At 41.9% G+C, this 576,716-nt stretch overlaps 15 protein-coding genes and 4 long non-coding RNA genes across 35 annotated transcripts; 9 read left to right on the forward strand and 10 right to left on the reverse strand.

Annotated features, from left to right (window-relative positions):
- Positions 1–60,780: 60,780 nt before the first annotated feature.
- On the reverse strand, positions 60,781–85,968 carry SLC25A24 (solute carrier family 25 member 24). Its single transcript, XM_064147099.1, has 10 exons — positions 85,672–85,968; positions 73,472–73,598; positions 72,491–72,578; positions 71,911–72,022; positions 69,198–69,356; positions 68,719–68,871; positions 67,454–67,561; positions 65,154–65,321; positions 63,813–63,963; positions 60,781–63,175 (listed from the first exon to the last, which is right to left on the reverse strand). The coding sequence occupies exons 1-10, from the start codon at positions 85,954–85,956 to the stop codon at positions 62,997–62,999; spliced, it is 1,530 nt and encodes a 509-aa protein (XP_064003169.1). The 5' UTR covers positions 85,957–85,968; the 3' UTR covers positions 60,781–62,996.
- Positions 85,969–93,608: 7,640 nt separating this feature from the next.
- EEIG2 (EEIG family member 2) lies at positions 93,609–123,850 on the forward strand. 3 transcript variants are annotated; one of them, XM_064147103.1, is made up of 11 exons: positions 93,609–93,950; positions 110,386–110,500; positions 112,150–112,179; positions 112,690–112,806; positions 113,986–114,032; positions 118,597–118,703; positions 119,566–119,661; positions 120,181–120,367; positions 120,451–120,578; positions 120,957–121,026; positions 121,474–123,850. In XM_064147103.1, the coding sequence occupies exons 1-11, from the start codon at positions 93,712–93,714 to the stop codon at positions 121,487–121,489; spliced, it is 1,152 nt and encodes a 383-aa protein (XP_064003173.1). In that variant the 5' UTR covers positions 93,609–93,711; the 3' UTR covers positions 121,490–123,850. The 3 variants fall into 3 exon arrangements, with proteins under 3 accessions (XP_064003173.1, XP_064003171.1, XP_064003170.1); XM_064147101.1 differs by having other exon boundaries at positions 93,610–93,950; positions 120,960–121,026; positions 121,469–123,850; XM_064147100.1 differs by having other exon boundaries at positions 93,613–93,950; positions 121,469–123,850.
- Positions 118,691–120,491, reverse strand: LOC135177309 (uncharacterized). The gene is made up of 3 exons (XR_010303030.1): positions 120,030–120,491; positions 119,551–119,665; positions 118,691–118,884 (listed from the first exon to the last, which is right to left on the reverse strand). It is a non-coding gene; the product is annotated as an uncharacterized LOC135177309 (long non-coding RNA).
- On the reverse strand, positions 123,719–129,318 carry HENMT1 (HEN methyltransferase 1). The gene is made up of 6 exons (XM_064147104.1): positions 129,045–129,318; positions 127,458–127,570; positions 126,361–126,495; positions 125,790–125,972; positions 125,359–125,536; positions 123,719–124,349 (listed from the first exon to the last, which is right to left on the reverse strand). The coding sequence occupies exons 1-6, from the start codon at positions 129,159–129,161 to the stop codon at positions 123,948–123,950; spliced, it is 1,128 nt and encodes a 375-aa protein (XP_064003174.1). The 5' UTR covers positions 129,162–129,318; the 3' UTR covers positions 123,719–123,947.
- A 4,631-nt stretch (positions 129,319–133,949) lies between these two features.
- On the forward strand, positions 133,950–143,348 carry PRPF38B (pre-mRNA processing factor 38B). The gene is made up of 6 exons (XM_064147106.1): positions 133,950–134,356; positions 137,671–137,739; positions 138,025–138,176; positions 138,262–138,322; positions 140,781–141,004; positions 141,262–143,348. Exons 1-6 carry the CDS (start codon positions 134,072–134,074, stop codon positions 142,109–142,111), a joined length of 1,641 nt encoding a protein of 546 aa, XP_064003176.1. The 5' UTR covers positions 133,950–134,071; the 3' UTR covers positions 142,112–143,348.
- Positions 140,708–161,495, reverse strand: FNDC7 (fibronectin type III domain containing 7). The gene is made up of 14 exons (XM_064147107.1): positions 161,002–161,495; positions 160,583–160,601; positions 159,342–159,599; positions 157,004–157,258; positions 155,072–155,332; positions 154,320–154,577; positions 152,561–152,815; positions 151,345–151,602; positions 150,666–150,920; positions 149,567–149,821; positions 148,806–149,066; positions 148,277–148,306; positions 147,707–147,773; positions 140,708–141,361 (listed from the first exon to the last, which is right to left on the reverse strand). Exons 1-13 carry the CDS (start codon positions 161,062–161,064, stop codon positions 147,733–147,735), a joined length of 2,469 nt encoding a protein of 822 aa, XP_064003177.1. The 5' UTR covers positions 161,065–161,495; the 3' UTR covers positions 140,708–141,361; positions 147,707–147,732.
- Positions 161,496–162,056: 561 nt separating this feature from the next.
- On the forward strand, positions 162,057–188,993 carry STXBP3 (syntaxin binding protein 3). Its single transcript, XM_064147105.1, has 19 exons — positions 162,057–162,203; positions 168,614–168,663; positions 169,348–169,429; positions 171,580–171,656; positions 172,271–172,349; positions 173,671–173,771; positions 174,873–175,027; positions 175,863–175,953; positions 176,169–176,293; positions 177,755–177,859; positions 178,373–178,430; positions 178,638–178,703; positions 181,169–181,249; positions 182,217–182,355; positions 182,906–183,012; positions 183,452–183,550; positions 184,546–184,631; positions 186,107–186,255; positions 188,396–188,993. The coding sequence occupies exons 1-19, from the start codon at positions 162,161–162,163 to the stop codon at positions 188,485–188,487; spliced, it is 1,785 nt and encodes a 594-aa protein (XP_064003175.1). The 5' UTR covers positions 162,057–162,160; the 3' UTR covers positions 188,488–188,993.
- Positions 188,994–190,652: 1,659 nt separating this feature from the next.
- On the reverse strand, positions 190,653–204,576 carry AKNAD1 (AKNA domain containing 1). Its single transcript, XM_064147108.1, has 16 exons — positions 203,395–204,576; positions 202,706–202,765; positions 202,037–202,166; positions 201,786–201,934; positions 201,616–201,675; positions 201,036–201,163; positions 200,078–200,213; positions 199,101–199,264; positions 198,503–198,596; positions 197,550–197,662; positions 196,036–196,121; positions 194,339–194,461; positions 194,148–194,252; positions 193,203–193,284; positions 192,293–192,440; positions 190,653–191,660 (listed from the first exon to the last, which is right to left on the reverse strand). Exons 1-16 carry the CDS (start codon positions 204,409–204,411, stop codon positions 191,541–191,543), a joined length of 2,715 nt encoding a protein of 904 aa, XP_064003178.1. The 5' UTR covers positions 204,412–204,576; the 3' UTR covers positions 190,653–191,540.
- An 861-nt stretch (positions 204,577–205,437) lies between these two features.
- Positions 205,438–232,085, forward strand: GPSM2 (G protein signaling modulator 2). Its single transcript, XM_064147109.1, has 15 exons — positions 205,438–205,563; positions 215,665–215,979; positions 221,620–221,841; positions 222,783–222,918; positions 223,363–223,505; positions 224,008–224,131; positions 224,368–224,483; positions 225,372–225,527; positions 226,281–226,389; positions 226,808–226,937; positions 227,423–227,493; positions 229,307–229,483; positions 230,235–230,397; positions 230,532–230,749; positions 231,496–232,085. Exons 2-15 carry the CDS (start codon positions 215,918–215,920, stop codon positions 231,658–231,660), a joined length of 1,992 nt encoding a protein of 663 aa, XP_064003179.1. The 5' UTR covers positions 205,438–205,563; positions 215,665–215,917; the 3' UTR covers positions 231,661–232,085.
- Positions 215,776–221,943, reverse strand: LOC135177316 (uncharacterized). The gene is made up of 2 exons (XR_010303032.1): positions 220,358–221,943; positions 215,776–218,239 (listed from the first exon to the last, which is right to left on the reverse strand). It is a non-coding gene; the product is annotated as an uncharacterized LOC135177316 (long non-coding RNA).
- Positions 227,386–243,756, reverse strand: CLCC1 (chloride channel CLIC like 1). 4 transcript variants are annotated; one of them, XM_064147112.1, is made up of 12 exons: positions 243,298–243,753; positions 241,940–242,080; positions 240,393–240,488; positions 239,855–239,962; positions 239,095–239,316; positions 237,745–237,885; positions 236,519–236,609; positions 235,458–235,555; positions 235,228–235,374; positions 234,398–234,685; positions 233,388–233,634; positions 227,386–230,379 (listed from the first exon to the last, which is right to left on the reverse strand). In XM_064147112.1, exons 2-11 carry the CDS (start codon positions 242,069–242,071, stop codon positions 233,407–233,409), a joined length of 1,551 nt encoding a protein of 516 aa, XP_064003182.1. In that variant the 5' UTR covers positions 242,072–242,080; positions 243,298–243,753; the 3' UTR covers positions 227,386–230,379; positions 233,388–233,406. The 4 variants fall into 4 exon arrangements, with proteins under 4 accessions (XP_064003182.1, XP_064003181.1, XP_064003180.1 ...); XM_064147111.1 differs by having other exon boundaries at positions 227,386–232,544; positions 236,519–236,612; XM_064147110.1 differs by having other exon boundaries at positions 236,519–236,612; positions 243,298–243,611.
- A 1,730-nt stretch (positions 243,757–245,486) lies between these two features.
- Positions 245,487–273,604, reverse strand: WDR47 (WD repeat domain 47). 3 transcript variants are annotated; one of them, XM_064147117.1, is made up of 15 exons: positions 273,226–273,604; positions 266,191–266,357; positions 264,816–264,899; positions 263,747–263,831; positions 261,044–261,846; positions 258,525–258,651; positions 256,582–256,760; positions 256,225–256,473; positions 255,444–255,519; positions 254,099–254,256; positions 250,744–250,913; positions 249,465–249,635; positions 248,477–248,608; positions 247,568–247,627; positions 245,487–246,877 (listed from the first exon to the last, which is right to left on the reverse strand). In XM_064147117.1, the coding sequence occupies exons 2-15, from the start codon at positions 266,346–266,348 to the stop codon at positions 246,735–246,737; spliced, it is 2,595 nt and encodes an 864-aa protein (XP_064003187.1). In that variant the 5' UTR covers positions 266,349–266,357; positions 273,226–273,604; the 3' UTR covers positions 245,487–246,734. The 3 variants fall into 3 exon arrangements, with proteins under 3 accessions (XP_064003187.1, XP_064003186.1, XP_064003185.1); XM_064147116.1 differs by having other exon boundaries at positions 247,568–247,786; positions 258,525–258,648; positions 273,226–273,595; XM_064147115.1 differs by having other exon boundaries at positions 247,568–247,786; positions 273,226–273,594.
- Positions 271,725–273,229, forward strand: LOC135177792 (basic proline-rich protein-like). The gene is made up of 2 exons (XM_064148250.1): positions 271,725–271,786; positions 272,686–273,229. Exons 1-2 carry the CDS (start codon positions 271,725–271,727, stop codon positions 273,227–273,229), a joined length of 606 nt encoding a protein of 201 aa, XP_064004320.1.
- Positions 273,605–280,258: 6,654 nt separating the features above from the next.
- CAMSAP2 (calmodulin regulated spectrin associated protein family member 2) lies at positions 280,259–373,868 on the reverse strand. 4 transcript variants are annotated; one of them, XM_064147119.1, is made up of 18 exons: positions 372,897–373,868; positions 360,285–360,544; positions 330,474–330,635; positions 329,770–329,853; positions 325,628–325,660; positions 321,657–321,798; positions 317,155–317,294; positions 303,226–303,316; positions 302,099–302,192; positions 298,804–298,874; positions 298,233–298,302; positions 292,935–295,146; positions 291,259–291,395; positions 290,529–290,746; positions 289,427–289,499; positions 286,959–287,074; positions 285,753–285,871; positions 280,259–283,719 (listed from the first exon to the last, which is right to left on the reverse strand). In XM_064147119.1, the coding sequence occupies exons 1-18, from the start codon at positions 373,033–373,035 to the stop codon at positions 283,414–283,416; spliced, it is 4,467 nt and encodes a 1,488-aa protein (XP_064003189.1). In that variant the 5' UTR covers positions 373,036–373,868; the 3' UTR covers positions 280,259–283,413. The 4 variants fall into 4 exon arrangements, with proteins under 4 accessions (XP_064003189.1, XP_064003188.1, XP_064003192.1 ...); XM_064147118.1 differs by having other exon boundaries at positions 289,427–289,526; XM_064147122.1 differs by lacking the exon at positions 325,628–325,660.
- Positions 373,869–373,900: 32 nt separating this feature from the next.
- On the forward strand, positions 373,901–409,856 carry DDX59 (DEAD-box helicase 59). 5 transcript variants are annotated; one of them, XM_064147123.1, is made up of 10 exons: positions 373,901–373,988; positions 385,815–385,859; positions 394,272–394,356; positions 400,603–401,420; positions 402,936–403,103; positions 403,822–403,911; positions 404,755–405,006; positions 405,833–405,985; positions 406,807–406,935; positions 409,540–409,856. In XM_064147123.1, exons 4-10 carry the CDS (start codon positions 400,614–400,616, stop codon positions 409,801–409,803), a joined length of 1,863 nt encoding a protein of 620 aa, XP_064003193.1. In that variant the 5' UTR covers positions 373,901–373,988; positions 385,815–385,859; positions 394,272–394,356; positions 400,603–400,613; the 3' UTR covers positions 409,804–409,856. The 5 variants fall into 5 exon arrangements, with proteins under 5 accessions (XP_064003193.1, XP_064003196.1, XP_064003194.1 ...); XM_064147126.1 differs by lacking the exon at positions 394,272–394,356; XM_064147124.1 differs by lacking the exons at positions 373,901–373,988; positions 385,815–385,859; positions 394,272–394,356 and adding an exon at positions 396,404–396,421.
- LOC135177320 (uncharacterized) lies at positions 383,016–398,622 on the reverse strand. Its single transcript, XR_010303033.1, has 3 exons — positions 398,536–398,622; positions 384,528–384,634; positions 383,016–383,251 (listed from the first exon to the last, which is right to left on the reverse strand). It is a non-coding gene; the product is annotated as an uncharacterized LOC135177320 (long non-coding RNA).
- Positions 409,857–412,449: 2,593 nt separating the features above from the next.
- Positions 412,450–445,190, forward strand: KIF14 (kinesin family member 14). 2 transcript variants are annotated; one of them, XM_064147128.1, is made up of 30 exons: positions 412,450–412,510; positions 414,438–415,593; positions 417,146–417,400; positions 419,111–419,198; positions 420,474–420,572; positions 421,377–421,429; positions 421,747–421,777; positions 422,118–422,225; positions 422,986–423,102; positions 424,302–424,420; positions 424,711–424,883; positions 425,245–425,392; positions 425,797–425,860; positions 426,076–426,260; positions 427,070–427,172; positions 427,390–427,550; positions 428,361–428,508; positions 430,199–430,351; positions 431,219–431,336; positions 432,638–432,731; positions 434,065–434,203; positions 436,483–436,583; positions 438,675–438,769; positions 439,612–439,833; positions 439,974–440,158; positions 440,702–440,860; positions 441,354–441,473; positions 443,232–443,306; positions 444,289–444,424; positions 444,564–445,190. In XM_064147128.1, exons 2-30 carry the CDS (start codon positions 414,506–414,508, stop codon positions 444,953–444,955), a joined length of 4,929 nt encoding a protein of 1,642 aa, XP_064003198.1. In that variant the 5' UTR covers positions 412,450–412,510; positions 414,438–414,505; the 3' UTR covers positions 444,956–445,190. The 2 variants fall into 2 exon arrangements, with proteins under 2 accessions (XP_064003198.1, XP_064003199.1); XM_064147129.1 differs by lacking the exons at positions 444,289–444,424; positions 444,564–445,190 and adding an exon at positions 444,188–444,248.
- Positions 445,191–502,087: 56,897 nt separating this feature from the next.
- ZNF281 (zinc finger protein 281) lies at positions 502,088–507,567 on the forward strand. Its single transcript, XM_064147131.1, has one exon. The coding sequence runs from the start codon at positions 502,175–502,177 to the stop codon at positions 504,824–504,826; it is 2,652 nt and encodes an 883-aa protein (XP_064003201.1). The 5' UTR covers positions 502,088–502,174; the 3' UTR covers positions 504,827–507,567.
- Positions 507,568–534,965: 27,398 nt separating this feature from the next.
- On the forward strand, positions 534,966–565,925 carry LOC135177831 (uncharacterized). 2 transcript variants are annotated; one of them, XR_010303181.1, is made up of 5 exons: positions 534,966–535,036; positions 539,530–539,654; positions 544,884–544,941; positions 547,296–547,419; positions 565,727–565,925. It is a non-coding gene; the product is annotated as an uncharacterized LOC135177831 (long non-coding RNA). The 2 variants fall into 2 exon arrangements; XR_010303180.1 differs by lacking the exon at positions 565,727–565,925 and having other exon boundaries at positions 547,296–547,459.
- The last annotated feature ends 10,791 nt before the right edge of the window (positions 565,926–576,716 follow it).

Genomic DNA, 576,716 nt, shown 5'->3' on the forward strand with positions numbered 1-576,716 from the left:
AGCAGCTGAAGCCTGGCGTGTGATTTGCATGTTTCAGTAAACTTAAAATGCTGCTTTGCTCATTTATTGTTTCAAACAGGTGCTATAGATGCTATTCCAGGCATCTTCCTGAGCAGACACTGGTGATAACCTAGGATCATGAGGCTGCAGAACATGTCACAGGGCAGGTCACCACTTGACACTGCATTCACACAAAGATTGTAAGAGTGGCCTTTAGAAAGCAAGAATCCAGCTCCATCAACCTTAACACCTGTGCCTGCCAACACCTGTGCCACCACCTGGCAGATGAGGGGATGAGAAAGGTGTGACTGACTACCTAATTAGAATGTGTAAGTGTTGCTCAGGGTCATCAGGGAGCACTGTTTGGCTCCATTTCTAAAGTTGCAAGCACCCAGCCTGCTTTTCAGACCTTTGCTGGTGTTAGCTGGGCTCTCAAAATGAAAAGGCTTCTAGCTTTGACTGAGCACAAAGGGAGCTCAGTACAGACCTGGCCTGTCAAGCAGAAACACATTTTAACAGAACTCAAACTCCCATTAGCAGTAAGTGGTTTTGCATGAATAAAAGGAGGGATCCTAATTTCAAAGGATTGGTGGCAGCTGAGCTTAAACTCTTCAAAATAACCTTGACGTGGTGCTTCATTCCCTGATCTGAGCAGATCCCTTTGCCTCACACCTAGAAGGCAGCCACAGCCCATGCAGCTCCCCTTTCTCCGGAGAGATGTAAATTCTCTGTTTAACCCACTTAGCCCAAGCTGCTGGTCACCAGTAACAGGTACTTCTGCCTGCTGAGGGCAACACTGTGTCCTATGCCTGAGCAACTGGAGGAGAGGGAAGTTCGCAGTGCATCCAAGTATCAGACTGCCAACAACCAGGCAGAATTAGAATTCAGTTCCAAATTTCAGTCAAAAGGAACATAAATTAACAGCGTGAGCTGTAATCATCCATAAAAATCAACATCAGAGCTGTTTGATCAAGAATACAATAAAACACTATCTCATAGTAACATATTCTTCCTCTGTGACAAGTACAACATGAAGTGATAAGTGAATAAGAATTCGGTCGTGCCCACAAGCTATCCACTCTCAGGATGACAACAACTATATTAGTGAAGCAAATGCAGAAGGTGGAGGGGGGGGAAAGTAGATAAAAGAAGCAGAAAAACATCTGTGCTACATTATCTACATCCCCACTTCAGCCGCCTACAGCCAGGATCAGTGGTACAGCAGCCTGCAAGCAACACAAAGTGTCGGGATGCCTTTGCAGAGATAAACAAGTATTGTGTGGATTCGCAAACAGGGAGGGGGGAGTAAAGGCACACCAGAGTGGCTGCTCGAATAGATCAAATCCTTTTGCATAGTTTTTAGTAGGATCAATCCAACACTCTGTAATCCAAACTGTACATCTGAAAACCGTGTGTGCTTTAAAAGTGGTGCTTGGAATTCTAAAGACCTGAAAAACCCACAGTGCAGTTTTGAATTGTTTGTAGGTCAGAGACTGTTACACCGCGATGTGTGATACTGTGGTTTGTCCCCCTGCTGTATCTCATAGAACTATGTGAGTGACATTGCTCCAGATGGAGAAGAATCCATATATTCACAAAAATTCCACAAGATGAACTACCTAAAGTAACGTGGTTGAGAGGAGGGAAGGGGTAAATGCACTCATAAAGCCAAACTCGTGGTCAGCTAGAGCAGAAGCCTCACTTCTGCCGAGACTCAGGAATATCTGTACATCCAAACCCCCTCTCTTGCAGGGCTTGTCATAACCTTCTCCAGGTTCCTACACAGCACACAGACACTTGCTGCAAGGGGCTTTGTTTGTCCCTTATTTCTAAATCTGTTTGTGTTCAAGAGCTATCTTTCTGTTAATGGATACAAAGCCCAGCAAACCCTGTAGCTCAAATCACAGAATCAAACACTGTTAGGGGTTGGAAGGGACCTTGAAAGATCATCCAGTCCAATCCCCCTGCCAGAGCAGGACCACCTCGGGCAGGTCACACAGGAGCACATCCAGGAGAGTTTTGAATGTCTTCAGTGAAGGAGACTCCAGAACCTCTCTGGGCAGCATGTCCCAGTGCTCTGTCACCCTCACAGTGAAAAAGTTTTTTTCCTTATGTTTACATGGAACCTTCTATGCTCCAGCCTGCACTCACTGCCTCTTTTCCTGCCATTGGACATCAGTGACTGCTGAAGACATTCTGGAAGTTTGAGCTTCTTGTTCTTCTCATACTCTAACAATTGCTCATAGATCTGTGCGGATGGAGAACTCCCTGGAGTTCAAGAGGAAACTGTTTAAAAGTCACCTCTGTCCATCTCCAGTTTCACTAGCACACACCAGCATTTTATTAACCTGACATCTAGGTCTCAGTCTAGATTGCTCAAAAGGACTAGGGGGAATGGAGCGAAGCTGGAGGTGAGCAGATTCAGACTGGATGTGAGGAGGAAGTTGTTCAGCATGAGACTGGTGAGAGCCTGGAATAGGTTGCCCAGGGAGGTGGTTGAGGCCCCATCCCCGGAGGTGTTTAAGGCCAGGATGGATGAGGCTGTGGCCAGCCTGATCCATGGCAGGGAGGTTGGAACTAGATGATCCTTGTGGTCCCTTCCAACCCTGACTGATTCTATGAAAAGAATCAATGTATCACATACTTTTTTTTCCCCCCTTAATGCATGATTAAGCCATTCAGTGAAGTACTTTTTTCTTCATGTTTTGATAAAGAAACTGGTAACATTTCAGACATATCTTCCCATTTCCACAACACTGCAAAGCAGCAACATAAATACCAAAAACTACATCTCTAGCAGAAGAACAGCGAGTCTGGAGGAGAACTGTTCACCAAAAATAGCTTTTGCTTGGCTTTTCTCTCCTTCCAGGAGACAACTGTCTCCTTACTAGAGACATCATCATAAATTTGTTTTATTTACACTTACTCTGTGCTGCACCCTATGAAGGTGGCAACTTTCCAGCTCTTTTCTTGTTGCTTTATTTCAAACAAATAAACTCATTTTGGCCCATAAGCATTTGCAAGCTTTCCAAAATAACTATTTCCCACTGTCACCATGCTTGCTGTGTTTAAATTACTTACACTGCTCAGGTTGAGGAAAATAACAGTTACAAAACAAGCCCACGAATGTGCAGCTTCCCTCTTTTCAATTCCTCTTGCAGATGCAGCAGTGCCCATGTGCCCTTTTTATGCAAGGTGCCAAACAAGAATAACAAAGTGGTGGCTCAAAGAGCATCACTGCTCTTTATCTTTTCCCTCTTGTTAACTTACTCACCCAAGGCATCATCAGCTCTGACACTTAATTCTCCTGCCTTCTGGTGACTACACTTGAATGCATTTCTGAATACTGCAAGGAGAAAGCAGTACAAGGCCAAGTGAAAAACTACCCTTGCTCCCGGGCACTAAAGGCTGAGCCAGCCCTGAACTTATACTCAACATGCCTCAGTTAGATACACTTCATTATACTAGTAAGAAAACTCATTTACACGTGGTCTGCAAACGAGCAGGAACATGCAGTCTTGTGTCTCAGCCATTACTACCTTCCCCAGTTTGGAAACACAGTGGGATCCTGGCCAGAAGCCTCCCTCAAGCTCCCTCTTTTTGGCTGAGTGGGAATAACAGGGAGGTGGCTGGAATCCAGCATTTCTTAAGTGGCCTGCTTATCTCACAGCAGGAATGAATGAGGATAAGATTGCTGACCAGAATTCTCCAGTAATTTCTGTCTGCCACTGTGTGGATCAAGATCTCCCAGATGCATTTGTCCATGTCTCATAGCTGTAGGGTCTAGTTCCAGAGTTACTTCAGGAAGCAATAGCAGAAATTGAAGCAAGCAGTGCTATTCTGTAACCAATCTCTTATTAATTGTTTGTTAGTGTTGTTGTGAAAAGTCTTATACTACAAATCAGATACCTTGATGAAATAGAATCACAGAATAAGTCAGGGTTGGAAGGGATCACAAGGATCATCCAGTTCCAACCCACTTGCCATGGGCAGGGACACCCTACTCTAGATCAGGTTGGCCACAGCCTCATCCAGCTTGGCCTTAAATGCCTCCAGGGATGGAGCCTCAACCACCTCCCTGGACAACCCATTCCAGGCTCTCACCACTCTCATGCTGAACAACTTCCTCCTCATGTCCAGTCTGAATCTCCCCACCTCCAACTTTGCTCCATTCCCCCTAGTTCTGTCACTCCCCGATTGCCTAAAAAGTCCCTCCCCAGCATTTTTTTAGCACCCCCTTCAGATACTGGAAGGCCACAATAAGGCCACCTCAGAGCCTCCTCTTCTCCAGACTGCACACCCCCAACTCTTTCAGTCTGTCCTCATAGCAGAGCTGCTCCAGCCCTCTGATCATCATCCTGGCCCTTCTCTGGACACACTCCATTATGTCCACATCCTTCTTGTAATAGGGGCTCCAGATCTGGATGCAGTACTCCAGGTGGGGTCTCAGCAGAGCGGAGTAGAGGGGGAGAATCACCTCCCTCCACCTGCTGGCCACACTTCTCCTGATGCAGCCCAGGCTCTGGTTGGCCCTCCAGGCTGCAAGTGCACACTACTGGCTCCTGTTGAGCTTCTTGTCCAGCAGCACTCCCAAGTCCCTCTCCTCAGGACTGCTCTCCAGCCACTCACTGCCCAGCCTGGATTTGCACTTGGGATTGCCTGGACCCAGACGCAGCACCTTGCATAACCATTCTAAACTAATAATTCTCTCTCAATTTCAGCAAAGCATTAAGTTGCCTTTAAAACACTATTCTAGGTTTGCTCAGGAAAAGTCACAGACAGGTGACCTGAAATTTACCTTTTGGTAGAGACCTGAAAAATGCAGACAGACAATACAACATATAAATGTAGAGATAATTATAAAGCAAGTTGAATTTTAAATGACAACACACCAAAAGAACAACGAGATACTTGTTTGAGTAGAAAATTGCCTGCATACATGATGTGCACTTGAATGCTTGAGAAGCCTGTTCAGTGGTGCTGCAAGGGCAGATCTATCTAGAGCACTCAAAACAGTCAAATGGATTACCTAGCTGTGATGGTTTGGGTGTTAGCTGCCCCCCGTACACACTTTGGAAATCATCCAGACTAGACTCAGCCAGCTCTGGAAATTGAATGAAGCTTATATTTACAGCTAGCCCAATATACAAGCAGGTATTTACAGTATGTACAGCTATGCACAGAAATATACAAGGTAAAAGGTAATGCAGAAACACAACAGCCCTCCCAGAAACCTGAGTCCCCAGGAGGGGCTCCCAACTGCCCCTTCACCTTCCCCCTACCTCTCTCAAACTTACCCCAGTCCCAAGGAAGAATGGAGGTTGGGCCAGAGGGTTAGGATGTAAAGTGGATTAGGAAAGAAGCAAAAAAAATGGAAGGTGAGGTTAGAGAGAGAGATGCAGCTCAGAGCTGACCCAGCAGCAGAAGTTGGACTCCCTTATCTATGTTTGGATTTTTGTTTTTATACATCTCAGCAAGCCTATGAGTGAGGTAGACATAAGCCTTGTTTCCCTTCCACAGCCTATAATCTAGTTCTTCTCACCAAAGCATTCTGGCTAGGCTCAAACTACCACACTAGCTCTAATGACCACCTACCAAATAATCATCTTAAGAGTGAAGGCTTTGGCTTGCCTCCCCTGCCAGAAATCTTCTTTTCATTGAAGTTAACAGAAACATGTCGTGTTTTACTGGGCCCAGAATCTCTGAATTCCTAAACCAGGATATTTTCTTTATACCAAAATTGCAGCTCTCTAAAAATGGCTCCTATGAGAGGAGTAAAGCACTCATTTATGCTGAACATAAGTGGAAGTAGGACTCAGCCAGCCTCTTGCCTCTTGCCAGTGGGCAGCCATGGCATTTATGATGAGGAAAACATTTGAAGACAGAAAGGCTGAAAGAAAATTGTCATGTACTGCTGTACTTCTAGGGGGGGGGGAAGTAGGAAGAGAAGTAAGAGGAAAGAAAAGCAGAAGAGAAAATCTCCACTCTACCTTAAAGTTGGCAAAACTGAAAAACACCATACACAAAATATCTATGCACACAGTGAAATGATCTCTGAATAAATGTTTATAACTCTATTGCTAATAGAATATTTGTTTCAAAATTAATAGCCCTGGGCAAGTGAATTTCTGATGTCATAAACACAACATTTACTATCAGTCCCACGGTCTCAAGCTGTGTTAGCTGTTATAATAAACAGGGTAGAAACATAAAACCTTTGAGACACTGTTCCAGTTTTCCACTCAGTGTTAGATCTGTATTTACATACTAAGCTAAGTTTGGTAAATAAAAGTTTCCTTTTACGCTTACAGGTCAAAAATATTTATGATTTTTAACAACAAAGTATTCAAACTCTGTTTCAGAGAGCTCAGCAGGCAAAATATTTCTAAACACTTCAGCAGGCAGAGCAGCTTCATCTCTCATGTTGTTCATACTTGGCTCTTCTCAAGAACAAAGCAGACAAATATTTCAGAACATTCTGGTACCTACCTTTTTTTTAACCTTCCATAAGTAAGTATGTTTGGGCACTGCTTGTCTAGTGAGGCTGGGTCCATGCTAGCCTGCAATCAGAGGCTGAAGAAGCAGGGAGCTCTTACTCGGTTCCTTGGATCGCATTTGCAGTGCCAGGGACAGCAACCTGAAGCCTTTTCTGCAGTTCAAAAGCCCTAAGCCATCACAAGCACAGCAACACAACGTTTTGGAAGTGTCCTTTCAATGTGGTGCACATTCATTTCTGCAGGTTCAGTTCTAGGCTTAGAGTGAGATCCCACTCCCCTGGCTGCCAAGAACATTTGCTTTATTCCAAAACAAACCAGACCACCTCGGATTGCATTTGCAGTGCCAGGGACAGCAACCTGAAGCCTTTTCTGCAGTTCAAAAGACCTAAGCCATCACAAGCACAGCAACACAACGTTTTGGAACTGTCCTTTGAATGTGGTGCACATTCATTTCTGCAGGTTCAGTTCTAGGCTTAGAGTGAGATCCCACTCCCCTGGCTGCCAAGAACATAAACCAGATCATGCCCCAAACTTTAGGATCCCCATTACAGTTAAAGTCAGTGATATCTGTGGCTGCCAATACTCTGAGTGAAAGTTGTGTATCCAAATCAGAAATCTCATTAAAATGATGACTAGTAGTGTCATAAATCATATCACAGATCATTGACAGGCAAGGCCACAACAGACAGAAATTATCTTGTGTCTTAAGACACCCACGATGCTGATACCTAAACTTCCTCAGTCTCTACTGAGAAATTGCTGCTCGTGAGAGAAAACTAGCCAAGTGAAATGATGATTGGAAAACTAAAAGAATTAGACTCAGATCTACCACACAGATTAATGTCAGAAATGAAACATGCTGCTCTCCCTGTACAGGGAGAGCACAGTAGCAGGCATCTGCCAGTTTAAGGCATTCGACATTCACCTGTCCCATTAAAGCAGGAAGTGCCACACACGACCTTCATCAGCTGCTCTCTGCTTGCAGCAGTGTAAAGCTGACTTTGCAATATCTGGATAAAGACAAAGCCACACAAAGAACTTTCTCAGTGGTTCATTCAAAGGTATGCTACACCCTAAAACACAATCAAACCAAGATAATATTTATGGAGAAAAGAGAATTTACTTCAGTGGCAAGGTGCATTTACAGTTTAGCTTTGTGTTCAGCTAATGTCAGAGTGGTTGTGAGACTAATTCTTCCTCACACCTTTTTTTTCCTTACAACTATATTACAACTAAAATAGAAGTGAAAGTCCGTTACCAGTTGCTTAAAGTCCAACTGCCACCTCTGGCTTATCTATAAACTTGTATTGTGCTCTATGAGCCACCATCTCACCTACAGGAGAGTGAGAGTTTGCCAGAAAACAGCTCACTGAAGAAATCAGAACTACCTGCGGGCACACAACAATAAATAAGCAATATTCTCTGATAGGACACAGGTTATGTTGAAGGCAGGAGGATAATATAAACACAACTTGCCTTAAGGAGCTTGCCAAGGTAATATGAACTTCACTCTAGTAAGATTATTTTGAGCCAAATACATGACCACCCAAAGACAGAAGCATACCTGATCCATCTACTAAAGAGCTGATTTCATAGACAACTTGGAGGAAAAGTGCACAGTCCCAGTACTGCTTAGGTTCCTCCCATTTTGGAATACTCCATCCAGTTCTGGTGCCCCCAGCATAAGAGGGACATCAAACTGCAGGAGTGGGTCCAAAGGAGAGCCGCAAAGATGATCAGAGGCCTGAAGCACCTTCTCTATGGGAACAGGCTGGGCGAGTTGGGGCTCTTGAGCCTGGAGAAAAGAAGGCTCTGGGGAGAGCAGCCTTCCAGGACCTGGATGAAGCACTTAGTGCCATGGTCTAGTTGACTGGATAGGGCTGGGGGATAGATTGGACTGGGTAAGGAGGTCTCTTCCAACCTGGTTGACTCTATGATTCTATGAAGGGGGCCTACAAGAAGGCCAGGAAGGGACCTTTTACAGGGTCTTGCAGTGATAGGACAAGAGGGAATGGCTTATAAGCTGGAGGAGGGTAGATTTACACTAGCTATTAGGAAGAAATTCTTTACAGTGAGGTGGAGGTCATGAACACCCCTGCCCTGGAGATGTTCAAAGCCAGGTCAAATGAGGCCTTGAGTGACCTGGTCTAGCAGAAGGTGTCCTTGCCCATGGCAGTGGGGTTGGAACTAGATGATCTGCAGGGTCACTTCCAACCCAAACCATTCTATGAATCTGTGGAATTATTTTTTTTAGGAGCAAAAATGTACCAGTAGGTAACAGAAAGACACAAACCTGATGAGCACAAATTGGTCCCTAGCAAAGCCAACCCCTCAGCATGAACTGCAGCAGCATCTGATGCAGTGATCATAAATGAGATGTTTTCCCTTGCTCCAAGGGAGAGTTGCTCCTGCTAATTCTCTTCTCAAATAGCTGCAGTCATATTGCCTCCTTCATTGGATTTACAAGTAGGATGTATAAATGAACACAGGCTGAATTACAGGGTTTGATGTGTTGGCTTTCATTTCTCTTTTTCCCAGGAAGGTACCAAAGGGCAAAGCACAGGCAAGTGCCAGGCAAAGGTCTGTCAGCAACGAAGCTGTGCTGAGATGCAGAGACTGGAGTAGGAACCAAGCGTGCACAGGCAGAACAAACGTGGGGCTGACCACCAAGAAACCCCTGGGGGCATGCAGAACACATCCCAAGGTGTGTGAAAAGCCAGCAGCCAGCTCCCAAAGCCAGTCTTTAGTCTACTGGGAGACTAACAATGGCCAGGTGGCCCAGCCAGATCTTAACTGCCCAGGAAACCCTAGCAGCCAATTAGTTACACTAAAGAAAACCTCCTCAAACAGGACTCTTGTGGGCTTACAGAGATCCCTGTTGGGTGTCTGAGCAAATACAAGTTCGGTTAAACTTGTGTGGAAGCTGTTCCTGGAGCGTTTTGGGCTGCATAAAACATCAAAATACTGTAAACAAAAGCAAAATATCTACAGAGGTAGACTTCACTGATCTCACACAAAGCTTTTAGCTGCATTAATCAAGCTGATTGGCAAGTCTGCAAATTCATCTGCCCTGCTTGCTTGTCCTATGGAAATGCTTCATTTGGAAATCGGGGGGGAAGGGGGGAGGGGTGTGGAGTTTTATTTCGAATGCAATTCTACAAGGATTTGTACTGATCCAGAATCAGGGGTGCGACGCTGATAATGGATGCCTTTAATTCCACCATCTGTGACATTCCCTGCAGCAGGAGACAGTGGAAATAAGGACAGCAAGCACTCAGGAGCTGTTGTTCGCAGGTGGTGCATATGCAGAGTCTGCCATGACTCTGAAAAGACAGAAGCATGTTTCAGCACCCCCCGAGGGGCGAGATGTGCAGTGCTTTCGCACAGATGATAAGGTGCAACTCGGGTGCTGTTAAATTAGCTGAACACTGCCTTGCATGGCAGTCTCTGGCTGTGGGATGCAAAAACCCAGGCAGCTGTGCAAGGGTGAGAGAGTGAGAACTGACAAACTCACTAACCCCAGAGGAAAGAATACAAAAGAGAGGGACACGCACAGCAATACGCTTACAGTGTCACATTCCTTAGCTTTTAACATTTAAATGAATATTTGAGCCAGCAGTGTGCCCAGGTGGCCAAGAGAGCCAGTGGCATCCTGGCCTGCATCAGGAATGGTGTGGCCAGCAGGAGCAGGGAGGTCATTCTGCCCCTGTACTCTGCACTGGTTAGAACACACCTTGAGTACTGTGCTCAGTTCTGGGCCCCCCAATTTAGGAGGGACATTGAGATGCTTGAGCGTGTCCAGAGAAGGGCGACGAGGCTGGTGAGAGGCCTTGAGCACAGCCCTAGGAGGAGAGGCTGAGGGAGCTGGGATTGGTTAGCCTGGAGAAGAGGAGGCTCAGGGGTGACCTTATTGCTGTCTACAGCTACCTGAGGGGAGGTTGTAGCCAGGAGGAGGTTGCTCTCTTCTCTCAGGTGGCCAGCACCAGACCAAGAGGACACAGCCTCAGGCTGTGCCAGGGGAAATTTAGGCTGGAGGTGAGGAGAAAGTTCTTCACTGAGAGAGTCATTGGACACTGGAATGGGCTGCCCGGGGAGGTGGTGGAGTCACCGTCCCTGGAGCTGTTCAAGGCAAGGTTGGATGTGGCACTTGGTGCCATGGTCTGGCCTTGAGCTCTGTGGTAAAGGGTTGGACTTAATGATCTATGAGGTCTCTTCCAACCTTGTGATACTGTGATTTTCAAGAGTATGGCCACTCTACCATCATTGCCTCCAAAATCAGAGTGTGGAAGATGTTGAATTGTGCACATACAAGCAATCAAGATCCTTTTCTGCCTAGGAACAACACAAGGAATGTTTGGCACAGCCTTTCTCCCCTTCTTTAAAGCATCTCTTCTGTCACTTCCGAGCCAAAGGTCTGTGGCAGAGCCCGCAGCCACCTGCCCCGGTGTCCACAGCTGGCTGGAGTGACAGCCATACCGAGGCATGGCTCCTTGCTGCCTGCTCTGCCAGCTCCAGGCCATCAGTCAGCCAGTACAAGCCTCTAGAGAGAGACTGCTAGCTGACGTCAGCCCCCAGTTGTGCAGGATTATATTCTGGAGACAGTCTCAACCTTGCCTTGGCTGCAGGCTGGTATGCAGAGTGAGGAAGGGTCAGCTGACTGTGGAGCCACCTCTGCCTTTGGGATGTCACACTTCTCAACAGCAAACACTCCAGAAATGCAGGACTGGAGAAAAGAGTAGTCCCCTGCTCCAACAGTCACCACACCAGAGTCCCAAATCTATGTTTCATTTACAATTTACTAGACTTTTAAAGTATTTCTTTGCCTACAAGAACTATCTGTTTACATTTGTGTTGGAATTCAGTGCCCATAAAAGCAAGAGTCAGAATTTTCCTCCCATTTTCAGGGTAGCATGCTCATGGAATTGAGCATAAATCTCAGTTCCTCCTCCACAACCTGACCCATCATGTGTGCTTTTTTGTGGGAATTTAGGTTGGGTGTTTTTCCTAGGAGGGGGATGGGAAGCCTGGAGGGAACCTCCAGAAAAATAATTGAAGTGACACCTTCAAATCCAGGCAGTTAGGTGACTGTCTGCTCAGCCATGTGATTGTAGAATCATAGAATCAACCAGGTTGGAAGAGACCTCCAAGATCATCCAGTCCAACCTATCCCCCAGCCCTAGCCAGTCAACTAGACCATGGCACTAAGTGCCTCATCCAGTCTTTTCTTGAAGACCCCCAGGGACGGTGCCTCCACCACCTCCCTGGGCAGCCCATTCCAATGCCAATCACTCTCTCTGTGCAGAACTTCCTCCTAACATCCAGCCTATACTTACCCTGGCACAACTTGAGACTGTGTCCCCTTGTTCTATTGCTGGTTGCCTGGCAGAAGAGACCAACCCCCACCTGGCTACAATGCCCCTTCAGGTAGTTGTAGACAGTAATAAGATCACCCCTGAGCCTCCTCTTCTCCAGGCTAAACAGGCCCAGCTCCCTCAGCCTCTCCTCATAGGATTTGTGCTCCAGGCCCCTCACCAGCTTCATTGCCCTTCTCTGGACATGTTCCAGCACCTCAACATCTTTCTTGAATTGAGGGGCCCAGAACTGGTGTTATGTTCAAGGCCCACGAACAGTCCTCCTCCTCTATATATATTCAAGGCACTTCCAGGTAATAAAATAAATCCATCCCTGGTGAAAAATGCTAATTTCAACAGAGTTATGCTAGGCATGAATTTGAATCACCGTGTCCTTTCAGAATGAGCACACTGGGATTTGTTACAGGAATGCAGTTAGGCTCAGATATAACAGTTGGCAAAATCGTGGCCACTGCTGGCCCACAATTACAAGTGAAAAAAACCAATGTATTAACCAGCTGCCAATCAAACATATGAAAAGCAATAGCAATCCTAAGTATCAGCTATTTGTAACAGCTTCCTTATATTTGGTCCTCAGACACCTTAAACAATCTGGACCCTCAGCATAATGACTGCTCTAAAAGAGGGAAACCAAACCATTGCTAAGAGTTGTTATGAGACAGGAAGGTTTTAGACAGATGGCAAAAAAGTGTTAGTCTGAGGCAAAATATAGATCCCTCTGCTGTTGAATAATTAATGCAAAACTCCTTCCCTGCTATAGTCACTGCAACTGTGTGACAGTTTGAAGAGTCTCATTTAATAAGATATGGTGTTTAGGAACTCAACTCATCTCTTACCATCAGATTGTTTTTTCCCCCAAGGCTGATTTCTGTTGTGCTCTCTCCCCCTCCTGATCCCTTTCCACAGAACAAATTCTGTCAGGCCTAATCAAGCAGACCTTCCAGTGAAAGCAATCAAAGCAGCTTGATTTAGGAGTGCAGCCTTTATTACAGAAATCCTGACTCCACTGAAGGTGGTTGGAGACTTGACAATTATTTCAGCCACGCAGGCTTCCCGTGTCCTGATTTCTCCCTTTAAGTGGATTGTATTCTTCTGCTGGTTTACATCAAGACAGAGGGAAGCTTTCTCCATAAGTATTGGAATACATTAACTGGAAATCTTAAAATATAGCTGAACAAAAAAATTAAATCATGCAAACAGCTGTAACTTCAGGGACAATATTCTACCATTTAAATTTTCTGTTCATGCCAACTGCCATGAACTACAGCTGTTGTGCTTTTGCATGCATTTCAGAACAGAAGGAGGACCTGGGAGCCCAAGAAGCCAGAGAATAAGAAGAAAATGAGATTAAAAAAGGGCTTTCCAAAAAGTGAGAAGGTAAAGGAAGCGGTCAGAAGTAGGCACAAGAGGTGATGCCCTAACTTACCACAAACTGAAAGCCATAGGTGTGGATAAAGTGATGGGGCAGGTCATGAAAGGCCGTTTGGAATCAGCAGGTCGATGTCTGGCTGCAGCACAAGCGGTGAGCAGAGCAGGAGCTGAGTACCAGAGTGTCTCTGTGAAGGATTGCTGTGCTGCCCCCGAGGGCAAAGCTGCCACTTGATCCTTTCTCTAAATGAATGCACTTAGCTATGGCATTTCTCACAAGATATTGAGCTTTGTCCAAGCCCAGTGCTAATAGAAACCAGGGACAGTCATCAAATTATCTGCATACTCAGAGATTTAGGATCCAAGAGTCACCTCCATCCTCACAGGACAAAAAGACAAACTGACAGGGCCACACTCAGCAGGGAGAGCCTGGGCTGCCAGCTCGGCAGAGCCTCTCTAATACCCTTAGCCTATGCCTCTTGGTCTCCATCACTGCCAGGGCACTGCATCCCTGCCACTAAGCTCTCAGGGAACCTACCTATTTTCTGGGAAAAGATAGTATTGACAGGTAAGGACCAAGTAGTGAGGACTGTTGACATTACCGGTGCTAAGGTCACAATTAAGGGGGTTTTAATGCAAAGTTACTGTGTTTTTGTTAAAACAGGGTACTATTGCTTTTCATCACCAGGGAGAGACAGCTGTGGTAGCCAGAAGGAACATACTATTTACAGTGTCAGATCAATGCAAAGATTGAAAAGGTGACAGCCATAACCCTTCACTTCTTACAGATTTGTTGGACTATGTGATCTCAGTGGTGTAGGAAAAGAAACTAAATTAAGATCATGCTCTTGCTACATTAAAGGTTTGTAGCCAGAGAAATAGAAGTTCCATTCACTCCTGCTCATGTAGGGTGGGCAGATGGAAACCAGACCTGCCTCTCCTCTCTCTGCTGCCTTTCAGCTCCAGGGCAACATCCCAAAGTTCTGGGGCACCACAGCCACAGGAAAGCAGCAGCTTTGCTGGAGCTCACCAGCAGAACTGCACAATAAACAGTGGTGGGTGAGAAAAAACCTTCCATGTGACATCCATCTTAGCTTCTGCAACTCATGAGTGATTTCACATCAGTGGGCATTACATTCAGTCCATGCATACAAATGCTTTTCCCAACATCAGCAATGTAAGATGGAAATAAAGCATTAAAAGCACTATATGTTCAGTGTGGCTGTCACAGCAGTGTAACAGCTCCTGCTAATAGCTTCTGCGAGCCAGATCCTGCCTGAAATTAATTCTTAAATCTTCTCTCGGAGATTGCATGCTTGCAGATTTCTTTAAAGGCACAATACTCAGCTTGCCTTCAAATGTGTGCTGCACAAATAGCTCAGGGAAAGGAAACACACTCAAAGTCATATTTGTAAGTAGTTTGATCATGCTATTCAGTGTTTGCCAAATTCTCTCATCTTGCTACAGGAAAAAAAATGAAAAGAAAAATAAAATTAAAAAAAAAAAGATTAAAAAAAATTGAAAGGTTTCTTAATGCCCTACCATCACAGCAAATTCTTCCCAGAGAAATCCCCACATTCCCTTGCAAGGCACAGCCAGGCAAAAAGACAGACATTTGATACAGGTGTCTCTTGCACAATGATGGTGTGAAGCACATAGCTGTATCTGTCTCAGAGAAACGCCAAGGAACTGATTGTGGGGTGAGTGCATTCAATTCCCTAAGAAGGAAAAGCACTGGATATAATGTTGCCACAAGTTTACAGAACTAAAACATGTTATTTAATGGCAATCCATGATTTTTCCTCAGCAGGATGTATGCCGCATCTTGCCCAGAGGCTCCTGCACCATTCCTGGGATGGGCACGGCCAGCCAGGCTCTACATCCCAGGAATAAACTTGCTGGATATGAAGTGAAGACAAGTGTCACTCAGCACCAAGCTGCAGAGGCAGAAATTATGCAAGGAACTAACTCTGTGCTCCCTATGGTGTGCACTTTGGGAATCAGTCTGCAAGAATCCTGCTTTTCATCACTTGAGCTCACAGCAAGGCTTCTACAGCTTAATGGGATTATCACAGGAAAGAGTTTCTCTTATGGAAGGAAGTTCCTGTTGGAAACAAATAGAAGATTATTGGAATCCTTGCAGGGATCACCTTTTATGTCTCAGAACACTATCAGTGTGATGTGCTACCTAACTCATGTTAGTGAAGTGTGCACTGTCTTGAAGTCAATCAGTGTTCAATAATCAATGATCTCACTTTGGCAAGATTGACCTTGAGTGCTAAGTGCAGGCACTTATTTATAAAGGAAAGAGCAAAGACCTGCCCAACACAGAAACCTCTGGAAATGGCTGTGGAGAAGGAAGCCTTTAAAGTGCTACGCTCAAGTGTATGCTATTTGGATAGTTTAAATATAAAATAATTATAATAAAAAGCAAATAAATTAAAAGCAAAGATATTTAAATGCAAGGGCAGTCAATGACCTCAGAGATAAAGGTTTGACTATTTTCTGTTAGGACACAGGCAGTTTTCACCAGTACATGACAGCATCATACCCCAGCTGAATTTGGAAGGGAGAGCTGGATGCTTTTGTCTTTCTCCAGGTGGGCCAACTGCATCTCTGACACCTGATCTGCCCAAAGCATGAGTGAGCCCTATTTCCAGCTCTTGCCCATTGCCTGTGTGCTCCTGGCATTGTTCAGCCCTGCCACCTACAGCACTGGGTATGAAACAGGGAAATCTTTGCCTTTCCTTGGTGCCATCTTCAGCTCTAAAAGCCCACTGATTCAGTAGAAAACCAACAACAAACTCAGGTATTATCCCACAACCAAATGTCACTGACAACAAATGTCACATGAAATTTCCATCTACAGTGCTCAGAATTGCTCAGAGAGGCTACAGCTAAAAGCTGCCCTTCCTCCACATTGACCATTCACAGTTTTAAAGGGCTGTTCAAAAGAACAAGTAGGGGGTTTTGTCCACTCTCATTTGCCAAAGTTACTGAATGTTTCAAAGCAAGAGCTACACATTCTCAAGATAACATAATTCTTGTCCCTCCTGATGCTAAAGCATCCCTCTAGGTACCATTGGATACCTCTCAGGCTGCTGCAGCAGAACAGACATATGGAGCCTTACAGGTAGCTACACAAAACACCTATTGGCAGAGAATCAGCTTCTTTGACAAATGAATGTTTGAAACATTAGGAATAAAAGGTTCTTGTTTAGAACTAGAGAGATAATTATTTTTACTGTCACCATGAGCATTTTTGAGTATTTAAATGAATCTCCTGATGAAGATAAAGAAATTGCCTGTTGAGAGATACCAGCCCTTCCTTTAGGTTAGCTGGTACCAGAAACTGTGAGTATAAGGGGTGTCAGGTACAACTACAAAGCAAATGAGTGTAACATCCATATATTCCCCACAGAGAAATTACCTAGAAGCCTGCAGTGACGAGAGGAGAGACAGACAACCTGTCTTTGTAAGAGATTGTCTCGATTTTTCCTGCTAAAATGCTTCCCAGCCCCAGTATATTATGGCAGACAAGCATATCAGTGTGCAATTTACCATTTCATAGGGCACTGGTTTCCTTTTTGTGATGGTTTGGGTGTTACCTGCCCCCCCCCCCCCCTTAAGAAAATCACCCAGACTAGACTCAGCTGAGCTGGAAATTAAAGAATGAAGCTTTATATTTACAGCTTAGCACAATCTACAAGCAGGTATTTACAATATATACAGCTACAGACAGAAATATACAAGTTAAAAAGGTAGTACAAAAACACAACAGCTCTCCCAGAAACCAGAGTTCCCAGAAAGGGCTCCCAAACTCCCTTCCACCTCCTTTCCACCCCACCTTATCTCAGACTTTGCCTTGCATTCAAAGTGAGTTTGGAGAATAAGCCAGGGCGGTTCGAAAGCAGACTGGTTAGTTAGACAGCAGGTTAGAGAGAGAAGGGAGGTAGCCACAGCCAGAGAGCAACTCTGTTATCTGTGTTTGTGTTCTTGTTTTTATGCATCTCAGCAAGCCTATGAGTGCAGTAGACATCACCATTGTTTCCCTCTCACAGCCCACAGTCTAATTCCTCTCACTAAAATATCCCTGCTAGACTCGAAGTAGCACACTTTACTGACTCACACCTGATCATGTTTACCAACAGGCATTATACTTGGAATCTCTTGGGGTGGATGCAGAGGATGAAAAAGTGACAGCTTGGGAAAGTGTTTCTTAAGCAATGTGAAACATCTGCTTCAGTCTTTCAACACATATATTACCTATTCACAGGAGACACAAATTTACTTCACAATTACACCTACCAAGCTATTACGATGCTAATGCAATGATGCTGTAAACTGTAGTGCAGGGATGGAGTGGTTTTCTTGCCCACAAAGGTATTTGGTGCCTGTAAAACCCTGTATGTTTGATGTCTGCAGAGTGTGTTTGTGCACCTTCCTGTCTCAGCCGCCTGGGTAGCAATTTTCTTCCAACCTCAAAGAAATTCTACTGTTATTAAAAATGGTTGGCCCTTCTATACCTAGAAATTCTCATTGTATATAAAATACTCAGAAGGATGAGGTGCTTTTTACAAGTTGGTATTGTCTCTGTACTAATGTGGTGGCAAACACAAAGATAGAACCATAGAATCATAGAATCAACCAGGTTGAAAGAGACCTCCAAGATCACCCAGTCCAACCTAGCACCCAGCCCTAGCCAGTCAACTAGACCATGGCACTAAGTGCCCCATCCAGCCTCTGCTTGAACACCTCCAGGGACAGTGACTCCACCACCTCCCTGGGCAGCCCATTCCAATGCCCATCACTCTCTCTGGCAACAACTTCCTCCTAACATCCAGCCTATACTTCTGGCACAACTTGAGACTGTGTCCCCTTGTTCTGTTGCTGGTTGCCTGGGAGAAGAGACCAACCTCCACCTGGCTACATCCTCCCTTCATGTAGTTGTAGACAGCAATGAGGTCACCCCTGAGCCTCCACTTTTCCAGGCATGTAACCAAGGTCATGTAACCAAGTGAAATGTGAACATTCAGTAAGCTAAAAACTATTTTATCTTTGATAGGTACATAGAAAATAACTTCAAGGACTCTGCACAGCAACTCTAGCAAAGTTCTCTTAAAGATTGTTATTAGTCTTTGTGCTCTGAATGCTTTTATTCATCTGCTCACTTAATGCACACAGATGTTTATACCCTTATATAGCTGAAACAGCTTTTCAGAGAGCTGTTTTCTTTTATCACTGACAAGGTGGAAGCTTAACATTATTAATGTGCATGGAAAGAAGGAGAATTAGCTACCTGAATTGTTTTCATTGATGATCACACTACCTTCCACATCAATGCAATAAAGTCATGGTCCTATCAGATAGCAACAATTCTTCTTTCAACACCTTCTTTGATTCCCAGTGCTCATTTCCACTATGCAATCCAGTACAGAAATTCTTTCAGTCCTAGTGTTATACATACAAGAAACGTCTACCACAGAAATACCACACATACATCTTTCATACCCAGGGAAAAAGCCACTGCTTGAGCTCCTGCCCATGCCCAAGGCACAAGGCTGGCACACAGCCATCAGTGCGCTGTAGGACAAAGTGGCAACATCCCTGCTGCAGAACGATTTTGCACGGCTATGCTGCTACACATAGATGTGAGACAGACTTCCCAGCAGAGTTAAGAGCAAACAAGAGCAGCCCTGCTCCTCTGCATAAGCTCCTGTTCCCTTGCAGGTCTTGTAACTGCTGTCCTGCTCTTGGTGCAACTTTAACAAGTGCTTACACAGTGTGCTAGTTTGAGCCTAGCTGGGATATTTTGGTGAGAGTAATGAGATGATAGGCTGTGAAAAGGAAACAGTGGTGATGTCTACTTCACTCATAGGCTTGCTGAGATGTATAAGAACAAGAACACAGATATAGATAATAGAGTCACTCTCTGTCTCTTCAGGCTTCATGAACTTCTCTCTCCCAAACTTGCTGCTTGACTAATCAACCTGCTTCCTAACCCCCCTGGCCGACCCTCCAAGCTACCTTGAGCATAAGGCAAAGTCTAGGGTAAGGTAGAAGGGTGAGGAGAAGGTGGAAGGGTGGTTGGGAGCCCCTCCTGGGGACTCTGCTTTCTGGGAGGGCTGTTGTGTTTCTGTATTACTTTTTAATTCATTTATTTCTGTATATATTGTAAATATCTGCTTGTATATTGTGCTAAGCTACAAACACAAAGCTTCCTTCTTTAATTTCCAGCTGCTGAGTCTAGTCTGGGTGATTTTCTTAAGGGGGGGGGCAGGTAACACCCAAACCATCACACACAGAAATACCTGCCTGTCGTCCAGCTGCACTCCTCACTTTGGAAAACAAGAACAAACACAAATCTATGACTCTGACAAATAGAGAGCTAGGGTTAAAGGTTCTCTAGAGTTTGACAGCAGGTAAGCAAAAAGGAAGCATGTGTAAAATTAATAAAAGAGACAAGCTAGAAGGATCTACATATTAATGGTTTCTTCTGGTAAAAAACAACTCTTTTCATTCATGAAATTACATGAACTTAAATTATTTGGAGAAGTGACCATCTTCCAAGAGACAGGTTGCACATTTTGCTTGTAAAGCAGACTGAAAGCCAAAATTATGCTAAATCATTGGGATATGTAAATCCCTGTTTAATTGACACCATGTGAGCTGCCAGGAATAATTAATAAGGCTAAATTTAACTGCTCTGGCAGGATTTTCCTTTCAGATGCAGATCCTTTTGGACAAGGCTCAAGTAATCTAAGGCAAGTCCATCTTTCCAGTGCTGCCAGGACCGGTGCTGGGGAAGAAGTGATTTGGGTTTCTTTCTTTCAATTGCTACAACCATTTTGCGTACAACTGTGCTGAAATGTTGCTCCTCTAAGGTGCTGTTTCAGGCTGCAAATTCTTTTCAGCCTGGCTGCAAACCAGTGAAACCAGATGCAACCAAACAGGCAGGTTTACAGTTCTCTGCGGTGCTTTGGTGTGTGGGCTCTGGCAGCTCCGGAAGGAGAGCAAACCCAAGCACCGCGCAGACGAGCACTGGGGGGTTAAGTGGTGCTACGCCGCTTCGGGTGTGAGGGAGCTTGCTTTAGTGGCATGCAAGGAGGTAAGTGACCTTTTCAGCCCAGCCCAAAGATCCGTCTTGCTCAGTTTCCTGTCTCTCACAGACACAAGGGAAAACAGCACACGAAACAAGTATAAACTTGTTATCCCCTAATTTCATCTTAACAGCCTCCTTGCAGTGCTTCTCCTGTGAGAAATTCAGGTATCCAGAAGAAGACTGTTATAATAAGTGAGAAAAGAGTCGGCAAAAAGGCCCTGGCACCCAGGCAGTCTAACCCACTGCCTTCTGATGGTGTAAACAGCTGCCCCTACCAAAGTCTGCCTGAGATGCTGTCTTCAGCCCTCAAGGTGCAATTAGTGCATTCCTAAATTTGAAGGCAAATGAGGCTTCCAGTGAGATATGAGCACGACAGTCTGGGTGGCTCAGCAGCAGCTTCAGCACAACAGCATCTCAGAAAAATCTCTAGCAGCAATTCAGAAGAGAAAACCAACCTGGCAGTCATGGCAGCGAGACATAACCTGAGTTTTAGCTCCTCAATTCATTTTGTGTTCTACAACGGGAAAAGATGACTCCAAAGTTCATCCTTGTTAGCTGGCAACCACCAGCCCTGTCCCATGCACAGCCTCAGCTTCTTCCTTCTCTGCTCTGTGATTAAAAACAACTACCAAAAAAGACAAAATAACAACCCATAAAATTCCATGGAGTGAGAGTTGACAAATAACTGTATTCACATTAATTACCCCAGTGTTTGGCTGCAGAAGAAAGAGACAGAGGGGTTTATTATTGTTGGTTTAGCACCAGAAATAGCACAAAGCTTCTATGTGGATGATGCATGCAAAGGTTCTTCAAGGCACAATGAAGAAAATAACTACTTCTAGAAAAGGCTGTCTTGCATGACATAAGAAAATTTATACTTTGATCCATAGCAGGGGAAGAAAAGGCTGCAGCCATAAAGCACCCAGGGTGCAACCATAACACAGCAAGAGTTTTAAATTATCTTAGCAGTCTATTTAAGAAGTGTTTTCAAAACCCAGCAGAAACCATCCCTACTCAGAAAGAAAAGTTGGTTTTGTGGTTAAGACAAAACTGGAAATTCAAGGCACATGTTAATTCCTAGTCTGCATGACATGGGAGTAATTTGATTCTCTATGTCCCAGTTCCTCACCTACAAATTAAAGCTGAAAAGAACAACTTATATATATATATAAAAGGCACTGCCTTTTATATTATGAGCTCACAGAGCAAGTATTACACCTTGCTGTGTACTAAACACAGCATTCAGAATAAAGATGCTATAATCTCAAGCCCACACTAAAAACTTACACTTGTATGATAAGATATTAATATGGACACGATTCCATGTTTTGTCGTGTCTCTCTTGAGACAAGCTGACTTCAAGGAAAGGCACTACACTTATGTTCCATGCACTTGGAAGAAAAACAACTTGTTCAGTATTCAGTTGTTCTGCACTTTGGCCTCAACAACCCCAAGCAGCGCTACAGGCTGGGAACAGAGTGGCTGGAGGCAGAAAGGGATCTGGGGGTACTGGTAGATAGTAGCTGAAGATGAGCCAGCAGTGTGCCCAGGTGACCAGGAGAGCCAATGGCATCCTGGCACATATCAGGAACAGTGTGGCCAGTAGAACAAGGGAGGTTATTCTTCCCCTGTGCTCAGCACTGGTCAGTACCTTGAGTACTGTGTCCAGTTCTGGGCCCCTCAATTCAAGAGAGATGTTGAGGTGCTGGAACATGTCCAGAGAAGGGTGACAAATCTGGTGAGGGGCCTGGAACACAAACCCTATAAGGAGAGACTGAGGGAACTGGGATTGTTTAGCCTGGAAAAGAAGAGGCTCAGGGGTGACCTCATTGCTGTCTACAACTACCTGAAAGGAGGTTGTAGCCAGGTGGGGGTTGGTCTCTTCTCCCAGGCAGCCACCAATAGAACAAGGGGACACAGTCTCAAGTTGTGGAACGGGAGGTCTAGGCTGGATGTTAAGAGGAAGTTGTTGGCAGAGAGAGTGATTGGCATTGGAATGGGCTGCCCAGGGAGGTGGTGGAGTCACTGTCCCTGGAGGTGTTCAAGCAAAGCCTGGATGAGGCACTTAGTGCCATGGTCTAGTTGACTGGCTAGGGCTGGGTGCTAGGTTGGACTGGATGATCTTGGAGATCTCTTCCAACCTGGTTGATTCTGTGATTCAATTCTATGTTCTCATCTACTCCTCACCCCTCACATCTCCACCACCCTTTGTACCCAATATGTTCTAACACCACCAAGAGAGCCAAAAGCCAGAGAGTTATTTGTGTAGAATGAAGCAGAGGTCTGGGACAGAAGCAGAGCAGCCCTGCACAGCCACCAGCAGAAGCACTGTTTGCTGCCTGCTTCTCCACAGGAGCGTGGGCTCTCATGAGGGCTAACTCTGCAGTGCTCCACATTAGCCTTCCCATGTGTGCATACCTTCTGAGGGGAGGGTGCCTGCCCTTTGAACTGCTGCTCTAAACCACAGAGCCTACAAAACCTCAGTCCTTCACGCCTGCCTGGGGACTAGGCTGTCAGCCTGCAAGCGTGAGGTTCCCACACACTCACATGTTGCTTTATATGTTCCAAGCCAAGATGCCACCAAACCAGCAGGGTACCTCCGGGCCCTGCTGCTAGGCTCACTGCAGCCACACTCAGCTCCACAGGTAGTTCTGTCCTGAGTGCTGAGCAGCACCATGGTTCCCTTCCCAGAGCAGTCTGCCTGCTGGGCTCTGCCACCCCTCCGTGCTCTCCTCAGGCACACTTCTATTCCTCACAGAAAGACAGACAAGACCTCTGCCTACCACAGCTCAACACCCAGGCCCATCACTCCAGGCTGACTTCTAGTTCCATCCTCAGAGGGAATACCTGTCCTCACTCTAGCACGTCTTGCTGGCTAACGTGGGCTTTAATAGGGTTGCCTGTGGCATCTAACACCATTTAGTGGTCAGGGGCTTTGCTTCCCTCACCCTCTGTGGGCTGAATTTGAATGGGCTGCTTGAAGCACATGCAATGGTTCCCATGCAGATTAAGACTGCATTTCCCCATTGATTGCAGTGGCTGACAACTGAACTAACCTGGCATCTCAAGCTGTTTAATTCCCCATCAACGACTTCTGGGGACATTCCTGCTTCAAGTTACTTTGCCCAGTCAGAGCCCCATCCTGGATCTCAAACCCCGACTTTGTATGTATGCAGACCAGGCTAACTAGCTGATTTATGAAAGGAAGCATAGAGGCTTGGCTGGCAGTACATGCTAAGTAGTAATTCAAACACTGCCTGCCTGTGATGATAAAGGACAATTGTACAGCACAGACAAACACATCCCAAATAGATTACAGTGCAGCCTGTCTCCATACAGCCTCATGAGTCATGCCCAGTTGGAAAAGACTTTATAAATGCTAGTAATGGCAGGCAATCATTTTAATTAGATATGGCCTAATTAAAAAAGAATAGAGGCTTTTATAGTTCATGCCTCCCCAGTGTGCACTAGGGATCCCCACTGTTTGGCAAACAGAAAAACTGTTTGTATTATTTAATAAGCATTGTGTTATCAGCAGAGCTTTAGTGCACCATTTAATGCATAAGCTCTAGCTCACCAGGCAGGACTGGGACTGGGCAGCGTGCAGCCTGAAGAAGAAGGTTGCAGGCATCTCGCAGCTCTAAATGAGATCTCAGAATGCCTCAAAAAGATAAAGCACAAACAAGTAACTGGCCAAGTCCCCTGGGTGGTTAAGCTGTCTGTGGGGGGGTGTTGGGCAGATTCATTCAGGGACAGTAAAAATTGTCCTAAAGCTTCAAAGTGACATCTGAGGTGAGTCATCTTCTCCGTAGGCATCAGGTAATGAGGAGAGAGCAGCAGTCAGGCCAGTGTCCTGCCAGCCCCACGCCTGCTCGCTGCTCACTCTCCCACTCCCCTGCCGTTCTCCCCGAAGGGTAGCAGGTATCCCCAGCTGCTGAGAACTGGCAAGCACTACCATATCAGCCCTCATTCCTCTAATGCACAGCCAGAAACGGCCACAGCAACAGAAATCTGGTGCTCCCATGACCTGGCCCGCTGGCAGCACAGATCCCTCTCTCATTTTCACATGCTGTTGTGTAATGCTTCCACTCTGCTGGAGGAGGAAGCAAAGACACCATACCAAAAATCACTTCCTGCAGTATTTCTGAGCTAGCCAAGCACAGGAAACAATGGAAATTACAGCAGTGCACAGGTCACTGAGTTTCTTGAGTCTCTCTTGCATTTCTCTTATTTCCTCTGCTTTTCACAGGAATTCTTGAAGTCGTAGAGAAGCTAAGCCTGCATATAGGGTCATGCTAGCATTGAAGTAGTAAAAGCATCTCTTCTCCTTTTACATATTTCAAATAACACAGACCAATAACCTTTAGCTATGCATCATGCTCAGTGCACCACCCAAGCCAGACTGCTCAGCCTGCAGCCCCCTGGACCCCAGTGACACTACAGACAGATCTAAGACCCTTACTCCTGCTCAGGGGCTACCAGTGAGCCCACACCACAGAAAGCCCAGCAAGCTGGAGATGTGCAGCTTCTCACTGAGAAGCTGCTGCTTTGGTAGCCACTTAGATCTGGGTGCCCTTAGATTTACCAGCTTTTCTGAAGTCTTGCCATTTTCCAGCAGTGTTTGCAGTAAAAATCTTCAGGCATGTCGGTAGTCTGGAAGCAAAAAAGGACAAAATCTCAGCAGCTGTCATGATCTGTGTACTTCCCATGCACAGAATGTTGATATCTCCTATCTTAGGAATGAGTATGTTACTAAGGTGGATTGAAGGATGTAGTTTCATATGCCTGCCAACCCACTGCAGTGGGCACAGCATCTATTCGCTGGGTGCTAGGTTGGACTGGATGATCTTGGAGGTCTCTTCCAACCTGGTTGATTCTATGATACAACCAGAGGACCTCTATGTGTTCAAATCACCCTCCACGTTACGCACTTGTATATGAAAGGACTGCAGCTCCCCGGGGCCAGGATGAGCAGCCAGGGTCAGATGTGGGCAGGGCTGCCACAGGGCTGGGGCTGCCTGACTCCAATGTCGGTGTTTCAGCTGAGAGCCAGCACTGCTTTCAGCAGCAGTGTATTGATTTGCCTCACCCGAGGTCACCTTAGAAGATGATTTACATTAAGAAGATCAATTTTTTTAAAAGTAATTGCTGGGAGCAATGGTTGGTTTCTAAATTCAGAGCAAAGCCAGGCATGCATCTCAGTTCAAAGAGTTACACAACTCATACCCAAGGTAGCAGGAAATCTTCTGTCCACTCCATAGCTTTACAGACCAAATAAAATTTGTCCCCATCTCACTATCATAACTCTAAAAAAGCTTAAAAGACTTCTCCCTTATCATTTTGGCTTTTGCCAACCCTGCCTGAAGTTCTTAGCAGCAACTCCATTGTCTTGAAAAGGAAAACGGGTTTTTGAAACAGAGTTCTTTCCAAGTATGTCACCCCCATTTCAACATTTCCTTCCTCAGTGAAACAGACACATTCACCTACTTTTGGATAACAGAGACTCAGATGATACTTAGTCACCCATTGCCCAAGCCTCTGCAGGGACGTCAGGCAGTGTGCTTGGTAACTCCTCAGTGCAGTGTTGGCAGAATTGCCCTGCCATCAAACTTCACTCATGGGTTTTTCCTTGACAGGTGGTTGGATGCTGTACATATAAAAGCTCCACATCGCTGCCTACAGAGGTCCCAGATACCTGTTACCATGCTCTTTTCAGCTCTAAGGATCACTCTTTGCAATCTCTGTGAGGACCCCCTCAAATGCCAGAGTCCTGGAGACAAATCCTTGTGCCACCCATGGTGGTGAGCTGACTGCTGCCCCACCTCATTCCTTCCTGCAAGCAGAGCACAAACACCAGCCAAAACACAAATGGCACAGGAAGAGGTAGAACCAGAGGAGAGCTCTGCGGGGCAGAGGTCTCAGCTTGCTCCAGCCTGTCTGTAACTGCATTAGACAACCAGAGCAATCCAAAGAGGGCATAGATGGCATGTTGATAGCTGAGGTGTCTCGATATTGAACCTTCTCTTTGTACAGAAGGAGCAATGTAAAAAACAGCTGAAAGACTGGGGAAGAGCTGAGCCATGAGCAGAAAAGCAGAGGCAGCAGCTGACATCCCTGTAAATCCAGTGTTCTTTTAAGGGTCCTGAAGGAACTGCTTTATAAAGAGTGATTCTTCTCAGACTCTGTCTTGGAGATCTGTCCTCAGCCAGCACTGTATTTATGCCAGCTTATTGTGTGCTCACTCCCTCCTGAAACCACAGCAGGTGCTTTGTCACTGCCTGGGTCACAGGCCTCTCAAGGCTGCTCTGCCTCTCAGGTGGCTTGCAGGACATGGTGTGCTGGCAACCTCCAGCCCTCACCTGTATTTTCACTACAGGAGTACCCGAGCGGTACAGCATTTCTGCAGCCTGGTTCCAGTGCCAAAGGGTCTGCTCCTACTACGCACTCACACTTGACCTGGCTAAGGCTAAGCTTGCCATGTGTCGTGATTGCTCCTAGTATCCTCCTTCAAGACTTCATCTACCATGAGCCTGTCTCCTTAGACAGCTGTGAATCACCAGCCCCCTTCTTCCTACCTCTTCAGGGAGTCACTTTACTCCTGCCCATGGCCAGGGGTCTCTTTCTGCTCCAGTTTGCCAAACTGCCCCTCTTTTTGTGGGCAGAGGACACCCTGCTGGTTTCCTGCTAGAAAGGCAATAGCAGTTGGAAGAGCAGTAACCTGGCAGTCAGCCTGTACAAGTCCTCTGCCCCACCACAGGTACCTTCAAAGCCCAAACTATCATCCTAAAATAAGTTGTATTGTTAAAAGACTTCAAAATGTAATCACACCTCCGAAAGTTGCTTAAATAATACATTAATCTGTGACAGATGGTAATTTGGGGAAAGTTTTCACTAATATACATATTGGAATGGGCTGCCTGGGGAGGTGGTGGAGTCGCCGTCCCTGGGGCTGTTCAAGGCAGGATTGGACGTGGCACTTGGTGCCATGGTCTAGCCTTGAGCTCTGTGGTAAAGGGTTGGACTTGATGATCTGTGAGGTCTCTTCCAACCCTGATGATACTGTGATATTTATGTGCATTTAAAAATATAACTATATGCTTTCTATAGTCACTTCTCCTCTTTTTAGTCCCCTCTGACTATCTGTCAGGATGATGTCAGCACTCTGAAGCACTGACTGCAGACAATGCCTGCTAGATGCATCCACACACTTACAGAACACAGGCGTCAAGCACTGCACATTTCCTGGTGTCAGCACCATTTGCTCAACACATGACAGAAAAAGGGGTGGATTTGAGCTTTCCTGCTGATCTTTCTTTCCAGAGAATAAAGGCATCTGTTCCTGAATCTAATAAGTGAAATACAGATAAAGCATTAAGATGATCAATAAAACCCAAAGGTGTTACTGCAAACCTACAGTGCATTTCCTTTGCAACTACACAAGGATAATAAATGTTCTTCCAAGTCTATGGTAAATAGGAATTGTCACTGAGATGCTGCTACCAACACAGCTGGGCCTGGAGCAAACGGTTATTAAAGCTCCTTAATGTGGCCTACTTATCCATCCTTAACTAGGCTGAGTACTACTGTACTTGGCACTAAACCCAGTGAGATGAGCAATGTACACACCAGCTGAAGGAAGGACAGCAGATTACGGATCCCCAACACATCTCCAATCTCATTTGGTATCACAGTGAGTTTGGTCACTACCTAACAGGGTTATTCCAATATATTAGAAGCTTACTCATCGCAGAAATCTCCTTTGCCTCACAATGACCCTCAGCTTTGAATCTTTTGTTCACCAGTCCTGACTGCCCAATGATATAGTTGTTTCTGGGAGCATCCAGGTGCTTTCATCTCCTATTTTTAGCCACCTTGAGCAGTACCATCAATCTGGTTTGTCTCCATACTGAATTATATTAATTCATTTTCACACTCCAGGCATTTTTTTTCTTAAGTAATTGCTTTATGCCCTGACCTTGTGCATTTTCTGTCCTTATCTGTAAGGCAATGCAAGCTTTGTTTTTTCCTTCACACATTTAATTGTCTCACGTTAAAAGTGTGTGCAGACATCAGGCCCAATTCACCTCTAATTGAAAATGGGAATGTTGGAGGAAGGATAAAATGCTATGGAGACACCAGAACAACCCAGATTACACTGTGTACAACTCTAGGAAATACAAGCAGCACCTCCATACAAACACTGAAAGATCTTCATCCCCTTCTGCCTCTTGCAACAGCGTTGTAAATTCTTTCCATCAGAAGAATTTTTTCCCTTCCATGACTTGAAATGCTGGGGATGTGTGGACACAATGGAAAGGAGGAATTTAACCAATGTTTAGTAGAATCAGGTGGGACAATAAGTGAGTTTTCCCAGAGCTGTAGGTTTCACTGAGATATTAACATTGCTAAGATTCTTGGTTTGTAATTCATCCAAAACTGCAATTTTGCCAGGCAGTGCCCTGCTATTCCTGGGAAAATAGATTGCTGTATGCCAGGTGTACAGACTCTCCAAATCCTCCCAGAATGGCCAGCTTCAGCTCACAGACACTGAACCAGCTGCACGCTGTGGCACGTGGCTGCCAGACACAGCTCCATGAGGTACAGTTAATGGCAAAATTACCTTAATTCTACTGAAAATTAGAGGGGAAAATAATTGAACTAAGAAATATTCAAGGTCCTCAGAAGACACTCTATTGAAAGAGGGCTGTGGCTTTCACAGCAGAGCCTGAGACTACCTCCAAACCAGAAACCAACCAGCGCCTCTGTGACAAAAGCCTGTTTGCCTGAAGTGAATGAAGGAGAAACCATACCTGGGTGCAGAGGATGCCTGAGCCTACGTTTGGAATGGAAGGTGGTGGGTAGGAAGCCTGTGTGAGGTGTGAGCAGGTGAGCCATCTGCTCAGTATGGTGGCTGGGCTACAGGAGGAAGTTGAGAGGCTAAGGTCTATATAGAATTGTGAAAGGGAAATGGACTGGTGGAGCCAGGCTGTATCATCCCCGAGGGAGAAGCAGCAAGTGAGGGCTGCACAAGTAGTAGAGGATTCCATTTTCTCTTGCTACCCAGACAAAATGGGTAAAGGACAAGACCTAGGAGATGAGGGGGAGTGGAGGCAGGTCCCCCCTCATAGAGGCAGGGGAGCCCCCTCCCAATCCTCTCAGCCTTACCAGCTGCCCTTGCACCACAGATATGGGGTGCTATAAACTGAAGATCAGGCAGAGGAGGATGGAGAGGAAAGTCCACCTGCTCAGTTGCCATGGGCATGCCAGCCAGCCCCAAGAATTAGAACTCAAGCAATAAAGCAAAAAAGGAGAGTGATAGCTGTAGGGGATTCACTTCTGGAGGAACAGAGGGACCAATAAGTCCGGCAGACCCCTTTCACTGAGAGGTGTGCTGCCTTCTTGGAGCCCGGGTTAGGAATGTTGCTAGGAAAATGCCTAGCCTGGTGCACTCTACAGACTACTACCCATTATTGACCTTCCATGGTGAAGGAGAAGAAATAATGACAGCCCCAGGATAATCAAAAAAAGACTTCAGGACTATGGGAGGTGTGATACAAGACTCAGAGGCACAAATCATTTTCTTTTCTGTTATTCCATCCAATGGCAGAGACATTAGATTAAGCAATCAAATACATGGCTCCGTGGACAGTGTCACCACCATAAATTTGGGTTCTTTGACAATGGTATGACCTATACAGCACCAGGATTGTTGCCACCAACCAGGAGACACCTCTCTCGAAGGCAGAAGAAGGTCTTTGTGGAGGAGGTTGCAGGGCTAGTTGACAGGGTTTTAAAGGGGATGTGAAGGGGGAGAGGGATAAAGTCATCCAGCTTCCACATGGCAAGCTAGGGGAGGACACACAATGGGGCACTAGAGACTAGTAAGGGCTTTCAACCTGCTGCCCAGCAGCATGCTGGGGACAAAATAATGTAGTTGAAGGCTTGCAGAGATGAACTAAATCACCTTCAGATAGTAGCTACCAACAGGAAAACATCACATGGTAGTGATGACAAGAGGGGTAGAGATAGGTTGCTAGCTACAAAGGTGCCTGATCATGGACAGGTGGGATCTGACCCCAGGATTGCAGTACAGGCTGAGAAAAGAGTTCCCAAAGAGCTCCAACAAAGGCACAACTGAAATGCCTCTACACTAAGTAGCACAGGGAACAAACAAGAACAACTGCAAATATGTGCAAGAGTACAGGGTTATGATGTCCTTGGTATCACTAAGACATGGTGGGATGGAGCTCATGACTGGAGTAGGGAGATAGATGGATATAGATTCTTCAGGAGGGACAGGCAGGGAAGAAGGGGAGGGGGTGTTGTCCTCTACATCAACAATGAACTAGAGTTCAGGGAGCTCCACCTGGGGATTTGCAATGCAAAGCCAGAGAGCTTATGGGCAAAGGTTAAAGGGAATGCAGGGGAAGGTGACATCAGAGTAGGCATCTATTACAGACCTCCTGATCAGCAATCACAGAATCACAGTATCCACAAGGTTGGAAGAGAAGGAAGATCTGCCCACTATAATTGAAGATCATGTTCATAAGCACCTAAGGAATCTGAGTGTGCACAAGTCCATGGGGCCTGACAAGATCCACCCATGGATCCTGAGGGAACTGGCAGATGAAGTTTCTAAACCACTGTCCATCCTATTTGAAAGGTCCTGACAGATTGGTGAAGTTCCTGCTGACTGGAAAAGGGCAAACATAATGGCCAGTTTCCAGAAGGGAAAACAGGATGAGCCCGGGAACTACAGAGCACTCAGTCTCAGCTCTGCCTGGAAAGATTATGGAGCAAATCCTTCTGAAGGCTTTGCTAAAGCAAATGAAAAACAAAGCAGAGGGGATTGGTGGTACCCAGCAATGGCTTCACCAAGGGTAAATCACACCTGACAAAATGAGTGGCTTTTTATGATGAAGTCACAGCAACAGTGGACAAGGGAAGGGCAACTGACATCATCTACCTGAACCTGAGTAAGGCATTTGTCTCTCACACAACATCCTGGTCGCCCAACTGGAAAAACACAGACTTGATGGGTGGAGCACTGCTGGATAAGGAATTGGCTGGATGGTCACATGCAGAGAATGGTGATCAATGGCACAATGTCCACCTGGAGACCAGTGCCAAGTGGTGTCCCTCAGGGGACCGGTCCTCAGTGCTGGCACCAGTGCTGTTCAACATCTTTGTCAATGATATGGACAGAGGAATCAGTGCACCCTCAGCAAGTTTGCAGATGGCACCAAGCTGTGTGGCACAGTCAACTTGCTAGAAGGCAGGGATGCCATCCAGAGGGACCTGGACAGGCTGGAGAGGTGAGCCCAGGCAAACCTCATGACATTCAACAAGGCCAAGTCTAAGGTCCTGGATCTGCATCGGCACAATCCCAAGCATAGATACAGACTGGGTGGAGAGTACCTGGAGAGCAGCCCTGAGGAAAAGGACCTGGGGGTCTGGGTTGATGAAAAGCTCAACATGAGCTGGCAGGGTGCATGTGCAGCCCAGACAGCAACAATGTCCTGGGCTGCATCAAGAGCAGCGTGGCCAGCAAGGGAAGGGAGGCGATTCTCGACCTTTACTCTGCTCTCATTAGACTCCACCTGGAGTACTGTGTGCAGTTCTGGAGCCCCCAACACAAGGAGGACATGGAACTGTTAGAGTGAGTCCAGAGGAGTGCCACGAAGATGATCAGAGGGCTGGAGCACCTCTGCTATGAGGACAGGCTACAAGAGCTGGGGGTCTTGAGTCTGGAGAAGAGAAGGCTTCAAGGAAACATTATAGTAGTCTTTCAGTATCTGAAGGAGGCCTACACAAAAGCTGGGGAGGGACTACTGACAAGGTCTTGTAATGGTAAGGCAAGGAGTAATGGGTTTAAACTGGCTGAGAGGAGATTCAAACTAGATGTTAGGAAAGGGTTCTTTGCAGTGAGGGTGGTGAGACACTGGCACAGGTTGCCCAGGGAAGTTGTGGCTGCTCCCTCCCTGCAGATGTTGAAGGCCAGGTTGGATGAGGCCTTGAGCAACCTGTTCTAGTAGGGAGATGTCCCTGCCTATGGCAGGGGGTTGGAACTGGATGATCTTTGAGGTCCCTTCCAACCTAAACCGTTCTATGATTCTATATAAAGGGCAAACAGGTCAGTTTCTCAGCACTGTTTTCATGCAGCTACTTTCTAGGACAAATAAAGACTTCTGATAAGACAATCCTAATTCCTATGTAGATATTATCTATTCCTACTCATTCATTTACTTCTCAAGATGAAATATCTGAGTGGCCTCACTGGGTCTGATATAAATATTAATGTGTACCACTCCAGTGCTGAACTTAGTAATAGTCTAACCACCTGATATTCATAAGTACTAAATGATTATGCCTAATCATGAAATTAATAATGTTCTTCCTAGAGAAGGCCAAGAAAGTGCAGCATCAAAGATCTAAATGTATGAACCTGTAGGACAAATGAAGAGCAAGAGAGAGAAGAATTCAAACTATTTTTCCCTAGAGAAGAAAACCTCCAAATCGTGTTGTTGACTACCACTCAGTGTGTAAAGGCTGGCAGAGCTGTGGACAGCGAACGCTTTATCCACAGTGAACACAGCTTCCCTTCCTCCTTAGCAGCTGGCTGGGAGGAACTAAACTTAGCAGGCCTGAGGTGTAGGAAACCAGATAGCACGGTGTATGGCTGGATAGGAAATACAGGGCTCAATGTGTTTGAGGTTAAGATTAAGCCCTGACTTCCTTTAGGTCTATTTTAAACTGTGGCAAATGATGGCATGCTCTCTTACCACAGAATGACAGATGATCAAAGGTCGAATATGATCTGTATGTCAAGCATTTGTGCATGGACCTTTCTTTGAGGGACTGGCCAGGAAGCCTTCTAATACAGTGTCTCATACTTCCCCTCATCTGTGTTTGTTCAAAACATGGCAGTAACTGGGCAAAACTGGAGGGCTGGCTGGGGATAAACGGCCACGCAGCATGCGTCTGCGGAAGGGCAGCAGCTGGGTTTAGGCAGAGCTATTGCTCATGTGAGCAGAGACAGGCAGCATTCACCACGCTCACACTTCCTGCTGCCACAGCTAAGAAAAAGACAAGGCATGACGAGGGCATTTTTGCACGCTCCCCTCCTGGAGGTAGTTGGGCATCAAAAGCAGAAAAAGTGAAAACCATTCTAGAAACTCTGCACTTTCCTACTGCTGTTTAAAACACATTTTTGCAACACCTGGGGCAAATAGGACAAAAGCCTCACTGTGCCATGCTGACTACAGGGTGCACACTCGCTGAATTTGCTGTTGTTATGTGCTACCCAGAATTGGTTCCAAGGCAACCCAAAGAGGACTCTAAGATGAGACTGAAAAACACACAAGGCAAAACAGTCTTTGACCCTGAAAGTGAAGGAGTATCAGCACCACAGCCACACCATCTCCAAGAAGGCTCACTTCCTTCCCATCCTCCTCTTACTGACATGTCTTCAGGACAGAAGTCTATGTTTAGAAATCCCTCTTTTAACCAAATTTCATCTTGCCTTGAACACTGCTGCAACTTGGCAGCTCTAGCTCTGACCTGGAGCCTACAGACAGCTCTGTAGCTGCCCCTGCCAAGTATTTGTCCTACCTTGGTAAGGCAAAGAAACAACTTACTAAAAAAGGTAACTGGGATCAGTGCTCCTCTGAAAAGGAGCCACAAGAAGTAATTTACTAGTTACAGCAAGAGTTTTATTAAGCTGAAAATAAAGTGATCTACTTAGCTCATAAGGTCTGAGGATTTTGCTGACAGCACCCTCCTGCATGCAGCAGGAGGAAACCATGAAGCCCTTCTGCTCACCCAGCCCTTGACAGGTATCTCCAAGTCTCTACAACTCAAGTAGAAGAATGATCCTAAATGACCCTAGATGAGTATTTTAGGGCTCTGAAACAAAAAGAAACCCACCACACCAAATCACCAGCAGGGCAGCTATTAGAGGAAAAACATGGAAATAGTCCGATCTAAATGCATACAATAAATGAACTTAGAATGAGACTAAGAGTCAAGATGTCTAAACCATATTTTTTTTTGGCTAGGGGCTGAACTACCTAAAAGCTGGGATCAATGCAAAGATTCAAAGCACTCTCAAGCAATGCAAAGCATGCTTACTGTCAGAAGAACAGGAAAAAAATATTCACAATGCCATTTCAAGTTAAAGCAAATATGTTCTTCCATAAGCTTTATGGTTTGGATTTTGCAAGAAACACTTGATGTGCTCTGTTTTTTTACAACAAAGGAGTCACTTCCCAAACAATTATCTATGTTTAGAAATTGAATGTGTTTAGAAAACACCAAAATGCTTTCCAAGTGCCCTGACTCTGCCTTGTGTCTCTGGCTGAAAGCTTTTGCTGGATTCAAGATAAAAAAAATCACTTCTGCACCCAGTTTCTGTAAGCTGTTTTTTGGCGTATCACCCAGCTCTAATGGGCAATTAACAAGTGTAAAATACAGACAATATCTCAACATGGTGCTGAGCTCAGTTCTGGCCCATTCTGCTCTCAGATTTTGGAACCAGAAGCAGGTGGAATTCAGATAAAGGCAGGCCATAGTGACCAAAATGAGCTGGCAAGAGGACACAAGAATCCTGTACCTGGTACATCCCCACCCCACAGCTTTGTGTCTTCCTGCGTCATGGTAGCTATTAACATGTCAGCATGTGTGCTACAGACCAGCACAAACAGCAAGGCCATGGAGAAAAGACATTAATATCTCTCTTTTACAGTTTAGATCATCAGTGGAATTAAGTTTTTCAGTCTCTCATCTGTGAAGGAACCCCAAAGATTCATCTCAGGGTAGACAGAAAGAGGAGATCAAATGCTGCCACAGCAACATGTACCAAGGTAAAGTCATTGTACCCATTGCAGGCTGAATGTCAGCAAAGGGGACCACTTCATAACATAGCCCCTGCCAGAAAACTGAGTTCTCATTACCTTCGAAGCACACAGTGTAGGGAACACAAAAAAGACATCTCAGAGCTGGAAGGGCTATGACTGAGCTGTGCAAGCTCTCTTGAGCTGCTAGGGTGGATCCCTGAGCACAGCTTCAGGCTCCACCTGACATTCTGTGGCCAAAGCACTGGCAGGACTCCATTTCACCTTGACTGCAGCCCATCTTCTGGAGCAAGGATGGAAATGGTTCTTCCAGCAGATGACACTGACAAGGGAGAAGCTGAGCTTCTGGAGTTAAGGTGTGATCTCCTTGCAGAACACAGGCACTGCTGTCTACAATTACCTGAAGGGACATTGTAGCCAGGTGGGGCTGGCCTCTTCTCCCAGGCAACCAGCAATAGAACAAGGGGACACAGTCTCAAGTTGTGCTGGGGGAAATACAGGCTGGATGTTAGAAGGAAGTTCTTCACAGAGAGAGTGATTGGCATTGGAATGGGCTGCCCAGGGAGGTGGTGGAGTCACCATCCCTGGAGGTGTTCAAGCAAAGGCTGGATGAGGCACTTAGTGCCATGGTCTAGTTGACTGGACAGGGCTGGGTGCTAGGTTGGACTGGATGATCTTGGAGGCCTCTTCCAACCTGGTTAATTCTACGATTCTATGATTCAAGGAAAGTACAGGGCATTGATTGAAGGTATAACTAAAAGAATTTAGAGTATTCTGCAATATTTACTATACTGAGGCAGATGTTTCACAAATGTTCCATGTAGACTGTGAGTGTGACAGAATTGTCTCCATACCAAGACCTACCATAATCAGCTGCTCCAGCTTGGATTCAGCATTGTGGTAAAGGGTTGGACTTGATGATCTGTGAGGTCTCTTCCAACCCTGATGATACTGTGATCAGTGTGAATAATGGAAGAGTTCTGTAAAAGGCATGACCAGGTATTAAATGAATTCTCATCAGGCCTGGTGAGAAGGTTCAGGGTTTTTCTTGTGAACATTCTAAATATAGGTCTGGCATACTGGGAGAAGCAGAAAGGAGCTGGAGCCTCTCTCCTGGTATTGCCCACAGGTTTTGTGCAACGGGACACAGGAAGTCTGCACCACTGGACAGCAACCAACCTCCAGTATGAAATACAATCACCAATGTGCCACAAACTTGGTATCTGAAAAGGTACTGAAGTAGTTGAAAAGGCTACACAGGATCATTGTGAAGGCTTCCATTCACACTGAGCCAGTGGGGCTGCAAGGATAAGCACAAGCACTACAGCACAGACTTATCTTGCAGGCTCTGCCACTAAGCCCATGCAAATCACTTAATCTTCCTATTTGGTTCCTCCTCTGCTAAAAGGGGAATGTTAATATTTATTTACTTTCCAACTCACAGGCATGTTGTGAGGATTAATTAGTTAATAACTGTTAAGTGCTTTGAAGATACAAGTGACTGTGCAAATTACCAGGTATTATTAACTAACACTAGGCTAGTGATGCAGATAGGAGGAGCAATTTTTACTGGGTGTATCCAGGCAGATGCCAGGATTCAGCCCCAAGATGAATGCTAGTCAGCACAAAATTAATAAGGTTATGAGAAAGACTGACAGAATGAAGTGAATTTATTTCCTCTGCAACACAAGAGAAAATATGCAGCTCTATCATTTGTGACCTAGCTAAACCACAGCTCTATTAATAACTTGAAACCACACTCTGCAAGCTGCTGCTCTGCACCTTGATTAGTCATATCCACCAATGTGCAAAGCCAGAGTTTTGTGTTGGTGGCAATTTCCACTCCTCCAAGGTGCTCTGCACCTGTGAGCATGGCAGCACACAGTCTCAGGCAAGAATCCAGAGCAGCAATGCATACCTCATGTCCTGCAGGTCTGCATCATGAGTGCTTGGTCTTCTTGAACTTCTGTGAGGACTAAGGACAGTTATGGTGCATCTTTATGAGAAGACTCTGTTTTCATTCACCTAGCACTCCTGACACAAAGGAAGGTGCCCAGACCTGCTATTTGTGAGGGAAGGCTGCAAAGAAACAGCACACACCTATGCCTCATGCTTCGATTAAAACTCCAGCAAAGAGAGATGGCAAAGGCACAGCCTGGAAAATTGAGACAGCAGCTGAAATAACTTCAGAAGATGCTTCCTCAGAGCAGCTGTCCACATAGCTCTGCTGAGGAAGCCAGGTGCAGCTCCTAAGAGCCATCAGCAATTTACACCCGTGGACCTAAATCACTTGTTGCTTACAAGAACAGGGCAGAAACCCTTCAAGTCCAACTGCAATCAAGTATTTTGTGGGTACTTGCCAAGAATTTGTGATTCCTACCCATGTAACAATATGTATTTGTCTTAGTATGATTCTCAGCTCCAGCTGCATAAAGCAACATTTTCTCTACTCTCTTTATTCACTTCTCCACCTGAATCAGCAAATTTAGTTTGTGTTCTGCCTTTTTCTAGTTACTTTAGTGGTGGCAGATGTGGGTAAACACACAATTATTTTAGGAGGGTTAAGAAAATAACTCTCTCCAGGCCTCTCTTTTAGTAACTCTTCATAGAGCTATTCTGGGCCTGAGCAAAACTTCTAACTTATCATCTCAGAAGATTTCTGTGCAAAGTAAAGATTTAAATAAGCTTTTTGGGACAGAGAAACACAGAAGTGGGGGAAAGCTGATGAAAGATAAGGATTTAAGTTATCTACAAAAATCTTTTGAGTTTCTATTTAAGCCCTGACTCTGTCCATGTGTGCTGGCAGACACAAGACTTTCTGTGAGGCTCCTTCAGACTAAAGATGCAGGCAGATGGATGACTAAGGAAAACATGCAGTTAACCTCTGCTGCACTCCTTTGACTTACTTATGAGGAAGGAGGCAATTCCTCTCCTCTCACTTCAAGATGACAAAGCTTGGAGGCACAAGACAGTTCTCAGAGATATAGGTTTGTCACCAGCACAAGAAGCCTTATTCTTCTCTGCATGACAATCTGCTAAGCCCTTTGGGGACCCCTACTCTGTGCTCAGTGTCCTGGGTACTGTCTTCCTGGGGAGAGTGGGAGAAGCTCCTTTGTGAAGCCATCTCCTCAACAACGCTTTTGTCAGCAGAGAGGCAGCTGCTGCAATTAAAATAGGTTGGGAGAAGAGTTCCTGCTGAGCCCAGTGAAAGCATCTTAAACCTACTGCTCAGTGAGGACCCTTCGAACATTGTTGCAGCAGGGTGGCAGAATGTAAATAGCAATTATGTACATCAAGTTATTGCTGCCAAACTTTAATACAGTAAATAAGTTTGACAATTGCATCCAAATACAAGGAATAGGAGAGGCTAAATTTCAGTCACTTCAGTGTGAGACTCAGTGTCGTGTCTACTGCTAAGAGCACATGACTTTTTAACAGCCTTCTGATGATCAAGTCCTATTTTCACATGCTTCTAGCATGAAATTTCATCTAACTGAACACCGACTTGAGGCTGACCTATTTCTCTCAACAACAGATGTATGTTTTCCTTCTATGTTACAGTGAGCAAAACATGTTTCATGTTAAAATGCATCCATTGTGATATATATCTTCTTGCATCTTAATAATCTTCATCTTGCACTCATACTAGCTCAAGAGTTCTGTTTGACTGCAGAGAGCAATGCCCATGACCACTATATTTAGAATCCACTTTTAACACTGGAAATGTTAAAACCATCTCAACATGGACAGAAGTCAACTACTTACTGGAAGTATCTTGTCCCCCAGACGTATTGTTGCTTAATCACTTCTCACATGGGCTTTACTGTTGCTGCTGCCGTTACTAGCTATTGTTTGGCACCCTGCTGGACTAGAAACACTGTAAACCTGAAATGCTAATGTACTTCCCACTGCGGGTGATTCCTACCCCTCAGCTGCATCACCCCTAGTTACTTTCAACTTAAGCCAAAACTAGCAAGGGCAAAACGAAGTCTTTATTGACTCTAGATCTTAGTCCATGAAATTTCCTGTGCTTCCATTCTCAAGAGAATCACAGGCCAACAGCACCATCCTGGATTTGGTTTTGTGTTATTATCAGCCCCATTTCCACACACAAAGACCATCGTGGGAGCTTAGAACCTTCTCCAAGGGAAGGTTGCAGATTACTTACCAGGTACTTGACAGCAGGAATAATTGCTTTTACATTTTTCCAAACAGAGGGTGAGAGGCAGGCTCACCCAGTAAAGAAGCTCCTGCAAAGCCTCGGGGGAAGAAGAGGAAAGGCACTTCACGCTCTTTGCCAAAACATTTTAGATGCCAAGTGGGGCATCAACAAAGCTGAACCAAGTGACTAAAATCCTTGCAAGCCAGCCACACAGAGAAGGAAAACAGCCCTTCAGGAAAGGATTTCAAAAACAACTCATAGAAAAGCGAGAAAATGCAGACTGTTACGAGCAGTACTGCTTCTTAGCACAAACCAGGGACGCTGCAGTCTAAAGGATGAAAAAGCACAGGCTCTTGCAAGTGCAACCTGTTAAGTTACCAATGCATTCTCCAGATCCTGCACCACTTAATCCATCCCTCATACACGGTTTGAAAAAGCACATTCTGCCCACTTGAAATTATTTTGAGCAGATCTGCCACAACATTCTGCAGTTCAAAAGAAGCTGCCCAAGCACCCATAGAAGGTCTGTAATCATTCACTCCACAGTCTCCTGGTCACAGAGAGGCTGTGGACAGAGTACAAAGTCAATGCAAGTATCTCATAACTCTTGCTGACATTAAAGGAGCTTCCAAGGCCAAAAGACAAACACCACAATTCCTATTTGTGTTGCTCATATGCTAAAGACAGTCCTACTCTGAGGGAAGAGGCATTTTCAATCTACTTGAACAGCTGATTTTACATATAAAGCTTAACATCAAAATCTGACTAGAACTGATCAGAAAATAGGGCATTTTCTCAGGAGAAAAACAGAGAGGGTTTGCATCCTCCATGGATACAACCCAAAGTAACATCAAAGCCCTGTTGTAACCAGGGCAGCAGAAAAAAGCTCCAGCAGAATTCAAGACACTGGACAAAGAGTTTCCCCCACACTGTCAAATCCTCTGCCTCCCAATTGCTATGCAGGAAGTTGGTGGTATGTGGAAGTCCTTGCCACTGCAACTGAAGAATGGAGAAGTCAGCAAGGAATGAGGGTGCTGGTACACCTAATGAATTAAAGGCAAAGAACTGCAATGCTACTGTTGGCCCACACACAGTGGCCTACCATGAACCTAACTGCTGTGCTGCCTTAACTATGCAGGATACAAGAGAATTCAAAACTGCTACAGAGACAGCACTTAAAGTTTAGACAGGAAATCCTCACCCCAATTCCTTCACCCTCAGATTCCATGAGACATGGCACTTAGGCTACCTGCAGCTGCTTTATTAACATTTCCTGGGTTTTGCTAACACCCTTCTGGCACGGAGTAGTCTTGGGTTGGTGAGAAACCAGTTCAATTGTTTGACAGCTAAGCCCTTGGAAAATGAGATAGAGGTGGATCTGCAGTACTACAGCGAGAGCTGCTTACGGCAGGGTCACTAGCTAAACACTAACATTGTTATAACAGCTGCATTCAGTTTCGTGGGTACAGAGGTCGTTCCTAAGCAAGATGGAACCATGTCAATAACCCTTGAAAACAAATTAACTGCTTGATTTTTTTATTACTGAGTCCACATATTTCTCATTTGTTCTGGCTGACAGCACTGCAACCTCTATTAGAGTGGCTTGTTTTCTTGGTTAGGGCAACTGTCCAGATCTCCAACTACATATATATCCTTATATAAATGATAAGCTTAAAATCAAAGTGATTCTTAATGCCATAGTATAAATTATTAAGACATATGGATTTTTTTATCATTTCAGCTAGCCTTCAAATAAAATGTTACATGAGAAAAAGACATTCAAACATTGAAAATCTACATGAATGTGCTGAGTTCATTACAGAATAGCTCACTGGAAATTAACCAGGAACTAATCTCTTAATACTGTGGCTGATCCTTGGTCAACCTGTTACAAGAGTAAATTGCCATTCCCAGCTGTGCTACACTATAAGAGGATAAGCATCAGAGGGTCCCTCAGGAATAATCTGTTTCAAGAATATCTCCTCAGCTAATCAGAGCAAAAAAAAGCAAGCCACCAGAAGGGAATGTAAGTGAATATGAATCTAATGTGGTGCTGCAGTAAGGCACAGATCTCTTACATGCAGTAAGACACTGAAAACTCAGTATTAAAAAGCTGAAGCACTGAGAGAACTGCAAAATTGATTCAGCCCAAGAATTCATTTCAGTAAGACTCAGGGGTCTAACATTCAAAGAATCTGGGTCTAAGAACTTCAGACAGTTTCTTTTCTCTCATTGCAACAAAGCCACAGTGAGGCCTGGTGAAAGTTAAGTGTCCAAAAGTGCTCAGGCTGTTTTGGAGAAGACTTCTTGGACTTCCAGATCAGAAGTTGCAATGCTGACCAGAGCATAACACACATTTAGGAACCCAAAGGTCTCTGGCTCTTACCAGCCACTACAGAAGTTGCATTTGCATCCAAACGAGTTGTGCTCACCACATTTTCATACTTATCAGCTTTTTGTGCCATAAATGCATTTTCTCTTTCGGTCTCTTCAACTTTCATTTGCATTTATTCTACCTGGTGATTCCCTCACAATTTCAAGTTGACTGCTATAACTCACAGCTGAGCAAGAAACCTCTCTGCACCTCACAGAATCACAAAATCAACCAGCTTGGAAGAGACCTCCAAGATCATCCAGTCCAACCTAGCATCCAGCCCTAGCCAATCAACTAAACCATGGCACCAAGTGCCTCATCCAGGCTTTTCTTCAACACCTCCCTGGGCAGCCCATTCCAATGCCAATCACTCTCTCTGACAACTTCCTCCTAACATCCAGCCTATACTTCCCCAGGCACAACTTGAGACTGTCCCCCCTCACTTATTTAAAAGCACTGTCAGCATTTGCAAAGTTTATAAGGCAGAAATAGTTCTTTACTGTTTGCACAACACTGAAAGCAAAGGGACACATCCAACCTAGCTAAGGCTTTTGGCCACTATTGCAATATTCATGTTGCACAGTGGTGTTACATTCATCATGTTTTTGCCTTCTGTTGCATACGCAGAAGTGTGTTTGTGCTAAGTGACAGATGACTAAACGCCACCTCGTCTTAGCACTCTCACCTTATTCCAAGATGACAACATAGAATTACAGATGTTAGGGGTTGGAAGGGACCTCTAGAGATCCTCTAGGGCAACCTTGCTGTCAAAGAAGGATCACCTTCTTTGGGTAGTCAGAATAGGAATGCATCCAGGTATCACAGTATCACCAAGGTTGGAAGAGACCTCACAGATCATCAAGTCCAACCCTTTACCACAGAGCTCAAGGCTAGACCATGGCACCAAGTGCCACATCCAACCTTGCCTTGAACTGCCCCAGGGATGGCAACTCCACCACCTCCCCGGGCAGCCTATTCCAGTGTCCAATGACTCTCTCAGTGAAGAACTTTCTCCTCACCTCCAGCCTAAATTTCCCCTGGCGCAGCTTGAGGCTGTTTCCTCTCGTTCTGGCGCTGGCCACCTGAGAGAAGAGAGCAACCTCCCCCTGGCCACAACTACCTCTCAGGTAGTTGTAGACAGCAATAAGGTCACCCCTGAGCCTCCTCTTCTCCAGGCTAAACAATCCCAGCTCCCTCAGCCTCTCCTCGTAGGGCTTCTCCAGGGAAGGAGACTCCACAGCCTCTCTGAGCGGTCTGTTCCATGGCTCCGTCACACTCACAGTAAAGACTTTTCTCCTCATGTTGTGGTGGAACTGCTGTGTTCCAGCTTGTACTCATTGTGCCCAGTAACACGACAGGGAACCACTGAAAAAAGGCTGTCATCTTCACCTTGGCACTCGCCCCTCAGAAATTTGAAGACATTAATTAGCTTTCTTCTCATCCTTCTCTTCTCCAGACTAACCAGCCCCAGTTCTCCCAGTGTTTCTCCACAGGAGAGATGCCCAAGTCCCTTAATCATGCTTGTAGCTCTCCATTGGATTCTCCCCAGCAGATCCCTGTTTCTCTTGAATCGGGGAGCCCAAAACTGGATACAGTATTCCAGGTGTGGTCTCACCAGGGCAGAGTAGAATAACTGCAGAATATGGAATAATTACAGAATCACAGTATGCTGTAAGATGTCAACTACCTTGCCAGCACCTACTGAAACATCTCAGTGCATAAACAAAGACTTAGAGAAAGCTACATCACTATCCCCCTCCTGTTACTTTCAGAAACAGGGAGTAGGCAATCTTCACTGTTGCTAAAATCTGGCCTGGCTCTGCAGATGCACCCTGGTGCTTCTACTATCTAGTCCCCAGTTCTGGAGTAATAATCAGAGGAAGGAAACACTGTTACTACACAAGCACCACCCCAGACCAGTACGCATTTTGTACTGTGGGGCAGGAGGGGATGTGCTGCCTGCTTTTTCCCCTCCCTGTCCCAAGCAGCTCAGCCACATTCAGCTAGTATTACCCAGGCTAGTGGAGGGCTGACCCCCTCCAACTGCTGTTCTTAATTGCTGTTCCCCAGGCTTGCTTACATGGTGTAATTACACTTCCAGCTCCTGCTGAAGTTACTACCAGTGCAATCTGAAGGGAGAGTGCAGAGACACAAAATGGCTTGATGCATGACTACTGAAAACTGGGAAGTGTGTCAACCATGGAAAAAACAAATGTGTATGAGAATTGCTAATACAATAAACATGGAAATACTTCCCATGACTTATGCCAGAGCCGTTTAAAAGCTGGTACTAAAGAACATTTCTTCTTACCAGACTTAGAAGCCCTTTCTTTGCCCATTTACTCTTGCTCAGGAGTGCCTGCTGTAACACAGACCAAATGGCATCCCACCTGAAGATGGATAGACATAATATGGGCATTTTCATTTTTGTACTCAGCAGCTCCTTTAATAATTACCCTTTGTCCAAAAATGGTAGAATTATCTTCAACCCCCTTCCTGCCTCCTTGCAGGGGAAATATTTCGCCAATCCTTGGCAACACAGTCCAATTTTAGAGCAGCAAAAAATACTAACTAGTTACAGCAAGAGCCATGCAGCCTGCCCTCGCTGTAAAAATCTTGTGTTGCTCTGCTGATCATGTCAGAATCACCCCTCCAAAACCACAGAAATTACTTCCCTTTCGTGCCAAAGCTTCTCCTGTGTGCAAGAGGAAGGACGGTCTTGTGGCTCACACAGACTTGGCTGTCAGCATGTGTGGCTCCTGTTCCCAGTGGTCAACAACTTCTCTTGTGACTTCAGGAGAGTCCTCTAACTTCTCCATCCACCAAAATGTCTGTCTTCCACACCACATCATTTTCTTTTGCCTTCTAACATAAATACCGCTGGAAAACTTCATGGGAAAGATGGGAAACAGTGCAAGAGTTCAAAACATTACTCTTTTCATGGTATTATTACTTAGTGGCATTTTAGTTCTTGCTGAGCAAAGCTGCCATCACATGTGTAGTGCCTTTATCTCTGAATATCACCTACAGTGCCAAGACATGGAGAGATAACTATTTAAATACACCTATTTTCCATTGCCTGAGGTAGGGATGTGGTAAACACACTGGAAGGAAGCACTTCTTGAACTTAGACCTGCTTCATCATCACAGTTAAGGCAATTTAAGAAGACAGCAAATGATTCATACATGCTTCTTGTAAATCACTCTCCAGACAAATTCTATCAGGTAAATAGTCCACATCAAACAATTACTGAAGTTCTCATTTAGTTCTAAGAGACACATATCAGGACACAGAATCACAGAATGTCAGGGGCTGAAAGGGACCTTGAAAGATCATCTAGTCCAAACCCCCAGCACTGTGCAGTATAATAGGTGTCTGGCTAAGTAACAGCAGTTACATGGCTCGAGTGAAGCAGCACCTATGCTGGCACATAAACCCTTATTCCTGATTCCCAGTGACAGCACTGACTTGGTGTGCTAGTTTGAAGTAGGCTGGAATGTTCTGGTGAGAAGAACTGGATTACAGGCTGTGAAAAGAAAACAATGGTGATATCCACTTTGCTCACAGGCTTGCTGAGAAGTATAGGAAGAAGAAATAAAAACATTAGATAACCACTCACTCAACATTATTCTCGCTGGGGCTGCTGGCTGAGCTGCATCTCTCTAACCTCACCCTCCATTTTGGGCTAATCCACTTCGCTTCCTTACCTCTGGCCAAACCTCCATTCTTCCTTGGGACTGGGGTAAGGTTAAGAGGGGTAGGGGGAAGATGAAGAGGTGGTTGAGAGCCCCTCCTGGGGGCTCAGGTTTCTGGGAGGGCTGTTGTGTTTCTGTATTACCTTTTAGAATAGAATCAAACAGGTTGGAAGAGACCTCCAAGATCATTCAGTCCAACCTAGCACCCAGCCTTGTCCAATCAACTAGATCATGGCACTAAGTGCCCCACCTGGTCTTTGCTTGAACACTTCCAGGGACAGCAACTCCACCACCTCCCTGGGCAGCCCATTCCAATGCCAATCACTCTCTCTGGCAACAACTTCCTCCTAACATCCAGCCTAGACCTTCCCAGGCACAACTTGAGACTGTGTCCCCTTGTTGTACTGGTGGTTGCCTGGGAGAAGAGACCAACCCCTACCTGGCTACAGCCTCCATTCAGGTAGTTCTAGACAGCAATGAGGTCACCCCTGAGCCTCCTCTTCTCCAGGCTGCACACACCCAGCTCCCTCAGCCTCTCCTCATAAGGTTTGAGTTCCAGGCCCCTCACCAGCCTTTTTGCCCTTCTCTGGTCACATTCCAGCACCTCAACATCATTTTACCTTGTATATTTCTGTCTATAACTGTATATACTGTAAATATCTGCTTGTATATTGTGCCAGCTGTAAATATAAGCTTCATTCCTATTTCCAGAGCCAGTTGAGTCTAGTCTAGGTGATTTCTCAAGTTGGGGGGGGGAACACCCAAACCATCACACTTGGACAAAAACCCAAGTGACATGCAGGGTCTTGTGACAGTGCTGGAAAGACCATGCACAGGGACGTGGCACACTGGTCACATGTTAAAGTTTTTTCTGCAGGTCAGAAAAAAAGAATTTTAAGATAAGCTTGAATTCTACAGGCTGACAGGCATCAAGGAGGCTTCCACAGATAGTCTTCCAACCCCACAGATTTGATACAAATCTGAAAATAATAGCATGTAAATCAGGAGTAAATAAGTGCTTTGATGTTGACATGGAAGAAAAATAATGTTGTATTTAATAAATAAGCAGGCAACCTTCAAGAGTAACTTACAATGAGATTCAGAGCTCCTGCTCACATCTCAAACTTCACTTGGCTCACCTAGATGCAGAAATGACAATAAAGTTGGCATGAAACAGAGAAGTGTGCTAGTTTGAGCCTAGCTAGCACATTTTGGTGAGAATAATTAGATTACAGGCTGTGTGAATAAAACAATGATTATGTCTACTTCACTCATAGGCTTGCTGAGATCTATAAGAACACAAACATAGAAAACACAAATTCTATCTGGTCTTCGTGGGCTGCATGAACTTCTCTCTAGTGTAACCTGCCATTTTTGTGACTAATCCTCCTGCTTTCTAACTCCCCTGGCCAACCCTCCATACTACCTTAAACACAAGGCAAGATCTTGGGTAAGGTTGAGGGTTAGGGGGAAGGCAGAAGGGTGGTTGAGAGCCTCTCCTGGGGACTCAGGTTTCTGGAAGGGCTGGTGTGTTGCTGTATTACCTTATACTTTGTATATATCTGTATATACTGTAAATACCTGCTTGTGTATTATGCTAAGCTGTAAATATAAAGCTTCAATCAACTTCCAGAGCTGCTGAGTCTAGTCTGGGTGATTTCCAATGTCGGGGGGTGGGGTAACACCCAAACCATCACAAGGAGTTATTTTAAATAATAAAATACTGGAGAGAAAATTGCCTCTTACTCTTTAGCACTCCATAGCTAACTGCTGCTATAACCAAGAAAACACAGCATCCAGTGAATTGCACACATTTGGAGGACTTGTCTGGGGAGGCTGCATCTGAAGTACTATATTTATCACCACTATCTACAACTCACCATGCAAATTCAAAAGCAGTTCCTACTAAATGCAGCTACTGAGAACTGGACTAGATGTTTCACATTTTAACTTCCCTGACAGAAGTGAGGTAGAATTGCCATCTAAAACACAGCAAGGTAGATTTGCCATCTAAACCATTTTGCTGCCTTGCATTAGAATTTTCTACTGAATTTATTCCAGATCTGTTTCAGAAATCATGATTCTAGTTTTGTTCATAGAGCTACCATGCAAAGCTTTTGCTCCTACACCACCGTGCACAATGTTATTTGGAAGTCCTAACAGCATGACTATGCTGCAGGTTCATAGCTTTTTGTGATCTGCATCAGCACCACTAAACATTGATGCAATCTGGGTAAAGCCCCAAATATGAGCAAGCTGCTCACGTCTGCTTCTCTGAGACGGTCATGTCTCAGAGAGGACACTGTTATGGAGCAAAGCTGGAAATAGGCAGGCTCAGACTGGACGTGAGGAGGAAGTACTTCATCATGAGAGTGGTGAGAGCCTGGAATGGGTTGCTCAGGGAGGTAGTTGAGGCTCTATCCCTGCAGGTGTTAAAGGCCAGGCTGGATGAGCCTCTGGCCAGCCTGATCTAGGGGTAGGGTGTCCCCGCCCATGGCAGGGGGGTTGGAACTAGATAATCCTTGTGGTCCAGTCCAACCCTGACTGATTGTACAACTCTATGACTGTCAAGACTTACAACATCATTTTGGTTTTGACTATTTCCCAAGTAATAACAGGTGTGCAGAGTTTCATATGTTCCTTTCACACTGAGACAGGAAAGCAAGTGGAACTGTCCAGCTGTCAGGTTAACTGACAATACAGACTTCAAAAAAGGAGTTCTCTTTCACCCAAGCTACCGCTAACAGCATTGCTTGTAGGCTGTTTCTCCCTCCAGTGAAAACTGGTTTGCTCCACATCTGGCCATTTTCCTGCAGCATGTATGTCAACGCTCAGCTTGTGCAGAAGAAGCTGTTAAAGAGATCAGTCTGTCAATATTCACTGTCTGAGCTCCCAGGAAGCTCCAAAAGCAAACAGGAAGACTAGAAGATAAGCTTTTGGGTTCTATTCCAATCAATTATATGGGCTATAGTGACTAACCACAGAAAACATGCAGTTGGAAGACACCTCTAAGATCATTCAGTCCAATCTTCAACCCAGCAGTGAAGGGTCAACTCTAAACCATCCCTAAGCACCAGGTTCATACACTGCTTAAACACCTAACAAAAGAGAAGAGTTGCTCTCAATACATGATTTCAGATGTTATGGTGACCCTCCTTTTTTTAAGAGGTCAACCTGAAAATCAGAACAAGCAGCAATTAAATCTGTTTCACTCCCCAGCACATGCTAAGCTCCTACTCACTGACACTTGTTTTTCTCAGATCCTCATTCCAGAACACCAACTATTCCAAGTGATAAACAAACTGATCTGATCTGTGTGTCTTTATTCCACCCAATCTGGAGGCTCCTTAAGAAGGGAGGGAAATACTTGTTCTTGAGGGATATACTTTGTTCTAAGTCATCATTCTCCTTTCTCACCCACTGAGAAACTTCCCAGTAAATGTCATAGACTCCTGCTGTTGACTAATGACATCAGTTATCAAAGGAAGTACCATCAAATGATCCAGCTCTTATTTACCTCACCATACAGCTGGCATAATCCTACAAATTAGAAACCAGACACAATTGTAAAGAGAAATGGACAAGAATAATTCCCCTACCTCACATCTGTTGAGCAAAATGAAAAGCCAAATGCTCCCCCTGTTACAAAGGTAGAGTACAGTGGTGACCACTTGGCAGGAAAGGAGGCCAGACACTCAAAAGGAGTGTGAGTGAATAACTAGATATAAGGAGTGCATTTGAATACTGTCTGAGAACCTTCTCGTCTGTTTTCTTTTAGTTCTCAATAAATAAGAACTGCATTAATTAATGCCTGAGGAAATATTAATGCATTTTTCATATACAAAACCAATCTGCATACAGAAGCCATCCAGACTCTCCCCAAGTGACTGAATTTGAGTTAAGTGAGTCTCTAAAGAAAGGATTTTTCAGCCCACAAACTTGTCCCCAGGCAGAACACAACATAGCCACTGAGGAAAAGAAGTTTTAGTTGGCTTAGGTTAGGTTGCTTCATATGGCCAATGCCTACTGAAGAACAAATTAAGTGCTTAACACATTCCACTTCGGTGCTTAAAATGTTTCCCAAAGGTCTCTAGTACATTTTTAAACACAGTAAATGAAAATTGCCCTTTTTACTAGATAGGGAAAACATCTGATACATTCTAAGGTGTGCTGGTCTGATATTTTAGTGAGAGGAATTAGATGATAGGCTGTGAAAAGGAAACATTGGTGATGTCTGCCTTCTGCACTCATAGGCTTGCTGCGCCAGGGGAGATTTAGGCTTGAGGTGAGGAGAAAGTTCTTCACTGAGAGAGTCATTGGACACTGGAATGGGCTGCCCGGGGAGGTGGTGGAGTTGCCGTCCCTGGAGCTGTTCAAGGCAGGATTGGACGTGGCACTTGGTGCCATGGTCTAGCCTTGAGCTCTGTGGTAAAGGGTTGGACTTGATGATCTGTGAGGTCTCTTCCAACCCTGATGATACTGTGATACTGTGAAGAACACAAACATCGATAACAGAGTTGCTCTCTGGCTGTGGCTGCCTGCACTTTTCTTTTTAACTTGCTGTGTAACTAATCCTTCTGCTTCCTAATCCTCCTTGTCACTTCTCCCAACTCGCCTTGAATGTAAGGCAAAGTCTAGGATAAGGTAGAGGGGTGGAAACGAGGTGGAAGGGTGGCTGGGAGCCCACTCTGAGAACACTACTTTCTGGGAGGGCTGTTGTGTTTCTGTATTACCTTTTTAACTTGTATCTTTCTGTCTGTAACTGTATATATTGTAAATAGCTGCTTGTATATTGTGCTAAGGTGTAAGTATAAAGCGTCATTCTTATTTCCAGCTCATCTGAGTCTAGTCTGAGTGATTTTCTTACATGGGAGGGGGGTGGGTAACACCCAAACCATCACATTAGGAAAGAAGCTAATAGAAATTAACAGGAGATAAGCAGTCTAAAGGCATGAGTCCCTGACCACCACTGCAAGGCTTTTAAGTTTTGGTCATTTTTGAAGTAAGGTATGTATTCAGAAATTGCAGTATAATTCCCTTGAGTATTTCTATTTCAAGTATTAATAAATACAGTTGAAAGTTTGGTGTTTTGTTTTTTTTCTTTTAAAAAATAAAAAGCAAGCAACTGCAAGTTTCCAATGCATCCACTGAGCAACAACCTCTGAGGGTAGAGCATTGGCTTCTTACCACACAGTTTTCCAAGAGAACTCCAGCCCTTGCATCTTCACATGGAGCAACACAGGTGGAAGTCAGCTTCTGGCATCTGGGAAACTTCCAGAACTCTTGGGAGCTTAGAAGCTATTTGACTGATTTCTGGTAGCACAATGGATAACTAAAGGAGAAGGTACTGTGGTCAGCTATGAACGTCAGAGCTCAGCCTGGAATGCTTGTTTGAGCCCCTGCATTGGCCAGCACACAGGTAGGCCCTGGCCTGTGTAAGTCAAGGATCCCAGGTGCTCAAACTGCATCAGGGAAGGGAGCCAGAAGGCAGCCTCGGGGGCTGAAATGCACTGTGCTGCTGGCTGCTAGGCAGAAGGCAGCCTCTGGGGCTGAAATGCACTGTGCTGCTGGCTGCTAGACAGAAGGCAGCCTCGGGGGCTGAAATGCACTGTGCTGCTGGCTGCTAGACAGAAGGCAGCCTCTGGGGCTGAAATGCACTGTGCTGCTGGCTGCTAGGCAGAAGGCAGCCTCTGGGGCTGAAATGCACTGTGCTGCTGGCTGCTAGGCAGAAGGCAGCCTCTGGGGCTGAAATGCACTGTGCTGCTGTCTGCTAGACAGAAGGCAGCCTCTGGGGCTGAAATGCACTGTGCTGCTCGCTGCTAGATAGAAGGCAGCCTCTGGGGCTGAAATGCACTGTGCTGCTGGCTGCTAGACAGAAGGCAGCCTCGAAATGCACTGTGCTGCTGGCTGCTAGACAGAAGGCAGCCTCGGGGGCTGAAACGCACTGTGCTGCTGGCTGCTAGGCAGAAGGCAGCCTCTGGGGCTGAAATGCACTGTGCTGCTGGCTGCTAGACAGAAGGCAGCCTCGGGGGCTGAAATGCACTGTGCTGCTGGCTGCTAGACAGAAGGCAGCCTCGGGGGCTGAAATGCACTGTGCTGCTGGCTGCTAGACAGAAGGCAGCCTCGGGGGCTGAAATGCACTGTGCTGCTGGCTGCTAGGCAGAAGGCAGCCTCTGGGGCTGAAATGCACTGTGCTGCTGGCTGCTAGACAGAAGGCAGCCTCGGGGGCTGAAATGCACTGTGCTGCTGGCTGCTAGACAGAAGGCAGCCTCGGGGGCTGAAATGCACTGTGCTGCTGGCTGCTAGACAGAAGGCAGCCTCGGGGGCTGAAATGCACTGTGCTGCTGGCTGCTAGGCAGAAGGCAGCCTCGGGGGCTGAAATGCACTGTGCTGCTGGCTGCTCGAGGGCCTTTACTGATCCGTTCTCTCTAGGACTGTTTCAGTCTCCAGCGGCTCACAGCAGTGAGGGGCTGTCAACGAGGCTGGTGAGAGGCCTTGAGCACAGCCCTACGAGGAGAGGCTGAGGGAGCTGGGATTGGTTAGCCTGGAGAAGAGGAGGCTCAGGGGAGACCTTATTGCTGTCTACAACTACCTGAAGGGTGGTTGTGGCCAGGAGGAGGTTGCTCTCTTCTCTCAGGTGGCCAGCGCCAGAACGAGAGGACACAGCCTAAGGCTGCGCAAGGGGAGATTTAGGCTGGAGGTGAGGAGAAAGTTCTTCACTGAGAGAGTCATTGGACACTGGAATGGGCTGCCCGGGAGGGTGGTGGAGTCGCCGTCCCTGGGGCTGTTCAAGGCAGGATTGGACGTGGCACTTGGTGCCATGGTCTAGCCTTGAGCTCTGTGGTAAAGGGTTGGACTTGATGATCTTTGAGGTCTCTTCCAACCCTGATGATACTGTGATACTGTGAAGCCTGCTGCTATAGATTTGGGTTTCCCTCAAGCATTAGGAAACCCTTCAGAGAAGTTTCTGCGCCGTCAGGAAAAAAAATTCTGACCTTCTGCCTCAGCAGTTCTCCCGCTCGCCCCAACCACATCTTCCTGCTCCCCCCTCAGGCCAGCTGCGCGCCTCCCGCCTCTGCACACGGCGCCGGCACGGGCGGGAGCTTCGCGCCTTGCTCCGCGGCACTGACAGGCCACAGCGCCCCCTGCGGCCGCAGCCTGCGCCTGCCCAGCGGCCGCGGGGCGCCCCCTGCCGGCAGCAAACCCCCATCGGAAACACAGCCGGCACGGCCACCCCGCAGCGCGGCTGGGAGGCGCCGGCATGGAAAGACCCAGGTTAAACCCTCACCTCGGTATCATTCGTAATTCAGAGAGTGCAACAAGCCCTCCTCCCCTCCTTCCATACTCTGGAAGGGCTGCGATCACTTACAGTGAGAGGACAAAGAAGTTCCCACAACCAGAACGTTTGTAACCCTTTGGCTCTGTCGTTCTGTGCTCCTCCTTTCGTCTAGAAGTAAAATTTCCTATCGCAGCTCTGGGAGCTGCTCTGAGATAGGCATGTGAGCACTCTTAACTGGCAGCGCTAGAGACACCGCTGCCAATTAAAGATAAACGAGGAGGAATGGCTGGCAACGATAATTAAGCAGGAAGCCTCATTTCTTTTCAAAGATGCTAAGCATCTTTAAGATGGATATGTATTCGTCCCAGCAGGCAACTTGGGCAAGTGCCCTTTCTTGGAGTATGATATCCTTTCCTGCTTCCACATCCCGTTTCTTTTCACATTGCAGTATTAACTTCAGCACTAAACCACCACAAAAATCTCTGTAGATGAAGTCTGTGTCACTTTAACAAGTGGTGGTGTAGGCTAATGTCTTAATTTTTAAACAGAGCACAACCCCAAGCTTCACATCGAACTGTCACAGCACCATGGCAGCTCCTGAAAGCTTAACGCACGCCCGGGAAGAAACTGCAAGAAGCCAAGCTGCTGAGAAAGGATACATGTTAGATCAACAGCAAAACAGAGATGACTATTTCCATCTGCCAGGCTCTCCTATCTACAGGATCTCACTGTTTCCTATCAAAATGTCACACTGTGGAAATGATGACTGCTATTAGGGTATAGTCCAGGAAATGTCTCACAGCAAGGTATGGATGTGAAGTATGAGTCTGCAGGAACAAGAGTGAAGACAGGAATAAATCTCCTTCATCCCTTTTTTCTTTCTCTAGGATACAGAAAACACAGAAGATTGTAGAGGCAAACTAAAACTAGATACTCCTTAAGAGACTAATGAGCAATATTTGATGTCTGAGCCAAAATAACCTCAAGGAGACAGCAGTGTCATGACTGATTCAGAAGTGCTCCTACTGCAGCTCCAATTCCCTGTGGAGAAATGCAACACCACACCAGCATCTTTTTCTTTGCTGCACAGAAACCAATCTTCTGCCAAACTCTGGCTGCCTGGCAAAAGCAAAATGAAACATTTATGTGTCAGATCAGATGCGTGCACTGCCACTCGTTCGTTAGTACAGACACTTTAATGAGCACAGGTTACAATCTATTGCTGCCACCTGAGGCAAAGGGCTTTGTGTGAGCAAGCCAGGGAGGTTCGGGGAACCCCAGAGTTCTCCACCCACATAGCACAACCTTTTCCTAACCCACAAAGAGTAATATCATCTTGCTCATTACACAAGTAGCTAACTGTGGCCCTGGATGAGTCAGAATTTTATATCCTTCCTCATTACTGTCAAAGACAGCAATGAAATCTCATTCTCCCTTCCCTGGCAAAACCTTTGCAAAATCTGTTCAGCTATGGAGAAATAAATTCTGAACTTTCAGAAGAAATTATAAAATGTGCTCCTTCCCTGCAGGCAATCTTTGAGCTGACAGTGGAAACCTTTATGGCTGAGATCCATCCAAAATATGAATTGCTAGTTTTACTAACTAAGGGACCAAGGGAACACTTCTTGTACACATCTATTTGCAGAAGGATGGCTGCAGAGATACCACCAAGATTGCTAAGAAATCCTGTTTGCAGACCCAGTCCTATTTAACCATCCCTAAAGTAACCTGGCCTCTGAACTTCTCCTTTTGTCAATTATTGCCAGGCTCAAACTTCAGTTTGCTTAGCGCTTCCACACTGGAAAAAGCACAACGGAGAGAGACATACACCACAATCACCTGATGAAGCTATTTAGCCTGCCATTATCAGAGAGAGTCATAAAAGATGAGCTCAGAGTGCTGACTTCAAAATCCATGGAGCTATAGTCTACATTAACCTAGTGGATGTCCAGCTAAAGCCATGAAAACATAAACAAATGTACAATAAAGGAAGTATTAGCAGAACAAATAGAACAGCTGGAAAAGGCAGAGGCTCATGGAACTGTAAAGTAAGACATTTAAACTTAGGTATTGAAGCAGGTAAAGCAAAATGGTCCCAATTACTGGCCTGCATCACACACATAGAATCATAGAATCAACCAGGTTGGAAGAGACCTGCAGGATCATCCAGTCCAACACAGCCCTATCCAATCAGCTACACCAAGGCACTAAATGCCTCACCCAGGCTTTCCTTGAACACCTCCAGGGACAGCAACTCCACCACCTCCCTGGGCAGCCCATTCCAATGCCAATCACTCTCTCTGGCAAGAACTTCCTCCTAACATCCAGCCTAGACCTCCCCTGGCATAACTTGAGACTGTGTCCCCTTGTTCCACATGATGAAAAAGGTACCTACAGAGAAATGCCGTTTCTCAGGTTCCCTCATGGGTTAAAGATATTATCCCAGTATGAAATGAAACTTAGGTATCATGAGGATGGCTGCAGTAACATGCCAGCACAGAGATCCCTTGCTAGTAGTAACACTATTTCAACAGTTCCTGTAGCAAAGTGTAATTGAAACCATGCTCAAACATGTCTCTGTCTTCCCAAAATAAGTGATGATACTGAAAACAACAGAGAAATAATGCAAGGATTGAAGAGAGAAGTTAAGTATATGTTCAGAGAAAGCTGAGATCATGCAAATTGCCCAGTTGCCCTTAATACTAATTGCAAAGCACTCATTCTGACCTGGTGTTTGTCTTCTAGGACACAGTGTTCCAGGGAAAAGTAAAACTCACAATGACTACTAACTTGTCCAATCTCTCTAAATTCAGAGGAAGGTGTATTTAGCTCCACAGCAGGAAAGGCACAAACCTAAATCCTACAACAAAAGAGATTTAGGTTATCAGATTGGGTTAAGGAGTCTGAAAGTTTGTCAAATATAGAATTAGATTGTAGGGTAGACAAAATGGCATTTGTTAATGAGTCCAAAGGTGGAAATGAATGGGGCACTGCTGGACCTAGCTGGACTCTGTCCAGAGTGGCTTAGCAAGGAAATGCATAGCAACTGTGTCTGCAAACTAAATCTGTGGTTGCAGCATGATGTAGTGGAGGAATCTGTCACATTCAGTGAACAGCCATGAGAAACATTCTACCTGCACTCAGGTGGTGGTTTAATGCTGTGAAATGGAAACACAGCTTTCTCAGTGCAGACCCTCATACTAGCCTAGTTAAAAAGTGCTGAAATGCTCAACAGCATTTTTACTCCTCAAAAAGAATCACCAACCATGTGTTACTCATCTGTCAGAAAGAATGGTTAGAGAATCCTTATCCTCCATACTAGCATACCTTCCTGAGATAAAAGGATGCTTGCAGACATCAGCTTCCAAGATCAGCATCCAGAGCCAAACTGTCCCTATGGCAGAGTGGCAGCACTTGGGTGGACAGGGTCTTTGTATTCCCTGAAGATGGGACACATATAGCAAGAGTTGCCACCTCCCTAGCCAAGCTGGCCACTCTCACAAGAAAGGTGGGTGAGGTGTGGGCAGAGCAGCAGCCTCAGCAGGCTCCTTAAATGCCTCAGGAGCAGGATTTAACTGAAGGAGCCATGGCAACTCATCTGAGCCTGCCACTGCAGTTTGCAGGGTTAGCCACACAGGAATAGCGATGGTTGCAGCCCAGGCAAAAGCTGTCAACAAAAGAACTGTGGTGTCCCAGACAGTGGTCACATGTAAGCAGGTAGGTGTCCAGGCCCCTGGCTGCAGTGGAAGTGTCTCACTTGCAACGGCAGACTGCAAAGACAATGCCTGTGTTCACTGTGAGCAGGTCAACGATCTGTTAAACCTCATAGCTGGGCTGAAAGAGGAGGCGGAAAGGCACAGGACTCTAAGGCACTGCAAGGGAGACAGACTGGTGGAGCCAGGCTCTGCCCTCCTCACAACAAAAAAGGGAGCACCCATCAGACAGCACTCAGGATCAAGAGGCCACTTCACCCTGGCTCTTTCCTATGAAGACAGAAGCCCAAATGAAAAGGGTGAGTGAAGGCAAGTTCATGGCTGTGGCAGAAGACAGTCACCCTCCCTGCTCACCTCACCTCCCCAGTTGCCTCTGAGCAATAGATCTGAGGCAACCAGCATAGAGGGGATGGGGATGATAGGCAGCCTCTAGCAGAGGTCTTACCACAGGCAGACAGGGCTGCCAGCCAAACAACAACCTCTTACACAGTGAAGAGTTGTAGTTGTTGGAGACTTGCTTCTAAGAGGAAGAGAGAACCCAAGACACCCTCATCGTAAGGAGGTCTATAGTCTTCCTGGACCCCAAATCAGCGATGTCATAAGGTAACTCCCCCATCTGGTGACTCAGACTATTACCCACGGCTGATCATCCAGAGAGCTGGAGAGGAAGCTGCATCCCAGCAGCTTCCCCCATGAAGAATGAAGAGAGACTTCAAAGCCTTAGGAAAGCTGGTGAAAGCCTGGGGTCCACATTATTTTCTCTTCTCTCCCTCCAGTTGCAGGGGATGACATGGGATGGAATAGAATACCTGGCTCTGAGACTGGTGCTACAGAGGCAGGGCTTTAGGTTCTTCAACCATGGCTACTTCTATAAGGCACCAGACCTGACAGATCTAAGTAAGAAAGGCTGATCTTGCAGAGAAAAATGGTTCTAGGACAACAATTAGCAGGACTCATTCACAGAGCTTTAAACTAGATTCAAAAGGTGGTGGGGTTGTAGCTGGGTTTGCAGCAGTAGGACAGTACTGGGACCACTACTATTCAACATACTCATCAGCGTCCTGGATGAGAGAAGAGAGAGCAGGTACCTGGGTGTCCTGGTAGATGAGGCAGCAATGTGCCCTTGTGGTAAAGAAGGCCAATGAAATCCCGGGGTGTAATTAGTAGGTTGAGATTCTCCTCTACTCTGCCCTCGTGAGGCCACATCGGGAATAGTGTGTCCAGTTCTGGGACCCTCGGTTCAAGGAGGACCTCAGGGAACTGCTTCAAAGAGTCCAGTGCAGAGCCATAAGGATGATTAAGGGAGTGGAACATCTGCCTTATGAGGAAAGGCTGAGGGAGCTGGGGATCTTTAGCTTGGACAGAAGGAGACTGAGAGGTGACCTCATTAATGCTTGTAAATATGTGAAGGGTGAGAGTCAGGAGGACAGAGCCAGGCTCTTCTCAGAGATGTCCAATGATAGGACAAGTGGCAGTAGGTGCAAGCTGGAGCATGAATGCTCTATGTGAACACAAGTAAAAACTTCTTCACTGTGAGGGTGACAAAACACTGCAACAAGCTGCCCACACAGCTTATGGAGTCTCCTTCTCTGGAGACATTCAAAAGCCTCCTGGATACATTCCTGTGTGGCTTCCTCTAGGTGATCCATCTCTGACAGGGGGCTTGGACTAGATGCTCTTTCGAGGTCTCTTCCAGCCCCTAACATTCTGTGATTCTCTTATGTGAGGACACATATAAAAACGTTTTATGAACGCAATAACCCACCAACATCCTAGCAATTCTATCTTCTATTTCCAACGGTTTTCACTGAACACAGAAATAGCTGTGGCAGTTGATGCCCTGTAGAGATCATTTCAGTATCTTACTCCCAGGCAATTCTTGCTATGTGTAACTGACAGCTGAGCGCATTGCTCCCACACATTGCGCCAGGCCACGCTGCTACAATCACCACAACTAATATAGCTCAGCAAGGTTTATCCTGCGCCCTTGCAAACTGTTTTTGCTTCGCTGCAAAGCGAACTCCAGGGACCGAATGGAAACGCGCAGCCCCCTCACGCAGCAGTACCGCTACGTGACAGTAGGTGGCGCTGCTCCACTGGAATCGCACAGTTCCGCCCCATACGGCCCAACAGAGCGGCTGGTAAGGCTGGCCGGGAAGAGACACAATCCAGTACTAACCACACATCATACAGCCTTTGCTTTACAGAGAGACACCTTCCGCACAAGCTCTCTAGCAAGAGCTAAACTACAGGTCCAATGCGATACCAAAAAGCTTAGTTGAAGATGACTGGAGTATCCATTCTCACCTTCACCTACCATCCTCCAACCTTCCAACCCCTGCTTCATCAAGATGGACACTAAATAGTCTGGTTTACATAAGTCTAGAGGGGACAAAAACATACTGGATTTTAGTCTGAGTACTACTGACACGTTATTTAAGAGATCTTATTGCCTACTACTCCATCTCACCCTTTCAGTTTGCAGAAGAAAGGTCTGCAGGGACAGCAGTTTCACTCCTTTGAGAGCATGCAATTATAAGGCCATTCTGGAAGCTCCTCCAGCTACTGTAGAAAAGAGATGCACAAAGCTGGTGCAGAAAAGGTTTTATGGGCATAAAGAGTATGAATATTCATGGTTGCATATGCACACAGGTTTTTTTTTATACACCTATGTAGTCAGCCCACACTAGCCTCCTTCGTTAACCCTTTTAGCAAAGCAAGATTCAAAGGCCAACACCTTAGCTGCACAATACTCCTATGTTCAGTTACTTGCCAGAACATAATTTTCTACCCTGAATTGCACAACTACTGACCAAGAAAGGGTATTTTTTTTCTGCAAGTTTTCAATCATCAAAAGAGCTTGGAAGCAGGCAACTCACACAGTAAGACTGCCAACATGCCAAAAACCACTGTCTTGAACATGCAGCTCCCATCAGTTCTTCCCAACATATAGTTCAGATCAGTATCTTGTTTTAATAGAAGCCTTGAAAGCCATTCCCAAGCCCACTCAAATGTCAGAAAGGGAAGCATTTAAAACTCACACTTCCCTAGATAGCAAATAGCTTGCAGGTTAAGATATCTTCCTATTTTAGTAGTTTGCATGTAGCAACATCACATACTACAACACACTGCTTGCCTTACCATCTGTAACCACATATTAGAAGGGAATATTCTGCTGCATACCAACCAGAGTGGCTAAGTTTACAAATTTGAAGTGAGACAGCAAAGAAGAGATCTCAACCTGGGCCTCAGAAGGCTAATTCGAGCATCAGGCACATGCACACCAAATCTCACCTGGGTAGTGCAGCAGCGGGCAATGTTCTTCAGCAGACAGGAAATCTGCCAGGTAGGTTTCACTGCAGCGTTCCCCAAGGCATTTCCAGCAGCAAGTGTACAAGACAGGTTCACAGGATCATCAAAGGGTCTGTGCATCTAACTAGGATGTCTCCGAGATCACACTTGATCACCGTGAGAAAGAACATCCACAGCCCAGCAGAGAATTTCTAGTGAAAAGTACCCTTGTCGTGAGAAGAATTGAGCATCAGTTTGTTCATTTGGTCAGGAATCACACACCAAGCATCTATCTCTTTTTAAATAATTAAGAACTGAGTTTGCAGGAATCAGAGGCAAGAAAAGCCTCTCTAATTTGTTTACAAATATCTTTAACATCTGAAAGACTGGTGTGAAAAACTCAGATTGTCAAAGCTGGCTACTGAGCATGCTTTTAGTAGGACAGCCATGCTACACATTCAGAGTCTATTAGGTCAACTACCTTGTAAAGATTTTGCACTGATTCTTGGACCAACCAGATTAACATCAAAGCAAGATCAATATTTACAGGCAGCCTGTTCCAGGGCTGCAGCACCTTCATCATAAATGTCTCCTTGCATTAAGGGGCAATCTTCTGTGTTCTAGCTTGTACCCATTGCTCTTTAGTCTCTTCTCACTGATGCAGTGATAGGACATAACCTTCATCTTGACACCCACCCCTCAGATATTCATGAACACTGACAATTCCTCTCAGCATTCTCTTCTCCAGACCTAACAGTCCCAGTTCTCTCGGTCATTCTCCACAAGGGAGATATTCAGGTCCTGCGGTCATCCTCATAGCTCTTCATGGGACTCTCTCCAGCAGATCAATCTCCTTGAATCGGGGAGCCCAAAACTCTACACAGCATTCCAGGTGTGATCTCACCAGGGTAGAGGGAGAGAACTCCCTAGACCTGCTGGACACACTTTACCAATGCACCCCAAGATGCCAATGGTCCTCTCAGCCACAAGGGCACACTGCTGTCCCATAGACAACTACTAGGCTATGAAAAAAAACCACCAAACCAAAACTAACATCAGCACATGCCAGCCAAATAAAGAAACAACCATTTATTAGAAACCAGTAGTTTCAAAGAGCTAGAAAGGTAAACATACATTTAAAAAACAAACAAAAAAATACACAATTGATCACAGTCATCATAAAGGCACATATAGAAAAATTAAAATTCAATTATCTCATCTGTAATTTTCAATACTCCTAATGGCACTTGCACACTATAAACAAGATAAAGTCTAAAAAACAGACACTGTTAAAAGTCATCTTTCCATCACACACACAATACATTTGCTCATTGGTCACAGTCAAACAAAATGATTGGGAACCTGTCTCACATAATTCCACAAAGGTACAAGAATGTTGGCAAACTCAAGAAGCATTCAGATCACAAAGGCATTGTACACATGGATCATTTGGATAGAGTTTCTGGGTTTTGTAGCACAAAGTGCAAAGTCCAAGGTTCTCCCTGAAGGGAAGGCCAAAAGACACAGCTAAAGCTGCCATTTTCTGACAGTCTGACAAAACAACATTTCATAGTACGAATTTTATGGAGTTGTTATATATCAGTTGACAAAGAATAAAAAAAAAAATCAACTATGGAAGTACTGAATACAGTTTCATTATCTGTTTGCTGTTCAAAAAATATGGCCCAAGTATTATGTGGAGAAAGAAGGTTCAGACAGTTATTCATGTTTGCTAAAGAGAGAGAGATGCTTAATGACCTTACAGGAGCAATGTTCTTCCTTAAGTAATCCAATTTCAGGAAGCAATCTAAGAGCAGTTGCTTTTAGAAGGTCAAGATAAGTCTAATCTAGAATTTACCAAGATTAGGACACCACGCACTGCAGAAAGCAGAAAAAGCCTAAGAAATGGGTTTGATAGGTAAGTGTGACTATGTCAGTGTTCAGCCTTGAAGACAACCGAAATGCTCCCTCCCCCCTTCCCCCAAACAACAAAAAAGGAAGTCACTTGAGGAGCACTTGTAGATGGGAAGTACCAGGCTTTCTGCACTGAGGAAGTGCTGCTTTGGTTTTTTGAGGAGTTGTTGTTTGTCAAGCAGTAATAAAATTGTGTGTGTGTGCTTCGCTTGCTTCAGTAACATCGACCCGATGGGCAGCTGAGATCAGTAGTCCCCTTTGGTGACTTTGGCAAGGTGCTTCAGTCCTTAACTATCTGAACTTCTTGCACACAGGTAGTGTGCAGAGAGAAATAAGAGGAAAGGGGGATTTATAGCACATGATGAAGCTATAAAACCTTTGCATAATCATGCAAGGAAATGAATGAGTCCAATTCTGAGCAAGGAAATGAATGATGAGTCCAAAGAGAAAAGCATTTCTCTCCAAGGCAGCTACGATGAGCTCCTCTATTGGCTGTATTACAATCACTATCAGCTTAATACTGGATCCTCCATCTTGCTTTTGAACAGCAACTTGCAATTGTATGGAATGGCTCTCATGACCAAGTTTTTTCTGTTTGTGTATTATCTGACCCTATAAAACACACAGCTGTAACACTAAGCTTGTTGGAGATTTTATCACTGCTAACCGTAAGTGCAAACCGAGTCCAGTGCAGCAAGTTATGAAAATTGCTGATTGCACTACAAAAATATGGTGTAAAAATCATTGGAGGTATTCTGACGTCATGGAACAGCACTTCCTTAGGTTCTTATTCTTTCAATAAGAAAAAAAGCCAAACCAAATCTCTTAGCCTGAAGATAAAGGTGATAGGCTATATGCAAGTGTGTTATTTCATCCTTGCCTGTATCTAAGATCCTATTTCACATGAACTTAACATTAAGCTTTCCAAAATCAGAAGTGCTTACTTCTAGGCGTGCAAAATGTTGCCTGTGAATTACTTGAGCATAGGCAGTGTGACAAAACAAAGTCACTTTCATACGTTCAGTATCAATGCAGTACAAACTTCTACCTTTGGTTTGATCCAGGCCAAATATGCATTTGAGGAAGACAAATACAAAAAACAAAAGCCAGTAAGTAAAATATGCCCAATTTCCTGAACATACATATTGACGATTTAAAAATAGTTCCTTGATTTTTCTCCAGACTCAGTGACATTTTAAAGTGCAATATAGGCATCTGTTTAGAAATGGTGAACTAGAATTTAAGTTTCTTGCCACTTCAGGGCAAAAGTAGAAGTTGCAGCATAAAGATCTGTCTCCAACTGTAAGAGCAGATTGCTTGAGGAATCATTTTTGTTCTGATATATCAACATGAGAAGCATCTCACCTTGCTTCATTTCAAGCTATTCCCAAGTTCTGCTTCATTTTCTCATATACAACATAGCTGATGCTGACAGCTGGAAGCACTTTCATAAAATTAGGGGCTATGCCCCTATAAAGTCCTCTGATGCCTTCTGTAGCAATAATTCTTTGAAAGAGACCAACCATGTTTAATTGCAGAGCTCCTTCTACCGAGGCTAGAACAAAACAACAATGTGTTACACAGTTCTAGTTAAAATTCTTAAGCAAGTGTTAAACATGTGGGTGGTGAGTCTGTCACCTCTAAGATCACTGATTATACCTTCAGTCCTCACAAAGAAGGGATCTCTTTAATCCCAGACATCTGAGAGACATCTGCGTGTCTAAATGCCACTGAAAAGCTTTATCCCACATATATTCCTCTGGAAATGTAGGCTCCTATCCATAAGTTTGTGCACAAACCTATCCAGCAAAAATCTCTGCTATGGAACTGTCATTATTAAATATTCTCCAGTACAAACATTGCTGTCTACCTTCACAAGAGGATGCAAGTTCTTTTCATTTTGCTTCTAAAATTCAGGCAAGTCAGAGACTGTGACAGGAGATCTGTGCCTCGTAGTCTTGTAGGTAATGTAGCTCTCAAGAGCATCTGAAATACTACATTTGATTTAAGCATGTTGAACAACAATGCTGGGGGTAATAGGGAGAAGAGACCAATATTGAGAAGGATTTGGCAGGTAATTCCTTGGTTTTCCAAGTTGAGGCTTTTTATTCTCATGTTTCTCCTATGACTATCCCAGAAGATACAATTTTCATGTGATCACACAGAAGCATTTTCAATACAACACAACTCACCTTGAGCCTGCATGCGTGTTCTGATAAGAGCAAGAGGGTAACTGGCCAACTGCCCACATGTGCTGGAAGCAGTACCACATCCCAACAATACAAAAACACCTGGGTTAGCAGAGCTTGAGGCATAGTGTTCCAGCCATGTACTCTTTAAGAGCTGCCAAGATATAACATTAAGACAAGAGATCTGTGTTCAGAAAAGGACACAAATACAATTTTATTCACAACAAATTTAAGGGCTCAACCCTGAAAAGCACAGATCTGACTGAAAGCAAGCATGGAGGACTGGTGTAAAGCCCAGAGGTAGCACCTCAGCACATGGGGAAGGACTTGAAGCAGACTGCAATAGTTAATGCCTGGAAAACAAATTCTTAAAAGGCCCTGCAGCAGTAAGAGTCTCCATGTTCTAGACTTACTAATACTTTGGCAGGTGAAGGAGAAGGAAAGCACAACTCAGCACCCCATAGGGTACAAGACGTAGTCACACACACACAAGTAAGCATGTCACCCTACAAAGAAGCAAACTACAGAAAAGAACTTCCATATCACCTGCAAAGTGTTTGCTCAAGCAATTCTGCTGATTACTACTGTGGTGTTACAAAAAAGATTTGCTAGACTTGAAAAAAATAATCAGTCAGAGCATCTGAGCTACTTAACATACTTGGAAGCAACACCTGGCATCTGCAGTAGATAAAACATTCCAATTGTTCCTGATTAATGTAAGAGGTAGCAGCTCCTCTTAAAAGGAAAAAGAGTGGTGGTGTCAGCCACAAAGAATTCTGGTGACATGCATAGCTATGCCAGGAACTCAGGTTACTATCATCCAATTATAAATCATAGAATCATAGAACCAACCAGGTTGGAAGAGACCTCCAAGATCATCCAGTCCAACCTATCACCCTGCCCTATCCAATCAACTAGACCATGGCACTAAGTGCCTCATCCATAGCATGACTATCAGGCCAGGTTTTTTAAGGCACAAAGTATATGCTATGTGTTTGTTCCAGTTGGACAGGATTAGTGCAGTACGTAAGAAAGTTGTATCCCCATGGTCTAGATAATTCTGTTTTAGAAGTAGATTTCTTGTTAGCTAACTGCTGCAGTTAAGGGCTTACCAACACAGGCTCTACTCTCCAGGAGAGGCAAACAAGGAGAACCATTAAAGTCTACTAAGATTAGTGGAAATTCTCATTTGTTTATTTTAAATGGGACACAGTTGTAATGCTACAAGTACATTAAAAAACTCCTCAGGATAGAATACTCCTATCATTACTTAGATCTGTAATATAAGGAGTATTTACCCTTTTATAAGCTAACCCATGACAGCTATGTGCTTCCTAAACTCACCTCATAAACAGCAAGGTCGATGCCAGCATAAGGAATTATACCCAGAATATTAGGAATATAGCCTTTGTAAAAGGCCTTTACACCTTCTTTTTTCAGGATTTTCTTGGCACAGTCAAACATCCCAGAGTATTGCCCTGTTTTACCCACAGCCAGTCTGGTCTTTAAAACCTGAAGAACAAAAAAATATTAGTAGCCATAGTGTGCTTGTTTGAAGCCAGCTAAGATATTTTGCTGAGAAGAATTACAGGCTGTGAAAAGGTAACAATGGTCATGTCTACACTCATAGGCTTGCTGAGATGTATAAAAACAAGAACAGAAACATAGATAACACAGTTGCTTGCTCTATGGCTGCCTTCCTTCTCTCTTTAACCTATTGTCTGTGCGACTAATCCATCTGCTTCTAACCCCCTGGCCAACTCTCCAAACTCACCCTGAAAGTAAGGCATAGTCTGGGATAAGGTAGAGGGGTGGGAAGGAGGTGGAAGGGTGGTTGGGAGCCCCTCCTGGGGACTCTGGTTTCTGGGAGAAATGCTGTGTTTCTGTATTACCTTTTTAACTTGTATATTTCTGTTTACAGCTGTATATATTATAAATATCTGCTTGTATATTGTGCTGAGCTGTAAATACAAAGCTCCATTCTAATTTCCAGCTCAGCTGAGTCTAGTCCAGGTGATTTCCTAAGTGTGTGTGTGGGGGGTAACACCCAAACCATCCCACTTAGTTACATACCTATCCTAAGTGTCTTACAAATAGAGGAACACACAGTATCTCTGCTTATTCAGTTATCTGGAACTGCTTTGCATTCCAGTATTTCCAATCTCCTTTGTGCAGACCACTGTTATGGCCATGTTAACAGGAGGTTTCTTCAGGTTTCATCATTAGTACACATACTACCATACACTAGCTCACAAAGCACTGGCCTTCTAAAATTGCATTTCAGCTTTCTTTCCTTGACTAGAACAGGCAGCAGTCACATCTTTGAGCATCTTGAAGGCAACAACATGGGCAAAATTCAATACTGAAAGCACTAAACATCAGCAGCTGACACTTCTGATCTGGAACACCAAAGAACATTAAAAAAAATACTAACCCCTTTTCAAAAGAACAACAAATCATCTGAGTGGTAGTTAAGGGATACAAAGATGAACACTCAGCATCTGCTTCATCTGCAAATAACTCTATACAGTACCTTAAAGAAATAAATATCCCACAAAAATCAGAGAGTCATGTCCTGAGCAAGCATTTGCCCTATTTGAAGTCTCACAAGAATACAGTTCCTCAGAAGGTTCCTTGAACTTGGCTTTTCTCAATTTACTTCAGAACACTCTAAAACCCTCTCCTAAGACAGTATTGTATCTTGGTTATAAAGATCATAGCATCAAATTGCACAACAGATCATTATTGATCAGGATAATGTAGATGATCTACCTAACCTTTCAGTTAGGCATTCTGTACTCAGGCTATGATTCAGCAGCTCCAGCAAAAGGGTGCTATTCAAGAGGAGTTCATGAGCACTGTCAGCCATCACAACAGCTAAGTTCCATTCCCCAACACCCCTCCTGATAAGAAAGCTGTTTACATTACATTTCCCATTACTTACAAATCTCAGTGTTGGTATTGGTTTAATCCCACAGCCAAGGTATATTCCAGTTATTCACAAGATATATGTTCTGAGGAACCAGCAGTAAAGGAAGTAGTACATCCTACTTCTATTCACAAAACACCAGACATGAAAGAGCTACCCTAGAACAGTTAATATACTAACACTTGTTGAAGTGCTATGTGTAGTACTACATACAAATACATCCTACACAGAAGAGTAGTTAATCTACCCAGCCTCAGCTATAGTTATATCCTCTCTTCAGACTAATCTCCTAATCAGACTTGTCTCCCAATTATAATGTAACAGAACTTCACCAGTTCTGCTAACACAAGATCACTCCTTGCTTACATACAGTGAGAAAAAGATTCATGCCCAATTAAAAAAGTACCTGAACATGCAGTACATTGACACACATTCTTGTACTTATTTTTTCCCCCTTGGGGGCTATGTTTTATTTAAACATTGCTTTCAACAGCATTATACAGTCCAATATGCAGAAAAGCAGCAGGTATCAATTAGCATATTCTGAAACATCTACTACTGACATTCTGCAAACAAGTCTAAAGGAAAAACAAATCAGAATAGAAAAATATAGAGGAATTTCTACAATACTTTCAAGAGCAAAATGGAGTTTAATTTGAAAAAGAACCAGACCTTTGGTGGAATATCCAATGGAAGCAGAGTCTCTGTTACTTACCTCCATGGGATAAATAGAAGTTTGTGCTGTAGCTCCAGCCAAAGAACCAGATACAAATCTTTCAACGGCACCTAACTTCCCATCATCCTTAGTGAGTATCTTCTTATACTGTATAGATAGAAGACATGAAATAAACACCATATTCCTTTTAGGAGACACAGAAATTACTGTGAGAGGCAGGAGCGCAGAAAAAAAATGTCTTTTCAAGCTGTATTTACATTTTCATGTATTCACAGTTACATTTACTAACCCAACAAGTTTAGCACAATACTCACTGCAACTCTGTGGACAAGGATTCTCAAGAATACAATAAACAATGCAGCCTGGAGGAATCCTTTACATTAAAACACCTCAGCCAGCCACAATCCTGTCAGGTACTCTACAAACAGCCAGCACAAAGGTACCCAATGCTACAGCTCCAGATAACAACGAGTAATTTGCTTGCAGATCCACTTCTTCAATCAAGGAAACAAAGATCAACCAGCAAGTGCACAGGGACACTTAGAGCTATACATAGTTTCATTCAAGACACCATCATGCAAGAATGCACCATCAGCACTGAAAAGGCAGTAAGGAATAATGTGCTCAAGATTACTGTGTGGCATGGAACTCTGTCATTCAGTTTTGCGATATTCCCAAGTTTAAGTGGCTGGGTTTGAGTGTGCTTCTACTGCATAGTTGTACAGAGGTGTGCAGTGTGTTCATCTAATCTTACCTGAGGCTAGCAAGCTCCACAGAGGAAAAATAATGATCACTTAACTGCACCAGAACAGGAGTTCATTTCTCAAAGGAGGATTAGACTTCAACATGGTGCTTAAAGCTGATTCAGAGGTAAATATAACTCTGAAATCCAGGATGAGAGCATCTTACAGTGATATTTGACTTCAAAAGAATGATGTAGAAGTTCAGCTAGCATACTGTGCTAAGTTTTCAGTTGTTGTCACTTGAAAGCAACAAACAAGGTATTAATGCAATACTCCACATAAAGCTATGTGGACTGGAGGACAGCTTAAAATGTATGACAGATTTAGTTTATATACACTGTTTGTAATACAGCATCAAAATCTGCCTAATACCAAGCATTCTGTTACCAGACTAAATCACAGAATCACACACAGACTATTTCAAAACTGAAAGCCATTCTGAATTAGTGTCCAAATCCTCAACCGTGATAAGAATTCCTACATAACACAACAGTGCAAATGATGAACAATGACACCGGGTTTTATTTGCTATGATTTTCATTCCTTAGGTTATCATCTTACCTGTTCATAAGCCCAGAACTTAATAGCTGTTTCAGGAGCTATTTTCACAACATTAACACCATTTCCCCTCCAGAGGGACCGCACACCACCTTCTTTCAACATTTGCTTAAAACCACTGGCTATATTCATCTTGTTTGACTTGGAACCATGAACCTAAAAACACCCAAAGTGACAGTAAACAACACTGCTCCCATTAGATTGTGAAAGCCATCAAGCAAGTATTAAATTGCTTAAAACACCAACTAGTAAAAATCCACCCACTGCTGGAAAAAGAAGTACCTTATTTAAGTGGCACAAGTATTACAGTACTTGGGTTACACTTTAGCCAATATAACTGTGGAAAAGACAATTTTAATGAACACAACAATAAGGAAAATGGTCAAAACGTAACTAGACCTCCAGAATTTACATCCTGTGTTTGACCATAAGATCCTGAAAGCTGAAGTAATGCACTGGAAACTAAAGACCATTGCACCTACCTGCATCATCACTTTAAGGCGATCTAACGGCGCTGTACCTGTTCGAGACACAGCACCAGCCACTCCTCCTGCCAGCAGCTGCTTCCACCACTGTCCAGTCTTTTTCTCTTCCTCTGTGAACTCATCTGGAACAGTCAAACTATCTCCTATATCCAGCACCTATCAGAATCCAAAGCAAATGCAGCTATCAATATGCAAACAATTATCTCATTCCATCATCTCCATTTTACCGTTCCAATTCCAACTTAATCTAACACTTGGAACTATGTAAACGAAATGCTACTTAAAAGAAACAAAAGCACTGTAATTCACATTCTATAATTAACTACATAGCTATAGATTGCTATTGCTATTCAGTGAGTAGCAGCTGTTAATGACTTGTACAGAGCTCCTCAGCAGTGCCAGCACAGACCCACCATTTCAAAGACTGTCCCATCCTCATTAAAAATGACTACACATTTCTGCTTGAAGTATGGCTGGAGCAGAGACATCCTATCATGGTCAGCAGACCTTTACAGTCAGCACCAGAGCTCAAATGCTTTTATGGTGCAGCTAACCTTTCACCGGACAGCCTCCTGGGATTAGCCGAGTAATCTCCTAAGGATGCTAACAAAAGATTTCTCTCTCACGGCAGTTCATTCACACATGTGGGACTTCCCCCTCCCCCCACCAACATTTTTGCAGCTGATCATAGAATCACAGAAATATTCAGGTTGAAGAAGACCCTCAGGATCACCAAGTCCAACCAATAAGCCTACTCTGTCAAGTTCACCCCTACACCATATCCCCAAGCACCACATCTAAATGACTTTTAAACACATCCAGGGCTGATGACTCCACCACCTCTCTGGACAGCCCATTCCAATGTTTGACCACTCTTGCTGGGAAAAAGTGTTTCCTCATGTCCAGCCTAAACCTACCCTGTTGCAGCTTGAGGCCATTCCCTCTTGTTCTATCACTAATTAGCCGTGAGAAGAGATTAGCATCAACCTCTTCACAACATCCTTTCAGATAGTTGCCAAGAAGGATGAGGTCTCCCCTCAGACTTTTTCAAACTGAACAGCCCCAGCTCCTTCAGTTGCTCTTCCTAAGTTTAACTCTCAAAAGTTCTATTTCCAGTAACTGCTGTAGAGCATCTTACAAAATTACAAGTTTTACTAATGCTTCATATATTTTCTTATCATGAGTTACACCAATAGACACATTAATGATTTGTTTCAGCAACAGAAGTCTGAAGCTACGTTAAGAGATTCATGACTGCATTACCAGTCTACTTGATAGGCTTTAGTGATAAATTTGTCTGAGACATAAGACTATAGCTATAAGACAGAGGCACAGGACAAGCACCTCATGTTCTGGATATTGAACACAGAGCAGATCCATTTGAAAATCCTTTCATCTTTCTGCCATCCTTGGTTTCCAAGTAAAGTGTCATCAGTTGCTCAACTACATGGAATCATCAAAAGATCAGTCGGAACTTTTACAACCTAACTTCAGTGTTCTTAGAGATATGCTTATCTAGGAGGATTTAAACTTGGTGTGTCTCAAGCTCTAAACACAACTAAGGGAAAAAAAAAGCTAAATGGGAGGGTGTTTACAACAAATGCCACACCTACCAATACATAATAATTCTTCCAAGCAGACAGCTGCATTGGCCTAGAGTCCAACAGCAATTGAAATGTTATGATCAAATCCTAACTGGAAGAGGTGTCAATGGCAGCCAAACATGTGAGGCCTCACATCTGCTCTTATCTGAAACACCAGCTGTGCTGCTGCAGAGCTGGGGTTTGCTTGCTGTGATAACTGGGTCAGCAGCTGACTGCAGCACTGAAAGATAGCAAGAGACTTTGAAAATAGTTTCTTAGGGGCAACTAATGACATTCCACAACATAAAAACACATAACAGATAGTATGTTTATTAATATAAATATGAAGCATTTCATGAAAAAAGGGCTTTTTTTTCCACTCACAAAGCTAGGAACAGGACTATTTGATCTCATAGCAGTCTTTGAAGTGCTTCCTTCAGAGAGCAGGGAGCTGACTCCCTTTTGGCAAGCATTTCTGAGTAGAAATTGTACAGTGTGAAGCACACAAAGCTTTTGGATCTCATAAACCAGTTTCCACTATGGAAACCATGGACTATTCCCTGAAGATACAAATGGTCTCACTATATTAAAAGAAATCCACCTAACTTTATGAACTACCCCAACCATTTACACAAGGATATTTAGCAAACAGGATTATTATTGGTCAATTTGCCTTATTTTTTCTTAGAAGTCAGTCACTGAAGTGCAAGAGAGGCCTGTTGAATGGTCATGTCACCATTTTCTACCTGCCATTGCTGTGTATCAGCATAGTGTGTGCACACTGAAAATCACCACTAACACCACCAGTGATTTTATGATGTTACTATATAAATGAAGACACTGAACAAGGTTTCAACAGAAGCAACAATTTAAAGGTTTCTGTAGTTTGATTCAATGCATCAAAAGCACTGAACCTCAGAATGTATTGTAATGTGAAAAGAAGATTCAATACTACGGTTGTTATCTTTCTTTTTGTTTAGGACAACACTATCCTAATTTCCCTTCACAAAGTGAATTAAACAATCTTAAATATTGATATGGTTCAAATAGAACAACTGTGAAGCTGTCAGATTCAAACATAGAAGAACTAAAGACCTGCACTAAGTTAAAAGAAAAACTGAACTTACAGTGGAATGTTTCCAGTATCGAATGATTTCCTCAATGTCTGCAGCTGGATTAAACATGAAGTGATCTCTCCATTCATTCCAGTCTACTGTCATTGTCCCATCAGCATCAATACTGAAAAGAAATTGGGAAAAAAAATAGTATCAGGCATAGGGATGGAGTTTTGCTCTATTTTGTTGCCTTTCCTCCCCATTCTTTTTAGCAAAAAAGAGAACCAGAACAGAAATCATCGGCTATGACATAAGTGACAAGTGACTGAAAATTCCATAGGAGACTTCAAGGCTAAATCTGTTAAAGCCTTGCAATGCTGTGTTTTTCTTATCCAAGTACATCTGACACATTTCAATTCAAAACATTTCATTCTATCAACAACATTTACAGGGACATGAGATAACCTTCTCCTCCCAGAACCAGACGATCAATAGTGACCAGACAACACCAAGAAGACATAAACTATGTGAGAATTCCCATAGAGGTATCAACATCTTTCAAAGTTATAATCCCATTTATGTTCTCTGAATTATGAAAATATTAAACACCACAAAGAAGCTTAATATACTTTAAGAAATAATAATCCCTGACCTTTGCAGGATCTTCTCTGCTTGTTTTTCAGAAATGTTTATACCCAGTATCTTGAGGGACTGGACAACTTCTGATGCTTCAATTTTACCTTGAAACATTAAAAGAAAGATGATACATATTTAAAAGTTGAAGCTTAATACATTTAATACATATTGAAGCTGACTAAACTCCATTTTAACACCCAACTAGTAGTAAAGATAAATTGAAAAAAAACATATTTGAACACAAATTCTGTATTTTTGTTTTTATTGTCTACTACAGGGACTGAGCAAAGGAAAGCACGCTAAGATAGAATCATAGAATCAATCAGGTTGAAAGAGACCTCCAAGATCATCCAGTCCCACCCAGCCCCAGACAGTCAACTAGATCACAGCACCAAGTGCCTCAGCCAGGCTTTGCTTGAACACCTCCAGGCACGGTGACTCCACCACCTCCCTGGGCAGCCCATTCCAATGTCAATCACTCTCTCTGGGAAGAACTTCCTTCTGACACCCAGCCTATACTTCCCCCGGCACAACTTGAGACTGTGGCCCCTTGTTCTATTGGTGGCTGCCTAGCAGAAGAGACCAACCCCGACCTGCCTACAATGTCCCTTCAGGTAGTTGTAGACAGCAATGAGGTCACCCCTGAACCTCCTCTTCTCCAGGCATGTAACCAAGTGAAATGTGAACATTCAGCATGCTAAAAACTATTTTATCTTTGATAGATACATAGAAACTTTCCTTAGAGTTTCTCCATCTGGGGAGAAAAACCCCCAGGTCAGTGGACCTAAAAGATACTAAGGAGGAAAAAATAACTATACTATTTTTTTATTTCAATCTATAGTAAACTTTCATTATGATCCTACTGAGGAACAGAAGGAGGGGTTCCACATTCACAATTTTTCTCCCTCAGTTTAGAAAAAGCATATCAAGAAAGATAACTTTTAATGCACAGTTTCTTCAAATAACATTTGAACAAATCAAATCCATCAAGGCATACCGTCATTGTTTTTGTCCAGGCTCTTAAAAGCCAGCTTCATCTTTTTCTCATGATCTTTAAGATACTGCATAAATTCTTCAAAATCTAGCTGTCCATCTTGGTTTGTATCTCCAGCTTTAAAAATTTTCTGTCGAGAGAAAATTCAACATTTCATTGTTCTAAATTTCACAAAGTCACAGAGGAACAGCAGCATGGCACAGTTCTGGCTTTCAGGAAAGCTTTCGTTTGGTCACTTTGGGAACCAAATCAGGAACACAAATAAGCATACACTTCAGGGCTGTATTTTATTATCAGAATTTAAACACACTCAGTATTTTCATAAAGAGTAAAAACCATTGGCAGCAAAGGCAGCCTTAAGAAAGCATTATTTATTAGTTACATAACTTTCCTCTTGAAACATTCTGATGTTTATTCCTAGCACTGGTAGATTACAACTACAGGTATCAATTTGTGGAGGAGAAAGTGGGGAACAGGACAAAAACATGCAAGAGAACAACTTGAAGCCTGTGACTTTCCTGGTTACACAAGAAATGTGTTGATATGTCAGTGAAACTAAACAAATGGTCTGAATTAAGGTCTTTAATCCAATGGTCTCCTAATTGTTAAGGTAAAAATACAAACAGCAATGAACTTTTTAACTGCTGACCATAGAAAACACCAAACAACCCAAGATGTTGCCTTCCACACCCCAGGGCAGGGCTTTCTGCTTCAAACTGAAACCCTGAAAAAAATAAAACCAAACAAACAAACAGCAGACTTATAACAAAGATAAGCACTGCTGTCTTCCTTTCTTGTATGTGTTTCCTAGTAATTGTTCTACAGATAAGAAACATCTACAATTAACTACCAGATGAACCCATAGTATACAGTTGCCAGCACTGCAGGGAACGAGCCTGAAACACAGCCTAGACTACACTCCTCCATCAACAAAGGGCCAGAACACTTGACTACCTTGGCATGTCAAAGCACACTTTTTCAGAAGAGGAAATCAGACCAGCCCCACCAAACACAAGCCTTTAACTGGTAAGACTGGTCTTCAAAGTCCCAGGAAGACCAATGCCTAGGCTAACCATTCTGCAGGATTTATTAGCTTAGGCTATGCCAAGCTAACACCACAGTAAAGGTTTCAGCACACATAGGAGAGCAGGGCCCAGAGCACATTGCCACACGCACTGTACACCCACTCTTGCACTTCCACAGTGCTACCATCTTCTCTCACAGGCATCAGGCAGGGAAATTCATTCCAAAACTCTTCTCTAGAACACCAAGATTTAAGGGAAATTATGCCTCTTCTCTTCATTTAGGCATCTGTCTCTGTGGTTTCCCTCAAAGAGTGAAATCACACACAATCACACAGAAACACTCACACTGGAAAAGAGCCTCAGGATCACAGAGTCCAACCCAGAACCCTACTCTACAAGGCTCACTCTAAACCATATGCCCAAGCACCACATCCAAATGACTTCTAAACACATCCAGGGTTGGTGACTCCACCACCTCTCTGGGCAGCCCATTCCAATGCTTGACCACGCTTTCTGTAAAAGCATTTTTCTAGTATCTAGTCTAAACCTACCCAGTTGCAGTCTGAGGCCATTCCCTCTTGTTCTAGCACTATTTAGTGTGAAAAGAGATCAGTCTCTGCAGGGTATGAGAGACAGGAGACCAAGCTGACAGACCAATCTCTTGCATTAAGTCTCAGAGCACTCCAGGATATACATAAAGCACATATGCCAATATCTTCTGCATTGCAGACTGCCTTGTGCAACTACAGTTTCTGAATGAAGTAACTCAACAAGATATGCACAGCTGTTCTCATCTGTAAAATCTGGTTTTAATCATTTTGTTTACTCCTCTACAATTAGTTTAAGTCCTCAAGTTCTAGCCTACAGAATCTAAACATAAAAGTTGAAAACTCATGCATTTGTTGCAGGTGCCTGGGAAAAAAAACTTGAGGACTTGTGAATACATTCACATTGCCTGCTTTATCCTTGCCACCCCTCTATTGAAGGAAAGTTCTTTTCAATGTTAAATCTCAAGAACCCAAATGTTGTAAAATTATCATAGTGGAAGAGAGGAAAAGGATGTGGTACTCCACAGTGAAATAAGAATTATTCATCTCACATAGTACAGGAAGCTATGCATAATAAAGTCAGGTTACTGTATACTCAGATCATGTTTGGTACAAGCTTAGAAAAACAGTGCTCTTAGTCCACTCCTAAATCCAGCTTGATTGCAAATTCTATTAACAACGTGCTAACAAAAATGCACTCATCAGTTCAGTTCCATGCTCTCATCAATAGAGAGCATTTCCCATCCCAAAGAAGTTTATATTTATTGAAGTTTATGGATTCGTTCCATGATGTTCTTACAAAAATTAAGAGAGGCTTAAAAGAATAATCATTCAAATGAACACAAACAACACAAAACAAACCAACCAAACCCCACCATTCACAGTATCATCAGGATTGGAAGAGACCTCACAGATCATCAAGTCCAACCCTTTACCACAGAGCTCAAGGCTAGACCATGGCACCAAGTGCCACATCCAATCCTGCCTTGAACAGCTCCAGGGATGGCGACTCCACCACCTCCCCGGGCAGCCCATTCCAGTGTCCAATGACTCTCTCAGTGAAGAACTTTCTCCTCACCTCCAGCCTAAATCTCCCCTGGTGCAGCCTGAGGCTGCGTCCTCTTGTTCTGGCGCTGGCCACCTGAGAGAAGAGAGCAACCTCCTCCTGGCCACAACCACCCCTCAGGTAGTTGTAGACAGCAATAAGGTCTCCCCTGAGCCTCCTCTTCTCCAGGCTAACCAATCCCAGCTCCCTCAGCCTCTCCTCCTAGGGCTGTGCTCAAGGCCTCTCCCCAGCCTCGTTGCCCTTCCCTGGACACGCTCAAGCATCTCAATGTCCCTCCTAAACTGGGGGGCCCAGAACTGAACATAGTACTCAAGGTGTGGTCTGAGCAGTGCAGAGTACAGGGGCAGAATGACCTCCCTGCTCCTGCTGACCACACCATTCCTGATGCAGGCCAGGATGCCACTGGCTCTCTTGGCCACCTGGGCACACTGCTGGCTCATGTTCAATTCAAAATTACTCATGCTAGAAAAAGGGCCCTCCAGCCATGACACTGTAATCTCAACCCATCTTGTTCTGCACACACAGCACCTTGCGCTGCAGGACCTGAATGCTCTGCTGGAGTTCCACAAGCTACCAAGAGGCAATTTATGTAGAAGGCATACACACACTTTGAGAGAATGCTGATGAACACAAATTCTTCCTATTCCTTACTGCTATCTGAACTGCACAAACAAATCAAGAATAAGGACAGCCTTGTTCCAGCACACAGATATGGGAAAAAAACTAGTTACAAAACCTCCACTGCTAAGGATGAGCGAGCTAAAGAAACAGAAATTCCTAGGGGGTTTAGTGAGCTGGTAATTAGCGTGTGTATTGAAGTGGGGCAACTTTCATTTCATCTGCCAAACGAGTGGATTGTATACTGCAACAATTACCAAAGGATAAGGACAAACACATCCTCTATCCTCTATTTTTGCTTTTATAGCTCTTTTTCAGACTTAAAGTCAATCTCAGATGCTCTTACGGAAGCAGGAGAAGCAACAGGAAACAAAAGCCTGCTTTTGCTCAGCAGGACCATGTATTTTTCTCACATTACAAACTTAACAGTTCCTATAAAAGCCTCTTAGTGTCTATGAAATGTACTAATTATGTGGGTGTTAAGGTTTCAGATTAACACCAGTAATTTGCAAGTTTGCAGAACAGGCAGGAATGCTGAAAGGAGCTTGTCTTCCATCCGGAGGGCAGAAACTCCCTCAGGAGGAGTTACATACTCCAAGGGCATAGCCAGCAGGAAGACATTTGATTCTGTAGCTCAGGAACTCCCAGGTACAAAATGCCCATTCACAGCATCAAGCAGTAATTCAGGTTGGAAAGGACCTCTGAAGGCCATCGAGCACAACCCCTGCTCAGAGCACACCTAATTAGACCAGGTTGTGCAGAATTACATTCAACTGACTCTGTGACATCTCCGAAGATGGAGATTCCACAGCTTCCACAGGCAAACTGCTTCAACGTTTAATCACCCTTCACTTCACCAAGGAATGCAACTCGTCTGCTCTGCATTTAATACGCTACCAGATTTTGCACAGTCAAACTTGCTTCTCACTGTGCCACTTCCTGATTCACCAACTTCTCTGGTGGAGGAGAACTGGATGCATTGTAAAATAGGCACGTTCACAACAATAGAGCAAGAACCAAATTAGGTGCCAGTCGTCTCCTGGAAGTCCTGGGAAACTATGTTCAGTGTGCCTGCCACACATCTTGCCATTTGTTACAAACTCACTGTGGGATCACTTCACCCTTATGCAGGCTCAGCCTGAAGAGCAAAATGTTTCATTGAGGCACACAACTTATTTTCTCATTGTCTAAAACCTTGAGCCTCGAGCAATAAAAACTATATGCTAGATAAAAATGGAATAGTGACCATGTGAAGAATTACTAAGTAGTAACAGGTATATGAAAACAGTTTCAACGATCTCTCTTTTTAATGGTATGGACCTGCACGCATACAGACTACAACACTCCTGCGTTGACCTGTTTTGTCACAACACTGCTGCCTTTTTCTTTGCCCTCCTCTTCTTTTTCTGTTGTATATTTTGTTAATATAGCTGTTTTCCCCTGCACAGCAAGGCAACAACCATGTGAAAGACCATAGCCAAACTGAAACTCAGAATCACTTTATTTTTAACTTTCTGTATTGCATAAAAGTGTGATGCAGTGTTGAATTCCTACTTCTCCATAAAACCTCTCTATATGGTGTGGAAACCTGAACCAGCAAGTCTGTTGGGAGAAAAAAAATAAATAAATCAGAAAGGTTACAGACAGACTTTATACAAACCTCAAAAACCTGACACTCTCTAAGTGGCTTGATGAATCATTAGATCACTCTGTGCCAGAAGAACGAACTTTAACACATTCATAGCTACAATGTAAAGACACTGAAGATATTAAAGCTTTTATGCAGACTCTTTGAAATTCTCAAATTTCATTTTATTACTTATTATCCATATTTGTGTATTGTGCTTAAACCTTGATATTCTGGCTAGTAAATGGAGCTGTGCCAGAAAGACAGAGCTGCTCAGTACAAACGATTACCAATCATCTATTCATTAGCCTGTTGTTTCAGCTAATTAATACAATATTAAGACTATTTTCAAGCAAGTGATCCATTAAGAAGTTACTGGCTGTTTCTGGCTTCCTATCATAGAATCAAGCAGGTTGGAAGCGACCTCCAAGATCACCCAGTCTAACCTATCACTCAGCCCTAGTCAGTGAACTAGACCATGACACCAAGTGCCTCATCCAGTCTTTTCTTGCACACCTCCAGGAACAGTGACTCCACCACCTCCCTGGGCAGCCCATTCCAATGCCAATCACTCTCTCTGGCAACAACTTCCTCCTAACATCCAGTCTAGACCTCCCCTGGCACAACTTGAGACTGTGCCCCCTTGTTCTGTTGCTGGTTGCCTGGCAGAAGAGAACAATGGCCAACCTGGCTACAGCCTCCCTTCAGGTAGTTGTAGACAGCAATTAGGTCAACCCTGAGCCTCCTCTTCTCTAGGCTAAACACCCCCAGGCCTCTCACCAGCTTCATCGCCCTTCTCTGGGCACATTATTTTGCCTCACCATCTCTCTTATATTGAGGGGCCCAGAACTCGACACAGCACTCAAGGTGTGGCCTGACCAGTGCTGAATACAGGGGAAGAATAACCTCCCTTGTCCTATTGCCCACACTGCTCCCAGTATAGGCCAGGATGCCACTGGCTTTCCTGACCACACTGCTGGCTCACATTCAGCCTACTATCTACCAGTACCCTCAGGTCCCTATCATGATATCTACAAAATGAGTGAAAAAACCCCAACTCTTGAAGATACATAATTGGTGTTATTAGCAGTTCATTGTTCTGTAATCTGTGACTACAGCTCCATGGGCCAAATTACACACACTGCAGAGCAAAACCATCAGCAAACAGTAACACCAGCACTGGATATTCACAGTTTTGACATTTTCTTTAAAAGAACAGAAGCACTAACTATTAAACCACTTGTGGCATTACCTTCTGCCCTTTTTGATTCTTTTTCCCTTCACCTCCAAAATCAAGGTAGGGCAGTCATTCACACAGCTCTGCATTCTATAACTTTAGGTTATTACACTGTAATCTTACTGAAAGTCAGATTCAGTCACAGCTGAAGAACATGCAGTTCTCTTTACTAGATAAGCAGCCTACAATACTAAAGGCTGTCTTTTTTCCTATGTATATCTGCCAAGACTACACAAATTTATGACACAATGATAACCAAAATACCAGTAGTAAATATTATTACAGTCAGCCCTGTCAAGTGGCATCAGTGAGGAGAGAAGTCCCATGCGAAAATGAAAGGGCCTGAGGATGCGTCTATACAGCATTACACCTCAAGTGGTGCGGGTATAACATAACACCCAACCAGAAAGACACTCCAGAACTTGAACACAACACTGTCTTTTGAGCAGAACAGTAATTGGCACAGCCTCCAAAAAAGAAATCTCTCAACTTGTTCTAATGCTGCATTTATATTTCTACGTTTGCCCCCCAAAGAAATAGCACTCGAGTAGACTCTTTAAACCTGTCACAGACAGTGCATCACTCCAGTACAGCAGACTTGCACCCTCAGTAGTGCAGATAGAATCATAGAATCAACCAGGTTGGAAGAGACCTCCAAGATCATCCAGTCCAACCTATCACCCAGCCTTATCCAATCAACTAGACCATGGCACTAAGTGCCTCATCCAGTGCTACCAGCTCGAGAGCTTTGCCCTACAGTTCTGAATCCTGAGCATCACTCTTCTCTGTGATAGCAGGCACTATCAGCAGTCTGCTCACAAGTCCATTTCAGATAACAAGATCCCTATAAAACGAGCCTAAAAAGGAAGAGATTCAAGCCACAAATATGTCCTCCAATAGGCCTTGCAGAAACTGTTCCCTCAGGACCTGGACAAATTCTCTCAACTCATAGCTATGAATTAGATTTCAAGAATCTGAAACAGCGTTAAGTGGGAGATGCAAACTATTCCTTGTACTTTCATTCATCATTTCTTGCAAGCTGGGTTGTTTTTTTTCCACTCTGAACATACTTGGTAGACTGACTTTTTCTATTCAGCGAGATCGCTCCATTCCAGAGGCATTCTAGTCATCATAAAAGAGGCACCGTTTTGCCGCGTTTACCTGAGCCACAGTGCTGTCTTAAGACAAGGACTTAGCAAAGCATTTCAACATGCAGTTATGGAACCTTTCACGAGGTGGGGGTTTCCATATTTGGTGACTGGCATTCTTGCACTTTGCAGCAACAAGAGGAAGAATTAATCATTCACTTCGCTCTGTCACTAGCCAGGAAAAAACCTATCAAGTTAGTATTAAAAGAATTCCTTTGATCTCCTTGAATGTTTAAAACGTTATGAAAATACACATATTCATCTTGCTCTTTCATTTGAAGATTTGGAGACTACTGCACAAATCAGTTAGAAGCTTTTGAAGCTGTACATATTAAAATGAAACAGCGACTTATGTGTTTGCTTACAACTGAAGTCTGTGGTGCTCTTTCATCATGAGACATAATTGTAGCACCTATTATGACCTGAAATGCAGCATTTCAAGGAATTAAATGGTTCCAGTTTTTGAAAGTATCATGATGTGACATCAGTTTTGGTTCAAGTCAAAGATGCCTGTCTACTCTAAATCTGTAGTACTAGTGTTTTGTGTATTAGTAAGGTGAGAGAGAGCTTCATTTCACAGCAAGAATATGGACATCAAAGTGCTGAAACTTTATGACTATGAATCTGCATATTAAACAATTATTTAGGAGTAGATATCATGTCATTGAAAATGTCCACACTTCCAGGCTGTCCAAGTAACCAGTGCTTCTTGCAAGCTTCTAGCCAAGCTACAAGATAATTAAGAGGTTTTCAGTAACTCAGCCTAGTAGCCTCCTAATTTTGCCATGCAAGGGAAGTTAACAAAATTAAGAAAGGCAAAAAAACCCTCAAACAAAGTGTGTGTACTCAGGGACATGTTTAGCTGAGTCACTGAATAAGTATGTGCCTTCTGGGCTAAGAACAGCTACGCCAGGTTCAAGCTCTGAAGCACTCTCCAGCTGCAGTTTTTCGAGGCCAGAGGAAGGCACAGGAAGCAGCAATGCACACCTGGCCCTGCTCCCACCTGGGCCCTTGCACTGAGACACAACAGAGGGGCCTGCTTTGCCTGGCAGCATTCTGCCCTTCTGTGGTTTGAAGGCAGTACACATTATGGGTGTTCTGAGTATTTTTAGACTTTGTTAGACTAAAATTTTTATAAACACAGCAGATTACTCTAAACAGACCATGTTCTAGTGGCTGAGAATTTAGACTCCTTGGGCCCCCTTTTCAGTGCACAGAGGGGCCTCACCACACTGCCTTAATGCAGCCAAAGACTTATGTCAAAACCTGACAGAGCCAGTCCAAATAAGATCATTATACTGAGTCCAGAATGTCATCGGAATGACCTCTTCCTATTCCTAGCTCCAAGACTCAGTGTATAGATAGTACTTGAATTTGCATGCTTGGCTGTTCCTATCACCAACTGAAGCTTGAAAAGCATGGGATTTGCCTCCCACAGATTTACTGTAAGGATTGATTGCAACAGAAGGAAAGCGTGAACCAAAATAGTACTTCATATGATCACTTGCACCATTTATGGCACTCCTGTCTAAGAGGCTCACAGCATTCTGAAGACACAGAAATGAGATCATTTGAGATCTGATTCCAGCATCTATTTTGTCTCTCTACTGGACAACTCCGATAATCAAAATGACTAAACAATAGCTGTTAACAAACAATAGCTGTTAACATTGCTTGTAGAGCATCATTTGATACTGCCACCACAGCAATTCCTTCTTTGCAGGTGCTGATGTATTACATCTGGGAACTTATGTAAAGCTTTGCAAAACTATGCATTCCTGGTGGGTAATACACTACAACATAAACCACGAGTCATCCTGGCAGCCTCTACAGAGCACATACTGCAGCTTTTCCAGTGGTTTACTTTTGTCTGTCAGATACTGACAAGAGGTAGGTCAAGTAGAATTTAAAGCCAGGAGCTTCTGTCATGTTGTGCTATGATGCCTTGCTATGGGATTAAAAAAAGTCTTCCTTAGAAGGACATGCAACCTACCTCCAAAGCTGATCACATGGTTTCACATCAATTCTCATTTCTACAATGTTACTTCACCTAAAAGAGTGCCTCATCAGACATTAAATATTAATAAAGCTGCCAAGAATACTGATGAAAGGTGAAAGGGAAGAGCATACCAGCAGTCCCTTACTCAAATGGATAGCAGCTTCTTATCTTTTAAATGCTGCTTGTTCCTTCTAGAGAGGAATTACACTTGAAGTAAACAGAGTGAAATACACAAACACTAACTTATAGTGCAAAGATGACGACTTAGGATGAACCACTTTACAATAAAGCAGAGCAATACTCACATAGGTCCTTAGCAGGAGTTAACTAGGAAGCAACCTTACGCCACCTAGAAGTCCAGTGACCAACACTCCTATGTATTTGGATTTCATCCCATGCAACAGAAGCCAGCCTTGCAAGGATCATTTTGGATACCTAACCCTCACCTAGAACATAACAAAAGGGCAAGGTCTGAGAACCCAACCATAAAGCACATGAGCATACTCTGCTTTAGGTTTTCTGCAGGTTTGCCCACCTCATGGCGCCTGCAAGTTGGCAGAGCTGAACACTTTCGTAGCTAAGACTTCAATTATTGTGTAGTATGTCCACACCACATTTCCTTACTCATTAGTACCTATAAGACTATTTGTGCCTCTTCAAATACAAGTGTCAATAGCTAATTTCCTTAACAAAATACCTTCTCATGAAGTAGTAAAAAGACACCTTGCTGAACTCAACATCACTTTCAAGATTGAAGTGGGCGAAGGCAGCTTCAAGCTGCAGAAAGCACAGGAAGCAGATAAATTATGTAAAGACAGAAAAGCTGGAGGCACATTTTACTCCATGTTACTACAAGTCTATAGCTATTAACATTTAGATACAGCTAGCGTAGTTTCCAGTGCAAATCATGCCTACCATAAACTTTTAATGGTGAGCATGTAGAAGTTTCAGTGTACTTCAATTCTTCTGCTCCTCTCAAACACACAACATGACTCAAGGCTTGTTTTGTTTACTTGATGTTTCTTAAGCAACTAAGTCAGTCAGTCTCTGCTTTCCATTATATTCAGATAAGCCTACCTTACCTCTATCAGTTCCCTGGGTTTCACTTCCAGTTTATCCTGTAGCAACCAAGAAGAATTTGATGGATCACCAGATGTGCACTATTAACCTAAGGCATCACACCACTCTTGAGAATGAATCTGAGACTTCAATTCCAAGTTGCTTGACACTTGGGAAGCACACCATTTGTGTCTTGGGGCTTTCAGTGAGTTATGTGGGAAGACTACCCTCATTAAATGACAGAAAATTAACTGGTCCCACGTTCCCCTTTTCTTCAATATAAGCAAACCCCCAAATTGTTAGTCAAACTGGCACAAGAGGTTTCCAACAGGGTGTATATGATGTGTGACTGAAGTTTGTAACTCATGTGCTCCGAATACTCTCAGCTCTCACATACAAACTAACAGGCTAAACTGTCCCTTTTTTACACACCATGACCTGAGAACACAAAGCATAATTATTGTAAAGATTATTTTGACCAGAAGCAATACTGAAGTGAAAGTATGCTCTCACTCATGCTCTCACACAAGCATCACGCAAGAGGCCAGCTGGATACTTTTCCCTCAATTGTCTCAGATAACTAATTTCACCTATTTTTAGTATAACTAAGTGCAAATAATGGGAAAATGGTCACAAACTGTCAGTGTCCCACAATTAATGTAAGGTCATGGAAAGAGAGTTATTGACCCAACAGACCTCTTAACACTGCAGTAAAAATTTCAGTTCACTTTACTGGAACTCTTTCAGAGAGCAAGCAGAGGAACGGCAGCAGAATGCCTTCTAACCATTCTTCATCCTGAAACAAAGACCAGGACTGTTACACTAACAGCTCCAGCTCAGCACTCGGCCACACCTGTTCGGCCTGACCTGAACCCAAGTGTGCCTATTCACTGCAGATTACACAAATATTCAGGCTTGCAGACTTGTGCATTAAATGGTTTTATATTCAGATCCCCAGGGTCTACTGAAAAGAACTTGAAAAGAGGAGTTTCTCTTTCGGTATAGGTGAGCGTTGCTGCTGTGATTCAGCACTGCACCAGAACACCTGGTGACTCAAGTTTTACCGAGGTTACAACTCGTTAACAGGGGACAAAAGAATAACAGCCGACCCTGACTGCTGCAAAACCCACAGCACAAGGAGTGTGCAGTTCGTGGTTTAATAACCACTGTTCCAAGTGCACAAAAGGACCTTGGTATGTGACACAGCCCATACGAGGAAGAATCATTTCTATGTTCACAGATACAACAGCTAGTTCTGATAGTGCAACCTACAGACTTACCCGCTTTCCACAGCAAACCGTAGTTTGTTCTGACCTGGACTATCACAAAGTGGAGTACGAGACTAATGCTCTAATTACCACCCTCTATCATGCCGGAGGAGACATACGCTATCAAATACCGGGCAACAAAGAGCCAAGGGAAGTCAAAAGCCAACCCACGATGAACACACCGGCCGTGCCCACTTGGCAATGGAATCGCCGACACCCATACCGTGCGCGAACAGCGTTCGCCCTCGGGATTCCTCGTTCGGCGCCCTGAGGCGTGCCCACACAACACAGCCAACGGAGCAGGCACGGCGCCTCCGGTTAGGAGAGGGACAGGCCCCAGGCCGACTTCATCCGGGCGCAGGCCAATCCCCCCGAACGCGGCTCCCGAGTCTGGCCAGCTCCGAGACCATCGCGACGAGACGAAGCCGGGCGGTGTCCCATCCCTCACAGAGCGGGCGACGGGGCTGGGCCGCGCCTAGCCCTCGCCACGGCCGCTGAGTGCCGGAGAGAGGCTACTCGACAGCCGCTGCTTCTCCGGGATGTAGCGCCGCGCTGAAGCTGCTGAAGACCGGGAAAGAACCCCCGCCGAGTCCCCGGCCCGCTCTTACCTCTTCCGCCTCTTTTCCCAAGGGAATGCCCAGGGCCCGGAGGCCCGTCTGGAGCTCAGCAATATCGACCCTCCCATCTTCGTTGAGGTCCAGCTTCTTGAAGAGATTAGCGTACCGAGAGTCGCCATTCTTGCTCCCGTCGCAGGCAGCCGCCGGCAGAACGAGACCTTTCAGGAGCTGGAACATGGCGGGGCAGTGCGCGACCGGCGGAAAGACACTCGCCCCTCGGCTCCCGCAGCCTGGGCGCGGACGGCAGACACCGCCTGCGCTGCCGCCAACGCCCATAGCGGCCCGGGGAGGGGCGGAGCGCGCCCCGCCCCAGCGGCGAGGGGGCAGGACGGAGCGCGGGGCCCGCCCTGAGGCAGCGCTGCTGTTCGGCCGTGAGGGAAAGGGCGCGCACGGCCGCCGCCTGTTTCGGTCCCCTCGGGCGCTGCTCCAGAGCGGCAGCTGGCTAAAAGCTTCTACTGCGAGTACGGAAATGTTACTAACAAGGCTGCGAGACACTCCAGCCTCGATGCTTTGGCTCATCGTAGTCTGGGTTGAGATCTGTGCCGAACGTGTATAAAGAGCTCCCCGTCCAGGGACGGTCTTTGAAAGAGCTTGGCTGGGCTGGTCTGAGAGACTAGAAAGAGAACACACAGGTGTTTTGCTTCCCATGCGAATCAGCCTGTTCTTCAGCCTGGCTGTCCTCACAGACAGGAGGCCTTTCCTTTTTGAACCGCTCAGAGCTGCTCTCCTGTCAGTTTGTGTCTGCTGTCTCTTACTCCCCTACCGTGCCACACTCTAAAGAGCTTGACCCTGTGTTCTTCATAAAGTCTCTGCGGATAGCAGGAAGTGGCAGGCCTCAGTTTAGGTCTGCACACAGCTGTTTTTCCTCCTGGGTGAGCAAGCTCCGCACAGAACAGATGCTCCATCCCTCAGACATCTCGGCAGCCCTCTGCTGAACTCCCCAGGTTATCCACAGTGTTCAGGGACAGGAGAGCCCGGAACCGCACTGGAGAGTCTAACTGCAGTTTAACTTGTGCAGAGTAGAAGAGGATAATCACTTCTTTCCATCTGCTGGCCATGCTATGGTTAATACAGCCCAAAATGTTGCTGGTCCGTGTTCAGCTTGCTGCCTGCCAAGACAAGCAGGCCCTCCTCAGCAGAGCAGCTCCCTGGCCTGTATCCTTGCAAAGAGTTACCCCTTCCTATGTGCAACGAATTTCAAAGGTCCCTGCCACTCCACTCCTCCAGTCTCTCTGAATAGCAGCATTGCACTCAAGCACACCAGGTGGTCTCCCACAATTTAGGGCCATATGGAAACTGGATGAATGTACTCTGCTGCCTTCATGTAGCTGATAAATGTTAAGCGAGACAGGTCCAAATATAAACATGTCACTTTGCTAGTACAGCTTACATTGTATACTGGAATAGGCAGATACTGAACATACTCTACTTACTGTGAGAGTAACAGAGCACAGGAACAGAAGTTGTGGAGAGTCTTTCACTGGAGACCTTCAAAATCTGGCTGGATGTGTTCCTGTGTGACTTGCTCTAGGTGGTTCTGCTCTGGCAAGGGGGGTTGGAGTAGATGATCTTTTGAGGTCCCTTCCAACCCCTAACATGCTGTGATTCTGTGCGTGTTGCTGATGTCACTGCATCCCAGTGATATAATGCTGCTAAGTAGTATAGCCTTTGATCCTGTTTTCTCCAGTCATATCATCATTCTTACATCTGTATCTAGTAAAATACAATCTACACAACAGTTCTTCACAGTTCTTCACAGAGAGAGTGATTTCCCATTGGAATGGGCTGCCCAGGGAGGTGGTGGAGGCACCGTCCCTGGAGGTCTTCAAGAGAAGACTGGATAAGGCACTTAGTGCCATGGTCTAGTTGACTGGATAGGTCTGGGTGCTAGGTTGGACTGGATGATCTTGGAGGTCTCTTCCAACCTGCTTGATTCTATGATTCTATTCTTTTTACCACTAATGGGAACATTCAAATAATAACTACCTGTATTCATTATTGACTACAGCACATATGGAAATGAAACAGTACTACCTTAAGCTCCCATTGCATATTGCTGGGTGTCTAATATCCAGTCTGCCGTCTGGATGAAGCACAACTGTTTTCTTATATGATGAATATCTTGCAAATATTGTACCTGTGTAATTAACACCATGTAGAACAACCCAAAAATTAACACCAAATGCCTGAAGCACACCACTTAAGTTGATCTCAAGCAGTTTTGACCTATCCTGTGTGCCAATGTCATTTAGATGTTCAATATCAGGTAATTGTTTCCACTTAATCAGCAAAGCTGTATGCAGGTACTCACAGGGACTTGCAGGCATGGAGTGTTAACATTTTCTGAGCAGTTTAATGACAGACAACACATTTTTGTAATCACTTCAAAGTGAATGTTATTATATACATAAATGCTTGAAATACTGTTTAACAATACATACAACTATTACTTTAGTGGCAATACCTACAAGTTTGTGGACTGATTATCTGCTATAATTTACCTGCAGTGTGAGTCAAAAGTAGTGTTTGATGAGGAATGATTGATCAAAGTAAGAAGTGGCATAAACAGAAGTTCAGGATGAGAACTTCAACAGGATAATTACTTTTTTTCCCCTAAAATATTGATAGTTGTCATTAACATTTGTGAAAACTTAGTGTAAATAGTCCAAAATTCAAAGTAAAAGAGGAAGAGATGCACTTTTTCTTCCCGAAGCATCAAGGAAGAAAAGCTTGTTTTGGCTTTCTTAAGTGCATCCTACATAGTTTTAGTTTTTATAGCATGTATGTTGTACTTTTGGGAGTTGTGTGGGAAACACAGGCTACAGAAGACAGGCAGATAATACAGCTTGGTGACAATTTCTATTTGCAAATAGATTCAGCTTTGACCTGTGTGCATGGCAGGAGGCTGGCAGTACAGGTTACATTTTCATAAAACTCTTTCCAGATGTACACAGATCTCCCTGAAAATTAAGTAGCAAAGGGTTGTGCAAGGGTGTAAACACTTTGTCTTTAGTCTGACCAGCTGGCACCAATAAGGGAAGTAGGTAAGAGTCTCAGACTTTGTGCATTTGCTGATAAACTGGCAGATATGTGCCTGTGAGGAAGCCTTGTCAAAACACACAGCCATTATTTAGGCCTAATTAACCTATTGCAGTGATCTCCAAGACAGTGACCACAAACTCAATTCCAGAGCTCATCTACAGCTAACAGAAAAATAAGTCTTTCTTATTGTACTGAAGCTAACATTACCAACACTGTAATTTCTTCTACAAATGGTCTTATATGGCAGCTTTGGGAGCTGCATAATTTCTGGAGCTCTTGTTCATCAAAAAGGAGTTGTTAATAGTCCACCATCCTGCATTCTGATTTTTACTGCACACTCACAAAAGACATCTGAGTTAAGAAATATTTTTGCCCAAGATACAGAACTAAAATTATGGGGTTTAAAAAAAAAAAAGTAGTATTTATATTATTTGTAATAAGTCTGATAAGGCTTTTTGATATTAGCATTGATTAGTGCAAGAATGTAAAAACAATATATGCATTCAACTTACCAAAGCAAGTGCTTTTAATTAATGTATAAATATATATATCAATAGGGGTACAAGAGATGTTTAAATTACATCAATACTGTCCCCTTAGAGGAAGTGCTATAAATACTGCAAAACCTCAGAGGATAGAAGCAGATTTGATATATTTTATTAATAGACTAAAAGATAACTCAGCCAAATTGCAGGATTCAGTGTCTGCTCCAGATATTGTAGCTCTTTTTACATTTGTGAGCAAGGAAACACTTCGTGATCATCTTAAAATTATGAAAATGGTCTACTGTGTGAGCCAAAAGTCTCTTCTGGCTTAACTCCAGGGACTGCAGTGAAGTTAAGTAAATTTTAAACTACGAGATCAAATCCAGTTCTGCTGTACTGTTAAAAAATTATCTCTTAAGTAAATCCAGAAATGTTGTGCCACTTGAAGGACCAATCTTTAGGACACACCTAGGAGGATATAGTTAAACACCACAAAGGCAATAAATATTTAAAAGGCAATAGAAAAAATTCAATGTTTTTTCTTGGGTTAGGGTAAAGTAAATACTTGCTCCATTATATAGATGTGATTAGCTCAGTTTCAAACTACAATTATAAAGTAATTCTTAAATATAAACATATTTTTAAATCTTCCTATCTTCATATAATAATGTGCTGTGGTAAAATTAGATTCTTTTATTGTCACAATATTCTTTATTGGTAGTTGTCTTTTCTAGCACATCACATTTGACTCGTTAGTAGTTGCCTCTTCTAGCACACCACATTTGACTCGTTAGCATGAAAAAGGTACTATGTCTTAATTCAGAAAGATTGGTGCCATTAAACAGGTCAGTAGAGATTACAAATTAAGAAATCATTATTTAATATTGTCAGTGGCAGTTAAGGTAGGCATGCCTCAGCTGTATTCTGACTTTCCCGGTGACACCACCATTTTGGAGGCCACAAAACATCTCATAGGATTAGGGCTGTTTACCTGAGCTTTATTTACAGTACAACTTTAATAGCCAAGCCACATGAAAGCAGTGATCATTTAGAGGGTAACAGAGAGACTGCTTATGTAGGTTTGAACTAGGCATGTAGGAACACACTTTGAGGACTGAGACCTGTATTAAAGCAGCAAGAGAATTGTTGTGATTATAGACTACACTTACCCATATTGCATTTAGCTTCCATGGAGCTAGCTTTTAAATTTAGTTTCAGACATCCAAATTAATCTCTTTCACAACCATGACAGAGTGCATACAACTGGTGGCTGCCAAAAGCATTGATAAAGGCACAAGTCGTAGCCCAGACCTTATATCACATCAAGAGCTGTGACCCACCTGAAGCCAAGCCTAGAAAATGTTTCAAATGTTTTCCCGATGCCTTTACCTAGGGAAAAAAAAAAATCAAGAGGTCAGAAATAGAAGTGCTCAGCAGAGAAATGGTGCTGCAGGAAATAAAAAAGCCACATGGATGAACACAGGTCATATTAGTACTGTCTCTGACAATGATATGTACGCTGATCCTCTGGAGGACTTAGAAGATGCTAGAGAACTGGGCTCTCTCAGGCCATGGAATCACCTGCCCATAAAGAAAGTTCCCTATTAACTCCTGCAATTGTGTAACTGAAAACTCCCATTGTTTGGGTTGAGAGGTCAAATAGCTTTTGCACTATTTGTTTTATCCTAGTGTAACTGTGGTATTCTGAAGAACACTGATTCTCTTTGAACCTTAGATGCTTTGTACCTGTTTCAGTAACATTTAACCTCTTTAAAGATTTATGGAAATCTCCTGAAATACAACTCCAGTACTTTAGACTTGCAGGAGCTTTGGCAACATTGGACTGCTACATTACCCACACTGTTTATCCTTTAAAAAAAACACCAAAAAACTACTCTCCTATTCTGAGAATCTTTTGATTAAAGATTCTAAATATATTTTAAAATCTATACTTTTGACTTTGACTCTATGTGATCAATCAAATTACACTCAATATAGGAGACCTTTTTCAAGTCAACATTTTCAGAACATAATACAACCTCAGAATAGAGTTGGGCTTTTTTTTCAGATAAGGATTACATCTGAAACAAACCTCTTGAAGTAGCTAGGCAACCCCAAACTTTCTTTAACACTTACTATCTGCTTATGGTGTCAGCTCTTATGGTACCTGCAAGGGTCAGCTCCCACTGTATGAGCAGGAAGCTGAGTGCAAGAAGACAGCAGCGTAAGGGCCTCACCAGCCAGGGCCACCCTTCAGTAGCTGAACAAGAAGAACAGGTGCCCACATAAACAAGTCAGGCCTGATGTCCTGCTGGAAACACAACTCAGGGTCCAGTCCAACAACAGCAGTCAGATACATCTACAACAAAATGAGAAGTCTGAGATGAAAGTAAGAAGTCAGACTGTAGGTCCTCAACAAGGGCCAAACAAGCCTACACCAGCTGTTATACAATCATCCAACAGGCAGAACTACAACAGAGGTCAAGAGAGCTCAGAGCTGAGCTCACATGAGTCCGCTCAGCTGGTGAGGGTGAGGACTAAGGTGAGGTTGGTCCAGGGTTGTTACTGCTTATTAGTGCATCCAGCATAAAAACTCTTAAACGCTTGCAAGAAGTTCTGTTATACAGAAGAGTTGCATGGCAAGGAGACTGTTTTGTAATAATCTGTAGGTTTTAATAAGCTATGAAGATTGCTGATTTGCTTCTCCTTTGGCTAACTGTAAATGAGTTCAGATTTTCTTTAGAATGTTGTATAATAGCTGAACCAGTTGTATTTATCAAACTTGTAACAGATGATTCATCTGGTATGAAACCCTGCTTTTTCTCCTAGATCTTAATATAGGACCCTCCAGCCAAATAGTCTCTTCAACAAACAGAAACATCTGTTTTTAATGAAACTCTGCAATTGGTTCTTTAACCTTAAAAGAAACTGAGTGTTTAAGCATGATTTGATGTGAAGTAAACACTCCATTTAATGCTGAAAACATTTTACTTCTTTTAGCAGAGAGTAGGGAAGTACAGTATCTGAAGAAGTGCCTTGTATGCTATATTGTAGGCTGCTGCGGTCTGTTAAAGAGAGAAGGCTTTCAGAATTCAGAGCAGACTAAAGATCAAGGGGGGAATTCATAGGTCAGGTCTAAATGCCTAGAGCTCATGTCAAAGATGCCATTATATTAATTCTGCTATGTGCTTCCAGAGGCAGTGATTACTTAGCTTTTCAAAAGAAGATTTTCTTAGGAATACAAAACTGATAGCGGAGTCAAAACTGCTCTTTGTCATTCTTCTTACTGGAAAGCTCTGTGTATGAATACCTTTGTGACCTGCCTGTTGTAAGACAGAAAAAGCAAGAGCATTTCTCTTCCTGGTACTCCATTGTTATGCTTTTTTCACACTTGACTACTTTTTTCCTTTCTAGGAACACACTACAGGACTGTGGTTACATATGCCCACACATATAATTTGTCATGTCTGTGTTCATCTGATGTACTCCATGGAGAAAAAAAAAACCCACCTCTTTTTTTATTGGTATTTATTTTGAGAAAGGGGCAGCAGCTACTTTGACAGACTGCTATGAGATTTCAGGGCCTTCAGCCTCATAGTGCAGGCATGATAAAAAATACTTTTCTTGTGTGAATAAACGTAGTGTTGTGGGAAGACAGCTGCGTGTTAGAGTTTTCTTACGCAACGCTCCGAGAGGAAGCTGATCTGCTGATGGAGGTTACTCAGAGCTCGCTTTACTTTGCAGTGTCCTGGAATGGGGTTTTGAGACAAAGCTGTTCCCTGGAGAGCACACTGTGGTGCTGAACTGTACACGACACGAGGGTTGCATATACGCTGCTGCGATCAGCTGGGCTACAGAACTGGTTTAAATGTAAACACAGATGTGTACATTCATCCTCTGCATACCGAAAGCATCAGACGCGGAGCTGTAAATACAGGCTGGACTGCTGAAACAGACCCTCACCATGTTCGAGTTGCAGCGGCGTTGACTTTTCGAGGTCCAAACAATGTTTTCTTTTGGCAATGTTCTCTCAACATTTAACAGCCGCACAGCAGTAGGTTCCTCCCCCACGGGACGCTCCCCGACGCCCAGGTGGGGTGTCTGGGAGGCCGGAGAGCTGCCGAGCCGGATTGCACAACCTCGGCTCTGCCGGGGCCATCGCCACGGACACCCTCGGCGGCGCGGGACGGCGGCACGCCGAGCAGCCGTTGTTCGGCAGCCCTGCAACCGCACCGGACAGCTCCTTCGTGAAGCGACGCGTCGGCGTGTGCACCTTCCAAGCGAAGCTGCTGCGGCTCGACAGTGCCAGCGAGCAGTTCCGCGGCCGCACCCCGCCGAGAGCCGTTGCCGGCAGCGGGCGGAGCGGAGGCGGGCGTGTTTGAAAGGGAGGCGCCATCTGCCATGTAAGCGCTGGCCGGGTGGCGCCTCGGCCGGCAGGGGCTGAGCTTGGGGCGACCGGCGCTCCAGCCCGGCCCGGCCCGGCAGTGCTGCCCTCAGCTCGAGTATGGGAGCGGAGCGAGGGGGCCGGCGCGGAGCCGAGCTTCCGCGCGGCGCTGACCGGGTGTGGGGACGGCCCCCGGGGAGCTCCCGGCCCATGGCCTTCATCATGATGAAGAAGAAGAAATTCAAGTTCCGCGTGGAGCTGGAGCTGGACGAGCTCTCCTCCGTGCCCTTCGTGAACGGAATCCTCTTCTGCAAGGTGCGGCTGCTGGACGGAGGCAGCTTCAGCAGCGAGTCCTCCCGGTAGGTGCCTTCGAAGTCCAATGCCGAGCGCCTGCTCGGGTGCCCGCTCCCCCGCAGGCAGCCCCGGCCGCCGCCGCCGCGCTCTTCCGACGAGCTTCACTTGAGTCCGCGTCTCCGCAGAGCCGGGGCGGCCGCTCGGCTCTGCAGCCCGCTTACCCTCTCCCCACGTCCCCTCAGCAGCGTCCCGCAAGGGGGAGCCGGGGCTCAGCCGGCTCCCGCGGGGCAGCGGCCGTTAGCCGGGCGGGGGTCGGGGACCTGGGGGAGGGTGCTGCAGCGCCGCTGCTCCCCGCGCTGGCAGCTGTCCCTGTACTTGTGGCGGCTCCAGTGCCCAGCCTCGACCACCGCTGTTCGCCTTTCCACCCGGGAAGGGGAGCTGGCAGGGATGCTCCGAGCGCCTGTGGCACGTCTTGCTCTGGGCAGGCTGGGACCGTCTTGTCCCGCCCGCGTTGCCAGCATCCACGGCTGCAGAACAGATGTGGGAGCACTTGCGAACTTCTCCTCTGCGTGGCTGCTTGGAAGTCCTAACCTTTCAAATACTGAGGCTTTTAAACGCTGAACAACAGGGGAAATGAATCCGGGAGTGGATGAGAGCTGTCCTAGAACTGGCTGCCTGTGCCATAATGTCTCAAGCTGTGAAGCCCGCTGTGTGGGTAGCGAACGGGAGGGGAGGAAATTCTTGCTGCCGAGTCTGAAGTCAGAGCTGTCCCTATGAATGCGGTTTGTGTCACCGTAGCGTTTCACTCTCTTGGACACTGGCTCACTGTACTTCGTTCTGTGGCTTATTTACATGGAAAGTTAACATTAACGGTGTCATGGGAAAGTCATCTCGTTTCCTTTACGTATTCAGGTCATATGCGTTCATGCTTTATCCTGCAGTGCAACGGCAGACAGGTGTCTTTGTGGTTTTTTCATCTTTCGTACCTCAGTACTAGATGTGTCATCTGCTTTGAGGGTGGCTTCCCGATTTGCTAGTGGCAGTGGGTTAACAACGCAAACGGATCAGGTTTTTCCAGGTACCAGGCAGAGGCAGAATCTTGTCCATAGGAAGGACGTGCAGTGGCTCCCGGTCTGGGGAGGAAAGTACCCTCCACATTACTCTTGTTCATGTTGTATGGATTATTACATTGTTACAAAAAGGTTTTACTAAAACAATCCCATAGAATCCTGAGAGCAGAGAGAAATCACTAACCAATCTATGCATATTCAGTTATTTTCTTATTTAAATACTGCTGTTGCAGAGCTTGCTAAATTATCTGCCTTTGAGTCTGTAAATAGAATAAATCAAGGAGAATAAAGAGCACAAAACCAGAATTTGGCCTAAACCCTCCTTATTTAACTGCTCCATGATACCAGCTGGTATAGTTGAAGATTAATTTTTCCTCTGTACAGTTGGAGGGTCTTCAGCTCATCAGTGTTCTGTTCTCATTTTGTGTCTTTTTTTCCAGTGCTCTTCCTGAGAGTGACTTCTTAATGAGTAATAGATGATGATGACAAGCATCATTTTAGGCACTAATGTGCCATTACTGTGCTAATGCACCCTTTACTGCCTCAAAGCCATTTTTTACAGGCTGATAGACACTTTCTGGACAGTATATCTATTTTAAATAAGTTGATTTCTGCCAAACTGATATTTTGGATACATAATCTTTCCTTTTTTGCCTTGTTTATTTACAATGCTAAAAGCCTGAAAGGGTATTTACACTGTTCATGTACATAAAGATATGTATTAGTATAAAATATGCATGATAGGATGCAGTTTGTGTATGTAGGAAGTGTCAGTGGAAGTGTGACAATGTCATACTCTTGATGTATTACAGCTGGAGTCAAAGAAGCTTTGAAATACTTTTTGTTTGTTTGTTTGTTTTTAATTCCCTGGGAGTAAGGCTTAAAAATAAGAACAGGAGTGAAATATGCTGGGATATCAAAGTCCCTGTGAGGTTACCTGGTCTGAGTGTTGAGATATGCTGGTAGAAAGCTAAAGAATTCTTTAACAGTGATCCTTCAGTAGCAGTTTAGGGAGTGCCTTTGCTCTTGGCTTAAGAATTAACAGATGAATTTTCACAGTGGTGATTCAGCAAAGGTCTGGATAAATAAGGAAGAAATTAAGTTAACAGAGTGGCAGCATTTCAAAACTTGTCAGTTGCAAACTTCTTTTTAATGACCATCACCATAGAATCAGTCAGGGTTGGAAGGGACCACAAAGATCATCTAGTTCCAAATCCCCTGCCATGATCAGGGATACCCTACCCTAGATCAGGCTGGCCAGAGCCTCATCCATCCTGACCTTAAACACCTCCAGCAATAGGGCCTCAACCACCTCCCTGGGCAACCCATTCCAGGCTCTCACCACTCTCATGGTGAAGAACTTCCTCCTCGCGTCCAGTCTGAACCTACTCACTTCCAGCTTTGTTCCATTCCCCCTAGTCCTGTCACTCTCTGATAGCCTGAAAAAGACACTCCCCAGCTTTTTTGTAGGCCCCCTTCAGATACTGGAAGGCTACAATAAGATCATCTAGTTGCATGACTTGGTTTCACTGTAAGCTGGCAGCCATATCCTTAAAACAGTGATCACTGTAGTGTTTTTAAAAGTCTGAAGAACTATGTTGTGTTTCAGAAAGTAATACACAAACTCACTTCTAATACTGTAGAATATGGGGGGGGAACTGACTGCATCTTAATGGCTTTTATTTTTGTTACTCACTGAGGTCTACTAAACTCTTGATTTTTTTTGTTGGTGTGAGGAGTTACTGAGACCAAAGCCCTCAAAGCTAGGAGTGACACAAAGCAATAACCTCTTGCCTCTCGCTTTAAAAGCAACAACAAAATCTGCAGTCATATCAACAGCCTATAAACCAGTCTAATATTATTAGCATTTTCTTTCTGAAGTTCATTCCCTGAAGAAAAAAAAGGTCATAAACCACAATCAGGCAGCAGTGGAATAAAGGTCTATATGTGGCAAGTTGTAATGAAAACAGATTCGGGTGATCATCTTTTCAGCTGTATGAATTATTAAAGCCTTGGTCCTGCAAGCAACGTGATTACCTACATCATCCCTCTGAACATTGAAGTAGGATGAAAAGAAGATAGATAACTAAGTTCAAGCTACTGAATTTTAAGTGTTTTAAACTTCTCAGATCTTTACTGAGAGAGCAAGATGCAGGTATTATGTTATAAAGGCATGGTCCACATTAGCTGGACTCTCATCAGAAGTCTATTGTAATGTTCTAGCAGATGCTCATTTGCCTGAAGCATGCAGAAGTTTTGTGACCAGATCAAACCAGCTTCTCTAGTGCATCAGATAAGGAACTGCTTTGTGTATAAACAGCAATCACCTAATTGTCCACACATCGCTGTGGGGTTTTGAGCTTCTGTGTGTGTTTTTAGAACTCTCATTTGAAAACTTCTGTTTGAAACTTACCTGCGTGTATTTGACTACTGTTGGAAAAGAACATTCTGTATTAGCATGCTAAATGCTTCATTACCTGTCAAAGTGTTAAACTTTTAAAAGTAATCTGGCACTGTCCAACAATATTTTGATCAAAGGACGTTGAACAGCCAAGTTGCCGCAGTGAGGGAGAGTGCTTGAGAGTGTGTGCAAGAACAGGCCCCTGGAGCTGCAAGGAGAATGAAAGAGTTATGAGCTTTGAGTTTGCAATGTGGAAAGCCTCGGAAGATATTGTGGGAGGGAGAAGGTTTTGTTTTGTTATTTAATTAAACTGCCAATCAGGCCTACAATGTATTTCCTGCCCTCCCCTTTTGACTTCTGGATCTTGAGCATAGGATTTTTAGATCTGATAACAAAGGGTGGATTTTCAGCAAATGAACTGTGGATGTATGTAAAGTTATGCTAACAAACTATATTTCTATCTCCCCTTGGGCCAGTTGTAACAGATTTCTCCCTCTGATAGATTGTGCAGGTTGCAGGATGCTATGTATCTATACACTGCTTGCTCATAAAATACTGTGCACGTAACATCTGTTGCACCATGAAAGGACAAAGAAATCCAGGGGGAAGAAATTACATATGAATATTTTTATTAGAAAAATACTCATTTAAGGTGTAGACTTGACAAAATGTTAGGCATATTTATTCAAGAGTAGTCTAATGTGGATATAAACATATTGAAAGTCTAGGGTGTCTGCAACAGCCCTAATTTGAATAAAATGAATAAATAATAGATGGGCCTCTAGAGTAGATCAGTGCTCATAGGCTGAGTTGTTGCTCAAGCAGTACCAGAACAGATGGGATATGAAGAAATCAAAGAAGTTTTGGAAAGCAAAGGGGTTTATTTCTTGAGAGTGTACTTTCAACACTGTAGTCTATAGATTTGGGCTACAGAAGCTGTAAGCTTGGTAAGTTATGTTTTTAACTTGCTTTCCAAGTGTGCCCCACACAAAGAAAAGACTCCTTGACTGGTGTGTTCTTATGACTGAAGCCTTCTGCTTGGTCATACTCCCCTGCCTTTGCATCTGACACTAAGCTGCTGCTGTTTCTCTCTTCATTAATTTACAAAACAACCCTAACAAGTTTGTTGGGCTTTTTATGTGTACAGTGTACTCTGAAGTCCTGACAAGCACTCCTGAAGATCTTGCATTACTTGCCTGAACATATTCGTAACCCTAACAGATGAAAGCCAAAGTATGTCATTGTCTTCTGCAGAGACTGATTTCTTAACCTTCCAGATAAGTACTTCTTAATTCTAGTGATGCTTGGCTGCTTCCTTCACCATTGCCTAAAACCACATCTGGTTTTTGCAACTCCTGCAAGTACATTTTCTGCCTCATTGGACTCTTCAAATTGCTTTTTAACCATTGTTTTCCCTCTCATTGCTATTGTACGTGAAAGGGAAAACTGATCCTGATTGTAACATAAGTTAACCATCTAATTTTAAACAAAGGCCATCTGGAAATGAAAGCATACCTGTCTCATTGAAGTACTTACCTTCCTGCATAAGTCCTGGAGATCTCTTCAGAGCTAGTGTTGAGTAATGCTACTTCTCATAACTTTTTCAGCTATGACCAGATTTGCAAGTGGATAAACTAAAATAAAGAAAGTTATCAAGTGCTGTGAGGCAAATTTGCAGTAGGATAAAAATCTTGCAATTTCATAGCTGCTTTTTTCAGATTCCCAAATGTCCATCTGTTTTTTTTTTTCTCAGCAGCTTCCAGGCCCTTTCCTTTTCTGTAGACAGGAAGAGCTAAGAAGGGAAAAGTCTTCTACACAAACACATTAAAATGTATTTAGTCAACAGACTTAGAGAATATGTCTGAGAATGGTAAAGGAGAGATCATCAAGTCCAGCCTATAACCTAACACCACCACATCAGCTGAACTATGTCACCAAGTGCCACAGCCAGTCTTTTCTTAAAGATCTCCAGGGATGGTGACTTCACCCCCATGCTTCAGCCAAGGCTGTGCTCCTCCCTTCAAGCCTTGTGACCCAGGCTGGTGACAGGCAGAACTCTTACCTCAAGAAGACTCCTGGGTGGAAATGTAAAGGAGTTAGTGGTTTTCAGTCCAGTTTCCTGATGGCTGTCATCCCCACTGCCAAAGCTGCCATTACAAATGTCCTTCCCCTCCTGAAATGGTGGGGATCCTTAGTTGGTGTTAGCATTGGTGCTAGGTTGGACTGGATGATCTTAGAGGTCTCTTCCAACCTGGTTGATTCTATGACATTCTAACTCCTGGGTAATCCATTGTAGTGCCTAATCACCCTTTCCATGAGGAAGTGCTTCCTAATATCCAACCTAAACCTCCTCTGGTGCAGCTTCCGACCATGCCCTCTTGTCCTGTCACTAGTGGTACAAGGATTGGTGTGGATATTTCAGATGAGGCTGAAAGGGAAGAAAACAAAGCTAAAATACTAATGGAAGACTTCATGTATAAAGGTGGAAGAATGACAGTGAAAATAAGAGGATAAAGACATCAAAGATCTAAAAGAGATGATAAGAAAACATTTAATGTGTAAATAAAATGAAATTACATCAAAGAGAATCATCTTTAGGCTACAGAAGGAGGTAAGAAAATGATTGTATGGCATGATGGCATTTTGCATGGCTATTGCAGAGGAGGCAAAGGAGGCCTCATACTAGAGATATTCAAGGTCAGGCTTGATGGGACTTTGTGCAACCTCATCTAGTTGGGGATGCCCCTGCTTATTGCAGGTGTGGTTGGACTAGGTGAGCTTTAGATATGCCTTCAACCCAATGCATTCTATGATTCCCTATGAAAACAGCTCATTCTTGTAAGACTTTAAAATCCAGCAACAACTAATTTTTCAGGGAAAAGTTCCTGAAAGGACTTATGTGACAGACATCTGTTAATGAGTAGGGGGTGAGGTGAAAAGCTGTTATGCTTAATGTGTCTACCTTCTGCAGGAGATTAAGCACTTTGGTTTAGAAGAGCTCTCAATGTTGGTCTCTTCCACATCCCCTGCCCAACCCCAACACAGAATTTTGCTGTCATAAACTTGCTATTTGCAAGCACCATATCATATGACTGCCTTCATATCTTAAGAACTGTTTCTGCTAATGGAATAATTTAGGGTGGAGGGGAGTGTGCGAGATCATGTAGTACAGCTTCCTGCTCAAAGCAAAGGAAGCTCAGAGCTTAGGCCTATCAGCTGTAGAAGATCAATAATAATGTGGATGCCAGTATTGGTGGACGACTTTTATTGTGATGATTTTTTTCCTTATTGTATGGGAATTTCTCTTGTTATTGCTTCCGCTCCTTTCCCTGCTGTCCCTAAGAACTGTCTGGCTCCTGCTTTTCTCTAACACATCAGTGATGGCTGAACATAGCAGTAAGATCTTCCTTCACCTCTTTTTCAGACTGTAAAACTCCCATGCTTCCAAGTTGTCCTACATCAGGTGCTTCATCTTGCTCATGCCTGACTCCAGACTTTCATCTCACACCCTCTGGACTTGCTTAGTGTCTTATCAGCAACTGACTTCTACTAAGCGTGCCTGGAAAAGAGAGGCAATGATGCAGATACAGCCTCATAAGTGGTTAGCAGAGGGGAACAATCACTTCCTTTGAACTTCTGGCTGCTGTCTTGCTATTGCATTTTGTCCTTCACAGTGCTGATGCCCTTTTAGGTATTTGCAATTGCTTGTCACCAGCAGTCTTTCATATGCAAAAGCACTCCAAAGCAGCTCTGTTAATATGCAATAATCAGTTCATAAGAAATACTCGACACGAAATGTTGCTTGTTAGAGATTTAACTTGTTGATTGCCAGTAAAAATGTGGAATAGGAAATTATTGCTCTGTTCAAGTTTTGCATGTACTAAAAGCAAGTTAACAAGGCAGCTGTGCACTGTGAACAGCTCTTATAGATTCATAGAATCAACCAGGTTGGAAGAGACCTCCAAGATCATCCAGTCCAAACTAGCACCCAGCTCTGTCCAGTCAACTAGACCATGGCACTAAGTGCCTCATCCAGGCTTTGCTTGAACACCTCCAGGAATGGTGACTCCACTACCTCCCTGGGCAGCCCATTCCAATGCTAATCACTTTCTCTGGGAAGAACTTCCTCCTAACATCCAGCTTATAAACTCCCCTAGCACAACTTGAGACTGTGTCCCCTTGTTCTGTTGCTGCTTGCCTGGCAGAAAAGACCAACCCCCACCTGGCTACAGCCTCCCTTCAGGTAGTTGTAGACAGAAATGAGGTCATCCCTAAGCCTCCTCTTCTCCAGGCTGCACAACCTCAGCTCCCTCAGCCTCTCCTCACAGGGGCACTGCCAGCTCATGTTCAGCTACTATCTACCAGTACCCCCAGGTCCCTTTCTGCCTGTCTGCTCTCAGCCACTCTGTCCCCAGCCTGTAGCCCTGCTTGGGGTTGTTGTGGCCAAAGTGTAGGACCTTGCACTTTGCCTTGTTAAATCTCATCCCATGGGCCTCTGCCCACCCATCCAGCCTGGCAAGGCCCCTCTGCAGGGCTCTCCTACCCTCCAACAGATCTCTTTCTGCAGAGACAGCTGTTTGTTGGTTTGCTTAGCACTGAAGTTCATGAAACACTGAAGCTCTGTTTATAAATGACTGGTTTGGTTTTGTTTGGTATTTTTGCAATGCTTAGGAAAAAATGTTTGTTTTTTGGAGGAATGTAGCTTGTTGTATGCCTCGGGCATGGAGGAAACACTGAATATTAAAGGAAAAATGAACACTGTTTCTTCCTGAATATAAGAAATAAATTGAAGCTTTGTGTGAGTTTCACTGTAATGTATACTTGGAAGATCTTTTCCCTCAGCTGTGAGACTCTGCAGGTTTTAAATGGAAGTAGATGCCATTTTAGAGGTGTGCAAGAGGGTGTTCTTCTCTTGTATACCAAAACATTATGTTTTGCCAGTTATGAGAAGTCTATATCCAGCAATATTTTCCTAGTACTAAAGACTGCCTAGAAAAGGTCAAACATTACTATGTAGTACCTGACCACTTGAGAGCACTGAAAATGTAGCTGATAAGGTGTTGAACTATAGGATAATGCCTTAATTCTTGTCTCTGTCAGGTGGGATTATGACATTGCTATTCTTTGCCAGGTGTTCTGGCTTTCTACTGAAGAAAGCTGTTTGGTTTATGTACAGTATATCTGAATGGGATAATCCTTCCATTAAAAGACTGTTTCCTGCACTAAACCCAGCTCTGTGTTACTGCAGTCCCCTGAACACTGTATCAGAAGGACAGAGATAGCTGGTTTAGGTTTATTCAGCCAAGGGCTGATCCAAGTAAGCTGTGAGGGGACTGAAATTCCTATGCATACCTACAAATAAGCACAGAAAACAAAGGTAGGGGAGACTGAGGGCCTGTCACAGCAGCCATCAGCCCATCAAAGGTTCATTTACTACCTAAGCTCAGGGACTCATGGACAAGTGGAGAACTGCAATTATGGAGTTGGACAAGGGGATACCCTGTCCAAGCTCCTCCCAGGGCTGTCCCAGGAGAGCCTCGAGCCTCATTGGCCAGACTGGAAACCCATCTTGTTGACCTAACACTAAAGCACCATGTGGGCTGAGGGGAGCAGATGCACTGCACTGAGATGCGTTATGGGATGCAAGGGAAGAGGCGCATGGGATGCTTAGGGGAGGAACTAGAAGTGGAAGAAGGGATAAAGTTGGGTGATTTGGGAAGGGACAAGTGTGGGGAAAATAGAAGAGGGGATAAAAGGGCCAGTTGGGTGTAAATAGCTTGTTGGTTGGTACAGTTGTCTAGCCATGCCCTGCTTCTAACTGGTGCAGTCTACTGTATCTTGCTATGAAGCTACATTCTGGTATTTGCCTGAGTGAAGTGCTATTGGTTCAGCGTCTATGGGAGAGGGGAGTCAAGGCTGTGTGTCACAGGGCCCACGTGTCTCTGATGCCAGCAACAGGAGAGACCTCAGGGAGCTAACGTAAAGCGACAGCTACAGGAGTGGAACCATGGCTCACAGGGGTCTATGTGTCTGTTGTGCCAGCAAGTGGCCTGGGACCATGGGTCACAGCACCCATTTGTCTGGGTGCTAGCAGCTGGGGAGACCAGATAAGTGAAACCATGTGCCAGACACTGGGGTGAAACCAGGCATCAGAGCCCCATGTGCCTGTGGTGCCAGCACTTGGAGCCAGTGCCAGTGTTTAAGTGCTGTCAGGGATCAAGCTGGACTGGCTGTCGTGCAGCCTGGGAGCCATGTGTACATGGCTCCTATTCAGCCAGAGCAGGCAGTGGAATGAGGCTGTTTGTGTTGGCTGTCTTTGTGAGGGCTGTGTGTGTGATTCACATGGCTGGCTGTGGCTCTATGTTGTGCGTGGGTGCTGACTGGGAATACATCTTTAGCTTTGCTGTTGCATCTGGAGAGTGGAGCTGCAGCAGCTCACATCTCTCAGGCTGTCTCATCAACATGATATATTTTGCTCTGAAAAAAGTAAACCAAACTTAGTCAATATTATAAAAGCTGCACTTGCTCAGAGATATGCTTTTCTGAAAGCATTTTGGTCAATATACTTCTAGACTCCAAGACCCTAGTGACCAATGATTATAAAATAATTGCACTAGAAAATCTGTTTATCATAATCATTCTCACAAGGCTAAATGTTATAATTGGCTGTCCAGAATAATTCAGATAAAAATGTGAATAAACAAATTTCTAATTAATGGAACACAGTATTTTGGTAAATGCCCACAAGGAGGTTTGGTTTCTTTATTGCTGAGTCTCTCCTGGTGAAGCTTTTCTATCTGGCATGAAGAGACTTTTTCCCATGACACTTAAGGTCTTTAAACATTATTTCTTTCTCCATGTGTAGCTATTTGGTGAAACAAACTATTATTCATATCCTTTATCCCTGTGGAAATGAACAATTTGATGGTCAAACACACCTTCATTAAAAAAAATATAAAGAGCCCACCACTTGTTAACAAATTAGAATCATGGAATCAACCAGGTGGGAAGAGACCTCCAAGCTTATCCAGTCCAACCTATCACCCAGCTCTATCCAATCAACTAGACCATGGCACTAAGTGTCTCATACAGTCTGTTCTCGAACACCTCCAGGGATGGTGACTCCACCACCTCCCTGGGCAGCCCATTCCAATGCCAATCACTCTCTCTGGCAACAACTTCCTCCTAACATCCAGCCTATATCTCCCCCAGCACAACTTGACATTGTGTCCCCTTGTTCTGTTGCTGGTTGCCTGACAGAAGAGACCAAACCCCACCTGGCTACAACCTCCCTTCAGGTCGTTGCAGACAGCAATGAGGTCTGCCCTGAGCCTCCTCTTCTCCAGGCTGCACAACCCCAGCTCCCTCAGCCTCTCCTCACAGGGTTTGTGTTCCAGGCCTTTCACCAGCTTTGTTGCCCTTCTCTGGACACATTCCACTATGTCAACATCTCTCTTGAATTGAGGGACCCAGAACTGGACACAGTACTCAACTATAACTGACCAGTGTTGAGTACAAGGGAAGAATAACCTCTCTTGTCCTACTGGCCACACTGTTCCTGATCCAGTCCAGGATGCCATTGGCTCTCTTGGCCACCTGGGCCCACTGCTGGCTCATCTTCAGCTACTATCTACTAGTACCCCCAGGTCTCTTTTGTCCTGGCTGCTCTCCAGCCACTCTTTCTCCAGCCTGTAGCACTGCTTGGGGTTGTGGCCAAAGTGCAGAACCCTGCACTTGGTCTTGTTAAGTCCCATCCCATTGGCCTCTGCCCACCTATCCAGCCCATTAGGATGAGGAGTTGCCTGCGTAAGGATTTGATGTTTCTTTTGTGTTTGGCTTTCTTTCGTGTTGTTTTTCTCTTTTATGGTTAAGATGGGAAAAACCCAAGACATTCATCATACTAAATGGCAATTGTGTACCCTACATAAAATACACACCACAAAGTCTTGTCTACAGCTGAAATCTTGCATTAGGAAGATAGTCAATGTCAAATTGCCCTTCCTAAAGAAAAAAAAAACACAAACAAGACAAAAGCAATTTGTTAAACTGATGGCAACTCCATCAATGCTTTGGATTCAATTTATCTCATAGTATCTGTCTGTTCCATTTCTTCTTGGTTAGGCCTCACCAGCAGCATTTGCTAAAGGGTACCAAAGTACTCCAAGCTAGCATAGGCTTGAATGCATCTCAGTAACTAAGATACATTTTGATTGATAAAACAACTGTTTTGCTTTGCATTTGGTGCAGTGACTGTGAGGCTCATAGGAAACTGACTCATAACGGAAAGCTCCCTCCAGCGTGCCCTGTAATATAAGCACAGTTGCCAAAAGTTATCTGGGTTCATTTCCATAGTAACCAATCAAAGCAAGTGTTCATTTTCTCCAGGCCTACTCAATCACAGAATCACAGAATCAGTCAGGGTTGGAAGGGACCACAGGGATCATCCAGTTCCAACCCCCCTGCCATGGGCTGGGAAACCCTACCCTAGATCAGCCTGGCCAGAGCCTCATCCAGCCTGGCCTTAAACACCTCCAGGGATGTGGCCTCAATCACCTCCCTGGGCAACCCATTCCAGGGTCAATCTAAGAATCTTATAAACTTAGATTTTACTTTCTAAAGTTAAATGATCTGATTAGTTGATGGGGGGTTTTCAGCAGAAGGGGAACATCTTGCTGGTGCTTTTCTTTACACAAAAATAGCCCTGACTAAAATGTGTCAAGTGTTTCTTTTATAGAATGGAATTAGGAGAAACATTCAAGGAGGAGACAGGTGGTTGTTTTTTGATTGTTTTGGTTTTTATAGATTGTGTACAAATGTTTCAGATACCTTTCAAAATACAAACCACAATGTGCCAATGAAAGACACTAATGGTACTTTGTGGACATCCTAATGAGGAGGAAGAGGTATTCCTAGTTTCATTTGGTTACATTTTTACAAGCACTAGAACTTCAGTATCTATAACTTAGGCCCTTTGAATGTACATTTTACTTTCTTGTTTGTAAAACAAATTAAAACCCCTGATCATCCTACTTAATGTCCATTAAATTATATGCCTGAATCAGATCCTGACCTGTGATATAAGTGGATTGAGTCTTCCAAAAGCATAGTGGGTTTGTACTGTCTCCCTGAGCCAAACACTGTTGGCCAGTGGCAGAACAGGGGGACACAGTCTCGAGTTGTGCCGTGGGAGGTATGGGCTGGATGTTGAGAGGAAGTTCTTCACAGAGAGTGTGATTGGAATTGGAATGGGCTGCCCAGGGAGGTGGTCGAGTTATTATCCCTGGAGGTGTTTGGGAGAAGCCTGGATGGGGCACTTGGTGCCATGGTCTGGTTGACTGGTTGGGGCTGGGTGCTAGGTTGGACTGGATGATCCTGGAGGTCTCTTCCAACCTGGTTGATTCTATGATTGTCTGATTCTATTGGTATGTTGAAATAGATTCAAAACCCTTAAAGGTTATAAAGACACCTAGATTTCTCAAGCAGCTGTTATTTACTTTTATCTTGTGTTTACAAGCAAAAATACATTTTGTGTTCACTAAATTATCTCTTAGTGATGTCTGGAATACTATGTAACTGAACAACAGAAAGCTGCTTGGATTGTAGTGTGCTGTAGAGGTAACAAACTGTTCTGAGAAGCAGAAACATTCCGAACTGTAACACCAAGTTGTACCAAGATTCTGGCATGTGATTTTGACTTCACGAGTTAACAGTTTCTATAGGAAAAAGTATTATAACTTAACTGGAAACATTAAATATGTCTACAAGAACTTAAAATGGAGAATAGGAGGAGAAATTATTCTGTTGCTGGTGGTCTGAAAGGTATCGAGTGATAAAGGAAGGGTGATGGTAACTGTCCTACTTGTATGACGAGCAGATGCTATGAGAAGGGATTTTCTGGCCTTTGTAGATGATAAGTGAAGACCTTCAGTCTTTTAGCATTGTTCTATAGCCTTATAGTAACTGGCAGAAAATCTATTACGTTGCTTTTAATTCTCTGAAGGCCATTTGAGGCTATTACTGGATACACAGTAAAGTGCAACTGCAGGCTCAGTATGGATTCATGGCCATAGCTGAGATGCCTTGATCTGAGACTTAAGTCAAAGAACTGCTAAGAGGTCTTGCTTTTTGGAACTTAATCAACATCTGCATAATTGCATGCATTTTAGTATTGCTTAGTGTTTTCTGGTCAGATGTAACTTCAGTACGTCTTTGGAGCCCAGTGAAACAGCCAGCCAGCTCCAGCAATCACTTTGTTTAGGTAACAGCATTTTTAATTATCCTTCTAATGTGGAAGTGTTTTTTTAATTACAGTGGTGAATTAAAACTGAGAGCCTTACACTGTGCTGGAACTACATATAAAAATCGGATTCAGGGATTTTTTTGTGTCTATGAGTTTGGATATTTTTGGGAGGAATATTACCAGTGTGGCAAAATGTGACATTTTAAGTGCAAGCAAATTGTGACCAACCATATTGCCTAATAAATCTATACTCAATTCACCTTTGCACTCAATATTTAGTCTCACAAGCTCCTGAAAGTTAGAGTAACTACCAGGAGGATTCGGGGCATGACTATGTCTGCTATCTTTCAGTATCAGTGCAGGCCTGTTGCTTCTGGTGCTCATTAGAATTAAAACTGATTCTCTTGTGGTGATGCTCATGCTATCAATTTGATTATCAGTTATCTCTCACCTAGTAAATCCATACTCAATTCACCTTTGTACTCAATATTTAGTCTCACAAGCTCCTGAAAGTTAGAGTAACTACCAGCAACATCCAGGGCATGACTAAGCCTGCTATCTTTCAGTATCAGTGCAGGCCTGTTGCTTCTGGTGCTCACTAGAATTAAAACTGATTCTCTTGTGGTGATGCTCATATTATCAATTTGATTACCAATTATCTCTTTAAAGTTGTATTTTACTTGATGACTTCTTGCTTAGGACTGTTTCCAGTAGAGGATATAACTATTGATACTTTGCCTTTTTTTAATTCAGATTCTATTTCTGATTTAAGTAGCTCATATACTGGCAGTTTGGGATTTAATTTTTTCCAAAGCACAGGGAAGCTGACAACCCAAAACCTAACAGATAGAAGGTAGGTAGCTTGTGTGGTGTGCAGAGCCTGTTTCCTTTAGGTCACATGCTTGAATATGACTCAGTGTTGTGTCATCAGGACCCGTTAGTCTGTTGTGGTCATTGGGCTGACTCATTTTAGGCAGGCTAGTTTATTCCTACCCTAGGAAATCACGTTATCAGTGAGCACTGCAGCTAGCAGTCTCACCAACAAAGCAAACTGGAGCTTGCCATCCATCATTTCTGCACCAGTGACGAATTCCTGACTACAGCTTATGTGGAATCGCAGAGTGATATCTCTGTTGAAGATGTTAGATTGGATCCTCAATCAAAGCTGCTCTAAGAAGTTAATATAAAACACAGCAATGTGTTTAAAAAAAACCAGATGAGAAAGAAAAGAACAAGTATTGCTTTAATATGTGAAGACTGTACTTGAATGGGGGGTAGAAAAAAAATTGCACAATTTCTCCACGTTTAGTAACATGAGACTAGAAAAAGACCTTTTGATCATTGAGGCAGGTCCCTCAGAATCAGACTCTTTATGTCCCCTGTTATTGACAGACTGGCCAACCTTGTCTTTAAATACAGTAAGATTGGTTTTGCTCCTACTTCTTATTTGAAGGCTCTTCTAGAAGCTTGTTCTGTGGTTTGAGACCTTGCAATCTGCAGTTTTAAATGAGTGTTTTTTTGATCCTAACCACCTTTCATTTGACTTAAAGTTATTTGGTCTCTGAAGTGTTTGCATTACTCAGTTTATTTTTATTACATGTTTTTTGTTCTTCTAAGATACAAGAGTTTTCCAGTTGTTCTCCCTGTACCTCTTCATTTTGGAGTCTGTTCCTGCTTAGATGGGCTTACACAGATCAAATAGTATGTTCCATTTGAGCTTTGTATAGTAACATCTGCAGCATATTGTCAGGTTGTAATCCTCCTGCCCTGAACAAATCTGTTCAGATACTGGTCATCTTATTTTGTTCTCAAATGCCTCCCAGCACACAGCCAAAATTCTTGTTTGCCTAAAGCACATGAAATGTAACCAGCTCTCTTTGTGTGATGCTCCCTTGCCCACATTACAAAACTGCTTATCAAAGATGCTGCCTTAAACACATCAGCTTGGGAGACAGTACCCGGAAGCTAATGTTCGGGAACACTGCACACTGCTGAGGTTAACTGGAGTGTGCTAGTTTGAGCCTAGCTAGGATATTTTGGTGAGAAGAATTAGATTACAGGCTGTGAAAAGGAAACAATGGTGATGTCTGCTGCACTCATAGGCTTGCTGAGATGGATAAAACCAAGACCATAAATATAGATAAGGGAGTTGATCTTGGGCTCTGGCTGCATGCACTTCTCTCTCTCTCACCTGCCATCTGTCTGACTAATCCTGTTTGCTTCCTTACCCCCCTGGCTGATCCTCCAAACTCACCTTGAACATAAGGCAAAGTCTGGAGTAAGGTAAAGGCGGGGGGAAGGAGGTGGAAGGGTGTTTGGGAGCCCCTCCTGGGGACTCTGGTTTCTGGGAAGGCTGTTGTGTTTCTCTATTACCTTTTCAACTTATACATTTCTGTATGTAGCTGTATATATTGTAAATATCTGCTTGTATACTGTGCTAGGATGTAAATATAGCTTCATTCTTTAATTTTCAGACTGGCTGAGTCTAGTCTAGGTGATTTTCTTAAGTGTGGGAGGGGGGGTAACACCCAAACCATCACACTGGAGAAATCAGAGTCTTAACTTACTTGCAGACATGGATGGCTGTTGAATGTTTCTGCGTGTTTAATGCTGTTTTCAGTGTTTGAAACAGTTGCTGGCTTTGCTACCCAAAGACAAGGGTGAAGGATGATTATTCAGGCCTTGACTCATGAAGTGACCACGGAAAGGTGGAACCACTGTTAGTTCTTCAGCTATATAGTCCTGAATGTATATGCAACTGGCAGCAAGCATATGGTCTCTTTTCACAGGGAGGTAGTACAGGCAAACTGTGTCCGCTGGAAGAAGAAGTTCTTGTTTATGTGTAAAATCAGCGCCACAACAGGGATTCTGGATGCTTGCATCTGCAGAGTGTCTGTACGGAAGGTAAGTTAGGCTTTTTCTGTTCTGATTTCCCTCCTTTCACTTGTTCTGCTTTGATTTTTAATTGCCTGATAAACTACATAAGGCAAATGTTACCTGCATGCATGTCAGGTACTTTTCCAGTCAGCATTTTGTGGTATTCTTATTAATTGCCTTAGTTTGACTAATTTTTGTTGTTGTTGTTGTTCATAGAGAGCAGACAGTGAGGTGGGTTAGGAACTGGTTGCAAGACAGAGTTCAAAGGGTGGTGATCAATGGTGCCAGGACCAGCTGAAGAGCTGTAATCAGTGGTGTCCCCCAGGGATCAGTGCTGGGGCCAGTCCTGTTCAACATCTTCATCAATGACACTGATGAGAGCACAGAGTGTCTGCTCAGCAAGTTTGCTGACGACACCAAGCTGGGAGCCTTGGCTGATACAGCTAAAGGCTGTGCAGCCTTCCAGTGAGACCTGGACAGAGTGGAGAGCTGGGCACAGAGGAATCAAATGAGGTTCAACAAGGACAAGTGCAGAGTCCTGCATCTGCAGAGGAATAATAAACTGCACCGTACAGGTTGGCAGGTGGTCTGCTGGAGAGCAGCCCTGTGGAGAGGGACCCAGGATAACAAGTCCTGGTGGATAACAAGTTACCCATGGCACAGCAATGTGCCCTTGTGGCCAGGAAGGCCAATGGGATCTTGGGGTATATTAAGAAGAGTGTGTCCAGCAGATCAAGGGAGCTTCTCCTTCCCCTCTAGTCTGCCCTGCTGAGACCTTATCTTGAATACTGTGTTCAGATTTGGACTACCCAGTTTAAGAGGGACAGGGATCTGCTGGAGAGGATCCAGCAGAGGTTCTATGAGTAGAGGACTGGAGGCCATGGCTTATGAGGAGAGGCTGAGGGACCTGGGGGCTTTTTAGTCTGGAGAAGAGAAGATTGAGAGGGGATTTAATAAAAGTTTATAAACATCTGAGGGGTGGTCAGGAAAGGGGAGGACAGGCTCAGCTCACTTGCTCCCTCTGATAAACCAAAGAGCAATGGGTGTAAGTTGCAGCACAAGAGGTTCCACCACAAGACAAGGGGAAACTTAACGTAAGTGTCACAGAGCACCGGAACAGGCTCTCCAGAGAGGTTGTGGAGACTTTCAAGGCCTTTCTGGATGCATTCTTCTGTGATCTGTTCTAGATTGTCCTACACTGGCAGGGGGTTGGACTCGATGATCTCCTTGGGTCCCTTCCAACCCCTAACATCCTGTGACCCTGTGACAAGAGCACTTATTCCATCAGGACTCCAAAGGAATTGTTCATCAGTGTTTATAGAGTTAGCCCTTGACAGATATTCTAACAAGCAGCAGAAAACTTAGAACTCTTGAATGTGGCACCTCCTACCTTTGGGGCTAGACTTTGCAGGACTCAAGTGCTGGCTGGCATCAGGCACTCAGACATCTCCCTCTGCAGCATGACCTCCTTCAGCTGGCCTGCACCAAAACCAGGGTTAATAAACCAGTATTAATTCTAAGTTCTAAATGACAACAGTACAGCCTAGCAAATATATGTTGAGCTATTTGAAATGAAGATTAGTATTTGTTTTTCTAAAAACATAAACCAACCAACCCTCCCCCATTCAGTATCTGTAACAGTTTCAATGGCATGACTTTTATTTCTTTTTGTCTAGGAGTTAAAAGGAGGAAGAGCATATGCAAAGGTAAACTGAGATGTATCTAATTTTATGTATGAATTAGTTTTTCTTTCTTATCCTTTTATGCCCTTTTAAAGCAATCCCAGAACAGTACTGAAACACCCAGGATTTTATTCTATGCATGACAGTGACACAGTGGTGTCACAACTCCCAGTCAGTGTTTTCACTAAGTACATACTGATACCACCAGAATGTTGTTTTTTTCTTTCAACTTAGTATGTTGAAAGGGTTGATAAAAGTAAACCCTTCTGCAGGTGTTTACTTTAAAATATAATTAACGCCCCCTCTCCTTGTTCTTTTATTCTCTTGGGACTTGAATTTTTAACTGAAAATAGAGTTACACAGAATTTAACTCTTGGTGTTTGTTTTCTGCTCTTAGCCCTGGGCCACTCCTTTTAATGGGCATACTTTTAACGTTTGAGAGAAACTGCTGTTGAGAGGCACTCAATGTTGTGCATGGAGAAAGTACCTTTATTTAGTAATGGACTTGCTATTAATTTTGTTGTCTCTTAACAGCTGGGATTTGCAGATCTCAATCTAGCAGAATTTGCTGGCTCGGGGAATACCACTCGACGCTGTTTACTGGAAGGTTACGACACCAAAAATACAAGACAAGATAACTCCATTCTCAAAGTAATTTGTTTCCTTTTTCAAACTTAAACTAATAGAGCAGATAACAAGTGAAATTTAAAAGTATCTTTTCATGACATGTAAAATGTATTTGTTTAAGCTATTCCTAGAAGGGAAACTACTGGAGTAAAAACATTACTGTTGTTTAGAGAGCATTACTGAAATCAAGCCAAAATAGAATTTATCCTACTCTTTGAAATGGTGCTGAATAGATGTAAAAGCTAAGCTTTCAAAAAGCATTCCTATTTTAAAAGAAATTGAAAAATGGAATAGGGAAGCATGATGAAGAAGTTCACATAAGTACAGGGATTACAACTTCAAGACTGGGCAACTTTCTGTGCAGCTCTTCTAAAAATGAGCCTCTTAACTGATTTATGTACAAGCCAACTGCAACACCTCTGACTCCTTGAACTTTCCCTTTTCTATTTGATCTGGAACAACTGGGAAGTTTTGACAGAAAAAACAACAACTCTGCTGTTCTCTCCCAGTAGTGCCCAAAGTTAAAATGGTATGAGCTGCATTAATCTGAAAATAACTACACACAGAATGCTACCAGTGAATTAAAAAACTAAATCAATTCTTTTCCTGCCAAGGCACTGGGATTAGTTCCCACTCTGCTGAGTGTAGCATTTAAGTGTACCCTGATTTCTTTAAGGCTGTTGTAGACTTTTTTTTTCAGAAGACTTCTGATTCATGACTTTGACCTAGCTAAGAAGCCTTCCAAATGCATTATTGTCCTATGGCATTACTTACCTTTTGTGGTTTCACTTTACCTCTGATGTTAGCACAACCAGTTCCTGCTAGATGTTTGCTAAACACTCTCAGTAAAGAACATATTCAGCACCCACAGTTTTAAACAATCTTGTGTTTTAGATTGCCTGTTTTCTCCTGAAGCCATCTGAACTATTAATGATTCTAAGACTCTTCTCAATCTATGTGTCTTGTGCAGAATCCTCTACATGCAACTAGGTTAATTTAAATGCTATTTATTGTTGTTTGTATGTGTACTAAAAACAAAAGATGTAGCAACTTTGCATAAGTATGTTTATTTGCTATGTGATTATGGTGTTTTACCTTACAGAAATATAAGATTTGAGGCAATTACAACTTAGTGACATGTTTATGCATCACCAATTCAATTGTTTCTTTTCTTACACTGGGGTTTGTTTTCTTAATGTGCAGGTTTTGATCAACATGCAGCTCATGTCTGGAGACCCATGCTTTAAAACGTAAGCTTATCTAAACATCTGTGTGGGATGCTGTTTTGGTCATATGTTCCATGTTCAGAACTACACTTCTAATGTGCATTTATAAAGTTCTCCAATCTGACAACAAAAAAGGGGACAAACAAATGGGATGGTAGCTGAATAATGGAGAACAACCAGCAACAGAACAAAGGGACACGGTCTCAAGTTGTGCCAGGGGAAGTCTAGGCTGAGATGTTACGTGGAAGTTGTTGGCAGAGAGAGTGATTGGTATTGGAATGGGCTGCCAGGGAGGTGGTGGAGTCTCTGTCCCTGAAAGTGCTGAAGAAAAGACTGGACGAGGTACTTGGTGCCATGGTCTAGTTGACTGGACAGGGCTGGGTGATAGGTTGGACTGGATGATCTTGGAGATCTTTTCCAACCTGATTGATTCTATGATTTTATGATTCTATAAGAGCTGTTCACAGTGCACAGCTGCCTTGTTAACTTACTTTTAGTACATGCAAAACTTGAACAGAGCAATCATTTCCTATTCCACACTTTTACAGGTAAGAAACAGGTTAAATCTCTAACAAGCAACATTTCATGTCAAGTATTTCATATAAAATTATGTATTAACCGATTATTAAGGTCTCTTCCAACCTGGATGATTCTATGAACATAGTAAAAATACCAGTAGAAGTATGATAGTTCTCCTTGCTATTAAATACTTAGCATATTTTCAAGCCAAGGATGTGAGCTTGTATATCAGTACTTAAAAAAAAATCAAAGAAACACTTCAGGGAAACTTCCTGCAGCAAGCTTATTGTGATGGTTTGGGAGTTACCAGCCCCCCCCCTTTAAGAAAATCACCCAGACTACACTTAGCCAGCTGAAAGTTAAGGAATGAAGCTGTATTTACAGCTTAGCACAATATACAAGCAGATATACAGCTATATACAAGTTAAAGGTAATACAGAAACACAATACTCCTCCCAGAAATCAGAGTCCCCAGAAGGGCTCCCAACCCAATCCTCTCTTCCCCTTCCCTCATTCCCTCCCTTCCGAAACAACCTAATAACCTGCTCAACCCAGGTATATGTCACGTGATAAAGCTGGAGATCTGAGGTGAAATGTCAAAAATATCACAGGATATTAGGGGTCGGAAGGATCATCGAGTCCAACCCCCCTGCCAGAGCAGAACAATACTGTCTGACACAGATCACAGAGGAACACAGCCAGACAGGCCTTGAAAGTCTCTAGAGGAGGAGACTCCACAACCTCTCTGGGGAGTCTGTTCTGGTGCTCTGTGACCCTTACAGTAAAGAAGTTCCCCCTTGTGTTGAGCTAGAAACTCTTTTGCTGCAACTTACACCCATTGCTCCTTGTCCAAGCACAGGGAGCAAGTGAGCAGAGCCTGTCCCCGCCTCTCCTGACTAGCCCTCAGATGTTTATAAACTTTCATTAAATCCCCTCTGAGTTTTGTTTTTCCAGACTAAACAGCCCCAGGTCCCTTATCCTCTCCTCATAAGCCATGCCCTCCAGTCCCCTACTCGTCTTCGTAGAATCTCTGCTGGACCCTCTCCAGCAGATCCCTGTCCCTCTTAAACTGGGGAGCCCAAAACTGAACACAGCATTCAAGATGAGGTCTCACCAGGGCAGACTAGAGGGGAAGGAGAACCTCCCTTGATCTGCTGGACACACTCTTCTTAATACACCCCAAGATCCCACTGGCCTTCTTGGCCACAAGGGCACATTGCTGTGCCATGGGTAACTTGTTATCCACCAGGACTTGTTATCCCGGGTCCCTCTCCACCGGGCTGCTCTCCAGCAGACCACCTGCCAACCTGTACGGTGCAGTTTATTATTCCTCTGCAGATGCAGGACTCTGCACTTGTCCTTGTTGAACCTCATTTGATTCCTCTGTGCCCAGCTCTCCACTCTGTCCAGGTCTCACTGGAAGGCTGCACAGCCTTTAGCTGTATCAGCCAAGGGTCCCAGCTTGGTGTCGTCAGCAAACTTGCTGAGCAGACACTCTGTGCCCTCATCAGTGTCATTGATGAAGATGTTGAACAGGACTGGCCCCAGCACTGATCCCTGGGGGACACCACTGATTACAGTTCTCCAGCTGGTCCTGGCACCATTGATCACCACCCTTTGAACTCTGTCTTGCAACCAGTTCCTAACCCACCTCACTGTCTGCTCTTCCATTCCACACTTTCTCTGCTTGCTCACAAAAATGTCATGGGAGATGGTGTCAAAGGCCTTACTAAGGTCAAGGTAGACTACCTCCACTGGTTTCCCTGAATCTACCCATTCAGTTATGGTATCATAGAATGCTATCAGGTTAGCTAAGCATGACTTCCCCTTGGTAAATCCATGTTGACTACTCCTGATAACCTTCTCTTCCAAATGCCTTGAGATGCCCTCCAGCAGGAGCTGCTCCACCACTTTTTCCAGGTGTGGAGGTGAGGCTGACTGGTCTATAGTTTCCTGGAACCTCTTTCTTGCCCTTTTTGAAGACTGGAGTGACATTAGCTCTCTAGTCCTCAGGCACCTCTCCTGTGTGCCAAGGAAGTTAGAGGAAAAAGGGCTAGATCACGTTAGAGTTAAGGCAGAGGCAGCCACAGAGGCCAGACTGCCAGAAAGAAGGCACAGCCTGAACTGAGAGCTGTGCAGTGTGTGAGAAGTGTCTTATCTATATTTTGACTAGTTGCATTTCTCAGCAGAAGAATGGATGATACAGATTACTGTTGTTTTGTTTTCTTTCTTCTCACAGCCAAAGATTTAATTTCTCTCAGTAAAAATATTCCCATTAGGTTCAAACCAGCACACTTACCCAAACATACTTGGTATGGGGTGATCTGACAAGTATTTGTGTTTAGAAAATGTGCTGTTACATCTTTTATTCACCAATCTCAGATGATTTTAGAAGATTAAAAAAAACCCCAAAGCAGCAGAAGTGTGATGTGACTTAGTGTTAGAGAAAGCACTTAGAGATATCCACATTATGCAGCTTAGTAAAAGATGCAAAAGGTAACATCTGAAGGGGGGAGGTAGCTAAGGCAGTACACTGCTATATTTTCAGGATGCTTTGGCCTTATTGTTCTTAATCTGAAGTTAAAGAAACATAGTAGTTTTGCTAGGGCAAGTTAGCTTCCATAATGAACCATGGAACAGAAAAATCATGCAAGCCAGGGAAAAAACCTAGCTATGAGTAAGATGAAATTGTTGCCTTCTCTCTAGACTAGTAAGCCATTCTGTTATGAGGCGCTTAAGCTTAGTGGGCATCTAAACTGAAACAGTGCAGCTGGTGAGCATCCTGTTTCCAGAGAACACTACTGTCTTTCTAACCATGCCTTCATTGTCTTGAAGAACTCACATGTCATTTGCATTGCAAGAGAAAACCATGCATTTTATGCATAAGCTGACAGATATGCACAGAATCTGCTGCCATGAATGCAGTATGGGAAATTCCTCAATACTTGCCAAGATATTTAATGCCAAGGCTTTTCTGCAGTTCTGGTAGACTGGGTTATTTCAAGGGTACGTGCATGTCAGTGTAATGACAATCTTTTCTACTCCTGCATGATAGGAGATGGCAATTTTGGTTTAAACCTGATCTAGACAACTTAGACATATTTTACTTGTCACAACATATCTGGAAAAGAGGTAGATTAAATAATTCCTAAATTGTAATTTAACTCAAATTTTCCTTCTGTTAATTTAATTGACCTCATTGTTATACCAAAACTTGTAGGAGACAGAATCAAGACGAGAAGAGGCATTCTCTTACCACAACACGGATTAAGCTGTGGAATGCCTTGCTACTATACACTGTGAATACTAACAGCTCCTTGGAAAAGAATTCAGACAAATTCCTGAATGACAAATCATTGAGGACTATTAAGTATCATATGAGACTCAAGAACCTAACTTTAAAATGACAAGATGCTGGAGGGATATTCAGAAGATATACAGAATCGTAGAATCATCCAGGTTGGAAGAGACCTCCAAGATCATCCAGTCCAACCTAGCACCCAGCCCTAGCTAATCAACTAGACCATGGCACCAAGTGCCCCATCCAGGCTTTTCCTGAACACCTTCAGGGACAGCAACTCCACCACCTCCCTGGGCAGCCCATTCCAATGCCACTATCTCTGGGAAGAATTTCCTCCTAACATCCAGCCTAGACCTCCCCTGGCACAACTTGAGACTGTGTCCCCTTGTTCTGTTGCTGGTTGCCTGCAAGAAGAGACTAACTCCCACCTGACTACAGGCATTACTATGTGTTGCTGGCAGAATCAGGATTCAAGACTAGACAGACATTTTCTCTGAGACATGTTACCTTTCCAAGGATCCTCCAGAAGCCTGGAGGACTGAGCAGATAGAGGAATTCTGTAAAATGTCCTTAAGCTAACAGGGAAAGCTTATTTTTCCCTTTCAGCAGATGAATAGGCAGCAGAAAACAAAACACAAACTTAGCAGACTAATCAGTTTAAGCACAGTATTAATTACAGCAGCTTCCTTGAATAGATAAATCTGTGATGATCAGTTTGGAGAGACTACAGTAAAAGAATAGTAAATCTTAACTACCTTTTTCTTACAGACCTCCTTCCACAGCAATGTCTATAGCAATTGCTGGAGAATCAGAATCTTTGCATGAAGACAGGAAAGGTGGAGAAAACTTGAAAGTAGTACATCTGGGCATATCAGGTATAAAACAATGCTCTTAATCTTGGTTCTTCAATATTTGGCTTCATAGCTTCAAGGAGAAAACTTCAGATCTTAGAGATGTTAATACTTAGCCCATAGAAAGAACTCTCTCTTTGGTTATTTGTTGAGAAAGTCACCGAGATAACATCTGTGGAATCTCATTTTACTTCTCTAAGTTTATCTAATGAAAAGAAAGAAAATACATTTGGTTGATAGTCTGCCTTCTTTTTAACATATATCATTTTCTGTGTGACACATTTCACCTGGGATTTGTATTTTGACTGAGCATTTAATCTGGCTCTTAGTTTTCAACTTCTGAATCATAGGGATATGCATAACTGAGCAAATCTCGACTTGCAGAAGTTTGAAGTATTGTTTAAAATTAAAGTGGTTACTCTGAAATGTAATTACTCAAAAAATATACTATTACACCACTTTATTGCAGCTTAAAATTTGGGGGATGGTGTCTTTTTTTTTTGTTGTTTTGATCAGGGAAGATTTTTCTCTTTTTAATGAACTTCAGGCTCTTACATTATTAGTTTCCACCCTGAACACACATTCAGTTGTCTTAACCTTTTCATCCAGAAAACACCATTCTACTGTGGTGCTATTGAAAGCATAGCAATCTCTTCCACACCAGCATCTTTCTAACCCAGTGGTACTCTATTTTAGTAGGCCTGAAATGTATAATGATTTTTGCAGAGTATTTTTGCACCATTTGAATCTTCAAAAAGAGTTTGTAGAAAATCTCTATCAAGTCCCTAATCCCTCTGGGAAATCTGACATCTTAGTCCAATCAAGTTTACAGGCAAAATAATAACAAAGCTGGCTTTAGCAAGTGTCTGACCTGCCCATGTTGCAGATATGTCATCGAAGAGTGCCTCGGTTCCAGATGAACTTGGTGCATGTGGACATTCCAGAACGTCAAGCTATGCAAGTCAGCAGTCAAAGCTGTCAGGTAGCTGGGAAAAATGTTGTTGGGGTTTATTTACAAAATAAGTGTAATTTAGATGTTTTGAAAAATGCTTTGAAACTAAAAGCCTTTTCCTAGGAGTTTCCGGTGTGGAAAGGGTACCATTTTTTTCCCCACTTAGAAGCACAATGAATTATCTCTTTAGATGTGAGACAGCTTTTTTCCCTTAGCTCCTTCCAAATGACATATATGAAGAAGATTTTTACCTATTCTGTGTGTAAAAACAAGTAACTTAAAATGGAGACTTAGCTCCAAAAGCTTAAGGGGAAATAATGACAAAGAGTCATTTTATTTGTTATTTAGAACAGAAAGAAAACAGCCTGTGCTCAAATTTTAAACCCAAAGTGACTCACCTAGCTGGTACACACACGCTTCATCCACAGGGCTTTCAAAGTCTCTAGAAGACAACAAAGCATAATTCTGCTTTTAGGCTGCTAATGTGTAAGTCATGACCTTGGCTGTCAAGAGCATAGCTAACCTAGCTCTCCTGTACTTTGCCAACAGGATACAGCACATGTCACTCAAGATCATCCAGTCTGTCTGACCTCTGCCACAGAAGAAACACCTCGGTGGGTAGTACCTCAACAGGAATTGGAAGCATTCTAGAGCCACGTGAAGAGACTGAGACCAGAGTAACTGCAGCTAGTATTGATACATCAGTTAAAGATGCACCATCAGAAAAGCTCTGCAGGTACCTTTACCTTGAAAACCATATCTAGCAGAAGGAAAACATATTTTCTGTATTGCTTCTAAATGCACTATGTATTTTTGCAGACACCCTGTAAAGCAAGACTCTGTGGAGTCACAGCTGAAGAGAGTCGATGCTACCAGAGTTGATGCTGATGATATAGTTGAAAACATACTGCAGAGTCAAGATTTCAGCTTAGACTCAAGTGCAGAAGGTATGGAGATAAACAAGGAAGCCCAGACAAAGCTTTTACATATCACAGGCCTTAGGAAAATCCACTCTATTCATAGCCCCTGTTGCTTGTAATCATAAGAACTGTTCATGTGGATCACTACATTTTCTGCTTCATCCTGGCCCCCAGAAGTTAAAGATCTTTACATGACTTGAATACCTTTTTCAGAGAGTTACTTTAACCATGAAAAGAGGCAAATCTACAACAGAGGTAGCTCCTCCAACCTATACCATATGAACTTTGGTTATTCATTACTACAAACACTAGCATCTGAAAGTATGAGTTACAAAACTGGTAGCTTTAGGCAGCCTTCAGTTTTAGCTTAGGAAGGTAAAATATGTTCATTTGCTTGGTTTTTAGAAGAAGGCTTAAGATTATTTGTGGGCCCTGGTGGAAGCACTTCTTTTGGGAGCCATCATCTACCAAACAGGTATGTAGCCTGAACATAGGTTATCCTAAATGAAAATGCATCTTATACAGTGATTATTCTGTATCTTTCTCTTCTGTATCATTCAGAAGCACCAAAAGGACTAGACTGTCAGGTTTTCAAACAAAAGATGTAGTTCCAAAACATAACTGAAGTGTTAGCCATGGAAGTTATGAAGAGTTAGAATGTTTTAATGCATTGAACTGCAGGCCACTTAGTGTCATGGTAGTTATACACATTTTCCACCCTTGACATTTCAGCTGTTCTAGAACTAGCTGTTCACTTGGGGAGGGGGGTGTGTTGTGAGATGTTTTTGTGTCTTCATTTTGGGGGTGGCAGGGTGGTTGGTTGTTGTTTAAATCATAAGTTTGCTAATCGGTAATGCTTGCTGTTTAGCTTTCCTCTAAACTGGAACTATACTAACTTCTTTGGACAATTCTTTCAGAGTAGGATCTGGAGCATATGAGCAGGTGGTGATAAAACGCTAGACTAGAGCACCAAATGAGGAAAACTAGAAGCTCTGCTGTTGCCACTCCTGATTTTGTTTGCTCCGTTTCAAGAGTTGGGAAAGTAAAAATGAACTCTGTATGATCTTTCTGGGAAGTAAAAGAATGTTTCTCACTCATAGAGCTTCATCTGTGGTATGAAGGCAATGATTAGCCATGTATAGCTTGTGTGAGCACTTGAACTGTTTTTGTAAGCTCTACCTGACTTTAGTGGAAACATTTGTGTTTTAAGTTGTGTGAAACTTACGTGGAAGCATGAAGTGAGTCCTATTTCAGTATTTTATGTATGAGATCATATGTGATATACTTTGTTCAAATCTTTTCTAATGCTTCTAAAAGCTGGTCTTAAATGAACCTGAAGAAATCACTCAGTTTGATCCTGTCATTTTAGTCTTAAAACAAATACTTTTCTCAAGTCAAAATTACTATCCAGTCCAAATTAAGGCCTCCACAAAACAGCCCAGCTGTGTTTTTAACATAACCAAAGCCTACTGTGCATAACTTCATTGTGTGAATAAACAGTAGCGGTGAACTTCAACTGTATTAAAAAAACTCAACACTAAATGCAACTAAACCAGCTAGAAATCAGTTGTGCTAAACATAAATCAAGTCTAGAGGCTTAAATATAGCACATAAAAATACTAAGGCACAGAGATGTATTGTCAAGAAAGCTGACCCAGTTGTTAAGTCTGCAGCTGAAAAGGTGTTTCCACAGAAACTCACTTCAATCATGCATGAACCTTGAGATTCAATGGGATGGTACTGTTTACAAACCCAGTCAGTAGTTTACTACCACTTAGAATTTTTCCTTTTGTAGCTTAAACCTTCACAGTTGGTTACTGCTTTGTTTGTGTTCTATATGTGCCTTGTAGGATTGAGGAGGTACAAGGAGATTAAGCTATTTACTAAGCAACTTCTGCTTTAAAACTAGGTAAATATCTATACTGTTATCAGTATAGGTTAAGATGAGCACTTTATTGTAGGTGTACTCTGCACTCTGAAAAAGTCTCACCATGCAACAGCTTTGTTGAACACTTCTTCCTTGACAAATGTACTATATTTCATTTACAAGAGAAGCAATTTGTCTCATATATGCAATCATTAACTACAAATGACCCTAGTTTTGTCACCATTAGTTTCATTATCAGGCTTGAATTAAAGACAAAAATAATGTGGCCACTTTTGAAAGCTCTGAGTACTTTAAGTTCTGCTCAGAGTGATGTCTAACACTACTACTGAAGTGTATGTAGCCCACACTTACCTTCACTAGGAAAAGTAAGCTTTGTTTTCCAGAAATCCATAGCAGAATTATTAAAACACATTGTGTTCAAGAACGTTTCAGATTTTAAAGCTAGAGTGCTGTTACTGAATATGATAAATAAGCTGTTTATCAGTTATTGTACTTACTTTTATTTCCTACTGCTAATTATAATGCTAGCTGTAATTATATAAAATATCATTAAAGTAGTTAAAGGAGCAAAGTAATTAATACAAAGACTGTATTGTAGCTGCTGTTAAGGGAAGTGTAGTATTAGCCATTTCTGTCCTTCACAGCAATTTTAAGCAGAAACCACGTAACTGCTAGGATCTTTGGAGGTCCCGTCCAACCCAGACCATTCTGTGATTCTACACATCTCCCCAAACATGATCGTTTCCTCTCTTATTACACAACTAATTTCTAACAAAAGAAATTCTATTGCAAGCCAGAAGATGCACAAAATTGGACTGAATTAGTTGCTTTCAGTACTTTTTAAACACTGCTACTCTTGTGGACAAGTCTACTGAAAACAGTAGTGGTTAGAAGGTAGCTCACTAAAGTTTGTTAGGAAAAACAGGCATAGTTTGAGGAAGAGAGACTTCTAAGGAACAGTGTACAGCTTCTTCTGTAGTTGTTAAAGAAGTTTCCATAGCCCAGATTTGTATTCCATGTTAGAAGAATAACACAGAGTTATTCTACCTAACTGCCACAGATGAGGTATTTTGTTCACTAGAAACCAATTCTTTTCTTGCTTGAGCAGGTGTTTAAAATAAGAGGAAAGTTTATATGGAAATCAAGCTTTTAATAAAACTGTATCCTAGTAATTTATTATTCTGACTTGAGTTACACCACTTTTATTTAGTGGTTCTATAATTGTGTTTATTTTAAGTGGAATATAACCATATTCACATGTAGTATTTTCTTTTTTGTAAACTGTGTTAGTAAGAATACTGGAGACTCTCACAGTACACTCTGTGTGGTGGTGGTTGGGGTTTGGGTTTTTTTACTGTATTTAAATGCAGATCTCTCCGATATTCAATAAACTGATGTCTTCAGTTTTGAATTTGTTTCTAAACCATTCTTGTTAGCACCCAAAACGAATCATTTGTCAGCTACTACAAGATACTTGCTTACTTTAACTGAGATGGGATATTGGCAACCTAATTCTCTTCGTCTTCAGGTTCAGTACTTAACATCAGAGCATAACCATCACTGCTCAGGTTGACCTTGCCAGCAATAAGCTTGCATAACTTCTCAAAAGTACCACAAAGCTGATTCACTTTGGGAAAAGAAAATATTGTTTTAAGAGGTATATAAACCACATTTCCCTTGACGAATGATTCCATACTTCTTTTAACATCCAGTTTTCTCATATCTTCTGAAAAGCAAGGTTGGAGCTGTGCTTTTTCCTCAGTAGGATTGTCATGACGCTCCTCACGTTCTGACGTTAAACGGTTCAGCAGACTTTGCTTAATGATTTGCGCTGTGAAAACTACTTCACCGACCAGAATATTCTGCAGGTACTTTTCATCTTTAAGACTTGGATACACTGCTTTGAAGACCTTTACAACATACAAGAACACATAAAAGGTTTATCATTATCCTAGGCTCAGATTTTTAACGACTGATTGATAAAGAGCTTCTTGTTTGCTTATTACCTTAAACATTTTCAGATAAAATCAAAGTTCTGTTGTCCAAGTTTTCTCTTATGTATTGCACCTACTGTGGCAATTAGGCAAGCCAGTAACAAAAACAGATAAAATCAGGTTTATGTGCAAGATACACTTGCAGATGAGGCAACATAAAGCTCTGCAATTAATTTTTAATAATTACTTTCCATATTACTTATCATGACTTCCACAGATACATAGATTCTAAACCACCAACTCCTCACCTGGCAGAAAGGACTGCAGCTGTCTCTATCAGAGTAAAACATTAAATATCCTCTCCCAGATGCAGAGAACGATGAACAAATAAATTGTGACATCAAAAATCTGTGAACTTGCAGTCTGTTCTGCACTCCAAGGCAAATAAGTCAGCTGGGCAGGCAGTCTCATTCCCACTCATTAACTAAGATGTGCACTGAGGTTAGAATGTTGATTTATTCCCATAAATTAAAAAAATAATTAATACAACTGTCCAGGTTTCATAAGAAACACAAGAGATAACTCTCTCTTACACTGAAACTACATCAAAACTCTTCCATAATGACCATGTGGCAGAAGATAACCAAGGCAATTTCTAGTACAGGGCAGTCACCAAGATGCATTTACAAGTTTGCTGAGCATTGAAGAGCATTTCACATGTCTATAAAGGACAGTAGATGACAGGTGACAGCATGTTACAATACAAATGATTATCCATATTGCTGTTCAGCAAAGAACCTCAAAGTTATGGGCCTTTACAAAAGTGGAAACACACATCGAGGGCTTAAAGTCTTTATCTGATGGTATGTGTTCATTGGAGCTAAGACTGGATAATAGCAGCAGATTACAGTAAGAACACCTGCACAGCCAGGATACAGAAAATGTTCCTCTATTCATTTTCCCAAAGGAAGAAAGTAATACTTACCGTTTTGTAAACTGTTTCATTTGACTTCTCAGACTGAGCAAATCCACCAGTTTGAGGGTATTTTCTAACAAAGACACCTATCTGGGTACAAAACCCAATGTTCTCCATTCCTCTTGGTGGGTGCCCTACGCCAGTAAATTCCACTGCGTAATCATAGTGCCTAGCAGTCTCTAGAGCCCTAAGACAAGAGAAATTATTCAGATCACACTGAACAGTTATCTTCCAATGTAATAAAGATACATTAACAGCCATCACAACTGTAAAACCCACAGAACATGTTCAACTTTCCCAAAAACAAAGAACCATTTCACCAGATCAGTATGTGTGAAAAATATACCAAGCTACATGCACAAACCAGTCTGAAAATGTATGGCTATTTGACGGTTACTGCACACTGAAAAGTGCCTGCTCATGACATTCAGTCAACTCACCAGCTTTGAAACTGCGCTCTGTTCCACTCAAATTTGTGGTCTGGATGCCTGAATAATGTCACTCCTGGAAGCAACGTGTTAAATTCAACATTTGGAGTACTGATCACAACTATGCTTGGGGCCATAAAACCAAACACCACTTCAGGAAACTTCTTCAGTTCTGATTCTTCCAGGTGCTCTATTCTGTAAAGGAGAAGTTTATGTATGCCTTTTCAAACACCCCACTATATTGTAATCTTCTTAACCAGTCAGCAAACCTCCAACCCCCTATCTGTACCTAATAATTTCAATCCTAGATCTGTAATATTGGCCCTGGCACTGTGGCTAAATGGCAGCTTAGAAGGTTCTTCCCTCAGAACATTTGCTGTTGCATTTTCTACTTGTCCATTACTATCCTTTTTCCACCCTAAGCTAGCACCATTTTAAATTCTTGTAAGAAAAATTAGGAGATAAAACATTCTACTTCTCTTCTGCTTGAAATGTTTGATCAAGTCCGTTTAAAGTATGGACAAAATTCCCAAGTGGCTCCTAATGAACTGAAAACAACATAGTGTGTTGGCCTAATACTCACAGTTCGATGCATGTTACCAAGTCAAAACCAAGCATGCAAGGATCTTTATGGGCAACTGAACCATGGTACAAGGTAACAGTCAATGATCTTTCAGTTGGTTGCAAATAATCAACAGGAAGAGGAGACAACATATGCCTAGAAAAGCATTAAGAACATGGTGTCATAGAAAGGACCTTAGGGCAAGATAATCTTGTGTATGTCGCTGAGCTAGCTAACACACACTGAGCTAGCTAACTATCTACATCAATACCTTGTAGAGCTTCGAAGAGGTTAAAAACTTTCAAGGCACAAAAAAAGAATAATTTCTAACACTTTTAATGACCATTTAAAATGGGACAGAAAAAGCAGAGTAGTTAATTCAGCAGTACTCTCAAGCCACTTGTAAAATAGCTTGTAAATTCAGGTAGCAGCTCAACTCTAGACACATAGCAAGTCTGGCTTAGACACATTGTGAAAAGATTTGAGGGAAGTTAGCAAGCATATTCACCTATTTTTTCTCTAAATAAGACTGAAAACTAAATATATTTAATTCTGAAATACTGCATCAGAGAAAACACACATATTCATCAGCTTCCAACAGAGAAACTTTGGTAGTCCTCACCAGCCTGACTCATGCTTCAAAGATCACAAACTTTTCACTTTAGGGCCTTCTAAGCCACCCATAAAACTCTAAGCTAGCCTTTGCATTTTGAAAAGACGAACAACAACGAATTCCACCCCGTGGGGATAAAAAAAGAGTTACATGCACATTTCAAAAAGATGAACTTTGCAGACCACAATAATGTCATGTATGAGCACTAAGAGATACTACTACTACACTGTATTAATATCCTTACAGTATTTTTCAGAGGTACACATCTGGAGGGCCACACTGTGCCCTGGACCTCCACTACATTAGGTGAAGTTATGGGTACCTACAGCACAGCAGTCCCCAAGCAGGGGTGCGGTGTAGATCATTACCAACAGATCACTCTTCATTCACCAAGCTTGTATTTCTGCATTTACCCTCATTTTGAAATCCTTCACGAGAAATGATGCAACATGCCAACAGGTCAAGCCAAATTAAACCCCGAAATAAACACAACGCAAAAGCTTACATTTTCTCCTTCATTGTGCTTGCAGAGATATCTAGCCCAACTAACACTTCAATGCAACTGCAGAACTTCAGCATCCAGAGAAGTTTGCAGTCAGCACATCCTAAATCTGCTACCTGTAAATTAGACAAAATGTGTAAATGTAGCATATTTCCAAGCCATTTCAAAGGTTTTAATAATAAGTCCATATTTATGTCAAAATAACTTTGTCAAATGCTTTATCATTAATCATAGCTAAAATTTACAGTTGCAAGCAGGCCAGATGTGGATTTGGAAATTCTGTTTAGAAATGTATATGAAGATCCTACAAGATGTTTCAAATAGATGAAATTTCTGTTATTGCAGCTCTCAACAAGCAGAACACCCCACTGGCTCTGAAGAAAGTCTTCCAGATGAAGGTGCATTCTCTCAAATAACAAGCATTATATTAAGTATTAAAGCTGTAGCAACTTTCATTTTCACTGTACTACTCTGCATCCAAAACACTGAGAATAGGCTCACCAGCAGCCAGGTTAGCAGCAAAGGATCCACATTAAAAAAGTTTAAAGGTTCAGTGGGAAAGGCTACGAATATTCAGATCACGATGTCAGACATGTAGTAGATATTGGTCTCCTGTAAGCTTAACAGGTAGTTGAGTACACAAAACGAAACTCCACTCTTCTTTCTCAGGCTAAGGCAAGGCTGAAGCACACTGCTTGCTTCAGTGTGAAAATCCCAAATACTTCCTATATGGTTTAGCTCTGCCCTGTAGGTAAACAAAGTCTACACACACAGAGACACTGTCCCTGTTTCACATCCTAAATCAGAAAATTCAAACTTTTATATACAGATGCAACACTCTTGGATACATCCTAATTAAAAGCTAACTACAATGCCTTAACCTCATAGACTGGATTAGATTTTTATTAGCTACTAAAAGCACAACTATGTGAGCTCACTGCACATGTATTTCTCATTACATTCTTGAGCCATTAACATCCCTTTCAAAGGTAAACACTGAAGACTGAGGCATTTCTCAATTTTTTGCATCTTTGGAGGAAGTGCTGAGGGGGAAGATATATTAGAAAAAAACCTAGACACAAATTTTCAAAACGAGTATCAAAACAAGAGCTCTATTATACTGGGGGAAGACAAACTAGAAGGAGGTGAGAAGACCTTAGGAAAGTGGAAGTTAGCCTCAGGTAATTCCACACTCATAATGTCACTTATTATCAGATAACATCCATGTGAACGATGAAGTAAATATGTGGAACTAACAGCTCTAGAAAGCAAAACCAAACTACAATGAAACCAGCTTGAACCAAAATTCTCAGCATTACATTTAAACACAGTATCATCTAGTCTCCAAAACAGGCTTTAGCATTTTTATTGTTTAGATTTTCTCTTCTTCCCATGAATTAATTTCATTTCTTCACTGAAAATCAAAATGATCATTAAATGCCTGCCAAGCTGATTCAGTCTTAAGAACAGGTTCTCCACTACTACTGGTTGATCATTAGGTCAACAGGTAATCTACACATTTCCCATCTTCCCAAGGCAGCAAGTGTTAACTTTGTTCTTTGGTCATGTAAAAACAAAAAGCATACCAACCTTCTTAGGTCTGTATTTGGCCACTAAATCTTTAACGAACTGGTAGCGTTGTTTGGACAAAGGTGGGGTAAACTTGATCACTCCTTTAAATTGTTCTTCTTGAACGTTCTTATCCATAGTATGTTGCTAATGCTACATAGGAAAAATTAACTCTGATTTTCTCAAGTACTTTATAACATACTCCAAGCTCGTTGATTCCAGTGGTCTTCAATTCACAAAGCAGATGTAGACCTTACCCAGAGAACCACAAAAAAACAGGCATTATCAAAACAAGGTACTAGTGGCTCTCTCCACACAGTGATACAAACTTTTAGTACACAATTATAAACCAAACAAAACCATTCAAACGAGAAGTTCCATTACTTGTCCCTCTCCATTCTGCACACCCACACAGTATTTACAAAACTGCAACATATTTAATCTTCTTCAGCTTTTCTGGCAAGAGCAGAAAAGTAATTTCTGACTCAGGTACCTGCTTTCTTGTCTCTCATCTTCATTTCTTTCACCTTACTGTTTAGATGATTTTTTTAATCTAGGTTTGTGTATGTATAGCCCAAGATGATTTCCACACTGTAACAACCAGCAGGCAGTATATGAATAGCTGCATACTCTTAGGTGAAATACTCTGCAAGGCTTTAGCTTTAGATATACTATAAAATAAACCCTGTTAGTAGTGCCTACGTTTTTTAAGGCAGTTAACAAAGCACAGCACTAGAATCATAACCACTAGTGCATTTCCAACTCTTGCATTATTTAAGACTCCATTTTAGCACATGTAACCATTTCACAAGAAAAGGCACTGGTAAAGCTAAAAATAAAGCCCTAGTGAAGGATGAATGAACTCCCCTGGAACCGTGAAGGAACGCGGTCCTGTAGACAGGAGGCTTTCCAGAGCCGTACCCCCGCGGCGCGGCGGCAGCCCAGGGCTCACCAACAGGTCTAACGGGCTCCAACCAAAGCAAATGGTCTGAGCCTACTGATAACATGACAACAAATGCCTCATAACGCCTTTTATACTTAAGCATAAATGGGTATTTCTTTATGTGTGTACGAAGGCGGGTAACACTCAGTGTTCAGGCCAATCATCCACCCCGCAGGAGCGAAACGAGCCCGCTGGCCTCCCCTCACCGTTAACTGGCGAGGCCTAGAAGCCAGCCCACAGGCACAGACCTCCAGAGCCCCACACGCACCCGGCCCTCAGGCTGCGCCCCAGGCGCTGCCCAACTCTCGCCTATCCCGTAAGGGGCCCCCCCTCAGCCCCGAACCGCCACAGTCGCTAAGTCTCCCCAGGCGCTGCTCCTCGCTCCCGGACCCTCGACAACCCCTTCCTCACGCCCCTACCGTTCGCCTTTCCCGGCCATCGCCCTACCTTTTCCGTCGCGCTCCCCCTCGCCACGTTCTTCCCCTACCGCTGACTTCCCGCCTTGCGCAAACCACCTCCCGCCCTGCCAGGACGGACGTGAGGTGAGGCCAGGACCCCTCCCCCGTGCTGCAGAAGAAGAGGCGCCCGTGGCCCTTCCGCGCCTGTGCGCGCCCACAGCTCAACCCAGTCTGCCCCACAGGCGTGGGCAGCGCTGGGAACCTGAGGCACGATTCGTCTGCCGAAGGGCAGGCTGCTGTTTGCACGCAGGGAGAAAGTCAAAAGGAAATCGCGTCTCCAAATTTCTGTCACTTTCTCTGTTCACAAGAACGTAAAGTGTTCTGCTACTCACAGGCTGGGGCTGGAATATGCAAAGGGTAGCGTATATCCTATGTCTGCGAGCTGAAAGAAGGAAGGATTTGGGTGGAGGGAGCAATGACCATAGTGAAGAGTTAACTAAATTAGGTCATAGCTCAATACTTCTCCAAACGTACTAGCAAGTTTCATGCTGATATGTGCCTGTGATGGCTTCCAACTTGAGCCTTGGCTTATGTTTTGCAGGATCACAGTATCACTGTATTATTGGGATTGGAAGAGACCTCACAGATCACCAAGTCCAACCCTTTACCACAGAGCTCAAGGCCAGACCATGGCACCAAGTGCCACATCCAATCTTGCCTTGAACAGCCCCAGGGACGGCGACTCCACCACCCCCCGGGCAGCCCATTCCAGTGTCCAATGACTCTCTCAGTGAAGAACTTCCTCCTCACCTCCAGCCTAAATTTCCCCTGGCACAGCCTGAGGCTGTGTCCTCTTGTTCTGGTGCTGGCCACCTGAGAGAAGAGAGCAACCTCCTCCTGGCCACAACCACCCCTCAGGTAGTTGTAGACAGCAATAAGGTCTCCCCTGAGCCTCCTCTTCTCCAGGCTAACCAATCCCAGCTCCCTCAGCCTCTCCTCGTAGGGCTGTGCTCAAGGCCTCTCCCCAGCCTCGTCGCCCTTCTCTGGACACACTCAAGCATCTGTGTCCCTCCTAAACTGGGGGGCCCAGAAGTGAACACAGTACTCAAGGTGTGGTCTGAGCAGTGCAGAGTACAGGGGCAGAATGACCTCCCTGCTCCTGCTGACCACACCATTCCTGATGCAGGCCAGGATGCCACTGGCTCTCTTGGCCACCTGGGCACACTGCTGGCTCATGTTCAGGTGGGTATCAATCAGCACCCCCAGATCCCTCTCTGTTTGGCTGCTCTCCAGACACTCTGACCCCAGCTTGATTTGGCCTAGACAGAGCATAACAGCAGGTTATGCTCTGCTGTTTACTTAATAGCTAGGAAATATAGGTAAATGGCTGGCAAATTGGTAATCCAGGTAGGTGTTTGGCTTTTTTTCAGGTATTTCAAGATACAGGAATGGTTTCATCCTGTTTTGGTTGATCTTATTTGCTTTTTAGGTTTTTCAAAAGAATAGCAATTACGTTTTCTTCCTGTTAATGTTGGCATAGTAGACATAGGAGTTGTCTGCAGCTTTCCACTTTATCCTGTTGCAACAGTTGAAGCACTACTAACACTGCATGCAAGTAAGGCAGCTTGAGATTTGCTATTGTAATCAGAGTTTGGATTGCAAATGGGCTTTAAATAAGTGTTATAATATCACTGATCCATTCTTACAGAAGAAAAGTATTTTAAGGGATATATTACACTTGTGTGATTATTTGTGTAGGATTTTTTTTCCTCAAAGACCCATATAACCCAATTTGGCCATGCATAGAAACTATGAGCAAAGAATGCTTTCCATTAAATCCCTTTCAATAGTCTAATAAATTAATCCTTAACTATGTTTTTGCTTCTTAGAGAAATAAAATATGCTAATTAAAATAAAGGCATCAATTCTTTGTGCAAAAGAGAAAGAGTAGGTTGGAGGCTCTTAACTTTATAGCTCATTTGTTCTTTTTGGCTGTTGAGTCATTGTTTAACCTTGAGCTATCATTTAATAGCTATGTCTCAATTAGTCAATCTATAAACTGTGCATAGTGGTGTTTTTTATACCTCGGAGATGTCCTGAAGTTTATTAGCTTAAAATGCTATAGATTATGAAATCCTGTAAAATTCTTGTTTTGTGAATATCTTTGGAAATCAGCTGACATGGAAAGAAGGCCAAATGGCAGCTAGCAAAGTTGTTCCGAGAAAAGGAGAGTGAAGAGCCTAGATAGCAGAACAGGCAGTTTGGATAAACTGTCAAGGCCCTGATAAGAACACTTTCCTGCTACAGTAAAGGGCCACAATAATGAAAGTTAGTTACTCTGCCTCAAGTTTTCAATATATAACGAAGAATTAAGACATTCTAATGTTGCTTCCAGCAGTATTTCTCTCCTTTTTAAGTTTTCAGCAGCACACATGTAGAGATGCTGTATCTAAGGATGTTTCTGCAGCACCTTCTCCTGACATGCTGAATAGGGAACCCTTCCCTGTGTGTGCAACTGAATGTATTCAGTCCCACTATGCCTAGGCTGCAGTCACTTTGGTGGAGCTTTTAATCAGTTTGGATTGCAAATGGGCTTTAAATAAGTGTCATAATATCACTGATCCATGCTTACAGAAGAAATGTATTTTAAGGGATATATTACACTTGTGTGGTTATTTTTGTAGGATTTTTTTTCCTCAAAGACCCATATAACCCAATTTGGCCATGCATAGAAACTATGAGCAAAGAACATATGATGTTTATATTGTCTTGGCAAATCTAAGTCATGCATTCACTCTCCCTTTTGTGTTTAAAAGTTTGACATAAATTACTTTTTTGGGAAAGCAAAGGGATTATATGCAACTTGAAAACTTCCATTCATTTATTGTATGTATTTCAGGTGAAAGTGGAGGATTCTATCTTTCCTCAGCTTCCTGAAAACATTTAAATAGAGACAGTTAGTTTCATCTGTGTTCAAATACATTAACCTAATTCTCATTGTTCTGAGTCTGCATTACTTAACAGTAACTTGAAGTAATTTCAGAAAGAGGTGTTCAGCTTGAATTGAGCAGCAGGGAATGGTTATTATTTTCTTGGTGTCTGACAGCTCTCAGAAGCTGATCAACCATTGCCAGGTCCTGCATGGAGGAGCGAGCCTCGTCACTTCCAAGATTCAAGTGAATAGGCCTTGATGTGTCCTGGCTGTGCAGCCCCCAAAAGCAATATTTCACCACCCAAAGCTGCCTGCATGCTGAACAATTCTGTCGTTATTATCTTCTCCGTTAAGGCGCGGCCAGGAACAGGCGTCCGCTGTTAACAGCCCTGCTCTAGCTGTGCTCTGGTCTCACTACCAACGACGGGAGTGACCGATAGGGCCGATTTCTTAATCTATCAGGTCGCTGGTTCAGCAGCTCATGCCGGGACGGCAGCAGCTCTCCCGCCGCTTGCCGCACGGCTCGCTGTACCCGGCGGCCCCGCGCAGCAGGCGCGCAGCAAGCGCCAGGGCTCCTCGTTCTGCGGCTGCGCGCTCCCGCGAGGGCTGCCCGCTCGGCCCCGGAAGGCGGCGGCGTCACTTCCGCAGGATCCGCCATCTTGTCGGCGGTTGGCGGAGCAGCGCCCGGCCCGGCAGCCCGCGCTCTGGTGTGGCGCGGCCGTTCGTCCGCCTCGCAGGCCGCCTGCCGTCGCCCCGCTCCGGGCACCGAGCTACCATGGCCAACAACAGCCCCGCCGTCGGCGCCGGTAATTGCCAGGGGCAGCAAGCGGTCCAGCACCAGCCTGGCGCCGTCCCGCCGACCCAGCAGCAGCTGCAGAGCGGAGCCCCCAAGCCGGCGGCCTCAGGGAAGCAGGGCAACGTGCTGCCGCTGTGGGGAAATGAGAAGACCATGAACCTGAACCCCATGATCCTCACCAATATCCTCTCATCGCCGTACTTCAAGGTGCAGCTCTATGAGCTCAAGACTTACCATGAAGTAGTGGACGAGATCTACTTCAAGGTGAGCCTGCGGGCCGCGCCCAGGGCGCCGCGGTCTCGGACTCCCGGGGACCGTGATGGCGCCTGCCCCGAGTCTCCCTGTGGCAGTGGTTTCTGAAGGGGAGAGGCTGTGATTGCGGCCTAGCAGATGCTCGTTCTTGCCGTCCTGCCCTTTATTTTGCATTAAGAGAGAAGAATAGGTCTCTTTTACTGCTTAAGTGGGGGAGTCTGAGATGTTGCTTGCTTGCTTTTATGAAAGAAGGATGTTTAGTGTCGGATTTGGAATTACGGTGTTGCAAGTTAGTTTTGAAGTGGGCAGCGTGAGCCAGGGCGGTGGGGATGAAATGGCCGTCTAAGGACTGCATTCTCAGTCGGAGAAAGCGGAGGGGACACCCCATCTGCACGTCAGTCGTAGAGACAGGCGCTCTCCGCAGCCTAGGAGTTGCCAACACAACGGCAAGAAAGGTTTGGTAGTGACCGTAGGTGATTTCAACAGGAGTTTGCATGCGGCCTTCCTCCACAGCTAAGAGACCAGAATCTCCTCCCCCCCCCCCCCCCCCCCACGCGTCGCTCCACGCCCAGATGAAAACTTGTTCATTTTAGTGCTTTTCTTGGCGTTAGGTAGGATGTGCTGGGGAGATAACTGAACTGTGTCAGTACACCCGTGTCTCAGTTCTTGTTTTGTTAGCAGGCTTGAATCAGTTTTGCAGCGAGGCTTCCGTCAAGCCAGTCTCCCAGGTAGAGGTATGCATAATTAATGCTCATCAACACAGCCACATTCTTTGTTCTGACAATGAGAGCAAAACGTAGATAATTCAGGCTGGTGGGTTAAGTCAGTTGCACGTTAGTTATTGAGATATTTTTCTCCGTTGAATTGGTTAGCAGCCTTCAGTATACTTTGAAATAATGAAAAAGAAAGGAAGCCTTTTTGTCCCGTTTAACCAGGGCAGGTCAAGTTACTTCGGGCACTGTAATTGTGAAAAATAATTCCACAGAAGTTTTTTAGGTTCTTGGCATTGTTTGCTCTTATTTAGGCAGACAGTGCTGTTTTTTTTTCCTCTTCATGGCAACCGTTCGCTGTGCTCTGTCATTTGGAGTGGACTACTTAATCCTCTTAATACATAAGTTGTCAGCAAAACTTCGTTTTGGCTAATTTACCATTTGCTGCATGGAAATAATTCTTTCTGATTGAGAATGGAAAGCAGCAAAGTTATTTTTTGCCAGTGATGGCAAGAGCTAAAGAAAAATCATGAAAGAACGATCCTCAGAAAATTTGAGAGCTTACAACATTTTATATTGACTCTTTCAGAAGTAGTAAAAACATTTGATAATGTTTGGTCATCTTATTGGTAGTAGGTCAGACTTTTTGTTTGTTTGTTTTTGTTTTGTTCCAAAGTTGCTTAATCGTGAATCAGGGAGGAATTTTCACACATACCAGTAAATATCTACTGATTAATCGATTACAAAGCAAATAAAATTTGCTTACTGAGCTTGGCAGTTATTCTGACTCAAAACTGCGTGTTGCGTAAAGAGAAAGTGCAGCCCCTTACTTAATCGTAGGTAACCTGATGGTTAAGGTACTTAATTGATACTTAGAAGATTTCAATTCCACTAATGTTTTAAGATACCTGAAAGATGGCTGGCTCTTTTTGTTTGAATGAACATGATCTCCGTTATAGCAAGTGTGTTTGCCTTTGAGAGCCAGAATAGGTGGCTTATTTAAATAAATTAAGAATGCTGAATTCACGGGGAAAAGAAGGAACAGAGGCAGCTAGTGATAGGGCCCGTCTTTGAAGATAGGAATTCTTTCTAGATATTGAATTAATTCACTTGTAGTTCTGATCCCCTGTTTCAGTTCTCTATCTGCAGAGGGGATGGCTATCTCTTTATTTACCCCTGATCATAGCACTGTAAGCATATCCTCAGCTTTGTTTAGTCTGTATGCTTTGAACAAGCTAAGTATATGCAGCAGTTTTTTCTGGACCAAAAGTTCAAATACTCTTTCTTGAAGTGGGAATTGTTTTGAGTGCCCTGTTTGTTTTGGTTTTTTTTTAACTGATACCTGCCAAACCCAGCCTATTTATACTTACATATATGTATTTTAAAATTGATAAATATATGAAGAGAAATAGAAGTAACTAATAAAAAAAAAAGGAAGGCTACTAATAAAAAAAAAAGGAAGGCTACTTTTAATCAAAGTATTGTTACACTCAATACTTTGATTAAAAACCACTCAATTTCTTGTGAAAGTCAAAACTGTAATAATCAGAAGGATTTGTTGTGTATTTGTGAACTTCTCATATGATGCTGATAATACGGGAAGTCATAGTGGATTTTGGATGCTATGGTATTGACATGTTTCACGTTTCCTGTTTGGATAAGACAGAAACTTTTAAGGCATTTCAGCAACCTCAGCCATTAGTGCTAACTCTGATTTCATGTGATTGTGTACATAATGTGTTTCGTTTCATGTATTGGTTTAAGAAATTTGTGAGCTACAGTACAGCTTGGCCACAGACTCTTAACCCCAGTCCAGTGTAACACTTGTCTTGTGGTTTTGTTTGGGTTTTTAAGTTGATTGATTTAGTAAATACACTCATTTATTGAGCCAGGCCCTACTTCAGATGTAGCTTATGCATTTCTAACATGTTTATGATTTAGTGTCAAATTTAAGGAATGATATTGATTAACTATCTTTGTGCGCTTGTGTCTAAATGGACCTTAAAACTTCTGAACGGGGCAGGCTTTTACTTAGACTTAGGAACCATTTTCTTCAAGACCATCACTTCAGCCTACAATAAAAACACTGGTTTTTTAGATTAAAATAATACACTTCATAGGCATCTTTCATTGTATTTGTAGATGATACTCATAAAAAATCTCTAAGCTGACTGCATAGGAGTTTTATGAATGCAAGACTGTAGATTTTAACTTGTGTAGCTTTTTATCAGGTATCACTAAACTTGCCGAGAGTTTAAATAAAGGTGATTGTTTAGTCAACATAGAAAATAGTAACGAGGGGATTTAGTTGTCAAAATGTTTGAATAAGCTTGTATGTTTGCCTTCATGTTCAGAGATTTTTGTGGTTGGTCTGTTTTTTTCAAATTTTAAAAAACTTCATTATTTCAGATGTAATTTTTAAATGTGTTTAGAAATGCCAAATGTGTTGCTTTAATAATAAAACAGACTTGGATCTTGGATTTAGTAGGAGAAGACAAACTCTTTAAGATTGATTTAGAAAAAACATTGTTTAATTTAGGTTTGCATAGGCAGCTAAATATTTTTGTAATTTTTTTTTCTTTCCTTTCCCCCTTCCCTCCCCCCGCCCTGCCTCAGGTTACACATGTTGAACCATGGGAAAAAGGGAGTAGGAAAACAGCAGGCCAGACAGGGATGTGTGGCGGGGTAAGTAGAAGTACGTGCCTTCTTCATTTTTTCTGTCTGGTAAATAAATTTCTCAACCATAGCAAAACTTGCTATTATGTTATCTCAGTCCCTAGATTTATTTATTCCAAAAAGTTCATCTCTTTCCCTTGCATCCAGCGCCGAGGATGCAAGTAGTGTTACATTTCCCACATGGCTCTTTCTGTAGATTTAGTTCTTATCCTGTGTTGCTTTTCTTACTCTTTTGAAGATCTGGGATAATGTCTTAGTCATTGCCTGCATTGTTACTTTTTTTCCTTTTGAAAGGTGCGTGGTGTTGGAACTGGAGGAATTGTGTCTACTGCCTTTTGTCTGCTCTACAAATTATTTACACTGAAACTCACTCGTAAGCAAGTCATGGGCCTTATAACTCATACAGACTCTCCATATATTAGGGCTCTTGGATTTATGTATATAAGGCAAGTATCAGTATAGTAAAATAAAGACTCATTTAGTATGCAGAAAACCATATTAAAATTTTGTGCTCTCTTTTCATACTTAAAGGTATACACAGCCACCTACTGATCTATGGGACTGGTTTGAATCCTTTCTTGATGATGAAGAGGTATGTCGGCAAGGGTAATAATTTGTTTTATTTTGTTTCTTTTTGTGCTACTACTTTAGGTTTAAATATTGTTTGATAAGGTTTTCTGTAGTTTGAATGACACAATGATTTGTTCTTGTGATTTCATTCATTAATGCAGGAGGCAGGTCTGAGATGTCATCCAGGCTATTTTTCTTAGTTAGATGTCACTGTGTTAAGAAGCCATATATAACAAGAACGTGAAGATATAGACAGCAGGCTGTGTGAGAGCAACTTCCGTGCAGTTTTTAGAAAAGTAATTACTTCTAAGCAAGGTACAGCAAGTCCTGAGAGTGCTAAATTTGTGTTTTGCATTTATTACTGGGACAGGGGGAATTGGTACTTGCATAGGAGAGTGGGAAGTATATGGTAGAAAGCAACATTCACCTTGAAAAATACCACCATCTCACTGGTTGTTAGTTGTGCTCTGGAAGAGCTACATCCAGGATTTCTTCAGAGGAGGAACAAACAGCATAATTACTGTACAAGGTGGCGTTGTCTCTAGTAACCTGAATGGCTGTTAGCAGGGCCAAAAAAGCAGTGTTAGTTGCTAATGGGAGAAGTTGGGTAAAGGTGCTGCATTATGCAGTCAGAGAATACCTTTGGTACCATAGTTCCGTTTTACTGTCCGGAGAAACAGGAGCTTGTGGGTGAGGCTTCTCAGTCTATCAAGAAGTTGAATATACTTTATGCTATATACAGTTACAATTTCTGTTTATTGAGCAGGTTTTAAATTGCATTTTAGATTTAAGAACAGATCAGGAAGCATCACTTCCCCTTTTTAGTGTGACATCAGGGATCTACTTCAAGAATTTTTCTGTCTTGTAGTTGTAAATAATGTCTGAATCCTTGTATTTATACAGTGCAGTGTATTTATTTCAAACAGCTTCTTTCATGCTAAGTATCAAAACAGTGTGCAAAGGAAACAGCTGTTATTTCAGGTAAACCCGTGTTACTGTACCTTTGTAACAAAAATCAAAAGCAGTTGAGTTGATTGCATTCCTGTGATACCCTCCTTCTCCTCCAGATGGTGCTAGTTAACGTGAACTCTTCTCTGTGACTTAAGAGGAGGACTGGGCTGGCTACATTTTCAGGGTTCCAAAACCAGCTTGATTCCCAGGGCTATAAACCAGATCACAAGTACAGATGCAGGTCTTAACTGGCTCATTATTCAGAGCACTTTTTCAGTGTATACATTTCAGTCCTCGCAGATACTGGTTATCAGCAAGTGTCTTGTTTAGAACACCCCAATATATTTTTGGGATGACTGTTTCTTTTCCAGCTGCTTTTAGTAGCTTTGCGTTATGTAGGAAGAAGTGCTTGGGGCTGCTTGTCTTAAGTTTCTTAACCAGTCCTGGTCAAGCTCAATAGGATGAAGTTAATATATGTATGTGGGATTACTTAAATCAACAGGACTTATTTTTTTCCTCTCCAGTTCTTAAACATGTGGAAGCAGTTCATCTTTTGTCACACTGCTGTGAAAAACTTCCCAGGATACAGGGTTACTTTTCAGAATGCTTCTTCTGTTTATTTTGTTTGATTGTACATACTCTCCAGGTGCTACGCTTAACTCCTTTTTTTCTTCTTTAGATCTCTGCAGCGATTATATTTGGAAAAACTGTATATCTGAACACTTAAATGTGTGTGAGTGCAAGCAGTTTTACATTTAGATTTTCTCTTCCTGTTTAGATAACAAATCTCACTTTCCTTGTGTGCTTGCACTATAGGTTTGGGACTGACAATAGCTGACTAACATGTCCTGAGCTGTGAGAGGGCATAGCAAGAAGGCCTTCATGCGGTAATGACCCTTTTCAGAGACAATGGTCATCATGGATTATGCGTTTCCAATTATTTGTTCATTTATTTATTTTTTTACATATTTCTAAATTAGAAACCTCACTGCTTCATGGCAGTTGGTTTGCTATTGCTTCCAATTCTGTTAGGATGCCATTTTGTACTAGAGGTTTTTCTATAATCATTTTTAGATAGGCGATGATGTAGTTCTTTAAATGATTTAGGCCACAGGGTTGGGTATGATGATATGCAGTTGTACATCCACAAAACAGAGTATTAAATGTAGTTTGAGGAGACTTCTTAACTTTGTGGAATTTAAATAAAATACAGGACCATACCATATAACCAGACTGTGTAAGGGGATTTCACGTTAATCTCTTCATCTACAGTCCCTTACCATCCAGATGGCTGCAGGATTAATATGTGCCTGCATGCATATATATTAAGTCCCATTGCCTATCTGTAACATACTGCCAAATCCAAAGGCTACAGTGTTTGACTATTTCTAAGGAAATGTATTAGAATATCAGACAAGTAAACTTTCATAATCATGAGACTTCAAGAGGGCAGTAATGTAGCAGCATTTTTTTTTAATGGGTAAAGAATGTTTTTGACCATCAGGATATTTTTTGCTTGTATTTTGTAGGACCTGGATGTGAAGGCAGGTGGGGGTTGCGTTATGACCATCGGGGAGATGCTTCGTTCCTTCCTCACTAAGCTTGAATGGTTTTCCACACTGTTTCCAAGAATTCCTGTGCCCGTCCAGAAAACGATTGACCAGCAAATTAAAAGCAGACCTAGAAAAATCAAGAAAGATGGCAAGGAGGGGATGGAAGAAATAGAGCGGCACGCAGAACGTAGACGTTCAAGGTCATATACATGTTATTTTGAAAATGAATGCTAAAAGTTGGATACTGAACTAGGTATTACCAGAAACATGTTACTGAGATCCATTTTAAGGCATCAAGCAAGCAGCTAATGGGTGCTATTGGATTAAAATAATCAAATGGTGTTTGATATTTAAGATTAAATGTAGACTGGGTGTTTGAAGCGTAAACTGGACAGTAAAGAGGGTCCCTTAACTTTAAAAGGTTGTGTTTCACATTGAATGTCTTTCGTGTTAAAAGGTCTCCAAGACGGTCCATCAGTCCCAGGAGGTCACCCAGAAGATCCAGAAGTAGAAGTCATCATCGAGAAGGCCATGGATCATCTAGCTTTGATAGAGAACTAGAGAGAGAAAGAGAACGGCAGAGATTAGAACGTGAAGCTAAGGAGAGAGAAAAGGAAAGGCGGAGATCTCGAAGTACCGATCGTGTGCTGGAACGGAGGCGCAGCAGAAGCAGGGACAGATACAGGAGCCGTAGCCGAAGTCGTGACAGGAAAGACAGAAGAGACCGGGATAGGGAGCGAGAGAAAGAAAACGAAAGGAGCCGGAGAAAAGAGAGAGATTATGATAAGGAAAGAGGTAGCGAGAGAGAGAAAGATAGATCTAGAGAAAGATCCAAAGAAAGGAAAAGTAAGGGTGATTTAGACGAGAGAAGGCACAAGGATGACAAGGATGACAAGAAGCACCGGGATGACAAGAGGGATTCCAAAAAAGAGAGAAAGCATAGTAGAAGTCGAAGCCGGGAAAGAAAGCATAGGAGTAGGAGCCGAAGTAGGAACACAGGTAAGCGCAGTAGAAGTAGGAGCAAAGAGAAATCAAGTAAACATAAAACTGAAAGTAAAGAGAAGTCAAATAAGCGGAGCAGGAGCAGAAGCAGAGGGAGAACAGATAGTGTTGAGAAGTCCAGAAAACGAGATCGGAGTCCCAGCAAAGAAAAGCCTAGAAAGCGTAGCAGAAGCAAAGAACGTTCCCACAAACATGACCACAGTGATGGCAAGGACCATGTGGACAAACACGATCGGCGGAGGAGCCAAAGCACGGAACGAGAGAGCCAAGAAAAGCAACAGAAAAACAAAGACGAGACTGTGTGAACTCTTTTCAGAAGTGGATCACATTGAATCCTATAAATGTTTGATTAAATCCTGCTTATTTTTTCTTAAAGTTAAGATCGTGCAGTAGTTCATGAGCACTCTTCTCCAACCTCCCTCTAGGCTGCAGATTGTCATTTCCTATTTTGGGTAGGGAAGTGCCTTTGTAAACCCATTCAGCGCATTGACGGTTTCAAACCATTTGTTTCGTTTAATTCGTAATGCAGAGATTGTTCTTGCATTTTTATTGTTCAGATGTTTCTGAAATGTACATTCTGTACATATGTCCTGAAAATGTTTTATTTCCTTTGGCATGGTTGCCATGTTGGTTCAATTTGTATGAGGCAATAAACCGCCACTAATTCTACTTCGTTTTGTAGATGTGGAATTATGGTTTGTATCCTGAAGTTAGCATGGCTGTGCTCTACATAATAGTATGGCTTTTAGGAATGGATCTGGAATGTGTATTATAGCTGAGATATTTATGTGCATACAGCGTGCATTGAGGGTTGCAGATTTAGAACTAACATTTGTCCACTGTACCTGCTGGTTTTGTTGTTCTTTTGTTGGTTTTTTTTTTACCCTTCTAAAATGTATTGCATTGTTGATCACCACTGGTGTCGAGAGTGGATTTTCAAGAAGATAGTGCTTTTGATGCGAAGATCTAGGTTATGTTGGGGCTTCTTTAGAAAGGCTACCTCAAGTGGACACTGTAAGGGGTGGCAGATGATCACTGTAGCCATCTATGTGTTATATTTGACAGGAAGATCCATGTAAGCTTCCTTTTTTTTAATTTTTTTTTTTTTAAGAACACAGTTTATCCGTTTGTGGTCTTTAATGCTTTTACTCAACAGCTGCACTCTCATTTATGATAACCTTGGGCTAATAAAGGCATTTAAGATGGAAAGAGGGAGGTAAGAAGAAGAAAATTATTACAAAGGATTTCAGTTTCCAGCTTCCAAAGCATTTTTATAAGTGTAAACATTTAAAGTAAAAATTACCTGATAGTGTCCTTTTTTAAGTCATATTTTCTACAAATACTAAGGATTGCAGTTTGTGCTGAATGTTTCATCTGGCAGTTTGCTTTTCTTTTTAAACATGGTGTTAGAAGCAAAACCCAAAATGCATTATGGAAAAAAAAAATCATACCCTTGAAGTCCAAATCTATTTGATAGATGATTCTGATGTATACTAAGTGAGGAGAACCATCTGGAATAAACTCTCAATTAATTCCTTTGTATTGGGTGTCAGCTTTTCCCTGCATGTTCATTGGCACTTGAAGCATGTCTGATTCCTCCATATTTATTTTCAGACTAAGTGATGCTTAGTATGAATAAGGAATATCTTGTAGTAAGTACCTCATAAAGTAGCTAACAAAGAAATGCAGCAGGCCAAAAATGGGCAGAACCTTGTGCAACTTGTTCATGATTGTGAAGTGACCTGAAGGTAGAAATAAATTTGTATTTCTGCCTTTTTTTTTTTTTTTTTTTTTTTGTGATGCAATTTGCCCTGGGCACTATTTAAGCATTTGGGGTTTTTTTTGGTTGCCTGTTTTTTAATTCCCCTTAAACCTCCAGCAGAGAACAAACAGTGCTTGAAGTTCTAACATGATATTGGAAGAAATGCAAAATAACAAATGCAACATTTTCATGCGCCGTGGTCTTGCTGTTTCCTGAATTCTTGGTCTCCTTTGTCACTATTCTGTAGCATTCAGAAATCTTGCAGTCCTGAGCTTCTTCTAGTACTCCTTATTTTAAATTCATTTTAAATCTGAGATTGAAACAAAGCTTAAGCTTCAGTGAGATAATTTCATTTTAAGCATAGAACTGAAATACTGACCTCTTAAAGAGGAAGAAAACTATTGGCTATTCAAGAAGTACCCTGGCTAGCATGATAAGAACTGCCTTTGCAGTCTGCTAGGATTCTGTCAAAATGAGGACAACTTTTAGGTTACTTTATTTGCAACTAGAAGCCTTCTTTTGACCTTCATTTTTTGGCTGTTAATTTGATTTTCAGTATCTCAGTTCCTGGAAAAAAGGTTACATTCTTTAGCAGAGAGGCTGGAAGGTAAAACTGATTGCTGCTTTCCAATTGTTCCTTCGGGGCCTCTTCTGCCTTTGTTGGAAAATACAGAGAAAGAATGGTGTATTGGCAGGCAAAATCCTGTTATTTGAGAAACAGTCTTTGGCTTTAAAGCAGAGAGAGGCCTCTGACTGCAATTAAGAAATGTCTTGAATCAGCTTATATGAAGTCCATATGAAGGTCAGTCTGCACAACCCTTACCCTGACACTCCTTGAAACCAGAAGAAGCAGATCTGCCGAACTTGTACCCAGCAGCTTTCCTCAGTGGTGGCAAGATCTGTGGATGTTTGAGTGTTCACTGGTCTGATGCAGCTGCCAGCAGTACAGGTGCAGTGTGCATTTCACTTTGGATCATTAAAAGAAATTTCCTGCCATTTTTATTTGTGACAGTTTTCCCAGGAGTTACAGGTACAGAGCTTCTGTGGAACCTACTCCAGTTTTTGGGCTGAGCGCTGTGAACCTGAAGTTTCCACTGAATGCCATATGTCAGTTGTTATCTATCTGGGGCAGTCATTCCTCTTGACACACCCTTTGAAATTTCCTGTGGCTCCAACAAGTACTTAGCTGGACTTAGTGCTTTGAGAAATAGAATTCTACCTGGTGTTCCATGTAATTATACTACTCAGTTAAATAATATTTCAGGTCTTAAGTAGCAGCAAACTGGCATTCTTCGGTTTTAAGGCAGGATGAAGGCTTTGGCCCCTGAGATTCACATCTGCCTACTGCTACATAATTATTCAGGTAAAGAACTTGTGTGTATCTGAGTTTTAAACATCATAGAGTTGGTACTTTGCCTATATTGAAAACAGTCAACTTGAATAGTGGAGAATTTTTTCCTATGGTGGTGTGGGCTGCTTGGTACACCCTGCATACCCATGTTTATATTCCATTTTTATGTTAATGAATCATGAGTAAGCTCTTAGTGTATTTACAGGTGAATACTGCTGTACTGACTAAAAAGATGGTCCTCAAATAGACAGGATCTCTAAAGGGAAACCTGAAAGAATTAGATTACTTCTGCTGCTTGGGTAGATGCAGGTAGATTTCTGCACTGCTGTGAAGTGCCCAACTTCATGTACAGGAGATGTGCACCAGCTATTAAGCAGGGTAAAACGGCCTCTAAAAGCCACTTGAGGTTTTGTAATGTAGTCTTACTTTTCCCCAGCAACAGCTGGATGTGGGAAAACATTTCTTAAATCTTGGCAATATTCAGGTCTGAAACCAGCTGAAGGATGGATTTTTGTGTTTGCTGAAGTGAAAAGTCTGTAGCTGTTATTTTCTGTGTCTAATAGAAATAATTTACATTTGGAACAATATGTACATTTTTTTTTCTAGTGTTGATCTGTGTAACTAATACAGCTTGAAATTACTCATTTGATGTTTTTCAAGTAAGCATTAATGGAGGCATCTGTCACAAAGCAACCTAGGTGCTTTTCATTACCTGATTTCTGATTTGGCAACTGCTTTCTTTTAGAGCATAGCACTATGCTACTTATCTCTGGGTCTTCACTGGGAATTTTGATTCTCAAATCTCTTATTTGAAGAGGTTCATGGAGTGGGGTTGCTTTTTTTTCTTTGTTGGCTGGTTGGGTCAGGTTTGTTTTTTTTGTTTGGGGTGGGGTTTTTTAGGTTTTGTCGTTACTTTGGAGTTAATTTGGGTTTTTCTGGTTGTTTGCTTTTTTTTTCTTCATAAAACCCAAAGCTTCATATTAGTAACTGGTATAGAAATGGTGTCTATGAAAACTACATCTAACTGTCCTTTCCTGTGGTCTTTTAAGTCAGCGTGACCCATGAAAAAGGATTTGCCTCAATCCAGAGAGAACCTTAAACTAATCCTGACTGAAGTTTTTTTTAATCATCTCAATGAGTGCTAGTGCTGCTTCACACACCAGCCATGTCTGTTGTTAGGCAATGTCCAGTGCCTGAGTAATGACGCCTGCAACATGCACACAGCTGCAGTAGGAGGTGTGGATGTGGCTCAGTTTGGTTGTGTTGGTTTTCCTCCCTGTTTTGGTAAATTGTCTACTTTTTTTTCCCCTGTGTTTTGAGCAATATTGGTGTAGGTTTTCTCTTCAGGTTTGGGATGGGGTTTGCATCTGTTGGTTTTTTTTTTTGTGGGTTTTCATTTTGTTTGTTTTATTCCTCCTTGTTTTTAGCAGCCATGCAAGTGATCTGTTAAAGCTGTACTTCCCCATTTTCAAGCATGAAAATGAGAAGAGCTAATGAAGGAAGTACTACATCATTGTCATGGTTGTAGTGTGTAATTCTGAGATGACAATGCTTGTATGCCAGGGAAAATGGAGAGAAAAAAATCACAGCAAAACTTTATGTTTCCTTGAAGTACATTAGAGTTACTGTTAGAGCATGGAATGGTTTATATGAAAAAGAAGAAAGTTGTGACTTGAATTTGATTCTAAAAGAAACTGATTGCTTTAGACCTCTGAAAATCCAGGCTGCAAAGAAAGAAAAAACAAAAACATTTCAAATAAAACTCTTGAGGATGAAAGTTGTGACCAATACTTATTTTCTCATTCTTAATTTTTCTTTTCTAATTAAATGAAAAATTAAATCAACTTTTTTTAAAGGATATGGGGCATTTGAAAATAATGCTTTCTAAAGAAAGGAACATTCATGTTCGACAGTGAATAAATGCAGATCATGTCTTGGGCCATCTACAATCAATTTATTGAAGAGTGAGATTGCCATGATACTTTGTGCAAATGATCAGGAGCAGATAACCAGTACAGCTGTATTCTGTGGACATCATCTAGCCCAACTGCCTTGCCAGACTGGGTTGACCTAGAGCAGACTGCATAGGATGGCATCCATGAGGGCTTTGAATGACTGCAGAGATGGAGACCACCACATCTCTGCATTTTAAACATTATCTCAGTGGTTGAGGCTCAGATTTGCAGGCTGGATTAGACCTCGGACATGGGTAGCTGCTTTATCTTCCCTCTTCCCAGTCCTCAAGCAGCTGTGATTGTTGCAGTTAAGCAGAAAATCATCTCTCTATCTTAAGGAAAAGAAAAACTGAGGAGAAGGAGCATGGAGTTAACAACTACCTTAACATCCAGGATGGCTGTATAACAAGAGCAGCAAAGAGGAGATCATAACTGGAGTCGTGGGAGGAAAAGTCAGCAGTGACTTCTTGCCATCCCTTTTGAGGCAAGTGCAGTAAGTAGTCCAAACCACCCATATTTTTGTGGGAAAGAGAACACTTCAGCTAGCAGAGAGACTAAGTAAATGAGCACTGAAGCCTATCTTGTTCTGTTTGGATTTTGAGGGGTTTTGTGGGGAATTGCAGGTTAGTGTTAATTGAAATAGGGTTTTGTTTACATGTATTGGTATGACTAGATAGGAGGTTTCTGAGGGCAGTATGATGGATTTTAACAAACTAGTTACATTTGGGATATACAGGACTGGTAAAGCTTATCCCTCCCATTGCAAAAAGTTAAACATCAGGAAAAGTTTGATTAGTGCATCCTAACCTGAATTACAACTCTTAGAACTTACCTCCTCATCTGAACCAGAATTTTTATCTAGATACGTTGTTCTGCATTGCTCTTTCCTCTATAAATCACTGTAACAGAAAGCAGAAGACAGATTCAGTTGTGGAAAAGCAACTCTCTTGAGGAATGTTTGTTTCAGTGGCTGCTTTTGAAGGATTGTTTCTAGTAGTTTGCATAAGCAAATGAAGCAGCAGACTATCCTGTTGAAACTCAAGAAGTAGTAAGGCAGAATAGATTGAGATAACCCATACTTTTTGTTTAAAAAGAAAAACAAAAAACTAATTTCTAATGGCATATGGTGAGGATTTAAAAGATAAGCCTGTATTTTATTGTGTTAACAGGTACGTGGGACTGTAGAATGCATGATAGTCCAGGGCCACAAGATAGGTAAGATTGTATTTATTTTTAATGATACATTGTAAGATATGGGGGGAGGGGAGACAATCCTGCATAGTGTGAACACAAGCCCTGAATATGAAATAGATGTATTATTTGCATCTTATTTGGAGTTACATGATGCTAACACATCTTAGAAACATCATGGATTTAGAATAGAGGTACTTTGTGCCCTTACCCATTCCAACAGAGCTTCCAGAACAGGTTACTGAAATGACATGAAATGGTGGTGTAAGTATTAGGTGTCAGACTGTCAGCCAGAAACCATCAGTAGCCTGTAGAATGTAGTCCATGCTATACACCTGAGCAATCCCAACAGATGGCAGTGGTTTTATAATGGACTATATGTTATGTCCTGGGAAAGGTGTTACTGCTCCTTTAAATAATTTTTACTTTAAACACACTTGGGAGTGGTTCATAGGAGTTCTTGCTTTGTTACTTTATTTCAAAGCAGTAATTCTATAGAACAACTAGAAATAAAGCCAATTAAAATTGCTCATTTGTTTGCTTTTGTATTCTGATCACTAATAACCCCCCAACTGAAAATTAGCATCTCTGTTTTTACTGGGTTATGGGTGATTGAGTTAAGAGGGTAAGTATGCCCAGTTCTACTCCATGCCACCTTTACTCACATAACTTTGGATTGCATTTTAACCACCTAGCATGCATAGACAAAAATCCAGCATTCAAATAAATTTAAGCTTTACCTGAATATATTTTTTTAGGACAAAATGTAAGTTTGGTTCCCTTGTCAGCAACTGGAGATACTACCACTGTGTAGATGTCCCCACAAGGTAACTCAGTGATATCGCAGTGACTTCGCCCTGAGCTAGGGCTACAGGTGAAGTTGCCTTTTGAGCCACGTAAATCAGTGTTGTAGTGAGCTGTTGTATCAGATGTTTGCCAGTATACTCTGATCCCATTATTGCTGAGTCTATATAGCTTCACCCCAGAAGGGCAGCAAGCACCTAACAAGAAAAGAGGCAAATTTTGTCAACTACATTAGAAATTCCTAGAGTATATTTAAGACCAGATGATAGGATTCTTAACAGACTCAGTACTAACATTTCAATGACAAATGATTACTTCACAGAAAGCCAAAATAATCCTTGAACTAGAGAAGAAAATGTTCTTTCAGACTTATGCAGCTGGAATTTAGCCACTGCTTTACATGTTGGAATGCTGTTAATGTCTCCTGACTAGGGAGGCACCAGGGCTATCTTGGAGTGTACAGAACTCTTGTGGTCTCTAACACTTTATTATGCCCTAGCATAATTTAAATTAAAAAAATGGCTCTGGATCAGTGTTATCAGAACTTCTTCATACCAGAAAATGTTCCAAAGTGCATTTACATACAAGAGGGAACTGCAAGTGCATGGAATTTCTGCTGCACTGTGTGTAAGAGAGGGACACTGTGCAAAGTTGCATGTTGAGTCTTATTCTTCCCAAATACATTTAGTTTACCTACTGGAAGAGTATCCTTGATATGTGCAACTGGATGCCAAGCCTGTTTCACTGATGGCTTTCAGAGACACTGTGTAGTTAGTACTGCATGTGATGCATCCCAGGAGACAGTAGTTTTGAAGAGTGTGACACTTTGCCTGCCCTTTTGGAGACTCCAGTGTTGTTATGTACGTTTGTGCACCAGTTCCAACAGTCCAGCTGATGTTTGTTACTGACTGTGTTACTTGGGTTAGTATTAGGTCATCAGGGCAACAGGGAGCTTAAAAAGAACAAAAAACAGAGAAGTAAATTCTGTTTTGTACTTGGGAAATGGAAGGTGTAGCTGTAATAATAAACAATCAAGACCCAAGAAATGAAGACATGCATACTTCTCAGGCAAACATTATCATGCTGGGAAAGAGCTGACTATTCTGGCAAGCTTCTGATAAACAGAATGTCAAGGTAAGATCAATTTGTAACAGTGGGTTATACCCCTGAAATTACTATAAAGTGACTCTTCACCAAGATACTAAAAATTACTAAAATTTGTCATCAGAATATCAGGGTACATCTGCAGTTCAGTGAAGCAGAGTGCTTCTCCTTCAGTCCTGTAGCTCAGCCCCACTCTGTCTCCATTTAAAGTCTACAGCATGAAATAACTGCAGCCAAAGGACCTGTTAAAAATAGATCCTGATGTACTTTAATCACTGAACAGTTTCTGGAGTTTGTGTGGGTGAGTGGTAGAGGACAAAATTCTGCTAGCAAATTAGTAGCAGGAATGGTGAGTAAGATGTGCTTTAATATGTTCTTCACCCTGCCCATTTGTTGGCATGGGCATCACCTCATTGCCTCTCCCAGTGATGTTAAAAGTCAGAATGCTGGCAAAGAAGTTATACAGTACATTAGTGGATTTTGTTACTATATTTTAGTCAGCTGTAGCAGATGATAATTGAAGTAAGGCTTCTCACTATGAGGTAAGTGCCAAGTGATCCTTCCTGGCATTGAAAGATACAGGACATTGAGCATACTACACACACATTGTAAACAAAGAGACAAAAACATAACAAGAGGCATTTTAATACTATGCTGCTAAGCATGTTCTACTACATACAATTCCCACATACCAGTCTCTAAAGGGACACTGTAGCTTGGTAAGCTCTGTCCTGCTGGTGATCTTGCTATAGCACTAACAGAGAAAGCAGATCCACAGGGAAGGTTAATTAGAGTACAGGAATTTCCAGGGCTTGTGCAATGCCAAAGTCCAGCCTCTCCTCTAGCAGTGACAGTATAGGTGGCTTCTTCGTTGTTTGAGTGCCAGTGCACACTGATTACAGAATGAGCCTCCTTTGAGATATTTTTGATTTCAGGACTGCAGGGAGCTGAAATAGTTCATATTAACAGTATTTTAACAGAGTGTTTATGAACACCATATTAAGTGATGCACAAAAATGACATTCCAGTCATAACTGACAAACTACTTTTGAAAAGTAGGATTCCTCAGTGTCCTTGTGAGAATTTATAGCTTGTGACAGAACTGACAAGATAAGGATTTTGCACACAAACCCAGAGGTTAATTGTAAATCTAATTTTCAAAAACTTGGAGCTGCCAAAAGCTTTCAGTTCAAATCTGGTTGCAGGACCCTGCTTACAGTATATTTTCAGAGACTTGCAGTATTTATTGTTTTTAAATCTTTTTTCAGTTACAGTAATATGTCACACCAGCAATGTGTTTTATCCATGAATCACTGCAGTGTCCAGCTCATGATTTCTTTTGCTAAAGGAAAACAAGTATGTTGCTAATACCTGTTGCCACATATTTAGCTGCACAGGAGGTGTTGCTGCCTCTGGCCTCGCTGAAGGAATAAACGGTGATCCTGTAGCGGCTGTTGCACTGCAGAGCAGACAAGGTACAGGCCGTGGCGGTGTCGTTGCAGAGCACGGTGCCGCTCCAGCCCACCGCTCTCGTCTCGTACGCTTCAGCACCGCGGACAGGAGCCCAAGTGACATGTACCGTGTCGCTTGACACAAAGGCGGCCCTCAGGTCACTGGGACAGCAAGGAGCTGGGGACGAGACAAAGCAGAGAAGGAAAGCTGAACGGTCAGTTGAAAACTGGCACGAAGCCAGAAAGCCTTGTTTCATTTTCTCAGGTGGCCAGCACCAGAACAAGAGGACACAGCCTCAGGCTGTGCCAGGGGAAATTTAGGCTTGAGGTCAGGAGAAAGTTCTTCATTGAGAGAGTCATTGGACACTGGAATGGGCTGCCTGGGGAGGTGGTGGAGTCGCTGTCCCTGGAGCTGTTCAAGGCAGGATTGGACGTGGCACTTGGTGCCATGGTCTAGCCTTGAGCTCTGTGGTAAAGGGTTGGACTTGATGATCTGTGAGGTCTCTTCCAACCTTGGTGATACTGTGATACTGTGTCATTTAGGTTAGTGCTTCAAGTCTTAAATCTCCACGGGTGACTCTGCAAACAGTCTTGTTACTTCTAGACTTATTCTTGAATCAGTTCAGTACCCCTCCTTCCACATCACAAGGGCACTGTCATGTACCAATAAGACAGGAGCTATGTGTATCTTTGATATAAAATCCCACAGCATCTAGAAGTTCAATAATTGTAACAGTGCCCTTCACACTTTCCTGTGTGAACTCTTTAATTTTTTTTTTTTTCATTTTCCACACATGAGCAGATTTAAGACTTTGGTACCCCCTTCCTAAGGCAAGAGGAAGAAAAGACAGGACTAGAGTTCAAATGGCAGGACTTTGTATCATTCATGAGTCCTTGCCTCATGGTTGTGAATTGTTGGTAAGCATGTTGCTACACTAGACTATGCAAGTTAAATTCAAATGCATTGTGAAGTGACTTTTTTTTTTGTTTAACTGCCAATTTTTGTGTGTTTTGCTCAAAAACTGAATAAAAGTAGATTTTCCAGTCAGCATCTTCCATTAAAAATATCAACCCTCTCTAGCATAAACATAGGTAAAGGACCCAAGATGATTTTGTAAGAAAACATTGCTACTTACCAGTAGTGTAATTGAACACATCACCCAGAGGACTCTGCCCTGCCTTGTTATATGCAAAGACACTGATGAAGTAAGTGAAGCCACAATCTGACTGGAAATGGCATTGAGGATGTGATGTGTTGCAGTGCACTTCCAGGCCATCATCGCTCTTCACGAAAACCACATAATAATGACTAAGATTGACGTTCGACCACGATACTAACAAATGTCCAGCTTCATCCTCTTCAATTGATACATTTACTGGTGCACAAGGAACTGGAAAAATAATTTTTACAAAGAAAGGAAAAGGAATTGTAACTAGAATAGTTTTATTGAAGTTATACTTCTGGAGAATAAATGATCATTTGGAACATAGAGAATTAATCTACTTGGCTTGCATGGTTGCTCTGTCTTGTTCAAGAAAACAGCCACTTAGCTGCCCTTACAGAGGATGAAAAGTGAGTAATTTTTTACAGAACTAAAGAGATGCTAATTTTACCTTTTAAAGGAAAGATATTTGCTTAAGGAGCCCCTGTGAACAGTGGCACCAGACAGTATTTCAAAAGGAACTGGCACAGTCTGTGCTCCCAGTTAGCAGTTTTGATGACAATTGGACACTATCTTGAATAGCAGCTGGCATGCAAAACCCATGTGAAAACTCATTCTATACTGGTACAAAACTCACTGTGTCTGAATAGAGCTGTCCTGTGCTCAGGTTTCCTTTCTGGTGGCTTCTCAAAGTACCACATTAAACTATGTCAATCTATGGCTTTTGCTTAAGTAACCTTTACTTTCTAGCTAAAATTAGAATGTCGCTATTACAGCTCACAGCTGAGATGTTGTCTCTTAATAAAGGCTCTTTCATCTCTTTAGCTCCATGAGATTAGATGAGCTCAAACTCATAGTAACAAGAAGTCAAAAGGAGGCAGGTTACATCAAGTAATTAAGTGAATAATGTTGTGTCCCTAAGGTAGCAGGTAATAACAAAAACAGTTCAGGTTTTGCTTACATGGGCAGTGCATCTCACAGGTCAGGAAGCAACAACCTCTGACATGAGTGTGGTGCTGAATAGCTGAAACAAGGTAACCTTTTGTCCAGACAAAGCTGCTCCATGAAAATGGTCTGTGACAGCAGCTGACTGTGGCTTTGTTGACCACCTGTCTGAAAACCGAATTTAGCCTAGAACAGTTCTCAGTTTAGGGCCAGTCCTTAATGCTATTTCCTCACGTATTTCTCCCACTCTGTTTGTGACAGACCTGACATATTTGGACACATCTGTTATTCCTTACATTTGTTTTACACTCAGAAAATTGACTTTAGGCCAGCTACTTCTATAAGAATTTTCCTCTGTAAGAGGAAATTGCAGGGTTGCCACTTCAGCCACCAATATATATACAATTTCAAGTTTTCTCACAGAAATATGAAGAAATTTCAGGCTACTACACTGGAAATATAAAATTATATGGCAGAGTTTATGCATAAAGTTCAGCAGCAGGAATAACTGGGAACCACTTGTGTATTATAAACTAATTCACATCGAAATGAAAGCAATGTGTGTTAAAATTTTGGACACTGGAATGGGCTGCCCGGGGAGGTGGTGGAGTCACCGTCCCTGGGGCAGTTCAAGGCAAGGTTGGACGTGGCACTTGGTGCCATGGTCTAGCCTTGAGCTCTGTGGTAAAGGGTTGGACTTGATGATCTGTGAGGTCTCTTCCAACCCTGATGATACTGTGATACTGTGAAAATGTCATTAGTTAGAGTAACAATCAGTGATACATACTTGTTTTTAGGCTTACTGTATCAGCAGGCTTACTGGATCCAGCATCATTGTATGCTGTGACAGATACATAATATTCAGAGCCACACTGGAGTGATGGCATCACACAGGAGGCAGAAGATGTGTTACAAGTCAGTTCCAAGAGTCCACTGGAGGCTGTCACACTGTAAGTCAGAGCTCCTTCTGTTGGCATCCAGGAAACAATGGCTCTCAAAGCACCACTATTAAAAGCGACTTGAACATTCGCTGGTGTATTAGGCCCTATGGTATATCAGTTTGGGACACATAAGTACAATGTAGCATATAGCCTACAGACACCATCTTTTCCATAACTAGCAAACTAAATACAGTTGTTGTCATGCAGACCTTAACTTAATTCATAGTAAAGTGACAGTTAAAAAAAGCAATCATGCTAGCTGCACACTACTGCAAAGCTTTCTGGTGAAGGCTCTTTGCCATATTTGCTTCCTAAGTTAGAAAAATCTGCAAATCAAGTCTAGGCTGATTTCCCCAGGCCTGTCCTAGGTACAGTTTCAGTGGTAGTTAATGGTAGCCTTGCTTCAGGAATATTAGTTTAACACACATATGTCACTTCAGCTTTCCAGAACTTTGAGGTGGGTTAAAATTTGTATGATCTGAAAATCGACCCAATGTGTATTGGAAATACATAAAGTAATCACCCATACACATGAATAGTGCCTGCTGTATATGTTTGTTTTAATTATTACTTGTTTTTAGAGAAGAAAATGTCTTACTTGTTCTTTGGTTAGATGTGAAATCATCTCCAGGTATCCCATTAGCATTCCAGGCATATGCCTTGATAGTATAGAGAGTTCCTGGATCTAGATTTGTAAATGTCAGGGAGGTATTGGTGGTATTCTCCTTCAGCATTCTGCCCAAACCATCTGACCTCATGAGGGACACAGAGAATCCAGCTGCCATATACACAGCCTTCCAGCTCACCACAATGGAGTCACAAGTCGGAGAACTAACAGACAGCACTGGAGCAGCCAGGACTGGTAAGAAAGAACACCAATTAAGCTGCTTTTATTTCATTGCTAAATATTGTTTGAAAGGGGGAAATCTGAAATAAATACACAGAAATAACAATGACCAAATTCTGAGAGACAAATTCTGCAAAAACAAACTCAGAAAAATAAACTAATGCAAGGCTGACAGAATAAATAGAGAAACTGTTTTGGGGCATCCCTTATGGAATTACAGGCTTTGCAAAATGAAAGTAATTCGTGCACAAAGTATGAGAGATTGAATGAAAACCACCAGGAGGGTACTGCATTTCCAGTCCTTTTAAGTTTTACGTTGTCTTATTATATTACTCTATTAGTTTATTTCTTCTATTCCCTCAAGTTATGTCTTTTGTTTTAAAATAATTCTGTTTAGTTAATCTAAAATCATAGAATCAGTCAGGGTTGGAAGGGACCACAAGGATCAGCTATTTCCTATCCTCCTGCCATGGGCAGGGACATCTTACCCTACATCAGGTTGGCCAGAGCCTCATCCAGCCTGGCCTTAAATACCTCCAGGGATAGAGCCTCAACCACCTCCCTGGGCAATGTATTTCAGAGTCTCACCACTCTTATGGTGAAGAACTTCCTCCTTACGTCCAGTCTGAATCTCCCCACCTCCAGCTTTGCTCCATTCCCCCTAGTCCTGTCATTACCTAATAGCCTAAAAAGTCCCTCCCCAGCTTTTTTGTAGGCCCCCTTCAGATACTGGAAGGCCACAAGAAGGTCGCCTCAGAGTGTCCTCTTCTCCAGACCGAACAGCCCCAACTCTTTGAGTCTCTCCTCATAGCAGAGCTGCTCCAGCCCTCTGATCATCCTCATGGCCCTTCTCTGGACACACTTCAGCACATCCACATCCCTCTTGCAATAGGGGCCTCACAAGTGGATGCAGTACTCCAGGTGGGGTCTCACCAGAAGGGAGTAGAAGGGGAGATTTACCTCCCTCGACCTGCTGCCCACACTTTTCCTGATGCAGCTCAGGATCTGGTTGGCCCTCCGGGCTGCAAGTGCACACTGCTGGGTCATGTTGAGCGTCTCATCCACCAGCACCCCCAAGTCCCTCTTCTCAGGGCTGCTCTCCAGCCAGTCACTGCCTAGCCTGTATTTGTGCTTGGCATTGCCTGGACCCAGATGCAGGACCTTGCACTTGGTCTTGTTGAACCTCATGAGGTTGGCTTGTACTCACCTCTCCATCCTGTCCAAATCCCTCTGGATGGCATCACTTCCCTCCAGCTTGTCTGCTGCACCACACAGCTTGGTGTCATCAGCAAACTTGCTGAGTGTGCACTCAATGTATATACATTTATTCATTTCAATGTATGTATATACATGTAGATACATGTATTCATTTAAATCCTAGTAAAATTTACCATTAAATATTGAACTTAGATCATAAAAGCAACCATTAATTCAGACCACTCATTAAGTCAGATGGTTGAATTCTAATCCTCAAAACCAGATTTTGTTTGTTGTTTTTTTTTAATATCAATACAATTGAAAATACAAAATTATAGTAATTTAGTACTGCTACATGCCTGGGCTGTACTGTTTGGTTTCTGTTCAAATGTAAAATAAATAAACATAAAAAGGATGCTTGCATAAATGCTTTATATATGATAATACAGCACAGAATTTGCAGTAAGAGTAAGGTTGAAAGTCTACCTGTTTTTGTTTTTCTGAAAGGTGAAGGCTGGCTTTTTCCTCCTGAATTTATAGATCTGATGGTGATTCTGTACAAGGTGGCAGGTTTCAGTCCTGTCAGTGTGCCTGGAGAATTTGTAACCATAGCTTCAATGAGGGAATCTCCTTCTTGTGCAGCTAGCAGGTAACTAGTAGCCCCAGGTACTGCTCTCCATTCCACTGTGATGCTGTTGCTGAGTTTTGAATAAGCTTGGTCAATAACAGGTATGTCTGGAGCTGAAACGGAAATATCAGTGGACATACTGAAGGCAGAGAACTCAGCCTTGTGAAACACAAAGTGCTCTGAACATTTGACACTGTAGGACAAATGACCTCCTATGAATGCTTATGATTGAAGTACTGGATAGGGCTGGGTGCTAGGTTGGACTGGATGATCTTGGAGGTCTCTTCCAACCTGCTTGATTCTATGATTAATGAAATACACAGTTTTGATATTCTATAACAGCTTTTAATGTTTCAGGAGAAAATATTTCAATACTCTTGAAATCAATTTGAAAATTAACATTAATTTACCTAGGCTGCACCCAGAGGTCTCTTTTTCATCCTGCTCTACAGTCAATAAGTACAATGAATGTTTATAGAAAGCAGTACACAAAGCAGTATATACAAAGAAGTGGATATTTATACAAAGCAGTCTGAAACAGGATGCTGAACCATAGGCATTTCTCTATGATAGTAACAGAAAATAATATAGTTTTGGAAGGGACCATGGGAGGTCATCTTACCCAGCCCACCACACAGTGAAAATAAATATACACTAACATTTTCTTAGCTATAGTCAGACAGCCTCTTTTGCACTCTTTGTAAAACCAGTAACATGTATTCTATATGTCCATGCCTATGGAATTTGTAATCTGTATTTGTAATCACAGAATTTCTTAGATTGGAAAAGACCTTCAAGATCACCAAGTCCAATCATTAGTTTCACACTGACAAGTCCTTGACTAAATTGGCAGATGTGTCTTCTGCTATCTCTGACCAAGCTACTACACTAAGGCTTTTTTATTCCTTTCCAAATATTTTCTTTATTAACAATTCATAAAAACTTCTGTGCAAGTCTAAGGGAATCGCTTGCCTAAGGGTCAAGCAGACAATAAATAGCACATGATTTGTATCTGTGCTAGTTTGAGCCTTGCTGGGATATTTTAGTGAGAGGAATTAGATTATAGGCTGTGAAAAGGAAACAATGGGGATGTCTGCTTCACTCATAGGCTTGCTAGGATGTATAAACCCAAGGACATAAATATGGATAACACAGTTGCTCTTGGGCTCTGGCTGCATGCACTTCTCTCCCTAACTTGCTGTCTAACTAATCCGTCTGCTTCCTAACCCCCCTGGCTGATTCTCCCAACTCACCTTGAACGCAAGGCAAAGTCTGGGATAAGGTAGAGGGGTGGAAAGGAGGTGGAATAGTGGTTGGGAGCTCCTCCTGGGGACTCTGGTTTCTGGGAGGGCTGTTGTGTTTCTATATTACTTTTAACTTGTATATTCCTGTATAAAGCTGTATATACTGTAAATACCTACTTGTATATTATGCTAAGCTGTAAATATAAAGTTTCATTCTTTAATTTCCAGCTGCTGAGTCTAGTCTGGGTGATTTTCTTAAGTGTGGGGGGGCAGGTAACCCCTAAACCATCACAGTATCAGAAATAAATTAGAGAACTTTAATCATTAGTGCCTTTTCTCCTGTAACTAAGATAGTAATACATTAGGGGTTTTTATACTTCCAGTTTTAAACACTGATACTTTTTAAACTTTAAACTTTTATTGTAATCATTGCTTCTGTTAGAAGCAAATTCTACTGGGAAAATGCTGGCTATTTCTCAGAATTAGTAATTAAATTATTTTAAAAACAGAATTCCAGTGGAATAGTTTAACAATTGTATTCCAGGAATGAAATAAAAAGGCACTTCTGTTTTACATAGATATTTCTCCAATATCTATCAATGACTTACATTCTACAAGTCCTTTTGTAAACGAAACAAAAATGCTGTTTATCAGCATCAGTACTGGAAAATGTATATACCTTCACATCTGCATTTGTAATGAAAGGGCAGATGATCTGGAAAGCTGCTGTATGAGCAGGCTGTGCAGCAGGTCAGAGAAACACATACATGAAAAAAAAAAACCAGGAAGGAAGGAGCTTAATCATGCTCATATTGAACTCAGGAGTAGAACTAGCAAAAGGTCTCAAAAGATCTGGCAGCTATTCCCTACTGGTACAATGAAACACCAAGGGAAAAATCCCAGTTCTACAGAGATCAATGGAAGTTATACTCACAAAGTTTGTCTTACTCACCTGTTGACTGTATAATCTGTGTTTCTGCAAGAATAATTCCATTCTTGTCAATGGCTTCTGCTCGTATAGCATAAACAGTATTGGGAATTAACGAAGTTAAAGTTCCTTTCAGTGTAACATCACTAAAGTGAGCCAGCAATGAACGGCCTACAGCATTAACAGCTCTAGCTGTGACTTTGTAAGAAGAAGCTCCTGAGAACTTAGGCCATCTGAGATAAATGCTTTCTGATGTCACATTGTATATAGACACAGAGAAACCTAAGAAAACACACAGCATTGTTATCAAAACCCCCACATTGCAGTCATGCCTGAGTGTAGTCAAATCTTGACAAGAAGATTGTTCAGTGCCTTGTCAAGCACCCACATTACCTAGTTTTCATAAGAAAGGCATTCCACTAAATTTGGAGTGCTGTGCTCCTTGTTCACTTTTGCAATCCATTAATTACTGTGATAACTGCTACTTGCTCTCATAACATTATGTTACACTTGGTATAAGCTGGGTATGGGAATATACAACCTCTATCAATAGTATTCCACATAAGAATAGGATCAAAGTGCATATTACAAGCATCCAGATACTGCAATGACATCGCCTGTAATGACTGAGCAGTTAAGACTCTTGACAATGCAGTATATGCACAGAACGAATTCTGAGAGCATTTCTTGAAGTCTTGTATTCTTTGTATTTTAAACTAGTCAGTATTGACATTTAAGGTAACAGGAGCTGTAAGCAAAAAATGCAAACCTGAAGAAAGTATAAAATACTGTAAAGCATTGGAAATACTTATTCTTAGGAGATCATGCTTCTTCTGGTATGTTTTAGGGATTTTTTTGTTTTGATGGGCTTTTTCTGTTTAATTTTCAAGTGCAACAATTAACTGAGTGCAAATATGGGACAATTTGAATCCTATTTGTAGCATAGCTACATACATATCAACCAACTTATCTAGTTGAGCATTATCCCTTGTTCATGCTAACGCCAAGGCACAAGTGATCTGTCAGAATCTGTGTGAGTGTCCAACAGAATTCAGACTCCTAAAAATGAGTTTTCACATTTACAACATTTGTACCAGGAATTTCTTTTAAGATGAATCAAACTTGAAAGCAACTTTTATTTATAAAGCTGCTAGAAATGACAGAATGTTTTATCAGAAATCACAGATGTCCTCTTCAGGCCCATTCAAAAATAAGCAAGCAAACCTCCCCCCAAAAAAAAACCCCACAACATTTTGAAGATTTACCTGTGTTAGCTGAAAAGATCTGAAAAAGGAAGATGTAAACAAATTAGGAATACAAAAGGAAATACTTTATTTGGAAAATTAAACAAAAAATAGTCAGAACAACTTAGAATACAACATTTAAAACCCACATTTTACTGAGATATTTGCTCAGGTTCTTTAATTGTGGAAAGTTTATGCAACCAGTGAGACTTGGTAGAGGTATCCAGAAGGTATTACTTCTGTTGCCTCTCTGAATTTGCCTATTGATCCAGTTTTCAGTTGCTGAAAGACTCTGAAGGGTCCTAATGTACTATTTTTCAGTCACTTGTAAAACACTGTAGTAACATCACAATATTCTGCCCTAATTTTTAGTTCGCTTTCACAAAGACTACACTATCATGCTTGGAAAATAGTTTTAAAGCAAACGAGTTTGCACTCACCACTTCTAGGCAGTTGAAAAGCAGTCCAGTAAGCATTAATGATTTACTTTTTGCACCACACATCTTGCCAGAACTCTGTTCCAGCCTTCATGCGGGGATGAGCTCCGGCTGAGACGAGCAGTGCTTTGCAGCAGTGCTATCACCACAGGTTTAGTCCACCGGGACTTGAGGAGGTCACAGCAGATGAGGCCCTCCTACCTGCTGGCCTACAGCCTGCCAGCAGTTCCCAAAACCGTGGTGAAAAAACCCAACAGCACTAAACTCTTTTGGCAGGCAGATGGTGCATTTCCCCCCCTTCCGTTACAGGACGCAGATTCTGCATTGCTTATATAAGATTAATAATTAAGCCCAATGTAAATTCTAAACTTGCTGTTCAGTTTATGATCAGTGACGTTTTTGTCTACTTACATATCTATGTTTGGGTTGGGTTTTTTTTTGGTCAGGAATGATGCCCTCATGGTACTCCCTCTTGAATGGAACACGGCCACAGTGACTGGGAACCACTGTCCCCAATGCCTTGCTCTGTGCAGAGACAATTTTCCCTCTATTTCTTAGTATTCGTACTAGGTACTGGTTCCTCTTTGTTATGTCTTCAAGTTAAAACTTCTGACAGGCTATGCGAGGCGTCAAGAAATGCTGTCTCCGAACCGATGGCGTTTTCTTCTGTAGCTGACACGAACAAAGCAGGGAACTTGGAAGCCACTTGTATGAGGGTGCCGCGATGGCGGAGGGAGTTCTAGGTTTCGAGAGGCTCCTGGACGGCGGCAAGCTTTACGGAGGCCCCCTCTCACGGTCAGCTCTCCCGGCTGCTGCCCACACCGCACAAGGAAGCCAGCTCTGGAGACGGCTCCCGATGTCTCGGGCTCACCTTCGGACCAACAACAGGAGGTTCCCTCCTCAGAGAACCAGCCCTGGAGACTGGGCTCTTCCTCGGCAGGAATTTCAGCCCACATCATCATTCAGCAAATCTATCCCGCGCCTAGCACGGCTCCGGACGCGTTGCCACGGCTTCGGAGCGGCTGACAGGGCTCCAAATAGAGCCCGCCCCAGGAGCAGTCGCGGCCGCCGCCCTGCCTTTGAAGTGCGCACGGCGGGGCCGGGCCGGGAGCGGGAAGGAGAGGTGGAGTGGAAGCGGTGCGAGGCGGCGCTTGAAGGCAAGATGGCGCCGGCAGCGAAGGGACTGAAGAGCTTGGTGTGGCAGAGTGAGTGCGGGGTTCTTCATCTTGTCCCCCTTGTTCTGGGCTGTCGGGGCTGGTAAGCGGCCGGGGCCGGTCGGAGCGTTCGCCGCAGCCGGCGCTGTTGAGGCATACCTTTTCCCCGGCGCCCTGGGGTTGGGGTTCACCGGGTCGCTGTGGGTGGGCCCGGGGTATCTCTCGGCGCCCCCGGAGGCGCGTTAGGAGCAGTGCTGCCTGTCGGAGCTGAAGGCTGGCTTGCTGCGGCCGGTGAGAGAGCCGGGCTCAGCCCGGGCGCTTCTGCCGGAGGACCTGTTGCGTGTCAGAGGCTGGAGATTAATGCTCCTCCCCGGCTGATTCAGCCACTAACTCGTTGAAGGTGGCGGAGGAGGCTGCCTCGGCTTCTGGCTATGGCCCTTGTAACCTGCTCTAATGGCATCGGGATGGAAACGTTTTACCTTATTCCTAGATACGGACGAACCATATAGAGTATAGTGTTAGGTCTTCAGGGACTTTCTTACTCGTTGTTGTCGAAATGGAAGTTTCGAAGTGTGCTCAAGGTTTCAGAAGGGGCTCTCGATTTTTCTGCCCCAAGCGGCGCTGGGCACTTCGTGTTTGGCTTCGCGGCTTTCAGAGGTAAAAGCTGCCGGTTTCCCTAGGTACTCCTAATAAACGAACTGCAATTCCTGGTCTCCTTGTTTAGGAATAACTTCTGCTGGTGTTTGTTACAGAAAACCAAGTCGTCACTACTCCACGTTTTGCTCTAGTAGTAGCTAATAGCGTTTGAGGTAGTATGGGTCCGGATTTAACGTACGGAGGCTGTGGCTCCGTGAGCAGCTCAGCCAGCCTAGAGACTCAGTCGCTGGAAGGGGAAGGTCCTGCTACCTTATCGTCTGCGTTTTGCTCCTCTGCTTCACACCTCCAAGCTCCAATCTGCTTGCTTGTGCTACTGGAAGAGAAAGCAGGAAAAAGGGGCGTAAGAGAGAAGCAGGCTGGTCGGTGCTGTGCAGTCATCGACTGCTGACATCTGTACTCTGCTTGCATGAGTTAGATCCCTTTGTTTGAAACGTGACCTTTAGAAATCTCTGGGCTTGCTGCTTTGTGTGCTCTGTCTCACTCTGTTGTGTGTCATTAGTGCCTTTGAGGCGCGTCATAGAATCAACCAGGTTGGAAGAGACCTCCAAGATCATCCAGTCCAACCTAGCACCCAGCCCTAGCCAGTCAACTAGACCATGGCACCGAGTGCCTTATCCAGTCTTTACTTGAACACCCCCAGGGACGGTGCCTCCACCACCTCCCTGGGCAGCCCATTCCAATGCCAATCACTCTCTCTGGCAAGAACTTCCTCCTAACATCCAGCCTAGACCTCCCCTGGCACAACTTGAGACTGTGTCCCCTTGTTCTGTTGCTGTTTGTCTGGGAGAAGAGACCAACCCCCACCTGGCTACAAGCTCCCTTCAGGAAGTTTGGGGGATAAAAATAGAAACAAACAAAACCTATAAAAGAACAAATTCAGCATGTATTTTGAGATTACCACCAAGTGAAAGATCTGCGAGAAGTCCCAGAATAGCAGGTGTGCATACAACAAGTATATCTATACTAATATATTTATGTCCAGAAGTCCCTTAGGTTTGATACTATCCCAAGGTATTCCATCTCTCTGCCCCTAACTTCCAGGGCCTCAGAAATGAGCAGCCTACCTGCTCATCCAGCCTTCATTTCATTTCAGCTTCACCAACTCTAACATTGCTCTGCACAGAACACTCCCACAATGTCACACTTGATGTTTCTCGTGGTTGTATCTTACAAAGATGTCCTACGTCAACTCTTTCACACTAATGTTCCTTTCTGCAAGATAAGAATGCTACACTTTTCAACACGTTCAAACTACTTTTTACAGCATTAACATTATTCATAGCAACTTAAAAACCTTAGACTCCACCTAATAAACTCTAGAAGATGTTTGTCTAAGACTTAGTTAAGCAAAACCCACATTTCCAGGGGGATACACCTGGTGTATTTTGTTCAGATAGTTGTAGGCAGCAATGAGGTCCCCCCTGAGCCTCCTCTTCTCTAGGCTGCACACCCCCAGCTCCCTCAGCCTCTCCTCATAGGGTTTGTGTTCCAGGCCCTTCACCAGCCTTGTTGCCCTTCCCTGGACACGTTCCAGCACCTCAAAATCTTTCTTGAATTGAGAGGCCCAGAACTGGACACAGTACTCAAGGTGTGGCCTGAGGTGTTATGGAAGACACAGACCTTGAAAGGAGGGAACTTGATCGGTATGCTAGAAGGTCATCCAGGTGTGTAAGGACTTTTGAAAATGACATTGCCAGTGTGAACAAGACCATGAGGAAGACAGTGATGGTCAAGCAGTGCAAGTAATAAAACATTTTATATTACAGACTTTCTGAAAAGGATGATTGTTCTGAAACTGCTTTGCTAAATAACTAGTTACTCTTTCTGAGATACAACTACAAATGAAAATTGATCAATGGAGTTTTAGATGTTGTCACACACTTTGTTTGTGGATAATCCAAGGCCACAAACTGCTGCTTTATAATATTTCAGCCACATGTGTTTGTGGTAGTTTTTATGAGGTTAGTTTGTCTGAAAATCGTGTCTCAGTAATGCTGATGCTTTGCGTGGCAGCCAGTTGTTGGTGTGTGTCATAGAATCACTGAGGTTGGAAGAGACCTCCAAGATCATCCAGTCTAACCTATCAGCTAGACCATGGCACTAAGTATCTTATCCAGTCTTGTCTTGAACACCTCCAGGGGCAACGACTCCACCTCCCTGGGCAGCCCTTTCCAATCTTAGTCCTCTTCTGCGAATAAACAAGGAGAATTGTACCTGTGTTGTCTGTGTAAAGACTCTTGTACCTGTGCTCTGTTGCAGTGCTTTCTATTGTGATACCCTTTTCTGTAAGGTTTAGTTTGATACTCAACCTGAGCATAAGGAAGAGTGTGGGGAAAAAAAGACTACTCCACCAAAGACTGTTGTCAGTTATGTTCATGGTTGTGGGAGCAAAGGAAACTGTCAGTATTTAGGAGGCAGTAAGAGAAAATTTAGCTATACTCTGCATCTGTAATAAGGTTATATTCACAAGGAATTGTCTTCAATTCTTCTTACAACTTCAAAATCTGTTGTAGACATTCCTAAGATTCTAGCCTAGTTTTGGGCATAAGTGACTCGGCGTTTCTGCAGTTCTGTTTTCCACAGCACTTGCATAAAGTGAAAGCTGTTGTAGTGCTTTCTTCAGGAAGTTAGGAGTGGATCATTAACTTTGTGAAGGTGTGGTTTGGTGATTGGTTGGGATTTAGAAATGTGCTGTTTTGTGAGGGTTATTTTCTGAAAAAGGAAGTAAAAATTGAAGAAAAATGCCTTGAACTAATTGACTGTGTTTGGAGCAATCAAAGCTAGTAATGAAGTTCCATGGTTGCTTCTGAAATTTGTGAGACAGAGCATTGCCTGGGTTTATGATTGCTTTTGGTACATGAAGAATGCTTAGTGGAAAGAAATGAGATGATTCTGAGAGCCTGTAGACCAGCTGCATGTCAAAGACAAACAGCAGTTGGTCTGTTGCAGGGGGAGATACACTGCATCTTGTGCACTGATAGCTTGGAATAAAATTTCATAGCAGCAGAAAGTGGGTTTCTCTTTTTAATTATGGAAATGAAGTTCAAGATAGAACTGGATTATTAATTTGTATGTTCTGGTTTACTTTATAGTATCTGTGCTAGTTTCACGCAAGCTAGAATGTTTTGGTGAGAAGAACTAGGTTACAGGTTGTGAAAGGAAAACAATGATGATGTCTACTTCCCTCATAGGCTTGCTGAGATGTATAAAAACAAAAAGCAAAACATAGCTAAGGGAGTCTCGCTTCTGCTGGGGAACTGGCTGAGCTGCATCTCTAACCTCTCCCTCTGTTTCTTTTCTAATCCACTTTGCTTCCTAACCCCCTGGCCGAACCTCCATTTTTCCTTGGTACTGGGGTGAGGTTGAGAGGGGTAGGGGGAAGATGAAGGGGCTGTTGAGAGCCCCTCTTGGGGACTCAGGTTTCTGGGAGGGGAGTTGTGTTTCTATATTACCTTTTACCTTGTCTATTTCTGTATATAACTGTAGGTACTGTAAATATCTGCTTGTATATTGTGTTAAGCTGTAAATATAAGCTTCATTCATATTTCCAGAGCTGGCTGAGTCTAGTCTGGGTTATTTCTAAAGTGTGGTGTGGGGGGGGCAACACCCAAACCATCAAAGTATCATAGAAAAAAATATAGTTAAGGTTTTTGGACAAAGGTCTAAGCACCCGGTTTATTAGAAAGAACTCTCTACATAATACTAAGTATTGATTGCCTCACAAGAGTGAGGGCAATAAGAATATTCCTGAAATTTTCCTGAAATGAAAGATTTGGATTTTATGCTTTGTGTTTATGTAGAAAAATATAAGTAACAAATACACAGTATAAAAGTCACAGGAAAAAATATGCCAATACTGCATTCTGGATTCAGGTATTGCCAACAATTACACCTTGGTAGCAGTTACAAAGTGGTGAATGTTCTGGAGTTTCATTGAGATTATATTCAAAGAAGTCGTAGGAGTCTCTACACTAGGCTAAACAGATCCAGAACTTGTTGAAAACTAAGGATGTTTAACTGGAAGTAAGCCAGAGAGCAAATTTGAAGAGTGATAACACAATATGGAAATTGTGTAAGCAGAAGCTTCAGGAGAGCTGAGCTCAAATTCTGTTGTTTAGCAGCATGAATAAAATACACCAGGTGTATCCCCCTGGAAATGTGGGTTTTGCTTAACTAAGTCTTAGACAAACATCTTCTAGAGTTTATTAGGTGGAGTCTAAGGTTTTTAAATTGCTATGAATAACGTTAATGCTGTAAAAAGTAGTTTGAACGTGTTGAAAAGTGTAGCATTCTTGTCTTGCAGAAAGGGACATTAGTGTGAAAGAGTTGATGTAGGATGTTTTTGTAAGATACAACCATGAGAAACATCAAGTGTGACATTGTGGAAGTGTTCTGTGCAGAGGAATGTTAGAGTTGGTGAAGCTGAAATGAAATGAAGGCTGGATGAGCAGGTAGGCTGCTCATTTCTGAGGCCCTGGAAGTTAGGGGCAGAGAGATGGAATACCTTGGGATAGTATCAAACCAAAAGGACTTCTGGACAGAAATATATTAGTATAGATGTACTTCTTCTTGTATGCACACCTGCTATTCTGGGACTTCTTGCAGATCTTTCACTTGGTGGTAATCTCAAAATACCTGCTGAATTTGTTCTTTTATAGGTTTTGTTTGTTTCTATTTTTATCCCCCAAACTTCCTGAAGGGGGTGTGTGTGTGTGTTCTCTTCTCCCAGACAAACAGCAACAGAACAAGGGGACACAGTCTCAAGTTGTGCCAGGGGAGGTCTAGGCTGGATGTTAGGAGGAAGTTCTTGCCAGAGAGAGTGATTGGCATTGGAATGGGCTGCCCAGGGAGGTGGTCGAGTCACCATTCCTGGGAGTGTTCAAGTAAAAACTGGATGAGGCACTTGGTGCCATGGTCTAGTTGATTGGCTAGGGCTGGGTGCTAGGTTGGACTGGATGATCTTGGAGGTCTCTTCCAACCTGGTTGATTCTATGATTCATTTGGGAAGAAGGCCCAGCTGTTTGAATAGACAGCAGTCATCAGCTTAGTAAAGGAAAAGAGGATAATCATACCTCTTTATTCCTCTGTTTTCCATCACTGGGTTTTAAAGAGTGTTTAAAATCTTCTGACTTGTAATGAATACATAGTACTTCAGAGAGAGATCACATCTCCATTACCCTGATGACCCCACTCCTGAAAGTTGCAGCTCTGCTCTATGATCTTTAAAATCTGTAGGTCATGTCTATACACCAGCTTCTATGCCTGAATCTTGTACGAGCTTTTCAACTCATGTTTCTCCCCAAGTTGTCATAGCAGGAAAAGATAATGATTGCTTTATTTAAGTTCACTTAACATTCCTGAAAGAACCTAATGTTGTCTTAGGCTTATTCTGGAATTCTAGAAAATGGATATCTGATGTTAAGCATCTCTTTAAAAAAATGTATCTTTATGAATGCATTGGTCCAGGACTTTTCCCTATAGTAGCTTGAGTGTTTTTGCATGTGTTCAGTCTGTTTGGTAGGAAAGTTCACTTTATTTTCACTTTGTTTCTTTTATATTATTTACAGACCTATGATCATTCAGACTGATTTTTGTTTTTAATTATATTATTTTTATTATTAGGAAGAGTAAAATTGAGCTACATCTTTCTGAAACAGTTTGCAGCCACAAATTCTGTGAAAGTATTAATTAAAAATAAAAGGTATTCTTTTTAAGGTCTCTAAACATACAAATCTACATGAGTAAGTTACTATTTTTGTTAGGAAAAAATATTCCTCTGACTGATAAACTGTCTATTCTTCCAGAGCTGAAAACATCAGTATTTGATGACTGCAGGAAAGAGGACGAATGGAAGGTATGCTTAGGTTTTCATTTTTGTGAGAATGTTGGAATCACTTAGAACAAGTGTCAACAGAGTATACGACAACAAAACATCATTTAATATCTGGTTCTTCCACTTAAAATTGTTTTGTGTCCAAGCAATGGATTTTAGTTAACCCAGATTCCTGTATAAGTAAGGAAAATATAAGGGCTACTGTAGGAGGAGCAAGTAGTTAGTTGTCTCAATCAATTAATTCTCAGATTTTGAAGGCAAAACAAAGTGCTTCTCTTTACCTTCATTTTCCTTTTGAAAGACTTCAACTACTGTGCAGTAGACACGAGGTGGGATTCAGCAGTACAGTACCTGCTAAACCTGCTTAAGCAGTAAACCAGTTTAAGAGTAAGTACAGAGCTATTTAAGGAGGCCATGGGGTTAATTGGCAGAAATGCAAAAGAATTGTGGGTTAAAATACTTTCTAGTAGAAGTATAAGGGACAAGCTACATATTTTAGATAGTGCTCATCTTATGAATTCCTTTATGTAGGAAACTGCCTTCTGATATTTCCTACTGCGAAATTGCTATATGCAGGTGATTTAAAGATTTATACTAGTAAAATATGTGTCAGCTTCAGATTCCTCAGGCAAGTTTTTAAGGCAATAACAATGGTTTCCTATATCTGGTTATCTAACTGCTTGTGTTTTTTTTCAATCTTTTTAGATAATTCTTTTAGATGATTACACTACTAAATTGCTGTCACTATGCTGCAGAATGACTGACCTACTGGCAGAGGGAATCACAGGTGAGCTTAAATTCTTCATATACACAGGTGGCAATATCCTGTTAAGAAACAGAAAAAAAAGTGCTAATAACCTTTCAAGCTCTTGCTTCGATTTGGTTAAGTAGCAATGGGATATTGGACTAGCAGTCTTCCTGTCTTGTAATGACCTAATTGTGGGTTTTTCACTTTTTAAATGCAGAGTGAAATAGAAGATGAACCTACTGTTAAAAAATCTTTTTGCTAAAGATTGCTTTATTCTTAGGGCTTTGTGTTGCTTGTTTTGTGCTTTAAGTTTTTTGTTCATGTGGTTGGTTTGGGTTATTTTGTTTGTTTTTGTGATGTGAGGGTTTTTTTCAGGGTAAGATGGAAGCGTGTGTTTCTTTGCTGATGCCTAGGGTCGGGTAGCTGAGAAAGCTGTTTGTCACAGACTGATTTTAAGGATATTATCTGGTAGTTTAGGGAAGGGAAAATGAGTTTACTAAAGATTTAAGTGACTGTAGTAAACCATAAAAGAATAGGCAAATTACTCTCTATGTTTATTTCTGATGTGTTCTCTAAATCAGTACTTTTTGTTGGTTTGTTTTAATTTGTGCTCATGAACAGCAGAGTTAAGTTAGAAGGGCAGATAAACTTAAATACTGAAGGCAAGATGAGAACAGAACACAATAATAGATGAACTGATGTGAGATGTTTGCAAGAAAGCAGATGTGAAAGAGGCAAGAATGTGAATCTTAGTCTGTATGGTGTAAATACGTTTTTATTTACCCTCTTCTTGAAATGGAAGATTTCTGTCATTAAAAAAATCAACAACCCAATCAAACCTTGAAACTAAATTACAGCAATTAATTCTTTAACTAGAATAAACCCATAAGCTATATGAACAGTAATTGGATTGCTGCTCTTCCCTGCAGTTGGGGAGTTGGCTCTAGTGGAGTGCTGTTTCCTTGCTGGAATGCTGCTCCCCTTGATGCTGGCCACTGTCAAAAGTGAAGAATAGGTGGATTGTGATAGATCTTGATTATGCAGTGTGCCTGATTTGTTTTTCTACATCTATATTCCTCTTGTAAATTGCAGAGGCTTTGCTTCCTGTAACTTCATGTTATGTGTTCCTGTCGTAAAACACATTTCAAAGTTGTTTTTTGTGACGTTGCTGTGGTGCTTATTTGTGTATCCCTCCACCAAACCTTTTCACTGCCCATTTTTGAAATTGATATGAATATGCAAGATGTAAATTACCCAATTTTTAATTAGCTTTAGGTTTAAATTTAGTTCATTTTTTTGTAAGTAGCAAGACTCTTGTTATTCCAACTATTCAGTATAACCTGATTCTTCTGAGAGTATAATAGCAAAGATGTTCACATATCACTTTTTGGAATGAGTTTTTAATCCTGAGAAGTAATACTTACCTCTCTGAGAAGCTTTCAGTGAGCACTTACCCTATTCATTAATAACAAACCTTTTACTTTTGGCAAATACACCACTGAAAAGAACCTGTCTTTCTACAGCCAGGCATTAATCATCTTCTTTGTTCTTCTCCCTCAGAATTACTGAGCAGCATGGATCTCTGTTCATGCTTGAGCTAATGTACTGCAACACTATATAGTAATGACTTTATTAATAAACAAAGAAAACTGAAGAGCTCAATGAAGCTGATTTGCAGAAAATGTCTAATTTGTGCCTGCAATTATATTGAAACAGAATAAGTGCACAGGAAATGGGCAAACAAAGGAGAGAAGGGGCTCCAGTCCAAATGATGTCCTGTGTTGTTTCTTTCTGCCGGTCCTTCAGCACCTTGGAAAAAGAACAATTTTGCTGAGGCTGTTCCTTTGCAAGATAGTTCAACCCAGGCCCCGTAGTTTGAGCATGTTTGTATTGCCATACCTTTCTGTGTGAGGGCAAAACTCTGCTTGTGTGGGATAGCCAGGAATAATGTAGTCCTACAAATTTAGTTGCCAGTAGACTGAAGGTTAATTAATTCTTATGGTGACTTGCCACGTTTAAATAAAAATCAAAGCTCTCTTTTTGCAGAAGATAGGCTGTTGCCACTGATTTTGTGGTCAGCCTGATTGGTGGTGGTTTATTTCTACCACCTGTATACTAAAATGTATGTGGTGCTTTCCTTACAGATGCATAAATCACTTAATTCTAACAATGTAATGTTTACTTTACAGTGGTGGAGAATGTCTATAAAAACCGTGAGCCTGTCCCACATATGAAAGCAATATATTTAATAACTCCCACCAAAAAGGTTAGTACTTTAAAGCCTGTCTAGCAACGTCTTTCAGACTGAAAAGAGCAATCTGATTTTAAAACATTCATTTACTGTGTACAGCTATGTGGTACTTGGTGTTTTCGTTTTGAGTGCTACTCCTCTGTGTGGTGCTTCGTTCTCCATAGTGAAAAGACACTGCAGTGTTATCAGAGAGTATGTTACAAATGTGTACCTCCTGATTAAAGGAGGCACTGTTTCATTGCTTAGATATTGGTGATCTCAGTGAGAGAGATGTTGTATCAAATAATACACTGAGCAATAGAATTCATAGTAACGGCTTTAATAAGGGATTACTGTAGCTTCCTAAAAAATCGTGAGAGAATAAATCTCAGCACTGTAACAGGTGGAAAATGATGTGTGTGTTCTGCTTTGTGTGCTTCCTAAAGTCATCTTGGTGCATGACTGACCTTCTTGGTCTGAAATTAACTCTTTTGCTTTAGTATTTTCTGTTCCTTTGTATGTTCATTTGCCGTATTCCTAGCCAGGACTAAGTAATAAATAGAGCAGGAGGAGAGGAGGGAGAAGCTTTGGTATGTGAGGAAAGGAAAAACACTGAAATGACTTTTTTCCCTTTTCCTACCCCTGTTAAGTCTGTGGATGGACTTATTGATGACTTCATCACTAAATCATCCAGCAGATACAAAGCAGCATATGTTTATTTCACTGACTGTAAGTAGACTTTTATGTTGTAATTTGGTAGATTTATATATATATATAAAAGTAAACTTCTCCAATTTCTTTATTATAAGTTGAGGTCTTGTATATTGAGACAACATTAGAGACTGAAGTCATTAATGGTACTTGAGCTGCCAGGACTGGGTCACTGTACTGTGTAGCAGTAGTAATTTCTTTTGAAATTGCCAGACATTAATCATTCCTCACTTCAGCTTTTAGGTAATCTGCTTTTATATTTAAAGTATGTCAGTCTTCTCCTGTGATGAATGAGTATGGAGATAGACAATTCAAGTAAAACCATGTATTGCATATAAACAAAATAGCAGTCCAAAATGTTGATGCACGAGAATTTGCTGCATGAATGATGTTTTGCAATTGATTAAGGCATTCCTTCAGACTTGTCAGCCAGCTTTTTCCCATATCCTGAAAGCAGATGCCTGCTTAGCCCCTTGCTTGCATGATGTACATTGTGAAGCAGAGACTGTTTGTGCAAATTGCAGTGGCTGTGTGTTCCTCTGCAGTCAGCTAGTGTGACTAATATGGTGTGTGAGGGGAAACAAGAACTGAAATGTACTGCTGAAGGCAGAGTGTCAGTTGTGATTGTCTTCTGTGGACACTTCTGGATGGTGCATACCAGCTACTGAATGTTCTCAACATAGTTACCTATTTATTATGAAAACATCTTGGTTTTTTTGTTTCACTTTATGCTGATGCAGCAGTTTTTGTTCTGGAAAAATGCTGCTATCTTGTTGCGTAGTCCTTTGTTGCAAGTGTCCAAGGTTTCAGTTTGAATACTGGCCAAAACTCCTCATTTCAGGAAGAAATGGAGAGATAGCAATCTCTTCTAAGTCTGTGGAGTATTACTGTCATCTCAGTAGTCCTTAAATTCAGGGGTTTTTGACTGAAATCCAATGTAGCAGGCTGGAGTGGAACACATTTGAGATCTAGAATTAATTTCTAGATTTCTTTGGTTTCCTGCTTGATATGTAGATGATATTTGTCCCTTTAACCTTTTTGCACCTTGGGAAATGTTTTCTCTGTTCTTTATGAGAAGAAATAGCAGAAACTTCTGCTTGGATAAAATCAATATTCTCGCTGTTGCAGACTGCCAAAAGCCATTGAGAAATCATCAGTGATTGAACATTTATTGATTATACATTTCCTTTCACCTCAGGAAGACTTGGAAACTCTTTTGCATGTTATTGTTAATTAGCTCTCAATTTAGAGTTGTCTGTTCTGAATATATAAGCTTTATAAGTAAATTCACAGCTGCAATACACACAAATAATTTACAGATAGGATCTTCTTTTTTAAGTTTGCCCTGACAACCTCTTCAATAAAATCAAGTCTTGTTGTGCAAAATCAATAAGAAGATGCAAGGAGATCAACATTTCCTTCTTCCCTTATGAGTCTCAGGTGAGTTTCATTCTGTATCTCAACAGTGAGTAGCCTGGAGGACTATTTTCAAGTGTTGGTGACCTGCCCAGAAAACAATTAAATAGAAGATAGCTTTGATTCTGTTTTACTGACAGACTGTCCATAAGACATATTGCCATTTTGGCTTATTTCCACTACTAGCCTGTTTGTTTGGTTGATGAAAACCAATGCTCTTGTACTCAAAGATTTACTGTTTGCCCTTCACCTCTTGGCAAGACTTAGAGTCAGTTGCAGTGGAGAGGAAATCTGTTCTTAATAGAAGTGTGCTGGTTCAAGACTAACTGAAATATTTTACTGAGAGAAATTAAATCCTTAGCTGTGAAAAGAAAGAAGAAAAACAACATGTGCCCTGTATCACCATTCTTTTGTTGAGAAATGCAAGTGGTCAAAATATAGCTAAGATGGGCACTTCACACACACAGCTCAGCTCTTCACTTCAGGCTGGGCCTTCCTTCTGGCGGTCTGGTCTATGGCTGATTCTGCCTTTTAACTCTCTAATCCCCCTAAGCCCTTTTTCCTCTATCCTCCTTGTTGTCTCTTTTTGCCATCTTGCCTTAGGTCTCCAGATTTATCATGTGAGATACATGGGGTTGATCTGGTTATTTCTGAAGGGAGGGAAAGTGGGAGGGGGAAGGGGGTTTGGGCTGGGAGCCCTCCTGGGGACTCTATTTCTGGGAGGGGTATTGTGTTTCTGTGTTACTTTTAATTTGTATGTAACTGTATATATATGTTTGTATATTTTGCTAAGCTGCAAATACAGATTCATTCCTTAATTTGCACCTATCTGAGTCTAGTCTGGGTGATTTTCTTAAGTGTGTGGGGGTGTGTAACTCCCAAACCATCACAAGAGGAAAAGTATCCTGGCTTATATTTAACAAGCAGTGCATTTTATTACTACTTATTCTGAGGGGTTGTTTTGACAGACTGGGTAGGCTGTGGCTTAGGTATAAGTAAGATTAACTGCTTGAAAATGAGAAAAGGAGAGCCAATGGATGAAGCAACTAGAGAGAAACAGGTATTTTGGAAATATACAGTGTAATTCTTCTTTTTTGCTTCTTCCCTTGGTTGTGCTTCACACAGGTATTTACTCTCGATGTCCCGGATGCATTCTACCGCTGTTACAGTCCAACTCTGGAAAAGACAAAGGATAAAGATGCTGTAATGCAAGTTATGGCTGAACAAATTGTTACCTTATGTGCCACACTAGATGAGAATCCAGGAGTACGATACAAAAGGTGAGGCAAAAGTAGTGGTGCAGTTGCTTTCACTTCCAGGACTCCCCATAGTGTTTGAAAATAGCTTAGGGCTGCAGCATAGCTTATTTTATTGTGGATTAATTGTTTTTAATCCACAGCTCTGAATTATGGAGGGATAGGTACTTGTTATATGTAAGCAGATCAGGGAATTGTTTCTCTGTGTGATTTTATGTAGCAATACTTAACTATACTCTGTTTTGTTAAGAACTGCTTGTTTTGTGTTTGGTCAGTGGGATGGCACTAATGGTGTGTAATTGTTTGTGTCTGCTGTTTGTGTAGCAGAACTGCTGTGGCTCATAAATTTTTTGAGGTAAATAACATCAGGATTTCTTTTTAGTTGAGATATGGAGGAGAATACCTCCTTTGGGCTTTGATAGAGTACAAAGTAGTATACTTGAAGTCAAAGTATAAATCTGAAATTAGGCCCATGAGTTTCATTCTGTGGCATAACTTGAAGCAGTGCCTTATTTTCTGTCAAGGTAAGAAAGAAATAATTACTTAACTGTTCTTCTTTTTCCCTTGTGCTGTTTTCTTTCCTGTTTCTTGCCTCTGAATGAGACTTGTGGGTGCTGCTCTGTGTGCCAGCTAATGTCAGTCTTTTGATTGAAGCTATTTCTACTGTATGAGATACCTGAACCATACATAGTGGAATTGTGATTTAAGAGTGATAATATATTGGAAATACTTAGAATGGAGCACAGAAACTGCTTGTGAAGCCAGAGGATATATCTAGGAAGTTCTTTCAGATTGAAAGGTAGCATTTTAGTGCTTTGATGAGAAAATTGTTATTTTTGCATTCTTCCTTTTTTCCCAGTGGACCAACTGATAAAGCCAGCAAGCTTGCACAACTTGTTGAAGAAAACCTTGAAAACTATTACAAGACAGATGAGAAAAGCCAAATAAAGGTAGAAAATAAACTAAAATGTTTGCTTCTTGTTTTGGAACAGGCTTTGACAGTAGATTCTACAGAACCAAATTTTTTTGATTAATAAAGGCAGTGGTTGTCATGTAGCTGTTTCTGCATAGGAAAGTAACACAGTGGTAGTAACTGATGTAGTAAATATGTATGTAAGCAAATATTTGTCTAACCAAATTAATGGTTTACTTGATGATTTTCTAGACTAAAACACACTCCCAATTAATAATAATTGATCGTGGCTTTGACCCGGTATCGACTGTGCTTCATGAACTCACGTTCCAGGCAATGGCATATGATCTTCTACCCATTGAAAATGATACTTACAAGCAAGTATATTTTTTTTTAAACAGATCTAAATACTTTATTCTTGACTGCAAAATCTATTGGAGTGCTTTTCTGACTTGTACCATAGCACTGTGAACTGTTTATACACTGTGAGTGTTGCTTCACTACTTTCTATTGAAGTAAGATTTAAGGAGGGATTTAATCGGTGTTTTGAAGTTTTGAGTCTGACAAACTGCAACTTTTAAAAAGCAACTTTATACATAGTCCTGAAGCAAAACCTTGGTAGTGCATGTTCAAGTTCTCTGCCTTTTGTTCCGTTCTCTTGACCTTCTTGACCTAACAAGGCAAACAAAAGCAGTAACTGAATGCAGAGGAAAAAGCTTAGTTGTTTCTTAGGAATGCTTACTGCTCCGACTATAGAAGTTTTTGTTGTTGTAGTTGTTAAAATGTGCCTATTTCTGTCCAAAACACACTCTTTAAGCCATGTTCATTCCATAAGTATTATCACTGTGTGGAGGAGCATGCCATAGTTTTGTTGAGGATGTACTTTGATTGTTCTGACCGCAGTGATTCTCCTAAGATTTTGCTTTCTGATGACCCACTACAGGGAGCCATCTATAGTCACCTTGTCATTTAGTTAAGCAAACAGGAATGCCTTTTTTCCTGGCAGAAACAGATTAAATGTGTTCACAGTAAACATGGGATTCCATGCATCTGAAATTTACTGGCTACAAAATTGTAACAGTATGTTTGGGTGTTTTTTGGTGTTTTGTTTTTTTTCAGTTAATTATCATTATAACAACTGATGATATATTTCTTGTTATTTTTGTTCTGCTTCCTGGCCATATATATTCTGTGAGTTTCTGGACGCATGAAAATGGTCTGTAGTGTGCTTGCTTGTGTTGCTCTATAGATTTATTTTTGTTTGTAGAAAAGTAACAACTGGTTTGTAGTAGTGTAAAGCATGTTTCTTGCATATGTGAAATAATTTGTCTTACTTAGACTTTTTGTTGGTCAGTGGGACTCCTTATGACATTTTGTGACTCTGAATGAAAATGAAGATGTAAGAAGCTGCACTTTGCTATCTCAAAGTGCATTACTTTGCATGCAGTTTGTGTTCAAAGCCAAAGGGAAGTTGATGTTGGAAACAAAGGGGAATTGAGATGCATGTCAATGCATGATTAAAATCCTAGCTGCTGTTGGTTTAAGGGAATGTCCAGAAGCTATTGCCCCGAAGTACCATTCTAAAATCTATCAGCTTTTCCTATGCTCAAAGATGTAATTCGCAGGAGGATTTTACGTATCACATGAGGATTTTACATACTACATTGTGTTGGGCAGCAGTTTGGCTTAGAGGTTAAAACCTGTGTACATTACTGTTATTAGCATGTATGTTGAATCAGTTACTATTAATACTCAAATGAGCCGTGAGAGTGTGGGGGGGGACACAAGCAACAAACCTCCCCAAACCAAACAACACTCTCATTTTTTTCCCTTGAAAGATACAAAACAGAGGGATCTGCTGGGAAGGAACGAGAAGCAATTCTGGAGGAAGATGATGAACTCTGGGTGAAGATGCGGCACAAACATATTGCAGATGTGATAGAGTATGTGAATAAATTGCAAATGCCAGTTAAAAATACAAGTTAGACAAGTTTCTCAGAGAGGGCGTTGGAGTTGTTAAGTAGGAATACAGGCGATAGTGAAGATGATTAGTAGTAAACCACACCCTGTTACATGGCTGATGCCAGGAAGAAAACAAAAGCAGCTTTCAAAAATACAGTATGTACAGAAGTATGCAATTCTGGTAGTATTGGTTACAGTGAAGGGAAAGATTTGGGAATAAAATTGTTTTCTGGGAAGCATCTTCAGATGTGTTTTATCTTAGTGGATTATTTTGCACAAAGTACTAGCAAGTTATTGCATGAAATGACATTATGCAGATAAGCAGAGCATTTAACGTCAGTTTCCTTATCAAAGGGCCCTCTCTTTTCCAAAGGAGACCTGTATTTCCTGTATTTGAAGCTATTGCTTTGATTCAGAAGTAAAAGTCTTACAATACTTCAGAACTGTGATGCTGTTCCACTTACTTTCCTTTTATTTTTTTTTCTTTTTTTCAGGGAAATACCAAAACTTTTGAAAGAAGTTTCAGCAAAAAAAAAGGCAACAGAGGGAAAAGTAAGTTGTCCAGAAGTATTTTGTTTTCCTTTGTAGTTAAGTTATTTTAGGTCTATCAGGTCTATGTAGTTCATGGGCCTATTACAGAAACTGAGGCTTCTCTCTATGGCATTTTTTTGGGGAGGAAAGAAGGAGCAAGGAAGGGAAATAATAATAATGTCAAGCACTGGGGGATGAAGCTTTTCAACTTGTATTATTTCTTCGCAGTTATCAATATCTGCTCTGGCCCAGTTGATGAAAAAGATGCCTCACTATCGCAAAGAGATCAGTAGGGTAAGGAGTCTTGTAGAACTACAATTTCATACGTTATTCTGTATACTGTAATCTTTCCTGTTGTTGAAGTACAATTCTGCACTGCCACTTCCCTGTTACATGTGCTGTTGACTTAGTTGGGGCAATTAATGAGGCAGGAATTATAGAAGATGTAGCTATTTTATTTCCCAAAAGTCCTGCCCACAAACTAGTTAAAGCTGGGCCCCCCAGTTTAGAAGGGACGTTGAGATGCTTGAGCGTGTCCAGAGAAGGGCGACGAGGCTGGTGAGAGGCCTTGAGCACAGCCCTACGAGGAGAGGCTGAGGGAGCTGGGATTGTTTAGCCTGGAGAAGAGGAGGCTCAGAGGTGACCTTATTGCTGTCTACAACTACCTGAGGGGTGGTTGTGGCCAGGAGGAGGTTGCTCTCTTCTCTCAGGTGGCCAGCTCCAGAACGAGAGGACACAGCCTCAGGCTGCGCCAGGGGAAATTTAGGCTGGAGGTGAGGAGAAAGTTCTTCACTGAGAGAGTCATTGGACACTGGAATGGGCTGCCCGGGGAGGTGGTGGAGTCGCCGTCCCTGGGGCTGTTCAAGGCAAGGTTGGATGTGGCACTTGGTGCCATGGTCTAGCCTTGAGCTCTGTGGTAAAGGGTTGGACTTGATGATCTGTGAGGTCTCTTCCAACCCTGATGATACTGTGATACTGTGAAAGCTGGGTTCTAATTCCATTGGGTAAGTCTTCACAAGGATGCTTATGGGCAATTCATTAATCTAGGAGAATCAGAAAACTGGAAAAGGTTTAGCCACAAAATGGCTCTGCCCCACCTATAAATAGGCAGCCTGAAGCCCTAGAGAAAGTCTGTTCTACTCAGAGCGGTGGAGTAGAATTCAGAGATCGTCTCTGGCTCCTTTTGTGGCAGTGTTGCTACTGCTTGGTGTCTTGATAGCTGTTGAGAAGCTTCTAGATCTTCTCAGGCTCTAGCAGTGTGTTGGGAAAGAGGCAGATGATCTCTGACCTGATCCTGATTACTCTTGGCACAGAGGTTTGAAGAGGTGCAGGCAGGATCTCTTGCACATGAGCAGTGAGCACAATGTCGGTGGCACTTCTCACCATGCCATGAGGCACTTTATACCTTCTCCCGGTAAACTTGAGGCAGTTAAGTTTCCATGTAGTTTAAGCCCAAAATATCAGGGCTAAGCTGGTCTGAAGCACAAGGCAGAGCAAAATGCGTTGTCCAAGCTGAGAGTGAGGCAGAGGCAGCACAACAGCTTGCGACTTAGTTCAGTTAATATTTTTAGCCTGAGTATAATTTGTCCACAGTCAGAATGGCATTCATGAAACTGATCCTATTAAGTGAAACCAGGGCTTGCTCACCTTTATTTGTGCAAAATGCTCACAAGTGCATAAACACCTCTGGGGACCTCTTTATTGCTTTGGGAAGGGACATAATGGCCCATGCCTTTGTTTTTCTCCTGCCCTTGCTTCCCCCATCAGCAGACAGGTGGGGCAAGCCAGAACATGTTTTAGGCCTGTGATAGTTTTGGTGTTCCCCACCACACTTTAGAAATCACCCAGACTACACTCAGCTGGATCTGGGAATATGAATGAAGCTATTTATTTACAGCTAGCACAATACACAAGCAGATATTTACAATGTATACAGTTATATACAGAAATATATAAAGTAAAAGGTAATACAGAAACACAACAGCCCTCCCAGAAACCTGAGTCCCCAGGAGGGGCTCTCAACCACCCCTGCACCTTCCCCTGCCCCTCTCAACCTTACCCCATTCCCAAGGAAGAATAGAGGTTCAGCCAGAAGGTTAAGAAGCAAAGTGGGTTAGGCCAAGTGGAAGGTGAGGTTAGGGAGTAAGATGTTACTCAGCCAGCAGCCCGAGTGAGAGAAAATGGCAAGAGTGTTATCTAATGCTTTCATTTCTTGTTCAACAGGACTCTGAGGGAAGCAGACATCACCATTGTTTTCCTTTCACAGCCTATAATCTAGTTTGTCTCACCAAAACATTCTACCCTGCTTCAAACTAGCACAAGGCCTATTAGCTATGCTATGTTCAGCTACTGTAAAACTGAGAAGAAAACTTGTTTCCAGGTGTTTCATGGTGTTGTGCATGTGAAAAGCTAAACTACTTGTTTGCTTTGAGGTTTGAAGACAGCATGCTAGTTAAGTGTTTCAAAATACATTAGGAGGTGAGTCCCTAAGTGAAGGATACAACACAAGATGCAAGAAAAGCCTGGATGAGGCACTTGGTGCCATGGTCTAGTTGACTGGCTAGGGCTGGGTGCTAGGTTGGACTGGGTGATCTTGGAGGTCTCTCCCAACCTGGCTGATTCTATGATGATAAGGAAGGGTAGATGAGGGACCGAATTTTACAGCCACTAAAGATGATTGCTTGATGTATGTGTTGTTTGTATTTTTGTTTTTAAAGGCAGCTTGTTGTTTATTTGTTTTCTTTTTTTTTGTCTTCTAGCAAGTTCTTCATCTCAACTTAGCAGAAGATTGCATGAACAAGTTCAAGTCTAACCTGGAACGGCTCTGTAAAATTGAACAGGTATGTGTGAAAGAACAACAAACTGAACAACCTACTTCAGATGTGGCTGCTTTTTCTTTACAGGAACAGATACTTGTTTTATTTTCTACACTAGTGAAAGTCTCTTGGCTTTGTTATCACTTTCTGAGATAGTAGTATTAAAGCTGAGATGCACAGCCAATAAAGGAGGTACTTTCTGGGGTTTGTTTTGCTGGTTTGTGTAAGGATTATCTTTGTTCAGAACTCCTATGAACAAAGCCCTTCAAAAACATCTGGGAAAGTACCTGTTAGGTTGCAATGTGCATTTTACTACTTAACTGAAATTAAAAAACTGTGAATTTATTTTTAGATGACAGTTTCCAATGTTTAAAAGTGTTATGTAGTGTTACGCTGTTAACTGTTGAAATAATTGTGTGTGCTGGTTTGAGGCTAATGGGAATATTTTAATGAGAGAGATTAGATCACTGGCTGTGAAAAGAAACCAACAGTGATGTCTGTAGTGCCCATTGGATTACTGTGAGATACAAAAACCCAAAATATAAACAAAGTCTTACAGTTTGTGTCTGCTGCTTGCCGTATTAACTATCTCTGCTTGAATCTGTGTAAATTGATCTAAGTGCTCTCCTTCTAACCTCTATCAGCATTTGGCATTTCATCCCTGCACGTAAGCCTTCTGAGATAAGGAAGGGAGTGGGAAGAGAGGAGGGGAGTTAGTTTGGAGACTTCCTGGGTCGTTCTGCTGTTTGGGAGGGGGTTTTGAATTTCTGTATTTCGTCTAACTTGTGTATAATTGTAAATCTCTGTATATATGCTTGTAAATACATAGCTTCATCTTATTTCCAGCCATCTGAGCTAGTCTGGTGAATCTCAGGGTGCGGGTTGTGGAACTCCCAAACTGCTGCATTATGGAAGACAGTTGTATGACAGCTCACTAAAACCATTTTGTTTGTGTGTTGTGTGGGTTTTGTTTTGTTTTAATGTATTTTAGGACTTGGCTCTTGGAACTGATGCAGAAGGTCAAAAAGTGAAAGACTCAATGAGAGTCCTCCTTCCAGTTCTGCTCAGTAAAAATCATGAGAACTATGACAAAATAAGAGCTATTCTCCTGTATATCTTCAGCACAAATGGTATGATAAGCTGCTCTTTTTTACCCCCTCAGTATCATAGTTTTAACTGAAGTTTTGGGATAGTCCAGTACTTGTGGTTAACTGTTCTGTACTGGGGTTGATGGCCAAGTTTGAAAGGAATCCTCTGTAGCTACATTCAGTATCATTATTACTGATAAGGAGTTGAGAGATTCAATGTAAGTACAGATCAATACAGTGTATTAGCATCATTCCTGATCTTGGATGTGTGCAACAGTGTGAGTTTCCTCCCTTTGATGTAGCCTTGAAGCTATTAAACAGGGAACTCCATAACCATTGCAAGCTGTGAGTGGGGAAAAACTTTAGTAGAGGAGTGGGGATTTAGCATTATATTGTTCTTAAGAACCTATAGCAACAACCTTTTGTTACCAAAAATGAACCATTATACAAGATGCTATCTCAAATATGGTTATTATGGTAAACTTAGGCTGGCTAAACAATTAAGAAGGACTAAGTAACAGCTGAGAATGTGAGACACAATTTGTCTTACAGTGACATAGCAATTAAGTTCTGTGTTTTTCTTACATCAAAGGAACTACCCAGGAGAACTTGGACAAACTGATCCAGAATGTACAAATAGAAAGTGACAGTGATATGATAAGGAATTGGCAATACCTTGGTGTTCCTATTCTCACTTCAGTAAGAATTTATTTATTCTGTTTGTATTTTTTACCACCCAATCACTTCTCTGTAGCTCTTTCAGCGATTCTTCACACTATTCAGGTGTCTTTTTCTTTTTGAAATAGGCAATTACTAGCAAGTCTTGTTTTTTGATGTGTCCAGGTGGTAAATCACAATTAACATGAAGAAATTTCAGAGTAAGATAGGTATCATACTCCCTCTAAAATCTTCAGATGGTGGCCTGAGCTGGTTAGTTTTGCAGAGTGCCAGCTTGCTTAGTTCCTTGTTTCTGAAATCAGTATTTCTAGTCTATCAGGAATCCTACAGGTAATAACTGGTGTTCTTTCTCTACAATTTCTTACTGATTCTCCCATCTTCCTGCTATTAGCTGGGAGTAAGTCACAAAAAAACAGAGTACACTGCATATAATAGAGCTGTGTTTTAAAATTCTCTTCAGTCTGGTGCCCTGCAGCATAAACACCCAAGAAGGGACCGTTCTTCAGAAGAAACTTTTCAGATCTCTAGGTGGACTCCTGTTATCAAGGACATTATGGAGGTAAACTTTCCCAACTAGTTAATTCATGGATACAGTGCAGAGTTTTACTCAAGTAATCAGTTAGAGTCTTCTGAAACACTGTAGTATGTTATGTATGTTGAATATGACTGTTGAGACCAAGGGATCACTTCTGGTCTGCCTGTATGACAGAATATTAGACTGCTTTGTTTAGCAATGCTCTTACTGGAGGTAGTTTTACAGAGAAGAAAATGAAAGTCAAAAGGGTTTGGTACAGCTTGTCCAGTGATTGGCAGTGTTTAGTGTAATGTAGAGTTCTGGGGTTGTTGTTTTGGTTGTGTGGGTTTTGTTGAGGTGGTGTGTGGTGGAGTTCTCTTTTTGGTTTATTTACTTGCTGTTTTTTGGTTGATTGGTTTTTGGTTTGTTCTGTGTTGTTGATTTTTGGTTGGTAGGATATTTGTGTTTTTTTCTTGCCAAGGGGTGTTTAAACAGCAGTTCAAATCGGTAGAAGCTGGAAAATGTTACTTGCCTGAAGTATAGTTGCTTTGTTCTGCCTGTAGTTGCTTTGTTCTTAGACCTCTTCCTAAGTATCAGTTAGTGACTAATGTCAGACAGAACAGTGACTTTGCTGGACCTTTAGTCTGTCATAGTGTTGCCACTTGAAGATTCTTGGTGACTGAGACATGCTTTTGTGTCTTCAAGGCACCCTAACTTCTCTGACATGCTGCAGCAGAGAAATTAAATATGCTAGGGTTATTACAGGTTCAAAACTGGTAGTGAAATCTGAACAGTTAACTTGATATTTATGCAGAAAACATAAATGCTCTCAATTCCTCGTGATACACAGAAGCCTTGTAATAAATTTTGGCATGATGTGGTCTAGCATTTTGCTACACAAGGGCATTGTCCACGAGCTGCACCTCGCAACTGGTTGGTCTAAGAAATTGCACGTGTGTTGCGTTAAACTCCAGTATGGAAGTTGAAACTTGTGTCTTTGTGGCTGTTTGAAGTGAATCTTTTCTTTTTTGGCCTTTCAGGATGCTATAGAGAACAAACTAGACTCAAAAGAGTGGCCTTATTCTTCCCAGTGTCCTCCTACCTGGAATGGCTCGGGAGCAGTAAGGTAAATTGTTGAATTTCCTGAAAGGTAATTTACCCATTCCTCAGTATTTTTGTCAGGTGCATTTCTAAAGCATTACAGTGCCTGCTTACTAAGTGGTAATGTGTAGAAGGTAGTGTTTGTGTGTAAAAATTGCCTTTTTACAAATAACATTCCCATACCCCCAGAACAAGAAGTGAAACCATTGAGCTGTTCGGTGTGTAGTAGTTTCAGGAGTGGATTATTAGCGTGCTATGATTGAAGCCAAAATAATGCTCTAATTGCTTCTTAAAGTTTTTCTGCTCTGGTGGTGGTGGTGTTCTTGGAGTTAGTGACTTAAGTTAAATTCAACTTCTGTAGGTTCTCTCATTGGGGAATATGAGCCTGTTAGACATGTGACTATCAGGGCATGGTTTAGTGGAGTTGTAAAAAGCTGGAGGTCTTGAAATGAGTTTTCTACTTAGGAATGGGAAACACTCTGTTCCATGTAATGCAGGTAGCATTGACAGGTGATTTTTTTGAATGTTTTTTAGCTCATGGCTTGTGCTGTCCTTTGTGCTGCCTGCCAGTTTTAAGGCTTTATCACTTTCAGTAGTGTTGTTTAAATGGTGAGATGGCTGAGTAAGGAAGAGTGTTTCTGTTGCAAGAATGCTCATTGTGCTAATTGGATGCTGGAATTCATAGGGAGGACTAACTTACCATAGGATACTAAATGTGGAGGGCATGCTTGAACTGGAGTTTGTACCTTCCTAAATAAAAGACAAAAGGAACAGTTGTGCAGCCTTTGGAAAAGAGTTTTATTACTCCACTGCAAACCAAACTGCTGATGCATCTTTGTTTCTGGATATACACTGTGACGCTCAATGCAAGGAAATGCATGGGGCAAGTTCATGTAGATGGCAACTCTGCCTTTACAGGCTGAAGAAATCTGGCACCCTAGCAAAGAGAGATCAGAAGTTCTTTAGGTCTGCAATTACTACATGTGTCTTTGAAAGTATATTTTAAGAGATCTTTTTTTTTGGGTTGTTCCTAGCTGAACCTTATTTAACAGCAGCAAATTACTTATTTAGACATCTTGTTCACATTTGTAGACATGAAAAAGATTAGAGTTTTTCATAAGTGCATAGATGTAGTGCTTTGGGATGTGGTTTAGTGGTCATGGTAGTTGGGTTACAGTTGAGTTGGACTTGATCTTAAAGTTCTTTTGCAGCCTTAGTGATTCTTTGTGAAATTAAGCTACTTGGTAGATGTCTTCTGTGTATATGCAACAAGATTTTTTTCCCTTTGTGTTTGTTTTCCCCCTTGTGATAACACCAATTTGAGTGATTTGCTAACTTGGTTTTATTAAAATTCTTTTAATTCTCAATCTGTTTAAATTTCTTGGCAAGTACAATAAAACTATGAGGTGGATGACAGAGGCATTACTGCTTTAGTATGTCACTTGTACCAAAATTAACCTGGAAAGCCATATGAAATGTTCTCCTGTGCCATTTCCACAGTGCACGCCAGAAACCTAAAGCTAGCTACCAAGAGGGGCGAAGGAGTAGCGCAAGACTGATCATATTTGTGATTGGAGGCGTGACGTACTCCGAGATGCGCTGTGCTTACGAAGTTTCTCAAGCCCACAAGTCCTGTGAAGTTTTTATTGGTAAGCTTGTCTTGGAAAAGGGTGGTATGTAGTGGTTTACTGCCTGTGGTTCTGGCAAGTTTAAGGATCTTGCAGTTCAGTAAACTAAATACTATAGCAAATATACTTCTTGAACTGAAATGATACTTGGACTTCCATAGTCATGTCTAGATTGCTTGACGTTTGGATTCTCCTTTTTTACTTTTGACAAGAAAGTAAGGACAAGAAATAGTTATCCATTACACAAGAATAATCATGAATTACTAAAGTAGCCTGATGTATAGCATAAAAAAAGATTGATTTGTGGTGTTTTTTTGTTTAACAGATCTATATATCCTTTTATTAGTTTCCTCTCAAATTGTGCATCTGCGTATGCTTTACCTTCAGTTGTGCTTCCTAATCTAATAGCTTTTGGAAGTAGTGGGAAAGTTGGCAGACTGGTACAAAAGTAATCATTTTTGGAGGAAGGAGGATTAAGTATTTAAAACAAACAAAAAACCTCAATCAACCGAAACAAAAAAAAATACATCAGGACATGGCCAACAAACAAAATCTCAGCAAAACAAAAACCCAATCAAAACAAAACCCCAGAAAATCTTTTTTAGTATAACTCAGCTGGCTTTGAAGTATCTTATCATAGTTTCTTCAGTGATGCCACAAACCACACCATGATTTTTAGTTTCCCCCCACCCTCCATCTAAAAAACTAAAGTAATCTCCCTCATTTTCAGATGCCACAGTAAATGCCAGAATTACCAGGTGGAGTTTGTAATCCTTTGCTGGTATTTCAGAGGCAGCAAATGCTTGTTCTGTCAGCTGCTAGCTTGAAAGAATAATTTCCTGTAATGCTGTTTAAATCTGAATGCTAAAACATTTGCCTATATGATACCTCAAACCAGACCTTCTAGGTTCAGAACCTTACTAGACTGTATCCATCTTGAGTGTCAGCTGGTGTCCAGGTGCACAATCATCTAAAGCATTCTAAATGGGTTGAGATGTTTGTATCTGGGAATGTAAATTCAGTCTCTAGTTTCAAAAGAAGTCTATCTACCATAGTAGGTAGACTTCCCTAAAGCAATGACAATCTTTTTTCAGAGATCTAGAGTCTGTTATCTCAAAGTACTAGGTGGTGGTGTAAGTCTGTCTGGTTGCTTTGTTGGTTTATTTTTTGTTTGCTGGTTTAATTGGTGGTGGTTGAGGTAGGCTTAATGCTCATCCTGGTTTTGAGAAGCAGTGGAAAGACCAGGACAACAGTAATGTAGTTTAACAAGACTTCTTTCATTTGGGACTTGTTACAGAACCATGTTTAGTGTGTGTCACTTTTTCACTGTAGTATTTTGTGCTAACCAGAGCACCATCTTCTCTGTTGTTTAGAGATGATTTTTGTGCTGTGTGTGTAGTCCAGATTTCTGAGGGCACTTTACTGCAGGATAAAGATGAACCTGTATTTCTGATTTGGAACTCAGGAAATACAAGCCTGATCAGTTTGAAACTATTAAAACTAAAGGTTCCAGACAGCCCTAATCTTAAAATCAAGAATTCTCCTTATAACTGTAGGGTGACCTTCAGGAGAGAAGTTACAGTCACTCTCTATGAGAACGAGAGAGGTAGTTGTGGACTGCTGAAGAATAATAAGGACTTCTTTGCTGCTCCAAAAGGGAATTTGTTGCAAGTTTTTTCAGTTAAAGCCATTTTTCTGTAACTGATATTTCTGTGGAAAACTACTGTTTGTGATTAATCTCTAATCCACCTGGCTTGTTGATTCTACGATAAAACCTCTCATTAACTCACCCTTTCACAGAAGGAGCAGCTCTCTTGCAGGCTGGGACAACTACATACAGCAAAACAGGCCTAGTTTCAAGCCTCTGTCTCCAAACCAGGCAGAGCAGGGACTTGGACCTTGTATCCAGAATCCTACCTAGCCCAGGTGTCTGGAAGTCACAGTGTGTGTGGAGGATGGACACTGTCTACCTAGTGGTCATACCTGTATTGATGTGCTGATGCTTTATGTGATAACACATGAAAACACTTTGAATTGTTGTACTTTGTGGTTTTGCAGGTGCAGGAAAAAACACCAGTATGAGACTGGTTCTGTTGTAAAGAGTGTGTCTAAAAGTCATGATTTCAGACTTACACAGTTAATACTTATGCTCTTTTGGTAGGTTCTACTCATATTTTGACACCAAAAAGACTGCTGGATGATGTGAAGAGCCTTAGTAAACCAAGGGATGTGGTCTGCATTAAGGATGAATAGAAATGGTGATGTTTAAGGTACATTAGGAAAAGACAGATACTATGTGTGTATTCTTATGGAACTGACTTGTCCAGGTACTGTACAAGGGCCCTTCATGGTTCTGACTAATAGATTGTCATTCTATAATTGAAATTTGCTGCTTTTTTGGGAGGGGAGTAGAAGGCAAAGTAAGAAGAAAATCAACACATGATTCTTAAGTGGTGTTTAGTATAGACTCTGCTGCACTTGTACATGCTTTTTCAGAAGGGCATGTTTGTTCCTAACAAACCATGCTAAAAATTGCCATGATTTTATATAAACTGGAATTGTCTTTGAGCACTGTGAAGTCCTTCTCTAATGGGGTTTGTTTCTAAAAATGACTGAATTAAAAAGATCATGGGTAGAGGCTACAGAAAAAAAACTTGTAAATATGAGTTTATGGTAAAATTATTTAATGTAAGTCCTAAAAGAATAATTTCTGTAAAATGACTCACTAGAAGTTCTTTAAATATATGTAATTGCAAAAACTCAAGATCCTGTGTTTTCTTTTTGGATGGTGGTGGGTAAGGTGGAATGTTCATTCTGAAAGTACTAAGCAGTTCTAATTTCAATGAATAACATTGGAGAAATGCTGCCAACTGTGTACTGAAGTACACTTTAAGTATATACAGGAATTATTAGTAAAGCTATTTAAAAAACCATTAATTTCTTAGACTTACTTGTGCTCATGTCTGCATACTCCTCTGTTTCAGATGTTCAATTGCCTGTGCTATGGAAGTTTCCAGATTTAGGGAGGGAGTAGGAGCAGGGGAAAAACAGAGGAAAAGGAAGCAATTGAATCTTTCAAATGACCTGGTAATTGAAAAGGAAAAGCAGAAAGCAAACAAAATAACAAAACCTGATGTGTTCAGAAGAATCAACTGTTATGAATGGAAGCAGTTTAGATGAATTCTAAACATAGTATTTTTCTGTCACAGTGGTAATGTCTTTATTTCTTTTAGAGTATTACTTAAATAATTAAAATGACTACCCTTCTAAAGGGGTATTGTATTGATGTGCCTTGAAATGTTAATTGGTATGTAAAATCTGAGAGAAGTGTCCAAGTGAAAAGGGATACATTGCTTGTGGCTCTTTACAACTTTCCCAACTGAAAAGATATTCTACTTTTTATTTGCTTTGCAGAAATGTGGGTTTAGATTCTTTTCTCATAAGTCTGCCTTCATATTAACTAATGGGTTAAAAGAAAATCTTTGCTTGGCAAGTACAGTTAATCAGAAGGTGGGAAAAGATAAAATTATTCCTTTAACATAAGAGAGAAGTGAAATGAGAGAGTATTGTATGATTCTAAAATGTTGCCAGACATTTGCATGGTGAGGATAAGTTGCTGTAGCTCTCATAGAATCAGCCAGGTTGGAAGAGACCCCAAGATCATCCAGTCCAACCTAGAACCCAGCCCTAGCCAATCAAATAGACCATGGCACTAAGTGCCTCAACCAGGCTTTGCTTGAACACCTCCAGGGACAGCAACTCCACCGCCTCCCTGGGCAGCCCATTCCAATGCCAATCACTTTCTCTGCCAACAACTTACTCCTAACATTCAGCCTATATTTCCCCCGGCACAACTTGAGACTGTGTCCCCTTGTTCTGTTGCTGGTTGCCTGGGAGAAGAGACCAACCTCCACCTGGCTACAGCCTCCCTTCAGGCAGTTGTAGACAGCAGTGAGGTCTGCCCTAAGCTTCCTCTTCTCCAGGCTAAACAACCCCAGCTCCCTCAGTCTATCCTCACAGAGCTTGTGTTCTAGGCCCCTCACCAGTTTCATTGCCAGACATGACTACCTGAGCTGGGGTGTCTAACATATGCTACTTCATTACCAGCAGGAATAAAGGAACTGCACCTTATTAATTTAACAAATTAATCAAACATCATGTATTTCAAAACCTTAAGAACTTGTTAAGAAGAAATATGTATAATGTTTTTCTGAATTCTAGTTTCTGACTATAAATTTAGTCAAAATGCACACCTGGAAATCAGTGTTTAAACAACTGCACTTAAAATGTATTAGTCTTTACATTGGCAAAAAGAACGCAGCTCTGGTGTAAAACCTGTATGTGGCTGCAATTTTTTTCCCCTAGTCTCAAAGCATAAAAGCACCAAATACAGACCAAAGAAACCTGACATCCAGGTCTACTTCTTGAGGACTAAAATAATTTATTTCAGTAGTACATCAGATCCCTTTTCTTGATGTTTATTTGTTGCCTAGAGTTAAAGAAATGCCAGCTTGAAATGTTGGATTAATTTTGCATATTCATCAGTTGGATTTTCTCCAAGTGATGTGCTTTAGGCTTAAGTGTTGTCATAAGTTCAATATCTGATAGCTGATAAATACAAAACCTTTCAGGCTTTCCAGTTTTGGAGTCCATTACCCAGTTTTTCCAGAAGGGAAAGTCAGACATTATTGTAAAGTTAGATTAAAAGAGAGATGCTTAAAGACAAGAAATCTGACAGTAAGATGTGGCCCAAACCATCTCCTGGTTTCTTGGAGGAGTTTGTGGTTGGGGAAATCTTGTACAGAGGTTTATTTTTCCAGATTTCTTCTTGGCTACTTTTGACTAGATCAAGAATTGTTTTACCATGATCAAAAAAGGGACAGTGTTGTGTCCCCTCTACGTGTAATACTTTGCATGTAATGCACAGTACACATTACATAAATGGTAATGTACAAAGGTGTATTACTACTTTTGATGGTTCAAAAAGTAAAAGAAGGTAATGTGAACTTCTAAACAGACTTTCTGAGAGACAAGCTGAAGCAGTAATTACAAGGTAAGGACACCCCACTGAAGCAACAGTTTAATTGTTAGGAGTGCATAGACAACAGAATGTATTACTCAGCTGCTGAGACATGCATGGCAGTATCTGAAAAAAACAAGCAACTCTTAATGTAGGGCACTCTCAAAACAAAATAATTAGATATTCACTGTGACTTAGTATGCTAGCATGATAAATGTCTTGGGTGCAAAAGCTGTTTCCCTGTGGGCTTAAGCACCAAAACAACGTGGCAATTGAAACAGAGTGATTAAAGCTGTTTCCTTTTAACTTTGGCTAAGTCTTCTGAAACTGCTCGAACCATTTGTTCAGTAGCTTTCTTCAAACTGTTTGCAGTCTGTATGGCATGATCCAGAGTGGAACTTAGAATCTGTTGGGAAAAATACAGCAGTCTGGTTAATGCTGAAGGCAGAAGTTTACACAGGCATAGAACAGAAAGTAATGTTTAATTGAGGTTCTGTATAACATTTTCACTCTGAATCCATGTAAAGTAAAATTTCTGAGTTGTGTGATAGACTGCTGCAGGATTCAGGTTGGAAGTATCTGCAATTTACTTATTTCTCTTTGTGTAATCCTTTGAACTGAGGGATACTCACCCCTTTCTAAAGTGGAAGCCCTGGTGTGATGTATGTTTCCTATATTGAGAAGGCTTTCTTTTAGTTGTAGTAGTGGCTTATATGGCTAGGGTGGTATTCTTTCAATATATGAAATGTAATCTATAGAAGGTAAGATCCAGTGCTCCTTTTCTGTCCCTTTCACCACTCAAACAGGGACAAAGCTGCATAAGAAGTCTGTAACATACTCTTATGAAATACTATACTAATATGTAAGCTAAAATAGCTGGGGTTTTAGCTTTCTCCTGTCTACCCTCTGAATGGACTAGACATGTTTAAAGGGTAACAATCAACTTGCTGAGAATGGCATGTTCAACAGTGCCATGATGTGGGGATGTACTTTTCCTGACGAGTTGTATGGCTTTTAATTTCCACTCTAAAATCTTACCTTTGTGTTAGAATCACTAGCATTTCTGTTTCTGGTGTTGATTGCAGATCTTCTCTGGACAGACTCCTTGGTGGGCAAATACTGACGGGAAGGGATAATTTCATCATATTTGCTTGAATAGCAGGTTTTGGAAGCCTCCAGGTTTTGCCTAAAGATGTGATATATGGAATACAATACAACCAACTTTAGTAAGCAAAATAAATTTTAAACTACAGATGAAATATATACATCTCAATAGCAGACCCAGTTGCAAGTTAATTTTACAGTGAGTATAATTTTGCATGCCAAATACAGACTTCCTTTTGAATCTGTGAATGGTTACATCCTCTTAATGAAGTGAGATTTATTTTTTTCTTAACTACTGTGTCAGCTAAAGAATGAGGAGTAAAGGTTTGACTTAACTTAGACTGAAAAATGGAATCATAGAATCAGCCAGGTTGGAAGAGACCTCCAAGATGATCCAGTCCAACCTAGCACCCAGCCCTGTCCAGTCAACTAGACCATGGCACTAAGTGCCTCATCCAGGCTTTGCTTGAACACCTCCAGGGACGGCGATTCCACCGCCTCCCTGGGCAGCCCATTCCAATGCCAATCACTCTCTCTGGTAAGATCTTCCTCCTAATATCCAGCCTTGACCTCCCCAGGCACAGCTTGAGACTGTGTCCCTTGTTCTGTTGCTGGTTGCCCAGGAGAAGAGACTGACCCCCACCTGTTTACAGCCTTCCTTGAGGTAGTTAATACTTGCTCCTGGGTTAAACATTTCATTTTAACTGAGCAGAATCATAATATTCAGCTTGCACCATAAGAAAGCATTCCTCCTGCTTATCACACTAGTGAGATTTTTTTTCCATGGGGAATATTTAACAATGCTTTGTCTATTATACTGTATATAGTTGCTGCTACAACTTACCTTCCAGAAAGTCTGTTTAGAAGGTCACATGATGTCTTATTTTTTTGAGTCTTTTGAGTGAAGATTCCCTTCAGTGAACAAGCTTGAGTTGTTGATGCCATGTTTAAAACAAAACCAATCCAACAAACAAAAACCAAAGAAGAAAAGTAATTTTCTGTGCATTTAACATTTTTATCTAACAAATAAAATCAAATAACTGTCACTGCTAAATAAAACTTTACTATCAGCAAGATTTTTTTTGTAGATGAGAGCAGATAAAACTTTTTGGGGGTTTGCTGTGTAATTTAGTACCGTGGGAAATGTGATGCAGATTTGTACCCCATTTGATACAATGAAAGGGGAAATGTAGAAAAATCAGACTCATAATCCTAATGAATACTATTTTGATTTATAGTTTTGTAGTTTTTATAGAAAGAAGTAGCTAATTTATACTTTGCACTGCTGATTTTTCTTCCTGCATGCAGCTTTTTCATAAGATAGCAGTCTAAGATAAGTGGCTTTAAAAGTTGTTCAACTTCTAATTTTTTATCTGTTCTTTTTAATTGGGCTTTCCTTGAACTTGCTGCATGTCACACTTTGAGTATATAGAGAGAATTTTCCTTAGTACATGTTTACACTACAGTAGGTAACACCTAGCACTGAACAAGTTGACTCAGTGATGCCCAATTTTGACATTCTTCCATATGGCACTGCAAGATGAGATACTGCTGTCATAAATGAAACACCCAAGGCACTCCTCATAAAGAACCAGAGAGGTTAATGCTGTTGTGCATGGGGATTAAACTTGCACAAATGTGTAGGATTTGCTAATCCTGCTCTACAGGATCTATACACATCCACTCTTTAGCTACAGTGCTACTGGTTGGCTTGGTAAATGCAGTGTGGCTTTCTGCCTCATAAAATCTAGTCTGTTGATGGATAATTTCAGTAACACATCATACTTACAGGAGGAACCAGACCTTTTATTTCTGCATAGGGCACAAGACTCATCAGACTCTTTGTAATTCCTGAATTTACATTGATCTCTGCTTCCTCTAGGGCATCTAAGTCCTGAAAACAGAGGCATGTTGGTGAGCAAAACTAACACTGTAAACTACATTTTTAGGTGGACTTGAGTATTTTTGCGACCATTATACCTTTTCTTTCTCCATTTAATTTTGTATTGAATCTTTTATAACTTTCATTCTTGAGGTTCACAAGTTCCTTGCTTTGTGAATCACCATAAGAATCACAGGCTGAGATGTCTTCTGAATCACTGCCTGAAATCCCAAAAACACATTTAAAGGGTCTGGAATAACAGAAATGTTGACCTAGGTAATAACATGGCTTTCAGCACCATAATTTCTGAGCCCTTGGCTGCTATTAATAAACTACTGCAATTTGGAGAAGTAATTTTCCCTCCATTTACAGGTGGTGATTGAACTTTATAGATTGGTTTTCAGCCCTGACCATAATTTGGGTTTTCTTTGAGGTTTGTTGGAGTTTTTTTGGTGGTAGTTTAGGTTTTTTGTTGTTTGTTTGAGGGTGTTTTTTTGGGTAGTGATTGTTTCCAGTCACAGACCTGGATTTTACAGTCTGGGGTTATTTGTTTTGTGTGTTTGCTTTTTGTTTTAAATTTAAGCTCTCACTGCCCTTAGGTTCTTGTTTTGAAGGTTTAAATTCCTACAAGTTCAAGTATGGACAAAACAATGTAACCAAAGGCAATGTGACAATAATTTGGGAGGATCTAGTACAGCACTGCTTGAGCTATTGCACAAAGAGTACTACTAATGATGGCTCCAGTATATTATATTAAAGTGAAAGGATATCATAGAGAAGCCAAGGACAAAAGGTAGATCAAAGGTAAGAGCAACTCACATATCAGACTTAAAAGTAACTCTAGGACAGCTCATGTTATTCTTTGCTATTTGGTGGGTACTGAATGCTTTGGAATATTCTGCAGTGGAAGGATGAAATTGGTGCTGTACGAGAAATAAATGCTGAGAGATTCATAGCCAATTGTGAAGAGCTTAAATCATGGATAACTTGACAGGTGACTTAGCCAGATTGCAGTAACCTGTGTGCATTCTAGTTTGGATTCTGTGAAGTTGTATTAAGGACTAGACTCACAAAAGAGTTATTTTCAGTCTGTAGAGCAGGGATTTCAGAAAACTTTTTTTCCCCCCTTTGTTTTAATGCAGAATAAGGAAGTTGAATCAAAAAAACTAGAACTGGAAGTGATGACATGAAGTATTGTCATCAAAATTGGATTCTCCTTCTAGGGCATGAAAGAAATGCATGTAATAAAGGGAAAAGGTAAAATCAAAGCACTGTGTGTTCACCACTGTTAGCTTTTGAAAATGTTGTTAGTAGTAACAACACTTAGGAAGTGGCACTTGGAAATTTATCTAGAAGGCAAATTGGAATTATGAAGTTGATGTTTGACAGGGCTTCTGGAGTTGATTTGGTCCAATCCCAAAGAAGGACCAACTTTGTGGGTTAAAGCCTGGTCCATTTGTGTTTTGAGTATCTCTGAGGATGGATATGCCACAGCCTCTCCAGGGCAAATAGTTTTAATGTTTGAGCAGATCCTGCATTTGAACTCTCTTGCTCATATTTCACTGAGATTTTTGTGGCAGCTTATCTGTTGCCTTTTGATCTGTTACTGAGACTTCCATAATGAATTTGCCTTCTTCAGTCTCCCTTTTATTCTTGGTGTCTTGTGCTGTGCTAAGCATGTTGAAACTGCAAAACAATTTTCATGCTGCTGAGATGTGACAGCAAAGTATTACTTATCAGGATTCAGTAGTAGGAATAAGCACAATTCTGGTCTTTGTATGCCATCACTACTTACTCAGGTTGGTGTCTGATAAATCAGTTGGTTTTCTCTGAACGAAGTGTGAACATGTTCCAGTTTTCCTTTCCTGGATGTTTACATTTCTTTGACCATGAAAACAGAATGATATTTCAATTGTATCTTAATAATAACTTTATGATGAGCCTTATAAGCATATTATATTACTGTCTGACTGCTGCTTAGCTGAGGAGAAATCAGAGTTGCTCATAGAAAGAACTCCATCTGTACCAACTACCTGAAAAGATGGCAAGTATTAACCGGATGTGAAATGCTGATCCTTTTAGCCTGAAGGACTAATTCTGACAAAAGGATTCTAACTTACCAGAGCTGTTAAAAGTGCTTAAAAGTAGAAGTTTCAATAATCACATCTTTGAATGGCAAAGTAGTATGGAATCGTACGTATTTCTCTGTGTTCACATATGTTGTATACAAATATGAATGGTAAGGATGATGTGGAGTCGTCGTCCCTGGGGCAGTTCAAGGCAAGGTTGGACGTGGCACTTGGTGCCATGGTCTAGCCTTGAGCTCTGTGGTAAAGGGTTGGACTTGATGATCTGTGAGGTCTCTTCCAACCTTGGTGATACTGTGATACTGTGGTCTGTCAATAACTTTGAACTATGATGGCTTTCATTTTATTGTCTTTAGAGGAATGTGTGTGATGTACTTGCTGACAGCACAAGAAAGATGTTCCTTGTTTGCATTGTTTGACATGTATTTTCTACTTAGGGAATACAATATCAAATATATTCACAAATTTTTCCACCTATTCATGAAAGTAATGATGAGAAGATTGAGCTGACAACCAAAATTTATGAAGCTAGGTGAGCTTTACTAGATAAATTTTAACAGCTTCTCTGTAAAATGATCTGAGAGCATATTTAGATGAATACTACTGTGTTCTACACTGCATGTATCATAAGATCCAGATTTGGATAAAGATGTATTTTGCCACAATTTCAAACTTCTAAACCACCAAGTAGAATTACTTCATCATGCTGTCATTTCTTCACAGAGTGATCTTTACACTTGAAATACATGCAGATGTGCCAATATGCTCTTCTTCCAGACATACCAGTTTAATTTATGGCCATGATGATTTCAAATGTTTTTTCACTGCTGAACACTTTGCAGTCATCCCAATTCAGGTTGCTGATGTGCATCACTGAATAAAGAACAACCACAAAGCCTCTTCTCTTAATACACTATTAAAACAACTGCGTGTGTTTAAGCACCATATAGTGGTCCACTGAGATGGGCTGCTTTGTAATATGGAGTTATCCTGTCTTTCATAAAATTGATGGGAGTTTTGCCATTCTTTTGGTCATGTGATATATCCCATACCTTATGTGATTAATTGGTGGTAAACTTGAAAATAGTCATCCTTCCATTTTTATGTATTAAAGACATTATTCAGTATTTCATGCAGAGTCCAGTACAGAGACATAGAAGTGTATATGCATATATCTGTTCACTTTTGGCCTATAGGTAGCCAAAATAGACAATAAACTTACCCTTTCATACTTTCTTCATCAGCATTTAATTTTTCACTTAGTGCACCCAGGCTGTGGGATGCAAGACCTCCAGCAGCATATTTTTCCTCAGGTGAAAGGGATCTCTGTTGCACCTGGAAGGCAAGAAAAATTGTTTTACTGTTTATATTGCAGTGTATCCAAAACAGTATTGCAGATCAAACAGGTGCACAGTGCTTTTGCTTGCCATCAACTCTACAATTTGGTTCATCTTTTCATGATTCTAACTGGAGAGCAGACTGGACAGCATGTGAGCACTTCCTGATCTGTTAAGTTGCAGTGTAAGGCAGGTTTTCATGTTGCTTTGAGAACTGGTCTATTCTGTATATTAGATAATTACCTACTGCAAGAGGACAAGAAGTGATGATTCTAAACTATGAGGGCAAATTTAGACCAGAAAACAAGGAAGATTTTTTTTCTTTTTCAATGAAGGTAGTAAAACATTGGCTCAGAGAAGTAGAAACCCCATCCCTGGAAACATTAAGGTCACACTGGATGAGGCTCTGAGGAACCTAATACAGTTATAGTTGTTGTTGCTCATTGCCGAGGGGTGGACTAGATGACCTCTTTCCACCCAAAGCATTCTATGATTCTGTATGTTAATTACTCTGTCTCAATGCCTTCAGTGTTTTTGTAGGCAAGTAATGACTTGTAGGTTTTTACCCTCTAAGAAACACTAAAGGTGTGCTAGTAAACACAATTAAGTGTTTCCTGAGAGAAGCCAACTTTACCAAGGTTGGCAAAAAAAATATTTGAGAATCTGTAGAATTCTCTTTTGGAAACTAATTCAGCAGTGTTATGAGAAGTGGTATTTCAAAAGCTGAGCCATCATGCTCTGCAAAAGCTATGGAGAAAAATATGTGGTCTGAAGCTGAACAAGATAATCTGAGTAGAGGAAGAAAAAAAAAAGGCAAGTGTGGAAACAGATGTCATACCATTGTGATGTCAGAATGCTTGTTTGCTAGCAGACCTCCTTTTCCCAGGGGCTGGGTGTCTCTTCTGTCTGTTGACCCAGCTCTCTTTTGTAACCTTGATTAAGAGGAAACCATTTATTTTATTTTGTTTTTTTTACTCTCACAGAAATTATTAACACCCATGGAATACTCCCCAAGAGGCCACAGGATTTCACAGTGTTTTGCTGGCCAGTTATGTAAATCCTACCCATGTGTAATTAAAAAAAACCCTGCAAATCCTGGCAAAGAAGTTGTTATGGCTCTGTACTTTCACTAGTCATTCGCATCTTCTATTTGGGTGGTTGCAAAGGATTTTATACAGAGCTATGATTTAACTCCTAGTGGAAGTAATCAAAGTGTTTTGGTATCAGCCAATACTTAGAGGTCCAGAAGACCCAGAAAGATGGGAATACCAGGCTGGAAGGAATTCTACAGTTGTAGAACTGTAGAAGTTGTTTATTCTGTGAATTTCCCTTTTGCTTTCAGAGGTTCCAGACATCCCAGTTTTCTATATTCAGCAAATATTTTTTTGGTACACCTATGTAAATCTGCAATAGCTCTTTCACAGTGTTTTACTTACAGGTGAAGACCAAGATTGCACTTCTCACATTCTAAAGCAAATTGATTTGTCTGTGAGATTACATCAGCTGATGGATAGTTTTCTTCTGCATCGTTCTTGTGAAGAAATGCAGTTTCAATACCTCTTCTTTCCAGAGGGTCAGCAATGCTTGAATCTGCTGAGCTCTGTACGAAGGAACCATAGCACAGGTACATGCAGTATGTGGTTATTGCATTGAAAGTACATGGCTTCTGCCAGCCAGCTTTTTCTGAGTCTAACTTGAGATTCAGAGAAAGCTCTTCTATAAAATACTGACTACAAAAGCATTTGGGAATCCTTACCTGTAGATTTGTTAGAAGGCCATAAGGTATTTCTTCTCTGCATATATGATCCAGGACAAACCACAATCAGTAAACTCATTTTCTTGTAGCACAATAATGTTTGTTCTTTTAGTAATTTTGCATTTTAAAGATCTTGGAAGTTGCTTCCAACTAAACAGTAGTGATTAATTCCCCAAAACAAAGACAGCTTTGTAAAAGTTTAAGTAGCTGCTCATATCTTCTTACTCTGAAATAGATGCTTTTGAAGCTGGGATTAATAACATTTTGTGTAGTCTGAGGAGAATAAGGAGAGACTTCAAGGCCTTGAGAAGGTTGGTGAAAGAGTCTGGGGCTCAAGTTATTTTCTCTTCCTTACTTGCAGTACCTGGCCACAATATGGAACAGAATAGAAGTATTCAGTCTGTAAACACCTGGCTCTGAGACTGGTGCTACAGGCAGAGTTTTGGGTTCTTTGACAATGCTTGGTACTTGGGTTCCTCTTACAGTTAATGAAATATTACCAAGTTATATGCTATCATGAAGTAATCTGTTACCTAATAGCATTATGCTTTTACTAGAAGAGAACATACAATGATACAAGCATACTGAGGTTCTTGAGACTCTCATCAGTAAACCACAACAGTTATCTTCAATAAAACACACTTTAATAAAACATACCTCACAGTGAGAGTATGATGAATGGGCAGATTCATAGGAAGCCGGCAAAGATGACAAGTCGCAGTTGCTATCATCAGTTTGCTCTTGGAGGTCTTCAAGCAGCGTGCCAAGTCTAAATATTTCCCCTTCCACCTTTCTGAACCCAATTGAATATGCAGTTAGTGAAACATGTATAAATTGGTATTTTATTTCTTAGCATGATCCCCATATCAAGCATTGCAGTACACTTCCCATATGGAAGAAAATAACTGAATGGAGATCACCAAGTCTCTTTCAAGTACTTGAATTAATCACAGGATGTCAGGGGCTGGAAGGGACCAAAAAGAGATCACTGAATCCAACCACCCTGCCAGAGAAGGACCATACAGTCTAGCTCAGGTCACAGAGGAATGCATCCAGACAGCCCTTGGAAGTCTCCTTAGAAGGAGACCCCTCAACCTCTCTGGGGAGGCTGTTCCAGCATTCTGTGACCCTTACAGTAAAGAAGTTCTCCTTTACGTTGAGGTGGAACCTCTTGTGCTGCAACTTACACCCATTGTTCCTTGTCCTATCCCAGGGAGCAGTGAGCAGAGCCTGTCCCCCCGGCTCCTAACCAGCCCTCAGGTGGTTATAAACATTTATTAAATCCCCACTCAGTCTTCTCCAGACTAAAAAGCCCCAGGTCCCTCAGCCTCTCCTAATAAGGCATGTGCTCCAGTCCCCTAATCCTCATTGTAGCCCTCCCTGGACCCTCTCCAGCAGATCCCTGTCCCTTAAAATACAACATTGATCAATTTGATATCTTAATTATAACTAGGATATATAATACTAAGATGAATTTTGGCCAAACCATTTCTAGCTTACCAGGTATAATGATAATATTTTTGCTTCAGACCAATTCTGATGGATAAATGAAATAATGGTCATAAGACACTCAAAATATGGAAAATGTACTAATGTACTATTTAACACTTCTAACCTTTCAGGATCAAACTCTCCAGCGTTGATAGATTGGTCCTTGTAGTTCTGCAGCTGTGAATGGTGTTCTCTAGCCGTTAGGTAATTCCTTTCCAAGACATCAAGGTATCTTTTCAATTGATTTAATACCTTCACCAATGAGAAATATACTCAATAGCAAATGTCATTATGATTTGGCTATGTGTAGCTACTTGGGTTTGTAATCCAGGTGTTATTTGAAGTGATGTTGGTAAGGATGTTGCTACAGCTCTGAACTGAAACAGGACTGCATTTTCTATGTCCAGTTAGTACTCTGTGCTGCTGTCTTGTGTACAAGGAAAATCTTAAACCACAAATTCTGAATGGATAACCTTGCAAGTCAAAACTCCTAACTTACATGTCAACTTAAGGCCTTTCACTAACTGAGTTTTAGTCTTTAAAATAGATTTAGGAGTTCAGCCACCTACTGAACAACTTTGGGTTTGCCCCTTGAACTCGTCATTTCAGTCTGACGTTGAGAAAAAGAGCAAGGAGTACCTTGTCAGAACAGTGTCTAAAGCCACTAAAAGTGCATTTCAGATAATTGGAAATACATTATTTACCAGATAGTTGTCTTGTGAAAGGAATGTGTCTTGGGTCATATGCTGAGAGAAGTTCTCCACCTTCAAGACAAAATGTTAGGCTTTTATTTGGGAGTAAAACGATTAATATGCCAAATGAATACAGAATTTGAGCATTGGTGCGAAATACATATTGAAACAGAGTTCTTTACTTCTTTTGTCAGTTGATCTGTCTGATCCTTTAGTATTTGAGACATCTTTTCTCCTAGTGTTAGTTCTGGCAGTAAATTGGAAGGGTCTAGACATTGTGCTTGTAGTGTACCAGCTGCTGGTGATGCTGTTGCTGTTCTACACTGTAAGCCTACGTGATAAAAAACAAGATTAAGCAATTGGAGTTTCTGCCCAAAAGTGCAACCAAAATACATAAAATAATGATTTGCATAGTTACAGTAACTTCATTTACTTGCTTTAGACAAACCATGTGTAGAGTGTACAGGGGTAGGAGCATGTAATGTAAAGACTTCAGAGGATGTCTTGGTGCCTCCAGAGTAAATGGTGGTGCTGGCATCTGGAAAATCTGGCTGAGGAAGGTTCTGTCAAAATGAGGACTTGGGTTACAGAAACAATGTATAGCATACTTGTGAACATGAAAAATTAAAATCAACCCCCAAACCCAGCCATACAAAAACATCATAAAACTACGAAGCACAAAAGATTCCCAAACACCAAAAACATCAAAATAAATAGGATGAGTTATTAATTGTAACTAAAAGTTTATTATAATAGTACCTTATCTTTTCCTGTGGTTGTGTTTTGGTACATGTATAGTGTCCTACTGTGCTAGTTTGAGCCTAGCAGGGATATTTTGGTGAGAATAATTAGATTATAGGCTGTAGACATCCCCACTGTTTCCTTTTTGCAGCCTATAATCTAATTCTTCTCAACAAAATATCCCAACTAGGATCAAACTAGCACACCTACTGTGCTTAAATACTTCATGTTGTGAAAATCTAAAGGGGATCTGTATAAATGGGAAGTACAATATAAAGGTGACCAAAGAATTCTGAGGAATATGCATAGTCCTAGAGATAAAGGAGAATGAATTGAAAAGAAATAGTTTGGATAGATTTACCTTTGGATTCCATCCGAGATGGCCACTGTGATTCTGGGTGTCAGCATGATGTGTCAGCATCTTGTTTGTAGCCAGGAAACAATGGGGTATATATTAGAACTTAAATAATTTACTGATAACAAATCTAGGAACCAACTTAATCATCTCTATAGGACTGTGAGTCAACTCCATGACAGTGTGTGCAATTTGGAAGTGATTATCTCATTACAAGCAAACTTTAGAAGAAATTTACCAGAAATATTGTTGTCAAATTCTTTGAGAAGAATTAAGTTGCCAATAAGTAGCACTGTAAATAGTATGAAGACTGTTAAGATGAAAAGGGCAAAGACATCTTTAACAAACACAGTATGAAAAAATAGATTTTAATAACTTTCAATTTAATATTTTTGATGGATTTGAACGTTTATGTACACTAGAAATAACAATTGACAGTGAATTCTCTAATGATTTTTTAGGATGCTTTATAATCACAAGTAATACTCCACAGGGCATTGTTAATATTTGGTGGTGAAGGTCTTACGTAAATTCAGTGCCACAAAATTTTACTTGTGAAAGAATTGGCTGCAGTGATGTGTTTGGTGATAGCTGTAGATTGCCTGCATGAACCAGTCATGTTAGATTTTACAGGACATAGAGTACCTTTCTATAGTAAGTGTCATTCCATTAAGTACTAATAAGTTCTTAATTACCTCCAGCTGTTGCAGCAGTTCTGGAATGCTCATTTCTTTGTTCTCTGCCTCAGCAGAATTCGAATAGTTCTTGTTTTCTAGAAAGTTGATTGCAGTTAGTGGTTTACTTGGCAAAATAGGGAAGGGTTTTGTTCTTTCAGTTGTGGGGACTGAGTTAATTCTACCACTTGGTTTTGGTACTTCTGGAGCAACTTCAGAGAAGTCGAGAAGGGAACAGTGAGCTTGACCTTGGCTGTATTGGAGCTCGTGAAATGAAACTGTTGTGTTAAATGGGGCACTCTTTACTTGCATGTGTTGGAAGATGCGTGTATCTTCATTCTTACCAATTAACTCTGACTTTTCTTGTCTGAACCCACACTGAGCAGTAGATGAATTCGGTTTCTTTGAAGCACATCTATTTTCAGACACTGAATTCTGATTTTTATCACCGACGTTTACTTCCTTGTGCTTTTCTGAGTTACTGTCTTCCAAGCTAGTTGCACAATGCTCAGGTGTTAAAGGGCTTTTGACACGTTGTGAAGGCTCAGGTTTGGTCACAATGTCATCGATGCTTTCACTAAAGGACGTCTCTGGTATTGTCTCACATTCAATTAACTGACATGTGTGTGTTAACTCCTTGGAAAAGTGACGCAAAAGGACATTGGGTATTTTGGAGTGAGTTAGATGGTCTCTGTTAGCTGGTTTACTAGAACTACCAGCAAGTAATCCCTTCTTAAAGGTTGCTTCATTTCCAAGCTTTGCAGCTGAACTTCCTGCTGTTCCTATGCCACCTCTGCGGTGCTTGGAGAATTCTTCAGCTTGTGGATGAGTTTCATAACATGCTTTTATGTTTCTGTTATCTTCAGAACACACTGAGTTTAAAATACCAGGCATGGCTTTTGTAGGAGGGCAGTCATTTAAATAATCTGAATTATGATTGTGTTCAGAGCTTACTCCCACGTCTCCATCATATGGTAGGTCATCTTGTTCCTCATCAGTTGTGTTACACACTAGTTCATCTGAAAATGAACTATACATTTGGGGTTCATGTAGTTGGCTCTTTTTCTAGTCTCATAGCTGGTTTATTAGAATGTTGCTTCTCCAACTTTGGATAGAGCTTTTATAATACTGCATGGTTCAAAACCTGTCATGTCTGAATAATAATTATTGTATATTTAAATACCTTACAAATAGACTTACAGTAGTTTAAAGAATCATTCCTCTTATACAGATTGTTTTCTTTCCATATTTACATTAGTTCAAGTCTGGATTAACTGCTGGAGGAAATAGAAATGACAAAAGCATAGGGCAAAGGAGAATTGAGCATAGTGCCAGGTAACTGTCATTGCTTGTCAATCCTGCTCTAGTATTACAGATTAAAAGGGTTGCAGAGCCATGCGTGGTACAACAGTTCAACCTTAGCTAAGTAAGAAATAGTTTCTCACACTTTACCTCGCCCCCATAGTTTCTTCAGCAGTTGTCTTCCTTTTTTTTCCCCTTTATTCTCACTCCATGTCATCGGATAAAATGCAATGAATTAATATAGTGAAGTCATGTACAGTCTCGTCGTCTTGGGAAGATACAGCCTCAGAAGGTCCGGGCAGAAAGAAGCGAATTTGCAGCCTCCCTTTCCTACAGGCGATAGGCTGGCTAGCGGTGCGGCTCTGCCTTGTCCTCCGCTGCAGCAGAGGAGACTGTGTTGCAGGCGTGCAGATGCTGCTTGCATTGAAACCCTCATCCGCGGAACTGGTGCTCGGATGGAGTTACTGTGAGAGCCCTGCGCCGGCCAGCTGCGCGGCGGTGAGCCGGGGCCGGGCGGCACAGCAGGTGTGCCGCGGGCGCGGTGTGTGCCCAGGTGCAGGTAACCTGAGCCCTCGGCGGGGCGGGGGGCACCGCCGGCACCGCGGCCTCGCGCAGGGGCGGCCTTCCTCTGCCCCGCGCGCGCCTCGCCATTGGCTCGCGCGAATGATGCGGCGCTCGGGCGGGCGGGCCGTGCGCAGAGCCCCTGGCGGCCCTGCCGCTGCGGGAGGGCGGCCCCGGCGGGCGGGCGCGCGGCGATTGGCGGGTTCGAAGAGCGGCTGCGCGTGGGCGGGCACCGCCCCGTGCTGCCGGCTGCGGCGGGCGCTGAGGGAGCTGCTCCGCTGCCGGGGCCCCACCGGCCCCCCAGACCGCCGCCGTGCCGACGCTCAGGTGAGGTGCGGCCCTGGGCGCGAAGGGACTCTAGGGGGCTGCGAAGGCGGCGGGTCGCGTTGTGGGCGCAGCGGTGAGCGCTGGATGCCAGGAAGGAGAGGCTTTTCGGCTGGTGGCCGCCGTGCCGCACGGGGCCGCCTGGGCCAGGTGGGATCGCCGAGTCCTGAGTGCAGGTTCAGCTGCAGTGCCAGCTCCCTCGATCCTGGTCTCACAAGGTTGCAGCGGCCTTTACCGCCCAGCCGCTTCCGAGCGGCCTGACGTGCTGGTGAGCAGACAGCGCATGGTCAGCTGTAGAGAGCTGTGTTTGCACCTGAAGTCTGCCGTTAACGGCTGTGAGGTGGTGCTTCCACTGCCTGGTAACCTACACAGCCAGCCTTTATGTACTGCCACGGAGAGATCACCCGCGTTTCTCTGCAGCGAATCGGTAGCAAGATGGCATTACATTAGGTGTCTTAAATCAGCTGTGTGCTTAATGAGATTGCTGAGGATGCTAATGAAATATTTTTGCCGGGGGGGGGGTGAGGTAATGAAAGAAAGGAACCAAAGTGCCTGTGGTTGCACTGTGAGGAGTGAAGTACAGAGGGAACAAGCTCTAAACTGTGAAAGAATGCGAGTTGGTATCTTGTGGAATGTTAAAAGCGAAATTCTGTCACACCTAGTCTTCCTTGGCCACCAAACACTAGCGTTTGCTAGTGCGGTTCACCCCATTCCTTTTTGAACAGAGGAACATAGCTCATCAGGAATTGTTCTTTATTCCTTTATTGACCTGATGGCCAAGATAAACCTTTTGCCCTTCCTGGAAGCTGTGGCCTTTCTGCTGTTGTAGCCTTTTCAGCCTCGTGTGCTGTTGCTGTTCGATTCTTGCCAGCGAGCTTCAGGGCACATCCATCCTGGGTTGCCATGGAGGGCTGCGCAGCCATCTCAGAACCTGCTGAGTCTTGCATCTCCGAAAGAGCAATTAAGAGATTTGAGTCTTTCCTTCAATTTGTGTTTGAAAACTTTAGACCTTTTGTTGAGCTCATAATTTTATTAATACAGAAAATATAGGGGGAAAAGGTTATCTTTGCAATGCAGTTCTAAATTCTTTGCTTATGATGTTTTTATGGTTCATTTAAACTAATTCGTGGGCCTCTGCCACTGTTCCTTCTTACTAGTTCTGTTAATGGTTACCTAATCTTCTGATTTGTGGTTATGCATCCCTCTTTGTAGGGAAGGACTTTATACTTTCAGTTACTTCTGTGTAAAGCTGAGACAAAACTTGCCGGAAACTTAAGGCAGCTTTATTGGACTAGAAGAAGCTTATGAGGGTTTTGTTTGTTGGTTTGTTTCAAACGCTCCTGTAACTCTTTCTGACATATTAAAATTTCTTCCCACAAATTATTAAATCCTGCCTAGACCTTGTAACTTAGGATCTTGATTTTATTTAAGTGTTTTCTTTAAGCTTTTAAAGTTATCATCTAAATGGAAGTGTTTATGTTTAAGGAGTAATGATCCATCTTAAGACTTCATGAAGAATTACCCTGTTGTTGCCATTACTGTTCCTGTGAATGAAACAGTAGATAGATACCAGCTGAAGAAAAGAAGGCATAACTTTTGTTTAGCTAGTTAATAGTAATTCTGCTATACAAATTATTCTATACATAAAAATATTGTTCTCTGGAAGACCAGAGTATTAGGAATGTAAAATAGAGGAAAAATAGAAGCAAAAGAACTGGTAAGAGATGTTCTGAAACATACCATGGCATAGTAAGAATTTTAAGGAGCCTTTGGGGATAATGTAGTCTAAATCCCCCTGCTAATGCAGGTCCACCTAGAGCAGGTTATACAGCAACACATCCAAGCAGGTTCCATAAGTCTTCAGAGATGAAAGCTCCACAACTTCTCAGGGCAGCATGTTCCAGTGCTCTGTCAGCTTCAAAGTAAAGAAGTTTTTCCCCAAGTTCAGATGAAACTTCCTTTGTCCCAGTTTGTGCCTGTTGCCTCTTGTCTTGTTGCTGAGCACCACTGAAGAGAGGCTGGCCCCATCCTCTGGACCCCTGCCCTTTACATATTGTTAAGCATTGATAAGATTCCCCCCTTGGTTTTCTTTAGGCTAAATAGCCCCAGGTCTTTTGGCCTCTCCTAAGAGAGATGCTCCAGTTTCTTCATAACCCTCTGCTGGACTGTATCCCATAGCTCCTTGTCTCTTGCACTGGGGAGCCCAGGACTGGACACAATAGTCCAGATGTGGCCTCATTAGGGTGGGGCAAGGAGAATGGATGTGCTGATAACACTCTCCTGATGATGAAGGTGAGCCAGCAGTGTGCCCAGGTGGCCAAGAGAGCCAATGGCATCCTGACCTGTATCAGGAACAGTGTGGCCAGTAGGATGAGGGAGGTTATTCTTCCCCTGTGCTCAGCACTGGTCATGCCACACCTTGAGTCCTGTGTCCAGTTCTGGGCTCCTCAATTCGAGAGAGATGTTGAGGTGCTGGAATGTGTCCAGAGAAGGGTGACAAGGCTGGTGAGAGGCCTGGAACACAAACCCTATGAGGAGAGGCTGAGGGAGCTGGGGTTGTTTAGCCTAGAGAAGAGGAGGCTTGGGGATGATCTCATTGCTGTCTACAATTACCTGAAGGGAGGCTGTAGCCAGGTGGGGTTGATCTCTTCTGTCAGGCAACCAGCAACAGAACAAGGGGACACAGTCTCAAGTTGTGCTAGGGGAGGTCTAGACTGGATGTTAGGAGGAAGTTGTTGGCAGAGTGAGTGATTGGCATTGGAATGGGCTGCCCAGGGAGGCGGTGGAGTCACTGTCCCTGGAGGTGTTCAAGCAAAGCCTGGATGAGGCACTTAGTGCCACAGTCTAGTTGACTGGCTGGGACTGGGCGATAGGTTGGACTGGAGCATCTTGGAGGTCTCTTCCAGCCTGGCTGATTCTATGATTTCTGGTATACCTCGAGATATACCATTGACCTTTTTGACCCATTTCTGGTTTGTGGAAGTAGTGTTGATAATACTCGTATGTACTGTTATGTAGTTACATGCAACACTGAACAGATTGCTAATGTTGAGCTGCCTCTTGGGCACTCTAGTTTGGCAGTGTTAGAAGAACATGAATTTGTTCAGTATATCAAAAACTTAGGTGTGTTATAAAACTCTTGCTAATATGAAGGAAATATTTAATGCAGCTGAATTACAGGAAATATTAAAAAATAGAAACAGTACAAGATCTACAAAGAAGTATTTCTAAATCTTTATGTCTTTACTATTTCTGTTTGCTACTCTTGTTTTGCTGCTGTTGTCCTGATAGTGTTTTGTTCCTTTCATGCAACACTTCCAAGCCTGTACTTTACACTACATTTTACTGGATTAGACTTGTGGTCAACCTGCTTTTACTAGTTTAAGTGCAAATAGCCACCGTTTTGTGCCAGACTACTTCCATCTGGTGTTCTTTTGCATAGTATAGCATGCTCTATTTCCCAAACTAAAGGTACTTTAGTGATTGTCTTTTTGGCTGGGAGAGGCTTGAGATTCAGTAATATGTTAGTTTGTGTGATTGTCTCCAGTAAGCAGAAGGAGCAACGGTCAAAAATACATTCAGAACTCATTAACAAAACTCTGCAGTGTTTTTTTGGTAATACAGTTTCAGCTTAGGCTAAGAAAAAAAGGATCACAAGTTACTGCTTAATCATGAACTGTCATTGAAATCTGTTGTGGCATTTAAACACTTGGAAGTTGCAAATCTCATGCCCTGTTGTGGGATGTATGGAAAGATGGCAGCGTGGTGTTTGGTTTTAGTCTCTGAATGACAATATGTAAAAACTTGGAACTTGTTCTGGTAAAACAGAAGATGTGAATAATTATGAGTTAGTCTGATTTTGCCCTTTTTATTTGATGCAAAGAGAGGATGTTCTTGTATTACCTTCTTGTATCTGAAAAACTAATCTTATTGTATTTAGAATTGGTTTTCAGTTACTTGATTAGTTTTATTATGGGGATATTAAGTATATTCTGTTGTCACTTCATGTTCTTTTTCTTTCTTGTCATAGTGTGGGATTGCCTCATTTTAGGATTTAAATAGATGGCTTACATAAACTATCTGTAGGAGTATCCTTATAATAAAGGTGCCTGTGGTTACTTTTGTTAGCTACACCCAGTTCTTCAACTTGCACACTAGGTAGTTATGTACATTAAGTAGCAAGCTGGTTTCCAGCTAAATACAAATTCTCTTAGAGAAAGGATTCTCCATCTGTAAGGATAGTTTGTGGTAGAAGCACTGAGAGGTCCACCTTTGCACCAGTGAACACTGATAGGCTTGTATTATGTGTTCAAGAAAAGACTGGATGAGGCACTTAGTGCCATGGTCTAGTTGACTGGCTAGGGCTGGGTGATAGGTTGGACTGGATGATCTTGGAGGTCTCTTCCAACCTGGTTGATTCTGTGTATCAGTCTAATGTGTGCATCTGTTGCTTCTTTATGTTGCTCTTGCGTGCTAGCTGTTTGCTTGGGTTTTGTTTTTAATCATTCTAAGACTAAGTCACTGTATGGCCTGCATCATTGCCAGATGCCTTAAACCTTCCTGCTTACAAAGGTGTTCTATAGCTTAACTATGCCTAGTAGGGCACCTTCAGATTTGCTAAGTCAGTAGAGTTGTCCTGAAACTGTGACAGTACTCTGGATATACTAGCAATGAGGATGTACAGTTTTGGTCATGTATTGCATCATTCTTAGTGGTTTCTGGCATCTCTTTCTGCTCTTAATTAGTCTTCCAAAAAAAAAGGTATTTACATTTCAATCTGCTTGCTGGGTGAAAAGGTGAAAATATGATGTTTGGAGTCACTGGAGATAGCAGATTGTGTCCAGAAATTTGACTGCCTAAAAGAGCTGCCAGTGATGCTGAAGTACACTGAAGTCTTGGGCATTAACTGGTTAAGAAGGGAGATGAAATAATTTCCTAGGTAATGGAGCCAGTTTTCCATACCTCACTATCAAAATTGTTTTGATTCATTAAAGATAGTTGGCTATGCATCAGTCAGTCTGCCAATAGTGTCTGTCTAGCCTTAAGCTGTCAGTTACCATTTCTTGATTCTCTTTCCACCAGGAAGCTGATGTTTCATATGTAGGAGATAGCTCTGCCTGCATGGTTTGGGGAAGGAGGGGAAACTTTATGTTCCTTCTTCTTGCTCTATACTGTAAGTGAAATTCCAGGCTTGTGGAGCAGTGGGTTGGTAGGGTTGCTTTTTGCTGAAATACTATGAAGTGTGGTTCAAAACTGATCCAATACCAACCCCTTTCATTTTAGGATTGTCTGCAGTATTTAATAATGTTGTAGTTTCATGTTGGTCCATATTTATAAGTCATCACAAGGACTATGATAATGCAGAGGAAGGCGCATCTGAATCAAGAAGATTGGACAATGGTCTTAGTCATTTGCAGCTTGTCTAGTGAGTCTGATACCATAGGATGTTAGGCTGGGTCTTTCCTGTGCTCCATAGTGATTGCAAGCTCATCAGATCAGCTTTATTAGACTCACACCTAGTAGGAGTGTCTGAGGTAGTTGTTTATGAAGCTCAGCTTTTCAGTTCTGCCCTTTGTTAGTGTCTGATGTGTGCAGTGTGCTTGTGTGCTGCTTGTACTGCATGTGCTAAGCCACTGCTTTAAAAGGAGCCCTGTGCTTTATTCCAGAGATACCTGCTCTGTAAATCCATGAGGAGTGATAAAGAGGGTATTGCACAGTGCTTATTGCTCCACAGCATCACTGACACTGAACAAAACCTCAAATTCTGTTCATCAGTGAAAGTGGTGTCTGTGCTGTGCACTAATCAGCTTGTGAGCTTCTGTCTTAAGAGTGGTGCAGAGGCCAGTTTAAAATTGAACTGCAGAGTAGTAACTCTTAGTACAGTTTTCCTTGATTTGGTCTCATAACTAGTCACTTTTACACTGATGAAGGTGTGGAAGCTTTTTCCCAACGTGACACATAGTTAGTTTAGGGTTTATTCACAGGGGACTGTGTATTAGTGCAGAAATGTGAATGATGATGTTTTTAATATGTAAATACAAAATTAAACTTGATACAGGATTTTAAGTTTGTTTATTTATTTATATCCATGCTGTAGCTTATTGCTGCAAGTCAAACTTAGTTCCCCACTGGGAAAGTTGCCTTAATCCTTGAAGCAAGTCTCTATAGCTAGTTATTCCAAGGAAATACAATTTGTACAATTGGTCTACCTCTGTTGGAACGACTTTGGACTCAGTCAGTGCTGTCTCCATCTGGCAGATGCTCCTTTGCCGTGGCTTTGTGAAAAACGGCAGATGTGTAGAGAAGGCATTAATCCATTGTCTCCTTTAGCAAAAAGGCAACAAGAATCTGTTAGATAATTGTCCTTGTCAATACTCAAGTCACCAGTCAGCATACGTCAGCCAGTCAGCCATGCAGCTGTAGATAAGCAGAGCAATACTCCTGGTCCTCTGACAAACTCCAAGAAGAAAGTGTGGGTTGAGGCAACGAAGCAGTGAAGCTGCACCTCTGTCTCCAAATATATTTTGATTACAGGTTCTGTATATTGCTAAGAAATATCTGTGTTAACTTTCTGTTACCAATTAATTTTCACTTGTGTGGGAATACAGTATTCTAGCAAAAACGAAAAGAGATCTGTCCTCGATGTTCAGTGTAACTAAGAACTGCAGGCCAGTTGAAGTATCGATTGTCTGCTATTGTGATAAAATTCATAGTAGGTAATGAAATCTCTTCTGAAATGAAAAATGCCTTAAAACATGAAACACTTGCCTGAAAGTTGTAAAAACTTGGATAATTAGCTTACACAACCGGCTTTTGAGCAAGAAATTACAGCTATTGTTTTATTGCTGTCGACTTGAAGTGTACTGATGGGTGTTAAAGATGAGTTTTGGCTTCTGTAGTTTTTCTTGAGAGTGAGTGAGGCTCTTTCAGGTCTTTCCACTGAACTGAGTCAGTGGTACATGTGTGCTGTTAATGGAAGGGTGAGGAGGACTTTCCTAGGGCATCAGCCCTTGGGTCTTGGGTCTCTTTCTGAGAACATTGGTAATAATTGTATGGAAGATACTAAAGATGTGCAAGCACAGTGGGGTTTCGCTTCTTAGAGCATTGTTGTGTTGGATTCCTTTCAGTATGCACCATGAGTTTTTTAATCTTTAATTTCATTGTAAAATCTGTACAAATCAACAGGTTTATATAGTTGCAGACAATCAAGTTAAAAGTACTTTCATAGAGTATAGTAAGGAATTGAGTCTAAAAACACCTTGCCAAGCAAACACCTAGCTTCTCTATCTCTGTAGCTTTCATATAAGTCTTTGGTTTAATAGAAAAGAATGAGAAGTTATTTTTTAGTCGGTGATAAGTAGATTGTTTAGACAAAGCATTGAAATGAGGCAATTAGCTCTTTACTGATGGTTTCATTGAATATCCTTAGCTATTTATAGATAGGTTGGATAAACCCTAACTGTGGCTCACCATTTTCTCTTGGTAAAATACCTGATTTGTTTACTGTGGGGTATAAACTGGCTGCTACATTTGATTGTCTAACCTCTGTTTTGCTTTATTTGATTTTGGAGAGAGATGGTGGTGTTGAGTTTGGTTTTGGTATCGTACTGCTGTGTGATTAGTAACATCAGTGTAATTTTCCACTTCTGAAGGAGGCCAAATCTTTTTCCTGGGTGCTTTCTTGCACCTTTTTTGAAATTACAAGCAAGTTAGGGCTGCCTGCATTTGATAGCTGCAGTGGCAAAGCCATGCATTTTGAAGTTATGTCTGTAACTTCACTTCTCTGTTTATGCCTTCCTGAAAGGGGGCTCTTTAACACGGATATGGCTTTTGCATTGTTCAGAGTTAAGGGGAGAATGAATTCAGTGCAGCTGCTGTGCATTAACATAGATGTTTTTCCTGGTAAGCACCAAGTGCTTTTTTTCATGCTGTGTGAAGCTTTAAGTAGAAATACAAGCTGAGGAGAAAGCCTGTTTCACAGCTAGCAGAGCAGGGTTATCTCCTGATTAATGTTAATTCCCTAGGCTCTTCTGCTGAAGTACTGTGTCCTCTGAGCCTGGTCACACAGAGGTACTCTGAATAGTGGCATCCATTGGTAAAGCAAGGCGCAGTTTGATATACTGTAATCCTCCCAAGGCCAGTTTATGCCTGTGGAAGTGTTTATTGATCTCCACCTTTTCAGTTTTGTGTTCACCACTCTAATCAATGTGCTTTGAAGTTTGCTTGCTGCTTTGCACACTGGCAAGGCTGAAGGCATAACTTAACATCCCAGTGAGTTATGGGTGAAGGAAGTGAGATATGAAGACCAGACCCAGTATTTTTTGTTGGCTCTGTGATCATGATGTGTTGGCCAACTCGGGTGAGTCAGTATCACCATCCCAAGACCAGGAATGTGCCATATGGTCAGTAAGGAGGGAAGAAGGCAGAAGTTGTGCTTCCAGCTGGTGGACAGTGGTGGCATAAGGGAGATAGATGGAGTATGAGGATGGAAATGTATTTCAGATAAAACTAAGTCATAAACTGCTGATGTGTGCTACTGTAGTGCTAAAATAACTGACATTTAAATATAACTTTTAAAATTCATTTTGGCATTTTATTTCTTGAAAAAGGCTTCTTGAATGATTTAGTTGATTTCAATTACAGTAGAAATATAGAATTACCACCCACATTATTCCATGATCCATGGCAGTTGTTGAAGTACACACTTCATAGCTTGCAACGTGTGATAATTTGCATGAGCATATCCATCTGCGGAAGAGACCTTTCGGTTCCCTTCCATTTGATGAGCAGTACAAATGCTTCTGGGTGTTCATGGGTGGTTGCTGGAGATTGGGTGGCTTACATCTACCTGCTTGTATGAGTTATCTGATCTGAGGTTTGGACAAACTTCCGGAGAGTAAATACCTATAGCATAGCCTTCCCAGTATGTGGGTTGCAGTGCTATTGTAAACTGTGTGTGTCACACTTTGTAATTGCAAAAATACACCCACGCCCTCTTGTTGATGCCAAACAATTCTAATGGTGAGCATGGAAGGACAAAATAGACCATCCACATTGTTCCAGTTAAATGGCTGTTTGAGGGTGCTGTCAGGGTAGGGTGTGATAAGAAGCATGAATCTTCACGGCTGCTGCTTGATAAAACTGAGAGGAGAAGGCATGGCCCACGCTGACAATTAAATACAGGGAGGGCAACAGCTGTAAATAAGAGCTCTCTTCTTGTCTTTTGACATGTCTTGATGAAATATGCATTTATGGATTGCACAACTATATGTTTACTTGAAAAGGAAGGCGATATTAGCAGTGAGCAATAAATACGTCAAATCCTCTACTAAAAATATGCCCAAAAGTGGGTAACGTTTTGAATACAGAGTTTCTTTTCTGCTCATCTTTTCCCTGCCAGCCTAAATACACCAAATGCCTAGGTGTTGGCTGTTTCCACCCCTTTGACGGAGAGTATTTGTCATATGATAGTCCTGAATAATTTTAGAATGTGGGGGCAGTTTAAAAAAGCAAACAAATAAAACAACAAGAAGGAAAAAACCTAACCCCACAAAATCCCCACCCCCGCCCTATACCTTCCCCCTATACTTTTGGGAGGAGAGAGAGGAAAGGAGAACAAAGCTTAAATCTCTTCTGTCTTCTGCACTCGTTCACGGTGGAATGATCTCCAGAATGAGGGACCTCTAGATGGGATTTTGCCAGTGAGTCCTGACTGCTGTGAGACTTCAGCTTATTAGCAGAGTTTCAGTGTTACTGTTCACAGATAAAGCAGTTTGTGATCGGTTTCATCTTACACCTTTCATTCTGTAGCTTTCATCCTTTAAGCTGTTTGCTTGGAACTTCATGAAGCCAAAGAATACTAACTAGAGCAAATGAAAGTTTCTAACAGAAAAGGGAGCATTAGTTGTTGGTAAGCTTCCTTTACTGGCTTGCTTGCCTACAGGAATTGCCGCATATATGTAGAAGGCTTTGGCTTTAAGTTCTTGATTGATGCTTCCTGCTTGGTATGAGTAGTGTTATGCTTTTACATCATCTGCAAATGGTTGTGAGTTATTAACTGACTGTGAGACTTAAAGCCAAGCATCTTCTGTGTTCCCTTTGCAGAAACACAGCCGGATGGACCTTAAAGGGCCACAGATGAAAGAACTTGAACACGTTTCTGAAGGTTTAAGATGTGTCTGACAGTCACCTCCTAATCTTAGTAATAAAGAAGAGTTTTTCAACAGGAGCTTAGGATATCTTTATTCCACCTTATTAATATACATACTAACTGGAATGGTGTTCTGACAAGAAATCTCCATAGTAAAGTACTTACCCTACTACACAACAATATTTTCTCTACTGATAATGCAACTCAATGGAGGAAAATAATGTTTCGATAAGCATGCCTGAAGATCGTTCCTTTCATGTGCGATACAGGTAAGACTCTGTTAACTTCAGTGTGGATGATTAAGTGCTATTAATAACAGAAAACTAAACAAGTTGTAAGAAATAGGTTGTTACTAGTCTTGTTGAAACTGAAAGCTAAAACCTCCTTTTTTCAGTTTCTGACCTATGAAGATTCCTTTTGTTATGCAGTAGATGATATTTCTGTAGTGCCATGGTTGTATAGTATGAGAACCATGTGTGGTTACAGTAGTGCATGACTGTATTTCTTTGTATTTCTGATGGAATGATATGAAGCATGGTCCCTGCATGGTAATACTCTCTCTTCTTCTGTCTTTTGGGCTGCACATGCAAATTTATTGGGATTTGTCTGCCAAAATTCTCTGCACTTGTCCCAGTTATTGCTTCTGTGAAGGATGAATTTTTAGGTGTGCTGTCATCTAGACCAATGTTTCCCTTGCTTAAAAAAGAGTTGATTGAGAGACAGGAACTGCTTTGATATCTTGGACTAAAAATGCACTGTTATTGCAAGCTGAGAGGCTATGTGATTTGCCTTCTGAGAGCATTTATCATCTTCCTTCTGGAATCCCGTTTACAGATACAAGACAACGTCAGCACTGTAGACTCACTCTAATGAACCTGAACAACAGAGGCATTGTGGAGTGTGCGGTGTTTGGGGTGGCTGGTGTTTGGAAGGGTAAATCATGTAGCTTGGTCAATAGGAAGGGACAGCAGAACACTGGAAGTAATTGTTTTAGAACACATAAAAAGCAGCATTGTTGGTATGTGCTCCTCTACCCTGGTCCTTGCTTTGGAGGCCTTTTCATTGTAAGCTAACAGGAGCAGAGAACTACCTTAATTTGTCAGGCATCACATACTATGGCTTAAAATGAATGCTGAAAACATTCCAGCAGTGTTAGCATGCTGTTGGACTGGCTTTCTTCCATTTCATAGAGCACAGTGTTTATTCTGCTTAGCAGTGTAGTTAGCAGGAGGAGCTTTTTCATGGACATTAAGGAGAAAATTAGCAAATGAACTGTATTTTACTCTCTGATGTCTTTATTTTGCTAAAATATTGATATGGTGGCTTTGACAGCAGGAATCCCTACACGTGTGAGCATTGTATTTCGTTGCTAAGCATTTCTGAAATGTATCTAACTCCCAGCATTATACCCATGCTGCTGTTCTTGGTCCTCCCCAGACAGCTGCAGAAGATCCTTGAGCACTCTTTAATAAAAGCAGGAGCTGTTCAGACTACTATTATAGAAGTCAATAAATGGAGAAAGCCAGGGAGCCAATTGTCTGCTGTAAACTGACAAGCCAAAAATAACTTCAGAACATTTGGCAAGCACAGTGAGGGTACTTTGTGCTGTGTTTCAGTATAGGCTTGAATGATACTGGGTAACAACAAAAACATACATAGAATCATAGAATCAACCAGGTTGGAAGAGACCTCCAAGATCATCCAGTCCAACCTAGCACCCAGCCCTATCCAGTCAACTAGACCATGGCACTTACTAAACCTTTCTGTAAGGGCAGTAATCTGATGGACATTTTAAAATCATCAGGGCATAATCCTTTTAATTCCTTTTCAACCATTAAACTTTAAAAAAAATTAAACTGCAAATTCAGTATGTTTAATTCAACATTTATGGTGACTTCATGGCTATAATTTGGGGAGATCTTCTTTGGTTGCAGTTTAAAATCTAATACAGGAAAGAATAGGTCATAAATGATTAGGGTACTGGTGTTACTTCTCAGCATTCCAAAGTTTCTTACTCATTAGTCGGAAGTATTGTACCAGGCTCGTTTGTCCCTCACACTGCTTTTCCTTCCCACTGGGATTCCAACAGAACTTTAAAATGAAGCAGGTGGGCTAAGGAAAGGCTTTGCTTTGTGTCTGCATCTTACTGTGCAAGCTATTTCTTTCTCCCTGCTGTAGTTGACCAGCTGTAAAAATGCTTATGCTGGTGTAAGGAAATTATTTTTTTTCTTCCTGTGTTTTGTTTTAATGTCCTAAAACAAAACACTGAAGTTATGAAATTAAATTAATAAGTGATCTATAGAGTAAATGCTTGTAGAACTTTCTTATCTCAGCCTGCTAAATTCATACACCAAAACCTTGTAACTGCTTTTATCTTGGCTGGAGCAGAAGAATCCACAATTCAGGTGTGTAGGTGTTTTAAGTACCAATGTGTGTTGGTTTCTAAGTTTGCCATCAAGCTCAGTCTGACTAAACACAGCATTGCAGTGGAAGCAGAGTTATTTTGTTGGTTGTATACATCTGCATTGCCTATAGAAACAGAAAAATAAGGGCAGGAGTCAAGTAGTCATCTTTTCTATAGGATGCTGTGGCATTAGTAACTTAATGCATCTGATTAAAAGATAGAGAGGGTAGCTTTTGTATCTAGGCATGTTACGTGTATTGGCATGTTCCATGGCAAATTGCATGGCAGCTTAGTTTACCCCCAACAACAAGAAATCCTTAGTGCAAACTGAATGGTGTAAAACTTCATTGTATTTAGAGGTTGTGGTAAATGATGAGTTTTCTCTTCTTTGGCCTTATTTCTTACCACTTCTCTGTCCTTTGTGGTAAAATGAAAACAGCGAAGGAAGGGAGACTCCCAAATGAACCAACAGGGAGGCTTGGATGGGGGCATATGCATAGGGGTTAGATTGCTGTAAACAAAGATTCAAAAGAGAATGTGAAGAAGGTCAGAGAAGAACAATGGTGGAAAAAAAATATAGGTTGAGGAGGAGGGGAAGGAGGGGGAAAAAAATAGTCAAAGCAAGCCAGGCAAGATGAAAAGCTTAGAGGGACAGATAAAGATGAGGTAGTTTTACAAATGAGGAATTATTCAGGAGATGCCAGCTTTCCAGAGAACAGGCCCAGGCAACTAGAAACAGCATACCAAAATGAAGCTCTGTGTGACTATTTCCACAGTAATATCTGGAAGAACATTATCCTGTTCAGCAAGACCAGAATTGCATTAGAAGTACACAGATGAATGGGCCTTGTTCCCCTCTCCCCTCCTCCGCCGATTCAATGTGTCCTTTGTTTAGCCACTGGGTGTTGAATAAATAAGTGATTGAATTCAGCCTGGGGAACAGAGAAAGTAATTTCATATGGCCCTTATAACTATTTAATGACTTCCTAAAACATTGATAAGCTAGCCCTGTCTAGCCTGCTGACATATTCTTTAACCATGAGTAGTGACTGTTAAAACAGGCTCTGAGAACGTTCCTGTGAGGTGATGGGGTTTGGGAACTGTGGAAAGAAATAGTTCATTTTTACTGTTATTTCGTAACTTATTTAGGTTTTTAAATTGTGGAAGCTCATTAAGAATGGGTCCAAATGGACTTACAGGTTTAAGCTGCTGTACAGATTCTAGCAACCTATAAACACAACCTTTCTAGTGTTGCATTCAGGACTAGTGTTAAATTTTGGGCTCTGTTTACTCAAAACAATTACTGGTTGAATTGACATACTTTAATAAGAGTTGATTTTCATCAGACTGGGGATAAGCCTTAGCTTTGTCATGACTTATGTTCTGCAGGGGAAAAAAACCCAAATCTTTCATTTTTATATGTTTTATTAAGTCTGGAGTAGCAAAGTGGAAGATTATGTTTCAAGTTGCTTGGTGAAACGATAGCACTGCCTTTGGCATTTGGCAGCCTTTGGCATTGTGTGAAATGAACTGGATGCAGTGCATCAGGAAAATTACCTGTCCCCAGCATTCCCTGCTGCTGTCCTTGTGCCCTTCTGCACTGTGCCTTATCCTCATAGATGAGGTAGCCTTACAGAGCAAGAGTCCAGTCTGGCTTTCTGACATGAACACATTTTGCTGAAAGCTCTACCATTGTTAGCTGTTCAGGCTAAAAATCTGGAGGCCTGAATGTGGTTCTGCAGTGGTCTAAGACTTTGCACTAAGGAGCACCATATTTTCTATCCATCACTTTAATTGGACATGGCAGTTAACATGAGGTGCCCGGAGAGCACCTCTTCAGATAGGATTAAGATTACCCAATGAAGTGTTTCAAGTCTTAAACCTTCAGTTGCTGATGGTGTAATCATTTCTGCCTGTACTTAACTGTACTTAATCATTTCTGCCTTTTTGGGCCTTCCATTCAACACATGCACAATGCAGTAAGAACCAGGTTGTGTGTTGCAGCAAATGGCAGTGCTGTAACTTCTCTGGGAAGCATTTCCAAACCTAAAAACACTGCTTGTGTTATGGATAACCAGCCTGAGAAGTTGGGCCTGGCAAGAGCTTCACACCCAAGTTCTCCTTTATTGCCTGCATCTTTGCCAGCTACCAAGCAGCCAGTATTTTTAACTGCAAGAGTGCAATATGTCTGTCATCTCGTTGTGCTTAACTTGTGGGATGTCGAAGACCAGCAGGTACGGTACCGTTTTGTGTTGGCAGTTGATTTTCCTTACGATCCAAATTCTTCCTGTTCTCTGGACAGTCAGTGGATTTTCAAAGATTTCCTTCTTGCTCAGGTTTCAGTAGAATGCTGTGGAGCTTCCTTCTGTCTGATTTAGGGAAAAAAAAGAGCTGTAAACGTTGCAGGTAAGTTAAATACTGCTTCGCTGCGTCTCTTTAAAACTGTTGTCTTCTGGTGTTGCCATGAAAATAACTTAGGAAACAACAAACGTTTGATTGTTGCTATTATTGATCTGTGCATATGAAATGGTTTTGGCAATTCAATTCTATAAATAGTTTGTTCTTACAACTGGGTAAATAGCAAATTATGACTTAATGAGGGTACCTTCAATTACGTAAGATGCTCTGAAATGTTTGTACGTGATCATTAGCACTGAAATGAGACCTTTTGTACACTGAAATTCACAGCAACAAAGATATGTCTGAATGCTTTGTTTACTGCATAAAATGTAGCCTGCACATTCTGCTAGAAATGAATTCATCAATATCTTTTTTGCTGCTTGCAGTATCTTGTACCTGTGTAATGATACAATTATGTGTAATAATAATCTCATAATAAAGACCATTCCTGTGGCTCCTGGAATGCTGGCATCTCAGCAGAGTAACTTGGATTGATACTTTCTTGTTGACTCAATCTAGACCTTTTTTCTTTAGACTCAGAATTTTCACAGCATTGCCATTATAGGAAATGATGAAGTGTTGAATTATGTAAGAAACAATTTTGGGGAAAATAGTAATGATCTCTGGTACACAGCAATATTTGCATTGGTTTTTTCTTCCATGTGACATTTTGCAGGTGACTGTGGCATCAGTCTGAAAATACAAGTGCTTGCATACTTAACATCAGTATTTGCTAGGAATAGCATTTAGGTTGCTATGCTGAAGTTATCTAGATGGTGAAATCAATGCAATTTTGAATCCTACAGGGGCTATATATAGACAAAGGTAGTGCCTGGATTTTCTCCTTGGGACATAAAGGAATGAAAACACAAAGCTGAAGCTATTTGTTCTCATGTTATACCTGCTCTTCACAGCTGAAGTTGCCATGTCCATTTCACCATTAGTTTCTATACTGTTGTAGTGCCAAGCTCATTGCTTGTAACGTGGTGCTGACTCCTTGCCCTGGGTACCGATGATCTGAGTCAAATGCCTTCTGTAGAAATGAGGCTGCTGGACAAAACACTGCATCTAGAGTGACTGTTTTTCTTTTACTTAAATTGTGCAGGATGGAGGCTTCCTGCCTAGAGCTGGCTCTGGAAGGTGAGCGCCTGTGTAAAGCAGGGGACTGCCGAGCTGGTGTGTCCTTCTTTGAAGCAGCTGTTCAGGTTGGAACTGAAGATTTAAAAACACTCAGTGCTATTTACAGCCAGCTAGGCAATGCCTATTTCTACTTACATGAATATGCAAAGGCCTTGGAATACCATCACCATGATTTAACTCTTGCAAGGTAATCTCTCCTCCTTTAACCACCTTCTCCACTTCATCCCATTCTCGTGAGATGAGCAGGTGACTGCTCATTTTCCTACAAAACCCTGCTCTCACTATGGGGTAATGAGAGAATGTGTTGATGGCAGAGGGCTTAGGGTGTCGAGTGCCCCTTAACCTGGGGGCTAGTTCTTGGTCTGACACCAGAATCTAGGACTAACTGAAACCTCACTGTGTTTGTGGGTAATTAACTGGCCTCTTTAAATCCGTCCTTTCTTTACCCTTTCCTGTTCCAAAACCTCAGTCTTTCTGGTTCTCCAGCACCTTAAGCTGCCTTACTGTTTACTAGACAGAACTCCTGTTTCTCTGTGTAAAACTCCTGATGCTGTGACATCTGAACTCCCCGTGCAATTCATACGCTGTTTACGCATCCGACTTGTAGTGGGTTAGTATGAAGCCTATGAAAGACACAGGCACTCAATGTACCTCACCTCCGTTTAGGCCCAGATCTGTTATTCCTCTTGCCATAACCTGTTCTAGTGCTGTAGCCCTCAGTATCACAGTCTGTGCGGTCCAGCAGCAGGCTTTGGCCTTAGTCTCATTTAACATGGAGAAATGCAGTATTACCTCTGAGCTTTCTGTGGGACCAGTGTGCTTGTAAACAGTACAAGGCTGTGACAGTCAAGTAAAACCTCTTTCTGGTGCTGGGACTGCCCTTCTATGTAATCATTAGGAATGTCTCTTTTCTATTCCTGAAATAAGCATTAGGGTTTTTTTAATAGACATGTTAAGTGCACAAACAGCACCACCAAAATGACTTGTCTGTAACCACAACTGACTTGAGGTATAAAATGAACTGGATGTATATGCACTGACATGATCATCATCTCTATTCCTAAATTCTTCTAATTTTGGTTTCAAATTACACACTATTAACTGAGTGCTTTGCTTGTGCAATTCTAGGACAATTGGAGATCTACTGGGAGAAGCTAAGGCTAGTGGGAATCTTGGCAACACATTAAAGGTACTTGGGAATTTCGAAGAAGCTATAGTTTGTTGTCAGAGACACTTGGATATCTCCAGAGAGCTTAATGATAAGGTAAGAATTTCTTAGGAATATGGGAGTAAACTGCTAATCCATATTACTGGATGAACCCTGTTGTACTGCTGATGAGCATGTCACCTTTTCCAGGGAAGAGATACTGTCTACTAGTCAGGTAATAATCTGTTAGCTGTAAGACAGCTGTTTGCACCTGGAAAAGATGGTAGATTAATAAAGACCCCCTTTTCTAGTTGTGGGTTTGGTTTTGAATGTAATTTTTAATGGAAATTGGTCCTGAGGACTCTGTATCTTGCACCTCAAAAAAGAAGTAGGCAAAACAATTGGAGGAATGTGACTGGGTGGGAGTAAGGTGGGTGGTGAGAAAGTGTTCAGAATGGGCAGAGCATACATTGACAACCAGTTAACAAACATTTTCCCACCTGTGGATGTACTTGCAGTCATGACATGACTGAAGCATGCCTTACTGTACTTCTGGTTTAGGTTGGAGAAGCAAGAGCACTCTATAATCTGGGAAATGTCTATCACTCTAAAGGGAAAAATGCAGCTAGTGCTGGGACTCACGACCCAGGGGAACTTCCAGATGATGTGAAAAATGCTTTACAAAAAGCTGCCAATTATTATGAGTAAGTAGTAGCTTAAAATGTTGGTGATTGAGAGAGTATTAGATTATTGGGAGATCTGTGGTGTCACGAATGGCACAGAACAGTGGTTTTCCCCTTTAGAACTGGAGAGCACGCTGGTTTTGATTGTCCACACTTTTAGTGCACCTCTTACTGCCTGGCAAGACCTTCCCTTAGGTTAGAATCCAGCAGTACTCTTGAAACCAGACTGAGCAACTAGCAGGGCCTCGCTGTACCTGTAGATAATGTACCTCTGTAACTAGAAGAGGGCGCACCAGCTTAGCTAAGAATGCAGTTCAGTACCTGACAGGAAATGTGCCCTACTCAGTGAAGGCCTTATGGTTGCATAAATGCCGTTCAATAGACCAAGGTAGACTGCCTCTACCTTTTCCTTTATGAAGATGGAAAGATTTTGTAAAATGTTATTATTTAAATGCCTGTAAGTTAAAACCCCAAATCCTTGTAAAAGTCTCTGGTCTTCTCCTTCTGTGCTCCCCCAAAACAGGGAAAACCTTACACTGGTGACAGAGCTGGGAGACAGAGCAGCACAAGGGCGTGCCTTTGGGAACTTGGGAAACACACACTATCTGCTGGGCAACTTCAGGAGTGCAGTTCTAGCCCACGAACAGGTACAACACGGTGCTAGTCAAGAGCGGTGTTACAGGGAAGTATTTGCAGCCCCTGATGGTGGTTACCTGTGTAACACTGCAAGCTTTCCAATGCAGGTTTTACATCTTACTGACGCGGCTTTGCAAGCAGGGCTGCCCTTCAGAAGAGGTGGGGAAGCCATGAGTGTCATTTCTGGGTGGAAATGCCCATTACCAAGTGCACAGTGTAAATAACACAATTCTTTCACGCTTGACAGCGTCTCCTCATCGCAAAAGAGTTTGGGGACAGGTCAGCGGAAAGGAGAGCGTACAGCAACCTCGGCAATGCCCACATCTTCCTGGGGGAGTTTGAAACCGCTTCGGAATACTACAAGTGAGTTGAATGTTTATACACATCCTTTAGACCTCTCCTTGGAGAGTTTACTTCTGTTGTGCCTGGAACTTTGGCTGAGTGCAGAGCTGCTGTTACTCAGAATCCACATAGAAAAAAGCCGTGTTTGGTTAGCAAAGCCCTCATTTTTCCCTACTCATTGCATGGTTCTGGTTCTTGCAAGGGCAGGGGCAGCATTAATCTTCACTTTTTTTTTGCTTTAAATAGATTCTTCTCAGCAGTGTACACAACATTGTTGATAGGTGCTTCCCTTCATGCTAGAGCCAAGCATTTCAGCTGTGGCTCTTAGCAAGCTGTGGTGTAACTGAGATGGGCAGCTGTCTCAGGGCTGCTCACTATCTACTCACTAGCTGAGACAAGTGGTGCATGTTAATGTGATTTTACATATTTAGTCTGTATTGTCAGTAAGACTTTTTGTCTTGATCTCTGCACCACTGAGCAGCTGCTGTAAATTGGGAAATACAAGCTTGGCAAAAAATCCTTTTAGGTGTTACTAGCATCTTAGGTAGGTGTCAGAGCTAGGTGGTTAGAGGTCTGTCTCGCTCATATCGATGAAGAATATGCTTAATGTTTATTGTAATGCTGGTGCTAAACTGTTTCCAGTGCCTACTGCCAGGAAAACTGCTACGACGTATTGGTGAAGCAGTAAGTTACAATCAGAAGATGCTGTCTGGGGGATCAGGCTGCTCTCTAATAAAGTCAGCAGAGATAGGTTGCAGTGGAGCAGAGTGGCAGATACTAGATGTTGTAGAGCAGCTATTTGCTAGCCTGCTGTCCTACTTCAGTCTTTAATGATTTTTATTTGCACAAGTAGGCTTCTAAACCCTTCTCCTCATAGTGATTTCTGAGGTGACCAACTGTTTCTTTCAGGAGGACCTTACAGCTGGCTCGACAACTTAAAGACAGAGCTGTGGAAGCACAGGCCTGCTACAGCCTTGGGAACACATACACTTTGCTTCAAGACTATGAAAAAGCAATTGATTATCATTTGAAACACCTTGTGATTGCTCAGGAATTAAATGATAAGTAAGCCCTAAGAGATTGTTTAATGCATGCATGGTACTTACCCAAATCCTGTTGCCTCTAACTCTGCCATCATTGTTCTGTATACAAAAGTTGCATTAATGGCAGTTCCCTACAGTGCTGGGTTGCAGTTTTCATACAGGGTGAAAAAAGGACTCATGAATATACTGCAGCTAATGAGGCTGAGGAACTGATGAATGACTGTCTCTGCTAATTTCTGTCAGCAGTGTCTTTGGAAATGAAGGCAAAGCAACTGTTTTCCATGACTTCAGTATAATAATTTTGCATGTCTTCACACGAACGTGCCTCCTGCTGTTCCACACATTAAGAAGCTAGGTGGGGATGGGGAAAGGAGAGTAATACAGTAGGAAGTAATTCTGGTTCTATAATCATGCTTTCTAAGGCCTTTTTTTTGATAACATTAGGTTGTAACTAGATATTTTTACAACCTTTGAATGCAGACTCTATGGAGAATAAGGTGGCACACAGTCTGAGGAACAGCAACACAGGTTATGAAGTCTTCCATGGTGTCTGCTCTGAGCTTAAACATTTTTTAGTAGCTTGGCTCATAGTTATGCTTATAGCCAGATCACACTCTTTTAAATACAGCACTTAATGTGCTGGTATTGGAATGGTTTCTGCTGACAACCTTCTCTTCCCTTGGTGCAGCCATCTTACTGTGGTAGTAGAATGAAACCCTGACCCCTGGTGTTCAGTAGGAAAATAACTAACTGAAAACTGGTTTATTTTTTGTAGAATTGGTGAAGGAAGAGCATGCTGGAGTCTAGGCAATGCATATACTGCTCTGGGAAATCATGACCAAGCTATGCATTTTGCAGAAAGGCACTTGGAGATTTCAAGAGAGGTACAATTTTCACACTCTGCTTATGCTGGCTGTTGGCTTTTGCACTTTCTTACAGTGATTTTATGGAGATTCCAGAATGTTAGGGGCTGGAAAGGACCTCGAAAGATCATCTAGTCCAACATGTGCCCATGTATGTGAATACTGGAATGAAGTCTGATTTCTGAGCAACGAGCTCCTTAGTTCTTATGCCACCTCTGATAATGTCAGCACAGAACTCAGTAACCTAGCAGAGGTTCTTTCAGACTTGGTTATGTACCTTTTGGTTGTTACATACTTCATTGGAAAGATGATTCTGTTTTCAACCAGGAAAACCTTGTCAGTCATCTTCTCACAGAAGTCTGGGGGACAAGGTTTGCTTTGTATTTACACAGGTGTATTTTTATGTTACACTAACAGCTGCTCCTTCCTTTGTTTGCAGGTAGGAGACAGGAGTGGGGAACTCACTGCTAGACTTAATCTCTCAGATCTTCAAATGGTTCTCGGGTTAAGCTACAGCACAAACACCTCCATGATGTCAGAAAGCCACATGGCAGATAACAGCTTGAACGGTATGTGCCAGTTTCTGGAATGCTTTCTAACAGGGGACAGACAAAAGAATCTATTGTTTGCATTGTTTTCCAACTACAGAGGAGTGTGCAGGATTCCCCCCACCCCTGCAGCAGATAAAAGGTTAGTTTTGCAGTAATGGCCCCCTTTAGCTCCTTTTGTTATTATGTGAGAGATTTCCATTTGCTTTCAGATGGTCTCTTCTCATTCTTCTACCTTCTTAGTGATACTCACTCCACTGGATGTTCTTCTGTTCAAAGATCCATGGTCCTCTGTGTCCCAAAACAGCAACTTAGGTAGCTTAGATGAGCGTAGTCTTGAAGGCTGCTTTTAGTAGCTGTTATTTATTCTCTGCTGGTGTTTTAAACTGCCTCGGTTTAGAACTTGGAATCGCTGTACCTTGGACCTCATGTCAGTACAGCCACAGCTTTGCAGGCGACACAAAAAACCTTAATGATAAAAAGCTGAACTTTATTCTTCTTTGAAGGTACTAGACCAAGAGTAGGACGCCGCCACAGTATGGAGAACATGGAACTTATGAAATTAACACCAGAAAAGGTTGGCACTTCCTTCATTTTCTGCTGGGGAGGTTGCAATGAAATGATTCTAAGGGTTTAACTTGGACCAGTTAGGAATAGTCTCAAGTTCTCTACTTTGAAAGAACTCAGCAGAGGGCTGATATATCATTCATGTCCTCTTTAATTAAGAGTCAGGTAAAAGCAGGTCTAATAATTCTAGAAAACAACTAACACTTTCATCATGTAGGCATCAGTCAGCATCTTATATGTATAATAGTTGCAGTGGTGTGTGGAAAGCTTGCGTTAGTCTCCTTACAAATAGGAAAGAATGGGGTCCTGTAGTGCATGCAAGGAATTCCTTTCATGCCCTCCTTAAAAGTGTTTTTTCCAGGTGCAGCATGGCAGTGATTCAGAGTGAAGTTCCTATGCTCAGCTGTTCTGAACCTTTTTCTTTGGTTGCAGTCATTTTATGGGCACTTCAAATACATATTGTTGTGTTTTACACTTTGGCATTTCCAGCAAGCCGTTAGGGGTTCAGTAAGGAGGCCTAAACTGACTCAGAGCAGTTAAGTAACTTCTCCCCAGGCTCAAAAAACTCTCTTGGAGCTGCAAGTTTCCAATTAAAATCCTCTTACCGATCTTTGAGAGATTTCCTTTAGGTTCTGTCTGCCTTTCACTGATGAGCTGTCAGTTGTACAATGCTTATTGTCTGCTCTGTACTAGGGTATCTAATTCCTGTTTCTTCAAGGGATGCAAAGCCTGCCATTGTTTATCCAATAGGAAACTTCATCCCAAAGCTCCTATTTTGGCAGTTGGAACAGCTGAAGTTAACAGCAATGCTCAGGAGCCTGACTTTAAAAGATTCTATGTTTGCTTAGTCCAGAGTCCTTCCCCAGTAGGGAACCCCTAAGCTTTTGGCCAGTATCAGCTCTATTCTCTTAGTCTCCTCAATCTATTTAGCTGTTGTATCTTTGTATTTATATAGCCTGTGATAGTCTGTGCCCTAAATACAAAATCCACATGAAGCATTTTAGTGTAATAAAGTATTAACCTAATATTGCAGCTTAGCTTTTCACTTAAGAGACTCTGAAAACTCATTCCATAAATGTCTTTGATGTACACAGAACATGAGACACCAGTACTGCTTTCTAGGAGTTGGAATCTCTCTCATGATCCCAAATAAGCCTTTAAACAGCAACCAGTTTTCATGTTCACAAAAAGGGGCTTTGTGTAATTATTGTAGAGTTTGTGAACTGTAGGTAAAGCTGTTGATTTTGAGGGTAACTGTTTATTTTGGAAGGTGACTTACTTGATAAAGGTAGCCAGTCTGTTCTTTAGTGAAATGCTTTTGTGGTGGCCTTCTCCTCCTTCTTCCTTTTCAGTCTTTACTAAGAAATTCTGTGTACCAAGGAGTTTAGCGAAGGCCAGTTGGATACCGAGGGTTGAAAGAGGATTTGTTTTGCTCTAACCCTCTGTAGATCTGTGGATTATTCTCCTCTTCCCAAGTGGGAATGCTGGGTGGAAAATGCCAGCTGTGTTTGCATGTTAGCCTTCACCTGAACATTTCCTGCATTGCAGGTAGCAAGGAAGCATTTACCATGTTTGATAAAATACAGTCCCTGACCACATTTTAATTAACTAGGTTTTAGACTACAGCTCCATTTTTAAGACTGATTACCAACAGCAGTAACCTGCTTCCTGTAACAAAAGCTTCATCATAAGTCAAAAGACTGCAACCAGAATAAGTAAGATACAAGCTGCTTCCTTCTGGGAGGAAAAGCAGCAGCAAGGAAGAGGTAGCAGTGCAGGTAATTAGAATCAGAAGGCTTAATTTCATGACTCTCTTTTTTTAGGTTCAGAACTGGAACAGTGAGATTCTTGCTAAACAGAAGCCGCTGGTTGCCAAACCTTCAGCAAAGCTGCATTTTGTAAACCGACTGAAAGGCAAAAAGTACAAAATGGGCAGCACGTCCAAGGTCCTGCAGGATGCCAGCAACTCCATTGAGCATCGACTTCCCAACTCTCAGAGGGTAGGTTTGGTGAACTGTGCAGACCACAGCTTTTACTAGTATTTGTCTGGTCATAATTATGGAGAACACATTCCTGCAGCTGTCCACTTCAGCTTTACACTGTGGCTCTGTAAACCCATGCAGAATTTGCCATTCTCTTCAAGGTTTTCCTAAACTGGAACACTTCTTTCTCTGCTGGGTTTTCCAAACTTGAAGTTCAGGTCGTAGATACCTTTTGTTCCTAGTTTCTTCTAGACCCTCCTTCCCCAAACTCTGAATCAAAAAAGGGTTATTTTTATTTTAGACAGTAGGAGATGCTTAATATCATTTAGGTTATTGCACTCATGACAGAAGTCAGGTAAAACTAAAGGAACTGAGTCACTTGATCTAGCTGGGAGAACTGCTTTTGACTATAGCCCTGAGGAGATAATGGAACCTGTTCATTGCTGTTCCTGTTTCCTTCTGTCATGGGCAGCTGAGTTTTTGGTGGCTTGATGGCTGAGGAGGAGTTACTGCACCTGTACTAAGCAGGGCACTCCCTCTTTCTGTTCAGAGCAGGGAACATTTCTCACATATTTTACCTTGCAAAATGCTTGTTGTATTATTGGCATTTCCTTCTACGATACTTCTTTGTGCACAGAAATGGATGATTGTTTTTTAATGGATTTCAGCTATGCAAATGCCAAATGTTACTGGAATGAAACTGATGCAGTTGTCCTAGTTCCAGAGCCTCTTGAGTTAAAAATACCCTTAACTCTTCTCTCCTCTTCAGAAAAACAGTCGAGAGACAATGGCAGATGAAGGGTTTTTTGATCTACTGAGCCGATTCCAGAGCAACAGGATGGATGATCAGAGGTGCTTCTTCCAGGAGAGGACCAGATTCTCAGCTGCTTCCATGACCACACCCTCTACTCCACCTAAAACAATGAGAAAATGTAATTTTCCAGAACTAAAATCTGTACCCGATTTCAGTTCCTGCCAAATACCAGCTGTACAATCTATTTGTGTACAGACTTACTCTGGAAAGGAGTTCTTGTCCAGGCTAATCTCTTTCCTTCCTTCTCCCCAGCCTTTTCTACTTCTGTGGTCTCACCCCACACAGATGAATTTCTTGACCTGCTGGCCAGCTCGCAGAGCCGCCGCCTGGATGACCAACGTGCCAGCTTCACTAATCTCCCTGGGCTTCGTCTGAACCAACACAACAGCCACTCAGTCCTGGGTCACCTCATGGCCAGCAGCAACAGAGAACTCGACGAGGACTTCTTCGACATATTGGTCAAATGCCAGGTAAGGATTTTTTTACACTACTTATTCAGACTTTAGATGGGGATTTGACTTGTACATTCTATTCAGGTTCTTTAAGAGAGCCACCTTGTTCCCTATGTTTGATGGCACAAATTGATTGGGCAGAGAAGGAAGAACCAAAAATTCCCACTACCAGACACTGGATAATGCTGGAAAAACCGTGCATTTTGGTATTCATCTCACATTAGCCATTGAAGTAACAGATGCTGGCAAAGTGAAGGATAACGAGTGGGGCTATGAAAAGACCCATGTACAATGAGAAGAAAGAGCTTACCTGTCTACAAAGGCAGGAGTCTTATCACAGAGGAGATTTCAGTATCAAAGGTTTAGTGATGACAGTGATCATCCTTACAATCATGTTACATAATCATTCACTGCAATGTACAAGTGAGCTGGCTGGTGGTCAGTTACAGTGACCATGCTCTACCAATTAGGCCAAGAAGAAAAGACCTCGGCTATGGAGTTCTCCACAAGGTAAGGAGAAATGTTAGCTTGGGAGGAAGCGAGGTTGCAGTGCCACTGCTCATCAGCTGGATGCAATACCATGTCCTGGTTTAGCCACCTTTAGACTTCTAATAATTTCATCTGGGAAGTTTAACTTGCCACCAAGTTTACACATTCAATCCCTGTAAGAGCTTTACACCTGAAAACAAAAGCTTTTCATTTTTTTGTGTGCATTGGTCACTTGTTCCTGTAGCTATAAAGCTTTATCGCTTGGTCTCTTTTAGGGTTCCAGACTGGACGATCAAAGATGTGCTCCTCCATCATCTGCAAAGGGACCAACTGTACCAGATGAGGATTTTTTCAGCCTAATTTTGCGATCACAAGCTAAGAGAATGGATGAACAGAGAGTCCATTTACCATCAGCTATAAAGGAACCAAGTTCTAGCTGAAGGAAGAAGGTGGTGTGGTGTGTACTGTACAGCAGCATCTTGGCTATCATTTGTTTGCAGGAAAAAGAGACACTGCTTTTTTACAGAACTGCACTTAACCCTTTTGTCCCCTTTCTAATGATTTTTTTGGTATAAATAGCAGCAGCACTGCACTCTTGAGTGATAGCTAGAGCTGCTGGCAGCTGCTTCTAGCAGTGTCTTGAGATACCCATCTAGTCCCTCTAGTCTATGAATATTAATACAGATTGTTTCCTGACAAGGAATTCTCAGTGCTGAGGTGATGCAGCCAGAATCCACAAGTGCAGGACCTAAATTCGTATTGTTCTTTTTAGACAACACCTGATTATTTTTTATCACCCTGCAAAAAGGATGTTTGCTTTTATACTTTTTTTTTTTTAATAAAAGAGAGAGAGAAATAGCTTCAATACTTAGTCTTTGTTTCTTCCAAACTGTTTCTGCAGGTGATTTTTATCTTTAAAAATCCAACCTTAGGCCTACCTGTACCATTAAATAGTTTTTTTTAAATCTTCTGGGTATTATTAAGAGTTTCATGTGTTACTCACTGTGGTTTGATTAGCAGGAAACTGCTGAATGAAGATCTACTTGCTTTTAAGTAAGAGCTGCCAGTGCTGTTCTATAGCTTGTGTGGCAAATGTCCACCACCAGCAGTAAGTAGTCCATGCAGCAGTGAATTGTATGGATGGTAGGTACCTGGCAGGGACTACCCCAGTCCTCAGGTAATTCCTGCAGTCAGCTAGGCTTCAATTGCTTCTCCTCTGCTTGATAAGGATGTGCTATGCTGGGGTAACTCTTGGAAATCCTGAGAGCTTCCTGTTGGTCTAAGTGGAGATATCTTGTGTTTGAAGCCACTGATGTTAATGAAGCTGGAAATTTGTTTAGGCAATTATAAATTATGTCAATTTTTAGTTGAACTGTATTAGCCCCAGAGAAGAAGCTACAACTTCATTTTAGATTCAGAGTAAAATGGCATTGTAAGATTCATGAAACAGGCTCCAGGGAACTCAAAACAATTTTACAGTTAGTAATGTTTACAAGATTCTCTTGTAACTTTGATTTCTGCTGAAACTGTCCTCTTTCTACTCTTAAGAACTGACAAACTACTCTTCCAAACCATGTTTTACCATCAGTTCATTGTCATCTTCATTCTGTACTTTTGCTTAGTGCTTCCTAGTCCCTGTTCAGCTTTCGATCATCATAAAACCACATTTGATTTATCAGCTTCTCTGTCCCCTGAAAAATACTAAACTAGAAGAAAATCATCAAGCTGTCCTAGAAATGTGCTGCCCAGCAGCCATCCTACTTAAAACTGATTTTTAAGGCATTTAAATAAAAAAGTAATCCTAAGACTTTTACCTCAGCTGCAGTTAACCTTAGATGAATAACACGAGTCTCGCTGTTTGCCAGTTACCTGATTTAGGCTTCCATAAGCTACGTCAGAGTGTCAGTGCTTTTCCACCACAAACTACCTAGTTTTACACACTGCTCATTAGACAAACTAGACTTCAGACAAGCAGCAACACCCCCAAGCCTGTTTTCTTGGCCAGCTTTACCTGTGTAATTCCAGAAACACGATGCATACTCAGCCTCTCAGTTTTTGAAGTCCTCACACCTTACAGCTGTGCCTACCCATGCTCTGAGCACTCTCCATTTGAGAGATAGAACAGAGCTAGCAACTGTGTGACTACTAAAGATTAGAGAGAACTTACAGCAGGGCTTGGGGCTTCCTTAGTCTCCTTCCCGTGAGTCATGTGAAATCTTGGTTTTCTTCTCTTCACGTGGTTCCACTGTGTAACTTTCCCCTTCAGGCTTCTTATTAGGATCAGAACTTGCTTCAGTTTCTTGCTCTGCTTTGCCTGTCTCCTGCTTCTGCTGCTCAAATGCTTGTTCTTCAGTAAGGTTTTCAGCTGTGATAGTTTCTAGTCTACAGACTTTGGGCTCAGTGTGCCATCTGTTCTGTAAAAATGAACAAGCAGCTATTAATCACCCAACCAACCCAAATGCAATGGCATTTTTTGCATCAGGTGCATCTCAACTCAAGGGGCAGAACTCCCCCAAAGCATTACTATCAGAACTCCCCCAAAGCATTACTATCAGAACTCCCCCAAAGCATTACTATCAGAACTCCCCCAAAGCATTACTATCAGAACTCCCCCAAAGCATTACTATCAGAACTCCCCCAAAGCATTACTATCAGAACTCCCCCAAAGCATTACTATCAGAACTCCCCCAAAGCATTACTATCAGAACTCCCCCAAAGCATTACTATCAGAACTCCCCCAAAGCATTACTATCTTCCTTTCACAGAGAAAACAGGACATGTTAAAAAAACAACCTAGAGCAAAATCCTGCTTTTCAGTAAAATACTCAGAAATATCAGCACTGCTTATTTCCTCCTGCCTTTCTCCTAAAACGTAATCATCTTGCCCAGGGTGATCTAAGCACTGATCTCTCAAAACATAAGTTACTTAAGTCTTCATTACAAAGAGTTATAAATTCAGTGCCATTTCCTGCCACAGTTGGCCACTGCAGAGTACTTTTTGCAGCACAACACACCTTCAAGACACCTCTATCAAAGTGTTCTATAGAGGAACAGGTACTTCCTTAACTCCTCTTTCTGCAGGATTTGGGTTAAGCTCACTGTTTAGACATGTTCTAGCAACAGACATTGAAATCTTACTACATTTAATCCCAGCTCAGAGCACCAGGACTAACGTACACCAGGTTCTGGTTTGCGAGACTCTTGTACTTGCGTGTGTGGCTCAGGCCCTGTCTGAAGGATGTCAGGACTTCTGCCATTTCCTGGTCTCACAGAAGCATCTCCTCTGTCATGGGGTACTCTGTAAACATAAGGAATCTCCTGCAGATAGTGGCCATCTGGTTTACTCCTCTCATATGGGCCAACGTCTATTTTCTCCTGGTGACTGTCAGGTGGAGGGAGACTTCTCCGCTGAGAGGTCAAGTATCCTAACATCGACACTGATGATCCTGCACCATAGAAGAAAGCCTGGGGAAAACAACCCAACAAAACAAAAGTAAATACCAAACAGCTGGTAGCCCAGGAGTTCTCACGCACCAAACCAAAAACTCAGGCCAGCAGAATGGCTCCAGTAAAATCTGAGTTTTCTGCAGACCACAGGAACTGCCAGGCTGGATGTAGTTCATCTTTGGTACTACAATAAAGATGTTGAAAGCTCTAACTCAAGGCTTTTGTCTACCAATTATATCCATCACTGCATAACAACACAAAGAAACAGGGAACTAAGCTGCAGTAAGCTGGCAGAGTCTAGGATTTTAAGCAGTTTAATGCTGGTTTATTCTAGTTGAGGACTGGAGAAGTGTGTCTAATACAAACACACCTGGCTTATTTCTAAACTCTACTACAGAGATTTGCATCAGGAAACATTCCCTTATAGAAATAACTTCACCTGTGCTAAGAGCTCTGTTCAGTAGTACAATTACATAACAATAGACCCTTACCCTTAAAAATAAAGAACTGTAATATATAACAAACCCGAGCTTAAAAATGTAAGATAGATATATACAAACCACTACAGCCAGAGTCATCATAATCAGCACTGGAATCTGCAAAATGAATGGTATCTCCTTCATGAGTGCTTTGATGAATTCACCAACACCTTCTCCTACGTGCTTCAACGGCTCAGTTACAAAGTTGGTGATAGTGATTGCCAGTGCCTAGAAGCAAACAAACAGAACAATATTGGCATCACTGGCTACAAACACAAAACAGGAGCAGTCTCTTCACACCTGGCAGATACCTTTGTCGGTGGAACCAACCAAACAGGATTTACTAGTAGAGTTTCATAGTACTTCTGACAGGGATCATCCTGCAATGTCCATTTACTTGTGAGCCACTCTGTAGTCAAAGCAGAGACATTTTCACTACTGTAAAATACACAGATTTTATGACAGTGTAGTACTACAGAAAGTAGAATTTCAATTATAGATGGAAGACACCTCTTCCAGATATAAAAAAAACAATCTGAGCTGTGAACCATAACTGAACTAGCGTGGGAGTGCAGTTTACCCAGTCATGGGGATGCAGCAAGGCCATGGAGGCTGGAAAGAAAGAGGAGAGACGGAGTTTTTCTCCAGGCTTAGTCAAAGTGCTTTTATGAGATAACCTCAGTCCCTAGGAGCCTCAGAAGAAAGGTCTGGTCTGTGGAAATTAGCAGCTGTTTTGTCTATACCTACTAAACCAAGTAATTCTGAGTGTTACCACTTATCAGCCAGGCTGCAAGTGGACTAAAAAAGTATATCCTGCTTGCCAGGTTTCAAGGAACTATTTTAGTAAAAAGCAGATAGTGGGAATATATCTATCTAGACAGACATCGGTATATATGAAGGGAAGTAACAAGCACCAAGGAGGAGCAGCTATTGTTTGTCTCCCCACTACAGCACTGGAAAACAAATGACAACCAATGAAAAACAAATCAGCCTTCTCTGTAAAAGTGGTAAACAGTTCCAGATAATACATCCTGAAGCCCACTGTATTTGCAAGCCTGGCAGATGGAAGAATTAAAAACCCCCCAACCCCAAAATGTTTTCTTGAACTCTGCCCTCGTCACTTCTATAAATGACACGGAATGGTCTTGGAGCACTGGAGCTGGGGAAGCATTCAGGGGTTGATATACAAGGAAGAATTTTGTGTTCAGCTCACCCTCCAAAAGCCCAGGAAAAAAAATGAGTCTTGTGGATCAGAAAGAGTTTAAAACACTGAATCATTTGTTGCTGAAGAAAATTCAGTGCAGTACTCAAAGAAATAAGAGTATTAGACATTATGCTGTGACCATGACAAAGCAAAGAAACAAGTCCTTACCAATGAGACTGTCCCTCCAGTCCAACTTCTCAGCACAGACGTTATCGAACTGCTCCATTTTTGCAATGTCCGCTTGATGCCGTGCAAAGGCCTGCTGCAGGAGAGGGGTACATGTGAAACAGCAACCAAGGTGGAGCTGGGCACAGAACGCCTCTGTCCCTGCAGCTGTGCACCCCAGCTAACAATGAATGGTGTTTGCTCTTGGTTTGGGATAATTACCCAGGTAGATCTGTATTTGGTACCTGAACCATTTAACAGAGTTAAGTTCTAAGTACTTCCAGGGAATGCATTAAACCTCACCAATGTGGCCATCTCTGAGCTGTTCTCCAGATGGCTCTTTGGGTAATTAAAGCTCCAAGTGCAACATTCAAAAATGAAGTTCAGAGCAAAAATTATCTGGCAACTGCCAGTTTCCCTAAGATGTTTCTGGACTGAGCACAGCTGCTGCCATGCAGCTACTCATTAAAACACATTCCCTTATTTCTTCAAGAATTCCTCTAACAAATACCTCTACTCATGATTTTGCCTTACAGTTTGCTATTGGTAATCAAATAGAAAAAATTAAGTCTATCTGCTAAAAAGTTGCCATTTTTTACTGACACAGCCTAAGTCCTCAGCACAGCAGTCTGAGCCATTCTACTCTCCAGCACACCACTACTCCTGGGTGTAACCAGCTACAGTTCAATTCTGATGACAAGATGTGAGGACTAAGGTTTTGTACTGAGGCTGTGACCTAGTGGCATAAGCTGCTCCTCATTAAAATCAACACTGTTGTACAGTCAGCTACTCTGTCATCATTAATGAAGCACTTATTTCTAGTCTGACACATTAACTGGTTTCAGCCAGAGAATCTTTGGAGAGAAAAAAAAGTCCCCCACAACATACTTCCCTAAGACTTTTCTACCGTACTGCTATAGCATTCACGTCTTGCTTTATGAGTTTTGTGCTCCTCTGCAGCAGGGTACAAGGTGGGAAAGTTTCTTTGGTTCTTTAACTTAGTACACCTGTGAGCATGCACAATAAAGCACTCATCCCTTTTATTGTATTTTGCTGGCAGTTACTGCTTTACATAAGGTTTAGTTCCTTTCAATATGTTAACTCCCTCACACACCATTAGGGTTGTGGTTGGACTTGATCTCAAAACTGTTTTCCAACATAAACAGTTCTATGATTGTGCAACTGTAAATGTTGAAGCCTAAAAGCACTAATATTTCAGAATGACTTACCTTATACAAGTACACCCAATTCCATGCAGAACTGATGAGAAAACTTATTATTATAACACGTTTTATCTGAACGAACCAATGAATACGTGTCCAGAGCTCTGTAGCTACTACAGCCACAACACACACTAAACACAAGAGTATCTGAAAAAGAAAACAAGAAAAAACTCTCAGACTCTAGATCTGGGATTTCCCAAAGCTTAGTGCCAGTGCATATGAAACAACTTCCAGCTTCTGTTTTCACTAGCATCCTTTACAGAAATCATTAGCAATCCTCAGCTCAGCATTTGAAAATGGGATGGTAAATAGAGATGAGAGTGTCCAGCAGCTCAAGGGAGGTTCTCCTTCCCCTCTACTCTGTCCTGGTCAGACCTCATCTTGAATACTGCATTCATTTGTGGGCTCCCCAGTTTAAGAGGGACAGAGATCTGCTGGAGAGGGTCCAGCAGAGAGCTACAAGGATGATTAGGGGACTGCAGGGCATGCCCTATGAGGAGAGGCTGAGGGACCTGGGGCTTTTAGTCTGGAGAAGACTGAAATGGGATTAAATGTTTATAAACATCTGACGGCTGTTCAGGAGAGGAGGGACAAGCTCTGCTCACTTGCTCCCAGGGATAGGACAAGGAGCAATGGATGTAAGCTGCAGCACAGGAAGTTCCACGTCAACACAAGGGAGTTGTAAGGGTCACAGAACACTGGAATAGGCTCCCCAGAGAGGTCGCGGAGTTTACTTCCCTGGAGACTTTCAAGGCCTGTCTGGATGCGTTCCTCTGTGATCTGTGCTAGATTGTGTGGTCCTGTTCTGGCAGGGGGATTGGACTCGATCTCCTTGGGTCCCTTCCAACCCCTAATATCCTGTGACAGCTTCACATAGTCATGCTCTCCCCTCCACCACTATAGAGTTTTTCCACAGAAGTCAGAAAAGCCTCTGACCTTTTAGACCTAAAATATACACTTGTCTCAGTATAAATGTATTTCAACTCCTGAAGAAGCCAACAGCTTCAGCATCTATTTGAACAAGAGACAAATCTGGGAAATCTGTAAAGCACAAACTGTCAGTAGAGTGCTAGAGTCTAATGAGTCACATAACACATGAAAGACAGGAGATAAAAAGAAGCAAGCACAGTAAAAAAACACCCCACACAAAAGCACAGTAAGGAAAGGATGATCACAGGAATAAAACACTTGAATAGTTACCTACTTTAAGCAACTGTGAAACCAAGAGTGACTCACTGTAGGTATGATGAAAAGAGACACTTTATGTGTGGTGTTACAATAGCAATAGTCATTGACTTGCACAAAAACTAGAGAAAACAGCAATTAAAAACCTAACAAAAGAAGTCACTCTCTTACCATAAACATATTATATAGATCGATTCCAAAAGTGTCTTCAAATCTCCAGTGCCAAGCTTCATAATCATGGGGCTTAAAATTGATCAAAATATCACTAAGTGCATCATCCATAGCACCTAACTGCCACGTTTCCTCATTGAGAAACTTGAGGATCTCCAAGTATGTCTGCTTTGTAAGGATGATCTCAGCATCATAATGGACATGGTCCACATTCTCCTCAGGCTACATTAAAAACAAAACAATGGTTAAAAGCTGATTATTTGGAAATAGAACAGTTTGAAATCAGAGAAGAGTTACTTAGATTGGACCTTAGGAACAGGTTCTTTACGATCAGGGTGGTGGAGATATTCAAGGTGAGGCTTGACAGGGCTCTAGGTGACCTGATCTAGTTAAGGATGTCCCTGATCAGTGCAGGGAGTTGGATTAGATGACCTGTGGAGGTCTCTTCCAACCTGGGTAATTCTATGATTTTGCTATCTCAGCAGAGTATTCCTATAGCTGCGTCTAGCAACAGGTAGAGATATGGTCTCCCTTTGGATGCTTTACAGATCAGAGAGCAAGTGGCCCTCCAAGCAAACGCTGCTAACTAGTAGCAACGCTGCATGCGCACATCTCTGTCATTTTGTCCTTTGCAATTCTCTGCCATTCATTTTATTTTTCAAGTACACCAGAGTAACTAATCAATATTCAGTAACTGAAAAAATGCTTAGAGCAATAATACTAATTCTACTTAACTCTCAGTGACAGTTCAGATACTTACAAACCCAAGTTTTCCAGCTTCATTTAAAATCTTATTCAAGTATCGCTTAAAAATATAAAAGCTGCGGCTCTGGTGCGATTTGGCATTCCTCTTCTCACAATCTTCAATCTGCAATGAGAAGACACTCTGTGCATTTCTTGTTCTAAGCAGAAGCAGCCCTCCCAGCACCTGAAACTCAGGATGAAGTGAGGCACATGTTTGGAGTTTAGCAGTAAGCCTGTGTTTAGCACAGCAGATAAACTGCCTATGCAGTTAATGAAGATGATGCTTTCTAGTGGACTGGTCAGCACTGGAGACTTTGGATCTGGTAACAGTGCAGTTAGTATTCAAACCTCAGACTGACCAGAAAAAGAAGAGAGATCTGGTTCTCCTTAAATTATATTTACATGGAAAAAAAAAGAATAAAAACCTCCAACCCTCTACATAACACATGGTGTCTCACAAATGAAGCCAGCAGTTCTCCTGTTCTGTACTATTCAGAACAACATCATCAGAAAGTACAGAAGTCCAGAGAATAATCTGAAGTTCCATATCAAACCTTCTGTTGCAAGGATTCTAATTCCCTGGAACAACTCGACAGGTTTTCAGTACCGACTCCATCTGTATTCTTATCCTCAGAGTCATGATAGTTTGCCTAAAAGAAAAGCATCACAGCATTTAATCAGTATGCAATAGTACACTCCTGTAATGATCACCTTAAAAGAAGCAGAGGAGCTGAAAACTAAGTGTTGGTCTTTGCTGCTGCTGTACTCCTAGTTATAGTCTGGCTCCCTCTCTGCTCTTGTTTTAGGCTCCATATTATCAACTGCTTTAAGTTTATCCCAATGCATGCTGCCTTCAGAAGGTGAAGTCTTGTCCTAACCTCCCCCATCTGCCCTTTCCCCTCCTGAGTGTTGGCAAGCCACGAAGTGCATTAGATTAGATAATCGAACTGGCTAAAAACTGACTTAGCAAGCAAAGGAGCTGTTTTCAGACGAATTCCCAGTCCAGCTGGCCAGGCAGCCAGCCAGACTGAAAGTAAACACAAAGGTTCAGTCTGGTTGCATGCCCTTCCTTTCATGGTCCCTCCTCACTCTTCAACAGGCCATTGCTGCTGTTAATTGCGCAGACTTGGTTGTAGCAGTGCTTCCACACAACCAGGTACGTGCATTGAAAAGGTCTCCAAAAGAAAGTGCAACATCACTGAAATCGGGCCAGTACAAAGCTTGGTTTTGAGGACTCTAGTGGCCCACACAGCCTGCCTACCCCGAATCTCTCAATGCAGACCAGAAAATAAATCTCAACAAGATAGATTAACCCAAAGCATGTTTTTCTTAAGATGCGGTTCTATTTTTGTGGGATGCAACAAAAAAAAAAAACAACCTCCCAGTATTTTTTCACAAAAGCTGAAGCAGTTGGGCAGCAAGTTGAAACACTCCAAAGCTTCCTGCTGAATTTTCAGGATGCTATCTGGTGGATTTGGGACAGGCGGAGGCTATGGAGGAACTTTATGCAGAGAATTAATGCAGTCTGAATTTAAACTTCATAAAAACTGTTCTGAAGAGTTACAACAGTTATTATTCAAGACTGCAAAACCAAACTTGCAAGGTGAAGAATGACAAAAAAGTGCCTGTTCAATCAATCACAATGTACAGTGCCACGTGTGCACGTATTTATCAGATGAACAAAGTACATCCCATGAGTCCACCTCTCATACAAGGCAACCCAGACAATTCACCGTGTTAAAACTAGCTTTCCTTACTTCAGCCTCTCCCCAAGGATTTATTACAGTACTGCACTCCATCCCCACTCTGATCGTCCTTCCGGCACTGCAAAACTGACTCTGCGAAGGTATTGGGAAAGCAAGTGGAGTTTGTTTCCCTATTAGAAGGAACCCTGTCAGGAAAAGGCCCTGAGTTAATTATCTACAGTAGTATCGGTAGCTACTTTTTTCTCCGCAATTTCACCAATGGGCTCACCAACACTTTTCTGTTTATAGATCGAAATGTAATCTGATGTCGCGATTTGTGGGCAAACTTTCAACAGCACTGCGGCTAATGGACCGTTTAGAAGAGACACTTATTCATGCATTCTTTCTTTTTCTACCTGGTAAGGTCTCCTCATTGTTCCTGATGCTGCATCGTAATTGAGCATATCCGTGGGGTCAATCCATTCATCATCTGGAGCTTTACCGCTCCCCACTAGCACAACTGCACACAATACCAAAGGGAACAGCATCCTGTATCGCTAAAGACAACAAAAAAAATCAAGTATTTAGTTCAGAACCTCACACAACGTGTAAAAAAACTTTAAACCCCTTTACAACATGAAAAACGCCTTCTCTTGTCGTTTTTAAACTCGTATCTCTATTAAGCAAGTGAAACTTCACTTCCCTCTCCCTCGAAGAAAACACTGGCACGAATATGCAACAGTTATGCTGTACTGTACAAGCGGATCAATGTAGCTTGCTGTAGTTATCAGCAGCTGTAGTGCAGAGTTCAGAATTGCCACAAATAGCATAAATCGGGGCGGAACCTTTCCGGGCTTTAACACAAGGATGCGGCACCGCAGAAGCTCTCCTAGCACGCCTTGCCGGGGTCGTGAGACCGTTCCTGCCCTGCTCGGCCCGTATCCACAGCGCAGTCACCTGCTCCGACAGGCCACCCGCCCCGCTTCCCGCGGCCGCAGCCAGCGCCCGCTCCGCGGCACAGCCGAGCTCCAGCCGCGCACACGCCCGCTCCGCGGCACAGCCGAGCCCCAGCCGCGCACACGCCCGCTCCGCGGCACAGCCGAGCCTCACCAGCCGCGCACACGCCCGCTCCGCGGCACAGCCGAGCCCCAGCCGCGCACACGCCCGCTCCGCGGCACAGCCGAGCCTCACCAGCCGCGCACACGCCCGCTCCGCGGCACAGCCGAGCCTCACCAGCCGCGCACACGCCCGCTCCGCGGCACAGCCGAGCCTCACCAGCCGCGCACACGCCCGCTCCGCGGCACAGCCGAGCCCCAGCCGCGCACACGCCCGCTCCGCGGCACAGCCGAGCCCCAGCCGCGCACACGCCCGCTCCGCGGCACAGCCGAGCCTCACCAGCCGCGCACAGGCCCGCTCCGCGGCACAGCCGAGCCCCAGCCGCGCACAGGCCCGCTCCGCGGCACAGCCGAGCCTCACCGGCGCTAGAGGCGGTCCGTTGCAAGCGCTGGAGCGGCAACAAAAGGGAAAACGCCAGAGGCTACCCCCACCTTTGCTTTCGCCTTGTTTATCTCGGGCACTGACGCCAGGCTCCGAGAAGACAGGCGGCCTTCCAGGCCTTCCCTCACTCCCACCCGTCCTCCTCGCCCCTTCATAGCAGAAAACGCGCCCGGGCCGCCACAAGCCGTCGGCGCCACCCGCACCACCGCCGCCCTCAGCGAGGCCTCAGCGAGCGGGCCCGCCCGCGGCCCACGTTCCCGTCCCCAGCGCCCGGTACCTGCAGGGCCGCAGCCAGCCTGGGCGTCTTGACTCGGCCCGGAGCCGCTCCGCATCGCCGGGCCTCTCTCAGCCAGGGAGAGGTCTCGCACGGCAGTGTCCTCCTGTCCGCCCCTCGCTCTCCAGGCGCGGCTGAGGCGGTTCCGACCGCGGAGGCAGCGGAGGAGCCCAGCTCCGCTCCGCGCCCGCCCAAGCTCCGCTCGGCGCCCGCCCGCCTCAGCCCCGCGCTCGCCCTCAGGCGCGAGAGGCGCTGGCGGGCAGGGCCCCGCCTCGCGCAGCCAGGCCTGTGGCCGCCAAGCGCCGCGGGCAGGGAGGCCGCGGGCGCGGGAAACGTTACCGCTTACCCCGGCGGCAGGCTGGAGCACAGAGCTGCAGCTGTGGAGCAGCCGCACCACCACGCTTGCCTTTAAAGCCCTCCCGCGGGACGAAGCGGCAGTACCGCCAAAGCACGCAGACCTGCCAGAGAGGAAGCAGCCCCAGTCCCACCAGCTTAGTCTCCTCCCCTTCCCCGCTCCGTGCATGGATTTGTTTAGTTGTCTAGGAAAAAAGACTTCGCTTTACTAAGTACTAGAGAGGGAATGAGCTGTTCTTAGCTGGCAGCGCCTACATCACACCGGGCTGGGACAGACAGACGTAAAACTACCTTTTCCCCGCACCAAGACACAAGTTGCAGTAAGACTCATTTAAGCAAACTCACATTTAAACGGTTGCAGTGCCAACCGCAAAACAGCACACCTCGCTCTGCCCACAGGCAGACAACTGGAGGAACACAATAGTGAGAAGTCCTATTTTCCACCAACGCAGCAGTAGGATTGCCCAAGTTGGAGCCATGAGCTGCCTAGGGCGAAAGGACTGCAGAGTATCTTACCCCCAAGGGAATGAATAAAACCACTTGCATAGAATTGGGAATTAAATGGAAAAAAATACCATTTTACAAAAGGACTAAGTTTGGAGCTTCCTGAAGACCCGAAGCCCACAGAACAAAATTAAATACGGGATGCCTGCCCCTGCTCCTCCTCCTCCTCATATGAAAGATTTTAGGCAGAAGGGGTAAAAAGGGTAGCAGAAACCCTAAGAATAGTCTTGCTCCGCTGTGGAAGTTAACCCCCCCAAACTTTAAATAAAGGTAGGGGAGTTTACAGAGGTAAAAGGGAAGGAAAACAGATACAAAAATATACACGTGAAACGAGATTGCTGACGGTGGACTGCAGGAGGTCAGCCACACCTGTAGCTGGCCACCTGGCTAAGCAGGTGCAGCAAGGGTGCTGCTGCTCAGGCGAGGCAGGAGGCAGAGGTCTGCAAATTCACCTGCCTCTTAATAGGGTTGCAGACAGAAGTGGGAGTGGGCTAACCTTTGTACCTGGAGGGACCCCCCACTGGGAAGGATCAGGAGCACCTGGTTTTCCAGACAGCTTTCCAGTCCCTCAGAGGGCTTAACCTTTAACAAGTACAAAAGATATAAAAGCTCAAAGCAAAAATATATACAAATAAAAGCTGTCTCACCCAAGTTCTCCACCTGGGCCTACCAAGCCTTAGTGGGCCTCAACCAGCCAAAATCCATCCCTCTATTCTCAGCCTCAGTAGGCCACAGTGCACACCCCCACCCCAACAGGAGGCCCAAGCCCACCAGGCCTCAATGCTCCCACTCACACCACTACAAGCCCAGTGCTTAGCAAAAAATGAGCATTCCAGTCAAGACCAGGAGAAGGCTGTTCTCTCCCCCCCCAGAAAATGAGATTGTGGTTTGTATGCATCAGGAGCAGAGAAGGAAGAGAATTGTCTGTGCACTCCCTTATATAGGGAGATACAGGAAAACAGAATACAATAAACAATTACCATGTCCTTTGTCCTCCCCCAAGACCTTCTAGTCTCTGGAGGACTTTATGGTTATAACACTTACCTCTTAATTTCCCTTAACCTACCGGAAGGACTGGTGCTAGGTTGGACTGGATGATCTCGGAGGTCTCTTCCAACCTGGTTGATTCTGTGACCTATGTGTTTAAGTACTGAAAAGAAACACATTTTTCATCTCTGTGCTATTCTCTTGCTACTGCACTGCCAAGTCAGACGCTTGGAAGGAGTAACAAAGAGCTGAATCTATTTTCTAGGCATAAACCAGATTTTGATGCATGGTGTAAGTATCAGAGTTGTACTAAGCAACCAAGAGTCCAAATTAACAGATGAGACAGCTGCAGGTGTTGGAGGTCTTTATTGAGATTATAGCACAGATACACTTCTAAAGTTACCTTTCCACTTTGATACGATAGTTAAAAATGCTTGCTACGGTGCACATATAATTTAGTACCCAAGAGAATCCCAAACTTAACTGCAGTTCAAATAAATAAATAACCTACTGTTTAAGGTTTATATTTTAAAAAGTAAAAGAAACTGTACAATATGAAAATATAACAATACATAAACATTAGAATCTAAAGTTTTGTAGAAATAAAACTGCAACTTCCCATACATAAACAGTGCAAGAAATAAAATTCAGAGAAGCTTCTGAACTGGGAATTTAAACCATTCTTAAGTTATCATGCAGACACAGCATTTTAAGCCATGCTGGTTTCTATTATAGCATCAATGGTATCCCTTTCACTTGAAAACCTGGTAGCTATACAGCTCACTGTGACAACTGCTGCCAATCTGTTCTCTTCTACAGTACACGATACACAGAGGTATTCTGTTGCATTCAAAAAGTAAAATATCGTATGCTTCTACAGGAAAAAAAACCCAAACAAACCAACCAACCAACCTCAATATTTTACTTTTTCCCCCCTCCAACATGTTAGCTTGTAAAACCAGCAACATTTCCCCCAGTTTAGATGAAAAGAAAGAAAAAAGTGACACTACCTAATGGACCATAATCAGGACGTGGTTACCGTCTAGCCACATTTAAAGTTCAGAATTTCTGACTAAAAAAGTTGAAATCGTGGAGATGTTATAAAATTTGATCTCTTGTTGAGAAGTGATGAATACAATAAATCTGAAAAACCAGTGGAAGTTGTTTATGTGTGGAACTAGTTTCACACAGACGCCATTAAAGTGTTGTTCAACTTAAGTTTCTCTGTAAAACTCTCATTGAGGCAAAGACCAAGGAATGCAATTAATACCAAACTGTAAACACGTCATTCATGTTACTGAGTGCACATCGACAACGTCAGAGTTCTCCTCATAGACTTTGGCAACACGACTACAATAGGTCACAGCAGCATGAGTTCACGTGGAAGACTGAAAGCACTGCAAAAGAATATACTAAAAACACCAAGACCTCCTAGAAACCAGAAAAATCTGTGACAAGTGCCCCTCTCCTCTTGCTAAGACACTCTCCTGCTCAACTGCTGCTCTCTCAATGCCTAATTATTTTCACTTTGTTTCTACAGTTCTGTAGTCTCAGGTGTCTGTGCTTTAGCTGCATAGGTTGCCTTTGTTTGCACTTTACCCGTTGTAAGTCCAAAGGGTTACAGTTCTGTCTGCAGAAGATGACAAGAAGGAAAGATCTTGTGTATGCCATCTGCACTGAATAACTTTGTCCTTGTGCTCTCCCACAACCATAAGAGGAAGCTGCTTCGTGAGATCCCCTGTGGCAGAAGAACAGAAATCATTAATGTCTTTAATTTCTATCCCAGCTCTTTGGAGTTGTGGGTGGTTTGGTATTAGTTTTTTTCCCCTCCTCCTTTGCTCGTTTTTTTCCCCCCTTAGTTTGCTTAGTAAAGGGATTTCACCTCATTGAAACTTACTTGCCCTGCCTGCTCTTTCTTTCTCACATACATAGATCATAACACCAGGCCCCCATGTTCTGTTTTGAGTTTGTTTTTTAAAGGCATTACTAGACAACTTTAAATACCCAATTTTACACAGTAAGTTATTGGTTGAAGTCTGTCACATGTTTCTAATATTGGATCTTCTCTCTTCACTCTTCCCAATAAAAATAAGCATTATGCCCTATTCTTTTTTCCCAAGGGTCACTTTTACAAATGCTGCCTGAAAGCAATGGCCATCTCATCAGGCAAGAGCGTTCATTAGTTTCTTTGCCATAACTGGACTCTCTCCCAAAAAACCCAAAATATGTCATTTGTATCTTACATTCTCAGCAACACCAACTGGCCAGTTATGGACAGTCACAGCTAACATTTAATTACGTCCCAAATCCTTCAAAGCTCTACCTTTTTTCCTCCTTTTAAGTTGAAACCTGATCTTTGATCCGAGTTCTCTTACACCTTCCTTAGAAGCACAACATTGAAAATTAACCTAGTATCCTTCGTGGTTACCTTGCAAGTCTGTCACCTTAATTTTCATATCGTAGGATCCCGTGAGCAGGTAGTGTGCCCCTGGAGAGAAGCGAACAGAACGCACATCACTGGCGTGAGGATGATAGCTCTGCACCATTCTTCCTCCTCGAATGTCATACAACATACAGCTAGAGTCCTCTTGTCCTGTGGCCAGGAGACGACCACTAGGATCAACAGCTACTGAGGCTACAGCACTTCCTGCAGGAGACAAAACCCCAGACAATACACATGCTACTTGTGTAGATTTGTGCAAATAGCCAACGTTCTTTTAGGAGAATACATTGCATAACAACACTGAATGCTGGCTTGAAGGTGAACACACTCAGCTCCTCTGCTGCCTTACAAAAAGAAAATTTAATGTTCTAGCACTTAAAACTCTGAAACCACAGGTCACACTGGAGTGGTAGCAAGCAAAGCTACTATTACGGCCGCCTGAGAAAAAGTCTCTGTTCTGTGACAGGAAAGAAAGTCACTCTTTATGAAATAACAGAGTAATGCAAGGAATTCCTCCCTAGCCCAAACCAAATCAAGAAACAAATCCCAATCCAAGTGGTTGTTAAGAATCCTTTTGCAGATCAGAGTACACTGAAAACTTGCAAAAGCTATTCTTACCCACTCTTCCCTTTGATTTTGAAACAGTTATCTTCTGTGTTGTTTTACTGCACTTGGAAGTGTTGGAAGGTCACAAGGTAACTGAACAATTTTTGAGTAGAAATGTTACTTCATAATATATATCCCAAACACACATATATCCTTAGAACTTTCTTCTTTTAAAGCTAAACCTCCAGTCTGTGACACTACTCCCCTCTACATTCACTCTATACTACTTAAACATCCTTAAGTACATTTTAAGGCAGGAATGATCGAAAGCACAACAGCAAGTCTTACCTGTGCCATGAAATGTTGTTCCCACAACACGAACACAGCTTGGCACTCTCAGATCCCAGAATCTTACAGTCTTGTCCTGGGATCCAGAGGCAATCATCCAGCCACTCCATGTATAAAGTGCTAAGATGTGACCTATAAACAAGGAGACTTCTTTGATTAAGCATCATTAATTGACTAATGAACTATTGCAGCTGTCATTATATTTCTGTACTCAGAGATTCAACAGTTCTACTGAAAACGTCCTACTGTTAGAACGAGTCCAGAGGAGGACCATGAAGATGATCAGAGGGCTGGAGCACCTCTGCTATGAGGACAGGCTACAAGAGTTGGGGCTCTTCAGCTTGAAAAAGAGGAGGCTTTGAGAAGACCATATAGTAGCCTTCCAGTATCTGAAAGGGGCCTGCAGGAAGGCTGGGGAGGGACTATTTACAGGGTCTTGTAATGACAGGACAAGGGGGAATGGATTTAAACTGGAAGAGGGGAGATTTAAACTAGAAAAAGGTTCTTTGCAGCGAGGGTGGTGAGACACTGGCACAAGTTGCCTAGGGAGACTGGATGCTTCCACCCTAGAGGTGTTCAAGGCCAGGCTGCATGAGGCTTTGAGCAAACTGTTCTAGTGGGAGGTGTCTCTGCCTATGGCAGGGGGTTGGGACTGGATGATCTTTGTGGTCCCTTCCAACCTAAACCATTCTATAATTCTGTGAAAACGTTCACATTGAATGACCTGAAATGCCAACAGTGTAATGCAGTACCCAGCTCTGCATGTTCTCTGGAATGAGGCAAACACTCTCTCCATTAAATTATTTTTAACTACATTGGCTGTTAAACACTCCCCACCTCCCACCAGACACCTCATAAGCAATCTGGAGGGGGGAAGTCTTGCTAGAATGATAAACACCAAGACATTAAAAAAAAAATCCCTCAAACTCAATAACTTTATTAGAAGAGAGACTTTTAGAGCATGAACAAGAAGCAACAACATACATACCAGTGTGACCACTCAGAGCATGTAGGCCTTGCCCTCGCTGACAGTCTGTTGTGTAAATATTACAGTCCCCTGCTCCAGCACTTATTAAAATAGCACCACCACTTTCTGGGCCTTCCATAAAAGCCAGATCTCTGATTGTCCCATCGTGCATGCTGAACTCCAGATCTGGCCCTAAAATCACAATAATTAAAAAAAAAGGAAACAAAATGTGACCTACTTTTGTCACTTTTAGTGTTGCAAACTTTGAAGTAACTGTAGTGATAATGCAGAATATTTTAGGCAAGGGAGGTACACTATTAAGTATAAGCACAGCTGCACACTTTCCACAGAACAATTTCAGTGACTGTAGTTCAAATAAAATCTCTGTGACTTATTTTTTAGTGTTGATTGAGCTTCCCAGAATCCTAAAGCATTGTAAAATATGTTGACCACCTCCACAGCTAATTCCAGCCAACGTTTATGGAGTATGTGTAATAGTTTCTGTAAACTATGGTAAGCCGAAGGGGCTTTCTTTGTCAGGAAGGAAGGGTCATTGAGAACTACATAGGACAAGGCAGCCTAAATTCCAACTAGGAAGGATGAGGGACATATTCAGTGTATTGATTAGAAGGGTTAGGACAGGAAAAGAGTGTTTACTGTGAGGGAAGCTTAGACTGAGGAGAAAGTTCTTCACTGAGAGGGTCATTGGACACTGGAATGGGCTGCCCGGGGATGTGGTGGAGTCACCATCCCTGGGGCTGTTCAAGGCAGGATTGGACGTGGCACTTGGTGCCATGGTCTAGCCTTGAGCTCTGTGGTAAAGGGTTGGACTTGATGATCTGTGAGGTCTCTTCCAACCCTGATGATACTGTGATACTTCTATGATGAGGGAAAAGATGACAAAACTAATCACAAAAAAAGGGAATGGGAAATAAACTCCTACTGACAATCAAGAACTAGAACATCTGATTGGTGTAACATATCTGGGGAAAAATCCAAAGCAAAACAAGCTACCAGAAGACAGCACAATACCTGAGTAAATAAAACCAAAATGCAACATATGAAAACCCAAACCAAATAAAACCCCAAAAGATAATCCCCAGCCCCTCAGTGGCTATTTGCTGGACAGAGACTACAGCGATAGTGAAAAGGAATATAGACTAAGTTCAAAGTATTATAGCAAAAGTGACAAAACCTATTAACTACATAATGCAATTTGAAAGGTTTTTCCAAATACTGGACAAATGCTTGAAAATAGAAGTTGTTAAACTAAATACACACACACACACACACACACTACCTGTTGCATTACACGTTTCTGCATTAAAAGGCAGCACTTTCACATATTTGTCATTAGAACCAGTAGCTAACAGCTGTCCACACGGACTCCAGGCTACACAGTAGATTGATCCTTTATGATGCTTGTTCCTTTTGAAGCGAACTACAGGTTGTTTAGGAGTATTGTAAGCACTGGGGAAAAAAAGAAGAAAGACAAAAAATACCCAGTTTCCTTTTATTTGCAAAGCCAATGTACTCTGAAATGAAAATAACTGCTTTTCTATTATGTTGGGTAACATGAAATACATGTGGCTGCACTCAAATGCATACATATGCTCCAAGACAAAACAAATGGATCTTCTCCATCCCATTTTCTCAGTTTCTCATCCTCTTCTCATTGTATTTATGACTAGACATGTAAAAAGAACCTAAACAGTCCCTTAACCTATGGAGGATTGAATACACAGAAAATAGAGAAATGTCTAGCTAGGTACAATGAAACTTTATTCTCAGAGTCCTTAAATTGGTGGGATTTTGCTCTACACTCCTCAGACTTCCAATGTTTTGATTCCATAGCTACTTCTGAACTTGCTTGAGTCCAATTAAACACAGTAGGTCAAGTAAACTTGTAAGGCATGCACTGTGACAGTACTCAGCACAGCTAGCATGGCTGAAGCCTGGGTCTGGGACTAAATTATCAGGCTGTCAACTGATCCAGATTCCTGACAGAAGCAAGCAGAAGCATGTGTAACCTCTCTGCATATGTGCTGGAAGAGAAACACCTTCCTGTTTCCTATACACTAGACATAATCCCTAACTGAGGATTGTGTTTTTTATGACAGTGTTATGTGAATGGGCTTGCATTTGAGGATATCATTGTGCCTACAGTACTGTAACAAGAAAAATTTGCTGTATTCAAAAGTAGTTGTCATCCATGCCATCTTTGCTGTCAGGATGAATCACTTATCAAGCACTTAAAAAGGGTTTAAAGGATCAAGAAAGAGACTTGTGTTGGCCCTTTGTGAGACAACACAGAAAAATGTATGAAAATAACTAAGAGAAACATACAAAGAAATAAAAGACTCAAAGATCTTCATAACTATGAGGTGTACATTGGATGTTATTTGTTGAAACAAGTGACTCACTCGTCTACTAGAGAACCTAACAACAGTCTGCGCAAGACACATTCACCATTGTATACAGCCATCTTCACAGGATCCAAACATACCATACACTTGTACATCTGAAACCAGATCAGCTCTACACATGGCTGGGATAAAAGGAACAGCTCCTCTCTTTCAGTCAATTACATTCCTACAATGTTATTTCTCTGTTCCCATAGCAGGAAGTAGTCAAGCGTTTAAGAGAAAGTAATGCTGCACCCAGCTCCATCAATAGTCACTCCAATAACATCACCAACAGAAATCCAACATATTAAATTGATACTGAAAAATTCAGAAATGTATTATAAATGCTTGAACAAAAGAGATGGTGAGAAAAAAAACAGAAGAAAACCATCTAAGTCTGTTTAAAAACTTCTGAGATTACACATGGCTAATTTTATTTTGTTGCCAGAGAGGAAATCCATGACAGATCACCCTCAACCAAGATCACCACCCAATACACACTATGGAGCCTCTTAAATGGTGTAATGCCTTAGATCACACTCTGAGTTTGGATTCCCAGCATGTGTTAAGAGGTAGAGGCTGCCAATGAGAATCACTGTGTCAGGACACAAAAGCTTGCACCCACTACAGAGACCACACATGACCAATCAATTGTGTAGGAGCACTGTGGTTATTTGAGCAACAACTGCAGTATTCTAGTGTGCACCTACTGGTGCTTAATCTCAAATGTCCAAAAAGAACCCCAAACCAACACACTACTGTTATACATTTGGGGAGCAGGAAAATGCTCAAAACCAGCCTGTCCTGAGTTATACATCAGTTTGGAGGACAACCAAAAAGTCCCAGCAAAATTTTGATGTCCAATTAAATGACTGCTACTTAGCAGATATTCTACACAATGATAGCTTTTTGAAACAAACATGAAAACTGAATGCGTGTCTAGACTTGGGTAGTTTAGAGATTAGAGTCTTAAAGATAATGTGATCTCCTTGCTGACCAGTAAATCCTGTGATGAAACACTTTTGGCAGACTGTAAACGTTGTGAAAAGAACAGAGAGGAAGAAGCACAAGTTGAGAATTAAGGAAATCTCAGTATTCTTTTCTTATCCATATGTACTATGTCACTTGTCACACGAGATCGTGCCCTGTAACTAGAGACTAAAGCTGCAGAGTCAACCCAGTGGTTAGAATAACAAGCTGTGTGAGAGCAGACCACAGTCAGTTAATAAAGAAACATCTATTCCACTCAAAGTGTTTTTTGCACTGTTTACTGATCAAGAGGAAGTCATCGGGGCTCTATCCCCACCAAGTCATCTTGCATTGGGTAATAAAGAAGTTAGTTCTTTTTCCTTTCATACACTGCCAATAAATAGTTTGGAATTAAACTTCAAAGGCTACCTTACTGATGAGATTTAAGGAGGATGCAAAACAAAAATAAAGCACTAAACCAACCAAAAACCAGGTTACGTTTTGCACACTTTGGAAGCCTGAATGCAAGTATTAAACTTGGAAAGTGCCCCAGATAAAAATCACTGTGCATACCAGTAGCTCCTTCTGAAATTGTGAAGTTTTAGATGCCTGCACTTTCCCCTACTCCAAGAAAATAATGTAACTGGCACAGAAACAAAAAGATGGTTATTGAGATGTCAATACTTATTTCCAGGTGAAAAAAAATAACTTCACCACCACCATTAAAAAAAATGGGTGAAAAAAACAAAGAAAAGACTAGGTGCACAGTAACCCAGAAATAGCACTTATCCTGTCAAGGAACCAAAGGATCAGGAAAACAATGTTGGTAGTAACAGACATGCTCTGGCAAATACTGCTGTAAAAGCTGAAGACAGCAGTTCCGTTACTGCTAAGTCTGTCCTCGTGCAGAAACTGCATCTCAAGAAGCTCAACTTGTGCTGGCTTGGAATTGACACAAGCTTTCTCCCACTTTTACAGCTGGAATATCAAAACCAGAAGCCATCACAGTAAACACAGAGAAGCCCATCTGCTGAGACAAAAATAACACTTTTATAAGGAAAGCTGTGGTATTCTGGCATTGCACCTTGCCAGTAATGTAAGAGAGCAAAAAAGCAGCCCATAAAAATACCAGCAGAATTATTTTTTTCTGATAGTTCAGGTATCAGAGGAAGAGGATTGCACCATTTATTACAACAAAGAGGTATGAAGCATACAGACATCAGTAGCTGTGGAAGAAAGAAGTGCTATGATACCAAGAAATTATTATGTGAACATTCTTACCTTGGATCAATTACTTCTGGATAGGCACAAACTCTCAGTGTTTTAGAGTTGGAGCCGACAGCATATAAGCTCCCACTGGGATGAAAGGCTACAGCTCTAACAGCTTGTGTGTCTTCTAGAGTATTAATGCAAACAAATTGCTTCTTTGATTTGTCCTCCTGTGTAGAAGGACAAGAGTCAAATTAGGTTCTTCAGCCTAAGACTGGACATTCAAAAGCACACGTGGCTATAAAACTATGGGATCAAACTGTCAGTAAGCAGCAGCACCAGGCCAAATAATTCCAATTAGAGATCTGTAAAACAGCATCCACTCCATGTCAGGGAACAACAGCATACTTCAAAAAGTTCTTTTCTTCATCTTCCTTTTGCATCTAACATTGAATGATCTTTTCTTAATCTCCCTTCAGACAACTTTTGTTCTAAAGAGCCCATCTCAGACCCATGATACACTACAGTTTATTTCTGAGTAAACATGCTTGATCTGTGTGAAACTTGCAAAGGGAACAAAGTCTCATTTTCAATGAAAACAGTCCAAGTCATAAACACAGTTCCTAAAACACTGAACATCAGGATAAAAAGCTGGTTCTTTAGATAAGAAGTTATGATTAAATTATGCTGAGCTTTACTACATCATTCTCCTGATACTTCAGTGCCACCTTTAGACTAATGTTTTTATTTATCTCATGTAGAAATAATTTTGGAATGCCCTTATTGCAAAGTCATTTCCCTAAAGTTGGGCCATACTGACTCGATTCCAACAAAGTTTCAACCTGGCAGACAGAAATCAATGGCTGTAAAAGGCATCCCATTGGAAGCTGTTGTACAAGGAGCTGAAAGTGCTGGAACTTTTTGTCCTTGAGATCAGAAGGACTTTGAACAGAGGATGAGTGTGTGTAAACCACACACAGAGCGCACTTTGTATCAGTGCATATAAATACCTGACAGAAGAAATAAAGAAGATGGAACAAGACTCTTCTCAGTGCTGCCCAGGGAAAGGGACAACGAATACAAACTGAAATATAGGCAATCCCATATACGTTCTTCTGCTCTTCTAAAAACACTATGGGAGTATGTTGTCCACAGATGTTACAAAGTCTCCATCCCTGGAGATACCCAAAACTCAAGCAGACACAACCAACCTGCTTTCACTGACCCTTGAGCAAGATGCTTGGACTCAACTCTCCAGATGTCCCTTCCAGTATCTCAGCCATTCTGTGACTCCTAGGCACTGATCAACTAAAGTTCATTCTAAATATCTATTACCAGTGAGAGGGTTTCACATACTTGAGAGTAAATACTGAATCCTGTGGAAACAGGAACTGTCAAGGACAGTAAGAAAACTCACCTCATCACCTCTTGTCCTACTTAAATTCCCTGAAGAGTCTTCTGACTGTGACTGACTGACAGCATGTTCCGATGCACTGTTTTGATTTGGTGAAGAATTTGAAATCATAAGAAGAAAGGAAAACAGAGAAACACCAAATAATCAAAAGGAGGAACTGATTTGTTTATAAGTCTTTTTTGGACTAAAGTTACAGTTTCAGTCTCAGAACTACTTTGCATGGACAAGTGTCAGATGTGTGATTATTTATCAATAAACTATTATTTTTAACAGGTGTTGTTGGCTCTGCATCAATCCCAGGCACTGAACAAGTGAATGCAAGTTAAAAATATGTGTTATGGAATGGAAACAAATACATATACACATATGTGGAAAACAGGTTGCTGCTTTCAGGTCCTCTCTAGCTGTAGTTAGCAGGAAAAAAAAGCCTATTTCCCACTCTGCCCTGCCCCTCTCTCCATCTAGTCTGTATTTCATGAAAACGCTTTCAGAAACTTAGTAGAACACAAAATAAATCAAGAACTGTACATAAAAGATGGAATAAAAATGAAGTCTAAAACTACAAATAAGTGCAAATTATAAGCCATAACAAACCCACTGTTTTTCATGTGTGCTGTCAAAATAAGGATTTTATAGTTCCTATAAAAACCATATAGAAAACACTGATTGGGAGCTAAATCTCTGCTCAATGCCAAATTCATTTGATAATGACAAATAAAAGCAGCTGCTCCCACAGTGCTAAGAGAGCATTACATACAATCCTGAGCAGTCTCAAGTTACTTACGTTTGTACAGGTGACTCTTCAGGAAAGGGTATCTGATTAGCTGACCCACGCTTCCGAGGAGTGCTGGTATTCACATTCTGGCTGTCAGTTGTTATCCTCTGACTGGTGTCTGAGGGTGGCAACGTGAAGTTACTTGCTGGATTGGTAGAGGCGTTCCCTTTGCTCCCATTACACTGCTGGCTAAGTGTTTGTACATCGTTTCCAAGGCTGTCCATACCCATATTTAATTCTCCTAGTTTCTGGATAGATCTAGTGACAAATAAGAAGGAAAAAAAAAAATGACCACCAAATCAAGACATTGTGAGAACCTGAGGAGGGGTAGGAGTGGGCGGAAAGACAATCAACAACCCCCCCAACCTGTTAAGAAACTGTTCAGTAAGATTCTGTTGCTGGTCGGCTCCATCTTCTTGATTTACACCTCCTTCCAATAGCATTTGCTGGTACAACTGTCGTTGTTGCTCCTTCTGCTCTAAGTGCTGCTGGTAGCGTAACCTTTGTCTGTAATATTCCTGAAATTGCTCTGTTGAATCACGAAGCTAAAAAAAAAAGTAAAGTCACTAATGAAAACTAAATAATTATGGTGTTTAACCTAAATATTTACTTTCTGGTTCATTATTGCAGTACATGCATCGAAAGGCCAGCACATTCACATGAGGAGCAATACTTTTCTCCTTCCTTAAAACCAGGTACTATTTAGACATTGAAAGAAATTACTGCTAGCCTGTTCTATCCACTACTGAAGCAGTTTCACCATATTTCAGGTAGAAACTCCTCTTTCCTACACTGATGACAGATGATTGGAAACTGAAAATGGAAAAATCACAACACAAATGCAAGCTACATTCCAAGTGTCAAGACATATGCTCGCTACAAAATCAGTATTTTCTGCCATGCTGACACCTCCCTACCACCATTCTGCAGAAACCATTTGTCTATCTCCACAGCCAACCTTGAAATGGTCTGCCCAAGTGTTACACAGTATTTTACAAAGTGCTGTCTTGTTCTAACATTAAAATGTCTTACGTTCCAGACTAAACAAAAATACCTGAGCTTGCTTTCTCACAGTCTCTTCCCCTTTACTTACTCTTCTTACTTCCCCTGTTCTTACTCTTACATGCTGCAGCACAACTATACACATACAGCATCAAGATGTGGAAAACAAAACAAGGTGAAACTGGACTAGGTGTTAGATTCTTTTTCATGTGTGTGTAGTTGTCTGGCCAACATCTTCACCTACAGCACAGCATCTCCTGTCTTCATTCCCTTCTACAAATTCTGTGTCCAGTGTTTTGCCTTTTGAATCCCGCTCAGTTATACATAATGTCGCTGAGCTCTTTCCTCCCTCTCCTTATTCCCAGTGTGCATATGTAACACTGATGCAGCAGAGGTTACTCAGCAAAGTCCTTGAGGGGACTTAAATCCTCAGGTCTGGAGGATTTGCTAATCCTCCAATAGGCCCCATTGCCTCACTTAAATCTCCAGAGTCTACAAGAATACAGCCATGTCAAGACCAGACTGATTTTCAGTACCACACACAAGTCAAGACAAAGTTTACTTAAGAAGATCAAACTGGAGTGTGCAAACAAAAGAGACTGCATTCTCTGGGTTATTCATCAGTACTGAAACAAGAGACAGGTATTTGAAAATGTGGGAAAAAATGCAATGTTTTCCTTGTTTTCTATTTAGTTATTATTTCACTTTCCCCATACTGTTGCTAAGGGTAAAAAAAAGTAAAAAAGGGACTACTCAAGGTACAAGTGAGGTTATGCTAAGGAATTATAAATAGCAAAAGATAAATTTATCAGGAAATGGTCCAGTTCTAATTTCTGCGAGTTCTAGACAGAAAATGATGTAAGATGACCTATGAAGCTTGGTGTTAACCTCAGAAACTGCAGGCTACATGCCAGATTCCTTGCTAGAACACTAAGAAAACGCTCAGTCATTGCTTAAACTAACACTGCTGGCTTTGAGCACTGCAAAGTGATGTGCTTTTGTTGGATTGGGTTTTTTCTGTTTTAAGATACACAGAAGAGTTTATCAAAACTGCTGACCTGAGAAGGCACACTAACCAACTGCATTATAGGCTCCAATGACAGCAGAACTTTGTAACAAACAACGGGAAAAAACACACCTCATTAGTTTGTTACACCAGATGCAACACGGTATTTTCATTACAGTAAAAAGCAGATTCAAAGCAACCCATTGTCATGCATGAAGTCCTCAACACAATAGTAAATCATTACGAAGTGATTAGAACACAGCTCAAAGGCCCTCGTTATTTTTAAACAAACAAGCACTACCTCATTTTTCTCTTGTTTGGCTGATCCATGACTTTGTGCTCCGCTACGTTGTTCATTTTCTGGAACTGAACTCTGGCACTGTGTTTCACTGCTGATGGGATGCTGTGGCTCCACAGGAGTATCACTTCTTGCAGCAATATGGAAAAGAAGAGAAGCTTCAATGAGAAAATTTAAGAGTAGAAAAATTCCCTGGTAAGCAGAGAAAGATAACTCTGTAGAGTAAAATATGATAACACAAGTGTACAAACTCCTCAAGTTACATAAACTGAACATAACTGCTTAGGAAAAAAATGGCACTTGAAATGGGTTACACTAAACAAAAACTCCCTAACATGAACAACCAGTCACTTCCTAAAAGCTTTACCACCATGGAATATCCAAATTCCATGGTTTGTATTTTCACACTTGCATTACATGTGTTCTTTACCTACCAAATTATTCAAAGTCTCCTACTTTCAAGGCAAAATGTATCAGCTACATCAATTCCCACCACCAATCTCAATATAAATTACATTTATCATCCATTAGCTGATCATTCCCAGAAGTTCTGCATAGGAAAATGTTTACATCAGTTTTGCTGTTCTTATACAAACATTTCCAGCATGTTCTAACAATCTGTAAGTGTGCATAACACAATTAAAAGCCCTGGATTCCCATCTTCACTTCTGTCAGGGTGCTCTTTATTCAGTGACATGAGACAAAGCTCTTTCAGAACTTGCTTTAAATTTTTGGGGTATCTCTGTATAATAAAGTAAATTAATTGACTAAAAACCAAGTAATTGATTGCTCAATACAACTTTACAAAGAAATACTGTATTTTATCACATATAGGAGGAAGCAAGAGTCAGATCTACATGAAGCTCAAATGCCCAGCTTCCACCCTTGTAAATATTGTTATTTATGTTGGTCATTTAATCTGAAGTTGTTTTTTGTTTCCTGAGAAAATTGAGCCTGGCCTCTTAACCTAATTCTGACTTTCAAAAGAAATATTAATTAATGAAAACAAACCAAGAATCCCCAGCAGCCCAAAACTGACCACATAAAGAACTTTAAGCTTCATGTAATGCCACATGAAAATCTTGAGAAAAAGAACTGCAGCAGTTTATCACAAAGGGACACAAAAAGCTTGCAAGAATCACTTTTAACACTGGACCCTGGGATACACACACAGATGTTAAGGTTTGTGTATACAGATCAGTAAAACCAGAGGAACTACAATTCATTAGTATCTTCAGAAGGTGCACTTTTAACTCATGCAACACAAGAGATACTTCCACTAACACTTAACCTATCCAGTTGCAATGAGGCTGGTAAAAGCAAAGATTTTAAAAGAATCGTTTGGAATCAAGTGAAATGGCTCCTTTCAGCATAAACATACAATAATGTATTAAACCCACTACTGTAAAAATTTCCATTGTCACTGGTGAGCTGGCTTCAGTGTAATGGTGTTTGTTTCCTATTGAGTTTAGTTACAGATGTTCCTTATCTTAACATGATACATAATACTGCTGTAAGGCAAAACCAACAGACGAGGGCACAAACCCTGGCCAAGATTGAAAAGCAGAGCTCTAAGTGTCCCCTGCTGGCCAGTGCACCCAAGTTCAGTGTTAGTTACACACTTGGTTCTCTTAAAAGCCAAAAAAGCTGCTAGTTGCTTTGCAAAGGAGCATGGATTTAGCATTTAGAAAGAGGCAGAACTGCTCATCAAAACAAAGGCCAAAGACATTAATATAAACTCTTCATTTACAAGTACCACTTCTCCTAGTTACCAGGACTTCTATCACAGAGCATGAAAACTGCAACGTTTTGATAAAGGCTCTTAAGAAAGCATGTTTCACAGTCTGCACTGCATTAAAAGGATTTACTTCTAGCAATCACCATGGTCATAAACCAACTATCTGCATGTCCAATATAAAAAGCATAATAGATTCACAGCTGTCTTGTTCAGCTTAAATATCTACTTAACATTTCCAAGCCAATTCTGCACTACTATTCTAACAATTTAAGCAATGAAAGACTGCTACAGTGACAGTGAATTTCTACTGACTTCACTATGACTCCTGCCCTGTGTGAATTTTGGGAGTACACGTAATCATTTATGGTGCCAGGACCAAAGTTGACAAGCACTTGGGGACAAGAGGTGATGGGGAAAGAAGAGAGTTACAGCTATCCCACTGTCTCCATCTATTTATCAGGAATAAAAGAACTCTGTAATACTGAGCACAAATCTTAGCTAGACTACTACATAACCAGAGCATACTGTGCTCCACGCTAGGTTTTCAACTCTGAGAAAGTACAAATTGAATCTGTAAGGCTCAGGAACAAACATGAAATTGTACTTTGATCCTAAGAGCACAACAAATAAAACACCTTCTGAACAGAGAATTACAACACAATTTAAACAAGCAAATCGTGCTTCAACGTTACAATCATGTTCGAAGTTCCAGAGCGGGTAACAAACCCAACATGAAGCCTAACATAAGCCAATGTTAGAATGCAACAACTACAGCTGTGCTTACCGCTCAGGTGACTCTTCAAAAATGCTGTGACATTCAGTATTCTCAAGCATGAGACTTCTGCTAAGATTCTGCACTCCTGGGTAATGGAAGTTGGCAAAAGAGTGTGACATTGGAGAAGTTTTGGTCCCGAGGTCTGTGACTCGCTTGTCGTGATTGGTTAACCCACACGAGAGCCCATCCAAGGCAGGGTTCAGGGAGCGGGTCATGTAAGCGTCTGCTGACTGCGGCCGTCTCATCGGGGATGATGGATAAGGCGAAAGTTTGCTGATAAGAGGTGTCAGAAGATCGGCATACGCAGCTTTTGTAGGCTTCAGGAGTTTATCAACGTGAATATTAAGCATCTTTTGTTCAAAAGCACAAGAAAAAACAGTAGCTGGCAGATTCTGCAGCCATGACAATAAACTAAGGTCCAAGTCATCACAGCCATTGCCACACAGGAGGTCAATGCCCAGCAAAACTTCACTTTCCGTGATTTCTTCTCCTGTTGCTTTACTCTGGCAGAACTCCACGCAACATTCGTAAAGCAATCCCTTCATTACAAGCTGAAATAAACGATTGTTACTTGCTTTGAAGCCAGCCTCACTCAGTTTCCTGTCAGCAGGAATAAACTCTGCCACCATGACGCAGGCTTCTTCAAAGCAGTGAACCCGTGCAGTGCTGGGATTCCAGTCCTTGAATTCTGCATGGTTGGTCAGGCGCGGCAGCGTCAGCAGCAAACAGAGTTTACTGTAGTCTTCCTTGGAGGGACAATACTCTTCCAGTGCGTGTAGGCACTGCACAGCCTCTCGCATGGTAAATTCCAGCTGCAGAGAGATTAGTATTAACAGGGTAGCTTGCAGGACATGTTTCTGCAATAAAACAGCTCATTGAAGAGCAGGCAGTAGCAGGATTCCTTGGCTAGCATTCATTTATTACAATTAGTGTTTATGTTTTCATTAAAACAACATAGTCCAAACTTGCTGATGCAAATGTAGTCACAGAGTCAAATTTCTGGATGCTTTGACTGTCTAAAATCTCCCCCCTTGGTCTTTTCTCTTTTCACACACATTTATGGAACTTTCTCACACCACTGCATGTTTGATATTATAATTTTACATTTGTAGATGAACAACTTCGATTCTATTGTAGCACAGAAGGTTACTTCTCAAAACCAACTCACTTACTTTCCCCTTTTCTTCTTTCTATGAAAAGCCATTGACATAAGTTATAAAATGATTGTGAAGTTCTTGAATTTCCAGTGATTAGCAACTCAGAGTTGGCTTTCTGTTGATATTTTCTGTTCTTCAATCAAAAATGTTACCAAAATCAAAACATCAAAAAGTCCTCAGACACCTTCCAAATGAATCGAGGGCTTTAGTAAGAAGCTTGTTGATAGCTAAAAGCCAAGAACCATGTTAAACACATGTAACATGGCATTTTCAGTTGTAATTTTTTTAGAAGTAATAAAAACTCCCATGTTACCTAGTACCTGCTCAATACAGCAGCTGTTCACCCACAACATACCAACACATTTGGTAATACTCAAAGAAAAAAATAAATTATGTCAATCAGTGGCTTTTTCTTCTCTACTGCTATCTAGTAACAGCTTATAGCTTGAATGATTATAGGAATAGAATCTGCCAGGTTGGAAGAGACCTCCAAGCTCATCTAGCCCAACCTATCACCCAGCCCTATCCAGTCAACTAGACCATGGCACTAAGTGCCTCATCCAGGCTTTTCTTGAACACCTCCAGGGACAGCAACTCCACCACCTCCCTGGGCAGCCCATTCCAATGGCAAATCACTCCCTCCATGATACTGCATCTTCCCTTTTTCCCTTTACAACTCTAATATATTTACTTTTACCTTTCTCTACACTGTCACCAGAAACCTCTTTAGTACGATGTATTTGCAATGGGACAGAATTAAAATCAATTCAAGTTTTGAAAATTAAATCATTGATCTGAGAACTCCTAACTTCCTAATTGACATTTGGTAGGGTATTCCTGCATTAAACATAAATGAATAACAATAATTAACACCACAATCTGCACACCATCTTTGACCATTTGAGTAAACTTCTCTTTCCATATTGGAAACCTTATGTTCACAACTCTGTTTGCATGCACATTTCACTGAATCAGTCCTTTGTGAACATACCTGTTCACTCCAAACAAACAATTGTGTCTACTCTCTCTAGAAGTAATAAAAATTAAGCTTAAGATTAACCTGAATTAGAATTCTTAACCTGGTCCCAGCTACAACAATATAATTACTGTAATTCTAAAGCTTGCTTCAGCACAGTTTTGGAAAAACAGAACAAAACCACAAAACCCAAACAAACCCCTCAAAAAAACCCACAAACCAACAACCAAACACAAACAACCACACACAAAAAGACCCCCAAACTTAAGGAAGAGTCCTGTGCTTTAGTATGATGGCCTAAATTAAATATCAGGACCAGGACCACAAACATGGCTTACAGTCACTGATCTATGCTGCTACATTTCAAAGAAACTCTTTTAGATCAAATTCCATTTGAGAGATGGGAGTCACACTCATTTCAAAAGGATACCAATTATTTTTTCCACTGTTTATGAAATCATTCAGCAATAGCTGAAATTTACGTATTCCATTCTGGAAGCTTGTGTTCTGCCTTTAATCAGAGTATCTCAAGGGGCTTCCTGACAACAAAAACATTCCCAAACAAGAGACAATTCTTACATGCTGAGGCTCATCTTCTGCTGACATGGCATTGTTTACACACAAGGCTTCCAAGAACTTCTGCTTCATTATAATGTAACGAAATCTGCAGGTGAGAAGTGAAATATAAGTCTTGACCCAGCAGCTGAAGGTTCTCTCAGAGACAAACAGGGTATTTTACAAGCAATTTTTGAATTTGACATAGAAATTACAACAACAAGGAACAAGGAACTCCAATCTCAAATTTTAACCAAGTGATAGTAACCACAACATAATTTCTTAACAGGAAATTACTTTTTCCATTATTGGATTCAGAAACATTACATTAAAAGACTAATAAAGTCCATATTAAATACTATTTGGGGTTGTTTAACCTGAATAAGACTGCAGGAAGATCTTACATAAGCCTTTCAGTATCTAAAGGAGGCCTACAAGATATCTGGAAAGGGACTTTTTACAAAGGCATGTAGTCACAGGATGAAGGATAGTAACTTCAAAGTGGAAGAAGCTAGATTTAGGTTAGATGTTAGGAAGAAAGTTTTCATCATGGGTGGCCCAGAGAAGCTGTAGAAGCTCCAGCCCCAGAAGTGTTCAAAGCCCAGCTGGATGGGCCCTTGAGCAACCTTGTCTAGTAGGAAGCATCCCTTCCCATTGAACTAAATGGTATTTAAGGCCCTGTCCAGCCCAAACCATGCTATGATGCTAATAAGCAAGAAAGTGTAGTAACTGTACTCATTTCTTGAATAGAAATATGATACAGCAGCCACTTAAAAAAGTTAGTACAACATGCAACATATTCCTGAAGTGTAATGAGTTTTCATCTGCCATGCACATTTTGTGCATGCGTTTTTCACACTTTCAGTTAAAAAAAAACACAACACACTTTAGGAATAGTATAAAAGTTACTAAAAAAAACCCAAAACAACCAAACAAAAACCAAAATAACAAACTGAACCCCCAAAACAGAAACACTCCTAAGAAAAAAGGTGAAAACCTAAAAACAATTGCTTTCTGACACATTATTTAGAAATACATATATTTCCCACAACTCAAAAAAAAAAAAGGAACTCTGGCATATATTCTATTTTACCTTTTCTTGTCGAATTTTTCCATACATTCAAGAGGCTGAATAAATTGAAGAACCTCATCCCACTGACCATCAAGGATTAACTGCCTAGAAGAAAGTCACTGCTTTAATATCAGTGGACAAGAGTATCCTTCATCCTTTTAGGCAAGCAGCTCATTTAAATACACAACAAGCATTTAAACAGGTGATCAACATGCTTGGAAAAGTTAATGCTTTGCACAGATGCCAAGATGACTGATGTGATCAGTAATAGCACCAAATCCATGTCCTCAGTATTTTGTAACAGTATCTGCATACTGGAAGGACAAACATTACTTTTAAAGGCAGATGAAAAAGGACAAAATGTCTCTGTGTTTCCTGCTTTACCTGTAATTCTTATTAAAATAAAACAAAAATGTTAAACAGTGTCAATAAACATACTGATTTGCTCAATGTGTCCTGAAGAATGAAAGCAAACTAAAATCCAGTTAACTTTATTTGTAGAAATACTTCTGGGCCTAATTTATGAGAGCAGTGGGAAAATACACAGGTCCTGTATTAAGAACATAAAGATGGCAGAACGATGCCAGCACAGGAGCTCCACCTCTATAATCTGAGGACTAGACTACATAGGTGGATTGGTTCAATTGCTTCACATCTTCCAAATCACACAGAGTTCTCTATGGAAGGCCCAGATTTACAAGGAATGGGTAAGTTTCTTATTAGATGTACACTCTAACCTCAGAACGAAACTAACAGATAAGATTGATAACTCCTATCTAATTCTTCGTCCATCTCGTTTAATATCCATAACTTCACTCACAAGGGAAGCCAGGTGAAAGCTTTATTGAGTGCTAAAATGTATTGTATAACTTTTTCAGAACAGTTGAATTAATTGTTTTCTCATGCTTCTACAAAGTCACTAAGTACCTTTAGCAAGCAGAAAACAGCAATGATAAATTAACGTGCATCTATGGTGACTCCTTTTAATAATTTTGAGGGCAACACCTGGAATGGCAAATGAAATCATCTCTCATGCCTTGATGACAACAGAGACCTCGTTCACATTGGTAAATTTAAGAGAAATCTTGGTGTTATTAAATAGATAAGCCAGCAAATGAACAAAGAAAGATTTTTTTTTTATTAATCAAACTAATCTAACTCAACCTATGCTGATGGTGCCTAGTCAGTAACTGCAAGTGGCTCACAGGAAGGTGTTGTTAACTTCAGATCTCATACACAATGCAGGGATGAACCACAGAAGTGGGATCAGGAAGAAAGAGAATAAGATGAAGGCATGAGAACTTCTGTTTAGTGGCGTGAGGCTGCCCATTTAATCCCTGTCTGACTGCACATGTTGGTATATGCAGCGTGTAAACACTGGAGAAACAGGTCCTACCTTAGAAAAAGCATGTCATCTGAAAACAATCCATTAATGACACCACTTTCTTTCTCAAGTGCCAGCATACTGATATGAAGTTTTCTGGAGTTCAGAAAATCCAGTATGAGTTTAATTATTTCAGCTTCTTTAACATTCACTGTTTCTTCAGCCGTCATGATGGCAGCCTAAAAGGGAAGGCAGAATTTCAGCTAGGATCAATATCTTACTTTGTGCTTGGTTAACAAATGTTGGCTACTAAAAATACAGTTTCATAGGACAGTTTATTGTAGCATTACAAAAATTAAATAGACAAGATTAGGAAATAGATGTTGAGAGGTTGATTATAAAGCCACAAGTAAGACCCAACGATGCATCTGCACCTTTTTTATTTGTCCTACGCATATATAGAGGCCCAGATAAAGCCACCCAGAAATCAATGCTGCTGCAATGTGAAAATTAAGTCTGCAATATGGAAAATTTTCCTTTCTGAAATGCAAACAGTGAAGTTCAAAGAACATAAGAATGAGTCAGTTACTATGTTATTATGTGGAGATCTCACATATAAACTTAAATGGTTCTCACATGCAAAAACCAGCACACTGAATATGCAGTTTTGTTCTTCCTTCACAGGAACACCTATTTCTGTCTACGCATTTTATGAAGATCTAAAGATGCAAACCCGAGGTGGCCTAAGTCCTGCTGGCTGCCAGAGTCCCACTTGCCCACCTGCAAGTTCCTGGTCCTTCCTCACTGCTCCTCACCTTTTACATTAGCTTAGCTTTTCTGCCAACTCATTGAAGTGGTTTAATAAGCCCTCCAGACAGCAGAAAGGAAACGTGGGAAGACATGGCTAGTGCAAGTGACAGGGCAAGGCCAGGTCTGCCAGAAGTCAGCTTGTTTAAACCTCCCATGGATATGACATCCGAGCTCCTTTGCAACAGTTTCTCCAAGGACACAAGACTTGAAGTACGGAATTCTTTCAGGAAAACGTTAAATAGATTCTGCCTCCAGAAGTCTTGCATGATTCTGTAGGTCTGACTTGAAGCAGAAGCTGTTGAACGTTTTTTTTTAAACCATTAAAAGATGGTTTCTGCTGAAAACTATGTGTGGGAAGGAACCTTCTGAGACAGGCAAGCCATGCAGCACTGCCTCAGCAGTAGCTCGTTCAAAAAAGTTAGTGGCTATGAGAGTAAGACTTCACATCAGGAAAATTTCAGTTTAAATCCATGTTAATGCAGAAAGTGGTGGTCTTCCTGCTTGCCTATGCACTCAGCTACACATCCCCTGCCAGCACATGGCACCCACAACAGAGCTGTACAGTTAGCCAGTCCACTTCTCTGATCCAGCCACAAATCAGACATTTGTTCATCGTGTGAACACAAGTGCAGCACTGCTGACATCAGGCGCTAACAGAGCTTTCCTTTCTGGCAGAACTAAGGTCTTCATCTGACTTATTTGGGTTGCAAGAGTGCACCAAAGAACAGAGAAGTCAGTATCAGTGATGAAACATCAGAGGAAGGCAATGTCCCCAGGACCAAGGGGAACAGTGAAGTAACAGTTACCAGAAAAATTAATAAAGGGAGATGACCATACAGAGCAATAGGTTACAGTGGCCCAAGCTGCTCTCCCTTGTAATAAAAATTGAACTAATTCAATAAGAATACTTCTTATTTCTCTTATGCAACCATTTACTGATGCAGAATTCTAACAGCTATGATGCTGAAAGACAACCAGCTGTGGGTTAACAGCTCCCAAGACAGATTGAAAAGATGATGCAGCCTCCTGGTACCCTGGCCTTGGAAAACTGGAGTCAATAAGATAGTTATCTATCTCATATTAGGAAAGATGCACAGAAATTGGTATACTAAGAAATAAAAGAAATTATAAGTTTGAATAATCCAAATAAGACACTCAAAGAATTAACAAGGAATTAAATATTTACCAGATGGGAAGAGAGAAATTCTCCAGTGAAACTTCTCACTTATTGTCATAAAAGAGTGTTAATAAACTTCAAGGAATAAAAAGAAACAGGTATTAATAAGACGGGGATTTGTACTACATTGTCTGGATCCCTAAATTTTCCATCTGCTCACTGCTGTATACCACCTTTTTTCCAAGTAAGTTTTTGCCAGAACACTTGACTAGGAAAACATTCAATTATAAAGGCAGAGCTTATTTTGGAACAACAGAGACCTAATTATGCCAGATGAAATGGCCTAACTCCTTTTTAAAATGGCTGGGTTCAATTCTCATTTTAGTTACAGAAGATTCCAATCCCCAAGAATTTTGATGGGTTTCATGAAAGACACAACCAAAGACCATGCACCCCCTCTCAGCCAGTGAAGTCAAAGGAAAATAAAATCTGGTTTGCAGAAAGTTTTGATGCAGGAAAGAATGCAGATAAGACACACAAATCCAAAGTTAAAACTTGTAGAAAGATGCCTTTCTCTTGCATTTTAGCACTGGCAACTGGATATGGATTTTTTGTCCCAGAGAAAAATTCAACCCTGCCCTTAAGTATTGCAGGAAAATAAAAATACAAATGTAACCAGCAATTTAGTATTAACAGCTTAATTCCCAACCTCACCTACTTCATTTGCATTTCTCTTTAGCATGTTTTATGTTTCTATATAAATTAAATTAACTGTCTTGCCAAAAGATGAAGTAAAACTTAGGCAAAAACTATACTGAGATTTCTCATAAGAAAATTACTGGGAAAATTCAGATTAAGACTCCCTTTGAAGAAAGGAATACTAAATGCAGCTTTCTTTTCAAATAGATTTCTTGGACTCAAGTCTAAACAAGAAGCCACCTTAAACAGCTTCAGAACTGGTTTAAGATTAATTATTTATATATATTCTGTTGAGAGAAGAATGAGCAGTACTTTGCTTAAGAGTACAATTACATTAAGTAAAAACCTGCACGAAGTTGACTTCCATTTTTCCACAGCAATTTTAAAAGAACAGTTTTGTCCTGACCTCTGTCAACTCTACCACTTCATTTACCGCATTTGTACTGCCTATATAAATTAGGACAAAGGATGATCAGCACTCCCCATATTGGATAGGGGACTGCTACCAACATTTCTGGGGTCCTGATAAGAAGTAATAAAACATCCAAACAGTCTTGGATACTGAACTTCTGAAGAAGAGTCAAGCCCATACATTAACAATATTATGAAAATATGCAGTGTGCATCTGCTGTCAAAGCAACACAGACAGGTAGAAAAGAACAGTAAACCTACTAGAGAAGATTTTTGGTTTAGTTGAGGTTTTCTTTAGGCTGATGAGATCAGATTTCTCTCATGAGCATTATGCTGTCAAAAGAATAAGCAGCACTGACACAATCATGAAATCATGAACATACCTAGGCTTACACATCTCCCTCCAGGAAATACATCAGTTTTTCTGGCATTCGGTGGTAGGTGTGTATGTGCATCAATAATAATAATAGTAAAAAAGCAGCAGGGAAACTCAAGATTAGAGCTTAAGTTGCATCTTTGGTCCATCCCACTACATTGCTTTCTGCCAGCACATATGGCACATAACGTCACAATCTGATCAGCTCAAGCATTAATACTAAAGAATGACTGAAGCACAGCATTAGCTTGAGGTATAATGAAAGCAAATGAGTATTACAGCTTAACGCTGCAGATGCCTTCTACCAACCTTTTTATATCACCCAGTCTTTTCAGAGCAGCACTTCTCTACACCTGTCCTCTTTCCTTCTTTCTCCTGTCTACTCACCCTTATTATCATAATCATCCCCCAGTAATATATTTGTTTTCTTCCCAGTAAGCCTATTATCAAGACAAACTCCAAAACTTCTTGCCACAAGCCTGGCACATCTTTTCTCTGTAGCTTCTAAAGAAAAGACGTCCTTTAAACAAGCTCTTTGGAACACAGACTACCTATTCCTTAATTTTCCAGGGAATGGTTTCCCTCATGTTCTGCTCTCACTCATGTTCCAAGAATATGCTAACAGCAAGAATGCTCTCACATTACAAGCACAGAAAACAATTCTTTAAAAAATGCACAACCCCCCCCATATATGCATACACTTAAACTATTTCAGAAATATGTTTTTAAACTAGTCCTGTCCAACAATAGTGTCTAAGGAGTCTTTCTCTTGAGATGATCTCCCTCAGAAGAAATTTTAAATACATATGCATTCATATTATAGAAAGTCAAAATAAGAATATACTGGAAAACATGTAAATATTGGAATACTGAAGTGTTACACCTGTTATTTATCATAGAAAGTTAAAATCATAGAATCAACCAGGTTGGAAGAGACCTCCAAGATCATCCAGTCCAACCTAGCATCCAGCCCTATCTAGCCAACTAGACCATGGCACTAAGTGCCTCATCCAGGCTTTGCTTGAACACCTCCAGGGACGGTGCCTCCACCACCTCCCTGGGCAGCCCATTCCAATGCCAATCACTCTCTCTGGGAAGAACTTCCTCCTAACATCCAGTCTACACTTTCCCCAGCACAACTTGAGACTGTGTCCCCTTGTTCTGTTGCTGGTCTCCTGGGAAAAGAGACCAACCCCCACCTGGCTACAGCCTCCCTTCAGGGAGTTGTTGACAGCAATGAGGTCACCCCTGAGCCTTCTCTTCTGCAGGCTGCACACCCCCAGCTCCCTCAGCCTCTCCTCACAGAGCTGTGTTCCAGGCTGCTCACCAGCTTTGTCACCCTTCTCAGGACACATTCCAGCACCTCAACATCTCTCTTAAACTGAAGATCCCAGAACTGGACACAGGACTCAAGGTGTGGCCTGAGCAGTGCCGAGTACAGGGGAAGAATAACCTCCCTTGTCCTACTGGCCACACTGTTCCTGATATAGGCCAGGATGCCATTGGCTCTCTTGGCCACCTGGGCACACTGCTGGCTCATCTGCAGCCTACTATCCACCAGTACCCCCAGGTCCTTTTCCTCCTGGCTGCTCTCAGCCACTCAGACCCCAGCCTGTAGCACTGCTTAGGGTTGTTGTGGCCAAAGTGCAGAACCCTGCACTTGGCCTTGTTAAATGTCATCCCATTGGCCTCTGCCCACCTATCCAGCCTGTCTAGGTCCCTCTGCAGGGCTCTCCTACCTTCCAACAGATCAACACCTGCTCCTAGCTTGGTGTCATCTGCAAACTCAATCCCCTCATCCAGACCATCAATAAAGATATTGAACAGGACTGGGCCCAGCACTGATCCTTGGGGAACACCACTAGTGACTGGCTGCCAACTGGATGTGGCACCATTCACCACCACTCTCTGGGCTCTGCCCTGAAGTAAGACTTAATATACTGAAAAACACATAAACACTGGAATTCTGAAGTGTTACACCTGTTACTTATCATCTGAAAAAGATTGCTCACTGAGAGCACACAACATGTATTTGCCAAACTGGGCAAAGAACATAAAACCTCTAACTGCTCAGAAATACATGAAATAAATAGTGCAGTTAAAATCTTAAGCATCATATTGAAGGAGTGGAGATAAAGGAAGACACCATGCCTAATTAAAAGTCTTGATTTCCTGGCTGCATTGACAGCTGCAATGCATACCCGTAACCTCAGCACCTTGCCGAGCTATGCCACACCAAAAGCACAAATGAATAAGTAATACATCTTTTCAAAGCTGGCTGTTTTGCATATGGTTATTTCACCTTTTAATCCACCCCACAGCCACTTATATATGGCTCTTGAGCCTACCCAGAGGCCACTGCAGAGTTCCAACTACAGAGACCCCAGAGGGGACTCCGGGCCCAGTCAGTACCTAATGACTTGGTTTCTGATGTGCCCTCAATCATCTTCCAGTCATTCTATACCAAAAGAATTTAAACCAAAGTCTACAGGCCACTTTTAATTACAATTGATTCCTACAACAGTGCAACTCAATAACATCCATTTTACTCTAAGAGACTGCACAATTCATTATTTACCTATATTGAACATATAAAGCTTTTAATAGAAAACTGCCACTGAACTCTGCACAGATGAACTCTTGACTGAAAGCTTTTGCTATTCCAACACAACAATATGGCAAATAAATGTCCTCTTACATACTGGCCTCTTCTTCCTCACACAGATTTTTCACTGGCTTGCCTTCTAGTAACCCATTTTTTTCACCCTGCTTAGATCAGCTGTTGCTTTAGAGCCACCACAGTAATCCTTATCTCATCACGCTTTAGAGGTGACCAGCTGAGTTCTTGGCATTCATCATTCCCTGTTCCAATCTGCACACTCTGCATCCAGAGCATTCTTCATCTGCATCAAGAATCCCATAGAGGCAGTTAAATTATTCTACAACAAAGTGAAAACAGCGTGGAGAAAAACAAAAACCCCCAACAAGTTACAAAGACCAGGACTCAAAGTGCTTTAATTACCCATACACACACACACGCTTGCTCCGATTATCTCTGCCCTGCATGTGCGGCTCCACACGGAACCCACCTCTGCTGGTGACAGGGCTCAAAACAACCGCACTCTTTAATCACACACCGCCCCACCTCAATTAGCATTTCGGGACTGTCAGCTCAGCGCCCGCAGCAGGCAGGGCCGCAGAGGAGCCCACGCTGCTCGGAAGCAGCCCCGCAGACAAGGCGCACACCGCGCCGCCGTCTCGCCCGTCCCGGGGCCGGGCCCCGGGGCCGGGCCCCGGGCCCGGGCACGCACCGCGCCAGCTGCAGCGGCTACGCTAGCCGGGCCCGCCTGTTCTGCCTGCGGATGCCACAACAAAGGGACGGCGGCGATCGGGCGGTGCCGCCGCGCCGGCAACCGGGACGATGCTCCCTTCAGCCGGCAAAACGGCAAGAAGGCCCCGCGCAGCAGGGCCGTGCCCCCCCGCCAGGAACGGGGAGCGAATCTCGGCTGATCCTCGTAAAAGCGGCCCCGCGGTCGGCGGTCCCGCCGGACAGCGCCTACCTCACAGCACAGCGACCGCAGCCTCGGCTCCGCCGCCCCCCACAGCCAACCCCCCTCGACTCCTCCCCGCCCGGCTGCTCCCAGCCCCGCCACGACGCTGTCCCCCGCCCTCCGTCCCGCCCGCAGACACTCACCTGAGGGGCCCAGCGGCCCGTTCGCGCTGTCACCAGCGAGACAGGAGAGGAAGATGGCGACAGGCCTAGCTGGGCGAGCGCCCCAGCGTCAGGTTCTTACTCCCGCTCTACTTGAGGCTGCGCCCGCCACCCTCCCTCACCGCCGACTGCCCGCCGGCTCGGCACCCAGGACCCTCCCCGCGTCGGGGCGGGGTGCCCGTGCCGCTGCCTGAGTGGAAAACGAAAAGGGGAGGGCCGCAGCCTGCCGGCTGGGCGTCGCCTGCGCCGCGGGGGCGGGAGGGACAGATGGTGTCGAGCGCCGCCGCGCTGGGGCGGGGCCCGCTTTGTTAGCGACCGGGCGAGCCCTCGCCTGCCGGGGCAGTACTGGGAGGACACCGGCCGAGCGGTTCTTCCGGGCCCCTACGCTGAGACAGCTGCGGAATGAGGGGAGGGGCTGCAAGGCGGGTCCGTAGCTGCCAGCCTCGGCAAGCGCGGACGCCCCAGCGGCCTCCCGCAAAACTCCGCGGCGACTCCAGGCCTGTCCCAGGGCACCGGTGCAGCGTGCCCCCGCCCGACGCTCTCCCTGGCGGCGGACACCTCCCCCGCCGTTGGTGCCAGTGCCTGCCTCGGCGATCTCCGTGACAGTGGGCAGGAAGGGTTTTCTAACGCGGAGGGATGCTCTAGGCGCAACTTAGGAATCAGTCGATGTTCCCACGCAAAAAGCTGTCCGCGCAAGGCAGCGCGGCCGTGTGGCGCCGGCTCACCGTCCGGCCGCGGCTCCTGCGCGGCTTGCGCGGCGCGCCTGGCCACACCGCCTCGCCCCCGCCCTTCTGCTCTGAGCCCTACCTTCCAGTTAGCCGGCGTGAGAATGATCCCCGAGCCCTTCGGTATACGTGCGCTGTTAGCTGCCGCCCAGGCGTGGTCCGGGGTACCCCAAAAAGCCACATAACCATTGCTGAGGAGGTGCACTTTGTTGGCCAGCCTGCCGTCGTGCCCTGCCAGCACCGCGCTGCCTTTCCTCCTCGCTCCACTGGCAACACCTTGAGCTTACTGCCTGAGGAGCTGCCAGCCTTGGGTCCTTCCAGTGGTTTCTTTCCCTGTCTTCGCTTCACGAGGCTGTTAAAGAAGACGCAAAAATCCCATGTCTGCGTATGGTACGGGTCTGTTTTATGAAGATGTATTTATGTGTAACTTGGCATTTGGTTACAACTAATGCGTTTCTGTACATTGTCCCAAGATGATGGCATCTAGAATTATCACGGTGAACAGTCAATAAGCTTTCTCAGCGTTTGAATTTAGCTGTGAGATAAGATAGATGCCAGGATAGCGCTTGGACTGGCCCCACCCCACCGTGTGTGTGCAGCGGCACATCCACAGGCTTGTCACAATGACGGCAGTGAGAAGGGGAATCTTAATGTTATTCTCTTTTTTTTTCCTGAATAGGAGTACAGAGAAATATCCCAAAGGCCATACAGAGAGGGGTGTTACCTGCCTGCACAGCACTGACTGCCAGGGATGAGGGAGGAATGTGGCACTTGATGGTTCCTGCTGCAGCACTCAGCTTTTGGCATCACGTTCCATGAAGTTCAATTTGCTAGTAAAACACAAAATCCTTCCTTTAACTGACAAAGCTATCACTTGTTGCTTACTTGCTTTTAGAGGCATTAACTAATAGAAAACATAATTATAGAAATTAAAACCTTTCCAAATATGTATGGTCTGATAGACTAGAGATGATAGAGGGAGTGCAGAAAACCAACATTACTTTAATGGTCTAAGTAATGCTTTATGCATGGCTTTGCTGAACATAGGCTTGGATAAGAAAATTCAATTTAAAACTTGATTTAATCTACAAAACATTAGGTAAACACACATAGAGTTTTCTATTTGATTTCACAATAGTGTTACTGTGTCTTACCTATCTTTTGTGCAATAGCTTTAAGTTGCTGTCTACAACTACCTGAAGGGAGGCTGTAGCCAGATGGGGGTTGGTCTCTTCTCCCAGGTAACCAGCAATAGAACAAGGGGACACAGTCTCAAGTTGTGCCAAGGGAGGTCTAGGCTGGATGTTAGGAGGAAGTTCTTCCCAGAGAGAGTGATTGGCATTGGAATGGGCTGCCCAGGGAGGTGGTGGAGTCACTGTCTCTGGAGGTGTTCAAGGAAATTCTGGATGAGGCACTTAGTGCCACTGTCTAGTTGATTGGACAGGGCTGGGTGCTAGGTTGGACTGGATGATCTTGGAGGTCTCTTCCAATCTGGTTGATTCTATGTTATGATTCTAAGGGTAGATCCTCCCATCAAATCTGGTGGGGCAAGATGTTGGAAATGAAAAAGAAGTAAAGCATCTCTCCAGACCTGAAAGGAAAAGTAATTCTAAATTAAAAATTATTCTGTTTCTTGCTCTTTGCCTTTCAAAAAGGCAGTAGAAAAATCCTATAGTGTGGAAAAAGATTTTGAGAACCAAACATCTGTGCTCAGCAAGAGCCATGGAAGAATAGGCAGCATTACTTGATGCACCCACTCTGGAGGGCAATCACACTGCCCTTAAATATTTGGCATCCTGTCAGAGAAGGAGAGATGGAAGACCCTGTTCTCTGGCTGTTCATAATTTTTTCCTCAGGCATGGAAAAATGTCTTTGGGATGGTCTCAGCTTGAACTCCCTAGTCATTATTGCAAAGAAGGCAACTCTCATGAATAACAAAGTTGCTGGGTGTGGGTTTTCAAGAGCCTGAAATTCAGGATTAGTAGAGTAGGAGTTCTGCATTGCCTAGTGACAAGACAGGGCACGGCAGTCTCTTCTTGGAGCACTTGTGAAAAGCAAATAGTAGTTGTGACTATTTTACAGGGGTTGCAGGTGGCCACAGACAACATGAGCTGGGCTGGATACGTTCTTAGTGTTGTTCCCAGGTGCTAACCTTGCATGAGGTCTGGCAGTGCAGTCTCGCAGTTCTTGCAAAGCATCTTTGTGTTGCTGTCATCATAAAAATGTGCCAATATGGGTTTTTGTCTTTATAACAAGATTCATTCAACTCTTTACATTTTCTCTTTACATGATGATGTAAAAAGCTGCAAACCCTCCCCTCCCCCCACACTCCCCCAACTCTGTTTAAATCTTTACTTCCAGAAAGAGTTTTCATTCATTTCAAGTAAGGATTTCCGGAGCTTTGGAGTGACAATTCAGTGAAATCTTGCATAATCTATAGGAGAACTGTTTACATCAGCATCATAGCCTCAGTTTCAGGTAGCTTAAACAAGAAAAATACTGACACAAAGAGTAATCTGGCTTCAGGTAATTTAAATAATTGCAGGCTTGTGGGGCCTTGCCAGGTCTTGCAATGCAGACACCTAGATCAGTGATGATGTAGAAAGGGTAAGTCAGAGCTGCCTTGACAGAAAGCCTCATATTAGCTTTTAGTCTTTCTGCAAATCTCCATTAACAGTGACATAAAAGTGCCTAATCTCCATGAAGTTTACATACTATTAACTGAGAAAACATATATCTTATATAAGAAAAATGCCTTCCATGTCTTGCTTTTTGAATGGGTCAACAACTCCCAACTATGTAGTACATCCAGCTACTTGCAACATTGAGTGTCTGAAGTCAAGTTTTTAGGTGGAATGCTTAACACTTTTCTAGTGTTGTCTGTCCTTTCTTGAAAGTCTAGTTACTAGCTTTTCTGATCAAAGGATGTTCTGTCCAGCATCCATGAGTTTGATGGAAAGCCTGGAGTTAAGAACTCCCATCTGCCAAAGAGCCTGGCCTGTGCCCTTAATTGTGTATGTCCTGTGTTGCTTCCCTGCCCACAAAGACCAGTAGTTCAGAAGTGTAAGACAAGGTAGCTGCTTTTCTTTCTTGCTAGGAAAGGAATAAGCTAATGTAACCACTACTGTATTTAACTCTTGGCTGTGGTGAAAATAAAGTGTATTATTTTACATCTGTGTATAAGCAAGTAAGTCTGAAAGTACACATCCATTTATCTGTGAAATTTCCCCTCAGTATTGGGATACTGGAATGTGTCCAGAGAAGGGTGACAAAGCTGGTGAGGGTCTGGAACACAGCCCTCTGAGGAGAAGCTGAGGGAGCTGGGGTTGTTTAGCCCGGGGAAGAGGAGGCTCAGGGGTGACCTCATTGCTGTCTACAACTACCTGAAGGGACATTGTAGCCAGGTGGGGGTTGGTCTCTTCTACCAGACAACCAGCAACAGAACAAGGGGACACAGTCTCAAGCTGTGCCAGGGGAGATCTAGGCTGGATGTTAGGAGAAAGTTGTTGACAAAGAGAGTGATTTGCCTTTGGAATGGGCTGCCCAGGGAGGTGGTGGAGTCACTGCCCCTGGGGATGTTCAAAAAAAGTATGGATGAGGCACTTAGTGCCATGGTCTAGTTGATTGGACAGGGCTGGGTGCTAGGTTGGACTGGATGATCTTGGAGGTCTCTACCAACCTGGCTGATTCTACAATCTACATACACAAACAATACCTCACATTTTTTTTTCCTAAACAAAATGGTTTGCTTTTAAAAACAAATTGCTTATAAATGAACAAAGAAGCTATGTGTGTAAAAATACTGCCTTGTTTTCTGATAGGGAACAAGATAATTTCTGGGTTTTGGGTTTGTTTTTTGGTTTTGGGTTGGTTTTGGGTTTTTTTTTTGTGGGATTTTTTGGGTGGGTATTTTGTTTATGTGTTTGTTTTAATTAACTAGAAAATGGAAAGGCAGGTGTAGAAGTCTGTGGTCATCAAGACAGATATTTATAGCCACAACTCTTCAAGCTACTTACTCAGCTCATTAAATTGGTTACAAGGCAGCAAAAAATGTTAATTTGCTATTTCAAAAGACACAAGCAAATAAAGGTTTAGCCCTCACAAAGCTGTGTATTTATGTATTAAACTGTTGGAGAAAAGACATCTACACCTGATCAGTACAGCTGCATTTGAGGAACAAAGCTCTTTTTTACATCACCTTTGTGATGGTGGTTGATCCAAGAGCTTAGGTTGCAAGGGTAACTGAGATGATTGTTTTGCAGCTGGTGATACCAGATTTTTGCACTGGATCCCACAACAATACTGATTTTGATTCATCAATTCCAGATAAATTCAGATTGACAGTAATTATATACTGACAAACTAACCAGAGCATGATCTGCATTTTCTCAATTATGGTGTTATTTGCTGAAGGACAGAGAAAAAGAAGTCAGTTCTAAAGCCTGTCTAGACAAATGCTATTTTTGGATTAAAATTTTAAGCAGGGATTTCCACTGAGAAAAAAAAAATGGCTTTACTGGGTGCAACTGGGTGTTCCTGTTCCAACATAGTTCTTTGCTTGTGTCAGCCTGTTTGTGATACAGCACAGGGAACACATTAAGCTGCCTGAAAAATAACCAGTTTGAGAGGAGGAGGAGGGAAAGCTATTACTTTTCATCCACATTAGTTTTCAGTTCAGTACTAAAAGCCCTACTGTCAGGCTTCCTGTATCTTATCCTTCAAGCTGCCCTTTGAATAGCTGTGAAATACAGATTTATCTGTGCAACAATTCAGTCTGTCTGTTAATTACAGTGAGGTTACATCTCCTGTCAGCAAGTCCTTGCTTATGCTCTGCAGCCTAGCAGGACAACACAAAACTCTCCTCAAAAAACATGATTTGGACTGGATAATGCTGCTCATTTACAAAACTGGGAGAGACTTTATTTTTCGTGTTGAAGATTGCACCACTACTACATGTAAGTTATTTCACTAGAAGTCATGCTCTTTAACTGCCTGGATGAAAGCAAAACTTCAGTTCAACTCGAAAAGCTTCCTAGTGTCACAGGTTGAGTTGAACTTGCTGCTGTTATTCATAGCATGCTTCAATCATGCCAGCTGCAAAATGAAAGTGCTGGCTAGAGCAATGAAGCATGGGGCTTGAAGTTCTGATTGCAGCATGGGAGGCTTCCTGTTCCCGTAGCTGTTTCTCGGTTCTGAGTTTTTGAGTGTTGCTTTTTTTTCCACTAGGATGTCAGCAAGATGAGTGTGGGACTAGGGTAGCTGCTGTGTTTCATTTATGCTGCTGTTTATGTGGTTTTTCACTGTGCTGCTTCTGCAAATAGGCTATGCTAATGTTTTGTATTATTAACTAGATTAGCAGCTAAGGCAATTCTGCATTTATTCAGTAAACTCTTACATTTTTATCTCAACCCCAAGTTGCGTGTCACTTTCCCCTCAGTTCTGCGTTGGGGAAGCATGCAGGTTAACCCATAACACCACCCATTACACACCATTCTTCTATGCCAACCAGCAAGCTTCTGTGGTTTTGGAACAGTGGAAGCTAGCTGGAGTACCAATGTTTAGTGGCCGAGTTGCAATTGTGAAACTCACTTCTGAAGAAAACAGAGTAATGCCACACTGTCCTCGAGAAGGAAACGAGAAGCCTGGTTCTTCAGTAGCTTCCCTGCGATAACATCAGAAAGATAAGTTGTATGTGGCAAGACAATACACTGCTGGACATTTCTGAATAGAAAGCAAATAAAATAGAGGATTGGTTATAGAAGTGAAGTAATAGTTAAGTCTATCTTATTTCATGTGGACTAGTATAGAATCTGTAGCACAAACTGTTCCTGTCTCTGCTGCTTTCTGCCTCCTCTTTTCCCCACGCTGGCTGATCTTGCACGGCTACACTAACCTAGGCTGAGCAGATAACAGTTTTCTCTCTAAGAGGAAGAAGGTGACTGTTAGCCCATTCTGGGTTTGTCTTTGTGTTATTTCTAAGTTGTAAATATATTTTTTGGTACCTATACATTGTATTTTATGCTTTTAGATTATAGCTTGCCATAAATATATACCTTCATTTCGCTTCCAAATCTTCTGAGCTAGTCTGGTGATTTTATTTTTGGGGGTCATTTCAACCTTGCCACAGCTGGGGAATAGAAGGAGAAATAAATATGGTGCTTATTTCCTACAATAATCTGCATTTCCTACACTTGCTATGCTGCTGAAATAGAAGAAACAAGATTTAAAAATTCATGTGAACTTCTTTCCAAGTTTATATTTAGATGTAAGCAATAAAACAAAAAAAAAAGTACTTTTGATGCCATGCTTTTATTTAAATGAAAGGAAAAAACTACACTGTACCACATAAGTAGCAATGACAATATTTTACAGCACAGCATTAGAAAAAAAATAATGGAAGCTATGCTCCATAGAAGTGGACAAGCACACAATACACTGTACATTTTTCAACAGTGCCCATTAAATCATAATTAAATAGCTGAATTTGGCTTTAAACAGCCAAATAATAAAAACTAACAGTCATACTAACATAAAATTACCAAAACAAAACAAAAAAAAAAAAAAAAAGGGAAAAAAAATACTTCAGTAGCCATTATGACTGTTAGAATATGAAATTTTGCTCAAAAAACTAACATGAGAGTTTGGCAATTCGGTCATAGCAACGATATTAATACCCCTGATGAAAGCACCAGTGTGTTCTGAAAAGGTCAGTGATAAATACTGGCCTTTATGGAAAGCTTCCTTTTTTTTTTGTCTTTTTTTTTTGGTTTTGGTCTTTTTTTTTTTTTTTTTTTAAACATGATCCCAACCAAAGATCCACTGTCATTAGAAAATCTGCAGGCTTAAAAAGGAAAAGCATCTCTAGCTTTACTTTTCCCGTGTTCGGTAAAACTTTACACTGCAAGCACTGAAATTGTCAACTGCATTATTCACATTCTACTTTTAGACGTTGCACAAATCTTAACCTGTTGACAAATCTAAATCTCAGAAATACATTCAGATATATTTTAAAATGACTCAATTCCTGTCCTGTATTTAAGCTCACTTTGATTCATGTGTGTGTGTGTCACGGTGTTGGAAATCTTCAGTGAAACCACTGTATGGGTTTTGGAAATAAAAAAGCCTCCTGTGATAAAACTTCATTTGAAGTTATTCACCCTCTGTGTTTCTGTTAATTCTAACCTCCTGGTTTCTTGAATCACTGTGTATTATACACACTTTCATATTGTTATTCAAGGTGTTCCTACAATGGTGTCTGTAGGAACTGTCTAACAGGCAGAATGTGCAAATCCTCTTTCTCCCCTTTTAATATTATTTATATCCTATTTACACAGTATGTATACACTTGAAATATCAGAGTTACAGATCCTGGTGATATACATGCACACAGTAGGAATCAGCTAACCACAAATAGTTTTGAGCCACATACATATTAAACATGTATTTTAAAGTGTTGGTTTGTTGGGGTTTTTTTTTCCTTTTTTTTTTTTACAGTTTTAACAAATATACATAAATATAAGAACATAAATTACAGTAAAACTGACAGCATTTTGGAGAAAATGTTCATAATCCAGATGCATTGATGCCTAAGGCTTTATAATAACAATAATAATAAAAAAGTACTGTTCTAAACTGCTTAATGACATCTCATTCCTGTGCATCTTTTATATAAGTTAATGAGCACATCATAGTAGTGAGGCATAGTTTCTCTCAAAGCATTTTAAGGAGAGAAACACGAACATAGTTTGAGTCTTCCCATGAAACAAAATGGACTACGTACTTACAGCACAATACTGCCTTATGTTAATGTAGTTGTCACAACACTGAAACAGAACAGAATCACAAATCATTCAAGTCTTTTCCTGAGAATGAGATATTTTTTCCCCTCCCCCAACAAATCCTCTGATGTATCAAAATAGCCACAGATTTAGGGGAGGCTTCAAGTTTGTAGTTTTTTTCTTTTCTTTTTTTTTCCTTTCTTTTTTTTTATTTTCTTTTTTTTAAATTTTCTTTTTTTTCCTTTTCTTTTTTTTTTTTCCTTTTTTTTTCCTTTTCTTTTTTTTTCCTTTTCTTTTTTTTTTTCATAACAGTGCTATGTTAAAAGCAAATGATAAGATAAACACTGAAACGGAAGGAGTGATCTGTCAAGCACTGTTTTGAAATCGAATGCAGCCCTTTATAAATAATACTGAGATAAGCCTAGAGTTTGTTTTTTTAAATGGCCATATTATAAATTTGTTGAAATGTCATTTAGGCTTTCCTGTCATGATTCAAACTGCTAAGTGTCACAAGGCATCTGTTGGATCGTGTCAATAAAACCATTTAGTAAGATGCGCTGACAATTCTTATCAGATGCCTATTCCCTAGAAATTTGATCCAAGTCTGAGCTGGAAGATCTGAAGGCAGGAAGAACAGACAGTGGCCTGTCTTAAATTAAAAAAAAACCCAGAATCTTAAAATCAATGGGAATTAGATACCTGACTTCTGAAAGATCTGTGACTTAGTGATTTCTGTGATTCTTCTGAGCTATTTTAGTGTTCTGTCAGGCAAACTTCAGGGATATAGTTCTGAATATTTTCACAAGGTCCTGTTCCTTCCTTGCAGAAGCATAATCTGACTGCGTGCTTGCTCTTCATCTGAAACTATGCAGAGAAATGCACATTTGCTTAAACTATTTTCGAGGCTTACCAGATCTTTTTCCTTTACATTCTAAAGATGTGACAAAGGTGCAAATGGTCAGTCATTATATCTTAGGTGGTAACTTAAACAGGAATCATGGCATCACCTAACTATACCCTGAGTTATTAAATACTTTCTTTGAAGGAAACATTAAACATTTCACAAGTTTCTCTTTTAGTGTTCAGTCTATAAGCAAATCACCTGACAAAGAATTCTAAAGACTCAGGGGAAGGAATCTTCATTTTGTTGTGGACGACAATAAGGATCTTGCGTAACAGACTCGTTCAGCTGTTCTTCAGCAACCTACAACTTAATGCTCAGTTTTTACTGTAGGTCAGTATGCAAAGTTCAATGGTATTGAGAATCTTAAGTATTTCATTAGTGAACAAAAAATATTTTGAGACAAGCACAAATACAAACATATAAGGCAACAGATGTAGAAAATGTAGTTTGAGTCACTAAAGAGGAACATTCAGTGCTTCAGTGCATCTAATCAAAATACAGAGCCCAGGTACTCTATATGTTGTATTAGCACAGACAAATCTCCACACAAACATTTCCGTAATCACTTGTCATTATTCACCTAAGTGATAATCTTCTGCACTCCTAAACACTGTTTACATTCCAGTTGGACATGATAATAGAACTTGGTGTCCAGTTTTAAGTTCTAAGAGTCTTGTTGGCAACTAGAAATCTATTTCCTATAGGCAGTAAGGATGAAGTGCAAGTTTATCATAATTGTCTGGAGCAAATTTTTTCCCATCTACTATGCCTTGGTGGGCAAAAGTTTCTTAGGGGTTACTGGTCTCTTGGTTTGCCACAAATGGCTGTGAATGGTAATCGCATCGACACTGGCGGAGAGAGTTTTGGCAGGTATGTGGCTAAACTGCTTCCTGTCGGAGTTGTATTTATACAGTCCCTCTATCATTTTCTTTGTGATAGATTTGGGACCTATTCCCGTTAGTTTATTGATTTCTTCAGTATCAGGGCAGTATGTATACAGAGATCTGAACTGGCAGCCTGAATCCCGGAACAAGATCAAGAAATTATTGGCATCGGATTTTTCCATTTCCTTGAAAAGAAAGAAAGAAAGAAAAAGGTTCACAGTATGAATGAATTTTTGCATTTTAATTAGAAAACATGTGAAAATCACTGGACTGTCATTTTGAATTTGCTTTCTGCTAGAAATGAAGTTATGTCTTATTCTGTCCACTTAAAGGCCTTAATCACTAGCATTTGCTAAGCTTCACCTATCTGAATGTTGATCATTTGGACAAGGTCTCTTTCTTGAGGAAAACCTTGTTTGGGTAGGCAATTTCAGCTGTACTTGTTTAGTTGTACCTCAACAACACACAACCTAACACATTTTTTTAAGACCAAATATAAATTCTTTGATCCATTTCACCAAGCAGGTCTAACACTTGCAAGTTCAAGAACAGGACATTTAGATATGTCTAGATGTGCCTGGAAGATCCTCCTGTACTAAAATGAGGTTTCAGTCATAAAAGCATTAAGGTTCATCAAGTCCAGCTGTAATCAAACTACTATGACTACTAAACTATATCCTGGACCAGGCTGTCTCTAAATCCATTCCAGTTTAGCCAAACCATAAAGTCAATTGAAGGCTATTAAGCCAAAGTTCTTAGTAATCTTTTCAGATTCTTGAGTCAACAGAACTTTTACAGCACATACACCTTGAAAATGTAGAACTTCTACCAAGTGACCTATACTGCACCCTAGAGTTAAGCAAGACCTTTTTACAGCTGTCCTTTGGTGTGATTTCTGGGGCTTATGATGCCTGCAGTTACTTGAACTGAAAGAGGCTGTCTTGATTTCTCACTTCTTATTTCCAGAAAGTAGCTGGAAAGACAGAGAAGGCAACATCTAAACATGAATGAAGAATTATGGAGATAATGTGGAGCAAAAAATACTGTTGTGGAATTTATTCTGGAAAAGGAATTATATATATCCAGACTCCTGGATTTCCTGTCCTACTCATCACACTAGATAAAAGGAACAGTTCCATTACTCTCGATCTTTGGTCTCGAGTTATTCCTTCTGCACGGACAGACACTGGTCCCTGAGTTCTCATCCTTACAATAGTTGTGCACCTTCAGTGAGGTTGATAGCAGCAGAAGAGAAAAGGCTGGTAGGCACCTCCCTGTAGAAGAGTCCTGAATTTGCCCTACTGTTGTGCTTTAGCTCTAAGGGTCCCAGTCTGAGAGTCTCTATGTATGAGATGGGTATTTTTCATGTTATGGAAAACAAATCTGAGAGCATGTTATAAAAATCTACATGTTCAAGTTCCCACATTTCAAAAGCAGTAACTATTAATTAACATGTGTAAAAGTTTAACCCTCCTGGGAGTGGTCTGAACCTGACCCCAGGTGTAGTGGTTAGCCCACTCCCAATTCCTGCCTAGGGCCTCTGTAAAAAACAGAGGAACTTCCTGTTTCTAGGTTTTTTTTTCCCTCTCTGCCTGCCTGATAGCACCACCCTTGCTCCTCCTGCTCCTGTTTTGTCACATGGCCACCCCATCACATAGTGGACAACTCTTTCCTGAATCTACCTCCATCCATTGCCATCAATCTAGTTGGATATATATTTTTGTAGCTTGTTTCCCTTCCCTATACCTCTTTGTAACTTCCCTACCTTAAATACCTTTTATTTATTGTTAAAGTTTTTGTTTTAACTTGCCAATTGAAGCAAGACTATTCTTTGGGTGTTTTACCCCTTTTCCACTCTACATCTAATTCCTTTCTTTCTAAAAGGAGGGGAAAGGGGAAAGCATCCTATTATTCTATTGTCCTGTTAGCTATTTTGAGTTTCTGGGAAGCTTAAACTAGAACCAATACATTTAAAACATGTCAACTAATTCAGGTTCCTGTGTTGCATGTACAATGGGACAACTACTGTTTCTACAGCATAAGAGAACCTTTCTGTCTACACAGGAAGCAAGTCACAGGAGCCTCTCAAATCTTTCACTAAGAGCTGTCATAACCTCAGAAGGTTCATTTCTGTATTTGCATTTGTACTTGAGTGTCTTCCTAATGCCTGACTGGTCTGACTTAGGTGTTTATGCTTACAGGGGAGAAATATCCTTACCTCCAGTATTTTTTTCTTTTGACCTTCATTTACTTTTCCAGCCAAGCAGCAATGTGCCAGTGCATTCTGAATTATATACTTATTAGATTTAGCACTGGGTTCTTTGAAGAGCTTTGGTCCTAAGGAGGAGGAAAGACAAATCAGCTAAGTTAAATCAATAAGCCAACAAAGAGTTTAAATGGGTCTTTCACATGCATAAAAATACAAATCCAGGAATAAAACTGAATTAGGATAGACATCACAAATTTCACAAACAACTACAATGTCATTTTGTAAGCTGTTACTGAATTTCCTTACAGATGTGCCTTTCTTTATTAAATCATTATTACTGGCAGTCTTGGTAAATACTTTTCCTCTCAGGAGACCTTTTCTATGAACACCAAAATGTTTAGCATTTTCTAACTAAAAATTCAGTCATCCAGAAGGGTGTGAATTACTTCTTTCTCTTCATTTATCTACACTTGTAATTTCAAGGGTGACAGGTATAACACTGAAGATGATGCAGGGGAACTTGAATTCCAGAGATGTTATTATCCAAAATCAGAGCTAAAAATCTGGCCTGATACTTATCAGGTTATTGTGTCTGTAAGAAGATTTGATTCTTCTGGTTGAAAGAGAAATCTCCTGGTTTAATTTCTGAAATATATGCCTACTTTTTCAAGACCTAATGCTGCTTTACTCTTTACCAAAGTAAAGAGCAAAGGTGAGCAAAAAAGGAGCTTTTATAATCCTGATGATGCAAGGTCTTTGCAGTATCATATGCTGTGTATCTGGAGAAGAGAGATGAAGACACCAGGAAAAGGAGGATGAAGATACTCAGACTGCAAAGGATCTGTTTCACAACAAAGGGTGCAGAATGTTTTCAATCAGATTACTAAGCAGATAATTTTACCTGCTAGGATTTGGGTTTTGCTTTTTGTAACTGCTCTCAATTGAGCATAAATTTCAACTCTTCTTGCTGTGCTAGAGAGACTACTGAACTGCATGGTGACCTGTGAGCCCATTCACTGGTTGCCACAAATATTGCTGAGCCAGTACCTTCATTTTGGATTTAAAACTTGAACCTTGTTCCCATCTAGGAGGTGAAAGTAACATTTTTAGGAACGTGTTCTCAAACAAATTTTAGGAAACCAAGATTAAGTGAAAGCCTTTCATTCATAGAACCACTACTAGACAGGTCTTTTTCTAAGTCCAGTTGTCACTGACCTGTGTATTCAGTAGCAGAGGCAACTGAAGAAGTTGTAGATGCATTTTCCCAATCCTTTTCTCCATTACGACTCCCACAGCGACTTGGAGATAAGAATCCTTCCACAGACTCAGATCTAAACATTAATTTTTAAATCTCTTATGAAAAAAATAACTTAAAGCATTGAGCAGAAAAGCTTTCTAACATGAAAGGAAAACAAAGTGTATGAAGATAGAATAAAAGGATTTCAACTGTAGATTATAAACCTAAATGCACAACACTGATAGAAAAACTTACTTGATAGCTGAGTTAAATATAATATTTTAAGCAACAGAAGAAGTTGGTGAGGTGGATGTTAGGAAGCAGGGTTAAATCTGAGGGATACAAACCTAACATCTTCTAGACTGTGGATTATGTTACTTTTACATTGGTACTATCAAGACAACGTTATCTCATTTAGTAAACAAACCAGATCCTGGTAGAAAGATGAATCTGAAGTAAGATTTGAATGAATTAGTAATAAGCAGCAATTGGCAATGAGAACTGCTATATTTAAGAAAGCAGAACAATTTCCTTTTTTATTTTTCTTTCCATAAGCAGTAACTTTTGGCACTGTAATTCTTCAGGCAGTGTCTGGGCTCACATGTGAATTAGTTGTGCATTTAAAGATCTAAGCAAGACTGTCATCTCTTCATAGAATCAACCAGGCTGGAAGAGACCTCCAAGATCATGCTGTCCAACCTATCCCCCAGCCCTAGCCAGTCAACTAGACCATGGCACTAAGTTCCTCATCCAGTCTTTGCTTCAACACCTCCAGGGATGGTGACTCCACCACCTCCCTGGGCAGCCCATTCCAATGCCAATCACTCTCTCTGACAACAACTTCCTCCTAACATCCAGCCTATACTTCCCCCGGCACAACTTGAGACTGTGTCCCCTTGTTCTATTGCTGGTTGCCTGCGAGAAGAGGCCACCCCCCACCTGGCTACAATGTCCCTTCAGGTAGTTGTAGACAGCAATGAAGTCACCCCTTTTCTTAAAGTATTGAAAGATATTTGAAGTTTTCTTCTGATTGTGGCTGATGCAAAGCCAGTCAAATTTCCATCTTAGCATGAAGGGTTTTCTAAGTGAATAGAAAGACACTACCAGCAAAGAGTAAGGAAAGAAAGTGGTATTACAATAAATACCTTTTATTTTGTGCACACAAGTAAAATCAGTGATAAAAAAATCAATTTATAATACATCCTACACCTTTTCTCATTAGCACCTGCATGAAGGAGACCACAAAGGTGTTACTGTGATGATCAAAAGCCAAATCTGATGAGAGGAAAAGGTGAAAGTCTGGGAAGATGCTGAAAATCTTTTTAACCCTGTTACTCTCAGCAATTTGTATTGAATGTTATATTTCTGAAGCCTTCACCCCCTAAATCAAATCCAAAGACAGAGGATTCTACATTACAAGCATAGTACAGCACTGTACAACTAAAACTACATTGGTAGGAGTAATCTCCTATGAAGTCTGTGCAAATAAGGTAATATAGCTGAAAAAAAATCTCCTCCCAAATAAACCTGCTAATTTTTAAGAGATGATAATAGGTGTTAGGAATACTTGGATCATTTTATTGAAGCTTCTTATGTAATAACCAGAAAGTCAGTTCTCAAGACTGAAGGAAATTGACAAGTCAACTGAAACCAGCTGGAGGCATGTCAGAGTTGATGAGTGATACACAGTGGTCATGGAAACATGACATGTGACATAATAGCACATAGTACTCCTTATACAACTGCTTTTGCTAGGCCATCTTTCTGCCATCCAAAAAATGGTATTTCTCTGAATATAGTTACACAAAAGAAAACCCCTCTGAATTAGAACAGATTTTGTATGCAAGATTAATAATTTTCTGCTATCTTTGTATCTTTTTATTTCCCTTTCAGGTGATTTTTTCATGCAGAATCAAATCCTACACTTGGAAAAAGCTTAAGTCCTAGTGAATATTTAATGTTTTCCTGTACAACTGCTAATGTTAAAAAAAAGGAAAAATAAAAAGGCAAATCCCCAAACTAGGCAACCAGCTGATAAACCCAAGATGAACAAAAATAACAACTCTCAAAAAAAAACAGGAAAGGAGCTTCTATGTCAACACAAGGAAAAGCTATGTAGCTGCACGTAGCATACAGGTTTAATAAAATGTGGATTCACAAGGTGAGATTTAAATCCAAGCAGGTGAATTAAAGAAGCTGTGTGAATAGCATTTTGTTTGGATCTCATTTATAGCTGCCCAGCTGGTTTACTTGGTAAAATTTGTGAATCAAAAGATCGTGGTTTGGTTCCCTAGTGCCTGACAGCAGCAACTCTCAAGGTCTGACATCAGGAGAACCTACCTGTTCTAGGAGCACACAACACATGCAAGACCTCTGTAAAATTCATGCTAATTTCACAGAGCTGATAATCAAATGTAATCAAATGAAAGGGTTATTTGAGCTTTACCTTGGTGTTCTCTTGCCTGACTGCACGCTCTCGTTGTCCCCTGTGTTCAGCGATGCCAGTGAAAGACTAGATACTGAAAAAACACGATAAAGCTGTGAACCTGGATAAAAACAAAGTTAAGGCAAATAAACCTGTGCAAGTGGCAGAGTCTGCTCATTAGACTCAACACCAGCACTACAAAGTCAGTAAGAACTTTTTATGTATGAGACTTTTACATGATATGCCTGCATGCATATGTAGTGCACTTCATCTAAATGCTTGCTGATCCCCAGATATTTGCAGCCAGATGGGATGGTCTCAGGCTAAAGCATTAATGGAATGCTTTATGGGAGCATGGACATGGGAGTATTGGCACTATGCAAATCAAAGACTACAATCAAAGCTAATACACCCTCATGAATGAGAGCTTAAGAGCCTTAATTTAAAGCTTGGGATGGATTCCTGGAAGGTGTTAAGGGAGTACTTTAAATTACACCGGTAGATAGAGGGAAGCAGCTTGAGAAAATGCAGCAGGACAGCAAGGCTATATAATGCTGTAACAAAAAGGATCACTCAACAACCTGGGTATTTTAATTGAATTGTAAATTGACAATACTTCTTCCAATCATTTCATTGCTCCAGGTGATTAGTGGTGCTATGGTCTTAACTATACATGCAGTGGGTAAGCAAAAGAGAAAACCCCCATGAAGTATAAAAGTAACTTTTTAATTTTGCCTATGTTAAGCAGGAGTTTAAGTAGTCTTACCTTATAATCACCATTTTATTTAACAATTTCTTATGTCTCAACTTTTATTCATTCTTAGCTCCACAGGTGCAAGAAGAGATTAGTAAAGAATACAAGAGTGTGTATGTAACTTGCAGCACATGTTCGTGCTTCCACTGAGTTTTCACAGTTAACCTTTTCGTTTGTTTCTATATGCATGCATGCATAGCAGGTAAAGTGACACTCATCATTTCTGCTGGCACATTTTGCTTTCTAGTTTGGTCACCTGCAGCTTCAATTTAGCTCAAGACACTAATAAATGCACTTGCTTGTTAGTACCAAAAATTGAGCTGGTGTTCTAGCATGAACAGACTCTTTTTCCACATAAACATTTGTTACCTGGTGGACCTTTGATTGGTGTCTTGGGGGATTCTATGTGATCTCTATGAATGGATTTTGGACGTGGCTTTTTTTTGATAGACAGGGAACGTGGCTTTATCACAGTATCCATATCTTCCATAAGCTTCAGCTGTTTCCTTCTCATATATTCCTGCTTAATAAATTCTCGCCGTGCTCGTTCATCCTCCTTCTTCTGACGTTCTTCTTCTGTTTTTCGTCTGAAAAGAAATTTACCAAACAGATTTTAAACTCCAAAACAGCCAAACAAATGAAATAGAAAGAGTTTTAATTATCACAGTGAAGTCAACACAGCCACCAGATTTTTGAACTCTAATTTGAGCTTCTATGCTCAGATATCAGAAGGAGTAATTTGCTTTTCAAAACCATTTTCAGACAACAGTTGTAATGTGACTGTAACTGAGTGAGCACTGTGCAGATAGAAGCCCAAACTGATACTCTTCCTCAGAATATAAAGTGCAGGACAGAAAAGTGCTCTGAGGAGCTTCACTCAGACCAGCAGGGCTCATATGTTAAGTCTAAGCTATGGACTGATGTCACCTGCTGATTTTGCAGGACCGTCTGGCACGTGTCTTCAGCAAGGCTCCTCGGCACATCTGGCTCTAGAATTAAATATCTTTGATATTATCTTTTATCTAAATATCTTTTATCTAAACCAGACATTTTCAAGTTAACTCTTACTGATCATTTGGATCATGAGGTGTACTTTTACCTTGTCTCTTCCTTCTTATGTTCTAGCTCTGCTTCGAGCTGCTGCTTTCGAAGCAGAGTCTCTCTCTCCCTTCTCAAACGCTTCTCCAGTAACGCTGCTCGTTTCATTGCCATGTCATTTTCTGCCTTTTGATCATCCTAGAAGCAACAGTATTTGAAGGAAAAGATGCCAAAATTATTAAGATCTGAATTCTGAACTGATTTTGCCAATCTCTTAGACAATACTGTATGTTGGACTGCAACATCCTAACATGCTTTGCAGTGTTTTTAAGACAGTTAAGGACTTTTCATAAAATATTTTTGCCTTAAGTCAATCATAAAGTTCCGCATTCATATAAGAAAACTTGCTAAATAAAATATTTTACTTTACAGTCAGATCTCACACTGCATAAACTCATCTATTGGGCTTTGGAAGATTGTATGGGATGGAGATGAAGGTAATACATCACAAAAAGCAGCAACTACACAGCATACAGAAGTAACTTCTGCTGAGCCAGCCAAGTGTTAGAACTGCAGAACGCTTCCAAACAAGCAAGGTGCACCTCAGATAAGTGCTACAAGAGTTTTGGGTATTCCAAGACAGCAATTCAAGATCTTGATGGCTCTCAGTGTCTAGACCACTAGCTTACAACCTGCACAGTAGAATCATAGGATCAACCAGGTTGGAAGAGACCTCCAAGATCATCCAGTCCAACCTATCCCCCCAGCCTTATCCAGTCAACTAGACCATGGCACCAAGTGCCTCATCCAGGCTTTTCTTGAACACCTCCAGGGTGTGGCCTCCACCACCTCCCTGGGCAGCCCATTCCAGTGCCAATCACTCTCTCTGGCAAGAACTTCCTCCTAATATCCAGCCTAGACCTTCCCTGGCACAATTTGAGACTGTGTCCCCTTGTTCTATCGCTGGTTGCCTGGGAGAAGAGGCCACCCCCCACCTGGCTACAATGTCCCTTCAGGTAGTTGTAGACAGCAATGAGGTCACCCCTGAGCCTCCTCTTCTCTAGGCTGCACACCCCCAGCTCTCTCAGCCTCTCCTGATAGGGTTTGTGTTCCAGGCCCCCCACCAGCTTTGTTGCCCTTCTCTGGACACATTCCAGTACCTCAACATCTCTCTTGAATTGAGTGGCTCAGAACTGGACACAGTAAGTTAAAAGACTGCCTGAACAGAACTCTTTAATAAGATAGAGTCCTCCCAAATACAATCTTCAAAAGGGAGTTGTAGAAGGCTTCACTTCTCTAGCCTGGTGTGGGAGGATAAAAAGCTCAGCAAAGTGCAAGAGGCATTCAATATTCATTAAAAAACTAATTAAAAATCCAGCTGCTACAAACAAACCCCAAATAAACAGTTAAATTCGAGATGGGATGGGGAAGTGAGGGTGAAATATAAGCATGTTTAATTCAAGTCTTCCTCAGCAAAAACTCCAAACACTGTTCCACAACAATAAATAAATAATAATGCTCTGACATGCTCAGAACTACAGTATAGTAGCACTATCACCACTCTTATGATGCCAAATTCATCAAGTGCAAAAGATATGCTTGCACATTTAAAGTCACAGAACTATCTGCTTTGACTTCAAGAGAAAGTCATCACTGAAATCCACATCTGAACGAAGACTTAAGTTTGCTTTCAAAAGAAGCTTAATAGTAGACGTACACATCCATTTGTTCTCTTACCTTAAAAAAGAATCCACAACACACTTTCTGGTCGTCCTCAAATTGTTCTCTATCACTCTCACCTTCGTATTTCTCAACAGGTATCTCACTTTTTTCTGGTGGCTTCAAATCTGATAGGGAGACTTCAATTAAGTTAGCTGTTTTAGGAGCCGGTGCTGGCAAAATAGGTTGGCTTAGCTGATCCTCATTTGGGGTGAGGCAGACAGTTTCTGTGATAGGCTGAGATAACACCTCAGAAACATTAGATTCAATAGGTTTAATCTCCTTTTCCTCTACCTTCTGTTCACACTGTTTCTGCACTTTTGGTCCTTCTTCTTTTGCTACCTCTTCTGTAGGTTTGACTTCCTTCAAAAGATTTCCCTTTAACGGAGGTTCACCTATATGTTCACCATCATCTCCAAAACAAACAAAGGACCTAGTCTGAATGGGAACCTGACTTGGAGAAAATCTCCTCAAACGAGGGAGGCTATCCACAGACCGTGGGGCAGTCAAGGTACGATTTAGAGGTGTTATTTTCAGTTCATTTGGCCTAGGAGTCCTTTGCATTTTAACATGAAAAGAGGCACTCTTCCTGTTGGAAGACTGTGGAGACTGATGTGCAGAGCGAGGAGATTCCTGTGAGAAAGGTGCAACAGGAGATGGAGCTCCTGCTTGCCTCGATGAAGACTTAAAGTCTCGAATCTGCTTCTGAGGAGAAGGCTGAGGAGGAGAAATAACCCAAGCCTGTTGCTCTCTCATCTGCATCAACATCTCCTGTTGAAGGGATAGACGCTGCATTTCTTGTTGTAGGAAGTGTAGGGAAGAGTTTAGTTTTTCAATGGATTTTGTATACTCTAAGATATCTCCTTCATTAAGGTTTTCTTCTGAGGGGCTTGCTAAATTCCACTGCTTTTCAGCATCTGTAGAAGGGGCAGGAGATTTTAACCACTTGCTATGAGAATTTTCAGGGGTTTCTTTCAGTAATTCTGAAGTCTTACTCCCTTGCTCGTCTGATTTTTGAGTTTCTTTCTCTTTCAACCTATTACTGTCAGTGAATACTTTCTCATCTTCAGCTCCTGCTGCTTCTTCTCGGAGAGGTGATACTCCATCACCTTTCTTCTTCACAACATTAAGGAATGCTGTTCTGCCCATTTTCTGCCGCTGCTTCGTGAAGGCAGCTTCGACTTTCTTCTTCTGTGCTTCAATAGCCCGCCTCTTTTCCTCTAGCTTCATTCTAAGATGTACCATTTCAGAGGCCAGTAACTGTGTAGTGTCTCTTCCTTGAGGCAGAGGTGCCTCCTCTGGAATATGAGTCCAAGCAACTACATGTGGAATGTTCAGCTCAGAACCCTCTGGTGTGGTTTTCTGAGAACTGCTTCCACTGCTTCTGCTATCTGTGTGATTCAACTTCCTGAATTTCTGCTCTGCAAAGCTAGTCATTTTAACCCCTGAACTTGAAGAAGCGCTGCTGCCTGCCTGGGATTTAGTGCTCACTGAGCTGGGACAGGGACTTAATTGATCTCTGTGATTGCTAGCTCGTATGTCATAATCCTGGAGAAATTTAGATGGTTCCTCCATGTCAGAGTCCATGCTTACAGTATAATCTCTCAAAGAAGAATCCTCATCCATTGTCTCTGGAATATCTTCTGAAGGGACATGTATTCCAGTATCTACTTCTGTAGTGTCAGTCACAGGACTTAGAGCACCTTTTGTGTCAGTAATTATATCAGGGGTAGACTGATTTGGTTTAATGTTTGAATTCAAGATGCTCATTTCCTGATTGTGAAGAAAGAATCCATTTGTAATTTGGTCTGGTTGGATGAGTCTGGGAGATTTTTCAGTGTCATGAATTATCTGCAAAGCCTCTTCGATAGTCGGCGTCTCGATCTGATTGCCAAAGTCATCCAGAACCGCCCTGTTTTGCAGAGCTCCGTTTGGAAACCGATAGTGGCGGCTCTCGTTGGCATTTTTCTGGTTTGTGTTAACAGACTGATTTGCCCTTATGTCTTTAGGAGCTATTGTGTCCTTCTCCTCTTCAATATCTCGATTTTCCTCCTCTCTATTTACTGATTTGAAGGACAGGTTTTTTCTTATGTGTTTTGGCAGGCGGTTCACGTTCAGCGTAAGGCCTTCATTGCTCACGGATCGAGTCATTCCTCTGTTCGGGGTAGAGGCTGGAAGGCTTTTTTCTTTGTCAAAAGAAATGTCAAATGAAACTCCATGTACTGATGACCTAATAGAGATTAGAAAAAGAAGGAAATAACTGAGCAACTCATGGTTGAGAATAGTGAAAGATTCACATTCCGGTTTAAAACTGGTTTTAGATTGTGGTATTAAAGGCACTGCAAGGTGCACTGTATTTTTACTAGCTTAAAAGGCAAGATCATAATAGAATCAATGCAAATAAATTAATGTACTTAATACACATATTTAATATTTCCATATATTAATATGTTAAATATATCATTCTATATATCATAAATATAGACATATGTATATATTAGAGATGATCTAAATATATATAAATATATGTCTATGTTTGTATATTAGAGATTATATAGACATATTTAATATGTTCATATATTAATAAACATACTATTCTATATTTTATAAATATAGACATACATAAATAATATATAAATATATATTTAGATATATAAAGATATGTATAAATTTATGTATTAGAGATTAGACATATTTCATATTTCTATATATTAGTATATTAAAGATATCATTCTATATATTATAAATATAGACATATCTATATATTAGATTAGAGAATATATAAATATATATTTAGATACATAAAGATATGTATAAATTTATATATTAGAGATTAGACATATTTCATATTTCTATATGTTAATATATTAAAGATATCATTCTATATGTTATAAATATAGACATACCTATATATTAGATTAGAGAATATATAAATATATATTTAGATACATAAAGATATGTATAAATTTATATATTAGAGATTAGACATATTTCATATTCCCATATATTAATATATTAAAGATATCATTCTATATATTATAAATATAGACATATCTATATATTAGAGAATATATAAATATATATTTACATATATAGATAAATATATGTATGAATTTATATATTAGAGATTATATAGACATATTTGTGTATATATTAATATTTTCAATATATTATTCTATATAAATATACACATTCCTATATATTAGATTACAGGTTCTATAAATATATATTTAGATAAACAGATGAATATATGCATAAATTTATATATTAGAGATTATATAGACATATTTAATATGTCTATATATTAATGTATTTAATATATTACTCAATATATAATAAATTTAGACATATATATTATATTACAAATCATATAAATACATATTTAGATGTATAGATAAATATATGCATAAAAATTTATATTAGATTAGAGATTATATATATATATATTTAGATATGTATATAGATTAGAGATTGTATAGTTTAGAAAAACAAGGAAAGAACTGATCAACTCATGATTGAGAACAGTGAAAGATTCACATTCTGCTTTAAAAGTGGTTTCAGATTGTGGTATTCTAGGCGCCGCAAGATGCACTGTATTTTTACTAGCTTAAAATACAAGATCATAACAGAATAGATGTAAAGAAATTAATATATTTAATACATATATTTAGTATTTTATATATTGATATATTTTTATATATGTCTATACATTATGAATATATACATATTTATATATTAGATTATAGATTATATAAATATAGATTTAGATATATATAAACACATGAATATATCTTAGATTATAGATTATATAAATTTAGATCTAGATTAGTATATGTATATATTTATATCTTAGATTATAGATTATATAGATTAGTAAAACAAGGAAAGAACTGATCAACTCATGATTGAGAACAGTGAAAGATTCACATTCTGCTTTAAAAGTGGTTTCAGATTGTGGTATTCTAGGCACCGCAAGGTGCGCTGTATTTTTACTGGCTTAAAATACAAGATCATAACAGAATAATTGTAAAGAAATTAATATATTTAATACATATATTTAGTATTTAATATATTAATATATTTAAGTCTATATATTACAAGTATATACATATTTATATCTTAGATTATAGATTATATAAATACAGATTTATATATATAGATAAGCATATGTATATATTTATATCTTAGATTATATAGATTAGAAAAGCAAGGAAATAACTGAGCAACTCATGATTGAGAACAGTGAAAGATTCACATTGTGGTTTCAGATTGTGGTAATAAAGGCACCTCAAGGTGCACTATATTTTAACTAGCTTAAAATACAAGATAATAGTATAATAAATATAAATAAATACTTATTTTAATACATATATTTAACATATTTGTATATTAATAGATTTGATATATATTTACATAAGTATGTACATATTTATATCTTAGATTATATATTCTGTAGACAAACATATCTTTATATATAAAGATATGAATATATATTTTTATATATATGAATATATATCTTATAGATTATATAGATTTGAAAAACAAGGAAGTAACTGAGCAACTCGTGATTGAGAATAGTGAAAGATTCATGTTCTGCTTTAAAAGTGGCTTCAGATTGTGGTATTAAAGGCATCACAAGGTGCACTGCATTTTTACTAGGTTAAAATACAATAATATAATAAATATAAATAATAGATTTAATACATATACTTAATACATTTATATCTTCACATATTAACATTATTAATACATATTTAGCTATTAATTTTTATATGCTATCATATGTAAATATATAATGAATATTTATACATATATTTACTAAATAAGATATTTAATCTATAGAAATATATTTCATATCTATAGCTATGTATCAGATTGCAATAAAAAATGTACAACCAAATACAATATAAACCCATCACCCTCAGATGCTTTTTGTTACTCTGCAGTAAATTCTGGGTGTTTCATTGCTGAAGTTTGTTTCCTGTTACAGAGTTCTTAATCCATGATACAGTTGTTCTGCTTTTGAAAGTCATGGAATATTAGGGGTTGGAAGGGACCTCTGGACACCACAGAGGCCAATCCCCCTGCCAAAGCAGGATCACCTAGGGCAGGACACACAAGAATGCATCCAGGTGGGTTTTGGAAGTCTCCAGAGGAGACGATATCACAACCCCTTCAGGCAGTGCTCTGCCACCCTCAGTTACAAGAACTCTTGTGTTAGGAGACTGAAAATCCAAGCTACAGTGGAGCATTTACTGTTATTTATGACCTATAAAAGGCTATTTTTTGAATCAATTCATACTGTAAGGCACTTACCTTTTTTCTTTGGGCCATGTCCCTACATACCCATCTACGTAAGACATTGATGTGGACCTTCTGATGACTCCTAAATGAAATTTAAACAAAACCAAAGGTAACTGCTATGAAAAAAAATAACCATCACCTTCTGTAGCTTTAACAAATCAATTTGCTTTACTGCTTAGAAGACACCAATGCAAAATAAATCTGGGTTTTATATTGAGAACATAAGTAACTGAGTCAATTTAATCCCAAGTATGTGTTTTGCTCCTCCTCACTCAAAGAATTTACTACTACGTGAAATATATTTTAACTACTTGGAAAATATACTACAAACACCTGCTTTAAGCCATATTCCACATAAACCAGAAATCAAATTAAACAAATAAATCACAGTATAAGAGGTACAAATGCAAACCTCTCACTTGTACACTGTATAGATTCCAGAGCTTGCTCATTAGTCTTTCACATAAAGCTCTCTCAGTAATTTCTGCATAAATAATTTTGAATAAATATATGCAGGATAGCAATGTACTCAGGAGACAACATCTTGTCTTACTGCCTCTTCCACCCATTTGTAAATTGTTACCTTGAGCAGATGAATAAGGCTGCTGGGGTGTATGCAGCTGGTGAGATGGGGTATACGTTGGACTGTCCAATCTGTAAAGCAAGAGACATTAACTTAGCAGCAGTATATCAAAGGCCATGATACAAAAGGACAACCAGACTTCATGTTCTAGGCTGACTCAAAACCAATTTATTTGTTGTGATAGGGAAGAAAGTGACATTTAACTTAGTTCCAGAAGTATTAATTTATTACCTAAAGGCAGCCACTGTTATTCCCATTAATTGGACCCAATGCTGATACACCAAAGACTCAGGAAGAAATTCCTCCTACACAAATGGCCACAGAGGGGTATTACTTTTTTTAACATGTTTATTTCCCAGTGTATTTCATGTAAATGCTATTATTATAAGGTCCTCATTTTTAGGCTTCATGTAAATGCTATTATTATAAGGTCCTCATTTTTAGGCTTCATGTAAATGCTATTATTATAAGGTCCTCATTTTTAGGCTTGATTTTAGCAAAACTCCCATACATGAGCATGAACAAAATGAAGCAGTTCCTACTGGCCTCAAAACTGCAGCTAACACTGCATACTTGTCCTGCATCCCACTTTTCAGTCACTCTGAAACTTTGGTTTCTGTCTGGACTGCAGTTTGCACCAGATAAATGGATAAAGAAGGTTTTGTGAAAGACACTGATTTGTAAATAGGAAAGTTGTATCTACCACTAAAGAAATAATTACAAAGATTTCCTCTGTTTTACTTAAACCAGCTACCTTTCTTGGTTCAGAGAGACAGTCTGCCATAGACCAGCTCTATTAATCCAGTGTAGAATTAGTGTCAGGACCAGAACAAAGACATATGCACAAAGACACATGCATATAGATGTAAAACAACTCTAAAGAAACCAAGCCTCAAAATCTGTCTGGATTTGATCCTTTCATGTTTTGAATTTTGTTTATGTGAGTTCAACAGCACACTCCCAAACTCCCTTTTTAATCACAAATTTGCAAAGTATGAGTTTATTGCTTTTCTAGTTTATATACAATATGTCTTAGAAAGGTTTCCAAGCTGTACTTATGTTCACATCAACATAAAAAAAGATCCTTTTGTCTTACAATCTACAAAAGCAAAAGAGGTTCTCATAAATCCCTGGGTTTTTGTTAATAATACTCCACAATAGCTACATGATGTGTCTGGTTTAAATGGTATTTGAGATTTCTGTGGAAACATAGAAATCATAGCTATAATGTCTGGAAGTTATCTTAAAAGCAAAGCATGCTTGGAAAATTGCAATCCAGCGGCCCGTGAAAATTTGCTACCACAAAGAAAATCCATACACTTCATTTTCCCTGAGGAAAATACTGATTCTGGCACTGTGACTGGTTCCATGGCAACTGCTCACTGCCACAGTCCCACTGCCTCCTCTGTGCTGGATCTGGATTTCCATCCGATCCTCTGAGTCACTCTGACAAGCCAGGCCAAGAGACAAACATTCACTTTTTCCGATTGGGTTCGTTTTTTCTGTCTTTGGCACTGAAGTGATGATGTCAAACACTCAAGAGGGCAGGGACATGCAGTTGGAACAAGGAAGAAGGCCAGGATGATGCAGTCAGGTCTGTTCTGCCAGAGGTATTGCAGTCTGTATATTATGTTCCTACCATCGTAAATAGCTCCCTAGGCTCCTCCTTTGTTTTACAACACGGTGAAATGTCATCAGGTTGAAGTACACTGGTTGATGAGAAAAGATAGAGCTCTATTCCTCATGGATTGCTCTCATAATACTTCAGCACAAAACCATATCCATCACTTGTAGAGGCCCTAAGACAGTGTTTGTGATGAGCTGGTAGAGTCTGCAAACATGTCTCAGGAAACATAAGCAATATTACAGGGAGCAGTTTACAGACTTCATAGATAAATATGGAATGGTAACAGCACTAAAAAACTTAAAGGCTTTTGTAGGTGTTTAAGAACTCCATTCAGATGCTCATCCTAAAACTTCAAACCAGTCCTCTTCAGTTTATCTGCACAGTCAAAATGTACACATTTTGTGATTTATTTGGACGAAAAATACACTGTGTTACTACCAGAATTTGTCAGAGCAAGGATAAATGCATGGCTAATGGCTTCAGCTGCAAAGTTTGTTGTGGCCGTCTTGTTTTTTGAGTGAGCAAAAGGCTGAACAACATTAGCTGGGTAAGCAAGCAACAATTCACTGAACATCCAATTCAAAGGTTGAATTCATCCTTCTCTGTGTCAGATGAGAATAAATCTTTGCCCCCAAATTACAAACCTAAAGGTAATGCTACCCCTTATCTACTATGTTCAGATCAGATCACTAGAAGGCCTTCTTTATCCTGCCAAAAGAAAGAGGAGAGGCCTAATATGCAATTTCTGCCTCTTAAAGGATCCTAGAATCATTGAGGTTGGAAAAAGACCTTTAAAATCAAGGCCAATCATTAACCCAGAGCTGCCAAGTCCACAAATAATTTTTAGACAATCCTTCTGGTGAATAAATTTTTCCTAATAACCAAATTAAATCTCCCCTGGCACAACCTGAGGCTGTTTCTTCTTGGCCTATTGTTCTTGTGAGAAGAGACTGATACCCATCTCACTACAACATCCTTTTGGCTAGTTGTAGAGAGCGCTAAGGTCTTCTCTGGGAAATTAAGTGTGTGATGAGCTAAAGAACACAAAGGAAAAGGATGTTTTCATATTGCTTCCCAATCTGTGACAGTAACACTAAAGTTTAAGATCTATTTACAAGTCCTGTGAATAATGCAAAATGTATTTAATACAGAAGTTAGATTTCTCGATGCTCACAAGACTGGGGAAGGTAATTACAGCACAAGTGTTTATTTTCACCAATTTGACCTTCATGATACTTGAGTAACAGAATTAGACTGAACTAAATTCATCACTCAGGTTTTCTTGTTGTTGAAATTTGCTTTCTTTACCATTCCTGGAAAACCTGTTGTGAATTTCTGAAGAGGTCTTTCAGAGCAGATCTGGTTGGCAGTCTCACATGAAATTGCAGAAGACAAGAAGGCCCTCTGACAGTTCTCTGATGCATAGCAAAGGCTGTTTTGGAAACTGGTACGACAACAGCATGCTGTCCAAATTGCCAACAGGAGCTAACATGTTTACTGCTAAGCAATGGGGCAACGGGGGAAACAGCCAAACTAAGAGGGATCTTCCACAAAACTCCACAGATGGTATTTGGTAACTCAATCCTTGAGCATTACAAAAAGGAAACAAAACTGAATAAAAAGTTATGTTTGACTTTGAAAAGAAAGGAGAAGGCTGCAAAGCAGTACCTGGCTACCAAGTCAGAACCAGATGGGCCCTCCACATAATTTCGTCTGTTAGCATTCAAACCGTGAGCAGAAGCTGCATCTTTTGCAGGTTCAGCTGCCAGAAAGAACAAAGCTCCAGTTATTACAGTTTAGTACTCACTTAAAATCCACAGTAGAAATGCTGTCTGAAATAATCTGAAGTAATGATTCCCAGAGATTTAAAGAGTTATCATTTACATTAAACCCAGTCATGTCCTCTCAGCTCTACTTTCTCCCACACTGCCACTAATTAAGAGAGTAGAGAATAACAAAAATCTCTAGTAAAGGAAGGAAAGACATTTAAAAGCTCTGAAAACCTCTCAAAACTAAAAGCAAGCAATCTCTTTAACAAAAATTTTCTTCTTCTAGAAGAAGCTTTTCTTATAAAAACCTTTTTCTCCCAAACCCTTAAGACTGACTTTCCAGTATTTGTAGTCATATCCTAAATTACTTAGCAAAATTTAATGATTTAAATCAGATCTGTGTGTGCTGTAAGAGTATCTAAGTGGAAAAAAAAGGGTATAAAAGCCAAGGAATGGACATCTCTTCCTAGCCCTTGTGGAGAAAAAGCACAGCATTACTGCATGAGTGCTTAAGTTACTGTGACTGTACCCACTGACAGTGCTCAAAATCCGAGAGGTGGACTTTTAAACTTGAGATGGAATCTCTACTGTGTTTTTGCATCGAAGTACAAAATGCAATTTGACCAATGACCACCTGTCCACCTTTCCCAGATTTATGTTTAATTCTTTTGATATCTTCTCCTCAACCTCTTCAGGTTAAATTCTGTCCTTAGCTCCTTATTATGTTTTTGAATCCTTGCAAGGAGATAAATGGGTTTTAGGCTTGCTTTGGTCAGGAAAATTTGCTAGTGATTATGCCACAACAATTTAAATGAGTTTCTGGTAACAGACAACGCAATCTAATTAGAAGTTATGAGGTGAGATGAAGATTAATATGAGAAAAGAGTACTTTGTTCCTTCTTCACAGGGGTTGTATACCACAAATCCTGTTAACCAAAATAGTCACTGTATTTGTGAACCCAATGGCAATCTGCATACCCATATATTCAAAACATACATTTGAAAACCAATCCTTTGTATAATTACCTTGGGAATGCACAACACGAGGTTGGACAAATGATGGCTTCACCACTTCAAACCACCAGAACAATTCTGCCATGAACACCATGTAGTTGCTCTACAAAAAAAAAAACCAAACCAAAAGAGTACTGAATAAGGAGTCCAAAAGACCAAAAAGTTTGTTGGCTGCAGAAGCTAAAGAGTTCAGAGGTCATAGAATCAGTCAGGGTTGGAAGGGAGTGCAAGGATCATCTAGTTGCAAGACTCCTGCCATGGGCACAGACACCCTACTCTAGACCAGCCTGGCCTTAAACACATCCAGGGTCAGGGCCTCAACCACCTCCCTGGGCAACTCATTCCAGGCTCTCACCACTCTCATGGTGAAGAACTTCCTCCTCACATCCAGTCTGAACCTACCCATCTCCAGCTTCGCTCCATTTCCCCTAGTCCTGTCACTCCCTGATACCCTGACATGTGGTTCAATGTTAAATCATATCTGAAATATGAACTGGAGGAGATTAATGAACATCCAGGTCTAACTCAAGCAGCTGCTGTGCTAGTTTGAGACTAGGTGGGATGTTTTGGTGAGAAGAATTAGATTACAGGCTGTGAAAAGGAACAATGGTGATGTCTACTGCACTCATAGGCTTGCCGAGATGGATAAAAACAAGAATACAAACATAGATAACAGAGTTTGCTCTCTGGCTTTGGGCTGCACTTCTCTCTCTCTCTAACCTGCTGCCTGTGTGACTAATCCTTCTGCTTCCTAACCCCTCCGATTGATCCTCCAAACTGACCTTGACCATAAGACAAAGTCTGGGGTAAGGTAGAGGGGTGGGAAGAAGGTGGAAGGGTGGTTGAGAGCCCCTCCTGGGGACTCAGGTTTCTGGGAGGGCTGTTGTGTTTCTGTATTACCTTTTACCTTGTCTGTTTCTGTCTATAACTGTATATAATGTAAATACCTGCTTGTATATTGTGCTAAGCTGTAAATATAGCTTCATTCTTGAATTTACAGACCAGCTGAGTCTAGCCTGGGTGATTTTCTTAAGCTTTGTGCACCATCACAGGTGCACAAAGCTGTGTCACCAGACCTAGGAATTCTGAAAACACAAATCTCTCTTATGCATTAAGCTGGGACACCACAATGAAACAACTTTAGAACAGTTTAACTAAAACCTGGCAATGGCTAGTTAATAACACCTACAGTACCAAGTGTTTCTTAATCATTTTGTTTCATTAACATTAAATCATTTCAGACATCCAGATTATTTTCTGCACTTCCTGATATTTTCATTTCACATTTTATACCATTTAAATGGGAAACTATAAATTAACAAACATTGGTTTGATTTTTACAAACATGAAAATAGCATCAAGAGCACTTGCAACTTGCAAACATCTTGAAAGCCAAAACACATATTTTAGAAATGAGGCTTTTTAAAGAGTCTGTTCTGTAAAGCTTTCTATACATGAGAAAATGAGCATTTTTACACCCAACTACCAGACACTATCTCTATTTTTCTTGAGAACGAAGATAGGATCTCAGGGGAAGTGTAAATTTGTTTGCTTCATCAGAGGTTGCCAAGGAAAGTTTTGTGGTAAGACAAAAATGTTAGAGTTAATTTAGACAAAACCAACTAACAAGTACCTAAATTTTGTTTTGGGGTCTTTTAAACAGAAATGAGAGGGGGAAAAAAAATCTGCTTTTTAAGTAATGGATGGTATTTGTAAGTGTCACATGGTGTGAGACTAAATTCTTCAGCCTATTTGTAATAAAAGCCAGTTTGTCCTGGTCTTCTCCACTTGCTTTAGCTTCTGTCATTGGCAAACTGTTGTAGGAAACAGGCTGTGATGCCAGGAGGACTTTTAGCTTGATTATAGGATGATGAGAGGGCTGGAGCTCCTCTCCTACTAAGACAGACTGAGAGACTTTGGGCTGTTCAGTCTGGAGGAGAGAAGGCTCTGAGGAGACCTTACTGTGGCTTTCCAGTATCTGAAGGGGGCCACAAGAAAGCTGGTGCAGAACATTTTAGGATGTCAGGTAGTTATAGGACTTGGGGGGATGGAGCAAAACTAGAAGTGAGTAGATTCAGATTGGATAATAGAAGTTCTTCAGGATGAGAGTGGTGAGACACTGGAATGGGTTGCCCAGGGAGCTGCTGGAAGCCTCACTCCTGGAGATCTTTAAGGCCAGGCTCGAGGTGGCTCTGAGCAACCTGATCTAGTGTGTGGTGCCCTTGCCCATGGCAGGGAGGCTGGAACGGGATGATCCTGGGGGTCCCTTCCAGCCCTGACACTTCTGTGATTCCATGATCAAGGACAGGTGTTTTCAGAATGGAGTTGGCTTCCACACTGTCTATATGACTGAAGACAATCTTCAGTATAAACTTTGCTATTATAGATATGAATAGAGCAATCTTTCTACACGTGAAAGCTGTCCAAGAAGAGCATAGGACACTTCTCTAATTTCCAGCCTTTGTTAGCAACAGGTCTTCCTTTGCCTGCAAAAAAACTTTGCTACAGATTTAAGTATTCTATTTGGGTTCCTTAAATAAACACAGAGAAGTCCTTAAAACATTGAACTCACAAATAGTTTACTCACTCAACTTCACCCAACTTGGTAGGAAATAGACCTAGATATCAATATGTATTTCTTTTCTGAAGGATTTGAGCAGAATGAGAGGTATTAAACATCAGCTAACAAACTGTGGAGTTGTAAGAGCATAGCAAATGATTAAGCTAACAGGTCTTTAACAAAATTCAGGTATGTTCTGATGAAGTTGCACCAGTGGTACATGGCTTTTATTTTAACTTCTTGGTCCAACAAAAACATTTCCTGGTTGATTCAGGCACAGACAGCTTTGAAGACCATAAGTCTTCTATTGTGAATTTACCAGTTAGAGGGGGGAAAAAATCTAATCAGAAGGAGAAGAACACTGCTTTGTGTTCTGTAATAGACTCAACTTTCCACTGCATAACTACATACACAGACAAGACTGCTCACATTCATCATTTAACTGTGTATTTCCACACAGCTGGTGTATGCCCACAGAAGATGTACTCAAAAGTTCTACCCAGTCTATACAAGACTTCCATTTAAGACTTTGTGCTAGGTTGAGGGAAATGGGAGTAATTTAATGAGAAAAAACAGATTATAGGCTGTAAAAAGAAAACTTATAGGTTCACTGTGAGGTATGAAAACAAGAACACAAACATAGATAACACAGTGTGAGAGTCTATCTGTTGGAGTTGGTGCCTGTGCTTTTCTCCCTGCGCTTTTACTGTGTAACCCAATTAATCCTTCTAACCCCCCTTGCTGATCCTCTAAGCTCACCCTGCACATAAGACATACTCTGGGATAAGGTAGAGGGGTGGAAAGAAGGTGGAAGGGTGGCTGGGAGCACCTCCTGGGGACTCTGATTTCTGGGAAGGGTGTTGTGTAAAGGTAATAACCTTTAACTTGTATATTTCTGTCTATAGCTGTATATACTTATAATATATTGTAAACACCTGCTTATATATTGTGCTTAACTGTGAATATAAAGCTTCGTTCCTTAACTTCCAGCTGGCTGAGTCTAGCCTGGGTGATTTCATGAGAGTAGGGGGGCAGGTAACTTGCAAACCACCACAGACTTCTTTTGACAGCTTTGCTGTTTTCAGTCCCTCACATGTCAAATTCCACTGTTGCATAAATTTTGTCACTTCAAATGTGTACCTCAAATCTTGGCAGAGCAAGCAAACGTTTGACAAAGGTTCCAAATGAAGTATCATTTTACTTCATAAAAGAACAACAAGCATCAGGGGTAAGAATATATTTTGAAAATTAAAATGTACAATAAAAATATTTAGAAGAGAGACAGCCTCAATTCTGCATCATAACAGTGAAAAATATGATTTTAATTATCGGAGAATCATAGATTCAAACAGGTTGGAAGGAATCTCCAAAATCATCCAGTCCAACCTAGCACCCAGCCCTAGCCAGTCAACTACACCATGGCACTAAGTGCCTCAGCCAGGCTTTTCTTCAACACCTCCTGGGATGGCCACTCCACCACCTCCCTGGGCAGCTCATTCCAATGGCAAATCACTCCCTCTGTGAAGAACTTCCTCCTAATATCAAGCCTATATGTCCCCCCACAAACTTGAGATTGTGTCCCCTTGTTCTGTTGCTGGTTGCCTGGGAGAAGAGACTGACCCCTACCTGACTACAACGTCCCTTCAGGTAGCTGTAGACAGCAATGAGGTCACCCCTGAGCCTCCTCTTCTCTAGGCTGCACACTCCCAGCTCCCTCAGCCTCTCCTCACAGGGCTGTGTTCCAGGCCCCTCACCATCTTCATCACCCTTCTCTGCATCCATGAACAGATTACATGCAGACTACGAGGCTGTAACCATTGAGAGCTTAAATGCAAAAAAGCTAAGGGATGGGTGCTTTTATGACCAATTATGTTTTAAATCAGGCAAGATAACATAATTGTAAACATATCTCATGTTTCAGAAGTAAAGCTGATCATCAAGCTACCCAGGCCAATTTCCTGCCAGTGCTATACTAGGGCTAAGATTTGTTTGTGCATATATGAATATGCGTTGGAAAATATACAGTTGGTCACCTGTAAGGGTGGGGGGAAGAAAATAACTGAAAAGCAGACTTCAAGGATGAATTGTATAATCCAATATAAGAAGCATTAGGTTCCTAATGCAGTACCTTTACAGGAAATATTGTTTCCAATTCAGTACCTTTTAAAGATATGTTTTTAATATTGCCAAAGTTAGTCTATGTACAGATCTCACAAAGTACACATGGCTTCTGGAAGCAACTCAAAGATACAGATAAGTTATTATCTATAGTTATTTTGAGTCAGATTTCTTTTTTCCTGAATATTTTTAATGCAGATCATATTTTACTCCAACAAGGGGACACTCTTTATGCCTGCAAGCTGCTCATACAGTTTAGCAAATGGTGAAAGGATCAGCCAGATGTTGCCATAAGTATTACATGGCAGCTATAAATAGATTAGGAAAGCCCCCATCTCTGCTTATTCATCACGACCAAATTGGAACAAGAAAAGATCACAGATTTTTTTTCCCCAAACATGCTAAAAGCAGAGCATTTTGTAATCATAAACTGATTCAGTAAGGAAGCAATACACATAAAAGGGAAGAAAAAAAGAAGGAAAACCAGATGTACATGTCAAAGTAAGATTTTTAATACTACAAATTCTAAATATTACAATTTCTAGTTTTCATGTTTCCCCTTCCCTTCACCCTCTCCTTCAAACATTAATATAAACTTGTTTTTCTTTATTATGAGAAATAATCATACCATGTTCTAATCATAGCATTGCTTCCCTTGGAAATCATAACATATTTAAATCCACCAATCTTTCTGTTGAAATGCTGCATTTCATAGCATGTCTACTTTATGAAGGATTGTAGCAGTTCGAGAACCAACACACTATTTTGGTTCAAAATTATGAACAGGACAGGGGAACCTTATGGACATTCTTTTGAATATAGAGAAGATGAGCAGGGCATAGGTTGTAAAAGGAAAATAAGGATGAAGTCTTTATCATTCATTAGTTTGCTCATTGGTACAAACAGCTAATACATAAACAATGTCTCACTCTTTGTTCCCTTTGCCTTCTGCCTTACACCTCCACCCCATGGCTCAATACTGACCTTGACTGACTAGATAACACCTGTGACCTTGCTGGTTTTCTATCCAGGGGGAATGAAGAGGGTGGTGTTGGCCCCTTCTAGAATCATAGAATCAACCAGGTTGGAAGAGACCTCCAAGATCATCCAGTCCAACCTAGCACTCAGCCCTGTCCAGTCAACTAGACCATGGCACCAAGTGCCTTATCCTCTCTTTGCTTGAACACCTCCAGGAACGGTGACTCCACCACCTCCCTGGGCAGCCCATTCCAATGGCAAATCACTCTCTCTGGGAGGAACTTGTAGTCCTGAACTAGGGCAAAACCAGCTTGTTTTTCCCAAAATCACCACAGAAGTATTTACTAGAAGAAAAAGGCAGATGGTGGCTGCACAGCCCATTTAGAACTGAGGCTACTTTGGATGTTTGCTGGTGAAACACCATGATTTTCTCAGAAGTTATTTTTATTCAGAAAGATATATGTTAATAATAATCATCAAAGGAGAACACTAATGATCAGTGTGATGGTTCGGGTGTTCCCCCCCCCCCCCCACTTTGGCAATCACCCAGACTAGACTCAGATGGCTCTGGAAATTGAATGAAGCTTATTATTTACAGCTTAGCAGAATACACAAGCAAATATTTACAGTATATACAGTTATAGACAGAAATATACATGATAAAAGCTAACACAGAAACACAACTCCTCTCCCAGAAACCTGAGTCCCCAGGAGGGGCTCTCAACCACCCCTTCACCCTCCCCCTACCCCTCTGTACCTTACCCCAGTCCCAAGGAAGAATGGAAGCCCTGCCAGGGGGTTAGGAAGCAAAGTGGATTAGGAAAGAAAAATGGAGGGTGAGGTTAGAGAGATGCAGCTCAGCCAGTTCCCCAGCAGCAGAAGTGAGACTCCCTTATCTATGGTTGGATTTTTCTTTTTCTACATCTCAGCAAGCCTAGGAGTGAGGTAGACATCAGCCTTGTTTTCCTTCCACAGCCTGTAATGCAGTCCTTCTCACCAAAACATTCTGGCTAGGCTCAAACTAGCACAATCAGTAACTTAGTTGGGGAAAACAACTGTGGGTCTGTAGCAATCCTGACACTCAGGGCGAGAAAACATGCAGCTATTATTTCCACAGTTTGTGCCTCGATTACTCTGATGGAAGTTCTAATACCTCATCATGCAATTATCACACACACTTACACACAGAAGTATTCAGAAGCACAGCAGTGTTTAAAAAAAATGACTAAGCTTTGGGTAATTCAGACTGGCTGAAAGCCACTGAACAGCAGATGGCAGACTCGCAGCTCCACGGAGGCTTGGATTTCCTAAACCCTCCGATTTAATGCTTGGAGTCAGCTCTGATACTGGTTACATTTTATCTACTGCATCTTCTTGGCCACGAAAGCACTGCTGTTCATCACAGATCTTGCCACAGGTTAATAAATGCCACAACAACTCAAGGTGACAACTCCAGTCTGGCCTAAGATGAGAAGAAAGAGGTGGCAAAACTGGCTGATTAACATCACTGAAAGCAAGCCAGGATGCTTCCCTTCAAATAAAGAGATGGGAACATTTGGTCCTTCTCAGGCAAGAAATCTTCTCTTCAAGAATTGATCTTTGGTTAAATCCTGATCCCAAATCCTTTTAAATCAGTCAGATGGGACTGATTCCCATCATAGGTACCTAACTGCCTCAAACACATCCAGCTGCTCTCCTAGGTCCTTAAGGAATCCATGAGCAGACTTCCAGGGACATCAACTGTCAATTCAGGCTTAGGGTTAGCAGCCTGACTGGCAGTGGGTATTTTTGTTTGAAATTGGAGAAAAAGTTGTGCAATATGTGTGGGCATTGTCTAGCCCTCAATTTCTAGGATTTATCTATGTGATGGATTTGAACATTGTTTTTCACATCTCACAGTGCTGGTTACATCTTCTGCTTATCTTGTTAGCTAAGTCATCATCAACGCATCAGAAAGTGCAAGTATTCCAAACTGCTCAAGTGCAATAAACACTTCTAGTATAAAACAATCTTTAGGTATTATACTCTCCTGTACATCATCAGTGAGTGGAGAAAAGAAAAAAAAAGGCAACTCTGGATCCAGTCTCTCCATCTGGCCTCCTGGGCCTCTGACAGCATAAAGTTCCTATCCAGAGCAGAGTAAATAACTGTAAAAACTAAGGTACCTATTCCATGTGCTTAGTTGTGATTCTGCACAGTTTAGAATCTGCCCACACAGAGTTAAGAGGAATGCCCTTCACAGAGAAAAGACAGCAGCCACCACTCAGATTTGCTTGGTACCACACTCAGAAAGCTTTCATCTGGAATAAGTGTGCCCTCTGCATGGGTTTGGGTGAACAGACTCTACAGTTAACAGAAAACAACATCTGAAGAGAAGAAGCAGCCACGCTGAGAGGCAGCATATTAAAGTCTCCCAAGAACCAAGAGGGTTTAGACATTCGTGGCCCTGCTGAATCCTCAAGAACTCAGACACACAACAGCACAGCTCAGCCAGATATGTACCAGGCAATCAGCACACACTAGTGTCAACAACAGGTTCTGTAACCCTAACCACACCCACTAAGATAGTAGCTGCAAAGAGTACATGATTATCATAGGATGAGAGGATGTTAGGGGTTGGAAAGGACCCAAAGAGATCATCGAGTCCAACCTCCCTGCCAGAGCAGGACAATCCTATCTAACACAGATCACAGAAGAACACATCCAGACAGGCCTTGAAAGTCTCCAGAGGGGGAGACTCCACAGCCTCTCTGCGGAGCCTGTTCCAGTGCTCTGTGGCCCTTACAGTAAAGAAGTTCCCCCTTGTGTTGAGGTGGAAGCTCTTTTGCTGTAACTTACACCCATTGCTCCTTATCTAGCACAGGGAGCAAGTGAGCAGAGCCTGTCCCCCCGCTCTCCTGGCAGCCTTCAGATACTCATAAACATTGATCAAATCCCCTCTAAGTCTTCTTTTCTGCAGACTAAAAAGCCCCAGGTCCCTCAGCCTCTCCTCATAAGCCATGTCCTCCTGTCCTCTTATCCTCATAGCCCTCCCCTGGACCCTCTCCAGCAGATCCCTGTCCCTCTTAAACTGGGGAGCCCAGAACTGAACACAGTATTCAAGATGGGGTCTCACCAGAGTAGAGGAGGAGGAGAACCTCTCTTGATCTGCTGGACACTCTCCTCCTAATACACCCCAGGATCCCACTGGCCTTCTTGGCCACAAGGGCACATTGCTATGCCATGGTTAACTTGTTAGCCACCAGGACCCCCAGGTCCCTCTCCACAGGACTGCTTTCCAGCAGATCACCTCCCAGCCTGTACTGGTGCAATTTGTTATTCCTCCCCAGCTTCAAGTTCAGCGTGACAGCACGTTACTAGGGAGGTCACAGAATCAACCAGGTTGGAAAATATATACAAATGATACATACCTAAACACCTCAAGAGACCAGTGAAATACTTGAAACATTTTCTGGGCACCTCCCTAAACTGCCCCCAGTGGGCCAGCATAGCCCTTAGTTCTGGGAGGCCACTCGGTTGGCCTCCAACCCAGTCAAAATGAGGAGCCATGTGTGTGTGAACTTTGAGAGCAAATGAATGCAGTATGTGAATAGTTATCTCTTACCAATAATGGACTCAATCAATTAGTAACAGCTGAATCAGAAAAAAAGTGTTCTATATCGGTTGTGATCTGTGTCTCATCCTGACCCAATCCTCTGTCAGTGAAGGGGAACACACAGGAATGTGTGCAGATTAAATTAGTGGCACAAGTTTAGGATCAGTGTTTTTAAAGAGCCCACATTTTTTTGAAGGTTCAGATGAAGGAACACTTACAAAAGACAGTAATTAACTGTGTGTCACTTGAGTCCATGCTAAATTCCTATGTGAGCTCTCAAATCGTGGCAAGCATCAGATGATTCAAGGCTGTCTGCCAGTACCTTCTTTGACAGTTAGCCTCATAAATTGCTTGCTCTTAGGTCCCTGTAGTCCTGCTTGAATAAACTGGTAGAGAATGATCTAAAAATATAAAGAATATGAACAAAAACAACCAAAAATGTGGTTTTCCTCTTTAGAAATACTTTCAACATGTATCTCATGTGAAAAAAGGAACATGCCAAATGCATTTGTTTCTTTCTACTCAGGAACTGTACGTGTCCCTTTCAGGAACTGTACATTCCAAAAAGCCTTTATTTGAGGCACAAATGCTGCACAGTGACTATCACATTGAAGTGCTAATCAACAATCAGAGAAGTCTTTACTGTTCTGCATGGATTGTGCTTCCTGTCAGGGCTCTTCACACAAGTTCGACACCTTTGTTCTTTGGACAGTCAGAACATGTGTGTGCCACGACACAATAAATCAGCTCTTTCAGTTCTATGTTATTTTACAACTACAGGTGAAGAACAAAGGTGGTTTTTCTTAATCCTGTCTCAGGTTAAAAGTGCTTACAGGATAAGGGAAAAGGGAGGATCAGGGCAAAAAAGCCATCTGCACAACTAAACAAAGATCCAAGATCTTCCATTCTTTTCTCTTGCTAAATATGCAAGGAGGGCTCAGAAAATACTGTGACTATTTTTATGTAATCTCTCCCTACTTTTGGTTGCCTGCCTCAACAGCAAACAACTAGGAACCAGTATAATCTCTTGGTGGTGCCTCAAGCATCCATGGAATGTGTTCAATTACTTACTCTTTAACGACAGTAGCCCTGCCCTGGCAAAATGCCTTATGAAGAACTTCACAAATGTATTTTTCTCAGAGGAGAAGAAATGGGCAAGCAAGGAGCAAAAAATTCCTCACTTTCTCCTTCAGTTGATTATGACACATTAAAGCTGTTAAAAATTCAAAGCAAGCTTACTTCTCTGAGCTAAAAGAGAGCTAAGGCAATGGGTCAACCTGCTGCAAAGCCTGAGAGCCTGTATCTAAGACTCTGAATGCTTGCAAAAGGATAAATTAATTGTTTCTGTGCATTTTGATAGGAAAGCCAATAGTAAGCACAATCACCTTGGTCAAGAATTGCACTCATGCTCTGTTTCCTATACTGACTACAAGCTACCTTGATTTAACATAGCAGGACAGTGCAGTGTGTCCAGTAAAGAACATAAGGTAATTTGTGCTTGGTCACGTTAAAAGAGACTCTGCTCCTTTTCTTCTCAAGGACCAGCATGTCAGGACAGGCAGTGTAATTTCTAGGACCACATAAGGCACAGCATTGCCATTTGAAAAATTCAGATGCATTTTTTTTCCTTGAACCTTTTTGCAGTAAGGAACAAGCAGTCTGGATCTTTTCTTTTTCTTTCTGTCACCAATAACAGGCTTCTAACTGAAATTTTAATGCCATCTACTGTACAGTGTAGGCCACCCTGAAAACAAATAGAAAGTGTCCGGAGAAGGGCAACAAAGGTCGTGAAAGGCCTGGAACACAAACCCTATCAGGAGAGGCTGAGGGAGCTGGGGGTGTGCAGCCTGGAGAAGAGGAGGCTCAAAGGTGACCTCACTGCTGTCTACAACTACCTGAAGGGACGTTGTAGGCAGGTCGGGATTGGTCTCTTCTCCCAGACAACCAGCAACAGAACAAGGGGACACAGTCTCAAGTTGTGCCGGGGGAAGTATAGGCTGGATGTTAGGAGGAAGTTGTTGCCAGAGAGAGTGATTGGCATTGGAATGGGCTGCCCAGGGAGGTGGTGGAGTCACTGTCCCTGGAGGTGTTCAAGCAAAGACTGGATGAGGCACTTAGTGCCATGGTCTAGTTGACTGGTTAGGGCTGGGTGCTAGGCTGGACTGGATGATCTTGGAGGTCTCTTCCAACCTGGTTGATTCTATGATTCTATGATTTTTGCTTGCTATCAAAAGCCACCTTAAACACAGACACATCCTTCTATAAATCCTAAAACTTGATAGCTTTATGATCTTGTAAAAGTGACTTCTAGTAACCAGTTCAATGTGTAATATTAAAAATATCCATGTGGAATACAAGCTTTTTTCAGCAACAATAAAATTCTTTGCAGAACAGGTACATTTATTAAAACTTCCTCTAATCAGATGCACTGGAAAACTGAAAGTTCCTTTAACTGTGAATTTATTTCGAAGGCAAATGTGTTCTTAGTGCTGGAAAAACAATTTGTAGGACTAGCAAAAGTTTCCAAGCCAAATTTCAGAAGAAAAGCTTGGCAGCTTCTCTTTGTAACATTTACATCTAAACAAGTATCCACACTGCAGCAGCTTGTAAAAACATGATCACAAAAGGGCTCAGTCCTAGAAATACTCTGAATCTTTGAAAGAGCTCTGAATTCCCTCTAAAACCAGTCTTCAGCAGAAACAAAATTACTCAAGCTGTAGAATTTTAAGTGTATAGCCTGATACATTGGGATATTGACAAAATATTCAACAGAGCTACTGTTTAAAGTAATTAAAGCTTCACAGTGTATACTGCCTTAAGAAATAATTCAAATCATTACTATAAAACCCCTGTATTATTAGCTGTCATGAATGCAAGAGAAGAAGAATGAGTTCCATTTATTTTATGTATCTGTAAACAGAGAGGAACAATCAAAATGCAGTGAAGGAATCCTAGTCAGCATCATTGGATATGGTTACAGGACTGTATATTAGTAAACTACAGACAAGAGACTGCAATGCAGCAGATTTGTACAAGCATGTAGGGAGGTTACTACACCTAAAAATTAAAACCACCAAAGGCTGACTGAAAACAGTCACTACACATCTTTCTATACACAAAATAAACCAGCAGCAGATAAATAGTCTAGACATAAGTCCTACTGCCCTTACTCACCCTGGCAGCTCATTACACACTTGGAAAGAATTGGGTTCAATACTACAGGAGACAACAAAGCTATATTCAAGCTCTGGCCTCTGTGACTCAGCCTGGGAGATTGCTATAAAGATCATAAAAAGCAGTGAAATGACCTAGATATTCAGAAACCAATTACATCCCATCTGCAGTGGATATGCTGACTCCATAAAAATAATGTTTCCTTCCCTAAAGGCAGGCCAACAAGAATCTTAAGCAAATGAATAGGGTTCTATATAGAACTCTTAAAGAAACACAGCAAGGAAAAAAAAAACATAACTAAGCAAGAAATAATTCCATTACTGCTTGTCTTTCCACAAAGGATGAAAAAAAAAAATTGATAGAATAGGCAAAATTCTTTTTTTCCTTTCTCTTTCTGAAAGAGAAGACTCTTGCAGTGACTGACAATGCTTAATTGCTTATTCAAACAACTGTACTTACTGGAACTGTGCTCTTGCCTGTGTTCTGGGCATAAACCCAGCTCATTTTTCTATGAAATGAATTGAAGACATTGACACTTTTACAAAATAAATTAGTAAGAAGTGTGAGTAAACAGTTTTGTCAACAACTCACAGATCACAGCATCAAAGAGTGTTAGGGGCTGGGAGGGACCTCCGAAGACCATCCTACCAAAGAAAGAGCACCTACAGCAGGCTACACAAGAACACATCCAGGCAGGTTTGGAATGTCTCCAGAGAAAGACACTCCACAACCTCTCTGAGCAGCCTGTTCCAAGGCTCCGGCATCCTCACAGTAAAAAGAAGTGTCCTCATGGTCCTATGGTATCTCCTCTGTTCCAGCTTGCACCCAGTAGCCCTTGTCTTGTCACTGGACATGTGTGGCTGCATCCACCCATCGCTGCCCTGAACATCTTTATCATCAGGAATGAGGGCTGCCCGGGGAGGTGGTGGAGTTGCCGTCCCTGGGGCACTTCAAGGCAAGGTTGGACGTGGCACTTGGTGCCATGGTCTAGCCTTGAGCTCTGTGGTAAAGGGTTGGACTTGATGATCTGTGAAGTCTCTTCCAACCCTGATGATACTGTGATACTGTGATAGTTGAGTGTCTAGGGCTGGGTGCTAGGTTGGACTGGATGATCTTGGAGGTCTCTTCCAATCTGCTTGACTCTGTGATTCTGTGAACTCTTCCCTATTTGTTAAAGCTTTACTAAAACTAATGCAGAGCAGTATTAAATTTTAACAAAAACTATCACAGACCACATGTTTTAAATAACTGAGGAGATAAGAGTGTGAAATAGCTCTGCACAGAATCAAAGTTTTTGTAAACACTTCTACAAGTACTTTACTTTGAAATTACTGGAATAGAACTGCCAGAAGAAGGTGATTTTACTGATGAAATCTATGTGTTGCATGTTGTACCATGAGAGATGAGACATGATTTTTCATAGAGCCATACAGTAGTAGACCAAAAATATGCTGTCTCACTGACAAAATACTCCTATGCCTGCTGCTGGCATTGTTTAATATTTGTTTCTTCTTACCTTTATTGAAGAAGCTGCATAGAGCATATCCTCAAGACTGAAATGGCAACACTGGTTAAGATATTCTTGACAAAATTCTTGAATGAGTTGTAGATTATACAGGCTGTCAGCCAAAGACATTGTCTCCTTCAAACAAATATCTAAAAAGGAAGAATAGAAGCAAAGATTAGATATAGTTACAGACTGACAAACAAGTGCTTTTTGCTTGGGTGTACTCAGGAGCATCTTCTGTCTACATTCAGACTTAATTTTGGGTTTTAGGAGGATTTTTTTTCTGGTTTAAAACTCATTTTTTCTATTTTACCTTTGCAGTTTTGTATCTTTAGATATTTTCCCAAACACGTTGTTTTCACTACTTCTAAGTTTATTTTTCCTGCTTTCCCTTTTGTGCAAACCAACAAATGGTTTAAACTCCTGCTCTTTCTTTGAAATAAAAAATACCATTTCATCACTAATATTTTCTTCCATTAGATTGTCCACCTAGCCATGGCAGTAGGAAATGTATACCTTTTCATATATATACACTGGCTAGTCATCTTTGGTTAGGGACCCGAGAGTATATTTTAATGCTATTGACCCCAAATCACCCTAAACCACCTCACTGTGGCCTTTCAGTATCTGAAGGAGGCCTACAAAAAAAGCTGTGGGAGACTTTTTAGGCTATCAGGGAGTGACAGGACTAGGAGGAATGGAGCAAAGCTGGAGGTGGGTAGGTTTGGACTGGACATGAGCAGAAAGTTTTTCATTATTAGAGTGGGGAGACCCTGGAATGGGTTGCCCAGAGAGGCAGCAGAGGCCTTGTCCTTGAAGGCCAGGCTGGATGAGGCTGTGGCCAGCCTGCTCTAGGGTAGGGTGTCCATGCCCATGGCAATGGGGTTGGAACTAGATGATCCTTGTGGTCCCTTCCAACCCTGACTGATTCTATAATCCCATAAACAAGCCCCAGCACCAATTTTGTCTTATACATTTATTTTTCCATGTTTGAGATGAGATTTTACAAAGAACTGAAGCCTCCAAAACACAAAATACCACACTCTCAAAGTGCTAAAGACAAAGAATTAGTAGCAGCATAAGACAAGTGTAGTTAGACAGTATTCTCTGAATACCACATAAGCCCAGCTAACCCCCTGTACTCTTTTTACAAGTGCTTCAAGGGAAATTATGTAGCAATAACAACTTCCTAGGAATAAAAAAGACAGTCCTTCTTGAAAGGAGGACTGAATAAAAGAAAATCAGATTCCAGAAACACTTCCAGAACATGCACCAGATTTTATTCCTGCAACAGGAGTATATGAGAGAGATCTACAGAAGTTAAAAATTATATAGGATAAAGTTGTTTGTTTGTTTGTTTTTTCAGACAAGGGACCTACTTTGAGACTAGCAAGATAAGGATTCCCATTCTGAGGAAATGAGATATATTCCACCATCTCAATCCCACGGATGGTGATGAATCATAGAATCAACCAGGTTGGAAGAGACCCCCAAAGATCATCTAGTTCAACCTAGCACCCAATCCTATCCAGTCACCTAGACCACAGAACTAAGTGCCTCATGCAGGCTTTTCTTGAACACCTCCAGGGACGCAGTCTCAAGTTGTGCCAGGGGAGGTCTAGGCTGGATGTTAGGAGGAAGTTCTTGACAGAGAGAGTGATTGGCATTGGAATGGGCTGCCCAGGGAGGTGGTGGAGTCACTGTCACTAGAGGTGTTCAAAAAAGTTCTGCATGAGGCACTTAGTGCCATAGTCTAGTTGATTGGACAGGGCTGGTTGGTAAGTTGGCCTGGATGATCTTGGAGGACTTTTCCAACCTAGTTGATTCTATGAGCAAACAGTGAGCTGCGGTGACAACGCAAGCCAACAGGATACTGGGTTGGATTACTAAGAGCGTCACAAGCAGGGATAAAGATGTCACTGTCTCAGTTCTGGTCAGGGTGCACCTTAAGCACTGAATGCAGTTTTGGTCCCCACTGTACAAGAAGAATGGGGAGAAGCTGGAAAGAGTAAAGAGAAGTGCCACAAGAATGATCAGAGGACTGGCAGATCTGTCACATGAAGGAAGGCTGAGAGAACTGGGTTTGTCCAGCCTTGAGAAGAGAAGGTTCAGGGGAGAACATCATAGCCATGCACAAGTGTATACAGGGTGGCTTACCATGAGAAGGGAGACTCCCTTTGTACAAAGAGTCCCACAGTAAAGACAAGGGGCAGCAGGCACAGGTTGCTACTGGGCAGATTCAGAATAGGTGCCAGAAAACTTGTCTTCACCATTCAAACTATTAGACATTGGAATAAACTCCTAAGGGAGATGGTGGATTCCCCTACATTAGACAGTTTGAAGGCCCAGCTTGACAGGGTGCTGGCCCAGCTCATTTAAACTATATTCTTATCCTGACAGGTTGAGCTAGGTGGATCCTTGAGGTCCCTTTCAACCTGGCATTCTATCAATCTGTGAACCAAAACTGGACTACTTGCAGAGGAAGACTAATGGGCTGCCCAGGGAGGTGGTGGAGTCACCGTCCCTGGAGGTGTTCAGGAAAAGCCTGGATGAGGCACTTAGTGCCATGGTCTAGTCGACTGGATAGGGCTGGGTGCTAGGTTGGACTGGATGATCTTGGAGGTCTCTTCCAACCTGGCTGATTCTATGATTCTATATGACTCTATGAATTTAAAGATGCTTTGGAAGGGGAGAATGGAAAGGTTTGGCTCAGTGACCTGGGCAGAACAAAAGAAAGAAAACATATCAAAAAGGCAGACATCATATTAGGAGAAACTATTCCAGCCAAAAGGCACTGCTGGAAGAACAAAGGCACACAGACAGGCTAAAAGCATGTTTTGGTAGAAAACAAGAACAAGACATAAAACATTTAAACACTCAGCCCTTAGAATCAGTGCAGATTTTAATGAGCTAGACAGTTCTAAGATCAAACATGATAAATTAATGACAGGGATTATATAATTTTGTACAACAGCCCATTTCTTCACTCGTTGACATGAAGTCATTCCTAGCTCTGTATTCCTTGAAGAAAATCTAGATAATCCAGATTTGAAAGTTAAATCAAGCCTTAATGAGCAGGAACAATCTATTCCAGACTACTGAGAACTTCAGATGAATATTTTTTTCCCTTTTTTTTATGTTAATGCATTTTAAAGCATTTTTGCATATGCATTTTTGTTACCTGCCTTTCCCAGTTTCAATACAGACCCAAATCTCAGTGAAATGCAACAGGCATCACAAATTATATTTCTTAATTACAGGAACATAGGCCAAGTCTTTTTAAAAGTGTTTCCAGTCACTTCAGAGCATCTTTGGATTTACTTCTCAGACAATGACATGCACACACATATATCTTTAGGAAAGATGATGTCAGGACACCTAACAAGAACACTGAAACTAAAGCTCCAAAGATGACATGTGCCTTGTTGATTGAAGTTAGGTGCTGGAGTGACCTGCAGGTAAGTATAGATGTGGTCATGCAAGGTATACAAGACCTTTGGGACTGTTGGTATTTTCAGCCATGCTGAAACAAGACAAAGCACTCAGTGTCACTCCCATTCAACACTACCCAATTTTAACTCTTCCCTATGTGGCTGCAATATTCATGCAAACTTCACCTGGTAGTTTTTAAAATTCACAAGCTGAAGGAGAGTGGTGAATGCATGCAGCTTGGTGTCTTTCATCTCCAGTGTCTACTGTGATAAAAGCTTCCTAGAAAGGAGCTGAGTGTATGAATTCCTGATTTCAGTCCTTTGCAAGCTTTACACCCTCGTATGTACAAGGGATTCCTGGATTTCTCAGACTGCTTCTGTGAAGTGTTCACACGACATCAAAGGCATCACGGCCAGAATAGAGGCAGAAAATGATGGGTGTAAGCTGCCAAGATGTTTTATAACTACATGAGACATTTCGTTGCCAAAAGGAAGATATGACTTTAACCAGGCCACTGAGCAAAAGCATAAGGCAAAGCTGCTTATCAGCTGACGAGTTAATTGCTATTATAAACCTGCACACCACCAGAATTCTAGACTGTATGTTTTTTGTTTACCCTATAAATGATAAGTAACTGTCAGGTGAACTAAAAGGCCAGAATACAGATGAGCTAACTATCTGCCAGTGCAGCTACACTGCGCTTGACTAACTCTAACCTCTTCCTTTTTTCAATCTGTAATTTCACAGATTCACAAGAAAGCACTTAGGTAGCTTCAAGAGTGAGTTTTCCAGGTGGTTTGACATTTCATAGCAGAAAGGTAAATGTGTTGCCACAGTCAGATTTGTCTGGGATGTTTACGTTAGCCTAATAACATAAAAATAAGCACAATACAGAAAGACACCTTGGTGCTTTTAAATGTAAAAATAAATAGGCTCAAAGTTAATATTCAACCTGTCATGCTCAGACTATGCCTCCTGTGTGTCATAATTAAAGCACCTTTCTTCACAGAGTCCTCAAATACAGACATGTAAACTTTTACAGGCACATATTTACCATCTCAGAGACATATTAGACATACCCTCCAGTTTAATGATATCTGGACAGTAGAAGTGAATCAGGGCTGCCAGAGCACAACCATCTGTTCCATCTTTTAGTAGATTCTCCACCAATGGGATGCATGGCAGCTGTTTAAGTAGTGTTTGCTCCTTCCTGTAACGAGCCTACAATACAGAATGAAGACATTTAGAGAGATAAAGGCACTGAAACAGATGAATAAAGAAATTCACACTGCAGGTTTTACACCCTGTTAGTGAAAAAGCAGTATTCAGTAAGCATCTGAATTTTCCCCATCTGACTCATATCCCACTCTCAACAACATAAATAGCATCTAGGAGGAATTCTAATGCCACAATGCTACTGAGCCTTTCCTTCAAAGACACTAAACCTTTATGACCTCTGTATAGCACACTGGAACAAATAACATCATGTACCTTAGCAAATCAGAGACTTACACAACCAGAAATGATCTGTGTGAAAACTGTGAGATAAATCCTTAGGCAGGGCAACTTCAGTTTGCTGGCAAGCCAAATGACTCTGAAGTTAACACACCTGAGAATCTTGCCCCAAATCTCCTTCACACAACTGACTTAATGACAAAATCACAAGCAAGGAAATTAGCATTTTATCAGCTCCATTTTTATTACTACTATGTGCCACTGTAAGCAGTCATAAATGTCAAGAAGCATTAAGTGTAAAGTATTACAACCAGGCAGTGGCCCAGCTACAAGAAGAAACATTTTGGAAAACAAATTGGTACATAAAAGATCATCAGTTCAGAAAACCAAGATTGCATTTATCTGCAGTGAATGTACTTTCCCCTCCCTCCTTTTTTTGATGTGGGGAGGTTGGGCAAGAAGAAGTTTTACTTCTTCCCTCTCCTTCCTGGGAAACTGAATGGAGCTGGAAGAAAATGATACAGATTTCAATTTGTTAATTTCTCAAACACTGAAGGCTAACTTTTCTATTCCTATCATAGAACTACTCAAGTCACCAGGAGTGTTTCTGAGTTAAATTTACATGATTTTCATTCACCCATACACTAAAGTGCAAGTCCTCCTGTAAGGATTCTGAGCAGTCTTTGTGGATGTTACCCTTTCCAGCAAAGCTGAAGCTAACTCTCCCCATGTTGGCTGTTCTGGAGCAATTGCTGATGGGCCTGCATGGTAAAACCATTGATCCAGCTACATCATCTCTCTCTTCCTCTGTTTCTGCGGTGAGTGAAGGTGCAGGGCTGAAGGCTTTATGGGTGGAGTGGGAATTGCTTAAGCTTATTTTGCTGGCCAAAAAGTCTGTGGAATCACAGACTAACCCTGAAGGCTGTGCTTACCGTCACTGGATTTCTGTCAGGGATCACATGGGATTATCTTTAGTGAATGTCAGAACTGGCCTAAGAAATACAAGTCTAATCTGGCAACGAGAGACATCAGTTCTAGAAAAACAAAGGGCTTGTATTTGGCCCAGAACACTTACATTTCAGCCAATTAACATTTAAAACCCTGCTGAGAGTTAGTCATATGATTCTATGATTATTGCATACTTGAAATGTACTAGTACTTGTGTGGCAAGCATAGGGTATGTGTGCTAGCACCAAACAAAAGCATGTCAGCGTTCCACATTTATTTCTCAGCGTCAGTAACACTCCCTACTATTTCTAATGAATTGGCCAATTATTCATGCAGTGACAGCTTGTTCTTCTTCACTCTGCAGCAATGACACACTGTGATGATAATCCTGTAACTTTCAAACACCATTTTAATAGGTCCACGTTCTTGACTGAAATCAAGTCTATGAAAGATTACAATTATGAAGTGAAAACATCCAGGATACAGATGGGCTCTAATACCTTTGTCCAATGAGGCCTGAGAGAATATTTGTATATTCTTTCAAATGGTGTCTTTTTAATGGAGTGTTCAGAAATATTTGCATTTGATAACACAGTGATCTTGTGCAGTAAATCCTGGGGAAAAGTCTGCCACTTTAATGATGCTTTCATTGGCCTTAAGAACAGTGCCTACAAATGCTGGAGACTACCACATCAGTAAACCTAGAAAGAGGACTTAAATCATTGTCGAGTGTGTATCAGGCATGCTACTTCAGGAAAAATAAGTTTATATAACCTGGTTCCTTAGGGTATAATGGGCATCATGTTACAAATTTAGTTGAAAAGATAAAAGAATTTATAGTGAAAAATAAAAGACAATGGTAAATGTACTATACTCTTAATAAACTTCAATTGTTTGTTACTAAATATGGATGCAATAAGGCAAAATGTGAAGCCTTAGACTTATTCTCAAGCTGCAGTGCTAATTTGAACAGAAATGCTAATACAAGCATTTTGTTTCCAAGATCCTAATGCAGCCTGATTTAGCATCTTGGAACTTATTCCACTTAAAGATGTCTAGGTATAGTTGAGACACTTACATACAAACAAGGTCAGCTAAAGATGAACCAACAGGACACAGGCTACTTGAAGTGCTCACGTATACTCCGAGTTAATAGTTACCAACGAATGCTCTTGTGGATTTACCATATAGTAAATAACATGGTGTGAATTTACTTCTCAGAGTAAATTTTCAGCTGTCTGCATGCTCTGGAATATCTACATCATCATGAAATAGTTGCTTTATTGAAAGGGAAGAGATCAGAAGACTGAACTGTTAGAGCAGCTTTAGCCTCAGTCTTCCTACTGTGTCATCAGTAGCACTTGGGTTTCAACTGTATCTCCACTAAACTAAGGAGCTCAAAGTACTATAATAACCACTAGTTTAAGCTGTTTATGGACAACTAGAAGGCAAACCAGAGTTAATTTTCAACAGATAATTTTCTATTTAGAGCTCAGAGAATAATTAGTAAACTAACACCTTAGGCAAGACAGAACAAAACATTCTGAAACTACTTTGAAGCAATTTCTACTGTGCAGAAACAAGACCAACAGAAAATAAAATGCACTTAAGAGTTCTTCCAAACAAAATTAAAGGCCTACAGTGTGAAGAGGAGTGTATTGGTTCATGTCACAACTGTAATAGATAGTATTACAGAGAAATTGCTTGCATGGCTTAAACTTATGTGTTTGAATACTGATTGGTTCTGCTGACGACAGTACTGTTAAACTGGTTTTACAGACACCAAGTGATTTCTGCTGTTGCCTACATGCAACTGCCTTGCTTTTTTTCATTCTCTTCACAATGTTTGAGCAAACTTTTACTTGTTATGATAACAAGTAGAAGAATGACAGATCAGAATTAATTCTTGGGAATTCAGACCAGCAGCATGCAATTTTGCATCTACCTGAAGAGCTGACTGTAGAATAAACAATCTGAATGCATTTCAGGGATGAGTTACTCGAGAGAGGAAAGCAGTGATAATCCCAAAGGGACACAGCACAAAGCAAACAAACTTTAGTACTGCACATCTGAGCAGTTGCTTTTTAGTACTTTTAATGAAATAATAATCTCAGGAAAAATAGATTGCTTAAGGTTCTACTTTGTGTAAGGAGACATTAAGATCCATCTTAAAATCAACTGAAAAGAAATAAGAGACTTCTACAAATAGTGTAGTCATTGCATATTGCAATAAACTTGAACTTTTCAAATGACACGTGGCATCAGCAGTCAAAAACTACTCCTGCAAATCTCATTTTAAGAGTCAGTAACAAATAGTAAATGTTTACTGAACGCTTATAAAAAAATTATCTGCAAAATACCTCAAGATTTGATGTTATTCATTAACTGGTAGCACTACCTTGTGCATACTCACTCCAACTTGGCTGCTTGGAAAGTAACTCCTTACCCAGCATCGCTATCTTAAGTCTATTTTGCACAGATTACCTCGTAAAATAAGCGTCTGCATTATTCACACCTTTGCAAAGCAATCTCTTATAATATTATCTTGTAGAGACAAATGAAATGAATGATTAGACCAGCATGACATGGACAAAGCCATTCCCAAAATAAGCTATTTGATCTAAGTGAAGCAGTTGGGCAAACTTACAGGAACCAGTTTCCAAAACCATTTGGTAGGAGACTTCAGAGGAAGCAGTAGAAAAAAGAATAAAAGCAAAAAAGCAAAGGGGAAAAAAAAAAAGGAACAATTTATCAGATTTCATAAATTTCTTTTACAGAGCAGTTTTAAAAACATTCTCAGTTTTGTATCACAGTGAATTGTAATTTAGTAGTAAGCATTAGGGCACTGTAACCTCTGCATATTGAACTAATTAGCAGAAATAACACTGGAGCAGTATGTCTGCAGTCTTTCTAGATCAACATTGTAATTTTCCCACAAGAACAGATCAGATTGTCAGACCAATGCAGCTTTACTTAATGCTTTCACACATCTAATTGGATCCTGCATATGCGATCTGACTGAAGAATTCATTTGAGACTTGGCTATCACAAGTATCAAAATGAACTCCAGCAGCACATATGGGGAAAGCAGGGAAGCTAAAGCAATGAAACAAAACATTCTAGTACGGCACAACCACTTGCAGTGAGCTTTGCATTAGTTACTTCAAGCCAAACCGTTAGGTTTATAACATTTAACAGTAGTTTTAAACAATTATAGGACAGTTTTCAGAACAAGATATGCACAAGCAGTTTTATTTCTGCAATGACAAATCACATTTAGCATCAGCTGCATGATATGCAATGACCCAAAATGTTGATGGAGCTTTGGCTACTGGCAGAGAAACGACCAGAGCTGATGTATGTAAGTCTAAACTCACATGTGAGCAAAAACCACAAAATATACTATTTGACCTGAATGCTTAATCCTAAGCAGAGCAAAGTTAGTGAATTTTTCTGTAACTCTAAGAACCTGTCTACTAAGAAATAAAACTTGTGTAGCATAAACACACAGAGAAAACTTCACTGACTTAATTGTAAATGCATCCAGAAAACTTCATACTATTCATTTCTTCATCAACACACATAAAATTTCACCATGCTTTTGATTTCATTGTAAATACACAGAAAACTTCCTCATACTACTGATTATCACTGCAGACATGAAAAAAACAGACTTTAAACCAATTACCTAAGTGCAGGAAAGAATTTATCTTTTAAAACAACAATAAATATTTTCTGAAAATGGTGAAAAAGTAGTTTAAAAATTACTATGGAAAAGAAGAAGTGCTGTGAAAGTTTATTAGCTCATGTAGCTGATAAAATACTGTGCCTCTACAAAGGCCTTAAAGTAACAGCAGTCATGAAAAAAAGCTGTTGTACAGGAAGAGGTGTACATTGGTAACACCCCTGCTCTCAACATTATTCTCCTCCACATCACTGGGCTGTCACAATGGACAATCCCAAAGCCACTCAGGAATGAACTACGAGATGTATGTCCTTGTGTGGCTCCAGACATTTCAGTCACACCCAACTAAAGCACGTTCCCTAGGGTTAGGTTTCTTCTCACCTCACTGAAATACAGTGAATGTATGGAAAACTATGTGGATTTGAAAACAAGTTACCTTAATTTAATTGCAATCAAGAATTCTAAACCTAATAATAGAATCAACCAGGTTGGAAGAGACCTCCAAGATCATCCAGGCCAACTGAGCACCCAGCCCTATCCAGTCAACTAGACCATGGCACTAAGTGCCTCATCCACTCTTTGCTTGAACACCTCCAGGGATGGTGACTCCACCACCTCCCTGGGCAGCCCATTCCAATGGCAAATCACTCTCTCAGGCAGGAACTTCCTCCTAACACCCAGCCTAGACCTCCCCCAGCAGAACTTGAGACTGTGTCCCCTTGTTCTATTGTGGTTGCCAGCTTCTAGGTGAAAGCAGACAGAGATCAGACCTGGGCTGCCTATCATTCTATATAGTTTGAATGGCTAGAGAAGAGAAGATTTAGATTGGATGTTAGGAAGAGGTTCTTTACTATGAGGGTGGTGGAACACTGGAACAGGTTGCCCAGGGAGGTGGCTGAAGCCCCATCCCTGGAGATACTCAAGGTGAGGCTGGACAGGGCTCTGGGCAGCCTGATCTAGTTGACGATGTCCCTGCTGACTGTGGGGACGAGGTTGGACTAGACATTCAGAGGTCCCTTCCAACCCAGATGGATATAGGAATCTATGATTCTATGATCATCCTGCATGAGGCAAAAGTATGTTGCTGTCTTCCTGCATGCAAAACAAGAAGTTCAGCACTCAAAATAGAGTTGTCTGAATATTTCATATACTAAACTTACTTTCTAGAAGCCAATTGTTTTATCATCATATTTACTGAACACTTTCATGTACAAACTATATTTTGAATACTTTTCCACATGCTTTTATCTGTGCTTTTCTCATCTATGTGAATAGCAAGAACAGTTAGCTTTCTAACAGTGGGGGTTTTGATTAGTTTGTTTTTTAAAAACCATAACCCACAATAAATTTACTGTCAGAAGAATCATCTAGGGGTCAACTGGAGCCTGAGGTTTGGCCCATGCTGGGATTTTAGCTAATAAAGCTATGTCAATAAGCCCCCTAGAATGGAATACCTTACTTGACAATGTCATTAATGCAGCTGCAGCCCACATGGATGCAAATAATATGACATGTACCTAGGATAGTAGTATAGAAAATTCAGTGTATAGGAGGCCTCCATTACAATTTTTTTCCCATGGCAAGATTTTGCTATTTTGCAAATGCATTTGTACATTGACCAAGAGAAGTGTTAAAGATTGACAAGTCATATGAAACCTGTTTCATGGGTTCATTTATGGGATCAGAGTTACACACTATATAACATCTTCCAAAGCTTGAGTCAAGGATTGTTGATATTAAAGATAACTAACAATTTAATCTTGCTATTCTTAATGTAAAATGAAACTATCAGATGCAGAAAATTAATGAAGTTTTACAAATGCAGATGACTTTAGGATACTGCTCTGATAATAACTTTCCCTTAAATATATCTTTGCTTAACATATGAAGATTCTCATGCATTTTGTATTTCAAAAATCATCCTCATGTTTCACAGTGACCTAAGAAATGGACACAAATGTCTACTATTATGTTCAGGAAAATAATAGTTATGATTAAAAAATGACTAGAGGGCAGAAGTTAATTGTTTTATCTCATTTTGAGAACTTAACTTGTCAAGGAAAACTTATTCTTCCTATTTCTATGCTATTATCCCTACTGAATACAGATTCAATTTCCCATATCAGGATCAGTGTCACACTACTATTGTAAAAAAATAGACCATTTTCTTTTATGGATTCACACCTACTGGTTACCCTTCATCATCTCTTATATGTAAAAAGAAACCAGCAGCACAGGAAAATTCATTACATTCATGCTTTTTGAAAGTGAACTTCTAACCTAGTCAGGTAACCTGCAACTCCCTCAGAGCAGCATTAAAAAGGAGAGCTGCTTATGTCAAACTGGGATTACAGCTTGCAGTAGCTAGGAAGTCTGTTTTGTACTCAAATGCAGGAATAATCCCAAAGAGTGTTCAGACTGATTAGCAATTCCCTAACAATAATTCTATCACAACAGCATAAATGATCTTATTGTGAAGCAAGCACTTCTACCTACTCTGGAACTATATGCATTTTGATGGGTATAACTCTACTTAATTAACTGTGCTCCACAAACAAAAGGAAATAAAATCCTGTTAGGAATGGGAATCAAACATAATCTGGTTTTATTGTATGTGTAATAAAACCTGTAATCAGTGAGTATTTTGGATCATGGCCAGAGCAAGGCTTCCTGTGATGCCACATACAGATTTCTAGGGCAGTTCACAAGGTTAAAAAACATTCCAATCATGAATAAAAATGTGGTGGTCTTTTTCATATCAGATCTGAGCAGAGCTTTAATTTGTTTGGAAGTATTAATCTTCATAAACTCCTTAAAACTAACATAAGAGATGTTTCCCTCCTTTCAAAGATTTATCTGTCAAAAAGGACAACCAGCAATAAAAACTGCAACTCCATCAGGGATACACATAAGGTTGTAATTTCATGGAAACCATAAAACTAAGAATAAAAATACTGAATACTAAAAGACAGTTTTATTTAACAAGCAGAAAGAAGTTCCATGTCTGCAAATGTGCATTTACCTATAGATACTATAGTCATGGAGTTCTTGCTTCCAGATAAAGGCTTATTCTTGTTTTGTGTGTTTTAACTGCCAACACCTACCTTCTGACCTCCTGCAGATTCTGCACTGTGATGCTCTTTCAGTTTTTGTTCCTGTTCCATTATGTCTTTCAAATGTTCATTTACCTAGAGACAAAACAGTTTATTCAGTGGTCCTTTCTAAAAAATAGCTCATGGAAATTTCAAGCTTCCAAAAGGTCTATAGATCACTACAATGAACATAACTGAAAACATTAAACAAATATTTCAGACTGTAGCCCTGAAGCGTAATCAGCCAATGTCAGTTCCAGATGCTGTCTGGGGCAACCAACTGTCAGCTTTACATCGTGCAAACTGACCTTCCCTTATTATGCTCAATCACATTTGCTTAACAGTGTATCCTTATTATTTGATTTGATCACACAGCGAAGGTTGATCAAGTAAGATGTGTTCAAACACAAACAAAACACCTAGGGTTTGCATCATAATTCATTACACAGTAAGACAACTCTTGGATCCAAAGAGAGACCCTCAAGCAGTTGTCATGGCATCTCAACATGACAATAACTGCTGTCATATGCAATGTGTATTACAGTATTTTATTTAGACTTCTCATTTACATAACATTTAACTAAATTCTGCAAACTTTACTTTTTGTTGTCCACAGACTGCAGAGGAGGGAACAGTCTGGATACACCTGAACACATACCCACTCATCACACATGGACTACAAAGAAAATCACAGCTTGATTTTCCAGTACTCATACCTTGTTTATCCAGTACATGACAGCATCCTCAATGTCATATGGTAGATCTGTAGCTTGGAAGAAGGATGAATACTGTTGAGTGCATGCAATCACTTTCTCAACACTGACCATCTCTACAGTATATGCCATCATCAGGGTGTCCATCATGGCCAAGTGAGCACTCTACAAAGCAAAGCAGCAATACCTAGTTAGTTTGCAAACTTCAGACCAAGTTCTGAAGTACCATTTCTCTGTGCAGCCACATACATGCAAAGACCAAAACAGTAAATGCTACAAGTTTTCTGCCTGGCTGTCAGTTTAATTCAATGAAGACAAAGACATAGCAGATTTGAGAAGGCAAAATAAAGCATAGAGACATGAATTTAAAAAATGCTTACTGCAAATTAAAACAACTTCTGTAACAGGAAAAAATAAGAAACTGGCAATGGAAAGAACAAGTGCTTGTAAAGATTCATACATTGGGTCACTTCTAAAAGAGCTGAAGCTATCTAGTAAAAGTTTGTCACTGCAGTAAAACAAAAAATTGGAAATAAAAGGTGAGTCTGCCTGGTAAACAACCTTCATTATAAAAATGATACATTAATAAATGGAAATTAATCTGATTTTTAAGTCATAATGCAGAAAAGAAGATGCAGTTATACTAATCTTAAGTACATGTTGTAGTTTGAGCCAGCTGGGATATTTTGGTGAGAGGAATTAGATTATAGGCTGTGAAAAGGAAACAGTGGTGATGTCTGCTTCACTCATAGGCTTGCTGAGATGTATAAGAACAAGAACACAAACATAGATAAGGGAGTTGCTCTCTGTCTCTTGGGGTTTGCATGAACATTCTAACCTAACTTGCTGTCTGTGTGACTAATCCTTCTGCTTCTTAACTCCCCTGGCTGACCCTCCAAGCTACCTTGAACGTAAAGCAAAGTCTGCGGTAAGGTAGATGGGTGGGAAGAAGGTGGAAGGGTGGTAGGGAGCCTCTCCTGGGGACTCAGGTTTCTGGAAGGGCTGTTGTGTTTCTGTATTATCTTTAACTTGTATATTTCTGTCTATAGCTGTATATACTGTAAAGATCTGCTTGTATATTGTGCTAAGCTGTAAATATAGCTTCATTCAATTTCCACATCAACTGAGCCTAGTCTGGGTGACTTTCCCAAGTGTGTGTGTGTGGGGCAGGTAACACCCAAACCATCACAGTACTAAAGGGACACAAAAGTAATTTTCACAGTTTTTAGTAATTAAAAAAAAAAACACAAAACAAACCCCAAAGCAACCCCACAATTAACATAGAGAATGACAATCAGGATTTACACTGGATTCTTGTGACTCAGTAAGAAAATGATGGCAGTTTGTAGAGGCATTGCCTACAGCTAAACAGATTTGCTTCTGTTCCATGGTAAGAATGGCCACAGCTTTCTAAGTATTAAGCAACATTTCTCATGAACCAGAATTGTTTTTTTTTCCCTAGGTTGCCTTTGAGCATGGCCCACAATGGAAACAAAAAAATATATCACTTCAATTCTATTAGAAATATTCATATAAACATATTACAAGGTAGCTGTAACAGCCATGGCAACAGCAGTCAACAACATGAGTCACAGAGCAATATGCTATCTAATCATTATAATTAGGGTAATGCACACATATAATTTATTCCACAACTCCCAGGAGGAAAAAGATGAACAGATCCAGACTTTATGCTGCCCTTACTGTCGGTATCAACAATGAAAGTGATGATGCTGGCTTCAGAAGCAGGGAGCAGCACATACTCCTTTTTATTAAAGGGGCTAAGTTGTTCCATGTGACAAAAAAAGGCAAAATTGTCTACTAACTAAAGACACTCACAAACCTGCTCTGTTTGGACCCTGAATGTGACCAGAGAACCTTATCCTCCACACACTCCATCCACACTCCTAGCACAAGCAGTGCAGCTAGGCTAGGAACCAGCACCTCCTCACTCCTGCCCACCTTGAACGACTTACACAGAATAAAAGCTTTACACTATATTCACCTGCCTTAGAGTATCATTTACAGATAGTTAGAGGACAACTACTGCCACAAGCTATTGGAAATGAATCAAAGAGATGTGCAGCTGAATTCTTGCCACCTTAAGTATTCAAGAAGGAAAAGACATAGAATATTGCCCACAACCAGCCTCCTGAGGAGCCTGCATTCACTGTCAAACACAATTCCCTTCAAAATATACCATTCCCTCTTTTGTTGACCTTGCAGTGCAGAGAAGGAAATCAGAAAGAGGATCACATCAGTGAAATCCCAAAACCTTGTGAAGAATTGCAGAGCCTAGGTCTGCCATACAAATCCCTGTAGTTCTGCAGGAATTCCCAGCTCAGACTACAGAAGGGTAGATTTGCAAGTGAAAAACAAGAAGGAAGAAGGGAATACTGGGATTGTCTTGGACATTCAAGGGTCATTGCCCTATTGGTTTTTCCTTGCTATTATATCTTTGTTGTCTAGTTTGAATGGCATCTAGGTGGAAACCTGGTGCTATTTCCAGAACCTCTCCAGAAGACAAAACAGAGATACTGAAATAGCAAAACAATGCTATATTTGTTTCTTCAGAAGAGGTAGTGCACGAATCCACATTTTCCAGTCAGATCTAAGTGTGTCCTCATGTGGAATGATACTGCTAGAGGTGTGCTGGAACCACCCCTGTTGATCCAGAACCGTGTGGGCTGACTGCTGCATGAAAGGGTTGTTTCCATCCCTTGCCTGTGGGGTGAAAACAACCTTGAAGTTGAGGTCTGACAACCAAGGAAGCTCCAAACAGGTTTGGAAGCAGAATCTTCAGCACCAGTTGTTTACTGGTTACTGTATCTGTGCTCAAATACCATCCTGCAAGGAAAGCAGTCACTGGCAATTCTCCCACAAGGAATTTTGTGGGCTTTGCTTCCCGTGCTGGATCATCAATTTCCCTGTAAAACTTGATCGTGGCTATGAATTGGATCGCCAACACAGAGAGAACACCACTGAAGCCTTCATACAACTCTCAATATGCTCAAAACATTATAAATGCACTAAGAAAGTGAAATGACTTACAACTTGCTAGCTGAGGCACATTTCCAATGCTTCTAGCAAATTATTAATGAACTGCAAACTGCTTCAGTAAACACAGGCAACAATGAATGACCTTAGATAATACTCTGTACTATCTAAACCAACTTTTATCCATGCTGACTGGATCCAAGTCGCACTTCTATTTTATATATCTTCAGAATCCAAGTGACTCCAAGTGATTTGCTTTGTAGTCCAGGCAGAACAGTCAAAGGAAGGTTTATTTTTAGACCAGTAAATAATAAAAAGAAGAATGTGAGTCAATTTGAATCTACCATCCTAACAAACAAACTATAAAACTGCTATTTTGCACACTTAGTACATTCTATACACAATTTCTTTACTAATAAAAATACTTTAAACTATTAATATCTATGGATTTTTCCCCCAGAAAACTGCAAGCAAAGAAGGAGAGATAACTTATACCAAAACTACTTCTTTGTTGTTTAAAAACAGCAATACAGAAAACTATTTCATTCCACATACAGGTCTAGTATGAGACACTATTTCTTTCCACATACAGGTCTAGTACGAGACACTATTTCATTCCACATACAGGTCTAGTGGTTTTCTTCCACTTATTCTGGAGTCAGACAAGCTGCACCCTTTTCATTATGACCAACAAGAAAGATGAAATTGAAAATTGCACTACAAAAATCTTATCTTTGCTGGTCCAAATACTGCTGAAGATCTCTAAAAAATGAGAAGAAATTAAGTTCTACTGATAGTAAACACAGTCCATTTTTTGATACAGCTCTCACTGAACAGCATATTTTAGGTACAGCTGAAAAAACAAAACAGAAAGGCCACTGTTACTAGCTGGATCCACAATTATGGCTGAATTGAGACACAAAGAAGAAATCTTCCATATGAGGGGGAACAGACACCATTCTGAGCTGGGCAGAAACTAGAATCTTCTTTCTTAGACAAGTCAGCCATACAATGCCTGAAGCAACTCCCCTGGAGGTGCTGATTACTGGTACCAAGACTGCACTCTAAATGCTGTGATTTCATCCAAGATATCAGCATTTTGACATGCAGCACAAAAATAACCCAGGCAGGATTTCATGGGATCACATACCTCTCCAATCCTAAACTGCAGTCAGTAAGGCATATTTGAATAAAGATCACAACTGAATTTTTTTTATGAGGGGTAAACAAAAGAAAAAGTCAGTAACATTAAATTACATAGATCAGAACACAAAACCATCACAGAAATAAAAAATAAGATCAATACAGCAGCAGTGAACAGCACAGGAAGTCAGGCACTGCTTTATCACAAAATCCATGTAGAGATTTGGTTTATGCCAATTTAAATATATATATATATATATATATATATATATATATATATATATATATATTCATTCTCTAATCTTTGAACTACAATGGTGCAAAATACTAAAGCCTTACAGGGCACAGTACAAAATATTTAAGACTATACCAAAATTAAAATGCTGCATTCTTATTTTTGAAGACATAAACATGGTTTTGCCTTTCCCAGCTACACCCTGCACGGAACACAAGAGTTTGAATGGACTAATCTTTAAAATCCCACATAAGCACTAGCTAGTTTCTGCCCTTTGACATAGGTTCTGCAGCTTTATTTTCTCCTGCTGAATAGTTCAGTAAGAAGCTTACTGAATTGTAAGAGAAAAATTATTCTGAGTATGACTACTAATGCTTTCTCTGCCTAATCTTTGAGTACAGAGCTTTCTCCATCTCCTTGAAGAACTGCAAACAACTTCATTAAACAAATACAAGGAACAAAAGGTGTATGATACTGTATCCAGAGATAAATACTGCCTGTTAGAGACACATCATCTCATCTCTTGTTATTAGCTATTACTCAAGATATTTCTTATATTCCATTAAACAATATTCCAGGCAGGAGTTCTCTTCTGACTTGCTCCTTTAGTAAGACAATAGACATGACCATTTACCTACTAAGGTGCTTCAAGGAAGGGGCTGAAAGCAAACACAGAATATAATTGCTGTTCTTATGCTAAAATAAACTAATAAATTATTATGTTGTTGAGTCTTTTATGGAAAGTGGAAATCCCCTTATCTTACTATGCTTTGGAGAAGAGATTTGATGTTTGACCAAAAATGGTTTTGGTAAACAGGAATAAGTATTTTTGTTCTTATTGCTGTTGGTCACACTTCAAGAATCTTTTGACAAGAACTTCATGAAGAAATTTGGTCACATTTTGAAAAGGTCTTTACTGTGCAGTTCTCACTTGCACAAGAAACATTTATTTCTAGCTAAATTCCCTGAAGATTTTGCCTATACTAAATCAAGTTCTTGAGCAAAGAAGAGATCTGCTCTCTACACTTAGCTGGTTAAATAAGTATCAACCTTTGTATCAACAGTTCTGCAGGTTTTGATTCCTAACAATAAGCCATCTGTTACTGTTATCTGTAAGTAACATTTCTTACACTAAAACTGCCATCAATGTTCTGCCAGTATACTGTAGTCTTTGAGTTAACATTTCCTTTCCTTGCATGATTATTACCAGCATTTGTTTGTTATCAAGGGTAAGTAGAAACAAAACAAGAAAGAATTCAGTAACTAAGACAGAGATCATTCCCACAATAAGTCACTGAAGTTGTAACTGCTAGCAGGTATTACTGGCCATATGGAATTACCATTGTTGAATATGTCCTTAGAGAGAAAAGGCTGGAAAAAACAGAATTGCTGATATGCAGAGTAGAATGAAGATAGGAATAGAAAACAAGTAAGGGATAAAATATATCACAAAAGAATGCTGTGAGGATCTCCTATCACACTAGCCCACATCTTTGTATTCAACTTCCTTGCAGATCCCCCTAACAACACAGTTTGAGGAGACCGAGTAGCTTTTGTCTCCGGATATCCTCTCCCAAAGACCCTCCTCCAGATAATCTGAGTCTCAAATGAAGCTGCTAGCACGGGATATCACTTAAATTCAAAGTCTCAATTAAGAGTGGAAAATTGCACAACTGAAGCTCAGGGAAAGCACAGGAAGGCTCAGCACTGCAGGAGCTGAAGAAGTAATCAAAGGGCAGAGCCAATGGGTGTTAAGTATCACAAAATTCAAAGCCATTACTTCGTTTCACTGACATTCAGACTGTAAAGTGAAGACAGTTCTGATATCAGAAAGGAAACAACAGTTTTAAAACTTTCACTCAACAAAACAGAGCAGTTTGAAGTAGTCAGCTCTGCTCTGATCTTTTCTTGATCTAATTCTTCTCTAGCCTCTCACAGTACTTATGCCTGGTGCAATCCTAAAACAGCCCCAGTTGGCTAGTTATTCTAGTCCTGCAAAGGAGTGATCATGTCAAATTACCTCCTCACTGCACTTTCATGAAGCACAAGCACTTCACTGTGATAAGATGCTTGTTCAGCAACAACAAGCATTGATGAGTCACGCTAAACACACTGCAGCAAGTACTGCAAGGTGGAGAGAGTGTGTTTTACTTGCTGTATTTATTAAAACATTCTGGTTTTGGTCAACTTTTAAGTTTTGGTAATGAATTTTATGAATATTTGTTTGACTGTACACATCTAAGATGAGAAATGTAATTCACTCTTGAAAAACAGGATCTGTGAAGATAGTTGGTGAGCATTTTGATAGCACTTTCTTCTACCTAAGGTTTCCTCATTATGCTTGTAAGAAGATTAAATAATCTAAATGATATATTAAATTGATCCTAACTAAATACTTGTTAGAGATTCCCAGATTCTGTCTGAATCATTAACCAAGTGAGACTTTGTCACATTCTAGGTCATAGTGAAACAAAATACCTGCACCACATGCACTGGAATCAAAAACAAGCCAATGGTGCTCACCACATGATTTTCACTTTGGCATATTTTATAGGTTCACTGTATCTACTCTGCTACAGCATATATTTTCTTAAATATAGGTCAATTACTCCAGAAGTTGCCTGCTTCCTATTTATTGGAAAAATGAAGTGCCTAATGGCAAAAATTACTAAGGTACTGCAGTGCTTTTATGCCAAATATTCCATATTTCAAAAACAAAACATTTCCAGTAGGGTAGGTTAGACTAAATCAAGAAATTAATGTAGAATAATATGTAACACAATCGTTGTACACATGTAGATGGATAAATAGCATCAGTCTTGACTTTTCCAGAGTGTTTTGTATTTGCAGATAATTACCACTTTCCTAGATCACACTGGAAAATGCTGGATAAACCAGAAATTAAATTTCCCTACAAAAATGTAGATTCTGTTACATATATGCACACTCTCCTTGATGTTATGCTCTGGGCATTTCAAATAACAATAAGCTGCAAATATATGAAATACCACAACAACTTCTGTCACAACTATTTCCAAGAATCCTTGAAGACTACAGAAGTGGGAAAAAGAAAACCAGGACTTTGGTTATAAACCAACTACATCCATGTATAAAAAGTAGTTCCTTCTTCCTGCCTCGCTCATACCTGCATAGTAATTACATTAAAAGCAGCGGTTTAACTTTTCTGGAAGCTCAGCCGGATGCCTCCAGAGGCAGCCATCAGCAGGAAGTATCCAAGTTTGTTCATCTCAGAACATCTGCTGAAGGGACACAGCCTTAGGAGTGCTGGGGAACTACCACTTCCTCATGGAGATACAGGAGCAGTGACAGGACAAGCTGGGTTGCTACAGAACAACCCAGAGTTGAAGAGTTCAGCTTTCAATGATGTGCTGTAAGTACGTAAAAGAAGAGATAAGAAAGGAAAAGAGAATGAGGCTGGCATGCTAATTCATGAAGATAAGAGTACAGGAGAAAAGAGAAACGTGTCTTCTCTAGTGCATGACTTAGTCTGATTCTATACCACAGCATGCTACAAGTCCTGTTGACAGTGCCACTCATGAGCCACGGCTCAGTGTGCTATCAGAGCAGAACAGTTTTGAGACTTTGCAACATAGACTTCTAGTTAATTCTTTTCACAGTAAAATACTGACAAGCATTTCTGAATGGCAGCTTTTGCTGCTCAGGTGACTGACAGAACATGCTTGCTGACTAACCTGCCTTTCTAGTTTGCCTTTTTCTTAATATGAAAATTACTCTCAAACTTTATCTCACAGTTCTTAAAAGGTTTAAAAGCACTGAATGAATGCAAAACACCCATCTGGTAGAACTCACACCACCAACTTGGTATTACAATGATTTATTAAGATGTTGCCTAAAATAATATATGGGATTCAATTTTACATGATTCCCAACATTCAACACAAGTCCTCCTACTACTCAGTGGCCTTGGGTTCTGATGAACTACATTCTAATAATGAGCTCTTCCATACACAGTACTAATGAGAGTGAGAGAAAAATGATGCTTTAATTACAGTGATGAATAGTACAATATACTGGTTTGTTCAATTAATGTGTTTGACACAACAGAGATTGGAAGGTTGATTACTCATTGCAATTTAGATGAGTTTCAGTTGGAGACAGAATGCAAGAAGCTCTGCAGTTTGCTGGAAAGGAACTCAATATTTGTGGGGGAAGGCACTGTGTGTGTGGAAAAAAAAGAGAACTGAGAAACCCAGAAAAACTCAGACCAACTTCCTTCCCAAACCAGGTCCATCTGGGTCAGGTTTCTCAAGGACATCTTCAGTCAAATTTTTAATATCAACAAGGATGGAGGATCTATAACCACATTGGGCAACCACTTAATGTAGGAACACAGAATGAGTAAGGGTTGGAAGGGACCACACGGATCATCTAGTTACATCATGTAAGAGTAAGCTGGTATCCTTTTCAGTACAAAAATCATAACATTTCATCAGAAATATATGTCTAAAATAAAATGCAGAGAGAGACTGTAGCTTTCATTTACTTGTACTTGTATCAAGCTTTATATATATATATATATATATATAAAACAAAGTTAAGTACAGCACACTGCTTCCCTATGACAGCAGAGGCAAAATTAGCTGTGGTTCCCTCATTTCTCAAACCCAAGTAGGGCCAAATAATCAATGGCAATCTCAAACTGAACTCCAGGATTGTTGCTAAAAAACCTGGAACTCACCCAAAGCCCAGCTGAACATTGCAAATTGGCATGCTGCTGTGTTACAATATAAACCCAGAATACTGTCAATAAAAGTGTCAAAAGAAGCAGACTTCAATCCAGCATAATTCAGCCCACCACATAAAACCTACACTGGAAGAAGATGGTGTTAGAAGCTGAAAGCAAACAGGATGTTATCCTTCAAAAGGGGTAAACAAGCACCATTTTTTTGCATGAACAGCCAAAGCACAACGTTCCTACATTTTCATCTGAACAGACTTCTCATTTTCCTTCTGTTTTTCTATGTATCCCCTAACACATCATTTTTCAAGGTTTCATTTACTAACATCACGTTGAGGTGGCTGCATCTGCACACTTCTGGGACTGGCCTTCCAGGGTAAGATTCTAGCTCCCACACAATTTCCTCAGGAAATGTATATCCCAGCTGGAATTCATGTGAGACTCCAGCCAAAGTACAATACTGGAAACACAGACTTAAATTACTCAGGAAAAGCAATTTATGAACAACTTTTAATTATAAACATGGGATTAAGGGTTTGGATCCAGAAACTCATCTTTTTTTTTAATAGGTGACTGTTCTCCTTATCTCAAATTTATGTTTTTGTGATATGTTGGGGAAATATGCATCTTTTAACACCTTAGATGAAATAAACAAAAAATTAGTGTTGAAGCTAATGCCTCTGATACGTAAGAATCTGATATTCAAAAATCTACTTCCAGGACAAAAACAGAAGAATCTTTCTTAGGCTTAGCTCTCTTTCCAGGAAAGTATTGGCTAAAGCAATCAAAATGTTGTGCTTGGTCATTTCACCACACTATCTTTAAAAAGAGTTAAACCATCCTCAGTTTTTAGATGAAAACATACAAGAAATCCTCCTGCATTTGCAGATGAACAGACTTCTGCTAATTTCCTTGCTGTTTCTTCATTAACCATGAAAAGGGCAGAGAAGTAAGGTCATCATGCTCATTACTATAATGGCAAGTCCATTAAGAATAGGACATATTTGACCTTGTCCTCCAAGGTTTATAGGAACACTGCATTTATAGACTGTAACACAGCACAGTAAGGCATGAGAGGGAAATTGACCTTATCAAACATTTTCTTCTGAAATAACAGCCAAGGTCAAAACTGGATCAGAAGCATTTAAGAAATTAAAACAGACAGAAAATTATACTGATCACAAGAAATCTGTTTCTCTATGGCTGTTAATGTAATAAAACCTTGTAAGTGACAAGCTTCTCACTAAATAGCATTACTAAATCAGACAGCTGACCAACATATTTTCCATCTACTCATTAAAGGATTATGACAGGCCAGACACAGCAGGGGCTGCTAAACATGGATGTGGTCCACAATGGTGGTATAGCAGAGGTGAGAAAGGTACATTATGGTTGGTTTGACAAATAGATTAAGAAACCTTTCCGCTTGTTTGGTTAATGTGGAGTAAATATTGAGCTTTAAGACAGATCCTGAACCTCTAAATGGAAGTGGGGCTTCTTTAGAGAAAGACTCATACATATATACACACACACACACACACATGCAGGCACAGAACAATTATTCTACTGTCAACTTTAGGAATTTTTCATCTTCCCAACTAACTCTGCACTCAGGTATAAAATTTATACTTAAGAAAAAGCAATCTGCATGCCCTCAGAGATGATCCTGCTTTACAAATAATCCTTTTTATTTATTACTTGCACCCAGGGATGTCTACTTCATCCACTGCTGCAGATTTTCACAGGACACCTGACTGCAGTCCCCATCAATATAAGCTTCTACCAAGCAGAGGGCCATACAGGCTGTTTGTGTCAGGTACTGCTGCAGATCAACATCAATAAATTGACAGGCAGAAGAGGGCTGAGGATGAGATGAAAACAGTCTAAAATTTATCAGCATACTGGCAAAGCTATAGATTATCTTTCCCTCAGCTTTTCACAACAATGGGAAGCTGAGGAGATAGTAACTAAAGCTCATCCTGAAAGTTGTTGTGGAAAAGCCATGAAAAATGGTTCTAGATATGGTATTATCTTCAGTAAGCATATTTTCTTTCCAAGAAAGCTTTCCTTTCAAAAATGAAAAGGGTAACTACCTTGTGGCCTACACATAGAGAAGACTGGAACGTTCTCTTCCAAAGGGCAAAGATAGAACAGAAGACTATTGCAAACTACACACCACTTCTCAGCTAACTGGCAACCAGAGCAGAAAGATCTCCATTCTCATCCTTCACAAGTATCTGTTTGCAAACTGATACTTTTTATGGTCTGAACTGGAAGTCTTCTTCCTCCACCTCCCCTTGGTAATGAAATGCCAGTTTTTGGTCTATTTAAAGATTAAAACAATGAAACACACACTCATGTTCTCATTCCTCACGCATTTTTGGTTCATACTGTTACTCCGAGTTGCATAATTAGTAGCTCCCAAAACAGTAAGATCAGTTGCAGTAATACCTATTCACATTGTAGTAAACAGTCATTTTCTCTGGCAAAATATCACTCCTCCTTTTCTCCCCAGTTACCACCAGCTGAGTTAAGAGAACAGCAGTATAAATGAAACAAACACACACCAGCTGAACAGAAAACCACAGCACAAAACATGGAAAATACTAATCTCATTATCAAATTTTGTATTTCAATGACTTAGGATGGTGATTACTAGAATGTATTTGCTGTGCTTCCAACAGCAGGAGTAAATATCAGTATCATTATTGGAAACCTCTGCTACAAGCACAAGATGTATCAGCTCACACTGTCCAGCAACTGCACAAGCCCTTCGCATCACAATGAAATCTGCTTCAGCAAATGGAGTGATAGCCACAGATGAACACCATCTATTAAATCACCTTTTAACCAGCAAGAGAAAAGAAGATGAAGGGAGGGAAGGTACATGAAAGTAATTTATAGCTGTCCTTAAAGGGCATATTTAGAAACCATAGCTGTAAACAGTAAGTCCCAACAGCAGTGCCACATGCTGCCACAGAAGGATCAGCACTGGCACTGTGCAAACCACGTGCAGGGTATCTACTATCAGGAACGCATTTCCAAAAGAACTTCTGTCTCATCTTTCCACTTTTTACATCCAAATATAATGAAAACTTCCCAAAATACTCAAACAGAAAAGAACCTAAGCTGCGTTAAAATCACAGTATCACACAGTATCATCAAGGTTGGAAGAGACCTCACAGATCATCAAGTCCAACCCTTTACCACAGAGCTCAAGGCTAGACCATGGCACCAAGTGCCACGTCCAATCTTGCCTTGAACAGCTCCAGGGTCGACGACTCCACCACCTCCCTGGGCAGCCCATTCCAGTGTCCAATGACTCTCTCAGTGAAGAACTTTCTCCACACCTCAAGCCTAAATTTCCCCTGGCGCAGCCTGAGGCTGTGTCCTCTCGTTCTGGTGCTGGCCACCTGAGAGAAGAGAGCAACCTCCTCCTGGCCACAATCACCCCTCAGGTAGTTGTAGACAGCAATAAGGTCACCCCTGAGCCTCCTCTTCTCCAGGCTAACCAATCCCAGCTCCCTCAGCCTCTCCTCGTAGGGCTGTGCTCAAGGCCTCTCACCAGCCTCGTCGCCCTTCTCTGGACACGCTCAAGCATCTCAATGTCCCTCCTAAACTGGGGGGCCCAGAACTGAACACAGTACCCAAGGTGTAGTCTAACCAGTGCAGAGTACAGGGGCAGAATGAGTTTTTAAATGCTTTTTTGTTTGGACCATCTTGGATCCATCTCACTGTACTCATCTTCAAACACAGAACAGTCACAGTTTTAAGACATATTATTGAAGAACTATGACTAAAAGTCTTTTCTGAGTTATATATTTGCTACCTATGCACACATCAAGCAAGGCAAAGAGGTGCTGCACAGCCCCAAGAAGCAACACAAGCTAGGTGAACGCCATGCCTACAAGAGAACACACACATGGTTTCTCCCATGATATTTTAGCTTTCAGTAAGTAATGTGCACCTACCATACAGAATGCAACCACAGTAAATATATTAATTCTATATGTTATTTTCTCATCCCACAAGAGAGGAAAGATACTGGTATAGAAGTGAGGGATGAGAGATGGCTAGAGAACTATTTCACAAGTGTACAAATACTGATGGAGATCAATCACATAAGTATCTGTAATATTCACTTTAAACAAACTAAGTTTTGTTTCATAAAGCCAACTTCAAAATGACAACATATCAAAACCAGAAAAACAAATTAAGATAAACTGCCAGGGGCATTCACAGTAGTGCACATTTCTGGCACTCTTCCTATTCATCCTCTTTGCACATGAGTATAAACTAAATACTGCCTCTCAGAAACTTGCTGTATAGGTCACAATGAAGCATCAAATCCAAATCCCTTTGTTTTCACTGTGCCTTCTGCAGATGAGAAAGTGGCTGTTTAATGCACTGTCTCCAGTTCTGGTTTCCCCAGTTCAAGAGGGCCACAAGGATGATTAGGGGACTGGAGCATCTCTCTTACAAATTGCAGCTGAGACACCAGGGCCTTTGTAGCCAAGAGGGGATCTTTTAAATGTGTACAAGTATCTAAAGGGTGGAGGTCATGAGGATGGGGCTGGGCTCTTCTCCGTGGTGGCCAGTGATAGGGGTGCCAGGCACAAACTAGAACATAGAAGGTTTCACTTGAATTTAAGGAGAAACTTCACTTTCAGAGTGACAGAGCACTGGAATAGGCTGCCCAGAGAGGCTGTGGATTGTCTTTCTCTGGAGACTTTCAAAACTTGACCAGACACGTTCCTGCATGAACTGATCTTGGTGTACTTGTGTTAGGAATGGGGTTGGACTAGATGGTCTTCAGTAAAAAAAAAACCCACAACAGATTTACTGCTACAAATTTAGTTTTAAAGCTTAAAAAATGATTCAAGAAACCCCCAAACGATTACAAAAATCAAGTAACCAATCGTTACGAACACCAACGGTTCACTATCCCATGCGTAAACTTGGGACCTCTTCATTCCACTAGAACCCTGATCCAACATGAAACCATTTACACTTGCTATTATACCATCTCGACACTGGATAAAACAGTTTAAACTCTCCCCAAATTACTAGTAAGGAATGTACTGCCAAGATGTAGCAGTGAACGTACTCGTGGTTGCAAATGTACTGCCACACCGTTACGGCAAAGCATGCTGCTTGATGAGATGGAGACAAACAAGTCTTTCCCAACAATAAAAATACAATAAATAGGCCAAATTTTCTACTCTTCTCAGCCTCTAGATTTTATTCACTGATTAAGTCAATAAACATGTCACCAAACTAGCATGCAGCACTACTTTAAGCACTATCTACTGCACACTGAGACATAAAACTAACTAATCCAGGTTAAAATAAGTGAGGTATCAAGCTTCCCAAGTTCACCACAAAGTATTGTTTAGCTTTTAATATATATTTGATTTCAACTGCTCATGCAAATATAGCTAATGGCATTCTCTAAAAAGGCATATGAAATATGCAGAGGATTGCAGAAAAAATAAGGTTTCTGTAAATATATTAGCAGTCTACTCTGACATGCTTGCTCACAGCAGCAAGTATGAAAGTTAACTTTTGAGACAGAATACTGGACTTAAGTAAAAAAATTAACAAGAAAAACTAGCATTTAAAACTACAGGATGTTAGGAGGAAGTTCTTCACAGAGAAAGTGATTTGCCATTGGAATGGGCTGCCCAGGGAGGTGGTGGAGTTACCGTTCCTGGAGGTGTTCATGAAAAGCCTGGACGAGGCACTTAGTGCCATGGTCTAGTTGATTGGACAGGGCTGGGTGATAGGTTGGACTGGATGACCTTGGAGGTCTCTTCCAACCTGGTTGATTCTATGATTTCCAGTCCCAGTGCAGGTATCTTTAATGTTAGGTAACTTTCACTGTATAGGCAAAAAGTGATATTTTTAGCTGAGAGATAGGAGGAGAATAGTATAATTAGTGACATCAATTCCAGGTAAAGGTCTAAGTCACTTTTTCTCCTTTCCTCTCCACCACGTTAGGGAACTACAAAGCTGTTGTAAGACTAACCTTGTGAAAAAAAATCCAAGGGTAAGAGAAACCTACTGACAATATTTGGCAGATCCTTAACTCACATCTAGTAGTACCTATCAGATGCTCAGCACTATCATGACATTGAAAGGAAATCCATTCTGAGACTGAGACAAAAGCAGAAAAGTTGACAGGATAGCATTTTATTTTCATTCACTACAATTTGAATGGAGTTTAGATAAAGAAGTAACCTGAACTCACTTGCAAATGAACTTGTTCTTTCAGAAGACAACCATTACAAGTTTGTGATGATGAGAAAATGAGTGAAATCATGGCATAGATGCTATAAAGGAAGAATAGCTTCAACATCTAAGAAGTGTAGATGAAATTTCTTTCCCTAAAAATAATGTAGAAACCCAGTGATTAGCTGCAAGCACGTTTTAAATAAGAACTAAAACTTAACTGTCAAATTCAACTGAACTAAAACTGGACAAGATGGTAAAAGGGAATTACCTGGTATGTCGCAATACCAGCTACAGAAGAATATTAATCCCTTTCAATTTAAAAGTGAGTGGCAGTTCTCAAGTCTAGTTTTGCACATAGAAATGGTAGACAAGATACAATTCTAGTGTTCTTTTAATATAAGTTCTTCCAATAGTAAATCTGACTTGAGGTATATGGTAGTATTCACTTCAGGTCATTTCAGCAGCCATTTCAAATATAGATAAAATTAGAGGTGCATATTTGTTTACATTTTCCAGTAATACAAGTACCTTAATATAGATTCACAGAACAGAATTTTCTCTTAGGCAAAATGTACATCCTGAGATAGAATTTACTGAAGCTGCAGGCTTCAGCAAAAAAAATCCACCGTTCACTTCACTCTTATTTTTTCCCACTCATACTCAAGCAATACTTAAAGATCAAATTCTCTGAAAGCCTCTGATATTTCCACAAATACTCCCATTATTATCTAAACAGAGCCCCAGTGAATCTTGCCTGTATATGGATCTACTTTTTCCACGAAAAGGCTTTAGAGAAGAACAAATTATGACTCTTATCTGTTACTGTTTCACTTACAGTGCAGCTGGCCCTGCAACGACAGGACGTTCTGATGATACTTCACAGCTACATTTGCAAAGAAAAGCAATTTTCCTGTTCTGTAGGTCCTGTACTCAGCCGATTAAGAAGTCAGAATGAAGAAAAGGTTTTCTCCCCCTCACAAAACGCACAGCAACCCAAGACTTTACAAAGGAAGGCATTTTACCCCCGAGCCATGCACTGGAGAACTTCATTTTCACCTTGTTACTTCTCAAAGCTAACCTTCACTTAGATTGAATCACTCAATTCCATTTGAACTTAGTGTAATACTAGTAACTGGTATAAATCTTCAACTTAAATTATAACTAAACCAAGTAATATTTTAACTCCACTTATTACAATCCATAATTTTCTTTATTATTTTCCTGTTTTAATACAATCCATTCTTCTGCCCACAGAAACTAGGACAATAAGGTAGGAGATAATGGCATGTCTAGTTGCCAACAGATTAGCGGTGCACTACTTAAATCTAAAGTACCCTGTACACTGAGGCCACTGCAAGAAGCAGAGGAGGAGAGGTGGTGGGAGTTATGCTGGGGGAGAGAAAAATTATCATCCTTCTGGAAAAAGATATTCCTGGCAACAAGCTTTGTCACAGCATGCCTACACACAGATCTGGAGGTCTCTGCTTTATTGGGGTTGTCACAGATAGATGGTGCCCTTTGGATAATACAACTGAAACAGTTTCAGGAAGCATCTCCAAGCACTTGGTTCTGGTTATCTTTCAGTAACAAGGAGGAGGAATGCAGGAGGTTGTTTGATGACAAAGCAGCTTTGTGCATTGATGGACTGTGTGCTCCAGTCTCAGAGGTCCTAACTTGACTTCTCCCAATCAGCCATTTCTTTAAGTCTCCTAAAAGATCTGGTTCACAGCCTGAGTCCTCTAATCCTTTTTGTTTTTCCTCAGATCTACACGCCGAGGACCTTCTTGAACTGCTCTTGATAGGTGATGGCTCAGGAAGGAAATTCATCAGCGGCCACAGCTATTTGGTCTGTACTGCATCCTTCCCTTTACATATGACTGAACCTGGCTTACTGTCCTCTAGCCCAGCAGAACCTACAATGTTTTTAAGAACTTGTACAAGAAATCTAAAATAAAAATGAAAAAGCACAAACAACAACCCCAGGCCAGAACAAACAAACAAACAATTCCCACACATGCAAAAAACCTAAACAATAAAAAAAAAAAACTCCCAACCACACACAAAAAAAAGCCAGTAGAAGACATACACATAAAATGGAACACCACACCAAAACTGAATTATCATTTTCTGCCAAGTCAGATCATAATTAAATTCTTTTCAAGGAAAGGTTGGGAAACATACAGAATAAAAAGGAACAAGAACTCAGCAGTGTATGCCTTCAGGAAAACTTAAAGGAAAATTCAGTCAGTGGCTACACTCAAGAGTTGTATTTTTCTAGATAAAATAACTATCAGGAATAAGGCAAACAAATCTAGAAGCCTACTGTTTAGGTAAGAACAAAAGGAGCAACACAGTCAAACTAATGTATTCCAAATTAATATGAAAACAGTTTTGCATGATTTTAACTTTAACAGAGTCATCAGAATGGTTGCTATGATGAGTAATACTCCAAAAGAGCTAGGAACCAAGAGTTTCATGGAGCAAAATGGGGTGAAACCAGTAGGAGAGACATGCAGTTATGGCTCTCGTGAATGTAGTAGCCTTGAAACGACAGTAAGTACTGGCAGTATTTTGTGCTGCTGTTCCAAGTTTCAGCCCTGAAAAGAAGGCTAATAGCTCATTTCTTTGATGACTGAAGACACTCACTGTGTTTCAGAATAAGAAATAATGGCCTACAGAGAAATGTCTCAATTCTATTACAAGTAAATAGACTGACCTGCAAGCTGATACTAGTATCTTACACTTTTTTCAAGAGTTTTAATTCCATCTTCTATAAAGTCATAGAATCACAGCATCATAGCATCAACTAGGTTGGAGGAGACCTCCAAGATCATCCAAGTCCAACCTAGTTCCCAGCCTTGTCCAGTTATCTAGACCATGGCACTAAATGCCTCATCCAGTCTTTTCCTGAACACCTCCAGGGATGGTAACTCCACCACCCCCCTGGGCAGCCCATTCCAATGGCAAATCACTTTCTTTATGAAGAACTTCTTTCTAACATCCAGCCTATACTTCTCCCTGGCACAACTTGAGACTGTGTCTTTATACTAACTTGAGACTGTATTAATATACATTAATTCTTGGTAGCCTCTGGATTATCCACAAGTCACCAATTCCATGCATAACCTACATAATTGCTCTAGAAACTGAGGTGAAGAAGAAAATAAAATATTTTTAATATACAAAAATATTTAAAAGAGGAGCTCTCTGTACACATTGAGCTACTCTCTTTGTACATCTACAACCAATGGTGACATTCCAAAAGACAGGATGAAATTAAACAAGTGATTATGGAGGGGAGTGTTTTGAGAGTCAACAGAAAATACAAATTATTTTGAAGTCTCACACCCTCCTTTTCATCTCACGCTAAATAATGGAAGAGTCAACAAGCAGCTTCATTTATTAAAAAATTAAATTATAAACATTTAAATTATTATAGAAATGTAAAACAAAAAGATACATTATAATGAAAAATAAATTCTAATATGAAATAATAAAAAACTTATTAAAATCATAGAAAACTATCAAAATAAAATATAATGCTAATTAATGCTGATAAACACTAATTAAAAGATAATGCTAATTAAAATATGAACATACAGAACATAAACCACTTTTAAAACTTGCATCTGTGTAACTGAAAAGTGCAAAGTCATTATTACTAGTGCAAGGTATCTAACTGGATACTAATACACTCTGACTAAGCAACTAATTTATCATCTGGTCAACTAAGCTGAAAATGCAACTCTTAACACAAAATGGGCAATGAAGAGGTGCATTTTCCACAGAACACTACAGAAAGGAGTTCACCATCAGTTCACCGTCTCCATTTTCACCAGCCTGGAAGAAAAACCCTTCTGAAGAGAACACAGCAAAGGTATCTAAACAAAAACATGTGTCAGGAATAGAGCAAGCTCTTCTTCCTTTGAATTTGGAAAGTAATAAAAGAGCACACTGAAATGGAAGGTCCCACCTTAGGGTTAAAAGAAAAGCAAGCTATAGTAGTCAGAAAAGTATTATCCTCTCTATTGAATGAAAGGTTTAAAGCTGCTTAAGAAAAGGAACCTGAAAAATTTGACACTACAGCCATATGTACGATAAGAGCATAATTGTGTTTAAGTCATTAAGACATCAGATCTTGTTAGAACAAGCAAGGCTGTATTATCCTTCTCCCTCCCCTTAATTAGTACAAGCCAGTAATACCAAGCCACATGTAGCCTGTTACATAAGTTCTCCGTTTCCCTCTGTTCTGGGAAAATCAGACAAATTATCCCCCAACGCCTAGAGGCATATGGGTATTATTTCATTTTAATTTCTCTTCTAAGTACCAAGTACTTTAGCAGGATTGGGTTTTCCCCAAAGCTCTGATCTGGAAAAATCAAGTATATGTGTGTGTTGACTTGGAGAAAAGACAATTTGTGAAGCCAATTAATGAAGGGGAGGGGAAAAAAGTAGGACTGGAGAGTACCTGGGAATACTGAAACACCTTAGAAGACACATGAGTAATTTGACCATTACCATTATTGTCTAATTGCTATATTAAAACTGATAAAATGTTCAGTAGGTAAATTACTTAAATAGGACTTTTAGCACCAGGATTTTCTTCTCTAGCAGTTCTTTGATAGTGTCTAAAAATATTTCTTAATCAACTCCACCATTACCAGAGTATTTTTACTTCCCAACCACATAGTTAAGTTTTCTCTGCAGTTCTTCCTGTCACAAAAGAAAAACTAAAAGCCAGAGTGTGAATATTCCCATTCTTTGTAGGTACCAATCTATTAAACACATTTTATTACAAGGAACTCAAACACAGAAGCTATGAGTTCTCCCTGACAAAAGGCTACACTGAAATTCATGACCTTACAGTCTTCCTATGGGTAGTCACACCTATTTTTTTTACCCTCACGTACAAAAACATGTCCTTACAGGAAACTTCTAAGCATCATCAGACAGGTTTGGTTTTGCTTTTGGGAGTGGAGGAGTTAAGAAAACGGGTAAGAGAAAGAACAACTTTAAAAAAACCCAGAACCTGTTCAAAATCGTGAACTGAATTTTCTTTCCCCCAACATTTTGTCTATTTCATTGTTTTGTGTAATAAGATGTAACCCCACATAATCCTGTATTTCACTTGAACCATTTCTTTTGTTTTCTGGCACAGAGCATCATAGGTGTTAATGTAATACGAAGCTTCAAGGTGAATTGATCACCTTAGGAGAGACAGCTGCCTTCACAAAACAGTACTACAGAAACACATCACCCAGATTTACAGCATTCTATGTACTAAACCTGGTAGCTTTTACTAATATTTATTCTATGACAGCACTCCCTGATGAGCAAAAATCAAATGCAAGGCATTTTCCACATAGCACATGTCACTAACATATGATACATTCAATTTCAAAATCTAGTATGGTGGAGAAAAGAGTCAAAAGAAAGTCTCTATAAAACTCTTCCATCAGAGTGGGGGACACCAAGGTAAACTGCCCATCAGCCAACACAGTCTGCAGTTAGGGAGTCTATCAGCACCTGAAGGTGAGCATACGAGGGCCTGCTGCCCCACTCAAGGCAGCTGACACACAGGTGTGTTAACTGCAGACTCTACATTACAAAATAACTCACCAGTACTCATTGTGCCCTACAAGCCTAGACAAGGTCCCAGTTAGAATTCTGGGTCCAGTTTTCAGCACAGCCTGTCAAGAGAAAATGGCACTAATTGGCAAACATTTAGAGTGACGATATGGTTTGGGAAACAAAGTGTGCCAAAGAGAGAGATAGTACCTGTCCACACACAAAACTGCTCAAAAAACCCCAAACCTTTCTTCATATTCATAGTACACACAGCACAGAATAAGGGACTGATACTGCAGAAGAGATTTAAGGAAGTGTATTAATGAGAAAGATTTTCTAATGGTGGGGCTCTTTTGACTGCTGACATGCCCTTAAACCCCTGAGATGAATTTATCAATTGTAGGTCAGCAAGCCAGTGTCAATAAGAAGGCAAGGTGATATAACCTCTGTAACTAAACCTCTCAACAAATGCTGTTGATAAACAACTAGAAGATGCAATCTATGCTGTTTCAACAGCACGTAATTGGTGCCTATGTTTGTTCCTTAAATGCCACTGTGCAATTCACTTGACAATATATGTTTTTAATAATACAACAGATACCTCCATATGACATTTAAGAAGCATAAGTGTCCCTATATAATGAAATTTCATATTCCCTACTACATACATGTAAAATTATTGTATGATCCACCACCACACATTTACCCAATATCTACATATTCACTTTCTGGTATTTTTTTTTCTTTTAAACTCTTAACTACTAACCTGCCACTTCTTTATCAAAGCACACAGTTAATTTTTTTTCAATACACACTTCATATTGTATATACTCAGTTCATAACTATTGCCTGCTAGATGTTCTAAACTGTGTTCCAAATATCCAGCAGCAAGCTTATATAAAGCTCTTGCCATTTTGGTTTCTAAGAGACACCATCATTCTTGACAACTGACCAGTGTGAATGTACAGCTACTGCTAGATCACAGAATCACAGAATCATAGAATCAACCAGGCTGGAAGAGACCTCCAAGATAATCCAGTCCAACCTAGCACCCAGTCCTAGCCAGTCAACTAGACCATGGCACTAAGTGCCTCATCCAGGCTTTTCTTCAATACCTCTAGGGACAGCGACTCCACCACCTCCCTGGGCAGCCCATTCCAATGCCAGTCACTCTCTCTGTGAAGAACTTCCTCCTAACATCCAGCCTATACTTTCCCCGGCACAACTTGAGACTGTGTCCCCTTGTTCTACTGCTGGTTGCCTGGGAGAAGAGGCCAACCCCCACCTGGCTACAATGTCCCTTCAGGTAGTTGTAGACAGCAATGAGGTCACCCTTGAGCCTCCTCTTCTCATTCTTATAGATGACTATATAAACTGTGATAAATATAGCTTTTCGCCATTATTATGTTGTAGGACCTCTTTCTTTGCTACTTATCCACTGATTCATGGCTTGGGAAGGCAAAGAAACACATTATACTGGGAGATGCCCTTCCTAATAGCCTTATGATGCATTGAGAAAAACTGAAAATCTTCCACATTTATAGCAGACAACCAATTTGTTCAAGAGCACTATTACAGGCAATTTTAAGCTTACACAGTTCAACAAGACATCAGATGTAATGCTTTAACACAAGTCTTAAATTGTTTTATTTACATAGGACTAACTCTGTTGGATTTTCCTTTCAGTAATTTGGAGGTGTAATTCTGAAAGGCAGCAAAAATTCCTGCTAGTTCATATAAACTTAACAGTTCATAGAAAACCTACCAGTTTGTATAGATGGCTGAGGTGCACTGCTATTTCCTGCACTTACCTAAGCATATAATACAAAATAAAGAGATACTAAGAGATCTTACAACATTTCGTTAATTTGACTTCAAGGGGAAAAACTAAATCCCCATAATGCTGTTAAATTCCACAGAGTTCTAAGAACAAAGATTTTAGTGTTATGATACATCCAGTGTGATGACAGAGCATGCTCTTTGCAGATAAATGCAGGCAGATTGCCAGGTTTATGAGTGCAGATTAGCAGTGTTCTTTTGCACTGTATTGGAGCAGCTGCTGCATTATGGGGAGTATAAACTGTATTCTTTCTGCAGTCAGAGTGGTTTCATCCCCTTGTTGCTGTATGTACTACACAGAGCTGGTAGTGAAGCTCTCCTTATGTTTACATGACAGACCCACACCTCCTGCTAAAAGTAGCTCACTATTTCCCATAATAGGAAGAAAGCACTGCTCTTAACCAAGTAACTGCCTGCTACAACCATCCAAGACTTTGAGCCTTCCCCTATCCAGCAGAAGAGTATTAAAGAAAGATTTTTCTTAGTGTGATTTCAGTAAGCTAAATAACAAAGAAATAACTTCTAGGTAGTCTGGAAAATAATTCATAGATTCTTCTTTTTCCTAAACAGCATAGTTGTTACCCTACTCCAAAATACACTTGACTTAATAGAAGATCATTTCTAAACACTTACTTAAATAACCTTTCCACATATTTAAAGAGACACAAAGAAAGTACACAGCAGCAAACCAACAGCCAAAACCTGAACCACACTACTTAACAGTGCTGCTGAAACAGGAAAAAAAGTGTTCTTTAAACTCTGTTTAACAAAGTCTTTCTTTGAAGCTTAATGAAAATACTTCCTGACCTTGTTCAGAAACCACTTTCTGCATGGTACCTGGCATTCCTCACAGATCTTAATTTATACCATATTTCTTTCATCATTTATGCCTCCTTTAACTGGTTTTCCTTGTTGGACCTTAGGAGTGGGGGTTTTTAGGTCTGTTTTTCAGTTGGGTTTTTGCTGTTACTGCTTTGGGTTTTTTGTTAGTTTTATTCAATTATTTCCCCTTCTCTCCTTCCCAGGATAACAGCAGCATAAGGAACACTGAGTATGGATGCTGTCAGATGCACTCTGGTTCAAAACTTTAGTTTGCTCAAGGCAGACGAATATCAATTAATTAGCAAGGAAATGAATTAGACAGACGTCAGTACTGATGCACTGCTTTATTTTCTCATGAAAGGCTTCAGACTTGACTCTGGGAAGTAGTACCTTCTCTCTTGAATCTCACATTCACTTCATTTCCTGTCATGACTCCAGTAGAAGCAGTTTGGTATTTTTATTGTGCCAAGTACCTTGATTAGATGTATTGCAATATCCACACCTCATTTTAGTAAACTATTGCATGTAGCTGACTATTCTACATTAAAGCAAACATGAGATAATGTGGTGCTGTATTTGAACACTGCATACTACGTTCATCGTGCAAAGGCAAATGTAAAGTCAGCTCTCTATAGATGAGGGACTTCATGACAGTTCTGAAGACCTGCTTTCAATGCAACACAAGCAACAGAGTCTGTTCAACATCTCTGTACTACTGGAATGAGTTCTGCAGGAGCTGTTAAGAAGAACCACCAGCTTTTGTTATATTCCATGGGAAGACTCTTAGTAATGGAAGTTCAAAAAGTCAACTACAATGCTGGCACCCTGAAAAAGATCAAAACCCTGCACAGGTTTTTGTAGTGTAAGAATGCAGGAAGAAAAGATTTTTTTAAAAGACATTACAAGAATGAAAATCAAAACTAAAGCATAAATCTGCAAACATAAAAGGACTTGGGTGGGATCAGTACTTTTAGCACAAGGGTTTCTGGGAAAGACCAGCAAGGAATTCCTACTTTGTATTCTTTCCAGACGTAACTTTGTTGTCAGCAGCTCTGCTACCCTCCACGTTAGATGCTGCACTTGATGCACAAGTTGAGCAGAAGGCATTCCATGAAAACTCAGAGTATGTTGTAGAGGACCTTGTGCTTATCTGTGCCTTCATGAAAATTCTGATACAGATATCTACATTCTCTTAGGGAAGGTCATTCTTACCTTTATTTGCAGTCATTGATAAACATATTTCAAAATTGAGCCTCTTAAAATAAATGTCTGTTTTTTTCTCATCAGATCTTTCAAATAAATAATGGTCCCTTACTACAATTTTTCATTTCAGCTGTTCAAAGGCTAAGATACTCATCAGTAAGTCTGAGCATAGAACAGATTCATCGTGCAGTTTTGTCTGATCCACAGCTTCTCTCAGCTGGCTCAGAGAAAGACAGAAGTGGCACAGTTTGACTGCAGCCAAGCTTATCATTTACAGTGCAAAAGAATGGCATTAGTAGCAGATAATCAGTCATGGAGTTCAATTTCAGACAGGAGCTGGTCTAGATAACACACTCCAGTCCCAGGAAACTACAGAAATAATACAAACCCTATTATGACTCACACACAACCTGTATTTGTTTAGCACCTGCTAAATTCTAGACAAACATACTGTAAACACATCCCCAATCACTGCTCCTGTTTATATGACACAGGGGGGAAAAAAAAAATCTACACACAAGACAAACACATTTAAAACCAAACAGCAGGTAAACCAAATTTCCCAGACTGAGAGTTAACACAATCTGCATGCAAAGCCAATAGGACACTAAATGCCAAATTAAATGGTAAGAGAGATGTTACCATGACCAAGCACAAAGTGGCAGATTGTGCTTGAAGGTGCTCACTGTGTCAAACATCTCTGCACAACACTAACTTAAGTGTGATATTATATCCAACACAAGAGCTGCAAAAACACTGGATCACTGTTTTCAAGCAAGTGAGAACCTTAGAAGGAATGGCTTTGAAGAGATGAATCTAGAAATTGAGCAAACTATGGAATACCTAAAGGATAATGTTATCCTAGCCCAAAACCACGGCTGATTGGTTCTGTGTGTCACATTAGATGTAACAGACTAAACTCAGGGTCCATTTCAGCACTAAATTTGCTTACTATTTTGATCTCCTGTGAAACACACTACTATGCAGGACATTTAAATATCCTAAGTCAGTTAATACTATAGTCTGGTGGTTTAGCTATCGGATTATGGTACCCATAGGCTCAAATCCAGTAACTGCAAATTCTTTTAAGGTGTCCTCATCTAACAAGTAATTCACAGTAGCACAGTTGTGCAAACTTCTTACATCATGCCTAAAACCAGAAAAAAAAATTCTTTAGGGCAGAAGTCACATCTTATTTCTTTGTTCTATGAAGTGTTTTTTTGCTTTACAGAGTTAAAGGAATCCTACAGCATGACAATGCAGTGGCTGCAGCATGTAGCTGCAAGCTTACTGAGTGGGATACTGGAGTCCTTCATCAAGGAGAAACACTCTGTTGATGAGAGACTGTCATTTCACATGAATGCAGTCAAAGATACCAAAAATCTGGACTGTGGGATGAGTTAACCACTTCTTGTCTGCTGTATTACGCAGAAAGAGATCCAGGTTCTGGCTGTGGGCACAAAACCAGCACCGTTAATTCCTGTTCTAATCACATTCATTGCATGGAAAATGACTAGTTGAACAGTTAGTACCACACAACAGAACAGCAAAACTGGTGCAAAGCTCCCAGGAATCACCTCTGCTCTCTCCTCATGGGATTCACTTCAGCCAGCTCTACTCTACTCCTGCAAAATGAGCATCCCAAAGCGAGTGAGGTACTGCAGCTGTGATCTTAGAGCCCATCTTTCAGTGCAGCTGCTACAAGAAACATGAGTTTGTGCTCCCTCAGCCAACTCCACAACACAAACCAAAATGCAGTATCTGGGAGAAATAGAGAGATTGGCCTTGAATGTGCAGTCCTGACAACTACTGAAAAGCTAGTATGGGCACACTAAATTATGCCTCAGTTATAGCCCAGATTCACAAACCCTTGCAGAGAGAATTACTGCCAGACTTCCTCCAAGAAAACACCAAGGAAAAAGGTAATTTGTAACTAAGTACATAAATAATTTGTATGACAGCACACTACTTTTCATATTAAAAACATACACACACACAAACAAGAATTTGCAGATTGTCACATTAGATGCTAATGCAGCCAAGTCAGTCATGACCAACAAGGAAACCACCACCTATCCTGATCACAGTGCATAATCACATCCATTTTGCCAGCCTTTTCAAAGACTGCTGCTTCCTAGAAAAACATCCAGTTATAGCTAAGAAATGGACAAGACCAATACTTGACAATTCTGGTATACAAAACACTCTCCCAGGAAGCAAATCAACAATTTATCACCAAGGCATCACCACTACAAACACAGGACACAACGATTTCCAAGTGTGTTGACTGCACCTGCATGCACTATAAAGCACAAGTGAAACAACAGTCCATAGTCAAATCTCTGTCCATAATTTCCTATTTCACCCCTTTTCAGCTAAAGCTGAGCAGATAACAGTAAATGTCCTTTAACAAACACTAACATCTTTCTCACAGGAAAGACAGACTAGCAAAGAGAAAAGCTGCCATTCTGTTTTCTATTCACTTCCTCAAAATTACATTGAACATAAGCTTAACACAGTCTGTTCTGATGGAGGAATGGATGAGTTAATTGCATATGCAAACTTTTTTTTCCCCATGTAATTAAAAAAGAAAAATCATTCCATGAGCTAAAACAGGACACATCTTACTTTGAAAGGCTTGTAGAAACTGCGACATATGGAACACTAGGGAAGGGTTCTGGAAGACATCCAGGGGGTAGTTTTAAGAGTCTGTCAATACTGCCACAGACAGATTTGTAGCTCTCTGCCAACTTTATTAATTGTCTAAGAAGGGAAAAGATTTCCCAATTAAAATGTAGCATTGCTGCTAGGATCTCAGAGAGACACAAGCATGGCACAACAAATTAAAATTATTGGTTTCCAAGTGAGACTACTGTTTCAGAGGCATTTCTTTGGCTACAATGCTTTTAGACAAGGCTGCCTTTCTGCCTAAGCCAGTTGTGTTCCCACTCTAGTATTCCCTCTGCATTGTCACAGCCCAGCCACTTCTGAACTAGCGCAGCAGCATCAGTACATTTATCTGATATTGGAGTGCAGACAACCAACCTGGACAGAGAAACTATCCGAGGATGTCACTGTTATGACACTGATGCTTGAGTAATTATCTGCTGGACTATACCCAAGCAACACAGGAAAGACAGACATCCATTCAAGCACAGGGGAAATATCAAGTTGTTACTGAAATGCATTTTAAGCAACATTAATAACCAAGTCAGAGATCAGTAAACCAATCTAAAAATACTGACATTTTCTCAACTTACAACTCTAGAAAGGGATCAAAAAAAATAGTAAATGGGAAAATCACTGACTGGCTCATATATGCCAGTCAGTAACCTCATCTTCCTTCAGAGACAAGAATGGGCTTAAATTCTGTAAGAATATGAACAGCCAGGAGCTCTTTTTCCCTAATCTCTTAAATGTTTTGTCTTCTATGAATATCATCAACACTTACTCCTAAAATCACCTGTGACTGTTGAGAGTGTCCTGCAAATTTTGTTATCAATTCTGTACATCTTATTTGCCATCTATAGCATCTTTTACTAAAATGCTACTAATTCTCTGAGGTGGTCTTTTTGAAAAGGATATTAAGATCAAAAGAAGAGATGAGCAAAGTTTCAGTTATCACAACTTAATCGTGAGGAAAACACTTCTTGCTTAGTTGTGTTACTAATGTTGAAAAACCTGTATCTTCAGATACTAAGCATTGTACAAGCTAGAGAGGATTTTCACATTAAAAAAACACCAAAAGTCTTTATACAACAGTAACTGGCTGTGGCCACTCCTAAAAATCATTTGTGCAAACCAAGATGTTTAATTGTTCTTGGCAATGCTGTATGGAGTAAATCGATAGCTTTGATGCTGTACCTGCTGTAAAGCCTCTGCAGAGGCTGTAAAGCCTCTGGAACTTATCACTCAATGCCAAGGGACCAAATAAGAGAAACTCTCTAGCCATATTCTGCCAAATACTCATTAGTCTTCTCACATGTTAGTAAACACAAGTTGCAATAAGCTGATGATAAAAATACAGCTGTATTAATTTTCACACACCTCTGCTGTAGTTGCACTACAGGTCACTCTGATCACAGAAGCATCAAAAGGACTTAGAGCAGTCAGTCAGCTACGGAGGGCAGATGCAAACCAAAAAATACCCTGGGAAAACTAGACTACAAGTCTAGCTATTCTGCTGTTGTATGACAGAAACTTCAGAGAAGCATTTTCTCAGACATTTTTATTCACTGCATCTGATGTAGCCTAATGTGAAAAGACCAGATTGTCACAAACACTCATAGTAGCAACAGCAGTTCCACCAATGGCACTATAAAATTTGCTCACCGTTTCAAATGAGCAAGCCCAAATTCTGTATTAGAAAAGAAGCTGTCAGTTCAACCTTGACAGTCTCATACTTACTGTCTATATCATATGTTAAACAGTAAAAAGGTGAAAATAATTTTCAATGCTTCAGTTTAAATATAGTTGAATCTTACTACCACTACTGTCATTTTACAAAACAACCATACATAGCTATTCTTTTTACAGATAATTTTCATAACCCAGCTCCAAACAAGGAATAATTTTCATTACTTAGGAGCTTAGTAATAGAATCATTCATCTGTTGAACTGATGTTTTAATTGGCAGTTGTACAAAGCAAAGACATGTTATTAAGTCTCCATGAAAGAATATAGCGTTGTTGTCTGGTTTAGATTGACTTCATATATAACTGGTGACTGTAGAATGCTATTAGGTTGAATTCCAACAGAGACAGTCAGTACTGTAAAACTGAAATCCAAGTGATGGTATTGTCACTGCTGGATTTAAAGACATAACATCTGAAGTAAGTGTTTCAAGCATTAGTACAGAGGAAATACACCTGACGGCTATGAGGAGACGGAAAAAACAACCCAAAATAATCATAAGCCTCACAGCAGTGAATCACATTTAACTCTTGAGAAAAATGCTTCAACATAATGATGCATATTTACAAGACAGACAGGTAGTTATTGGGAGTACACACAAACCGAGGAGAAACATGATGTACAAGCTGTAAACACTCACCATCTGAATCGGTTTTTTGTGAAGATCTCGTTCAGTCACCAACTTTTCTTGGTCAGTGACATAAAGGCCTTTTTGTGCCAGAGCTTGTATAACAGCATCATGACCTAGAAGTGGTTTTGCAGCATCACTCTTGAGAATAAGGCTCCCAGCACGACAGTAGAGTTCTGCAGACAGCAGCAAGTTAACAACAGGTGGTTTAATATGCTCCTGGTCATACTGGTCTGTGTAAAATGGTTCTCTTAGTTCTTCTGGAACATTTTCTACAAAAGACAAGAGAAATAAAAATATTAATCAATAAGAAAAAAATAGGTAGCATTAGTTGGACTTTTAATATGCACAATTATGTAGAAGAAAGCATATTCAAGGCCAGATTCTTTACCAGTTATTATGATATGAAACACTGGGGAAAACTCATATGAAAGGTAATGCTGGAACTATAAATAGAAACTTAAGGACAATTCAGAAAGAACTTCACAGTTATCAAGGCCACAACAGAAAGCCAAGCTGCAGTTTAAAGTGTTATTACTTCAAAAATTCCTTGGTTTCTCCAAATACACACCCCAAGCATTCTCATTTCCTTTGGTGTAACATCATACAGGTCAGACATATAAAGGCAGAACAACACCTCCTTCAACAAAACCCTGTCTCTATCACAACAACAAAATAGAAATGGAACATCTTATTTTAGCACAACATCATCTAGGATGAGAAAAAAAATTTCTGCTCAATAGCCTCCAAGGTTTTATACATGCAAGAGAAATCTAATTACTGTACCATCTCTTTGAAAGGTCATGCATCACAGATTGATCAGAGGCCAGCAGTTAAGCACAAATGCATGGATGTTTCACCAAATTAAGACAATGGAAAACAAGCAGAAGGAAATGCATGAATATTACATTCTCATTTGCTTATTTGTATTAAGGAATTCCCTTAAAACTGCAACTTTTTTTTCCAGTGAGCTGGCTTAGCACCCACACAAATCGACACAAGCTTTTGTCAAGTTCATCCTGATCACAGGATATTAAGGGTTGGAAGGGACTCAAGGAGATCGAGTCCAACCCCCCTGCCAAAGCAGGGCCGCACAATCTAGCACAGATCACAGAGGAACACAACCACACAGGCCTTGAAAGTCTCCAGAAAATGAGACTCCACAACCTCTCTGGGGAGCCTCTTCCAGTGCTCTGTGATCCTTACAGTAAAGAAGTTTCCTCTTGGGTTGAGGTGGAACCTCTTGTGCTGCAACTTATACCCATATTTTAACCCCCCAAATTAGTGTTCCAAGACAAGGTATCCTTTATTCCAAATACTTTACACAACATAAATATAAGCAGACTATATTTGTAATTGTTTACCACAAAAGTAATAGTTATAAATTAATTAAATATGGTACTAGAGTGAATGAAACCACCAGTGAACTAGAAAATAATTTGACATAGTTTCACACTTCTAGACATAAGCACTGCAATATGCTTCATTTTCCCTGTGTAAGGATTTCACTCTGAAGAGCTGAAAAATCAGCTAAGACAACAGCTTTTATGGGATAAAGAACATGTGATTCTTTTCCTGAGCCCAGATGGAAAAGCTTTTTAATTACTACAAGAAAAAAAAAAAGTGCATCAAAAGAATGAATGCAACTCCAGGTTCCTATTGCCTTTGCCTTCAGATAAATAAATGCTTAAGGAAAGGTTGAAGCAGAGGGTGGAGTAAACAGCCCAGTAAGGGTGGAGCTGCAGAGAGAAAAACCAGAACATGCCATCACAGGATAATGACAGATTATCTTCTTCCTCATACATATTCTCTAGTAGTTTACCTACTTCCATTATGGGCTTTGCAGAAAGGGCTACCAGCCTTCTAGCTGGGGAAGGAGAAAATATGCATTACAGAGTGAAAAAAGGGAAAGAAATATTACCATATACTTTCTTAAATATCATAAGGATGGTAAAGAATGGTAAGATGTAACTTCTTACTTGCCATTGAAAATACCAAGAATGGAGGTATAGTTTATTATATGCTTAAACCAGGAGCCTAAATATGGCTAGAATCTTGACTGCTCTGCAGATCAAAATACACTGTCAGTAAAAACTGCCTTTAAAATACAAGTCTAACACCCAACATCCCTGTTTCACAAGAAAACAATAAAACTACCAACAAAAAAAATCTACAATGTCAGGCAGGGATATTGTAGTCTTCTCTTGCCACCTCCCAGTCTCACTTACTAATTCTCCAGTAGTATTAAAAAAAACCCAAAACACTAACTAAGGAACTCTGTAAGCTGGAAGGTACCTGCTTCCTTAGGCACTAGTTCCATGTATTTCAATTCTACCTGTCCTTCTTTCTTCTCACTGTTGTCTATTTAAGTATTACACACATTATTATTTCTGAAGTCCCCCACGATCTGTCTCCACTTTCGTACCAGGAGCTCATCATGACTTTATAATTCCAAACTTTTAACCATCTTCATACTACTTCTTCAAGCTATGAAGAATTAGGGAAAAGAAGTTAGTAAATGCCTCACAAGTCGCCAGCAGCAGATTCTGCCTTTTCTGAAGCAAACACACACTTTTTTGGAAATGCACAGGCAGTTGGATGGGGCAAGGAGCAACAAGGAGCAAGAGCTAAAGCAATTTGTAATTTCTTAACTGCCCTAAAAAAAGCCTCATTCCCAGGTGAAAAAAATACCTCGAAGAAGGATCTAGAAGTGACAGTCTCTGGTTTAGATTCACTGAAGGTAATGAAAGATCTCAAAATCTGAATGTTTGATGCTAAAAGAGAAATAGAATCATAGAATCAAATCCAAACAGGGGAAATAACAAACCAATCAACTAGTTGACTGGATAGGGCTGGGTGATAGGTTGGACTGGATGATCCTGGAGGTCTCTTCCAACCTGGTTGATTCTATACTAATGAATAATTTCTGATCTTCTACATCACCAAAACAAACCCTTAAGTGACATGATGCAATAAATGCACTTACTCTGAGAGAATGTTATCCACTACTGAGGTTTAGTAAAGAAAAAAAAACAAGCAAGCAAACAAAACCAACCAAACAAGATGGTAACTAACAAAGGCAAACAGAATTATTTAGAATGGCTATTTTTGCTTCTGAAAAACACAGCAGAAGACAAAAATGAGATGCAAGCCATTTATCCTATTTCATGGGTTTTCACAGAAATAAATCTGGAATAAAAACTCATTGGTGTTCATAAAAAATTCAACCAGAAAGTTAATGAAGAAAAACTGCAACTACAGACCTTCTGAATTTATACAAACAAAGCATGTGAAAGCATACAAATATGCAACCCCTGCTGCAACAAGATCAGAGGCTTCACAAAATGCTATCAATTCCCTTTGTGTGGACAAACACATGCATTTTTTCCCCTGTTTATAACATTTATCCAACTGTTTGCTATCAGAATAAATAGATCTTGACAAAAAAAAAGGAAACTGTGTTCTTGTTATAAATAAAATTCAGAACAAAACAAAACCCAAATAAAACCAATCAAAAACCACAGAAAAGCACAGCAGCTAGATAGAGGGAACTCTTCTTGTTACTGATCTCAAAAGAACAGCCATTCCAGGATCAGCATACTTTGCCTCTGTAGAAGGGCATTTCAAGGCTACATCCAGTTCTCAGCGGATTACTAGAACTACTAACAGGGTTAAAAGCCTTTCATAACAATTCTGGCAGGATTGGAGACTGCTGAATGGCTCTGGTAGGCATAGAAGGATCTCAACACTAATCCCCAGTATGTGCATGTTAACATTTTTTTTTCCCCAGTTGACAAGAGTCTTTCATGACTGAATTCTGAAGTAAATGAGCAGATTTATAATAAACACTTTGTCACACATACTGCCATAAAGGTCCATTTCACCTTGAAATTTGTGGCAAAATACAGCAGTTATGTTAGAGAGATACATATTGAGGACACTGAGTTCAGGGAGTTAAGCACATGAAATATGGGTGAGATCAAAGAAAAGAGGGGACAGGAGAATCTAAAGGCATTCTTCCACCAGCCAATGGGCTGGTTTCAGAAACACTGACCTTGACTGACAAAAGGCAGTGGCCACTAGCTGCCACAGGGGAAATTTCAGCGGGAAGCAAGTAAAAACAAAAACTCTCGACAGCAGGAGCAGCAGAGCACATGCACAGCGTGCCTGGGGAGCCAGCTGTGAAATGACCATCTACAGGGGCTTCCAGAACCGCAATGGACAAGGCCCCAAGAAGCTCTTCCAATTTGAAGTCAGTGGTTTAACTACTTGTATTTAGAGACAGCTTTCATCCCCTTTTTTTGCCTATAATTGTCAACAGGACCACAGGTTTCAATTTTGGAAATCTTATCTTGAATTTAAAAAACAAAAAAACAAAAGAGTATCACATTTCTAACACTTTTAATTTTGTAAATATTGAACTGTAAAAAGAAGAAATGAAGGAAACTCAAGTTCAACACAAGGAAAAGAACAAAAAGGAAATCATAGAATCAACCAGGTTGGAAGAGATCGCCAAGATCGTTCAGTTCAAGCTAGCACCCAGCCCTATCCAGTCAACTAGACCATGGCACTAAGTGCCTCATCCAGGCTTTTCTTGAACACCTCCAGGGACAGTGAATCTACCACCTCCCTGAGCAGCCCATTCCAATGCCAATCACTCTCTCTGGGAAGAACTTCCTCCTAACATCCAGCCTATACTTCCCCTGGCACAACTTGAGACTCTGTCCCCTTGTTCTATCGCTGGTTGCCTGGCAGAAGAGGCCAACCCCCCACCTGGCTACAATGTCACTTCAGGTAGTTGTAGACAGCAATGAGGTCACCCCTGAGCCTCCTCTTCTCCAGGCTAAACACCTCCAGCTCCCTCAGCCTCTCCTCACAGAGTTTGTGTTCCAGGCCTCTCACCAGCTTTGTTGCCCTTCTCTGGACACATTCCAGCATCTCAACATCTCTCTTGAATTGAGGGGCCCAGAACTGGACACAATACTCAAGGTGTGGCCGGACCAGTGCCGAGTACAGGGGAAGAATAACCTCCCTTGTCCTACTGGCCACACTGTTCCTGATGCAGGCCAGGATGCCATTGGCTCTCTTGGCCACCTGGGCACACTGCTGGCCAAAACAGTAACAATAAATTAAGTATCAGGCAAACTTTAACACAGTATTCAAAATAACTTCAGGCCATCTTTCCACATCTTATAATGGATTCAAAAGTCCTGCAGATGCTCTCTTTAGAGAAGAGCAAACAAAACCCCACTTATTTCAAGCTTTAAAGCAAACAAGGGCTTATTATTTCTCTCCACCTTGAGATAACATTGTAACTAACCCTTTCCATTTAAACAGACACTTTAAGGAATCATGTAAAAATAATTCATGGCTATTGCCCCTGAATTTACCTTCAAAAACTCTCTGCTCAAGTAAGTACAAATTAGATCTTGGACAAAATATGAATTGCTCCTTTTGGAAAAAATATATTACTGTGAAAAATCTACACCTTTCAAAGCAAACTTGGTTTGTGTGGGGGGGGTTTGTTTGGGTTTTGGTTTTTTTTGTAACATTTCCAGACTTCCACATAGATGAATACAATCTTTTGAGTTACACAACTACTGACCTAGTGCAAGATGTCCCTGACCACAGCAGGGGAGTTGAAACTAGATGATCTTTGAGATCCCTCCAAACCTGACAATTCGGTGATTTTGTGAGATGCTTCAAGTTTACTAGAGTTCACAGTTCCTGATTTGTGAATGCTTGCATGAAGAAAGTCCAAAAACTTTGTCAAGACAGTTGTGGTGGTTTGCTTTGTTTCATTTTCCTGAAGATAATCTAAACAAGTTGAAATATTTCACCACGAACTTTCTAGGTAAAGGATATAGCATTCTTGGGAGTCATACAGGCCACATAAAGTCTCAGCCTCAAGAACTTCCATCTCTACAGGTTACTGAAGTCAGTCACCAAATACAATAAGAAAAAACAATTGTGTATAAAATGTTGAGATGTAATACAGAATTATTTAATGAATACACTGCCTAATACATTTTAACTACTTTGGAGTGCAAGCCAGTAGATGATCTTATGCCAAATCTTCAAGGACTCCGTTACTTTATTCTGCAGGACAGCAAAGGTATGTTTTCACTGTAAGGTTACAGCATTAAGTTATTACTTAATTCAGACTCCCACTTGCTGGCAAGAATTCTGGTACCACATTCACCATCTAGGCACACAAAAGTGGATCTTGCATGAAGTCAGGAGTCCAAGAACAGGTCAGTAAAGCGTGATTCTTATTATTCTGCTTTTGATGTTTTAATTTTTGCTTTAGCTGCCCCAGTAGAAACAGAAGATACTTTAAACTTGCTCTTTTATTTTGAAGACACCTTCAAGGAGTCTGATGAGCACTCTCATTCTAACTGATCAAACTGATACTACTGAAAAAAAGGAAAAAACAATGAAATAAGACTTAATGAGAAAGATGCAAATTGAGACAGTTAATATTAAAAAATAATTTTTACCATTTTTCTTTTTTTTTCAATCAGTCTGCCACTGACATTGTTCTTGGCTAGCAGGCAATAGGTGCACTTCTGTCTAGGCACGAGAATTTAAACATTTAAAAGTTCAACCTCTATAAATTTCCTATTAAAATGAGGAAGTTTAGCACCTACTTTACTAACACCTGCATATTGATCCAGGTTCTGATAAACAAAAGAATAACTTAGAATTAATACTGGCAACAAAAGAGCCAATTAGCACAAACATCTTCAGAATGTACTTTAAGAAAGACAAGACATGAAAAACAAAGATAATGGTATATAGTTATCATCCCATCTCAGTCAGCTAACACTCTGACTATTAACAACCAGATATGGTTTAAGTAGCCTATGGAGTGGCACCAAAAATACTTTCAGAGGTTTAATATGAACACTGAATTATTGAATATAATATGACTTCATTAAGTCAAAGAAAACTTTTTGCCAACCATACCTAGACAGATATAGGCTGACACATCTCCTTTGGTGTCTGACTCATTGATTCATATCTTAATACTGCTTCTCTCAAAAACAGAAAGAACACAGCTGAACAGCTAGGACTATACAACTCTTACATTAGGCAAATAGATTTAAAACACCACACTTCATGTCCATCACAAGGTTTATTACTACTATCTGATCCAGTAATAAGGGGAAATGGGAAAACTAAACAAACAAAAAGTTCCTCCACACACACACTTCCTTTTGAAGGTTTTTCCATCCCCAGCCCAACTTTTCAGAATGATCAGCACTCAGAGCCTTGGGTTTAGCAAAGCAAGTACCCAGAAGTCATTATTTTCAGGAGTGTAATTGTATCCACCTGTGCTCATTAAAGCCACCAGCTAGCTGCAGAAGTGAAATTATATAACATCTCCTATCTGAAAGACACTAAGTTCCTGATTCGCAGCATATAAATACTCCTGGAGATCAAATAAGAGCTACCTGTAAACATGCAGTCACTAAAGTAACCCAATGGATTACACTAAATCATGGAGAGAGATAAAGGAAGCTAAAAAATATCCATAGTAGTAACTGCAACGATGGTAAAAATATCTGAAAGAGCAATCAAGTACAGGTCAAATAAATCTGTTCAACCTCACCACTCAACAGAGGTGAGTGCTTGGCTTCTACAGACAGGCACTTAAGTTATAGAGACCAGTAGGCTCAGAATAAGGCTTAATGACATGAAGTCTTCGAAAGAACAGATCATAAACTACCCCAGATCTACCATGCAAGAATTCTGACAACTGTTAACCTTAGCAATTCACCTTCCTATACGTCCATCCACACGCAGTCTACAACCTCAGCTGACTCTGCCAAACATAACCTATCCAGAAGCTCACACAAATTTATTTACCGTTTAAAAGTGATCTACAGTCAAACTATGGTTTAAATGTGTTCAACTGAAAGGAGTGATATGATCAACTTCTAGGTAGATCACCTCAGCAGATGACTAGTCCAATCAAATCATTTCATTTGGAGTAACTAACGTATTGATTTGCCAGCAACTATTTTAAGGAAGTGATTAAAAGTAATCTGTATTAAACCCAATTTCCTAACAAGAATCTCTAACATTTTCTTTTACACTCCTGAACTCTTGTACAAACTTTTGCTAATAAAAGAAATCAGGTCTGCTAGGAAAAGAATGAAAAGATGTCCAAGCCTGAAACACCCAACATACCTGATAAGAGTATTTAGTGCTTCTGTCAGATGCACATCGTTCATTTCCTTCCTTTATGGTTCTACTGGAAACATGTGCAAACAGCAGCAAGTGGCTGCACATGAATCCTGAAAATATTAATCATCAGGAGAAAGCTATTTTTTAAATTTCTTGGGCAATGTTTCAGATGCAGTTACAGATGATGCAATTTGTAATCTATCACTTCAGACACCTATGAAGGATAAATCTGATGTTAAAAAGTGGATGGACTACTCTCTTTTGACTACAGAAAACACTTGCAACAATGTTTAGGACAAGCACCTAGATTTACAGGAATGAGCTGAAAACTAAAAGCTGTGCAAAAAAAACTAAACCAAACCAAAACCAACAAACACCAACAACAAAACCCTCATACTAAACCAGTGAAATTCACCACTGTAGCAGGATTAATACCTTGTATGGATAAAACAGCTTCAACCTGATTTAAAAACCATTCCCATAATTTCCTGAGAAACCTATATGTCAGAGAAGTCTTAGCTAATTGGATGCAAAGCTGTTTGAAAAACAATTTTCCAGGAGTACTCAAAGGTCCCCTATCAATTGGGAAGAACTCATACCTCAAGGTTCAACAATTAGTATCTTCATTCATACAGCTGAGGTTCTAGAGGTGCAATTCCAAGCTACAAAAGGATTGAAAAGCAATTTGGAAGTAAAAATCATCACGCAAGATGATTTTAATAAGTAAAATAAGTGGCTTGAAAATAGGATGCTGTTATGTAAGTATAGCTGCAAAGCAGGAACCTACAACTGTACAATTACAAGATGGGAACAACTGAGTAGGCAGCAGTTCTGCAGAGAAAGATACAGAGCTACAGTGAATCACAGAGCAAATGAGTCAACAATTCTAGGCTGATGCAAAAATGACAAACATCATATTCTAGTGAAGAAATTAGAGTATTATAGGTTGGAAAGAAGTAGTGATTTTTCAAATCTACTCTCTACTGGTAAGAGTTTAGCTGGAACATTAGATCTAGATTTAAGTACAGAATTCATACAAAACAGACCACAGAGGAAAAGAAACAAAAAACACTCCCAAACCAAAACAGAGTCCAAAAAAAGAAGCTTGACTTAGATAAATGAAGTTGAAGAAAAAGACTTTACTGTCTAAACAGCATAACCAAAATTAAACACTTTTTATTATGTGGAAGTTGTTAAGAGGTAAGGTACTCACCATTCTCACAGTCACCAGGACTAGCATAAGTAATGGGTTTACAGTCTAGCAGAAGACATCAAGATTATGATACTGTTCTAACATGTAGAGATAAATAAAGATTCAAACTGACTAGCAGACGTACCATGGAATCTCTATAATTACATGTTTCCAGAAGTCAAACATCTAAACAAACATCTGCCAGGAATTATGTATATTTAGCTCAACCTGTTTGTAAGAAGGATAACAAATTTTCCAGGCACATTTTCTGTGACTGTAGAGGAGTACAAATCAAAAACCTTTCCTTTTCAAAACAATTAAATTCTCTTCTGTAGTTTCTGAAATAAAAGGAATGGAGAGTAACATAACCTTCCTTACAGAGCAACAAGAGCTTTTTAAAATTTTTCCTACAAAGTAGGTCCCATTATAATGTAAAGACAAAATATATATTAATACAGTTCAACCACTCCTCTGGAAAGCAGTTTTTCTACACTGCAAGAGTCAGCTCCCAGCATGCTGAATGCTGAAATTCAGTGTTTGCAGATGCAATTTCTAAGAAGAAATGATTCCTACTTTCATGCTTTAGACTTGTTAATTTCTCCCCTTTCCAGTTGCTGTGAATTTCATCGCTTAAAATCATTTTGTTATTACAAAACATCTAACCTGACCTGTCCTAACACTGATACACTTTCTCGCAGCAAAATGTCAAGTCACAAAATCTTGTGCTCCTTTAACACTTAAATAAGAATGCTGTTTTCAACTATTATTTCTTTACAACTTCTTCATACAGAACACCTTCAACGTGACTGCTACTATACGCTCACTCTCTTAGAACACCTTACTAACAAGACAACTTTGCCTTGCCTGTTGTGGGCCCCACTCCACTCTGGGCCTCACAACAACAATATAAAACTGGTCTCTCCATTTTTATGGACATATCAAACACACATCAAAAATCACTACTAAATGTTAATGAACAGTACATATTTAAAGGTCTTTTATCAAGAGAGAATTCTCTTCCTATCACCTAAGCCAAGCTGTACTCCCAATTTTAATTGTATTAAAACATGCTTTTAAGAATGTGAAATATGCCCACTGAAAGCTGTGACCATTGGATATTTAGATTTCTTCAGTGGATACATGATTGCAACAACTTATGCTTTTCATTAATCAAAATTAATGGCAACATTTATTTCAGAGAGGGTGGAAAAAAAAATCTTTTACTTCCCCTGCCCACTTCCAACATTTCAGGAATAAAAAGAAAGTAATGAAGTGCATCATCCATAAACACACTCATCCTTTGTACAGACACATATAGGAATACAGAGAAAGCATGACTGAGGTTGTGATCTACAGCAAGGAACTAAAATAACTCAACAGACTCGAACTTCCTTCCTTCTTGGAAAAGGTGAAGGACAGGGTTTTGCTCCAAGTATGAAGGAAGCATTTGTACTGCAGATGATCAAGTCCTGTATACTGCTTTTCCCTACTTCAGTCACAAACTCTTCTTTGAGGCTACTAAGCAATAGTAACCTAGTAGAATTGCAAGATCTGAAACACAAATGTGCCTGTTTACCTCTCTTCCTACTGTCACATTATGGCAGTATTTAGAGGGCAGATGGAGCTATTAACTCCTCTAATCGTGTTTCATTTGTGCATCACAGAACAACAGCATTGGAGAGCAAAGAAATTTGGTTTGGATCACGTTTTCTATAGAAACTAACAGCAAAGTACCCTGCAAGTTGCTTTACACATCCAGTAGAAAATCAACCAATAAACCCCAAGACATTTCAATCACAGGCTGAGAATTTCCATTCCAGCAGAAAAAGGCTTTCAGGTTAGAATGCTGGATTATATAATTGCACAGGAGCTACATACTCAGGAATTCTTGAGTAAAGACCACAGCAATCAAGTACTTACAAAAATGTTCACTACTACTATTTTACCTCTCATGACTGTCTAGCTAATAACACCACATATAAAAAAATTGTATACTTGCTCAGATTTCACAAAGTAAATTAAGCAGAATCTATTGACAAATATTTATATTTTGACCTTTTTTCTTTTTCTTAAGTGATTAGCATTCACTTAGTGCCATGGTCTAGTTGACTGGCTAGGGCTGGATGCTAGGTTGGACTGGATGATCTTGGAGGTCTCTTCCAACCTGGTTGATTCTATGATTCTATGTATGTCACTAACTACTCACCTTACTGAAATTTCGCTAGGTTCAGCCACTTAAAAAGTAGCTTTTTGGAAGGACCTCACTGAATGGTTCCCAGAGGCATTATAAAGGAATACATAATAACGTTCCAGCCCCAAATGCAAAACATGCAAAATTCCAGAAGGGGGAACCTTTTCCTGTTATTCTACAAAGAATGGGGTTAAAGATAGTGACTCTTAAGACCTAACTCACCTGCCAAGGAAACACCTTATTTTTGATTTACAGAAAATTAAGCAATCAATTCACCACAGCTCTATTAAGATAACAATAATGACAAAATAACACCACCCCAGCATGGTAAATTTTCAAAACGCTTCTCTCAGAAGACCTCTGCAGGCCTGGTTTTCCTGCAGGCCAAACAAGATTTCAGGCATAGAATAACAGGTCTGGCGTTCCTCAAGGCCCAGGTTTTCAAAGACAGAGTAGCGATGCCTTTCGGAGACATTACAATCAACTCCATTTAGGCTCAGAGACAAGGAGAGCCTTCTGTATTGTGCAGGCCAAAACCTGAAACATTCTTTCTCCTGAACCGTTCTTACTGCTCAAGCACCCAAATGGCCACAGGCTACTGTCACACATGTCAGAACTCACAGCGCACATCCAGTTCCATTGCCAGCCCTCAGCCCAGCTCTTAAAAAACAGCGTTAGGAACGTTTTCTAGACAACAAACACGAATCACCAGTGTTTACTCGCATCCTAGAAGGGTGCCTCGGGTGAGAAGTAAAATATCATTTACAGAGTGCGATTTCTCAAATAAAATCGTGCTAGTTCTGGAAGACAACAATAACTCGCTAATGGAAACTGGGCCCCTAGTCTGAAAGTTGACAGGTAATTAAAGGAAACCGGGAAACCCCACAAGGTGTAAGGCAACCGAAAGATGAAGGAGCAAATCCATTTCCTCCGCACCCCCTACCCACCTCTTTCCCAGCTCCTCAGGGAAGGGCCCGCACGTCCTCGGGAGCGAAGCAACCAAGCAGGAATCAGCATCAAAGAAAGGGAAGAAGACGACGCCACCTACCTGTCCCAAAGGCTTTGGCCACCAGCCAGGCGAGATTACAGGCGATTTTCGCTCGGGAGAAATCATAATGGTCAAAGGGTTTGATGGCAGGAACAATGAAAGTCTTCCTCATCTCCTTGGCGTCTGCGGCATCCCCCATCTTCTCACAGGACCCTTGGCAATTGGGAACTTACATGGTTCTTCCTCCTTCTTCTCCTCCCGCGACTGGAAGAGAGGTCTGTAAATACGGCCACAGCAGCTGAGGACAGCGCTGAACCCAGCTGTCCGTAAAGGACTAACGCCGCCTCCCGCCTTCCTCTGCACAGGAATGTGGCAGAGCCCGAGCGTCCTCTTCTTCCTCCTCCTCCTCCTCCTCCTCCTCGCTCTTTGTTTCAATTCACTCACGATTCTACCTTCTGTCCTCCGGAAAACGGCCGCCGGTGGCCCCGATGCCCCCTTCCCTGAGAATACCCTCCAGGCAGGGCTGGGCACCCCAGGCCGTCTGGGCCGCCAGCCCCTTGACCGAGGCCGGGGCGGGAGCCGCCGGCAAGGCCCCCGCAGCCGCAGCGGGCCGGGACGCGGCCCTTCCCGGCGCCGAAATGTCAAAACGCCGGGGACCAGCCCCAAAACACTGCGCAGCCCGCCACGCCGCCACACCTCGGCGGCGGCCCGCAGCGGCCCCGGAGCAGTGTCAACTACCCCGCCGCTGCCTCGCGCCCAGACGCTGCCTCAGCCGCCCCCCAGCAAGGCGACGTGCTCCCAACTCCCTTCGGCAGCTGCCGCTGCGGCTTTCCACCCGCGGCTGCCGCACTGGCTAGGCAAAGCTCGGCTGCGCATGCACGGAGGCTGCCGCCACCTCCCCGGTCGGGCGGGGCGGGGCAGGCAGCGCGGGAGAGGAGGGCCGGGCCAGGCCGGGCCTCCCTCCGCCGCCGGCAGGCGGTCACGTGGTCGCCCCCGCCGCACGGGGGGATTCTTGGCGCCGGGCCGGGGCCTCGCTTCAGGCGCGGTCGGTCGGTCGGGGTGGGGCTCGTTTCCAGTTAGGGGAGCGTGGGTAGGCTCGGCTCGCTTTTAAGCCAGCGGCAGCGGGAGAGAGGGGTGGAGTGTTTCCCGCCGGTAAGGGGGTGCCGGGTAGTGTCTGGCTGTGGGGAAAAGGGCGGTGTCCCTGGGCCGCGGGGCCCACCCGCTGCCTCCTTGGCCGCCGCCACTTCGCACTGTGGGGCTGGGCGGGCCTTCCCCCGCGCTGCCTTGGCCTTTTGCGGCGTCTGCTGGAAAGGTCGGGACCAGCCCCCAGCGCGGAGGGGCTGCGACGTGCCTTGGGTGTTAAGGGAAGACTGAGCAGCCGCCGGCATTCTGGCTGCAGGGGAGCCGCATGATTAGAGCAGGAATTGCTGCTGAGGAGGCGGGTGTCGTCTGTCCCTTTCGTGTGTGTTCGTTCTCTCTATTTAAAATTGTGTCTATATGTAATTCCTCCAATACTTGGGTAGAAAAATGCCGGAGCCTTAAAATGCTTCGGGGCCTGTTCACGGAATAACTCAAATAGAGAGGCAGTAGTAGGAATTTACCCTGGAGACCATCAGCTGCCTCATTCACAAGCACTCGGGCTGTTTCTGGACACGTATGAAATCGTCTCAACAGTGGCCTGTGTGCACAGAAGTCTTAGTCACAGTGGGAACTGGTAACGGGGTGATTAATGGCCAGCATTCAAGCAGAATTGGCTGGCTTGGCTTTGAAATGGGGGCCCGCGGGTGTGGCCGTGCTGCTGACCGCCTGCTGCTGACGGCAAGGCCCTGCCCCTCCTTTCCATGTGCGCTGTGTAATTGGGTGACCAGCAGCGCTAGCGGGTAGTAAATTGGTTCTTTTGGCAGCAAATAGTCGCTAGGTGTCTTCCGTCCCTGCCGGCCTGGGTGCTCTGGCAGCTTTGTGGTGAGCTACTTAAAAAGCTGGTCGGTCTCAAACTGAAGAGTTCCTTTTTGTAGTTGCTTTTTCATCTGGCTGAGCGTTCTTGGAACGCTAAAGGAACATTTACAGTAGTTATTGACTAACCTATGGGGTTTTTTTCTGTTTTTTGTTCTTTTTCTCCCCTTTCTTGTAATTTAATGAGTGTCTTTCCAAACTGCCAGCAGTGTGCCCAGGTGGCCAAGAGAGCCAATGGCATCCTGGCCTGCATCAGGAACGGTGTGGCCAGTAGGACAAGGGAGGTTATTCTTCCCCTGTACTCAGCACTGGTCAGGCCACACCTTGAGTGCTGTGTCCAGTTCTGGGCCCCTCAATTCAAGAGAGATGTTGAGGTGCTGGAACATGTCCAGAGAAGGGCAGCAAAGCTGGTGAGGGGCCTGGAGCACAAATCCTACGAGGAGAGGTTGAGGGAGCTGGGGGTGTTTAGCCTGGAGAAGAGGAGGCTCAGGGGTGACCTCATTGCTGTCTACAACTACCTGAGGGGTGGTTGTGGCCAGGAGGAGGTTGCTCTCTTCTCTCAGGTGGCCAGCTCCAGAACAAGAGGACACAGTCTCAGGCTGCGCCAGGGGAAATTTCGGCTCGAGGTGAGGAGAAAGTTCTTCACTGAGAGAGTCATTAGGCACTGGAATGGGCTGCCTGGGGGGGTGGTGGCGTCGTCGTCCCTGGGGCAGTTCAAGGCAAGGTTGGATGTGGCACTTGGTGCCATGGTCTAACCTTGGGCACTGTGGTAAAGGGTTGGACTTGATGATCTGTGAGGTCTCTTCCAACCTTGGTGATACTGTGATACTGTGATACTGTGATTATGTGATTATGTTTAGCCCCACTTAATATCTGGAGAAGACTAGACACAGACTTGTCAATACACTGTAACATTTCAAATAACATTTTAACCAGACTGTTATTTTTTACTGTTTAAAGGGAACTATGAATTGATCTGGACAGAGATTTTCCATTGTTACGTGGTCATAGATGATTCTAGCACTTTGTGTGCACAATGATACAAATACTGTGATTATGAGGCCTCAGAATACCTCACAGTTTTACTGACAGGACTCTATATTTACTAGGAATTAAAGAATTTTGGAGGTCAACATTTGAAGGGATCGTTGCAGACTATCTCCCTACATTCTCTGGGATAGGATTCCCAAACTGTTATGCATGCTGCTCGTAAGTGGTACATGTTTAGCTACAAAATTAGGAGATGCTGTTGTCAGTGTTCAGCAGAAGGGAAGGGAGGAGGAAAATTTAGAAATCCTTGCTTTAGAATGTTTCTGGCTGAAATTGCCATATGTTGTACAGCAGAAATAAGGATAACACCAAGTCTAAACATATAGATGTGACTTGGGAAAATGGTCTCTAGTCAGTAAAAGTATATGCTTAGTTTTCAGCAATTGAAGTGAAGCCTACATTTGCACATTTTCCTGATTTTTATTGTATTTTTTAAATATATATACACACTTTGGAAATGTTATTTTAGACACTCACCATTTGAACTATTTTTTTTACATTGCCACAAGAGAACTAGTTTAATTGTTCCTATATATTTAACAGCAAGCACCTGGTGTTAATAAGCTTTAAAACCTCATATGTTGAGAGGTAAAAAAAAAGTTCAAGATCCCAACTCATTTGTTTCTTGTATGATTAAGAAAATACTGAAAAACTAGATCCATCTACAGGAAAACAAGCTTAGGAAAACTATAAGGCCATATATGATAGCTGTAGGATACATTTTGAGTTTTAAAGATTACAGACTAGTCCCTATAAAATAACAGGAAAATTTCAGAATCAACCATCTTACAGAAGTGTAATAATCCAAATAGAGTCATCAGTTAATGTATTCTTGTACTTATCTTATTATGCCCTTGTCCAACATGTATATGTATGTACTGCAAGGCTAGTGACACTTACCTGAGGCCAATAAAAATGTGTCTAATCATCCAAAATTCTTGCAATTGTAAACCCTTCTTCTTCAAAAAAAAAAAAGTGCATATTGCTTTAGAGAATGCATCTCAAAAATGGCAGTAGATACTATTATCAATAAGTAGATATATAAACATTGCTCATTTAAAATACAGAAGTCTGTGGGTGCAGCCTTCGTGCTGATGAAACTTGCTCAGAGTTGCAGAATAAAATCTTTTAAAGCCTCTATTGTGGTAACTGTAATTGAAGTGTTCTTTAATTTGCTTAGTTCTCTTAGAAGTGAATGCATGACTGTAAAATCTAGTATATCTAAATGAAAGAGACAACATCATAAAAAAGTTGCTGGAGTTCTTGTGCCAGTTCTGTGTATACAGACATGCCAAAACGTGATCTTGCTTAATGCTTTGTCAAAGATAGCAACAGTCAACATGGAAGATGATTAAAGCTTGCTCTAATTGTTCATAATAGATAAACAGAAAAACTGAGTGAAAAGTCATCCCCTTCTACTCTGGTCCTCTTTATCCATCTTAAAATATTTTAAATAGTGATAATCTCTTCTGTAAACACTCTGTCTGCTGCAAAGTATTTTATACTTCAAAGTTCAAGTGGAAAAACAAAGTATTAAGGATTAAACCAAGCAGCCCACAAAGGTTTTGGTGGTTTTTTTTGGTTGTTTGGAAGTTGTTTTTTTAAACTCCTTTCTTCTCTCTCCATCTATTCCAAATTAGAAACATTTTATTAGTTTTATGCTGTAATTAGATCATACTTCGTTGCCATGTGTCTACACAGTGGGTGTACTAAGCCTGTAGTCAGTGTCAGGGAAAAGGAACAAATATGACCATGAAGCTGTGAATAACAATGTGGATGCCAGTTGTTGCTAATAGTCTTAATCTCAGGAGATGGTGGAATGAGGCTTAACTACTAATTCTATACCTGTGTCTTCTTGGTTAAGATTCACTTGTCTTCCAAAAAGACTATGTATATAATAGATGCCTTTAGATTACATCTAGTGCTAGCCTGGATTACAGAGTGTGTTCAAACTGGAATAAAATTTAATATGTAATTTCTTCTTAATACTTGATGATAAAGGTAAAATGTTTTAAATTAGTAATATCATTGCTGGTTTTGACAGGGCACTTTATAGCCAGACTCAGTGTTAGTGAACAGTTTTATCAGGCTGCTTACAAAGGGTAGTCAGAACTTTTGCATTTCAACTTAGCTGGTTGTATGAGGGCAAATCCACAGAAGTTCACTCTGCTGTGTAGTGCTTCAATCTTGATGTTGGAAAAAGGTTAGAAGGATAGGAATAACACAGTGGGGATATTGTCCTTAATTGCTGCTATCAAAGTTGCCTATTTCAAGTGTTCTTATCTTGGCTGGTTGATTCATCCTTTTTTTCTGGTTACTTTGGTGTCGTTTGAGACTTGTAAAATTTGTTTTAGATGTTATAATCTGTTTTTCACACTGGATCTTTTGTGATCTCCCATCTTTTGCCTTAGTTTAGATGCTATCAGTTAGGATAGAAATGATGATGGCTGATGGGAGGGTTGCTTCCTGTGGCCTGTAACCTCTGGCCAAGAGGCAGCATGCACAGCCTGATGTGATGCAGTCAGACTGTCAACATGCAGACCAAGAACATGTCATGTCCTAGTGTGGTCATTAAGAAACATGCTTGTTCACTTCGGCAGGTTTTGTGTTGGGTAGGTGTGGCTCAACAGGTAATCATTAATGATTCTGTAACCTTATTGCAGCTGAAGGATGATTTGTGGAGTTACTGATATTCCAGTCTCTTAAACTTGCAGTATTTCATTAAATATACTTCCTGATATTCCAGCCTCTTAAACTGGTAGTATTTCATTAAATATACTTATTTATAAGTGGTGGTAAAACCTGTAAAACTCTAAGACTTAAGGGATTAGAATTATTTAGGTATTTTCAAGTAAGTGATTGTTTGATTCATTAAACTTCCCTGGCATTGTTACTGAAATGCATGTATGTAATTTCTGCAAGGTAGGAGTTTTCTCAGTTCGTGATTTTAGAAGGGAGTGTGTTTCTCCCCTTTCAGGATGAGATGAAAGAACAATTATGTAATTATTTTCTTTCAAATTATTAATTTGTAATCAGAAAGCATTGGCATTTAAAAGGCAAGAAAACAGTTTACCAGCTTTGCAGGTTCAATAGAGTTGTGAATGAATGGGAGAATAAAGCTTTGTATTGCATTTTTACTTGTGTTGTCTGTGATGTTAAAACTTTTTCCTTTTTAAAATGCTAACCATAATTTTTAAAGTTGAATTAGATACTCCAGCTCATTTACTAATGAAATCTGCACAACTGAAAAGCTACACAGCAAAAATAAAATTAGGTACCCAACAGTCACTTCACTTAGTATTTGGATGCTCCTGGTTTCATTTCCTGAGCTTGGCTTTGACCTGGTGTAGCTTTGTGAAAGGATGGGGGGCAGGTGCAGGAAATAAGCATCTTGCTTCTCTAATTCCACTGGGTCATCAACCAGGTGATATATCTGTCCCTTTCCTGTGGTCTTAATGGCAAAACCTCTCATCTCCCTCAACGTGCACTGTTGTTTGGTTCACTTGTCTTTTTTTTTCTGATTATTTTGATGTCTTCTGAGATTTTACTTCTTTTAAATGTTATAATCTTTGTCACCCATCTCCTAGAATTGTACTTGGCATAGGAGTTTTTAGATGACTTTTCCCAGATTTGCTATGTAGTACTCCTTAATTTCAGTGTTTTCTTGTTCTTGATGTGCCACTGTTGCCAAGTTATCTGTAAAGAGAGTAAATACACTGCTGTAACTGGTACTTTTAATTAAGAGCTGTGTATGGAATAGATCCTACTCTTTTATTAAGTGCAATCTATATAATTCTTTTATGGCCACCTAGTACCTAGTGTGTTTTCTAAGGAAAATACAAAGCATGATTTTATGACTATAACCTTTAAATACAAGAGGTAGCTTAGCTGCTCTGCCAGATAGATTATATAATATATATATAGGGGGAAATGTAAATTCAAACACCAATTTGTACAGAAGTAAGATGCAGTGTAACTACCATTATGGTGGCTACTAAATACTGCTTTCTTTGAACTCCTGAGACTCTGGATTTCAGGTTGTGCATTCGGGTGTAAGAAGTTTAAATCAGTTAGCAAGACTTTTTTAGCAGGTCTGACTGGGAGCAAGTACTGAATTGTGTGCTTTTCCTTGTTGAATTATACTCCAGTGAAGAGACTGGCTGACTTTTTTATTCTGCTTCTGCATGTGAAGAAAGATTTGAACATTCATAAAAGCTCATTTGTTTTGAACCTATACGTGATTTTAGCAAAGCATGTGAATAGACTTCAGTTTCCCATCTTTTGGCCCTGCTTTCAGTTTCCACTGAAGTGCACGTGTGTCTGAATGAGACCAGCAGTGAATAGGAGAGAATGCCCTGTTAGAACAGTTAGATTCTATTGTTTATCAAGGAGGAATTATTTTTGGGAAGGGATGATTTTCCACTAATTTTTAGTTTAGGGAATTCCTTCATTTCGATTAACAGACTGAGAAATTATAGGCTATTGAGAATTTTTAAATGATTACTTCAGGGAGCAGGTGTAAGTAGCTGATGTACTGGTTAAAAAGTGGCTGTGGAAAGTGTGTATCAAAGATTTTTATTGTAACCATTTATAGTGACTCTCGATGGTGTGATGGTGTTGCAGATTTTGATGATGCATGCAGGGTGAAGTCATCACAACCTGAGCGCGTCAAACTCTGTTATATTTAATTCTGTTGTGGCATAACTTGTTTATAGTATTTCCAAGTAGCTTTACAGGATATCAGGTACCTTACAGTTTGAAGCATATCCAATGCACAAAAACGAAATTATCATTTTGGTTGGAAAAGTCTGACTGTTAACCCAGCACTGCCAAATCTACCCCTAAACTGTGTCACTCAGCGCTACATCTACATGTCTTTTAAATACCTCAAGGGATGGTGACTCTGCTGCTTCCCTGAGCAGTCTGTTGCAGTGCTTTCACAACACTTTCAGTAAAGAAATTTTTCCTGATAACAATTCTAAACCTCCGCTGGCACAACCTGGGGCCATTTCCTCTTGCACTGCCACATTTCACCTGTGAGAACCGGCTGAACCCCAACTCACTACAGTCTCCTTTCAGGTAGTTGTAGAGAGTGATGAGGTCTAAGGGATGTCTAAGCCTCATGTAGAACAACTTGATTAAAATATTCCTTTATTTCAATATATATTAGAAACATTGAAAGAGCAACAATTACTTTAATAGCTGCCTGAAACTAAATGTAGGTATATATTTAGCAATAAAACTTATCTCCAGTGAGGATTTTTGTGAGATTTAGGTTAATCCTATGTGTGGATTCTATTTGAAATCACTGATGCTACAGACATGATTAAGTGTGTATATAATTGTGTTTCTGGATTAAGGCTGTCCTGCAGAATGCTTGTGTTTGAAGATAAAATGTGAATGATTTTTTAATTCTAGAAAGTCTTATGAGAGAAATTAACTACAAAAAGGATTATACACTTCTGTGGTTATTCTGTCCACACTTGGTGTTCTTGATATATATTACATATGGCTCTGTTAAAGCAGAAGGTGTTGTCTCAGCTGTCTCACCTGGGCAGGCAGCAGTCACCGTTCTACTTGGCTTAAAGAATAGAAATGTCTGTCCTCAGCACAGTTTCAGAAACTGAGTCCTTTCTTTGTATTGGCCAGTGGAATTTAATATGGTTGAAGAAAAGGGCAAGCAGACTGAAACTTGCTGCTGAGTGAAAGTTTGGACCCTAGTTATCATGGCCACTGCACTGGAAGCAGGCTGAGAAAGACAGAATGCACCTGAGACTTCCATGTCTGCCCTGTAATTTAGGCTTTGACTTAACAGCCACAGTACAGTCCTTATGGGTGATAGCTGACTAAATGAGAGCCCAACCAATCTGGGGAAGAATATGCTAGCAGGAAGGGTGCCAAAGCAAGGGGTTCATTATATGAAATATCAAAACTAACCCCTGGAGGTTACTTTTGTACCACCTTTCAGGGTGACATGTCTTCTGTGTTTGTGAAGCTCTTTTTCCCTGTTTTTGATGCTTAACAGGAAGGAAGCAGTTGCCTGACTGCTGAATGTAGGGTAACATAACATTTCACTGCAGTGAACCCCTATGTTGCTACAGGTCCAGCTTGTTCAGTGATTGTTTTGCTATGCATAGGGTAGCTGTTGAAATTGGGTATTTGAGAGTCTCTGTTTCAGATGGTAGTATGGTCTTTCAGAAGTGGGAAACGTAGTAAATTATGGTCACCAGAAAAGAAGGAAAAGCAGAAACTGGCTCAGTAAGAAAGTATGTCCAAGGTAGAGGGCACACTGACATGTTTTTTTCCCCTCTTTTACCGCTAAGACCCTAAGTGATATTGTACTGTCTTGTACTATGTCCTAGAAATTCTAATCAGAGACCAAGATGACACAGTGGAAGTGCAGAACCAAGTGATGAACAATTTTAGTTCAGAGTCATGATGACAAAAGTTTTGTTATTGCATGCTTAGTCTTACAGTATCTAAAAGAGGCTCTGATACTGTTAACGTTGCTCTTATTCCTTTAAGGGAGGTGGGTCCCACAGAAATAACCTGTTCACTAGCAGCAGTGAGGATTACTGGGTATCAACAGAAGATTAAGAGCCATCTGCATGGAGATGCTCTGTGTCTGTGCTTCTGCAGGTTCTTTAATCACTAAAGGAAGACAAGTCATGCTTCCCAGGGCAAACACCCTTTTGTAACCACTGACTACCTTTGTGGCTTCTTGCAGAGCAGACAGTGTCAGTAATGCAGAAGCCTTTTTGCTCCTTTGCGTTTTCCCTTGAAGTTCCACTGTTTGGTAGCAGCTCTTTGTTCTTGCTTGTCTCTTGTCTGGCTAGCCATGTTCTTTCTCTGTTCAGGTTTTATAGTGCAGTAGTGCTCTATTTTTCAAGTATTTACATTGGTAATGTCAAGAGGACCTGTTTCCCTACATCTTCAGTTTACTCTCAAGCTGAGCAGGATGAGAATTTGAGTACAGAGGCTTACTCTACTTCATACAGGCAACTCAAGAATGGTGAAGTCCTTGTATACCCATCATGTTTAGCTGAATTGCAAATAGTCCTAGAGAAATTGTTGTTTCATAGGATTACTTTGTTTTAATTTGTGTTGAACTGTAAGGAAGGTAGAGATACTCTGGGGCAAAATGTGCTGTAGGCATTTTTTTCCCAAGAAACTGAGCAGAAACATTTCTAAGCTATTTTGTTTCATGATAATTTTTTTTTTGGGCACTGTTCTTTCCAGTGTTCTTTTGAAATGATCTCATCAGATACACTCAGAACAATTTTATAATTTATTTATATGTTTTGACTATCTCTCCTTAGTTTTAAGTTGTTGCAGAGTTTCTTCCTCTTCAGTATTAGCCTAAGCCACCACTTTTTCACAGCTCAGGCAAGTATCGCAGCCTTCTTTGACACCTGTTGCCAGAAAGAGAACTTCCTTAGCTTGGACTGCAACCTGTGTTGTCCCTGAAGTCAAATTTCTATCTGTCTTGCTAGTTGCCCCAGGAAACAGTATTGCTTTGGCAGGGAACTGTACAAAGTGACCTTGTCCTAATGGGTCATGTACCAAAAAAGAAAATGGGAACACTGGAATTGGACTTCTGCACAGCTCAGAGCTTTGAATCATTCGGTTAAAAGCAAACAAAAAACAAGCCCACATAGTTTAACAAGGAAATTATAGGCTTATGTTTTGTAAGAATGATGTGTTAAACTTAGCCAATTTTTTCACAACCTGATCTTATACCCAAGTCAGCTGAGTTGTATTAAGAACTGACACAGTTTTAATCCACTGAATTCTTTAGCAGATAGAGTCCCATGAGTGTTTCAGATGCATTTAATACAGTGTTCCTTAAAAAGAAAATGCACATCAGTGGAATCTTGACTGTATTGCTTGAAAGTCTCCTTTCACACAGCAATAGTTAAGATGTATTTAATACTAAAGAGTTAGAAAACACAATGATTTGGGATACAAACTTGCTAACCAGAGTTGTTTTTTTTTTTTTCACTAAAGCAACTAATAAATATATAAAGTCCTAGATTGTTTAGTGTAAAATTAAGTTATTCCCAAACTTGAAAATGTATTTTGAAAGTCATAAATCTGAATTCTTTTGAACTGAGCTCTTTGTTTTTTCACCCAAGTTTCAAATCCCAGAAAAATAAGGTTTGCATGAGAAGTTCTTGGCAGGTCTCTTTTGGAACAGCACAAAAAAACCTGCTTAACAAGGCAGCATTCATGATTTCTATCTTGTTACCCTCTGTTATTACAGCAACCAGCTGTAAGGTTACTGGCATCGTGGAATATTTCTAATAAAAAGCATAGGGAGCTCATTCAAGGGTGGCAGTGAGAAATATGTTCTGGTTTTGAGGGTTGCTTGCTTTCTTTAATATCTGTTGTGCTTTTCAGACTGAGCTAATGCATTGCCTGCATGTTCTCAGAGCAAACCAAGTTTAGGAAACTGAACTTCAGAAGAACAAATCTTTTGGTTTGCCTTTAGCAGTCTGATGTGTGCAATTAAACCATGAGTGACCAACTTAATGCCATCAAGTCATGAGAAGTGGAAGTCTGTCTGCCTAATATTTTTAAGAACTAGTTGATAAATACTACAAGAGATTCACAGAAGCAAAAGCTCGAGAGAGAGTTGAAGGATTTATGTTTTTTTAATATTGTGATGTATGCTCATCTCTTGTTTACCTTGAGTGCTGTGCTCTTCTGTAATCAGTGTTTATTGGTATTTTCACTTAGACAGTGCCTCAAAGTCATCAATTTTAGCCCACTTTGTATTTACTGACAGGCCAGGTCTTAAAGAGAAAAGAAAACATGCTGTCTTTTATACAATAAAACTGAATTATACATTCTTGTGGTTCAACCCTAGTCAGTAACTAAGCACTATGCAGTTGCTTGCTTACCTGCCTCTCCCTCTCCTTCCCCCCTAGTGGCATGGGGAGGAAAATCAGGGGGAAAGTAAAATTAATGTGTTAAGTTCAATGACTAAAATGCTAACAATTAATAACAACAAAATGTTATTATAATAGAAATAAAAATGGAATATAACAAAAAGAGATAAATACAACCCAGGAAAAGACAAGTTATGCACAATGCAATTGCTCACTACCTGCTGACTGATGCCTGAGCAGCAATATCACACAGCCTCAAAGCAAATTCCCCCCAGTTTTTATACTGGGCATGGCATCCTATGGATATCACAGTATCATCAGGGTTGGAAGAGACCTCACAGATCATCAAGTCCAACCCTTTACCACAGAGCTCAAGGCCAGACCATGGCACCAAGTGCCATGTCCAATCCTGCCTTGAACTGCCCCAGGGACGGCGACTCCACCACCTCCCCGGGCAGCCCATTCCAGTGTCCAATGACTCTCTCAGTGAAGAGAATATGCTATGGAATATACCTTTGGCTAGCTCATGGCTGTCCTGGCCATGCTCCCTCAAGCTTCTTGTGTACCTCCTTGCTGGCAGAGCATGGGAAACTGAAAGATCTTTGACTTAGTGTAAACACTGTTTGCCAACAAGTAAAACACCAGTATTATCAACATTATTCTCAGTCTAAATCCAAAGCACAGCACTGCACCAGCTACTAGGAAGGAAACTGACTCTATCCCAGCCAAAACTGGGACACTCATACTGAGTTTTAGATGTATCCTTTAAGACAAAAGTACTTCACTTGTATGTTTTCATATTTGATAGTATATTTCTTTACAGAGCTTCAGAATAGCATTTAGGGAAAAAATCCATACAATATCCAGTGTTTGGTACAGTGCTAGTCCTGGTGGTCCCTTCCAACCATAGTGATTAGATGTTGTGCTGAGGGATTTGGTTTAGTCAAGAACTTGTCAGTGTGAAACTAATGATTGGACTTGACGAGCTTGAAGGTCTTTTCCAATCTAAGAAGTTCTGTGATTCTCTGACTGATTGTAGGAGCCAAGACATATTCTGAGAATGCCTTCCTCTTGTTTTATGTAGGCAGCAGTTTGGCTGAACTGAAGATGGAGTAGAAGCTCTTTTTAGGTGAGTCGTTTCTACATCTTAGGTATGGATTTTTTGGGGGGTATTTTTAACTACTTGATCATGCCATGCTTAACTATCTTGAAATATGTATTTTAAAAATAGTTCTACCATTCACAAGGGTATTTCAGTTCATTTTTACATATAAATGTTCTAAAGAATTAAAGGGGTAGAACAGTACTTGAAATCATAATTAAATGGCACAGTGAATTATTTACAGGGCTAGCAGTACCATATGTACTGGACAAATGGTTTGCATCTTATATGTTCTTTCAATCCAAATTTCAGCGTGGTGGCTTTCTGCTGATCTTTTACCCTGAGTTGTGTTGTCCATACTAGTGCAGCCAGCCTAAACACTATGTTGTGTATTACAACTAATGAAACAGAAATACAGCCATGCTAAGACCAAATGTGGAATGCCTCTTTAGCACTATGTTGTTTTATAGAGCTAATGAATGCTATGGCCTCTCAGGTGATAGGAAAAAAAATGGGGGCTGCTGCAAATGTCTGCACATAGTTTAGTGGAAAGGAACTGGCAGGAGACCTCCTAGGTTTATGCACTTGGGAGTCTGAGAAGGAATTACGGGGTAAAAACCTCATTAACCATAGCAAATGTTAACAATCTTTCCACTTAATCTTTTCTTTACATAAAGAAATACATCTAGGGATGGAACAGTGAAATAGATTCCCATGTATCTGTTGGAAATAAAAGAAAGTAAAAAAAATCATTTCCCCTTTTGAATTGAAAGCTGTCTAGTATATTTTTCTTTTACCAAGGTAATGGGGACCAAGTGATTGTATTCCACTACAGTCCTTCTGGAAAGAATTTTAAATGATGTTTTGTGTAACTTATTTTTTCTGCTTTTATCCTGTTTTGCTTCATAGTCCTGTGGTGAAGACTTATGCTAGTGGAATTAATACCAAGTACACCACAGGTTCTAGGATTTATATTGGAGACCTGCAATATAAGTCAGTGGAAAAAGGAATCCCCAAGGTGTGTATTTTTTAATAAACTATTAGGACTGCATTAAGTGCACTGTACATTTGAGAAATTAAAGGAAAAAAACAAAACAAAACTCTAGGCTAAAGCTCAACAGAGCAGTGGTACAGACTGACATACAGGAAGCTTTCGAGACCTGAATCCTGGAGCTGTGTAGCCACTAAACCTGCCTCTAGCAGAAAGTACAGGAGCTGGAAGGATCCTCTGTTTTGTAACAGATGCCAATGGCTTCCAAAGGCAATAGTCACAGCTGGCAGTCACTCAGTAACACAGACATCCTGAATTTGGCGTCTACTCAGGCAGCAGTGAGATGGCTTTTTGTAGATGCAGTTACAGCCTTTCTGTGTCCTTCAGCAATTTTTATGTCATTGCACTGATTTAAGACTTTGTGAAGAGATAGGATAGGGACCTAATATGAGGAAGTATGGAGTTTAAGCCAGATCTTTAGTATTGGCATAGACTTTTTACCAGTCTTATTAAAACCTATTTTTTAATAGCAGTCTTGTGTACTTTCCAGATCATACTTAGGACAGTGGTTCCTGTTCTCAAAACTGCCAGTGCTGGTTAAGAGCTTAGAGGTGGAAAGGGAAAATCATTATCTTTTAACTCAAAAGGCTTACGATGTAACTTTTTCTTTCAGTCTGCTTCACACTAACGGATTAGAACTCTCTGTTTCTTCCATTTGTCCTTCTGTAGTACAAACACAGGTTACCAGAGCATAAGCTGTTACTTGTTGGTGTTCATTAGAACAGTCTTAATCTCGTAAATTATAGGATTGCAAAGGCAGGTAATTGAGGGGGCAGGTGGTAATGCACATGGAACACAGGTTATCTGTCAAACCTGAATTTAATGGTTTCTCTTGTGGATTTTCATTTTTATGCCTTTCCCTTTCTCATCCTTTTGTTTGAGACCCCAGAGGGGAGGAAAAAGAGTTTAATTTTAGTAAGAGCACATCATGGGAGCATTATCTTATTTTTAGAATAGATGCCAATTTCATATAGCCTCAAACAGCCTTAATAATTTGAACACAGATCTAAAAGGCAAAGTGTTAAACGGATTCCAAATGTAATGTTTTATATCCTGTCAGGGAAAAAAAATACATTGGCATGAAAGGAGAGAATTTTAACATTTATCTAATCCTGTTAATTTCTGCCTGAGTTCTCCAACAGTCTAACTTCTGGTTTATTGAGGTCACTGGAAACTGGAAATTGTCTTTGCAATATATCTGATCAAATCCTTGTTGTATAAGTCTCAGAGACATAACAGAGATTTGTAAGATGGTTTAAATGGTTTGTATGCCCTTTAAATGGAAACATGTGTCCAGAGAAGGGTGACAAAGCTGGTGAAGGGCCTGGAACACAAACCCTATGAGGGGAGGCTGAGGGAGCTGGGGTTGTTTAGCCTGGAGAAGAGGAGGCTCAGGGGTGACCTCATTGCTGTCTATAACTACCTGAAGGGACATTGTAGGCAGGTGGGGGTTGGCCTCTTCTCGCGGGCAACCAGCAACAGAACAAGGGACACAGCCTCATGTTGTGCTGAGGGAGGCCTAGGCTGGATGTTAGGAGGAAGTTGTTGGCAGAGAGAGTGATTGGCATTGGAATGGGCTGCCCAGGGAGTTGGTGGAGTTGCTGTCCCTGGAGATGTTCAAGAAAAGACTGGATGAGGCACTTAATGCCATGGTCTAGTTGACTGGCTGGGGCTGGGTGCTAGGTTGGACTGGATGAGCTTGGAAGTCTCTTCCAACCTGGTTGATTCTATGATTCTGTGTACTGTGTACAAAGAAGCTAGTAACTGGTTTAAGGCTATGGTGACATTAGAGAGTCCATTGATTCTCAAAGTATTATATACAGTATTTGAGTAAATAATCATACGTATTTTTGCATGACTTACCCTCTACATTTACTGCCATATGGACCAGTGGTATTTAATGCTGAGCCTTCAGGACAGGACTGCTCTTTGATTTCTTTATCTTTTTTTAAACCTCACAGCTCAGTAATATGCTTTAAGAATTCAGATTTAATTAGATTGTTTGGTTTAGATCCAATTTTACCAAAGACTTCTGCAGAGACTACTATTGACCAGTATTTCCTTAGCATGTGGTTCTTCAATGAGAATGCCCAGGAAGCCTGAAAAACAGTCCAAGACTAAGGTTTACTTCCAAAAGATTTACTTTTTAAAATCTTAGAAGGTGTCTGCTTGACTTAAGCAAAACTAGAAAAAATAGGCCTCAGAATAAGTATCCTATGTGCAATATATGTACTAAATCAGGACATTTTGTATGTTAGCAGAACTGAGTAGTTAATGGTTAACCACCATGTATTTGTTTTTAGATTATCTGGATTTTTTCCTACATGTTCCCTTTTAAAGCTGTAATTCAGAAAACAGTGGAGTCATTGACTCACTGATTCCTTAAATCAAAGAACTATTCATTAAGTGTGCTTTGGTTAGAACTGCTGTTGACTACATACCTACAAATCTAGTGAGTGTCTTCAAAATCTCAAAACAAATTAAATGGAAACATGTTTAGTTTTTATAGCATCAGGTAGAGCAGACAGATGCCAGTCCTCAAGTAAATATGCTTTGGCTTCCATGCCTTTTGAATGGAGAGACATTCCCTCTTCCTTTCATCTCTGTAGTGGATGTTAACTCAAATATATATTGTGGCACACATAAAGCAAAATAAATAAACACAGTAAATTCAGGGAATGGTTTGTATTCTTTAAGTGACATCTTTGTAAATTTCATGTCCTTCTTCCATTGTAACATTAAAAACCATTAAACCACTGGGATTCCTTAGTTTAGAGGAATGAGACACATAAAATAATGACTGCCATGAGGAAAACTTCCTGTTGATGAAGCACAAGCCCTACGAGGAGAGGCTGAGGGAGCTGGGATTGTTTAGCCTGGAGAAGAGGAGGCTCAGGGGTGACCTTATTGCTGTCTACAACTACCTGAGGGGTGGTTGTGGCCAGGAGGAGGTTGCTTTCTTCTCTCAGGTGGCCAGCACCAGAACAAGAGGACACAGCCTCAAGCTGCGCCAGGGGAAATTTAGGCTTGAGGTGAGGAGAAAGTTCTTCACTGAGAGAGTCATTGGACACTGGAATGGGCTGCCCGGGGAGGTGGTGGAGTCGCCGTCCCTGGGGCTGTTCAAGGCAGGATTGGACGTGGCACTTGGTGCCATAGTCTAGCCTTGAGCTCTGTGGTAAAGGGTTGGACTCAATAATCCATGAGGTTTCTTCCAACCTTGGTGATACTGTGATACATTCTTGAGGCACGTTTTAGTTTCAGATTTGTCCTCCTGACACTTGCCACTTGAGGGAGTGATGCATTAGTTGTTATTTAGACTCTAATTTGAGTCCCTTGTCATTAGTTTTGTGTATACTGGTAGGTCATTGAGCATCACGTGAGGATATTTTGGCTACAAAGGAAAATGAAAATGGTGCTGTACTAAAATGTTCTGAACAGTTGTATTTATCTGGTACCCAAATCACTGTGTGGAATTTAAGAACACCTTGCTTGCCAGATTCCATGAGAGATGCCTACAGGTTGTGTTCTGTTGCAGGTTTTAATTAACAGGATCACTTTGGGAGGTACCATGGTGGGAGAGCTGAAGCATATGCTACAGTCAAGGAACTCTTTGAAATGCTTGTGATACAGTCTCCGAATTAACATGCAGAATGCCTGTTTCTTATGGAATTAGCATACTTTAGAGTAGAGGAATTTCAGTAGCTTGCTTTAATCCAGTCTTGTTTTACTGAATTATTTATTATTTGCAAGTGATAGGAAAGGTTTGTTCATGGTTCTAAAGAATGGCTGTGAAACAGTCAGGGAAAACTGTCTGTTTATAAACTGAAGGTAGGAATCCAAGATGCCACACTTGCTTTCTCTTATTTGATAGAGCAAATATGAGTGAAAATGGAAAACAAAAATCTTGTTATAGCTTAAAATACAGTAAAATATGGGATACCTTAACATTAATAATTTGTGCTTGGATTAATGGGTTTGTTACTCATTTTGACTTTTAATCAAGAGTTATTACCTTGGATTTGCATAAATTTGAAAGAATCTGTTACTGTGTACTTACATAGTAAATCTCTGTTGATATATATTTGTGTGCATTGTGACATAGCTCATGACTTTGACAGATTCACTCTGATATAGGTCAAGAACTGGCTGGAAGGCTGGGCCCAGAGAGTGGTGGTGAATGGTGCCACATCCAGTTGGCAGCTGTCACTAGTGGTGTTCCCCAAGGATCAGTGCTGGGCCCAGTCCTGTTCAACATCTTTACTGATGATCTGGACAAGGAGATTGAGTCCAGCATCAGTAAGTTTGAAGATGACACCAAGCTAGGAGCAGGTGTTGATCTGTTGGAAGGTAGGAGAGCCCTGCAGAGGGACCTGGGCAGGCTGGATGGGTGGGCAGAGGCCAACGGGATGAGATTTAACAAGGCCAAGTGCAGGGTTCTGCACTTTGGCCACAACAACCCCAAGCAGCGCTACAGGCTGGGGACAGAGTGGCTGAGAGCAGCCAGGCAGAAAGGGACCTGGGGGTACTGATAGATAGTAGCTGAAGATGAGCCAGCAGTGTGCCCAGGTGGCCAAGAGAGCCAATGGCATCCTGGCCTGGATCAGGAACAGTGTGGCCAGTAAGACAAGGGAGGTTATTCTGCCCCTGTACTCAGCACTGGTCAGGCCACACCTTGAGTGCTGTGTCCAGTTCTGGGTTCCTCAATTCAAGAGAGATGTTGAGGTGCTGGAACATGTCCAGAGAAGGGCAACACAGCTGGTGAGAGGCCTGGAACACAAACCCTATGAGGAGAGGCTGAGGGAGCTGGGCCTGCTTAGCCTGGAGAAGAGGAGGCTCAGGGGTGATCTCATTGCTGTCTGCAGCTCCCTGAAGGGAAGCTGTAGCCAGGTGGGGGTTGGTCTCTTTTCCCAGGAGACCAGCAACAGAAGAAGGGGACGCAGTCTCAAGTTGTGCTGGGGGAAGTCTAGGCTGGATGTTAGGAAGAAGTTCTTGCCAGAGAGTGATTGGCATTGGAATGGGCTGCCCAGGGAGGTGGTGGAGTCACCGTCCCTGGAGGTGTTCAAGCAAAGCCTGGATGAGGCACCTAGTGCCATGGTCTAGATGAGTGGATAGGTCTGAGTGCTAGGTTGGACTGGATGATCTTGGAGGTCTCTTCCAGCCTGGTTGATTCTATGATTCTATGATTTCTGTGGTTCCTAATACATTTTTTGAAGTTACTCTAAGGAGGTGTGTTAATTATATAGGATCTATATTTGGCAGAGGGTTCTAATGACAGCATGTGACTCTTTCCTAGGTAGCTCTCATGTTGGAACACACAGAGCATAAACAAGATGAGAAAATTGTACATTTGTGGTGTTCTACCAAGCCAGTGCTGGAACTAATTGGTTTTCAGAATCTCAAGAAAAAGCCCTTGTAGGATACCTGAGAGCATCTTATCAGGGAACATTTTGTACCATCTGGTACACTCTGAAGTTTAAAAATCTTACTACAATGTCATTCAGCTCAAATCTGATTAGCAGCAGTGAGAGCTGAGAGCATGGGAATGAAATTCACTGGGGCTATCTAGTACTCAGATATCAGCATTCTACAAAAGCTTAGGATAGTGACTAGAGTACAATTTTTACCCTTTATTCCAAATTAAAGTACTTAGTGATCTCGCAAAGCACAGCATCTGTGCCAGAAGAGGTTTTTGGTACATCTAGCCTGAATAGAATCAACCAGGTTGGAAGAGACCTCCAAGATCATCCAGACCAACCTTTCACACAGCCCTATCCAGTCAACTAGACCATGGCACTAAGTGCCTCATCCAGGCTTTTCTTGAACACCTCCAGGGATGGCAACTCCACCACCTCCCTGGGCAGCCTATTCCAATGGCAAATCACTCTCTCTGGGAAGAACTTCCTCCTAACATGCAGCCTAGATCTCCCCCAGCAGAACTGGAGACTGTGTCCCCTTGTTCTGTTCATGGTTGCCTGGCAGAAGAGACCAACCCCCACCTGGCTACAGCCCCCGTTCAGTTAGCTGTTGACAGCAATGAGGTCACCCCTGAGCCTCCTCTTCTCCAGGCTAAACAACCCCAGCTCCCTCAGCCTCTCCTCATAGGGTTTGTGTTCCAGGCCTCTCACCAGCTGTGTTGCCCTTCTCTGGACATGTTCCAGCACCCCAACATCTCTCTTGAATTGAGGGGCCCAGAACTGGACACAGGACTCAAGGTGTGGCCTGACCAGTGTTGAGTGCAGGGGAAGAATAACCTCCCTTGTCCTACTGGCCACACTGTTCCTGATCCAGGCCAGGATGCCATTGGCTCTCTTGGCCACCTGGGCACACTGCTGGCTCATCTTCAGCTACTATTTACCAGTACCCCCAGCTCCCTTTCTGCCTGGCTGCTCTCAGCCACTCTGTCCCCAGCCTGTAGCACTGCTTGGGGTTGTTGTAGCCAAAGTGCAGAACCCTGCACTTGGCCTTGTTAAATCTCATCCCATTGGCCTCTGCCCACCCATCCAGCCTGTCTAGGTCCCTCTGCAGGGCTCTCCTACCTTCCAACAGATCAACACCTGCTCCTAGCTTGGTGTCATCCACAAACTTGCTAACTTCTCCATGTAAGCCCAGAACAACATTTCTGTGGAAACTTGCACTCCTTTTCAGTTGTGAGCACTTATTATAAAGCCTATTACAATTTAATATTACAGTATTCCAATCCCTTTATACAGTCTAAATTGTGCTAGTTTGAGCCTAGCCACTTTGCTCCCTAACCCCCTGGCTGAACCTCCGTTCTTCCTTGGGACTGGGGTAAGATTGAGATGGGTAGGGGGAAGGCGAAGGTGCAGTTGAAAGCCCCTCCTGAGGACTCAGGTTTCTGGGAGGGCTGTTGTGTTTCTGTATTACTTTTTACCTTGTGTATTTCTGAATGTAACTGTCTATACTGTAAATATCTGCTTGTATATTCTGCTAAGCTGTAAATAATAAGCTTCAATTTCCAGAGCCAGCTGAGTCTAGTCTGGGTGATTTCTAAAGTGTGGAGGGGTGGGGAACACCCAAACCATCACATGAACTCAGTTTATACAGTAATGGTCTCTACACCTTTCCTAATATTTCCTGCAATGTAATTTTTTTTCTCCCTGCTGTTACACACTGAACTGATACTTTAAACAAAGTTATTCCTCTTAATCCTCAAATACTGCTTCTAAATAGTAGTAGCCAATTCAGAGCCTGTCATTCTGTACTCAACATCAAAATAGGCCTGTATGCCTAGGTTTGCATTTGTCCAAATTTTACTTGTTATTATAACTAATTCTTCTAAGGCTCTTGTAAAGCTCTTCAGATACTTAGTATAAGGATAAACAAAAGACAGCACTGCTAGCAAACTTTCTCACATTCTTTGTCTTTAGGTTGCCTTATCTAGCTGCAAAATAGTGCCAAGTTTTGTAGAATCCACTGGTGACTTTCCTCCCTTAAACGTGGGACCACTTATTAGTGAGTCCATTATCTTTTTCTTGCTCTATTCTCATCAATGGTACATCCATGCAAGATCATTTCCTCTTACCCTGTTTTTTTTCAGTGTCCTTAAAACTTCTGGCAAGGAACCTCTTGATAGCTTTTGGCAAGTTGAGTATTTTGCGTGAGTGACACCTATAGTCACAGGTGTGACAGACTTTTCTGGTCCTACAGAAGTTTTTATTAGCTATTAAGAGTCGTCTTTATTCATCAGCTCCTTAAGGATTCCTAGGTAATTGATGATGTAATGAAAAAGAGGGAGGCTGATGGGTTTTATTAATAATATAATCCTGCAGACTAATCAGTACTTGGTTTCTTTTAGGCTTTAACTGGCTTGAATAATCTGTGACCTCCTTTTGTCTTAACTGTTGTGATGAAGTCTGAGTGCATCTTCTGCGAGAGCATTATGCACTAATGAAAAAGCTGTTCGTGTTTATGATGAGTAATAGAGGCAAGCTTTCTGTTCAGCACATGTCAAGTTATATTGCATCTGTGGTTTGTTAGATAATACACATCTTAAAAATTGCAGCTTTATAAAGAAAAAAATCCCCACTTTCTGAACAGAAAGTGTTCATTAGTAACAAAGGAAATGTTCTCATGAAACAAATACAGCATAGAGCAAAATTGACAGCCATGCATCCATAAGTGAATCATGGAATGGAATCATAGAATCAACCAGGTTAGAAGAGACCTCCAAGATCATCCAGTCCAACCTAGCCCTATCCATTCAATTAGACTATGGCACTAAGTGCCTCATCCAGGCTTTGCTTGAACACTTCCAGGGATGGCAACTCCACTGCCTCCCTGGGCAGCCCATTCTAATGCCAATCACTCTCTCTGGCAAGAACTTCCTCCTAAGATTCTGCCTAGACCTCCCCCGGCACAACTTGAGGCTGAGTCCCCTTGTTCTGTTGCTGGTTGCCCTGGAGAAGAGGCCAACCCCCATCTGCCTACAATGTCCCTTCAGGTAGTTGTAGACAGCAATGAGGTCAGCCCTGAGCCTCCTCCAGGCTGCACACCCCCAGCTCCCTCAGCCTCTCCTCACAGGGCTGTTTTCCAGGCCTCTCACCAGCTTCGTTGCCCTTCTCTGGACACCTTCCAGTATCTCAACATCTCTCTTAAATTGAGGGGCCCAGAAGTGGACTTAGTACTCAAGGTGTGGCCTGACCAGTATTGAGTACAGGGGAAGAACAACCTCCCTTGGCCACACTGTTCCTGATGCATGCCAAGCTGCCATTAGCTCTCTTGGCCACCTGGGCACACTGCTGGCTCATCTTCAGCTACTATCTATCAGTACCCCCAGGTCCCTCTCTGGCTGGCTGCTCTCAGCCACTCTGTCCCCAGCCTATAGTGCTGCTTGGGGTTGTTGTGGCGAAAGTGCAGAACCTTGCACTTGTCCTTGTTAAATCTCATCCCATTGGCCTCTGCCCACCTATCCAGCCTGTCAAGGTCCCTCTGCAGGGCTCTCCTACCTTCCAACAGATCAACACCTGCTCCTAGCTTGGAATACTGACAATCATTTATTCCTCAAAAATGCATACAACAGACTTCTGTATTTGCAGCTCAGAAGAGCATGAAAATGTACCCTGAATGAAAATGCTAAACACAGGTATTGCAGTATGGACCGTGGCATTTAACCTTAAGTGTATCTGTGTCATCAAAGTGTGCAGACTTCTCTAATGGCAGATGAGGGTCAAATGGCCTCTTTCAAAAAGCAGCAGTGTTCTTGCATGTATAAAGATACTTCAATTTTCTTTGGACTCTGTTGCTTCCATTAGATAAATATTTCTGTCACTGAAACCTGTGGTTAGCAGAAAATAAGAGGTCTGATGCATTTGCATATATGGACAGTATAGGTGATGAAACATCTTCTATCATCATGAATACTGTTGAAATACTGGTCCTTGTTTGGCCAGTGATGTTTTGAATTCCAGGAAATGACTTTGTAGAAATGGAAGCAAGAAACGGAAATTAGCCTCCAGGAGGGAAAAAGAAGAAAGTTGGTGCAAACAAAGGGGAATGGCAGAGGCTGAATCACAGAAAGGTGGGGATTTTCACAGAGAGTGAGGAACGCTGGGAGCGTGGGTGAGAAATGCTTGATGCCTTCTCAAGTCTAGAAACACCTGGGCTATCTGGACACTCAGTAGTCTCTTCCAGTTGTACCAGTTAATTAAATCACATGCAGGCCACTACCGCCTATTTGCACTACCTTTGTCTTCCTGCTGTGGTGATGTACTACACAGAAATGCAGCATACTTTGAGGTAGACCATGTTTCAAGTATGATTGGTCTTGAATGTTACAAAATACTGCAGCTCAAGTGTTGTCCCCAGCTTTGTGTTTGTCATGGACTTCTGTGGCAGGTCCTTTGGACTGCCATTAAACTGTTTCCAAAGGAGCTGACAGTATTTATGGATTTTTTTTTTTCCTTTAGCAGAAAATAGTGGTGAGGGTGGTCCCTAACAAAGGGAATGACCCAACAACAAAATGTAACTCCTCCTTAGGCTAATAGGATCAGTATTGGTGGAGGAGGGAGGCAAGGTACAATCCAGAGAAGGGCAACAAAGCTGGTGAAGGGCCTGGAACACAAACCCTATGAGGAGAGGCTGAGGGAGCTGGGGGTGTTTAGCCTGGAGAAGAGGAGGCTCAGGGGTGACCTCATTGCTATCTACAACTACCTGAAGGGACATTGTAGCCAGGTGGGGGTTGGCCTCTTCTGCCAGGCAACCAGCAGTAGAACAAGGGGACACAGTCCCAAGTTGTGCTGGGGTAGGTCTAGGCCGAATGTTAGGAGGAAGTTGTTGCCAGAGAGAGTGATTGGCATTGGAATGGGCTGCCCAGGGAGGTGGTGGAGTTGCCATCCCTGGAGGTGTTCAAGCAAAGCCTGGATGAGGCACTTAGTGCCATGGTCTGGTTGACTGGCTAGGGCTGGGTGCTAGGTTGGACTGGATGATCTTGGAGGTCTCTTCCAACCTGGTTGATTCTATGATTCTATTCTGGAGTGCCTGTGAGTACATCAGCTCATACAGGGCCTAGCAAGATGTCTTTCCAATGTGCTGAACCATTTATGGTCACAGGATAGGAGTGTATAAGGGAGCATAATAAAGGAGTCATTCTCCTGCTCTGCTCAGCACCAATCTGGCTGTACCTTGAGCATGGTGCAGTTTTGATCCACACAGTACGAGAAGAGTGGGGACAGGCTCAGAAGGGTCCAGAGAAGTGCTACAAGCATGGTCAGAAGGCTGGCAGACCTGTCACATGAAGGAAGGCTGAGAGAACTGGGTTTGCTCAGCCTTGAGAAGGCTCAGGGGCGACCTCAGAGGCATGCACAGGTATATAAAGGGTGGCTTATCATGAGGAAAGAGACTCTCTTTGTACAAAGAGTCTTATGGGAAAGACAAGGGGCAATGGGTGCAGGCTGCTGCTGGGGAAATTCAAACTGGGTGCCAGAGTGTTTTTTTTTCACAGTTTGAAGCTGTTAGGCATTGGAATAAAGTCCCAGGGGAGGTGGTGGATTCCCCTACATTTAGACAGTTCGGTTGGGCTAGATGTTTCTTTAAGTCTCTTCCAAGCTGGCGTTCTATGAATAGGATGATTTTTACTTGGGGGATATGCTAGGCTTCCCGCTTGTGTGCAAACCCGGGGCAAACGATGCAAACAGTGATGCCGCCTCCAGAGCCTGGTGCTGGAAGGGAGTGTTTGGAATGAGCTGAAGCATAGGCAGACCTCTCTCATAATGCCCTTTCAGATTCCCTAAATGGGCCATGGCTGACGCTGGGCATTTCCTTGGCAGACTGTACTCCGATATCGTGTGCGGTAATATGTTTTTCACACGCGTGAAATACTTAGGCGTTCCTAGCATCTGGCAATTGGAGCTGCGGATGGGGGTGTGCAGGATCAATAACCAAGCGTGCAGTCTCCACATCGAAACTGAACTGGGCGCTGACACCTCCTGGCCCTGCGGTTCTCTGCTCCCAGCCCGACTACAGCCGCCCGGCCGCCACTAGCCCAGCCCTCTCCCGGGAGCGGGGACCCGCCCGCGCTGTCCGTCCCCACCCCGCCCCTTGCCCTGCCAGGCAGCGGAAGGCCCCGCCGGGGCGGCCCAGCGCGCCGTGCTGTGCCGCTGCTTCCCGACCGCGCCGAGTCCCGGCCCCGCTCACTGCCGCTTCCGGCGGCGCTCTCCGCGCTCTGCGTTGGGCCCCTGGCTGCGGCGGGCCGAGCGGCGCTGCTGGCGTGCAGCCGTCGCCATCTTGTGAGGAGAGCTGGCGGCGGGGCTGGCGGCCTCTCGGTAGCGGTACGTGGGTACGTGAGGCGGCGTCTCTCTGCTGCCGGCGAGGAGGAGGAGGAAGGGGAGGTTGGGGCCGGGCCGCGTCTCGCAGCGGTGGGGCGGGCAAGGCTGTCGGAGGGAAGCGGCTTTGCGCCGCCTCGGTTTCCCGTCGGGTGGGTAGCTGTTGCCACAGACGGTGGGTAGGGCTGTGGGGGAAGAGGCAGCCGTGCTGTCCGGAGCGCTGCGGCCGGGGGGATTCTCAGCGGGGTTACCGCTGGCGACAGGGCGGGACCGACCCGAAAAGTCTCTTCGTCTTCGTGAGCACCGTTTGGTCCCCTCACCTTGAATGACTGATGAGCTTATAAAGACGTTTGTTCCGGGAAATTCTCATTCGGTGCAAAAAATGGAAGTGTCTTAAGCTCGAACAGTGCGGGGCAGCGACCGCCACCCGAGCACCTCGGGTCTGCTTGCGGTTTCGGCCAGCAGACCTCATCCGACCGGTGAGCTCCCCGACGATGCCTCATCGCTCCGGGTTGCTTCCAATTGCACGTTGTAAAGAAGCTGCCTGTAAACACGGGCATCGCTTCGAGCGTTCTTAGACTAATGTACGCAGTACGATTAAGTCAGGAAAAAATAACCATACTTTCCGTACTTTGTTTGCTGATTTTACCATGGCAAATGGTTGGTGAAAACATCTGACACTCAGAAACAGCTGCTGAAAGTTTCAGACCTTGAATTGCAGTAGAGGTTTGGGAAGTTCGTCATATAGAATCATAGAATCAACCAGGTTGGAAGAGAACTCCAACATCATCCAGTCCAACCTAGCACCCAGCCCTGTCCAATCAACTAGACCATGGCACTAAGTGCCTCATCCAGGCTTTGCTTCAACACCTCCAGGGACGGTGCCTCCACCTTCTCCCTGGGCAGCCCATTCCAATGCCAATCACTCTCTCTGTGAAGAACTTCTTCCCAATATCCAGCCTATACCTACCCTGGCACAACTTGAGACTCTGTCCCCTTGTTCTATTGCTGGTTACCTGGGAGAAGAGGCCACCCCCCACCTGGCTACAATGTCCCTTCAGGTAGTTGTAGACAGTAATAAGATCACCCCTGCGCCTCCTCTTCTCCAGGCTAAACAGGCCCAGCTCCCTCAACCTCTCCTCATAGGATTTGTGTTCCAGGCCCTTCACCAGCTTTGTTGCCCTTCTCTGGACATGTTCCAGCACCTCAACATCTCTCTTGAATTGAGGGGCCCAGAACTGGACACAGTACTCAAGGTGTGGTCTGACCAGTGTTGAGTACAGGGGAAGAATAACCTCCCTTGTCCTGCTGGCCACACTGTTCCTGATGCAGGCCAGGATGCCATTGGCTCTCTTGGCCACCTGGGCCTTTCTTTGACACCCTGAACAAACGGAGCTGGATTGTAACATCTCAAAATTTGCAGCCTTTGAAAACTTGGATATGCTTCAAAAAGAACATTAAAAAGAGTGGTTTTGGCTGATTCCTATACTAAATTTCACATCCTTTTCTAATTTGATAGTTTTTGTATGTTTGGGATTTTGTCGTAGCTTAGAAGAATGTGTGTTTTGCTTCAATATGTCACCTTAGAAACTAATTCTTTTAGGATTTAAATAGGACTGACTCTCAGAATGGATATATATTCAGACAGTGAAAATCAAAGTTGTTATTCAGTTGCAGATGTTTAGTACTCAAAACTAACTGTAGGTAGATCTCTAACGTTCCATGCTTCCACTGTGACTATAGAGTATTGCTTTACTTTGCATCAGCACTAAGTCTAAGATAAGTTTTAAACAAGCTGGTTTTAGATCTTTTCAGGGATTGAGAGTTGGTTTCTAGGCTTGCAAATATCTTTCCTAGGCTTCATTTCTTTTGTGATAATGGTAAAATGTACCTTCCCAGTTGCAATAGTTTGTAACAGCTGTAACTGTTTTCTTTCTAGTGTACTGAAGCATGTTTTTACCAAGATCTGTTAAAGTCAAGAGAACTGCTGATGAGGACAAAAGTTGTACAGGAAAGAGAAATAAATTGTCTTCTGGAGGATCTTTGCTGGAGGAGACCACTGAGTACCAAGACTGTAAGCCAGTTAGAACAGAAACTTCTGCTTCAAGAGGTAATTTGAATGAAGTTGCACAAGAACCTATAGCTGGAGACTTTGGTGCTTCTAATACAACTTTGGGAAAGGACAACCAAAATATTGATGAAGATAGCGCTTCAGAGGAGCCCATAAAATCCTACAGCAAATTGCAGCGTTGGGCAGAACCTGGAGAACCCGTATGTGTTGTCTGTGGGCGCTATGGAGAGTATATCTGTGATAAAACAGATGAAGATGTTTGCAGCTTGGAGTGTAAAGCCAAACACATTCTTCAAATTCAAGCAAAGGAAAAAAAGCTAACATCTGATCAGCTGGCAACAGCAGAATCTCAAACAGAAGCTTGCCTTGATGCACCTTACTTCTACAAAGATCATTCCTTTATATTAGGTTTGCGAGATGAGCAGATTGAGAACCTTAAACTGCAGCTAGGTATTGCTGTGCAGGGCCAGCAAGTTCCAAGACCTATTGTAGAGTTTGAACACTGTGGTTTTCCTGAAACTTTAAACCATAATTTAAAGAAGTCTGGCTATGAAGTCCCAACTCCCATCCAGATGCAAATGATCCCTGTTGGACTATTAGGGAGGGATATTGTGGCTAGTGCAGACACAGGGTCTGGAAAAACAGCAGCTTTCCTACTCCCTGTTATTATGAAGGTTTTGAAAGAGGTAATGAAACTTCATGTCTTTAGAGAAAGTGATTTGAAATTTGTCTCTCTGATTCCCGGTGTAATTGAAAATGTAAATGCAGTAGGGCTTGTTGAAATGACTGTTTGTTGACATGCTGGTTTTTGGGCTGAGGGGAGGTGCTAGTTATTTTTAATGACACTGAATATTTTTTTGCTTTGGACAGGATATAAAGCAACTGTATTAATGCTACCTTGCATATACTTTGTCCTTGTTAGGAAAGGCAACTAAATGTCGTGTTACGCTTCCTACATTACTTTAATAGTGAAAATGGTTCCAGGCCCTCTGTGAGAAGTTGTTCCTGTATGTCAGATGGCTGAAAACCATTTTTTTGACATCTGCATAAAAAATAATTTCACAGGCTAATTTCTATTGAAATATGTTCAGCTAGCCATCAAGTAACTGCAGGAATTTAAGGTAATATAACTTCTGAAATCCTCTAGTTATATGACCTACCCTTGGATACTGTGGGGGAAAAGCAATTAAGATTAGTGGTGCTTTGCAAGGATGTGAATGTAGGGTGCAAATTATTGGCAAAGTATCCTGTACTTTGTGTGTTTATTGCTAAGTATTGCCCTTGCTGTGATGCTTTTACTCAAAAACAGATGCAGAAAAAGATATATGAAAATTCTGAGCCTGATTCTAGTTAGTTTTTAGATGCCTTTGTAAATAGTTATATACACAGACAAATGTGTGTGTGAGTTTTTTTATTAAAGAATATTTAAGTAACCATTTTGATCTTTAAAGTACTATAACATTGGTTTTAAGGATTGTGTAGGAGCATTTATGAGCAAGATTAGTACACTCCAAGTCCCTCCTGTTGGCGTAGTCTGCAAGGCTGTTACATGCTTACAACAACGTGCACAAAATTGGAGCTTCAATGAGTAGTCTTTAGTTTATCTAAATTGTATTTCCTGTTCTTCAGAGTGATCTACAACTTAATGTCTATTTCAAGAAATAATTTTCTCTTTAAAATAAATAATTTTTCATTTCTAATGTAAAAGAAAGACGACATGTGAAGAGTGTTGGGGTAATCTGGTTTATATTTGGCAGTTGTGGACTTCTCCACATCTCTATGTAGATTTTTTTTGTGATGGAAAGCAAAGTTAAACACTGTTGCCCACTTGTAACAGCTCTGAAAATGCTTCTTGACACAGGTATTTCTGTAGTTCCTTTGATGCAGTGGGAAAGGAGCAACCCTCTGCTGTTGGTCACTTGTAAATACTCTAGCTGGAGACTGGAAAGAAACATACCATCCAGGAAACTAAGTGAATTCATGGCTGTAGTATCATCCTACAAGAGAGCATTAATTATTTCCTGAAGAGCTGATCAGTAATAATGAAATAATGCATCGTGGAGCTAAAAATTATTTTGCTTTTCTTTTTCTGGTTGCATCCACTGAATTTTTATTTCAGTATTGGGGAATTAAATCTTGACATCTTTTTTATTTAACCACTAAAGCAGTTCCACATTCAGCAGATCTCCCCCTCTTTCCAGACAGAAAGTCCATCTGCGCTTATCCTGGCACCAACAAGAGAGTTAGCAATTCAGATAGAGAGACAAGCTAAAGAGCTGATGACAGGCTTACCAAATATGAGGACAGTTCTTCTGGTGGGAGGTTTACCACTGCCACCACAGCTTCACCGACTCAAGCAAAATGTTAAGGTAAGGACAAGGTCCTGGAAAGATCCTGTGGAGAGTTGTGTTTTCATGACATTTGCAGGGAAGAACAATGTTGCTGTTGACATGTATGGACACACAAATGTGGTTTTTCCTAAGTCTGAACTACTGAAGTAATTATTGGATCTTGAAAATTTTACAGTAACACAATTGCTTGTTTATTAACATTGCTACTTCTGATTATCTTAACAATGGGAGTTTGGTTTTGTTTGTTTTTTAAGTTTCATGTACAATATTACTGCTTTCAGGCATGCCATTTTATTAGCTAAGGAGTTGTAACTTACAGCCAAAATAGTTTGGGTTTAATGGAGATTACATTACTTTTATTTAGACACTTCCATTAGAGCTCTAAAAGATTGGAGAATTCTTAAGTTATCTATGAAAGTTCTACAACTTACTTGATTGTAAGTTATTTCACTCATTACTGCCCTTCTCACCTGTGTGCTGTAACTGGATAGTTTTTCTAGGACAGTCTCTGGCCTTTTTATGGAATTTCTAACTCCCATTTTTGTGCTTGAGTTTTGTTCATTCATTTGTTTCTTCTTTAGGTTATAATAGCAACACCTGGAAGACTTGTTGAGATTTTAAAGCTTGGGTTTTGCTCATTCATTTGTTTCTTTTTTAGGGTTATAATAGCAATACCTGGAAGACTTCTTGAGATTTTAAAGCTTGGGTTTTGCTCATTCATTTGTTTCTTTTTTAGGTTGTAATAGCAACACCTGGAAGACTTCTTGAGATTTTAAAGCAAAGTTCTGTTCATCTGAACGGCATAAAAATTGTAGTGGTGGATGAAGTAAGTTTTTTAGTTATCAAGGCTCTATTGCTTATACAGAGGTCCTTGAAGAGCCAGTGTGAGGGGCTGGTCTAACGGGTTCAGCATATGGAGTGTTTGTTGTAGAGATAAAATATACTTATGAAAAGTTCATTTTTTTAACACAGGTTGAAATGTGTTTGAACCATGCATGTTCTGCTAGCTTTAAGACTTAGAGAGTACTGCTTGCTTAGCTTTTCTTCTGGCTGAAAATACTCCTGCATGTGGGCTATTACTTGCAATCATGCACACATATTATGGTTCTTCTGTCAATTCAATGCCACAGGCTGCAATACCATAGTATTAGGTGGGAAATAATAGACAGGAAAAGCAAGCTTGATACAAGCCAATACAAATCCCATCCAAATCCCAATCCCTTTATTGCACTTAAAGCATAGGGTTATATACTTTTTTATCAGAAGGCCACATAAGAAGGATTACAACATCATGTTAGATTATGATTGGTTACACTCACCTGTGTTAGGACTACGTTAGGATTACACACTACTTGGCATAGATATTCTTCATGTTCTCTCAATAACTCATATGTTGTGTCTGGCGATTCTAAGACAGCAGAGACAGGCAAAAACCACAGACTCCAGGCTTACACTTGTTTACATTTGCTACACCATTCTCTTAAGGTCATTCCAACCCTCTCTCAGCACTTACTGAACTCTTGCCTGTCTGTGGCTGGACAATAGCTGCACCACAGTCACACAATTCTATCAAATCACTGCATTTAATATTACTATATCCAACAATTCAAGTTCAAGATTCTGCTGTTTGTGGAAGAATCTGGTACAAATCCAATGTTTTTTCACTTAGGTGGATACCATGTTAAAAATGGGTTTCCAGCAGCAAGTGTTGGATGTTTTGGAAGGCATCTCTCACGATCATCAAACCATACTGGTGTCGGCCACCATTCCAGTGGGCATTGAAAACTTAGCAAATCAACTTCTGCACAATTTTGTGAGAATAACAATTGGAGAAAAGAATCTGCCTTGTTCCAACGTCCGCCAAATTATCTTGTGGGTAGAAGAGCCATCTAAAAAGAAAAAGCTGTTTGAAATACTAAATGTAAGTGTAACTTTTTTTTTCATAAGGACTATTTTAAAATTATTTATGTCTCTATGCATGTCTGTCAAGTTCTTATCTTTTACTCTAATCTGTATGTACTGAAGGGGTGGAGTGAGGTTAAGTGTGGAACTGCACTCATTAGTGCAGTAGTTCTGCAGTGTAAGAGTTTTAATGGCAATTTTGAGGATTACTCCACCACTAACACTTCCTCCTGTGCAGCAGCAAACTAGATTCCTGTGCTGGGACCCATGCTGAAAACTAGAATTTTGATAACTTCTATGATTCACAGTATGGCATCCCAAAAATTTGTACTGGTTATCTTTGAGTGGTAGAGGAGCAGGACTTAAACTGTCACAGCTGCCTTATCGCCTGGGAATGGTTTGTCATTTTTGAGGTCATTAAAGAAACCAATGAGAAAGCTGATTTAGCTCCTAAATTTTCTTTATATGAATAATAATATAGATCTTGTACGAATACTTTGAGAGAAGTAAATAAGAATCTTTAACTGAACCTGAAACCTTCAAGAAATTCAGACTTACTATGTAGCATTTAAAGTAACAACAAAGCAAGCTGCTGACTTACAAAAAGTGCATGCAACATTATAAGCTTGGATTCTGAGTCTGCAAATCATTATATGTTTATGACATACATGTTTGTATAGTTTCATGGCTGGCATATTTTTCCTTATCTAGAGTCTGAAAACATTTGTTTATATTAAAGTCATCTTAATGCTATAGATAATGAACAGAATAAACTGAATCCAAATTGCTGATAATAGGCAGCAAACTCTTATAACACCGTCATAAAAAACAGTTTAACTTTACAGGATAAGAAACTTTTCAAGCCTCCAGTGTTGGTGTTTGTGGACTGTAAGCTAGGAGCAGATCTGTTGAGTGATGCTGTTCACAAGATCACAGGATTGCAGTGTACAGCTATGCATTCTGAGAAGTCTCAGGTGGAAAGAACAGACATATTACAGGTTTGTGCCCCCTAAAGTTATAGGGGTTTTAACAGATGTTAACTGGCCAATTGTTTTTAAACGTGGCATAAGTTGAGTGAGTTAAGTAATAATTTACTGCTTTTCTGCACTGTACTGGAGACTATTTCCTAGCTTTTTTGCTTTGAAATAGGAATTTAAATATGCATTTGCACTGGTTTGAGGCTAATTGGGATATTTTACTGAGAGAAATGAAATCCTTAGCTGTGAGAAGAAAGAAAAAACCCAACAGTAATCTATAACCCTCATTCTTCTGCTGAGAAATGCACCTAGTCAGAATATAGATAAGACACTTCTCTCACACTGCTCAGCTGTCAGTTCTGTTCCTTCTCTCTGGCAGGTCTGTGTGGTTGCCTTAACTCTTTAATCCAGCCTAACCTTTTTTTTCTTCTAACCCCCTTAGGGTGTTTTTGACATCTCTCCAGGTTCATCAAGTGAGATATACGGGGGTTGATCTGGTTATTTCTGAAGGGAGGGAAAGAGAGGGGAAGGGGAGAGGAGGCTTAGGTGATTTCATTGTGTGTGGGGGCAGGTAACTCCCAAACCATCACAGCATTTAATGCTGTTGAGTTTTTTTGGTATTAAAATTGTGATTCTGACCTGTTTTTAATTAGCTCTGTGAATTATACTCCTATTTAAATCAAAGAGTACAAAGGGGCCATTCTCTCTTCTGCAACAGAAAAATCCTTCTGCGTATATTCTTATATTGTATATATACATTGTATGTATAATCCTAGCCTATGCTTGGAGAGATTCAAAATAGAAATAAGGAAAAAATAATTTGTTTATTCTTGACTTGTCAGGGATTACTTCAAGAGAAGTATGAAGTTATAGTAAGTACTGGAGTCCTTGGACGAGGACTTGACCTGGTTAATGTCAAACTGGTAGTGAATTTTGATATGCCATCAAGTATGGATGAATATGTACATCAGGTAAGTCAATCAATTGCTAAAGCATTATTTGAAAGTATACTGAAATACTACTTTCACCTCTGGAAATTTAAATTTAAATGTAAACATAAGCACTACTTTCCTCATCAGAATATTTATTTTATAGGAGAGTAACATTTATTTTATAGGAGAGTAACTTCAAAAAATCTAGGACATTGTTCTTGTATCTCCTGTATAAGTTACTAAAACATTCTTATATTGATTGTTCTTCCTGGTTTGTACCTTTCCGTGCCATTTTGTGTCTATAGAAAGCAATGTTCACCACATTTTTACAGTTGGTGTGAAGGCCAAATACTCCTCTTTGGGCTGGAGCTCATCTGCAGTGTGGGATGTGCATGTAATATAATCAGGAAACCAGCCATGAACTTAATTTTCATTCCTTCTCCTTAATGCAATGTATCTTTTTTTTACCATGAGGATTTCCTGCTGTAAAAAAGATGCTGTGTGGGGCACATGTATGCATATCCCAATCCTAGTTTGGCTAGCAGATCAAGAGAACTAATTAATATGCTCTTTTTGGCACTTACAAGCCACAATACTCTACTACTGTGTACAGTTACAAAGCCATCAACTACAAGAAAAGCCCACGCACTGGAGTCATAGAATCCAAGAACTATTTTGGTTGGAAGAGACCTCTAAGATCAAGTCCAACCTTCAATCAGAGAACACCATGATATTAAACTATATCCCCAAGTGCCACGTCCACATGTTTCTTGAGCACCTTCAGGGATGGTGACTCTACCACCTCCTGGGGCATCCTATTGCAATGCCTGACCACTCCTTCAGTAATTTTTCATAGTAGTCAAAGTAAACCTCCCTTGGCACAATTTCAGTCCATTTCTCTCATTCTGTCACCTGATACTAGGGAAAATAGACCAGCCCCCACCTCACTACAACCTCCTTTTAGGTACTGGTAGAGAGCAATGAAGTCTTCCCTCATCTTCCTCCAGACTAAACAATTCCAGATCCCTCAGCTGCCCCTTGTAAGGCTTGTGCTTTAGACCCTTTCACCACTTTCTGGACATGCTCCACTGACTCAGTGCCTTTCCTCTAGTGAGTGGCCCAAAACTGAACACCATATCCAAGATGTGACTCCCCCAGTGCCAAGTGCACTTCCCTACTGCTGTCCGCACTGTTGCTGGTACAGGCCAGGATGCTGTTAGCCTTCTAGGCCACCTTAGCACACTGCTGGCTTATGTTCTGCTAGCTGTCAGCCAGCACTCCCAAGTCTTGTTCTGACAGGCAAGCTTCCAGCCACTCTGCTCCAAGCCTGTAGCATTGCATGTGGTGATTGCTGCAGCACTCAGTACTTGGCCTTGTTAAACCTTATACTGCTGGTCTCGGCCCAGCCAGCCTGTCCAGGTCTCTTTGCAGAGCTTTCCTACCCACAAGCAGTTTAACACTCCCACCCAATTTAGTGTCTGCAAACGTACTGAGGGTGCACCCAATTCCCTTGTCCAGAACATCAGTAAAGATTGTAAACAGAACTGAGCCCTGGAGCACACCAGTTGTTACTGGTCAGCAGCTGGAGTTAACTCCATTTGTGACAGCTCTTTGACCACAGCCATCCAGCCAGTTCCTAACCTAGCAAAGCATCCACCCAGTCAAGCCATAAGCAGCCAGCTCCTGGGAGGGTGCCATGGGAAACTCTGTCAAAGGCCTTACTAAAGTCATGGTAAGTAACGTCAGCAGCCTTTCCCTTATCCACCAAATGGGTCACCTTGTCAAACAAGATTTGTCCTTCATAAACCCATGTTAACTGGGATGAGTCATTGTCTTGTCCCATGTGTAATGCATGATGTCACTCATGGTGATCTGCTCTATGACATTCCCTGGTACCAAGGTCAGGCTGACAGTCCAGGCAATGTCAGTGGGCTGACACACATGACATGAAGAGAGGTGGATGGAACCAGAGTTGTTGAGGCTGGAGTAGAGATGTAATTGCTGTCTTCAATTTGGTAAAGGCCAGTTACAGAGAAGACAGAGACAGACTCTTCTGGAGAAGTACAGTGAAAGGAATGAGAGACAACAGTCACAACTGATTGCAAGGGGAATTCTTACTGCATAACAGGGAAAAATGTTTTTCATGGTGAAGGTGATCAGGCAGTGGAACAGAGTGCTTGGAGTGGTGATGGAGTGTCTGTGCATGGAGATGCTCAGAATTCCATAGAACAAGGCCCTGAGCAAAATGATCTAACTTTGAAGTTTGCTGTGTTCCGAGTAGGGAGAAAGGACATCTGGAAATCATCTTGTCCCATGGACTAATGTATTCTGTTTTGCTAACTGCAGTACACCTCTCTGGGTTTTAATTATCTTTTTGCTTAATTTTTGAGCAAGTAGTAAATGAAAAAGTTGTACTTCTAGAGGCATTTCAACTGAAGTTTCAGATTTGCATAGCCTGAATTCAGAAGTTTTATTAAACTTTGTGCTTAGAGAATGAAATGAAGAGACTTGATCTTGTCACTTAGGTTAGTTGCTATAAACTTAGGTTTATAGCTGTTTTCTATAACAGAAGATAAACTTTAAGGATATAGGAATGTCTTCAGTTTAGTATTGATAACTTAAAATGTGGGTTTGCTTTTTCAGATTGGAAGAGCAGGGAGATTGGGTCACAGTGGAACTGCAATTACTTTTATCAATAACAACAGCAAGAAGCTCTTCTGGGACGTAGTGAAGCGAGTAAAACCAACGGGCACCATTCTTCCTCCACAGCTGCTTAATTCCCCTTATCTCCATGACCAAAAGCGAAGGGAACAACAGAGACTTAAGCAGTTACAGAACAGCCTTGTGACAGGAGATAATCTGATGGACATTATTAGAAAACATGACAAAAATAATTCTCAGAGGTAATGAAGATATACTTGTAGTTATGTTATTATAATAAAAGTGTGGTTAAAAGAAAACATGGAATTTTGATGCCTTGTATGTTGCCTTTTTGAAAGGAGTTCATTTCTTAATGAGTCTCATTTTTATCTCAGGCTCTTGTGTGTGTTTGAATTACAGCAGTGCCTGGTTAAAATACTCCATGTAAACTTTTTTTTCCCCAAACCAGGGTTCTTTGCTTGCAACAAACTAATCAGATGATTTATTTTCTTTTTGTTTTAATGTTCCCAAATAATCATTTCAGACATAACATGAAACACACTCTAATGGTAATTTTTATGAGATAAGATTTTTGAAAATGATCCCACTCAACCCCCCCAAAAAAAGTTGTTGTCAGCTTAGTTGCTGAAGTCAAGCCTCAATCTATTCCTTAGTTACATAAAAGCTTCCACTGGCAACATTTCTCCTGATTCTCAGTGTGTCCTCTGTGTCTTTCTTGTGAGCACAGGTGCAGGTTTTGTTTGCAAACTACTGAAAGTTTATTTTCTCTTTTATTGCTTGTGGACCAATTAACAGTTCTAGTCTTGATCAAGCACTTTGCAATAGCAGAAATGCTCTGCTATTGCAATAATAATAATAATAATAGTAATTGTGGCAAAATATCTTTATGTTGCAATATATATTATATATATAATAATATTATACTAATAGTAGTATCGTTTCATTTGTAGAGAAAGAGGCTAAAACACATAAATAAGGAATTTATGTTGTTAATTAAATGACTCAAGCATAAGTTGTCATGTAAGCTACTGTTGCTTTTATTACATATATATATTATATATATATATAAGGAAATGAGCCCTGTATTGAGATAGTGTTGTATGATGTAAACCATTTAGAGTCTGAGATGGGTCATGATAAAAAGAAAATTCTTTTAGCTTGAGTCTTGACAGATCAGTTACATCAGACCTTTCATGCTGCTGTGGTGCATCATCCCATCCTAAGCAGAATGAGGTGTCCCAGGTAGTTAGCTTTGTATAGGGAGTGTCTGCTCTTTGGCCAAAGGATATGGATATGATTGACTTGGGTAGCAAACTAACTTATAAAAGTTTAGTAGCTGGTTTATTCCCCACCTTCCTCCAAACTAGAAACGAGAGACGCCTGACACGCTACAAGAGCATTGGTGCCAGAGGCTCTTTAACAGGTTTATATATTAAGAATAGACTCTTATTCTGAGTTCTGATAATTTAAAGATGATACTCATTCTTTCCACTACTTTTAGCATCCCACCGGGGGAAAGCCTCTTTTTTCACGCGCCCTCCCCTAGTTTGTCTTTTGTCTCCCTCTGGTGTCCTTGTTTCTTAAGAAGTTTTTCCTCATGAAAGTTTTTCCTAACTCCGTCTGTGTAACTGCCGAGTATTTTCTGAGCTACAGCCGTCGTCCAGCAAGCGATCAGCCTGTCACTGGCGAGATTTCGTGAAGGGTACGTGATACTCCCATCCAGCAGCCCTGAGGCGTTGCCGTAATTCTCTTGTCTCCGAAGAGCGAATGGGTGAGCGCTGCGTTCCGAGTGGGACTGGGCGCCTGTGCTGTGCGCTGGCCGAGCGGTTCGCTCCATTGACGGACCGGCGGGCAACGCGGTGCCGCGACCGGCACTTGGGGCGTCCCCGGCTGCGCCGGGCTTCGTTTCCGTCGGCCGCAGGCTGCCCTCCCCAGAGGGAAGGAACCGCTGCGGCAGGGACGCCGTAGCTTGTGGCGCTCGGCAGGCTACCCGGAACCTCCGCGCAGCGCGGGGCCGCTGGGGGCCGGCCCCTCCTGACGCATTTCGGGCGGGAGCCAATCCCCTGCGCCCGGCAGATTCAAACGGGCGGGGGCAGGGCGCGCACCGCGTCCGGCGCGGAGGGGAGCGGTGCCGGCGGTGAGGTGAGGTGAGGGCCGGAGCGGGCGGGCTCCTCCCGGGATGCGGGGGCTTCTCCGCGTCGTTCTGAGGGTTTGCGGCCTGCCGTGGCACGACCGGGCGACTGCTTCGGGAACGCTGGTGCTGGGGTGGCGGCGCGGGGGGGCGAGCTGTGGGCGCTGGAGGAGTTAACTCCGCCAAGTCCTCTCAAGCCGGGTCAGGAGGCCGTTGCTTTCTTCTCACCTTCTGCCCGGGGACTTGGCGACCCGGCGGGGCGGTCGTGAGACAGAGCAGTGGTTGTGTCGAGAGGCTTAGGAGGACTGGCCTGAAGAGTGTGGGTTTCTCGAAGGGCAGTAACGCTTTCCCCTGCGTTTTCACCCAGCTTTGAACACTTAGGTTTCGTTTAATTCACTGTTTGTCTTCGATTGAAAACGAGGAACGAGCGTGCTTGTAGCGCGTCTCGAACCTTATTCCTTATTTAAGAATAAAGGAGCTTTTAATGGGGGCATTAAGTTTCCCATTGAAAAGCTCTGTGGATGTTCAGCAGGTACAGCATTAGCAAAGGCGAATTTCCATTCTTAAGGCTAATAATTCTGAAGCCGAACGGAAAAGGCTAAGGCAACTCATGGCTTACAACACACCGAGTGCTAGGTGGAACTGAAAGATGTCTGCTTTACACTCCATGTGACGTGAGCGCTTTCCTGTGTCAAACTGAATTGCATAATAAGTACAACTTTCCTCAAAAAATTTGGGCTATGAAAGCTTTGTGCCCTCAGGACGCGTGTAGAAGTCGATGCTATTGCATACATTCGGAGAGGACTCCACAAGCTTTGACTTGTAAGTGTAGCATTAAATGAAACTTTGTTGGAGCACTGGTTAAATAGTTACTTATACCTCTCTTACTATCTTATTATCACGTTGTGATGTCGCAGTATCACAGTATCATCAGGGTTGGAAGAGACCTCACAGATCATCAAGTCCAACCCTTTACCACAGAGCTCAAGGCTAGACCATGGCACCAAGTGCCACGTCCAACCTTGCCTTGAACAGCTCCAGGGACGGCGACTCCACCACCTCCCCGGGCAGCCCATTCCAGTGTCCAATGACTCTCTCAGTGAAGAGCTTTCTCCTCACCTCCAGCCTAAATTTCCCCTGGCGTAGCCTGAGGCTGTGTCCTCTCGTTCTGGTGCTGGCCACCTGAGAGAAGAGAGCAACCTCCTCCTGGCCACAACCACCCTTCAGGTAGCTGTAGACAGCAATAAGGTCACCCCTGAGCCTCCTCTTCTCCAGGCTAACCAATCCCAGCTCTCTCAGCCTCTCCTTGTAGGGCTGTGCTCAAGGCCTCTCACCAGCCTCGTCGCCCTTCTCTGGACACGCTCAAGCATTTCGATGTCCCTCCTAAACTGCGGACCCTAATGTCAAGCCTGTCACAACCCAGTGGCTGATGCTGACTCAACACCAGCAGCATTACCTTTCTATACAGATGGGATGTTTACAGCTTTCTTAAGATTTACATTTACATTTGGCCAGTAGGACAAGGGAGGTTATTCTTGCCCTGTACTCAGCACTGGTCAGGCCACACCTTGAGTCCTGTGTCCAGTTGTGGGCCCCTCAATTCAAGAAAGGTGTTGAGGTGCTGGAGCATGTCCAGAGAAGGGCAACAAAGCTGGTGAGGGGTCTGGAACACAAACCCTATGAGGAGAGGCTGAGGGAGCTGGGGGTGTTTAGCCTGGAGAAGAGGAGGCTCAGGGGTGACCTCATTGCTGTCTACAACTACCTGAAGGGACATTGTAGCCAGGTGGGGGTGGCCTCTTCTCCCAGGTAACCAGCAATAGAACAAGGGGACACAGTCTCAAGTTCTGCCGGGGAAAGTATAGGCTGGATGTTAGGAGGAAGTTGTTCTCAGAGAGAGTGATTGGCATTGGAATGGGCTGCCCAGGGAGGAGGTGGAGTCACCATCCCTGGAGGTGTTCAAGCAAAGCCTGGATGAGGCACTTAGTGCCATGGTGTAGTTGACTGGCTGGGGCTGGGTGCTAGGTTGGCCTGGATGATCTTGGAGTTCTCTTCCAACCTGGTTGACTCTATGATTCTACATGTAGAAAATACGTGGAATACCTTTTACAGTTTTCCTCTGCTAGGTATTTTTCTTTTGCTGTGTATGTGTGTGCTATGGTGAGGTGCAATAATGTCCACATATATCGTAACAGTCCTCTTTATCAACTGACTTATTCTGATAATGAATTTAATATACATAACAACCCTGAAAGAAACCAAACCTGCTTTATGTGTTTGCAGATTGTCTTTTCAATGCCACCGTTTTTGTTGTCCTACTGAAGCCTGTTAGTTGTGGAACATTAAGAGCATAGATAGTTGTGACTGAATGGAGGCAAGATGTTTAATCCCCTAGGGATCATGGCAGATCGTTTGGAAGATGTACACATGGTGATCTTTGATGCTAAATGGTTAGATTGTTCTTTGAACCAACAACTGGTGCTGCTTCATGATGTCTTGTTGACTTTCCAAAACAAATAATGGAACTCAATAAAAGGAATAAGATAACCTGTTATTGATGAAAGCAGCCAGAGTGAAAAAAAAAAATAATATGCTTTTTCTTTTTTAGTACTGGGGGCAAAACAAGATACTAATTGTTACTAATGCTTGGCTGTATGTATTTGCTGCAGTATATGTAAAGAGCTCCCCACATGCCGAAGTGTAATTTGCACTGGACATAAGCTTCATAAAATCTTCTGCTTTGTCTCCCCAGATTCTTTAAGAAGCAGCAGCTAGAAATGGTCTTATTAAAGACCTGATGATTGGTTGCTCGAAGACAAAATGCCGATTTACACAGTTCCTGTAAGAAGTCCCTCTGGGGCACAACCTACTAAAACTTTGCAGGAGGCTTCTTCACAGAATACTGGTACTAGCATCAGAGCATCTGGGCAGCAACTGAAATCACAGATGTCAGGAGAGGAAAAGGATAGTTTGCTTCCATGTTCTCAGCATAGGACCGAAGAACTAAACCGGACCTATGTGATTTCAACCTGTACAGAAGTAGGTGACGCATTGACTGTGTGTAAATCTGAAGGCAGGTTAACACTTCAGAGGAGAACTGGAGCAAGCAAAACATCAGTGTCAGATAGTGAACAACTGCATATAAACGCAATGCAAGGCATGAAAAACACACAGCCAGAGAGAAGACTTACTCTGCAGAGGCGTATGAGAACTGATTCCACAGAGAAAAGAAAAATTAATCTAAATGCCATGCCTGGAACTGAAAATGATGACCCTGCTGCACAAAGAAATTACAAGAGTGCACCTCTACTAAGTGACGTAAAACCTAGCTTCAGGTTAGCTGAAGGTCAGTCAGCTGCAAAGGGGCAGGATAACATGAACAGCAAGAATTCCTGTGGTGTTGTCGATGGTCTGTGTGAAAATGACAGCTGCACACATAGAAAATACAGAGCAAGTGCTGCTGACACAAGACCTCAAAATGAAGGTCCTAAATCAGAACAGTTCATTACCTCAAAATATATTAGTAGGACATCTGAAGAACAACTGAATGAAAAAGGCAATATAAGTATGCTAACTGGGAAGCAAAGGTTGCAACGCTTACCTAACAGTTCAGAAAGACCTAGGACACCAACTAAAGGTTCAGCAGAAGGATTTCAGTTTACACCAAAGAACAGCACTTCCCAGGATCAACCATCTTTATCCACTTCAAATAAACGAACACCTCACCTTCAAACTTCAGCCAAAAAAACCTGCAGTGTCTCTGTCTCTCTGCCTGTGAGTAGGAGTTCAAAACCAAAAGAGAACACAGAGACTCTAGCAGAGATCACCAGCACTGAGAAAGATGTTTACAGTAGAGTGGAAAGCAGCAAAGTAGTTGTAGCTGTGCGTGTAAGGCCTTTCAGTAAAAGGTTTGTATCCTGGACTTATTTTTGATGTGAAATAGTAGCTTTTGAATATATTGATTCCTGCTTTGTATTTTCTTGAATCATCAATGCAAAAACGATGCAACATGTACTTTGAAATCAGCAAGTATTTCATTCAATATCAAGGTAAAGGCTTTATTAGGAGGTTGAATTCAATTTAGAGGTGTTTTGATCTACCTTTTTACATATTAGCTCAAGTATTTTGAGCTTTAATACTTTGTATGTTTAACAAACAGCTTATTTTAACAATGGTTATTGAAGTCCTGAAGAAAAGGACTTGGGGGTGCTGGCAGAAGAGAAGCTCAGTGTGAACTGTCAATGTGCACTTGCAGCCCAGAAAGCCAACTGCATCCTGGGCTGCATCAGGAGAAGCATAGCCAGCAGGTCGAGGGATGTGATTCTCTCCCTTTACTCCACTCTGATGAGATCTGTGATGGTTTGGGTGTTACCCGCCCCTCCACACTTTAGAAATCACCCAGACTAGACTCTGCTGGCTCTTGAAATTGAATGAAGCTTAGATTTACAGTTTAGCACAATATACAAGCAAGTATTTACAGTATGTACAGTCATAGACAGAAATAGACAAGGTAAAAGGTAATACAGAAACACAACAGCCCTCCCAGAAACCTGAGTCCCCAGAAGGGGCTCCCAACTGCACCTTCACCTTCCCCCTACCCCTCTCAACCTTACCCCAGTCCCAAGGAAGAATGGAGGTTGGGCCAGGGGATTAGGAAGCAAAGTGGATTAGGAAAGAAAAAAAAAATGGCAGAGAGAGGCTAAAGAGAAATGCAGCTCAGGCAGTTCCCCAGCAGAAGTGCTTAATCTACGTTTTGATTCTTATACATCTCAGCAAGCCTATGAGCGAGGTAGACATCAGCCTTGTTTCCTTTCACAGCCTGTAATCTAGTTGTTCTCACCATAACATTCTGGCTAGGCTCAAACTAGCACAGACCCCATCTGGAGTACTGTGCCCAGTTCTGGAGCCACTATTGCAAGAAGGATATGGACATGCTGGAGCATGTCCAGAGAAGGGCCAGGAGAATAATCAGAGGGCTGGAGCTTCTCTGCTATGAAGACAGACTGAGAGAATTGGGGTTATTCAGTCTGGAGAAGAGAAGGCTCCAAGGAGACTTTTTTGTAGCCTTCCAGTATCTGAAGTGGGGTACAAGGAAGCTGGTGAGGAACTCTAGGATGTGAGGTAGTGATAGGACTAGGGAGAATGGATCAAAACTAGAAGTGGATAGATTCAGATTGGATGTTAGGAAGAAGTTCTTCAGCACGAGGGTGGTGAGACACTGGAACAGATTGCCCACGGAGGTGCAGGAAGCCCCATCCCTAGAGAGCTTTAAAGCCAGGCTGGATGTGGCTCTGAGCAAACTGATCTAGTGTGAGGTGTCCCTGGCCATGGGGTTGGAACTAGATGATCCTTGAGGTCTCTTCAGCCCTAACAATTCTATGATTCTAACTTTTTTATTTTCCATAAGGCAATTGATTGAAATGACTACCTTTCTGTTGTTGTTTTTTTTTCTTTCCTCAGAGAGAAAGATGAAAACTCACTCCCTGTAATCTCCATGAGTGGTCCAGAGACAGTTGTACGAAATTCAGCCACCAAACAAGTTTACAACTTCAGTTATGACTTCTCTTTTTGGTCTTTTGACAAGTGTCATCCTAATTATGCCAGCCAGGCAATGATTTATGAAACTTTGGCAGTGCCACTGCTAGAAAGAGCTTTTGAGGGGTATAACGCTTGTCTTTTTGCTTATGGGCAGACTGGTTCTGGAAAATCATACACGTAAGTTCCTGGTAGTAATTGTTAAAGTTCCCTAGGAGCCAGTTGTTACACCATGTTAAGTACATTTAGTAGTTGTTGAATTGTGTAAAAATGCCTTTTGCATGTTTTAATTAAGACAAAGTTAGATATAGACTACTTTATGTATCAGGCATTGATCTCTTTATTCTTCTTGTGAAGAAAATAACAGCATCTTCCAGAGATTTTAGTGAAACAAAACCTTTATTCATGGATTGGATTTCTCAGAACCTCTTAGTGCTATTGGTCACTGCTGTTTGTTACTTTGCATGTGAAGTGACATTGTTTTTTGTGTAAAGCACGTTGTTTTGTGAGGAGACCTTTCTAATTATGGTCCTGGTTGTTTCAGAACTTAAAATCCAGATGCTTCTGGCACTGCTTACTTGAAACCTACCCACAATTACCTCAAGACAAGTCACATCATTAGAGTTCATAGCAAATTGCATCTACCTTGTGTATATTTTGCCATAGAATGTCTAGTCAACTGCTTTGATTCCAAGCATGCATCTGTTAAGGTCAGCTCAATGAGCTTTGTAATTCCCATAAGGTCTCCCATACATGTAGCTGAGGACCAGAAGTGTTTCTATTCAATTTGTTATCATTTCAGTGTTTCTATTCACTATATAATAGGTGGAGAACTTGTACAGAAACAGGATTTTTTCCTTCTAAAAGGAAAAGACATGTTTGCTTACAATATTTACTTACCATAGCCTGAAAGAAACATTCAGTATTGCAATTGTTATCCTATTTGTAGGTTTGCTGGTTTGTTTTTTTTTTTTTCTTTTCCTCCACCTTCAGGTACACAATTACTTACTTTCACTCTTTTGTATTTTAAGGCAGGCTGAAATGAGTATCAGTAATAACTGTGTCCTCAACTCAAGTGTACACAACAAATTTCTGCTGACAACTACCTTGTGCAGCTCTGTGCATCTTTAGGGTGTAGCTGAATTAGTCCCAGTATGCTGGTGTTGTGCAATGGTAGAACTAGACAAGAAGAAACTATGCCAGAGGTGGAGGAGAGGTTCAGATTACTGCACTGGCAGTGTGCATGGAATACAAAGTGCATGCATGTTAGGTTCTCAAATGTCTATAGAGTTTGCTGTTTACAGCTGTCTACAACTACCTGAAGGGAGGTTGTAGCCAGGTGGGGGTTGGTCTCTTTTCCCAGACAACCAGCAGTAGAACAAGGGGGGACAGTCTCAAGTTGTGCCAGGGAAGGTCTAGGCTGGATGTTAGGAGGAAGTTGTTGGCAGAAAGAGTGATTGGCATTGCAATGGGCTGCCCAGGGAGGTGGTGGAGTCACCATCTCTGGAGGTGTTCAAGAAAAGGCTGGATGAGGCACTTGGTGCCATGGTCTAGTTGACTGGATAGGGCTAAGTGATAGGTTGGACTGGATGATCTTGGAGATCTCTTCCAACCTGGCTGATTCTATGATTAACTCACTCTTCAGTTGTTGTAGGTTTTTATTTTCCTTAGTTTTTCAACCCATTTCTCATTAGATGGGTTAGAACATAGCTCTGGGCATCATCTTGTCCATCTTCCCACTCAAACAAGCACCAACTTAGATAAGGTTTTGTTCTGTTGCTTATTAATTCTATAACTTTGAAGATATTTCAACTTTAGGGCTCTAGATTTATTATTAGAAGTAGCTGTGGAGTGTTACAGAACTGGACTGACAGCTTTTTCTAACTGCAGAATGATGGGATTTGATGAAAACCGAGGAATAATTCCAAGACTCTGTGAAGATCTTTTTTCTCAAATAGCACAAAAGGACAAGCAACAGGTGGTATGCTTATGCTGTTGGCTTTACACTGAATGATGAGGGACCTCAAGCATCTCAGTATTTGGATGCCTTTTTCATTTTGTACCTTAGTGCTGAATCTATTTATGTCTGTATTCTTTGCTCATTCAAATCTTATTTCTGCCAGTAGCTCTGATTTAACAGGGTTCTTTAGTCAGAATCAACATTGCTTTGCTTCCTTAGTGACAATAATATAAATAAGGAATTTAGACATCAAAATTTTGATGTCACTAGATGAATTTTTTTTTCCTCTATGTAGCATATCTTATAAGGTTGTTGTAAGGGAAGGTCAAAGGAACTATTGGTATCGATACTATTAGTGCAGGCATATACAATAGGACTCAACAAATATGAATTTATCTTTAAACATCCTCACATATCAAAGCAAAATCCACTTTAAAATTCTAATGCTAATATTCTGTCTCAATATTGTTACTGAAATAAACAAATCCCCTCAACTGCTCCTACCTAGATTTTGATTTAAAATGAGTCATCTACACATAGTTGGGTTTTTGTTTTTTCCCCCAAATGAAAAGTTTTATTTTAAGCAATGCTTTTTTCCCCCTTCTCTGTTTTGGGAATGCATCTTTATTTGTAGATAAGTCTGTATGGAATAGTGGCCCTCTAAAAGAGGGTGAGAATGTTTCATCTGATCACAATGTATTTTGATTTGAATCCCTGTGCTATACATATTTAAATCAACAAACTGGGAATCCTTTCCAGAGTGTTTTAATGGTGGGTTACATTCTTTCTTTTACTGTCCCAATTAATTGGTGTAATTTCCTAGATTGGTATATTTAGGGAATCATAACTGGAGACACAATTAACTTAATTCTGTTTTTTTTTTTTTTAATACTATTTAATTACTCATTTTGTATCTTAAAAAGAAAAGCCTCAAACTGAGAATGCAGGTATGCAAGAGTTTGTGGGAGTTATTTTTCCTGAGCAACTGTTGTTAAGGCTTTTCTAAGACTGACTTTCTGGTACGGGATCACTTCTGAGGAACAGTGAAACTTACAAGCTGGATGCATATACTTTTAAAGCTTGGTATCTCTTATCTGGGAATGGTTGTAGATGGATACATTGTATTATTTACTCTAATTTAGCAGATCCCTGGTTTATGATGTAATTTCTCTTGGAAAGACTCTTCAGTACAAATGCTTGTAACACTGAATAGCAGAACTTGGTAAACTAGGCTAACTTTTTGAAACCAAGGATGGCAAAAATGCTAATGAGTCTTATTATTAATTTTATTAGATTTTGTATCATCTTGAAATGAGTTTTTTTGAAGTGTACAACGAGAAAGTTCATGATTTGCTTGTCTTCAAAGCTGGAAGTGGACAGAAGAAACAACCAGTAAGTTGCCCATAGAAACAAGTATATGCATAACCTCAAAGTAATGACATCTATTATGTAACCAAAAAAATGCACAAATGACAAGTAGTTACTGTTCTGTTGTCTAACTGCCTTGGGTTGTTGTAAATAGCATGATCCACATGAAAAAAGAAAGAAGATTTCATGCATTTAAAGTGCTATACAAATAAGTGCTTGTGAGAGGCCTGTCACCATCCCTGGAGGTGTTCAAGAAAAGCCTGGATGAGGCACTTAGTGCCATGGTCTAGTTGATTGGCTAGGGCTGGGTGCTATTTTGGACTGGATGATCTTGGAGGTCTCTTCCAACCTGGTTGATTCTAAGATTCTATGATCCTAATTTTTGGACTTAGACTAAATGTATATAGCATATACTATATACATCTATATTATAGTAGGAGTATTGTGATCTGATTTCTATCAGTGATTTTGAGCTCAGCTCATTAACTGGTAAACACATTTATGTTGCAGAAAAGGCTGTGGGGTTTTGTTTTGCTTTGGTTTTATTTCTTTTTTTAAGCATCTTATGTAAGACAGATGTTCTTGCAGTTAGCTCTGCAAGCAGTGGCCTAGTGCAGCCTGTTAGGATTTCTCAGACAGCTGGAAAAAATTCAGTTGTAGGTGTTTTGCTGAAAATATCGAGCTAGATGATTCACAATTGAGTTTTGTTGATGATAAATGTTATGCTAGGGATGTAGATAGACTTTCTTGCAATTTGAAGATAGTTTTGATTTCTAGGTCTAACTAATGCACTAATAGCAACTTCTGTTTTAAAATTGTTCTCACCAGCTTCGTGTAAGAGAACATTCAGTGCTAGGACCATATGTGGAAGGCCTGACAGTGTAAGTGCTAACTGTTCTCATTTTAATAGATGTGTGGTGTAATCCTGCAAGTGCACTAATTGTTATCTTGAGGCTTTGAAAGCTTCTGTACTCACCAATCAATTAGGCAAGTATTGTGTGCTCGCTGTACTCATGCCTAGTGTGACTTGCAGTGTGTTCCTTTAAAGAAATGAGCAGTGTGGAAGTCTCAAGACAACTTGAGCTTTCAGTGTAACTGTGGGATTGGTTTAAAACTTAGGCAGCAGGGAAAATGGTAGAAAGAAAACTGTCTGAACCCAAGCTCTTGTTTATTTGTTTTTTTTGTTCCCTCACCTTAGGAATGTTGTCAATTCTTACTCTGATATCCAGGTAAGAGTTATTTGGTTGCTAAAAGGGAATACAAATATTTCTACTTGCTCCTTCCTTGCTGCTAAAACTAAAATTCCATGGATGGGAGGAAAATGATTTACAAAATGCCCAGTAGTTTATGATATTTCCACTAATTTTGTATAAGGATGATGTCCTACATAGTGGAACTAAGTAAGTGCATAAGGCAAGTGCCACTCTTCACATGGTTCTTTCCTCAGTTCTAATTCCCCCTTTGTAGACTTAATATTTGTGTTAATAACTTCACTTGCAAATATTTTATTCTTCACTTAACCATGCAAAGTAGGTTTTAGTTTCCTAGTCTGATTTTTATCTCTTGCAGAGTTGGCTTGAGCTAGGAAATAAGCAAAGGGCAACAGCTGCTACAGTGATGAACGACAAGAGCTCTAGATCTCATTCTGTCTTCACCCTTGTCATGACACAAACCAAGGTACTGCTGAGTGGGTTATATCTGTTCAAATCAGGTAGTAAAAGGGTTTGTGTGATGGCTAGAAAACTGAGAATATACTTGAAGCATGGGGCATTTTAAGGTGGCTTTCTGCACAACAAAACTTGTTTAATTTTAGATACTTTGAGTAAATTCTGATGTCAGTGTGCTGCATGTATTTATAGCAGCAATATAAGTGTCTCTAGACTGGCAGATCTAGGAGCAGTTCCAAGCTTCTGAGTATGAGATGTAATTGGAATCCAAACTGAGGCTAAACCTAATTGAATACTGCTGAGAATGCGTTTTAGCTTTTAAGCAGGTTAGGCTGTGCAAGGTGCATATCTGTGCTGAGTTTCTGCAGGTGATGAGCTGGGACAATGGCAGGAGATACAGTTTCTGCTCAACTTCTATACTCTGTGAACTGTAAACCTTTCCTTGCTGTGGTATGCCTCTCATGCATGTGTCTCCTGGATAGAGGGACTAACACTCCTCATCTGATTTACAGATGTGTTAAGAAACAAAATGTGACTTGGAGCTTGAAAACTGAAGTGCAGTAGGTAGAGCTCCTCAGAAATCTACAGACTGTCAGTTTCTTCCATTGGCAAATAACTTGGTTTACAAACAAAACTAAACCCAACCAATAACAAAATAAATGGAAGTGTCCATTTTTAAAGATGTGTTTAAAATGAACAGTTTGTCACGTTTCTGCTTGTCTGTGGGCTTTTTCTTTCGGTTTGAATACAGACATCTCCTTCCTTTCCAGGTGGAGTTTGTGAATGAGGAGCAATGTGATCGCAGGCTCACTAGTCGAATAAATCTAATTGATCTAGCTGGCAGTGAGTGCTGCTCAACAGCTCAGACCACTGGAGAAAGGCTGAAGGTAAACCGGTGCTGGAAATCTGTGGAAAGGATCAACGCCAAACAATGCCTCTCAACTCCAAAGCATCCTCATGTACCAGAACTGCAGTTCCTGCCTAGTAGTTACAACAGATATACAGGATATTGCTTGTCAGTGCTGCATAGCATTTTGATAGAAGGGTGGATGGCCCTAGGGAGCTGTTTTGACAGTGCAGTATGGGAGGTTAGATCTTGCATAGGACAGCACTCCTCATGCTGTGCAGGCCTAATGATCCAGGTGGCCAAGAGAGCCAATGGCATCCTGGCTTGCATCAGGAATGGTGTGGTCAGCAGGAGCAGGGAGGTCATTCTGCCCCTGTACTCTGCACTGGTTAGACCACACCTTGAGTACTGTGTTTAGTTCTGAGCTCCCCAGTTTAGGAGGGACATTGAGATGCTTGAGCGTGTCCAGAGAAGGGCGATGAGGCTGGTGAGAGACCTCGAGCACAGCCCTACGAGGAGAGGCTGAGGGAGCTGGGATTGGTTAGCCTGGAGAAGAGGAGGCTCAGGGGTGACCTTATTGCTGTCTACAACTACCTGAGGGGTGGTTGTGGCCAGGAGGAGGTTGCTCTCTTCTCTCAGGTGGCCAGCACCAGAACAAGAGGACACAGCCTCAGGCTGTGCCAGGGGAAATTTAGGCTGGAGGTGAGGAGAAAGTTCTTCACTGAGAGAGTCATTGGACAGTGGAATGGGCTGCCCGGGGAGGTGGTGGAGTCGCCGTCCCTGGAGCTGTTCAAGGCAAGGTTGGACGTGGCACTTGGTGCCATGGTCTAGCCTTGAGCTCTGTGGTAAAGGGTTGGACTTGATGATCTGTGAGGTCTCTTCCAACCCTGATAATACTGTGATACTGTGATCCTCTGGAAGGAATAACAACTCTCTGCATGACTTTGCAAATTGTGAAAGAGAATTTGGCTTTACCCCTTTTTGAGGGGATTCAAATAAAGTTTCTAAAACCTAATGTTTCTCAATGCTGTTCTAGAGCCAGGGTCTCTGTTCTTTCCAAATTATGATCATCTTGGATATTCTTGCATTTTATTGTTTGTTTTAAATCAGTGGTGACATTAAATATGGTACAGCTGTCCCAAGTGTTGAAGAAACACAGGTAAATTAGCAGCACACCCAGCAACCTGACAGAAGAAAATACAACTGTGGTATAATTACTTTTATTTTTGCTTTGTGTAGGAGGGTGCCAGTATCAATAAATCACTGCTAACCCTTGGAAAGGTTATTTCTGCGCTCTCTAAGCAATCTCAGAATGGAAAGAAAACTTTCATTCCTTACCGAGAATCTGTCCTTACTTGGTATGTACAATCCAGAGTGTTGTTTTTATGTAGAAGCAAAGGCTTTCTCAGATGAATAGTGAATTCCTCTTCTGTTCAGAAGGCATCATTTCTCCTGCTTTCCTTCTTCTCTTTACTGCTGCATCAGATAAGGAACAAGCAGGATCTTGGTTTGCGTTTTAAGTAGCAGACAATCACTCACACATAGCAAGATCCTAAGTGTATTGTATTTAATCTGTTCAGACAGGTTAAATACTTTTAATGTGGGGACCAGGAATTGATTGACTTGTATACTCTCTTGTCAAATGAAGGTTGTTAAAGGAAAGCCTTGGTGGAAATTCACAAACTGCAATGATTGCCACAGTAAGTCCAGCTGCCAGCAGCACAGAAGAAACACTCAACACTCTTCGCTATGCAAAGGAAGCTTGTTCAATAATCAACGTTGCTAAAGTAAATGAAGATGTGAATGCCAAGGTAATCAGAGGTGAGGTTGACTCTCTTTGAGTGTTTTTTATTTGCATGTGTATTTAATTCAGTGCTTAGTAAGAGTGTAGCTACTAACTACAGGCAACAGTGGTCAACTGACCGCTTGTTAAACAGGCTAATACAACTTTGAATATCTTCCTTCTAATGTTAATTCTCTTTTGTGGGTGCTTCTTTTTTTGCAAAGATTCAGATGGCATCTTAGGCCATATTTGAGAACCTGGATTGAGGATGGGTGTTTAATTTTTAATTAAACAGGTTGAACTTTCTGGTATCATACTGAAATGTCTAAACCCTGTTTTGACTTAATGTTTGTTTTTTTTTTTCTGATGCATACTGTGTGTCTGGTTTGTCTAATGCAGAACTGAAAGCTGAAATTGAAAAACTAAAGGCAGCTCAGAAAAGAGCTGTGAACACTGATCCTGAAAAGTACAGATGTTATTTGAAGGAAATAACATCTTTGAGAATTAAATTGCACCAGCAGGAGAAAGACATGGCAGAAATGCAAAGGTTGGTCAGACAGTCTGTGTTACCGTTTCTCTTTTGAAGTGATGTGGAGGTTGGTCTCTTCTCCCAGCAATAGAACAAGGGGACACAGTCTCAAGTTGTGCCAGGGAAGGTCTAGGCTGGATGTTAGGAGGAAGTTCTCCTAACATCCATCCTCATGTCCTAACAGAGAGAGTGATTGGCATGGGAATGGGCTGCCCAGGATGGTGGTGGAGTCATCGTCCCTGGAGGTGTTCAAGCAAAGCCTGGCTGAGGCACTTAGTGCCATGGTCTAGTTGGTTGGCTAGGGCTGGGTGCTAGGTTGGACTGGATGATCTTGGAGGTCTCTCCCAACCTGGTTGATTCTATGATTTATATACTGTAATCTTTCTCCTCATATGCTGTGTTTTTCTTCCTAATACATTAAGGGCCTGGAAAGAAAAATTTGAACATGCAGAAAAAAGAAAATTAGAAGATATAAAAGAATTGCAGGTACATTTTCTTTTTTCTCTTTGCTTTCTCTAGGAGACAGTAGAGAAAATAGAGCATCATTAAGCCTTTCAGGAAAACTGGAGTAGCTGTAAGATTTGCTTTCCTTAATGCTGTTTTTTTAACAGGTACTACTGTGACTTAGAAAAAAAAATAACAAAGATATCTGAATGTGCAAAGGAAATAGTTTTTTTAATGCAGAGTTCTCTTTTCTCCAGAAAGCAGGAATTGCATTCAAAATGGACAATCATTTACCAAATCTTGTCAATCTCAATGAAGATCCTCAGCTTTCGGAGGTGCTGTTGTATATGATCAAAGAAGGAGAAACTACAGTTGGGAGGTATACACCAAACTCAAACCATGATATCCAACTTTCTGGAGTACTGATTGCTGATGACCATTGGTATGTAGTTGTTTTTGTTTGGGTGGTTTTAGATTTCTTTATTTGCTGCTCTCACTGCAAGTATTAAAATTGTTATTGCTTTTGGGCTTTTTTTTTTCCCCTCATCCTTCCCTTCCTTTTGGAGTTGCTTTTCCTTCTAGCAGTATCAATGATTCTCTACCCAGAATATTACTGTTTAGGGGTAAAAAATGCATGCTGTTCAATAATTAAGCTAACTTCCTTCTGTTCCCTCTAGAAATATGTTAACCAGGGTAGTTTAATTTCTCTCTTAATTCCATTCTTGTAGCAAAATTTTCTACTTCTGCAGAAATGCTGGAGAAGGACTTGATCAAATGATGCTGTGTGATACCTCTAATCCATTACAGTTAATGAAAAGGCAAAATGTTCTTACTTGAAACCAGAAATTGAAATCAGCTTGGCCATGTTGCAGCAATATTCCTTAAAGTGTATTACATGCAATTGATTCTAGACAAAATGATAGAAAAAAAACTGAACAAATAATTTACCAAATCCATGAAAGATATGGGTATGTTGGGAAATTAAGCATTAGCAAAGAAATACTCAGGAGACAGGCTATTGTGGTTTCTTTGGGCTGTTGTTTTTTGGCAGTGAGTTCTTAGATGTATTTCAAAAGACAATTTATGAGCTATCACTCATTAGTTACATGTACTGCAGCAGAAGAGTATGAAGGTAGTCCACATCTGCAAAACAGTAACAGGACAGTATCTAAAGCACAAATTTTAATCCTTTAAGAAACATAGCAAGCAATTAATATGAGCTACTGATATCACAATGGTTCTTGTTTTCAGTGTTATAAAAAATACTGTTGGCAAAGTGAGTATTATTCCAAAGAGAGAAGCCAAGACATATGTAAATGGGAAATGCATTTTAGACCCAACAGTTCTGCATCATGTAAGTAATCCGTTTGGTAATGGCAATATGTGCACCTGGTGATGTCTTTGCTTGGTTAATATCACAGCTTCAGACTTGCAAAGTTTCTTAGACTCTGAGAAGGTGAATATATGTCTCTTGTCATTTGTAGCCTCACTCCTTATTTTAAGCACTGTAAATTTGCTTACAAATGTAAAAGTTATAGGACCTTTACCTCCACTCCCCTCTTTCCACATAGGGTGATCGAGTGGTCCTTGGGGGAGACCATTATTTCAGGTTTAATCATCCAGCAGAAGTCCAGAAAGTGAAAAGACCCTCTTGTGAGACTATGTTTTTGCATGAGAGTCCAAAAGATTTTGAATTTGCAAAGAATGAGCTGCTTATTGCACAGAGAACACAGTGAGTACCATGTCATCTTGTTCTAAAAATTCAGAACTTAGTGCAACCATGAAGTAAGTTTTTAACAACTAATAATATTATTCATTATTTCACAAAAAGGGGAAGTTGGAAAACAGCAAAGCTACAGCTAAATCCATTTACCAGGAAAATGGAAGTCCTGGACTTAGCTGAAATGAAGGTGCACCTCTGAGAGGTGATCACCACAATCTAATCCTGTTGTCAAGAATGTAAACCGCTACTAAAAAACCACTGAGCTCCAGAGATCCTCAAAGTAGTGTATTCTTCAGGTGCATTTCTCTCCAAGCACATGAGTCTGAAATGGACTTTTAATGTTTTAGGGGAGATTTAAAGCCCCAAAAGCAAATGACTTAAAATGAGAAGTACCCAAATTACAACACTTCTGTGATGGTGGGGAACTCAAGACAGTGAAATGTTATTTGTAATTGCTTTGTTCCTGGGAATCATTAAACCCACAAAATTCAATGACTTAACATTCACTGTTCTGCATCTTAATGAGATTTAGTGAGTTCCTATTACAGCTCTTAATTTGAGGAATGTGCATGATGAAATAAATTATCAAGTGGGCTTTAGAAATCTGAAATGTCTTCAATTTTTACCAATGTCTGTTTAACTTCTGAAATCAAAAATATCTATGTAGAACACAAAAGTTACTTTTGAAGGAACCAAAACACATTCTCATAATTTTACTGTTCAAGTTACAGGCTCCTGATGTGATAGAAGAAAAGACTTTGCTCTCTATGCAGACTAAAAGAGATTAGCATTCTGAATGTATGATGCTTCCACTTTTAGGCTTGAATCAGAAATTGAAGAGGCACGACTCAAAGCCAAGGAAGAAATGATGCAAAGTGTCCAAATTGCCAAGGAGATGGTTCAGCAAGAGCTGACCTTGCAAAAAGAAGTTTATGAAAGCAAAATAAAATCACTGGAAGCAGAGGTGGTAGGTTGCCATTGTATCATTGCATAACACACATTGGTAAAATAAGCCAGAAGCTGTGGTGTGGGGTTTCTGTTTGTTTAGTTGAGGCTCTCTTGTCGTGCTTATATCTTAGGGACTGCTAAGTTTCATTGTTCTTGTTTAAAAAAGAATCTACATATATCTGGGGGGGGTGTGTGGGGTGTGTGTCAAGTGGAGGGGGCCAATCTCTTCTCAGTGGGGCACAGTAATAAGACAAAGAATAATGGATACGAGTTTGAACATAGAAAGTTTCACTTCCACACAAAGAGAGATTCAATTCAAGAGATGTTGAGATACTGGAACGTGTCCAGAGAAGGGCAACAAAGCTGGTTAGAGGCCTGGAGCACAGCCCTGTGAGGAGAGGCTGAGGGAGCTGGGGGTGTTTAGCCTGGAGGAGGCTCAGGGGTTATCTCATTGCTGTCTACAACTACCTGAAGAGAGGCTGTAGCCAGGTGGGTGTTGGTCTCTTCTCCCAGGCAACCAGCAGCAGAACAAGGGGACACAGTCTCAAGTTGTGCCAGGGAAGGTCTAGGCTGGATGTTAGGAGGAAGTTCCTGCCAGAGAGAGTGATTGGCATGGGAATGGGCTGCCCAGGGAAGGTGGTGTAGTCACCATCCCTGGAGGTGTTCAAGCAAAGCCTGGATGAGGCACTTAGTGCTATGGTCTAGTTGATTGGCTAGGGCTGGGTGCTAGGTTGGACTGGATGATCTTGGAGGTCTCTTCCAACCTGGCTGATTCTATGATTTGAAAAGAAACTTCTTTACAGTAAGGGTGACAGAGCACTGGAGCAAGCTGCCCAGACAGGTTGTGGAGTCTCCTTCTCTGGAGTCTCTGTATGCATTCCTGTGTGGATTACCCTAGGTGATCCTGCTTTGGTAGAGAGGTTGGACTCAATCTCTGGAGGTCCCTTCCAACCTCTAACATTCTGTGTTTTTTGCCTAACACAACTAGTAGTAATCAGAATTACTCTAGGAATTATGCTTCATATAATTAATCTGGAACTGAAGTGTTAATCTAATGCTACTTTGTGGAGGGTGTAACTTGCATGTGATGAAAATTTCCTGCAAAATCCAACTTACTCTAACACTTTGACATGACTGAAGTGTTTTAGTTAGTATGGCTTCTTTTTTTCTTCCAAGTTTGCACAGTATTTTTTCATGCATAAATAATATAGCATAATATGCATAAATTAATGTAGACTAATCATGGTAAAACAATAATGATGGAGGATCTAATTTCTTCAGTGTGCTACAGAAGACATAATGTGATGCCTCTGAGGTGTGACATGACTGTTGATTGCGGACACTGGGCTGAGTGATTGTTGTGGAGGCAGGGAATTAATATGGCTGAGTCAGGATTATATATATAAAACCAGAATTATTTTGTTTTCCTGAAACTCTGCCTCCAAAACTATGTACAGAAACTAATTTCATTTAATTAGGACTTGGTTTCATTCAGGTTTTTCCCGCCTTTCCTCTCCCATTCAAACCACAGAGGGAGAGGAATTTTGGAATATCCAGGACTCCAGGGCAGTAGTCCACAGGTGTTGTATGTTTTCAACGTGTTGAAGTTAAAATAAATGCTGATACCTGCCCAAAGGATAACTCAGAAAAGTTGTAGGAGTGGTTTATCTCCTTTCATTTGCTCTTTTTCCCCCCTGTTTTTCTATTAGAGAGAAGAATCTCGCAAGAAACAAACGCAAGAACTGAATAACCAAAAAGCTGCAACTAAAATACAGGAGCTGGAGAAGGCAAAGCAAAACCTGGAGCTGGAATTGCACTTCAGTAAGAAGCGTTTAGAAATGGAGACCTTAGCTACTAAGCAGGTAGTTACGAATCAAAGCTTTCTAGCAGATCATAAGCTGTGGCTTGTTTGTGGGTGGTTTTGTGTGTGTTTGTGGGTCTGGTTTGTTGGGTTGTTTCTTTTCTTAAACAAGTCGTTGTAGATGAATGCTTCTGAAGTGTTTTTATCCTATGTGTTTTTATGTAAAAGCAGAGATCACTTGTTTACACTCTTGGCAGGTTATGGAGTCTCCTCTGGAGACTCTGGATGCATTCCTGTGTGGCTTACCGTGATCCTGCTTTGGTAGGGGGGTTGGAGGTCCCTTCCAACCTCTAACATTCTGTGATCCTTACCTAACACAACTAGTAGTAATATAGGTATCAGAATTACTCTAGGAATTCATCTTCACATAATTAATCTGGAACCACAATATTAATTTTTTTACCCTCTAAGTACTCAGAGGGCAAACAAATGATCTGTGCTTTTAGATTAGAGGATAGACTAAACTGTAAGATAGACTAATGCTGATCTTATTTCTTACATAATATGGATGGGTTTGTTCACGTGCCATACTGTGTGACTGTTGCCTGTGCCAAAACATAAGGCTCTAGATATTACTGGGAGTAATGACAGGTTTTTGGTTGGTGTTTATATATTTGTTGCACCAGCCATATATGATTTCTTTAAAAGATTGCTTCTTTTTAATTCCAGTGTTTTTTAAAGCATAGCAGTATCTAAAAGAAACAGGAAAGCTGTCAGTTTGAAGGTGATGGGCTTAATATTGATAGAGTTGGTGTCCAAAATAAATGTCATTCTGTGCTGTTAGTCTGTAAAATGACAGGAACAAAAATAGTGCTTCAATAAATGGCATTAAGAGTGAGTTTGCTTTAAACCCTGTCTCCCCACCCAGGCTCTAGAAGATCATACTATTCGTCATACAAAGATACTCGAAGCTCTGGAAGCTGAGAAGCAGAAGATTGCTGAGGAAATACACACCCTTCAGAAGAATCGTGGGAGTGGGAATAAAAGTATGACTAGTGTGCATATACATCATGTTGTAAATGCAATGCTGACCTCCTTTGATTGTTTGGCTTGGGTTTAGTGGGTGTAGATCCAAGAGCTGTTTTTATGTTCTTTAACGCTTCTGCAATGGCCACAACAACCCCAAGCAGCACTACAGGCTGGGGACTGAGTGGCTGGAGAGCAGCCAGGAGGAAAGGGACCTGGGGGTACTGATAGATAGTAAGCTGAAGATGAGCCAGCAGTGTGCCCAGGTGGCCAAGAGAGCCAATGGCATCCTGGCCTGCATCAGGAACAGTGTGGCCAGTAGGTCAAGGGAGGTTATTCTTCCCCTGTCCTCAGCACTGGTCAGACCACACCTTGAGTGCTGTGTCCAGTTCTGGGCCCCTCAATTCAAGAGAGATGTTGAGGTGCTGGAACATGTCCAGAGAAGGGCAACAAAGCTGGTGAGGGGCCTGGAGCACAAATCCTATGAGGAGAGGTTGAGGGAGCTGGGCCTGTTTAGCCTGGAGAAGAGGAGGCTCAGGGGTGATCTTGTTACTTTCTACAACTACCTGAAGGGGCATTGTAGCCAGGTGGGGGTTGGCCTCTTCTTCCAGGCAACCAGCAATAGAACAAGGGGACACAGTCTCAAGTTGTGCCAGGGTAGGTATAGGCTGGATATTAGGAAGAAGTTCTTCCCAGAGAGAGTGATTTCCCATTGGAATGGGCTGCCCAGGGAGGTGGTGGAGGCACTGTCCCTGGGGGTCTTCAAGAAAAGCCTGGATGAGGCACTTAGTGCCATGGTCTAGTTGACTGGCTAGGGCTGGGTGCTAGGTTGGACTGGATGATCTTGGAGGTCTCTTCCAACCTGGTTGATTCTATGAATGATCCTGAACACTTTGGCTGCTATGATTCCCCCTTTTTTATTTCTATGCTGTATTTGTCAGACTGTGCTAGAAGCTCTGTTGGTAATTACCCTTGGGGTGATCAGGTGGACAGCACTTAGTCTGTATTTACTTCAGCTGCTGATGTTCATACCTCACCTGGCTGAACTCCTTCCATGCTAGCTCACTGGAGAAAGAGGAGTAACATTCATTCTGCTTAGCTTCCTGTCTAAAATTAATACATAGTGTCTGCTCTTAGGCCTTTTATAAAGGATTGTCTTGGCTAGGAGGGTAATTTTCCCAACTTACAGGGAATTCACAGAATTGTTGGCTGGATTCTATTGAACTTTTTTGGTTGTGGTTTATCTATGCCTTCTGTTTTGTTTTTGAAGTTGTTGCTTCAGATTGAGTGATCTGCTTATTATGTGCTATGTTCCTCGTAGTTCCACTTAACTGGAATTCTCTGAAGCTATCGATGATGATCAAAGAGGCCAATGCTATTAGTAATGAAGTAGGGCAAACCATGGTTTTCTGCAGGTGAGTATGTGAGCTGGTTAAATATAGAGGATTGTGTAAAAAATTCATATAAATAAAGAGATAGAAATATATGTATCATTTGGGATGGATTCTGGATGTACAGTGAGCTGTTGGTCTTCCCTTTGGAGAAGAGAAGACTGAGAGGGGAGGTCAGATCAGTGTCTACAAATATCTGAGAGATGGGTGTCAAGTGGATGGGGTCAATCTCTTTTTGCTGCAGCAATAAGACAAGGAGCAATGACTACAAATTGGAACATGGAAGGTTTCACCTCAGCATGAGGAAGAACTTTACTTTGAGTGTAACAGAGCACTGGAACAGGCTGCCCAGAGCAGTTGTGGAGTCATCTCCTCTGAAGACTTTCAAAACCTGCCTGGATGCATTCCTGAGCAAACTACCCTGGGTGATCCTGCCTTGGCAGGGAGATTGGACTCGATGATCTTTGGAGGTCCCTTCCAAACTCTAAAATTCTGTGATTCTTTTAACAGTTCTGTTAGATCACTTTTCCAAACAAGCTTTAGTTAAGTGTGTACTTCAGTCATGTTCGAAAAGTGAATTTCTGCTCTGAATTTTAGATCAAGATTTTAAAGGGATATCTACAGACAGTTGTTTTCTGGGTTGAGTGTGCTTTGGAGGTGAATATTCTGATTCCCCATGTACATCTAGAGCACACTTTTTTTTTAGGAGAAAACTACATTTTTTTAGGAGAAAATTAAACCAGGGAATGTGTCAGATGCTAGGAGATGTTCAGTTCACAGAGGTAGCTTAAAGCAAAAACCTCATAACATAGAGTGGATAATGAGTATGTGAGACCAATTGTTTTACTTCATGGATCCCTTGCTATGCTATGCTGCTTACTAGTTGCAGCTGAAGCATGTTCTGGAAGTGGATCTCTATGCTGAGCCGGTGTTCTTAGTGTAAGTGAAGCTGTATCTGTGCAGAGCAAAGTCTATCACCTGTTCAAAAAGCAACAGTAAATGCAGGTAAAGCAAAACTCTGCAGAGGATCTACGTATTACTGTTTTGCAGATGCTGCCTTTCCACACTCTTCAACAAGAACTTGGGCAGTAGAAATCTTTAGCATGTATTTGCTTCTTTAGTGTCTTGAGAACCAGGATTTTGTGTGCTAGTGTCTGCTTCTGTCTCTGAATGTCTCTCCTTTATTTTTCATTTACAAAACTATAATTTTAATGGCTACAGTGTTTGGTTTGTGTTTCTGTGTTTGTAATCACATTTCTGTTATCTGTAGAGTCCTACCTGAAAGTCCTTTGTTTATTTTTGCAATATGAATAATGGGGGTTTTGTCCTTTTTTCCCCAACTCTTCCATATTTGTAGGCATGACAAAGTCGATGAGCAAACAGGAACGGTGTCATCCGTTCAGGTGCAGGTTCGTAACATCAAACTGGGAATAGCAACTTTCTGGAGCCTGGAGAAATTTAAGTGTAAACTGGCAGCAATGAAAGAACTCTATGAGGTCAGTAACAATTGCTAATAATCAGGACAATTTTATCAAAGGCAAGGTAATCCATGCAGGAGGAAAATCTTGGGGTGTTTTGTTATTGTTTGTTGGTTTTGGGGGGCTGTTAAACGTGGAGATGTTTATTAAACATAACTACACACAGTTGTCCATCACACAGAAAAAAGAATGATAGAAATCCATTACTTATTTCAGGTAATTTTGTATACAGTGTAAGATGCATCAGGAACAGTGTGGCCAGTAGGACAAGGGAGGTTATTCTTCCCCTGTACTCCGCACTGGTCAGGCCACACCTTGAGTACTGTGTCCAGTTCTGGGCCCCTCAATTCAAGAAAGATGTTGAGGTGTTGGAACATGTCCAGAGAAGGGCAACAAAGCTGGTGAGGGGCCTGGAGCACAAATCCTATGAGGAGAGGTTGAGGGAGCTGGGCCTGTTTAGCCTGGAGAAGAGGAGGCTCAGGGGTGATCTTATTACTGTCTACAACTACCTGAAGGGGCATTGTAGCCAGGTGGGGGGTGGCCTCTTCTCCCAGGCAACCAGCAATAGAACAAGGGGACACAGTCTCAAGTTGTGCCAGGGTAGGTATAGGCTGGATATTAGGAAGAAGTTCTTCACAGAGAGAGTGATTTGCCATTGGAATGAGCTGCCCAGGGAGGTGGTGGAGGCACCGTCCCTGGGGGTCTTCAAGAAAAGACTGGATGAGGCACTTAGTGCCATGGTCTAGTTGACTGGCTAGGGCTGGGTGCTAGGTTGGACTGGATGATCTTGGAGGTCTCTTCCAACCTGGTTGATTCTATGATTCTATGTAGTAAAATAAGGACTGCTTTGTAGTTCTGTTTTTCTGTACTACATGAAGAATTCTCAACTGTTGGAGCACTGAAAATGCTGGTAGGGAAAAACATGAACATTTTGTGTGCTTTAGAGTGCTCTTTTTTCTATCTTAAAAAATAACTACATCTTATTAAAGAATTGGTTTTGATTTGAAAGAATAGCTTCTTTGTGTGTAAGTCTATGTATCTGAAATAAAAATCTTTCAATGTTATGTCCAAAAAGGAGGAAAGCTGTCCAAGAAGACCAGAAAAAAAAAAGAGGAAATGCTCCTTTATGATAACTATAATATGGAAGTATGTCCAGTGACAGAAAGATATGACCATATTTTGGATGTTGCCTTCATCTGCATGTTGAATGTTTTATTATCACTCTACTTCTGCTTAACCCTCTGTGATGGTTTGGGTGTTAGCCACTGAGGTGGTTTGGATGTTACCCGCCCCCCACACTTTAGAAGTCCCCAGTTAGACTCAGCCTGCTCTGGGAATATAAATGAAATTATTTATTTACAGCTAGCACAATATACAAGCAGATATTTACAATATATACAGAAATATACAAAAATATACAAGGTAAAAATAATACAGAAACACAACAGCCCTTCCAGAAACCTGAGTCCCCAGGAGGGGCTCTCAACCACCCCTGCACCTTCCCCCTGCCCCTTTTAACCTTACCCCAGTCCTAAGGAAGAATAGAGGTTCAGCCAAGAGGTTAAGAAGCAAAGGTGAGTGGCAGGAGAGGTTAAGAAAATGCAGCTCAGTCAAAGCCCAGCCTGAAAGTGAAGACAAAATGGTGAGAGTGTTATCTAATGTTTACTTTCTTCTTGTTCAGCAGGACTCTGAGGGAAGTAGACATCACCATTGTTTTCTTTTTTCACAGCCTATGGTCTAGTTTTTCTCACCAAAACATTCTAGCCTGCTTCAAACTAGCACAGCCACCCCCTACACTTAAAAAAAATCATTCAGACTAGACTCAGACCATCTGGAAATTGAATGAAGCTTTATATTTACAGCTTAGCACAACATGCAAGCAGATATTTACAATATAGACAGAAATATATAAGTTAAAAAGGTAATACAGAAACACAACAGCCCTCCCAGAAACCAGAGTCCCCAGGAGGGGCTCTCAACCACCCTTCCACCTTCTCCTCACCCCTCTTCCCCAGACTTTGCCTTATGTTCAAGGTGATTTTGGAGGGGTGGCCAGGGGGTCAGGAAGCAGACAGTTAGAGAGAGAGAAGTGAAGCCCAGAAGCCAGAGAGCAAACTGTGTTATCTGTTTTTATGTTATTGTTCTTATACATCTCAGCAAGCCTGAGTGCAATAGATGTCATCATTGTTTCCTTTTCACAGCCTATAATAAACTAATTCTTCTCACCAAAATATCCCATTTAGGATCACATTAGCACACCCTCTTCCTCCTCCCTTGTATTTTGTTTGTTCTTTCAGAGTAATGACAGCAGTAAGGCTGCTGAAGTATTTTATGACCCTGCTGACGAGTGGGAGCCTGACATTTCAGATGCCTCAGTTTCCTCTCTTTCCAGAAGAAGGTAAGACTAATTTGTGGCTCCTTCATCTATGCTTAAAAGTGTGTAATTATCTGTGTCACTAACAGCAGATATTTTACCTTATTGGAATGTCAAGCATTACATGAAAATGTATGTATGTGTTTGTGAGGAGGGGAGGAAAGTTTAAGCTTTTTATGGTACCTGACTGCAATTTACTGTCTTTGCTTATAAAATGTGTAGTAGCATGCAACATGTCAATAGCTGCCCACTAAAGCAGTTTGGCAGATCAAACAGCAATGTTTCTGAGGTCAGATGTAGCATACATGCAATGTATGTCTAGCATTGCCCAAGGGTTTCATGTATGACTGTTGACAACTAGCTGGAGGTAAGAAAAGGTAATTGTTTCAGGAAGTTAGCTCAGAAACAGATACCTTTGTTTGTAGCACAGGACTTTTGATTAACCTTCTGAGGACCCACAGGTTAAAGTTATTAGATAGCCACAATTAATTAGTAACACAAGTGATTTTAAATAGGCACTTGAATATCTGTTCCTATCCTTATTTATTCTACACACTGTGCCAAATGAGGAATTCTTCTCTTTGTACTTTGTCCTCATGAACAAGAAATAGGAACAAAAGCTTACTTCAAACCCAGACATAATTTAGTCAAAAGGTGTAAGGCTCTCTAACCCATATAACTAGATTTAATCAGTGCAGAGTTAAATGTGTCTTTTAATGTTTTCATTTCATGCTTCTCTAGTAAATGAAAGCATTAGTTTTAAGGAGTGAATTGCAGTTGGTCCAGGGCCTTTTATTTGACATTATAGTATTGTGACTGTTTATAACTGACTTGCAAACTTCTGCAAGTTGTAGATCCCATAAAAATGCTCATGGAGCATTCATTGTAGCTTTGCTAGTGAGTAGTGATGCTGTAAAGCAGCTCAGTTTATTTGACTGCAGATTTTGGAAAGCATTTCTGGTCATTCTAAGCCAGCAAAACTTATCTGCAAAGAATGCAGTGCTCCTGATATGTACTGACATGGAGCATAAAGCACAGACTGCTTGGACTTGGTAATCCTGAGGGTCTTTTCCAACCTGAATATTTCTGTGGTTCCGTGACTGTTCTGAAAGAGAAGGGTTGTTACAGGCTGAATGAGACAAGAGGGTAGACAGGACAGCACCTTGCTGAAAAAGGCCTAGTCCTGCAGTGCCAGAGTGAGGTGAGCAGAGTAGGTCTGAAGACAGTATCCAGGGTCAGTCAACAGTCTGAATGCAAGGGTAAATATGTAATGACAAGGTAGGGCTGAGATTCAGCTGTGAAGTTGGATCAGTGAGTCAGGATTAGGTTCAGGAAGAGTTAGCAGGGTCAGCCTGAAGTCTGGTGACTGCCCAACATGCCTACCACAAGAAGGTTCCCAGTAGAACTAGGAAGTCAAGTCTGCAGGCCTTGATCAATGGCATGATCCATGTCAGGCAGAGGCATGATTTTAACACAGCTGCAGTGTAAGTTAGGACCCAAGGGCAAGAGACTCAATTCAAATGCAGCTCCAAGAAAAGTTAGGGAGCCCCTACTGAGTTTCCTTCCAGCTCCAAGGCTGGCTGACACTTCTCAAGCCATTCTCTTATCAAGAGCTGGCCTCAGGCACTGGAAGCTAAAGCCCAAAACCAGGCCAGAGAAGCTACACTGGCTTGCCTAACTGACAATAGAGAACTTTACAGAGCACCTCTCTTCTAGCAAGGGAAATAGCCTTCCTGTCAGGTTTGCCTCTGCAAACAAGGTTAAAAAGAAGCCAACATGTCTGCTTTCTGTGGTCCAAGCAGATAGGAAAGAAATGTGTTGCTTCATATTCCAGATAACAATAACCCAGTAATAATCTAATATCTTATAAATGGGAACATGTAATGGAGATCTTGCTGTAGTAGCAAGAGCCTGAAGGAAGTAAGTAGAATCCATCCTATGGGGTCTATTACCTTGCTTTCAGTCTGATTTAGCTTCTATGTCAATGAGTTCAGCTAATGATTGAAAGTAAATGCCAGAATTCTGTTCATTTTCATTGAACTTTCAGTGGATATGGGGAGAGAGAGTTACTTTCTTTGAGCTCTGTCATGTTTTCATTCTGTTATCCTTTTGTAGAAGCAGAAGTTTCATGAAGAACAAGAGGATTTCTGGATGTTTGTCTGAAATAAAACTGCAACCAGTAGGGAATGTACAAAGTTCCTATATACCAGGTACTTGCTCTAGGTGGGACACCTTTCATTTCATACCGAGAACCTGAAACTACTGCATGTATAAAACATCCATTTGGAGGTGGTGGAGTCACCGTCCCTGGAGGTGTTCAAGAAAAGCCTGGATGAGGCACTTGATGCCATGGTCTAGTTAATTGGCTAGGGCTGGGTGCTAGGTTGGACTGGATGATCTTGGAGGTCTCTTCCAACCTGGTTGATTCTATGAGTGTAGGTTGGAGAACTACATGAAAAATGTCCTGTTTATAATGTCAGGCTGTTAACAGTAGTGTTTTATGTATTTTTGATGATGCTTTAAGGCAAGAACTTCCTGACCAGCACTTATGACCCTTCCTTAAGAAATTTACCCAAAACATTACTCTGCTTAACTGTGCAGGTGAACTGGAGAAAGATGATTGTTCATGGAACAGATTGCCAAAGGTTGAATCCTCATAGAATAATGTGGAGTCTGTCTGCTTGAGTTCTTGCTATTTATTCAAGTACTGAGGTTCCCTCAAGCTTTTTGTCAAATTCCATTAACTTTTTCTTTCCTGAAGTACCAGAGGCTTCAGTGATCCAATTATATGCATTCTTTTATTGTTATGTATGAATTCATACAAACCAGACAAATTCATGTTAAAGAATTCCATTGGGCAGCTTTGTTGTTGCACCAACTCAATCTAGAAACTGTTTAGGATGTTATGTGTGTTTTCTTCCTTTCCTGAATTCCTGTCTTGGGAAGTTGAACACTGCTGAAGAAGCAAAATGAAATAGTCATTAGAGACATGCTGACTCTTTGCTCCTATGAAGAGTTTCTTGCATATCTGTTTTACTTTCACGTCATACAGGTTCACAGAACAAGTCCAGCATATGCCCCGGATTTTCTGAACCATCTCTTCTTGGAATTTGCAAAGAATCTCTAAGTTCAACTTTAGATTTACTGGAAGAGAATCATGAAGGAGGAAAAAGCATAGCAGATAGTCTCCTAACTGATTTGTTTGTCATTTTCTCTGGAGTGTCTGCCATTTCCAAAGCCTATGAACAGCAAGATGAAGAGAGTCAAGAAAACTGTAAGTTTGAGTTTCATAACAGCTTAAACCTTACTAATGACTTCTCTTTCAGAAACAGAAGTGTTTATATGTCTGTCTTTCAGAACAATTAACACTGTCACTTTCATTTTCAAAGGTCTGATGTATCTTTTCTCTTGTAGTTTTCTCTCTTGATCAGGCTGCTCAGTCCTCCAGCATCAGAATTATCTCTGCTTTTCACCAGCTTGCGCTTCTAGCCAAGCTCTGGCTTAACAATATCCAAGAGTGCCCTGGATCTATAAAAATTGATCAAAAAGTAAAACAGGAAGTAAAGAACTTGGGAGGTTATCTACAGTTACTCTTGCAGGTAAAGTATATTAACCTGTTCATAGAGATGCACTAATGCAATATTTGTGACAGGCTTGCTAAAGGACCTTAAACATCCAATATGTACAGTGACAAATTGATATGCCCAAGAGAGACAAACAGCAAAGGTGCATTTTTGCTGGCTAAACCCATACCTCTCTATGCTAGCTCAGAGTAAGGCAAACTTCTGTGTCTAGGCTCTGGCAATAGTGTAGGTTCTTAAACATAGAAGGGGAAAATAAAGCGTGCAGTGACCAGAGCTAATGCTCCTTCAGATTGTGAAGTGCTACTGTTTATAAACTTAGAAACCTGTGACCAGAGTAATGTTTATTTAAGCAGTGAGTGTAGTGTTATACTGTTACTCTCTGTGACTGCAAGGTGTGGTCTTTTATCTGTGGTAGGTAAGTCACTGGAAGTAGGGAAATGGAAAGTTGAAAATGTCTTGAGCTATTGTGTGTTAAGAACTCTTGTGTTACAGAAAGCTTGTGCTCTTTCACCAGAGATGCTTTGTGGTTTCAGTGAATGATACACCTCTATTTTGCAGGGATGCTCTTCAGATATACCCTCAATGGTAACAGAAGCAGGGAGCAAAGTAAATCAAACGGTGAAAGAAACAATGAAATATGTAGGACACTTGGCAGTAGTCACAGGAACTGATATTTCATTTTCTGAAGAAAACAACATTCCTGCAACTAGTCCACAGGTGAAAAGATGTTTATTAAGAGTAGTAAATCTAATGTTGGCAGCACATATATTTTCATAACTGTGCTATCAGCAAATTGCTACATATAGTCTGATCAACTGAATCAAATATGTCCAAGAGTTTATCCAATACTTAACTTTTTATGCTGAAATGGATACATGTTAAGTACTCTCGATATGTTCTTTTCTGAAAAACCCTCACACCTTAAATCTGTGTAACTTTTACCTGTGAAGAGAAAGAAATATTGTGCTTTTATTTTAGTATCTGCATTGGGATTTTACTTAATTATGATTTTCAGAAATCTGATGTAACCTAGGGAAAGGAGATTGAAGTGCTGAGCTCACGTGGTCCAAGAATAACACCTGTCTGCACAGACCAGCACTGACCAATTTGCTCAGAACAGAATTGTTTCTAGCCCACTGTGGAGAATCTGTTTTAATTCAAGGCCATATCAATTCTTTAACTCATTACCTTTGAACCTTTATTTTAAAAGGACTTTGTACTTGCCATTTATGATGGAGTGGGCTCAGGGCTGGAGTTTCTCATTGATACAGTACAGGAAAAAGCAAGAATGGTGCAGAAACAACTTGGGAAACTACATCCACAAAATGAGGTGAGATGAAAGTAAGATTAAAAAGTACTACTATATCTTAAAGGTACTTGAATGTGTCCTGCTCTTTTTCAGCAATGTGTTTAAAGTTTCTACCTACCATAAAAGTTGTGCTTACTAACAGAAAGGGGAATCTTGACCATGGGCTGGCAAAAATGGATAGTGTTTAGTTTTTCACCCATGTCCTAGAGTCATAGATTGGTAGGGGTTGAAAGAGACCTCTGGAGATCCAATTCAATGGCCCTGCCAAAGTAGGATCACCTAAGGCAGGTCACACAGGAATTTATCTAGGTGGGTCTTAAAGTCTCTGAGGAGATGACTCCACAACCTTTCTAGGCAGCCTGTGCCAGTGCATATGTAGAATTATAGAATCAGTCAGGATTGGAAGGGTCCTCCAGTAACTGAAGGGGGCCTACAAAAAAGCTGGGCAGGGACGTTTTAGGCTATCCGGGAGTGACAGGACTAGGGGGATTGGAGCAAAGCTGGAGGTGGGGAGATTCAGACTGGATGTGAGGAGGAAGTTGTGCAGCATGAGAGTGGTGAGAGCCTGGAATGGGTTGCCCAGGGAGGTGGTTGAGGCCAGGCTGGATGAGGCTGTGGGCAGCCTGATGTAGGGTAGGGTGTCCCTGGGCATGGCAGGAGTGTTGAAACTAGATGATCCTTGTGGTCCCTTCCAAGCCTGACTGATACTGTGAAATTATTTTTAGGCTGCAGTCTGTTGACTTTGTGCTTACATTTTGCTTAGCTGAAAAAGATGAAGGTGGTGATACCATAGGGAGTTAGGCAAAGTAGTAAATAAAGTACAAGCAATAAATACCATACTTTAAAAATAGTTCTGTGACTGTATGAAAATTCTAGTATCTCTTGCAAAAATGTCACTTAGTGGATGAAACATTTTGACAGGAATCCTGGCTGATTTCCAAGGAAATACTTCAGAAAGACTAAAATGTTATACTGGGTGTATATAGTGATCATGGTTCCTTTCAGGACTGAGATACATAAGCTTATTCTGACACTTTACCTCTGAATGAATGTGTTGTCTGGGCTGCATGAAAGGCCAAAGTGACAGTTTATGTCTGAGCAGTTCTGCCTTTTGCCTCATGTTTTTGTTTTCCTTTGAAGCTGAGAAACTTGCAGACCTGATCAGTAAGAAAATCTCCTGAATGAGTTGGGATATATAAAATATTTATTTCCAAAGAATTTTTTGCTACTGAAAAATCTGTTCAAAAAAAGGTCCAGATCAGTTGAAGAGTGATAAACTGCTTCTTTCAAGGAAGGCAAAAATGTCTTCCTGCTCTGTTTTCCACAGTTGTCATTCTTAATCCAATAGATAATAGTGAAACTGTCCAAAATCTTGTATGTTCCCATCTGCTTGTGTAACTCCCAAATGCTTTGTGTTTCCAGCAAAAGGATTTGAGCAGTCTGCTTTCTAGCTGAGGCTGTTCACTTGTAGCAGATAGACACAGGAATCTGCAGGAGTCCTGTCTGCTTCTCACTAGTGGAACAGCAATACAAAAATTGCAGGACAACCTTTCTTTAGTTCGTGCTTGAACTTGCTCAGTCCATCCTACTATATTAAAGGGTTACTTAAAACCTTCCAGGTATAGTTAAGAGTTGTTTTTACAAGCCAACATTTACTTCTGCTACCGAGGCTGTTTGTTTTTTTTCATTAGTATGTCAGTCTTCATTGTTATCCTTTTAAGATATTAATGCAGTTTGTCTCGAATCAAGTGTACAATGTAATGAAAGGTTTCTTTGTAGATTCAAAATCAAATCAAGGATAACGCTGTGGCACTTGCCAGGTTCCTTGAAAATAACATCTCTTGTGGCAGAAAGGTAAGAGAAACGTTTTGCAATGTGTCCTTCGAGTCTGGGGTTTTAAAGGAGGCATTTATCAGAGGAGAGAAATTGAAACTACCTTCTCTATATTTATTATTGCATGGTAACACTTCCTGTCTCAGAGGCATTGCTGCAACTGCAATGCTAACTTTTATGGCTGCTGCCTTTCCACTCCAAAATGATTTGATTTAGATTTTGCTTAAAGGATTTTAGGAGGTTCTTGTGTCTTCCTTCTTCTCATGCGCATCACAAACAGCCTAAATGCCTGTTTTGATGTGGTTTAAGTCAAAAGCCTCAGGTTTAGGAATGCTAGGAGGCTCAGGGGTGACCTTATTGCTGTCTACAACTACCTGAGGGGTGGTTGTGGCCAGGAGGAGGTTGCTCTCTTCTCTCAGGTGGCCAGCACCAGAACGAGAGGACACAGCCTCAGGCTGTGCCAGGGGAGATTTAGACTCGAGGTGAGGAGAAAGTTCTTCACTGAGAGAGTCATTGGACACTGGAATGGGCTGCCCGGGGAGGTGGTGGAGTCGCCGTCCCTGGGGCAGTTCAAGGCAGGATTGGACGTGGCACTTGGTGCCATGGTCTAGCCTTGAGCTCTGTGGTAAAGGGTTGGACTTGATGATCTGTGAGGTCTCTTCCAACCCTGATGATACTGTGATTGTGTTAGAGCAGTTTATAGCCATAATTATTGGTATTATGGATTAAAAGTCAAGATAGGTTTACTCTTGTATCCAAGAGACACATTTTTCTGGATATTAGAGTTCTGTTTTGCCCATTTGGGGTGTGTTTGTTTTTTCCATCCCTGTCAATTATCTGCACTTCTTTATTCAGCTATCTCAAATTTTGTGACCTGATGTTGCTTTTATTTTGTGTTTCAGCCTTGGCCTGTTCTATGTGACTGAATCTGTTGACAGTATATCAACTATTAAACATGCCTGTAATGTGGTTGGTTCTTTTTAAATTACTCTTTTTTATGCAGAAAGAAAGAGAATCTCAATTACCACAAGAATCTCTATATCAGGAAATAAAGAGAAGTACTGATATTGCTGCAAAATATATGGAATTGGAGCAGTGCTTAGCTGGAGTCTGCCAAATAGTTTCTTCCATGTTCCAAGGTATTTAGCAGGGTTCTTACCTGCTTTGACAGGAACCCATGGGCTATAGCTGACGCGTAAAGCAAAAGGGAGGGAGGGCTGCTTGGTTTCTCTTTGTAAAATGCTGCATTTGGTGATTCTTTGGTTTGGTTTTTTGTAGGGTCATACAGAAGCACGAGCCCTCTCAGGAGCTTTGCAGAAAAGCTTTGTGTCATAACTGAGTATTTTCACAACTATTTCAGTATATTCGCCTTGTCTTCTGCTTCTGCAAACAGTTCTATCCAGAAAATGCCCGTGCCTTTTATGAACTTGGATGAATTGGATTCTCTTCTTGATTCCCTTATTGTGAATTATGAACTTGAGCAGGGACAACAGTTGCTGGAATCTCAAGCTCTTAGTAATGAAGCTACTGAGACTCGAGGAGGACAGGTTGAAACAAGTGAAGCTGGATTTGCTTGGAAAAGGATGGGGATTCCAAAACATACACACGAGCTCCAGTCTTCACCTCCATTTCCAGCAGAGCTTTCACCTGCTAGGATTCAATGGGTGTAAAATGCCATGATCAAGACATTCAGGGAGTCTTTCTGTGCAGGAAGGGAAAGCAACTCATCACAAACCGCTGAAATTGATTGCCGCTGTTCTCAGTAAGCGTTACAAAAGGAACTGCTATGTTTGCATGAGGGTAAGCACCCTACATTTCACAAGAAAAAGATGGAATTCCTTAAGGGGCTGGTAAACTTTACTATATAGTGCTTTTTATTTTAATAAAAGCCTTATTATTACCTAAGCCTATAAGAATTAATTTAATGGAATAAGTTAAAATCTATTGGAGATAATATGAATGGAGAAACTAAAGCTACTGGGGAAACAGATGACCTGGACACCAATTTTTCTTGAACAGTGTTGCTTCACTTGTGCTGCTTTGTGATCTACTATTGCTACTGTAACTTAAAGGTGGGGTTTATGCCTTTCCCTTTCTCTCAACGTCACTGTGTTTTCCAAAAACAAACTAAGAAAATCCCCAAACCAACCAAAAAAAACCCCAAACAAAGCTAAACCTTGATTTATTTCTATAGGGCAAAACTATCAGAGATGATAAACATATTTTATCACCATAATTAGTGAATGTTTTAAGTGGGTTTTTTTTGTAGTCAACTGAAAAATCTTGGCTTAAAGTATCAATGATGGCTGCTCTTCAGCTCGATCTGAAGTAAATTCACATTGAGTGTTTGCTAGTGAATGATTTTTGATTGCTGTTGAAATCAACAACTGGTAATGAATTGTGACTATTAATGTTGAGGTGAATATTATTTTTTTATAATTAATATTCACAAATTCAGGGAAATTCCCTGAGATTCTTTGGATTTTTCAGTTGACAGGAAGTAGTTGCAGAAAGGGTATTTGTAAATATGGAATGAAACAATCAAAACTTGGACATAGGAATGCTAAAACAGGGAAAATTCTAACTATGCTTATGGAGTCTTAGCATTAACTCCAGCATGTGTATTCATGATGTTTTGGTCCCTGAGTAGGTTTCCTGTACAAATATGCTTCCAAAAGTCATCCTAATGATCCTGGGGTAAAATACCAAATATTCTAGGCACAGGGAAGGAGAGAAGAACTAAGTGATTGATAAGCTTCTATCGCAAGCTGTGAACATGTGGCCACCATCATTCTCAGTTACTGAGCTGTGAATGGGGTGCTGCTCCTGGTGGAGGGTCAGTGCAGAAAGGTAGTTTCTAAATCACCCCCCATTAAATACATCATTTGGAAAGTGAACCTGGCCAATAGGCACTAGCATCATTCTTCTGGTCAATGAATTTAAAGCTTCGTGCCTCTTGTGACCATGCAGGCATGTTGAAGGGCAGCATAAGACACCTGACTTGAAGGGCCTCTAACCCTCAAGGCTTTGCCAGGGCCAAACCCTCCAGTGGCTCATCCATTCACCTCCTGGACCCACCACAGGAGGAGAAGAGCAAGAGTTAAACCGGTCTGGCAGGATTTATGCCCTACCACTACAACTATTCATAGTGGCTTAGAAGCACAGCTCTTCCTATGAGGTGGTAGGGAACTTTATCAACAACTTCCTTGTGCTTTTTACAGTAGTCATTTAATCTCTTACATTTAGTCTGCTGGCTGAAACTAATGAAATTCAACAGCAAAGGTGAGAATGAATTCTAGTGTTTATTCTTCAATAATGGATTATAGGAAGCCTGGACCTAGCAACCTAGCACATTCCACCCACAAAAAATGCTGTATATCAAAGCTTACAAGGCAGATATTCATAGCTGTTGCCTTTGCTTCTGCAGGAAGATGCTTGACCTCTTGAGAATTTCAGTCTTGGGGAACATCAGGTGCTCAGAGCTTTGTCAAAAAGATGTCTTACAGTGCCCTCTCACCATCAAAACTGTTCAACAGACATTCTCTCAGCTCATAATTTCCTTAGCACATGAGGTGGGACATTGCTTATTCTTCTCTACTTTAAAGGCATATACAAGTTTCCTCGAGAGTTAACCAAGTGCATTCAGTTCAGATTTTCATGCTTTGAAGTGAAGAGAAACTTTGATGTACTGCTACTTCTGTAAAGGAATTATTTTGTATTTGGCTGAATGCTTCAAAAAGTGAACCTGTTTAGAATCATGTATTTAAGGCTGAGCCTTATAAAGAGTAAACTTGGCTCATATCTGATCTCTAACTTTTACAACTTGAAACTATTTGTCAGTTTTCTTCTTTATGCACTTGTTCTTAAGACCTTCCTTGCGTAGAGTACTGTAGTATAAAAACCTGAAGTATTAGTAAGAGAGGTTGTTCTGTGGTTCATAAGTGAAACAAACCCAGAACAAATTCTTTTACCTACATATCTTTCTGTCGTGGTTTTAATTCAGCTGGCAGCTGAGTCTGGACAGTTATATGATAGAGGTTTTCTTCTCCTCTGACAGTTCCTCTCTGCATGGGCAAGGAGGAAAGGAGCCAGGAAAGCCAAATTGTCAGTTGAAATAGGATAGTTTACTCCTCTACTGCAAGGATATCAGATTGCACGCAGGGACAGTGGTTTCAGCTGCTGTGGACACAGGTACCTTTGCTCCTGGGTTTTTTGGGTTTGTCTTGTTATGGGTTTTGGGTTTGTCTGAGTTTTCATTTTGTTTTTGCCTTTGTGTAAAATGAAATGGGAACAAAAGGGTTGAACCCCAGCCTGGAAACTGGGGCAGAAACACAAGAAAGCTTGAAGAGGCACCTCTACAAAGTATAGAATATATTGCAAGTCTGTGAGGGTTTGGGTGTTCCCTGCCCCCTCACACTTTTAGAAATCGTCCAGACTAGACTCAGACGGCTCTGGAAATTGAATGATGCTTATTATTTACAGCTTAGCACAATATACAAGCAGGTTTACAGCATATACAGTTATAGACAGAAATATACAAGGTAAAAGGTAATACAGAAACACAACAGCCCTCCCAGAAACCTGAGTCCCCAGGAGGGGCTCCCAACTGCCCCTTCGCCTTCCCCCTACCCCTCTCAACCTTACCCCAGTCCCAAGGAAGAATGGAGGTTTGGCCAGAGGTTAGGAAGCAAAGTGGATTAGTCCAAAATGGAGGGTGAGGTTAGAAAGAGAGATGCAGCTCAGCCAGCAGCCCCAGTGAGAATGATTATCTATGTTTTTTATTTCTTGTTCCTATGCATCTCAGCAGGCCTATGAGGGAAGCAGACATCACCAGTTTTTCTTTCACAGCCTGTCATCTAGCTCTTCTCACCAAAACATTCTAGCCTGCTTCAAACTAGCACACAAGTCCTATAAACCCTGGCCAACCCCTTTCCTGTGATACAGTGAGCAGTCGGAGTGGCTGGAGAGCAGGCAGACAGAGAGGGATCTGGGGGTGCTGATTGATACCCGCCTGAACATGAGCCAGCAGTGTGCCCAGGTGGCCAAGAGAGCCAGTGGCATCCTGGCCTGCATCAGGAATGGTGTGGTCAGCAGGAGCAGGGAGGTCATTCTGCCCCTGTACTCTGCGCTGGTTAGACCACACCTTGAGTCCTGTGTTCAGTTCTGGGCCCCCCAGTTTGGAAGGGACACTGAGGTGCTTGAGCGTGTCCAGAGAAGGGCGACGAGGCTGGGGAGAGGCCTTGAGCACAGCCCTACGAGGAGAGGCTGAGGGAGCTGGGATTGGTTAGCCTGGAGAAGAGGAGGCTCAGGGGTGACCTTATTGCTGTCTACAACTACCTGAGGGGTGGTTGTGGCCAGGAGGAGGTTGCTCTCTTCTCTCAGGTGGCCAGCACCAGAACGAGAGGACACAGCCTCAGGCTGTGCCAGGGGAAATTTAGGCTGGAGGTGAGGAGAAAGTTCTTCCCTGAGAGAGTCATTGGACACTGGAATGGGCTGCTCGAGGTGAGGAGAAAGTTCTTCACTGAGAGAGTCATTGGACACTGGAATGGGCTGCTCGAGGTAAGGAGAAAGTTCTTCACTGAGAGAGTCATTGGACACTGGAATGGGCTGCCCGGGGAGGTGGTGGAGTCGCCGTCCCTGGAGCTGTTCAAGGCAGGACTGGACGTGGCACTTGGTGCCATGGTCTGGCCTTGAGCTCTGCGGTAAAGGGTTGGACTTGATGATCTGTGAGGTCTCTTCCAGCCCTGATGATACTGTGACACCATACAGCTATTGCTCATGCTCTGTGCCACTGGAGCAGGATAGCCCCCTTGTCCCTCCTACTAGAGGCAGTCAGCTTAAACCAATGCATTCTCCACCTTCTATTCTATACCATCTGCATCATGCTCGGCAGCCATGATCATCATACAATGTACTTCATTTGCTGTGTATTCTCACCCAAAGTCAGAGCACCTTGTAGCACACCACAGACTTTTCTACTGCTCTGCATCACCTAGCAGGTACAGCCATGTCCCTGAGCAAAAGCAATCTCACAGGTGGGTTTGCCTTTACCTGAAGCAGGACTAATACAGACCTTTTTCCCTAAGATATTCATCATATGTACCACAGGAACTCTATCATCTTCTACAGCGTGTGGTAGTTTGGAGTGGATAGGGTGAGCTGGATCAGGAGAGCCTTGGCTGTTAACCAGCCAAGGGACTTGTGCTAAACATGCACTGCAGTTTTTACAGGTCACTTGTCCCATTGCTTTGTTTTCAGTAGGTTATTGCAACACTGGACCTGGCCAGCAGTTGCTGCATTGCAGAGGATGTGATACACTCACTCCACAGCATGCTCCTTGGCCCAAATGCCTATAAGGCTGTTTTGAAAATGAGTTCCCTTATGTTACTCAGTTCTTCCTGGGGTGCCATGTCACCACAGGACTTGTTTTTATAAGGCCCAGGATGGTGTTCCAAGTGGTGGTATGGGGTGCTGAATATGTTTCCAGCCATCCAGTGGTTGCTTCCACCGCTGTAAACACAGGGTGTTTGCCTTGGGGAGTTTGTGGCAGTGTGATACAATCATTCTACCAGGCTTCCCTGAATCTGTATTTCAGCTATTGCCTCCCATGCTGCAGAGGCTTTACCTGCTTGGTCAGTTTGACTGCAGCACATATTTCATGTTCATGGATCATCTCTTGAACAGTGTCCATGGTGAAGTCCACCCGTTGATCTCAAGCCTATCTGTATGTAGCATCCCTTCTTTGATGGCCTCAGGCATCATGGACCCAGTGAGGTAGAAACAATTCACTTTATGTTGTCAGCTCAGACCTACCTGAGTCACTTCAGTCTTAGAAGCTCCATCTGCTTGCTGATTATTGTGATGTTCTACAGTGGCTCAACTCTTGGGTGCATGGACATGTACATGCCATACTTTGACCTCATAGTTCTCTGCCCAAGCAGCAAAATCTTGCCACGGTTCAGCTGCCCAGATGAGTTTACCTTTGGGCTGCCAGTTGTTTTCCTTCTGCTGCTGCAGCCACCCCACAGAGCACTTGCAGCCATCCATGAGTCTGCACAGAGATGCAGCATTGACCATATCTATCTTGCTTAGCAATATCCAAAGCCAGTTGAATGGCTTTCACTTCTGCAAACTTACTTAGTTTGGCTTCTCCCTTAGCAGCTCCTGCAACCCAGTGGGTGGGACTCTACACAGCAGTCTTCTACCTTCAGTGTTTTCCCACAATGAGGCAGGACCCATCAGTGAACGAGGCCTTCTCTGGCAGTTTACTGTATGGAGTAGCCTCTTCACCACCTGTCACCTTTCTTTCCTCTGGTGATATCCTGAATTCTCTGCTTCTGGCCAGTTTGTGATGACTTCTAAGATTCCTAGGCAATTGGAGCTCCCTATTGGAGGCTGTTCTACTATCAAGGTGGTCCCCTTACTCCACATGGCAAAAGTTCATGGCATCATTTAGTAAGGATGCAGAGAGCCTCTGGGCTAGTAAAAACAGTATGGTTTTGCCAGTTGTGGTGGTTTGTTTGGGACCAAATGCTCACCGAAGCCCAAACCCATTGCACTGATCCATTTATGCTGCTGTGGGTTTGATGTACCAGGCCACCCAATCCAATAGACAATGCTTAGAATCAGAATAATGCTTAGAATCATAGAATCAACCAGGTTGGAAGAGACCTCCAAAATCATCCAGTCCAACCTATCACCCAGCCCTATCCAATCAACTAGACCATGGCACTAAGTGCCTCATCCAGTCTTTTCTTGAAGACCTCCAGGGACGGTGCCTTCACCACCTCCCTGGGCAGCCCAGACCTGATTGTGTCTCTCCTCTACGTGGTTAGATGCAGGGCTCCTCTAATGCTGGCTGCAATCACTTCCACGTTGTAAGAATGCCTTTCAGGTCCCTTCAAGAGGATCAGAGGCAGTGTCAATCCATCTGCTCTTTATGGGAGATTTCCCCCTGGAAAGTGGGACACTGTTCTTCTGGGAAGAGTCTCCTAGTTTCACACACCTAGGGATGAAGTGGTTTTGTTTTTTGGGGGATTTCTTCTGGTACTTCTGTGCATTATGAGTTTTTTGTCTGTTTTTTTTTTCATTTGTGGGAGTTTTTTGTTTCATTGGTTGGTTTGGGGTTTTATTCTGAAGCTGAGGAACAAGTTGGAGCTCAAGCTAACTGACTTTTTTAGCCCACACAAAAAATGAGATTTACTTACAGATTTAACTGAGATATCAGGTGGGCAACCTTAATCATACCAAGTTTGGGTTTTGCAGGATGAGTGAAAATGCCTGCAACAGCTTCTTGCTGCTTAGTTTTGTGTTTTGTTCCCCTCCTTGCTAACCAGTAATCAGTCATGTAATGGCTGTTTTTTGTTCACATTGCAAATACTATAGTCACATTTTGGAGTAACATTTTAACTAAGCCTACTTCTGGTAGTGTTCTCTTCAGCTTCATGCCCTCGTTGCAGTTATACATCATTGAAGTACTCCATTCTTAGGATGTGTATGGTGCCCATACATCACCAGGGTGCCCTAACATATGGCATGCTCCTGTAACGTACTGCATTAATACATCAACAAGTCTGGCTGAGCCTCCAGTAATCTATTTGTGTAGTATACAATAACTTCAGGTATATTTATAACTACAGGTTAGTCTGTCTATAAATTATGACTGGTGAGGGATTGGGATCATGGCAAGCAAATGTTGGGATGGATTGATTTGAGTGTGACTTTATTTTGCTGGGCTTTGCAAGTAGTTGGAGGTAGGTGTGGGCTAGGCCCAAGTGAGTAGAGGAACTGATATGGCTGAAGACAGGGTCTGCAACACCTGCTAAGCACAGTGGTGAAGTGGAGTAGACCCTCATACTGGTGGGCTAAAGAGCAGTGCAATGTGGTTCAGGTATCTTCTTGCAGATCTAATTGCAAATGAGGCAGTGAGGCTGGTGAAAGGTCTGGAACACAAACCCTATGAGGAGAGGCTGAGGGAGCTGGGGGTGTGCAGCCTGGAGAAGAGGAGGCTCAGGGGTGACCTCATTGCTGTATACAACTACCTGAAGGGAGGCTATGGCCAGTTGAGGGTCAGTCTCTTCTGCCAGACAACCAGCAACAGAACAAGGGGACACAGTCTCAAGTTGTGCCAGGGAAGGTCTAGGCTGGATGTTAGGAGGAAGTTTTTCCCAGAGAGAGTGATTGGCATTGGAATGGGCTGCCCAGGGAGGTGGTGGAGTTGCTGTCCCTGGAGGTGTTGAAGCAAAAACTGGATGAGGCACTTAGTGCCATGGTCTAGTTGACTGGCTAGGGCTGGGTGCTAGGTTGCACTGGATGATCTTGGAAGTCTCTTCCAATCTGATTCATTCTATGATTCAAAGTCAGCCTGCACAGCTTCTGGCGCAGAAGAAACATCTTGCAGTAGTACCTTCAAAGTTTCTGCTGAATCCTGAATTAAAGCAGACACCAGAGGAGTACAGTTCAAGTAGAGTTTTTACTTTAGTATATCATACAGTTAATTACTTTTGCAGGAGTATCACAGTATCACCAAGGTTGGAAGAGACCTCACAGATCATCAAGTCCAACCCTTTACCACAGAGCTCAAGGCTAGACCATGGCACCAAGTGCCACGTCCAACCTTGCCTTGAACAGCTCCAGGGACGGCGACTCCACCACCTCCCCGGGCAGCCCATTCCAGTGTCCAATGACTCTCTCAGTGAAGAACTTTCTCCTCACCTCCAGCCTAAATTTCCCCTGGCGCAGCCTGAGGCTGTGTCCTCTCGTTCTGGTGCTGGCCACCTGAGAGAAGAGAGCAACCTCCTTCTGGCCACAACCACCCCTTAGGTGGTTGTAGACAGCAATAAGGTCACCCCTGAGCCTCCTCTTCTCCAGGCTAAACAATCTCAGCTCCCTCTGGTGTTGTAAATGTCTTTGTCAGAGGAACTGAGAAGGGAGTGGGATGACATCCAATATTTATTAAGCACTTGTTGCTATTATTAATTATAAGTATTAATAGTATGTAATATATTATACATTAATTATTAAATATAAATATTACCTTATTGTTAACACAATTGAGTTGCTTACTTCCAAAAGGTAACTGTTCACACAGGACATTCACATATTCCTTCACTCTTTACTCGAACTTACACAACCAAAATCACTCTTAGGTATGAGGTTGGAGTCACAGCTGCAAGCTTCTGACTCTGAAGTGGAGACTGATGTTGCCTTGCCCATGAGACTTCAATATGCTGTACCACTCATAGCATATGCTTCTCTTTGGCTAACGTTGCCCACTTACCACAGCTACAGGTATCGATAGCTTTCATTTACACACATCTGCACAGACTGGGCTTTTATGGCTTGGCTGAGGTGTAGTTGCTATATATAGCAGCTGATGTCATGCTTCTGCTAAAAGCTCCAAATTTGGTCTTGAAAAAGGATTTCTCTGGGGTCCTGAAGCCTGCAGTCCTCAACTCTGTGCTGCTGGCGTTGAATGAGCAGTCAGGAACATGCTCTGGGGCAGGGGAGCAGGAAGTGCTACAAAGAAATGTTTAGAGCCCTGAATGGGATGTTTTGTTTGCTGACTTTATTTATAATGGCTCTACTTTGTTATATGTATTGATGTCATTTATAGTTTGTCAGTTGTTTGTTGTTGTGTTGGTCTGGGGGTTGATTTTGTTTGTTTGTTCATTTCTTGTTGGTTGCTTTTTGTGATGTGCTCTCTTTTTCTCTCAGGAAAGTATTCTTCAGTAAGATTTCAGGTAAAAAGTAATTAGAACTTTATGTACTTCACCTCCCCGCCCTGCTTTTGACCAACATAGAAGAAAAAGAGAAGATCTTTGTTTTAATTTTAAATAGGAAATGGAGAGGTGGAGTATTCAGAGTTCTGCACTCTAGTTTTATATCTAATTGTGGTGGTTTGGGTGTTACCTGCCCCCTCCACACCTAAGAAAATCACTCAGGATAGACTCAGCAGCTGGAAATTAAAGAACAAAGCTTTATATTTACAGCTTAGCACAATATAGAAACAGATATTTACAATATATATAGTTATAGACAGAAATATGCAAGTTAAAAAGGTAACAGAGACACACAACAGCCCTCCCAGAAACCAGTGTCCCCAGGAGGGGCTCCCAACCACCCTTCCACCTCCCTTCCACCCCTCTACCTTATCCCAGACTTTGCCTTATGTTCAAGGTGAGTTTGGAGGATCAGCCAGGGGGGTTAGGAAGCAGACAGGTTACTTAGCAAGTTAGAGAAGGGAGGCAGCAAAAAAACAGTGAGCAACTCTGTTATCTATGTTTGTGTTCTTGTTTTCATACATCTCAGCAAGCCTATGAGTGAAGTAGACATCACCATTGTTTCCTTTTCACAGCCTACCATCTAATTCTTCTCACTAAAATACCCCAGCTAGGCTCAAACTAGCACACTGATGAAATAAATTGTCTTCATAGTAGAAACCCCTTGAAGAAGTTAATAAGAAATAGGTATTTCTTTAGATGGTTTGGGAGTTACCCACACACAAAATAAAGTCACCCAGACTGTCCTCAGCCATCTGAAAGTTCAGGAATGAAGCTATATTTAAAGCTTAGCACAATTTGCAAGCATATAAATACACAAATATATGAAGTTACATACAAAAGTAACACAGAAACACAAAATCTCTCCCAAAACAATCTGAGTACTGTGTCCAGTTCTGGGCCCCTCAATTCAAGAGAGATGTTGAGGTGCTGGAACACGTCCAGAGAAGGGCAACAAAGCTGGTGAGGGGCCTGGAACACAAACCCTGTGAGGAGAGGCTGAGGGAACTGGGGGTGTTTAGCCTGCAGAAGAGGAGGCTCAGGGGGGACCTCATTGCTGTCTACAACTACCTGAAGGGAGGTTGTAGCCAGGTGGGGGTTGGCCTCTTCTCCCAGGCAACCAGCAACAGAACAAGGGGACACAGTCTCAAGTTGTGCCGGGGAAAGTCTAGGCTGGATGTCAGGAGGAAGTTGTTGGCAGAGAGAGTGATTTGCATTGGAATGGGCTGCCCAGGGAGGTGGTGGAGTCGCCATGCCTGGAGGTGTTGAAGCAAAGCCTGGCTGAGGCACTTAGTGCCATGGTCTAGTTGATTGGACAGGTCTGGGTGCTAGGTTGGACTGGATGATCTTGGAGGTCTCTTCCAGCCTGGTTGATTCTATGATTCACAGATATATAATGTAAGTTGTTTTTTGTTGTAGAAACTGGTAAAGCTGTGGGAGTTAAACTAACTTGTTAGGCACCAAAATGGTAACTTTAACTAGGAATCTGTTTCAGGTTAACTGTCCTGGGAAGTATCAGAATGTGACCACTGAGTTACTTGAGAATCCTCCCAGTTATGTCATGCTGTAAATGAACTTTCAGGGAAAAGAAGTGCACTGTAGTCGTGGTTTCTTTTAAAGAACATAGAGGGGTGTTGGAAAAGCCTTCTAGCACTCACTGACTTGTGAAAGCAGATGAAGAGAAACAAGCTGTGGTTTAGATTTAATTTGATCCAGTAATGGCATCTGCAGGCGGAAGAGGAGACTACATCTGATTCACCTCTGCAAATACAAACAGAAAACTTCTTCCTATTCTTCATACACCCTTGGCTGTGATTGCAAGAGTCCTGTTGCTTTTGTATGCTTTGTAGATTTTCTGATTTCATGGTAAGATGAGCAGCTGGGTTGTTAATTTATTTTTCCCTATTATTTTTGTATTTTTAAAACATTATTTTTTTATTTTACAACAGCATTTTAATTCCCTCCCTGCCCTTTTGGTAGGAGCTGAGATTGTCTGTGCATTTTCCCAAGGGCTCTTTGCATTTCTGGAAGTCCTAATATTTTGCTTGTCTATATTGAAGTATTTGCCATAGGTTTTTTGTTTGCTCCTCTTTTTAGGACTTGTAAATACATGTAATGTATAGGGCCATGAGGATGCTCAGAGGGCTGGAGCAGCTCTGCTATGAGGACAGACTGAAAGAGTTGGGGCTGTTCAGTCTGGAGAAGAGGAAGCTCCAAGGTGACCTTATTGTGGCCTTCCAGTATCTGAAGGGAGCCTACAAAAAAGCTGGGAGGGACAGTTTAGGCTTTCAGGGAGTGACAGGACTAGGGGGAATGGAGCAAATCTGGAGGTGGGTAGGTTCAGACTGGACAAGAGGAAGAAGTTGTTCAGCATGAGAGTGGTGAGAAGCTGGACTGGGTTGCCCAGGGAGGTGGTTGAGTCCCCATCCCTGGAGGTGTTTAAGGCCAGGCTGGATGAAGCTGTGGCCAGTCTGATTTAGGGTAGGGTGTTTGTGCCTATGGCAAGGGGAGCTGGAACTGGATTATCCTTGTGGTTCTTTCCAACCCTGACTGATTCTATGATAACAACATTTCTGACAGGAAAATGTTTTCCCTGAACTGAGAACTCCATATGTGCTTTAATTACAGAACTTTAAAATGCACATCTATAAATTCAAGCAACATGCAAGTTTCATCTCGTAAAGTCGGGGCTGTCTCCAAGATGATTAAGCAAGTTGTGAAGTGTGTGTATAGGATATATATGAGCTTGTTACACTATGCTTACTCCACCCTGAGCATGTAACACCCAGTCCAAAAGAAAGTAGGCAAAGCTGTTCCTTTGTGCTCATCCTGTGTGTATTAGTCATTCTGATTTTGCAGTTGCCAGGAGAGGGAATCCAGACTCTTATGTAAAAATGCTTACAAAGGGTTAGGGAGCACTGTGAGGTTTGTTGTGTGTAGTAAAGGAGTGATAAGCAACGGACTTATGCAATGAGGATATCAGATAATTTCCAGTAAACTCCTGTCAATGAGTCTAAATGGTCACCTTAGGCAGCTGTGGCTAACACTACAGGGCTGAACCCGTCCTGTTCCCAAAACTGTTACTAAGAGAAGATCACTGACTTCTGAGATTACTCCAGGGAGCTGGCAGTAGCTTCAGGTGGTCTAGGGGATCCACTCAGAGTGCTCCAGGCATAGCTTTTGTTATCACAGTATTATCAGGGTTGGAAGAGACCTCACAGATTATCAAGTCCAACCCTTTACCACAGAGCTCAAGCCTAGACCATGGCACCAAGTGCCACGTCCAATCCTGCCTTGAACAGCTCCAGGGACGGCGACTCCACCACCTCCCCGGGCAGCCCATTCCAGTGTCCAATGACTCTCTCAGTGAAGAACTTTCTCCTCACCTCCAGCCTAAATTTCCCCTGGCGCAGCCTGAGGCTGTGTCCTCTCGTTCTGGTGCTGGCCACCTGAGAGAAGAGAGCAACCTCCTCCTGGCCACAGCCACCCCTCAGGTAGTTGTAGACAGCAATAAGGTCTGCCCTGAGCCTCCTCTTCTCCAGGCTAACCAATCCCAGCTCCCTCAGCCTCTCCTCGTAGGGCTGTGCTCAAGGCCTCTCACCAGCCTCGTCGCCCTTCTCTGGACACACTCAAGCATCTCAATGTCCCTCCTAAACTGGGGGGCCCAGTTATACTGTGGATTCCTGAATTACTTCATGAGGAATCCTTGCTGGTGTTCTGTGCTAGTGTGCTGTCATGTCCCATGACCCTTGCAGGAGAAAGGATACTTCCCTGCTTAGAGTTCTGCCACCACAGACATGAAATAAAATCTCCTGCTTCCAGGGTTGACTCATTTTCTGTCCAAACTGATTTATCACTTAGAATCATAAGATCAATCAAGTTGGAAAAGACCTCCAAGATCATCCAGTCCAACCTAGTTTCCAGCCCTAGCCAGTCAACTAGACCATGGCACTGAGTGCCTCATCCAGGCTTTGCTTGAACACCTCCAGGGATGGTGCCTCCACCACCTCCCTGGGCAGCCCATTCCAATGCCAATCACTCTCTCTGGGAAGAACTTCCTCCTACCATCCAGCCTATACTTCCCCCGGCACAACTTGAGACTGTGTCCCCTTCTTCTGTTGCTGGTTGCCTGGCAGAAGAGGCCAAACCCCACCTGGCTACAGCCTCCCTTCAGGTAGTTGTAGACAGCAATAAGATCACCCCTGAGCCTCCTCTTCTCCAGGCTGCACACCCCCAGCTCCCTCAGCCTCTCCTCACAGGGTTTGTGTTCCCATTTAATGTGACTTGATTTCTTTTTTCTCTCCTCTCTGGTGAGGGCTTTGGGGAAGTCTGGTCAGTTTCTTACAGGACGGCTCGGGGGAGGGTCGCAGCTGCTCCGGGGAGGGTCGTGTTGCACGGCGCCGCGGTTGCCTTCGCGGGTTGGTGGCGTCCCTCCGGCAGCCACTAGATGGCAGTGTTCCACAAGCGTGCGCCGCCCAGCGCGCTGTGAGCGGCATCTAACCGCGCCTGGAAGGGATCTGCCCCCAGCAAGTTAACCCTCACGCAGTGTGCCCAGGAAAACGCCTTCTGGAGAGACAGAACCTTGAGGTGTTCATCGCTTATGGGATACTTTGTGCCGTTATATGTTCCTTTTAGTAGTTACACTTGTATGCAGCTGGGTGGCCTTCCAATAGCGGAAGGGGCCCCACAAAACAGCTGGTGAGGGACTTTTTAGGGTGACAGCACTAGGGGGAAAAGATCCAAGCTAGAGAAGGGGAGATTTAGATTAGACATTAGGAAGAAATTCTTCACCATGAGGGTGGTGAGACACTGGAACAGGTTGGCCAGGGAGGTAGTGGAAGGCCAGGCTGGATGTGCCTCCGGGCAACATGATCTAGTGGGAAGTGTCCCTACCCATGGCAGGGGGCTTGGAACTGGATGATTCTTGGGGTCCCTTCCAACCCTGACAATTCTGTGATCTGTCAAATAGTTAACCAGAAGAAAGCTTAACGAGGCAGGGCATGGTGAGGACTCTGTGCTTCATGCTCATTCCCTGTTCCAGTGCTGTGCAGAAGTAAGCATTTCCCCCTTTATAACTGATATTAACATAGATTATTCTGAGTGGAAAAAGCAGTTTCATACTTGAGTGTGTCCAGAGAAGGGCGACGAGGCTGGGGAGAGGCCTTGAGCACAGCCCTACGAGGAGAGGCTGAGGGAGCTGGGATTGGTTAGCTTGGAGAAGAGGAGGCTCAGGGGAGACCTTATTGCTGTCTGCAACTACCTGAGGGGTGGTTGTGGCCAGGAGGAGGTTGCTCTCTTCTCTCAGGTGGCCAGCACCAGAACAAGAGGACACAGCCTCAGGCTGTGCCAGGGGAAATTTAGGCTGGAGGTGAGGAGAAAGTTCTTCACTGAGAGAGTCATTGGACACTGGAATGGGCTGCCCGGGGAGGTGGTGGAGTCGCCGTCCCTGGGGCTGTTCAAGGCAGGATTGGACGTGGCACTTGGTGCCATGGTCTGGCCTTGAGCTCTGTGGTAAAGGGTTGGACTTGATGATCTATGAGGTCTCTTCCAACCTTGGTGATACTGTGACACTGTGAAAATGCCCTATACTTTCTTAACAAAGTGATGAGGAGTGTAACTTTGCTGGCAGTTTGTTGGTGTCAGACAGGGGCTTCACTAGGTAAAAGTTGGAGTGGTGCTAGACAGGTGTCACTTCAAGAATGGGGTTAGGCAATGTCCTGCTTGGTGGATGTGCATCAAGCACACAGTGAACAGAAGGTAAATTCAGTGATTTGCAAGAGTTTTTAAGATGTCTGTTTTTTTAGGGACATGGTTTAGTGTTGATCCTTCAGTGCTGGGTCAAGGGTTGGACTGGATGATGTTTGAGGTCTCTTCCAGCTGGGTATAGTCTGTAATTTCTATGGCAACTGTAGTTAGCTGTAATTATGGAGATAGCTATTACTCTATGTACTGCTCTGGACTTATTTTTCATATTCTTAATTTAGCATTTTTGATGTATTAAAGGTACTACTAAGAAATAACCCACCAAACATAATTATCCTTGTATACAGTATAGTTCAATAACAGTTTTTATCAGTATCTCAAGTATATTTAAAAAATGGTGAGCCCAGCTGTAGAAAAAACTTCAAGGAATAACTTTTCCTGTGCTATTCATGTGAACATCTCAGAAAAATAATTTGATTAGCTCAAGTTACATATTGAAAAATGTAAAGCTAAGAGATATTTTGGCCCAGAGAAACAAATTTGGTGCTTTTCTAACTTTAAGTTAATTTTTTTAGCTGCTGGTAATCACCAAAATGCTTGCAAATAAACAAATACTTTGATGCCCAGAGGCCTGAATGGCTCCTTACTTCTCCTTGTCTCTCCAAACGTCGCATAGTGGGTTGAGGATGAATGTGTTATAATTGTGAAACTTAGGTTTATTAAGGTTTATATTTGTACTGAATAAGAGAGAGGTTGGTGAGGCACTGGAACCAGGTCGCCCAGAAATGTTAACCAGCCCTCATGGATTGTTTCTTTGTGTTTAGTTTTGTTTTTAACAAGCCAGAAGTACAGAAATAATTTAAAGAGAGATACTCTCTTTGCATAGTATTAATGTACCTGGATCATAACAGCTGTGGCTTGATCTCTTCAATTTCTGATGCTATTGAGTCATCAGAAAACCATCTCTTGATCTCTTGCTGTGTCTGGAATTGAATGAAAATCTGTAGTGTTCTCGTCTAGTAGATCTCTCAGTGCTTTGCAAAGGTGAGAAACTATTTCTCATTTGAAAGACAGGGGGAAGGAAAGGATTCAAATAGATTAGATGGTTTCTATCTCTCAGCCGCAAAGCAAATCGGTGGTCTAATTACATCTGTATGAACAGCTCTTACTAAAGAAATAGATTCTTAGTTTCAGAGAGATCTGCTCAGCTGAGGTGGTATTTTTTTAACCTTTAGCCATAGCCTGCTCATAAGTTGTCTTAAGAATGTAACTATTCTCTTAATACACACTTTGCATCACCGCAGTTATAACAACACTGTACAGAAACTTAGAGTTAACTGCAAACTAGCTGTGGACAGCATCGTCCTGCATAATAATAGCTGGAGTGGGCTTCATTACTTGCAGTTAGAAACTCTGCACTTAGATGAGCCCTGCAGGTTTGCTTCCCTGTGCATCCCTGTGCTACTGATGTCCAATATATTGATGCTGGATGAACATGTGTGCCTGTTCTTAGAGCACCTAGAACCCCAGTGGAACCTGCTGTTTCTTCTGTCACTTTAATGTCCCCTTTCCAATGTACTTGAGACTAGATTCCAGTGCTATTAGTTTACAGCAGTGGTGTAGAAAAGATGAGACTTCAGTGAGATACTGAACATATAAACCACATTTATGACACATTGCACTGGCAATGCAAATTGGTACGCTATGATGTCCAGAGAATAAAGATCTTTCTCTGCCATGTACTTTAACCAAGTGAGGCTGAATCCTGAGAGGGCATTTACCAGCATTCACTGCACAGACAAGTAAAGACAGCAGTGACCTGTGATTCACAACTGCACAGAGGAGCAAAACAGAGTAGTTAGCTTTTCCTGGGCTTTCTCTGATAGTTGTGGGGCTCAGTGAGAAACAAAAATTTAAACATGGAAGAAGAAATCATTACAAGAATTTGTAGCTGACAGCATATTAAACTGTTTTGTAAACAATACTGAAAATCATCACAGTACATTGGAAACACAGAACCATAGAATCAACCAGGTTGGAAGAGACCTCCAAGATCATCCAGTCCAACCTAGCACCCTGCCCTATCCAATCAACTAGACCATGGCACAAAGTGCCTCGTCCAGTCTTCTTTTGGACACCTCCAGGGACAGTGACTCCACCACCTCCCTGAGCAACCCATTCAAATGCCAATCACTGTCTCTTAAGAACTTCCTCCTAACATCCAGTCTATACCTTCCCCAGCACAATTTGAAACTGTGTCCCCTTGTTCTGTCGCTGGTTGCCTGGCAGAAGAGACCAACCCCCACCTGGCTACAGCCTCCCTTCAGGTAGTTGTAGACAGCAATGAGGTCACTCCTGAGCCTCCTCTTCTCCAGGCTGCACATCCCCAGCTCCCTCAGCCTCTCCTCGCAGGGCTGTGTTCCAGGCCTCTCATCAAACATTGCACACAAGCAGTGAAACTGAAAACCATTTTCTTGTGGCGAGTATGATTAGGTTAACTTAGGTTGAGAAGTTTCTTTGAGGCTAAAGGCATAATATGACTGAAACATTTCTCTGCCCCACTAGATGCTGGAATGTGGAAGCTATGTATTTGGCAAGATATTCATACTTTTTACAGTTACACAGTGTTGGGGTGATTCCTGCTTAACAGAAATTCCCCTGTCATGGGGCATTTTCATTTACTATCTCTTTTGTAAGGAGGGAGTCATCTGCCAGGCACCTTCAATAGGCACTTAATGATTCAGCAGGCGGTGCAGTGCACCATCTCCTTTCCCACTTCTGTCTGGGCTGCGGAGTGGCAATAAGATATACTTTGTTTCCGTAGAACTGAAAGTACAACTCTGAATGCACAAAGCTGGCTTTGCTGTTGGGGAAGATCCTTTCTGCAGTCACTCTGTATCATTTGAATCTTTGCTTGCATAAATTGGGAGCTGTGTACGCTTCTTTTCACAGCTTATCAATGCTCTTTTTGTGATCAAAAGAGGTCAGTAAAAGCCACGTTCATGTAGAGCAGTGGCTTATGGCTGAGTTATTAGATTCCTGTTAGGTGCATAATGGATTTACATGCTGGTATATTTTGTTTGTAAAGAAAGAGGATGCATGTTCATGTGTGTGCACACATCTGATCCGTTTTCTGTTACTCCTGTACTTTTAAAGACCACAGTGCTCAGAGCATGTTAGTATATTCCATCATCATGAGATGTAGACCTCTAGGTCAATGCTGTCTGTAACTTCTTAGTCTATGTTTTGTCTGCTGGAAGTAATTTCTTTCACTTTGTTTTTCCCTTGTTTATTTTTGTATTAAAATATATTGACATTTATATTTTAATGTAAATGCCAAGCCAGATTGCAAAAGTAGTCTGAAGAGGTGCCTTAGCTTGCCACTGCAGAGGCTGCATCATGAATTTGCTGAGCTAAAGATATTTGTGATTGTTTAGGTTGTACAAATGCTCACTAGGTATAGGCATTTTCAAAATGGAAAGGAAATGGAACAGAAAGAACTGAAAACAAGTGGGAGAAAAATTAGTTTGGAAATTATAGCACGGCCTGAGAATCAAAATTCCTCTGTGTACACAGGTAGCATTTCTGCATTACACCATTGTTCCTCAAAATGCCATCTAGAAGAAGAATGAATGGGATCTGATTTGAAAGAGAATTCAAAAACAGGAGGGGGAAAAGGGAAATATTTTTAAATCCCCTGTATGATAATGATGACAAAAGGTAGGAAAGGTAGTATAGAATCATAGAATCAACCAGGTTGGAAGAGACCTCCAAGATCATCCAGTCCAACCTATCACCCTGCCCTATCCAATCAACTAGACCATGGCACTAAGTGCCTCATCCAGTCTTTTCTTGAACACTTCCAGGGATGGTGCCTCCACCACCTCCCTGGGCAGCCCATTCCAATGGGAAATCACTCTCTCTGTGAAGAACTTCTTCCTAATATCCTATATGTTAAAATAAGTAAGTTGTGTACTTATTTTCCTTCCTAGGGTTAAAAAAATGGTTAAAGTGACCATATCCCTTACATGATTTGATTGAATTCTAAACTCGGAATTTCCCCAGCGTGCTCACTCTGTCCATTCAGCAACACCAATGCACAAAACTAGGTCAGGTGATAGGACAGGATAGTGTGTATTGCATGAAGAGCAAAGAGGAGCTCTCAGCATTTTGCCTAGTGATAAAAGGGATTTAAGCTTAGCATGAAAGGCCCCTTTGAATACTTAGCTGGTTGGCACCATACTATTAAATAAAGGAAGAATTAAAAAATTAAGCAAATTACTTGCCAGTGGTAACTGTACACTGAACTTGTTCCTTGAACCAGTAGCATAAATTTGGCTGGTTTGATGTTCTGTGCTGCTGTACAGTAATTATGCCAGGCTCTTTCTTTTGCTTGTGTGTCAACTAGAAAAGTGTTGATGCAGTGTAAATAACAGCACCTCTCAGCAAATATTCCTGGTTTGAAGTGCTATCAGTTGCTTGCACTTCTAATGTGGTCTTTGGCAAATACCTGTGCCATTCTCTGGTAATTAGTAGAATTTGACAGATGTCACAACTGGGATCTAGCTCCTGTAAACTCACACCACCATGAGAATACACATCTTTTTAGAACAGGGTGAATACAGTGCTGCTATGATGTGACAGCTGCAGAAGTAAGAAAGCTGTTAACAGTGGTGTATTATACTGGGAGATTTTCCAAGACCTGCCATGGTCTTTGGGTGCTCAGATACCACTAGAGAGTAAAGGGACTCCAGATTCTTTTATTCTGAAAAACTTCCAAGCTTTAAACTGACATTGCAGAGATAGACAAAGTGCACTTAATCCTTCCAAGTGGGAGCCTGAAGTAGCCAGGCTCCTGACTAAGTGCTTTCTTTGATGCCTAGTTGAGTTTAAAGCTCCTGGCCTGTCAACACCAGTCTGAATCCTACGTAAGAGAGCACTGAGGGCCAGAAATTCAGATACCTCCACTACTTGTTCCAAGAGATCTCAGCCAAGTTTGCCTTCTAAAATTTATAGAAAGGTTTTCCTGAGTTATCCTCTAACTTGTGTGTGTGTGTGATGAGCAGACCTGGGTTCAGAAAAAGTAGTAGCTGCAAACTGCATTAATGATTAGGAAATTAGCAGACAAGCAAACAAATTACTCAGTTGTTCTAGTGAACAACTATTACTGCAATTTATATGTCAAATGAGTTAGACAACTTCTTCACACCCAGATGAGCTGGTGAAGTATACAGGTAGTGGTCAGTGGTGTTCTTTCAGCCCTTTGCTCAGAGCAAAACTAGAACTCCTGGTGGCTTAAAGGGAAGTATGTTTATTATGTTTCAGTTAGTGGAGCTTTGATGTGTTTTGTATTCTGGCATTTTCTAATGCAATACTGCTTTTAATTTGCCATTGGAATGGGCTGCCCAGGGAGTTAAAGCAGAGCCTGGATGAGGCACTTAGTACCATGGTCTAGTTGATTGGACTGGGCTGGGTGCTAGATTGGACTGGCTGATCTTGGAGGTCTCTTCTAACCTGGTTGATTGTATGATTCACTAGATGAGAATTATATTTAAAGAAACTCTTGAAATGATAGGGTAAAAACTATTTAATATTCTAGATTGTCTTTGAGATGCAGACCTATCAGCTGAGCTTATATTCACTAAAACCAGTGTAGAGAAAGCAGATGGGAAACGCTTTCTTTTCATTTGCAATTACAAACAAACAGAAAAAATCCATGAAGTGAGATGTGGAACAGTTTTGGGAAGAAAGGCCTGTGGCTGTTGTAACTGTTGCTTGATTTTGTTTAAGAATGGAAATAGAGCGGTGCTGGTTTGGTTTTTTGGGTGGGTTTCTATTTTGTTTGGACTTTTTTGTTTCTAGAGAAAGTAAGACACTGTCCCCTGACATTTTCTCAGATGAACAATTTTTCAGAAGGATTACAAGGCTGAGTAGTCAGTTTTTGAGAGGTGGAGTACAGTTTAGTTGGTGGGCCTGCTGTGATTGGAATTGATTAATGGGTGTTGTGATAAGCATAGAAACAGATCAGTGGCAGCTTAGCCTGCTTTCAGCTGTCACAGCTGTGCCTCTTCACTCTTCTTCTAGCCCTATCACGCTCCCCGGCAGCCTTTAGAGTACCTCCTTCCCTGTGGAATTTCTGCAAATCATTGACTCAAATGCCAAGATACCACAGAAGCAGCTGCTTTGGAGAAAATTTGCTCAGGCTCACATATCTGCTCTGATGAAGAATATTACATTAGAGGCTCCTTTCCCACTGCACTAGGACGCATGCTGTGCCCCACTCTAAAGACAGGGCTAAACGCCGGCTCCGAGGGGCAGGTGCGCTCCTTAGTCCCCAACTCTGGCTCACACCAGTGACAGTTTGGAAACCTGCTGGCTGAGTGACAGCTCTTTCTGTTTGACAATGGCAGGGAACAATCGCTGCTTGTTCATTTCACCGCTAAAGGCGTGACAGACAATGTCTGAAATTGCGGTAGCTGCCGTTTCTGGCTGGAACGGATTTTACAGGCAAGTTTTAGACCTTCTGGGTATGTCTTCAAGACGTTGTCCCGCTTTCCCTGCTGAGAGCTGTGATCTCCACACGGTCGTGTGCACAGCTGGATGGGAAGCAGGCAGTTCTAACAGAAAATCCAGAAGGAGGTGGATTTTATTGTCCTGGAGCCCTGGACACCCCAAAAGTCCTCTCTCTCTGTGGTTGGAATGGGAGAGGAAAGGTGCGAACCTGCTCCCCTTGTTCCCCTGCCCTGCAGGCTTGAAGCGGGGCGCGGGGAGAGAGCCCTCCCGGCGCGAGGGGGCCCCGTGCAGGTGCCCGCGCTGGGCTGGGGCTGGTGATTGGCTGTGCTCTCCGCGCCTCGCCAGTGGCAGCTCGGCTCCTGTCTGGGAAAGGGATCCGTGCTGGGGGTCCCGCCTCAGAGCGCTCCCTTGCCTGGGCCGTTCCTGCAGAGAGAGAGCCCCTGGGCGCTGCCAAGGATAAGCTCCTGAGCGGCTCCTAAGCGTCTGCTTCGGACGGCTTCCCACCTTAAGCACTCCTTTGTGCAAGTTTAATAGGCCTAACGACCCCCGGGTGTCTTTTGAGAGGGAGAGCTGACAGGCATCCGGACCGCCCTTCCCCTCAGCCGGCCTGGCTCACCTGTGAGTAGTGAACTTTCTGCTCAGCCTGAATCATAGCGGGGAAAAGCTGTGTTTATAGCTCAGCCTTTTGCATTCCCTGACTTCTAAAATAGCCAAATTGATCTAGAGTATCCTTTGCAAGGTATCCTCAATGAAAATGAGTCTGCTAATTAAACTAAATCAGTTTCTGTATGTGGTTTTGGAGGCGGAGTGGCAGGAAAACTACCTGAGGGGAGGTTGTGGCCAGGAGGAGGTTGCTCTCTTCTCTCAGGTGGCCAGCGCCAGAACAAGAGGACACAGCCTCAGGCTGCACCAGGGGAGATTTAGGCTGGAGGTGAGGAGAAAGTTCTTCACTGAGAGAGTCATTGGACACTGGAATGGGCTGCCCTGGGAGGTGGTGGAGTCGCTGTCCCTGGGGCTGTTCAAGGCAGGATTGGACGTGGCACTTGGTGCCATGGTCTAGCCTTGAGCTCTGTGGTAAAGGGTTGGACTTGATGATCTGTGAGGTCTCTTCCAACCCTAATGATACTGTGTGATACTGTGAAAACAAAATAATTCTGGTTTTATATATATTATCCTGACTCAACCACGTTAATTCCCTGCCTCCACAATATCTATACAAAGCTGTGGCTGGATCTTGCTTTTTGCTGAGAAAATTTGGACCAGAAGATCGCTGAGGTCCCTTCCCTGTTGGTATTCTGTGATTCTGTCATCCAAACTCTGTGTGTAACTTAGGGATTTGACAAGGGCTGCCTAGCATTGCTGGGGACAAGGACATTTAGGGTCTGCAAGATCTCTTCTATTGGTCACAAAAATACTCTGTTCATTGTGCCGGGGTAGGTCTAGGCTGGATGTTATTAGGAAGTTCTTTCCAGAGAGAGTGATTGGCATTGGAATGGGCTGCCCAGGGAGGTGGTGGAGGCACCGTCCCTGGAGGTGTTCAAGCAAAGCCTGGATGAGGCACTTAGTGCCATGGTCTAGTTGACTGGCTAGGGCTGGGTGCTTGGTTGGACTGGATGATCTTGGAGGTCTCTTCCAACCTGGTTGATTCTATGATTCTATGATTTCTATGATTTTATTGGAAGTTGATTCATTTTATTGGAAGTTGAATAAAGCTACAGCAGGAAAGTAATTGTATTATCCTTTGTGGACGTGTCACAGATGGTGTGATGTAAGCTGTTGGTGTCTCTGCATGCTTTAAATAGCTGAGGCAGCTGTGTCAGCATGCAGGCCACACCTTGAGTCCTGTGTCCAGTTCTGAGCCCCTCAATTCAAGAGGTCGAGGTGCTGGAATGTGTCCAGAGAAGGGTGACTAAGCTGGTGAGGGGCCTGCAACACAAACCCTATGAGAGGAGAGGCTGAGGGAGCTGGGGGTGTGCAGCCTGGAGAAAAGGAGGCTCAGGGGTGACCTCATTGCTGTCTACAACTACCTGAAGGCAGGTTGTAGCCAGGTGGGGGTTGGTCTCTTCTGCCAGGCAACCAGCAACAGAACAAGGGGACACAGTCTCAAGTTGTGCCAGGGGAAGTACAGGCTGGATGCTAGGAGGAAGTTGTTGGCAGAGAGAGTGATTGGCATTGGAATGGGCTGCCCAGGGAGGTGGTGGAGTCACCATCCCTGGAGGTGTTCAAGCAAAGCCTGGATGGGGCACTTAGTGCCATGGTCTAGTTGATTGTACAGGGCTGGGTGCTAGGTTGCACTGGATGATCTTGGAGGTCTCTTCCAACCTGGTTGATTCTATGATTCAAAGTCAGCCTGCACAGCTTCTGGCACAGAAGAAACATCTTGCAGTAGTACCTACAAAGTTTCTGCTAAATCTTGAATTAAATCAGACACCAGCAGAGTACAGTTTAAGTAGAGTTTTTACTTTAGTATATCATACAGTTAATTACTTTTGCAGGAGTATACACTGGTGTTGTAAATGTCTTTGTTAGAGGAGCTGAGAAGGGTGTGGGACGATCTTGGAGGTCTCTTCCAACCTGATTGATTCTATGATTCTATGATCAACAAACATTTAAAACAAACTGAGCAAACTCAGGCAAAGTAAAGCTAAACTCAAAATCAGGTGATGCACACAGAAGGTCTCATGTCTGGCTAAATATCCAGGATGTCTAACAGATCCCCTAAGATAGTTTATCAGCTGAGGCAGTCTGGGAACAAGAATAAGTTGAGACAATTTGTGAAAATAAATCCCTCCAAAATGAAGATTTGTTAAGTTTCTGTTATTTGCATGTGTACAGTTTCTATGTTGATTATTTAGAGTCAGCTAAGTTGTGTGAGTGGAAAATGACTTCTGAATTATTTTTTTCAAACATTTACTTTTTTCCCCCCTTTCCATTTTAAAATATGTATTGCAGAGAGGAACTTATCTGAGAACCTTTTTTTAATTATTTGTTGTCATTTTACAATTGTGCTGTTTATTTATTCTACAATTACACCATGTGTCAGCTGTATCTTGTAATATATTCTGTCATAGAAAAGCAAACACAGGCAGGTTACATTAATGACTTGTCTGAGATCATATAACTGCCTGCCTATAATTCCTTTGCTAGAGAAAAAACATGAGCCTGAATCTTAAACAACTGTTGAATACAGACACCTACAATTAAGATATGATTAAAATGTTTGTAAGTTTGGGACTTAATTTCAGTTCTCCTCATTTAGTGCTTTTAGCTTTAATTTTCATTTGCATGTTATGCAATTAAAAAAAAAAAGTAATCAGCCATACTGAAAGTACTTTAAAATTAGTCTTTTTAAAAATAGTGGATAAATACCACCTATACAATTGTAGCTGTGCTTACTCAACTTAGAATGAAGCTCTCTTCTTTAATACAGTTATTTCAGATATTTGAATTCATAGAATCAACCAGGTTGGAAGAGACCTCCAAGATATCCAGTCCAACCTAGCACCCAGCCCTATCCAATCAACTAGACCACGTCACTAAGTGCCTTTCTTGAACACCTCCAGGGATGGTGACTCCACCACCTCCCTGGGCGGCCCATTCCAACAGCAAATCACTCTGTAAAGAACTTCCTCCTAACATCCAGCCTATACCTCCCCCACCTGTGTCCCCTTGTTCTATTGCTGGTTGCCTGGGAGAAGAGACCAACCCCCACCTGGCTACAACCCCTTTTCAGTGCAGTTTTAAAAGGTCCTGTTGGTATATTATGTGGTACCATGTGAAATGCAGGTTTTATGTGTGCTCTGGTCAAAAGGAAAGAGAAACTCTGATTCTATCTTGTTCACATGAATTGTCGTGGTTGGGTTTTCCACATCTCCATCTGCTACAGAGCGCCTTGTTCTATGAGGGTCCAGCCTTCACTTTTGTCATTCCTGTGATTTCTTACTTCAGGCTTGACAGAGAAAGCATCCACTGGTGTAGCGTTTCCTTCAACGCTAGCAACTTTTATTCTCTTCAGCAAGTGTTTACAGAGAAGTGTTGATGCTTATTGATCTGTTTCTCGTCTTACGAATGTGCTCGTGCCTGATTCTGTGGTGAAATTGGCATTTCTGACAGCTCTCAATGTAATCTGCATAGCACAACAGGATGGTTACATTGAACAGATGTGGTTTGGAGTTGTTATTCTTTGTAATTGCCGTCATTAAGCGAAGGCATGTGTCAATCAACGTTGTACTTTAAACACACTGAGCACTTGCCAGAGACATGCATCTGCATTTCGGGTAGAGATGAAAACCAGGAATTTAGTTCTATTGTTTCTACTTAATACAATACTCCACGAAGCACGTGGTGAGCAGAGATGTCACAGCAACACATGAGGTTAAGAAAGGCTTTACAGGGGGATCATCTAGATACCTTTTGTTGGTTTGGTTTGGTTTACAATAATCACCTTTCTACATTGTAAAGGGAAGGCATTTAGGCTTAATTTTATGAACTTCCAAAGTTACTATGCTGTCTCAATCTTGACTTTATTATTAGAAGTAGGAAGGAGGTTCCCCCATATTTTTACAGTTTGATAGAATTTTATTCAAGTTGAGGAACTGAACTGCCATTTGTGTTGGAGTTGAGAGTCCTTTCCTCACAGAGTTGTGTTACTGATGCTAGTAGCACAAGTGTGAATCTGTGGATGTAAAATAGATCACTGCAGCTCGTGGAAAGGCTGCAGAATAAGTAAAGCACCTTGGTGTGATCTAGATGCACGAATTTTAAGCCTTGCCTGTGGAGTGCTAAAAGTTGCCTCTTTTAGGCCCAACTATAAACAGATACTTGAGGTAAAATTCAGGGTAGATATTTTTATATTTCTTACCTTAAGTGTCTATGCTTCTTCATCAGCATAAATAATTTTACACAAAGTACCACATGAATAACAAGTACATTTTGTTCCATTTTCACATATTATCCTGCTGAAATAGAACTTGGTTGCAACTGGAAATTGCCCATTCCTGGTGCTTTTCCCTAATCAGTGATTTTCTTGCTCTTAGAGGTCCTCTTAGCACTATTTTTGCAGAAGATTGTGCTTTTATATTTGTTGAATACTTTAAATATTTTCTGACATCTGCTTAGTATTCAGTGAAGAAATTTAGGACTGAACCCTGCAGTTGATAGTATACAACAGACATAGGCTGCTTATGTAGTGAAACCCTAACATCAATCTAGATTTCCTGCAGGCACACTCATCCTTTAGCATATTGTTATTTTAACAGTTGGGCTTTCCAAGAAACTCATAGTTGGCATCTCTGCTGTCAGTCACCAGCTTTGTTTTAGTTAGATTTAGTTATGTCACCCCCAAGTGCTTATAATTTGGGAAACCAGCGATCGCTAACATCCAGGTTTTGAGAATGCAGAACTCAGAAGACTTATGAATCAAGAAAGGTTTCATACCTTCCCATGGAGTTTATAGATCATTCTTAGTTGACACCTTTTTGATTAGGTAGTGAAGGTTTTGATTTTATGTACTAATCCCCCTTTTTTTTCCCTCTGCTCTGACACGGAGAAAGGCAACTGAAAACATTCTTGGTTTTAAGTTAAATATCAAAATAATTTATCATACTCTACCATAATCAGAAGTGATGAAAAAAAAAAAATCTTTAGCCAAGGACCTTTAAAAAATTTATTATCTTGGAAATTAGTGAGATTATTTGCTCTGGAAACGGCAACAAAATAGAACATAGTCACATCACTTAATTTTATGCATTGAAAATAAATTAAACCACTCTTTCAACCTCTTTAATTTACTCCTACCCCCTGAAGCTGTACAGGCTTAGAAGCTGAGAAAGGCACAGCAGAAAACATTGGCTGCAAAGATATTTCACTGTTCCTCGTGTGCTCCGAGATAGGATTCTGCAATCCAAGTCAATGGTATTAGTTTCTCTTACGCATTTTTATTTTACTTTTTAATGTAGAACCATAAACAAATTTAGCAGCAGCTATTTAGGGATGTTGTATGTCCCTAAAATGGGATGTGTTTGAAATCTGGAACAGGCATATGCTGTGTTGAGAATAGTAAATTCCTTGTAAAAATCAACATAGTGGGGCATGTTCTCCTCTCGAGGTGCATACAGAGTTTTCATGAATGTTAATGAGATTTGCAGAGCTGCAGAGGAAAATGTACACTAGAGTATATATTGTATATATGAGGCTTACATCCCACAGCACATTTGTACTCTCCTTTTGATGCTGTGGAACCCGAGATGCACACAAGACCTGCTTAAGACAGTGGTGTTTTTGTTTGTTGTACTTGGCATAATTGCCTTGGAGTGTAATTAGCTCCTTTTGACAAACCTGATCCTGTCCTGTTTTGGCAGTGCTCTAGATATGTATTGATGGAAGTCCATGTCATCAACATTAGTTGATAAATGTGAACTGACAGCTGAAAGAAAGCTTTCTTTATGGCTGCTTTATGCTGGGTTAAATGAGTATTAGTAATTATTTTAACTCTGTGTCGAAATTTAACTTTCTGTGCTCCCATGAGTTCAGTCTTGTTTTGCCTGAATACTAAAATTATCTTCAGATTATCACTCTAGTGCTTTGAATTTCTTATTCAGTAGCTATCACTCACACAGCTCTGCTTGGATTTAAGATATAATCCAAAGTGTGAAGGAAGCACTTTAGCTGCGGATAATGAGATCTGACAGGGCCAGAGCCAGAGAAGAAGATGAAATCACTATCTATAGAAAATAATATTTTTCCTACATATTCAGGTTAAATGTGTGCACATTCTGGTAGCTGGAACATCTGTTTCTAGCTTGTTGTTCCTCATGGCTGCTTCTCAATTGGATTTCCTCAAGCAGGTCCAAAGCTTGTCACCTTAGCCAGGGTCTGTTAACTATCACCACTGGCCCCACATTAAGTAGGAGGTTCAGGGCTAAGCTAATAACTCTCCTGCCTTTCTGACTGATCACAGTGATTCTCTCTCTGGCTACTTATCATGCTGTGCTCCTATGGGAGGGTTATCTTCTTTGTCTACACTTCAGCCAGGAATTGTTTTTGTTTTCTTGATTCCTAAGTTTTCAGGTGGTAATGATGAAAGCATCGTTGCTTTCTGAAAAGGCTGTTTGATTACAATTCTTTATTTCTCCCTCACCACTTAAAATAATGCTTTCTCACATAGTGAAATTTTACTTTCCCCCTTTTCTCTGGCCCTAAATGTAAGCACTGTGTGTCAAAGCAGAGACTAGGCACATGTGGCTGAATGGAGGTAATACCTAGAGCATGATATTGTAATGCTGGTTTTTGTGAACCTTGGCTCACAATTTGTGTCACAGCTGAAGGGATTTTCATGTTCTTGACTTTAGTGTACAGTGATGCATTCCTGAACACTTTTTATGTAGCACACTAGGCTGTACCCACTCTGTGCTTTTTAAGAGAGCAGAGTGAAAGAGTAGAATCTACAGAACTGTTTCTCTGATTTATGGTCATTGGCTACCTCTAAGCCTCATGTGAAAAATTTCCAAGGTCTATGAAATTGCTTTGGTTGCCTTTAGTGGGCACTGAGCAAGGCCCAGAATGAGTATCAGTGTATTCAGTGGGGGCTTGTTGGGCATTTTGAGAAAAGATGGTGGCAGGTACAGGCAAATCCATGCATCTCCTCTAGAAATCCTTCTGTGGAATTTAGGAGATTGTTGTCCTTAGAATAAAGCTAAGTTTAAAACCCAAAAGCAGCCTTGCATAGTGTTTGAGGGGAGTTTGAGTTTCATTATGGGAAGGAAAAGCATGAGAAAGGGAAACAAAATTGTTACCTTCTGGAGCTGAAAGGGCTAACAGACAAAAATGCTTATCAAAATCTTCTTTTTTGTTCGTTAAATATTTGGAATCTTACATCAACATAAAGCATCAGGTTTGATCAAGGACATGGTGTAGTTTGAATCGGCTACATCAGGCAGTCAGCTTCTTGTTAGCCAACTGTGAGAGTTACAGGCCTACTGTAAGCAAGTCAGACTCCAGGCTGATTAATTTTGTACGGTGATCTCCGTGGTCAGCTCAGCTGAGCACTGGGAGACAGGAGATTTATTATTTCAATCACTAAAACTTGCTGAAGAATTTAGTGGAAGTCCTACCCAATGTAATGACCATACTTTGGCTGAAGTTGCACGTAGTGTGTTCTCTTAACGGGAAGTCTGAATCGGACCACTTAAAATGGAAACAAAAAACGTGGTTTTAATTTACAAAATTGCAAAGCTGAGCAGCCCACATTTCTTTGATGTTTTTGTTTTAAACCTGCAACATCAAAATAAATTTAGCAGTGATAGATATAGTGCTAAAAAGTAATAGGCCCTGTCACTGGAGGTGTTTAAGGCTAGGTTGGATGAGGCTCTGGCCAGCCTGATCTAGGCTAGGGTGTCCATGCCCGTAGCAGGGGGGTTGGAACTAGATGATCCTTGTGGTCCCCTCCAACTCTGCCTGATTCTATGATTCTAATAATGAAAAGCAAACAAAAAATATTCTTTGTCTTTCTGCATTGACACTTAAGCAAACAAAATATTTAAAAAAAAAATTCCTCAGAATAAAGTAAAAAATTTCCATTTCAAAATGGACTTTTAATTCATCCTACAAATATCCAAAATATGACTGTGCAAATAAGGATAAAGAGCAGGGTGTCCCTGCCCATGGCAGGGGCGTTGAAATTAGTTGATCCTTGTGGTCCCTTCCAACCCTGACTGATCCTATGAAAAAAAAAAAGTTATTAATAGGTTTGTAATGATAGGAAGTTTATTCTAGGGTTGAGGTAAAACTTAATGGTTCATAAATAGCAAATTCATTATGCTTTTAATACTCAGATTATATTAACACTATATAACATCTTTATGGTACCATTAGTACCGCTTAATCCTAAACTCAGTTTGGAAATAAACATTTCCCAACCTTTTTTTTTTTTTTTCCCCATGGCACAATTGGCCAAATAAATTATCTTTAAAATAAATATTACCTGATTAGTGCCTGGCTTGTTCAATCATAAGCAGGGTTATGCAGGTTTTATGTCAACCCTTACACAGAGTCCTTAAACGTTAACAAATTAATTTATCTTAAAGGCCATATCAAGGTGAAAACACCAGGGCACTAAGCAGCAGGACAATACATCACAGAGCCATTTCTCATTCAGTCACAGTAATGGCAAAGGATATGTTGAGACATAAAACGTGATATGGTTTGTTAAATATTCATTTATAATTTGCATTCATTATTAAATCATGTGTTAGGACAAATCTTTAATCTCAAAAACACACAATGTGCCGTAAAGTCTATTTGAAAACATAACAATAAATATTTTATGCTTTGTGTGTTGCTTTTCAAAGGTTGGCTAACAGAGCCCCAAATCCTCGTCATTAATGTCATTTAATTATTCCGAAGAGATCTGGGCCACAGTGATGTTGATTTCAATAATTTCTTTCAACCTTTAGGTCGATGTAAAATAAATACCTGTTTGGGAGATGGTCTGTTCTATGATTAATGACAATTTAGCTCCCCCAGTACTCCATGGCAACACTGTAGTTCATTGTCTGAAGCCTTTGCGGTGCAGTAGCTCCCAGAGACTCCTTTTAGAGTAGTCCCTAACGGTTTGCTCGATGAGAACAGTGAAGTTTGCTTTTCTACATCTTCTATTTCATTGCTTGCTATTGCTGGGGATTTTCTCTATATGACATGATAGCTTCAACATCTTTACTACTGGGAGGTATTCTGAGTAGAATGCAGTATTTGCTGAATTTCCATAGGGCTGCTACTCAAGCTGTGTTTTGTACCCTGGGATGAAAGGTCTGTATGAGAGGGCTAAGTGTGACAGAGCAGCGATTGGTATTACAGGAGACTCGGAGCTACTCAACGAACCATGTAAAAACAGTTCATTAACATGTTTATGTGCTTGGCTGGTTAATGCAAAGAGAGCTTTACTGTAGTCTTATAAACTTCAAGTCAAAATAGATCAATTCAGCGGTAAAAATTCAGACAAATGCCCAATTCAAGTGAAGAACCACCAGAAAACGTGGCATGAAACAATATTCTTTAATTCTTTCTTCCAAACTGAAACATGTTTTATCAATGAACTTACACATCTTCAGAAATTCCTCACTTAAGTAAAAGAACTTTGGACAGAGTTACCATCTGTCTAGGTTTCCATGGACATTTTCAACCCTGAAACGTCTGTTAGGTGCAATCTGAGGTGTCTGGATGTGTATTAACTCAACAGCACTTTTGCTGAGGCACTGTCAAAATGTGAGAAGCACTTAAAGTATGTATTGTGTCCTCTATGTGCACTGCACGCCTCACTTTATACACAGGTCTGGGCAAATTCTGGATATCCTATTTTTGAATGCTACAGTAAAGAAGAAAGAAGTCAAGCCTCTAAATTGTCTTTCCTACTTAACTGTTAACTTGTCATCTCATTGGAAAAGAAAGATGTCAGTGAAATGACCTCTTTTTGTTTGGTGGGTTGTTTTCATCTAGGCACAAGTTACTGAGAAGGTATTGCAGGATTAATATTAACAAAGCTAAAACCCTTGCAAAGTGAGATTTCCTGCTCCTTGTCACTGAGAGAAGTACAGAGCTATAATTCTTCCCACTAACTTAGCAGGCAACTAGCAGAGAACCTCAGCAAGGAATATGGCATCCTGGAGATTCTCCAAAAGCTAGGAAAGTGGCCTGTGTATGAACCTTAAGAAGAGTAGGCAAAGCATCTGTGAAACCATGCTGGGCTATCGAAGAACTTGGAATAAGTTGAGTGGTGGTTTTGATCAATAACATAATGAAGCAGGTCTCCCTCCTCTAAAAGCAATACCTTAGCTGAAGAGTGCGGAATCTACTCTTATTACTCACATTCCCCTGAAAATAGTGGTAAGAGTGGAAAGAAATCTCTTTAAAAAATGCATAGTCAGAGCAAACCTCTGATTCTTAATCAGCCACATCCTCTCCCTATCCTGCTGGAGAATATGGACCATCAATTTCTCCATAAGATGAAGGGGAGGCAAAGCAATAGTTTAGCATCCTATGCATTATCTTTCTTTTTATGATTACAAATAGAGCACTTATGTTCACTGACCCATATCTCATACCAGACATCAGTAGCCAGGTCCAGATTTAGGTTATTGTTCCAGCACTGGATTAGGCCATGCGATCAGAATCAAATTTATCTAATATGATAACTTGATTGTGGCATTTCTTATTGGCACTGCATGTATGCGCCGCTGAAGCTCGGAGGCATAAAGCAAATGCTCTGGAGGCCTGAAAGAATAGTTGTCAGTGCTTTTACTGTGAGCTTCAGAGAGGTTGAGGAGAAGCTCTCTATTGGGTTAATTAAGCTGTCCTCCTGCTTGCAAGTTTAATAGGGAAAAGCTCGTTTGCTCCCTGTATGACTTTCCCAAACTCTTTTCAGCTGTAGCTGTAAGCTTAAATGACCCTCGGTCCTGCAGCATATCAACTTGATGTGTATAATTGATTGCTAAACATTTTTTGCAGCCTGTTAAATGGTAAAACTGGAAGAAAAAAAAAAAAGAGTAATATATGAATGTTGATTAAAGTGGTTTTGTACAGAGGGGTCAGAGACATTAGCAAGTTAAAAAGAAAGTGTGAGCTCTGCTGTGGTACTCCTAACCTGTATGCTTTATTTCGCATAATTGATCCCACATGTCTCCCCTAAGGGTTTTGGGTTTGTTTTTTTTTTCCTTTTTGGTCAGATTGCAAATTGCAAATATTAAAATACATTTAGGATAGAGTGTGCTTCAGTAAGGACACTGTGCAGAATGCTCAACAAGGTTGATTGCTGATATTACAATGGCAACAATTCTGAAAGGAGCAATGTAAATGACAATGATAGCTTGTAAGTGGCAAGGCAGGAGAGAAGAACAGCAAGGTGCAAAACCTCAGAGTAGCCATAAATCTGAAATGCATTAAGATGGACACTCAAATGATAATTGCCAAGAATTTTGTTTTCATTATAATTTGTGGGGGTGGGTTTTTTTTTTCAGTGGTTGATGTAAAACATGGTGGGCTTTCTGGGGTTCTGTGCTAGCTAGCCAACACACGGAGTCTGTCACAAAACATCTGCAGCTCCTGTTAGTCAGAGAGATGTGATGCTGTTACCAGTACGGACCTAAAACCGTTCTGAGTACGCATCCATGAGGCTTCTGGCTTAATAATGTAATCAATGAGTAACTGCAACAGGGCAAACTGCTCATCTATTTGTAAAAAAGGCAAATAATAAATCCTCAACCCTTAGTTAGGAAACAGTATATCAAGAGTTTAATAACTTCTGAATACCAAGACAATATTCCTATTTTTCTTTATTTGGTTTTTTTCCCCTCCTCTTTAAATCTGGTATAGAAAAGGTTTAACTTGCTACAGCTGCTCTACCAGGACAGTTATCTGTGAAATTTCACAGGTTTAGAAGAATAGCTTGGTCGTTACTCTTGGCTCTGCTGATTATGTGAATTAATGCTAGTTACAAAAAGCATTTACTGTGAATTTATATACAGATGCACCTCACAGCAAATACAAAGAGCACTTTGTGTATTACTGAACACTCAGTGCACAAAACCAAGTTGGATTTTGTACCAATCCAAGCAGGATTTGAAGCAGTCATTTAGGGGTGAAAAGTTCAATGTTTCATGTACCGAACTCCTGAACTATCTCCTTCCTCTGCACAGGTTGGTTTGTCTCTTTTTCCTTAAAAGACTAAATATAGAAGCCTTATTTCCTTTAATGTTATTTTAAACAGATTTGAGTGTAATTTAATTCAGTTCTTTGGAATGTGGTTGTTCCATTCCTATAAACATGACATTTCAGAAGGATGGTTTATATTTATGCTATTAGAAACTGGATAGAATATTATGTATATTATATATTTAAAATAGATATTGGATGGTAAACTGCAGCAGGTGTTTGATTTGTGTTTGTATTTGTTTTATTTGCTTTAGCATCATTCTTTTAAAGCTATAAAGTAATTTGTGCCACTTCTAAGAGTGAGGTACTAAGCTAATTTATTTAAAAGAAGCATTGTTTAAGAAGATAGCTGATGTTTTAGTTTTAGATTTAATTTTAATGTAACTGAAAACTATATGATTTTCTATCATAACCTTCATGTTATTTGTGCCCCCCTTTACCTGTAAATAGGATCACTACTCTTAATGCTATGTGGTATTTTGAAACTTTGATTTAAGAGGAAAAATAGGTTCAATTAAATATAAACCAGTCGTTATTAAAGTATTATTTCTGCCATGTTTCAAGCATGCCACAACTTTTCAGCTGCAGAGGACAATAGGATTTAGCTAAAATGTGCCACTTCTAAGAGTGAGGTACTAAGCTGATTTACCTGAAAGAAACATTGTTTAAGAAGATAGTTGATTTTTCAGATTTAGAGTAATTTCTTTTTCATGTAACCTAACAACTATATAATTTTCTAACATAACATTAATGTTATTTCAGTGTCCCCCTTTGCCTGTAAATAGGATCACTACTCTTAATGCTGTATGTATTTTGAAACTTTCATTTAAGGGGAAAAAAAAAGACAAAATAGAAGTAGGTTCAATTAAATATAAACCAGTCATTATTAGAGTACTATTTCTGCCATGTTTCAAGCAGCATGCCACAACTTTTCAGCTGCAGAGGACAATAGGATTTAGCTAAAATGTGCCACTTCTAAGAGTGAGGTACTAAGCTGATTTACCTAAATTTGTTGAAGAAGATAGTTGATATTTCAGATTTAGATTTATTTTCCATGTAACTTAAAACTATATATTTTTCCTACCATAACCTTAATGTTATTTCAGTGTTCCCCTTTACCTGTAAATAGGATCACTACTCTTAATGCTGTATGGTATTTTGAAACTTTCATTTAAGGGGAAAAAAAAAGACAAAATAGAAATAGACTCAATTAAATATAAACCAGTCATTATTAGAGTACTATTTCTGCCATGTTTCAAGCAGCATGTCACAACTTCCCAGCTGCAGAGGACAATAGGAAATGAATTTGGAATCAAAAAGACAAAAGCTCCCAGCAATAAATCCTATTGTAGTAGTAAAATGATAAGGAAAGTGACAAGGGGAAATGAGAAAAGGATATCTCTCTTAACAGGAGATGTCATTTTTGTTTTGGTTTTTTTTTTCTTTTAATTTTGCAGAAAGTGATCACTAAGACTTTTTTTTATCTACTGCCTAGTGCCTTGTTTCCTTGTTTATACAAGAGTATTAGCTACGTGCCTGACTTTAGCTGGAAGGCTACGTAACCTGGACGAAATATTTCTGGAGTAAGTTTCATTTAAAACAGCACAACAACACTGAAGTTAGAAACATGTTTGTGTCTTTCCTTTTTTTTTTTTTTTTTTTCATGACTAGCCCATGTCTATTCTCTATGAAATTGATGTCAAAAAAGTATTATATATTTTCAGTGGGAAATAGAAGGCTGCCCTCTACTATCCTTGTCAGGACGTCGTATCCCTTTAATCATACTTTTCATTTCAGTACATTGAAATTTCCGTTACCAAGGACAACATCATAAATAAAAGTGTTTGTGAAATTTTTACCTGCAGCTTCCTAACTTTGTGCATTAAGCATGAGACTAGCAGAGAGGTGGTCAAATGTGAAAATTTATAATCATTTATTACGTACGGCTGAAGCAAGAAGGGAATAAAAGCGTGAAGGCATACATCTATAAACTGGAGCAGAAAAGCTTAAATGAAAAGTAAAGTGAATTTCTGTGTCTTGTCATAAAGTAATGAGAAGCTAGAGCTTTATTCATAGCAACCCAAGATGCATTTACTCTCAATCTAGCTTTAGCAGTAAATGCTTCCCTGATGTATTGCTTCGGACTTACAAAGAAATATTTGTGCTCTACATAATAGTATAGTTAGGAGAATTACTGCATGGCTGAGGAGATTCTATAAAGGTTTATAGCTAGTGGTGTTACTGTAATTTAATCACAATGTAGCTAATGTAGTACCTTAATATCACAGGTTACTTTTTTATTTACCATTTATTAGTAACTGACAGTCAATCATCACCACATCATAAACAAATCACACAGGATTCTATAGGAGCCCTGAAGTTCCAGACCCAAGGCACTGCAGCTCTTACCTGTGCTCCATAATGAGCCAAGCACCAAATTATTTTTAAACTGAGGAATCATGTAAGGCAGGGTTCTTGTTTTCAGTTCATCAGCCAAACAAAATGTGTCATGTCATGAATACAATTAGTGCTGCATATTGCACGTACCTATGTGGGGTAACTCGCCAAGCCATCACGAGCAACTCACCAAGCCGTTAAAGCAGTTCCTGAGGATGGTTTCAAAAGTTCAAAGCCTCAGATAAAACCCACTGTGCATAGGAATTTGCACACCCTGGTGAATGAATTTATACAGATGAAGAATTACACCCTCTTATTAATTTCAGCCTCTTTTTGGTTAAGACGGCTCTGCTTTGTAAACTGAGAGTAAAGGTAGCTAGGAAATGCAGTGGGGTTCACCCAGTGCTCCTGAGGTGCCAAGATCTCAACACAATTTTTGTGAGAACAATCCCTTCTGTGATTTTCAGCTTATCATATTTTTCAGATGTACTGCAGCATCGACTTTTGGTTTTGTGCTGATGCTCAGTCCTTAGTACAGAATCACCTGTGTGCATGTATTGCATCTGAAGTTGCATCAAAGTTAAATGCCAGTTGGAACTCTGACACTTGCCTCTTTGGACTGAAACCTGTGGTTCTCCCAAGACCTCGAAGACACTATGGTCTGTTAATTGCAACCAAAATCTTTGGTTTTCATTGCTCTGTAGCTCTAAGGGAATGAATAGTAACTAACTACTGTGATCATTAATATATAGTAGTAATAAGCTGTGCAAAGATGTATGCTGGTAGACTGTTGGGGGGTGTCCTAGGTACACTGCAAAGAAAGAGGCTGAAGACCAAGTTCCTTCAATCACTCAAAAGGCTTGCCAGTAAGTCTACCCATGCACATCCTGGCATGGCTTAGTGCCATTAGAATATGGCTCTTTCAATTGAAATGTCATACAATCTACCCTTTCAATGCTGAAAAAAACACTTCCTGGAAGAAAAATGCAAAATAGTTAGAGGAGGTTTATGAAAAAAAAAAAACCTGCTTTGCTGTGAGAGTAGAATATGAAATCTTCTCTTCCATCCAGCATTACCTTTTTGCTGTCTGTAGGTTCTCCAGGCTAACCAGACATTTCCAAGTACTAGCTAAGATATAACTGACTGAATTAATTTCAAAAACAGAAGCAAACCAAGAAGACAGAAAACAGCCCTTCCACTTTGCTGGACCGTGACAGGCTGGATGGGTGGGCAGAGGCCAATGGGATGAGATTTAACAAGGCCAAGTCCAGGGTTCTGCACTTTGGCCACAACAACCCCAAGCAGCTCTACAGGCTGGGGACAGAGTGGCTGAGAGCAGCCAGGCAGAAAGGGAGCTGGGGGTACTGGAAGATAGTATCTGAACAAGAGCCAGCAGTGTGCCCAGGTAGCCAAGAGAGCCAATGGCATCCTGGCCTGGATCAGGAGCAGTGTTGCCAGTAGGTCAAGGGAGGTTATTCTTGCCCTGTATTCAGCACTGATCAGGCCACACCTTGAGTCTTGTGTCCAGTTCTGGGCCCCTCAGTTCAAGAGAGATGTTGAGATACTGGAATATGTCCAGAGAAGGGCAACAAAGCTGGTGAGAGGCCTGGAGCACAGCCCTGTGAGGAGAGGCTGAGGGAGCTGGGGGTGTGCAACCTGGAGAAGAGAAGGCTCAGGGGTGACCTCACTGCTGTCTACAACTACCTGAAGGGAGGCTGTAGCCAGGTGGGGGTTGGTCTCTTCTCCCAGACAACCAGCAATAGAACAAGGGGACACAGTCTCAAGTTGTGCTGGGGGGAGGTACAGGCTGGATGCTAGGAGGAAGTTCTTCCCAGAAAGTGATTGGCATTGGAATGGGCTGCCCAGGGAGGTGGTGGAGCCACTATCCCTGGAGGTGTTCAAGAAAGGACTGGATGAGGCACTTAGTGCCATGGTCTAGTTGATTGGACAGGGCTGGGTGCTAGGCTGGACTGGATGATCTTGGAGGTCTCTTCCAACCTGACTGATTCTATGATTCTATTAGAAGCTCCTGTGAGCACTGTTTCCCCAAAAATTATTGTGCAAATCTTCCAAGTCATAGCAAACTCCATTTAGTTTATTTACATATTTATTGGCCATCTGATATAAGAGTTTTTCAAAAAGGACCCAATCACTGTGTTCTGCCCTTGTAGTTAGCTCAAGTAAATTAGACAGTTGTGTCATGCTCAGCCAAAGGAAAATGGCTCCAGACTCTGTAAACACAGAATTGTCAGTAATATGTAAAATAATAATTTAAGGAAAGGTAAAAGGAAGACAGTAACAGAAACCTATACTAATTTCTCTCTCTGTCTTCCCTTTTTTCTTCTCAATGGCTCTCTGTTTACAGCTACTTTTAGTGCTTCCCTGAGTGGTCAGCAAAGATCTGATTTAAATCATGCTACACAGAGATGAATTAGTTTTTAGATACCATGTGATATTCTAACTGCTGTTGTACCTTTAAGGGCATGCTCTGGTTAGATTAAAAATGGATCGAACTGCAGACACTAACCTCTGTTCTAAAAGGATTGTTTAATACCATGTGCATTCAATTAATACCTTCCTTGTGCACATATCCCATGTGATAGCCTGAATGTCAGGAGCTGTAGAAGCATTGCTTCTTTTCACAGTTACCTTGTAGAACAATGCTGCTAGCTAGGTTTGGTGCTGACTTTCTAGCATTTAGCTCAGCTTTACTAATGTAATTTTACTGCACATAAGTAAGCTGCTTTATAAAGACTCCTACTTGACACTTTTCTGCTCCTCCTCTCATTTGACTCTTTCTTCTTTTCTGCCTTACTTTTCCTCACAGACCTGCTGAGAATGTTGCCCCATGCTGCCTTGCCATCTGGAGCAGCTACTTTACCTTTCTTGCCAACCACATATGTAAAGTTGAGGAGGACAATGCTACGAGATAAGCGGCACAAAAATGTTCCATGATAGTAAGAACTGAAAGAAGTGATGCTAAGAAAGTGAAACACAAAACTCAAATGACTCTTTTTCATGGAATATGTTGTTAAGAGCACTTGATCTCATTTGCAAACTAATGTGGAAATGGACTTTTCTTTCCTCTTACCATCTTAAATTTGCATGACTAAATTATGAATTATTTAGTGCTGGGAAGAAATTAAAACTCAGTTCACTAGAAATGATGCTTGGACTTGCATCAGATTATCCAACTGGTTTTCTCAGAAAGAACCTTGAAAATGTGAGCAGGTTTTAGGTGTAAAAACACGTATTTTAATATATCCTTTTAAAATCCACCATTTTATACATATTTTCATCATTGAAAACTCCAGAAAGAAGGAAAATTAAATTTAAATGGTTTTGGGTTTGTTTTTTTTTCTTCTCCTACCCCCATAAATATTTTAATTTCTTTTACCCTAAGAACTGAGCACCAAATGCATTTTGAGTCAGTCCTGACATAGGAAATATTTTCAATACCTATTTTCAGACAGTGACTGAAAAACAAAAATCAGTTATATATACAGGGTTTTTTTTTGTATGGTAAAGTGCTGCAAGTTGTATTTATTAATTATACCTGAGATGCTGCTTTGTATTTTGAGTTCCTCAATTTTTTTTCCCCTAAAGGTCAGCTACCAGCATAAAAGCAATTTAAGACTTCATTGCATAGGATGCAGGAAAACGATGAAGAGACCTTCAAGGAACATAAGCAAGGTGGTTTTTACTCCAACTGCAGCAACATATGATTGAAAGCAAAATTTCAGTGGCATATTTTGCTGTGTGTATGTATATATGTATGTATATATGTGTATGTATATGTATGTGTATATACATATGCATGTGTGTATATGTATGTATATATGAGTATGTAGGTATATGTATGTATGCATATGTATGTATGTATATATGTGTATGTAGGTATATATATATGTATGTGTATACATGTGTATGTAGGTATATCTATGTATACATATGTGTGTATATGTATGTATATATGTGTATGTAGGTATATATATGTATGTGTATACATGTGTATGTAGGTATATCTATGTATATATATGTGTGTATATGCATGTATATGTATGTGTATGTAGGTATAGATGTATGTGTATATGTATGTATATGTATGCATATATATGCATGTATGTATATACAGGTATGTAGGTATATGTATGTATATGTATGTATATGTATGTATGTGTGCATATGTATGTATATATGAGTATGTAGGTATATATATGTATGTATATATGTGTATGTAGGTATATATATATGTATGTGTATATGTGTATACATGTGTATGTAGGTATATCTATGTATACATTATGTGTGTATATGTATGTATATATGTGTATGTAGGTATATATATGTATGTGTATGCATGTGTATGTAGGTATATCTATGTATATATATGTGTGTATATGTATGTATGTGTATATATGTATGTATGTGTGTATGTAGGTATATATGTATGTGTATACATGTGTGTGTAGGGATATGTATTTATATATGTGTGTGTATATGTATGTATATATATGTATGTATGCATATATATGCATGTATGTATATACAGGTATGTAGGTATATGTATGTATGTGTGTATATGTATGTGTATATGAATATGTAGTTATATATATGTATGTATATATATATGCATGCATGTATAGGTATATGTATGTATGCATATATATGTATATACGTGTATGTAGGTATATATATGGATGTGTATACATATATGTATATATATGTATATATAGGTATGTATGTGTATATATGTATATATGCATGTGTATATATATGTGTATATATGTATATGATCTCCTTGGATCCCTTCCAACCCCTGACATCCTGTGAGCCTGTAATCTCTGAATGGATGAGATGCTCCTGGCCTCCCCTCAGAGGCTGGAGTGCACTCCTCTGGACCTGCTTCCAGAGCTGCTGGTTGTGTTCCCAGATCCCATGTTCTTTGTTTAAAATGGACAGTGCTGGATGAGGCACCTATTGTCATGGTTTAGTTAATTAGAAGGGTTAGGTGACTGGTTGGACTCAACAATCTTAGAGGTCTTTTCCAGCCTGGTTAATTCTATGATTCTGCTTCTGTGATATATATGTATAAGTGTATATATATGTATACTGTATCTTGGGTACAAGATACAGTATAAATCTCAAGATTTGAGAGACCTTGATTATGCACAAGCAATTGGCACCCATCGTGGCCTTCCCCATCATGTGGCAGGGCTGGCTCCTGGAAGAAGTGAAATTGGAAACTGAACGTACTTGCTAGGGAACAATCAAGAGAATGCAAGCATGACCTTTAGAAACTATTTTCACATCAACATATTTAGACTTGGAATAATTTTTGTTCATTTTCTGTCTCAAACCAGTGTAGTGAATATTTGACACCTGGATCTTTGGTTTGGGAACATCTGGCTGTTTCATTTTTAACCTGGATTATTATCCTTTTGAAAAGACAAATTGGAAATTACAAAAATAACATTTGTAACTTTTTTTTTCATATTGTTAGCAAAACCAGACCCCATCTGGATTAAAAACCAGAAAGACAGGCAAGGAAAAACAACTCCACAACTCTGAGTATTTCTCATTCTGCTAACTTTTCAGATCCACAACCATAATGTCAGTAAATTACTATATGGTTTGAAATATAGTGTTATAGTATTATCATGAGATTCCCCCCAATATGCAACAGCAGTTAGAGTCCAAATCATTTTTGCAATCAGCACAGATGAGGTGTCTGAATTCCTCTGCAAATCTGGACTGAAGTGATTATTACCTCTCAGAGAAATTCAGGAGCAATAAAAAGCTGTGGTGTCTGGCAAGAGGTAGCATTCAAAGTATTATTTATTAACATATTTTGTTTTTAAGGCAGCTATTCATGCACCAACAAGAAGGCAACAGCAGGATCTAAAAGGCCACAGATACAGCCATTTCCCCCTGACATTAAAAGGTGAGTATTATTCAAGAGAAAGGTTTACTGACCTAACAGTGCAGGAGCTACAGATAGGACTGAGGGCTGTCTTGTCTTTATGACTCTTTTGAATGATTCAAGAAGGGGTTTTTATCAATAACTATGTGTCAAGAGCCTTCTTTGTACCTGGGCAAAAAGGCTTCTGGTAATAGAGAAGGCCAACATCAGGAACCTAAAGAAGGAAGGTGGCCTTCCAGTATCTGAAGGGGGCCAACAAAAAAAGCTGGAGAGGGACTTTTTAGGCTATCAGGGAGTGACAGGACTAGGGAGAGTGGAGCAAAGCTGGAGGTGGGGAGATTCAGACTGGCCGTGAGGAGGAAGCTCTTCAGCATGAGAGTGGTGAGAGGCTGGAATGGGTTGCCCAGGGAGGTGGTTGAGGCCCCGTCCCTGGGGATGTTTAAGGCCAGGCTGGATGAGGCTGTGTGCAGCCTGATCTGGGCTAGGGTGTCCTTGGGCATGGCAGGGGGGTTGGAACTAGATGATCCTTGTGGTCCCTTCCAACCCTGACTGATTCTATGAGAAGATATATTTGTAATGAGGCCTCAAATAAGTTTCTTTTACAGCATAAAATCCAATACAAACAGAAGCGATGTGAAAAACACAGAGAAGGATGTGACAAAACTGTTCCATTGTGTAATAAGGAGAGTAGCTTTATGAGAAATAGTGCCTGTGGTGAATTTAGATAGAAAGCATTTAGGCTAGTAATGAAAACTAGGGTGAATACCACCCCATTTGGAATTTCTGGAAGTATATGTGTATCTTGACATCTTAAAGGAATATTTTAAACTATATAGATTCCATCTGGATTTACAGCTTATAAAACTCAACCAAACACCTTTGATCATTAATCACAACGCATCATTACTGTGCAGTTTTTGTTACAGTAAAATAAGAATACTCAGGATAGAGTCCATGCAGCTGTTCTAAATGCTTTTAACTCCATGGAAAACATCCTGTTGGTCTGACTGGGCAACACTCTGGGGTTTTAGTTGTAGACAGCAATAAGCCTCCTCTTGTCCAGGCTATACAACCCCAGCTCCCTCAGCCTCTCCTCATAGGGTTTGTGTTCCAGGCCCCTCACCAGCTTCATTATCCTTCTGTAGACACGATTCAGTATCTCAACATCTGTCTTGAATTGAGGGGCCAAGAACTGGACACAGTACTCAAGGTGGATAGGGTGGGCTGGATTACTCAGGGTGCTAGGTTGGACTGGATGATCTAGAAGGTCTCTTCCAACCTGGTTGATGCTATGATTCTATGATTGGCTGTAGGTTTATAGGATCCTGCCTAGTAATTCTAAGTAGCCCAAGAAAAGAAATTTAGCAAAGTGGATGCTGCAGCAAATACAGTTCATGGAAGCTTTTATGGTGTCTACAGATTCAGGGAGGCTGTAAGCTTAGCTTTAAATTACTATGTAGCAAGCAGCAGTAGCTTCCATCACCCTCAAGATCTTTTTACAAGGCACATACTGTATGCATATAAAAGGTGGGGAAACACTTGCAGATATCAACTTGTAAATGACAGTAATACCAGGATTACACTATGACTGTGTTCTAGCTTGGCTACAGTAGTCTTGCAACTGTTCTTGTAGTATAATCTGCACCATTGTAATTCTAAATGGTTCCTTTCTAAATGTTTTTCTCCCTTCTACTCACATTTAACAATATTGTAACTCGTGTGAACAGGTCTGGACTAAATTGGGTAACCACATTGTGAGATGCTAGTAAATGTAAGGAACACAGAATTTAGCTTGGTGTGGTGTGAGTCAACACAACACATTACAAACAGGTTTTGTGCTTATTTGTACATGGGTTAACTAGTTTTGGTATTACTTTTAGAATAAAAATGCAGAATCATAGAATCATAGAACCAACCAGGTTGGAAGAGACCTCCAAGATCATGCAGTCCAACCTAGCACCCAGCCCTGTCCAATCAACTAGACCATGGCACTAAGTGCCTCATCCAGGCTTAGCTTCAACACCCCCAGGGATGGTGACTACCTGGGCAGCCCATTCCAATGCCAATCACTCTCTCTGTCAAGAACTTCCTCCTAACATCCAGCCTAGACTTCCCCTGGCACAACTTGAGACTGTGTCCCCTTGTTCTATTGCTGATTGCCTGGAGAAGAGCCAACCCCCACCTGACTACAGCCTCCCTTCAGGTAGTTGTAGACAGCAATGAGGTCCAATGCAAATTTCTTTCAATACAAAACATTTAAAAGAAATGCTAGTGTTTCAGAGAGCATGGATGAATTCTTTGGGTGAAATACAGTCCATCTGCCTGGGTGTTCCTTAGCTGAGTAAAAGCACTTAGTGAATTTCTTATAAAATGAGGAAGCGTGGTTTAACTATAGAGAAAGGACTCTCTGAGATGATGAGAAGTATGAGGAATAGATAGCAGATGGAAGAAGTTATAAGGTGGTAAAAATAAGCAAGTAGAAAGAAATTTGCAGTTCTTTTCCAACAGTTAATATTCCAAGAACAATGCTGTATGGAAAGAAACTTTCTGTACAGCAGTGAAATCATGCAACTGTATAGCCTCAGCTCTGAATAGAACCATAGAATCCTAGAATCAGTCAGGGTTGGAAGGGACCACAAGGATCATCTAGTTCCAAATCTCCTGCCATGCCCAGGGACACCCTAGCTCAGATCAGGCTGCCCACAGCCTCATCCAGTCTGGCCTTAAACACCTCCAGGGATGAGGCCTCAACCACCTCCCTGGGCAATCCATTCCAGGGTCTCACCACTCTCATGATGAACAATTTCCTCCTCACGTCCAGTCTGAATCTCTCCACCTCCAGCTTTGCTACATTCCCCCTAGTCCTGTCACTCTCTCATAGCCTAAAAAGTCCCCCCCTGGCTTCTTTGTAGGCCCCCTTCAGATGCTGGAATGCCACAAGAAGATCACCTTGGAGCCTCCTCTTCTCCAGACTGAACAGCCCCAACTCTTTCAGTCTGTCCTCATAGCAGAGGTGCTCCAGATCTCTGTTCATCCCAGTAGCCCTTCTCTGGACACACTTCAGCATGTACTAGGGACTCCAGAACTGGATGCAGTACTCCAGGTGGGATCTCACCTCCCTCCACCTGCTGGCCGCACTTCTGATGCAGCCCAGTCTCTGGTTGGCCCTCCTAGCTGCAAGTGCACACTGCTGGCTTGTGTTGAGCTTTTTGTACAGCAGCACACCCAAGTCCCTCTCCTCAGGGCTGCTCTCCATCCAGTCACTGCCCAGCCTGTATTTGTGCTTGGTATTGCCCTGACCCAGATGCAGGACTTTGCACTTGGTTTTGTTGAACCTCATGACGTTGGCTTGTGCCCACCTCTCCAGGTCCCTCTGGATGGCATCACTTCCCTCCAGCTTGTCTGCTGCACCACACAGCTTGGTGTTGTCAGTAAATTTGCAGAGGGTGCGCTCAGTGCCACTGTCCATGGCACCGACAAGACTGGTCCCCGGATTGGTCCCTGAGTGACTCCATTTGTCACTGGCCTCCACTTAGACGTGCACCTGTTGACAGCCACTCTTTGGGTGTGGCCACAAGCCAGTTCTTTATCCATCTAGTGCTCCAGCCATCAAACCCATGTTTCAACAGCTTGGAGACCAGCATGTGGTGTGCAACAGTGTCAAAAGCCTTGCTCAGGTCCAGGTAAATGACCTCAGTTGGTTGCCCCTCATCTATTAATGTGGTGACCTGTTCATAGAAGTGGGAGAATCTCCTCTGTCCCTCTGTGACTGGAGGTCTATCAATGGATTTTATACACATATATATATAGAGAGAGAGTGATGGTGTGACCATGGTAATTAATGTGATCAGACAAAAACCCTGGCTTTGGATGCAATCAGTAAGCTAGAATAGAATATCTCTATATTCTATTCTATAACTGAAAAGAAGAAACAGAAGCAAGAAGCCTCTTCACAGTATGATAAATTTCAACTGGAGCATAAAAAGAAACTAAAATCCTGCAGTCCTTATAAACTTAGTGCAAAGGTCAAGCTGCCCTCCTTAAACATGGGTGGAAAAAAGGAGCCTGGTCACCTCAAAAGGTAGCTCAAAACAGGCTTATACTGCAGATTGACTTAACCAACAGGATTTGGTGAAGTGGTCCAAAAAATGTCAGATGAGAATACTTAAGTCCCATCAGAAATTTGGTGTATCTGCTATACGATAGCTTATTCAGACACCACGCAGAGAGGTGGATAGGTGACCTCTCTATGTTCCTTCCAACCTTTTTTTTTCCTCTTTAACAGGAACATTTCCTGTCATTCTAAGCATACCTTTGTGCAGAGAGGTTATTGCTGACTTTATCTAAAACAAACTTCAGGGTAGGCTTGCATTTGGCAACATGGAGTGCTAATTTGCTAAGCCTGTGGAAAATCTGAGCTGCTTTTTTGATATGTTAGGTCTCAGCTATTCGACTGCATGTTTTATCTGACATTTGCTAGGTGGTTCCTTAGCACCACATGTCTCTGAGGAAGAAAGCTGCTATAGTATCCCTGGTAACCAAGGTGGGATTTTTTTTGTCATTAAGCTTAAGAATTGTGACAGTAAGGCACTCAGCTGGCTAAAATCACACATTCCAACTGCTGCTGATCCTTTCCCTCCAAGCAGTCAAACCAGTATTTCAGAACTCATCATCACTTTTATGAATCACCCAAATTTGGGGCTGTTGGGGCTGTTCAATCTGGAGAAGAGGAGGCTCCAAGGTGACTTTCTTGTGGCATTCCAGCATCTGAAGGGGGCCTACAAAATAGCTGGGGAGGGACTTTTTAGGCTATCAGGGAGTGACAGGACTAGGGGGAATGGAGCAAAGCTGGAGGTGGGGAGATTCAGACTGGATGTGAGGAGGAAGTTGTTCAGCATGAGAGTGGTGAGACCCTGGAATGGGTTGCCCAGGGAGGTGGTTGAAGTCTCACCCCTGGAGGTGTTTAATTCCAGGCTGGATGAGGCTGTGGCCAGCCTGATCTAGGGTAGAGTATCCCTGGGCATGGCAGGGGGGTTGGAACTAGATGATCCTTGTGGTCCCTTCCAACCCTGACTGATTCTAAGATTCTATGAATTTCTGCAGATAAAATCAGACTTTACTGATATAATTTTCATTATGGGACAAATTTGTCCTTGTGGCAATGTATACAGAACAAAGCCTGATAAACTGGTTGGAGGCTTAATTTCTTGCACAGGTTCTTGGTGTGGAATCTAGAATGCTACTCTACCTACTCATCTCCACTTCATTAGACGTTAATGAAAGTATCTTTCTAACATGGCTCTGAGCTAAGGAAGTATTGTCTGTTTCTATATGCAACCATGGCAAAGAGGAATTAATCTCCAGGGCCATACCAAAGAATCTTTAAGGGGTTAGGTTGCTGATTTGCTCCAGGGTCTTTACTATGATAGTTTATCAGTCCCAAATTTCTGAGGACCTGTTAATTTGGTAGGAATTTTGTTTAACTTTTAGTTTTTATAGGCAGAAAACCTGAATCAAAGTCACGCTGCCTCCTCCTGTTAGCCAAGTCTGCAAGTACTGGTTTAAGTGCTAACTACAAGAGCTGGAGAAGCTGCTCGTGGGACAATGACTTTGAAATTTCACAACAATACTGTTTGAAATGTCAAGCTTTTTCTTTGCTGGAGCAAAGATTTGTAACTTCACCTACGGTAGGAATTTGGCATCCTTTGCGTTATCTCTGGTGCTGTATGACGCAAGTTTCCTCAGGCTTACAGATTTTAACAGGGGTCTGGATTTAAAACAAAAAGCAAATCCCTAATCTATCCTTGCCAAGGCATTTTCTACTTTATTTTAGGATGACAGGAAGTTTTGGTGTGTGAGTAAAATGAGTTCTGCTTGCATCCTGCAGTTTCCACTGCTATAATACAGTTGCTTGTTCTTAATTGATGAGAAATAAGCAGATTTAGTTCAGTCTAACTGCACAGGATTTTTCTCTCATGCATACACCATAAACACAAAACTTATTCAATGATGGCAGTTCATACTAGAGGCATGTTTTAAAATAGTTTTTATTAGTGGTTTTTTTTTTCCAGTTGGGGTTTGTTTGGTTATTTGTTTTGGGGTTTTTTTGTTGTTTTTTTTTTAGGGGGTGCTGGTGGATGAGAGGCTCAACAGGAGCCAGCAGTGTGCACTTGCAGCCCGGAGGCCAACCAGATCGTGGGCTGCTTCAGAAGTGTGGGCAGCAGGTCGAGGGAGGTGATTCTCCTCCTCTGCTCCCCTCTGTTGAGACCCCACCTCAAGTACTGCATCTAGTTCTGGAGCCCCTATTATAAGAGAGATATGGACATGCTGGAGTGTGTCCAGAGAAGGGCCAGGAGGATGATCAGAGGGCTGGAGCAGCTCTCCCATGAGGACAGACTGAAAGAGTTGGGGCTGCTCAGTCTGCAGAAGAGGAGGCTCCCAGGTGACCTTATTGTGGCCTTTCAGTATCTAAAGGAGGCCTACAAAAAAGCTGGGGAAGGACTTTTTAGGCTCTCAGGGAGTGCCAGGACTAGGGGGAATGGAGCAAAGCTGGAGGTGGGTAGGTTCAGACTGGACGTGAGGAGGAAGTTGTTCAGCATGAGAGTGGTGAGACCCTGGAATGGGTTGCCCAGGAAGGTGGTTGAGGCCTCATCCCTGGAGGTGTTTAAAGGCAGGCTGGATGAGTCTGTGGGCAGCCTGATCTGGGTGAGGGTGTCCCTGGGCATGGCAGGGGGGTTGGAACTAGATGATCCTTGTGGTCCCTTCCAACCCTGACTGATTCTGTGATTCTATTCTAGGTATTAATTTACTAAGAATTTATTTCATTTACATCAGTTCCTCTAAAATCTCTTATACAGCGTTTATGTGAATGTTTTGCTACCATGGCTTTATTTAATCGAGCTTTCGAAGTATTCCAGTATGGATTTTAGTAGCTGAGAATTCTTTAAAAAAATCCTTTTTTTTTTTTTTTGTTATGGCAAACAAATGAAAGATCAAAGGCTTAAAAATTAACAGAAGGATGAAGTAACTCCACATACTTGAAAATTGGCATGTTGAAAACGTGCTGAAATTCAAAATATTAGCAGTATCGGTGCAACATTCTCCACCACACCAAAACACTGGTGTCATGATTAATCTTGAATGAAAGATGCTGTCTCTGAAAGGAAAGGGTTTAGGTAATGTCAAATACTAAGACTCAAATGTTAAAATCAGGGAAAGAAACTTCTGATAAAACCACTGCAGTGCAGGTTTCTGTTGCCCTAAAGCAGAATGAACTCCTGATAAGAGTGTCAACTTTCGGTGGTACCACCCAAATTGGAACAGATCCTGACAAACTTGCTAAAGATTAGAACTGTCCATAGACTGATTTATTCAAGATAGCAAGGACAATTCTGTTAAGTCCTGCCAAGTTTAAAACCCGAGCAAACCATTTATGCCCAGCACAGAGTGACAAATAGAACTGTAATTAAGCATGCGGCAGTCCTTCAGTCTCCAAAAGTCAGGATTGTAGCTCAGCTGAAGGGTTTTAACTTCTGCTTGACATCAATCAAGCACACATCCTACTTTTTGATGGGAAATGACAGGAGTGCTTGCATGTTCTCTTTTCTCTGCACATGGGCAGTTTTTCTGTCTGGAAACCTTTAACCTTTTCAAAGCACAGATGACTTCATTCTATCTTTATGCACTACCTAGCATAGTGGTGATTACAGCTCTCCTGAGTCTTGAGAAATACTATCAGGATAAAAGTTAAAACTACAAATGTGCCTTCTGTGCTTCTTAATGCAGGATACTCCTTTTTTTTTTTTTTAATCCCAGCAGATGTAATAAAATTGTTCTGGACAAAACTGCTATCTTGAGCACAACACTTCCTGATTCCAAGAAATTGAAAACCACCTAAGCAGCCTGAGGCACACTCACAAAACCATACAGCAGATAGCAGCATGGGCCACTGAAGAAACAAAGTGGGGTTTTTTTGGCAATCAGTGAGCTAAAGAAACTGAGCTATCAATTATATAGGACCATATAGTTTTGAACATTTCAAACCACCTGAGGACAGACTGAAAGAGTTGGGGCTGTTCAGTCTGCAGAAGAGGAGGCTCCCAGGTGACCTTATTGTGGCCTTTTAGTATCTGAAGGGGGCCTACAAAAAAGCTGGGGAGGGACTTTTTAGGCTATGAGGGAGTGCCAGGACTAGGGGGAATGGAGCAAAGCTGGAGGTGGGTAGGTTCAGACTAGACGTGAGGAGGAAGTTGTTCAGCATGAGTGTGGTGAGACCCTGGAATGGGTTGCTGAGGGAGGTGGTTGAGGCCCCATGGCTGGAGGTGTTTAAGGCCAGGCTGGATGAGGCTCTGGCCAAGCTGATCTAGGGTAGGATGTCCTTGCCCATGTCTGGGGGGTTGGAACCAGATGATCCTTGTGGTCCCTTCCAATCATGATCGATTCTATGATTTTAACCCTTCCTTTTCATCTCAGATGGACCACGAACTACCCTGATGACAGCACTGTATGGAAAAGTATCCCTCATCACCTCTTGTGACCACAAACTATCCTGTAAAAGCAACAGATGACAGTGCTGTATGGAAAATTATCCCTCATCATCTGTTGTGAGGTGCCAATGCCCTTGTAAGTCGTTGCAAGCAATAAGTAAAATCCTTGTTGAGCTGATTCCATCAGCATAATTTACTGTTGGACATGCTACCCCCCCAATAAAACAAAACAAAGCAAAACAATTCACAGCAGCCTACAAGAAGAATTAAGATAATAATGTCCACAGCACTGCATACCTCTAACAGTTAGATAGTTCAATGAACTGATGCCAAGCTTAGAAAAAACCCTAACTTGGCATGCCAGTTTAAGGTCTGGAATCTTTAGTAGTTTGATTCTGGGCTTTCTGTAAGATTACCAAATATCCAACGCTCAGTAGCTAACTATTTTGTTTACCTGTGATTTATAAGATTCATAGACTTCAGAAGAGACTGAGAAGCAATTAAAAGCACTATTTGTGCACTTCTAGGTTAAAAAGAAAGCATTCTGGTGTGTTGGAAGGCTTAAATGTTTGTGTGTGCATGTATGTGTTTTTTCAGTCTCGATATCACAGCTAGCAAGATGGTTTGGACTTACAACTTTGGTAAGACTTTTCACTCACAGAAGTACCTTAGTAAGAAGCAGCATGTGATTTTACACACTCTTCTGGGAGCAGCCTCAGACAGGAATTTTTTTTCCTTTGATCTTAACAACAGCTGATTATTCTCTGCCTTTTACTGCGGCATCTACCCATTCCTGCCTCATGGCTGGGAGGGAAATCCTTAAAATCCTGGGAAACGGGGATAGGAGGAAGTCAAAGTGTATCCTTTACCTCTCTCCCTTTTTCAATGCAAATACAAAGCAAGCCCTGATCAGATTCATAAAAGTGCTTACATATTTTATGTGTTTTTTACACTATTAACATCTGTAGTGTTAGAACTGACACTAGGAGCTGACATTACAGCATTCAGTACTATCAAAATCTTAATGTACTAATGGACCTGACATACAATGATATTTTTTAATTTCAGAAAACTCAATTACAAAACACCTGTGATACTGCTTATATTGCTATACATTGAATGATTTGATTAAATCAGCTGCCTGTGTTCAATGCAGATATCATGGAGTCACTATCCCTGGAGGTGTTCAAGCAAAGCCTGGCTGAGGCACTTAGTGCCATGGTCTAATTGACTGGATAGGGCAGGGTGCTAGGTTGGCCTGGATGATCTTGGAGGTCTCTTCCAACCTGGCTGATTCAATGATTCTATGATGTGCTCATATTACTTCCTATAACTTCAGTATTTATCTCAGAAAAATATTACTAAACTGTAGGTTCCCTTTTTTATTTTCCAGAGGCTAAATGCAGATTTCAGGTGATACTATGCAAAGACTCAGAATGGTGCACTAACACCGTGATAAAGAGATATCTGGGGCTTTATGCTACAAATAGTTTTCGATGTGAGTAAATTTATCCAAGTTAGTGTTCTGGTTCTGTTTGCAAATAAGCAGTATGATATAACTGGTGGTGGAGTCGCCATCCCTGGAGGTGTTCAAGAAAAGACTGGATGAAGCATTTAGAGCCATGGTTTAGTTGATTAGACAGGGCTGGGTGCTAGGTTGGACTGGATGATCTTGGAGGTCTCTTCCAACCTGTTGATTCTATGATTGAATTGTGGTGTATTTTATACGAAGGCATGCTCAGAAGTGTAGCTGATTTTGAACCTATTCTTACTTGTCGTTGAAGTCACTGATAAAATCTGAAAAGAGCTGAAAGAGCAGGAGCAGGGAGGTCATTCTGCCCCTGTACTCTGCACTGGTTAGACCACACCTTGAGTACTGTGTTCAGTTCTGGGCCCCCCAGTTTAGGAGGGACATCGAGATGCTTGAGCGTGTCCAGAGAAGGGCGACGAGGCTGGGGAGAGGCCTTGAGCACAGCCCTATGAGGAGAGGCTGAGGGAGCTGGGATTGGTTAGCCTGGAGAAGAGGAGGCTCAGGGGAGACCTTATTGCTGTCTACAACTACCTGAAGGGTGGTTGTGGCCAGGAGGAGGTTGCTCTCTTCTCTCAGGTGGCCAGCACCAGAACGAGAGGACACAGCCTCAGGCTGTGCCAGGGGAAATTTAGGCTGGAGGTGAGGAGAAAGTTCTTCACTGAGAGAGTCATTGGACACTGGAATGGGCTGCCTGGGGAGGTGGTGGAGTCACCATCCCTGGAGGTGTTCAAGAGAAGACTGGATGAGGTACTTAGTGCCATGGTCTAGTTGACTGGACAGGGCTGGGTGCCAGGTTGGCCTGGATGATCTTGGAGGTCTCTTTCAACCTGGTTAATTCTGTGATTCCATATGAATGATGTCTCTTAGTTCTCTCTGCCTAATAAAATGCTGATTTTGCTAATGAACAAATCTAGAATTAATCCAAGGTGTGTTCAAGCAATTTGCACGTTGGATTAAAATTGGGACTCTCTTTGTTACTCCAATGTCATTTCTTTCCAGAAAATACAGTGCCTGGAAGTGAAGGTTTTTTCCTTCAAATTGAAATGGCCAGCTTAAATATTAATACTGTAAGACAGGCTTGGCTTGCAAATAAATTTTAAAATAGCTTATAAACATGTGGTGAATCTAAGTTACAGGAGCAGCTTCTGAAGGCTTTTACATTTTATTTCCATTTGCTGTTCTTTTCTTCTTCCTACTAATCTGCCTGTATTTTTCAGGATCCTGCATAGAGATTGCAAGAATCAGTATCATTTTGCACTGCTAACTTGGATCCTGGCAACACATCCATCAATAACGTGAAAACATTCAGAGGAAGTCACTGAAGTGAGTGCTTTGCTTGTTTTTAACTTGTTTTGTCTAATACTAGATCGATTAGAAGCAAGCTGTTAAAAGAAACAAACCACGTGCATCATTTGCATGATTTCTTTTTTCTGTCCTCAAGCAACCCTTGCTTTCATCTGTTTCAGTGTCTACAATAATTAAGTGGTGTGCATATGTTTGTCAATATGTGTGCGGAAAGAGATTGTTCATGCAGGATCAGGAAACGTTTTCCTAAGTTCAGTTTGAAAAAGGAGAATGGAAAGTAAAGCTGTCTTGCACCTTCTACAGTTTGCTTCAGTGTCTTTGCTGTTTCACTTTTTAAAACGCATCAGAAGGCCTTTTGGATATAAAATTAATTCTTCTAATTAACGTTTGAGGTCCTTTAGTGCTAAGTTTTTCATTGCCACGCAGCTGAATACCACCGAACAGCGTAGGCGATGCAGTCTCATGTTATCAAATAAATGCTCAAGGTACAGCTTATAATGTTGAAAAATAGAAAAATAAATTGACCTTGATGAAGTGTGTCTTCTTTTGTCTGTTCCCAGGAAAGTTTATTTCAGGTATTTCTACTGGTGAAATGATTAGAGTTAACAGCTTTTTCCCTCCATTTTATTTTACAGGGTCTCTTCATCTTCCTGATATATGGGGTGTACAACACAGAGGTAAGTCTGCTTGGAGTATCTCAAGGCTGACAGAGTGAATGAGAGAAATGACAGGTTTCTTATCTTGATAACTGAGGGACAAAGTTGGCTTTCCATATGAGTGTCCTACTGCCCTTCATGCTTGGACTGGCTTATATGCATCCCAGCTTACCATTAAACACAGACACCCTGAATAAAGGGACAGACTCATTTCTCATAGGCATTGACTAATATTTTACTGCTGCTTTTAGTTTTTTGAATTCCTGGGTTTTCTTTTAACACTTAGCTAAACCTGATGGTCCTAAACTTTTATCATTTAATTTACATTTTCAAATCAACTGTTAGATTACATGGTGTTGAAAGGAAACTCTTCAAATACTAAAAGAAATTTTACTTCAGCATTTTGTCTGGTATAGAAATTGCATCAAATACCATTTATTACATCGATGAGATACCTCAAAGATTTAAAAGTCTGATTCAAGGCTCTGTAGCAGTTAGGCCTATGAGAAGTACCTGATCTTTACAGCTTGAACTGACATCAACTAAATTATTATTATTTTTTAATAAGTAATGCAGAAAAATCATAACAAATTTATCCAACTTGTTCCATTACTTCCATTATGTTAGTGATAAAAATCCTTATGTTACGTTTCAAGTTCTTCAGCTAAGGTACTTCTGCAGTTCACATTTTCACAGAAGTTGGGATTCAGCAGTAAAATTCTAAAGAAATAAAAAAAGGCTTGCAAAGTCAGTAGAAATGCAGGAGAAGTCTGTGGAGATTTTATCAGCATCCCAGAGGGCACACCCTATTAGGAAAACAGTCTCCTGATGACTCTTGCACATGAGAAAAAAAGCACTATTTAGAAATAACAAAACGTTTAGCTCATGTCTGTTCTAAGGATGAATTATCTGCATGCACTGCAACTGAACCAATGGCTGTTGTTGGTAGTGTGGGGTTTGTGGTAACACAGGGCCAGAGAATCTTCCATTTGGGTTCTGCCGCTTGAAGTGGAGGATGATGAGCTGTTGTGGTTTAACTCCAGCCAGCAGCCAAGCAGGTTGCTCACTCCACTCCCAGTACAACTGGGGAGGAGAGTTTGAAAAAACAACCAACAAACCACGTCAAACTAATGGGGTGAAATTATTATTAGCAACACTGTAATAATAATGAAAATTAATGTAAGAGAGAAATAAAACCCAAGAAAAAACAGATGATGCATAATGCAGCTGCTCACCACCCACTGGCTGATACTAGAGCAGCAGCTGGCCCAGCTCTCCAAAGCCAGTGAATGAGAGAAATGACAAGCTTCTTATGAGGGACAAAGTTGGCTTTCCATGAATGTCCTACTGCCCTTCATGCTTGGACCAGCTTATACGCACCCCAGTTTACCATTAAATGCCAGTAGTCATGCCCATGTTGGGCACGACATCCTACGGTGTGGAACCTCCCTTTGGCTGGCTTGGGTCATCCACTCTGCTCATGCTCCCTCCCGTCTTCTTCTGCACCTGCTTGCTGGCAGAGCCATGGGAAACTGAGAAGTCCTTAACTTGGGACAGACGCTACTTAGCAACAACTAAACCCTGTGCATTACCTACATTGTTCTCACACCAAGCCCAAAACACCGCACTGCACCAGCTAGTAGGGAGGAAGTCCACTCTCTCCCCACCAAAAGCAGGACCTGAGCTGCTGGCTAGGCACACCAGCTAGCCAGCAGCCAGATGTTTAGTTAAACCCGTGTTCTCGGCGAGGAAGAGGTTGAATGACTCGAGCGTAGTTCCCCGTTTGTACGTAGTGATGATTTCCAGCGCAGTCTGCACCAGCGGGGTGTGCATAACGTGCCCAATTGCTACATCAGAGCGAAGTATTTATTAGTGGCACCTGGATTCTTGCAGTAGGTTTATTAACTTAGTGGTGTTTCGTTCAAATAACGTTTTTCTTTTGAGGTGAAAATAGCAGCAAGCGTAACACAATTTGACTCCCGTTAACCATATTGAATTCCAGCATCTCCATAGCTGGAGCTATTTAATAAGCTACGCTCCTGAATGGGAGGTGCAGAGACTCGAGCAGGGTAACGCTGCTAGCACAAGCGAGACCGCACCTGTGGTTTTAATTATAGGGCGAGTCTCTCCTGCAGAGGGAGAAGGTGGCGTTGGCCCGGTCCCGTTAGCTGGCAGGCGTCCGCTCGGCATGGCTGCCAGCGCCACCACCGCACGCCACCGGCCGCTCAGCGCCACTCGTGGAACTGCCACGCTGCTCGGTGGCAGAGTGTTACACACTCTATTCCTAGCAACGCGGCGCTGAGCCCGGAGCGCGTGTGCGGGACGGCGCTCAGCGCTGCCCGGGGCTCCCGCCTTGGCCGTGCGGCTGAGCCGGCAGAGCGCCGGGAGCGGAGCCTAGCCGACGCCCCTGGGCACCGCGGCAGCGGGCGCTGCGGGGCGCGGCTCGGCCCTCGGCGGCGGCGCCCATCAACATGGCCCCACCGCCCCCTGGCCCCAGGCGCTCGGCGGCGGGCCGGGGGGGCGGGGGCCGGCGGCGCCTGCGCGCTGCCCTGGCGCTGGCTGCCGGCCGGCCGGGCCGTACCCAGCGTGCTGCGCGCCGCGCATGTGCAGAGCGGGGCCCGGGGGCTGCTAATTCCATTGTGGAGCGGACGCGGCGTTATTTTTAACTGGAGGCGGCGGCGGGAGCCGTAAGTGCAGCCCAGGCCGGGGGCCGCCCGTCGGCGCGGGTGGGGGTGGCGGCGATGCGCCCGCGCGGCGGGTGCCGGGCCGCCGCGGGAGCCAGCCGCTAAGTGGGCGCCCGCCAGCGAGGCAGCGAGCGGTGTCCGGCGGGCGGGCGGCGGGTCCCGCAGCCCCTCTGGGCCGCGCCTCCTCTCCGGCCCGCCTTCCCAGGGGATGAAACTCGGCAGCGGCTTCCTCGGCGGCGGCGGCGGCGGTAGCAGCAAGAGGGCGGCGGCCATGGAGCCCACCTTCCCCCCCAGCATGGTTATGTTCAACCACCGCCTGCCTCCGGTCACCAGCTTCACCCGGGCGGCCGCGCCCCCCCCGACGGCCCAGCACCCCCCGCAGTGCGTGTTACCTCCGGCCTCCGCCGCCGCTTCCTCCACGGCGGCGGCTGAGCCCCCGGCGCCTCCTCCCCCTCAGGACATGACTTTCAAGAAGGAGCCGTCGGGGACTTTCCCCTCCGCGTCCTCCTCCTCGCAGAGGAGCCCCTGGGGCTTTTTGCAGTCTCTAGTGAGCATCAAGCAAGAGAAGCCCAGTGAGCAGGAGGAGGAAGAGCAGCACCAGCCGCAGCACCATCACCATCACTACGGAGGGCTCTTCGGGGGGGCAGGGGAGGAGAGACCCCCTGGCCTAGGGAGCAGCAGCGGGGAAGGAAGCGGCCAGAGTGTGATCCAGGACCTTACCCTTCTTCATCACCTGCACCAGCATCCCCACCGAGACCTGTTACTGAGTGGCAGAGGCGAGGGCGCCCCTGGGAGCTCGAGTGAGCCAAAGCACGATGCCCAGGTCAAGAAGGCAAAGAGGCCAAAGCCAGAATCTCAGGGAATCAAAGCCAAGCGGAAGCCAAGTGCTTCATCCAAACCCCCCCTGGTGGGAGACGCAGAAGGTGCCGTCGCGTCCCCCAGTCAGAAACCTCACGTCTGCGAACACTGCAGCGCTGCCTTCAGGAGCTCCTATCACTTGCGCAGACATGTGCTCATTCACACGGGGGAGAGGCCTTTCCAGTGCAGCCAGTGCAGCATGGGCTTCATTCAGAAGTACTTGCTGCAGAGACACGAGAAGATCCACAGTAGGGAGAAGCCTTTTGGATGTGACCAGTGCAGTATGAAGTTCATCCAAAAGTACCACATGGAAAGACACAAGAGGACGCATAGCGGAGAAAAGCCATACAAATGTGACACTTGTCAGCAGTATTTTTCAAGGACTGATAGACTGTTGAAGCACAGAAGAACATGTGGTGAAGCCATAGGTAAAGCAGGGGCTGGAATGGAGCCCGGATCATCAAATAACATGGGTAGCTTGGCTGCATTGTCTCAGGGAAATACAAGTTCCTCAAGGAGAAAAAGCAAAACAAAAAGTACATCCACTGAAAACAAAGGAAATAAGTGTAGCAGCAAAGTGACTGAATCTCCAGTTACAAGTAATGTGGCCATGCCAAATTATGCAGTTGATATTCCTATTGTGTCTTCCAGTGGCGGTCTAGTTGGCACAGGTGTAGAAGAGCTTCAGAAAAAGGTGCCAAAATTGATCCTGAAAAAAGGAAGCAGAAAACAGTCAGACAAAAACTACCTTAATTTTGTATCACCGCTGCCAGATATTCTGGGGCAAAAACCACTGTCTGGGAAACAGAGCAGCTCTCTAGGCCTGGTAGCCCATACTGGTGTTGAAACTATCGGTCTTCTCCAAAGTACAGGTGGTAAACCAGGTCATATAAGTAGCAATTACGACGATGCCATGCAGTTTTCAAAGAAGAGAAGATACCTGCAAACTGCAAGCAGCAACAGTGCCTTTTCCATTAATGTCGGACACATGGCTTCCCAGCAGTCCGTCATCCAGTCTGCGGGGGTTAGCGTGATGGATAGCGACGGTCCGTTGTCCCTCATCGATTCGGCGTCTCTGAACAGCGACATCAAGTCTTGCCACGACAAATCCGGCATTCCCGATGAGGTCTTGCAGAGCCTTCTGGACCAGTACTCTCACAAATCGGAAGGCCAGAAAGAAGACCCTTTCAGTATAACTGAACAGCGTGTGGATTTGCACACCTCGGGAGAGCATTCGGAAATGGTTCAGGAAGAGAACTTGAGTCCTAACTCTCAAACGGTTTCAAACGATAAGGCGAGCATGTTGCAAGAATACTCGAAATACCTCCAGCAAGCCTTTGAAAGAACAACCAACAGCACCGGGTTTGCTTTTGGACCCAGTTTTCAGTTTGTTAGCTTGTCTTCAAGTCTCCATAACCACACTCTCTTTCAAGACAAACAGATATACACTACGTCTCCGCTCGAGTGTGGCTTCAGCCAGTCTGTTACCTCAGTATTGCCAACTGCATTGCCAAAACCTCCATTTGGGATGTTGCTTGGATCTCAGCCAGGCTTTTATTTATCTGCTTTGGAGGCTACGCATCAACAGTTGACTCCTTCTCAAGAGCTGGATGATCTCATTGATCCACAGAAAAACTTAGAGACTTCATCTACCTACCAGTCGACATCTCAGAAACTGACTGGACAGAAGGAACAGAAAAACCTGGAATCCTCAACGAGCTTTCAGATCCCATCTCAGGAGTTAAGTAGCCAGATAGATCCTCAGAAGGACATAGAGCCTAGAGCAACCTACCAGATCGAGAACTTTGCACAAGCGTTTGGTTCTCAGTTTAAGTCGGGCAGCAGGGTGCCAATGACTTTTATCTCTAACTCTAATGGAGAAGTGGACCATAGAGTAAGGACTTCAGTGTCAGATTTCTCAGGGTATACAAATATGATGTCTGATGTAAGTGAGCCATGTAGTACACGAGTTAAAACCCCAACCAGCCAGAGTTACAGGTAAGGTCTTGACTGTGACCGGCTGTGGGGCTTTCTTAATGTAATTTTGTTTTACTTTGACAACACTGCCATTGGAATGTTTCTACACAGTCCTAATAAGAATGATGTAAACATGCCCTTTCAATGCAACTTTTCATATTTAGGATTTTTTTTTTTTGTTAGTGTGATTTTTTTTTCCTTTTTTTTTTTTAGGTCTGTTTTATTATGGTTTTTAATCAAAAATCAATAGGTTAAAATAGTGGTTTTGTTCAAGTGACAATGTTTAGCAATCAAATTTACATTACCTAGATCGTCAGGGAATAGCCCAAAAGTTTTGAAATGCAAAAAAAAACTAATTAACTTTGTTCCTAGGACTAAGGTGTATTCTAATTGCTTTACTCTCAGGAAAGTGTAACAAAGCATGGGAATTCTATGCACCACCAGTGTGTTGGAACTTCCAATTTACAGATAGTGACAAATATATCTCAGCTTTTTGAGGAAGAGGAAGGGATCTGCGATGTTTCAAATTGCTGTCTGTTATGTCTGGGCAGATCTGAAAGAGTTTTGCTACCTAATTCTCTCTTGTTTGTTTTTTTTTGGTTTTGGTTTTGTTTTTTAATTACTCCTGTTCTTCCAGGTGATGCTCATTCCAGGCAGGTGGAGCAAATATTCTTGGGTCTAGGTGAAGAGCCCCAGAATGGTAGCTTTAATATACGCAATCATGTCTCCAGAACTCCCGTGTAAGACTGTAGTTCCTTAAAGAGATTCTGTTGACACAAACCATGAGAGCAAAACCTGTGCATTTGGTTCATGTCATTAGAACCCTGACTTGAAATTACAGTCGTAATCCAGATAGGCTTTTGGGATACATTATTTATTATACATGGTTAGAAAAGTTGGTCTCTTGCTTTTACCCATTTCCATCTACTTTTAGTGTATAATGTTCCCTCTCTTTTTTTGTGCTCCCAGTTCCTCTGAACTTCATCTTGGGTTCTCCAGCCCCTCCTCTCCCCCCCCTTCATTTATACCTCTCCTTCCCCTTCTCCCCTACTCATTCTCTCACCCCAACTTAATAGGTAGCATTTGAAGATTTACATTCCAGGAAGTGCATATGTTATTACAGACTTTCTGGTGTCTTAGGGCATCAGATGCTCAACAATGAACACCCACATGTTTTAGAATGATGTCAAAGGTTTCCATGTATGGTAAGAAATAATATACTCCCAATTGTACATACTAAGGCCCCTGTCCTGCATCAGGATCAGCTAATGTGGACCCCTGTGCCCAGCAGTGTACCAGTGATGTCACTGGAGCTCTTCATGGATATAGGGGTTTGCAGCAGTTCATTATTGCAGGCTTTTAGGGCCTAAGGCTGCAATTCCATCAAAGGCTTCTGATGATGACATCAACTACAAAAGTAAAACTTGAGTGGCTTGTTTATATCAACAGAACTTTTCTTTGGAATTATTGCCTTACTTTATGTATATTTTGTGGTACATTATTTATTATATGTGAATCCTGATTAATGCCTGTGGAGCCACAGAAACCTGCTAGAAGTGCTGGTGGCCATTCAAAGCTGCTGAGAGGCAGTGGCACTGCTCTGAACCACTTTTTGCAAATGTATTTTTTGATTAGTTTTTTTAAAATGTAATTTTGGTGATGTTTATGCTGATTTTTATGTACTCCTGGTGATGTTTCAGTCTTACGTGCTTTTCTGGTGTCAGGAAGGTTACCAGTGGTTGTTTGCAGTCTTATTGTGTAATCAGCCTATTACAGGCTTTCATGTATAATAAAGTTATTAACATTGTGCAAGTGTAAAACACTTCTGTTATGAAAGTGGTGTATTATTAAATGAATTGTTACAAAAATCCTGGGTGATTTCTCCCGTTGTCCCTCACCACTAAAAACTGGATCCTGAGCCTCTTTTTACTAGGTGAACTATCTTTATTTTTTTCCCCCCTTACTAATCTTCAAGTTTGTTCTGTTAGAATCAGTGTAACTCCATTAACCTTTTTCTTTAGATTTGATTATGTATTTCATCCTATTTCAGTTTTAAGAAGCAAACAACTGCTCTCTAAAGACAGAACCCAGCCTCTTCTTGGGGATCAAATAGTCCTTCCTTGACCACTCTTGGCTTTTTCAGTACCTTTTCTTTTGTACTACAGAGGTTATAATTTACATTCTTTATACTGTGTGTAGTAAAAGTTACCTATGTATTGTCTGGCTGTTTGCTTTAACTTAATACTAATAAAACCCATTATTCACAAAAATCATAGATATCACTTCTATTACCCAGTCACAATTTGGAGAACCTGTTAGGAAATGAGATTAATTTTTGAGAAAGCATAATGTAATTTAATAGCATGTTTTCTTCCTTCAGTTTCTTCCCTTTTTTTTTGGGGGGGGGGTGTGTGTCAGATAATCTGAAAGCACTATTTTAAACATTGGAGTTTGCTCTCAAACCTTTTAGCTTCCAAGACAAAACTGAACAGATTTCCTTACACTAAAGTGTTTGTATAACCTCACCTTTTTAAATCTCTGTCTTTTCATAATATGCTTTTGGTTAAAAATAAATTGCTTATTATTAACTTGAGAGACAATTTGTAATTGCTGGAAATCCAGAGTGAAACAATATAATGCAGTTTTGTTTGAAGTAAAGATTTTTTTGGAGCCCTCTACCTTTATTTTCATCTCTCCCCTCTCCTTCCTTTCCTTGCGACTTCTGTTTTAAGGAAAGCCTAATAAAAACAGTATTGTAGGAAATTACTTGAAAGCATTTTTGATAATCTTAAAAGATAGTTTGTGGTCCTTAATCTGTGTTTTCTTCAGGTTTTGTGTGTGAATAGGAAAGTAGCAATGCTGAAATTCTCAAAGTCACTGAGAAGCAGCAAAAAAATGAGGCAGAAACTTGAGGCAGAGAAAAATCACTGGTGTGCTGAAGACCAAGCAAGGATGAAAACTTTCCAAAGCAAATATGTAGCATGCTAAGTGTTGACAATTCAGAATGTTGCTAGGAATCATTTCAGAGAAATCTTGAGGGCAAGATGTTGGAGTTGTGTGTTCATTCTGGAGGTCAGAGATTATGCAGAGGTTTTGAAATGGACATTTTCTGCAATGTGGAGGTAGCAGTTTAGTTTTCTTTAAATAATGGTGGTTGAGGACATGGTAAAATGGAAAGAAAAGAGGGTATGGCTTTGCTAGGTGTTATAAAGAACTCTAATACATTGTAGTAACTCTAAAGCTTATTTAAGGATGTGGCAGTGAGATAAAGGAAATCAAAATGGCTTTTGATTTTTTTTTTTCCACTTTAGATTCTGTCTTCTTGCTTTAAAAAGAATTGTGGGAGGGGAATGATAACCTCTTTATCACTACCAGCAGGAAGTGATGTACATGACGGTAGAAAATTGTACATTATCTGCTGTATTTCTTCTAGTAGCTCATGTATACCTGGTTTTGCTTTGGAACAAATGCAGTGTGGTACCTGGAACTGTGAATGCATCTGTGTGTCCCAAGCCAGTAACAGTGGATGTCTGACCTGCTTGCAGATGATCGAGGAAGAGCTAGCTGAAGTTTGTAATAGTTCCTGAATGATTTAAATTGGACAGAGGTGTGCAGCTAGTGGGTGAGATTTTAGAGTGAAAAAAAAATGGGTGACATGAGAGGAGATGAAAACTATGTGCAAATATAAATAGTGTGAGTCAATACTGAGTCTATGGACTACTGATGAGGAAAAGATGGAGACCTTAAGAGGCTATTGAAATAATTCCATGTACTCCTTCAGTGTTTTTTGGGATTGCTTGAACCATGTGGTCTCCCCATGCCCCCAATGTTACATGCATGGTAACTGTATATTTGTCCAAATTGTGCAGCTTTTTTCCCCTCCCCCAACTAGAAATCCATGTTGTTTGTGTGAAGGTGCAGTTGTGGCTGTGGAAACATATGTTACACCTGAGAAGATACTTGAGAGTGCGTTACTACCTTGTTTACCTTGTTTGTTGTGTGTGTTGATGGGATTCAGGTCAATTTACATTGGGAAATTGTGGTTTTAACTCCCCCTGACTTGCCAGCTTTAATCATCTGGGTGGGAATGTTCCAGACGTTGTCTGTCTCACTCCATACACTCCCTTCTTCTAGGAGACTTCTGCAAAAATTGCTCATGTATTTTCTAAAATAAGATTAAGGAAGAAAACTTATTCCACTGATCTTTTTATCCTAGGCTTATTTAAAAACAACTAGGAAATACCCTCCCTCAGGCTAGGACTTCAGGTTGATGGGTGTCCCCAGCTGAATCACTCTGGGAAATCTGATAGTAATCAATTGGGGATTTCTTGAAAAGTGCCTTTATGCTCGGAGATTTGAAAGTTTGTGGTTGTATCTCCAAAGATTGACCTCTCCAGGATAATTGATCAGGCTGTTAAAATTACTTGGTATGTTAGTACAAGTGCCAGTTTTGTCTGACATGCCCTGTATGGGCGATATAGATAGAATCATAGGATCAAGCAGGTTGGAAGAGACCTCCGAGATCATCCATCCAACCTAGCACCCAGCCCTATCCAACCAACTAGACTGTGGCACTAAGTGCCTAGTCCAGTATTTGCTTGAACATCTCCAGGGATGGTGACTCCACCACCTCCCTGGGCAGCCCATTCCAATGCCAATCACTCTCTCTGGGAAAAACTTCCTCCTAACATCCAGCCTAGACCTCCCCCCATCATAACTTGAGACTGTGTCCCCTTGTTCTGCTGCTGGTTGCCTGGGAGAAGAGACCAACCCCCACCTGGCTACAGCCTCCCTTCAAGTAGTTGTAGACAGCAATGAGGTCAGCCCTTAGCCTCCTTCAGGCTAAACAACCCCAGCTCCCTCAGCCTCTCCTCATGGGGTTTGTGTTCCAGGCCCCTCACCAGGTTATTATGCAGGATCTGCTGTGGGCATCAGCTGTTCTGTAATAACACATGTGCTAAAATCCTTCTTTATCTAAAGGCAGATTATTACCATCCAGAATATTCCCATTTTAATGTTCAGAAGGCACAAATTTCATTTTAATTTTTCTCAAAGTTGTTTTTGATCCCACCATCTCTCTTTACAGTGTGTGCTTCTCTCTTTGCTTGTATTCTGTTTGCAGTGGATAGGAGGTTAGAGTCTTTACTAGGACATGATATGTGGGGGTGCTGGTGTATGGCCAGGAGTTATATTGATGATGGTAAGAATGGTTCAGGCTGATCAAAGATTCTGAATAGAAGAAAAAAAAAAACCCTCACAGGTGGGAGTTTGTTTGGATGTTTTTATGTTCTGAGAAGAATGGGAGTAAAGCCAGACTGAGACCTGTTTTCTTACAAAGAAATCCATGTGCAACTCCACCGTTATGAGGTTTAGAATCTCTGCAATTGCCTTTCCTGTGGTGAGGAAATACATGGACTTGTAATAAAATGTCTTGTATGCTTTGCTGAGGTGTTTTAAATTATGGTGGGTAAAATATGCTTATGGATTTCTTACCTCTTGAAGTGCATCTCTAGAATGAAAAAATACATTCTTAGGAAGCTCTTAGTAATGCTAGAAAGTGAGATTAATAAGGATCCCATTATGCATCTGAAGAGAGCTTTTGTATTGCTTTAGCTGTTTGTGCTAGTTTGAAGCTAGCTAGAATGTTTTGGTGAGAACAACTAGATTACAGACTGTGAAAGAGAAACAGTGGTGATGTCTACTTCACTCATAGGCTTGCTGAGAGGTATAAGACCAAGAGTATAAACATGGATAGGAGAGTTGCTCCCTGTCTGGGCTCTGGGCTGCATCTCTCTAACTTTCCCTTCCATCTCTCTGGTTAATCCACTTTGCTTCCTAACCCCCCTGGCTGACCCTCCATTCTTCCTTGGGCACAAGGCAACGTCTGGGGTAAGGTGGAGAGGGATAAGACAAGGTGGAAGGGTGGTTGGGAGCCCCTCCTGGGGACTGGGGTTACTAGTAGGGGAGTTGTTTTTCTGTATTACCTTTTATCTTGTATATTTCTGTCTATAACTGTATATACTGTAAATCTCTGCTTGTATATTCTGCTAAGCTGTAAATAATAAGCTTCATTCAATTTCCAGAGCTGGCTGAGTCTAGTCTGGGTGATTTCCAAAGTGTGGGGGGGCAGGGAACACCCAAACCATCACAGCTGTGTGCTTGGAATTCATTCAGCTTGGTGCTACTAAGTTTACTTGTAGAATCTCATGGCCCTGCCATGTCTTAATGGGCAGTAGGCAGTCACATACTCTTGGCAGAGAGAATGTGACCTTCCTGTTGCAACTGGGCCCTGCTGAATGGTTTGGAATTGTGAGTGGCAGTGCAGCAAGCTCCCATTTCTTAGAACACCTAGGGTTTTTTCATGACCTGCCATTACCAAGTATTGATTCACTTTGTGAAAATTAAATGTGAATATCTGTGCCAAAATTGTGCTGCTGTCTTGCTGTCTGGCCAGCTTTAGTCCAGAGGGTTATTCAACAGTAATCAATGGAGATATGTTACTAAAAATACTCAAGCTGTTTAGCTCTGGAAATCTGTCAGTCTTGGAAAGCTAGGTCAAATTAGATCATGAAGCAGTTCATGTACTTGGTCTTTCAAACCCTGTAACTAAACACAGACACTTATTTCCTGAGCACTCTAAATTAAAACTTCTTTCCACATTTGATATAATAGTAATTTAGTATTAGTTTGGGGAGATTACTCATCTTGAGATGTTGGAACTTAGACTTATTTAGAGAGATTGCAGTAATTTGTGTAAGTACACTAAATTGGATGATATGTTTATTTTGGAGGTGGAAGAGGCACTTTGGAGTAAAAGCAATTTAATATTTTCTTTCAGCTGGTTCACATGTCTTAAGAGTGGATGGCAAATGGAATAAGACTGCTGGTAGCTAAAAACATCAGGTTTTGCTGTTTTAAACACTGTATTCTGATGCTTGCATGTTTTGTTCTTCTCACAATGAAGCCAAATTAAAACCTCTGAGAAAGAGGTCCCTCTAATATAGCATAATGAAGTCCTTAAATGGGTACAGTTGTAGGTCATCATGAATAGGAATGCAGTGACCTTTGTCTTAACAATGAAGCTGACACAAGCTTCTCAAAGAGCTGGGGTTTTTTTTTGTTATCTCTCCGCCAGAAAGGACACAAATAAAACAGAGGATCCTCTTTCTCCCATCAGTGAGCAAAATCAAAAGGTTAGAAAATGTATTGGGAATAGTCAGTTTACAAAATCTAGAAATCACAGAGAGTTCTCTCTCAATATAGATACTGTTACAAAAATGATGTGTGGCAAGGAGTTGGGAAAAGGAGGACAGTAGGGAGTTCATATAACTGGTAAAGGGCTTTCTGGTTTCTCAGATGCTCTGATGTGCTCTTTTGATTTATGAATACACAACAGTGAGGCATACAAAACTTCTAGTAACAACTCTGAATCTGGAGAAATCACAGATCTTCAGGAAGTTCATTTCCCTCTTATTTTCACCTGTACCCGTGGACTTGTAGTGCACTGTGTTGAAATACCTTCAAATCTCTTGGTAGCTTGTATAAAACAGCAAGATGCTGTGCAGGAAGCATGTAACCAGGGTGGCTGTTTCCCAGTGAGCCTCTTGCTGCCTTCAAACTGAGCGTGGGTTTTTGTACTGAAGTACTCAGCACTTTTTGGTTTAAACTATAGAGACTCATCTGTCATTCTTAAATAATGACGCTACCCTCTGGCTTAGGACAGTCTCAAGGTTTCTTTGTGCCAGTTTGAAGCTAGCTAGAATGTTTTGGTGAGAAGAACTGGATGACAGGCTGTGAAAGGAAAACAATGGTGATGTCTTCTTCACTCATAGGCTTGCTGAGATGTATGAAAACAAGAACCAAAGCATAGATAAGGGAGTCCTGCTTCTCCTACTGGGGAGCTCTGAGCTATGTCTTTCTCTAACCTCACCCTCCGTTTCTCTGACTAATCCACTTTGCTTCCTAACCCCCTGGCCGAGCCTCCATTCTTCCTTGGGACTGGAGTAAGGTTGAGAGGGGTAGGGAGAAGGTGAAAGGGTGGTTGGGAGCCCCTCCTGGGGACTCAGGTTTCTGGGAGGGCTGTTGTGTTTCTGTATTACCTTTTACCTTGTATATTTCTGTCTATAACTGTATATACTGTAAATATCTGCTTGTATATTGAGCTAAGCTGTAAATAATAAGCTCCATTCAATTTCCAGAGCCGGCTGAGTCTAGTCTGGGTGATTTCCAAAGTGTGGGGGGGCAGGGAACACCCAAACCATCACATTCACCAATGTTGATCTGAATTGTGCCATCTCTTGCAGAGGAGAGGCCTGTGCAGCACAGCAAATGCTCAAGTGTGCAGTGAAGATAATGAGTGGAGGTTTGCTCTGTTTTGTAAGAAGTGTTCTCTTCCAGAAGCTTATAGCCCATGGCATAATCAAGTGGACTCTGCTGGATTAAAGCTGGCTAAAAGGCCAGGCCCAAAGAGTTGTAGTAAATGGACCTAAATCCAGTTGATGGCTGGTCACAAGTGTTTCCCACAGGGCTCAGGATTTGGCCCAGTTCTGTTTTACTTCTTTATTAACGATATAGATGAGGGGATCAAAGGCATAATCAGCAAGGTGGGGGTGTTTAGCTCAGGGGGATCTCATCAATGTGTACAAATACCTAATGGGAAACAATGAAGATGGGGAGCCAGACTTTTGGTAGAAGTGCCCACTGACAGGACCAGAGGCAGCAAGCACAAATTAGAACACAAGAAATTCTATCTGAGCACAAGAAAACACTTGGTTACTAAAACAGCTGTTAAACACAAACATAAGCTGCCAAAGGTGTGGAATCTCCACCTGTGGAGGTATCTAAGGCCCAACTAGACATGATCCCAAACAGCCTGCTCTAGCTGACCTGACTTGAGCAGAGGATTTGGACAAGGTGACCTCAAGAGGTCCTTTCCAATATCAACCATTCTGTGATTCTCTATAGCTTTGTTTGATCATTGGTCTGTGCCAAACCGCAGTGACAGATTTTATGCTGAGGAGACAGTGCTTGTCTCTAGGAAGCAGTACAATGGAGTGTCTCAAAGTGCATTTTTTAATGGAACAAATTGGGCAGAGAACTGAAGACATTGGGAATATTATCACTACACAGTGTTAGGCAGATTCGTTTCAGTGTTTTTCTCAGATGTCCAACTTAGACACTCAAATCTGCTATAACTTGAGGGTGTTTTCTGTGACAAGTCTTCCTTAGTTTTTTATTAAAGATCTAGGAGAAAAGATACTGAAAACATTTTGAAATAAATTTTTGTTGCTTCTTTGTAACTTATTAAATTTCTTTCTTTTCTGGTCTAGTGTGAGGTATCCCTTCTCATGGCAGGGTGGAGTTGGATGGTCCTTGAGATCCCTTCCAGCCCTGACAATTATATGATTCTTGTTAACTGTAGAATGTTACCATCAGGAAACATCATCAAATCATAGAATCAACCAGGTTGGAAGAGACCTCCAAGATCATCCAGTCCAACCTAGCACCCAGCCCTAGCCAGTCAACTAGACCATGGCACTAAGTGCCTCATCCAGTCTGTGCTTGAACACCCCCAGGGACGGTGACTCCACCACCTCCCTGGGCAGCCCATTCCAATGCCAATCACTCTCTCGGGGAAGAACTTCCTCCTAACATCCAGCCTAGACCTCCTCTGGCACAACTTGAGACTGTGTCCCCTTGTTCTGCTGCTGGTTGTCTGGGAGAAGAGACCAACCCCCACCTGGCTACAACCTCCCTTCAGGTAGTTGTAGACAGCAATGAGGTCAGCCCTTGAGCCTTCTCTTCTCCAGACTACACACCCCCAGCTCCCTCAGCTGAGCTGAGAGGTGGTTATTGCTTTTGGATGGTTCTTCCCTAAAGTAGTTTAAATGGCCTGGCATGAATCTGCTCTTGTTCAGAGCTCATGCAGGAGAAAGGAGAAAAGCAAAGCAGGGAGAATACAACTTCTGCTTTAGCTTCAGATTGTAGCTTGAAGTCTTTCTACTGGAGAAAGGCAGGCACAGAGCGTTATCTTATCTGTCTGTTGATAAGTTGTAACAGCATTAGGCTGTTGCAGGCATTGCTGTTAGCTGTTGTTTCAGTCATGGGCTTGATTGTTGCAAAAGATTGTCTTGACTGGTTGAGACAGATTTATCTATTTATAAACAGAAGGAAAACTGTATTAAAGATGGGGATTAAAATGTATATGGGGAATGGATGACAGCAGGAATGTGAGTTTTGTGCTCCAGATGTTTTTTCAAGGCTTAATCAAAGCTGCATATTACAGCAATGTAATTTGGGCCTTCTCTGGTGGGTCTGGTCAGGCTGTTTCTCAAGATCAAGGCAGTAATGCTCAATGATGTTGCAGTGAATCCTGGATTTCCATGTGGTGATGGTTATAAATGGTATTTGGAAGTTTCATGCTTTTCAGGCAGCTATTGTGGGACTAGTTTTAAGTCATGGCTTTAACAGATGTCAGCATTTTTCCAGCATACACCAAGAGACTTTTCATTTCTGTGCCCCATGCTTCTTTTGTTTGTTAGTCTTGATTTCATCACAGTCCTTGGGTTTTATCAGTGGGCGTTATTTGAGCTAAGTCAGTATTTCCATCTTCAGCTTTTCTGGCTTCTATAAACAGGCAGTCTTTGTTGCCTTATGCTTACAGATGTATTTTTTCATGCTTTTAAGACCCTCTCCAGTGCATACCCTTCTGTGACCTTACTTTGTCAAGCGTACACAATGCAAAAGAAGTTAAAATTGCTGCATAAATCTCTGATTCTCTGAGATGTTGCAATAGAAAGGTGCTGTTTGCAAAGAGTAACAACTACTGTTCCACTGAAGTTCTCAGAGGGTGCCATCCTCTTCAAGATGCAAAGCCATATGAACATTGAACACTGATGACTGATTTGTACAAAGCTTTGCTCTGATAGCATGGGTAGGCAGCCCTTTATTCATGTGCTACTGCATTTAGAGGATTTGTAAGACAATATTTAGCTACTAGCCTCAGGACAAATTTAGGAGAAAACAGGCAAAATGCCACCAGGTATCAGTGTTTGTCTTGCTCAGCAGCAAGGCAAGTCTGAAGTCCTTGGATGATGAGGACCATTGTCATTTGAGTTAGCAGAGTAAATGATGATAGTACCTACCTGTTTTTCACCTTCTGTGGAGCAGGACATCCTTTCTAGTTATTTTTACAGGTAGCTGCTGGTATTTTAATAGTGGTGTGCTTGGTTATTTTGATCTTTAGTGTGGAGCAGGAAGCGGTAACTCGAGCAGACGAACTCTTACTTGTTATCTCGGACTTGACCCTTGTTCCAGTCCTGTTTCTCTTAGTGCAGTTCTTAACTCGGTAAGCAAATACCACAATTGTCTCATTCAGATCTCCCTGCCCCACAAGTCTTTGCCTCCCTATTATCTAGACTCCTGCTTTGCTAATTCCATCATCTTTTACGTGTACCCTTCTTCTCCTGTCCTGATCTTGTTATTTCTTCTCCTGCATTTCTTGCCTGACCAGTTTCTGCATCCAGCTACAGGTCCTGTTCTTCCCTCCTGTGCTACTTTGAGGCAAATTGAAATATTATTAATGAGAAAAATTAGATTATAGACTGTGGAAAAGAACCAATGGTGATGTCTAATTCACTCCTAGGCTTGCTGAGATTTACAAAAGCAAGAACACAAACATAGATAAGACAGTGAGCATCTCTACCTGTGGGAGTCAGTGCCAGTGTTTTCTCCTGGGCTTTTGCAGCTGTGCAACCCAACTAATCATTCTGCTTCTAACCCCCCCTTGCTGATCCTCCAAATTCACCTTGCGTGTAAGGCAAACTCTGGGATAAGGTAGAGGTGTGGAAAGAAGGTGGAAGAGTGGTTGGGAGCCCCTCCTGGAGACTTTTCCAGGAAGGCTGTTGTGTTTCTGTATTACTTATATATTTCTGTCTATAGCTCTAAATATTGCAAATACCTGCTTGTCTATTGTGCTAAACTGTGAATATAAAGCTTCATTCCTCAATTTCCAGCTGCCTGAGTCTAGTCTAGGTGGTTTCATAAGAGTAGAGGGGGTGGGTAACTCCCAAACCATCACACCTCTTGTTCCAGTTTCATGAGAATCCTTGTTCCTATGGCCTATTTCCTGTGCATGGATTTTCTTTCCTCTGCATAAGATGCAGAGGATTGGTATTTATTTGCAACCTTGCTGCTGTTGTGATGCAGAACTGTCACTACTGACTGTTGCATAGATAATTTGGTCTTACCCATCTTGGCAGAGCAAGGGGCACTTATTCTGGCATAGTAGAGGAACAGGGCCAACAAAAGGTTTCTGGAAATATGTATTACTTGAATAAATTCAGGTAAGTTTTCTGGAAAATAAGCAGCTTTGTACCCCTGACCCAAAGGACACATTCCTGTTTAAGGTCAGACATCTGTCGGAGCATCAGAGATTTCCAAAGAGAATGTGTTGTTGTTTTTTGCCTTTTCCTACTTAAGGCAATATATTTTTGATTAACATTTTTCTTAGAAGTGAGCAGAGCTTTCAGAATAAACACTGTCTATATTTATTTTCATGCACATGTGCACAGAAAACATCTGACAGCATCAAGGAGACTCTGAGGGGACCTTCTTATGGCCTTTCAGCATCTGAAGGGGACCTACCAAAAAGCTGGGTAGGGACTTTTTAGGCTATCAGGGTGTAACAGGACTAGGGGGGAATGGAGCAAAGCTGGAGATGGGTAGGTTCAGACTGGACATGAGGAGGCCCTTAGCATGAAGTGTGGTGAGAGCCTGGAATGGGTTGCCCAGGGAGGTGATTGAGGCCCCATCCCTGGAGGTGTTTAAGGCCAGGCTGGATGAAGCTCTGAGTAGGGTGTCTGTGCCCATGGCAGGGGGATTGGAAGTAGATGATCCTTGTGGTCCCTTCTAACCCTGACTGATTCTGTGATTCTGTGAAATGCCTTTTTCTAGTTTCTGGCACAAAATTCTGTATGTCCTGGAAATTAACACTGTATTATGGTAGGATTAGGTTGACTTCAAATATTTTGTTGCTTAGTTTTTTGGTTTTTTTTTGACATTATGCCACAAGCTTAGTGCTGCTGCAAGCATCACATCCTTGGCTTGTTTTGGGATGTATCATAAACTGCACTTCAGGCACATCTTTGTTCTTATTTGCAGTTGAGTTACCAGCTTTTAGAGTCAAGGTGTGATGAGTGGGAGCTGCTTTGCTGCTGCCAGATTGCTTTTGCTGATTCTATGGTTCGAAGTGTGGTTGATGGTGTCAGCCAGAGCAATCAGCTTGGTGATCACAGCCTGCTGACAACAAGATCTTGAAAGGTTTTGAGGTAACATTTTAGAAGGCAAACTGTACACAGTTATGATACTGTGTATCAGCTGAAAAACTATTCAAGGCAGTGAAGGTGGAACCGACTTTTTACAACTCTCATTGAAGCATCAGAATTGCATCGCCTCAGGCAAGTTAGGTGATCAGATACAATAGCTTGTTTATCTGTTGTTGGAAGTTCCATATTCCTATAGATGAGCCAGTGCTGCAAATTAGCCAGTTATAATACAATAATCCATCAGACATCTACTCCTTTTGAAGGCTATTTAATTGAATGAGCTGCAGTAGAACCAAGTCGTATGGTTACGTATATGCAAGTGACAGAAGGATGTGACTGCTGCTCCTTGAAATGCTCACATCCCCCCCTTTTTTCCTCCAGTTGAGAATATTAGCAGGATTTTTCATTCTTTGCAACATTTGACTTTTTTATACATCTGTACATAACTACCAAATGAATTCCCCTCAGCCTTTTAAAAAACAACTGCAGCTTTGTGGAGAAGCAGTGGTACCTGCAGCCAGCAATTGGTTTAAGCTTGCATGCTAAATTGGTAGCATTGTATAGATGAACTGCTCTCAACCTGCAGGGATACTCAACAGTTTTGAGAAGTATAACTGTATTACTAAGTATGTAGTATGTATGTAAATTGTATGACCAAGCATGTAGTATGTACATAATGGAATAACTAAGCATGTAGTATGTGCATAACTTGTATGACTGAGTATGTAGTATGTATGTAACTTGAATGACTAAGGATGTAGTATGTGCATAACTGAATGACTAAGTATGTAGTATGTGTATAACTTGTATGACTAAGTGTGTAGTATGTGTGTAACTTGTATGACTAAGTATGTATGTAACTTGAATGACTAAGTTTGTAATGTGTATGTAACTGCATGACTAAGCATGAGCCAGTATAACTATAACTAACTAATGACACCAAGCTGGGAGGCTTGGCTGATACAGCTGAAGGCTGTGTGGCCATCCAGAGAGATCAGGGCAGACTGGAGAGCTGGGCACAGAGGAACCAGATGAAATTCAACAAGGACAAGTGCAGAGTCCTGCATCTGGGAAGGAATAATAAACTGCACCAGTATAGGCTGGGAGGTGATCTGTGGAGAGGGTCCTGGGAGTCCTGGTGCATAACAAGTTACCCATGGCACAGCAATGTGCCCTTGTGACTAAGAAGACCAATGGGATCTTGTGGTGTATTAGGAAGAGTGTGTCCAGCAGATCAAGGGAGGTTCTCCTTCCAATCTACTCTGCCCTGCTGAGACCTTATCTTGAATACTGTGTTCAGTTTTGGGCTTCCCCATTTAAGAGGGACAGGGATCTGCTGGAGAGGGTAAAGTGGAGGGCTATGAGGATGATTAGGAGACTGGAGGGCATAGCTTATGAGGAGAGGCTGAGGGACCTGGGGCTTTAGAGAAGACTGAGAGGGGATTTAATAAATGTTTATAAACAACTGAGGGCTGTTAAGAAGAGGGGGAACAGGCTCTGCTCACTTGCTCCCTGTGATAGGACAAGGAGCAATGGGTGTAAGCTGCAGCACAAGAGCTTCCACCACAACACAAGGGGGAACTTCTTTACTGTAAGGGTCAGAGTACTGGAACAGGCTCCCCAGGCAGGTTGTGGGGTCTCCTTCTCTGGAGAGTTTCAAGGCTTATCTGGATGTGTTCCTCTGTGATCTGTGCTAGATAGTGTGGTTCTGCTTTGGCAGGGGGCTTGGTCTTGATGATCTCCTTGGGTCCTTTACAACCCCTAATATCCTGTGATCCTCTGAACTGTCCTGATGATGAATTAAATGCTTGCATGTGCTTTATGATGAAAGGTTAAGAGCCCTGGGGCTTTTCAGTCTGGAGAGAAGACTGTGAGGGGATCTAATAAATGTTTATAAGTATTTGAGAACTGGGTGACAAGAAGGAAGGGACAGGGACAGCCTCTACTCATGTTTGCCCTATGATAAGGCAAGGTAAAGCAAGGGGCAATGAATGTAAACTATAGCACAGGAAGTTCTGCCTCAAGGAAGAAGTTGTAAGGGTCACAGAGCACTGGACAGGCTCCCTAGAGAGGTTGTGGAGTCTTCCTCTCTGGAGATTTTCAAGCCCTCTCTGGGTGCGTTCCTATGTGATCTGCACTAGATTCTATGGTCCTGCTCTGACAGGGAGATTGGATTCGAAGGTCTCCAGAGGTCACTTCCAACACCTAATATCCTGTGGTCCTGTGACATGAACCAGCAGTGTGCCCAGGTGGCCAAGAAGGCCAACAGCATCCTGGCCTGTATCAGAAATGGTGTGACCAGCAGGAGTGGGGAAGTGATCATGCCCTGTACTCAGCACTCATGAGACCACACCTCGAGTGCTGTGTCCAGTTTTGGTCACCACAGTATAGGAGGGACATTGAGGTGCTGGAGTGGGTGCAGAGAAGAGTGGAGAGGCTGGGGAGAGGTCTGGCAAACATGACCTATGAGGAGTGGCTGAGGGAACTGAGCTTGTTTAGTCTGGAGAAGAGGAGATTGAGAGGAGACTTTGTTTCCCTCTACAACTACCTAAAAGGAGGTTGCAGTGAGGCTGGAGCTGGTCTCTTCTCCCCATTTACTAATGATAGGACAAGAGGAAATGGCCTCAAGTTGCATCAGGGGAGGTTTAGGTTGGCTGTTGGGAGGAAGTTCTTTCCTGAGGGGGTGGGCAGGCACTGAAACAGGCTGCCCAGGGAGGTGGTGGAGTCACCATCCCTGTAGGTGTTGAAAAGAAGAGTGGATGTGGTGCTTGAGGCTATGGTCTAGTGATGAAGGCTGCTGGGATGAAGGTTGGACTGGATGATCCTGGTGGTTCTTTCCAACCACAGCGATTCACAGTGATTAGATGTTGTGCTGAGGGATTTGGTTTAGTCAAGGACTTGTCAGTGTGAAACCAATGACTGGACTCAATGATCTTGAAGGTCTTTTCCAATCTAAGAAGTTCTGTGATTCTGTGATCTTTTGACAGCCTTTTCTCACTGAATAAAGAAGAGAATTATGTCAGTTGTATTTTAAATGGATTTTAAAAGACCATCTGAATAAAACTTCTGCAAACCTATTTGGTGCTAAACCAAATTAATGTAGTTTAAATTGAGGAGCTGTGTTATTTTAAACCAAATGGGAATAACCACCTCATGTTGCAGACTGAGCAGAGAGAAGATGGCTTAGCTTGATTTAAAATGTTATCATATACAATCATGCATACATCTTTCAGGCACTCTCCTACTGACTGGTGCAGTGTAAGACATAAGCTTGTGTGATGGTTTGGATGTTACCCACCCCACCCCCCCCAACCCCCACACTTAAGAAAATCACCCAGACTAGACTCTGGAAATTGAATGAAGCTTTATCTTTACAGCTTAGCACAATACACAAGCAGATATTTACAATATATACAGTTAAGAAATATACAAGTTAAAAAGTAATACAGAAACACAACAGCCCTCCCAGAAAGCAGAGTCCCCAGGAGGGACTCCCAAACACCCTTCCACTTTCTTCCACCCCTCTACCTTACCCCAGACTTTGCCTTACGTTCAAGGTGAGTTTTGAGGGTCAGCCAAGGGAGTTAGGAAGCAGAAGGATTAGTCACACTGCAGGTTAGAGAGAGAGAGAAGTGCAGCCCAAATGCCCAGAGATCAAACTCTCTTATCTATGTTTGTGTTCTTGTTGTTATCCATCTCAGCAAGCCTATGAGTGAAGCAGACATCACCACTGTTTCCTTTTCACAGCCTACAATCTAATTCCTCTCACTAAAATACCCCAACTAGGTTCAAACTAGCACAGCTTGGTAGGCAATGGTGAGCTTTTTTTATTACACCTTTTTCTTTGCAAGGAAAGAAGAATATGAGGGATTTTGTTTAGGTTTTTGTACCGTCAGTGGTCTGGTGTTCTGAGGCTGCATTTTGAACACTCTGAAGTGACACTATTACTGAAAGAAGCCAGACTGCCCTCTGCACTCTTTGATTGCTTGTTCTCTCCAGCAAAAAAAAGGAGAGATGTCTCATTTTTCATGTAAAACATCCTCTTCAACTCATTCTTACCAAAATACCCTGGCACAGGTGTGTGTGGGTACGCTGAGTGTAGGACAGGGTTAGTGTTTTTCTGTGATAAACCTGATTTTTAGACATATTTCCCTCCCCCCCCCCCCCCCCCCCCCCCCCCGTTGGTTTAATTGCTGATTGTGCCTGTTCTTTTGTTGTACTCCATCTAGAACTTCAGGTCAGGAGGTCAGGTCTGCTGACATATTTTCTATACCTTCTGAATGGAGTTGCTTCTAGCCCAGGCATCCATCTCTCTCCATGTCATGCTGTTAGTACTTTCTCTGAGATACTCAATTTAAAAGCAGTGCTTATGGGTTTAGATGCTCTCTTCAAAACATTAAATTATTCATGTTTATTTGTGTGTGGCATCCCTGGAAATTATATAAATGCATGTAACTGTCTGTAGTATCCCAAGAAAAAAAAATCACTTCAGTTCCAATGCCTGTTCTTTCTGTCTGGTTACACTGAGGTTTTGCTAAATTCATATCAAAGGGAAGAAATGGCAGAGAACTTCATTTGCAGTTCAGCTTTTGGAAGCAGAGTATTGCTGCTTGATCTTGTGCTAGTTTGAAGCAGGCTAGAATGTTTTGCTGAGAAGAACTAGATGACAGGCTGTGAAAGGAAAACGGTGGTCATGTCTACTTCCCTCATAGGCTTGCTGAGATGTACAGGAACAAGAAATAAAAACATTAGATAACCACTCTCACTTGAGCTGCTGCTGGGGAACTGGCTGAGCTGCATCTTCCTCTCTAACCTCACCCTCTGTTTTGGATTAATCCACTTTGCTTCCTAACCCCCCTGGCTGAATCTCCATTCTTCCCTGGGACTGGGGTAAGGTTGAAAGGGGTAGGGGGAAGGTGAAGGGGTGGTTGAGAGCTCCTCCTGGGGACTCAGGTTTCTGGGAGGGCTGTTGTGTTTCTGTATTACCTTTTTTATCTTGTATATTTCTGTCTATAACTGTATATACTGTAAATATCTGCTTGGATATTGTGCCAGCTGTAAATATAAGCTTCATTCATATTTCCAGAGCTGGCTGAGTCTAGTCTGGGTGACTTCTAAAGTGTGAGGGGGCAGAGAACACCCAAACCATCACAGATCTATACCCAGATTTTTCACTTCTGACAAGAAGAAATCCTGTGCTGTCCTCATTTAGAATGGATAGACCTCTCTTTCCAGATTATAAAGACTAAAGAATACTGTGAGTCCTCAAAAATCCTGCAGCTCCAGAGCAGGCTGCATGGCACCCAGCCTACTGTAGGTACAGTGCAGCGGTATGGCTGTGATCATGCTCTCTGTTATGGGGCTTTTGCTTTTCTGAGTAGTGACTAAACCTTTGAAATACTGGCTGTAGTATCATAAAATGGTTTGGGTTGGAAGGGACCTCCAGAGGCCATCCAGTCCAACTCCCCCTGCAGTCAGCAGGGACATCCTCAACTAGATCAGGCTACCCAGAGCCCCATCCAGCCTCTCCAGGGATGGGCCCCCAACTGTCTCCCTGGGAAATTTGTTCCAGTAATCCACCACCCTCATTGTCAAGAGCCTGTTCCCAACATCCAGTCTAAAGCTGCTCTTCTCTAGTTTGAAGCCATTGCCCTCATCCTATTCCTGCAGGCCTTTGCAGCCTGTCTCCAGCCATCTTGTAGCCTCCTTCAGGTACTGGCAGGCTGCTATTAGGTCTCCCTGGATCTTCCTCCAGGCTGAACAACCCCAGCTCCCTCAGCCTGTCTTCCGAGCAGAGGCGCTCCAACCCTCTGATCATTTTTGTGGCTCTCCTGTGGACCCTCTCCACCAAGTCCATGTCCTTCCTATACTGAGGCCTCTGGAGCTGGACACTGTAGTTCAGGTGAGGTCTCACCAGAGCTAAGTGGCAGAATCAGCTCTCTGGATCCACTGGCCATGCTGCTCTGGATTCAGCCCAGGCTGCCATTGGCCTTCTGGGCTGCAGGCTCACACTGTATGCTCATGCCCAGCATCCCCTTCATCAGCACCCCAAGTCCTTTTCCATAGGGCTGCTTTCTATCACCTAAAGACCATTCAAATTTCACTCTTTTGAAGGATACACAGTTTTAACAGGTCAAGAAAAGGAAAATTCTTAGCTAAAATTTCCTGCTTCCTCAATTATTTCTCCAAATTCTGTCTGCCTTGTTGAGAGGATGTCTACGAATGTGAAAACCATGAGCTTTCTAGTTCTTTAAATGCTTGAGTTTTATTTAGACAGTAGATTGGTAAGGGTATAGAGGCCCAGATTGTCCATGAGTTGGCAGTTTTCTCAATTCCAATAGAAGCACTTGTGCCCATAGTTATGCCACCTACTTATTTTTCACATTAGCAGCATAGCTGATTTCTTAAGGGGGTTTCTGAAGGTCTCTGGGAAAAATAGATACACTGCTTGAAAAAAAAAATGAATCTCCTGGCTTCATAATTTGGTGATTTTATTAGACTTGGTATATCTCTAGAAGACCACCAGTTGGTTCTGTGGGGTCTGATCCTGGCAATTGCTGGGTGAATGCTTAAGTATCATCAGTATTCAGTGTGTGCAACTGGAAAGCCTTTTATAGCCTTCTGCTTCAAAAGTTGCCTATAGATTGTAGAGCTGTTAAAAGCATAAACACTGTCACTGAATCCCTGGCTGCTTTCTTGCTCAAAATCTGGTTCTGTTTGCAAGACTTTATTAATAAGCTTCAGTTTAAGTTTTCAGTGTGATATTTTGGTGTGGCTGTCTTACGCTATTGTAACGCTGCGGTGTTTGGGATTGCAAATAGAGCTCTGTTTAAATGGAACAGCTTCCATGAAATGACATTGCCTTTCTGTTCTTTAAACACAGATTTATATCTGGGGGCTGGAACACTGAAGGTCTCTTAAGTCCAATGTTATAAATGTGAATATATCCACTATTTATGCTTTTTCTTATTCTCTGAAAGGTAATATTGCTTGTTAGATACTCATAGCCAAGAGCTGAATATCCTTTTCTTTGTATGAAAGTGTAACAGTCTTCCTCTGACTGATTGTGCAGTCATGACACAGCTGAGGTGAAGATCCAACTTCAAACACTGCAAGATAAATCATTTCCACATTCTTGCTTAAGTGGCTATTTTAGTGTAGAGAAGCACATTTTCTGTTGAGTGCTAATGCCACTGTCTCCTTGACCCAAGGTCTTAACTGTTTTGAGCAGGGTAGATTTGGTCGTTAGTGTAAGGAAGCGTTTGTAAGTAAAACAGTTGTACTACACAGAGGCTTGGGAATTTCTGTGCCTTGTGGGACTGCCCATTCATAAAAGCATTGATTGAAAGAAATGTGCTTTATGCAGGCTATTAACAGACATATATTCTACCTTCTTATTTAGAGAAGCTGGGAGGGGAGAGGGCTGGGATTACAGCTGTGTGTAGGCTTGCGTAAGAGACCTAGGAGAGGGGAATATGTTTCTTAGTTTGTTCTTTTGCCTAGCTGCTTCACACTTGTTTTCAGCAATGAGATCTATTACCACGAGGCATTCTGGTTTTGCTGAAAGGGGAGGAGTGTTTCATGTAGCTTAATGGAAACAAGATTGTAGTTTTAACTTAATTTTACTGTTTGAGAGCAGCCCAGCAAGTCACTTATGAGAAACAAAGCCGTGGAATTATTTTTGTGGCCTTAACAGTTACATCTGTAGAATTTTGTCAGTTAACCAGCAATGCTGGTTGTGCTTCACAGTATCACCAAAGTTGGAAGAGACCTCATAGATCATCGAGTCCAACCTTTTACCACAGAGCTCAAGGCTAGACCATGGCACCAAGTGCCACGTCCAATCCTGCCTTGAACAGCTCCAGGGACGGTGACTCCACCACCTCCCCGGGCAGCCCATTCCAGTGTCCAATGACTCTCTCAGTGAAGAACTTTCTCCTCACCTCCAGCCTAAATTTCCTTCAGCACCTTTATTGTGACTAGGAAAATAAGAGAGTTAACTACAGTCAGGTACACTTAACATGACCTAAAGCTAGGACCGGTGGTTCTTTTGATGTGCCACCCACTGCAATGCTGGTTACACTTCAGCACCTCTATTGTGACTAGGAAAATAAGAGAGTTAACCAGAGACAGGTACATTTAACATGAACTAAAGCTAAGACCGTTTCTTCTTTTGATGTGCCGCCCACTGCTGAGATCTGTTGTTATTTCTTTCAGTCTGTGTTGCAAGTCCTGTGTCCTGATGATGTTCCCAAGCTCCCTGCCCAGAGGCAGTCCCATTGCAGAAGAGCCTCTTTTGCCACTGGATTGTGCCAAGTTCACAGTGCTGAATTTTTCACCCAAATATAGAGAACACCTGAACACCTGAAAGGCCTTCTAGGTGTCAAAGAGGAAGAGCATTTGCAGAAGTAAGCAGACAGTGTATACAATTGTTCTCCTGTTGTTTAGGCTGCTCATTTTTAGAATCTGTGTAGCACAATTCTAGAATTGACCATTTTCAGGGGAATAGAAAGATGGGTGCTCTTGCTGCTACCTGGTGAGTCTCCAATTATTTTCTGATACAGACCTGCCCATCTTCATTTGCCAGAGTAGGAAGAGTCTGGGACAGCATCTCTGCTTCCTGCTGTTCCTCCCTTTTGCAAGGGTACTCCTGCACCTCTAGAAACGATGAGCTGTTGTTTGGAAAAGCCTCCTTGTGCTAGTTTGAGCCTAGCTGAGATATTTTGGTGAGGAGAATTAGGTTATAGGCTGTGAAAAGGAAACAATGGTGATGTCTACTTCACTCATAGGCTTGCTGAGATGTATAACAACAAGAACACAACTATGGATAACAGAGTGCTCTTGGGCTCTGGCTGCCTGCACTTCTCTTTCTCTAACCTGCCATCTTCCTGACTAAACCTTCTGCTTCCTAACCTCCCCTGGTCGACCCTCCAAACTCACTTTGAACGTAAGGCAAAGTCTGGGGTAAGGTAGAGGGGTGGGAAGAAGTTGGAAGGGTGGTAGGGAGCCCCTCCTGGGGACTCAGGTTCCTGGGAGGGCTGTTGTGCTTCTGTATTACTTTTTAACTAGTGTGTTTCTGCCTATAGCTGTATCTATATTGTAAATATCTGCTTGTATCTTGAGCTAAGCTGTAAATATAAAGCTTCATTCTTTAATTTCACAGTATCACAGTATTTCCAGCAGCTGAGTCTAATCTGGGTGATTTTTCTTAAGTGTAGGGGGTTGGGTAACACCCAAAACATCACAGTCCTCCTATTTCTGCTGTTTCCTCGTCTCAAAGAAAAGCCTTGTTAAAGAGGATGGTATTTAGCTTTAAATTTTACTGGGTTTAATTCAAGCAGCAGCTTCAGTGAATAGTTTCTCAAATACCATCATGCTGCTTGCTCTTTGAAGGAAGTGGAAAAAGTGTCTGACACAAAGGCATCTGAAACAAAACACCTGACTATTACAGTACAGCAGCAATGCTCCTACTGGAAATACTTTGTGAGCGTGTTAAAAATACAAAATAGACTCACTTAGTCCTGAGTGTTTAAAAGTAAATGACTTAAAACTGAAGAGAATGGATGGAAAATGGGATTTTTCTGGGAAATAAACTCAGGTTGTCTTGGTCTATCTTGCAATAGGGATTTAATGATGTGCATAATAAAGGTGAAGTTGTTATTTAGTAATGTGAACAGTGATGTCATCAGTATAAGGATGGGTCATGAGAGTCCCAGCAGCATTTTCTGGGAGAGAGTATCAAGGGAAGAACTACTGTTACTCTGCAAAGTATTGTTTATAGGCTTTCCCCCCCCCCCCTCTTTCTCACTTCCTTCAAGCTGCCTGTCAATCAACTATTGCTTTGGTCTTTTAGAAAGCATTAGAAAGCAGACTTTCAAAGCTACCTCTGGAATACTTAGCTACATTAAAAAGGGTTTGCTCAAAGAAGAAATTTCTTACTGACTTTACATGAATGCCCAAAGGACTCAAGCATATGTGGATGTGGCAAACAGCTATGTGACAGAGCATCAGGAGCCATGAAAATGTAAGTATAGTAGATTAACTTCTACATAGAAGCTGAAAAGTAAAAGCAAGTATGGTGAATGTTTTGTGTTATAAAAAATCTTCAAGGATGCAAATTAACTGCAAAGGAAATACTCAAGACCTCACATCCCTTCCCATTCTTCTTTGGCTGACACCTATAGACAAAATCAGATTTCACTGAGTGAGAAAGCACAATACCTTATTTATTTTTTCTCTCTGGAAACACATTCAATGACACTTGCTTAACTGCTTCATGTTTCTATTCTTCCTTTCCCTTCCTTGAAATGAAAAGATTTATGAAGCAGCTACAGTTGTACAAAGCACAACAAAATTGTGAGGTAATTGTTGGGCACAGAATGCTAGAGGCAATGACTATATGCTGAATGTACAAAGCCTCATCTGACAGCAGAAAGTAGTAGCTGCAACTGGAGATAAATTCAGATATTGTGCATACTAATGAGCAAAGTTTGGTTTGTGCCTAGTGCCTCCCATTTCCTTCCGGACTGAAAAGTGTTGTTTTTAAATGGTGGAAATCATAGAATGTGTTTATAAGTCCACTACCACATAATGAATACTGACATGAAGTGAAATAATAATCCAAAGTTACTCCTCTGATGAAGGTGATTTGCACAGTTCAGGACATGGATTTAATTGTACATTGGATGGGAAAATTTACATTGTTAAATTAAATATCTGTTACAGGAAAAGGAGAGGATGTGAGAGGGAAAAAAAACCCAAGAGATTGTGTATGTGAATCATAGAATCAGTCAGGGTTGGAAGGGACCACAAGGATCATCTAGATCCAACCCCCCTGCCATGAGCAGGGACACCCTAGCCCAGATCAGACTGCCCACAGCCTCATCGAGCCTGGCCTTAAACACCTCCAGGCACGGGGCCTCAACCACCTCCCTGGGCAACCCATTCCAGGCTCTCACCACTCTCATGCTCAACAACTTCCTCCTCACATCCAGTCTGAATCTTCCCACTCCCAGCTATGCTCCATTCCCTCTAGTCCTGTCACTACCTGATATCCTAAAAAGTCCCTCCCCAGCTTTTTTGTAGGCCTCCTTCAGATCCTGGAAGGCCACAAGAAGGTCACCTTGGACTGAACAGCCCCAATTCTTTCAGTCTGTCCTCATATCAGAGCTGCACCAGCCCTCTGATCATCCTAGTGGCCCTTCTCTGGACACGCTCCAGCATGTTCACACCTCTCTTTTAATAGAGGCTCCAGAGCTGGATACAGTACTCCAGGTGCTCATTTACAGTTACTGCAAGGTTTTGTAATAGTTCATAGATTCTAATAAAATTAGATGTAGTTTAAACACAGAACTGATTCCATGCTGTCAGATGGAAGCTCTTTCAGAAGCATCTGATCTTTTAATGACCATTTCAGTTAAAAAGTGAAGTAAGAGTTAAAACCAGCTTGCATAGGAGAGTGACTTCACAGTTTTCAGGGATGCTAACCCCAGGTCATTTGCACCAAAACTATTTTTGACAATTTCTTCAGTGCAGGGAAAATGTAGTAGAGGAATAACTAATATTTCATAAAGTGTTTCTGAATATACAAAGTATATTAGGGTTAATATGAAATTAGTGTTAGTATAAAATTAGTGTTAGTATTAAATGAGTTAGACCTTTCAATCACCACAAATACTTTTCTTTTCATGGGTCCTTTTAGCATTGTTCTGAAAAGGAAGGGATAAAATGGTCTTTGAAGCAAGTAGGTATAAGCCTAAGTCAGTATGAACAGAGTTTAATGTCATATGGAGATAGCAGAGATTCACCATGGTCTCAAACTGGAATAGAGTGGGGAGGATACTTAGCTCTTGAAACAGTGCAATCAAAATAGTTGGTTTAACACTTCTTTTCTGTGACTCTCAAGGTTTGGATCTCTTTGTAACAATCAAGATTTGCAAAGGTCAAACTAAAGGCTAAGTATTTAGTAAAGCTTATGCTACTTAGAAGAACAAAACAAAATGCAGCCTGTACTAACTGCACATTAGCATGACATACTAATAAAAAAGCTTCCACTAGGTTGTCATTTGGCACCCTCAGCACCTAACAGAATCCCTGAAAATTGTTTTGGTACTTTCCTTAAATGTCCCTCCCCCCTTTCAGATTTAATACATTAGTAGTAAATTTGTAGGTTTTCAAATGTAGACTTTTAGTTACCTCAGCCTTTCCTTTGCATAGCTTCTTGCTTGCTTACTTTCTGCTTGCCTCTGCTTAACTTTTTTTTTTTTTCCCTTACCCTGAATCACCTGCTAATAGTTCTTTGCTTTTTCTGCTGGTCACAGTATCAGCAAGGTTGGAAGAGACCTCATAGATCATCAAGTCCAACCCTTTACCACAGAGCTCAAGGCTAGACCATGGCACCAAGTGCCACGTCCAATCCTGCCTTGAACAGCCCCAGGGACGGCGACTCCACCACCTCCCCAGGCAGCCCATTCCAGTGTCCAATGACTCTCTCAGTGAAGAACTTTCTCCTCACCTCGAGCCTAAATTTCCCCTGGTGCAGCCTGAGGCTGTGTCCTCTCGTTCTGGTGCTGGCCACCTGAGAGAAGAGAGCAACCTCCTCCTGGCTACAACCTCCCCTCAGGTAGTTGTAGACAGCAATAAGGTCTCCCCTGAGCCTCCTCTTCTCCAGGCTAAACAATCCCAGCTCCAGCTCCCTCAGCCTCTCCTTGTAGGGCTTGTGCTCAAGGTCCAGCTATTGTTGTGACCTTTTAATACACAGAGAAGGATGATTTCTTCTTTTCCTGTGGCATGGGCTGGTGTACAAGATTGTAATTGCCTTTGAAGGGAAACTACTTCTTTTTTTCAGTCAACCTAAGTTCTGTATTTGAATTCTTAAATTAAGATTTCTGTGCATGTAGCTGTTGTTTTTTTTTTCCTTCTCAAAGTAACACACTGCTTGCAGGGCACTGATTCTGGTGTCTGCCTTGAACTGCATCATAGAGATTTTGTGACACTTAATTCTTTCACTGCAGTGGCATGGTGGGTGGAAGAAAGCCCTGGGGATGTAATTGCTCTGGGTTTAAAGCAGTCAGCTGTGTGGTCATATGAGCTAAAAGTAAAAAGTGGCCAAGTGTGGGGAAGATAAATTGTTAGCTGGGAGAAATATCTTATCTGAAGTGATTCTGAGACATCATTGAATGACTGAAGTAAATATTTGTTTGATGTGTCATGAAAGCAGCCTGATAACCCAATTAGTGGAAAATCAAATACATATATATTTGTTTTTATAGGAAGAAAAAAATCAGATGACTTCTAAATGGCTCTAAAAACACAATGGCCAAGAGTTCAACACATTTCATATGAATGTGTTCAAAGAAATGTATTCTGGTTAACTCCTTGCTTCTAATTTTATCAGTGTTTGAAATTTACCTTTCTTCTTGCACCATGTAGCTTTGATGAATTAATTTACATTAATATTTTAGGAACTGTCTCCTCAAGAATGGCAAACCTCTGCTGTGTCATGAAGGAACCTAGTCCCTCTATGTGGTAAATAGAGGGATTTGGCTTTTTTTTTGCTTACCTCATGGATTGAGTTTTTTTTTGGGGTGTGTGTATATTGGAAGTTCTGCACTTTAGCCACAACAACCCCAAGCAGTGCTACAGGCTGGGGACAGAGTGGCTGGAAAGCAGCCAGGAAGAAAGGGACCTGAGGGTACTTATAGATAGTAGGCTGAAGATGAGCCAGCAGTGTGCCCAGGTGGCCAAGAGAGCCAATGGCATCCTGGCCTGGATGAGGAGCAGTGTGGCCAGTAGGACAAGGGAGGTTATTCTTCCCCTGTACTCAACACTGGGCAGGCCACACCTTGAGTGCTGTGTCCAGTTCTGGGCTCCTCAATTCAAGAGAGATTTTGAGGTGCTGGAACATATCCAGAGAAGGGCAACAAAGCTGGTGAGGGGCCTGGAACATAAACCCTATAAGGAGAGGCTGAGGGAGCTGGGGGTGTTTAGCCTGGAGAAGAGGAGGCTCAGGGGTGACCTCATTGCTGTCTACAACTACCTGAAGGGAGGTTGTAGCCAGGTGGGGGTTGGTCTCTTCTCCCAGGCAACCAGCAACAGAACAAGGGGACACAGTCTGAAGTAATGATGGGGGAAGTATAGGCTGGATGTTAGGAGGAAGTTGTTGGCAGAGAGAGTGATTGGCATTGGAATGGGCTGCCCAGGGAGGTGGTGGAGTCACCATCCATGGCGGTGTTCAAGCAAAGCCTGGATGAGGCATTTAATGCCACAGTCTTGATGACTGGCTGGGGCTGGGTGCTGGGTTGGACTGGATGATATTGGAGGTCTCTTCCAACCCGGTTGATTCTATGATTCTATGGAAAGGCCTCTTCTGCTAAAAACAGACATCATCATTGTTTCCTTTTTACAGCTTACAGTCTAATTCTTCTCACCAAAACATTCCAGCTAGCTTCAAACTAGCACAGTAACTGCCTGATTCATGCCTGTAATTCACCGGTTTTCCCCGCACATCAAACCAAAATTGCTAACACCTGCACATGACTCTGCATTGGTTTAAATTAATCAGTTTACTTAAACTGGAAAGCTGTAGTATGGTCCTGGAAACTGCTGAGCAGACAAAAACAGGCTGGTTTTCATTTCGGTAGCGTTTGCTTGGTTTTCCTTTCGTGAGAATGCATTTTGTTTTCTAAGGCTCGGTAAAGCATCAATGTCACCTCGTTCGATTCGGGCAGCTAAATCATAGAATCATAGAATCAACCAGGTTGGAAGAGACCTCAAAGATCATCCAGTCCAACCTATCACCCAGCCCTAGCCAGTCAACTAGACCATGGCACCGAGTGCCCCATCCAGTCTTTTCCTGAAGACCCCCAGGGACGGCGCCTCCACCACCTCCCCGGGCAGCCCATTCCAATGGGAAATCACTCTCTCTGTGAAAAACTTCTTCCTAACATCCAGCCTATACCTACCCTGGCACAACTTGAGACTGTGTCCCCTTGTTCTATTGCTGGTTAACTGGGAGAAGAGGCCAACCCCCACCTGGCTACAATGTCCCTTCAGGTAGTTGTAGACAGTAATAAGATCACTCCTGAGCCTCCTCTTCTCCAGGCTAAACAGGCCCAGTTCTCTCAACCTCTCCTCATAGGATTTGTGTTCCAGGCCCCTCACCAGCTTTGTTGCCCTTCTCTGGACATGTTCCAGTACCTCAACATCTTTCTTGAATTGAGGGGCCCAGAACTGGACACAGTACTCAAGGTGTGGCCTGACCAGTGCTGAGTACAGGGGAAGAATAACCTCCCTTGTCCTGCTGGCCACACTGTTCCTGATGCAGGCCAGGATGCCATTGGCTCTCTTGGCCACCTGGGCACACTGCTGGCTCATCTTCAGCTTACTATCTATCAGTACCCCCAGGTCCCTTTCCTCCTGGCTGCTCTCCAGCCACTCAGTCCCCAGCCTATAGCGCTGCTTGGGGTTATTGTGGCCAAAGTGCAGAACCCTGCACTTGGCCTTGTTAAATCTCATCTCATTGGCCTCTGCCCACCCATCCAGCCTGTCCAGGTCCCTCTGCAGGGCTCTCCTACCTTCCAACAGATCAACACCTGCTCCTAGCTTGGTGTCATCTGCAAACTTACTGATGCTGGACTCAATGCCCTCGTCCAGATCATCAATAAAGATATTGAACAGGACTGGGCCCAGCACTGATCCTTGGGGAACACCACTTGTGACTGGCTGCCAACTGGATGTGGCACCATTCACCACCACTCTCTGAGCTCTGCCATCCAGCCAGTTCTTGATCCAGCACAGAGTGAATCTGTCCAAACCATGAGCTGCCAGCTTGGCTAGGAGCTTCTTGTGGCAGACAGTGTCAAAGGCTTTGCTGAAGTCCAAGTAGACTACATCCACAGCCTTCCCCACATTCACCAGGCGGGTAACCTGATCATAAAAGGAGATCAGGTTGGTGAGGCAGGACCTGCCCTTCCTAAACCCATGCTGGCTGGGCCTGATCCCTTGGCTATCCTGTAGGTGCTTTGTGATGGCACCCAAGATGACCTGTTCCATGACCTTGCCTGGCACTGAGGTCAGGCTCACAGGTCTGTAGTTTTCTGGCTCCTCCTTATGACCCTTCTTGTGTATGGGAATCACATTGGCCAGCTTCCAGTCTTCAGGGACCTCTCCAGTGAGCCAGGACTGCTGATAAATGATGGAGAGTGGCTTGGCCAGCTCAGCTGCCAGCTCTCTCAGCACCCTAGGGTGGATCCCATCCGGTCCCATGGACTTGTGAGGATCCAAGTGACTTAGCAGATCCCTTACTGCTTCCTCATGGATTAGAGGGGGACTGTACTGGTCCCTGACTCCATCCACCACTTCAGGAGTCCTCCTTTCCTCCTCCTTTCCTCCTCCTTTCCTCCTCCTTTCCTCCTCCTTTCCTCCTCCTTTCCTCCTCCTTTCCTCCTCCTTTCCTCCTCCTTTCCTCCTCCTTTCCTCCTCCTTTCCTCCTCCTTTCCTCCTCCTTTCCTCCTCCTTTCCTCCTCCTTTCCTCCTCCTTTCCTCCTCCTTTCCTCCTCCTTTCCTCCTCCTTTCCTCCTCCTTTCCTCCTCCTTTCCTCCGGTAGGGGAGAGGCAAATGTGCAGTGATGACATGAGGAGGTTGCAGAATGAACCACAGCAGTTGAAGAAATACAATGACCCTGGCGAACTATTTCATTGACATCACTATGTGTAAAGGTAAAGAAAAAATGTGGTGAAGGGAAGGATCATTTAGCAGTGTATTTAGCTGTGGTTTCTGTTCTGCTTAGTGAAGAATCTCAGTAAGCCCAAATTGTCCTTATCCTCCCTCTGCTACACAGGTTAGGAAACTGCAACAAGGGAGATCTAAAGAAGCCACTTGCTAATTTTCCAACAAACCATTGCAGACAGGTAGGAAGTAGCCCAGGATTTGTCTTTCTATTCATTTTCTTTGTCTCTTATGGTGATATTTGAGGGTTATCTTTCAGGTTACAGGTGTAATTCACAAATGGTTCAAATATTGTTTTTCTCTTAGGAATATGAATACAATCCTTGCAGAAGCAAATTCTCTCTATCTTTTGTTTTTGTTTTTTTATTAGTCTGCTCTTTTGACCTGAAGGCTTGGACCAACTCTCTACCCTTTTGGCTTTCTAAATGTTTTAGAGTGATGATGTGACTGAGTAATACATGTAGCCTGTGTGCCACAGGTTGAAAACAGTTTTGTTCCCGTGTGAGTTGGTTTGTAATTTCTGCTGATCTCTGTAGCGTTAGCACAGAAGTAGTAATTAAATATGTGATCATTTGCCAAGAAAAAAAATTATTATGTAATTTCATACTTAAAAATATCTGAAATCCTTTGAGTCAAAGCTCCCATTGGTTAAAATACTGGGGGGGGGGGGGTGGGGGGGGGTGGGGGTGGGGGTGGAATTTGCAGGTTTGACTCAGCCTTAACAGGAGTTCATTTGAAATGTGTAATTAATAGCCCTGAAAAGGATACTTTTAAGAGACTCTAAATCAAATCATAGTTACTATGAAGTTTTGTTACTAAATGTTTAACTTTGGACAGATGGCAGAAGTGGAGATTGAGTGATGTCTTTGTCTTGTTTGACTGCTGCTTTAGTTTGAGTTCCTTTGTTCAGTGATGTGTAGAAAAAACTCCTAGGAACTGTAGACTGACTATATTGATGTCAACAAGCTCATGCTGCAGAATTAAATGCAGCAGCCAGCCACCATGGAACTGGAAGGTGAAGGAATTTTCTCATGTGATGCTATCTAAAGGACAGAAAGTGGCAAAAACTAAGCTGGTTTGGGTTTATGTAGTTGTTTCATTAGTAGTTGTTATTAGTAGTAGTTTCATTACGTAGTTGTTTCATCCATCAAATAGGCTTTCATTAATAGTAACTATGTGCTAGTTTTGAACTGCAAAAATGCTGTTGGAGCTATCTTCCCTTTCCTATTGGTGGTACTTAACACTCTTGAGAATTTTGTTTCTGCTGCTTTTCCAGAAAGCAGATAGAGTTCAGAGGGTGGTGATCAATGGTGCCAGGTCCAGCTGGAGAGCTGTGACTAGTGGTGCCCCGCAGGGATCAGTGCTGGGGCCAGTCCTGTTCAACATCTTCATCAGTGACATTGATGAGGGCACAGAGTGTCTGCTCAGCAAGATTGCTGTGACACCAAGCTGGGAGGCTTGGCTGATACAGTTGAAGGCTGTGCAGCCATCCAGAGAGACCTGGGCAGACTGAGAGCTGGGCACAGAGGAACCAGATGAGGTTCAACAAGGACAAGTGCAGAGTCCTGCATCTGGGGAGGAATAACAAACTCCACCAGTACAGGCTGGGAGGTGATCTGCTGGAAAGCAGCCCTGTGGAGAGGGACCTGGGGGTCCTGGTGGCTAAAAAGTTAAGCATGGCACAGCAATGTGCCCTTGTGGCCAAGAAGGCCAATGGGATCCTGGGGTGCATTAGGAAGAGTGTGTCCAGCAGATCACGGGAGGTTCTCCTCCCCCCTCTACTCTGCCCTGCTGAGACCTCATCTTGAATCCTGTGTTCAGTTTTGGGCTCCCCAGTTTAAGAGGGACAGGGATCTGCTGGAGAGAGTCCAGTGGAGGGCAAATAGGATGAGTAGGGGACAGGAGGGCACAGCTTATGAGGAGAGGCTGAGGGACCTGGGGCTGTTTAGTCTGGAGAAAAGAAGACTTGGAGGGGATTTGATAAATGTTTATAAGTATCTAAATGCTGGCCAGGGGCGGGGGACAGGCTCTGCTCACTGCTCCCTGTGATAGGACAAGGAGCAATGGGTGGAAGTTGCAGCAAAAGAGGTTCCACCTCAACACAAGGGGGAACTTCTTTACTGTAAGGGTCACAGAGCACTGGAACAGGCTCCCCAGAGAGCTTGTGTAGTCTCCTTCTCTGCAGACTTTCAAGGCCTGTCTGGATGTGTTCCTCTGTGATTTGTGTTAGATAGTATTGCCCTGCTCTGACAGGGGGGTTGGACTGGATGATCTCCTTGGCTCCCTTCCAACCCCTAACATCCTGTGATCCCATGAAAATGAAGGGTAGCAGATCCTTTCCTTAATAAACTATTGGCTAAAGTAATTTCAAGCAGAGATTATTCCACTTTCACAGCTAAAAGAGTGGTGGGTGTAGAAGAGGTGTAATATTTGGGAGATTATCTAATGATTCCAGAGCAGAAAACAGAAGTGACCAGAAACAGTTTTAGTGAACCCAAGCTCTGGTCCTATAAAGCATTCTTTATGTTTCTAAGTATTGACATTTTTTCTCCTTTTTAAACATTAGACAGTTTTCAAGAACAATTCTTCATTTATTTTTTCTTTCTCTTTTATTTTTGTTTTAAAATGTTTAGATTTTTTTTCCCTGAAGTTTGTTTTGATTATCAGATATGCAATAGACAAAAATAACTGGAGACATCTTATCTGTGCTGCCTCTGCAGTGAATGTCTGTGATTCAGACTGGAGAAGAGGAGAGTCTGAGGTGACCTTCTTGTGGCATTCCAGTATTTGAAGGGGGCCTACAAAAAAGCTGGGGAGGGACTTCTTAGGCTATAAGGGAGTGACAGGACTAGAGGGAATGGAGCAGACCTGGAGATGGGGAGATTCAGACTGGATGCAAGGAGGAAGTTGTTCAGCATGAGAGTGGTGAGAGCCTGGAATGGGTTGCCCAGGGAGGTGGTTGAGGCCCCATGGCTGGAGGTGTTCAAGGCCAGGCTGGATGAGGCTGTGGCCAGCCTGATGCAGGGTAGGGTGTTCCTGCTTATGGCAAGGGGACTGGAACTAGATGATCCTTGTGGTCCCTTCCAACCCTGCTTCTATGATTCATATGCGCAATCTCTTGGTATTTTTTCCCCCTCTCATACCCTGTACTTTTCCTGCATCAGATTTTTAATTTAACAATGTATTTTTTTCATCCAATGTAAAATTAATTCTGTGTCCTAAATTGTGCAAATTACCTTCATCAGAAGAATAAGTTTGGATTATTATTTCACTTCATGTCAGTATTCATTATGTGATAGTGGACTTATAAACACACACACACACACACAAAGATGTTATCTTCTCCAGAAATCATTGAAGTATGATGCCACAGCCAGAACCACACTTTTTTTGAGTGCCATTGTTCATGTACATTGCCATACATATCTTTTCATTTGTCACTGACTGTTAAACTAAAGCCACTCTCTGAAATTTGACTTGGCTAGTTGAAAAATTACAGACAGGCTGCGTTTGCTTTCAGCATTTAAAATGAGTGGGTTAAAAAAGGACTTTTGCCCATTTGGACACCTTTATTTTCTTTGAACTAATGCACATTCTTATCTTGGAAGCCACTGCTTGGTCTTTTCATCATTGCCATGAGTTTTTGTCTGAATTTTTTAAAGTTATAACTGTTGGGAAGCTGTGATGTTGCTGTACCTGGGAGAGTCATAGCAATTGCTGAAGCAGTCCAGGGCTGCACCTGCGTAGACTCATGGAATCAATCAAGTTGGAAGAGACCTCCAAGGTCATCCAGTCCAACCTAGCACCCAGCCCTGTCCAATCAACTAGACCATGGCACTAAGTGCCCCATTCACTCTTTGCTTCAACACCTCCAGGGACAGCGACTCCACCACCTCCCTGGGCAGCCCATTCCAATGGAATGCATTGTGGCCATAGCTGGTGTTTGGGGCTTTGAGGGATGGCAGCTGCCAGCTTGTTGGAGCTTCTGAGCTGGAAACTGGGTTTCCAGCTTGTGGACAAAGGTATGGAGAGGAAGTGAAAACAACAAAAGTGAGTTTTCTGGGATTATTTTGTTAAAAATGAGAGTGGAAGTTGACAAGAAGATGGGGAGCCTGGGAGGGTAGGAATTAATGCAGGGTGCAAGGCAATGTAAATATGATCTGGTATGTATGGGGCAAACTGAGACTCATCTGGAACAGAGCTCAGCACAGAAAGTGTCATTTGGTGAGTGGATTTTGGGTTTGAATTTGTTGTAATGAGAATTGTAGTGGCTCCTGCTAGGAGGGAAAGAAAAATATGAGGTTGGATTGTTGTGTTTGTCACAAGCTGGGGACTTGGTGGCTAGTCCAAAGCGGTAGATTGCCTGAGGCCAGTCATCAGACAAGGGACAGTGACCTATGGGCAAGGCTCAGATTCTGCTTTGGAGTCTACCTGCAGTGAATGGGTGGACCGGCCTGAAGTGCTGGAAGCGAGGATGGAAACTGTAGTCTTAGGGACAAGATCCCCTGCCTGTCTGGTTCATTGCAGCTTTAAACTGGACCCAAGAAATCTGGCCCTTCCACACCTGTGGACACATAGAACACATACACTGTGTGTGTGCATAGGGATATATGCAGAGAAATAAAGTGAAATTCGCTGTTCTATTCCACCCTCCTGTGTTGATGATGTCCTTTAGGCTGTTCAGAAGACAGCCAAGAAGTTTCAGTGAGAAGCCTGAAGCTGGAGCCTGAGAGCCAGTGGTGCCAAGGAAGAGGGGAATGATGGGTGTGGATACATGCTGCTGTCCTTCTGAAAATGCTGGTGTGTAAGAGCACTCAGTGATCAGTGAGCCAAGTTAAGTATAAAGGAAGAGATGATGTGTAGTGCTGACAGGCTGGCAATTGGCAACATCTTGTACTTCACCTTGCCAACTGGAAAGCTGACCTCCAAAACACAGCGTCGTTGTGTGTGCCTCAGAAAGTGACAGGTCAGTTCTAAACAAGTTGTATTGCTGCTTCCTTTTCCAAAAGCACCTGGAGTTTTGGTCCCTCCTCTCTCCTGCATTGAGTTATGGTGGCTCTGCATTTTGGGATTTTGTTAGATCAAGGTTTACTTCTTCCTTTCTCAGTGCTACTGGCAGCTGTGCTTTATGAGACGCTGCTAAGTCAGCTCCTTTTGTGTTAGCACGCTGTTTCATGTAGGGCTTTGCATATATATCATGCTCCTGAGTAGTGAATCTTGAGATGAGTGAGAGTTTGTCCTCAGTAAATTGCATCACTGATATCTTCCTGCATGTTCTTGTCTGAAGACAAGTGACTTAAGGATCCCATGACCTATATCTGTAGTCATTAACTGAGAGTATGATGGTGAAGAAAGAATCAGAAAAAAATCCTATGGCCCTTTAAGAACTTTTACTTTTTGATACTGATACCAACTTCATTCATAGAATCAACCAGGTTGGAAGAGACTTCCAAGATCATCCAGTCCAATCCATTCCCCAGCCCTATCCAGTCAACTAAACCATGGCACTAAGTGCCTCATCCAGTCTTTGCTTGAACACCTCCAGGTCCCCTGCCAGAGCAGGATCATAGAATCTAGCTCAGGTCGTACAGGAACGCATCCGGAGGGGTCTTGAAAGTCTCCTTCTCTGGAGACTTTCAAGATGCTGCTAATCAGCTCATTAAAACATGAATCCTTTTGATTCACTGTTCACCATCAGATACACTCTATAGTGTGACCTCTGGTGTATTCAGTAGATTCCTCTCATCAACACAATGACAGACACTTAGTAGTGGTTTGGCTTTAAGCTGGACCCTGAACCTCCCCAACAGTAGAAGTTAGGTCAGTGCTAGTGCCCAGAGACATAGAATCATAGAATCAACCAGGTTGGAAGAGACCTCCAAGGTCATCCAGTCCAACCTATCAACCAGCCCTATCCAATAAATTAGACCATGGCACTAAGTGCCTCATCCAGGCTTTTCTTGAACACCTTCAGGGATGGTGACTCCACCACCTCCCTGGACAGCCCATTCCAATGGCAAATCACTCTCTCTGGGAAGACAGTTTGGGAACTTCACTAACTTAATAGATTTGTTCACAGAGGGAACGGTGGCATGGCACACAGGGGACACTTCTGCCTGGCCCACAGTATCTCTGGACCTCCATGGGGACTGTTTCAGTGTGGTGTACTCTATGGGTATCCAACAGCGGGCCTGGGACACGTGATTGCCAGAGGAGCACTAGTTGGAAGATTATGTCTCTGGAGCCAGACTGTGCATAGTGTCTCTGCAGAAACAGAGGTCAGCTTCCCCTGCTTGCTACTGCAGGTAGGAGAGGGCTTTCAGGAAGGGAGATTGTCAAGTAACAAGTGACCAGCAACGCTTATTATCACATTGCAGGCTGCTTGGAAAGGCTGGCAGGTGCTGAAACTTCAGTGTCGTGGCTGTTATGGTTGGACTTGATGATCTTAAAGGTCTTTTCCAACCTTAATTAGTGATTCTAAGATGTCCTCTGACTTTTGCTGTCCATATATGTCAGATGATGGCTGATTTTCATTGTGGAGTATCCTTCAAATTCGTGTGAATGTGTCAGTGTGACAGTGAAATAACCAAAGCACAGAGCAAGTTGTTATGCAGGAAGGACTTGTGCAGTTTATTAAGGCATGCCACGATCTCTTTGTATCCCTATGAGCTAGCTATGGAGCAGATCCAATTAGCAGATCCACTTCCATGGTTGAAAGTGGCCATCTGCTGAGGTGCCTTGCTTACTATGGACTTTTGTGGTACCTGCCCAGACTGACTGAAGGAGGTTCAGTTCTGACCTGCTTCCCCTGCCTGCCAGCTGTGCAGCCTGATGTATCTTTAGTTGTTGTGATATCTTAGTTTTCAGATTAACAGTACCCTCTCCTGGGCTGGGTGGTTCAACAAAGACAAAACGAATCCAACTGGGAATTTCTTCACAGAAAGGTGGTGAGTGATGCTGATGAGGATATTTTAGGGAGCCTCTTTAAGGGGTGTTATGCATCTGATATCTTAACATACAAAGCAAGTGAAAATTTGTGAGTGCAAGGAACAGTCCCAAAGTACCTTAATCCTTGTATCGATAACACTACTATTGGGTTACATGGTTTTAATCCCAGAGGAGTTGTCACTTGACATTAAACTGTCCAAATAGTATTTATATCTGCTGCTGCCCTGCAAGATCACTTAACCCTGCACAGCAGTTTAAAAGTAGTTAATGACAGACCCAGCATGACTAGCCCCTTATGAATGATCACATAAGTTCGACCTGTGCTGTCATGGTTTATGGAGGAAGGCAGTTTGTCCATAGCCTGCTTCAGCCACAGCAGGTAATTTGAAATGAAATGAGACAGTTTCTACAAGCAGATTGATTTGGGAATCTTGACTGTTCTTCCCTTTGACCCTTGACAAGTTGACACTACAAAGATTGTGACTTTAAAAAATGATTGGGTGCAAATACATTTAGGTAGATGATTTACTATGTGTTAAAGCAAGGACAGTGCATTTAGAATGGAGCAGTGAGGGAAGGTAATTGTAAACTTTAACAACTCATGTTTTATGTTTCTGTATCTTATTAATTATCTGACTAGGTGAATCTTCTGATAACAGTAGACTATGTACTGTATCCAATAAACTGCATGTGACAGTCTACAGACTGCATACCTGTCTTCAGAAATTTAGCTATACAAAAATAAGTATATATGATTCAGAGATGCAAAGAATGGTTTCTCTGAGCCCCAAGAGGGTTAAGTCTGAAGATGAACATCTAAATGTCTAAGTTTCCTAATCCAAAGATGCCTTTGTTTTATTATTCTCCTGTAAATGCAGTCATGTAAATATTGAAAGGGCAAGATTCAGCATATGATAGGTAACTGGCAAATAGTGAAATAATGAAAGAATGACAGAGAGAGAGAGATAAAATCACAATTATGCTCCTGCAAAACATACACCTTAGTTTGACAAGAATTATGTGGACTTTAGAAGATACTAGATGAAGATTTTGAGTGCCTTTTTCTGATTGATGTAATTGGATTTTCCCTCAAACCATTAGGTGATGATGTAATTGGAAAATAAAGAGCTAAATATACTGCTTCTGAAGAATTGCCCTACTGTGATTCAAGTTGGTATGCAAAGCAAACGTGCAAACACCCCTGAAGAAGGGATCATAGAAATGTAATGACCATTTTAAATGGGAAGTTTAATTAAATAACACTCCTAGAAAGCAGAAAATTATCTCTGGTAAACCGCCTAGCACAGCTGTAAATGCATAATACAAAGCAAATGTTTGCACAGACAAAGTTCATCTTTCTGCAGGCCTTTCTTTCTCCTGCTGGCTTTTCAGAGTGCTTTTGTATGGAGCATAATTTTGAAGGTGCTTAGGAAAAAAAAATAAAATCAAACCAACCCCTTATTGGTCTCAGTTGAAATTATTTAACACCCTTTTGACTGTGTCTGCGCTGAACTATGTTCAAAGCATTTCGCTGGAATGTTTCTTTATGTTGTCCATTGGGTTTAATAGAGGTGCCATTTAATAAGCTCTCTACCTGTAAGGATAGACTATTTGACCTTTGTGACCTGCCAGTGGTCGACTGGTATAAGATTGCTTTGTGAAATAAAGCTGTCGGTAACATCAACAAAATAAAAAATGATCGTATTCCAATACTCTCTGCTGAGGACTATGACAGCGCTGAAATATGGAATAAAATTGAAAGTAGATTAGTTTTGGGTCCTAAGTCATGTTTTGACAAGATATAAGAGAGGAGAACATATCTTTGAACTTTTAGTTTTAAAGTTTTTTAATGAAAATATTTATCATTTTGTAAGGTTCCTTCTTTCTTTATCGCAACTGGGCAGGATAACCTTAGAACAATCCGTTCTCTCATTGTGAGGGGTATAAATACTCTGCTATCTTTTATATTAAGCATCATAAAGGATACATGCACAGGATGAAATTGGTTGACACTTGCAAGTGGAGGACTGTCACGTTAATAAAAAGCTTATTGGAGAGGTTGAAAAATCAGTCATTAATAAGCCACATATTTTTAGACTATGTAAAGCATGTAAATACTGCAGACAAGAAGGCAGGTTTTTTTGGCCATATTTTCTCCTCTCTGAAGTGCTTAAGGTCCAAAGCAGTACTGTAAATAAGAAAGATCAGATTAGTGCTGCTGTGCTTATTGTGAACTTTGTATGATTAGAGAAGAAAGTGATCAATATTTTAAGCACCAGCGGTTGCTCAGACCAAAAGAGTTAGGAGAAAGCAGTGCTGATGAGGTTGTGAGTGCTGGAGTTTATGCAACTTGCTTTCAGTCTTTTTTAGAGAGAGGGATTAAAAAGGAGAAAGAAGGAGGGAGAAATTAAGAATTGCAAGTGAGTAAACCCCAACTAATAGCTGTGTAGTGTGGGAAGGTGTATTAAAATGGTGAAGGTAGAGAAGAAAGTCATGAATATTTTAAGCACCAGTGGTTGCTCAGACCAAAAGAGTTAGGAGAAAGCAGTGCTGATGTGGTTGTGAGTGCTGGAGTTTATGCAACTTGCTTTCAGTGTTTTTTAGAGAGAGGGATTAAAAAGGAGAAAGAAGGAGGGAGAAATTAAGAATTGCAAGTGAGTAAACCCCAACTAATAGCTGTGTAGTGTGGGAAGGTGTATTAAAATGGTGAAGGTAGCATTTCTGTCTTTATATGCATAAGCAAATGCAAACCAAACTCATTTAGACTCATTAACATTGTTGACAAAACAGTCATTAATAAGCCACATATTTTTAGACTATGTAAAGCATGTAAATACTGCAGACATTTTTTGGCCATATTTTCCCCTCTCTGAAGTGCTTAAGGTCCAAAGCAGTACTGTAAATAAGAATGATCAGATTAGTGCTGCTGTGCTGATTGTGAACTCTGTATGATTAGAGAAGAAAGTCATCAATATTTTAAGTGCCAGTGGCTGCTCAGACCAAATGAAGAGTTGTTAGAAAGCAGTGCTGATGTGGTTGTGAGTGCTGGAATTTATGCAACTTGCTTTCAATCTTTTTCAGAAAGAAGGATTAAAAAGGAGGAAGAAGCCTCCTAAGGAGGGAAAATTAAGAATTGCAAGTGAGTACAATCCAAATAATAGCTATGTAGAGTGGGAAGTTATATTAAAACGGTGAAGATAGTTTTTCTGTCTTTATATGCATAAAGAAATGCAAACCAAATTCATTTAGACTCATTAAGTGTGATGGTTTGGGTGTTCCCCCCTCCCCCCCCCACTTTGGAAATCACCCAGGCTAGACTCAGCTGGCTCTGGAAATTGAATGAAGCTTATTATTTACAGCTTAGCACAATATACAAGCAGATATTTACAGTATATGCAGTTATAGACAGAAATAGACAAGGTAAAAGGTAATACAGAAACACAACTCCCCTCCCAGAAACCTGAGTCCCCAGGAGGGGCTCCCAACCACCCTTTCACCTTCTCCCTACCCCTCTTAACCTTACCCCAGTCCCAAGGAAGAATGGAGGTTGGGCCAGGGAGTTAGGAAGCAAAGTGGTTTAGGAAAGAAAAAAAAATGGCATAGAGAGGCTGAAGAGAAATGCAGCTCAGGCAGTTCCCCAGCAGAAGTGCTTAATCTGTGTTTTGATTCTTATACATCTCAGCAAGCCTATGAGTGAGGTAGACATCAGCCTTGTTCTCCTTTCACAGCCTGTAATCCAGTCTTTCTCACCAAAACATTCTGGCTAGGCTCAAACTAGCACAGACCCCACCTGGAGTACTGTGCCCAGTTCTGGAGCCACTATATTCTAGCCTAGAGAAGAGGAGGCTCAGGGGGGACCTCATTGCTGTCTACAACTACCTGAAGGGAGGTTGTAGCCAGGTGGGGGGTGGCCTCTTCTCCCATACAACCAGCAACAGAACAAGGGGACACAGTCTCAAGTTGTGCTGGGGAAAGTACAGGCTGGATGTTAGGAGGAAGTTCATCCCAGAGAGAGTGATTGGCATTGGAATGGGCTGCCCAGGGAGGTGGTGGAGACACCGTCCCTGAAGGTGTTCAAGCAAAGCCTGGATGAGGCACTTAGTGCCATGGTCTAGTTGACTGGCTAGAGCTGGGTTCTAGGTTGGACTGGATGATCTTGGAGGTCTCTTCCAACCTGGTCGATTCTATTCTATTCCAAGGAGGATATGGACATGCTGGAGCATGTCCAGAGAAGGGCTGAGAGGCTAATCAGAGAGCTGTAGCTCCTCTCCTATGAATATAGACTGAGAGACTTGGGGTTATTCAGTCTGGAGAAGGCTCCAAAAAGACTTTGTAGCCTTCCAGTATCTGAAGTGGGGTACAAGAAAGCTGGTGAGGAACTTCTTAGGATGCGAGGTGGTGATAGGACTTACTATTGCCAAGTGATCAGAAATATGTGAAGTTAAACTCAAGAGTTTTTGAATCCTGTGGCTCAAAGAATGATTTACAGCCAGTGAACATTTAAAGGTGGTAGGGAAGGGTTTCTTGCATTTCAGTATATACAGGAAATTTAGGGTGTTATGCCTGCTTGATTTGATATGTGTTTCTTCAGCCCTCTGACTTGTTTAATGAATTGTTTAACCATATGTCTCAATTTATTTGCTTTACATCAGAATTTGAGCAGAATAATTGACTTAAAAATGGAAAAATTTATTTGCAATTTATTTGCTTTACATCAGAATTTGACCTGAATAATTGACTTAAAAATGGAAAAATAACCTGTAAAACTTGGTATTAAACAACATTTTCCCTTTGGAAAAGGTAGAGGGGAGGACTAAGAAGGCTTATGAGGAGAGGCTGAGAGACTTGGGACTTTTTAGTCTGGAGAAGAGAAGACTTAGAGGGGATTTGATAAATGTTTATAAGTATCTGAAGGCTGCCGGGAGTGGGGAACAGGCTCTGCTCACTTGCTCCCTGTGCTAGGACAAGGAGCAATAGGTGTAAATTGCAGCACAAGAGGTTCCACCTCAACACAAGGAAGGAATTTCTTTACTGTATGTGTCACAGAGCACTGGAAGAGGCTCCCCAGAGAGGTTGTGGGGTCTCCTTCCTTGGAGACTTTCAAGGCCTGTCTGGATGTGTTCCTCTGTGACCTGTGTTAGGTGGTGTGGTTCTGCCCTGTCAGGGTGGTTGGACTCGATCCCCTTGGGTCCCTTCCAACCCCTAACATCCTATGATCCTGTGGAAAGAGGAGTGGGGTAGCTCAGGAGATGATGGCATAAACATACACTGTCTTGTAGATCTAGTTCACTCAGAGCTAAGTGTTACTTACATGGACAATTCTGGGTGAATTTGAAGTAAGTGTCAGTGCAGTTTAAATGTTACTCTTGGTCTTTAAAGGGATATTCAGACTGAATGAAGTATGGGCAGATGTAAACTTCTGAGTATGGATCCATTGATAGGATGTTACAGGGAAGCTGCTTCCTGAAAAGCACCAAATGCTTCTCTTTTCAGAATACCAAGTTGCCTGCAAATCAAGACTTGAAAAGTGAGGTATTCCATGAATCATGCAGTGGGCTGTGGTATGGATTACTTGACTGAAGAGGATTTTGACTTACAACATGTGAAAGCCTTTCTTGTAAGTTCAAAAGCACTATACACTGCAATAGAAATTTTACCTTGGGCTTGAGTGTCACCTGGTTGTCCTTCTGAATAGACTTATGGAGAACTACTGATTGGAAGTGGTGAACACAGTACAAAATATGTATAAAAACAAGTGTGAAAACACAGTGGTAGGTGAGAAGCTGGACATGAGAAGGCAAATCACAGGTTGAGAGAGGTGATTCTGCCACTCTGCTCTGGTCAGACTTCACCTGGAGTACTGTGTCCAGCACTGGGCCCCCAACAAAAGAGAAACATGGACTTACTGGAGCAGGTCCAGAGAAGGGCTACCAAGATGATCACAGGGATGGACACTTCACCTTTGAAGACAGGCTTGAAAGAATTTCAGCCTGGAAAAGAGAAGGCTCTTGAGAGATCTTGTAGCTACATTTTACTATCTGAAAGGGATGCACAGGAAGGCTGGGGAAGAACTGTTTAGAAGGGATTCTAGTGATAGGACAAGTGGCAATGGTTTTAAACTGGAGCAGGGTAGGTTTAGGTTAGGCATCAGGAGGATGTTCTTTACAATGAGAGTGGTGAAATACTGGAACGGGCTGCTCAGGGATGGGGTTGAAGCCTCTTTGCCGGAGACATTTGAGATCAGATTTGATGTGGCCCTGGGCAGCAGGGTGTAGTTGGAGAGTATAGTCAGTTAGAGGGTGTAGTTAGTGGCTCACTGCAGGGGGATTGGACAAGATCATAGAATCAACCAGGTTGGAAGAGACCTCCAAGATCATCCAGTCCAACCTAGCACCCAGCCCTAGCCAGTCAACTAGACCATGGCACTAAGTGCCTCATCCAGTCTTTTCTTGAACACTTCCAGGGATGGGGACTCCACCACCTCCCTGGACAGCCCATTCCAGTGGCAAAACACTCTCTCTGGCAACAACTTCCTCCTAACCTCCAGCCTATACCAACCCAATGCAACCTGTGAATATAAATTACTCGCCAGACATATATTTCTTTGGAAGCTCTTCCAATTTTACTATGCAGTAACAGACCTCCTCTTAGCAGTTGATTAGCTTCTCTTACCTTTCCCTTCCCACCCTATCTGTGGTCATTCCCATTATTTATTTTTTAATAAAAAGGTAAGTTTTGAATGTTGCATATTCCAGGGTGCTTTACTCCTAATCCCTTGTAGTTGGACTTACAGCTCAAATCTTTATAACCTTTGCTCAAAATTCCTCCAAAATCTTTTAAGTTGCAGAAATAGAACTAATTTGAGAAACAGTATAAAGAAAAGCTATTTGTTTATTAGATAATCTACATAGTTATTGAGGTTGTAAGTGGTCCCTGTTGTGCTTGTAACTTGCATTTTCAATACTTGTAAGCTGGGTTTTCACTGCTGCTAGTTTTACCGTGCCAAGAAGAGATCACCCTTTTTCTCTAGCACTGTTATGTGTGATCAAAAGGTGGCAGCAGTATCTCCACTGTCCTTGAGCTGGCTCCCTACGTGTGTACCTTGTGTATAGGGGGAAAAAGAAGAGGGACAACGACAAAAAGGATAAGGGGAAGTTGTTAAAATGGAGACTGCCTCATTGATTGTAATGCAAATTGTCAGCGTAAGTAATGGTGTTACTAAAGAGCTGTGCTTTGCTCCCTGCTGCCTACAAATAGAGACACAGAACTCATACTTAGGGGTTTGACATGCAGGCTCTATACACATCTGACTGTGTAAACCTGAATATTCTCTTAGCCAGATCGGGGAGTGGCAGCTGATAACGTTAACCTAAGCCAAACCCAGCTGCATCCAACCCTGCTGCACTCTGCAGGCTGTGTGCTGCATCTCCTGTTAACCAGCTTTGCTGACTGTCTGCCATTCCCTGGAGGTTTTGATTAATAACTTCCAAGGAAGCAAAGACAAGACTTTACAATGATGGTTTGTCTTCAGTTCTTCTTGTAATTATTTTCATGTGAGTAGGATGTGCTAGAGAAATGTTCTGCATTTTGACCAAGCCAGATTGCTTTGGAGAGCAACCTTTTTAGCAGCTATTACTGCTACATATCACTTTTATGATCACAGTGAAATTGTCTGAAATACAACTTATTTGTGTTGCACTGAGGCTGCTTCTTTTTTGAGGATATATGTTTATTTCTCTTTTTTTGGCCATGTTGAATGAAGTCAGTGCTGTTGCACTGAGGGCTCCACATCTTTTCCCTCTTTTCCCTCCTCCTCTGCTTCTAGCAAGTCCTTTCCCATTTGGTCTTTCATGACTTCGCCTGCATGGTATTTTTTGAGGAAGAGGCCTTGGAATGATTCCATTGAAAGGCCTCACCGTTTACTTCTCACCTTTCCAGTGGTAATCTGTGATAGATGAGGAGAAACTGAGGAGGCTGGGGATCTTTAGTTTGGAGAAGAGACTGAGCAGTGACCTCATTCATGACCTCCCCCTCTACTCTGCTCTGGTGAGACCCCACCTGGAGTAGTGCATCCAGTTCTGGAGCCCCCATTACAAGAGGAATATGGACATGCTAGAGCACATCCAGAGAAGGGCCAGGAGGATGCTCAGAGGGCTGGAGCAGCTCTGCTGTGAGCACAGACTGAAGGAGTTGGGGCTGTTCAGTCTGGAGGAGAGGAGGCTCCAAGGTGACCTTCTTGTGGCCTTCCAGTATCTGAAGGGAGCCTACAAAAATGCTGGCGAGAGACTTTTCAGGCTGTCAGGGAGTGACAGGACTGGGGGGAATGGAGCAAAGCTGGAGGTAGGGAGAGTCAGACTGGATGTGAGGAGGAAGTTGTTCAGCATGAGAGTGGTGAGAGCCTGGAATGGGTTGCCCAGGGAGGTGGTTGAGGCCCAATCCGTGGAGGTGTTTAAGGCCAGGCTGGATGAGGCTGTGGCCAGCCTGATGTAGGGTAGGATGTCTGTGCCCATGTCAGGGGGGTTGGAACTGGCTGCTCCTTGTGGTCCCTTCCAACCCTGACTGATTCTATGATTCTGTTCTATGTTGAAGGGCTTAAACATATCCAGAGAAAGGTGACACAGCTGGTGAGGAGGCTGGAGCGCAGCCCTGTGAGAAGAAGCTGAAGGGGCTGGGGTTGGTTAACCTGGAGAAGAGGAGGCAAGGAGAGACCTTATTACTCTCTACAGCTACCTGAAGGGAGGTTGTAGCCAGGCAGGGGTTGGTCTCTTCTCCCAGGCAGCCAGTGACAGAACAAGAGGGCGCAGTCTCAAACCGTGCCAGGGCAGGTTTAGGCTGGATGCTAGGAAGAAGTTCTTCATGGAAAGAGTGATTGGCATTGGAATGGGCTGCCTGGGGAGGTGGTGGAGTTGCTGTCCCTGGAGGTGTTTAAAAGGAGACTGGATGAGGCACTTAGTGACGTGGTTTAGTTAATCCAAAGGTATTAGGTGATAGATTGGACTGGATGATCTTGAAGGTCTCTTCCAACCAGGTTAATTCTTTGATTCTACAAAATACTTTCTCTTGTCTCTTCATGCTACAAAGGAGAACCCAGTATATCCTCATGCAGAATATCCTAAATGATGGTGTTTTTTTTGACCCCACTTCTTTCCTTCTCAGTAAGATCCTATTAGCTTGTGCTTTAAACTGGTGGTGTGCCTATTTAGGTAATACTGAGACGTTGTTTGCTGGCTCTGTCAGATAACACTGGTTATGGTTACAGCTCTGCACCTCAGGAGAGTGAAAGAAGTACAGCTGGCTGTATAACAGTGCCTCAACCTGGTTAATTCTGCCCCTAACATTCTGTGATTCTGTAATTAAATGCATACCATTATGTGTTTAAATTCCATTCTAACAAGCTCCAGAGCTCGTTGTGGAGTTAGGTTTGCAAGGAGAGCACATGTACTAGTGCTTGTAGGTGTCTCTTAGCAGCCTGGATCGCTCTTCCACTGCCTTTCTAATTCAAACCAATGTTAAGGGGTGGTTTAAAATGCCCTCCTATTTCCTGAGCCACAAGAAAACAGTAATATGGTTTGGCATTGAGAATCATAGGAACGTCCTTAGCAATGTGAAGCATGTTGCTTTCTCCCACGGATGAATGGGCTGTTCTCCCCTGCGGTTCAGGCCCCAACTGACTTGGGGAGTGAGATGGGAGGCAATGATGATGAATGAAAGCTGACTATCGCAGTAGTGGTTTGGCTCTGGCTGGGGGGCCAGATGCCCTTCCAAGCTGCTCTGTCGTTCCCCTTCTTAAATGGACAGAGGAGAGGGAAAATATAACAATGCTGGAAAAGCAGAGCCTTGGTGCCTGGCTCAGAGGTAGCCAAAACACTGATGTGTTACCAGCGCCCAGCTGCACCACTGCAAAGCGCAGCACCAGGGAAGATCCTCTGGGGAGAATTAACTCTGCCACTGCCAAACCCAGTACAACCCCAGAAGACAGAACAGAGCTGTTATGTTGTCCACTTATAGTCTAAGTTATTTACTGATGGTAATTTATTTTCCCCCAAGGTTACTTAACGTGGGTCAAGTCTGCACGAGAAATACTGTGGTCTAAGGTGGTTCTAGTTATCTCGTCCCTTCTCCCCACCCCCTTCCTGATAGGGATTAGATGATGACAAACCTCATCTCTCTGACCAGTGCTGAATCTGCTTGTCCAGCTCTGTGTTCCTGCTGTGTAGCAATTGTGTGTCGGCTCTGAAACAGTTTATGAAGTTTCTGAAGACTCTGTTAGTTCCTGTCAGTGTTAACCTAGAAACAGCAATTCACTGCTCTGTGAAGTTAGTTTATGGATCGAGCTGGTGGTGCTTGCTAAGAAGATTGTAACCCATAAATGGTGGCATCGGGCAGAGGATTAAAAAGAGGGAGGTGGATTTTTTCGGTGATTAAAGAGCTGTGATGCTACATGGCTTCATCATTGCCAGCCTCAGGTGGAGCAGCTTTCTCCCACCATCAGTTAGCAGCCAGGGGACCTGATTAACATACAAATGCAGCAGGAAGAATGTTTTCCTTGACACATCTATTTACCGGCGACTTTTGTTGGATGAATTAAAGAAAGCAAAGCAAACCATTAATTTTACAAAGGCTTTTTATGTCTGTCGGCAAGATTCTTTGTGCCTTGTTTGTGTTTTCAGTGTCACTGTTTCTCCAGCAGTCCTGACACTTTGTGTGACTTGTGCATTATCCCAGCTGCAGAAGAAATGGAGAAACATGCTGTAATCCTCTCTTTGACTGTGTTAATTGTCTTGCTGTTTTACATGGCCTTCAACCCCATCAAATGTGAGCACCTGTCAATCATTCCTGTGTTTATTTTCATAGTGGTTTGTGGAGGTGGGAAATACTATAGTGTGATGGTTTGGGTGTTACCCACCCCCCCTTTGGAAAATCACCCAGACTAGACTCAGCTAATCTGGAAATTGAATGAAGTTTTACATTTACAGCTTAGCACAATAAAGAAGCAGATATTTACAATCTATACAGCTACAGACAGAAATATACAAGTTAAAAAGTATACACAGAAACACAACAGCCCTCCCAGAAACCTGAATCCCCAGGAGGGGCTCTCAACCACCCTTCCACCTTCTTCCCACCCCTCTACCTTACTCTACATCTTGCCTTATGGTTAAGGTAGTTTTGAGGGTCGACTAGGGGGGTTAGGAAGCAGATGGATTAGTCACACAGACAGCAGAGAAATGCAGCCCACAAAGCCCAGAAAGCGACTCCGTTATCTTTGTTTATGTTCATGTTCTTATCTACCTCAGCAAGCCTATGAGTGAAGTAGACATCCCCACTGTTTCCTTTTCACAGCCTGTAATCCAATTCTTCTCACCAAAGCATTCTAGCTAGCTTCAAACTAGCACATATAGAAGGGCAGCTGAAGCAGAGAGTCTTTGGGAACTTGTGTGGCATCACATATTATGCTAATGACTGGTCCTAGCAAGAAACTCATTCACTAAACCATCTTGTGTCCCTATTCTAGAGCGGGCACAGAGGCCTAAATTTAAAACATAAACCCAGAACCAAACCCAAAGGTGCATCTGGAGTGCTGTGTGACCAAACTGGGCCCTGGGGATTTGACTCAATAAAACACAAACAAGATCATGTGCAGAGCGGCCTGTGTGTGTAACAAAGAGCTGTTCTTAATGCACACAGGGTTTGCTACAAAACCAGTCCTCCTCAAAAACTGGGCTGTGAAGTTTTAATACAGTGCTTTCATAAGAAAATAGAGCTTGGCCAGTGTGATACTCCTCCTCTGTACCCAGAAGAAATGCATCTACGTGTTGCTGGACTTGTTCCAGTGCTTTCTGTGCAGGCTTGCTAGATGCAGCACTCTCCCTTTTCTTTTTCTGTCTGGGAATGCTGAGCCCCAACTCTTTCAGTCTGTCCTCACAGCAGAGCTGCTGCAGCCCTCTGATTGTCCTCGTGGCCCTTCTCTGGACACGCTCCAGCTTCTCCACATCCCTCTTGTAATAGGGGCTCCAGAACTGGCTGCCATACTCCAGGTGGGGTCTTACCAGAGCGGAGTAGAGGGGGAGAATCACCTCCCTTGCTCTGCTGGCCACACTTCTGATGCAGCCCAGGATCTGGTTGGCCCTCTGGGCTGCAAGTGCACACTGCTGGCTCGGGTTGAGCTTTTTGTCCACCAGCACCCCCAAGTCCCTCTCCTCAGGGCTGCTCTCCAGCCACTCACTGCCCAGCCTGGAGTTGTGCTTGACATAGATGCAGGACTTTGCACTCGGACTTGCTGAACCTCATGAGGTTGGCTTGTGCCCACCTCTCCAGCCTCTCCAGGTCCCTCTGATGGATCCCTTCCCTCCAGCCTGTCTGCTGCACCACACAGCTTGGTGTTGTCAGCAAACTTGCAGAGGGTGCACTCAGTGCCACTGTCCATGTCACCGACAAAGTTGTTGAACAAGACTGGTCCCAGGACTCATCCCTGAGTGACTCTGCTTGTCAGTGGTCTCCATGTGGACATGGACCCATTGACAGCTACTCTTTGGATGTGGCCATCAAGCCAGTTTTTTATCTATCTCATGGTCCACCCATCTAAACCCGTGTTTCACCTGCTTGGAGACCAGGATGTGGTGGTTACTTAATATGAAGTAAGTTGCTGTACTTGTATGTGGCTATAGGCAACCTGATCTAGTGGAAAGTGTCCCTGCCTGTGGCAAAGGGGTTGGAACTAGATGATCCTGGAGATCCCTTCCAACCCTGGCAATTCTATGATCCTTGAGGTCCCTTCCAACCATGATTCTGTGATATGTAATTTTTGGTAGCATGTTTTTTTTTTTCTAATTTCCAGTGACTTGGTGTGGACTTGTAAGTGTATTGAATGAATGTGTTGAATGACTGAAGAAATCACAGGTTATCTTTCATAATATTCACATTTAGCTCTTTATCCATGTAGGGAAAGCTCTGGTACCTGTAAAAAGGCCTAAGGCAATGGCTGACCTTGTTGGTGAAGAATGTGCTGGGTCAAGAACTGGCTGGATGGCAGAGCCCAGAGAGTGGTGGTGAATGGTGCCACATCCAGTTGGCAGCTGCCACTAGTGGTGTTCCCCAAGGATCAGTGCTGGGCCCAGTCCTGTACAACATCTTTACTGATAATCTGGATGAGGGGATTGAGTCCAGCGTGAGTAAGTTTGCAGATGACACCAAGCTAGGAGCAGGTGTGGAATTGTTGGAAGGTAGGAGAGCCCTGCAGAGGGACCTGGACAGTCTGGATGGGTATGCAGAGGACAATGGGATGAGATTTAACAAGGCCAAGTGCAGGGTTCTGCACTTTGGCCACAACAACCCCAAGCAGTGGTACAGGCTGGGGACTGAGTGGCTGGAGAGAAGCCAGAAGAAAAGTGAGCTGGGGGTACTGACAGATAGTAGGCTGAAGATAAGCCAACAGTGTGCCCAGGTGGCCAAGAGAGCCAGTGGCATCCTGGCCTGGATCAGGAACAGTGTGGCCAGTAGGACAAGGGAGGTTATTCTTCCCCTGTACTCAGCACTGGTCAGGCCACACCTTGAGTCCTGTGTCCAGTTCTGGGTTCCTCAATTCAAGAGAGATGTTGAGGTGCTGGAACATGTCCAGAGAAGGGCAACAAAGCTGGTGAGGGGCCTGGAACACAAACCCTATAAGGAGAGGCTGAGGGAGCTGGGGGTGTTTAGCCTGGAGAAGAGGAGGCTCAGGGGTGACCTCATTGCTGTCTACAACTACCTGAAGGGAGGTTGTAGCCAGGTGGGGGTTGGTCTCTTCTCCCAAACAACCAGCAACAGAAGAAAGGGACACAGTCTGAAGTAATGATGGGGGAAGTATAGGCTGGCTGTTAGGAGGAAGTTGTTGCCAGAGAGAGTGATTGGCATTGGAATGGGCTGCCCAGGGAGGTGGTGGAGGCACCGTCCCTGGAGGTGTTGAAGCAAAGCCTGGATGAGGCACTTAGTGCCATGGTCTAGTTGACTGGACAGGGCTGGGTGCTAGGTTAGACTGGCCTCAACACAAAGGGGAACTTCTCTACTGTGAGGGTCAGAGAGCACTGGAACAGGCTTCCCACAGAGGGTGTGGGGTCTCTTTCTCTGGAGACTTTCAAGGCCTGTCTGGACGTGTTCCTCTGTGATCTGTGTTGGATAGTAGTGTCCTGCTCTGGCAGGGGGGTTGGACTCGATGATCTCCTTGGGTCACTTCCAACCCCTAACATCCTCTGATCCTGTGATTTTATTACCATTAGTCTTGGCTGGTTTGGGGATGCTGATATTGACGGGGGGAAAAAAAGAGAAGCTACTTTGGCTTTTTTGTGGACATGTGTGAAAGGATCTCTCTGTTAGCTGTATGTGAGATTTAGTTGGCTTAATGCCCTTCGTGTAGCTATGATTTCAGTAAGTATTTGCTGCTGTGACAGAAGAGTAAGTGTGATGGTTTGGGGGTTACCCCGCCCCCCCACACTTTTGTATTTGCCCCAGCTAACTCAGACGGACCCTGGGAATATAGATGAAGCAATTTATTTACAGCTAGCAGAATTTACAAGCAGCTATTTACAATATATACAGTTAAATACAATTATATACAGAAATATACAAAGGATAAACAATACAAAAGCACAACTCCCCTCCCAGAAACCTGAGTCCCCAGGAGGGGCTCTCAAACCACCCCAACACCTCCCCCCGGCCCTCTCAACCTTACCCCAGTTCTCAGGAAGAAAAGAGGTGCAGCCAAGAGGTTAGGGAGCAAGGTTAGTAGGAGCAGGGTTAATGAGATGTGACCAGGTCTAAGGCAAAAGCAAGAGTGAGAGACAAAATGGAGAATGTTTTCTTCTTCTTCCCAGAGTTCTCAGCGTAACTGTGAGAGAAGTTGACATCAATTGTTTTTTCATTTCACTGCCCGTTATCTAGTTCTGTTACCAAAACATTCTAGCTTGCTTCAAACTAGCACAATCCACCCCTTGTCTACTTCGCTCAGAGTATCGCTGAGAATTTTCCAATCTAATCTAAACCAATATTTACACTAAAACAATATATATAATTCAGTTCACACTTCAATCAGATGTAGGTGATTCAAAAGCTCAGAACAGGGACTCCCAGGTGATGTTGGGTTCGTGCTCACATACTGTAGATTCTATCGTAGATTCTCTCAGTGTTGGGCGCCGATGTTACCTAGAACAGAAAACTCCTAACAGCTTGAATTTAAACTCTCTCAGCTAAGGTTAAATTTCTCTGTGGAATACACTGGATTTCACCATTCTCCTGCATTACCCAGTATGTATGACCAGGACCTTCAGCAGAAACCACCCCTCGGACAGGTTTCCCTTCGCCTGAAGGAGAAAATACCCAAACAGTTTTCCCTAACAGATTCTTCTCATGTACAACAGGAACTTTATCACCGTCTACTGTTTGGACTAAATCTGATTGTGCAGGTCCTGCTCTGTTTACTGAACCTCTACTATTTACCAACCAGGTAGCTTGTGCTAAATGTTTGTCCCAGTTTTTCAGAGTTCCACCCCCCATGGCTTTGAGGGTGGTTTTCAGCAAACCATTGTAGCGTTCAATCTTCCCTGAAGCTGGTGCATAGTAGGGTATGTGATAGATCCATTCAATACCATGCTCTTTGGCCCAGTTTTTCACTAGATTGTTCTTGAAATGAGTACCATTGTCTGACTCGATTCTCTCTGGAGTTCCATGTCTCCACAAGATCTGTCTCTCCAAACCAACAATGGTGTTACGTGCAGTAGCATGTGGAACTGGATAGGTTTCCAACCATCCAGTGCTGGCTTCTACCATCGTTAGCACATACTGCTTGCCAGAACGAGATCGAGGTAAAGTGATGTAGTCAATCTGCCAGGCTTCACCATACTTGTACTTTGACCATCTCTCACCATACCATAAGGGCTTGATTCGCTTAGCCTGCTTAATAGCAGCACAAATGTCACAGTCATAGATGACTTGGGTGATAGCATCCATGGACAAGTCAATTGACCTATCACGAGCCCATCGGTATGTTCCATCTCTGCCTTGATGTCCAGATGAGTCATGGGCCCACCGAGCTAAGAACAGTTCACCTCGGTGTTTCCAATCAAGGTCAATGTCAAGATCAGAGTTGGTATCAACTTGAGCAATCTTAGCAGCTTGGTCTGCCTTCTGGTTATGTTGATGTTCCTCAGTTGCTCTGCTCTTAGGCATGTGTGCATCTACGTGCCGCACCTTCACTGGAGTTCTCTCCAGCCGTGCATCAATGTCCTGCCATAGATCAGCACACCAAATAGGCTTTCCTTTCCTCTGCCAACCATTCTTCTTCCAGTCCTCTAGCCAACCCCATAGAGCATTGGCTACCATCCACGAGTCGGTGTAGAGGTAAAGGATAGGCCAATTCTCACGTTCAGCCACATCAAGAGCAAGTTGAACAGCTTTTACCTCAGCGAACTGACTGGATTCTCCTTCGCCATCTTTCGTTTCGGTAACTCTCCTGGTTGGACTCCAAACTGCTGACTTCCATATTCGCTTGTTCCCAACAAGACGACAGGAACCATCTGTGAACAAAGCATAGTTCTTTTCCTGATCAGAGAGATCACCATAGGGAGGAGCTTCCTCAGCACGAGTTATTTTCTCCTCTGGAGGTTTGGAACAGTCTGTGCCTTCCGGCCAGTTGGTGATCACCTCCACCAGACCAGGTCGGTCAAGATTACCCATTCGCGCTCGTTGGGTTATCAAAGCCATCCATTTAGACCAGGTTGCATCTGTGGCATGATGTGGTGATGAACCTTTGCCTTTGAACATCCAGTTAAGAACTGGCAGTCTAGGAGCTAAAAGCAATTGTGACTCAGTTCCAATCACTTCAGAAGCTGCTTTCACTCCCTCATAGGCTGCTAGAATCTCTTTCTCAGTTGCAGTGTAATTTGTCTCTGAACCTCTGTAACAACGTCCCCAGAAACCAAGTGGACGACCACGTGTCTCATTTGGAGCTCTCTGCCAAAGACTCCAAGTTGGACCATTGTCACTGGCAGCCGTGTACAGAATGTTTTTAATGTCCGGACCAGATCTCACAGGTCCTAAGCCCACTGCATGGACTACTTCTCGTTTGATCTGATCAAAGGCTGCTTGTTGTTCAGGTCCCCACTCGAAATTGTTTCTCTTACGAGTCACATCATGCAGAGGTTTGACAATCTGACTGAAACCGGGAATGTGTAGTCTCCAAAATCCCACCACACCAAGAAAAGAAAGTGTGTCCTTCTTACTGGTGGGAACTGCCATGGTAGAGACTTTGTTAATCACATCCTGAGGAATGTAACGGCGACCATCCTGCCACCGCACTCCCAGAAACTGAATTTCTCTGGCAGGTCCTTTGACCTTGTCTCTCTTAATGGCAAAACCTGCTTGCAACAGAATGTCAATGATTTTGTTACCTTTCTCGAAGACTTCCTCAGCAGTTTGGCCCCACACAATGATGTCGTCGATGTACTGGATGTGCTCTGGAGCTTTACCTTTCTCCAGTGCATTGTGAATGACTGAGTGACAGATGGTTGAGCTGTGTTTCCACCCCTGAGGCAAACGATTGAACTGGTACTGGATTCCTCTCCAGGTGAATGCAAACTGAGGCCTGCACTCCTTTGCTATGGGAATAGAGAAGAAAGCATTAGCAATGTCTATGGTTGCATACCATTTAGCCTCCTTCGATTCCAGCTCGTACTGGAGTTCCAGCATGTCCGGCACAGCTGCACTCATGGGTGGCGTCACCTCGTTGAGGGCACGAAAGTCAACTGTCAGTCTCCAGTCGCCCGTAGGTTTGCGCACAGGCCAGATGGGACTGTTGAAAGGTGAATGAGCTTTCTCGATGACAGCCTGACTCTCCAATTGACGAATCAGCTGATGAATGGGCAACAAAGAGTCACGGTTAGTTCTGTACTGCCTATGATGAACGGTTTGAGTTGCAATTGGCACTTCCAGGTCCTCTATGTCATGATGTCCCACAACTGCAGATTCATCAGAAAGTTCAGGTCTAACAGACAATTTCAACTTATCATCCTCAATCTCTACAGATGCTATTCCAAAAGCCCATTTGTGACCCTTAGGATCTTTGAAACAACCTTGTCTCAAAAAGTCAATTCCCAGAATGCAAGGCGCATCAGGACCAGTTACAATAGTATGTGTCTTCCACTCTTTACCAGTTAAACTGATCTCAGCCTGTACCTTAGTTAACTCTTGAGATCCACCAGTGATTCCAAAGATAGAAATGGACTCTGTCCCTTTGCAATTTGATGGCAATAAAGTACACTGAGCACCTGTGTCAACTAAAGCCCTGTATTTCCGAACTCTTGAACTGCCAGGCCACCTAATGAATACATTCCAATAGATTCGGTTTTCTCCACTATCCCTTTCCTCCTCCTGGCTGGAGGCAGGGCACCCCTAATGCTGAACATGGCATGTAGGGTGTACACAGTGATTGGTGTTGTTGCGAGAGGAACTGCAACTGTTGGAACAATTGCAGCTGCTCTCGGGAGCTGAAGAAGTGACAGCTACTTTTCGGGCATTATTGCCTCTGTTTCTGCCACTCTGCAGATCCCTGACTCTCTTTGAAAGAGCTGAAGTAGGTTTACCATCCCATTTATTCATGTTCTCCCCATATGTGTCACGCAGAAGTATCCACAGTGACGCACGTGATTGCTGCTGTCTGGGTGGAATTTGTCTCCTCCTGGGCTGGAATTGCCTTGCAGGAGGTGGGCGTCTGTTCCTGACTGCAGAAACATTCACCCATTCAGATGATGCAGGAACGGTATCCTTTACCAGATTGGAAATTGAGGTTGTAAGGTCCTCCTTCAGTTCTTTCATAGTATTTTTCATCTCTGTGGTCATAGTTTGTATGGCAGAGATTATACCAGAATGTGACAAGCTGTCCTCTATCTGCCTGAGCTGATCAGTGAATTCACCAACAGTGAAAGATCTTCCATTATCACTCCTTGCTAGAAACTTACTGGCCAAGATGTTAGCATAGGATGAAGGAGCAAGCTTAATAAGCTTCTTCATGAGACCTGTTCCCAGAGGAATATCGTCAGGCTCATGAGTGCCATGATCTCCATAAAGCACTTCCTTCACAGCAAACTCCTTCAGAAGCTTAATTCCCTGCTCAACAGTGTTCCACTTCTTGGCAGCCCATGGCAAATCATCTCGGGAAGGATATCTCATAGCCACAGCCAACAGAAGGCGTGTCCACAAGCTAACCCTACCAAGAGGACTTGCCAGGTGTTTGTCCACTCCACTCTCCTTAGTGAGTGGTCCCAGCTGCTTGGCAGATTTGTCTCCTACCTGCAGGGCATTAGCACCAATGCCACGGCATCTCACTAGCCAGCTTAGGATTGGCTCACCTGATTCCCTTGTGTATTCCTTCCTAACTTCCCTGACCTCTCTGAGTGGATCCTTTGAGCCTTGGATGTCATCTTCCTCCTCTTCTTCCTGTTGTTCTGGTGGTGCCAGGCCTAACACAATCTTCCTCATAGCATTCCTAAACTCATGGGAACCATCCTCTCTCCTGGCAGCTAACCTCCCAGCGCTCCTCTCACTTGAGTATTGTTGTCTCAGCACATCTACAAGGTCTCGCAGACTAACTATCTCCTCCTCCTCTTCTTGCTGCTGATCACCAGAGGTCCCATCTCTTACATCCTCCTGCGAACCACTCTTTGTCTTAGCTTTTGCCTTAGCAGGTGCCAGAAGGGCCTGAGCAGCAACAGACTTGGATGTGTCTGCTGGAGGATTTGAATCTTTAGGAGTCTGACCTGAAGGGTTTGAATCCTTAGGAGTCTGACCTGGAGCATTTGAATTATTGGAGGTCTGACTTGGAGCATTTGTATCCTTAGGGGTCTGACCTGGAGCTTGTGAGTTCAGATCTGCCTTGCTTTTAACAGGAGGATTCTGATTCTGGTCTGCTGGCTGGGGGTTTGAATTGGCTGAGCTGGTGTCATTAGGATTTGGACTGACTGGGCTAGCGTTACTAGCACTAGCGGGATTGTTTGCCTGTCCTCCTGGGATGCCTGCCAACCCTGACTTGTTTTCATTTTTACTAGGAACATTCTGATTTTGGGTACCGACCTGTCCTCCTAGGGCTCCTGCTAAACTCTGCTGCTTGTTTTGGTTATCCTTATCATTGTTTACGTTAGTGGCAGGAACACTGGCTGTGTTCCCAGCACTTGGAGAAGGAGGGGCAGAGGCTGGCAAGGGGGAAGCTGATAACTGTGTTCCCTTGTTTTGCTGTGAAAGAGACTGCTTCTGAGACACAGAATTTTTCCTAGCTCTTACAGAAGCTGGTTTTGAATTTTTCACCAATAATGCCAAAATTAATATGAATATTAAAATCATGAGGCAAATATTAAAAATTGTGAGAAGAAAAACAGTTTTACACGAGCATGTACCTAGGCAAACAGTTGGAATTCCTGTCTTAGGCTGAATAACTCTCATTAGAGCCATATTTAAAGCAGAATTTCCATTGATTGTCACATTATTGACCAGAGCTCCTGTAATATCCTTGGTAATATTCTCAGAGATATTAAAACCAGCATAACCAAGAATAAAATCACCCCAGCTCCAGAACATATCTGAAACCTTAGCTTTAGCCTTATTATAAGCCAGATCAATGAAATAAGCAACAATTTGACCTTTTAACCAACTAAATGCCAAGAAAACAAAACCAGACCAGAGCAATGCACCAACCAAATACAATAGCTGCTTGATTAGCTTCATCTTAATTCCCAGAGCTAATTTCCACTCACTGAAATATCTGGCCCCACGTTGGGCGCCAATTAAAAAATGTGATGGTTTGGGGGTTACCCCGCCCCCCCACACTTTTGTATTTGCCCCAGCTAACTCAGACGGACCCTGGGAATATAGATGAAGCAATTTATTTACAGCTAGCAGAATTTACAAGCAGCTATTTACAATATATACAGTTAAATACAATTATATACAGAAATATACAAAGGATAAACAATACAAAAGCACAACTCCCCTCCCAGAAACCTGAGTCCCCAGGAGGGGCTCTCAAACCACCCCAACACCTCCCCCCGGCCCTCTCAACCTTACCCCAGTTCTCAGGAAGAAAAGAGGTGCAGCCAAGAGGTTAGGGAGCAAGGTTAGTAGGAGCAGGGTTAATGAGATGTGACCAGGTCTAAGGCAAAAGCAAGAGTGAGAGACAAAATGGAGAATGTTTTCTTCTTCTTCCCAGAGTTCTCAGCGTAACTGTGAGAGAAGTTGACATCAATTGTTTTTTCATTTCACTGCCCGTTATCTAGTTCTGTTACCAAAACATTCTAGCTTGCTTCAAACTAGCACAGTAAGTTCAATATTTGTGTTAATATTGCTGTTCAATATTTAGCTTAACTTTTGTTGTCTTATCTGTTCTGCTTTTGTGCTACCTGGCCACAGCAACTTACTCTTCTTTTGTTCCCTGTCCTGTGTGTTGATGCAAAAGTGACTCAGGCAGAGCAAGAAGCAGTGCAGCCAGTGCACTTTTTACAGGAGATCAGCATCTCAGTCAGGGAAAATCCTTCTGTTGTTGAATGTATTTAAAAGCGTGCTCACTGGCTGGCTGACAAGTAGAGGAGGAAGAGCCATGAGGACTGTGAATCTTCCTCTGAACCAAATGTCAGAGATGGTTAAGAGATACTGACTTGCCAGCACTAAAAATCCCTCGTGTGTTTTGAGGAAAAGCAGGGCACAGGTTACCAGCACAAGTTATAGATATATAAATTTCCTTTTTTTCCCTAACTAATGTGCCCTAACATGGAAGGGCTTCTGCCTCTGATCCCCTTCCCTGCCAAGTACTGTGTGCCCTTTTTGCTGTAACTGACTGTAGCATGGAGTAGGACTGCTTGCTTGCCTTCATTTGGTTGTAGAGCTGCTGGTCTTCCCCTGTGCTTTTGCCTGGTTGAGGCAGCACAGACTTCTCCTCTGGTTTGTAGTTCCTGTAACATTGTCTGTGAATTCTAAGTGCAGAGGCTTTAATAGCTCTGCAGAAACGTGAGGTACAAATGCAGTGTCTGTTGCATTGCAGAATCCCTGACAGCAATACCCAGACTGGGAATTGTAATTGAGGTCCTGTAGTGGTAGCAAGTTTCTGGATCATGTCATGCAGGGGTAATAGACTGATTCTGCAGCCCAGAGGGAGCAAACTCTGGAGGAAGGGGTTCCAGATGGCTGAACATGGTTCATTTGGTTCAGTTTGTTGGAATTGCAGAGAGCAAATGACTGAACTCTACTTCAATAAAGCTTTGTGGATACCAGAACAAAGAAGTTGAGGGGAGCATAAGGTATGAGAAGACAGTTGAGCCAGGCTACTTAGCTGCTTGTAGTCCCCAGGAGTAATTGCTTATTTTGCTGTGTCTGAAGGTATGTCACTTACACATTTATCAGGTGCTTATGCTTCAAATAAGGATATCACAGGGAAGGTTCAAATATATTCTTAGATTCAAATATATCCTTTTGCTGGTGGGAAGTAGTTTTAAAATATACAGTTGCAGTAATCTCTATCTATGCATTCAAATTTCACATAATGATTCTATCCCTCAGGTTGAGTGACTGATCTTCATTTTCTCTTTGAAAACAGAGATCAACCAGGCAATTTAATACATGTTGCTGCCTTGCAGATCCTGATTCTGCAATCCTTTACACGGAACAGTATTTACCTGAATGAATGGTACCATTGTACTTATTTGCAGGAATAATTGCTCTTTGGTTTAGTAAGGGTGACAAAGTTGAGCTTTAATTTACAACATCTAGGACATATGCTAGTGATTTTCTCTTTGCTGCATATAAACAGAGTCAGCACAGAAGTGTATGGATAGTTTAAGGTTTTTCTGTGTTGGTATCTTCCATTTGGTTCCGTGGCATTAAAGGAAGAATGTTCTCAGGACAGCATTTCCATTGGATGAGAATGTTTGTCTGGACCTGTTAAAAGGAGGATATAGTTCTCTCTCTTCTTTAAAGGAGCAAACATCAATGTCTGAGAAGTTTCTGACACTTGGAACTGCTTCTTGTTTCGAGGAAAAAAGAAATGGGAAGAAGCAAGTATAGATTTGACAGAAAAAAAAATGTTGATAAAGGGTTAGAATGAAATGCCAACTTCTGAAGAAATAGTGAGGTCAAGGTTTCTGTGGAGGTTTGGAGTGTCCATTCTTCAGCATACATGTTGTGATAAAGTCCTACTCCTTCATCTCAGCTACACCTGCTTGATTTGTTCATATCAGTGGGTAGGCTCTTCCCAGTCTCTCCTCCCTCTTTGTCTTTCTTGAGAATGTCAGGTAACAGCGTTAAAAAGAAGCTTGTTTGATGTAGTAGACTCTGATTGCTTCTCAGAGCCACTCAAAAGTGATCATATGTGTGACTTCTTTAGGCAAGGCAGACCACTATGCATCCCTGTTTATGAATGGTAGGCAGTTAGTTGTCTGCCAAAACTTTGGTATGATGTTTTAATTTTATGTGTAACTACTGTGGCCAGGAATATGCTACTTGCTAATTGTTGTAAAGCAAATGAATGCTATTCCATATAAATGCAAGTCCACATAAAAATATCCAAATTGTCTTACAAAGTTCCCAGGGCTGAATGATGAACATCAGAAAACATTTTCACAACAGGTTCAAATTTCTGGGCTGGTTTACTCTGTTTTTCCTACTGCCTATTCCTATTTTCCTATTGCAGAAACTTCTGAAGTCATGAGATAAGAATATGTAGGGTTTCACCTTGGGTAAAACCAGAGTGAATTAAATAAACAGGGTCACTGAGGCTGCAAGAATTCCTATTAACATTTGAATAAATGACAAAGAAAACTGTCAGGCCTTTTGCTCTCATGATAAGTGATGGGGGCTTTTCTTTTCAATAGACCAGAAATACTCACTCTTGACTCTGAGTTTTGTATTCTTGTTTACAGAAGAATTAAGATTAGAGAGACCAACAACACGTGGCACTTCGGAGTTCTTGCTGTTAGGTGCTCAGCACAGACACCTAACTGAAAATGTTCAGTTCTGTTAAAAGAGGTCTTTCAGGGTGGGAGAACTCCTGTCATTTTTGTTTGAGTGAAATGCAGTTCTGACCACCAGTGCTCTTTGTTTTGAAGGCTCACCAAAAACCACCAGCAAAGGAAAGGAAATCTTGTTGCAGTAAAAAAAAACCCTTCTCTCTCTCTCAAAGTCAGCATAATCACTTTGTAGAATAAATTGGGTTTTTTTTCCATCATGAAGGAAAAAATACAAAATGGAAGCAACTATAACAATCAGTGACACTTTTATTTCCTATTATCACATCAATTAAGAAAAAATGTAGAGGTGCTATTTAAGAAGACATGCAAAACAGTGCTATGGTAGGGAGGCTGTGGTCAGGTAGGAGTTGGTCTCTTCTCTCAGGCAACCAGCAACAGAAGAAGGGGACACAGTCTCAAGTTGTGCCAGGGGAGGTATAGGCTGGATGTTAGGAGGAAATTCTTGCCAAAGAGAGTGATTGGCATTGGAATGGGCTGCTCAGGGAGGTGGTGGAGTCGCTGTCCCTAGAGACGTTGAAGCAAAGCCTGGATAAGACACTTAGTGCCATGGTTTAGTTGACTGGCTAGGGCTGGGTGCTAGGTTAGACTGGCTGATATTGGAGGTCTCTTCCAACCTGGTTGATATGATTTTAGCTCTGTTTCTGAAAAACTACTTTATTTGTCATTCTGCTTGCCATATCAGCTGTCTTGTATCACCGAGTTTGCTCTAGTCACTTCCTTTCATTTTAGCAAGTTGGCCAGCCACCTGGTTTGTTTAGTATTTATTTAATTCAAGATGGTATTTTATTTAAGGTTTCAAAAATGTAGCTAATTTCCTTGTAAGCATTTGAGCATTTGGAGACATTGGAGTACAGTGCCATACCGGTGACAATATAGTGGATGGTCATTTGGTCACTTCAAAAAAATGCTCTACTGTTAGACCCCCTGAGACCACAATGGTTCAGCTACTGCCAGTGAGCTGCATAGCAATGGCAGTTCTAGTTCCTTGTGTGTCTTGTTATTTATTCAAACACAGACAAATATGATTTGTCTCAATTCAAGAGAGATGTTGAGATACTGGAACATGTTCAGAGAAGGGCGACAAAGCTGGTGAGGGGCCTGGAGCACAGCCCTGTGAGGAGAGGCTGAGGGAGCTGGGGGTGTGCAGCCTGGAGAAGAGGAGGCTCAGGGGGGACCTCATTGCTGTCTACAACTATCTGAAGGGAGGTTGTAGCCAGGTGGGGGTTGGTGTCTTCTGCCAGGCAACCAGCAACAGAAGAAGGGGACACAGTCTCAAGTTGTGCTGGGGGAGGCCTAGGCTGGAGGTTGTTAGAAAGTTGTTGGCAGAGAGAGTGATTGGCATTGGAATGGGCTGCCCAGGGAGGTGGTGGAGACACCGTCCCTGGAGGTGTTCAAGCACAGACTGGATGAGGCACTTAGTGCCATGGTCTAGTTGATTGGTCAGGGCTGGTTGATAGGTTGGACTGGATGATCTTGGAAGTCTCTTTCAACCTGGTTGATTCTATGATGTTTGTGTTGAACCTACATCCTCACCTGTACCAGGTTTGAAATCACCTGTTGTTGTGCTTGTGGGGGGAAAGTGCCGTTTAGCTCCAGAGGTGGTGCTTGGTGTTTTTTCAAGAGCTGCTCCTGCATGGACCATCTTAGGAGCTCTCCTGAAGGGATAAGCGTGTGCCAGCTACAGCACGTCAAATGCCATGCTGTGGCAAATTGCTTACTTGGGAGTTAGGACCCTACTAAACCCCTGCCTGAAGGGTCCAGAGAATTTTGGCTGTGTTCCAGTTATCCCAGCCTCATCCCTTGAAACTGTTTACTGTACATGCATGTGAAATGCTTAGGGACAATGAGTGTGTCTTGAAACTTAGACTGCAGAGCTCATTCACGTAGGTTGCCTTTCACAATTGGAGATAGAGCCTGCTTGTAATTCTTAGTTCAGTCAAGTTAGCATTACTCATCCTTTAAGCACAACTCTTGAAGATGTATGCTTAAAGCTGTGTGTCTTAGTGTGCTTTTATATGAGGCAACTTTAGCAACACAGTAACACAATTTCAAACTGAGATTGTCCTTTAAGAGACTTTCAGTTCTACTGCACTCACTTGGTTGTGAGCAGCCTTTTGCCTGTGAGAATCTGGGACAAATGCATGGGGAACAGTGAGGGATAGTGAACACTAAGGCTTCAAGGAAAGGAGTGCAATCCACTAGCTATGAACCTATTAAATAAATCTCTGTGGCATTTCCAGTAAGTGGACTTCCTCGTGCATTAAACTGGTTTGTAGGGATAGAGGTACATTTTCTTGTCCACGTTTGCTTCCTTCCTTCTGCTGAGACAGTGGTGTACCTGTTATGGTGGGAACATTTATTCAGTTGGACTGAAACCATCAATTCCTTTTTGCAGAGGTCACCAAAAATCCATCAGGTGGTAATGACACTCAGTCACTACTGATGTGGGCTGGATGTGAGCCAGTGATCTAGAGAAAGGCAGTCTAACCCATTACCAATCCCCTGGAGCCATTGAGGCCCCCACTTCTTGCTCATCCTTCTGCTTCTACAGCTCTCATAGGTTAATCTTTCTTCTTCTGTGTCTAATGTGATAATCTTTCTTTTCTTACATATCTGCTTTTGCCTTTTGTAACAGTATGGCTGACAAACATCCTCAGCATTTTTCCTTCTGATGCAGAAGATATTAGTCAGTAGTGCAATGGTCAATAGGTGTTACTGAAAGGGAGATTAAAAAAAGGCAAAATGAAAGAAAGAGCAAAGGGTAAACCCACTAGACAAAGGGAATTTTTGATTCTAGACTTCCACACTGGAGAGTAATTCAGTGCTTTGAAACTTGTATCTTCCAGTAAGAATATGCATACAAAGTCTTGCTGACTGCATACTGTGCCTGTGGTACAGTGTAATGTAAGTCAAAGTACCCCATAACAGAGAAGCAAACATACTCACCTCAGCTACTAGCACCTTGGTTTTTGCTTCTTGGGCTCTAGTGTTCTTGCTAGTGATGTTGAAATATCTGGGGACAACTGAGTGCTGAGAATAGTCCCATTAAATAGCAACACTCTTTCAGCATCTCAGCCTTGCTGGGAGCTGGGTTAACTGAAGTGTGGTGCTGTACTTACTGATGTTTGTGTCAGGTTGCTCTTGAAGACCTTGCTGAAAATCTGTGTGTCTGTGGATCAGGTGGTAAGAATTCAACACTGGTCAGGCCACACCTCAAGTCCTGTGTCTAGTTCTGGGCTCCTCAGTTCAAGAGAGATGTTGAGATATTGGAATGTGTCCAGAGAAGGGCAATGAAGCTGATGAGAGGCCTGGAACACAAACCCTATGAGGAGAGGCTGAGGGAGCTGGGGGTTGTTTAGCCTGGAGAAGAGGAGGCTCAGGAGTGACCTCATTGCTGTCTACAACTACCTGAAGGGAGGCTGTAGCCAGGTGGGGGTTGGTGTCTTCTGCCAGGCAACCAGCAACAGAAGAAGGGGACAGTCTCAAGCTGTGCCAGGGCAGGTTCAGGCTGGATGTGAGGAGGAAGTTGTTGCCAGAGAGAGTGACGGGGACTGGAATGGGCTGCCCAAGGAGGTGGTGGAGTCACCATCTCTGGAGGTGTTCAAGCAAAGCCTGGATTGGATGAGGCACTTAGTGTCATGGTCTAGTTGACTGGATGGAGCTGGTTGATAGTTTGGACTGGATGACCTTGGAAGTTTCTTCCAACTTGGTTGGATTCTATGATTCTGTGTTGCTGCTGGAGTGTCCCTAGTTAGGAAGAGAAATATCCTGTGACAATAACTTGAAGGAGCTGTGTGAGTACTTTGGGAAGAGTATGAGTGCTGCAAGGCTTTTCCTGGCAAATCAAAGTCTATTTTTGTATGCTTTGTCAACGTATCAAACCCCTTGAATTAAATCTTATAGACCCCCTTTATTAGCTGAATTAAATCTTGCTGCAGCAATTAGGCATAAAAGGGAACCTTTGCCCTTTATTGTGCAGTATTCCAGTGAGCATCTTCCTTTGTATCCTGTGCCACATTCCTCCCCTTCTTCTCTTCCAAATTAAAGAAATCAGAGCTTACTGGTCCTCTTTAACAGAAATTGTTTTAAATTAGCCTGGAGGTGTGGCTACTTCTGTAATCCACTGCTTCTAAACATACAATCGTGCCAATAGAACAGAGTAGGGTATCTTAAGCTGATATGAAATCATAGAATCAGTCAGGGTTGGAAGGGACCACAAGGAGCAGCCAGTTCCAACCCCCCTGCCATGGCCAAGGACACCCTCACCTAGAGCAGGCTGCACACAGCCTCAGCCAGCCTGGCCTGAAACACCTCCAGGCATGGGGCCTCAACCACCTCCCTGGGCAACCCATTCCAAGCTCTCACCACTCTCACGCTGAACAACTTCCTCCTCACGTCCAGCCTGAACCTCGCCACCTCCAGCTTTGCTTCATTCCCCCTGGTCCTGGCACTCCCTAATAGCCTAAAAAGTCCCTCCCCAGCTGTTTTGTAGGCCCCCTTCAGATATTGGAAGGCCACAAGAAGGTCACCTGGGAGCCTCCTCTCCTCCAGACTGAACAGCCCCAACTCTTTCAGTCTGTGCTCACAGCAGAGCTGCTCCAGCCCTCTGATCATCCTCCTGGCCCTTCTCTGGACACGCTCCAGCACATCCACATCCTTCTTGTGATGGGGGCTCCAGAACTGGTTGCAGTACTCCTGCCAAGAATCTTTTTGTAGGAATAATTAAGCCTATTTTTCAATGTCACTTTCTGCTCCTTTGCAGCCTCAGTTATGAAATAGTCCTGAAAATCATCTTAAACCTTCTGTGAGGAAGTAAGTTGGGAGGGCTGAAAATTACCCTACAACAAACACAGCAAGCCTTCTTTCATTGTGTAAGCAGCCTGGCATGGGAACTTTCATTTGATTTACACATGTGAAATCTGAAGTTACCATGAATGAGTTGGTGCAAAGCTAATATTATCGCCGCTTCCCTTCTGCGTTTTAGTGCGTCTCGTATCTTCTCAGGAACAGTTTGCACTTAGCTGTGGAGCTTTATAAACATGGGCCAAGCAAATAAGCATTTCATTTCAGTAAACAAGAATTTACCTCAGGTAGTTTGTTTTTAATAACATAGAATCATAGAATCAACCAGGTTGGAAGAGACCTCCAAGATCATCCAGTCCATCCTAGCACCCAGCCCTATCCAGTCAACTAGACCATGGCACTAAGTGCCTCATCCAGGCTTTGGTTGAACACCTCCAGGGATGGTGACTCCACTACCTCCCTGGGCAGCCCATTCCAATGCCAAACACTCTCTCTGCCAACAACTTCCTAACAACATCCAGTCTAGACCTCCCCTGGCACAACTTGAGACTGTGTTCCCTTCTTCTGTTGCTGGTTGCCTGGCAGAAGACACCAACCCCCACCTGGCTACAGCCTCCCTTCAGGTAGTTGTAGACAGCAATGAGGTCACCCCTGAGCCTCCTCTTCTCCAGACTAAACACCCCCAGCTCCCTCAGCCTCTCCTCATAGGGTTTGTGTGCCAGGTCCCTCACCAGCTTTGTTGCCCTTCTCTGGACACATTCCAGCTCCTGAACATCAACATATGCAGCCTCGTGAGTTAGGATCCTATAAAGGAACTGTAACATGAATTTCTATTGTGACATCTGACTTCCTTTCTCCACCTTTGAATTAACGTGTTGGGTTCTTCGGAGCCACAGGTCAGCTTCTGTTTATTCAAAACCCAAAGAAAAGCAAACAAGTGTCCCAGTTTGAAGCTAGCTAGAATGTTTTGGTGAGAAGAAATAGACTACAGGCTGTGAAAGGAAAGCAATGGGGATGTCTACTTCACTCATAGGCTTGCTGAGAGATACAGGAAGAAGAATCAAAACATAGATAAGGCACTTGTCCTGCTGGGAAGCTCTGAGCTGCATCTCACACTCTAACCTCTCCCTCTGTTTCTCTGACTAATCCACTTTGCTTCCTAACCCCCCTGACCCAACTGCCATTCTTCCTTGGGACTGGGGTAAGTTTGAGAGGGGTAGGGGGAAGGTGAAGGGGCAGTTGGGAGCCCCTCCTGGGGACTCAGGTTTCTGGGAGGGCTGTTGTGTTTCTGTATTACCTTTTACCTTATATATTTCTGTCTATAACTGTATATACTGTAAATATCTGCTTGGATATTGTGCTAAGCTGTAAATATAAGCTTCATTCAATTTCCAGAGCTGGCTGAGTCTAGTCTGGGTGATATTCCAAAGTGTGTGTGTGGGAGGGTGTGAGTGAGTAGCACCCAAACCATCACAACAAACAAGCAAAACAGTGGGGAGGAGCCAGGGGAAGGAGTGCATATACACTCAGGTAGATATTCAAATTCTAAGCTGAAAATTTGGGCTCCAAAGTGACTTTTTTTTTTCCCAATGAAAAAAAAATGCTAACTTGTAAGACATGTGAAGATTAGAGAGTGATTTGCCGTTGGAATGGGCTGCCCAGGGAGGTGGTGGAGTCACCGTCCCTGGAAGAGTTCAAGATAAGCCTGGATGAAGCACTTAGTGCCATGGTCTAGTTGATTGGCAGGGCTGGGTGATAGTTTGGACTGGCTGATCTTGGAGGTCTCTTCCAACCTGGTTGATTCTATGATTCAGTGCCCCTTGTCCTGTCATCGGGCATCACCGAGCAGAGCCTGGCTCCAGCCTCTTGGCACTCATCCTTTACATCTTTATAAACATGAATGAAGTCAGCTCTCAGCCTCCTCCTCTCCAAGCTAAAGAGGCCCAGCTCCCTCAGTCTCTCCTCATAAGACTGGTGTTAGGAAGAAGTGTGAAAAGTCTTCCTGAAGATGTGAGAATAATACTTGCATCAGCTTCTGCAGCAGAAAATTCTCCCCCAACTTGCTCTTTTTTACATGCATATTTTTGGAAAACACCCTGGCCTGCAGTTAGTTTTCCTCCAGAAATTTCAACTTTGAGTTTTTGTGAGCAAAAGCTGGGGGGAGGGTGGGGAGGGGGAAATCAATTGTCTGTGGATTCGTAGTGCTTGTATATAAGGATTAGGCTGATGCAGATTCACAGGCAAAAATCAATACAGATTCCAGAAATCTCTTCTGCTAACGATGGAACTGATCATGCAGTTCACAGACTTAATTATGTATCTTCTTTATGAGACAGCAGCAATATCTCTTCACATGGACATACAAGTTGAATTTAACCTTCACCCTGTACTAATGTTTTTCTTTGCTGGGAAAATGTAAGTGAAGGACTAAATATTATTTGCTTGGTCAAGGAGTAATACAAATGATAGGCTGTTGTACAATTTGTTCAGAAAGGTGTGTACAGCAGGTCTAGGGAGGCTCTTCTCCCCCTCTACTCTGCCTTGGTGAGGTCACACCTGGAATACTGTGTTCAGTTTTGGGCTCCCCAGTTCAAGAGAGACAGGAATCTGCTGGAAAGAGTCTAGCGGAGAGCCATGAGGATGACTGGGGAACTTGAGCATCTCCCCTACGAAGACGGACTGAGAAACCTGGGGCTGGTTAGTCTGGAGAAGAGAAGACTGAAAGGAGATCTGATCAACATCTATCAATGAGGAGTGGACCTCAAGTGGACAGGACCAATCTGGTTTTGGTGGTCTGCAGCAATAAGACAAGAAGCAAAGGCTGCAAACTGGAACATAGAAGGTTTCACCTCAACATGAGGAGAAGCTTCTTTGCAGTGAGGGAGCAGTGGAGTAGGCTGCCCAGAGAGGTGGTGGAGTCTCCTTCTCTGAACACATTCAAAGCCCACCTGGATGCATTCCTGTGCAGATGACTCTAGGAGATCTTGCTTTGGCAGGGGAGTTGGACTTGATCTCTGGAGGCCCCTTCCAACCTCTAGTATTCTATGATCATACTGTAAGGAGCACATTAACTTGTCCCATTTCCTGTCTTCTGAAAGAACAGATAGAGAGAGTATTTCCAGTGTTGTCTACAGAAGTTGCAGCATTAGACAGAGGTTTGTGGTAATTGGAATTGTTATCAGTTAGATTTTATGCTTTTATGAAGTGATATTGCAGAGCCCTGTAATCTGAGAGTAACAAATGTGCCTTGAGAGGACTGAAGAACCTCTTTCTTTGACAGGGTTGTATGTTTCACATGGAATCACCCAGTATATTCTGACAGTTATGAAATGAAGTGCAAACACTAGTGGCTTTTGTGCCCACAGGCTGCAGAATGGTGCTCTGCAGTGGAGCTGTCTGAAGGCACACAGGATGCAGGAGTGATGCCCATCCCACTAAACGCTGTTCACTGTAGGCATATTGATGCTTGTAACAGAAAGGGCAGTCCTTGTGAGTGCTTGCACTGCCTGTCATGCTTTGTTTTGAGACTGTTGATATATGGCAAATTCCCCTTCCTTCTTCCAGTTTCTGAGTAATCTGTCCTGAGTTCTACTGCATAGTCTGTTGAATATCAAATAATAAGTCAAATTTCCACCTTCCCAACCCTTGAACCTCACATTCTTCCTCTCATCTACCCACCATGGTAATAATTACTTTGCCTGTTTCTGCAATGTGATTCTGCATACCTGTTTCTGGTATGTGATTCTGCATTAAGGTGAAACGTTCCCTCTGGTCTTGAACAAGGAGGATGTGTTTTAATTTGATGTCTCTTGTGATGTTCATGGAATAAGCCTGAGAGGATTTGTTGCCAGCTTTTCTGCTTCAATGCACCTGGAAAAGACACTTTAGTTGGTACTCCTTAAGGGACAGGTAAGGTTCCCAGCAAACATACATCCAAGAACCAGATTTTGCCACCTATTAATGGTGTTCTTAGTTTGTTTTCAAATGAAAAATGTATGTGAAAAGAGATGCTTGAGTTAATTCAATGTGTTGCTAAGCTGGAGATGCAGCCATTCTTTGTTGCTCCTAGAATAATGCAGCATATGGCAGTTATTGCTGGATTAAAGGCAAAGACCCTCTTTTAATTCCAGCTGTGATCATGTGATTCTTTTTCTTTCCTCCCTTTTTTTTTGTGTGACTTGCAAAGGCTGATGAGAAATGGGTTCAGAATATGGGATTTGAATTTTATGACCTCGATATTCTCTTAAAAGGGAGCTTTAAAATTGTCAGGTCTTTATAGATTGTGTGACTGTGCTGGAGCTATAATGTTAATGGCAATTGGGCACAGCTGTTGTTAGTTAGGATCATCTTCTGGAGGACACTCCACCATGTGACTGCAGAGCAGGGAGAAATATAATTTGTTGGGTGTTTAGAGTAGTTAAATTTCACCAATTAGGCCTGAAATTGTCATTGTAAGATGTAATGTGTTTATTACATAGAATGTGCAAAAGATGTTTTAGCTCATGATTAAGAACTAAAATGAGGAGGGAAACCCTAGAGATGATGATAATTAAGCTCAGATGGAGGAAAACCTCCTAGATGGAAGAAATGGTGGAGTTTGATCTCTTGTCCTAGGCAACCAGCAACAGAACAAGGAGACACAGTCTTCAAGTAATGATGGGGGAAGTATAGGCTGGATGTTAGGAGGAAGTTTTTCCCAGAGAGAGTGATTGGCATTGGAATGGGCTGCCCAGGGAGGTGGTGGAGTCACCATCCCTGGAGGTGTTCAAGCAAAGCCTGGATGAGGCAATTCGTGCCATGGTTTAGCTGACTGGCTAGGGCTGGTTGATAGGTTGGACTGGCTGATCTTGGAGGTCTCTTCCAACCTGATCGATTCTGTGATTCAGGGAGAACAAATGTAGTAAGTAATGGAAGTATATACTAGTGCAAATGTTGGAATACTGCATTGCCTTCCAGCAATTGTATTCCTGACTATCCTGCACTTCATTTGATTTTTCAGTCTGCTTACTCATTTTGTGTTTTGTTTGAATTTTTTAGACTTATGAAGGTCTGAACACTACAATATTATGTAGTCAAAGTAACTCTGAGCAAAAATACTGTCATGGGATGCTTGTGGAAAACTAAGCTACTTATTTTAACTTTTATATATTACATTAACATGTTAATCTCCTACCTTTTTCTTTACAGAGTATTTCCCAGATAAGGATTGTAAAAATCTGCCAGAAACAGGTTTGCATGTGCAAACATCCATGTGTGGTTGTAACTGGCTAGGCAGTCCCTGTGTTTAATGTTTTCTCATCATGCTGTTTGAGGCAGGCTTTCAGTGATAATCTTTTGTGGTTACAATCTTTTACAACAGGATCGATGTTACTCACTTTCAGGAGGGGTGGGTGTCAAGTGGATGGGGCCAATCTCTTTTGGCTGGTCACCAACAATAAGACAAGGATCAGTGGCTACAGACTTGAACACAGAATGTTTCACCTCAACATGAGGAGAAACTTTACAGTGTGAGTGATAGAGCACTGCAGCAGGCTGTCCAGAGAGGTTGTGGGGTGTCTGTTTTGGAGACTACCTGGATGTGTACGTGAGTGAGCTACCCTGGGCAATCCTACTTTGGCAGGGAGGTTGGACTCAGTGATCTCTGGAGGTCCCTTCTGCTGTCTGAGGTTCTGTGATTCTATGAAAATGCACACCTTTGAGTGAAATGACTGTGAGAAAGCAGCAGTCTGTATTGCTTCACACAGGCCTTGGTGCTTTTAAGGAAAGAAAGCAGTGACCATTATGTATGAGCAGGGCACTTTGCTTTTATCCTCTCTGTAACTTCTAATAGCTGTTAGTTTCCTGGTCAAATGCACTAAATCAGTGCATTTCAGCCTGGAAAAGAGGAGGCTCAGGAGAGACTTTATTGCTCTCTACAGTTACCTGAAAGGAGGTTGTAGCCAGATGGGGTTGGTCTCTTCTCCCAGGCAGCCAGTGACAGAACAAAAGGACGCAGTCTTAAGCTGTGCCAAGGCAGGTTTAGGCTGGATGTTAGGAAAAAGTTCTTCACAGAAAGAGTGATTGGCATTGGAATGGGCTG

This window comes from Pogoniulus pusillus, chromosome 8 (assembly GCF_015220805.1).
Source record: "Pogoniulus pusillus isolate bPogPus1 chromosome 8, bPogPus1.pri, whole genome shotgun sequence".
In the NCBI taxonomy this organism is placed as follows: Eukaryota; Metazoa; Chordata; class Aves; order Piciformes; family Lybiidae; genus Pogoniulus; species Pogoniulus pusillus.

Excerpts from the sequence above, each read along its gene's own strand:
- SLC25A24 (XM_064147099.1), bottom strand. The coding sequence starts at position 85,956 with ATGGGCGTTGGCGGCAGCGCAGGCGGTGTCTGCCGTCCGCGCCCAGGC. Across the intron at positions 72,579-73,471 it reads CCTGGACAAAAACAATGACG|GTAAAATTGAAGCATCAGAA; the intron begins GTATGCCTTGAT and ends TAATGTTTCAAG. Across the intron at positions 68,872-69,197 it reads GCCTTAAAGTGATGATGCAG|GTTCATGGTTCCAAGTCAAA; the intron begins GTAGGTGCAATG and ends GGGTGTTTTTAG.
- EEIG2 (XM_064147100.1), top strand. The coding sequence starts at position 93,712 with ATGGGAGCGGAGCGAGGGGGCCGGCGCGGAGCCGAGCTTCCGCGCGGC. Across the intron at positions 93,951-110,385 it reads TTCAGCAGCGAGTCCTCCCG|GGAGGTAGTACAGGCAAACT; the intron begins GTAGGTGCCTTC and ends CTCTTTTCACAG. Across the intron at positions 110,501-112,149 it reads GCAGAGTGTCTGTACGGAAG|GAGTTAAAAGGAGGAAGAGC; the intron begins GTAAGTTAGGCT and ends CTTTTTGTCTAG.
- HENMT1 (XM_064147104.1), bottom strand. The coding sequence starts at position 129,161 with ATGGATAAGAACGTTCAAGAAGAACAATTTAAAGGAGTGATCAAGTTT. Across the intron at positions 127,571-129,044 it reads CCAAATACAGACCTAAGAAG|GTAGCAGATTTAGGATGTGC; the intron begins GTTGGTATGCTT and ends TCTAATTTACAG. Across the intron at positions 124,350-125,358 it reads ATGAAACAGTTTACAAAACG|GTCTTCAAAGCAGTGTATCC; the intron begins GTAAGTATTACT and ends TATGTTGTAAAG.
- PRPF38B (XM_064147106.1), top strand. The coding sequence starts at position 134,072 with ATGGCCAACAACAGCCCCGCCGTCGGCGCCGGTAATTGCCAGGGGCAG. Across the intron at positions 138,177-138,261 it reads CTTGGATTTATGTATATAAG|GTATACACAGCCACCTACTG; the intron begins GCAAGTATCAGT and ends TCATACTTAAAG. Across the intron at positions 138,323-140,780 it reads CCTTTCTTGATGATGAAGAG|GACCTGGATGTGAAGGCAGG; the intron begins GTATGTCGGCAA and ends TGTATTTTGTAG.
- FNDC7 (XM_064147107.1), bottom strand. The coding sequence starts at position 161,064 with ATGTGTGGTGCAAAAAGTAAATCATTAATGCTTACTGGACTGCTTTTC. Across the intron at positions 154,578-155,071 it reads CACATCTAACCAAAGAACAA|GGCCTAATACACCAGCGAAT; the intron begins GTAAGACATTTT and ends GATATACCATAG. Across the intron at positions 147,774-148,276 it reads TGGAAGCTCTGTTGGAATGG|TGATTTATAGAGGAAAGAGC; the intron begins GTAAGGGCACAA and ends TTTCTGTTACAG.
- STXBP3 (XM_064147105.1), top strand. The coding sequence starts at position 162,161 with ATGGCGCCGGCAGCGAAGGGACTGAAGAGCTTGGTGTGGCAGA. Across the intron at positions 178,431-178,637 it reads AAAAGGCAACAGAGGGAAAA|TTATCAATATCTGCTCTGGC; the intron begins GTAAGTTGTCCA and ends ATTTCTTCGCAG. Across the intron at positions 186,256-188,395 it reads GTCCTGTGAAGTTTTTATTG|GTTCTACTCATATTTTGACA; the intron begins GTAAGCTTGTCT and ends CTCTTTTGGTAG.
- AKNAD1 (XM_064147108.1), bottom strand. The coding sequence starts at position 204,411 with ATGTATAGTTCATTTTCAGATGAACTAGTGTGTAACACAACTGATGAG. Across the intron at positions 201,935-202,036 it reads ACATGGTTTGTCTAAAGCAA|GCTTACAGTGTAGAACAGCA; the intron begins GTAAATGAAGTT and ends TTTATCACGTAG. Across the intron at positions 198,597-199,100 it reads TGCAATCTTGGTCTTCACCT|GTTACAAAAGAGAGCTGGGT; the intron begins GTAAGTAAAACA and ends CTCTTAATCAAG.
- GPSM2 (XM_064147109.1), top strand. The coding sequence starts at position 215,918 with ATGGAGGAAAATAATGTTTCGATAAGCATGCCTGAAGATCGTTCCTTT. Across the intron at positions 223,506-224,007 it reads AAAGCTGCCAATTATTATGA|GGAAAACCTTACACTGGTGA; the intron begins GTAAGTAGTAGC and ends CCCCCAAAACAG. Across the intron at positions 227,494-229,306 it reads TGAAATTAACACCAGAAAAG|GTTCAGAACTGGAACAGTGA; the intron begins GTTGGCACTTCC and ends CTCTTTTTTTAG.
- CLCC1 (XM_064147111.1), bottom strand. The coding sequence starts at position 242,071 with ATGCTGTTCCCTTTGGTATTGTGTGCAGTTGTGCTAGTGGGGAGCGGT. Across the intron at positions 235,375-235,457 it reads GGTTGGTTCCACCGACAAAG|GCACTGGCAATCACTATCAC; the intron begins GTATCTGCCAGG and ends GTTTGCTTCTAG. Across the intron at positions 234,686-235,227 it reads TGATGACTCTGGCTGTAGTG|GCTTTCTTCTATGGTGCAGG; the intron begins GTTTGTATATAT and ends TGTTTTCCCCAG.
- WDR47 (XM_064147115.1), bottom strand. The coding sequence starts at position 266,348 with ATGACGGCTGAAGAAACAGTGAATGTTAAAGAAGCTGAAATAATTAAA. Across the intron at positions 261,847-263,746 it reads CAGAAGATGAGCCTCAGCAT|CTGGAATTTACCATGCGAGA; the intron begins GTAAGAATTGTC and ends ATCTCTCTGCAG. Across the intron at positions 249,636-250,743 it reads AGAAACGTGTAATGCAACAG|GGCCAGATCTGGAGTTCAGC; the intron begins GTAGTGTGTGTG and ends TTGTGATTTTAG.
- LOC135177792 (XM_064148250.1), top strand. The coding sequence starts at position 271,725 with ATGCATACCCGTAACCTCAGCACCTTGCCGAGCTATGCCACACCAAAA. Across the intron at positions 271,787-272,685 it reads CCAAAAGCACAAATGAATAA|CATTTCGGGACTGTCAGCTC; the intron begins GTAATACATCTT and ends CACCTCAATTAG.
- CAMSAP2 (XM_064147118.1), bottom strand. The coding sequence starts at position 373,035 with ATGGGGGATGCCGCAGACGCCAAGGAGATGAGGAAGACTTTCATTGTT. Across the intron at positions 330,636-360,284 it reads ACAAAAAACCGATTCAGATG|AGTGCTCACTTGGCCATGAT; the intron begins GTGAGTGTTTAC and ends TTTGCTTTGTAG. Across the intron at positions 295,147-298,232 it reads ACATGGCCCAAAGAAAAAAG|GTCATCAGTACATGGAGTTT; the intron begins GTAAGTGCCTTA and ends AATCTCTATTAG.
- DDX59 (XM_064147123.1), top strand. The coding sequence starts at position 400,614 with ATGTTTTTACCAAGATCTGTTAAAGTCAAGAGAACTGCTGATGAGGAC. Across the intron at positions 403,104-403,821 it reads GACTCAAGCAAAATGTTAAG|GTTGTAATAGCAACACCTGG; the intron begins GTAAGGACAAGG and ends TTTCTTTTTTAG. Across the intron at positions 405,986-406,806 it reads AAAGAACAGACATATTACAG|GGATTACTTCAAGAGAAGTA; the intron begins GTTTGTGCCCCC and ends TTGACTTGTCAG.
- KIF14 (XM_064147128.1), top strand. The coding sequence starts at position 414,506 with ATGCCGATTTACACAGTTCCTGTAAGAAGTCCCTCTGGGGCACAACCT. Across the intron at positions 424,421-424,710 it reads CGAGAATCTGTCCTTACTTG|GTTGTTAAAGGAAAGCCTTG; the intron begins GTATGTACAATC and ends TGTCAAATGAAG. Across the intron at positions 427,551-428,360 it reads CTTATTGCACAGAGAACACA|GCTTGAATCAGAAATTGAAG; the intron begins GTGAGTACCATG and ends TTCCACTTTTAG.
- ZNF281 (XM_064147131.1), top strand. The coding sequence starts at position 502,175 with ATGAAACTCGGCAGCGGCTTCCTCGGCGGCGGCGGCGGCGGTAGCAGC.